This window comes from Pelobates fuscus, chromosome 7 (assembly GCF_036172605.1).
Source record: "Pelobates fuscus isolate aPelFus1 chromosome 7, aPelFus1.pri, whole genome shotgun sequence".
Taxonomy (NCBI): Eukaryota; Metazoa; Chordata; class Amphibia; order Anura; family Pelobatidae; genus Pelobates; species Pelobates fuscus.
This window is the reverse complement of record NC_086323.1, coordinates 110,656,223-111,232,938: the sequence shown is the minus strand read 5'-3', so window position 1 is coordinate 111,232,938 and position 576,716 is coordinate 110,656,223. Positions and strand designations below refer to the sequence as shown.

General features: G+C 41.0%; 2 protein-coding genes across 2 annotated transcripts in view; one reads left to right on the top strand and one right to left on the bottom strand.

Annotated features, from left to right (window-relative positions):
- The window catches only part of ENTHD1 (ENTH domain containing 1), a 22,679-nt gene extending 20,924 nt beyond the window's left edge, over nt 1–1,755 (top strand). Inside the window, exons 3-4 of the mRNA XM_063428098.1 lie at nt 1,319–1,422; nt 1,741–1,755. Coding sequence (XP_063284168.1) covers nt 1,319–1,422; nt 1,741–1,755 — 119 coding nt within the window. The remainder of the gene's footprint in view (nt 1–1,318; nt 1,423–1,740) is intronic.
- A 173,927-nt stretch (nt 1,756–175,682) lies between these two features.
- Nucleotides 175,683–462,007, bottom strand: CACNA1I (calcium voltage-gated channel subunit alpha1 I). Its single transcript, XM_063426399.1, has 35 exons — nt 461,903–462,007; nt 461,424–461,557; nt 371,369–371,466; nt 337,467–337,626; nt 335,753–336,068; nt 334,369–334,461; nt 330,092–330,398; nt 320,177–320,574; nt 258,776–258,927; nt 246,909–247,094; nt 245,754–245,871; nt 237,332–237,487; nt 233,670–233,760; nt 232,049–232,245; nt 231,449–231,847; nt 230,439–230,539; nt 228,737–228,860; nt 223,306–223,374; nt 223,031–223,215; nt 222,125–222,251; nt 220,142–220,267; nt 219,962–220,051; nt 218,613–218,805; nt 215,691–215,842; nt 213,700–213,809; nt 206,890–207,023; nt 204,509–204,579; nt 198,660–198,738; nt 198,223–198,344; nt 195,500–195,820; nt 192,884–193,030; nt 189,864–189,980; nt 179,915–180,089; nt 176,708–176,904; nt 175,683–176,602 (listed from the first exon to the last, which is right to left on the bottom strand). The coding sequence occupies exons 1-35, from the start codon at nt 461,993–461,995 to the stop codon at nt 175,919–175,921; spliced, it is 6,222 nt and encodes a 2,073-aa protein (XP_063282469.1). The 5' UTR covers nt 461,996–462,007; the 3' UTR covers nt 175,683–175,918.
- Between the last annotated feature and the right edge of the window lie 114,709 nt (nt 462,008–576,716).

Genomic DNA, 576,716 nt, shown 5'->3' with positions numbered 1-576,716 from the left:
ATTCCCCCACACAAATGTATACTCTACCTACTATGCATCTCAGACACACCAAGATTCACACTTTCAGACACTCACAATTATACGCACTGCCAGACACACACACTCCCAGGCACAGACACCCAATACACTCAAAGGCACACATTTATTGTAAGGCATAGACACCCTTTTGATTGCAATAGAGTAGATTCCTTAAGGTCCAGTGGTGAGCAGGCAGGTTCTCAGATGACCCCTCTTGCATGTCTATGCTGCTTTCTGTGTGCTGGGTATTATGACACTGCAAAGAAATTCTATTCCTCCCAGCTTTGAGTACAGTGTGTACAGAGTTTACAGAAAGCGTGCAATGTACACATGTAAGGAGCCTGATCGGATGGAGGTCTTTAATACAGTTTGATCTGGAAAAATATTTGATATCTCCCCAACTGGACCACATTACTAAAGCATCCTTGGGGCTTTTTGTGTGAGCAGTCCAATTACTGCAGCAATACCCTCCCGATGGTGGCCCTGTCTGTTTGTATGTTACTATTTTAGACCAGTAATGCAAGAGCAAAAAGAGAAGACATGACACATAAGAAAACAATTTCCTGGTGCTGGAACAGCCAAGTTCCTCATGAATGGTATACTAACAGGACTGGGAGGCTTCTGTGGCTTGATAAAGGCTCTGATGTGAGCTGAAACAATACATTATCCGTTAAAGGGACACTATAGTCACCAGAACAACTATAGCCTTATTGTATTTGTTGTGGTGAGTAGAATCATTCCCATCAGGCTTTTTGCAGTAGTCTACATTACAGCCTAGTGATAACTCCTCTGGCCACTCCTCAGATGGCTACTAGAGGTGCTTCCTGGGGCAGTGTTGCACAGTGGGCAGCACTGCCATTCAGTGTCTCCACCCTCTGCATGCAGACACTGAACTTAGCCCTGCATTACGATGTGCCCAGGCACTTCTGGTACACCCCCCGTGCTCACATATCATGACACCTATTAGATGTTATATTCCTGACTATCCAATTTTGCCACAAAATTCACTCAGGATGCCAGAAAAAGGTACTACTCATTTTCCTCCTGTACAAAAATTCATGTTCATTTGGACGGTAAGTTATTATTTCTATTGTCATATATATTACATACATGTGAACTTTGAAGATTAGAAGCCTAACTGCATTTGGGTTCACATAACCAACCACAGTAGCTGGTAATTTAGTTTGACAGTTTGCATTTAGCCAGCAACTAGTGGACATTTACAGGTCTACCATTTCTGTTATAACAAAAACAATGAACACTCACATACGTTAGATGTTTTTCTACTTTTTCTCTACAGCCTCCAGTAATTATCTGGGAACACTACCAGTAACTAAGATTCCAGAGCATGTTCTTCAGGAAGAGAGCATTTCAAGCCATAGTTCTAATGTGGAAAATGTTCAGGTGAAATAAACAATATTCCTTATGCTTGCTAGCCGATTTCTTGTAACTTACTCTAGGTTTTGTAGGAAATGTGTCATACATTCTCACATGTTGATAACATTGTGTATAGAGATCAGGACATATATAATGGAACTTCTGAGTAGTATTTCCAATCAACTGTGGAGAGGAAGAACCATTGGAAAGGGGCAATTATAGTAAAAGTGACACAGCACACCCGAGCACTAACATTTGCATTTGATAGGCATTGGCCTTAAATAAATGTATTTTACTCCACATACAAATCTGTTTAGTTTTGCTTAATTTTTTTTTTTTTTGCAGCTTTCTGCAGCATAACACCTACCACACCTACCACACCTCCCTAAACCAGACATCTTCCTGACTGCAAGTACTTATCTCAGTTGTTAAACGATTAGTGTGAGCTGAGCTTCTGACTTGACTCTGCCCCAAAGCCAATCAATGTATTATGTGCCCTCTTTCTCCTTAGCATTACTTTTAAATACTATACAGAAATAAGAAGACGGTGATGGGCTGTAGGGTGGAGTCAAGTCAGAAGCTTAGTTCACACGGATCTCTTATTGACCAACTGATTAGTACCAACTGGATGTCAAAAACAATGCTAGTAGTATTTGAGTGAGGAAAGGAAGGGTTCAAGTCTGGATTTACTGGAAGAGAGATACAGTGTTCGACAAGTTCCTTCCATTTTTAAAATGTAAAAGATGGTAGTTTATTAGCACACAGTCAAGCACCAGACATTTGGGACAAAAAAAGCTACAGACTGGCAGAGGGCAAAAATTAGTCTCCACTGACAGGCATCACGGTCAACTCAGTTGAATGTCACTTAATAACAATAGGATGACATGAAGTGGCCTACTAAACAGAACAGCAAAGGCAAATGGAAGCTGCAGTGAAGTAACTCACGAGGATAGTTCAAAACAGGTTCCTAAGGGCAGGGCTAAATTTGTGCAAAGCTAGGATGAGTAGCAAAGATGAGCCAGTATGAGATTTGCAAAAGACCATAAAAAACATAATGTTTTCAGCTTTGCCCAACACCTGGTTGTCTAATGGTTAGACAGAGATCTGAATAGGTCTACAAGCCACAGTGTCTTTCACCCATTGTGAATTTGGTGGAGGATTGATGATGATCTGGGGGTGCTTCAGCAAGGCTGGAAATGTTCACATCAATCAAGTCACATACAATGTTTTCTTGGAAAAAAAAAACTTGCTTCCTTCTGCTCTATCAATGTTTCCACACAGCCAGGTAAATCAAGGATGGAAGACATCCAGATCAATCTCCAAACCTGAAACCCATTGAGAACCTCTGGAATTTGCTATCAAACAAAGCCAGGCTGCTTGAATTGTGTGCGCCAAGAGCGACATCAAATCACCCAACAGCAATGTGAAACACTGGTGGCAAGCATGCAAAGATGCATAAACATCTGACTGAAAATCAGGGTTATTCCGTCAAATATTGATTTTAGAAAAAATGTTGTCAGTAGTTTATAAAATAAATCAAAAATGTCAATTTTACTCAAACATATACCTAAAAATAGTAATACCAGATAAACTGATCATTTCGCAGTGGTCTCCTATTTTTTTTTTCCCCCAGAGCTTTACATCTATATATAATTTCATTTATTTATATGTGCAATATGTTCATACTCACTGCACATATCCAGCAACTGGAACTAATTCATATCTTGGAGTATCTTGACTTTAAAGTAAGAATATACTCTTATGATTTATATTAATAGTCTCATTTGATATTACTTCCTCTGCCTGCAGAATTTAGGTAGCATCTATACTTAGCTCATGGGTTGGGGTTGGGAGTAGTTGAGCAGAGGTTCTGTCTACCATTCCCATTTTGAACACCTCACTGAAATTTGTGGATGAGGTACATGACATTATTATTTAGATTCCCTTTTTTGTACCATATTATTTCCAACTGACCTGGATAAGATGGTTAATTATTTTCTCTCACCCTACAACTCATGGGATGGAAGGAAAATAACTGCTCCTATTTTTATCACTCACCCATCACACTGTAAGTAAGCTGTTAAGAGTGGACCCTTTAGACATTTTCACTATTTATATATTTGTAAAGAAGATGGGTGTGCTATGTTGCTCACTCGGTTAACCAAGACAATTAACTTATCATCTGTTTTTCTTTCCTGTGTGAAGGGTTTATCTTTCATTAATTTGTAATGAAATGATGAATAAATGAGTTGAAGGTAGAATTTTGCTCCCCACTCGTGATTTTTTTTAAAATTAAAAATGACCATTCAAACATGTAATATTCTTTGTCTGCCTTTGATCATTTTAAGTTACATGGGAATAGAAGAAGTTTCTATTTTGCAAATAGTTTCAATCAAACCAAAATATAAGAGATGGAGAGAGTGTGAGAGAGATCATTGCTGTTATATAGTAGCTTATTGGGTGTACCTGTGGCATACTGCATTTATTGGTCTATTGCACAATGGTAATGATAGTTATCTAACATGTTCATTACTAGTTTCTGAGTTTTGACTCACACTCCATATGTTCCAGCGCTGTGAGCAGAGCAAATTTAAAGGGCCACTCCACACCCCAAAAGCACTTCAGCTTGCTACCCATGAGAACCCTATGAGAAATCAGCACTATTATAAATTAACTAGGGATCTCCCCCTGGCTGTCAATCAAACAGCCAGATAGGATAAATTCCTACTTTCGTTAGCTCCCCTGAGCTAACGGAAGTTGCAGGCATGCTCTACTTGAGCATGAGCGTGCCTGCCTCCCCCTCCCTCACAGACCTCAGACGGAAAGTCTCTTCCAGGAAAAAGGGGAGAGGCTTACAAATGTTGCAGTATTAAGAACTTCCGTTTTTTTCTATTTTAGACTATACCTCCAATGAATACATGAATGCAAATATGTTTTTGGTTTTTTTAAAGTGTGGTCCGTTAATACAATATTTAAGATTTCAATTGAAAACATTCAATTTAACATTGGGTTATGGCTAGGACCGGATTAACATAGGGGCTGATGGAGCTGTAGCTCCAGGCCCAAGCCCATGGAATAGGCCCAATGATTTAAAAAAACAAAAAACATTTTTTTTTACACACTTCTTAGGGTTGCCAGGTATTTCTCAGGTATTTCTTAGGGTTGCCAGATATTTCTCAGAAGTATTTCTCAGGTATTTGAGGCTGCCTAGCCAGTGCCGGTATTGCAGTCTCAGTATAAACAGAGATTATTGTGCAATACCAGCATCAGCCAGTAGGGGTCGCTGTGTGCGTGGAGAGAGAGGCAAAGATAAGAAGTTACAGCATCTCCCTCCCTGCTCTACTCACTGATCCGCGGGGAGCAGCTCTGCACAGAGAGTCCAGACAGCAGCTATGAACCTGCAGAGACAGTCAACAACTCAGGTAAGTGTGGGATGGGGGGAAGGTTGCAGGGAGACATGGGGACACAGGCACTATGGGACACTTGGAGACACTAGGGGACACTGAGACATATGGACACAGTGAGACATGGGGACGCTGAGATACTAGGGGAGACTGGGAGACATAGGGACACTATGGGGCACTGGGAGACCTGGGACACAGACACTAGGGGAAACTGAGAGACATAGGGGCACTTGGTGATACTGAGACACTAGGAGGCACTTGGAGACCTGAGGACACTAAGATACTAGGGGAAACATTGAGACATGGGGACGTGAGAGACTTGGGGACCCTAAGACATTTGGACACTAAGAGACATGGGGACACTGAGACACAAGGGACACAGTGGCCCCTAGTCTCTCAGTGTCCCCATGTCTCCCAGCCAGTGTCCCCATGTCTCCCATTGTCCCTGGTGTCTCTCAGTGTCCCTAGTGTCTATGCCCCTAGTCTCTCAGTGTACCCTAGTCTCTCAGTGTTCCCATGTCTCACAGTGTTCCCATGTCTCACAGTGTCCCAATGTCTCTAAGTGTCCCCTAGTGTCATGGGGACACTGGGAGACATGGAGACACAGACTCTAAGGGACACTGGGAGACATGGGGATACAAACACTAGGAGACACTGGGTGACATGGGGATACTGAGACATGGGGACCTAGGAGACATGGAGCACTCCCAGTGTCCCCATGTCTCCCAGCCAGTGTCCCTAGTATCTCAGTGTCCGTAGTGTGCCAGTGTCCCTAGTGTCTGTGTTTCCTAGTCTCCCAAAGCCCCTTAGTCTCCCAGTGTCCCCTATGTATCACAATGTCCCCTATGTATCACAGTGTCTCAGTGCCCCATGTCTCCCAGTGTCCCTGGTGTCTCTCAGTGTCCTTAGTGTCTCAGTGTCCCCTAGTCTCCCAGTGCCCCCAAGTGTCTCAGTGTCCCCTAGTTTAAATGAAAAAAATTTCAGGCACTCACTCAGTGCCCCATTTCTCCCAGTGTCCCCTCATGTTTCAAAGTCACCCAGTGTCCCCATGTCTCCCAGTGTCCTCAAGTGTCTGTGTCCCCAGGTCTCCCAGTTTTCCCTAGTATCTCAGTGTCCCCATGTATCCCAGTGTCCCAATGTCTCTCAATGTCCCCTAGTGTCCTAGTGGCATGGGGACACTGAGAGACCTGGGGACGCAGACACTAGGGGACTGGGAAACATGGGGACACAGACATGCCCCCTTTTTGGGTATGCTCGCCTCTTTCGGCAGTTCTTGTTATGTGATTTGCATCAGTGGCCCACCCTTTTACCCCGTCCATAGACTTCCTGCTTTATTAGACACTGCTTTTAGGAGGTATTGATTTACTTGAAAGATGAAAGCATGAGATTAGCATAGGGTATGTGTTTTCGAATAGCTGCATCCAGCACCATCTCCATTAGATACATAACGCTTGAGAGGTAGGAATGTTTTAGTGTTTTTGGTCGATAAGATTTTGTAATTAGGCCCATCATAATTACCAGCAACAGGCCCACTGGGCTCTTAATCTGGCCCTGACTATAGATGATTATCTTTGGTTTATGTTTGGATAGTTAAAGCTATTTGTCTTTGAATACGTAAAGCAGTGTTCCACTCCCAAACCATTTCAAACAATTAGAGTAATTTTGATTAAATTGTCACTGAAAAATACAAATAAAATCATAAAATAAAAAACCAATATTGTACAGACTTATTTTTATATACAATTTTTACGATATACAATATTTGTGGTAATAGACAACTATTAAGGATAAATAAACCCAAGACATTTGATGTGCCTATTTACTTTATAAGGATACCACTAAGCAGTGATGTCATCATGCATCATAATAATCTGAGAGTATCTAACAAGAGTTTGACCAATCTGAAGCCAGTCAGTGTGGAGCTGGGACTACAGGCTAAACAGAAACTCATCAGAACAATCCAAAACCTTCTGGATAATCTGCTGCATGGACCTAGACAGGATCTGAAGAGGATGGTAATGTATGGGGTAAATGATTCATATGAAATACATTGAATACAGATCCAGGGACAGACTTGTAACCGATCACCTTAATATCAGGTCAGGATGGAATATTTTACTTGGATATTTTACCCATTGTATGTCCAGGTTTTTTCGCCTTCCTCTGGATCACTAATTCACTAAATATTGAATTGTAGCAAATTTATCTGACCAGTTTATTCACTAAACACCAAATCTTATCCACACGTGTCTTTGTATTTTTGTAACTCCTAAAATAATATAATATATATAAAAGCTTGGTACAAATGTATTAAAGGCAAACACTCTAAATAAAATTAGAAGACTGGATTCATTATATAGTTAAGTTTAAAAAAAAAATAATATATATTCTTTATTTTTCTTGTGCATATGATTACAGACACGCTTGCAGCGCCACGACAGCGAATGCAAGCAATTCCATAACATTTCATTGGCTTAACTAAGAGGTTGCACATTTTATGTTTTTTAGATATAACAGGCTAGCAATAGTTAAGTTAACTAAAGGAAATAGGTACAAATGGTAAAGCAGATTAGTGATAATAGCAGTAGAGTGACTGATGTGTACTTAAATATGCATATGACAATGGCTTTAAAGTAACCTTTTGATACCTGGTGTGTGTCAAGCTAATTGGTTTAGTATGCTCAGTGAGTTTGTGTGCCATAAAGTGAACCCGACTATGCTTTTAGTAAGCTGTTCCAGGAGGTGGTGGGCTTGGGAAGTATCTGGTTGCTGGGTGTGAGATAGACCTGTCTGTCTACCGTTTAGAAGTATGTGTTGTCCTGTAGTCGCTTAGGGCAGACAGGGGGGAGGATGGGGGGAAGGGAGAAAATTAACATGATGGGTGAGATTTGCATATGTGTAATACATGCAGATAGCTGGCATCATCTACTTGTGTGTTAATAATGAGAAACTCAAAAATAAGCAAAACAGCCCAAACAACTGAGGGGTCGTAAAGAGTTCATTCTGTTGTGGTGTGGTCAAACAGTCCCGGCCATAACTTGTCGCGATTTACATATCCCTGGGAGCTTTCACGTTGGGTTTTCAGCCGGGGAGCCGTGTCCGGGCCGTTGCGAAGGTTTTCACCTTTTCTGGATCCCACCTGTGTCATAGTTTGGTGGTCTCGGAGTGTGCCGTGGGACGTATAGCATCCTGGGGTAGTCCCAGTATGGGTAGTAAGTCCTGAGCTCCCTGCAGGGAGCGGTTGAGGCGCCATCTATTTGTTGTGCCTTGTTGCTGAAGAAGCGTAGTAAATGGCTTAAACGACCTCCAGGCCAGGGTACTGCCGAACAGGTCTGTGAAAGAGGAGAGGGACATAGTTTCAAAGGAGTACTGGGCATAATTTTTGACCGCCGCCATAGTTGCAGCTCTGTCCTCCCTTCGCTGGAAGCAGATTATGATATCCTGTGAGGCTGCTGTTGGGGCTTTGGCCGGTTTAGGGGCTCTGTGGACGCCATCTAGGCCTATGGCCAGGAGCCTTCGTACAAAATGCGGCAGTTCTTCTGCCGGCATGTCGTCAGCTACTCCCCGTACCTTTAAGTTGGCTTCTCTGCGTCCGTCCTCCAGTGCGGCGAACCTCCGTTTTGTTCTGCAGACCCTGTATCTCCTGTTGCATGGAGGTAATGTGGGCAGCTGTGGTAGCGGAAGTATCTTCCAGGGTGCCTAGTATCCCGGTTATTCCCTGGAGGTCCATTCGGAGGCTCGCCACATCTGACTGCATTGTGATCTATAGGCCTGCCAGCAGCACCTTGAGCACCGCTGTAGGGACTGGTGCATTCATGGGGTCCGTTGGCTTGACTGTTGTTACCAGTAGGCCAGGAGAGTTGTGTGTGTCCTCCCCCTGGGAGAAGTCGTCCGACAGATCGGAGTAATTCTCTGGGTAATCGGACATTTTGGGCCCAGTCGCTCCATGGGCCTGTCTCCACATGGCTCCGATATTGAGGCCAAGTCATGGCTGGTCGGGCTTTTGTTTTTTATTTTTACCTCCCATGTCGGTTCCACCGCTGTTGCCTGGGATTTGTAGCTGTTTTGGTCAGCTTCCTTTTGTTTGATTTGGGTATTTTAGTGCCATGTGACTTCTCTGCTCTGCCATATAGTTACTTTTTTTTTTATTCTTTATTTTTGTTTGTGCGTAGTTATACAGTAAGATTCACTTGGCAATAACAACCTTTCCAAGCCGAAAATATCACATATAAAAAAAGTGTCATAGCTTGATAAACTTGCACTTTTTTTTTACAGTGTAATAAGAGTAATGCTATATATGTATGTCCCCCCAGCTAATCTAGAAGCTGGTCATCGCAGCGATAGGGAGGACTGTCATAGGGTGCTCAGGTATAGTATAGATTTAAGGCTTGCTGCGTGTTATTGTGAGTATGAGAGCTCAACACTTTGGGGACCTTCACCCAACAAGAGGACATAAACTAAAAGCCAGTGAAAACAAAGAAGAGTCAAAACAGAGTAATGGAACACAGCAGTTGCATTGGGTGCCTAGTAGTTAGGGAGTCAAGCTAACTAACCGATATCAGCTGCAACATGAATTTGCCTTCTTTGTGAATGGGACAGTCCAGAACACAGGACACTAGGCTATATCATCAAAAAATATAACAGGCTTAATGTCTCACTAGGTAACGTTAGAGCAGGGTAAGGATCATCTCCGGAGTTTCTTTGGGGAAGTCACCTTGTCCCACGGGTCTGGCTTCAGCGGGCTGTTAGTTGCGGCGTGCTGCTCGGCCTGCAGGGTCTCTGATCTTACTTGCTTGTGCCTCTGACCTGGTTGTGGTAAGCTCGATGTAAGAGGGATTCTGGATCATGTTACACCGCCAGCCCCGGGCTCTGCATGAGTTGACCACTTGTGCCCTCGGTTCCAGTACCTTCTAAGGCCGGCAACGGGATTCCTGGTAAGCATGTTCACACCAGGTGTTGGGCTGCGGTCCACCTGCACTCATTGTTAATGTATAGTCATATTGCATTATATGTGCAACAATTTATTTAAAATTGTAAAGTGTCCTGTTATATTTGTACCTTTAAGGGGTGTGGAATGCCTATTGCACCTGTTAACCAGAACATGTTTTTTGCCCCAGACAGATCGTAGCTCCCTCCCTGCAAAGAGACAAGCAGGAGGGGAGGGGACAGAGCACACACACACACTACACACATATCACATCCTTACACTTTACAGACAGACAGCTCCCACACATTGCACAGTAAAAACACATAGCCAACACACATTACACACAACCAGTTACACACAGCTAACACAGACACAATGTGGGAGGGGGAGGGGGAGTGTGACAGTGGAATAAACTATGGAGAGGCAGAGGGCGGAACACTTATGGTTATTCAGTAAACTCCATACTTTGAAAATTACTTCTGAAGGATACATCAAGGCAAAAAGTTTTGGAGATTTGTTCCAGATCACATTTCCTTTTTTTTTCATCTCAGCTTTACCATTTGGGTTTAATTTGCAAATAAGCCCATAAATGTTCAGGGCTATGAGCAGGCTTATTTTGTGTGTTAAGACAAGCAGATTGGGCTACCTCATAAGTCCCTTAGACAAGTTTTTAATTTTTTTAAATTTTTTTATTTCAGCACTGTGGACTACTGTATTTTAATGTGATATACAAAATAAATCTCAGGGTATCCTTCCTGGTAGATTTTTTCATACATAAATAATAAATAATGATGTTGCTTCTTGTGGCAACTATTCTTGCTTTGTGGCTACTATTCTTGAAAATTAACTATTACACGATAGTAAGAATGTTTTTGAGACTGTTTTATTGTAATGTAATTTGGGTTAGAAAAAAATATATTAGTTTATGACAGAACATATATGGCATCAGAAAAAAAAAAAATATATATATATATAAAAATATCGTATAATGCTATCAAAATAAAATAAGCTATAATTCTTTAGTTAAATATCCTAACTGAACTTAGACTGAGAAGTAACTATTTTGTTCACTTTTGAAGAATATGTACCACATGAGTCATTTAGCCAAAGGAAGCCACCGTTGTTTTATTAGTTATAAAAAAATTAAACCGAAATCTAACTGCTATTCTAAATTACATTTGAGTGTTTAAGGTATTAGAAAAGGTAGCAATTAGGATGTAAGTAAAAAAAAAATACTGGAAACTTTGCCTTATTTGCTGTGCTAAATATTAAGTAGGAAGTAATGTAGGCTATAACTTTAAACTCAATGAAACAATACAGAGAATTCGACCTTCACAATTATGTGCAGAGATTAAAAATTTAGGAATCACATTTTTAGTAAGTATAGAAATTGGAAAATAAAGGGCAAATACTGTCTCTTTGGATTGATGGAATGGAGGGTGAATATTACACTATGTATCGGAGCAGGGGGGATGTAGAGAGACCTGACCTCACCCCATTATTTAATTTTAAGCTCCCACCCAATGCCCAAAGGTGAAGGCATGAGGGGACCGGTGTTTTATTAGCTACCGGGGTAGCAATAGCTGTCCAGTTGTTCGTTTTTAGTTATAGTGAGCAGCCACCTGCAGCATGGTGGTTAGGGGCATAAGGGAGGTATTATACCTCCATTAGAGTAATATGGGGGTAATATTGACCATCATAAGCTTTTTAAAAATATCTTCTTAGATTTCCTGTTTGTCTGAAGAATTTTGTATGAATGATACGAATTGGACGAACTGCAATCAATTTTTTTTTTTGCCAGAATTAATTATTTTTTCAGCGAACCAAATTTTATTGTGGTGCAGTCTAATATGCAATATGAGGTTTCCCTATTTTGCTGCTTCCCAAGCCTTCATATATAAAATAATAGAAGGCCTTAAGTAGTTATTTAAAGAAATACTACACATTAACCCCTTATGGACCAAACTTCTGGAATAAAAGAGAATCATGACATGTCACACATGTCATGTGTCCTTAAGGGGTTAAAAGGGTACTACAGTGCCAGGAATACAAAGCTGTATTCCTGGCACTATCGCACCCCCCTCTCTGGTAAATAAAGGGTTTAAAACCCTATATTTACTTACCATATCCCAGCGCAGATGGCAACTTTCTGCCCCTCCGACGTCCCGCGATGAGCGGGCGCTAATGCACATGCGCGACAAGTGCCACGTGCATTAGACCTCCCCATAGACATTTCCCTATGAGGAAAAATCTGACGCTGGATGTCCTCATGCAGAGTCACTGAAGGCAGACTGTAAACACTGTAAACATTGCAGCACTACGTGTAAAAGGAACACAGCACCCAGACCACTTCAATGAGCTGCTGAAATGCAATGTGGGTGGAAAGTGTAGGACACTTTTGTCTTGTTATAAAAGTGCTTATATAAGCCCATAAATATAACCTTGTTATATATTCCTTTTCCATTCCCCATCTGGGACATATTACTTACTGACAGTTAGCTTCAGAACTGCCCAAAGCACCTTCCGTGCATAGACTGCTCACTGAGCTAGATTACAGCCACAGAAAATCTGTGCTGCAGAAGAAGGTGGGATGAGGGGCTTGCAGTAGCTTCAGCTACTAGTTCTGAAGCTACTGCAAGCCAAGATTTAAAGGAACAGTTGCAGGGTTAAACAAACAAATTAAGTTTTATGGGTGCCTATAGAATTTCTTTAATATATTTTCGTTTGTTAATATAAAATGATTAATTGTTGTTACAACACACTTCAGTAATTAGGCTAAACAGGGTCACCATCTGAGGTGGGGAGTGGGGCAGGAACTAACCCATTAAAGGCTTTTCCACATGAACACAAATAGAAAGGGCCAAAAACAGGAGATCAGAAACAAAATGTGAATAAGTGGTGCATCCATCTTAAATATGATTAAATATTTATTTGCTGAGTTTTTTGAAGAAATGTGCAGATCAATATTTCTATCAGTTTTCTGAGGTAATATTTGAAAGAATTCAATGATTCAAAGTAATATCAAAGTGGAATTACAAATGGGATAACATGTTGGAGTTTGGATGTGTTGCAATTTACAAATCACAACTCTTGATTACAAGAAAAGGAAATGAGTGATTTGAGAAAAAAAATAAAAGCAAATGTTCCATCCTAGTTTGTATCTAACTTTCACGCTTTATGTTTTTAATAGGCATTGCTATCTCATAACACTGGTAATTTGTATTTTGTTTTGCCTCACAGGTAAAGATTCCAAAGTTTCCACGCAAATAAATGAAGCAAACACTGGCCAGACTAATGATCACTTTACCAATCTGTATGTGATAAACTCTCCAGAAAAACCACACCCTGTGAACAAAACTTGCATAGCTGAATCTCTGCCTGTGGCAGCTCCTGAAATTGCTCCAGGTAAACAAGACACAAATACAAAAACATACTTGGACTGAAGATCCAGAGTATCCCATAATTCACATTAAATCTCCAAAATCTGAGATTGCTGCACACTGTGCAAACATGATGGAAAGGCCGCAATCTAATAATCGAGTGCCTTGGGAAAGCTTTTCCGAAATATTGCAACCTAGTTCATCCACCGATTTAGAGCACAGCATTAATAAAATACACTATGATATTCCTGTAGTAAATAATCTCAATTGAAACACTGCTGAAAAGACATCGGAATCAGTGAATTACCGTATTATTGAAAAATCTAATATTTCCCCATCCCTCCATATTTCCCCTCCTATATTCAAAAATGTCACAACTTCATTTACACCTATCAGTTTCATCAACCTAAGCAATCTAAAGTCAACGTTTCAGAAGCTCAAACAAGGCAGTATTTAAGAACCAACCCATTCCTGAACCCAGGCACGTTATGCTTATAATCACTAATAAATAGTGATGTTGCGAACATAAAATTTTCGGTTCGCGAATGGCGAACGCGAACTTCCGCAAATGTTCGCGAACGGGCGAACCTCCATAGACTTCAATGGGCAGGCGAATTTTAAAACCCACAGGGACTCTTTCTGGACACAATAGTGATGGAAAAGTTGTTTCAAGGGGACTAACCCCATGGATTGTGGCATGCCGGAGGGGGATCCATGGAAAATTACATAGTTGATGCAGAGTCTGGTTTTAATCCATAAAGGGCATAAATCACCTAACATTCCTAAATTATTTGGAATAACGTGCTTTAAAACATCAGGTATGATGTTGTATCAATCAGGTAGTATAAGGGTTACGCCCGCTTCACAGTGACACAGTCTCAGCTTGAAAAAGACCTTTGTTGGTCGAAACGTTGCTTGGCGTTGAATTTTTTTCCTAATAAATCTGCAAACGGTTTCAATTTGGAGTGCCTGTGGTCCTCTCTTTTTCGTGTATTATTCTGGGATTGCTGGTCCTGATCCGGAGCACCCTTGGCCGTTGGGATTGAGTGCGGTTCCCACTATCTACTTTGCGCTTCACAGTGACAGACCAAACTCCCCGTTTAACGCACCGCAAACAACCGCAAACAGTCCATTTGCACAACCGCAAACTCCCAATTTGCACAAGGTTGGATACCAAGCTAGCCATGTCCCGTTCCTTGTCCTCACTGATGTCATTGAAGGTCTCTCTTCCTCCACCCAGGAAGCGGGAGAGGAAAAAAGATGCTTGGTCGGTCCTCCCACTTCAATTTTGGGGTACTGCGCGTGCAATCTAATGTGCCACCAGATAGGAGTGGTCTGTTAAGTAGTACTATTCCTATCAGTTTAATCCCTGTTACGTCCCCTATCAGGGGACGTGTATATAAGGCATCGATTTTAGGAAGCGGGAGATGGAAAAAGATGCTTGGTCGGTCCTCCTACTTCAAATTTGGGGCACTGCGCGTGCAATCTAATGTGCCACCAGATAGGAGTGGTGTGTTAAGTAGTACTATTCCTATCAGTTTAATCCCTGTTACGTCCCCTATCAGGGGACGTGTATACAAGGCATCGATTTTAGGAAGCGGGAGATGGAAAAAGATGCTTGGTCGGTCCTCCTACTTTAAATTTGGGGCACTGCGCGTGCAATCTAATGTGCCACCAGATAGGAGTGGTGTGTTAAGTAGTCCCCCTCATCAGGCCTTTTTTAGTCGAATGTATCGCCCAGTGTCAGTCCCTTCGGGATCCATCCCTCATTCATTTTAAAAAAGGTGAGGTAATCTAGACTTTTTTGACCTAGGCGACTTCTCTTCTCAGTGACAATACCTCCTGCTGCACTGAAGGTCCTTTCTGACAGGACACTTGAAGCGGGGCAGGCCAGAAGTTCTATCACAAATTGGGATAGCTCAGGCCACAGGTCAAGCCTGCACACCCAGTAGTCAAGGGGTTCATCACTCCTCAGAGTGTCGATATCTGCAGTTAAGGCGAGGTAGTCTGCTACCTGTCGGTCGAGTCGTTCTCTGAGGGTGGACCCCGAAGGGCTGTGGCGATGCGTAGGACTTAAAAAGCTCTGCATGTCCTCCATCAACAACACGTCTGTAAAGCGTCCTGTCCTTGCCAGCGTGGTCGTGGGAGGAGGAGGATTACTTTCACCTCTTCCCCTGTTAGATTCCCATTGTGTTGTGACATCACCCTTATACGCTGTGTAAAGCATACTTTTTAATTGATTTTGGAACTGCTGCATCCTTTCCGACTTGCCGTAATTCGGTAACATTTCAGGCACTTTCTGCTTATACCAGGGGTGTAGTAGTGTGGACACCCAGTACAGGTCGTTCTCCTTCAGCCTTTTTATACGAGGGTCCCTCAACAGGCACGACAGCATGAAAGACCCCATTTGCACAAGGTTGGATGCCGAGCTACTCATGTTCTGTTCCTCGTTCTCAGTGAACTCTCTGAAGGTATGTTCTTCCCCCCAGCCACGTACAACAGCACGGGTACCAGATAGGTGACAACGAGCACCCTGGGATGCCTGTTGTGGTTGGTCTTCCTCCTCCTCCTCAAAGCCACATTCCTCCTCTGACTCCTCTTCCTCACAATCCTCTTACAGCGTTGCCGCAGGTCCAGCAAGCGATGCTGATAAGGCTGTTTCTGGTGGTGATGGGGACCACAACTCTTCCTCTTCACGCTCATCTACGGCCTGATCCAGCACTCTTTGCAGGGCACGCTCCAGGAAGAAAACGAATGGTATGATGTCGCTAATGGTGCCTTCGGTGCGACTGACTAGGTTTGTCACCTCCTCAAAAGGACGCATGAGCCTACAGGCATTGCGCATGAGCGTCCAGTTACGTGGTAAAAAAATTCCCAGCTCCGCAGAGGCTGTCCTAGCACCCCGGTCATACAAATACTCGTTAATGACCTTTTTTTGTTGGAGCAGGCGGTCGAACATTAGGAGTGTTGAATTCCAACGTGTCGGGCTGTTGCAAATCAAGCGCCTCACTGGCATGTTGTTTTGCCGCTGGATATCGGAAAAGTGCGCCATGGCCGTGTAGGAATGCCTGAAATGGCCACACACCTTCCTGGCCTGCTTAAGGATGTCCTGTAGGCCTGGGTACTTATGCACAAAGCGTTGTACGATCAGATTACACACATGTGCCATGCACGGCACATGTGTCAACTTGCCCAAATGCAATGCCGCCAACAAATTTTTTCCGTTGTCACAAACCACTTTGCCGATCTCCAGTTGGTGCGGAGTCAGCCACTGATCCACCTGTGCGTTCAGGGCGGACAGGAGTGCTAGTCCGGTGGGACTCTCTGCTTTCAGGCAAGTCAACCCCAAGACGGCGTGACACTGCCGTATCCGGGATGTGGAACAGTACCTGGGGAACTGGGGGGTGCCGTTGATGTGGAGCAAGACGCAGCAGCAGAAGAGGACTGTGTGCCAGACATGCCATTACTTCCTTTTGCACAATCGAGTACAGGTTGGGGATTGCCTTTTGTGAAAAGAAATTTCGACCGGGTACCTTCCACTGCGGTGTCCCAATAGCTACAAATTTTTGGAACGCCTCAGACTCCACGCTTGTATGGTAAAAGCTGGCGGGCTAAGAGTTCAGTCAAGCCAGCTGTCAGACGCCGGGCAAGGGGGTGACTTTGTGACATTGGCTTCTTACGCTCAAACATGTCCTTGACAGACACCTGACTGTGGGCAGATGAGCAGGAACTGCTCAAGGCGAGAGACGGAGGGGCGGATGGTTGAGAGGGGGCAAGGAGGACAGCAGTGGTTAACGTGGCTGAAGATGCTGGACCAGGAGGAGGATGGCGGCTTTGAGTTTGTGTGCTGCTTGTACTCATGTGTTGATCACATAGGCGTTTGTGATGTGCGATCATGTGCCTTCGCAAAGCAGTTGTACCTAGGTGGGTGTTTCTTTTGGCACAGGTTGCAAATGGCATCGCTGTTGTCAGAGGTAGACACACAAAAAAATGCCACACTGCTGAGCTCTGCAATGACGGCATTCTGGTGGTGGCAACAGCGTGCGTTGATTGGCGTGCTGTCTGGCTGACCCCGGGTGCCGATGCATGCTGTCTGACCGTGCCACTAGCTCCTTGTGACGACCTCCCCCTGCTTCCAACTTGTCTCCTCCTCCTCCTCTCTGTCTCCCCATCTGAACTGTCCCCCTGTTCTTCTTCTCTTCTAGCGGGCACCCACGTGACATCCACGGACGCATCGTCATCATCAACCGCTTCACTTGTATCTGACAACTCAGCAAAGGAAGCAGCAGTGGATACAACATCATCATCATCATACCGTATGTGTGTAATGCTGCCTGACTGAGCCATATCCCTGTTATCTACATCCTCTGGCAATAATGGTTGCGCATCACTCATTTCTTCCAACTGATGTGTAAATAACTCCTCTGACATACCAAGTGAAGCGGCTGTGGTGCTAGTGTTGGTGGTGGCGGCAGGCGGGCAAGTGGTAACTTGAGAGGTGCCCGAAGCTAAGCTGGAGGAGGATGGTGCGTCGCGGTTCCGAGCGGAAGCTGTAGAAGATTGGGTGTCCTGTGTTAGCCAGTCAACTATGTCCTCAGAACTTTTCAAGTTCAGGGTACGTGGCCTCTGAACACTGGGTATTATTCTAGGACCAAAGGGAATCACAGCACCACGACCACGACGGCCCCTGCGGGGTGGCCTGCCTCTGCCTGTCATTTTTTTCTCGATAAGTGGTACTATGCGTGCAAGCTACTGTGACAACAGATATGAGTGGCACTGGTGTGACACTGTGCCCTGGCAGGCCCTGAAACGCACAGTAGTGAAGGAAACTGACTGCTATTATATTACAGTCCCAAAAAAATTGTTTTTGTTAAATGCAAGCTATTGTGACACCAGATATGAGTGGTGGCACTGGGCAAGTGGACACAGTATACACTGTGAGCCCGACACACACGCTGGCAGACAACTAACTGCTATTCAAACTATTACAGTCAACATTTTTTTTTTTTTAAATGTACACTACTGTTACACCAGATATGAGTTGCACTGGTGTGACACTGTGCCCTGGCAGGCCCTGAAACACACACTTGTGAAGGAATCTGACTGCTATTATATTACAGTCCAAAAAGTTTAGTTTTTGTTAAATGCAAGCTATTGTGACACCAGTGAGTGAGTGGTGGCAATGGGCAGGCCCTGAAACGCACACTAGTGAAGGAAACTGACTGCTATTATATTACAGTCAAAAAAGTTTAGTTTTTTTTAAATGCAAGCTATTGGGACACCAGTGAGTGAGTGGTGGCACTGGGCAAGTGGGCACAGTATACGCTGTGAGCCTGACACACACGCAGGCAGGCAACTAACTGCTATTCAATCTATTACAGTCAAAATGTTATTTTTTTTTAAAAAATGTACACTACTGTTACACCAGATATGAGTTGCACTGGTGTGACACTGTGCCCTGGCAGGCCCTGAAACGCACAGTAGTGAAGGAAACTGACTGCTATTATATTACATTTCAAAAAGTTTTTTTTTGTTAAATGCAAGCTATTGTGACACCAGATATGAGTGGTGGCACTGGGCAAGTGGGCACAGTATACGCTGTGAGCCTGACACACACGCTGGCAGACAACTAACTGCTATTCAATCTATTACAGTCAAAATTGTATTTTTTTTTTTTAAAAATGTACACTACTGTTACACCAGATATGAGCTGCACTGGTGTGACACTGTGCCCTGGCAGGCCCTGAAACGCACACTCGTGAAGGAAACTGACTGCTATTATATTACAGCCCAAAAAGGTTTTTTTTTGTTAAATGCAAGCTATTGTGACACCAGTGAGTGAGTGGTGGCACTGGGCAGGCCCTGAAACGCACACTAGTGAAGGAAACTGACTGCTATTATATTACAGTCAAAAAAGTTTTTTTTAAATGCAAGCTATTGGGACACCAGTGAGTGAGTGGTGGCACTGGGCAGGCCCTGAAACGCACACTAGTAAAGGAAACTGACTGCTATTATATTACTGTCAAAAAAGTTTAGTTCTTTTTAAATGCAAGCTATTGGGACACCAGTGAGTGAGTGGTGGCACTGGGCAAAGTATACGCTGTGAGCCTGACACACACGCTGGCAGACAACTAACTGCTATTCAATCTATTACAGTCAAAATTGTATTTTTTTTAAAAAAATGTACACTACTGTTACACCAGATATGAGTTGCACTGGTGTGACACTGTGCCCTGGCAGGCCCTGAAACGCACAGTAGTGAAGGAAACTGACTGCTATTATATTACAGTCCCCAAAAATTTGTTTTTGTTAAATGCAAGCTATTGTGACACCAGATATGAGTGGTGGCACTGGGCAAGTGGACACAGTATACACTGTGAGCCTGACACACACGCTGGCAGACAACTAACTGCTATTCAATCTATTACAGTCAACATTTTTTTTTTTTTTTAAATGTACACTACTGTTACACCAGATATGAGTTGCACTGGTGTGACACTGTGCCCTGGCAGGCCCTGAAACGCACAGTAGTGAAGGAAACTGACTGCTATTATATTACAGTCCAAAACTTTTTTTTTAAATGCAAGCTATTGGGACACCAGTGAGTGAGTGGTGGCACTGGGCAAGTGGGCACAGTATACGCTGTGAGCCTGACACACACGCAGGCAGGCAACTAACTGCTATTCAATCTATTACAGTCAAAATGTTATTTTTTTAAAAAAATGTACACTACTGTTACACCAGATATGAGTTGCACTGGTGTGACACTGTGCCCTGGCAGGCCCTTAAACGGACACGTGTGAAGGAAACTGACTGCTATTATATTACAGTCCAAAAAGTTTTGGTTTTTTTAAATGCAAGCTATTGTGACACCAGTGAGTGAGTGGTGGCACTGGGTAAGTGGGCACAGTATACGCTGTGAGCCTGACACACACGCTGGCAGATATGAGTTGCACTGGTGTTACACTGTGCCCTGGCAGGCCCTGAAACGCACACTCGTGAAGGAAACTGACTGCTATTATATTACATTCCAAAAAGTTTTTTTTTGTTAAATGCAAGCTATTGTGACACCAGTGAGTGAGTGGTGGCACTGGACAGGCCCTGAAACGCACACTATTGAAGGAAATTGACTGCTATTATATTACAGTCAAAAAAGTTTTTTTTTTTAAATGCAAGCTATTGTGACACCAGTGAATGAGTAATGGCACTAGGCAAGTGGGCACAGTATATGCTGTGAGCCTGACACACAGGCTGGCAGGCAGGCAACTGCAATTACATTACACAGAAAAAAAAAGCAGACTGATGTTCTAACCCTAAAAAGGGCTTTTTGGGGTGCTGTCCTTACAGCAGAGATCAGACGAGTCCTTCAGGACTGTAGTGGACACTGAATACACTAGCCTAGCTATCAATTTCCCTATCAAATCAGCAGCAGCTACACTGTCCCTACTCTCACTAAGAATGCAGCTTCACAATGAATGTAAAATGGATGCTGTCTGGGAGGGAAGGTCTGCTGCTGATTGGCTGGAATGTGTCTGCATACTGTGAGGTACAGGGTCAAAGTTTACTCAATGATGACCGAACAGCGCATGTGTTCGCCGTCTTCGGTGAACGCGAACAAGCAATGTTCGCCAGGAACTATTCGCCAGCAAACAGTTCGGGACATCACTACTAATAAATATAGTGGACCTCCAGTTATAATTAGGGAGTTTGAAATCCAATCACATGCATTAGCAAGTAATAGTGGCACAGTGACTGGGGGCTTATAAGTAATCAGAACATAAAACATGTCCTATTTAAAAGCAAAGAGGATGGCTGTAAAGAATACCAGAAAATGAAAAAGTGCAATGGAATTTTAATTGTATCCATTTTAAAAATGAATATTTGTATTATTGAGAGTTGGTCCACATTGCAATCAGTCTATTATGGAATAAATTTTTTCTCAACCAGGTAAGGAGCAGCAAACAGAGATGAAGGTAAGACGTGGATCATTCAATAAAAAGTATATGTATAAAACAATTATGGTTGTGAGTGAGAAAACTGTTACACTAGTCTAAATGAATTGTTAAAGCAAAAAAAGATCTTTAAAACTTTTTTACAAAAAATTTTGAGTGAGTTTTTCCAGAAGAAATAGTTGTCTATTTTTTTTCCAAAAATTGGTAGTTTTCAGGAAATGGATCAGGAATTATACCTGAGCGTTCTATTTTTCATGTTAACCACACTGCTTGGGGTGTACACAGGCAAGGCTATTTAGTAAAGTGAGAATTCAAAGTGAATACAAATTTAAAGGGACACTCCAGGCACCCAGACCACTTCTGCCCATTGGAGTGGTCTGGGTGCCAACTCCTACCACCCTTAACCCTGCAAGTGTAATTATTGCATTGTTACCAACTGCAATAATTACCTTGCAGGGTTAAGTCCTCCTTTAGTGGCTATCAGACAGCCACTAGAGGGACTTCCATGTTCTTAGAACACGAAAAGTGTGTTATACAACGCTGGACGTCATCACGCTATGTGAGGACCTCCACCATTGCATTGAATTGACTAATGCTTTCCTATGGGGAGGTCTAATGCGTGTGCACGACCATTGCCGCGCATACGCATTAGGTCTTCGCCACCGTCTGACGTCGGTCGGGGAGGAGAGTAGACGGAGCCTGACCCAGTACCGAGGGACATTGGTGCTGGACTCCGGTAAGTCACTGAAGGGGTTTTATCCCCTTCAGCAAGTTGGAATGGTGGGTGGGAGGGAGAGGGGCACTGTAGGGTCCTGCAGTGCCAGGAAAACGAATATGTTTTCCTGGCACTGGAGAGTCCCTTCAAGGACAAAACAGCTGAATTGGAAAAATTCTCTCAGCTAGATATCCTTTAAGTTAAGCGTTTTGGCCTTAAATTTGAAATAAACTTTGAATTCACTCTGATTCTCGCTTAAGTGTATATAACCTTGATAGGTTTGACTTCGCAGTGCACCTTTATAGATTTCTCTTGTGTGGATCTCAACTTTTTAAGTTTTCTGTTTGCCAGGGCACATGATTTTTTTTTTCTTGTTTGCAACACATCATTTTAACCCCTTAAGGACCAAACTTCTGGAATAAAAGGGAATCATGACGTGTCAGACATGTCATGTGTCCTTAAGGGGTTAAAGGGTTACTCCAACCATCATGATCACATCAGTGATTTGCATTGGTCATGGTGGTAGCAGTCAGTAAGTGCACAGTTTCAACTTGAAACACTGCATATTTAGAGATATTTTAATTGTGTTCTGGGGGCTAGCTGCATTCTCTCTGAGCCAGAGAAATGGGCCTATCACAGGCCCCTGTGAAGGGACACGTGAAGCTCCCTGTGCGGGATTCCAGGTGAGTAAAACTCTATGTTTTTACAGGTTTGGAGGAGGGGACCTTCTCCAGAATGCCCAATAGAGCATTTTATGCCGGCAAGGTCCCCTGCTTCAAATGGTTTAGAGTAACCATTTAATTTTAAAATTTTAATGCTAAGGAGAGTTATATGTTCTGCTATGTTTGTAGAATTAGTGAGTTGCAAAAAGACAACCTGAACGTAAAACTATTTTGGCTTACTCAAGGATTAGGTAGCTCACATGTAATGATTAAATTATGTAACTTTTGTTCTCTCCAGAATAAGGAGTAGAGCATTTAAGTGGATACTTTATAAATATTCAATATGTAGAGAGGCCTGGTGAAATTTTGGGTCAGTAGATTTAGAAGAATGCTCCAGAGGGCACAAATTGAAATTAATTAACGATATATATTTACATAAATCAAGAAAATTGTCTTGAAATGTTAATTTATAAAAATTGCTGCTTGGGGACAACTTTGAGGTTATGCCAGTTTAGTTCTACTCACAGCATATTTTAATAACTAAAATTTGTTTGTTATATTTATATATAAACCAGTATCAGACTTATTGTTAAAGTAACACTGTTACTTGTGGGTTACTTGATGTCTTGTTATATTTAGATGTATGTACACGGTTAGGGCAATAAAGTTTTTTCATTTTATCCTATTTTTTTTTTTTATCTTAGAGTATTTTTGTGCTTGATATGAGTAAGGCACTCTATGCCAATTATTTCAATTCAGTCATCGCTACCCGGGTAATAGGACTGATATCAGGTGTGATCTTCTGCAGATCCTGTCTCAGCTCTTCCTATCACGTCTTACCCCTATAGCATATTTATTTGTTTTTATTTTAATCTTTGTGATTTTTTTTTATTTTAAATCTGGGCCTGGAGTTGAGATTTTATTCAATCTGAATGTAATTTTAGCTATTCAGCTGAGATTAGCCCAGCTGAAATCCAGACTAAAGTCAGGCCTGTTTGGGCCATGATTTACATATTTCAGCCATTGATGAATTCCATCAATATGTCCAGTTTTTTATGTGAATAACCATGATAATGTCAAATTACATGCTCTAATTTTGTAAATTCTCTTTTCCTATATCCCAGAGAAGTTCTGTGTTGAAGTGGTGATATCTGTGTCACGTTACTGAGCAGCATCAAACGCTGATGCTATTTCTAACCCTAACTAAAACTTGTGAACCCTAAACTAACCCTTTCTAACCTTAATTCCAACTAACCCTAACTTTAGGTAAAGCTAACAATGAACTATTTTAGTATATTGGCCTCTATGTCGATCCGTTGCTGTAAGATACATTCATAATGACCACATTGTTTTAACTGACAGCTAAGGCATATAATCATAGTGACTGGTTTTCATGACAACCAGACAGCCAATCAAGAATACATTTTGGTTACCTTACTGGCAGGCAGTCCAGAACTACATTAGGGTTAAGGGTTAGGGTAATATAAGGGTTAATGCTGGATTAGGGTTATTGCTGTTTTAGATTTAGGTATAGTGGAGGTATAGGTATAGTCAGGGACGCAATCTGCGGGTGACTGGCAACTAGGGAGTGCTCCCCCTCCTGCTGGTCACTTCATGCAGCGTGGCAAAGCAGACAGACGTATTTTCTGTATCCTGTCTGATAGGAAACTGCTTGCTCAGAAAAATTAACAGCTTCCTGTAAGACCAGATAGAGGATACAGAAGATCCTCTACCGCGGTCTGCTCAGCCACGCTACATGAAGACCACAAAGGGAGGATGGGGAAAGAGGAATAAAAGAGACACACAAAGGGTTGGGGGATAAAGAGACCCAAAAATGCTTGGGGGGGAGTGACACATAGACGAGAAGGGGGAAAAAAGACACACATGGTCTTTTCACGTTGTAAAATTCCTTTATTTCATATCCATATTAAAACTGATCAACGTTTTAGCCCCCATCCATGGCTTTCCTCAGGATCAATACATCACGGTCTATGGGGCACCACTCCCAAAAAGCTCCTGATGCAGCTGAAGGCAGGGACATAGGGTCGATGCTGCAATGCCTCTGCAGCTTAGATCAGCTCCTGTAGAAGATACATCAGAGACCCGGTGATGTATTGATCCTGAGGAAAGCCACGGATGGGGGCTGAAATGTCGATCAGTTTTAATATGGATATGAAATAAAGGAATTTTACAACGTGCAAGCCTCTTAATAAATATATATATATATATAGTATGTAAATGCGTGATTTATCTTGTGTTCTAAACCAACAACAAACATATTTCTCTTCTTCTTTTATAAGTGTCTTCAAGTGGACAGCTATCTTTGACAAATATGGCAAACTCCATGCTACAGTTGCAGTATATGCCCATCTACATCTTCCGTTAATATAACTAGAACTCTTACCCCAAGTTACATTCATGCAGACAGTGGCACTGGGCAAACAATACCTTTAGCCACTTTACAAACCTTTAATCATAAAGCTTCTGATACAGAGTTGTCTCCCCCAAACAAAACATCATAGTACTCACCCATTTTGCTAGAAACTACTTTATTATTCTGTTATATTGTCAAGGTTTAATGAAAAATAAAATCAATAAGTAAGAGGTGTGCTTTATTGTAACTGATTGACAGGATGGAAACACTTGAAGTTCGTCATCAATTAAAGCTTTTAGTTAAAGGGACATAGTGGCGTGTTGAGACACGTTACTCTCTAGAGGAGTACTGAACTTTTCTTTATATTTGATATTGATGCTGGTTCGGTGATACTGGATAATAATAGTACACTATTGTGGAGTGAGTATTCATCTTTTTCTTTATACAGAATGTACAGTCCTGCATGGCAATATGTGTAATTGCTTTGCTCTATAAAGCAAGCCAGATTCTCTGGCAAAAATGGACTGTATGCAGCTGTGGGCACGTGGCAGGACCCAGGAGCTACTTTCTGTGGGATTGTGCGAGGGCACTTCTGGCACCATAATCACTAAAGTTAGCTGTAGCACTTATATTGCTTAGAGTGTTACTTTAAACACTCAGCTATGCATATGCAAGTAAAAGGCAGCTTTCTAGCAATTAAACCTCTCCCAGGCACTATAGGTCTGTTAGGTAAATTAAAGATATTTTATGTATCTTTAGTAGGTAGTAGAACACCAGATCCGAGGATATAAAGTATTTTAATATCTTTTTATTTAAAATCATCCGTGGTCTACCCCTATCATACAGTGCAGAAACATTTTTTTTTTTTTATTATTTCCAAAATGGGATTGCCTCTCAGTTAAATTGATTTACTTTCATCATTCACTAAAGAGATTCCGCATGATACTTGATTGATACACATTTCATGAAAAAGGCCAGCTTTGTAGGTGAAATATATTATAGGACGGTATTTCTGGTCTACATATCTATTTTAATCTTATCTACACTTTTGTCTTTAAAAAAATAAAAATAGATTATTGTTGATTTCACCTGGACCTAGTCAGAGTTTAGCCATTACCCTCTTCCATATAATTTGCCATGGTGTAAAAGGTGTCCGTGTTACCCTATAAACAATGCTGCTGATTACCTTTTAGTGCCAAGTAATTTTTCTCAAATTGTGAATTAGACATTCTGCACCATGGCCGCCATCAGGGGGTGACAACCCACGCACTTAGGGCCACCCAATGGGCCCTATATCTTCAGGGACCCGGTCAGCGCTGTGGCCGTGTAATAGCGCGACTGGGTCCCTTTAAAAAAAACAAAAAAAAAACGCAGCCGCAAGGCAAGTGCTGCTGGGAGGAAGTGGTCACTGCCTCCCAGCTCACTCTGCACTAGAGGAGAGCCAGCCAGGCAGTGAAGAGGGAGAGCCAGCCGACTCCCATCAGCCCCAGCCACCCTCCTGCAAAGAAAAGGTAAGAGACAGGATGGCTGTAAAATGAGTTCTGTGTGTGTGTGTGTGTGTGTGTGTGTGTATGTATTTATGCATGTCTGTATGTATGTATATATGTCAGTATGTCTGTATGTATATATGTATGTATGCCAGTATGAATGTATGTATGTATGCCAGTATGAATGTATGTATGTATGTATGCCAGTATGACTGTCATTATGAATGTATGTCCTCATGCATGTGTGTCTGTATGTATGTTAGCATGTGTCTGTCTGTCACTATGTATGCCTGTGTGTCTGTATATGTGTGTATGTCTCAGTATGTGTGTGTCAGTATGTATGTCAGTATGTATGCCTATATGAGTGAATGTCTGTTTCAGTATGTGTGTCTGTTAGTATGTATCTATGTGTGTGTGTGTGTGTATCTGTGTCCTTTTGTATCAGTGTGTGTATTTGTGTCTGTGTGTGTGTATTCCTGCAGGTTGGGTTTGGAGGCGGACCCTGTGGGTGGGATTGGAGGCAGGCTCCAGGGGGCACAGACCCTGAGCTGAGTTAGGGGCCCCAACATTTTTGGTGGCGGCCCTGTTCTGCACCATGTGGTTTTCCTGTCCTTGTGTTGATCCATGTGTTGATCATGGCCCAAAACATCTATGCCTACAGTGCTGCCTGCCACTTGAATCGATATACTCTGCTGGACCATGGAACAATGTAAGAGAGTTGCCTGGTTTGATGAATCACGTTTTATTGTCTGATTTCAGCAGGATAATGCACTACAAAACCCTGCAAAAAAAAAATCAGGAATGGTACGAGGGACATGACAAAAAGTTGTTGACTTGCTCTCCAAAGTCCCCAGATCTTAATGAGATTTAGCATATGTGGAATGTGCTGGAACATCAAATCTGATCCATTGAGGCCCCACCTTGCAATTTGCAGGTCTTGTAGATCTGCAGCTAATCTTGGTGCCATATACCACAGGATATGTTTAGAAGTCCATGCCATAAAGGGATTCTATAGTGTTAGGAATACAAACAAGTCTTCCTAACACTAAAGAGCCCCCCCTTCCAGCAGCTAAAGGTTCAAATAACCCTTTAGTCACTTACCCGATTCTAGCACCGATTGTAGTGTGGCGAGCACATTAGACCCTCTCCGTAGGAAAGCATTGGTTGAATGCATTCCTATGGGCTTTTACTGGCGCTGGATGTCCCTATGCTCAGTGAGGATGTCCACTGTCTGGCGACCAAAAGTCCGTTAACAACCAGGAAACATCTATAGCGGCTGTCTGACAGTCACTAGAGGCAGTCTTACCACTTGTCTGTACCAGATAGGTGAGAATTCATAGTGAATTTCAATTTAAGAGTAGATGAACTGAAAGCATAACTGACTTTATTTCCAGTTTGGCTATTTTCACCTTAATTTTGCACGCCGGCCATGGGGCACCACTCCCAAAAAGCTCCTGCTGTGACTGAAGGCAGGGACATAGGGTCAATGCCGCAAGGCCTGTGCAGCTTAGATCCGCTCCTGCGGAAATACATCAGTGGTAGACCAGAGACCCATTCTCCACAGAGGCTGGAGTCGGTTGAGAACCCTCCCCACCGGAATCTCTTGGTGACTCTGCCCCAACCATTAAACATGATTTTAAGATCCTCCTGACAAACATCCACAAGCTTCTGGTGGCCAACTCAGCCCTTATCAAGACAGAGGTACAAGCGGTTACTGAACAGGTGAGAGCCACTGAGGATAATGTGGTGGATATATGCTCTCACCTAACCACACTGGAAGACTCAATTACACAGATCCAGCAAAAACTAAATTTCTTGTACCTTAAAATGACAGCTATGAAAGATTAACCGAGACGCGCACACATTAAAATCTGAGGTATCCATACAGTGGTATCGCAGAAGAGCTACCGCATTAAATCAGGCACTTTCTGGTCACTCTGCTTTCTCATGCCATGGAAAAGAAAACCACTATTTAAGTGGTCTATCGCCTCCTAAGCTACATTCACCCTAAGTCACCCATGGTCCAAGATTTTATCCTCCACTTTGTCATGGTTCAAGACAAACTTCACCTTATGTTGGTGCTGAAAGGCAAAACACCTTTGAATTTTGAGAACTCTTCTCTGACATTTTTCCAAGATTTATAGAGAGCCACTCTCCTCTGACGAATATCATATGGCCCTGTTACCACACAGCTGTGCATAGCAGTAATGGCCTACAGTTGGAAAGCTAATGGAACCCTGGAGGTGAGCCATGCTGGGACTTCTCATGTGCTAATCTCTATGGGGGAAGCAACTACCTTCCTTGAAGCCTCTAGACTGCTGTATTCAACAGCAATGCCATTCTAACATCACTCTCTTTTGTTCTGAGACCCAGCGGTTCACAACCTCCAGTGCCATGATCGTAGGTTAAGTCATTCTCCACTGCATCTCACTGGATAACATCGGACAGCTTTACCAAATGTGTTGTCAGTACACCAGTTTTAAACTTTTTATTTGGAATTTATTATCTATTTTTCACTTTATATGTTACAATCAAAACCTTGCCTACTACAGGCCACTGCTCTAATTACCTTATTTACTATAGAGTCGTAAGTTGCACAAGTTTTGTTTTTTCAGTTCTTTAATTTTGACTGACCGTGTGGTACAAAAAGTTATAGTTTAGAGTGGCGGAGCCTAACCCTTAATGGAGACGGACGCGTGAGCCCTTAGCTCTCCGACCCCGGGATTACAATCCGCGACCATCAGCGACAAAAACGAGCATCCGACTACCATACCCCTACCCACGGACACCCTACACCCCCCTCCACTACCTACCCCATGGGAGGCAACAGAAAGAGACGGGACACCACTCCGTCCGTGGCGACGATGTTCCGCAGCAAAAACGACGGGCGGCCATCTTTATCACAAGGCCCCACGGACTCAGGCTCCGAATCCGACGGGTACGACCCGACAGAGGGGCAAACAACACCCCTCACAAAGGCAGACCTGAGGAGTATGCTCAGGGAGACCTCGGACGACATAAAGGCCTACACCACAGCCGCACTGGAGAAACAAATTGCAGGCCTCAAAGAGGATATGGAGGCCTTGGCTTCACGCACCAGCCGCACAGAGAAACAACTAACTGAAACACAGGCCACAACTAAAACACACTCCAGAGTGATTGAAACACTACAAGACAGGGTGACATACCTGGAAGATGGACTCGAAGACCTCAATAACAGATCACGGAGACAAAACATCAGAATCAGGGGCCTACTGTCAGGATCGGGACAGGGATCCAACACGCAGAGTACAAAGAGTGGAAAGGTACGTATACCGGGCCTTAGAATGGCCGGACTAACGTACCGAGAGTAATAAAGAATAGTCAGAGACAAGCCGAGGTCGAGGGAACGAGAAGACAGATAAGCGAGAGACAAGCCGGGTCAAGGGATAACAGAGAAGCAGGGTAGTACAACGAGCCGAGTCAAAACCAATAGAGCAAACTAGAATACCAGAGCACTGAGTGACTAGACAGGCTAGAACCACGACAGGGCAATGAGCTGAAGTAAGGAGTAAGCTTAAATACCCTGGCTCTGGATGGAAATCACGCCTCTGACAAGTACCGATTGGATATCGGACACTTGAGTGACAGATAGCTCGTGATAGCGTCATGACGTCACGTATTGAGCGTCCTGCTAGAAAAGGACGTGGATTCCTCGCGGCCGGTGTTTAAGTGACTGGATGAACCGCGAGGAACGGAGGAAACAGCTCGCCTGGGCGGATAAACCACCAAGTCTCTACCTCCCTTAGAGGTAGAGGCCTCAGGTACCCTGACAGTACCCCCCCTCTCAGATACGCCCACCGGGCGGAATGAACCGGGGCGAGATGGGAAGCGGAGGTGAAATGCTCTGCGAAGGCGAGAAGCATGAACGTCCTCCTGAGGTACCCAACTCCTCTCCTCAGGACCATATCCCCTCCAGTTGACCAGATATTGCAATTTTCCCCTTGAAATTCTGGAGTCAATGATGGAGCTGACCTCGTACTCCTCCCGACCCTCCACCTGAACAGGACGAGGCGAGGAGACCTTAGAGGAGAATTTGTTGCAAATGAGAGGTTTCAACAAGGAGACATGAAAAGAGTTAGGAATGCGTAAGGCAGGTGGCAGAGCAAGGCGATACGCAACCGGATTGATACGAGTGAGAACCCTGTAAGGACCTATGTAGCGAGGAGCAAATTTCATAGATGGAACTTTTAGGCGAATATTCTTAGTACTCAACCATACCCTATCCCCAGGAACAAAAACAGGAGCCGCTCTTCTATGTTTGTCAGCGTGTTTCTTGAACAGCGAGGAACTATGTAATAGAATTTGCCGAGTCTGATCCCATAATTTCTTCAGGTTGGCGACATGATCATCAACCGACGGTATCCCCTGAGAAGAGGAAACCGAAGGAAAAATCGAAGGATGAAAGCCATAGTTCATGAAGAAAGGGCTAGAGCGAGTTGAATCGCAAACAAGGTTATTGTGTGCGAACTCCGCCCAAGGAATCAGACCGACCCAATCGTCCTGGTGTTCGGAAACAAAGCAACGCAGATACTGTTCGATCTTTTGATTAGTACGTTCAGCAGCTCCGTTAGACTGAGGGTGATAGGCAGAGGAGAAGTTCAATTTGATGCCCATTTGAGAACAAAAGGATCTCCAGAAACGTGAGACAAATTGAGAACCTCTATCAGAAACAATCTCTGAAGGAATCCCATGTAGGCGAAAAACCTCTCTCGCAAAAATCTCCGCCAATTCAGGAGAAGTCGGAAGTTTAGGTAATGGCACGAAATGGGCCATCTTAGTAAATCTATCCACCACCGTGAGAATAACAGTCTGTCTCTTGGAAGCAGGCAAATCAACGATAAAGTCTATGGACAAACAGGACCAAGGTTTCTCAGGAATGTCCAAGGGGTGTAACAGGCCACATGGAGATGCATGAGGTAGTTTAGTCTTGGCACAAGTCTCACAAGCTGCGACGAACTCCTCAATATCTTTTCGAAGTGAAGGCCACCAGAAATCCTTGGATATCAGAGAGTATGTCTTGCGAATACCAGGATGACCAGCTATTTTACTTTCATGAAAACATTGTAAGAGCTCCAGTTGTAGTTCAGGAGGAACAAAGTTTCTTCCCTCAGGAGTGTTTCCGGGAGCTAGATGTTGTGACTTCAAGATCTGGTCAAGTAGCGGAGAATGAATTTTGAGACTGGTATTAGCAATAATATTGCATTTGGGTACAATGGAGGACAAAAGTGGTTCAACTGAAGCAGAAGGTTCATATTGGCGAGATAGCGCATCGGCTTTAGAATTCTTTGACCCAGGTCTGTAAGTCAGAACGTAATTGAAATGGGTAAGAAACAACGACCAACGAGCCTGCCTGGAGGACAGACGCTTGGCCTCTCCGATATAAGACAAGTTTTTGTGGTCTGTCAGAATGGTAACAGGATGTAATGTACCTTCCAATAAATGTCTCCATTCTTTCAAAGCCTTGATAACCGCTAGTAATTCTCTGTCACCAATGTCATACCTGCTTTCAGTACCGGTCAATTTTTTAGAGAAAAATCCACATGGATGTAATGGTTTATCAACACCCAACCTTTGAGATAGGACAGCACCTAAACCAGTCTCTGATGCGTCTACCTCAAGTAAAAAAGGCAGAGAAGTGTCGGGGTGAACTAAAATTGGAGCGGAAGCGAAAAGCTCCTTGAGAGTCTTGAACGCAAGGAGAGCTTCAGTAGTCCAATTCTTAGTATCAGCCCCCTGTTTGGTCATGTTAGTGATAGGTGCAATAATGGAAGAATAGCCCTTAATAAAGCGCCTATAATAATTAGAAAAACCAATAAATCTCTGTACGGCTTTAAGACCTTTGGGTAAAGGCCACTCTAGAATGGATTGGAGCTTATCCGGATCCATCTTGAATCCCTCCCCAGAGATCACATAGCCGAGAAAGGTTACCTGGGTTTGATCAAAGCTACATTTCTCCAACTTGCAGTACAAGCCATGCTGGAGAAGCTTGTGCAAAACCCTCCTGACTTGTTTGTGATGAATCTCAATCTCACTAGAATGAATGAGTATATCATCTAGGTATACAATGACGCAATCTTGCTGAAATTCCCTAAGAACCTCATTTATCAGATCTTGGAATACAGCTGGTGCATTGCATAACCCAAAAGGCATAACAGTATATTCATAGTGACCATATCGAGTATTGAATGCCGTCATCCACTCATGTCCCTGCTGGATTCTCACCAAGTTATATGCCCCTCTGAGGTCTAACTTGGTGAAAATCGTAGAGCCCTTCAAACGATCGAAGAGTTCGGTAATCAAGGGAATCGGGTAGGCATTTTTAATGGTTATCTTATTTAGGCCTCGATAATCAATACAAGGTCTCAAAGAACCATCCTTCTTTTTAACAAAAAAAAATCCAGCCCCGGCAGGGGAGGAGGACCTTCTAATGAATCCCTTGTCTAAATTTTCGTGAATATACTCCTCTAGAACTGAGTTCTCTTTCGTAGATAACGGGTATACATGACCTCTGGGCGGCATGGTACCAGGGAGTAGGTTAATTTTGCAATCAAAGGACCTGTGTGGAGGTAAGGTATCGGCTTTCTTTTTGTCAAATACAGCCTTTAAATCTAGATACTGAGACGGAATTTGTGTCTCTGTAGGGTTGTCAGAGTTAGCCGATGTGTTGGTTAAGCCGAGAGGTGAGACCTTCCGCAAGCATTTCTCTTGACAATTCTGTCCCCACGAAACTATCTCCCCTGACTCCCAATTAATAATAGGGTTATGTCTCCTCAACCAGGAGTACCCCAGAACTATGGGAATAGACGGAGAAGAAATGAGCAGTAAGGATATGTCTTCTCTATGTAGGATGCCAACAGTTAAGTTAATCGGTATGGTCTCATGGAAAATAACAGGCTCAAGTAACGGTCTACCATCGATGGCCTCAACAGCCAGTGGTATCTCTTTTAACTGGGATGGAATAGCATGCTTGGCAGCAAAACCCTGATCTATAAAGCTCTCAGCAGCTCCAGAATCGATTAGTGCCATAGTCTTAACTACTCCCTTCTCCCACTTTAAAGAAACGGGTAACAAAAGCCTGAGCTCCTTGTAGTTGTGAATAGAGGACAAAGTAGAAACACCCAAGGCCTGTCCTCTAGAGGAACTTAGGTGCGAGCGTTTCCCGAACGATTGGGACAATTTAGGCGTAAATGACCCCTGACTCCACAATACATACATAAGCCCTCCCTTCTCCTGTACTGTCTCTCCCTTTCAGTGAGATGAGTACTGCCTATCTGCATAGGTTCAGGAATACGTAAGTCTTCGAACTCAGAGATTTGAAAGGTAGGCGCTAGTTTAAAGGAGGGTCTACGGGTCCTATCTCGAGTGTTCTGCCTCTCTCTTAAGCGTTCATCAATACGAGATATAAAAGAAATTAAATCCTCCAAATTTTCAGGGAGTTCTCTAGTAGCGACCTCGTCAAGAATTACATCTGATAACCCATTCAGAAACACATCTATATAAGCCTGTTCGTTCCACTTAACTTCTGCCGCCAAGGACCTGAACTCTAGTGCATAATCCACAAGTGTTCGATTGTCCTGTCTAAGGCGCAACATTAATCTAGCTGCATTGACCTTTCTGCCAGGGGGATCAAAAGTTCTTCTAAACGCAGCTACAAAGGCATTATAATTATAGACTAGTGGATTATCATTCTCCCATAAAGGATTGGCCCTTCTCAAAGCTTTTTCAATGAGTAGAGTAATAATAAATCCAACCTTTGCTCTATCTGTAGGATAAGAGCGGGGTTGTAATTCGAAATGGATGCTAATCTGGTTTAGAAAGCCACGACACTTCTCCGGTGACCCGCCATAACGTACTGGTGGGGTAATACGGGAAGAAGCACCTACCGTGGCTACCTCTAGACCTGAGACTGCAGGAGAGATAGAAGGAGTACGTGTCTCCTCAGGTGGATTACTAGCACGAGACAAAAGTGCCTGTAGTGCCAAAGCCATCTGATCCATCCTATGTTCCATGGCGTCAAACCTGGGATCCGAAGAACCAAGCTGACTGTTTGTACCTGCAGGATCCATTGGCCCTGTCGTAATGTCAGGATCGGGACAGGGATCCAACACGCAGAGTACAAAGAGTGGAAAGGTACGTATACCGGGCCTTAGAATGGCCGGACTAACGTACCGAGAGTAATAAAGAATAGTCAGAGACAAGCCGAGGTCGAGGGAACGAGAAGACAGATAAGCGAGAGACAAGCCGGGTCAAGGGATAACAGAGAAGCAGGGTAGTACAACGAGCCGAGTCAAAACCAATAGAGCAAACTAGAATACCAGAGCACTGAGTGACTAGACAGGCTAGAACCACGACAGGGCAATGAGCTGAAGTAAGGAGTAAGCTTAAATACCCTGGCTCTGGATGGAAATCACGCCTCTGACAAGTACCGATTGGATATCGGACACTTGAGTGACAGATAGCTCGTGATAGCGTCATGACGTCACGTATTGAGCGTCCTGCTAGAAAAGGACGTGGATTCCTCGCGGCCGGTGTTTAAGTGACTGGATGAACCGCGAGGAACGGAGGAAACAGCTCGCCTGGGCGGATAAACCACCAAGTCTCTACCTCCCTTAGAGGTAGAGGCCTCAGGTACCCTGACACCTACCTGAATCAGTCCAGCCTGAGGCAATATTAACCACAGTCCACACAATCTTCCAATCCATCCTCCCGGAAGCAACAGAACAGGAGCTCTACATAGAACGCGCACACAGGGCCCTGCGCCCCCCAGCCTTCAACCTAAATGCGCCCAGGGACATCATCATCAAGCTCCTGCACTTCCCAGTGAAAGAACTACTCATGAAAACAGCGAGAGACAATCCCCCAACCTACCAGGGGCACACACTACACTTTTACCAAGACCTGGCACCGACTACCTTGAAGAAACGCAGAGAACTCAAACCCCTTACGACCGCACTCACGGAGAAGGGCTGGCGATACATGTGGGGTCATCCCTTTAAGCTTCTCGTCAAAAAGGGCGACCAAACATATACCCTTCATCAAGTCTCGGACATGCAAGACTTTGCCGCCCATATCGGCATCTCACTTCGCCACCCAACACCGACCACCGACCTACCTGCGGAGAACGGCAAACACAGCGACCCGAGACCCCGCCTGCCCAGATACCAGACCAAGCCGAGAACCTACAGTGCACCCAAAGGCCTACCCCAAACGGACACATGAACTGATCGGCACTGAAAGGTTCAACCTCGTCCAAAGGGCTTTTCCTAAATTGCCACAACTCTAAAACCTTAAGTACCAAGTTTATTATTGTTATTAATATCTGTTGCTCAGTTATCAAACTTATCACTAACTGTTGTTTATAAAAATGTTTAATGAGTAGGATTTAGCCTAAGAGAACTGCATAACAAACATGTAACAATAGACATAGGCACAGACACCACTGGGACCCCCTTCCTACCCCTGAGCCCAGCTGCAGCCCACACACTTGTAGCTGAGCTCACCAAGCGAGAGCCAGACCCCCGAGAACTAGGCCTATAAGCCTTCCCATATCTAACCTGTAACAGAAAGCAACCCGGCAGCCTCTACACGGGCACGCTACTCCCGCCAAACAAAGCTCCATACACAATGGCACACCTCTAGGCCGGTCATGTAGACACACAATATAAAGGGGCGAACATAATCGCAAACCAAAAACCCCCTTCAGCTACATAACCCGGGGGAAAACAGCCCCTAACCATAGAAAAAAGAAGGGACCATTATGGCCACCTAACGAAGGCCCGGATACACTCATACAAAAACCGCGCTACCAAAGAACCTAACATACTTAAGCAACACATAACTAGAGAGCATAGGACCACGGACACTCTAATTCCCAGAGACAATGTGGCATACAAACACAGAGGCGGAAGGCCACGGGACCGGCTGGCAGCTACACTAGAGTATCCCTTATATGCTATAACCCATGTCTGATCCAGGAGGATCCCACCGTTATACACCACGCTCCCATAAGCCTACACCTGGTCACACAAAATTGTTATCACTAACATACACACCGAAGGGGCATACTGAGGAGAGGAGGGCGGGACGTAACACGAGAATTTAGGCAGTGAGCGGTCGATCTCACCCCTGCCCCTTACTTGGTAAGTGAGGCACGACAAAGACCCCGCCGGCTGAGCTGTAAACCCCAAAAACTGGAAGACTTTAGAACCCCAAGCCCGAACAATACAACGACCCCCCCACTACTATTGCAGGCGACCGGAGAAGCATAAAGAATTCACCCCCCACCACACCAACACCTCAGAGAACCAGCACAACAGGGGGACTGAATGCTGGCTAAAGTCTACGACACCAGGTTTATAATATAAGATGTAATGCACACCCAACTTAATGCACTACTGTTATGGAAATTACCGCAATTCACTGCTTTTTGTTACATATCGACCTCCAAATGTATCTGCTGCACTATACTAAATGTTTTATTGTTATGTACTTGATTACAGTTTAATGCACATTGTTACAGGTTAACTACCTGCTGTGTCCCCTACAACCTACTACGGGCCCATTGACACAGTTAACCCGATCACTGACGCCACCCACGCTCAACGACCCCCAAGACCACGACCTGACACCTGACCAACCCTTCAACGGGACCCATAACAGAGACACACCCGAATCCCCCGCCCGGACAACCCACGGATGGAACCACTACATTCCCGCTCATTACGACCCCAGACGAATAACCTAGAAAAACGACCTCCGACCCACTCCAGTAAGCAGACAGACAACCCCACAGCCCCCTACCTGACCACCACCGAAACACGCCATACAGCAAACCCACCTCAGGTGGACCAACAAGACGGTATAGAGAACCACCCCCACCACGACACAGAAAATAGCAAATCAAAATAGCTGAAGAATCCCGGGGAGGACAGCGCCTGGTACTCCAGCCGCCTTCCCCCCACGTCCCCACACAGACGAAATACCACCGGACCTCGCTTCAACCTAAACGAAGACAGAGGCCGCGGCACACACACTCAACAAACCAGCAAACACAAGCCCACAGACGTAACTCCCTCCGCCCACAAGACACCTGGCAGCTGTCAAGTAAGACCAGGTACGCTCACCCCAGTACCCCCATTTAACCCCTAACCTCTCTCCCCCCCTCTTCTCTTCCTCCCCATATCTCTTGATAGTCACTACCCCCCCCTCCCCACACACACACACACACACACCCACACACCCACACACTCGACAAACAGAAGATGCCGGCCACTCTGACCTGCCTATCGATCAACTGCAAAGGCCTCAACAAACCCTCCAAAAGGCACCAACTCATGAGGTGGGCCAATAACACTAAGGCAGACATACTCCTACTCCAGGAAACGCATTTCACCCGAGCCAAACAGTTCCCTCTCCTGAGCCGACACTATCGGGTGAACCACTTCGCCAGCTCCCCAGCAGGCAAACAAAACGGAGTCGCCATCATAGTACGGAAGTCATGCCCTCTCTCAGTCACTACCACCATAGCCGACCCACAGGGCAGATACCTTACAATAGCGGGCAAAATCGGCCCACAACAATATGCGTTTACCTCAGTATATGCACCCAACTCGCCTACCAGCTCATTATGGAACATTCTCAGAGCACACCTGGCATTATTCCCCTCCCACCATAAGATAATCGGAGGCGACTTTAATGCCACCCCATCACCCGCGGTAGACAGAAGACGAGCCAGAACCCACTCACAACGTCGAATTCCAACGGCAAAAGCCGACAAACTCTTTGCGACCTTCCTAGACCAGACCCACCTAATAGACGCCTGGAGATCTCAACACCCCACGACACTAGATTACACCTTCTTTTCCCACCCACATCTATCACATTCCCGCATAGACCTTATTTTAATTTCCCCGGCAATGGCACCCTCACTCAAGAAAACCTCCATCGGACAGATTACCTGGTCTGACCACGCGGAGACCACATTAACATTCACCATCCCAGGCACGAGTCGACCATGGACATGGAGACTTAACCCCACTCTCCTCCATAACCCACAGATACGGTCCACAATCTCCAAGGCCCTAACAGAATATTTTGACATAAACAAAGACTCGGTGGACTCCAAATGCACTCTATGGGCAGCCCACAAAGCGGTCCTAAGAGGGACAATAATAAACCAAGCAACTATACACAAAAGAAAACAGCTCTCACACCTAGAACAAACCTTGGCGACACTTAGAACCCTGGAGACCAAACTAAAAATCGAACCCACACCAGAATTGACGGCTAAAATCACAAAATGCCAAACCGACATAAAGGAGTACATGAAAAAAGACTCGACAAAAGCCTTACTGTGGTCCAAACAACTATTTTATGACAAGGCGAACAAAGCAGACACCCTACTAGCGAGAAAACTCAGACAACGCACAACCCAGAAACAGATAAATAAAATAGCCATGCCAAATGGGACCATAACGGAGGACCCCAATAAGATTGCAGAAGTCTTCCAAAGCTACTTCACGTCCCTATACGATCATAGCCCTGCAATACGGCAAAACCCACATGCCACCAAAACACTTATTGACCACTACTTAACTGAAACCCCGCTACCGTCCCTGTCAACCGACGCGGCGCAAAAACTAGTAGAACCGATAACCCCGGAGGAACTCGCGGGCACCATGAAAACGCTCAAACCAAACAAAAGCCCAGGCCCGGACGGGTTCTCAGGTCTATATTATAAAACTTTCGCCCCCATACTTTCCCCCCACATATGCAACTTATTCAACGCCATCCTACAAGGCAACCCATTACCACAAGAAATGCTCCAGGCCACAGTCTGCCTCCTCCCCAAACCCAACAAAACGCACCTGGACCCAGGTCACTACAGGCCCATCTCCTTACTTAACGTGGATATAAAATTATTCACTAAACTCATGGCAGATCGGATATGCCCCTACTTACCTCAACTCATCCATCCCGACCAAGTGGGCTTTATACCCACAAGACAGGCCAGCGATAACACCAGAAGAACATACGACCTCATCTGGGCCGCAACCTCAAAACAGATTCCCACACTAATACTATCACTAGACGCGGAAAAAGCCTTTGATAGGCTACTATGGCCTTACCTATTCGCGACCCTCCAAAAATTTGGATTCCCCACGAGCTTCCTAGAAGCCCTACAAACACTCTATGCCTCACCAAGGGCCAACCTTCTTTTACCCCTCACACAATCACCCATGTTCACTATACACAACGGAACACGCCAGGGATGCCCCTTATCCCCAATTCTATTCGCCCTATCCTTGGAGCCGCTCCTGCAGAACCTCAGACAGAACGCAGCCATAAAAGGCCTCAAAATCCGTGAAGACGAATACAAGACCGCAGCCTATGCGGACGACCTGCTCATCACTATCACAGAACCAACAGTCTCCCTGCCGCTACTGATCCAAGCCCTAGAGCAGTACGCCACAATATCCGGTTACAAACTCAACATAGACAAAACCGAAGCCTTACCCATACACATTGACTCCCCCACATTGGAGCACCTACAGAAGGCTTATCCCTTCAAAATAAACTCCACCCAAATACAATACCTGGGCGTCACCTTAACAACAGACCTTACCCAAATCTACTCCAAGAACTACACCCCAATCATACAAAAAATCACACACGACCTCGCCAGATGGCAGAACATGTCAATATCTTGGCTCGGCAGACTGGCTTCAGTAAAGATGAACCTTATGCCCAGATTACTTTATTTGTTTCAAACCCTCCCAATCCCTCTACACACCCCAGACTTTAAACAGCTACAATCACGAATAGACAAGTTCATATGGTCCAATCGACGTATACGTATAAAGAGGCAGACCCTATACGTCTCGAATAGGGCGGGAGGCCTCGGCCTCCCCCACCTTATTCATTACTACCAAGCAGCACAGATAGCACAAGCTCAAAACCTGCACGCCCCCTACGGAGTCAAACGATGGGTGGATCTTGAGCACGACATGTTCGGCAGGGACCACCCATCCCTGTATATATGGCTCCCAAAACAAGCCAGACCTCCCACACCAAGAACTACCCCAGCACTGATCAATACAATCAAAATTTGGGACAAAGTCACACATAAAAGTGGCTTAACCACCTCCCTATCCCCTCTCACACCAATACTCCGCAACACAAAATTTCCCCCAGGCATGTCACCTAAAGACTTCACGCGCTACGAGGACAACAACCTCACACGCCTGTACCACTTCTTTCAGGGCCAACATATCACCCCATTCCCCGATCTGCAGCAAACGACACCGTTCCGGACATTTGACCTGTTTAGATATATACAGATCAAAAGCTTCCTCGCACAACCAGAATACACAAAGGCGGGCACAACGGCACTAACTCCCTTTGAGAAACAATGCATGCAAGCCCCAACTCAGAAGGGGCAAATCTCAGCACTTTACACCCGTATTATTCAAAATGTCCGGGGCGGAGCTCTCACATACGTGTCGGCTTGGGAGAGGGACTTAGGCCCAGCAGAAGACCCCACCGACTGGGTGGAAATTTGGGAGGCCATAGCAACGGTCTCCATCTGCGTAAATCACAAAGAACAGGCCTATAAAACCCTCATGAGATGGTACACCACCCCCCTTAAGCTAAAACAGATGGGCAGGTCAGACACCGACTTGTGCTGGAAGGGATGCGGCCACAAGGGAACCTACCTCCACCAGTGGTGGGAATGCCCCCCGATCAAACAAGTCTGGCAACAGGTTGCAACCATGGTCTCTAGAATCCTGCACATAGACATCCCACTAAACCCGTGGATCTGGCTGCTATCAAAACCACACACCGATATGCCTAGAGCCCAAAACAAAATGATAGCAAAGATCGCATTAGCGGCCAGACGGGCGATAGCCGAAAAATGGGGCAGCAACGAAATACCGACCATGGAAGCAATTAAACGAAAGATTACAGACACAGTTAAAATGGATGAATTATCCGCATTACTTCACGATAACACCAAACACTACCACAAAATCTGGGACCCATGGTTATACGAATACCCGAACATCACCGGCACACACTGAATAAAAACCACACACCCGACACACCCCGAACCAAGACACACTAAATCGCCCAACTGGACACCCTACCACCCCAACAATTCCCCCCCTCCTCCGTCTACACGCTCCCTATTCTCCCCCTCTTACCCCAATCATCCCCCCCTAAACTTACAAGGCCATCCGACGCCAAAACCACGCAAAACCTACCAAACCCCACACACCCAAGACCAACGACAACAAGAAAACCTGATACCACAAACAACTCACCTACGCCAACGACAAAAGGGAAAATCCCAATAACAAACCAAAGAAACCACATGTAGACCCCTACGCCCCACCAAAACCCCCCACACTAAACCCCCAAAGCCAAGACCTGACAAACTCGACCCAAACCTCACCAACCGACACCCGCAACACAGAGGTACCGAACAAACGGAATACATGACGAGTTCAATGTACAGACATACCTCTAGACACAAGCGATACACCGTCAAGACAGGGCATCCTTCCCCCAACCCCTTTTTACTTCTGTACCCCATACCAACCCTTAGCAGACACAGGATTGCAAGCTAATAGGAAAACGACAGACTAAAACAGTCACGCACAATTACTAAAGATGTTTTGGCAGAATCCCCACTTGCATGTGGACAGCCAACGCACAGCTTATGTAACTTGATGATGCCGCAAATCTGTACTGTTAACTAATCCCCTCTACTTTCTTTCTGTACCCCTACCCTGAAAAAATATATATCAAAAACTCAAAAATAAAGAATTTAAAAAAAAAAAAAAAAGTTATAGTTTACAGAAGTCTAGCAATACAATGATAGTACAGTGATAGTACAGTATAGTAGAAATTTTACAGAATATTGAGTAGTAAGGATGTCAGAGTTCTAAAGGTCAATAGGAACTCTGTAGGTGTTTTGCTCAATCACTTGGCGTCTTATTTTACATCCCTCCTCCGCTGTCCCTTTTGGTTAAGTTAACACTCTTGGGGGGCTGGGCCTGACCTGCATGGAGGATAGACGTGCCACTGCAGAGCTCCTCAGAAAATAGAGCTAAAAACGACTATTTAACCCACAAAGCTTCACATATGGCAACCCAAATAGTCTCATCTGACTTATGAAAGGAGATTAAACCGACCATGCAGTTTGTGTGCACTCTGAGGCCGGCTGGCAGACTGACCTGCGCCATGAGGCTTGGCGGCCGATCCCCCGGTCCGGTGTCATGAGAAGCTGACACAACGCAAGCAGGAACCCCGCTATCCCCCGCCCTGGACCGTCGGGGGTGATCGCGGTCTACATCTGAGTAACAAAGCGAGACCAGAACGGGAGCAGAGGGGGAATGCACTGAGACATATGCAACACAAAGCTACACCTAACATGGCGGACGCCACGTGTTCCCCCGAGCCTACAGACCCACAACATGGGACCCGGCAAACTATAGAAGCAATCTTTGAAAATTTCTGGCGCAAGCTGGAGGCTAAGCTGATCCAGACAGCCTCACCACAGAAGAGCGAGAGCCATACAAGCAATAAACATGGTGCTGCTGAGAGGGCCGTCGAGCCTCGACCAAAACAGAGTGCCAAACCAACATCTCCTGTTAAAAGGGCGTACAACGCTGCCGTCCTGACTTCCCGACAACCTTCTGGGCTGGGAGCCCATCTGGGGATTACCCCATGCCGTCTATACCCCCGTGGGAACACCCGGGATAGGGGGAACCCGCGGGCCCCCGAGCCAACCACCGTGTCTGGGAGGCTCCATGGACACAAGGCGAGGGCTCTCGCCAGAGAGCCGGGAAATCGAGCCACAGCGGGACCACCCGAATGGAACGGCGAGACCACCATCACACGACAAGTCCCCCTTTTGCCAGAGGAAATCGTATACAGACCCCAGCCGAGAGAAGCAATACCGACATGTGGACATTACCTCTAAGCACCGCCGATGCCTCAATGGCAGTCAGCTTTGGCGTGCCGACTATGGGAGTCGGATGACTTTTGGTGATACACTGGGGGCTAACCTGCTGCCTTATCAACGCGTCCATGTAACCCCTACAGGCACTATCTTGCTTATTAAGTACCAACCTTGTTGATTTAAATGCAAGCATGTTTAATTCCCTTTGGTAGGCTGTTCCTAAGGATCAATGCCAGATACGTAAGCCATGCAATGCCCATTTTACACAGTTGAGCCTCATGCCTCCAATATCCACGCTGTTAATGTTATTAATAGGTTTTAAGCTTCAGTCTCTACCAAGCGTACATTTAGCGTATTTTATATTTTTTTTTTAATAAGCTCAACATGAGACTTGTATATCTCACAATAAGCAAAAGTGAGCTTATATATGATAAATAGTAATATGCATACTTCTACAGCTAATACGTTCACACTGCTATGGTCTCAAACTTCAGTTTATAACGAACGTAAATAGCTTGATTATTTTATTATTTTATTATTTTTGCATTAGAAAAAAGCCTACAGGCTATTCACGATCCACATCGACCTTCCTAACTTAGCTAGAATAACTTAGCGACACGCATAGGCAATGTTCCAGCCTTTACATAACGTAATCCTGCCCATTGACCCTCTGTCAGGGCTAACGGCTCTTAAGCAGGGTCTCTAGTGTATATAGTTTATCGTTCCTTGTTTTTTGCCTGCAAACCCTCTGATATGAACCAATTCTTGCCATGATTCACAATATGCTTAATATTAAACTAGTAACGAATGACACTCAGGTTAACCGTGACGTGTAACCTGCAACTTATAACTTGTACTTCGTGGTATCATTATCTGAATCTTGAGACCCAAACACACACCGCTAGGCAACCCACCTTTGGTTACTCAAGAAGTAAAAGCTAAGCAAATTCTTACCACACACTACGAACTAGAGTTCTCCAAGTGTGTTGTACGCATACCTACTTATGATTGCATGTCTCTTTAAACACGATATCCAACTACTTTAACTCTGACACACGTTAGAAAAATGTAACCTGTTTATTATTTACAAATGTGCATACCTTTCCCTGCCAATGTACTGATTGTTTATAAATGTGTACGCTGTTGTGGCGTTGTTGTGAAGCTGATGTGTACTCACCTGCACAACAAAAATAAAGAATAAAAAAAAAAAAAAAGTTAACACTCTTGATGCATAGCCCCCGCAAGAGCACCCTGCTCTGTCCAGATTAGTTAGGTGCTCTAAACCCACCACACCTAAAGTACCAGCTGCTCACTCATGACGTAAAGTCATGATTTTATTAACGACACAGAGGCGAGTATTATGCTGCACTCTTTCTTTATTTCCCTCAGCAGCAAAGAAAAAACTTTTTAACAATAATATGAACACAAGAACAGTACTTAACATATATCTTCCCTGGCAACCAATCAGCCAATCAGGTTCCACACTCCAGCATAATAGGCGGTGTTCTTATGACAATTTCCTCTTTCTTGCAATCCCGAATGTGTACCGCCATCCAAACGAGAGAAGTATTTCAAACAATGGTAGAAGTCATCGATGGATGAACTTTCAATTTAGGCTGTAAGAGAGAGTAGAATATGGTAATATCCAAGTATAAAACTGGTTGTATGCATAAATATCATGTTATACTTTATGAGGCAATATCCACTGCAGCTAATCTTAAGTCAATCTGAGGTGAGAACCCAACATGTATAGTCAAAACCCATCACGATACCAGTGAAAAATCTAAGTCAAGTTAACTTACTGTACTAACTTGCCCAGGTAAAACACCATCCAGGGTTGTTAATAAAATCATGACTTTACATCATGTAAATAGTAAAATCTGGTAATTTTATTAAGTCATGGAGGCTCCTATTATGCTGGTTTAAAGTTGTGATATAATTGTTCCTGCAAAGTGTTAAATCGGTTTGAAGTAGAAGTCATGGAAAGTGGATTCTGAAGACCAATCGGCCGCTCTTAAAATATCCTCCAAGCGACATCCTACCGCGGAGGCTTTTGAGGCCATAGCTCCACGAACAGAATGTGGAGAGAACATGGAAGTATCAATGCCTGCCAATGTCATAATCAATTTGACCCATCTGGCTAAAGAGTGAGATGATATTGGAAGATGTGGTTTGCGGACAGAGATAAATAGTTGCGGTTTCGTGGGATTGCTAAGCGGAGCTGTACGGATTTCGTACTCCCGTAAACATGCAACTGGACACAATAGAGGCTTCTGAGGGAAGGCCGGGTAAAGTACTGACTTAGAAGACATTTTGGTCCTTCTAGAGATATCAAAGATGACGCCTTCTGGTGTAAAGGATCGAGCGTCTGTATCCAAAGCTCGAACATCTGAGACTCTTTTGCATGATATAAGGCAGAAGAGCATGACTAATTTTGCTGACAATTGTTTGAGTGATAATGAAGAATTGTCCGGCTATGACATTAGAAAACGGAGGACAATGGTAACATCCCAGAGTGTAGAATAACGATGGAGCGGTGGACGGGAAAATCGTATTCCACGTAGTAAGTGGCAGACAAAGGGATGACATCCGATGGGGGTCCCATCGATGCCTTGATGTCCAGCGGAGAGCGCCGAACGGTACGGGTTAACCGTGCGATAGGCTTTTCCTGCTTCAAAAGGGGAGGTTAGAAACTGTAGGATGGCTGTCAAAGGAGCCGATAAGGGATCCAGATTTCTTCCCACGCACCAACCATTCCATGCATTCCAAGCAGATTTATGAGCGTGTCTTGTTCTGGGTGCCCATGCAGTCTCCAGAAGTCTGAAAGTTGCTTGCGGAACGCCTTTGTTTGACTAAGGTCCCCTGAAATCAGCTACGCCATAAGCCTGAGACGGCCTTAGAGAATTAAGGGATGAGGTTGTCCATCCGGGTCCTGGAGAAGGGAGTCATACGATGGGAGGAGGCATGGGAAGTCTATCGACATCTCCAGAAGGTGAGGGATCCATGATTGGGACGGCCATAGGGGAGTCACAATGACCAACGTGCCCATTTGGCATCATAGAGGTAGAAGACATCGGGGAATAATTGCAAATGGGGGGAATGCGTAATTTGTCTCCGTTGTCCAATCCTGGAGGAAGGCATTCGTTGCGAGAGCCAAAGGATCTGGTCTCCAACTGTAGAACCGAGAGAGTTTAGCATTCAATCGGGAGGCAAATAGGTCTACTCCCAGGTATCTGTGATGTTCTTGAATGTCATTGGGTGCAGACGCCAGTCGCTGAAGTCCCTGAGGTGTCTGGAGTACCAATCCGCAGCGGTATTTGAAAGTCCGGGGATATATTCCGCTGTCACCGAGATATTGAGCAAAAGGCAGAATCGCCAGAAGTCTCGTGCAATGTTTGCTAGCATTTTGGATTTCGTGCCTCCCAGATGGTTGAAATATCAGACTGCGGACACGTTGTCCATCTTCAATAAAATCGTGCATTGCGACTGAGTCGGGGATAAGCTGCGTACTGCAAAGGACCCGGCTAAAAGTTCTAAGCAGTTGATGTGTAGTGTCGTTTTGAGGTCCAACCATCTGCCTCCCGTGGAGGTATCTCCACAGTGCGCACCCCAGCCATATAAGCTTGCATCTGATTCTATGATCAGATCTGGGGTTGTTCCGAAAATAGCGTTCCCATTCCAAGCCTCCATATGGAGGAGCCACCAGCGAAGTTCATCTTTGGCTTCTTCGTCTAGCGTTACCATATCCCCGTATGATGCACCGCCTCTGAGGTGAGAGGCCTGAAGTCGCTGTAGAGCCCGATAATAGAGTGGGCCTGGGAATATGGCCTGGATGGAAGCCGCCAGGAGTCCGATGACTCGTGACAGGTGTTTGAGAGAGACGTTTGATTTCTTTTTTGATGTTCAGTAATTTTGACTTTGGAGGTGTAAAGTCTGTGAAGTGGAATCGATCACCAGTCCTAGGAATTCGATGTTCCGAGCCAGCGATAGATTTTTCCCAGTTTATCAGGAAACCTAAGTTTTGCAACAGCGTCAGAGTCCATGCGAGATGTGTGTGTAAAAGGCTGGTGGACTGGGCTAGCAGGAGGATATCGTCCAGGTAGATGATAAGCCGCACTCTTCGACTCCGAAGTAAGGTAATCACGGGTTTCATAACCTTTGTGAAACACCATGGGGCGGATGAACGTCCGAATGAGAGGCATGTGAACCTCCATTTCTTTCCTTCCCACGTGAATTGGAGAAAATCTTGGCATCTGTCTGATATGTGTACCATGAGGTATGCATCCTGTAAGTCTAACTTGACCATCCAATCTTTGGGTTGTAGGAGGTTGCGCAGGCAATGTATGCCTTCCATTTTGAAGTGGTGATAGGCCACGTAGGTGTTCAACTGTTTCAAATTTTTGACTGGCCTCTTTTCTCCGCCTTTCTTGGGTACCAGGAAGAGGTTGCTGACGTACCCCGGAGTATTGAACGGGAGCTTTGTGATGGCTTGTTTGCGCATCAGATCGTGAATTTCCTTGGATACAAGGATAGCATCTTGTTGGGGAAAAAACAATCTCTCTGGGTAGGGCGAGTTAAATCGGGTGTGATACGAAATCTATGCAGTACTCTGTTACAGCCTGCAGAACCAAAGCATCTGATGTCAGATGCGACCACACATGGGAAAAATGTCTGAGTCTGCCCCCCACACCCTGAAGGGAAGAAGGGGAATAGTAGACCCTTACCATAAGGTCGTCTTCCAGAAGGAGCTCCTCGGATGCCCCTAGCGACCCAGGGTCTGCCCCTTTGGGGGAAGAAAGTTGGTGTGGCCCTCTGCTCTTGGAATCCAGCTTTTCGGGTATAGGAACCTCGGTTCTGTCTGTATGAATCTCTCTGAATACGGCCGGACAGACGGCTCCTACCTCTTTCGGCCCCGGCAAAAACCTTCTGGTGGAATATCTTGTGCATGTTATTCTGCGCCTTATCTAGGGCCGTAAAGGTATGTACAAAAGACCCTAGTTTCTTTACAAAGGAATCACCAAATAAAAGCCCTTTAGCCTGGGCAACCGGCTCATTAATTGCTAGATTAACTAGCTTAGGCTCGATTTTGAGCAGGATAGCTTTGCGGCGTTCTGTAGCCAAAGCCGAATTTACATTTCCTACTAGGCAAATGATCCTTTGGATCCATCCACGGATGACATCCCTGTCTAAGTCCCGGTCATCTTCGACCGCCTCAAATATTTTTGCCGCGGGGCCCAATATCTCCAAAGCCTTGTCTTGGCAATTAGTCAGGGCAAAGTTAAGGCCTTTCCTCGGTTTCCACCCGGTTTTCCCAAGGAATTGGGCAATTTTGGGGTCCACAATGGGCGTTTTACATGGGTCATCTGGGACCGTGGGACGGGGGCATTCTGCCCTCAACTTATTTCTGGTAGCCTTGTCTAGGGGCTTACGTACTCTGGAGGTGATGTATTTCGCCACATGTTCCGAGGGACACCATTCCGTGAACGTGGATGTCTGAGTTCCTCAGGGTCGAATAGAGGTACCCCCTTAGGATCTAATATCCTGGAGTCGTCACCAGACCCCTACAGACTTACCTGGGCCCCTGACAGCGTCACGGGGAAGGTGGCAAATGAGGAGGTAGAACCCTCGCCCAATGCACCGTCTGAGTCTGATTTGGACTGGCCCTCTAAGTCGTTCTTATCAGACACATTCATTTCCTCCTCAATGTCACTGAGTTCTGACTGAGACGAATCTAGTTGGGCTCTTGCCCTCTTTCATAGTCTAGCCGATTTTGCCCGGCTAGTGGCTCTTTTGCGCGGTGGTAGTTGCGCGCCATCTGAGACAGACGTTAGGCTGTCACTCAAAGCAATTTTGGAGGAATGTTTGTGTGACAAAATGGCTTTTGTCACTGGGTCTGCATGTGACAAACTGCCCTGCCCCCCTATCTCTTGGAGGAGCCGGATTGCTAGCCTCTTATCCTGGGATGCTGGCCTGTTAAGTTATGGGGTCTTAAGGCACTTGGGACAGAGCCCTCTGTCTCTGGATCACATCGTTCGCCTTATTTGCTTGGATTTTACATTTCCCCTGGTGCATTCGTATGTTGGTTTGTGCAGTTTAACTTCCAGTACAGCCAGGATAATGCTGTTCGTACAGACTTTCTGGTAGCCTTGTCTAGGGGCTTACGTACTCTGGAGGTGATGTATTTCACCACATGTTCCGAGGGACACCATTCCGTGAATGTGGATGTCTGAGTTCCTCAGGGTCGAATAGAGGTACCCCATTAGGATCTAATATCCTGGAGTCGTCACCAGACCCCAACAGATTTACCTGGGCCCCTGACAGCGTCACGGGGAAGGTGGCAAATGAGGAGGTAGAACCCTCGCCCAATGCACTGTCTGAGTCTGATTCGGACTGGCCCTCTAAGTCGTTCTTATCGGACACATTCATTTCCTCCTCAATGTCACTGAGTTCTGACTGAGACGAATCTAGTTGGGCTCTTGCCCTCTTTCATAGTCTAGCCGATTTTGCCCGGCTAGTGGCTCTTTTGCGCGGTGGTAGTTGCGTGCCATCTGAGACAGACGTTAGGCAATTTTTGGAGGAATTTTGGAGGAATGTTTGTGTGACAAAATGGCTTTTGTCACTGGGTCTGGGTCTGCATGTGACAAACTGCCCTGCCCCCCTATCTCTTGGAGGAGCCGGATTGCTAGCCTCTTATCCTGGGATGCTGGCCCCAGTTATGGGCTCTTGGGACAGAGCCCTCTGTCTCTGGATCACATCGTTCGCCTTATTTGCTTGGATTTTACATTTCCCCTGGTGCATTCGTATGTTGGTTCGTGCAGTTTAACTTCCAGTACAGCCAGGATAATGCTGTTCGTACAGACGAACAAACTGCCGAATGGCCGACGACCCTGTCTGTGGAGTGTGCTGCTTATTTACCACCCAGACCTTGCGGTTAACCGCAAGGTAATTGATGAAAGGCATGGTGATCCGTGTTCGGCTACCGAACACGTGGCAATCGCCATTTTGGAGTGTCGACCGCGCAGCGGTAAACGGCGACGATACCCTGGAACTAATTTCAGCTACCGCTGCTACCTCTTCAGGTCCTCGTTCATATGGTGGAAAACACACGAATTCCGGAGATACTACCTCATTCGTGCGTGGATGTATGCGAAAGTGACCGACCCCAGATAGCTACAGTATGGAACTTGTAGTCGGCTACAAACACGCGAACAGCCGGTGAAAGCCAAACTTCAGTCGACGTTTTTGAGAACTGTGTTCGTGGGATCGGAGCGCTATTCGCCTAGAATATGCACTCAGATCCAAGCTATCTGGGGATATGTGGGACTTAAAGGTTATGTTCGGTTAAATCTAAGTTATAGATTTTAATATAGTTTTGTAAGATATAAAAAGCACATGTTTCTCTCTGCCTGGAGATAATTAGGTTCTCTTCAACCACTTAAGTTAATTATCTCCAGGATAGAGAGGAGGGGTTACACTCTTCCTGTGGGTGTGTATAATAATTGTACTGTATACTGATTGGTTCTGTATATTTTGTTACAGTCTTCCACAAGGTCCCATGTGGGAGTTCCCTTGCTGGGAGACCATCATAAAAGGGCTGAGTTTGGCCATCAATAAACAGATCGTTTTACCCCTTCATGAAGTCTCGACTCATGTTTGGGGGATTGGGAGCTATAATCACTACTTCACTCTTTTCAGCTTGGATTTCGGGAGACGCTACAAGGATCAGCGCTGCACGGATAGCAGGATCCTTTACAGTTTGGTCTTAGCTGTAGCTTTGTGACCTGGGGGGACCTCTGGTACATTAGATGCAGTTGACGTGTCAGTCTGCTGTGCAGATTGGTGGACCTGCAGGATGGCCTGTGTAATACTGTGTGACAGAGACGTTGACACAGCGCCCATAGTGGAAGCCATAGCCTGGGAAATGGCTTGAGAAACCGAGGCGTTGAATAGCGCCTGTATGTCCGCAGTAGCGGATAATTCATGGCACATAGTCCCTTCTCCCGGGTTACCCTGGGAAATCTGAGGGGTCACTTGTGACCCAGAAGCCACAGTTTGGTCCTTGTCAGACTGCATTACTAGTGTGGACTATAGTAACCTGTAATATAATATAATATAATATAATATAGGATAGCTATAGGGTTTATTAACCCAGAATAGGGAAAACATATCCTGCAAAGGAAACAAATAACTTACAAAAGCACAGAGAGAGATAGAAATCCATCCATTCACCAAAACACTAAACCCCAACAAGGGAAAACAGGAAAGGGCAGGCTGATAGGAGAGAAGCGCGCAAAATTCTGTTGATTGACAAAATTCCGCGAACAGCTTGTTCCTATGAAGAGCAGTATAAATACTGGTAAAACTCCCGAACTGTGAAACTCCCGGACGATAAAACGCACAAATTAATGCACAGTTTGTCTAAAAATCATACGAACGTAAAATCATAGGAACGGAAAAAAGCACAAAAATAAACTGGTGAATAAAGGAAACTGCTGAATGGCAGATTAGACGTCAGTTGAAAAAGGTGCGAAAGTGCCGCAAGTGTAAGTAAAATTAGAGGGATAAATATAATGGGGGAATCCCGGTGTCCCGTAAAGAGATATAGGGAACTGGGGGGGAGCCCAATCAAGCAAAAAACAGAAATAAAATGCACAACAATTTAATGAAAGTAATCAGAATAATATTGTAGTTAAATAATAATTGTAAATTAAAAAGAGCAAATACTAGCAAATAATACTAAACTTAGTACTAATAATAATATTAATATTAGTATTAACAGTATTAATATTAGCAATAATAACAATAATAGTAATAATAATAATCCCACAGTTAAGAACTATGGGATCAGTGTACTTAACTGAGCGAGCAGCAAAGAAAGAGGAAATTGTCATAAGAACACCGCCTCTTATGCTGGAGAGTGGAACCTGATTGGCTGTTGGTTGCCAGGGAAGATATATGTTAAGGACTGTTCCTGTGTTCATATTATTGTTAAAGTTTTTTCTTTGCTGCTGAGGGAAATAAAGAAAGAGTGCAGCATAAAAGGAGCCTCCGTGTCTTAATAAAATCCTGTTTATTTACACTTCTAAAAGCTTACACGCTGCACTATGACCACCATTACTTATATCTATCTGTGCCTCCTTTGTATATCATGTTTTTCTTTAGTTGACTTGGAATAATGAACATATTAACTCCTCTGATTTAGATATACTATTTTTTAAATGTGTCATTGTTATTCCTGAATTTGTTATTGCTTGATTTGTAAAAATGGTGCAATTATCTAGTGACATATGACCTGCATATTAATGTTGAAGCATTTTACGCATTTGGCATATCTCTGCTACCTGAATGTGATGCATTGAAAAATGACAGAGAACAAAAAAATGTTTAAAACAAAATGCATTTGTAAGTATATATCGAGCTGGGTTTGGAATAGCATTAATACACATTATACCATATTTCATGCCCTATTATTAACACCTTTTTTATTTTTATCATCAAAAGTGACAATGAGAACAACAATAGACAGTTCAATGGTAACCTAGCAACCAACTTGATAAAAATATATACCACATAGTGCAAGACTCTGTGTCTAAAGTGAAAATAAACTAATAATGTGCGTTAAAGAAACACCCAGGCAGGAACTGCATGATGGCCCCTTGCCGCATGTTCTTCACCACCTGGTGGGGGATGATCAGTAAGGATGATGTCTTGACCAACAGAATGTTTTTTCATTGATTAAGAGTTAGACTGTGTGCCTGAAATCTTTTCATACTGAAGTATTGCAACTGGTGAGTTATGAAGTGCATGCCCATGGATATTTGATTGACAGCTAGGAGAGTGCATCCTTGTCACTTTATAAAGGTGCCAATTTCTCTTGAAAGTGTCGCTTAATGCAACTCAGAAAGTTGAAGTGCTTTATGGATGTGGAGTGTAAAATTTGTACAATGAATGCATCTGGGTGACTGCTACAGATTCGCTTGGGCGTACCAAACTCCGACCGTATTTAGCGTTAGTAAATAGACAATTGCTATGGCGGTGGGAATTCAGTAATTTTCACCAGATTTTGTTCATTGGGACAAAATTCGGTGTTTAGTGAATCAACCAGTGAATTTCAAATTTAAGGTTTAAATAGCCAACCTGGAAAAATTCAACTATGCTTTCAGTTTAGCTACACTGGCCTTAAATTTGACATTCACTTTGGATTCTTGCTTTAAGGAATAACCCTGCCAGTTACCATGGGAGCAAGTAGCATTTTTAGCTTTTAGCACCTAACATAGTACCTATTTTGCTGTCCTAAATCTCCCCCTGTATGTTTAAGAAGAGCAGTAAAGCTAAGCTGCTGTGGAGTGAAAGAAAATTTGTGTTTAAAGGTCACAGAACACGCAGTCTGCAAAATGTCATAATAAGCCAAAGTGAGACACAACAGGGATTTAAATGGAGATCAGAAAGACCAAGCAAGTACATATACAGAGACCTAGCTGTGGGTGTTAGTATAAATGTAAAGTAGATTTTTTTTGGCGTGACATTCCAAATTTCAGGATCCATTTCACTCCATCCTCATTCAGTTCCCTGGTGTCCTGCAAATTTCGAATTTAATGCCAGAGTAGTCAAAGTGGAATAATTCTCTCAATCAGCTTTGTTTCTGGTGTGGCTACTTTGACCTTAAATTTGAAATTCACTCTGAATTCCCAGCAGTTCTCACTTTAGTAAATAATCTTGATTATATCGCTACAGTGGCACCTGTGAAGGGGTGGGATACATTAGGCAGCAAGAGAACAGTCGGTTCTTGAATTTCATGTCTTGGAAGCAGAAAAAATGGGCAAACAAAAACATCTCAGTGACTTTGCCAAATAGTGATAACTAGACTACTTGGAGAGAGCATCTCCAATACAGCAAGTATTGTGGGGTGTTCCTGATATGCAGTGGTTTGTACTTACCAAAAGTTGACCAATGAACACGCGTTGGGGTCATTGAGACACGTGGGGGAACGAAAGCTAGCCCATCTGGTCTGATCATACAAAAAAACTGCTGTAGCTTAATTTTGTGAAAAATGTAATGGTGACCATGATAGGGGTCAGGACACACAGTGCCTCAATTTGCTGCGTATGGGGCTGCATAGCTGCAGAACAGAGTGCCCATGATGACCCCTGTGCACCCCTTGAAGCATCTTCAATGGGAACATAAGTGTCAGAACTTGCCCATGGAGTAATGGAAGAAAGTTATCTGGTCTGATGAATCACGTTTTCTTTGAGAGTAGGTGGATGGCCGGGTGTGTGTGTGTCGTTTACCTGTGAAAGAGATGGCAGCAGGATGCACTGAGAAGAAGGCAGGGTGGCAGAGCAGTGTTATGGTCTGGGCAATGTTCTGCTGGGAAACTTTAGGTTTTGGCATTCATGTGGATGCTACTTTGACATGTATCACCTACCTAGAGATTGTTGCAGACCACGTACACCCCTTCATGACAATGGTGTAACCTGATGACTGCAAAAAATGGTCAGGAATCGTTTGAGGGAAATAACAACGATTTCAAGGTGTTACCTTGGCCTCCAAACTTCCCAGATCTTAATCTGGTTGAGCATCTGTGGAATGTGCTGGAACAACACCTTGCAACTTGCAGGACTTAACCCCTTAAGGACACATGACATGTGTGACATGTCATGATTCCCTTTTATTCCAGAAGTTTGGTCCTTAAGGGGTTAAAGGATCTGCAGCTAATGTCTTGGTGCCAGATACAATAGGTCAACTTTCTGGTGGAATCCATGCCTCAACACATCAGACCTGTTTTAGCAGCACAAGTGAAATCTACACAATATTGGACAGGTGGTTTTAATGGTTTGGCTGATCAGTGTAATTGTCAAATGCGCAAGAACTGACTTTAAGACACAAAGCAGTTATGTTGGTGTTAATATAATTAACAATTAATAATTAATATTTAATTATGCAACTAGTTAAATTATACTTTTGCATAAATAAATAATTTTAATATCATATTACACGTTTTTTCCAAAAAATAGAGCACTTATCTCAATATTCTGACAAAGAAAGCAATATAATTTATCAAAACAATAGTGACATATATCACAAAATGTAGTTAAAACTTAATTTTTCTATATAATAACGCTTTCAAAGCAGACAGGTGTCAGGTGCCCTGTTGCTAAACAGGAAATTGAATGGTTCTTCTTCTGCAGCACAGGATATCCGTACTAAATAATTTTGTAAGATTCAGTCTACAGACCACATGTAATTTTAATACGCAGAGCTGCACAGACTTCTATGGGAGTACATTTTGACATTTCTGTGAGAGTCATACTTATAATAACAGAATGACAATAACATAAATAATAAAGAAAAAAAAACATTTTATAAAAGGTAAATATAGAAGGCATAAATATTTATTTGGAAATGCAAAATAAGGGATGAAACACAGATTGTATAATAAAAATATTAAAAGTAAATATAATACACTCACAAAAGGTCTAGCGTTTCTATAAAAGCTGGTATGTGCTTTAGAAAGGGTTTTCGGTAACCAAGGATGAAATAGTTCTAGTGCAATGGTGCAGAGATATTCCAATGTAAACTGTCAACAGTCCAACCAGTTATGCAGTTCTAGCCAAATGATTCTGTACATGCCTTATTGCTGTTATATAAAGGAACAACAATAACAAATTTCGTAGATATACCCTAATTAAAATATGCTGGTCATTTGTTGTGCATGTTTTCTTTTGGTGTATATGAAATCTTGGCAGTAGCTACAGATCAAGTATATACAGCTACTGCATGTCCTCTGTTAGTCCCCAGCACAAACCATCTGTGGCTGTCCAATCACAGACTTCCCAGTGCACATCAATGAGAATGACTACTGTAGCTGTCTGATCGATGGTTCGGGACATGTAATACAATTCATTTACAAAAGTGCTAATTTATTTTGCCACTGCCGTAGCTTACGAGAGCCAGTGGAAGTTTTTAAGTAGGAGCTAAGTAGGAGCTTCCAGTTCTCACTGAGCTGTAGAGGAGGCGGGGAGAGGCGCACAGTGTACCACATGAAAGAAGTCAAATTCTTTACAATGGGGGAGGCACCCTGGCACTCCTGACATCTTAACCATTACAGTGCACGGTAGTGGTTATGGTGTGTGGACTTTACCTTTAATTTGCAAATATTCAGAGTTTAGTGAAAAAACATGTTTGACTAATAATTAGTGCTACAAAAGCCTTAGTTCACATACAAAAAGTTAAGTGACCCTCCACACAAACCATTAAAACTATTCTACAACATGTTGGTTAATTCCAACAAAAAAGAGAATGCACCCTTAGAAGTCAAAATGGAATAGACTACATTAACCCCTTAAGGACAGCGGGCGCACTATGCCGTCCTTAAAGGGACACAATAGAAACTGCAATACAGGGTTAACTCAATTTCGAGTGGCTTCTACGTATATATCTATTTAAAGTGATTTAGCAATTTTAATAATTATAATTTGAGGGACCTGTCTGACAACCCATGCAGAAAGTCCAGACAATTTAATTTGTAAGCCCTCTATATTGGGGGTGGGGAGAAGGGAGGAACGGACGTTTGTACTTGGGCGACTTCGCTGAATACAAATATGAGTGTTTTAAAACCGTAAAATGTATGATGGGTGATATAATTTGGTTGCTAAACCTTTCAATTGTATACAACACATGGCTGCTCTACCCCCTCCCCATTTCCCTATCTCCCTCTCTCCCATGCTCCTCTTGGCTGTTAACACCTTTATATAACTGTTCTATCTCCATCTCTGTTCCTCAGGCCTCACCTCACACTTATACTCGGTGAAGCTCTGCATTTAACATCCTGCAGCAAATCCTACATCTCTCAGGCCTCACCTCACACTCATACTCAGTAAAGCTCTGCATTTAACATCATGCAGCAAATCCAACAACCCTCAGGCCTTATCTCACACTCCTACTCAGTGAAGCTCCGTGTGAAGAAACCACACTTTTTTCGTAAAATTTGATTTTCCTTGTTCGGTACATAAAACTACCGAACACCGACCACCCCCCTGGCTCATTAACTACAAAGAAAACTGCAGATTAAGTGCTCTTTCTCTGTGGTCGCCGTTCATATGTCAAGTGCTGGAAAAACGGCGGCTATTTTGTCGCATGAACAGAGGCAGCAGAACTTGGTCGTAGAGTGTCTGGAACTAAAACCGGACACTCGACTTACCGAACGCCTGCTTCTTTTCACCAACTAGCCAGGAGAGCGCTATTTGGTAGGTTTGTTCCCACAAACTAGGGGAACAAAGGCTACCCATGAGCCAGGGGAACAGTTTGTGGATTTTTTCGGTTTTAGAACTCCCTGAAATGGACCAACTGCTACGTCTGAAACTGTGGAACTGTTTTGGGCATAAAACCTTGTGTGCGGTCGGTCAAATAAGAACCGATCTGGGTGATTTTTGGATATGTTGGTCCCCCAGATCGTGGCTATCAGGGGATGTGACTGTTGTGGGGTTTCCATGTGTGTCGCGGTTGCCTGCCCGCCGCGTGGCACGGCCGTGCCCGACCGACACAGCCTCGTCGACAGCGAGCCGACAACCGCTTCCCCACATCTTCCGGCCGTCGCGCCCGAATCCAAAATGACAGCGTGGTTGCGTCTAAATCTAGCTCCACCCCCGAAGTTTATACTGACGTGCGCGTGACGTCACGACGTCAACGCGCACGCATGTTTTGGGGTCAGAGGTACTCTCCCCAGTACCTTGCTCTGTCGTGGTTTCCTGTTCCTGGTTTCCTGAAAGTGCTTTATCTTTGTGAATCTGATTTCCTGGTATCCTGATCTTGGCTTTTCCCTGGTTATTCTGAATTCTGGTTTCCCTGACTTGGCTTGTGTAAATGGTATTGTGTATTTTCTGGCTTCCTTGACCTCGGCATTCCCTTTGACCATTCTCTGTCTCTAGCGTATTAGTCCGACCATTCTAAGGTCTGGTTTACGCTCTGTCCTTTTATTTTCATTTTCTTGCTTATGTATATGTTTTACATAGTTTCTGCGTGCTGGACCACACTAGTAGTCGTGACAATGTGTTTTGGGGGTACTCTCAGGGTGTTGTTAAAATGTATGTTTTCTGTGCCTGGAGATAATTAAGTGTAGTACAGTTCCTGACTCCATTATCTCTCAGGCACAGGGGAGGGTTTACCAGTGATCAATAAATATAAACGTGTACAAGCATAGGTGAAAACCAGGTCCATCACTTTATTACTACCTATCGAATCTAAAGTATCTGTTGTGTATGCTTGAACACTCATTCAGGGCCGGACTTTTCCCGGTGGGCCGCGGCACCTGGGGGGCTGGAGAGTGAGAGGAAGTCCTGCTCCCTATATTTTAATAAAATCGCGGCCGCCGGCCGCATGTCAGTGCCACCGGGTGGCCGGTCCGGCGACACACTCTGAGGTGATTACTCACCTTGCGGCCGGCGGCCCCATCTCCTGTGCTGACAGCTATGCTGCTGTCAGTATCAGTGAGTGAGCCGGGCGGCCACCTAAGCGATCCAGCAGCACACTCACTGATAATGACAGCAGCATAGCTGTCAGCACAGGAGGACTGAGGAAGGGGGCGGAGCTAACTACCAAGCTCCCTCGCGGTTCCCATGATTCCCAGCATCTACACATCATAGAGTAGGAATTACTCTATGATGTGTAGATGCTGGGAATTATGGGAACTGGGAGGGAGCATGGTAGTTAGCTCCGCCCCCTCCCTCAGTCCTCCTGTAGCAGCAGGTACAGGGAAAAATAGGGGAAGGGGACAAAGAGGGGAAGGGGGACAAATAGAGGGGAAGGGGAGACAAAAAGAGGGGAAGGGGAGACAAATAGAGGGGAAGGGGGACAAATAGAGGGGTAGGGGAGACAAAAAGAGGGGAAGGGGAGACAAAAAGAGGGGAAGGGGAGACAAAAAGAGGGGAAGGGGAGACAAAAAGAGGGGAAGGGGGGACAAATAGAGGGGTAATAGAAACACAGGGGAAGGGGGGACACAGAGACTGAGGTGTTATAGAGAGACATAGGGCAAGGAGGGACACATAGACAGATGGGGTAATAGAGTGACAGGGAATGGGGGGGCAAAGAGAGGGGTAATAGAGAGACACCAGGGAAGGGGGGGACAAAGAGACAGAAGGGTAATAGAGAGACAGGGGATGGGGGAGGCAAAGCGATGGGGTAATAAAGAGACACCAGGGAAGGGGGGGCAAAGAGACAGAGGGGTAATAGAGAGACAGGGGATGGGGGGACAAAGATAGGGGTTATAGAGAGGCACCAGGGAAGGGGGGGGACAAAGAGACAGAGGGGTAATAGAGAGACATAGGGGTTGGGGGGACAAAGAGATGGGTAATAGAGAGACACAGGAGAAGGGGGGACACAGAGAGACACCAGGGAAGGGGGACAAAGAGACCGAGGGGTAATAGAGAGACACAGGGGATGGGGGTACAAAGAGACAGAGGGGTAAGAGAGAGACACAGGGAGGAGATGGGGAAGAGAGACACAGGGAGGAGAGGGGAGAAAGAGACACAGAAGGTTTGCTGGCTGGGGCTAAGAACAACACAAAATGGGCTGGGGAAAGAGAAATACAGAGGCTGGAGAAGTGTAAAAAGAAACACACAGGGACTGGGATGAAGTAAAAGATGCACAAGGGTGTAAGAGAAAAAAAGGAGACAATTGGAGACAAGATACACTAAACGAGGTAAAGGTAATAGACGTAAATTGATGTGATCCTGACAGTAATACACACATATATATGCATGTATGTGTGTATTAGTAACATATAATTATGCCTATAATATTTACACATATAGTAATATACATTTATATATGCATAATACACACATAAATGTCATATATATATATATATATATATATATATATATATATATATATATATATATATATGTAATGAGCACGTATTGGCCCTGTCTTGTTGCTAGTTGCATACTCATGCACCATAACATATTTAAAGTTTAGAGCGCTCCCATAGAACTTCAAAATAAACAAGCTAACTTCATTTTTGTTTAGTTGTGCAATTGCAGACATTCAGCATTTCAGTATCATTACTAAAATGTCCTTAATAGGCCAAAGTAGTTGTACTGAAACATTGATTACATGCAAATGTACGTCTACTTAAAATAAAGGCACTCTTTTGTTTATTTTGAAGTCCTATATGCGTTCCTTCGTTGGAGTAAGAGTTTTCAATTTCAAGTTATTTTTTCACCCTCTCTATCAGCACACTATGCTGGCGCAACGCATTATTGGGCTGCTATAGATTTTTTTTCCAGGGCTGCTTTTAGTTTCCAGTCCGGCCCTGCAATCATTCCACAAAGGGACCAAATGTGTTAAGACTGGTTTGTTATGTACGTATGTGTCAGTGAATGACTAATTGTATTTGTCAGTGTCTAGTTGTGTGTGCACGTGTATATCTGTATTGTTTACCAGTGCTGCTGATTCCTTATGGCAAAGTATCCCAAAATAGACTATTTCGATTCTCCTAGCTTGGTCATCATGCTGTAAGCTGGATCTATTGTCCTATATGGTATCAACTAGCTAAAATCCAAAAAGATAATCTTAGCGAATTATTGACAATTGATTTAAAAAAAAAAGAAATGTTTACATTTCTTAAAATTCTTTATTTTTCGTGCATCGTTAGAGTCAATACGCAAAGCAAGCATACAAGATATCAAGAGAATAAATTCAGTTTGTACAAAGAAAGCTTAAACTTGGCAGGCATGTATGACAACTATCGATGAGTTGAGGAACATGTTTTGGTAACTAAGGACAGGTGAGGTTGCAAACTCGGGATTAGGTCTATGTGGGTCGTGGGAGAGGGTTTTAACCACCTCCTTGGGATACACCATGCTGAGGTTTGACAGGATTCATGGGTGTTCCAGTGAGGGTGAGTTCGAATGCATAGGGTGAGTTATGTGGCTTACTGAAGCATGTGTGAGTTCAGGATGCCAATATTGTTTGTGCCTTATGGCTAAGGAGCCTTCTAATCCTGTGTCAATATGGTGGGTAGATAGCTATAAGCCCCACATCGAGAGGGAGAAAATAGGCATCCGTGTTGGTTAAACCTAACCTAGGGGATGGGGCAGTGGAGGTGGGTAGGTAAGTGCCAAAGCACCATCTGGCCCAATGAGGCTGGTGATTTGTGGTCATGGTGGTTTAGATTGTCGCTGCTTAATGCTGCAGTGTTTCCCGCTTATTGCTCTAGGCCAAAGGTTATTTCCATGCATGTAAACTTGGTAAGAAGGTTGTAAATCATAGTGAGTGGTTTTCAACAGCATTAAACGATAAACATAAAGAACAGAGAAAATAAATTCAAATCATAACATTAGCACAGCGTTTGTCTAATCTGGCCGTCTTGAGCGGTCTTGAGTGGATAGTGCAGTCCCCAGATTATTCAGGTGACCGGTTTGGATCGTTGGCGTCTCCGCCAGTCCATAGAGGTGGCGCCGCCTGATTCTCTTGGCTCTTCATTGCCCGCTTGTGACGTGGTTGTGTTAAAGGCAGTCCCAGTGCCTCTAAGAAGGCAGAAGCCCCTGGTATGGCTGTAAGAGAGAGGGCAGTCCCTTCACGGTGCACTAAGAGAGCCGGTGTGCCCCCATCTGTAGGGTATTCCTGCTTGTCTCAATGCGATTGTCACCGATCCGAAGCTCTTGCGCCATAGTAGAGTGGCTCTGGTGAGGTCTTGGAAGAATAGCAATTGAGAGTTCTCAAAGGCCTTTCAGGGCCATCATGATTTGGATCTTATCGTGCACAGTGACACAGCGCAGTATGACCTCTCTCGCCATTGCGGCCTGAGTGCGTGCAGTGCCAGTTACGCGGTATATTCTGTCTAGGACAATTTTCTTGGCTGTGGCTTGAGTGTAGAGAACAGGCGCCTGATATAGTGTGGCAGCTCTTCGGACGAGTCCGTGGCGGGTATCCCCCATATTTTGATGTGTGTTCTGCTTTGTCTGTCCTCCATTGACATTATTTGAGCAGCCAGCACGTGTTGTTAAGCTTGGAGGTGCATCACAGAGTCCTGAAGGTTTTGTACATCTGTCTTAGTGTCCTCTGTCTTTTTGACACGGTCAGTGACTTATTGTATGTCCACCTTAACCAGGGCGACGTATGCTGCCAGCAGCTTTTGTATATCAGCAAGTAAGATTTTTAGGTCGTGTTTGGTTGTTGGGGCTGTGTCATCTGGGGACTGTTCAGGTAAGGCTGAGTCTGCCTGAGGGGTCTCAGAGGCACCAGGCTCCCAGCTCTCCGGGCCCGAGGCTGTAATGAGGTCTGGTGGGCATTCTGTCTCTGCAAGCACCGCTTTGCGCCGGTCGTTTCAGCATTTTGCCGATATCCCTACCGGGTTTGATGACTGTGGCTTTATGCGTGTGGCAGGTCATGTTCGGCGTGTCAGCTGGGGTGCCAGGCAGATGTTGCTTCGCAGCTGTTCGCGTGTGTCCTGGTCTGCCGAGTAGGGCCTCGAGGCACCGGATACCGCCGCTATAGTAAACTGCATTACCCATGCGGCTAAGCTCCTGAAATGCGGAAGTACCGCGTGTCACGTGACAAAACACTTTCATTTATTAAAACGTTTCCCCACTCTCGTTTTAAATAAATAATTATTAGAAATGTTATATTATATCCTCTATATACCTCAGCTAAGATGTTTATGTATATTTATATATGCCAATTTTTACCCTATTCTGATTGGTTGAACTATTTTGGCGCCAATGTTTTAATTAATTGTGTTCCTATATAACACCAACTGCCAGGTATTGTATTCTATTCTATTTGATAAAGTCTGTTGACGAAACGCGTTATGGACATTTTATACTGTGTATTTATTAATTAAAGGTTTTTTGGTCATTTGCTTGTGCCAATTATCTTTTTTATATACACATTATTTTTATTAAATCCTGGCCTTATTATCCTGCTTTTGTATCCTGCTTTTTACTACCCTGGTTTTAAAATTCCTGGAAGTTTCCTGTACCCCAAGAAATCCTAGGGCGGGATCATTTCACCAACTCTGACATCAAAGAGCAGTAGATCTGCTCTCCACTTGTACCATTTTAATTAATTACCACTGAGATTGTTATACAGAGAGCACTATTGGCTGTCTCTTTTATCTCCTCTCTTTTGAGTATTGGACACCAGTGACGGAGAGGTACTCACCATATATCCCACAAGCGGGGATTATACTGCTGTATGCGCTTTAACCTAGAGCTGGATATAGCTCTTATAAATGTGAGTTCTCTACCATAATCTTTATCCAGTGTTTTCATTTGAGCTATACATATTGCACTATTGGTTGTCCCTCTTCTTTTATTTTACATATAAGTGGAACTACAAAAACGTCCGAGGACCTTGCCCCTGTACACAGCACTTTAAAGACGACGGTGAGGATAGCTAGGTTGAACCTTCTTTTATATTTGCTTCCATCATTGGAATTGGACAGTGTTTATTTACTATCTACTGTAGCGCAGCCCTTGTTTTTATTTTTGTCTTTCACTCTTCTTGTCCTAAAAGGGTTTGGAGGAATTTCCGTTAAAGGGTTGCTGCCTGTTGGTTAACCAGCGGTGTCTCTTCTTCTTATCTTTTGTACTAGTAATGGTGATGCCTGGTAGGCCGCTGTCATGCACCTCTGTCCAGGCTGCTTGGGTGCCTGAAAGGAAGGCATCAATCTGTTCCTCTAGGACTCAGGGTGAAGTTGGAGCCGGTCGTGTAGCTGGATGGATGCGGGTTAGTTAGATTTCACGCTGGATTGTACAAGCTGTGAGGGAGCTAGCAGAGATGGTGTCTGCTCAGGATGGTTGACCAACTGTGGATTCTTATATGTTGCTTTCTCAGGAGGCAGAAGGAAAGAAAGAGGAGTGGCTTAAAGTCACATGGAAGGTTATGTGCTGTGGGATGCTCTCATTAGCTATTATAATATTATTGGGGTTTTTCCTACTGATTATATGCAATTCTTTCTTTGCTGCTCTGTTCATTATGAAGGAGTGGAGGCAGTGCAACTCCTGGAGACTGGTTGTTGGGGAAGCAGGGACTCCTTCCTGCTTCCCCTGCAGCAGTTACCCGGTCAACAATTAATTTTTAATTGTGGTTTTCATGGATCTGTTGAGTGAGTGCATTCTATTTCCTCTAGGAAATTGTCCAGGGAGACATATAGTAAGAATATCACTACCTGTATGTAGATTCTCTAAATATCTGCAGCCAGGCTGTGAATTAAAAGCAGCTCACTCAGTGTTATTAGGGTCTGAGATGTATGAGTACATGTGATTAAGAACTCTTTCTGGCATGAAGGGTGGTGGCTAAGGAGGCAGGCTTATGGTGCAGAATTCTGCAAAACATCATTTTTTTGTGTGCAAAAGCTATAAAGATTTGAGCATGCAAAAATATACAACATATTAAGACTAAAACATACAAAATGCACTAAAGCTGTCTTGATGCCTGGAGTTTCCCTTTAATTTCAGAATTCAGATCTCCTAAGCTTAATGTGCCAGAAAAGAAAACATTTTTGTTGAGTCCCTGATTGTATTTAACTATTTAAATACACTTCAAATAGGGCTATATTACCAAATGTGAAAATGGACAGAAAGAAAAAAAAAAAGAGTTGAATGCAAAAACCATTTAGAGGGAAAGCGGAAACAATATGCTTAAATTAATATAATAAAAAGGTAAAATGTTCAATGTATTTATGAAGAGGATAAATTATATCTTGCTTGCATAATAAAAAGAACTATAGACGTTAAAGCATTCAGGGATTTCTGGGAAAACTCTACGAGGGCACTAGATAGAATATAGATATTTGACGGTTTTAGCACACAATGCCCTCTACCTGTTGTATCGGTCTGTTCTTATTGTGTTGTCTTTCTCAATTGGACAGCGTGGCGAAAAATGTTGACACTTTATGAATGCCAGTAACAAATAAATAACAATATATTTAAACATATCTAAATGCAGAATCTTAATGCTCAACTCCAGAGAATATCATGTTCAAATCATTCCCCAAACATGTAACCTGAATAGTTTAGGAGTGCCTTCTACATCACAGGGATTCTTAATCCCTGAGTTGAGTTCCAAAACTATGTCCCCATGTCCTGAGTGAGTCTCCAGTGGTTGGAATGGACGCTTCCTACTTATCCAAGCCTTAGGCAATAACACAGAATAAGTTGCTTATTGTATTTGCTATGCTTTTCTTGGATAATTCCCTAGTGATGGATAAAGTCTAATGGATAACCCCTAGATAGTAAATAGACACTAACATTACATGAAAGACTGTTATGTTTTATTTACTTTCTTTTGTAAACTTAGCATTTATTACATTAAAAAACTAAAATAACTCAAATAAGTAAACCATTCACAGATACAATTCATGTATAGAATATAATAAATCCATCCTATAACACCATATAAAGAGATATAATAGATGGCTGATAGGGAGTACTCATACACAGAGATCAGGGTTCAGGTGAAACAATCTATAAATAAATGTGCAAACCAAAATCAAGATCATATAGGTCATTTGTAGCCCACAGAGAGGTAAAGGTTGGATCTTGGCCAAAAAACAGTAACAGAAGGAATTGGTGTGTATTACCTAAACGGTAGGTAGCATAGCCTAAAACTAGGAATGAGATGGAATAGCAATCCGAACCAAAATTAAAATTGAACTTAAACTAATTAAATGGATTAATATATATATATATATATATATTAAGTAGGTGTGGGTGTGCTTACTTCCCCCTCTTTCCTATAGAGTAGTCACGAAGGAAAAGAATAATACTACCAATGCTAGAACAGTGTGGCTGGCAAGTAAGCTGCCGAAAAAAACAAATGGGATATAAGAGGAATTGGTCAAAGTTGTACACTGACAGTGGTGGTAGCCATAACCCTATGTACACCTAAATAAAATACAAATGGGTATTCGATCTCTCAGTAAACAAAAAGTGGAACAGTCTACTAAACAAGTAGGAAAAGTTGAAGTCTGTGTCACACTGATAATGCCTAAGTCTGACAATAATCACCTGCGCAAATTAGTAAGTATAGAACAATTAAATGTCTCATGTAAACCCCAATCAGTTAATCAGTACATATGAACAATCCATTCAACTCTATCCTGAACACTGTGCCTTTAAGGACAGCTATTGACTAAGCTGTGCATGCGGCTGATATGCTCAAAGCTGTGTCTTCAAGGGCACCTATCAAATGGATAGCACTCTATATATAAACCTGAAAACGAAATCACCTATATACCTGCTGGGGGCAATTGATTAGGAACCGAGTTTGACTCTGTTCTCACACAGAAACACCACGAGTGACAGTCAAGAATACAGCCATTAGAAGTGTGCTTAGCCCTACAATGGAAAAAAAGTTGTTGTTACAAAACAGCAATGTTTTAAATTGCAGGTCTAAAACTAAAGGGTCAATTCATTTAGACAACTTTAATTGTGTTTCATTTGTATGCAAGCAAAGGTCTTTGCATTATTATCCTTTTTCTATTGAATATCTGATAAAATAGGGGAAGATGATCCAGGTGCTCCCTAACCCCCCACTTTTTAATGGACTCTGGGGACCATCCATTACCATGCCTGCTGACTGCAAGACGAAGTTTACATTTGCATTTTCAATCCTATACTATTGGAAGTAGTGAACTGAAATGACCAAATCTACCCCTAAACCCATATCGCGAGGTGAATTTCAGGGCCAATTTGTTTTCAATTTGCCTAGTTGCTACATATATCATAACAACCTTAGAGGGTTGATTTAGTGTATAGATCATGTTCCTGCAGTCTCTCTGCTCAATTCTCTGCCATTTAGGTGTTAAATCACTTTGTTTATGCAGCCTATTCACACCTTCCCGCATATGACTTACATAGCCTTCCTAAACACTTCCTGTAAAGAGTTATCTAATGTTTATACTTCCTTTATTGCAAATTCTGTTTAATGTAGAATTTCTCAACTCCTGCTCTGTTAATAGCTTGCCAGACCTTGCAAAAGCCTCCTGTATGTAATTAAAGTTTAATTTAGAGAGCAGATACTACAAAATGTAATGCAAGTTACTATCTGATTGAACATGAAACAGCGTTTATTTTCATACAGACTGTGTGAGTCACAGCCACGGGAGGTATGGCTAAGGCTGCATAAACAGAAACAAAAGTGATATAAATCTTAGATACCAGTGAATTGAGCAGTGACACATGATCTATATAGACCAAAACTACTTCATTAAGTTGAAGTTGTTTTGGTGAGTATAGTGTCCCTTTAATGTAACAAAACGTAAAATGGAATTTTGTGTACCAAAGTCAAATAATTAAAGGGACACTATAATGACAGGAACACAAACATGTATTCCTGATCCTATAGTGTTAAAAACACCATCCAGCACCACTGGCCGGCCCAGGGTCGAACCACAAGGGACGGAAGACAGAGTTCCCTCATGACACAAACACTACCTTACTACACTATGAGCAATTTAAGATAGAATGATGTATGTTTCGCACCGTTAGACTCAGATATAGTGTACGTTGCCGACTGTACGCAATTTGTTCTGTTGAGACAACCTGGGACATAGGGGAACGAGATTGCATAACAAATTAAAGACCCCTAATGTTTTTGCTCCCCTATAGTGCCTCGCACTATTACAACTGTTAGGACAAAATTAACTGACAATACCGTTGTAGTTATTCTTAACCAAAAAAAATAAAAAACCTTGACAAATGGCGGTACGAGCTAACCCAGAGGATAAGAGATGTAATGTTTAAACATATTATATGTGTAACAATGTATATCAGTTTTGCGATCTCATGGGCTTTTGCACAAGCCATATTACCACTGTCACATTGCCATTTTTGTCAAGATGAAAAATAAAGAAATTAAAAAAAAAAACCACCATCCAGCCCTCCTGGACCCTTTTGTCCCCCTAAATATAGTACAATCTAACCTTTATTCCAGTATGCTGCTGGCTTTGCCCCTGATCTGCCTACTTTGTTGACATCTTGAGACAGATCAGGGACAGAGCCAGCATGATTCAAACACAGCCCTGGCCAGTCAGCATCTCTTCATAGTGATGTATTGAATCAATGAATCTCTATGAGGAAAGTTCAGTGTCTGGAGGTATCCCTAGACTGTAAAGTAAACACTGCATTTTCTCAGAAAAAAACGGTGTTTACTGCAAAATGCCTGAAGGTAATGATTCTACTCACCAGAACAAATACAATAAGTTGTAGTTGTTCTGGTGAAATATAGTGTCCCTTTAATTGATTTGCATTTAGTAAATTATCAAATTGGAGTTTTTTGTTTTTTTAATTCTATTTTGAGTACTGCACTAAAATTTTTCAATTTGTCACAAAATAAAAACTTATTTAACAGTCTGATCCAACAATGAATTGCTAATGTTATTATTGTTACTATAGCACACAAACATAAAAAAACAGAAGAAAATGAAAAATGCTTATTTACATTTTGTGTGGCTTCTACTGCCCTTAGAGGTATGATTTCATTTAAGGGATCACTGAGTCACGCAACACTGAGATCTTTACGCTACCTATTCAAGCAGTAAATTTAAAAGCAGTGTATGATATAATTTATTTTTTGCTTTGTTTATTGCTGCATACAAACAAAAAAGCATTGACGTCTGGCGTCCCCTGTTTGTTTTTATTAATCAAGCAAGTGCAGCTTAATAGGTGCACACAAAAAAACGTATACTAAACAGTGTGTTTGTGTGTATAAATATATATATATATATATATATATTTACACACTGCTCAAAAAAATAAAGGGAACACTTAAACAACACAATGTAACTCCAAGTCAATCACACTTCTGTGAAATCAAACTGTCCACTTAAGAAGCAACACTGAGTGACAATCAATTTCATATGCTGTTGTGCAAATAAGATAGACAACAGGTGGAAATTATAGGCAATTAGCAAGACACCCCCAATAAAGGAGTGGTTCTGCAGGTGGTGACCACAGACCACTTCTCAGTTCCTATGATTCCTGGCTGATGTTTTGGTCACTTTTGAATGCTGGCGGTGCTTTCACTCTAGTGGTAGCATGAGACTAAGTCTACAACCCGCCCAGGGCCGGACTGGGAAGAAAATTCGGCCCGGGCATTTTTTAATTACAGCGGCCCACTAAAAAGGGGGCGGGGTCATATAGTGTGTTTTGTCATCACCAATGACAAGCACGCCCCATCACAAAGTGGGCATGTTGGTAGACCATGTGCAGAGCTCTGCTGAAGAGCTCTGGCATGAGAAAAAGACCCTGTATTTGTACTGCACAGCGCAAGCAAATTTAATAACCTGCTTGCACTGTGTTTGCTTGAAATTTGTCTCTGGTGTCTCCATAGTTGGGATACCAGGAGACAAAAATGCTAGGAAAGCATATTGTGTAGTGTTTGTGTGTGTAAGGGGTGTAGTGTGTGTGTGTGAGTGATGGGTGCTGTTTGCAAGAGGGTGCTATGTGGGTAAGGGTGCTGTGTGTGTGTGATGGGTGCAGTATCTGTGTGCTGTGTGTGAGTGGGTGCTGTGTTTGTGTGAGGGTGCTATGTGTGTGAGTGGGTGCTGTGTTTGCGTGAGGGTGCTATGTGTGTGAGTGGGTGCTGTGTTTGCGTGAGGGTGCTATGTGCGTGTGAGGAAGCTGTGTATGAGGGTGCAGTGGGTGCATGTGAGGAAGCTGTGAGAGTCAGGGGTGCAGTGTGTGTGTGTGTGAGGGTGCTGTGAGTGTCAGGGGTGCAGTGTGTGTGTGTGTGTGAGGGTGCTGTGTGTCAGGGGTGCAGTGTGTGTGAGTGAGGGTGCTGTGTGTGTGTGCTGTGAGTGTCAGGGGTGCAGTGTGTCTGTGTGTCTGTGTGCTGTGAGTGTCAGGGGTGCAGTGTGTGTGTGTGCTGCAAGTGTCAGGGTTGTAGTGTGTGTGAGTGAGTGAGGGTGCTGTCAGTGTCAGCGGTGCAGTGTGTGTATGTGGGAGGGTGCTGTGTGTCAGGGGTGCAGTGTGTGTGAGTGAGGGTGCTGTGTGTGTGTGCTGTGAGTGTCAGGGGTGCAGTGTGTGTGTGTGTCTGTGTGCTGTGAGTGTCAGGGGTGCAGTGTGTGTGTGCTACAAGTGTCAGGGTTGTAGTGTGTGTGAGTGAGTGAGGGTGCTGTCAGTGTCAGGGGTGCAGTGTGTGTATGTGGGTGCTGTCAGTGTCAGGTGTGAAGTGTGTGTGTGTGGGTGCTGTCAGTGTCAGGGTTGCAGTGTATGTGTGAGTGAGGGTGCTGTAAGTGTCAGGGGTGCAGTGTGTGTGTATGTGTGAGTGAGGGTGCTGTGAGTGTCAGTGGTGCAGTGTGTGTGTGTGAGTGAGGGTGCTGTGAGTGTCAGGGGTGCAGTGTGTGTGTGTGTGAGTGAGGGTGCTGTGAGTGTCAGGGGTGCAGTGTGTGTGTGTGTGTGTGTGTGTGTGTGTATGAGTGAGGGTGCTGTGAGTGCCAAGTGTGCAGGGTGTGTGTGAGCAAGTGAGGCTGATGTGACTTGGGTCATTATTTCCCCCCCTCCCTGCTTACCTTTAGCCTGGGAGGGGGGAATCCTGCTGCTGCCATCCCTGGTGGTCCTCGTGGTGAGTGAACTCTAGCCTTTGGGACTAGAGTTCACTCTCGCGAGACCCGGAGCCTTGCCATGGCAATGCTCCGAATCTCGCAAGAGGAACCCAGCGGAGCTGTAAGCAGGAGCTCCGCCGGGTCCTCTCCTGGCTCCCTCAATCTCTCCCCCGGCGGCCAGTGTATATTGTATGTGGGCCAGTGAGGGAGATCTTTGATCTCCCCACCGGCCCGCCGTGGACTACTGCAGGGCCGGCGCTTGGGTAGCTCTGGCCCTGCAGGGGCTGGCAGGGGAGATCCTGTGATCTCCCTGCCGGCCTCGGCCCATGGCCACCGCGGCCCACTGGGCATTTGCCCGGGGTGCCCGATGGCCAGTCCAGGCCTGAACCCACCCAAGTGGCTCAGGTAGTGCAGCTCATCCAGGATGGCACATCAATGTGAGCTTTGGCAAGAAGGTTTGCTGTGTCTGTCAGTGTAGTGTCCAGAGCATGGAGGCACTACCAGGAGACAGGCCAGTACATCAGGTGACATGGAGGAGGCCGTAGAAGGGCAACAACCCAATAGCAGGACCGCTACCTCCGCCTTTGTGCAAGGAGGAACAGGAGGAGCACTGCCAGAGCCCTGCAAAATTACCTCCAGCAGGCCACAAATGTGCATGTGTCTGCTCAAACGGTCAGAAAAAGACTCCATGAGGGTGCTATAAAAGGGCCCGACGTCCACAGATGGGGGTTGTGCTTACAGCCCAACAACGTGCAGGATGTTTGGCATTTGCCAGAGAACACCAAGATTGGCAAATTCGCCACTGGCGCCCTGTGCTCTTCACAGATGAAAGCAGGTTCACACTGAGCACATGTGAGAGACGTGACAGAGTCTGGAGACACCGTGGAGAACGTTCTGCTGCCTGCAACATCCTCCAGCATGACCGGTTTGGCAGTGGGTCAGTAATGGTGTGGCATTTCTTTGGGGTGCTGCACAGCCCTCCATGTGCTCGCCAGAGGTAGCCTGACTGCCATTAGGTACCGAAATGAGATCCTCAGACCCCTTGTGAGATCATATGCTGGTGCGGTTGGCCCTGGGTTCCTCCTAATGCAAGACAATGCTAGACCTCATGTGGCTGGAGTGTGTCAGCAGTTCCTGCAAGACGAAGGCATTGATGCTGTGGCCTGGCCCGCCCGTTCCCCAGACCTGAATCCAATTGAGCACATCTGGGACATCATGTCTCGCTCCATCCACCAACGTCACGTTGCACCACAGACTGTCCAGGAGTTGGCAGATGCTTTAGTCCAGGTCTTGGAGGGGATCCCTCAGGAGACCATCCGCCACCTCATAAGGAGCATGCACAGGCGTTGTAGGGAGGTCATACAGGCACGTAGAGGCCACACACACTACTGAGCCTCATTTTGACTTGTTTTAAGGACATTACATCAAAGTTGGATCAGCCTGTAATGTGTTTTTCCACTTTAATTTTGAGTGTGACTCCAAATCCAGACCTCCATGGGTTGAAAATTTTGATTTCCATTTTTTAATTTTTGTGTGATTTTGGTGTCAGCACATTCAACTATGTAAAGAACAAAGTATTTCAGAAGAATATTTAATTCATTCAGATTTAGGATGTGTTATTTTTGTGTTCCCTTAATGTTTTTGAGCAGTGTATATATATGTATATATACATCAAATCCATAAAAGCTGAAAGCTGTATGGTCTAACTTCATATGCAAGCTATAAACCCTTTTGGTCCTAAAATGATACCATTAGAAGTAAAAGGTTTTTGGAAATGTAATGACATTTTTGTAGTCCGGTGATTTCACCTTCCCCTCATTAAATTATTTTAGTAAGAAATATATAAAGGTATGAGGTATGAAAACATTTTGATGTTTCAAATTGGAAACAGATGAGTAAGCTATCAGTTTTTCAGAAATAGTCTGTAAACCTCTCTTGAATTGCTGTACAATACTTTGAAAGTAACCAATATGACAAATCAATTAAGCAGTCACTATAGAAACCGCAGCACACTGAAAACCGTAAATAAACAGTGACCTTTAACTCTTATTGAGAGTAGCATCTGTGTTTCTTTCCAATTAGTTTACTAGAAACAAATCTTTTGTGTAATTACAATTTTTGTTGTCCATTCACTTAATATGATCTACTCTGGGATTCTCTGGATGTAATGCAGTTATAATGGCTGCTAAGGGAACAGTTCAGGCATAATATTGTAGTGGTTATGGTACCATGAATGCCATTGCTCCGCATTGTAAGTAGTCAAGCTGTTTTAGAATAGTCTGAAGTCTTACTTGGGGTCCGCTGACCACCGCAACCTGCTTTCGTAGTTCCATCTCTCCATTGGCAGTAATGAAGGCAAGGAGTGGCTTGACTACTTACAATGGGCAGGTGCCAGGGTATTCATTTATAATAATATGCACACATCTTCATTTCAACCTCGTAACACATTTTAGAAAGAGAAACTAAAACCTACATGTGCTCAAACGCATCACAGCTAGCCTGTAGTGCACTTAGTGGAACTAAGTTTAGTGTGTGCGTAGGTGATCAAGGAGTAGGGGACATGTTGACTTATTATTATTCGCATTTATATAGTGCCAGCATATTCTGCAACACTTTACAATTATAGAAAAGAGATACTTTATTTTCTGATAAGGTGGTCTGACTGGGATTGAAACCTGATTTTCACAGTTCTAAGGCACAGTTCCTACATTACCATTGCTCTAATCAGCCAACATATATGGAAGGGTTCACTTGTGCCATATATATATGGAAGCAGTGACAAAAATAGTGAACTTACTTTTTCCTTATATACAAAAATAATAGTAGTATAGTGGTTGCTACTAGCTTTAAACATATAACAAGGATAGTGTAGTGATTATGTTGTTTTTATGAAATTATTTTGATCCTTGTGCCACAGCCTAAATATTGATCTATATTTTCCAGGTTATCTCTCATCACCAGTCCAGTGTCTAAACTAAGAGGATAAATCAGAGTTTTCAACGAAGAACAAACTACCTGGCTTCTTCTGTTGTCCAGAATATATTTTTCCTATGCCAAGTCATACTATAGGTCTCTCCAGAGGCTAGAACAATCCATTCCATGATTTCAGTTATAACAGACTAGTACATTTTGGTGTGCGGTTCTTCTGGTTGTTCATCATTTCCAAGACCTATAACGGCATTAGAATTGTCTAAATCTATATTTTGAGAAGGTCCAAGCCATCTGAATAGTGCTTCAGGTGTCTAACCATGACCCGCTCCTCCCATTAGTCCTCTCAGGATTTAGTATAGCTATCTGCTAAGATACTAAGTAACATAATGGTTTAGACAAATATATTTTGATATTTAGGTTACTTAAAAATACTAGAAAAAGTAAATGTAGTTTCAGTTAAGTTAGAGATGGTAAACAATAGCAGGAACAGGTAATGATGTTGCTTAGAATGCCTCTTTAACATTGGCAAAATTGTAATTTTTAATAAACAAAGCCTATAAAATCTTTGAGATAATATAAAGCTATTCAAATAAGAATATATACCATAATATATTCAAACAGCACCACAATATCCTAGAAATTACTTAAAAATATAAGTATGAGGTGATGAATGAAATCAAAATCCTCATTAAGACTTACTGGATTGAATGCGTCTCCATAGGCATTCAAGAAAAATTGGTGTGCAAGAATAAATTGGAGAAATGACCTCAAGGCCCTTTATGGTTAATCATTCATTACTAGAATTGAAGAATTCTTTGAAATGTCGTATAACCTTTGCTTGGGAGTACCCTTGATTATATTTAATCTATGTTCCATCAAATGGGTTTCTAGTGGTCTGTCCTATATTGTATATTGCAGGCCTTCAAGAACAATGAAACAGACTAATGATAAAAGTAGATCAGCAATCCATTCCTTGTGTGATAGAATGTTTTTTGCTTTACAATTTTTGACACCACTGACTTCCTTCATCAATAAAGTCACCTTTGACATATGTGATGATGGCCTTTGAAATTGTCTATCCTAGCATCTGGTGATTGTTGGTACCAAAGGCCTAGGATTTTTTTCTAGCGTTTTTAAAACTGAATCAGATTTTGAGTTTTTGCATACTATTGTCTGTTTGTTCATTATGTGTTTATCTATCAAAAATTAACCTCTTAGGTATATAATCCTAGGAAGCTCAGCTGTTGTTAAATTTAAAAGCAGTTCCGAAATATTTATAAGATAATATTATAATGACTCCTGTGCTATTGTTATTATTAGTATTATTGGCATTTATACATTGCCAACCTATTCCGCAGCACTTTACAATATTATAAAGAGGGAAATTTAACAACAAATGAGACAACTCCAAATGTCACAGGAAAAATAGGTTGATGAAGGTTGGAGGTTTGGCAACAGACTGGATGTGAGGTATAAAGGTGAGGCCAAATTCAAAGATAATGGGCTGATGCGCGTTCCATCGACTGCAGGGATAGTGAAAGAGGAGGATTGGTATGAGGAGGAAAGATAAGAAGCTCAGTTTTAGATAGATTAATAGAAAGCGGAAGGACATCCAATGGAAGAGAAGCAACCAGTGATGTGCTCTAGAACAACGGGGGCTAGATCTGGGTGTCATTTGCATACAGGTGATAGTGGTATCCAAAGGAATTGCCAAGTTTGCTAAGAGAAGCAGTATAAAGTGAAAACAAAAGGGGACCAAGAAGAGAGCCTTGGGGGACTCCAACTGAGACAGGATGAGGGAAGGAGGTATTATCAGAAAAGGAGAATATAAATGAACATTGGGTAGGATGAGAAACACAAAATAAATAAGTCAGATGGATTTTTCAAGATGGGGAACATGATCAACAGTGTCAAAAGCAGCAGAGATGTCTAAAAGAATTAGTGTTTAGTAGTGTCCTTTAGATTTAGCCATGATTAGATCATTAGTTACTTTATTCAGGGCAGTCTCACAAAAATGGAGGGATTGAAGAGGGTTCAGGAGAGTGTTGGAATTGAGAAAGCATGTCAGACAAGCAAAGACCAAACACAAACAATATAGTGCCTCTAATCTAAAGGGACTCTGTATGGTCTAGCATGGAAACCAGGTTGTCCGCTTCCATGGCCAGTGGGATGCTAGCATTGCCCTGGGTGCCACTCACTGAACAGAGCAAACTCTCAGCACAGCAATGCAAACCAGATATTTTGTGGTTAAAGTTAATACTATCGTACAATTCACAGTTTAGCAATTGTGACTCTATCTTGCTTGCTGGTAGAATGTAAAAGACAGACCCATGTATTTTTCTTAACTGTATTCATTCAATGAAAAGAGACAAGACCTATGTACAAGACCAGGTTGTAAAATGTGGAATGTTCCTAGGTAAAAATCTCTTAAATCGACTTACATTACATGGTATATAATGGATAAACTCCTATGTCCCTTCATTTTAGGCAAATAACTAACCTTTTAAACACCCTCCCCAACCCAACATTCCCCTTGAAATAAATAACACAGACACCATGTTGGGCGGTAAAGCCATCACTGGCCGGATTTATTGAATACATCACTGGCATCATAGCAGTAAAACCATTCAAACAAAATGGCAGTAAAATATAAATAGTAACCAAATTTAGCTAGGGTGGCGGCGCTGAGAGCTAGACTCCTCAGCCAACAAGAGGATGCGGCTCAACCTAATCCTGCAGTGGAGCACCCGTTGCATCCGCCCAAGCAGAGGCATAAGGACAGCAATGGAGAATCTTTGGCACGGCCACCTTGAATGCATACTGCAGGTGGGCACCCCAGCCGGGCCACTGTCCAAGAGGGGTAAAGCCCGGCCTCCTTGCTGCCGTCAATCTCTTGCCGCTAACCAACAGCCCTTATAATGTTTTTTTTTTGGGTTTTGGAAGCCTGGGTTAGACCCGGGTCACCAGAGCCTCATGAATGTCAGCCAGAAAAAGATCCAGACCAGCAGGCCTAAAAAGCTCAACCTTGTCGGCAGAAATGCCTGGATGTCTAATGATGAACCCGTGCAGCTCAGCAACAGCCTGACCTACCAGCCTATTAAGTTTCTTCTGAGCCCTGTAAGGGGCTGCCGGAGACGAAAACCTGTTCCACTGAATCCTGGGCAACACATTGGTCCACACGATGCTCACGCCAGATAACCAGGCAGAAAGCCAGCGGATATCCAAGCAGACTAACTGAGCCAGGTCTAGCACCGGAACAGACCCCAAATCGGTTCCCCCAAGAAGCAGTCCCCTTGTATGGCTGCCCTGTGAAGCAACAAATCTTGGTGAAGGGAGGAGGAGGGGAAAGTCAGTGGTGCTGGGGTCTGAACAGATCCGCCCACCGCGCCCAGGTGACTCCCCCACCCTGAGCTAGCACCAATTTCCTGAGCATGCAAAACATCAATTTCTGCCCTTTAGAGGACAAGCCTAATGCGCCTTCATCCTCCGATCCAGAGCAGTCAGATGAAACCGCTAAATCGAAACTGGCAAGTGTATTAGAAAAAGACTCACCGAGTGGCACAACCACCTGCAAACCCGTGTCATGAGGAACAGCAAAACCTGCCTGATCCAGCCACTGGAGGAACGGGGCAATTGTGTCAGCCCTCTGTGGTAATGATGCTTGACCTGCAGACCCTCTGGAAACCGTACGAGTGGTGGGATGTTCCATGTTTCGCAGCACCTCCTGTAAAACAGAAGATAAAATGGGAGCACAGACGACCTTGGACATGGCAGCCGCTGGATCAGCAGAAGTACAGGGCTAAATGGGGTGATTAAGGCTAGAGTCAGGGGATCGGCTGCCTCTCCCTGCTACCAGGCCGACAGGTTCAGGAGGCTACAGGATCGGATTTGGTGAGTATCCAACCTGCACGGGCACCACAATGCTGGCAGAGTAGATGGCCACTGAGCTCAGTAGCAGCTTTGGCGTTTCTTGTCAAGATTGAAGCAGATTATGCTTAATTTTTAGAAATCACTAGAAAGGTAGAAATCACGTCCGGACATCTTGTGTGCCTTTCCTTATTTTAAAGGTTTATAATGTGTAAATATGGATATTTCTACAACATCCTATTCACACTTTGAGGTGAAGTTAAGGACAAATGTGGCTGAATGCCAAGTTACGGCAAAGTTTGGAGACATCGAGTCTACCAAAAAGCTTTAGATCTTTGACAGGTCTCAATGATTAAATGGCCATAAACTGACCAGTCTGTGTTGCAAAAAGTATTATCCAACTAACTCCTCATGGAAATGATCTTATTAAGACTTTCTTGCTTAGTAGTGACATCACAAAGTCATTATCATAAAATACAGGTGATACTCGAAAAATTTGAATATTGTGCAGGCACACGCTGCAAGATGCTTGAAGTCCAGTGTGAAGTTTCCACAGTCTGAGCACAGTCATAATCATCGCACTTATGACAAATCACGATTTGAACTATCTTGCTTTGCATGTAATGCGTCTATCTCCTATATTAGTTTCCCCTTTTACGTTGCATTACTGAAATAAATGAACTTTTGCACGATATTCTAATTTTTTGAGTATCACCTTTACACCCCATCATTTAATTGGTAGATACAAAATGTAGGCAGAAATTAAGGAGGTAACTAATCCCTTTTAAAATTAGCAATACAGGGAGCATAAGGACACTTCTTTCCTCTGGCAATCCTTGACATACCCTGCCCTATACAACAGACACACCTCCTGAAGTTTTTTTTGTCCATCCGTTCTAAATCTGGACTTTTCTGAAGTCTTTCACTCAACACTATCTCCATATATCCACTGGATTATTACATCTCCCAAGCAAAAGCTAATTTTACTACTGAAGACTGGAAGCAAGCTGAATGCATTATCTGTGTACCATTACCTGAACCATTACTTGCTATGTATGCTGCCCCCTACTGGTATATCATTTCTTAAGTTGACTACAAACTTCATCACTCTAAAACATAGTGATTTAGAAATATAAATAAATTATATATTTGTACAAAAATTTTGTGATTTAATTGTGTAAAATATAAAAATTCACTAATAAACACAATCTAGGGTCTAAAAGAATTAAAATTAGTGCGTTAATATTTAGCTTCAATTAATTAATAAGGGGATACAGTGCCATAATATCAGTTTTTTTGATATTAATAAAAATAATAAATTTTTATAAAATATTATTTTGTAAATTTTTATTAGACCAAATATATTCTCACACAGTGGAGGGTCATGTGAAATGGCACCGTTTTATTGCCTCGTACTGTATTAATATATCTCTAAAGAAAAAAAAAAACACATACGCATTTCCCCTGAAATATCTATTTTAATATTTACTAAAGCTAATCCAGGGTTTAATTTAAGTAATAATACTAAATAACTCAGAATTATTCTGAGAATTAGCTGAATTGTTTGCAGACCGGAATTGGAAATTTGGTGTTGGCAACAAACTGGAAGGTCACAGAAATGTAGAAATCTGAGGTATTTGTTTGCTGACAGCACAAACAACCAGAGGACAAATAGTAAAAACAAACAAAGCAAGACTTACAGGTGATACTCGAAAAATTTTAATATTTTGCAAAAGTTCATTTATTTCAGTAAGGCAACGTAAAAGGGAAAACGAATATATGAGATAGACGCATTACATGCAAAGCAAGATAGTTCAAGCCGTGATTTGTCATAAGTGCGATGATTATGGCTTACAGCTCATGAAAACCCCAAATCCACAATCTCAGTAAATTAGAATATTGTGAAAAGGTGCAATATTCAATGCTCACAGTGTCCCACTTGAAGTGGAAATCAATCAATAAATTGATTACTTTGTGTATCTGCCCCTGGCCAAATTAAGAAACAGTGCGTGCACGCTCCCTGAAGTAATTCACACCAGACACATGTTTCAGGTTAATGAAAAACTTGAGGAATGTTTATTCAGAGGGGCAGGCGACCCCTTATAAAGCATAATTACATCATAAGCATTGTCAGAGATAACATTGATTTATACATCAATAATTGGTTAGGGGTTAAGTGGTTGATTTATTGCTCGTCCTACCGGGGGTGTTATGTCACTGGCATCTTGCGGGTCTCCCCCAGATTCCAGCGCCATCTTGTTAGTGAGGGTGTTATTCGATGACTAAGGGAAACTCCCTGGCCCTAGCGGCCATTTTAAGTAAATCATATAAAACGATAAATGCTGATTGAGAACTACATAAAGTAAATAGACATTTTACTAGTTTAAAGAAATCAGGATAATATTTCATTTCCACAACACACTCTAATCAGCTAAGTAAGCCATAACACCTGCAAAGGGTTTCTGAGCCTTTAAATGGTCTCTCAGTCTGGTTCAGTAGGAATCACAATCATGGGGAAGACTGCTGAACTGACAGTTGTGCAGCAAACCATAATTGACACCCTCCATAAGGAGGGAAAGCCTCAAAAGGTAATTGCAAAGGAAGTTGGATGTTCCCAAAGTGCTGTATCAAAGCACATTAATAGAAAGTTATGTGGAAGGAAAAAGTGGGGAAGAAAAAGGTGCACACGCAGCAGGGATGACCGCAGCCTGGAGAGGATTGTCAGGAAAAGGCCATTCAAAAGTGTTGGGGACTTTCACAAGGAGTGGACTGAGGCTGGAGTCAGTGCATCAAGAGCCACCACACACAGCCGGATCCTGGACACGGGCTTCAGATGTCGTATTCCTCTTGTCGAGCCGCTCCTGAACAACAAACAACGTCAGAAGCGTCTTACCTGGGCTAAAGAAAAACAGACCTGGTCTGTTGCTCAGTGGTCCAAAGTCTCTTTCCTGATGCATCTCATTTGGAAACCAAGGACCCAGAGTCTAGAGGAAGAATGGAGAGGCACACACTGCAAGATGCTTGAAGTCCAGTGCTAAGTTTCCACAGTTTGTGTTGATTTGGAGAGCCATGTCATCTGCTGGTGTTGGTCCACTGTGCTTCATTAAGTCCAGGGTCAACGCAGTCATCTACCAGGAGATTTTGTAGCACTTCATGCTTCCTTCCACAGACAAGCTTTATGGGGATGCTGAATTCATTTTCCAGCAGGACTTGGCACCTGCCGACACTGCCAAAAGCACCAACGCCTGGTTCAATGACCATGGGATTACTGTGCTTAATTGGCCAGCAAACTCGCCTGGCCTGAACCCCATAGAGAATCTATGGGGCATTGCCAAGAGAAAGAGGAGAGACATGAGACCGAACAATACAGAAGAGCTGAAGGACGCTATTGAAGCATCCTGGTCTACTATAACACCTCAGCAGTGCCACAGGCTGCTAGCTTCCATGCCACGCCGCATTAAAGGCAGAAATTGCTGCAAAAGGGTCCCAAACCAAGTACTGAGTCAAAATACATGCTTAAACTTTTCAGAGGTCCAACATTGTTCTATGTACACCACTTGTTTTATTGATTGCAATATTCTAATTTACTGAGATTGTGGATTTGGGGTTTTCATGAGCTATAAACCGTAATCATTGCACTTATGACAAATCATGGCTTGAACTATCTTGCTTTGCATGTAATGCCTCTATCCAGTGGCGTACATACTGGGGCCGCAGGGGTCGCAGCTGCGACCGGGCCCGTCCCACCAGGGGGCCCGGCCACCCAGCGACCCGGTATGCACGCCAGTGTGGCCAGCCTCTTCTCCTGGGGGGCCCAGGAGTTGGCCACCTCAGGGCTCCCCTGAGGCTGGCCCTGGTGACACCAAGTGGGCAGGCTGGCGGGCGCGCGAGGGAGCACTCTCCCCTGAGCGCACTCTGCCCAGCTACCTCGCGTGCCGCGTACTGAAGCCGGAGCCGGAATATGACGTCATCTTTCGGCTCCGGCATCAGTAAGCGACACGCGAGGGAGCTGAACAGGGAGCGCTCAGGGGAGAGTGCTCCCTCGCGCGCACGTCCGCCAGCAAGTCCGCCCGCCCGGTGACCGGTCGCCAAGCAACACCACTGGACCCCAGGGAATCCCTTCAGCACTCCCAAAGGTAGGGAGGCAGGGGGATTACATTTTTAAAAAAACATGTGTGTTAGTGTTATAGTGTGTGTTAGTGTTAGTGTGTGTGTGTGTTAGAGTATGTGTGTGTTAGAGTGTGTGTATGTGTTAGTGTTAGATTGTGTGTGTTAGTATGTGTGTGTTAGTGTGTGTGTTAATGTTAGAGTGTGTGTTAGTGAGTCTGTTTGGTGTCTGTTAGTGAGTGTGTGTTTTGTAAGTGAGTGTGTATGTGTCTGTCTGTCAGTGAGTGTGTATGTATGTCTGTCACTGAGTGTGTGTCTGTCAGTAAATGTGTGTGTCTGTTAGCTAGTTTGTATGCGTCTGTTCGTGAGAGTTTGTGTGTCTTCAGCACTTACCTTTCTCCAGCGCTGGACTCCCTGGGATCCCCCCGCCCCGTTCCGCCCCTCAGCTCCGAATGCGCACATTCAATCCGCCCATAGGAAAGCATTACTCAATGCATGTTCAACGTCTTCTCACTAATTTTCACAGTGAGAATCGCAGAAGCTCATCTAGCGGCTGTCAATGAGACAGCCACAAGAGGCTGGATTAACCCTCAGTGAAACATAGCAGTTTCTCTGAAACTGCTAAGTTTTCAGCTGCAGGGTTAAAACTAGAGGGACCTGGCACCCAGACTACTTCATTGAGCTGATGTGATCTGGGTGCCTATAGTGGTCCTTTAAGTGTATGTGTATCTGCATGCACTGGCGTACATACCGCGGTCGCAGGGGCCGCAGCCCTGCGACCAAGTGCCCGCCGCCATGTGTTGTGTATACCCCACTGCCTCTATCTCATATATTAGTTTCCCCTTTTACGTTGCAATAAGCCATTTTTCTTAACTGTGTGTAGCGGAAAGACAATTACTGACACTATTGTTTTCCATTTAAAAAAGGGAAAATAGTCTGGCTGTAAGTCCGAAAGAGAGGAACAGAATTTCATGTGATTTTGCTTATGTCTAGATAAATAATGCAAATACAAACATGACACATGAAAACATGACCTCAGTGAACTTTTGTGAGTGTCTAGACCCTTCGCCTTCTTATTTATTTATCCTATATAGCGCTATTGAAATTTGTTTCATGGACATAAGAAAGAAGTTCTACATCAGGGCTGAGGTTTTATGAATTGTATGCATGAAGACTACAGCTTTATGATTGAATAATGGCACCCTGATGAGAAACATATTGAAAGAGTTAGTGAAAAAGCTGAGATTATCTTATTTGTTTACAGTAACAGCATAAAACAGAGGCACAGAAATAGTATATAGTTTCAAGACATAAGAAAAATACAATATCATATGGTGATGTGGCAGACAAAAAGTACAATAAATAATACAATGAAATTGGCTCATTTTATTGGTATAATTAATAATTAGTACATAATAAGAGATCTGGTGGATAATAAAAATGTCTAAGTGGTTTAAATGTCTGTTTTTGTCTTGCTCTGTACAGTGTTCCTCTGTCTCAGTCAAATTGCTAGTGGTTCACAAAGGTATCCACAATAAAGATAAGTGTTTGAGATTAGAAAGGAGATCAGTTCAGTGTTGAAACACACCAGAAGCCTTTATCCTGCCACTGATTTATACTTGTACAACAAGGAGGTTTTAAGACAAACTGTGGATCAATTGACCCGCTGGCTAGCATTTAATCTCTGACAGATAAAACGTACAGTAGCAGCTTTGGACTGGCAAAAAATAAACTGTTCAGCTTTGATATCAGAAAAGACATTTCCGTTCCATCCAAAGTAATTTAATCAGACACAGCTGATTTACAGGCGGACAAAATAATCAACAAGTAAAATCTATAATATATATTTATATCTCTGTATAATGTAATCAGGGAATTGGCTCTGATATATCTACTATCGTATACACCACAAATATCTATCTTACCATTAAACCAGCTGTACTGCAGTGTTCTTTACATGGTTTATAGCTTGTGGATACATGCCATGTTGAAGCTGTAACAATAGCGCTATAAATCTAGATGTTATGTGATAAATCCTTTACCTGGAGACTTCTTTTACAAAAAAATACAAATATTGGGAAATCTTTTAAACTGAAGATGACTTGGGAAAGGAGCATTTTTTCCTGTTTCCTGTCTTATTATTATTATTATTATTATTATTATTATTATTAATAATAATAATCATCTATTAAATGATAAGTTAAAATATTTTTGCAGTAATAATTGTATTTTTTTTGATTGTATACATTTTTATTGAAGGCGTCACACTATATATACAGTATCTCACAAAAGTGAGTACACCCCTCACATTTTTGTAAATATTTTATTATATCTTTTCATGTGACAACATTGAAGAAATGACACTCTGCTACAATGTAAAGTAATACGTGTACAGCCTGTATAGCAGTGTACATTTGCTGTTCCATCAAAATAACTCAAAACACAGCCATTAATGTCTAAACCGTTGGCAACAAAAGTGAGTACACCCCTAAATGGAAATGTCCTAATTGGGCCCAATTAGCTATTTTCCCTCCCCGGTTTCATGTGACTCGTTAGTGTTACAAGGTCTCAGGTGTGGATGGGGAGCAGGTGTGTTAAATTTGGTGTTATCGCTCTCACATTCTCATACTGGTCACTGGAAGTTCAACATGGCACCTCATGGCCCAGAACTCTCTAAGGATTTGAAAAAAATAATTGTTGCTCTACATAAAGAGGGCCTAGGCCAGCGTTTCCCAATTGGTGTTGTTCCGCGAGAACAAAATTGGTGTTCTACGGCATTTTGCCACATCCAAGATGGATACCGCTACCTGCTGTTCCCGGAAGGTCGGAAAAAGCAGAGATCGCAAGAGCGCAATCTTAAGCCCGTCCTGCCGTCAGCCCATCTTGCCGTCAGCATGCCTTGCTGTCAGCTCTTGTCGTCAGCACGCCTTGCCGTCGGCACGCCTTGCCTGCCACCCGCCCTGCCATCACCCAGCCACTTAGCTCGGCTATGAGAAAGCCCACCTAGCCATCAGCCAGCCCGCCTAGCCATCAGCCAGCCCGCCTAGCAGTCAGCCATCAGCCAGCCCGCCCAGCAGTCAGTCAGCCAGCCCTGCCGTCAGCCATTTTCTATCACTCATGGTAGAGAAGTGATAGAGAGTTGAGCTGATAGTTAAAGCTCTGTTATTGTTATAGAAAGCTCTGTTAGGTAGGGACATAGACAGCTCTGTTAGGTAGGGACATTGAAAGCTCTGTTAGGTAGGGGCATTGAAAGACTCTTTGAGGGGCATTGAAATTCTCTGTCAGGGGCATTGAAAGACTTTGTCAAGGGCATTGAAAGACTTTGTCAGGGGCATTGAAAGACTCTGTCAGGGGCGTTGAAAGACTATCAGGGGCGTTGAAAGACTGTCAGGGGCGTTGAAAGACTGTCAGGGGCGTTGAAATTCTCTGCTAGAGACATTAAAACGCTCTGTAAGGGACAATAAAAGCCTCTGTCAGGGGCATTGGAAGACTGTCAAGGGCATTGAAAGACTGTCAAGGGACATTGGAAGACTCTATCAGGGACATTGGAAGACTCTGTCAGGGGCATTGAAATTATGTGCCAGGGAGATTGAAAGGCTCTGTAAGGGAGATTGAAAGACTCTGTCAGGGGCGTTGAAAGACTCTGTCAGGGGCGCTGAAATTCTCTGTCAGGGGCCTTGAAATTCTCTGCTAGGGACATTAAAAGGCTCTGTAAGGGACATTAAAAGCCTCTGTCAGGGGCATTGGAAGACTGTCAAGGGCATTGAAAGTCTCTATCAGGGACATTGAAAGACAGTCAGAGACATTGAAATTCTCTGCTAGGGACATTAAACGGGTCTGTCAGGGGCATTGAAAGACTTCTTACAGAGTGAGTTACCGCATAGCACTTGCAGGTGAAGCACACACAATTGGGGAATCACTAATAAAACCATGTGCAAAAGAAATAGGGTCATGTATTTTAAGTGAGAAGTTGTGTAAAAAAATGTAAGCTGTCCACTTTCCAACAACACAGTTATGCACCGTATTCATGATCTTGCTGATGACATCCATACTAATCCATACTAAAACTAATTTCTCGACTGCATCAATGTGATGGGTACTCACTGAAATTAGACGAGTCCACAGATGTTGCAGGAGTTTCAATTTTGTTGGTTTTTGTTAGATATAATTTTCTGTGTGAAGCTTTGAAAACTCATACCACTGATGAGAACATATTTAACTGTATCCAGAAGTTCATGAACACACACAGTATAAATTGGGACAAATGTGTAGATGTGTGCAGTGATGGTGCCAAAGCAATGGTTGGGAAAGTGGCAGGTGCTGTGACACACTTAAGAAATGTAGCAAAAAAACAGCACCAGTTCTCACTGTGTTCTTCACAGATATGCACTGGTAGCTAAAAATATTTCAATCTCACTTAAAACTGTGCTAGACGAATCGGTCCAGATTATTAATTTTATAAAAAGTCGACCATTACAGTCACAACTATTTAAAATTATATGTGAAGATATGAGTAGTCACCACTCTGCTCTGCTTTTGCATTCAGAAATCTGTTGGCTGTTTGAATTGCGTCAAGAGTTGTTTTCATATTTCCGGGATTATAAATTTAGATTATCTGATCGATTAACAAACACTCTGTGGTTATCCAAAGTAGCATATCTTGCAGATATATTCACAAAATTTAATTACGTATGTTTATCACTCAAAGGAAAAAACACTAATATTTGTAATGCAAGAGATAAAATATTTTCACTGTCTCGTAAGCTGCAGTTTTGGACGTCATCTGTTGAGCAAAATAATTTGAACTCGTTGCCAACACTTAATGATTTTCTTGAAGAATCAGAAATTTAACTTGAAGATGAAATTCGCAATGAAATTGTACATCGTCTTCGCCATTTAATCACATCTATTAATCAGTATTTTCCATTCGTGAATGAAAACAATAATGAGTGGGTTTGAAATCCATTCATAAAAGACATCCAGCCAATTCTTCTGATGTAGATTGGGAGAATCTGATCGATATGACTTCTGACAGTCAACTAAGCCAAAAATGTAAAGAAGTTTCTCTTATTGCTATTTGGGGTGATTTACTCAAAGAATACTCAGAATTGTCCAAGCGGGCAATCAAAGTTATGTTGCCATTCGCCAGCACATACTTATGTGAAACTGGATTCTCACTTTACTCTGCAACAAAAACAAAGTATCAAAATCGAATACAATTGTCAACAATTAAACCAGATATAAAAAGAATTTGCCAGCAAAAGAGAACATTACACTCTGCTCATTGAAGGTTTGCACTGCGCTACTCTACGGCACTCTACTCTACTCTAAAGTTTTGCTATTCCATGTAAAAGGGTTTCAAGGGAAAAATTAATTGGAAAACCCTGGCTTAGGCTATGAGAATATTGCCAAGACCCTGAAACTGAGCTGCAGCACGGTGGACAAGACCGTACAGCGGTTTCACAGGACAGGTTCCACTCAGAACAAGCCTCGCGAGGGTCGACCAAAGAAGTTGAGTGCACGTGCTCAGTGTCATACCCAGAGGTTGTCTTTGGGAAATATACGTATGAGTGCTGCTGGCATTGCTGCAGAGGTTGAAGGGGTGGGGGGTTAGCCTGTCAGTGCTTAGACCATAGGCCGACCACTGCATCAAATAAGTCTGCACGGCTGTTGTCCCAGAAGGAAGCCTCTTCTAAAGATGATGCACAAGAAAGCCCACAAACTGTTTGCTAAAAAATTATTTAAATTATTTTTTCACGTTATTAAACATCACTTTAGTTTAGAGAATTTATACATATCATGTAGTTCGTTGTGAAACTTCTGCTCTAACACACGTGATGGGTCTATTTCTCATGTTGTCTGTCTTGGGTATTCCACCTATATTTAAGCTTAGCGTGACATAGAAATGGCTGCAATACTTAGGATCGAGTGATGGAATAGTATTGGTAATCTAATTTTTTAGACAAGGAATATACAATGAACTGAAGACTCCACTTGAGTATGAGTACATTAGCAACAATCATAGGTTAGTGATCTAATGCAAACAAAGGTGCCTTTATTAATGGTAGAGTACTTAATTATCTAGTTTATCTTAACTTAAATAATGTATTTTACACATTTAATATATAGTCTCACTTGAAAGTGCATCAACTTGAATTCACCAAATTAAAATTTAATGGACTAATTCTATATTTATTCCTTTACAAAATTACTGAATTTAGTGCGAAAATTAGCAATAAAAACTAGTAATAGTTGTTTAATACTAAATTTATTATTATTTTTGTCTTGAGTGGTAGTATAACGTGGCACTCTAGGCAAATTAAGTGATAATACAAAGTCCAACCTGGTACACCTGGCAGAGAATCACTACCTCCAATATAGCTGCAATAGAAGAAAATCCACGGATTAAACAGATTGAGCATGAGTGAAGATTTATTGGAAACGGGAACACACACAAAAAAATAATAATAAAAAAATAGGTGTTGACCAAAGGCTTTATAGATGATTAGGGCCTATAACTAATTTTTAATTTTGTGTTCCTGTTTCCAATAAAGCTTCACTCATGTGCCAAACCTGTTAAACCTGAGGATTTTCTACTATTGCTGCTATTTTTGTCTTTGCATTTATATTAATTCAACCTCAGTTGTATAAGCAATATATTAGGGCTGTATATTATACATATGCAGAGTATTAATAGCAATTAGTGAAAACGGCAAGTGGGGGGAAAAGGGAACAAGAATGCATTAAAGGACCACTATAGGCACCCAGACCACTTCAGCTTAATGAAGTGGTCTGGGTGCCAGATCCATCTAGGTTTAACCTTTTTTGATGTAAACATAGCAGTTTCAGAGAAGCTGCTATGTTTACCTATGGGTTAATCCAGCCTCTAGTGGCTGTCTCATTGACAGCCGCTAGAGGCGCTTCCGCGCTTCTTACTGTGATTTTCACAGTGAGAAGACACCAGCGTCCATAGGAAAGCATTGAAAATGCTTTCCTATGCACTGTCTGAATGCGCCAGGGAGGAGGCGCATCCCAGCGCCGAGGGAGCCTGGTGCTGCAAAAAAGGTAAGGGATAAACCCCTTCCTCCCCCTTTAGCGCCACGGGAGTGGGACCCTGAGGGTGGGGGCACCCTCAGGGCACTATAGTGGTCCTTTAACAAGGGGAAACAGTAGGACCACAAGTAAAAGCCTGAAAATAGGGGGAACAAAAACAGTTTTAAAGTAAACATGATGGGGGCTTAAAATTGTAGTTACTGTCACTAAAACGAAAATGCAAGCAAAAATAAAAGAGAACACAGAGGGTACTGCAGACAACCAAAAAAGTTCAGTCTATATAGGACAACAAACCACAATGTGAAGCACCAATAACCATGAAGGAAAGAAAGAGATACATTGTTATTGGCTTGAATTGAATTTTCCTAAAAGTACAGTAAAAGGCCCATTTATATAACAAAGAGGACCTTACACCACTCATATTAGAACTAATGTCCAGTGATATCACAACTCCTCTGTTCCTGTGTGTCCAACTTGTCTGGTTACAACTACATGTTTGTTCGCCATCCCACTGTAAAGCGCTGCGGAATTTGACGGCGCTATATAAATAATATAATAATAATAATATCAGAACCAAGGAGGCACAGACCTAGTGTTCCTTCTCCAGCCTGCTGTCAGGAACACCTGCTGCAATGTATTCTCCATACAGGTCTACATGTAATGTGTTTTGCATGACTAAGGCATTAATGAGAACACATCTTTTTTTTCTACCTGTAGGTTATTTTCCTTATTTTACACACAGGAAAAGACAGAAGCTTGGGCAGCAGCAAAAGAAACAGAGCTGGCTTCCCCCACACAGACGTGATATCAAAACACATTGTAACTCCACTTTAGGAATGCTAAAAATAGCAAAGAGCAATCCATAATCTATATTATCACCACATCATTGGCATTGACTCTCCACTGGGGTGTGAGGATTTGATAACAATAGGACAGATAGTGTCAGTTCTTATTCCATTTGAGGACCTAATAGAAATTTTGAGCCACAGTAATGCAGTTTGGGACAGGTTATTACATAGTGGTTTTAACACTTTAAGGTCAGGAATGCATGTTTGTGTTCATGACCACGTAGTGTTCTTTTAATGTAGATATATAATGATCTAATTTAGCTAACTCAAAATTGGTATTGCAAAAAATGCTTGATATCGTCTAACCATTAGGCTTGCCATTTAGGCAATATTGAATATTATAGTTTATATTGTAGTAGCACTAATTAAACACAGTTTGCATAATCAACTCCTTAACTGTAGATCATCTATACAAGTCTTCGATAAATATCATTGATAACTGCTAATGAGTTGCGATATATATGCACACTGTAGATAATAAAACATTGCCCTTTTTTCGGCAGATCTTTATTTGTTGGTTTTATTGTTTGTGTACAAAAAAGAGCTGCAAAAGGTTACAATTAAATGTTCTAAACTTGTTAAGAATGTGAACAAGTTCTATTTTCATTGCTTACCTTTAGTCGGACGTCTCAGTCTTTTATCCCCCTGGCAGTCTAATTGCTATAGAAACCATAATCCTGGCCTATGCAGCCCATCGGAAATGTGCTGCTTGCTATTTCTGAAGGTCCCTTCAAGCTGAATACAGTGTTCATTAAATGTGATCTGTCAACCTGATTTTGCATCTTAGCCAACATACTTTTTGTTTTACAATAGCTGTAGTTTGCATGTAATGGTTTAACACTTTAGCTGCACCATGCGTCTACATATATATCCTCAAATTCCTTGTTGTTACTGTAAACACAGTTTCAGAATATGCTTTCTTGAAAGAAATGCAGCTTTGCAGCATAATTGTACTTGTTCTCTATACTGGGTTAACACCTACAATTCCTCTTTACAATATCTGTTCAACTGAAAGTTTATCTTCCAGCTGAGACGGAACAGATATGTTAATGTCAATGCTGTGTGCTAGTGTTCATGCGCAAGCAATTGTGTTTTGTGTTTTCTTATGGAGTCCATGCCTCGAAGAATCAGAGCTGTTTTGACAGTATGAGGGGGACCTACATCATATTAGGCAGGTAGTTTTATGTTGTGTCGGATCAGTGTATCAGTGTATATTTTGGTGAATATAGCAGTCTAGGATGATAGTTTAACCCGTTCAATGTTACTAATACTAGATCGTCTCTTGAATGGGTTAATAGTGAAGTATGCTGTCTTCTCTGTAAATAACCTTAGAGGGACACTATAGTCACCAAAACAACTTTAGCTTAATGAAGCAGTTTTGGCGTATATATCATGTCCCTGCAGTCTCACTAGTCAATTCACTAGTCAATTTTGTTTATAAACCCTATTCACATCTCCCTGCATGTGACTTGCACAGCCTTCCTAAACACTTCCTGTAAAGAGTCATCTACAGTTTATCCTTCCTTTATTGCAAGTTCTGTTTAATTTAGATTTTCTTATCCCCTGCTATGTTAATAGCTTGCTAGACCCTGCAAGAGCCTCCTGTATGTGATTAAAGTTACATTTACAGAGAAAGAGATACAATTGTTTAAGCTAAATTACATCTGATTGAAAGTGAAACCATTTTTTTGTTTCATAGAGGCTGTGTCAATCAGAGTCAGGGGAGGTGTGACAAGGGCTGCATAAACAGAAACAAAGTGATTTAACTCCTAAATGGCAGTGAATTGAGCAGTAAAACATGAGAGTCATGACCTATACACTAAAACTGCATCATTAAGCTAAAATTGTTTAGGTGACTATAGTGTTCCTTTAACTCCTAAATGGCAGTGAATTAAGCAGTGAAATTGCAGGGGAATGATCTATATACTAAAACTGCTTTATTTAGCTAAAGTAATTTAGGTGACTAGCAACAAGGTGATAGCATGTAACAAATGATTGCTCTAAAACTTTTATTGGGGGCATTACTAGGTGGGGGTCTTCTTAGAATAGGAGTGGGAAGGGATAACGTCTTCTTAGAATAGGGGGGTTGGTGGAGAAAACATGGTCATGTTGCAAAGAAGAGACTATGTACAAGACATCCTTGCCATGTACAAGGTTGCTTGTCTTATGATTTAGCTAAACAGAAATGAACACTTTCAAAAGTGTATATTATCTGGAATTTCTTGTATGAGGAACCAAGGTGACTTGTGGGGTCCACAGCAGATAATTTCACACATAACATACACAATATTAATGAATAGAGATAATGAATGTTATATTGGCATCCAAATTGTCTTTAAAAACTCACATGACAAGGGACCAAGATAAGTGGTTTCTCAGCTTATTTAAACTAGACAAAAAAAAATTAACAATATGTGACAGCTGCAGTTACAACACAAAGTGTTATAATAGACTTACTCTCGCTTATCACTGATTTTGTCCATATTTAATTTTGTAGCACATTGCTCCTTAAAGGGATACAAAAGTGTATTCCTAACACTATAGTTCCCTTTGCCTCCCCCTCCTTTGTGACTCACCTCCGGCATATAGAGAGTTAAAAATACCTTTATTTACTTAAACTGTTTCCAGCGTGATGTCCATCGGCAATGGGTCGGTGCTCCCTCTCCTCCAACGTTATTAGATGGGGGGGGGCGGCGGGGGGCTAATGCACATGCACGGCGAGTGCATTAGGTCCTCTCAATAGGAAAGTATTGCTCCATTGCTTTCCTACTGAGATTTAGCTGATGCTGGATGTCCTTATGCAGAGCGTGAGGACATCCAGCATCAGTTAAGCGATCTATTGTCCGGTAAGATTCTGGAAGTGCCTCTAGTGGCTGTCTGGTAACTAATGTCTGGTAAGATTCTAGAAGTACCTCTAGTGGCTGTCTAGAAGACAGCCACTAGAGGTTGTCTTAGTCCTGCAATGTAAACATTGCACTTTTAGAGAAAGTGGAACAGGGACACTGCACACGGACTACTTCATTGAGGTGAAGTGGTCTGGGTGCCTATAGTGTTCCTTTAAGTAAACTATGTTGTTTATTGTTTATGTATTTTAAATATACTTCCCATCAGGGCCGCCATCAGGGGATGACAACCATGATGGTTGTCACGGGCCCGGCGGCCCTGGGGGCCACGTGTAGCGGTGGAACTTCCGTCGGTGCAGCTGCACCCATGCCTGCATGCTTATAGGGCCCATTGAGTGGCCATAAATGCTTGGGCTCTATATCTTCAGTGGCCCGGTCAGCGCTGCGCCTGTGTAATAGAGCGACTGGGCCCCTTAAAAAAAACCCAAAAAAAACAGCCTGTCTGCTGCAATAAAAGGTAAGAAACAATAGGGATGTGCATGGGCAAAAAAATTTGTTTGGTTTGGCACATCTGAAATTCGGGACTTCAGCACTTTGGGGTTAGAGGTTAGGGGTAGGGGTAAGGGTAGGGTTAGGTTCCTGTCATTATTCCTGTAATTTTCCCTCCTTCTTCTGTTTTGCCACTTTTCAGAAATCCAAAGCACTTCGGCACTTTGGTTCGGTTCAGCACTTTGGAAATTTGGCAATTCGGACATTCAAAAGCATCCGAATGTCCGAATTGCCGAAATTCATCCGAATTTACATTTGTAACGAAACAAATTGCACATGTCTAAGAAACAGGAGGGTAGCTGAAAAAAAGAGATGTGTGTGTATGTCTGTCAGTATGTATGTATGTCTGTCAGTATGTGTATGTCTGTCAGTATGTGTATGTATGTATTTATGTGTATGTATGTGTCTGTATGTATGTTTGTATGTCCTTCTGCATGTGTGTGTGTGTGTGTGTGTGTGTCTGTTAGTATGTGTCTGTGTGTCACTATGTACAGGTAATACTCGAAAAATTAGAATATCGTGCAAAAGGTTATTTATTTCAGTAATGCAACATAAAAGGGGAAACTAATATGTGAGATAGACGCATTACATGCAAAGCAAGATAGTTCAAGCCGTGATTTGTCATAAATGCGATGATTATGGCTTACATCTCATGAAAACCCCAAATCCACAATCTCAGTAAATTAGAATACTGTGAAAAGGTGCAATATTCTAGGCTCACAGTGTCCCACTCTAATCAGCTAAGTGAGCCATAACACCTGCAAAGGTTTTCTGAGCCTTTAAATGGTCTCTCAGTCTGGTTCAGTAGGAATCTCTATTATGGGGAAGACTGACCTGACAGTTGTGCAGAAAACCATCATTGACACCCTCCATAAGGAGGGAAAGCCTCAAAATGTAATTGCGAAGGAAGTTGGATGTTCCCAAAGTGCTGTATCAAAGCACATTAATAGAAAGTTATGTGGAAGGGAAAAGTGTGGAAGAAAAAGGTGCACAAGCAGCAGGGATGACCACAGCCTGGAGAGGATTGTCAGGAAAAGGCCATTCAAAAGTGTTGGGGACTTTCACAAGGAGTGGACTGAGGCTGGAGTCAGTGCATCAAGAGCCACCACACACAGACAGATTCTGGACATGGGCTTCAGATGTCATATTCCTCTTGTCAAGCCGCTCCTGAACAACAAACAACGTCAGAAGCGTCTTACCTGGGCTAAAGAAAAACAGACCTGGTCTGTTGCTCAGTGGTCCAAAGTCTCTTTTCTGATGAGAGCAACTTTTGCATCTCATTTGGAAACCAAGGACCCAGAGTCTGGAGGAAGAATGGAGAGGCACACACTGCAAGATGCTTGAAGTCCAGTATGAAGTTTCCACAGTCTGTGTTGATTTGGGGAGCCATGTCATGTGCTGGTGTTGGTCCACTGTGCTTCATTAAATCCAGGGTCAACACAGGAGATTTTGGAGCACTTTATGCTTCCTTCCGCAGACGAGCTTTATGGGGATGCTGTCTTCATTTTCCACCTGTCCACACTGCCAAAAGCACCAAAGCCTGGTTCAATGACCGTTGGATTACTGTGCTTGTAGATAGGAATATCCATTTCACTATCTATCCTAGATGTTCATATAGGTGTTCATATAAGAGTTAATTTGAACCAAGAATAAATTTGGAATTGTATCTCCGATTCGTGGAAATAAATTTACCTAAAATCCTAGTTTCAGAAAAGTACTGATTTCGAAATGTTCTTGTTAATTGTCCAAGATTTTGGTATTTGTAAATATCTGTTCAAATATCTGTTCAAATCATATATCTGTATCAAATATACGTGCGTTATATAATGTAGGATATAACTAGAAACAGCTGTTCATAACTTGTGAAAAACAATCTATTTCATTGTCATAATTGTCACGCCCATATGCTCATTTTTCCCCCTGCCATCCTGCTATGAAAATGGGGTATAAATATAACTTGCATAATAAAGGAATTTGAATTGGTTATTGAACACGTCTCTGCTATTCATTTCCAATTTCCAGAGCTCTGAATGAGTTGGCAAATATCCATCATCCACAAAGGGCCCGGGTTGATTTTATCTTTTTTATCTTGATTGGCCAGCGAACTCGCCTGACCCGAACCCCATAGAGAATCTATGGGGTATTGCCAAGAGAAAGATGAGAGACATGAGACCGAACAATTCAGAAGAACAATTGAACAATTGAGGCATCCTGGTCTTCCATAACACATCAGCAATGCCACAGGCTGATAGTGTCCATGCCACGCCGCATTGAGGCAGTAATTGCTGCAAAAGGGGCCCAAACAAAGTACTGAGTCCATATGCATGCTCAAAATTTTTTTGAGGTCCGATATTGTTCTATGTACACTCCTTGTTTTATTGATTGCTTGTAATATTCTAATTTACTGAGATTGTGGATTTGGGGTTTTCATGAGCTATAACCCATCATCATCGCACTTATGACAAATCGTGGCTTGAACTATCTTGCTTTGCATGTAATGCATCTATCTCATATATTCGGTTCCCCTTTTACATTGCATTACTGAAATAATTGAACTTTTGCACAATATTCTAATTTTTCGAGTATCACCTGTATGTTTCAGTATGTGTGTATCTTTGTGTGTATGTATATGTGCCCTTTAGTATCAGTGCATGTGTTTGTGTCTGTGTGTCTATTCCTGTGAGCGGGATTTGGAGGTGGGCTCTTGAGGCAGGCTTGGAAGCGAGCCCCTAGGGGCCAGACCTTGAGCTGTGTTAGGGGGCCCAAAAGTTCTGATGGGGTCCCTGCTTCCCATGAAAAGCATACACAAATAAGATATCTTTAGTCAGTGTATTGTCCCCATCTATGAGCATTTTAATAAGATCGGCTAATAAATGTCACATGCTTTGTTAGCAAATAAATAATACATTTCTAATTAAGAATAGTTTATTCACTTCTGGATTCTTTACTACTTCAATGGAAGAATGTTTGCAGAAGACTTACATTTAGCCTTTAATCATTCATAAAGACTCCACTGCTTGTCTGACACTTTTATGATGAAAAAGAAATTATTTAGAGGTGTAAGAATGGGAGAGATGGTTTTAAAGGGTGAGTGATGGCAACGTGTGTGAATGAGATACAGGATTGCTCTTGTGTTAAAAACCTGTCCTAATGAGCCAGGAGTGCTCTTGCGAGGAGAATGATGAGTCCATTCACTGCAGAATATTATATATTGGTCCCCTTCTGCCTTGCTGGAAATTAATAAATAGACTTGATAGGGAGTGAAAGTCTTCAGAGCGAGAAATCTAAAATGGATAGATGTTTCTAATGACCTTTCATTTTTTTTCTCCAAAGTCTTTGCTTACACGGATGATGAGCTATCATTATTCCTCATTCTTCTTCTTTTAGTAGCATTAAGGAAAGAGACACGGCTAGCCTTATAACTATTTTAAATACATCTGCTGTCACGGGAAATATACAATCAGCAAACCATTGTAAATCGGAATAAATCAATATGTGTAGTTTTAAAATCATAATGGAAAATTGGAAATGTTTACCTAGCTAGAAGCAAATGTATAGTTTGTGATAAAGCAGTCTAATGATCTATGACACTTGTAATAGCTCTTAACATGACATATCTTGGGGACTTCTGTCAAACTGTATGGTTAAACATATTACTATGGGGTAGGAGTTTGGAATCCATGTATGCCTTGGCAAAGGTATACATTTAAAAATCCACTAAAGGGTTACTCCAACCACCATGACCATTCTTGCTTTTAGAAGTGGTCATGATGGTAGGAGTCGGTATGTGCAGCATTTCTTCTTGAAACTCTGCACATATTGAGATATTTGCACTTTTGTGCTGGGGTTAGTTGCACATCTGCCACATTTGAATGACTTAGGTCAATTCTGTGTAAAAAACAAAAAAACAAAAAACATCTGTTGTCAAGGCACACAGCACATTGGTCACAGGCGCAATGAGCTTCTCCCCTAGCAGTGCTGCGTGGTCTTTTCCCCTCCCTTCCTCTGTGTGCTCCCTCTACCCCCTTGCAATATGCAAACACAAAAATCCTATGCTCCAGGATTAAAGCAATATATATAGTGTTAAAACCACCATCTTGCACCCTCCCCCCCCCCCCCGTGCCCCTCAATATAGTAAAATCTTACTTGGATTCAAGTCTGCAGCTGCTGGCTCTGCCCCTGACCTGCCTGCATGTCTGACATCCTCAGAAGTAATTCTGTGAGCCAATCACAATGTTTTCCCATAGGATTGGCTGAGGCTGTCATGGAGGCAAATCAGGGGCAGAGCCAGCATGATTCAAACACAGCCCTGGCCAATCAGAATCTCCTCATAGAGATTCATTGAATCAATACATCTCTATGAGTTAAGTTCAGTGTCTGCATGCAGAGGGCACTGAATGGCACAGTTTGAAGCACTGCCCCAGGAAGCACATCTAGTAGCCATCTGAGGAGTGGCCAGTGGAGTTATCCCTAGGCTGTTATGTAAACACTTCCTTTTTTTCCCTGAAAAGACAGTGTTTACTGCAAAAAGACTGAATGGATTGATTCTACTCACCAGAACAAATGTAATAAGCTGTAGTTGTTCTGGTGACAGTTGTTCTGTTTCTTTAATCTTGACATCATGCCTATGATTAAATGGACACTGTAGGCACCCAAACCACTTCAGCTAATTAAAGTGGTCTGGATGCAGTGTCCCTTTTGCACCTAGTACTGCAATGTCTACCAGACAGCTACTAGAGGGCTTCCTGAATTGAAACGGAGCTTTGGTCCGGTATCTGGCACTGGACACCCTTGGGCTCTGCAAGAGGAAATTCAACGTCAGATTTTTCCCCATAGGAAAGCATTGATACAATCTTTGTTTATTCCAGAATGCTAGTAAATATGGAGTGTGTGTTTGTGTGTGTCTTTAACAACTGAAAAAAATTATAAGAGGGAGTCTTCTTTAATGATCACAGAAATCCTGGAGTTTCCATTGAGTAGAAAACAAGTTCTTTGTCTGTATGTTTCCACACCTCGTAAATTGTAAAGTTTCTGCAATAAATTCCATTCTCTATGGCTATCCCAGCATGGCCTAATGTTTGAAACTATATTTTGAAACAGGGGATTTATTTAGACACATGATTATTTATAATTAGTTATGTCATATGTTCACAGTCTATCCACAACTGTCCTAACAAAACAAACATCAACGTTTTAGTCCATGATGCAGGGACTTTTATCAGCATATATAATATGAACAATGCAGGGTCCATGCAGTTGATGATTACTCTTATTTCTACATGGGTGCTGAACAAGACTGTAAAGTAGGAAACCAAGAAAATTAACACAAAAATAAAATCAATGTTTCAATTCACTACCAGGACTTTTATCAAGATCATATTATGCTTGGTTTCACTAGCGTTTACACCAAAAAAACAGGCATTACATGTCCTTATTTCAGCCTGAGAACCCAAGATGACATGTAAGTAGCAAAAGATGTTGCAGTTTCTGGGTTGTGTTTTATGGTTGTGTATTGGCAAAATAACCACCAAACCTTAAAGGAACACTATAGTGGCAGGAATACAAACATGAATTCCTGACACTGTTGTGCTGGTGTGGCTGTTTAGATCGCTTAAAAAAGGTGATTTTACTTACCTTTTTTTCAAGGCCGCGCGATCTCACTGCAGCTGATCCTGCCTGGCCATGGTTGAGATCATCTTGAAAAAGGTAGTGTTTACATTAAAAGGCCTGCAGGGACAGGATAAAGACACTAGAACCACAACATTAAGCTGTAGTTGTTCTGGTGTCTATAGTGTCCTTTTAAGTTGCTTCTAATGGTGGGAGAACTGCAGTAATACCCACTCACCTTGGTCCCATCCTCTGGGCAGCTGATGGGGAATATACAGTAAATCATTAAGAGTAGTGAGTAGCTTCCCTCTGCATCACCTGTGCTGTGTAATAGAGGCAGAATTACTGTTGGGGGACCAGCACAGTTGCCCTCCATAATTACATAGTTACATAGCTGAAAAGAGACTTGCGTCCATCAAGTTCAGCCTTCCTCACATCCTTCCTTTGCTTTGGACCAAAAGAAGGCTAATAACCCAGTCTGAAGCACTTCCCACGGGCCGCGAGTTTGACATGCTTGCCTTAGATTAAATCTCCTTTCTTCCAGCTTAAATGCGTGACCTTGTGTCCTATGTATAGCCCTGTTTATGAATAGATTTCCAGATAATGGTTTGTACTGGCCCCGAATATATTTGTATAATGTTATCCAAACTATCAAACGTTTTTCCAAACTTATGAGATTTAATTTTTTTAACCTTTCTTCGGAACTAAAATGCTCCATTCCTTATATCAATTTTCTAGCTAGTCTCTGCACTTTTTCTAGTGCCACGATATCCTTCTTTAGAACAGGTGCCCAAACTTGCACAGCATATTCAAGGTGTGGTCTTACCAGCGATTTATAAAGAGGCAAAATTATATTTTCATCCTGAGAATTTGTGGCCCTATTTATACATGATAAAACCTTACTGGCCTTAGCAACTGTACATTGACATTGCATATTGCTGCCTAATTTGTTGTCTATAACAATTCCCAAATCCTTCTCATGTGTAGTTTCCCTAATTAACTACCATTTAGGCTGTAGGTTGCTTGTGCATTCTTGACCCCAAAGTGCATAACTTTGCATTTCTCTACATTAACTTTCATCTGACATTTTAGTGCCCAATCCCCCAATCTATCCAAATCCCTCTGCAGCAAAGGAATAACCTGTTCACATTTTATTACTTTACAAAGTTTTGTGTCATCTGCAAACACTGAAACATGGCTTTCAATGCCTATTTCAAGATAATTTATAAATGTGTTAAAAAGCGGTCCCAAAACAGAACCACCGAGGGACACCACTTACCACTTTTGTCCAGCCTGAAAATTTACTCTTAATGACAACTCTTTGTACTCTATCCTTAAGCCAATGCTCTACCCCAAAACAAGAATATTAATCTAGAGTTCTAGACCCATTTTTTTAGTTTGAAGACTAACCTATTGTGAGGAACCGTATCAAATGACTTGGTAAAATCCAGCTAGATCACATCCACTGCAATACCCTGATCTATACTTCAAACCATGTTAATTATTGCTAATAACATAGTTCTTCCCAATGAATTCCTGAATATTATGCCTTAATAGCCCTTCGAATATTTTCCCAGTCACAGAAGTTAAGCTTACAGGTCTATAATTTCCAGGCAAGGATTTTGAACCCTTTTTAAATATAGGAACAACATCTGCCTTCCTCCAATCCTGCGGTACAATACCTGAAATAAAAGAATCTTGAAAGATTAAATACAGAGGTTCACTTATTTCCCCACTTAGTTCCTTAAGTACTCGAGGGTGAATACCGTCAGGCCCCAAAGCTTTATTTACATTAATTTCCTTTAACTGCTGTAGCACCTTGTCTCGAGTCATCCAATCACAAGTTATCAGCAAGTTTTTTGCAGCAATCATTTGCATATCTCTTGCCATATGATCCTCATTAATATATACTGAAGAAAAATATTTATTTAAAATTTCTGCCTTTTCCTGGTGTACCTACACTTTCATTTTTTATTTTATTAGAATTGATGTATTTGAAAAAAAATTATGTGTCCACTGCCAGAGGTGCCACCCATCTGCAGTATAAGTATGGGGGTCCCCCCTTACATTATACAGGGCTCCCATTTTCATTGAATAGCCCCTATATCTCAAAGCAGCTGTTCTTTCAGTGATATAGGCCCACTAGCTACTCATTACAAGTAGAAAACCATATAATTCTACTTTTAATTAAATTGATTCTATAAAGCCAGGAAAATAAATCCTATAGGTTCCTGCAGTGCCCTTCTCCCTTGCACCACCATCTCACGGCACTGAAAAGATTAAAAAAATCTTCAGTGGCTTACCTGAATCCAGCGCCAATGTCCCTCTGCACTGGGTTAGGCTCCACCCACGCTCCTCCCCCTCCGAAGTCAGGCGGGGGAGACCTAATGCACATGCGTGCCAATGGCCGCACTCCAATTAGGATTTCCCATAGGAAATCATTATTCAATGCTTTCCTATGAAGAAAAATCTGATGCTGGAGGTCTTCATGCAGAGCGTGAGGACGTCCAGCGTCAGATAATGGACCAAAGGTCCGTTTCTATTCCGGAAGTCCCTCTAGTGGCTGTCTGGTAGACATTTCAGCCATCAAACAACTACATTTTCATTCATTTTTTTTAAAGGTGATTTATTCTTTTGTGTTTAGGAAGGAACAAATGAACCAAAATTTGGAAGAATTTGAATTAATCTAAATAAATGTATCCACATTTTAATTAAAACAGTATGTAATTAAAGCTGCAACACTCCTTTGTAGCACTTAAGACAGCATGCTATTTAATAGCTATGCCAGAATAAAAAAAGAAAAAAAGAAAAAAAAAAGTTTATTGCACCTTTTATTAAATATGCTACAACAAAAACATGACTACTTTGGGGTATTGAACTGCGCTTATCTAGTTCAATATCTAACAATATTAATTTGTGTGGATGTGTTGTGTGTATTTAGACTTTGAAGAAAAAAAACAACCAATCAACTCAACCAGCTGTGCTCTAAATATAATTTTTTGTTTCTCTCAAGATTATAGTAAACAGAGCAGACTGTACCCCGTCACTTACTACACTTATCTCTTTAAGGGTGTAACAAACCCCTACCATGTTGCCTGGGAACCTCTACCTTTTATTTGCTTTCATCATTATCCACATTGCCTGTACCTAAAGAAAGACTATGTCTGGCCCTTTAACTATTTTTGGACAAAGGATTGGTACATTTGATATGGCACTTCGGATACAGCCGAAGTGCCGAAGTAGTCGAAGTGGCCGCCATTAAACAGTCGAACACGTGGCAGCGGCCATTTTAATCCAGTCGAACGCGGTCAGCGGTGTGTGCCGTCAAATCCCTGGAACGGAAATCGGCCACGCAATTGCACGAACACCGCTGACCTGTACCTTCCCCTACCCTTCGACACTGCGGCTGGAGACTAAGTCCCGTTCGAAGATTCGAACACCCGTTCGAATGGGACTTTGTCATTTTGGCGTAAAATAGACCTACATTAGACTATTGAACACTGCTAAAATGCGCCCCCGGTTCCACTTCGACACTTCGACAGAAGTCGAAGTGAGTTAGACGATTCGAACGACGCCTTCGGATGGGACTTTGTTATTTTCAAGGCAGAAATAGACCGACCGCACAGCCTGAATCTGTGGAACTGTTTTGGGCATGCAAACAGGCGTGCGGTCTGTCCAAAGAGACTTTTTAATATTTCTGGAACCACTGGATGGATTTTCACAAATTTTGAATATGTTGTTCCACAAGTTATGTTGTTCATAAAAATGTAAGTTTTATTCATGTACTACGTACAATGGGAAAGTTATGAAAATGCATAAAAAGTATAAGTTTTAGCTTGGAGATAATTGAGTAGATACAGTAAGAAACTCAATTATCTCCCAAGCAGAGGGGAGGAAATCTGTGGGTTGTAACCATTGTTTGATTGGTTAACGTCTAATTGGTTGTGGGCATCTCCCTTGCATGGGAGCACTGCATAAAAGTAGAATCCCTGTCATTAAACCTCAGTTCTACTTTACCCTTCAAAACTTAGCTTTGTCTCGTTATTGAAAGGGAACCTGCTCAGCTAATCACTAGCTCTTTTAAGAGCTCTACCTCTCTCTCTTTACTTGGATCCAGCTGATAGAAAGAAGGCTACTCCATTACTGCACAGCATCTTGCCGGGAAAAAGGACGTCTCCAACGGCTGATACCCCCTCTCCACTGGGGTAGCCGTTACATTGGTGGCAGCGGCGGGATGGTCCTTTCATCCACAGAGCAAGCGCTGAATGGAGAACCAATATGCCAAACTGAAGAGACCTATGCTGAAGGATCTACTAGAGAGCAGAGGACGGAGAACCCGGAACAGATAGAGCTGATTGCTGATCTGCTAGAGCCGGACGTGATAGATCAGTCCATGGAAGCCCCCGAACGGAGTTTCCAGAACAATGAGGAGGACGAGATCCGTCTCATCATCAAGGGGAGGCTAGCTATGTATCCAGCCCCATCTGAGGAAAGGATTGACCGGACCTTCCTAGAGGTCAAAGCAGAGATTGAAAAGAAGAGGAAGTACAATCTACAAATGGTAAGGGTTGCCACGCCAACAACGGGGAGGAAGTGTTACAGCTATTCCTGATAGAGCATTTTTTCCAGGACTTATCTGCCAAAGTACAGGACTGGGTACGAGACCGACGTCCCCTCACCTTAATCGATGCGGCTCGCTTGGCGAATGAGTACGCCGAAACCAGAAAGGTGAGCCAAAGCACTCTCCGGCCACCTAACCGCGTGGAACACCGTACCCCAGTCCCAGTTTCAAGTCAGTCTCCCGTCAGCCCCTGACGAAGGTGCATCACAGTAAGCACCGAAACGCGTGTCGGGTTCCTTTTCTCTCTATTTCTTTTCACTAGGGCTATCTTTCACTATGTGCAGGTAACCAACATCTTAAGTATGGTTCTGCACATAGTTTCACTTTAATTTCACATCCTCTTTTCACCTCTTATCTGGTCACTACATACCTCTTTACAAGGGTTTGGTTTAACAGTGCATAGACTGGGATTCAACAATATTGCTGTCTGCTCCTTTATTTAGACCCGGTTTTACAGTCAGCTGCACAGCTAACAAGGGGGATATCACCAATCCCCTACTAGTGCGAGTAGCTGTGACGGTACAATCCGTTATTCCGTCAAGTATTCCCTTCTTCCCATAAAAGAAAATCACCCAATACTCCACGAGTAGAAATATCCCTGGAATCACCGAATAATCCACACATGAGCCAAAGCTTAATGCTGGAACAAGACTGTTTTACTTTCACACAGAACTCACAATTTATGCAACATAAAACTCCTCTGGGCCAGGCTAGATAATTGAGTTTTAACAATATACGCAGCTCAATTATCTGCTGGCCAGAACATTTACAGTTTTTAAGAATTTCAGAAAAGTACTTTTTATACAATATACAAACATAATTTCAACATCCCTGATATACATGGGGAAGGAACATAGGGATATTTATGGTTCCTATGGGTAAGGAGCCGATTATTTTAATGCTAAATGTAGGGGTGCAATGTTCTGTATGTTATGTTATGTTTTTGTTATCTAGGCTGGAGGAAAAGGTGTCAGATAGAATTAAGATATGCTTAGAATAGCATCTTTGAATGTAAGGGGGTTAAATTCACCGCAGAAAATAGTTATTCTCACAGACTTTATTAGGAAGGAGTCAATACATATCTGTGGTATACAAGAGTCTCATTGGTTGAAAAACGAAAAAGATAGATTCGGCTCAAAAGAATTTGCATTTATCTTCAGGTCTTCTATGCTTAAGAATAAGAAAAGAGGGGTAGCAATTATAATATCCGCAAAAATAGATTTTAAATTAATCCATCAAGTTTCAGATGACGAAGGAAGGATTATTATAATAATTGGAGAGATAAATAATCAGATATATACTATTGTAAATTTATATGCGCCTAATAAAGCTCCCATAAGGTTCTTAAATAAACTTGTGAGTAAAGTCGAAAAAATTAAACAAAGGAAAATAATATATATGGGAGATTTCAATTGTCTATTGGACCCTAACATGGATAGAAATAAACTAAATAATAATGAGAACAAGGGATATCTAAAACAATCCTCCCTAAAATTTAATGAGACAATTAAAAAGGCAGGCCTTATGGACATTTGGCGCATATGGCATCCTATGGAAAGGGATACTTGTTTTTCCTTCCCGCATCAGGTATACTCAAGAATAGATTACATATTGACAGAAATTAATATCGCTAGAAGGGTCAAGAAAATTTTGATTACCAACATCCCATGGTCAGATCATAATGCTTTAATTTTAGAAATCAAAGACGAATTTGCTAAAACCATATCTAACTGGAGATTGAATGAATATTTGCTAAAAACAAAAACAAAATGTGGATATAATACAAAAAGCTATAGAAGATTATTTTAGAGAAAATAATAACTCTGAGATTTCTCTATCTACGCTTTGGTGTGCGTTTAAATGTACAATCAGGGGAAGCTTTATAAAAGTGGGCACAGAGGAAAAAAAAAGAAACTTACAAAACTTGGCACAACTTTATATAGATTACGATAGGCTGGAAAAACAGAATAAAAAAAATATTTCGATTGAAAGTAGTAAAGAATTAAAAGAAATAAAAGAGACCATTAATAATATTTTGATAAATAATTCCAACCTAGCGCTGGAACGCTTAAAAATAAACTGGTACTATAAAGGGAATAAAGCGGATAAACTACCAACAAATAGATTAAAAAAGGAAAAAATTAAAAAAATTATCTCTAAATTAAAAATAAAGGGAGAAGAAGTAGTTTTGTCACCAGATAAGATCGGTAATGCATTCCAGAAGTACTACGCAGGCCTATATAATTTACCTGGGAGAAATAGTATTGATGATATCTCTGAATTTTTTACCCAACTTAAACTTCCATGTATAACAGAAGCTCAATTGAAAGCATTAAATGAACCTATCCTACAAAACGAAGTAGAATTTGCAATTCAAAAATTAAAAACAAAAAAAGCACCAGGACCAGACGGGTTCAGTAACTGTTTTTATAGAACCTTTAAGGGAAATATTATAGATCCACTTACTAAATTATTTAATGACTTCATGATACATGGAAATATTCCCAGTGAACTGTTAAAGGCCCATATAGTCCCAATTCTAAAGCCTGGGAAAAATCCGGAACTGGTAATAAATTATAGACCTATTTCACTACTTAACAGTGACATCAAAATATATTCCTCTGTACTAGCAAATAGGATCTCTACTATAATACCAAATATTATCCATCAGGACCAAGTGGGGTTTATATCCAGTAGATCCCCAATTTCTAATATTAGAAGATTGATAGATGTGGCAGATCTGGCAACTAGAAGGAATATACCCCTCCTTGCCCTGTCATTAGATGCCGAAAAGGCCTTTGACAGGGTAAGGTGGGATTTTCTGGAGAAAGCCCTACTTGGTTTTGGAATTCAAGGTAATATCACTAGGGCTATTATGGCCTTATATACAGTTCCAACTGCTAGGGTAGTGAGAAGTGGTTTCTTTTCAGAATGGTTCCAGTTGACAAATGGAACAAGACAGGGCTGTCCCCTGTCCCCACTTTTGTATTTGATTAGCCTTGAACCTTTAGCACACAAAATTAGAGATAATGACTCCATAAAAGGAATAGAACTAGAGAAAGAATCATTAAAGCTTACAATGTAGGCAGATGACGTGGTACTCACATTGACGGACCCCTTGAAATCCATGGAAAAGGTCATGGAATCTATAGGGGAATACTCACTCTATTCAGGATATAAATTAAATCTAAGTAAGTCTGCTGCACTCTCATTCAATCTCACGTTAAGTATTAAGTAAAAGCTATATGACAAATTCGGATTTGACTGCGAAAAAAACACCATGGAAGTTTTGGGCATAGAAATCACTAATGAACCGAATAGCATGATGGAACAAAATTTTCTAAGGCTAATGAAAGACACAGCAAAAACCTTGAATAATTGGAAGGGAATTGAAGTATCATGGTGGGGAAGAATAAATATGATAACATTTTATATATATCCAAAGTGGGTTTATCTCTTCCGCATGCTACCCCTGTATTGTTCAGAAAGCTGGTTATCCTTAGCACAATCAATCATTAATAAATTTATCTGGGGCCAAAAACGTCCAAGATTAAGTCGTAATCATTCAATGTTAAAGATAAAATCGGGTGGGCTGGGAATTCCACAATTAAATCAAACGTGGAGAGTATGTAATATAGCACAAGCAATAATAACCCAATCCGATTTAGCTAAAGAACAAATCTGGTTTAAAATGGAACAGAGCTTATTTAATGATGAAATAAAGGAGGATATATACTCCCTTTTCTGGAAGACAGACCTTAGAAATAATCCCCGACAGGGACATTCTTCTAAGGGTCTGATTCTAAATAATATAATACCTATATGGAATAAACTAAGAAAAGATCTAGATTTACAAGATAAATTGATTACTAGTATTGATTTTGGACAGCTGCAAAAAAATATTATTGATCTTAATATTCAGAGTTGGATTAAGGCAGGGATTAATAAAATTAATAACATAATAGAATATGGTATGATAAAAGATTTTAATGCTCTAACAGATTAATATAAGTTGCAGTCTAAAGAGATATTTACCTACATGAGAATAAAGGGGTATCTTAAAGAGCATTTACCCAAAAACTATTCAGATAAACAATTAATACTGGAACAACTACTAAAAAAATCATACCACTATTAAGAAATTAGTCTCAAAGTGTTTTAAGTTAATTGAAAATGACCCGGAAGAAATTATTTGTTTGGTAATAACAAAATGGGAAAAGGAGTTAGATAACAACATAAGTTATGAAGACTGGAGGAAAGCATTAAACTTGATCACAAAAAATGTACATTGCTTGAACCTAGTGGAACTTCAATATAAAATCATGAATAGGTGGTATTTAACGCCAGATAGACTAGCTAAAATGTATTCTGATGCCTCTGACAAATGTTGGTGCTGCGGGGCACACAAGGCAGGAATGTTACATATATGGTGGGAATGTGGACTAATAAAAAGGTATTGGTCTATGATAGTTATGAATATGGACTCATTGATAGGAATTAATATTGATATGAAGCCAGAGGTTCTCCTGCTACAACTACATATGTCTCAGAATTTTGACCAATTCGCTGCTTTGATAATTCATATATTGCTAGCAGCTAAAATATTAATTGCTAGGAAATGGAAAACTAGGGAAATTCCAGTCTGGGAGGAAGTAAAATCGCAAGTAATTTACCAGTTAAAAATGGAGATAGGGATAGTTAAAGAACCAAACACAATGAAAAACTGGCTTGGTATTATACAGCAAAATTAATCTATACATCAAAAAAAAAAAAAGGGGGGGAAGGAAAAAGAAAAGAAGGAAGCCGAGAATATATATAAACCTGCTTACATTTGATATAAGGATATCTTACTGTCTAAATAGGAATTTAAAAATATTAATAGAAATCTATTCTGACTCCTGTGAGCTCTTAGCCGGAAATATTGTTAAATGTATTGTCTGTTGGTTATTTTTATACTTGAATTATGTAATACGTACTGTATTATTGTAAAGTGGTATGTATATGGTGTTGTCTTTGTCTTTTTATAATAAGAAAAGAATAAAATATTAAATATGAAAAAAAAAAAAGTTGTGGTTTCTCTGTGTTCTAATGCTGATTGCTACCCAGGGTGTGTGGTCTCCGTTCAGTAAACGGATACATTTCTTTCATACATATTGAACCGAACGGATACAGGGTTTAACTGAGGGCCCACAGGCAAATACATGGAAAATCCTTCACAATGGCCCCCCTTTTTCTCCCCGCTCTGGCAACTCGGTTGGACCTTTCCTGGTCCAATAGGGTTGACGGGACTTTCCAAAGTTTTTAATCTGATGCCAAGTCCGTTTGGCGCAACAGTCCATCAGCATTCCCGTTTTGCTTGCCTGGGCGATAATGAATAGTAAAGTCATAGGGCTGTAACACCAGGCTCCAGCGCAGTAAACGGGCGTTATCCCCTGAGACCCGGTTGAGCCAAAGTAGGGGATTGTGATCCGTGATGAGGGTGAAGGCCCGGCCATAGAGATAGGGTGTGAGCTTTTTGAGTGCCCATACCAAGGCCAAACACTCCTTCTCAATGGTGGCATAACTGACCTCCCTTGGCAACAGCTTCCAACTCAGGTATGCCACCGTATGCTCCCCCCATCCTCTCCGATCTGGCTTAGTACTGCCCCCAGTCCAAACATTGAAGCGTCTGTGTGGACAATAAACCTTTTGCTAGGATCTGGGGTAACCAACACTGGAGCATTAACGAGAGCATTCTTTAGTGCTTGGAAAGCCACCTCGCATTCCGGGGACCACAGGACTTGTCGGGGTAACTTCTTTTTGGTCAGGTCGGTCAGGGGTTTGGCTAGGACGCTATAGTCGGGTACAAAGCGTCTGTAATAGCCGGCTGTGCCCAAGAAAGCCATGACTTGTGTCTTGGTTTGGGGAGTGGGCCAATTGGCAACGGCCTCGATCTTAGCCGGCTCCGGCCGTTGCTTACCACATCCTACTCGGTGGCCCAAATATTGTACCTCCGCCATACCCAAATGACATTTGTCTGGTTTCAGGGTCTGCCCGGCCCCCTTTATCCTATCTAATACTACCCCTATGTGTTATAGGTGCGCTTCCCAGGTATCGCTATGGATGGCGATGTCATCCAGGTAGGCGCATGCGTAGTCCTGGAGACCTCCCAGTAATTGGTCCACCATCCGTTGGAAGGTGGCCGGGGAGTTCTTCATCCCGAATGGCATAACCCGGAATTGGTATAGGCCGAACGGGGTGATGAAGGCAGACTGATAAGATCTAAAGGCCCCCTCACCCGCCTCCCATATAGGAGTTCGAAGGGTGAGAATCCGGTCGATTCCTGCGGCACCTCTCGGTAGGCAAAGAGAAGGTGTGGCAGGAATCGCTCCCAATCCTTGTACGCCCCCGTGAACGACTTCAACATTTGCTTTAGCGTCCCGTTGAAGCGCTCACACAGGCCATTAGTCTGGGGGTGGTATGGGGAACTAGTCAGGGATTTAACTCCACAGACTTTCCATATCTGCTGGGTTACCTCGGCCGTGAACTGTGTACCTTGGTCGGACAGTACCTCCTTGGGAAAGCCCACTCGGGAGAATATCCTGACTAGCACATCTGCCACCGTCTCAGCCTGTATGTTAGAAAGGGCCACTGCTTCGGGGTAACGGGTGGCGTAATCTACCACTGTGAGGATATAACGTTTGCCGGAACGGCTAGGTTGGGCCAACGGTCCTATGATGTCCACGGCTACCCTCGTGAACGGTTCTTCAATTATGGGCATGGAGACCAGTTTAGCCTTTGGGTGGTCTCCCTTCTTACCTATGCGTTGACATATCTCGCACGTCTGGCAATACGCCTGGACGTCATCGGATACCCCAGGCCAGAAAAAGTTCTGGGTTACCCGATATCCCGTCCTGCGTATTCCTAAGTGTCCTGCCAGAGGAACGTCGTGCCCAATTCTCAATAACCCCCGACGGTATTTCCGTGGAACTACCAGCTGGCGTTTTTGCCTAGGCCCAGGTGCGTTAACCCGTGTCTCGGTGAGCCTGTATAAGCGGCCTTTTTCCCAGATAAACTGTTCCTTCTCTAACCCCCCCGTTCCCCTCCTGGCCTTTTCTCAATACTTTCTGAGGGAAGGGTCTCCGGTCACCTCCCGCCCAAAGTCTTCTGGGGTGTCCCAGGGAAGGGGTTCTATAGTCAGGGGTAGGTCGGGTTGGCTTACCTGGGTCTCAGTAGGAAGCAGATGGCTCTCAGCAGCGCGACTTTGTGCTCTGGTGTTTACTGCGTGGGCCTCCTGAGCCGTGGTTGAGGCGAACGCCGAAGTCAGGGGCCCAATGTCATTGCCCAACACGACTTCCAAGGGTAAGTCTTTCATTACGCCCACTTGAACATTGCCAGATCCCACACCCCAGTCCAGGTGTACTTGTGCGGTAGGAATGCGATACACTGCCCCCCCTGCCACTCTCACAGCAATTGATTTCCCCGGCTTCTCCAATGCGTTAATGAGATGTCGTTGTACTAGCGTGATGGTCGCACCACTGTCTCTTAATCCCCTTGCTGTCTTGCCGTTAACCATGACCAGTTGGCAATGGTGTTTCCGATTGTCTGTGACGGTGGATTGCACCATGAGGGCTTTATAAAGGGTGCCCAATGGTTCTTCCTGACCCAGCTCCTTGGGATCCCAAGTTGAATCTACACAATGGGCTGCTGCTGGTGGCTGCTGGTACCCAGGTCGAGACCAATTTGACCTGGTGTGGTTGTCCATGGGGCAATTCTGTCGGATGTGACCCAGTTGTTGGCACCGGAAGCAACGGAGCTCACTGACATCCTGTCGTGGGTAGCGAGAGTTAGAAGTCCCCGGTCGGTTAGGGGGTGGGTATCGGGCTGCTGGTGGGTGTGATGGCACTGAAGGTTTTGGAGGCTGTACCCGTGGTGCGACTGGGTTATTTTTGCGAGTATCCCATACTCATCTGCCAACTTGGCGGCCTCTGGTAGAGACAGGGGCCTGCGGTCTCTCACCCAATCTTTGACATCTGCCTGGATATGGTTGTAAAACTGTTCCAGGAGCATCAGTTGCAAAATCTCCTCCGCGGTGGTGGCCTGGCTACTGTTAATCCAGTTCGAGGCCGACAGGGATAACTGGCATGCCCATTCCATGTAGGAATCTTTAGCGGTTTTGCGTGAGTCCCTGAACTTCTGTCGGTAGGACTCTGGGGTTACTGCATAACGGGCCAGGAGCGCTTCCTTAACCGTGGCGTAGCTATGGATCTCCTGTTCTGGTACGGCCCGGAAAGCATCAGAGGCTTTGCCTGACAGCTTCCCTGACAATATTGAAACCCATTCTTCCTTAGCTATCCGATGTAGGTTACATTGTCGCTCAAAATCTGCTAAATAGTTATCAATCTCAGAGTCTTTTTCGTCAAAAGCTTTAAAGGCGCCGAACGGAATTTTCTTTGTATCCGCTGTGTTGTACTCACTGTGGGGGGAATGTGCTGCTGCCTGCGTCTCTTTTTTGTTTAGCCTCCTCTGCTAAAAGGCTCATTACTTTCAGAATAACGTCAGCCGTTGGGTTCGGACCGAACCATGCTAGTTTCTCCCTCATTTCTTTGTTGGCTGGTGATTCCTCCTCCTGAATCACTGGTGTCTCCATCTCTTGTACAGCTGGCATTGCTGCAACCAAGTTCTCTCGGGCTAGCTCCATTAACTCTGCTATAATGACCCGCTTGGTTTTGTTGATAGCAATCCTTCCACAAGCTTCCAGTAACTCTTTCAGTGTATTTCTTTTAAGCAGGGTGTACCAGCCTTCCATTCACTGTTCCCAGTGTCTGCTTGGAATCCTGGTGTACGGGAGTAGAAGGGAAAATCCCACCGCTGCCAACCAGTTGTGACGGTACAATCCGTTATTCCGTCAAGTATTCCCTTCTTCCCATAAAAGAAAATCACCCAATACTCCACGAGTAGAAATATCCCTGGAATCGCCGAATAATCCACACATGAGCCAAAGCTTAATGCTGGAACAAGACTGTTTTACTTTCACACTGAACTCACAATTTATGCAACATAAAACTCCTTCTCTGGGCCAGGCTAGATAATTGAGTTTTAACAATATACACAGCTCAATTATCTGCTGGTCAGAACATTTACAGTTTTTAACAATTTCAGAAAAGTACTTTATGTACAACATACAAACATAATCCCTGGGGAGCTGAGGATACTGGTAGTCATATATCCAAATTTCACGAATTTCCGTTCGGTAGTTTCCGTGTCGCATTGTGTGGTAGTTTCCGTGTCGCATCGTGTGGAAGTTTGACCGGCTTGCCATGTGGAGGTATCCGATCTAGAGTTCCATAGAATCAGTAGCAAGAGCCGGTCTCCGTTTGCATCTAACTACACGAAAACCACCGTTCGTATGGTACAGCTGGTTAGATGTGAACGTTCCCCTCATTTGGTAGATTCTATCTACCGAACGCCAGTTAGATTCGTGGAGGGGAACGTATTCATCCAGGACTTCCATGGGGACCAGGCGTTCGCATGGTTGCCGTGCCGAAATTAGTTCCAGGCAATCCCTGCATAAGCCCCGCTGACCGCGTTCGTGAGTTCTAAGATGGCCGCCATCCTTTGTTCTCGCCACATGTTCGTGTGTCGAATGGTGGCCACCTAGTAGCAGTTAAGTTGTGGTTTCTCTGTGTTCTAATGCTATAACAACTATTTAAGCTTTGTTTAGTGACCAGTCTCCTAGCTACTCATTCGGCTATATTAACCTGCTGTTTACTCTCGGAGCTTCTAGACTTGACCCTACGTACCGTTTATTAAAGTCTCTAGTCGGTAGCTGTTTATTGCTAGGATTCTCTAGAGGTGAGCCATTTAGGCTTGATTGCACTATATAGACTATTCTATTTTGTACCCATGCTATCTAACTATTTACTGAACTAATTCAAGAACGTTTGTTTATATAATTACCTTATACTCCAGTTTATACTCTTCAAGTTCTGATTTTTTCCCAACTATTTGAGTATGTTGCTTTTCTCCTATTGGATAGGGGTTATGCCCCAGGACACCTCTGGAGTGTCCAACTCGGTGTACTTCTACCATTGTGACGGATCCTAATTTATGGACCCATTTACACAGGTGGATCTTCTTGTATCAGATGGAGGAGAACACCGTCGCATACCTAAGTAGAAAATTGTTACCCAGGGAGGTGAGCTATGCGGCAGTGGAGTGCCTAGCCCTGGTCTGGGCTCTAAAGAAACTCACCCCGTATTTGTATGGTCAGGAATTTACCCTCATCCCTCTTGTCTGGTTGAATAGAGTGGCAGGAGATAATGGCCGACTACTGAGATGGAGCTTGGCTCTTCAACCATATAATTTTTCCATCCAGTATCGACCTGGCAAACTCAACGGCAATGCGGATGGGCTGTCCAGACAAACCGAACTTATGCCCTAGCAGCAGCCCGGACACCACCAAGTTGACCCGAAAAGGATCAAGCCGGGTCTGCCGGGGTGTTCCACAAAGGGGAGCCGTGTAACAAACCCCTACCATGTTGCCTGGGAGCCTCTACCTTTTATTTGCTTTCATCATTATCCACATTGCCTGTACCTAAAGACAGACTATGTCTGGCCCTTTAACTATTTTTGGACAAAGGATTGGTACATTTGATATGGCACTTCGGATACAGCCGAAGTGCCGAAGTAGTCGAAGTGGCCCGCCATTAAACAGTCGAACACGTGGCAGCGCCCATTTTAATCCAGTCGAGCGCGGTCAGCGGTGTGTGCCGTCAAATCCCTGGAACGGAAGTCGGCCACGCAATTGCACGAACACCGCTGACCTGTACCTTCCCCTACCCTTCGACACTGCGGCTGGAGACTAAGTCCCGTTCGAAGATTCGAACACCCGTTCGAATGGGACTTTGTCATTTTGGCGTAAAATAGACCTACATTAGACTATTGAACACTGCTAAAACGCGCCCCCGGTTCCACTTCGACACTTCGACAGAAGTCGAAGTGAGTTAGACGATTCGAACGACGCCTTCGGATGGGACTTTGTTATTTTCAAGGCAGAAATAGACCGACCGCACAGCCTGAATCTGTGGAACTGTTTTGGGCATGCAAACAGGCGTGCGGTCTGTCCAAAGGATTTTCACAAATTTTGAATATGTTGTTCCACAAGTTATGTTGTTCATAAAAATGTAAGTTTTATTCATGTACTATGTAAAATGGGAAAGTTATGAAAATGCATAAAAAGTATACGTTTTAGCTTGGAGATAATTGAGTAGATACAGTAAGAAACTCAATTATCTCCCAAGCAGAGGGGAGGGAATCTGTGGGTTGTAACCATTGTTTGATTGGTTAACGTCTAATTGGTTGTGGGCGTCTCCCTTGCATGGGAGCACTGCATAAAAGGAGAATCCCTGTCATTAAACCTCAGTTCTACTTTACCCTTCAAAACGTAGCTTTGTCTCGTTATTGAAAGGGAACCTGCTCAGCTAATCACTAGCTCTTTTAAGAGCTCTACCTCTCTCTCTCTACTTGGATCCAGCTGATAGAAAGAAGGCTACTCCATTACTGCACAGCATCTTGCCGGGAAAAAGGACGTCTCCAACGGCTGATACCACCTCTCCACTGGGGTAGCCGTTACAAAGGGGTTTCTCCTAGTAACATGGCCACGTCACTGAGTTGAAGTGGCAATGGTGCCTGGAGTCTGATTGTGCAGTATTTTGCAATGAATTGGCACAGATACAGAGTTTAACCCCTTTATTACCAAAGATGTACCTCCGCCTCAGGCCTTGTTATTGTGGTGTTATTAGTTAGTCCAAGACAAGAGATCAGGGTTGCTATTGTGAATTCTGTGCAAATATGTCATCTTGCAGTAGACCACACAGCATGATGGCAACATACAGCCAATGGCAGTAGGCATACCGCCTTTGTTGTGCCCATGTCTTCCCCTTAGCACGCCCTCCCTGACAGCCACCCACTCCATTAATGGGGAGTGACGTCACCTGTGGAGCATCTGGTGGAGGAAAAACTTGGCCTTGGTGCCGAAACCCCGGTAAGTTTAAGCTATATTTTTTTTGGGGGGGGAGGGATAGTGTGGGGGGTTAGGGAATGGTATTGAAAGGGATACTCTGACCAAAAACAGTCTTTTCTTAAAACACAGGTTTTTGGTTGAAGTAAACTTTTAAAGCAACAAATTAAGGCATATATTGTGCTCTCTAAATTAATACACATGTCTATAACAAACATACACACACCATGTATTTTTTTTTTGAATTCTTTATTTTTGCGTGCATGAAAGATAACAGACAGCTTTCCTCGCCACAACAGCGTTTGGAAACCGGAGCATAGCACAGTTACTATACAGTCATGGCATTAAAACAGTGCACATTTTTTTTTAGTGAAAACAAGCTTATACGTTGTGAGGCAATATATGAACAGTATGTTGGTAAAGACATGCAGATTGCCGATTGTTTAAGCTAGAGGTATGCATAAGTTAACAGATTAATAGACATCAACTAAATAACATACGAGTAGGCCTAAAGGTTAAAGCGTTAGTTTCAGGCTTAGAGTGCTAACATTGCTTGGGTGGGTAGTCCCTATGGTACGGTATCATATTACATAGGTATTCCAGAATGCAGAGCTGCATCGATATTACAGGCACCTTTCCCTGCTCTGTTAGCAGGACAGGTGGGGTACACGACTAGATAGAGCAATGTGTCACAAAACTACAGTTGGTTTGCGCTATTAGCCACGGTCATGGTGCGGTAGCACGATTATAAGGAGGCACATATATAGATTTGTTTGCTAAATAAATGAACAAACCAGAATGCGTAGCTCAGCGCGTATTACACCACATATTATTCAACAAGGTTAGGTAATAAGCTTATAAAATTAAAGTAGGAAAACATGGTGATAGAGCACGTAAATTATATTACTGGTAGCTACTGGTGGACATTTGCTACATATCACCAGTTGTCTACCTAGCACATCGAAAGGGTGTCCCCAGAGAGGTTATTATAAACATAAAAGGTACTTGGTTGCCAACTTGAAACATATGGGGAACTGTCCTGAGAAAAAGGGGCACCAAAGCAAATAGGAAGAAATGTAAGTAGTGGGTTCTACATTGGTGTGAGTAGGGTGACCTCGACCAGAGAGTCCGGTCCCCTTACATGGGGCTGCGTGTTGATCTGGGTGAGTCTGCCTATCCGATGCCCTTACGTGAGGCTGAGTCCAGCGGGTCTATCGGTGGCGCCGTTGGGCATTGCTTCCAGGCTGTCTGAGGTTGCCGGGAGGTCCTTGCAGGCGATTGTGTGCAGGTATGGAGCTTCTGTGAGACTGTCCCTGTGGTGGAGAAGTGGCTCAACTGCGGCATAGTAGTGGCTTCCGTGGGTTCAGACTGAACAGTCCGCCATCTTCTCCTTCTGTCAGGCTGGGCTTTACCGTGTTTGGGCCTGCGTTGGGTGAATGCGCTCCGGCGGGGCTGCCTGCAGCACTGCACCGCAGGAATCCTCTTGGGTGTTCGAGCTTTGTGTAGCCTGTGTCCAGAGGCAGTATTGCGCCATTTAGGCGTTGTCAAGATGGACCCTTTCTTGTGAGTGTTCGTGTTATGAGGGGGGGTCATCCCGCTTGTCTCCTTGCTCTTGCACTTCCGACCCTGCAACACACCGCTAGGTGAAGGTCCAGCTTGTGGGGGCATCAGAAAAGCCTCTAGCTTCTCCCAGAGTGTCTGGAATATGTGGTCGTACCTGAGTTTCGTTTCCCTCTGGATCATGAGCTCGGCATTGGAGCACTGGCTGACCGCCATTTTGTGAGCTTCGCCCGCTGTCTCCGGACTTTGTGGGGTTATCGCTTGGGGCTTGCGTGGCCGATTAGTCTCGTATAGTAGGACCGGGATATCCCCCGCCGGTCCAGAGGGGGGGGAACGGGGGTGCCATGCCTGTGTTCCCTTCGTTTTCGGCGGCGGGAAGGCGGCAGGCTCTCCCGCGCCTGCCACGCAAGTAGGCCTCACCGGCTCGTGGGGTGTATATCGGGTCGATCGTCGCTTGGAAGGTAACATATTGTGTGTCCCGGTTTCCCCGCACGCTTGGTGGCCTTAATCTGGTTCTCAGGTGCCGTTTTGTTTGGGTTTTCTCGCTTTTTTAGGCGTTGAGTGCAGGAGCTGACATGAATTGCTGCCGTCCAGCTCTGCGGTTCGGCCCCGCCCCCCACACCATGTATTTTAAGTTGACTTTTTCTATATTTTTATACTTTCTAAAATCTTTTATGCAGTTAGTGCCAATTAACAAGTTTTTGTTTTGTTCACACTAAATACATTCTTCCATGTAATAATCATTTTAGTATAGAATATCAATGATCCAATATTACCACCATTTGTCTTTTGCTCACTGCATGATCATAAATCAAGTTTAGTCATTTTTTAGTGTTTTTTTAACCTTGCTTCTGTTTCTTATTCTGAAATAATAGTCACATATGTCATAAACACCACTACTCCGAGGTAGGAATGTGAGTTTCTTCAATGGGTGAAAGGATTAAAAATCGCTATTTGTCTGCACTGGACCCAAAATAATGACAAAAAATCATTTGAACACCACCCACACCTATTCTAGTATAAATATTGTCACCACGAAGAAAATGTATAAATTGGGCATCTTTGGTTACCCTAACAAAATTAGATTAAAACATTCACAAAACAATTTAGCAAAAGATCTATAAAACCACAGTATTATGATATACAAACAATTCTACACAAAAAAAAAACAGACAGAATAAAAAGAGAGAAATTCTTTAGAAAATATTAGAAACCCTAATATTCACTGTACCATAAAAATGCCAATAGTTTGGAATTTTTTTTTTGTTAAAGAAAATACAATCCATTTTGAGAGCAAAATCAAATCTGTAGTGGGTTTCTAAAGTTCTTAGGTTTTAGCAGATACAATGTGCACTTTTCTGCTCATCTCAGGTTCTCAGCAGACCCTTCCAAGTAGGTGCCGGGGGCCTGTAGGAATTCCAGTTTTATAAGGGGTGATTAATGTATTCCAAAACATGGCTGAAAATGCACTATGTAATATATTTATGTACAGGTGTTTCTGATCTCTTTGTGACATGGTCCGCTCATCTTGGTGAATCCAGGCAATTCATTTGAGACCAAACATACATTGTGTGTGCCTGTGCCTGTATGTGTGACTATCTGCCTTTAACTGAGTGTGTGTGCCTATCAGTGTGCGTGAGTCTCTGCATGCCAGTAATCGAGTGTGTAGGACTGCCTGCTTGCAATGAAGTATGTGTGACTGTCTGCTTTTGACTGTGTGCCTGTAACTGTGTGTGTGACTGTGTGCCTGTAACTGTGTGTGTGACTGTGTGCCTGTAACTGTTCATGATTGTGTGCCTGTAACTGTGTGTGACTGTCTGACTTTAACTGTGTGTTTGGCTCTGTGACTGTCTGCCTGAAACTGAGCATGTGTGACTGTCTGCCTGTAACAGTGTGTGTGTGTGACTGTTTGCCTGTAATTGAGCCTGTCTGACTGTCTGCTTGTAACTGACTGTATACAGGCAACTTGGTGGGGGGCGCCGTGAAGACTTTTTGCACGGGGCGACTAATGGCCTAAGGCCGGCCCTGTATGTGAACACCTTGAATCGACGTAGCTAACCTGTGGATGCGGTCCAGGAGGAGCATTGCGACAGGTATGTCTGGACAAAGGGCGATGTTGCAAATGCCCTTAGGTCTCCCACCACCACGGTTTCCGGTATCCCCCTTAGCCTGAGGTTATTCCGGAGGAAACTATCCTCAAGATCCTCAAGCTTGGCATCGTGGAAAAACACGTTTTTATCCATCTGTTGGACCTTGGCAATTAAAGAGTTGTGGGTGGTCACTTGTTGGTCCATTTTTGTTTCTAGATGGGCTGTCCAATCTCTGATGTCGTTGATTTCTTGTTTCATTTCTTGTTTCATCTCTGCCAGTGAGTTTTGAAATTGGGTAATTGCTTGGATTGGGCACCCAGCATTTTTTGCCGGTGGTCGGTGTAATGTATCCTTCACCATCTTGAGAGGGAGGCAGTAGGGAACATGAGTCTAGGCTATCTCCGGGCTCGTAATCGCCATCTTGGAGGCCTGTTTGTGGCGCAGGCGCTTTTGTTGGTTTTTGGACGTGAAGAATGAGGCCCGGTCCTCTCTTCCTTTTCCTTTGTGGTGGGACATCGTTCCCCGTGGGAACAGTCGAGTTGTGCGGGTGAGTAACGAGTTAAGCACTGCTTTTCCGTCCAGAGCTACGGTTTCACGCGGCCATCATGGTCGGCGTTTGGCTGCACCCCTCATAATTGCTTTTTTTAACACACAAATATAAATGCTAACTTTGGCCAGTGTTTGTGACTAAGTGGCTACTACAAAAAAAGACTGGACATACCCCATATTAAATACCCTGGGTTGTTATTTATGACAGATAACAGTGTTACAATGTCACTATTGATACATTTTAAAAATATATATTTTGAAACAGCAATGTCTTACTTGTACTTATAGCCCTATAACTTGCAAAAAAAAAAAACAACTAAGAACATGTTAACATTGGGTATTTCTAAAAGACAAAATTTAGAAACTATTTAACATGGGTGGTTTTTGGTGGTTGTAGATGCGTAAACAGATTTTGGGGGTCAAAGTTAGAAAAGGTGTGTTTTTTAAGTTTTTTCATCATATTTCATAAATTTTTTTATAGTAAATTATATGATATGATGAAAATAATGGTATCTTTAGAAAGCTCTTTTAATGGCTAGAAAAATGTTATATAATATCTGTTGGTACAGTAAATGAGTAAGAGGAAAATTACAGCTAAACAAAAACACAGCAGAAATGTAAAAACAGCCCTGATCCTTAACGGTAAGAAAATTGAAAAAAGGTCTGGTCACTAAGGGGTTAAACTTACAATATACATGCAAGTGTTGTGTTGTTGCTCAAGCCTTCTCTGACAACTTATCTTATTAGGAAAAAACAGGGTTTATAGGCGCTCACTATACCATAAGATAACAATGGGGGCTGCTGTATACAATACAAGGATTCCCAAACCTTGTGTATTGGTGAAACAGAAAATATAAAATGTGGCGTATACTGCGCCCAAATATTATACGTACATACACCTCTGCGAGGAAAAGTTGGTAAAATACCTCGGAATAATAAAACAGAAAAAAATAATAGTGCAATACAGTATATAACAGTGCAAATATTTGTGCTAGGTAACTGTAGGAAAAACACTCACATACGGTAGAGCTATATAAGAGCTCTACTTTTTTCAGCGTGGACGGTATAATCCCCGTCTAAGGATGTAAGATGGTAAAGATGGTACTGGTCCTCCAAATGCACAATGGGGATAAAAGAGAAAGAGACGCTCTGATAGTGTAGTAAGTACTATAAAATCAGGGTAGTAAGATAAAGTAATGTACTTACAATTTGTAGAGCAAGACCTGCTCTAGTTATCACAGCATGGGTGGTACTATCCCCACCTAAGGATATGATGGCACCAGGTAGTTAACAGGACATAAAGGAATAATCAATATAAAATAATAAAAAATAGATGTCTAAATGTATAAAATAGACTATTTATTATAAAATATAACATATAAAAGTATAGGTACAAATGTCCAAAAATAACAAGTGGGACCCCCTTATTTTTGGACATTTGTACCTATACTTTTATATGTTATATTTTATAATAAATAGTCTATTTTATACATTTAGACATCTATTTTTTATTATTTTATATTGATTATTCCTTTATGTCCTGTTAACTACCTGGTGCCATCATATCCTTAGGTGGGGATAGTACCACCCATGCTGTGATAACTAGAGCAGGTCTTGCTCTACAAATTGTAAGTACATTACTTTATCTTACTACCCTGATTTTATAGTACTTACTACACTATCAGAGCGTCTCTTTCTCTTTTATCCCCATTGTGCATTTGGAGGACCAGTACCATCTTTACCATCTTACATCCTTAGACGGGGATTATACCGTCCACGCTGAAAAAAGTAGAGCTCTTATATAGCTCTACCGTATGTGAGTGTTTTTCCTACAGTTACCTAGCACAAATATTTGCACTGTTATATACTGTATTGCACTATTATTTTTTTCTGTTTTATTATTCCGAGGTATTTTACCAACTTTTCCTCGCAGAGGTGTATGTACGTATAATATTTGGGCGCAGTATACGCCACATTTTATAACTTATCTTATTAGTCACCCTTCTACTGTAATAAACTTAGAAACAGAGACCAGTCAGAAATTCCTTTACACTATTTGTTTGCAAACAGGGGAAAAAAAACATGCCTTAATTACCATACCATTTCAAGATATTTTTCACACAGTAGAAAAGTTCAAGATATTTTTCACACAGTAGAAAAGTTTAACCTGTTGGTTACCAGACACAGTTAGCCTGATAAGTCTATCATGGCACATTTACTGGATAGCCAATACATCCATCAACTACATATATCACATTGATTGACAATATTTTTGACATGAACAATGAATCATGCTTACTGGTCATCAGGGGCGGACTGACCACTCGGGCATATCGGTCATGGACCGAGGGCCCGAGGCAGCCAGGGGCCCGGCAGCAAAGCCATGCTCCAGCTGGAGAGATCAGAGATCTCTCCAACTGGAACGGCAAAAAAATAAAAAAAGTATTTTCATTTATTAGGTTGCTGGGGCCCCTGATGCAGCGCAGGGCCCCAGCAACCTACCGCTCTTTAAATCACCCCCCTCTCACCCTCACCCGAGACCTGGCAGCTTCACCTCCTCTCTGCCAGGTCTCCTCCTTCCTGTCCCATGCGGCTCTGTGTGATGGGAGAGGCGGAGCCAGGAAGTGACATCACTTCCTGTATTCTCCTCTCACACAGAGCCCGATCACAGCCACCGGGGGAGGGAGCAGCAGCCTGGGAGAGAAGAGGGAGCAGAGAGACAGGTAGGCACTAATCACCCCCCCCCCTGTCACTAGTCACCCCCACTCTGTCACTAGTCACCCCCCTGTCACTGTCACCCTCCCTCTGTCACTAGTCACCCCCCTGTCACTGTCACCCTCCCTCTGTCACTAGTCACCCCCCTGTCACTGTCACCCTCCCTCTGTCACTAGTCACCCTCCCTCTGTCACTGGTCACCCCCCCTCTTTCACTGGTCACCCCCCCTCTGTCATTGGTCACCCCCCCTGTCACTAGTCACCCCCCCTGTCACGGTCACCCCTCCCTCTGTCACTAGTCACCCCCCCTTTCACTGTCACCCCCCTCTGTCACTGTCACCCCCCCTCTGTCACTGTCACCCCCCTCTGTCACTGTCACCCCCGCTCTGTCACTGTCACCCCTCCCTCTGTCACTGTCACCCCCGCTCTGTCACTGTCACCCCTCCCTCTGTCACTAGTCACCCCCCTGTCACTGTCACCCTCCCTCTGTCACTAGTCACCCCCCCTCTGTCACTAGTCACCCTCCCTCTGTCACTAGTCACCCCCCCTCTTTCACTGGTCACCCCCCCTCTGTCATTGGTCACCCCCCCTGTCACTAGTCACCCCCCCTGTCACGGTCACCCCTCCCTCTGTCACTAGTCACCCCCCCTTTCACTGTCACCCCCCCTCTGTCACTGTCACCCCCCCTCTGTCACTGTCACCCCCCTCTGTCACTGTCACCCCCGCTCTGTCACTGTCACCCCCGCTCTGTCACTGTCACCCCCCTGTCACTGTCACCCCCGCTCTGTCACTGTCACCCCCCCTGTCACTGTCACCCCCCCTGTCACTGTCACCCTCCCTCTGTCACTAGTCACCCCCCCTCTTTCACTGGTCACCCCCCCTGTCACGGTCACCCCTCCCTCTGTCACTAGTCACCCCCCCTTTCACTGTCACCCCCCTCTGTCACTGTCACCCCCCCTCTGTCACTGTCACCCCCCCTCTGTCACTGTCACCCCCCTCTGTCTCTGTCACTGTCACCCCCGCTCTGTCACTGTCACCCCTCCCTCTGTCACTAGTCACCCCCCGCTGTCACTAGTCACCCCCCCTGTCACTGTCACCCCCCTCTGTCACTAGTCACCCCTCCCTCTGTCACTGGTCACACCTCTGTCACTGTCACCCCTCCCTCTGTCACTGTCACCCCTCCCTCTGTCACTGTCACCCCCCTCTGTCACTGTCACCCCCCTCTGTCACTGTCACCCCCCCTCTGTCACTGTCACCCCCCCTCTGTCACTGTCACCCCCCCTCTGTCACTGTCACCCCTGCTCTGTCACTGTCACCCCTGCTCTGTCACTGTCACCCCTCCCCCTGTCACTGTCACCCCTCCCCTGTCACTGTCACCCCTCCCCTGTCACTGTCACCCCTCCCTCTGTCACTAGTCACCCCCCTCTGTCACTAGTCACCCCCCTCTGTCACTAGTCACCCCCTCTCTCTGTCACTGTGTCACCCCCTCCCTCACTGCCACAAGTCACCACTCCCTCCGTCACTGTGTCACTAATCACTCACTCCCTCCGTCACTGTGTCACTAATCACTCCCTCCCTGTGTCACTGTGTCACCCCCACCCTCCCTCTGTCACTAGTCACCCCACCCTCTGTCACCCCTTCCCTCCCTCTGTCATTGTGTCACCCCCTCCCTCTGTCATTAGTCACCCCTCCCTCTGTCACTAGTCACCCCCTCTCTCTGTCATTAGTCACCCCTTCCCTCCCTCACTCTGTCCTTAGTCACCCCCTCCCTCCGTCACTAGTCACGCCATCCCTCCCTCTGTCACTAGTCACCCCTCCCTCTGTCACTGTGTCACCCCCACCCTCCCTCTGTCACTAGTCACCTCTCCCTCTGTCACTGTGTCACCCCCTCCCTCCCTTACTCTGTCACTAGTCACCCCCTCCCTTACTCTGTCACTAGTCACCCCCTCCCTCACTCTGTCACTAGTCACCCCCTCCCTCACTCTGTCACTAGTCACCCCCTCACTCTAGTGACAGTGAGGGAGGGGGAGGGTGTGACTAGTGATAGAGGGAGGAGATGACTAGTGACAGAGTGAGGGAGGGGGTGACTAGTGACAGAGGGAGGGAGGGGGTGACTAGTGACAGAGGGAGGGAGGGGGTGACTAGTGACAGAGTGAGGGAGGGGTGACTAGTGACAGAGTGAGGGAGGGAGGGGGTGACTAGGGACAGAGGGAGGGTGTGACTAGTGACAGTCACCCTCTCCCTCCCTCTGTCACTAGTCAACCCTTCCCTCCATTACTCTGTCACTAGTCACCCCCTCACTCACTCTGTCACTAGTCACCCCCTCTAGTCACCCCCTCACTCTGTCACTAGTCACCCCCTCACTCACTCTGTCACTGTCACTAGTCACCCCTTCCCTTCCTTACTCTGTCACTAGTCACCCCCTCCCTCACTCTGTCAGTAGTCACCCCCTCACTCTAGTGACAGAGTGAGTGAGGGGATGACTGGTGACAGAGTGAGGGAGGGAGGTGGTGACTAGTGACAGAGTAAGGGGGACAGTCACCCCCTCCCTCACTCTGTCACTAGTCACCCCCTCCCTCCCTGACTCTGCCTCCAGGTACCCCCTCACTCTGCCACCTGTCACCCTCTCCCTCACACACTGTCACCTGTCACATATGCATTCACACTGACACTACATCCAGACATGCACAAGTGCATTCGCACAGACTCAAATACAAACATGAATTAATACACAGGTCTTCACAATATACACATCCAAAGGAATGCTGTATTATATGAGAGTTGTATTTAAAGGGACACTATAGTCACCCAGACCACTTCAGCTCAATGAAGTGGTCTGGGTGCCAGGTCCCTCAGGTTTTAATCCTTCAGATGTAAACATAGCAGTTTCAGAGAAACTGCTATGTTTACTTAGCAGGGTTAATCAAACCTCTAGTGGGTGTCATCCTGACGTGCAGAACGTCTATAGGAAAGCATTGAGAAATGCTTTCCTATGGACTGTTTGAAAGCGCGCATGCGCATTTCGCTCCACTCATGAGCTGACGTCGGCGGGGGAGGAGAGGTCACCAGCGCCGAGGGGGCCCGGTGCTGGATAAAGGTAAGCTGCTGAAGGGGTTTTAACCCCTTCAGCGCAACGGGAGGGGGACCCTGAGGGTGGGAGCACCCTTAGGGCACTATAGTGTCAGGAAAACAAAGCGGTTTTCCTGACACTATAGTGATCCTTTAACATTTATTTAATGCACATATATTTGTGCATTCAAAGGGCCTGGGATCTAATTTTGCCCGGGGGCCCCAAAGGCTCTCAGTCCGCCCCTGCTGGTCATGACAACATACACTAATCATTTCTTCTTTCAAAACGTTTTTGAGGAAGCATGATTAAGAATGCATCTTTGAGGTTGATCTATCCAAGATGATAACACTGTCCTGCCATATTGTCTTTTTGAGACATTTGTTTGAAATCTCCGAGCCAGTTAGGACCCAAAAAGACAATGTGTAATTCTATCCACCTACCTTGGGTTTGCAGGTGAGGATCATGTCCTTAAAGATGCAGTGGAATTTTCTCCAGATTCACAAATTATCTTTCATATGTTTCATAGATTTCTAACTTCTCCATTCTGTTTCACATTTTTTTCTCCACTACAACTTATACTCCTGGAAACTCTCACTACCCAATATTATTTTTACCTATCAGTAGGATTAAAAAAAATAACTGGCAAAAAATTAAATTAAATGTAGAAATGTATCCTGCAAGTGGCCACCACTCACCTCTAGCCTAGCTCCATGTCAATCATTGTTATAAGCTCTGTGCACATAGAAAATCATACAGAGAAGAGGAGAAATGAATGGTAAACCATTCTTCAGGAAATTATTAGTCCTACAGTCAAAAAAAAAACTTTTCAATCCGTTATTCTCTGTAATACAGACATACAGGCAACTGACAAAATTGGTTCTAGATTTATAAATTCAGAGAACGTGGTCTTTATATGCAACTATAATTAAATTATAATACAACTAGCCAGTTGAATGGAGCTTATATAGGGAAATATATGTAAGACTCAGGTTAAGTTAATTTTACTGAAATACTTTGCAGGGAGACTGTAAACAATTATTATGGATCAATTAAGCCTATTTACGTCTGTGATTAATAATTATTTCAATATCCTTTTTTTATCCTGTGTTGGTGCTTTAATTTCACATGGTGATTATCATGATTTCCAATCAAGTCATTTGCTGCAATTTAGCTGCAGACCAAGAAGTCAATTGTAGCACAGCTTTTATATTAAATGTTCCATCAATGCTGTTATTCTGCCTCACTCTAATGCTAGCACTGTCTGCTTAAAACTGAACAAATGGCATATCTGTGAACAACATGGTATGTAAATGCATCTATCAGTGTACTACATCTATCAGTGTACTGCAAAATAAATACATAATTAGGTGCATTTTTGCTCCATTTTGGCTTATCCAAATCATTTTTCTCGAAAAGATCCCATGTGCTAAATTCACACGAACCCAAATCACCTGAAACAATTTTTTTCAGAATGAATCAATTCAGACAAACCAGATATTTTTGCTGTTCACAAGTCTAGCAAAACGTCTTCTTACTGCAGCTCTGTCCAAGATGGCTTGTACTCCTATTGTCACTCAATTGTCTGCAAATGAATGGATTACTCTGCATTATAGAGCATTTCTTCATGACCTGGATGCTTGCCTTGCATAACATGGAGCAACAAGTAGAACTATGGATTTGAATTTAGAGGGATACTATAGTGCTAGGAATACAATGTTGTATTTCTAGCATTATGGCTTCCTCTTGCCCCCCCCTCCTTGCAGGGTAACTGTTAAAGGACCACTATAGGCACCCAGACCACTTCAGCTTAATGAAGTGGTCTGGGTGCCAGGTCCATCTAGGATTAACCATGCCTGCTGTAAACATGGCAGTTTCAGAGAGTGCTATGTTTACCTATGGGTTAATCCAGCCTCTAGTGGCTGTCTCATTGAGAATGCTTTCCTATGAGACTGGCTGAATGTGTGCGCGGCTCTTGCCTCGCATGCGCATTCAGCTGATGACAGAAGAAGAGGGAGGAGAGTCCCAGCACCGAGGGAGCCTGGCGCTGGAAAAAAGGTAACAGGTTTAACCCCTTCCTCCCCCCTCAGCGCCACGGGAGTGGAACCCTGAGGTTGGGGGCAGCCTCAGGGCACTATAGTGCCAGGAAAACGAGTATGTTTTCCTTGCACTGTAGTGGTCCTTTAATTATGCATCGGTTGCAAAACACAAAAACACAAACATAAAAAGTCCTGCCTTGATTCTCAAAATGGCTTCATGGTAATTAACCCAACAAATATACCAGTATGGACTAATGGAAAAAAGCCTCAAAGCAGAGGCCTATATACCAAAGAAAATCACCCAAATAGTATTATCATTTAAAAGTGTATTATTATTATTTTTAATCCTTTTTTTTTTTTTTAAAGTCCTTATTTCCAAAAAATGACAAACAAACAACCAAGTGATAGTAGACAGAGTAAACTGTGTAAGTGACTGTTAAAATAGACAGCTAATGGACTACAGGAATCATCAAATATAGTTGGATAATCTCCAAGTGTGGTAATTATATTTCACAATGGGAATTGTAACAATCGATACATTTCAGTCAAGGCTTTACAACTGTAGTCACATTTATTATTACGAAGTAAATATTTATTTGAACTGCATTTTATGTTGAATGTAAAAGTAAAATTACCTTAAAAATACTTATTTTTGCTCTATGTGGGTTTCAAAGTGGGACATTGGGAATCTAGGGGATAGTGTGACTACTAGGTTGGGAATTTTTCTCTATCCTCTGTTCCTTTTCAAATATTTTATTAAAGAGATATTTTAATAATAATAAAAATAACTGTTACAACAAAAAAAGAAAATACCACATATGTTATACATAAAAAAAGTAAATACCAATGTATCCAGTCCATTTGTAAATCAATGATAAAAGTAGTGAACAGGCCCTCTCCTCTGTTTCTGCCTGTACATACAAGATTATTTTCTCTTAATAACTGCTGCTATTGGGATTTCAGGGAACTGATTAGACCCCAAAGCAAAAAGCATGGTTGATGCAGGCTGAGTATTCCGTTTAGGCTTGAAAACGGGGTTTAGATTTATTGGATATTCTGCACCTTGCAATAAACTATAAAATTCCTTGTGTGAAAAAGATCAACTACTCGTGAAGAACATGGAAGCCCACCACGCACTTTTCTCTATAGCAAAAAACTTTGCAAACGTAGTGGGAATCCCACCCACATTAAGAAATATATTAAAGTTGGAGGTGTGTATGTTTTCACATCTATACCATTGTGGGCAGTGTAACACTCATCCGACTGCAGTAGATTTTAATTATCACTGGATTTAAATTGCACTATGCAACTTTGTTGTTGACTACTTCAATTGATATAGGACAGGGGCAGGCAACCATCGGCACTCCAGATGCTGGGGACTACATCTCCCACAATTCTCATACAGCCATAATGCTGGCAAAGCATCATGGGAGGTGTAGTCCAAAACATCTACCGTACCGTAGGTTGCCTATCCCTACTATAGGATCTAAGTCCTATTCTGTTGCAGACATGGCAACACTGATGTTCCTACATTTCTGTAGTAAGCAAATTATATGAGTTTTTCATGCAAACGTCATGTTAGAAGTGGTTAAAGGGGACAAAAGGTTAGTGTGACAAACTGCCATTTCCACTGGAGAGGACTGATTGCCAGCCTCCTGCCACATGACTATGGCCCTGGGGTGTATGGCCTTTTATGAACAGTGTATGGACATATTGAATCTTTTGGGACACTTTTTCTGCCCTTTGAATCCATGGGAAGGTGTGCCTCTTCCCCTCCCCCGGTCCCATTGTTCTCCAGCAGGGCGTTGTCCCAGGGACACTGCCAAACCAGTTGGAACTGGCTGTTTTGTCCCTCCTCGGTCAAAATATGACTTCCATCTATCTCCTGAACCACTTAACCGATTCAAGTGAATTTTGGACATGTTTGTCCCCCAATTATGCTGGTTATAAAAATATAAGTATTTTTTGATATTGCATGTAAACTCACAAAGTTATGAAAATATATATAAAAGGGGTTAATATCCAAGTTAGATTACACAGGGTGTTAAATGTTAAGAAAATTAAAGCTTGAGAGAATTTACTGTTGTGATATAAGGGGTGTTTAGAATTATTTGGTTTATGGTTCAAATTAGGTTACATTTAAAGTTGGGGGTACATTGAATGCATGTCTATGAGGAAAATTCACACTGTGCAGCACTGCTCCAGGAAGCACCTCCAGTGGCCATCTGAGGAGTTGCCAGTGGAAGTATCCCCAGGGGGCAATGTGAACACTGCCTTTCTCTGAAACTACAGTGTTTACATGAAAATGCCTGCAGGGAATGAGTATACTCACCATAACAAATACATTAAGCTGTAGTTGCTCTGGTGACAATAGTGTCCGTTTAATACTGGAGTTAGAGGAGGGGCAAAATAGACAATAGGATAATTGCATTGAAAAGTTTGTGCATGGACTGGTTTCCTATGCTCTCCAAGCTGGACCACGGGGATAGTTCTTGGTGGATTGACCGGGCTGCCAGACTACAATGTGTATGTATGTGATCCCACGTGGCATTTGCCAGTGGCCGTGAAATGGACCAGTGATTATGACATACATAACACTTGCTGGTTGTCATTGGTAGTGTAGCTTTATATCCAACATGTAGAATGTAAATCCTCCAGAGAAATAGAGAAAGGTCCTTATGCCGGTCCTTAGAGTGAAAAAATAAATAAAGGGAAAAATGGGAATGTCAGCACAAGCCAAGGTCAAGGGGAGTCATAAATCACAAGAACGAGAGCCAAGGAAACAGAATAGTCAGAACAAGGCCAGGTCAATACCAAAATACCACAAACTAACAAGGGTACGCACCATAGGGACACTGGGAACCTATGAGCTACAACAGGGCACTGTGTCATGGGCTAAGTGAGCTTTTATATGTTTGGGGTCGTGTTTGATGTAACCACGGCCCCAAAATGTGAGAGTGTGTTGATCTCTAGTGTTAAGAGTCCCTCCAATGTCATGATTCCGGCTTGTGTGCGCGGCATCATTAAAAGGGGCGTGTGCACAGCGGGTGGCGTCCAGGAGGCTACCTGGACCGCCAGGATGCACTGCAGCGGCGGTCTGTCGGATCAGAGCCACTGAGGTAAGTTTTTGAGACCTGACAGGTAGCAATGAAGTAAGTGGTAAGCATAGTCTATGTCTCTTAGTCATGCGCAGATCTGTGTGAATGTTCTGTCAGGTTATACTGATACACCTTGCAAAACCCTCCATTTATCAAATCTTTGTATACTTCATAAAATTCAGCAGGAACATCCAGGTTGCCAGCTCTCCTCTGAATACTGGGTAAAAATATCTGGACTGCATGTAATAAGCACCTTCATTCTACAATGACTGCCTATTTGGACAGTATAGTTTTTGCTTGTATTGATTTTACTGAACTGACACCTGACACAATGTATAGCGTATTAGTCTGTGTCTGTGCACACAACACCTCCTTTACCATCCAACTCACTCTCAAGCGTATGACATCAATGCACTGCTGTCTCTTCATTTCCTCCTGTATTTGGATTTGCCTGCTGCTTTTAGGAGAGTGCATCTTAATTTTAATTCAAGGCAATTGATTCTTTCTTAATAGAACAGAATTCATTAAAAGCAGAAAGCCGTTTGGGCGCAGTGTGATGCAACATTGGTTTGTTGCATGGGCAAAATAATACTGGACAAATGTATAAACTTTATTTTGAAGGTATTTATGACTAATGTACTACAAACCAGCAGAATGATATATGTACAGTTGTAATCAAAATGATTGAACCCCCATTGAATATCAGGTTTGTCAGAATTTGCACCCTTTCAGCTGTTTGCAATGAACTCATCAAACAAAAGCAAAAGAAATAGCTCAACACAATGAATGCTTCAAGTGGTTTCCCCAAATTCAATTTAAAATGCAACTTATAATGAAGTCCCCATTCGCTGTGCAACCAGCTGAAGGGTTATTCTAGGAACCTCCACACATATTTCTCCATACACTGTCAGGGGAGCAAATAGTCCGGTATGCAAGGTCAATACCTCAAGCAATGCCTGGTTAGCGACAAAATAGATTTTTAAGTCTTATGCATGCAGGAGTCTATGGCTTCCAGAAGCACATCAATGGTATATAACAGTGCTCCTCAACCCTCTCCTCAACAGTCCAGGCAGGATTTAGGTATTACCCAGGTATGTTTAAAAAAAATAAAAATAAATAAAATTAAAAACACCTTCGACTCTAAGGTATTTTTTTCTTTTTCTTTTTCTAAACACCTTAGACACACCCAGGTAATCCCTAAATCCTGGACTGTTAGGTGTGCTTTGAGGACAGGGTTTTAGGAGCAGTGGTATATAATATGATAAAAATGGGTCACTTCCATCTCTGCCGAGGGGCGGAGCTTGGAGCCGGAACGAAGCAGACGCCATCTTTCAGAGCTCCGGAGAGAAACCATCAAAATCTCTTAAAAATCAACAGCATCCTGCATCGCACACAACCTCCGACTAGTGGGTCGGCTTCAGTGTCTCCTACGGAATCCACAGATGCCCTTCTTTTCTACCCCGGGCAGAAAAACCCGAAAACGAGGCCCCAAAGCCTACCTCACGGGCAGACGGCCGACAGAGCTCGCCTGGGGACTCGACCCGCGATACACGCCGGAATACTACACCCAGACAGAGGCAAGTACAATGGGGCGAAGGTCACAAAAGCAACCTGCACCCAACCCTAGAACGCAGCGAGACATCAGCCAAATGCTGCAATCCCCTGCCACATCACTTAATCAAACGCCCCGTGAGCCCTCGCCAATCTCCTCAATGGAGGGAGAGCACACTGACATTTCCCCCTCCATCACTCACCCACCAGAGGCAAGATTGAGGGCGGAAGACCCCCCGGACACACTCCTTTCCAAAATTGACCCCCTGCGGGCTCTGCCGAGGGTAGGGGACCACACACCGGCCTCCAAGAGTGACATCCAGGAAATGCTAGCCGGCCTGCAGAGCACCCTAAAACAAATGTGGAAAGATGACCTCGCAGTACTCACCACAGAGGTGCAGTCAGTAACAGCACGCACACAAGCCACTGAATCAGGCCTGGCAGACCTGAAACAGGACCTCCAAACACTGGGGGACACAGTGCTGAGCCTAAAAGCAACACAAACCTCGATGGCCAGACAACTCAATATTTTGGGCGACAGAGGCAGGAGGAAAAACGTAAAAATACGGGGGGTCCCAGAGAATATCCCACTAGAAGAGCTGCCCCATTTCATCAGGCGCCTAGTGGCAACGGTCCTACCGTCCAAAGGGGCCAGACAATTTATGTTTGATGGCATATACAGGATAGCAAAGTCACCCCTGGCTCCAGAGTCAGCGTCACGAGACCTCATTCTGCGCTGCTGCACCATGACTGAATACCCCCTACACATTCGAGACTTGTCAACTTTCCTTATTTCAGGACCTAAGCAGGGAACCACTCCTTTGGCGTAAAACGCTGAAACCAATCACAGCCACCCTTCAAGAAGCAGGCATCGCCTACAGATGGGCGACACCGAAGACCCTGTGGGTAACTAAGGAGGGAAAACACTACAAAGTCTCGGATCCAGCAGAGGGACCGGCGCTACTAGCAACATTGGGGCTAAAGAAACAAGACATGAACGCAACCTCAAGCCTCGAGCGGAGACCAACAGGATACCGAGCAGTAACAGAACCCAGAGGACCACACAAAGCCATGACCTGACTCAAGAACATCTCCCATCAACCCCGGTTGAGGGACACTGAGACTTTGCAAGATCTACAGTTTACTCCATTACATTAGATAAACTGTCCTACCCACAACCGTTACAAGAGCACACGCACTTTGGAGCTCCATTACCACCCTCCTTCCCCCCCCCCCCCCCCATCCCCAGGGTCACAGGGGAACTACATACAAAGGGGCCTACACACGACCTTAACGACACCACTCAGTCAGCGACCCACCTTACCTAAGACATAGCTATTTAGGACTACCGGACCACCATTATACACCCCGTAATTGACGCCCATAGACGCACCATAGCAGTCACTTTCTGAGATGGGACCTGAGCCATGCAACTAGACCACACGCAAATAGTCATGACCTAGCGAGCCACCACGCAACGTATACCTATTAGGGAATACCATAGACACACACAAATAGTCTAGCGACTCACAGGGAGCTTATCCTAGAACTTCCTCCAAACAGAGGACATTGACGAAATCCGAATCTAAAGCCCCTAGACATGACATCCACTACCAGGTACCACAGACCAGGCAACGTTGGTGGTGACGGCAACTACACAGTGATGAACCCACACCCACTTACACATGACCGCTACAACCCAACAGCCCTCTTAACGCAAAAAATGTGCATAATGTTTCTTGCTGTTGTCTTGTTGTACCAAGTTTACAATGTCGATACTTTACTTTACTATATCCGTTACAGCACCTGTTTGTGTAATTTTCACATTATGCGCTGAAAATAAAGAATTTAAAAAAAAATTAAAAAATGGGTCACTTCCTCCTGGTACCCCCATGTATCAGAAGATGGTAGGAAGACCTTCGACAAACATTCACCACACCTGAATGGGATAAGATGCCTGTTCACATACAAAAAAAAACAGTATTGGCACAATTGCAAATAAAATGTATACAACGTTTTTGCCAGGTGGTACATGATCCCTGCAGTTCTGCACAGCTGTGACCCCTTGGTGCCGGATCTCTGTTGCAAGTGTGGGGAAACAGAGGGGACGTTTACACATATGTGGTGGAACTGCAGATTAATTAACCCGTTTTGAGAAGCAATTAGTAAGGCGATCCGAGACATATTGAAGGATCCCTCACCGAAGGTAACCACAACTTTTCTTCTGCACCATACCTTGCTGCTAACATCGACGTATGGGCAATCAGTAATACCCAGACTTGTCAGCGCCACAAAAATGGTGATTCCAATTTTCCATTGAAATCTGCTCTTTTTGTAAAATACAAAAAATGGACTCGCTCTTCACACTCATAGCACTTAAGCAAGTGCTTTAGGGTTCTGGAGTGTGTTTGGAGTGTGTTTTTAACATGTGGCAGAACAACATTACTGCTGGGGCTTTGGGACCCTCTGGAGCTGTACTCTATAGTGGAGTTTGGTGAGAATAACTGTTTAACCTGGCCAATACTAGAATCACTCCTAGCATGCTGGATAATGGGAGCAACTGCTGCTCCACATTTCATACATTAATATGCCCCCATGAGCGGATAGAGGAGGCTATTAGCCAGAAACCCTCTAGTTATTTTGAGGCACAGTTTTTTTCTTTGATTAGTTTTTTTCTGCCCCGGCACATTTACACCACAATGCATGATGTGAAAACACCCACACTGGTATCCATAATAGTTTCATTGAAGACTGTATTTTTATTTTTACTGTTTGTCTACTAGCAGATGTGGTCCTTTGACAGCACTTCTGAACTAATTGGCTACATTGTGCATCGAGGAGTCAGCTGTCAAGGAACCTTACTTCAGTCAGGAAAGGGAGGACTTTCAAGGTTGTACTAGTGGTCTTAAGCTATTTTTTTTTTTCACGTTGATTTGAATTGATTTTTTTTCTCATGCCTGCCTATATGTAATTAGTGCAAGTATGAACTAACTTCAAACAGCCATCTTGAATTGACTTATTATAACATTTTCAACCAACTATGCTTCACGATGCTCTTGAAAAGAATTTAATGGAGTGGCCCCATTGGATGAAACTCTTCATTGTCTGGAATAGAGCCCCGCGCTGCCACCTGCAGACCATCACCCACCATTACACCTCATCACATGCCTTAAAAACGCCTAAACATGTGCCTTCTTAAAACTGGTACTTGTTAATCCAGAATAAAAATAATATAAATAAAAAGGCAGTGAATTAAACATTTATTTTAGGGTTACTTTTGTTATTTGAAATAGTCTGCCATGATGATGAAATATCTGCCTACTATTCTAATATTTATAAATACAACAAACTGTTCTCTGTTACCACCAGACAAAAATAGTTTTGGTTTCATACCACCTTCCTCTATAGGGTAAATAAGCAGTGTGACCCTTATTAATCTGTATAGAACTGCAGCATTCAATGTTAAAAGTTAATTGCTTTAGGATGACAACTTGTCTGTAATTACTTGGTGGCATATAACCACTAATACAAAGCTCCAGCTAAATTGAAGTCTCAGTCCACCCAGGTAAATGTTAGGGTCCAGGCATACTCCAGGCAAAAGCTAAATTGTGATTTATCCTCTATATTAATCATACTAACCAGTTTTGGCACAACTCTCCCTTTATCAAGATAATAGTCATATCTTTAGAGATGAACAATTACTTATGCACATCTGTTTAGTCTTAAACAAGACACCTAAGCAGGTTTATATAGTAATATATACATATATATATATATACAATTTAACCATGGGAGGAAGGCACTATTAATTGTGGTGTAGTGTAAAGAGAACATCTGTATTTTGTCAGAATAAATCAATTAGCGTGCATTATATATGGATTATAGAAATAAAGTTCAGAGAACTTTCTTTTTGTCCTAAAAAAACATTTTTTTTTCCTATCTGCGGAAGGAAAAAAAAACTACATCTCCAAGAAGGACTAGACTTCTACAGTTTTATTTTTAATGTCAGGCAAGTAAATTAAAGTGCAAGAGCTCCGTAGTCTGATTGTAATCATTGGGTTTCACTGAACCGCACACACTGATTATACAGAACAACTTTAGACCTTGTCAATCAATGAAATTGCTTATCTCAAAGAGTCTCCCCTGAGAGAATAGCAAAGCTGTTAATACATGTAAATGCATGTTATTTACATTACTATTTCAATTTCATCTTCACGCTGTTTGTCCTTCAACTATTTATCTATGTCGGCAGTCATTTATTGCCACTTCTTTTATCCCATTGACTTTCACTAAATATTGTTTTCTCTGTAAATGATGCAAAAAAAGCTAATAATTACATTTGAAGTGAAATAATTTCCTGCTTGGTGCCATAAAAAAACAAATATATTGCATAGTAAAAGTGCTGAAGATTTCCAGATATACACAGGATAGCCATAATAATAAATGGAGCACAGGCTTAAAGGGTTACTCCAAGCACCATGAACACTTCAGTGAGTGGACATTGTCATGGCTTCTAGAGTCTCTAGACTCTGCTCCCAAAGGTATAACTTCATCTCTGGCAGTGTAACAAAGGCATAATTAGCCAACCCAGAATAAGAGTTCCAGGAGGCTAACATGAATTCTGACAAAAACAAAGTATATGAGAACTCTGAGAACAGACAAAAGGTTAGAAAGACTCAATAGTTTGCCCTTCGGTAAATCCCCGCTCAGGACTCGAGATAGTTTTTGCTCTTGTGCCACTCCAGAGAGAACATATCCGAAGCATATCAGACTGATCCCACCTGTACGGACAGTCCAGAACCAAAATGACTGCAAATTCTCTCTGCACCAAAGATAAAGCAACCCCAGATGATTGTTTCGGCCTTCTTTGGGCATCGTCAGTGAGGTGTAGCTGAGAATGGATAAAAGCTTAGAGAAACTCAGTAGTTTGCACTTCGGTAAATCCCTGCTCAGGATTCAAAATAGTTTTTGCTCACTTGTGCCATTACAGAGAGAACATAACATATGCACAGAATTGCATTCATTGGCTTAGAACGGTTCGCTGACATCCCTTTTGTTTGTTCAACTGAGCTAGCCAAAACCTGTATGGCGTATAATGATAAGCGAGATGTGATAAAGGCTTGTCTGGGATTGATGTATCTCTCATGCAGAGAGAGTCAGCCTGCATTTTGGATCTGTTCTGCCTTTTTGGGTGGAGTTAGGCTAACATGTAAATGGCATGATTCTTTTTGTAATGGCACAAGATGAGCTAAAACCAACTTGAGATCTGGGCAGGGACCCACCAAAGGGCCACCAAACCGTTCTCAGTACTCTCTTGTGCCTTGTTTTTGCTCTCTCTTTCCAGGTTGGCTAATGACACTGCTGGACATGGATTTACACTTCTGGCAGCAACTTCACATACTAAGCCTTAAACGATGCACATACAAACTTCCAGCACCATGACCACATCAAGTTAATGAAATGGTCATGGTACTTGGAGTAACCTTTTAGGGTTATGTCTATAAGAGGGTGGTATTTGGACTCTAGTGGCATGATTCTGTTCTCTAGCCAATTAGCTTGGAACAAAGAGGGATTGATAATTGCCCTTTATGGTCAATAAATGAGCCTGTTGGTTGTGATCGTGTCAGTCAAGAATACTGCGGAGATGGTAGAGTGATAGTATCTGGTAATGGAGAATAGGCTGATAGCCCCCCTTAACCTAGGTAAACAGAGATGTACCAATTGTCTTATATCGAGTGGAATATTGAACACCTTGCCCAAATGCAAAACAGAGCACCATAATAAATTGGAAGAGAGAGGGTAAACATAATGCCAAGTCGAGTCAGGAAACCTGATAACAGGACAATGTAATACCAAATCAAGTCAGAGAAACCAGAGACCAGGATAAACTATATACAAGCCAAAAAGTCAATAACAATTTCTGCAAACTCAGTAGAATGTGCTATAGTTTTAAGAAGCTACAATAGGGCACTGGCATAATTTTAGATAGGGGTTTAAAGAGCACTCATGGGTGCACATGTTCATTTGCAATTCAGCATGGCCAAATTATTGTATACGCTTACAATTATACTCTTAGTTGTGCAGAGTGCAGTCTCAGAGTTGCAGGAGTCCAGGGATTAGACATGTGCAATTCGTTTCGGTCCGAATATGTATTCGGACGAATTTCGGACAATTCAGACATTCGGGTACTTCCGAATGGCCGAAGTGCCGAATTGCCGAATTGCCGAGGTCCCGAAGTTCCGAAATTACCGAATTTCCGAAGTGTCGAAGTGCCGAAGTGCCGAAGTTCCGAAGCACAGTATTGCCTAAGTACTAATATACTTACCCAGTGAAAGAAAAAGAATGTTACATTGTAACTAATTTTAAATAAAAAGTATACAAACATCGCCAGGATTCAGCTGTAAGCATTTGCAACACTTACAACAATCAAGTAACATACATTCATATAAAATGTAAGTTACTTGGCCAGTCAGTGTAATGACAAAAATGAATAAGTAGATAACTCCCTAATTCCCACGGTATTAGGGAGCTATCTACTAAAAGGCTGAAAGACCTAAATTGGACCTAAAAAAATAAGTTCCCCCCTCCCGAGCCCCTGGCCCCCACCCCTGAGCGGTGGGTGGGGGCCCTAATGTAAAATAATGGGGGGGGACCTATTGTCCTCCCCCGGGCCCCCACCCCTGAGCGGCGGGTGGGGGCCCTAAATACTAATAAGGGGGGGGAACCTAAGGTCCTCCCCCCTGGCCCCCACCTCTGAGCGGCAGGTGGGGGCCCTAAAAAAATCCCCCCCAGGTGACTAGGGGTCCCCAAACCCCTAGTCACCCCCTCCCCCCCAATAAAAACTATCCCCCTACCTACCCCACACACCCTAAAAACTAATGGGGGGACCTTTAACTAAGTACCTGCAAAAAAACATCAACTTACCATTCGATGTTTTCTTCTAAGATCTTCTTTTTTCAGCCCCAAAAAAGGCCAAAACAAAAAACATAATAACCGATGCAATTATATAAAAAAATAAACGAGCGCAAAAAAAATAATACTGTGGGAATTAGGGAGTTATCTACCAAGTGGCTGCAAGAGAAGTCCTGAGGTGCCAAGATCCCGAAATTCAGAAATGCCGAAATTCCGAAGTGTCGAAGTGCCGAAGTGCCGAAGTTGCCGAATTTCCAAAGTGTTGAAGTGCCGAAGTTCCGAAGTGCTGAAGTGCTGAAGTGCTGAAGTTCTGAAGTTGCCGAATTTCCGAAGTGTCGAAGTGCTGCCGAAGTTCCGAAGTTGCCGAAGTGCCGAATTGCCGAAGTCCCGAATTGTGAAAATCCCGAATTTCAGAATGCCGAACCGAACCGAAAATTTTCCCCATGCCCATGCCTACCAGGGATGTGTGTACCGCGAGGCAAACAAGGCATTTGCCTTGGGTGGCAATTTCCAGGGGGCAGCAGAAAACGCCACCCCCAAATGCCCAGGCAAATACCCTGTTTGCATAATTTTATGGGAGCCCAAGAGGTGGCCGGCTGGCCACCTTTGGGATCCCCCAGGTGAGGAAGGCTGGCGTGCGACGAGGGAGCACTTTCCCCTGAGCTCTCTGCTCAGCTCCCTTGCACACCGCAGAGTGATGCCGGGAGCCGGAATATGACATCATAATCCGACTCCCGGCATCAATCTGCAGCGCGCAAAGGAGCTTGGCAGAGAGCTCAGGGGAAAGTGCTCCCTCGCCGCTGGCACGCCTGCACGTCAGGCCGCCTTCCTGCCCAACAGCTCCACTGGAACCCAGGTGAGAAATCCACCCAGCTATCCCAAATGTAGGGAGGCTGGGTGGATTTAAATTAAAAACAAATATATAATAATAATTGTGTGGGGAATGTGAATGCGTGTGTCAGTAAATGTGTGTGTCAGTGAATGTGAGTATGTCTGTCAGTGAATGTGTGTGTCAGTGAATTTGAGTGAGTGTGTGTGTCTGTCAGTGAATGTGTGTGTGTCGGTTAGTCAGTGTGTGCGTCTGTCAGTGAGTGTGTGTCCGAGTAAGTGTATGTCTGTCTATCAGTGTGTCAAATCAGTGAGTGTGTGTATGTCATTGCTTGTCAGTGTATATGAGAGTGTTTGTCTGTCAATGAGTGTGCGTCTGTCAGTCAAAGTGCGGCCTTGACAGGAAGGGGTGGGGAAAATTTAACTTAAGGTTAGTGTTCTTGGCAGTCATGCCAGTGAGCAAGTTGTTAAATTCTTTGTGCTCTATTGACTACTTGAGGAATATGTCCTCTGCCAGATCACACGTATTAAACACCTATTTGAAAAAGTAGTTGGTACTTGAAATATTGCCTAAAAGCAAGACTGCCTCCCATTTTCCTACCTTTAGTGCAAGAATACAGGGCATATATTTCTTCTGTAATGTACTAGAGGACTAATGGAACCCCTAAGTCTACAATTGACCACATTACCTGCCCATTCCATTGCATGAGATGAGAAGAAGGGGCAGTAGTATTTGCCAGTCTATGTCCAGTTACAAATACCTTCCATTTCATTGTACATGTAATATTCTGCAGATCCTCAACAGTTTTCTATGTTAGTTTTACTGTTGGAGGAAGGATTTTGTCACAGATATCCTGTTATTTGGGAAGCATGTAACTGAACAACCAACAACCAAATATAATTACCCAATGCAAGATTTAATGTGCATCTGTGATCGAGTCAACTTGTCATGCATTTGTTTGTAAGACGATGAAAAAATTAACCGATTGAGATGGATAAAGGATCACCTTGAATCCTGCCTTAACAAGCAGTCTATGTTATGCTTATTCACTATAACACCTTTATAGATTAGCATTAAGGTCTGTTTGTGAAGTCATTTTCATGTTGTGTTAGCAGATTTTGGATTTGGCCAAATACAATTTATATGTACGCTGTGCAAGTTTTTTTTGACTCTCCTTTCCTAAATGTCACATTAATGCAACTGCATAGTAACCGGTAAGTAACATACATTTGAAGTTTAAGACTATTTTTCACCTGAAATGTAATGTACCCTAAATCGAGGAACAAATATCCAATCACAAATCCTGAGGTTGACAGATATTTTTTTCGAAATGTTGGAATATTAGAGTCCTGCATATTTATTTGTCCACTTACTTATGAAGCCCATAAAATGTAATGTTTTCAAAAATGTCCAGAGTCTGCATTAACAGATGTATCAGACGTGTCGACCTGGCTCCTGAGGTTTGTGAAACCTTGCTTGGCAGGTTATTAATGATTTCATAAATACGCTAGAGCAGCAATGTATCATACAATGCACAAATATACAATTGAGAATTCTTATTTTATGTATATTTGACTTCTGTCTCTCTGCTAGACATACCAGTTATGCAATGCACCCCATGATGGAGCTACATAAATAAAACTATTGTGCATTTATTCACATATGATTGATGGATACTGTACTTGGGAAATTGAAATGTGGCCTGCTGTGATGTATAGATGTAGCTAATGTATATGGAAATGGTTTTATATGAAGGCTGACAGGTATACTGTAATAAGAACATAGAAAGATTTAGAATGTGTACTATAAAGCAAAATTTAAGTGGGGTATGATTTAAATAGCAATTAGGGACATATCAAATGTTATGCAACTTTCCTGGGAAATTAATATAAGGGGAAGCCTTTTCTAAACAGTCATTTGTGTGAGAAATTGCTTCAACTGCTTTTTAACAAAACAGAATTTGACACACAACGACATTTGCACATACAGACCGACAGAAGCCCACGCATAGACACAGACAGAAAACACTGAAAATGCAGTCAGTAAAAGATCTACTCTGTTGAGTCAAAATATTGCATTTCAATGAAATAAATATCACATACAATATATTCAGGTCCTATAATTTTTATTTTATCAAGTTACTAAACTAAATAATTGTTTTGTAGGCAGAACATTGACAAGGAGAAACGTACAGATGACATACCACATTGTTATGCATGTATGATTGTTTAATCAAAGCCCTTCCAAATGGTTAAATTTCCTCCCACGCTCACAATTCCTCCACCTAGTACAGAATCTATACATAGAAATTATTCATAGATCCGTGCTTTGCTCCCTGAGAATTTCTCAAACAAAAATACTAACAGACAAAATCCAAACGTGTTAAGAAGGTCATTTGTGAAAATATTGTTCTTGTTTTGTTATGTGAAAATAAACATATTTGCTTGGCAGAATGTTTCTGTCTGAGAGGGGGTGATAGATCACAGATATCTCAATTAAAGGTTGACTTGCAACAACTTGAATGATTACAGGCAAAATTGCTGCTAAACTGGAAATCAGAAATATTGTTTCCTCCCTCATCTGACGTCATGGTCAATAGGTAGGCCATACATCTTTGACAGGTGTGAAACTAGCAAGGAGGCCAATCAGTTATGTGATTTACATCACTGACAGGCCTTCAGGTTGGTAATGTAAACTATTGTCAGATTTCACAATTTGGCAGAGTTCTGGGAACTTGGACACTTGTTCTTCCAGGGCAAGAGCTGTAAAATGGGACTGTCCTAGGCAAAATCAGGACATTTTTAAGGAATTGAGGAGTGGAGCTGAACGGAATAGTGTGTGCTGCTTGCTCACGTTATCAGTTGTGGGTGAATGGTAATTTGCTGGACAAGATTCCACCCTGCTCTAGAACCCTAGCCTGTGTGATAGAAGGATATCGAGTCTTCTGCTTCTTAGTGTGAAGCTGCTGATCATTAATGAAGTGCTTAACTTTTGTGAGGCCAGACACTTTGTGGACCTTCTCATTATTATAGAGTTGGTAAGGCAGTTGTTTTTTACTGGCCATATTTATAAATTTAACATGTTGCTTACCAGTGCGTATAAAAGGCTGCCGTGCAATATAGAGTCTACATACTCACATAAGGAAATCAATAAATCATCATGGAAATCTATTTACTTTATATGACCATGCAGATTTTATAGAAATAAGCTGGGCAGCACTTTACATGTAGCTGCCTGCAGCAATGTTGCTATCCCTGTTGCCTAACCACACTGTTACAACCATGCTTGGGTGAACAAGCCTAGAGAATTCCTCCATAACTTTCTTATCTGTGTCTCATGTATAAACCCCGTCTATAACCCACTAATAGTGACCTGAGCCAGTGTGTACTCTGTAGGTAGTGAGCTCCTCTCCAAGTTGTTAATAAGCTCAGCATTGCCAGCAGTCACTCTAGTTCCCATTATGGGGTAAGAAAAAACTATCCTTCCCTTATAGGGTTGGCATGAAGTTGATCAATTTAGCAAGGCCTAAGAAACCGTTTAAAGGGAGAGAGGAACATATTTAAAGAGCATGTCTGTTTATGGTGCATGGAGTGTTTCTTTTCCTCCAATATACTTTTTATTTGGATTTTAAGCAAAAGTACATAAACAAGTTATGATACATTTCAAGAACAATACATGGATGGTAACATAACATCCTCTAGGTAATCATGTGAAACATTAGGGTCAGGGTACAGGGGGGGTTCGGTTTACCAAGGTAGTATAAAGCAGTGAACATTCTCACAAAGAAGGTTTACATAAATAGAGCTATCTTAACATTAGTCTTAGGTCTATATACAGGTCTGGAAGATAAATTTTTTGAGTATTGACTATGTTCTTTCCCAGCCAGCTGCTGGTTGTACATTTTTACCCACGGGGACCAAGTGGTGTTTAACATTTGAGCAGAATTGGTATTAGGTGTAGACATTTTTTCGTGAATGTAGAATTGCTGTATTTTGTCCCACAACTGGGTTTTGGTAGGGCACTTTGCTGACTTCCAGTGTAAGGCTATTAGGTTGCGGGCAGCCAGGATTATGATGGCACTTTGTTGTCTGTGCGAATATGTGTATATTTGGGGGAATCTCAGCAACAGGTACGTTTCAGGGGTGTTTTGTGCGTCAGGGAGCTTGAGGGCGTGTAGTGTATTGCGCACTTCATTCCATAGGGGTTTGATTTTGGGGCACGTGCACCAGATGTGTAGTAATGTACCGACTGCTTCCCAACATCTCCAGCAAAGCGGGGGGGTGGTCAGGTAAATTTTGTGGAGCTTGTGGGGGGTTAGATACCACCTATATAGTAGTTTTTTATGTGCTTCTATATGCGAGTAGCATTTTGTCCATTTAGATAAATCATTCAGTGCTTGTATCCATTCCTCATCTGTGAGAGCAATGGCACAGTCTTTTTCCCATAGTGTTTTACAGTGTGGTGTGTTGTTCGGTGTCGTGTCCCCCCACGCTGTGTAGCACAAGGAGATAGTTTTTGGTTTTGTTGGGTGCTTCCAACATCGGTCTAGTATTGCCATTGCTGGTGGTGTGATGCTGTCAGGGTTTGTGTGTCTGTTATGTACATGCGCTGAGATGAGCCCTTTAATTTGTAAGTACGTGAAAATAGCGTTGTTGGGTAGATCCCATTTCTGTTGCATTTCTGGAAATGGAATCACCCCTCGGGGATGGAGTAATTGGTATATGTGCGTTATTCCTACCCGCTCCCAGCTCTTGAGGCATATGTCTCTTGAAATGGATCTGAAGGCCATCAGAGGGGCCCTATCCTGAAATTAGTGTTTTCTCCCTATAGTCTCCAAGTATGCTGTCCAGAACTGGATAGTGAGTTTCGTGGTGGGTAGGAGGTGTGGCTGCGCTGTCCTAAAGGTGTTTGGTGTCCAGAGGTATGCCAGTGCCTGGTTGTCCTTGAATTGGGCTTTTTCCATGTCCACCCACTGTGTGGTGCCCTCCTCGGTGTGCAATAGTATCCCTGTGGCCAATGCAGAGGCTTTGTAGTAGAGGCCTATGTTGGGCAACCCTACACCACCTTGTTTCGTGTGTCTATATAGAATCGATCTGGCTATACGTGTTTTTTTGTTACCCCAAATGAAAGCATTACAGATAGCCTGGAGTGTTTTTAGAAGTGTTTGTGGGATGCAAATGGGGAGCATTCTGAAAATGTAAAGCAGTTTAGGTAGAATCATCATTTTGAATGCATTTACTCTGCCCAGCCAAGAAATATGTGTCTGCGACCATTTGTGTGTGTCTTTTTTGCACTGTTGTGGCAGAGTGAGGTAATTTAGTTTCTGCACTTCGGCTATGGAAGGTGCAATCTTAACACCTAGGTAAGTGAGTGCAGATGACCTCCAATCGAACACATATTGCTCCTTCAGGGAGGATGTAATGTGAGGGGGGAGTTTTATGGGTAGTGCTTGGGTTTTGTCCTGGTTTAGGCGATAGTGTGAGACATCTCCAAACTCCCGTAGGGCCTCCATCAGGTGTGGTAGTGAAGAATGCGGGTCCCCTAGTGTTAATAGAATATCATCTGCGAACAATGCTAGTTTGTATTCGCGTCCTAAGATAGTCATGCCTTGTATGTTGGGATCGTTCCTTATTTTTTGTGCAAGGGGTTCGAGAGATAGAATGTAGAGTAAGGGCGACAAGGGACACCCCTGTCTCGTTCCGTTGGATATTTGGAAGGGGTCGGAGATGTAACCTCCATGGGCTACTTTAGCTGCCGGGGTCGTGTATAATGCCATAATGCCTTTGGTGAGGTTGTCAGGGAAGCCAAATTTTTTCAACACCCGTAGCATGTATGCCCAATTGAGTCGGTCGAAGGCCTTCTCTGCATCCAGTGCCATGAGGAGGCCCAGGCCCGACCCCCTCTCTAGTGTTGCTAAAATGTTGAGGACTTTACGGGTATTGTCCAAGTCCTGACGACCCTTAACAAACCCCATTCGGTCATTGTGGATTAATTTACCTATCACGGGTGTGAGTCTGTTGCTTAGAATTTTTGCGTAGAGCTTGGCATCCCCGTTTAAGAGGGAAATAGGTCTAAAGTTTTTGCAAGCGGTGGGGGGCTTGCCCAGCTTGGGCAGTGTGGAAATGTGAGTTAGCAGTAGTTCCGAGGGGAGCGTACCAGTCTGGACACTATGTTGGTACAAAGTTAATATATGAGGGGTCAATATCCGTGAGAAGACTTTGTAGTATCTGTTGGGGAGACCATCTGGCCCTGGAGACTTGTGCAGTCAGCTATGGCTTTGGATATTTTCTCTATGGATAGTGGTTGGGTTAGTTGGTGTATGTTATCGGGCGAAAGAGTTGGAAGGTGTATACGATCTAAAAAATTGTCAATGTCTGAGAGCGTAGGAACCTTTGTCTTGTTGTCGTCTTTGAGATTATACAGGTTATGATAGTAGTCCGAGAATGCATTTGCAATTTGCTTCGGATCAATGATTTTCTGACCATTAGGTTTGTTTAGGAAGGCAATCCTGGAGGCGGGTGATCTTTGTTTGAGCTGGGAAGCCAATTTAGCTCCCGCTCTGTTTCCAGAGGCGAAGTAATTGTGTTTGTGTTTTTGTAGTAAATATGTGGTTTTAGCTCATTCTAAATTTCGTAGTTTGGAGTGGGCTTGTAGTAGAGTGGTCTGCGTGGTCGGTGATGGTGATCTTTTGTTCCTATGGGTTAAGGAAGTAATTTCTGAAATGATTTCAGTGTACGTGGCCTGGCGTGCTTTCTTGGCTTGACTGGCATGCTTTATGAAGCTGCCCCTTATTACTGCTTTATGTGCAAGCCAGAGGTAGTCTGGTGACGTGTCTGGGCGTACATTGTCAGTAAAGTAATTTTGGAGGTCCGTTGTAATGTGGGAAACTATGACATGGTCGTTTAGTAGAGATTAATTTAATCGCCAAGGGATTTTATCCCCCTTGGGGAATCAGTGGTAGTGTACTGGTGAAGCGCTATAAGATATTAAATTATAACAATCGTGTTTTTTCCTATTTACAATTGGTGAATAAACTTTGACATGTGAATATATGCATAAACAGTACCTTTTAGGTATATACAAAGGTGTCCTAAGTTGGTAATCAGTACCTTAAAAAGAAACAGAATATACCAAACATAGTGTAAACTGTGACAAAAATGAAAATAAATTTGAATTAAGAGGGAAAATTCCCACTCACACTTTGGAGAGCTAATAGTGTATAGCTCAATTTGATCGCCTGTGGGGTCCGTGGAGGCGACCCTATCCCTTCTTTTTGCTGGATATTGTTGTCTTTAAAACTCTGAAACGTTAAAACATATATATGGTGCAGTACCGTATGGTTCCAAATATGTGTGAAAAAGAACAGATTTGTACTCACAGACACAGAGCCATCCACATCGGCTCTGATCACGGGTATATGTGGTTAAGGACCACACACCTTCTTTAAGAGCAGGAACAATGCCACCAGTGTTTATAGAAATATAAGTATATTTATTACATAAAACTATTTATAACAATAAAAAACTATATATAGCAATATAAAAACACTGTGTAGGCATAAAAAAGTCCAAATAAATAAAGACCGGTATTCTCCAAGTTCCAGGACGCGTTTCGCTTCAACAGCTTCTTCAACTGGATAAAAAAGAGACTTTTTTATCCAGTTGAAGAAGCTGTTGAAGCGAAACGCGTCCTGGAACTTGGAGAATACCGGTCTTTATTTATTTGGACTTTTTTATGCCTACACAGTGTTTTTATATTGCTATATATAGTTTTTTATTGTTATAAATAGTTTTATGTAATAAATATACTTATATTTCTATAAACACTGGTGGCATTGTTCCTGCTCTTAAAGAAGGTGTGTGGTCCTTAACCACATATACCCGTGATCAGAGCCGATGTGGATGGCTCTGTGTCTGTGAGTACAAATCTGTTCTTTTTCACACATATTTGGAACCATACGGTACTGCACCATATATATGTTTTAACGTTTCAGAGTTTTAAAGACAACAATATCCAGCAAAAAGAAGGGATAGGGTCGCCTCCACGGACCCCACAGGCGATCAAATTGAGCTATACACTATTAGCTCTCCAAAGTGTGAGTGGGAATTTTCCCTCTTAATTCAAATTTATTTTCATTTTTGTCACAGTTTACACTATGTTTGGTATATTCTGTTTCTTTTTAAGGTACTGATTACCAACTTAGGACACCTTTGTATATACCTAAAAGGTACTGTTTATGCATATATTCACATGTCAAAGTTTATTCACCAATTGTAAATAGGAAAAAACACGATTGTTATAATTTAATATCTTATAGCGCTTCACCAGTACACTACCACTGAACTCACTCTTAAAGATAAGAATTTGGTGTTAAAGCTGCTCATCCGCTATTCACTTTTTGCAAATTAGCGCTAGTACTACCCTGTTTTGTTTCCCCTTGGGGAATCGCTCAGATATAGACATCGTGATAAGGGCGTGGTCTGACCAGGAAATCACGCCTATTTCCGTACCAACCACTTTCTCTAGGGACGTACTTTTAAGTAGGAATCTGTCAATTCTAGAATAGCTGTTATGTGCAGCGGTATAGCACGTGTAATCTATTTCCGCTGGGTGGTGTATTCTCCAGGGGTCTACAAAGTTATGTGCCTGCAGTGTACGACAAATGTTGGATGTTTGAGTATGTCTTTGTTTCATTGTTGTCGTGGTTACCGTTTTTGTGGCGGAGGCGTCCATGTTGATATCGAGAAGGAAGTTTGTGTCGCCTCCAAGAATTACCTCCCCAAAGCTATGCAACGATAGAAGAGAAAACACATTAGCTATAAACACTGGTTGATTTACATTAGGACCATAAACATTCATTAGGGTAAACGGTTGATTGTTGATGCGACATTGTAATAAAATATATCTCCTTTTTTTGTCACCTATCTTACGTATTAATTCAAAGACAACATTCTTACTGATCAGTATTGAGACACCTCTCTTTTTTTGTGGAAACACGTATGATAGGATAGTGGGAACCAGGGAGAGTCGAATCTGGGTTTTGCACCCCATTTGAAGTGGGTTTCTTGCAAGAAAGCTACGTGAGCTCCATGTCTCTTGGCCTCCTGAAGTGCCAGCCTGCGTTTATTGGGTGAGTTTAAACCTTTCGTATTGAGTGATAGGAACTTGAGGGTCATGTTGGTTGAAAAAACTGCGTATATGGCATATAGTATATGGCAGCCACTCAAGTTCAGTCTCAGGTGGGGGTGTTCTAGTAGTCATGGGTGTTTTCGGTGTTATGGTAGGTCGTTCCCGTTTGGTCAGGTCGGTGGGGGTGGGGGAGGGGAAGAACTATGTACAAAAATCCGTTGTTTAGGGCCTATTGCAAGGGTATGCAGACGGAAATATGTTGGCCTACTCTGTAAGCCTAGCGCGGGGGTAGGTGGTAGAGAAATGTTGGATATAATAACCAATGTGTATCTTATTCGTCTGTTATAACACAAGTAAAGGCAATTATAGGTAAGCTGTATAGGTACGCTTTTAAATATGAGTCGCAGCACAGCAGTGAGCGGTGACTCAGCGCCGGCTATGGGCCTTTTACTCTTGGCCGCCATTATATATTGTAAGCACGTTAAAACATGATATATAGGAATATAACATTCAACCATAAACAACTGCAGTCTTTGCAATATAATATTAAACACGTTATATATGTTACGTGTCTGGGCGCACAGTCTGTGAGGATTTAAATAGCGGGATCTCTGCGGTCTGGTGGCGGTGCTCTGTTCCATGGGACCTGCTGCCAATCTCTTGCCATTTTGCGTGGCGGTGGTAGGTCTTGCCTGCGATTATCTATCACCGGAGTTGAGATATTCCAGTCTTCCAGGAGCTTCAGGCCTTCTTCCAGCGACATGATAGCCCGGTCCACTCCGTTTCTTCTAACAATTAGCTTGGTAGGAAATCCCCATTTATACAGAATACTGGCGTTGCGTAGTGCTGCTGTTATGGGAGCAAATGACCGTTGTTTGGACATGGTGGTCGCTGAGAGGTTGATGCCTGCATAGTCGCCTGGCAATTCTGCGTTGAGTCTAGATGTTTGCATTATCTGGTCTTTTACTGTGAAGTAATGTACTCTGGTGATGACATCTCATGACGTAGTTGCAGGTAAGTACCTTGGTTTGGGGAGCCTGTGCGTCCTGTCAAGGCGAAGGTCCTCCTTCGTTAGTGTGGAGAGTATAACTTGAAATAGCGTCTGCACGTATTGCGCAAGTTCTTGCGGTTTAACGTTTTCAGATATGTCACGGATTCTGATATTATTTCTCCTATCCCGGTCTTCATTGTCAGCTATTTTTCCTTCTAAGTAGGATACCTTATTCTCTAGTGCAGTATGGGCTTCTGCAAGGACATTGTGGGCTTCTTGCAATCCCTCTGTCCGCTCCTCCAAGTGTGCTGTCCTGTCCCCCAGTGCTTGTATGTCAGCTCTTATGTCTGCTGCTAATTTGTAAAAGTCTGAGCGGAGGTCTGCCCAGAGAGTGTCCAGCATGGAACTAATGGAGGCATCTGTGGCTGGGGCAGTGACATCTGTGGCTGGGGCAGTGACAGTGGAGGGAAAGCTGCTTTGACTCTCACCAGCATCGGAGTCCCATGCAGGCGATCGAGTTCCGCCGCCGCCATCTTGGATCCGTGCGGGAGTAGCAGGCTGCACTTGCAAGTGAGATTCTAACGTTCTTTGCTTCAGTTTTTTGGCAGATTTTGAAGCCATGGTGATCAGGGTGTAATAGTCGTTGTGGGTGGCTGTAAGGAGCGGCCCGATCGCTGTATTTCCACGCTGTGGGACCCACGGCTCGGCAGAGCTCACAGCTTATGCGACCGTTTCCATGCGGTCCGTGGCCACGCCCCCATGGAGTGTTTCTTTAAGACAGATGGGCCTTCCCCCTTAGACAGGCAGACCCATCCTCTGCATGCCTGCTCTCTTTCCTGCCCACCTTATCCTGGAAGGTGTGCAGGGAATGTTGCCAGGTATGTAGTCATTATGGTTAGTGTTTGTTTTTTTATTTTGTTATGATGATTTTTAAGAACATGCAGTTTCATTTAAAAAATAGCTTGCTACTTACTGAGGAGTTTTAAAAAAGAGTAGTAAATATAATTTTCCATAATATTTATATAAGTTGACAGGTGATCCACTTAATCCTTTTGGTGCCATTGTAAAATTTATCAAATCCTACTTGTGGAAAAATTAGATAGACCATAAAAAAATGCTTTTACTAACTGTGTCCGAGATCAGTCTAGCAATATCTCTTTATAGTGATCTCAATAGAGGCATCTATAAACTGACTTGAAATTCTATAAATGATACACTCAAAATAAAAGCAATATGGTGTCTTGTGCTGGAATGTTGCTTGTAACTATACAGTGTATCAGTAAAGACAAGTGTTCCTGCTAATTGTTTTAGTTTTATAACCCATTACCTGTCATTAGCAATCTAATCCGTTCATTTCCCACAGCAACACTCAATTTTCAATAAATAACTTTTTTAATCTTTCTCTCAAATTTCCTTTATTTATAACACTTGCTTTGCTTTTATATTTATCCCTCTTTATTCTCCATCAATATTTCCCTTTCTTATACTGTCTGTTCACTCTTATCCTCATACCTTTAAGCAAAATCTTGTAAATAATTAAAAAAGAGAATAAAAAAAAAAAAAATGAAGAAGAAGAAAATCCCAGAGAGATGACAGAAGGTTTTAGTTTCCATGGCTACGTCTTTCCTGGGGCATTCAGGCTTTATTTTAGCTCTAAGCAGCGGGGGACTGGAACACAGGGGCAGAGAAACACAGAAACCCTCTCTGTCTATTACCGGCTCCTTAAAATATTTGCACCCCACCCACAAAGCAGCATTAGAATAATATTTAGTTGTGCAATCTCTTGCACTTCTAAAAGTGCACATGACTGATGGTTTTAATAATGTGTCAAATAATTTTGGGAACATTTTAAAACCGTTTCATGAATCAAATAATTTCTATATATATATATATATATATATATATATTTTTTTTTTTTATTCAAATGTGTTTATTTATTTACATTAAAATTTACAGAGTATTATGAAATGCATGTTTATCTGCCAGTAAAATAGCTCTGTGATTTTAGCTTCAACTACGCTCTCAAAGTCAAAGGTTCCATTTCTGCCAAGGTCAGTTCAGCCCTTTATCCTTCCAAGATGGATAAAACAAGTGACATTTAGCTGGGTAATAATAGCAATTAAATCCCAAAGCGTTCTTGGAAGCTAGCAAGAGCTAAGTGCACTGTTTGTGATTAAATGTTTTGGTGTTAATATTTATCATTTGGCAATATAGTATTGCATATGCGACAGACTACAATAATATCATTTATTACAATCAGGCCCGGACTGGCCATCGGGCACACCGGGCAAATGCCCGGTGGGCCGCGGGGCCGAGGCCGGCAGGGGAGATCACAGGATCTCCCCTGCCAGCCCCAGCAGGGCCAGCGCGCTACCCGAGCGCCGGCCCTGCTCTGAGCCTCCATGGGCCGGTGGGGAGATCAAAGATCTTCCTCACTGGCCCAGAGACACTGACAGGCGGCCGCCTGCTGTGGGGTGTGAGGGAGGCAGCAGAGAGGACCGGCGGAGCTCAATCCAGCAGCTCCGCCGGGTCCTCTCGTGAGGTCTGAGCGTTGCCGCGGTTACCGCGGCAACGCTCAGATCTCGCGAGAGTGAACTCTAGCCGGCAGGTTAGAGTTCACTCTCATCACTGGACCACCAGGGAAGGAAGCTGCAGAAAGGATCCCCCCAGGCAGAACGGCTCCTCGCAGGCAGAACGGCTCCCCCCCTCCCATGCTAAAGGTAAGAAGGGAGGGGGGGATATAACTTTTTTTTTTTTTTTTTTTTAATTATTAATAATATATTTAAATTTAAAAAAAATAATTAATTATTAATATATTTAAATTTAAATATTTAAATAAAAAAAAATCACACCAACAGCCCCCTCACACACACACATCACCCCCAGACACACACAGCCCCCCCAGACACACACAGCCCCCCCAGACACACACAGCACCCAAACACATACAGCCCCCCCAGACACACACAGCCCCCCCAGACACACACAGCCCCCCCAGACACACACAGCACCCAAACACATACAGCACCCCCAGACACACACAGCCCCCCCAGACACACACAGCCCCCCCAGACATACACAGCACCCAAACACATACAGCACCCCCAGACACACACAGCACCCCCAGACACACACAGCACCCAGACACACACAGCACCCAGACACACACAGCCCCCCCCAGACACACACAGCCCCCCCAGACACACACAGCCCCCCCCCCCCTGACACACACAGCCCCCCCAGACACACACAGCCCCCCCCCAGACACACACAGCCCCCCCAGACACACACAGCACCCAAACACACACAGCACCCAAACACACACAGCACCCAAACACACACAGCACCCCCAAACACACACAGCACCCAAACACACACAGCACCCCCAAACACACACAGCACCCAAACGCACACAGCACCCAGACACACACAGCCCCCCAAGACACACACAGCACCCAAACACATACAGCACCCCCAGACACACACAGCACCCCCAGACACGCACAGCCCCCCAGACACACACAGCACCCAAACACATACAGCACCCCCAGACACACACAGCACCCCCAGACACACACAGCCCCCCGAGACACACAAAGCCCCCCCAGACACACACAGCACCCCAAGACACACACAGCACCCCCAGACACACACAGCACCCAAACACTCACAGCACCCAAACACTCACAGCGCACGCAGACACACAGCGCACCCAGACACACAGCGCACCCAGACACACAGCGCACCCAGACACACAGCGCACCCAGACACACAGCGCACCCAGACACACAGCGCACCCAGACACACAGCACCCTCAGACACTCAGCACACATCACCTTCAGACACACACAGCACCCTCACTCACAGACAGCACCCTCACTCACAGACAGCACCCTCACTCACAGACAGCACCCTCAGACAGACAGCACCCTCAGACAGACAGCACCCTCAGACAGACAGCACCCTCGCTCACACACATACACATATATAAAGTAACCCTCAGTGAGTTAACAGACAAAGAAAATTAGAAACCTAGAATGTGACGGCAGATAAAAACACCCTCACACACAGCACCCCTCTTAAATACACACACACTGCGCCCCTCACACATACAATACGTCCAAATATATATATATATATATACACACACACAAACACACACACACACACACACACACTACAGCACCCCTCACACTGCACCACCACACACATTACGCTCCAGATACACGCTAGATCCCTTACCTTATATGCACTCTTAATCCTCTATATATATATATATACACACACACACACACACAATCTCCTATACACACTCTGGGTCCTTTACACACTAGATCTCCTACACACCCTCTCTACAACCCCTACACACACTGCGTCACCTATACACACACACACACACACACTACAGCCTGTATGCACACACTCGCTACATCCCCTATAACACTATGCCCCCTATACACACACTATCTACAGCCCCTAGCCACACATATTACACCACAAACACAAATGAAATTGACCTATTTACACAATACCACACCACACTCTACACACACGCAATTTCACAAGCAGGCTCCAAACACATGCACCATACACTTTCCTGGCCCAATTGTCCTCTGGTATCCCACTTGTGGAGACACCAGAGACAATTTAAAAGCAAACACAGCGCAAGCCTTTTTCTAATGCCAGAGCTCTTCAGCGCGGCTCTGTGCATTGAACCAACTTGCTCACTTTGAGAGGGGGTGTGCTTGTCATTAGTGATGACAAAACACACCCTCTCTGGCCCCGCCCCCTTCTTAGGGGGCCGCTCTGATTGAAAAATGCCCGGGCCTAATTTTTTTCCCAGTCCGGCCCTGATTACAATTACTAAGAATACGTTGGGGACTGCTTGTCAGTTGGTTTTCGAAGGAAAGTCAGTTACTAAGACTCGGTGGCTTTATCAAGTTTTACAATTCTTGAACTATTAACTAGCACTAGTGTAATACACAAGAAATACAAAAAAAAAAAAAAGGATAAAACCAAACACAAGGAGCAACCTTAAACGAAAAGCTGCCTCCCTAAAGGCACACTCCAAAAGCCTATGAAGACAAGATATACACAAAAAAAGGTGGAATGAATCACACCTAATGGGGGCGCTAATCGTAAGGAATGAATATTGTCCTGTAAGGGATAGTAAAGTAATAAAACTCTATATACAATAGAGTAATCTCTTAGAAAAGGTAATTTTTATTCTGCATCACAGTGCAGTAAATCCATGTAAAAAAAGCATAAAAACAAGATATAAAAATCTCCAATATACAAATAATACACAGTAGACAGTCCTATTACGAGACCTGGGAACAAAATGCCCTGCATAAACCACTATATAGCCAGAGTGAAGTATAAGATAGACTGAACAGCTCCTGGTCGCGACCTCCAGGGCTGAAAATACTTGCAACTCGGTCAGTGGTAATGATGTTAAGGTCTCTGGACGTCAGCTGGATGGTGAATGTGGCTCGACGCGTTTCGTCCCGCTGTATTCGGGACTTCCTCAGGAGCTGTGGATGTGAAACTGGGAGACATGGGGACACAGACTCTAAGGGACACTAAGAAACATGGGGATACAAACACTAGGGGACACTGGGCAACATGGGGACACTGAGAGACATGGGGACACTTGGTTACCCAGGGAGACATGGGGCACTCCCAGTATCCCCATGTCTCCCAGCCCGTGTTCCTAGTATCTCAGTGTCCCTAGTCTCCCAGAGTCCCCTAGTCTCTCAGTGTCCCCATGTATCTGTGACCCCATGTCTCTCCCAGTGACACTGGAAGACATTGGGACACAGACTCTAAGGGACACTGGGAGACATGTGGACACTGGGGTACACAGGGAGACATCGGGCATCCCAGTGTCCCCATGTCTCCCAGCCAGTGTGCCTAGTATCTCAGTGTCCCCATGTATTCCAGTGTCCCTGGTGTCTCTTAGTGTTCGTAGTGTACCAGTGTCCCTAGTGTCTCAGGGTTTCCTAGTCTCCCAGTGTCTCAGTGTACCAATGTCTCCCAGTGTTCCTATGTCTCCCAGTGTCCCTGGTGTCTCTCAGTGTTCATAGTGTGCCAGTGTCCCTAGTGTATCAGTGTTTCCTAGTCCCCCAGTGGCTCAGTGTTCCAATGTCTCCCAGTGTTCCTATGTCTCCCAGTGTCTCAGTGTCCCGTAGTATAAAAATATCTCTGGCACTCACTGTGATAGATTTAAGAAGGTTTATTGGACACCGCAACATTTTGACCTGTACCTAGGTCTTTATCAAGTCTCCAGTGTCCCCTATGTATCACAGTGTCCCCTATCTATCACAATGCCTCAGTGCTCCATGTCTACCAGTGTCCCTGGTGTTTCTCAGTATCCGTAGTGTCTAAGAGTCTCCTAGTTTCCCAGTGTCCCCATGTCTCACAGTGCCCCCAAGTGTCCCCTAGTATAAAATAAAAAAATCTCAGGCACTCACTGTGATAGATCTAAGCAGGTTTATTGGACACCACAATGTAAGGTCTTTATCAAGTCTCCAGTGCCCCCTATGTATCACAGTGTCTCAGTGCCCCATACCTTCCAGTGTCCCCTCGTGTCTCAAAGTCACCCAGTGTTCCCTAGTATCTCAGTGTCCCAATGTCTCTCGATGTCCCCTAGTGTCCTAGTTACATGGGAACACTGGGAGACATGGGGACACAGACACTAAGGGACTGGGAGACATGGGGACACAGACATGCCCCCTTTTTGGGTCTGTTCTCCCCTTTCGGCAGTTCTGGTTATGTGATTTTCGTCAGTGGCCCACCCTTTTACCCTTTCCATAGACTTCCTACTTTACTGGACACAGCTGTTAGTGGGTATGGATTTACTTGAAAGATGAAAGCGTGGGTATGTGGTTTCTCATAGCTGCTTCCCATGAGTTTCCCTCCAGCACCATTTCCATCAGACACATGAAGCTTGGGAGGGACTGTGTTTTTGGTCGATATGTTTTTGTAATTAGGCCCATCATAATTGTCAGCACCAGGCCCACTGGGCTCTTAATCTGGCCCTGGTGGTACCTCACTTTTTTCTAAAGGATAAATCATTTAATTATTGACTTTTTGTATTGTCTAGTTGTGTAGAGCTCTATTAAAAATATATTTTTTTTCTTTCTCACTTATTTTAATATTTTATTCATATGTAATATTGTGCTATTCACATGTATCAGAACACATCAGAAGAAAGCTGCATCTGAGTTTAAAAAAAGCAAACCAACAATATAAGAAGATTTCGTCTAAGGCAAAGGAAAGGGTTTTTTTTTACTGTAAGAGCAATAAGGATGTGGAATTCTCTGCCTGAAGAAGTGGTTTTATCAGAGTCCATACAGATGTTCAAACAGCTACTAGATGCATACCGTATATACTCGAGTATAAGCCGACCCGAATATAAGCCGAGGCCCCTAATTTTACCCCAAAAAACTGGGCAAACTTATTGACTCGAGTATAAGACTAGGGTGAGAAATGCAGCAGCTACTGGTAAATTTCTAAATAAAATTAGATCCTAAAAAAATTATATTAATTGAATATTTATTTCCAGTGTGTGTATATAATGAATGCAGTGTGTGTGTATGAATGCAGTGTGTGTGTATGAATGCAGTGTGTGTGTATGAATGCAGTGTGTGTGTATGAATGCAGTGTGTGTGTGTATGAGTGCAGTGTGTGTGTGTATGAATGCAGCGTGTGTATGAGTGCAGCGTGTGTGTATATGAGTGCAGCGTGTGTATGAGTGCAGCGTGTGTATGAGTGCAGCGTGTGTATGAATGCAGTGTGTGTATGAATGCAGTGTGTGTGTATATGAGTGCAGTGTGTGTATGAATGCAGTGTGTGTGTATGAGTGCAGTGTGTATGAGTGCAGTGTGTATGAGTGCAGTGTGTATGAATGCAGTGTGTGTGTGTGTATGAATGCAGTGTGTGTATGAATGCAGTGTGTGTATGAATGCAGTGTGTGTGTATGAGTGCAGTGTGTGTGTGTGTGTATGAGTGCAGTGTGTATGAATGCAGTGTGTGTGTATATGAGTGCAGTGTGTGCATGAATGCAGTGTGTGTGTGTGTGTGTGTGTGTGTATGAGTGCAGTGTGTGTGTGTGTGTGTGTGTGTATGTGTGTGTATGTGTGTGTATGTGTGTGTATGTGTGTGTTGCAGAACCTTGGGGGGGGCAATTTTATTATTTTTTTTACATTATTTTAATATTATTTTCATTATTTTTTTTATTTACTTATTATTTTTTTTAATTATTTTCATATTTTTTTATTATTATTTATTATTTGTAATGTTATTTTTTTTTTTAATTATTATTTTATTATTAATTTATTTTTGTTTCGTCCTCCCTCCCTGCTTGCTAGCTGGCCAGGGAGGGGGGCTCCTTCCCTGGTGGTCCAGTGGGGTTGGTAGTTCAGTGGGGGGGCTGTGGGGGCTGCAGAGATGTAACTTACCTGTCCTGCAGCTCCTGTCAGCTCTCTCCTCCTCCGCGCCGTCCGGTCAGCTCCCTCTGTCAGCTCACACTGTAACTCGCGAGATTTACACTGGGAGCTGACCGAGGTGCTGAACGGACGGCGCGGAGGAGGAGAGAGCTGACAGGAGCTGCAGGAGAGGTAAGTTACATCTCTGCAGCCCCCAGTCTGTATTATGGCAATGAAAATTGCCATAATACAGACTATTGGCTCGAGTATAAGCCGAGTTGGGGTTTTTCAGCACAAAAAATGTGCTGAAAAACTCGGCTTATACTCGAGTATATACGGTACTTGCAAAAACAGAATATTCAAGGATATAATCTTTCAATGTAGGGTAATAACTGCTTGATCCAAGGATATAATCGGACTGCCATTCTGGGGTCAAGAAGGAATATTTTTTCTAGCTTATTGCAAAATTGGAAGTTCTTCAAACTGGTTTGTTTTGCCTTCTTTTGGATCAGTACAGTTCAAAAGACATAACAAAGTCCAAAGAATGTCTCGGTCATGGACGCATGGAATTTTAGAAAAGCCTCAGTCACAAGTTATGTTTAGTCCCTATATTTGACCCTGATTTTCAACCTTAACCTTAAATGTCTAACCATCAGTTCACCTTGCTGAGCAGCCCTGCTCATCCAGTGTATATGGGTTCATGACTTTCTCAGCATCTTCTGTTTATTTTTTTGTCCCTTTCTCCATAGAGTGTTATTAAAGGAGTTTAGCCATGCCTTGTCTTCTTTATTCCATTTCTTTATTTAATTTATGATGATCATGGAAGTGTTTTTCCTTCACCTTGACTCTTCTTGTTTGTTGTTTCCTGCTGGGCAAATGATAACTTTTTGTTTGCACCCGTATTGTGCAGTGTTTTGCATCCAGGGTTTTCATAAACAGAGAAATAACTTTTTGCACAATTCTGGTTTAAAACTTAAATACATGTTTGGTACTCTCACTTGTAGATAGTAAAATGACAGCAACATGGCTAGCACTCGGTAGTTAAAGCAAATAGGTGCTATTAAGGTTCTATTAAATCTGCTAAAAACTGCTAGCACTATGTATAAATTAAATTGTATGTTCTCTAGAATGAAATAAGCGTATGCTGTTGGTGTGTCTGTGTGTGTAGGGGGGGTGGTTACAGGTACCCTTTAAATTCGGCATACTGGGTCTGGACACAAGTTTGCTGTTATTGTGTTTATTTTTAATTTACAGCACTGAATGAGATGTGTCATTTTGGCCAGTACAGAGACCAACCAATTCAAATTACCTTGACCATACTAAAGATTTTTACTTCTTAACCCACACAATCATGACTGCTATTTATAAAGAACACTCTAACAGGTTATTTACTAAAGTGAGAATCCAACATGCATTTAAAGTGAATTTCAAATTTAAGGTCAAAAGAGCCAAATGGGAAAAATTATCTAAGTCATCTATGCTTTCAGTTTGTTTATTGTGGCCTTAAATATTTGAAATTCACTCTGAATTCACCTTGAATTCTCACTTCAGTAAATAACCCTGTAAATTTATTTAAGTTGTGTTCATTCTTCACCACCGCTACTGCTTCTGGCGCTCTTTGAGTTTGTCAGAGTGCAGCTGTCAGGTTACCCAGTCTGAACCACCAGAAATCCCACCAGCCCACCAGGGACCAAACTGGACCACCAGGAATCCCACCAGGCCACTAAGGAACCCACTGGACTATCAGTGAGTTGTTGCCCCCTTCCTTCACGGAAGGTAAACTATCAAATCCCATTTGTCAAACTCACCTCTCTACCACAGTCACTTACCACCTCTCAACCTGACGTACACCAAGTCACACTCACACCCTCCACCCTGTTACACCCACCCACCCCAACTCTCACCCTCTTAACCTTGTCACACTCACCCCCTAGCTTTGTCACACTCACCCTGTCACACCTACGCCCCAAACTCTCTCACACACACATCCCTCCCCTCACCTTGCCACAGTCATTACCCTAATCACCCTATTCCAGTCACGCCCTGAAGATAGTAATCGTCATACACTGTCACCTCCCACATATAAAATAGCCTCTTCATAAACACAACATGGAAAGCACTCAAACAGCCTCTCTTACACAACAGGAAAACTGGTGGGTTGGTGCAACTGGGGACTTAGTAATCTCAGCGTGCACCGGTAGCCGGCACTTAAAAGGAAAAATAGACATTTTCTTTATACCTGGAGCACAGACTCCTGTCAATTGAGACTCTGCCCCGGGTGAATAAATGTCTTACCTCACCACTGGGTAGAGGAACAACACAAAGGAGAAAAGGGAGACACTAAATTGCTTTGCAACTAGTCCTGTTGGGGGATGGCTTTTGGACTGTAAGCGAAACCATGGGTCCTAAAAATGTTTGATGCACATTTTAAATAGAGATGCTGTGACAACTTTGGCATAATTCTTAATTGCATTGAGAGCCCATCCTCAAAACGTGATCTATTCTTCTTCTCTTTATAGCTGATGATAGATCAGTTAGGGGATGGACCACTTTCACTTTTTATGTCAGGAAGGCATGCGGATAATTATTCTTGTTATACAAATAACAGTCCTGCCTTGCTATGAAGTGTGATAGAGCTGGAGAGGGGATGGAAAGAAAAAGCACAGGAAGAGGGGACAAACTAAGGGAAGCCCACTTGTTGCGATTACAGTTGAAGGGCAGAATAGAGAATGCCAGAAGGACCACACTTTGCTAAAACAAGAACTGTTGCCTTGAAGTTTATTTGCCATTTCTTCAAAGTATCAAAAAAGCTAAAGGGTATTCAGCGCTAAGCAATAACTGGAACTGTCCAAACGGCAGCTAAATCACAAGAACCCGTGGTCTCCTCTCCCGTCCACAAACAGATGATAGTTCAAGGAGTGGTGCAGCACCTAAAGTGTTCTTAAAAAATATATATAAAAGCAGAGAGAAAAAAAAGGAAAATACATAGTGTAGTATGCCACTGTCCAAATAAATAGAATAAAACAAAAGAAACACGCTCACAATTTCCTGGAGCTAAAATTGTAGCTCAAACTTCCCCCACCTATGGATATAGTGTGGTTCTTGGTGGTTGCGGTCACTCAAATGGCGGAAACATAAGCAGCTCTGCAGATATGGGCTTAGGATATTATAGTGTAGTGCCCAGGCATTCAAGTTGGAGCTATAATTTTAGCTCCAGGAAATTGTGAGTGTGTTTCTTTTGTTTTATTCTATTTATTTGGACAGTGCCACCATACACTATATATTTTCCTTTTTTTTTCTTCTTTTTTTTTTGCTTTTATATATATTTTTTAAGGACACTTTAGGCGCTGCACCATTCCTTGCTCTTTCATTTCTTCAAAGTGGCGCATGGAAGTGAGAGATTCATTTAGAATGTCTGATGTTGGAATAGTTGTAGATTTTCAATGTTTAGCAATCAGGTTTTATGCTGCTGTGAGAAAATGCAAAGTGGGTTGTTTCTCATGGTCTCTTACATAGTCTGAGAGCATATCTAGGAGAAAACGTTGTGGGATGTGAGGTAGGTTGAACTGTGTTAACCTACCTTAAGTCCAGTGCACAGTCCAAAAGCTATGCAGTGGTATAAAACTCCTATAAATATGCAAACGAGGGCCTTCATGAGGGAAAATATGGTCTAGGAGATCTGGGGACTAGATCCCAGCAAAATAAAACTTTACAGCTTTCAGTGTGAGGGCAATTTGGATACTCCTGCCATATTAGTAACTGCTTTGTGCCAGTCAGTAGCTGACAAGGTGGACTGCAATTCCTTTTCGGGAGAATGTAACTGGGTGAGCTGAAGGCATTGCCATTAGAGACTTTCATGTAGTACAGAGAGAATGTTTTAGTTGCTGATTGCAATCCCGTGCAAATTTTATGGAGAGGAACAATATTTAAAGTATTTACTTTTGGAGAATATGTTTCAAATTAAGAGAGGTAAATAAAGCTCTGGAATGTGGTATTTGGTGGTGAGGTCCAAAAAAGCTGTTATTGCGTTACTATGAAATAACTGGGCAACTATAGGTGATGCCGGCCTCTGTCCACGAATAAGTTGTAAATCTGGTGAGAGTAGGCATAAGAAAGTCAGAGGTGCATAGTAGAGCAAGGAGGAGTTTAATACTAATAGAGGGGCCAAGCAGGACCACACTTTCAATGAGTAAAGGGCCAGAGGTAGAGCTTTGTCTAGTCATGTTTGGGGTAGAGAACCACGTACAGTTGAGGAAGGTGTGGGGTTGTAAATATGCATTCCCTAGAGTAGACCGTGTTGTATTGTGTGAACCTGGAAGGTGCTGAATGATCGGAGATATGGTGGTTGCATAATAATAGAAATCAATATCTGGCAGCCCAAAGCTTACCTCTTTTGTGTGTAGTCGAATAATGTGATATACCACTCTAAAACTGTGTTTTTGCCAAATAAAGGAGTTAATCTGTTTTTAGAATCTTTTCAACAAGCATAGTAAAATGGGGGCAGGGAGGATTTCTTTTGTTTTGTCTTTTTTTCTGTCTTTTGACCACAAATGACAACATGATTAACATGGAAGATATCCACCATCTGACTGCAACAACAATTTTTCAGATGGATGTTCCTTTTGGGCCACAGTATCTTAAACCTGTACAATGCAGATTGTGTGACAACACGTTTGTTTGATTCTGATTTTGTTTAGTTTTATAAAACTCTTTGTAAGAATTTAATAAAGATTGTAAAAAAAAACAAAAAACTCTCTGCTTGGGAGCTACTAAGAACACACAGGGACAGGAAATGTTGTCATAAGTAAGAAATGTTTCCTGAAATTACAGACGAATAAATACATTGGCAAAAGGAAATATATTAATCAATACAAGGGAAGGATTTACTAATATAGCTACTTTGGTTACCAAATGCTGGACAACTTCTGAAAGAATCCTGGAAACAGATTTAACATTTTTATTTCTAGAATGTAGTTTTTGTATTATTAGAAACTATAATTGTTTTAACCTTTAAATGTCACCTTAAAAAGTATAGTGTTTAAAAATGTCTAAAAAATGTTTTGTGATTTTATATTGTGGTAGTAGGTCTTTATATGGCAGAATGTTATTATCTCCCCGTTTAGCCTTTGTAAATGTTCCCGTAGCCTTACATTTTCCAGTGTAACACAATCATCTGATATAAATATGGATATAGGGCCCATTGAGCAAGGCGTAGGATTAAACTTTACCTGAATTTACATTTTCACTTGGGATTTTCATTTTAGAACAATCTATTTTTTTTTTTTTAAATACCACCACCTAAATGCACTTTAATTATTAACTATATCATTATACTTACTGTCAGTGATGGTAGTGGCAAGTTTTCTGACAACTCAACCACCATTTTAAAGTGTGAAAATCCATCTGCCTCAAAATAACATGTGATGGGGTAAAAAAACGTGTCAATGATTGACACCTGCTCTTTTGCCAAAATCAGAAGTAAAAGAGGGAGATCATTGTTTATTCAAGAGTGTTGGGTAGAAAGAAAGAATAGAAGAAAAAAAGGTTAATACTCATTATATTTAATCTGACCCATATTACTAGTTGTACATATTCTACTGTGTAGTAAATATTATACTGGTTATTGTAAATTTTGTGTTCTTTCCCTGCTTTCTGTAATGTCCTCACCAAGACACAGACACGAGGCAGCTGCCGACCTTCTCTTTCCATGCAAGCCCACAAACTGGAACTCTCTCTGAGCTCTGCCAACAAGCTGACATGTGAACTAGCCAGATGGTAAGTATTGGAGCTAAGGGACACTATGTGAGGATTCAGTCACTTGTTGCTTTACCCCTTTTAGGGAGTAATAATAAATGAACATGTTTGTTAAAGGACCACTATAGTGCCAGGAAAACATGCTTGTTTTCCTGGCACTATAGTGCCCTGAGGGTGCCCCCACCCTCAGGGTCCCCCTCCCGCCGGGCTGGATGGAGAGGAAGGGGTTAAATTTACCTCTTTCTCCAGCGCCAGGCGGGGAGCTCTCCTCCTCCTCGGCTGAATGCGCATGCGTGGCAAGAGCCACGCGCGCATTCAGCCAGTCTCGTAGGAAAGCATTTACAATGCTTTCCTATGGACGTTGGCGTCTTCTCACTGTGATTTTCACAGTGAGAAGCACGTAAGTGCCTCTAGCGGCTGTCAATGAGACCGCCACTAGAGGCTGAATTAACCCTAATTTCTCTGAAACTGCTATGTTTATAGAAAAAAGGGTTCATCCTAGCTGGACCAGGCAGCCAGACCACTTCATTGAGCTGAAGTGGTCTGGGTGCCTATAGTGGTCCTTTAACCCCTTAAGGACACATGACATGTGTGACATGTCATGATTCCCTTTTATTCCAGAAGCTTGGTCCTTAAGGGGTTAAGCTACCCAATCATTTACATGTTTAGCCTCGCACTCCCTCCTTCATCCTAGATCCCAGACATCCTAGCAGTGGGGTATTTGTTTCTGATCCTTTCAATGGGTTTCACTCTGTGTAAAACTCATTGTGTTCCTTAAAAAAGTTAGTTCTATCCACTGCATCTATCATCTTCCTAATGTTTGTGGGACTAGGAAAAAGTTAGATACCTGCTAGTAGGAATAAGTGAAGGAATCCAGAAACAAATCTGTTAGTTCTTCAGAAGGGGCACGGGTAAGAGCCTAATGGCCTAATGCTGGGGACTAGATTTTCTAGTTACAATAAAACATTAGCTGATACATCTGGTTTATGAGGGTTGAAAGGGAAGTAAAGGCTTCTTAATGGAGAAAAGCTTAACGGGATAGTGTAAGCACCGAAACAACTTTAGCTTAATGAAGCAGTTTTGGTGTATAGATCATCGTCCTGCAGTCTCACTGCTCATTTATCTGCCAGTTTTGTCTCTGTTTATGCAGCCCAAGCCACAAACTCCCTGGCTGTGACTCATATTGTCTACATTAAATTAAAAAAAAAAAAATCAATCAAATGTGACAGCACAGTGTGTTTACTTTAGATGTTTATGTCCTGCTCTGTTAATTGAACTGTAATCACACTCATGCAGCTCCTACAGCCTCTAGCATGCTATTAAAAGAGCAGTAGATAAGAAATCCTAAATTAAACAGACTGTGTAATAAAGGAAGTTTAAACGTTGGCTCTCTATTTACAGGAAATACAGAGGGAGACTGTACCATGTAGGAGAGGTATGACTACGGCTGCATAAACTAAGTGATTTAACTCCTAAATGACAAAGCATTAAGTATGGGGCATGATCTATACACCAAAGCTACTCCATTAAGCTTTATTAAGTTGTTTTGGTGCTTATAGTGTGGCCACTATGATCCCTACTAAGGTACTCAACACTCCCTGCCAAGCTTTAATATGAGGGGGAGTTGGGACAACATGGCTTATGAAAGAGAAAATTAAGTGCATATAGCCTGTAGCATGTAGAAAAACATCAGCACATAAAAAACACAAACTTATTTTTAAACATTTTGCTAAAATGTGTGTGTCTTATTTTAAGGAATTTGATCCTTGGAATATACACTTAATAGAACTTGATACTTTGCCAATCATAGGTAATGTTGTACAACGCTACAGAATTTTCTGGCGCTATATAAATAATAAAATAATAATAATAAGTGTTTATTATACTGATATATTAAACATTGTTTTAAGGACAATTACACATTGTATTGTGTAATTATGTCTTTTTAACAGTCTGATGCAATGGTAAAGTAAATAAAGATATTTAGATATAATTAGATGATAATAACCTTGTTACAGTTAGTGTAATTCTTTTTTTCAGGTGTGTCTTCAGATGTATACACCATTCATTAGGACTGGTAGACAGGCTTAAGGCTTAATACTGCAAAGTATGAAAGGTAGGTCTGATTTGTAAGGCTTCAAAATGAGACAGTTGTTTTTTCACCTTTACTGACAGTTCTGTTGCTAAAGAATTAAAAGCATGACTTGGAAAGGAAAGAGATGAATGCCGGTCTGCCATTGCAAAAGCTAGAAAGGTGCTTTCGTGTATAAAAAGGGATATTGATTCACATGATCAAAACATAATTTTGCCTCTTTCTAAGTCAATGGTAAGACCCCACCTTGAATATGTTGTTCAATTTGGGCACTAAAAGTTATATATTGCAGAAGGATATTGCAGAAGTAGAAAAAGTGCAGAGGCGAGCTACAAAATGAGTAAGGAGGAGTCAACATATTATCGATAGAGCACTTCCTGTCAGACCAAGTATTGCGGTCCCCTCAGCCATGGAGGCGAACAGGTTCAGGAGGAAAGAGGTGTGGGGGAGAGAGACACATGGAGGGGCTGGGGATGGATAGACACATGGAGGGGCTGGGGATGGAGAGACACATGGAGGGGCTGGGGATGGAGAGACACATGGAGGGGTTAGGGGTGGAGAGACACATAGAGAGGCTGGGGGTAGAGATATACCTGGAGGGGCTGGCATGATATACTTATTGAGGGACTGGCGGGAGAGATACATATAGGGGATGGCAGGAGATACACATGGAGGGGCTGGCGGGAGAGACACATGGAGGGCCTGGCGGGAGAGATACATGGAGGGGCTGGCAGGAGATACATATGGAGGTGCTGGAGGGAGAGACACATGGAGGGGCTGGCGGGAGAGACACATGGAGGGGCTGACGGGAGAGACACATGGAGGGGCTGGGGGTGAGACACATGGAAGGGCAGGGAAGAGACACATGGGGATGGGGGTGGGAGACACATGGAGGGGGTGGGGTAGGGGTGGGAGAGACACATGGAGGGGATAGGGGTGGGAGAGACACATGGAGGGGGTGGGAGAGACACATGGAGGGGTTAGGGGGTGGGAGAGACACATGGAGGGGCTGGGGGGGAGAATGAGACACATGGAGGGGCTGGTATGGGATGAGACACATGGAGATGCTGGGGTGAAATGGGGCACTTGGAGAGGGAGAATGAAACATGTGGAGCATCTGGGGGGAATGAGAAACATGGAGGGGCTGGGGAGGAATGAAACACATAGGGGAGGGGATCAGGGCAATTTCCGCACCAGGCCTGGTGGTTTCTAGTTATGCTTGCTCTATACAAATATATACAGGGTCAGTACAAACTGCTAGGTGCTAACCTGTTCATTAGAAGGAATACACAGCAGACAAGAGGTCACCCATTGAGACTGGAAGAAAGATGTGGAATTCTCTGCCTAAAGAGATTGTCTTATCAGATTCTATTGTTTTTCATTTTTGTTGTTTTAAAAAATGCTTGAATACTTTATTGCATAAACAGAATATTCCAATGTATGTAAGCAGGCTGTTAATCCAGAAATCTGGTTGCTATAATGGAGTCAAGAAGATTTTTATTTATTTTTTACCCTTTTTTGTGGCATAAATGGAAATGGCTGATTTTGGATCAACAGCATAAAATAATGTGTTTCAAAGTTGAAGTTGATGGGCTTCAGTCTTTTTTCAACCTAGGCAACTATGTAATATTAAGGAATGGGGAATGAGATATATGAGATGATGGTGGGAAGAGAGAAGATGGATAGTAAGTGATAGAGAGGTAGAGGGTCAATCATTGATGAATTATAAGAAATAGGAGAGCAATATCATGACAAGAAATGCATAGCTTCTGTATGAGAGAGATAGTGAACAGCTGCAAGAGCTCAGCCTTTTAGCTACACCTTTATAAAATCTCTGGTTCACTAATAATCCTGAAATTCAGATCTGAGGAAATAAAACATCATTAAAATGTTGACACTCCAGTACTTGCATAATTCCTGTTAAATATTTGTGGATGCACAATAACACATTATTTCCCCACACAAATATCAAATAATCTTCTTGTCTATAAATTAATCTTCAGTCTCTCCAAACTCTCAGAAGAAACTTGTGTTATGTTTAAATTTTTTATGTAGACAATCTGCACTATTATTGTCTTCTTTCTTCCCTTTTATATACCAATACTACTGGAAGATATATTACACACCGACAACAGTGAGTGGAGCAATTTCACCATATAAGAGACAAAAATAGAGAGAGATATATATACAAACTATCACACATAATTTTCTCTTTTTGGTGGAGTTTTGGGGTTACACCAGAGTGTGAAGCAATTTTTGGCAAAAAAAATTAGCACCCAGATTGCATTTATTGATAATACATATGATATGGTAAAATAATTTAAATATTGCTTACCTTGCAACAGTGTTGCAAACTTTGAATTATAGACACATTATGTTATTATAAGTTCCTGTATGTTGTCTAATGTGATTTGACTGTTTGTATTTTTATTGAGTTGTCAAAGTAATCCATATCTAATGAACATATGGGCTTGTCCCACGAAAAAATAAAGTTTTGTATGTTAGTTACATTTGAAACTGGGTGTCCTGTGTGGATTTTTATGGATCCCAGTGACAGAGTCAGACAGAGCCGGGTCAGTTGGAAGAGTTCCAGAGAGACTCCAGTCAAGCTTCAGGGACTAAGGCTGAAGCATTTCAGGGTCCCTACATGCAGCTAGGAAGCGGACTGGGCGGAGGTACTCGTTCGGAGTACAGGAGCTCCATCACTTCTGGTGGCAGCGATGGGATGGCTTCCTAGCTATTAGGGAAACATACCTCAGACTCTTGCACATCTTCTAGAGCCCAGAGAGAGGGATAGAGGTAGCATCTGTGCAGCGTCCTTGTCTAGTGTCTAGTTTTCAGAAGCAATGTGTTGTAGTGATTTGCTTACTTCTGAGCCAATCCATCCTCAGAGGTGGGGACTATAGAGTTGGACTAGGCAAGCATGCATCCTCTGACTCTTACTCAGAGCTCCTGTTTGAGGTGCGGCAGCGACTGGCCTGGTACGTCCCTAATGTTTAAGTGGATACCCTGCAGCCAACCATGGATCAGGTGATTGTCGATTCACAAGCCAAGAGAGACCTCAAATTCCAGATGACCAAGATGAGGGGAGGAGGTCTCCAGCAAAAAAAGGTTTACAGCTGCCCTTCAGCAGAGGTGGTGCAACTTATCTGGGAGGATGTGCCCACAAATTTAATAGACTTCACATCTGAGGCTGTTAGCAAGGTAGATGTGGAGAGAACCGTGTTCTCCACACCCGAATCACAGGGATGCTGGGCAGCCGGCCCAAATCCTCAGCCCTGGGGCATGGGGACCAAGTGGCAACTGGAGTTACCGGGAGTGGACATGGTCATTCCCCCTCCCCAGTAGAAGCTGAAGCAACCAGGAGTGGAGACAGTCAGTCCCAGTTCCCAATAGCAGCTGGAGTTACCGGGAGTAGACAGTCGGTCTCTCTCTGCAGCGGCAGCTGAAGCCATATGAAGTGGAGACAGTCGGTTCCTCTCCCCAGCAGCAGTTCATTATGCAGGGAGAGGAGAGTCTCATACTCCCTCCGCAACAGCAGTAAGAGCAACTGGGAGTGGAGACAGTCGGTCCCCCTCCCAGTGGAAGCCAGAGCAAAAAGCAGCTAAAATGGGAGACAAAATGGTCCCCCCCACCCCCCTTGACTCGTGTGTGGGAGCTATTAATATGAACATGGGTCCTAGTGTCCCGACAGGCCCCCACCCATTGCTGTCAGGTGGGGACCTTAATTAAATAAATAATGGGGCCGACCTAATGTCCCCCCCAGGTACCCACCTATGAGTGATGGGTAGGGACCCTAATTAAAAAAATGGAGGGGACCTAATGTCTCCCCCAGATCCGGCGGCTGGGGACCTGAATAAATAATGGGGGGACGTATTGTCCCCCCCGGACCCCACCCATGAGCGGCGGATGGGGCCCTAAGTAACAAAAAGGCGGGGGCCTATTGTCTCCCCCCCCCACAGCCCAAACCGATGAGCGGCAGGTGGGGGCTAAATATAAAAAAGACCCCCCCACAAGTGACTTAAACCTCTAGTCACCCCCTCCGCAATAAAATTAAACCCTACCTACCCCCGCACGCTAACAATAGTGAGAGGGGAACAAAAAACTAAATACCTGCTAATAAAAAAAATGTATACTTACCATTAGATGTCTTCTTTTTTCTTAAACCTTCTTTTTTTTTAGCCACAAAAAAGGTCAAATAAAAAGCCATAATTTCTGTGAAACTTAAAAAAAAGAAACAGTGCAAAAAAAAAAAAACATGCAGCAAAAAGAAAAACTCGACGCCCAAAAAAATAATCTATCTTCACCCAGCAAGGGCACTGCGCAGACAAAGCTTTGCAGGGCGGGGAAAGGCTTATAAAGCCTTCCCACACCCTGCAATTTGACTCAGATAACTCTGATTGGTTGAACCCAAGCCAACCAATCAGAGTGCTCTGACAGGTAAATGAAGAGACTGACAGGTAAGTGTCTACATTTACCTTTCACAGCACTCTTATTAGTTGGCTTGGAATCCAACCAATCAGAGTGGTCTGTGTCATTTTACACAGTTTGGGAAAGTTCTCTGGAATTTCACTGATTGGTTGGCTTGGAATCCAACCAATCAGAGTGCTCTGAGTCATTTAAATTCCAGAGAACTTTCCCAAACTGTGTAAAATGACTCAGAGCACTCTGATTGGTTGGATTCCAAGCCAACCAATCAGTGATGTGACAGGTAAATGTAGATACTTACCTGTCAGTCTCTTCATTTACCTGCCAGAGCACTCTGATTGGTTGGATTCTAAACCAGCCAATCAGAGTGCTCTGAGTTAAATTTCAGTGCATGGGTAGCCCTTTAGAAGGCTTCACCACCCTGCAAAGCTCATTCTGCATGGTGCCTACCCTGGTTGAACATGGATTATTTTTTTCCAGCGTTTTTTTTTTGGGCTCCGGTTCTTTTTTATTTTAACAGTTGCGACGGGACAATTATGGATTTTTATTTGCTGTTTATTAGGGCTGAAGAAAGAAAAGAAGAAAGAAGACATCTAATGGCAAGTATGAAATGTTATTTTACAGGGTGTTAGTTTATTGCCCCCCCTCACTATTATTAGGGTGATAGGGGTAGGTAGGGTATATTTATTGGGGGGAGTGGCTAAGGGACCCCTAGTCACTTTATTATTTGTGGTCCCCACCCGCAGCTTATGGGTGGGGACCTGGGGGGGACATTAGGTCCACCCCATTATATATTTAATTAGGTCCCCACCCGCTGCTTATGGGTGGGGACTAGGGGGGACATTAGTTCCCCCTCTTTAATTAATTAGGGTCCTCACCTGCCGCTCATGGGCGGGGACCAGAGGGGGCATTAGGTCCCTCCCAATATTTATTTAATTAGGGTCCCCACCCGCCGCTTATGGGTGGGGACCGGGAGGGAGACAATAGTTCCCCCCCTTTGTTACTGAGGGGCCCCACCCGCCGCTCAAGGGTGGGGACCGAAGGGGGGGAAGACAATAGGTTCCCCCCTTTTGTTACTTAGGGCCCCCATCCGCTGCTCATGGGTGGGGCCCGGGGGGGGGAACATAGGTCCCCCCAAGATTTAATTAGAATCCCCACCCACTGGTCATTGGTGGGGAGTAGGTGGGACATTAGGTCCCCCCATTATTTATTTAATTAGGGGACCCACCCGTGCTAATGGGTGGGGACCATGGGGGATATAAGGTCCCCCACTTTAATTAATTAGGGTTCCCACCCGCCACTCATGGGTGGGAGCTGGGGGTAGGAAGTAAGGGTGCATTTCTTTTTAACAGTGAGCAGCCACTGGCTGCTTACTGTTTCGTAGACATGCCCCATACTCACGGCATAGTGAGAGGCATTCGGGAGATTTTAAAGTTTCAGATACCTGCCTAGAAGAGCTGCAGCGGAATAGGCAGCAGTGACAATACGTGGCTGGAAGGAGAGAGCTGCAGTGGCATAGGCAGAGGGGGTGATACCTGCCTGGAAGAAGAGAGCTGCGTAGGCAGAGAGGACAATACCTGCCTGGAAGGAGTGATCCGCAGCAGACTAGGCAAAGGGGACGATACCTAAATGGGAAGAGAGAGCTGCAGCCGGGTAGGTTGTTCCAGAGAGACCCCAGTCAAGCTTTGGCGACAGGGGCTGACGTGTTCCAAGATAACTACAAGCGACTAGGAAGCGGACTGGGCTGAGGTACTTGGTCAGAGTACACGAACACTGTCATATTTCAGCAACATCTTATGGGCCGCAGGGTTTGATAGATACGAAAGGAAGGCTTATGGTCACATTTTGGAGTTAGCAGTAGAAAAAGTTATGGCCAGCCAGTTATGGGAGCAAAGACAAGTGTACTTTATTGAGTTATTACTTATCTGTGGACCTTTGGTAAGAACAAACTGCTCCCTAATGCAATCCTTCTGGCTGGAGTGCAGAATCAGTAAACTAGCACAGTTAACTATGTCTACTTTCCTGTCCCATGATGTGGTTTTGAATGTGATCCACAGGTTGATGATCGAATAACAAACTGCAGCTTTGAAGCTAATTAAGCAAACTTGCATTCACCATCCACACACAGCTTCTATAGTCACCTGGAACCAACTTTAAGGTTGCTATACATAATCTACAATTAAGAATTGATTTGAGCATGTTAGGCACTTTTAATTTGAGTTAATTTGCTTATATACTATTTTGTGCATAAGGAAAAAAAAAAATAATTATACGTTTTCAGGCACTGCATCTCCATCAAGAAGTTCTTTAGAAAACTGACAATATATGGTATATAGCAAATGTGGACTTTCTCATATTTTCGTATTGAGGCAGATTTATTAATACAACACAGATGCTATTCTGGGTGCTAGTGATACTTCAACTGATAAAAAGATAGGTCATATGAAATGTACAGTATGTACTATACATATAATTTTCAGATAACTCAAGAGAGCGTTTGGGTGAGTTTACAGCTGTAGTGTATTTCACTGTATTCACATACCTGCATCTTACCCTCTCCTGAATTTACTTAGAGCTGGCTTCTTTATTTTGCAAAACAGTAATACAAAACTAACATAACAAAGCATAAAAACGTATTTAAAAAAAAAAAAACACCCACAGTTGAAGTTGTTGTAAACTCAAGTCATTTTAGCTTCTGTAATGAGATCATCCAATAATGACACTCACTTACTCACTATGACAGTTCTGGCTTTTTGAGCCCCCTTGATGGGCAGCTCTGACCATTTTGTCAGACAGACCCGCCTGCACACCTGCTGTCTTCCCCGCCAACCTCTGTATTGGCATCTATGTAGCCATTGTGATTTTTTGGGGCTTATTTTATTTTTGTTTTAGAATTTCCATTTCAAAATAGCTTACAAATTGCTGAGCAGTTTAAAAAAAGAAATGCAAATATAATTTCCTAATATTAATAATAAACATACATTTGTATGTTTCTTTTTTCAGTTGACAGGCAATCCACTTAATTATTTTGGTGGCATTCTAAAATGAATAAAATCATACTTCTGGAAAGGCAGACAGATAGATGGATAGACAGACTTTTTTTTTCCTCAATGACATTAACAATTTACAAGCCCCCCCCCCCCCCCTACTTATTGTGATATATTTAACCTAATTGAGAAATCACAGTGGTCCCTCACAGCTTGAACAGAGAATGGTAATGGAAGCTACAATTGTGAAGTAACAAGGGTTATATTTAGGTGAAATTGCTCCTTTATTTCATATGCTGCAAACTTGTCATTTGAAGTTGCCTTTTAAACAAAGGTTTTGAAAGGGCTGTTTACATTTCCCGGTGGCTTTGGCTTTTATCAGGCTTTTGCAGGGGACACGCATTCCACGGCACCAGGGGAGGGAGAGGAAGGGAAGGTTAGCTGAAAGTTATTTACCATCTGAAAACCGAATTGTTCAAAGCCCTTTATTTAAGAACCGCTGAGTAATGGATCAGAGAGTTTACAAACTAGGCATACGGAAATTTTCTTTCAAAATATTCGGTAGCGAATGTCATCTTCCAATTAAACATAGCTGCATGAACATCAATTTTTTAAAATATTTTTTTTTTTTTACATGACTGTACTCGAATGAAATTGGAGTTCATCTAGTTTAGCTAGACATATCGCAAGCCAAAGGAGCTCACAAAGAACCTGACTTTATCTCCTAAATAATGGATTATTTGCATTGCACAGCCACTCAATCCCCAGATTCGGCACTAAAGTAATAGTGTGATGAAGGCTTTGACAAGTAATGCTACCAAATGAATCTGATTCAAATCACATTTTTCATAGATGTGCGTTTGTGTTCTATTGTGTCATGTGTCATACAGATACGTCTGTAATGCAAAGCAGCTGAAAATGTTAAAGGGTGACTATAGTAAAAAAAATATATATTTTTGTATGTAGAATACAAGAAAGAAATAGCATAAACATCATATATTATTGCCTACATTATTTTGGAACACTTGCTTTTAAGACAGCATATTCTGCTATTTTTTGAGGCATGTTGTTGAAGCATCAGTTTACTAGGTAATGATTAAACCTCTTGAGAAATGCAGTCTCCATTTTTTAAATTATCATTATCTCATAACACAGGTTTGTGGCTTCAGATCTGATTTTCGAGCGGTGCATTGACATTGTGTGACTCCTTTCCAGTGCCAACATATGAGATTGCACAATAAAAATTACTAAGACTTAAATCCAAGATCACTGGTAGGCAATAGGGACTTTTAAAAACGATGCAAAAGAAGATTATTAGCATAACCTTCTATAGTTATTTTTAAACTCATATTTAAAGAATATAATGGACGTTTGAATTTATTCATGTGAAAGCAAGAAAGTGTCACTTATTCGTATTTTTTCAAGACAGGGATTAAAATTTACTAATGGTCAAACATGAATGAGGCACGTGATGTAAATTTTATACAGCTTGGTGACAATTAAATGTGGTCAATTAAAGGGCAGAAAGAGGTAGGAATAAATTGCCACAAACTTTCCTGACATTAAGAGGTTTAAATAATGTATTGCAGTGAATTGACAACTAAATTGCAAAGTCTAGCCCTAAAAGCAGGGAGAAATATTAGCATTGTTTAAAAAATATTAAATAATATTGTTTTATTTTATTATTATTTTTAACATTCAATAAATAATATATTGCAGTGTAGTTACCAATTCATCACGATTTGCTGAATAAACCTCAGAAAAAAAAATCTGTTTAGTATGTAGTGGACGGTATATGTTGAATATGGCGCAGGTGCCTTTTAACTTCATGGGCTATATGTCTATATATTATTCTATAGAATATGTGAATACATACTCAAAGAAGTCAAAAAGAATAGAGCTGCCCTTGAAGTGTGACCTTCTTAAACATGGATAAAAGATTTTAGCATTGAAAATGTGGGTCATAGAGGGAGAACATCAAAATTACCAAAAAGCAGGGTCATTAACTCTCGTCCATCAAATATTTGTATTGCCACATAAAGATACCTTTTTATGATACAAACTTTTCAGGAAGTCCCAAGCAAGAGTAAAAATAAAATATATATAAATAAAATAATATATATAATTATATATATATGTATATATATATATATATTTATATAGTCATACTATAATAGCCGTGCTGGCTGGTTACAGTACAGTGGTTTCTTCAATTATTCAGAGCGCAAGTACTCATCAGCCTTTACCTCTGAGACCTCCAGTTGCATTGCTTGGCTGGCTCACACAGTGAGGTAATGTAGCATTTCCTGCCGGTCTGTTTGAGAGCCATAAGGCTTTGTTTCCCCCCACTTATGTAGAGTTAGGAAATCATACCCCATAAACTGACCCTGATACCCACCCAAAAAAAATAAAATAATTTCATCTGTTTCTCCGGCTATTATTGCCAAAATCCACATTTCCTGAGACACTACTGGCAGGTATCCCCCTTTCCACAGTTGGTAATTTTCCGGTACTGCTACGGCTCTCTTGGTTTTCTGGGGGAGTAGAAGTTTGGTAAAAATCCATCACCCATGATGGCATTGAAAGGAAGCCCTGTGGATCAACTGCGTAAAATTGCTTTGCTCCTCTTACTCTAGAAGAGGCAACAGAAAGGCTGTTGACACTGCTGCATTTTTTCATCACACCACCAGGTGGTGTCAAAGAAGGAGGTGGGGAAAAAAGGGAGGTAAGGGACAAACTGCTAAAGGTCTCTGAGGGCTCACTTGTTCCTCTAAGGCTACCACCTGCCCCTTCTTCATCAGAAGGGTCCATGGAGTCATGTATAGTACATCCAGGGCTTGTGCTACCACCACTGCTATGGCTCCTTTGATGCCGCCGAACCTTCTGAAGGGCAAAGTTTGGACGGCTGGTCCGCCGGGGTATCATAGAAAGTGAGGAGATAGGCAAAGGAGTACGATGAGAGACAGGAGCTACACGGAGATCCGGAAGGTCTAATGTGCACTGTGGAGAGTCACTTAAATTTAAACTGTCCTCTAGTGTGGTCTGTAAACTGTCTTCTGAGCTTGCACTACCACTTTCCATGGATGAATTGCTTTGTGTAGCCTGCAAAAAAAGTAGAAACATGCGTAAAGATTTAATTCTTTATTTTACTTACTTTAAAACAGTTATTACTGATTTATTTTGTAGAATAATCTTAATTGGCTCTACCTGTCTCAAGAGCGAGCAGTTGACATCTGGGGAACGTAGAGTAGCCCACGATTCTTGGGAGGAGAGCTTGGGAAGGCTTTTCTGAAGTGTAAGGTCTTCAGGATCCTTTTCAGTTGGGGAAACTGCTGGATGAAAGAACTCTGCAGGGACAGGCAAGAGGGGGCTAACTGTACCTGTAGAAAGAGGTGGAGGAGAAACTGGCAGGGTTGGATGGAAGAGAAGAGGTTTAAAAGTTATTATTACTACAATAAGATGTGACAAATGCAACAAAGATTCAGATTTTGTGACATTTGTTCTGTATTCATATAGATATATTTTTTAAAATACATTTTCTTTGTTGATGCTGGTGTCAGTATGCATTGCTTTTGTTTTATTTTTTTATTTTACTTCATGTACCCCCCTGAAGTACAGCAGCATTTACATTAAACATTGTCTGCAGTGACATTTACAGATTTTTAGCTACTAAAGACATATTTGTTTATATGCCCCCTATAATTCAGTAAAAGCATTATAAAAAGGTAAAAATGTTCTGTAACCTTTTATTTCATGAGATTATTTTTTTTTATTTACAATTTCTATCAAGAGTACAGGTCACTTTAGTAAGAAATATCACTTTAAAGCATTGACTAGTAATAATACATTTTAGAGGACTGAGCAGAGCAATTATTCGTTTGCACTTTCCTTTTATTTTGTGGATAGAATGCTGAAAGGATAATCAAAACGAATAGACAATTACTGTAAATAAGCAGCTGGTGCTATAAAAACATCAGAAGCAAAAAGAGCTTGGTGTTCTCTTCCCTCCCCAATGTAGACATATGATGGGAGAGTCTCTTCCCCCCCCCCAAATGTAGACATATAATGGGAGAGTCATTCTTTTTCCCCCCAATGTAGACATATGATGGGAGAGTCATTCTTTTCCCCCCAATGTAGACATATGATGGGAGAGTCATTCTTTTCCCCCCAATGTAGACATATAATGGGAGAGTCATTCTTTTTCCCTCAATGTAGACATATGATGGGAGAGTCATTCTTCCCCCCCCCCAAATGTAGACATATGATGGGAGAGTCATTCTCCCCCCCTGCCCCAATGTTGACATATAATGGGAGAGTCATTATTTTCCCCCAATGTAGACATATGATGGGAGAGTCATTCTTTTTCCCCCAATGTAGACATATGATGGGAGAGTCAGTCTTTCCCCCCCAATGTAGACATATGTTGGGAGAGTCATTCTTTTTCTCCCAATGTAGACATATGATGGGAGAGTCATTCTTTTCCCCCCAATGTAGACATATGATGGGAGAGTCATTCTCCCCCCCCCCCCCCCCAATGTAGACATATGATGGGAGAGTTATTCTTTTCCCCCCAAATGTAGACATATGATGGGAGAGGCTTCTTTTCCCCCCAATGTAGACATATGATGGGAGAGTTATTCTTCCCCCCCAATGTAGACATATGATGGGAGAAGCATTCTTTTCCCCCTAATCTAGACATATGATGGGAGAGTCATTCTTTTCCCCCCAATGTAGACATATGATGGGAGAGTCATTCTTTTCCCCCCAATGTAGACATATGATGGGAGAGTCATTCTTTCCCCCCCAATGTAGACATATGATGGGAGAGTCATTCTTTTCCCCCCAATGTAGACATATGATGGAAGAGGCATTCTTTTCCCCCCAATGTAGACATATGATGGGAGAGTCATTCTTTTCCCCCAATGTAGACATATGATGGGAGAGTCATTATTTTTCCCCCAATGTAGACATATGATGGGAGAGTCATTATTTTCCCCCCAATGTAGACATATGCTGGGAGAAGCATTATTCCCCCCCCCCCCAATGTAGACATATGCTGGGAGAAGCATTCTTTTCCCCCAAATCTAGACATATGATGGGAGAGTCAGTATTTCCCCCCCCCCCATGTAGACATATGATGGGAGAGTCATTCTTCCCCCCCCCCCCAATGTAGACATATGATGGGAAAGTCATTCTTTTCCCCCCAATGTAGACATATGATGGAAGAGGCATTCTTTTCCCCCCAATGTAGACATATGATGGGAGAGTCATTCTTTTTCCCCCAATGTAGACATATGACGGGAGAGTCATTCTTTTTCCCTATCAGGAAGAAAACCACTCCAGGTGTGTTTAACCCTGCAATGGAATCATTGCCCTTACATTGCAAGGTTAAAACGACAGGGAGCTCTACACCCAAGCCACATCATTATAAGATAAGGTGGCCTCAGGGACTATAGTATCTCTTTAAATCTTGCTTTTTGGTAATAGTAGAGGTGAAAGCTAGTAGCAGATGTAAACTAAAGTTTGTAGAATGTTTTACACTTGAAGTTCAAGGGTTATCATCTCTGTATTATATCACGGCTGCATAGCATTGGGTAATGCATGTGAGTCACTGCAGAGTTATATACTAACTGTGGTTATTAAAATTTAAATTGCCCACTTAGAGACTTCATGGCCAGATCTAACCTTTAGGCTTAGGCACAATGTTGATCCATGCTTGCCCAGATAGTAGACTTACTTGCATTAAATCATGTATATTAAAAGTGCGCGGTCAGATTTGGAATGGTGTGTGCAGATCAACATTACAATCTGGACCACCTTACAGCTGGATCATTGGATTTATTGGTAAATTTGCCTTTAGAGACTATCAGATTAAATCCACCGGCCAAAACCAGGCATTCAGTTTTCCTATAAATAAATAATTTTTGCCAGATGAAGTAAGACACTGAACTGCTGAAATGTTTCTTCCATTGTCATTTGCATTGGAAATCAATAAAGTGGTGACTGGCTCACCCCATGTACTGGGTATTTTTGTGTAGTAACTGGTCATTTCATTGTAAATACAAAGTCCATCAGCACAGCCTTTCTGTAGCCCAACCACTAAAATGTCACTACCTACAAGAAATCCAATTTATTCTGAGAATAAATCATCTTGTTATATTGCTAAAGTAACTGTGCGGCTTATTAAACCGAAGGGAAAAAAAAATACATGAAAAAAAAGGAAGTTGGTTATCATCTGTTTAGCGAACAAAATGCTGGAACCATTAGTTTTATAGAAAAACATTGTTACTTAAAGGTCATTTGATACAAAGAATGCGTTTGTTATATGTCTCCGCTAAAAATGCACGGTCCTCTTAGATTGATTCTTCAGAACAATTCTCATGTAGAAATATAAAATAAAGTCCTATTTCTTACCTGGGCTGCTGTCGTCTTTCAACCAGCTGTCCCACGACTCAGCTGGCGTTAAAGACAGCTTCTCTAACTCACTGATATAGCGTTCCGTTGTAGGGGAGCCAGGTATACTTGCAAGTGGGAAAAGGTTTTCACCAAATACTCCAATTCTCAAAGAGTCTGGACTATCTTGCTCATCCTGTTAGTGGAAACATAATAGTTATTTGTGCATCTGTTTCAGAAAAAAAAAAGACAGCCCCCTGATATAGCTCTGATTCATAGTGGTAAATTGTTATTGAAAGAACTAGAAGCTAGTAATGAAATTGTTCGCTCCCACAAAGTTGAATGGCCGTGAGTCAGCTTAGAAAAACATAAGAGGGTTTAGTCAATAAATTTGGAATGGTTGGGAATCCACCAGGGAATTTCAAAGGTTAGACAAAAATACCCAAAACTGGGTAACACTATTTTCCAGCTAAGCTATTTTAGTCTGGAATGTGCAACTTGTAGTGAACTCCCTTTAATTCTCAGGGAATCTGTATATATTTGGAGGAACACTATACAAAAAAAGCCAGTATTCAACAAACAAAAATGAACCTGTAGTTGTACTTTGTTTTCCGGGCTTGGAGCTGGCTGAAATTTTGAAGTAAATGATACTATTTTAGTCTGACAGATCTGAAACATTGACAGTGCAGTGATATTTTTATATATTTTTTTGTAATTCTGGCAAAGTTCGGGAAGCATAAAGTTTCAGAACTGATGTGTTTGAAAATATATGTACTAAATAATAGGCACTAATATATGTTTTCATAACAATAATTTAAAGGAACACTATAGGGTCAGGAACACAAACTGTATTCCTGACCCTATAGTATTGAAACCACCATTTAGGTGGCTTGTGCCCCCTTAGCCCCCTTAGAAGGGGTTAAAACATACCGTAATCAAGAGTTGTGCAAGTCTGCCGGCACTGGCCCCGCCGCCCAATCCACCTTCTTGGTGACTATCATAATTTATAATTTTGCTTTCCCATAGGGAAATCATTGGATTGGCTGAAATCGTCAAGGAAGAGGGATGGGGAATGGGCCACACACCATTGTTTTGGGCCCATCAGCACCTTTTCATAGAGATGCATTGAACAAGTGCATGTCTATAAGGAAAATTCTGCGTCTTCACGCTCTGCTCTACTGTGCAGCACTGCCCCAGGAAGCAAAAAAGTATTATATTATTTGTGTCATAATATGTTGGTATATGGTGAATTTAATTAATATTTAGATTTTCCTCTCACTGCACTTCTACTTATAAAGTGATCAGAATTGTCTGAAACATACATTATTTTAAGTGAACCAAGTTTAACAAAAATTGATCAGCACACAGATATCTAGGCAATAAAAATTAGCGAGTAATTATAATGTAATTACAGATTAAATCAGATATATTTCACCGAAAAAATATAATTTGGTTTAATGAGTTTAAAACATGGATTGGAATCTTAATGCTGTATTAAAACAATGGTTAGCGATTAAATAATTCTCTAACAAAGAGAGTTATACAGGCCAAGATGAGAAAAACAACCATCAGAGAAGCAAAGTGTGCTCCGTTTCCTGCGGTTAGAGAAATTTTCCCACAATTCTCACCTTTCTTCCGTGATCTTGCAATGCTTCCTGTAGGTATTCCCAAATGTCCTGTCATTTTAGACAGAATGCTGGCGAAACTACCAAATTTCGTCCTAACATAATGAGAACAGTTTCTCCATTCGTGTTAGAACGCAATTCGGACTTTCGAATGAATGAAATTCCGATCCAAATCGTGCCGCGGCTTTATCTTGCATCCCACGTATTAGGAGCTATCTACCAAAAGGCTGAACGACCTAAATTGGTCTTTCAGACAAATTTACGAATACTAAGTAAAGATTACTCGCTATATCATAACTAAGGGCATGTCTACTAAACAGTGAGCAGCCTGTGTCTGCTCACTGTTGTAAAAAAACACACGCCCCCTAGTGTCCCCTCCTCCCGAGCCCCAACCCGTTGTGCGGGAGTGGGGGCTATTAAACTGAAGGATGGGATCTAATGTACCCCCTGGCCCCCATCCATGAGCAGCAGGTGGGGGCCCTAAATGAAAATGGGGGGACCTATTGTCTCCCCCGGCCCCACCCATGAGCGGCAGGTGGGGGCTCTAAATGAAAATGGGGGGGACCTATTGTCCTCCCCCCGGCCCCCACCCAAGAGCGGCAGGTTGGTGCCCTAAATTGGGGGTGACCATATTGTCCTCCCCCGGGCCCCCACTCACCATGGGTGACAGGTGGGGGCTAAATGTGAAACTTCCCCTAGATGACTAGGAGTCCCCAATTTTTTTTTAATAAAGACCTACCTAAAAATAGTGAGGGGGAACAAGAAAACTAAATACCTGTAAATAAAAAATAACTTACAATTTGATGTCTTCTTTTTTCTAAAATCTTATTTTTTCAGCCCCAAAAAGGCCAAATAAAAAACGTAATACCTGTTGTAAATGTTAAAAAAAGTTAAAAAAAAAAAAAAAAACAACGCTAAAAAAGTAATCTATTTTCACCCAGCGAGGGCACCACGCAGACTGAGCTTTGCAAGGCTGGGAAAGCCTTCCCACGCCCTGCAATTTGACTTAGAGCACTCTAATTGGTTGGCTTGAAATACAACCAATCAGAGTGTTCTGTGTCATTTTACACAACGTGGGAAAGTTTCCCATGCTGTATAATTTGACTCATAACCTCCTTTTTGAAAACAAGCAATCAGAGGGTTATGAGTCAGATTACACAGCATGTGAAAATTCCAAAGAACTTTCCCACTGTGTGTAAAATGACACAGACCACTCTGATTAGTTAACAAACATCAGGATATACCTAAAGACATAAAATGGAGAAAGAACTGATAGGATAATAACGTAATAAAAAAAAAACTGAATTCAAGGTTGCACTCACAGAGTAGCAGAAAATTCGGGCTCGTCAATAGTATGCAGATTCCACCAGGTTCAGTGGTATTCAAATATCCAAAAGTTCATATGAAAAGAATTAAAAGAAACATAGTGCAACACTGATATAATGTAAAAAACACATGCTTTAATGGTTACACTTACAAAGTAAAAGTAAGTTAAAAGCCCATCAGTATAATCCTGTGGTCCCCAGTCCAGATCTTAGTGATACAGGTAACAGGAGTCTTCACAGGCACCGTAGGTAAAACAAAACCGCAGCATGTAAAACAATCCAAAAAGAATATAAAAGCTCACTCTACGCGTCTAATAGCTCTAGACTTCATCAGGATAGTTGAAAAGTGCTAAATAGTGCAAGTCCTGTAGTATGTGGAAACCGGAACTTCCTTTTAAATGTCCCTCTTTCAGCTGTCAGACAAATAATTTTCACATTAATTTTGGATATTAGAATACTACTGAACCTGGTGGAACCTGCATACTATTGGCGAGCCTGAATTTTCTGGTACTCTGAATGCAACCTTGAATTCTGGGGCTTTTAAAATTACGTTATTATCCTATTCTTTCTCCATTTTATGTCTTTAGGTATTTCCTGATGTTTGTTATTTGTATTTGAGGATTGAGAGGAATCCTTCTGCTATATCTTGTATCCAAGTTCGTTATCACTCTGATTTCAAGCCAACCAATCAGAGTGCTATGACAGGTAAATGTATGTTGGCCTGACAGGTAAATGTAGAAACTTACTTATGTAGAGTACATGTAGAGTCTCTTCATTTACCTGTCAGAGCACTCTGATTGCTCTAAGTCAAATTGCAGGGCGTGGGAAGGCTTTATAAGCCGTGCCCTCGCTGGGTGAAGATGGAAAAAAAATTGACGTCTTTTTTTTCGTCTGTTTTTTTTTTTTGCTCTCAGGTTTTTGTTTTATTTTAACAGTTGCAACAGGTATTATGGATTTTTATTTGTCCTTTTTGGGGGCTGAAAAAAGAAGACATCAAATGGTAAGTTATTTTTTATTTACAAGTATTTTGTTTTCTTGTACCCCCCTCATAATTTTTACGATGAGGGGGGTAGGTATGTCTTTATTAAATTATTTTGGGTTGCCCATGGGTGGGGGCTGGGGGTGGAGGACAATAGATCCCCTATAGTCATTTATGGCCCCCACCCACCGCTCATGGGTGGGGGGAAAGGGGAGGACAATAGGTTCCCCACCCCTTTTTTCATTTAGGGCCCCCACCCACCGCTCATGTGGCGGGGAGCCCTGCTTCCTGACGCTTCTATTTTTACATATTACAAGGAGGGAGCTGCGCGCCTGTAGCTCCCTCCTTGTAATAAACCAAATGAACGAACAAGAGGTCTTCGTTCATTCGTTTGAAATCTCTATTCATTTATTCGTCTTTCTGTTGAAGAAATAGATGAAATTCCCGTTCGCATGCCAAGTGTTCGACTGGGCATGCCCCTGACTGCTCACTGTTTAGTAGATATGCTCCTACTCGTGGCATAGCGAATAGGGGCATTCGGGAGATTTTAATCTCCCTTGTGCTATTATGGGGGTCATATTGAGTAGAATGTAAAAAAAAAAAAAAAAAATTAAATGAGCCTGTTCCTGGAGCTACAGCTCCATCAGCCCCTATGTTAATCCGGCCCTGAGGTGTGCTGATCTGATGGCACTGTCTTGGTAGTTTGATCGCATGGTGAATTATCTCTGAATTCTAGAGTTATCCGTGCCAATTGGTTGTCTGTCCTTTTCCACAATTTTCATCCATTTGTCATTGAGATCTGCTGCATGCCTCATTCCAGGAACTTTGTTCAGACAGGATATGTTACTGCAGGTTCTTGCTTGGTATGCCTGCTGCAATTTTGTTACATAAGAGTTCATCCCTCAGAATGTGGTCTATATAATTTAATTGTACTTTCTATCAATCCTTTACCAGTTTTATCAAGTGATTCGACATCTTGTTTGCACCAGACACATTTTTCATGTATCATATTTTTGCAGGTTTAAAGTATACTGCAAATGCATCTCAACTGGATATGGTTTTTTTAACATTCCTGCTGAGGTTAAGATTGTATTTCTATATGTACTTAAATTCACTGCTTATGGCTCGCCTCGTAGCTAATGCCAGTATCACTGCAGAGTTCTCCATCAAAAAAGTTTTATCTTCAAATTCTGCTCTTAAATTCTCCCAGTTGTTGCTTCATTCTCAATGTATCTGCATCTCCTCATTGACATGAATGATATTGACAGAAGCATAAACAAAATCAAGTAAGCTCTCAGCGACCTCAACGTTTTTTGAGCCACCGAGCAGCTGTATTGCAGAGCTCAGGTAGAAGGGTTTAATTATCTTTTGACAGATGCATGCAGCTACTGCATCCTGAAGCTTTTGTGCCCCAAACTGGTATATCATGGTGAGCAGTGAGCCAACAATGTGCAGGAACACATTCTAGAGTCAACAAAACAACTTTAGCTTAATGATGCAGATTGGGCGTATAGATCATGTGTCACGGGAGTCGTACCCCAACACACAGGAAAGAGGAAACCCACAAAAGTTGGATCTGAAAGGCGTGTTACCGAGCCTTAGAATGGCCGGACTTGACATATGAATACAAGAAGAAACAGGGTCAAGATAAATCAAGGAAAGGAATAACAGAAATACTCAGTCAAGACAAAGCCGGGGTCAGGATACCAGAAATCACAAGTCAAATACGAAGCCGGGGTCAGGATACCAGAAAACACGAGTCAAATACGAAGCTAGGTTCAAACACAGGAAATCACAAAGGAATCACTAGGAGCACTAAACGAGGATCCAAACAGAAACCTCGATAGGGCAAAGAATGGAGGCTAAAACAAGCCTTAAATAGGCTCAAAAGAGTTTCCACTGGTCCACGTCATCTCTGCAAATTCAAACAGCATTGAGTCACTTAGATGACGTGGTCCCTTTAAGGTGATGACGTCATGGTTATTTATTTAATTTTTAGAGGTTGCAGTTCGTCCCACGAATCAGCAGAGGAAGCACCGAAGGTAAGTATTATATTCATGTTGCGCAGCCACGTGGAGCATTCGGGCCACGCGGCTCAAGGACCTGTGACATCATGCTCCTGCAGTCTCATTGCTCAATTCTCTGCTATTTAGAAGTTAAATCACTTTTGTTTCTGTTTATGCAGCCTTAGCCACATCTCCCCTGGCTGTACTGACATAGCCTGCATGAAAACAAAATGTATATGTATGTCTGTGTATTTGTATATGTGTCAATTTATGTATCTATATGTCTGTATATCGGTGTGTGTATCTGTATGTCTGTGTATCTGTGTATGCCAGTGTGGGTATATACATGTAGTTTCTGTGTCAGAGAAAGAGCAGGGAGAGCCTGGGGCAGAGAAAGAGCAGGGACAGCCTGTTGCAGGAAGGGGAAAAGCAGGGAGAGCCTGGGACAGGGGGAGAGGAGGGAGAGCCTGGGGCGGAGAACAAAACATATATTTGACATAACATCAACTATGTTACTTACAAACATTTCATACAATTTATCAAAATGACCTGCCAAGGGGTACTCAAGTGAAAAAGGGTTGGGACCCACTGCCGTAGAGAAAGCAGACAAAGAAAAGGAGAACATTTCTATTTCTTTGCCTCGTTTGCAATGATTGTTCCTCTGTTCCTGTACGTCCAGTGGTCTGATCTCAATTATGTGTCTGTTAGTCCACCCATTGTACAGCGCTACGGAATTTGTTGGCGCTATATAAATAATAAAATAATAATAATAATAATAATAATTGTTCTGGCTTTATGTCTGAACTACATTATGATATGTTGAAAGGGTAATATAATATATATATGAGAACTTCAATATTTTTTTCAATGGTGTAAATTCCGGAGACCTGAGAGTTCTTCCTTAATTTCATTAATAATTAAATAATGATAGCATTTGAATTGAATGTGGTCTTGCCTAATGGAGTCTATACAACAAAACTCTGACTTGGTAAAGAGTACCTTAGTCATAGATGCAACCAAGAGTCCATTGGCAACTCAGGAGTAGCTACAAAGATCATTTTGCGCTGGAATTTTAGATATTTGCTTATTCTTTACACCTCAAAGGTGCATAAGTTATTTCCAAGAGGATAGAATTCAAAACATAGGGATTTCTAAATAAATTAATGAAAAAAACTGTTCAACTAAATAGGATCAGCAACATGAATCTATTCTTCTCTCTATTAGAGACTATTATAAGTTACACATATTATAAGCAACAGCTATCGCTCCCAACAATGGTGAAAGGGCTGTTGAAATAGGGAGGCCAAAACTTTTCACCCAAAAGAGGGGGTATCCCTAAACATAAACACTGTGAAGAAATTCTTATTCAAGATATCTTAAAAAAACTTTTAAAGGCTACCCATAAGACAACACTTTAAATAATTTCTTTGTATTGCCTAGTCCTGACCTATGTAGTCATCATCATTTCCAAATTCTCATTATTAGTGTAGTCTGATCTTTCTATTCTTGTTGAAGACTGTTTATTCATAAATCAGTGTAAAGTGCCCAAGGTAACGATACTGAATAAGAAATATAGCATAAATACATAATTGTTAGAAAGAATCATGCAGAGTAAGAAATATAAATCTCACACAAAGGAAAATTCAAACCTTTATAAAAATGTCATAATTTCTTTTAAAAAGCTCATAATATAATGTGCTCTAATCTGTAAACGTGGAAATTGCCTTCCTAAACCATTTATTAAATCTGGTCTTATTTGCTGTGAGCCAAGTCCAGGAGCCCTGCCTTCTGTAGCATGACTTTTCCTAAGAAAATAAATGATGTTTTTAACTTATTTAACCCTTTATGTCTTACCTAGCACTGTGTATGGATATCGCCTTGAGCTAGATACAAAAATGTTGTCAGTTAGAAAATAATTTTAAGAGTTAGTCTAAAAATATATTTTACACAGAAATTTGACAGCAAATCTAGACACATATTTTCTCCATCTAGTTAAAAAGGACTTTAATCCTAACCTTCTGATCATATCATATAACTCTATTTACTGCACTGTATGTTCTATAGCAACTGTTTACTAGAAGCTAAGAAGTACATGAGGTTTTTTTTGTGCTAGTGGTAGTAGGCATTTTTTGTTGATCAAATCATGGCCAATATGATCTATCATGTTACATAATTTATTTAATGCTACTACCTCAATAAAAACAATAATAATAATAATAAAAAAACAGGGTGCCCAAAAGGTAGATCCCCAGATGTTGTAAAAATACAGTTCCCATGATGCTTTGCATGTCTTTAGAATGACAGGGCATCATAGACGTTATAGTTTTAAAAGATCTAGGGATCTACGTTTTGGGCACACCTATAATAAACAATTCCAACCTAGGTTTCACAATGAAATGTAAAACCTACGACATATAGATAGAAACATGATACAGCAGGCAGACATGACCATGCAGGGTAACCAGATAAAAGCAGGTACATGAAAGAGAAGAAGGGAATCATAACTTTCTGCACTTTCTGAGTGACTGTATTACATAAGAAGTGGTTATTTGAGTTCAATTTATATTTACAAGGTATGTACAGTGATGGTGGGGTTGGGTAGAAGGACCTGTCCAGCCTCATAGTGATAAAAAGTCATACAAAAAAAGTTTAGAATGGTAGATTTATTGTTTATATTGAGGACCAGCACTTACCCGTTAGTTCAGTGTATAATAATGTTGCATATACTATGTCACCCTGCACATGCTATAATGCTGTCATAAAGAATCCATTAGTGATTGATCACTCCTTTTGAGGGATTGGATGCTATTAACAAACAATGCTAACATTTACAGAGTCAAAAAACATACAGGGAATATGCGGTTAAGGTGTATGGTTGCAACATTATAATTTAGTTGGGAGTTGAGACATGGTTTTCAGAGGGGTTGCTAAAATGTTCCTTATTATAATAAGCTTGAGTGAGAAAAAATGTAACACCTTATTTTAAATAATGTCTTTCGCAGCTGATAACTCACTTACCATTCAACTTTAAGTGAGCAAAACAAGTATTTAAGCTCAGTTATCTTTTGGGGTGAGAATACTGCCCCTCCATTCTAGGTGCCTTTTTGGAGTTGACCACAGGAAAACAAGAATTTGAGAAGACTCTCTGGAAGTAGTTTATGCAGTAAGTATTGATCTATCAGTTATCATGGTTATTAGCGTAGAATCCACCGATATTGGGGTACTGTGACGTAGTGGTGAGCTTAACATGATATGGCCATATGGTGTAACTAAATCCCTATATTTGTTTGCTAGGATTTTAAATAACCTTGTAAGATTTGCAATTGTATTTTATGTGGGTGCTCTGTTGCTTTATCTGTATTTATTTATGCCATGTGTGATAAATTCCCTGAATTTTATATTCAAACTTCTAAACTATGATTATAAGTACACTTTGTATCCAAAAATTAGGATACCAAATTCAGAAAGCGTTTTTATATTAAGTAAGCTTTTATCTCTCAGGAAGGACTATAGTAGACAAGAGGTATAACTATAAAAAACAAGGGGCCATTACAAACAAAACCGCAGTTTTACATCCCACACATATAGCTAAATGCCCTGCACTTGGATGTGTCGGAATGGCGAGACACAGGCTAAATGCACTCAGACTCTTATGGAAATGAGCCACTCACAGGAAACCACTCGAACACAGCACAATGAAAACTAAAAGGATGCTACAAGAATGAATAGGGAAGATGACAAAAGGTTGCTGGGCATTCGTTCCTCTTTTTTTGTGTCCTTCATTCAGTAGCTCAGGTGTTTTTGTAACAAAATGCAGGACACAATATATTTTTTGCATATTTGATTTTTCTTCTACTAAGATCCATTTTAACATCCAATTTGGCATTTCCCTGAAGCAGTAAAATGAACGGATACAATGAGCTGTTCTCTAATAGATTTTGCTACGTCTACCCAAAGATGATCTATAGGGATAAGGACAATAATTAAAAATCCCCTCTGCTTTGAATTTCATTTACATATAAAACACACTTTTACCTTCATTTCCTTTAACTGACTTGTGACACCTTGATCTTCTGAACTGAGATCATCAGTCAATACTGAAGAGGACTTGTCAGAGGTTAAAGAAAAGGCCTCCATTTCTGCCAGCTGGACCTAAGCAAAACCATTATTAGTGTTGCGGATTTGTGAGTTAACCCGTTCAGACATTTTTTTTTATCTTTGTGCCCTGCTTAGCATACAATCTCTGATTAAAGAGTTAAGCTTCTACAAGCCTTAGTTAAACCACCACCCTGACTGTAATGTCCCCACTAAAGCAGGTATTTTATCAATATGCTAACCCTGCAGCAAATAAAGTCAATACAACTCATAAGCAATGCATGGATGCTGGCAGTGTGTATCTTACTAAAGTCATCCAGGTACCTGCAAAACTGTTCATCTCCTAGAGAGAACAGTGGCTTAGAATGTTTAGCAACTAAGAGCTGTGATAATCAATACACATTGCAGCAACGTTAATTGGCAATTACACCAACAGCGTCCACATTGCTATGGTGTTCTTCCAATAGACATCATTTATCAAGCAGTAGAATTACATTACAAGGAGACAGGGCTAAATTTGGCTAATTAGAATTTCAACACCGGCTTGCAGAATTCCTTCTAACGGGGTGAAGCTGTCCATTATAGGGATCGACTTGGCTTTCATACGTTCAGTTCGTCTTGTTAAATGCTCGTATGGGTGACACGTAACAATGGTAAATTCTTAGCAAATGCTTTATTGTGCTCTTTTACTACATTTTTTTTCCGCTAGTTTTTCTAAAATGTGAATTAAATGCATTATAATGCAGCATTTCAAAGAGTCCGATTTTTTTTTTCCCCCAAGAAATATTGGGGCTTGTATAGAACAAATCTACTGGCCTAGAATCTCAATTATTATTTTTTCTTTCATGCTTTCTGTTATATAATCCCATTTCTATCATTATAGGGTAATTGGTCACAGAAATACAATTACTTCATAACAAGCGTGATTGGGCAGATCATATATATTTATTGTTGACTTGAACTAAATTGCTGATTTTGCATAGGATGTTGAAGAAACAGATTGGAATAATTTTATTTATTTGATCCAAGATTGATAGTTTGAGGTCCATTGTAATTAAGTTAAACTAGTGTGCCTATTTCAACTATCCAAACAAACAGAACTGAATTCTCTATTTAGTGACATCCCTATGAATTGGTCTGAAAACGAGTAAGCACCACACTCTGTTCATCAATAATAATTAGATTGTAAGCTCTGCAGGGGACTCGTGTCTGAATAAGTAAAGCTGTATAGTGAATTCCATTATATGAAGAAAAAAATATGCTTAGGAAGGGCCTGCAGGAATAAGGAGGCATACTCCTGTCAAATGACTAATAAATCTATTTTTGTCAGAGGTGTTTATTAACTATTCAGCAAGTGGTGATCGAAGAAAAATGAAGGCTAAAATGGACTAATTACAGAAAATATCCAAATGAGCTCAGGTGTAATCCATTCTTAACCTACCTATTTTAGTCTTAAAGGGACACTCCAGGCACCCAGACCACTTCTGCTCATTGGAGTGGTCTGGGTGCCAACTCCCACTACCCTTAACGCTGCAACTGTAATTATTGCAGTTTTTCATAAACTGCAATATTTACATTGCAGGGTTAACTCCACCTCTAGTGGCTGTCTATTAGACAGCCACTAGAGGTCACTTCCTGGGTTCTAGCACAGGTTTCCTGTGCTAGAGCGTCGCTGGACGTCCTCACGCTGTGTGAGGACCTCCAGCGTCGCTCAAAACCCCATAGGAAAGCATTGAAATGATTTTTCAATGCTTTCCTATGGGGAGACGTAATGCGCATGCGCGGCATTTCCGCGCATGCGCATTAGGCCTCCTCGGCCGGTGAGCGAGATTAGTCTCGCCCACCGGCCGACGTAATCACTAGGAGGAGCGTCGCGGAGGCGGAGACAGCGGCGAGGGACATCGCCGCTGTCCCAGGTAAGTGACTGAAGGGGTTTTCACCCCTTCAGTAACCGGGTATTGGGGGGTGGGAGGGAGAGGGACCCTCCAGTGCCAGAAAAACGGATCGTTTTTCTGGCACTGGAGTTTCCCTTTAATTCTTTGGCCATGTTCTTCATTTAGTCTCTGCCTGTTACTGGCTAGTGAATAGGTCACTATAATTTTAGGGGACCAAATCCACCTTAATCTATAATGATCTGCTATCTTATTGAAGTCAAAAACTATTTATACTTTTACAAATGTGCTGTGATGAGCATGGGACGGTTGAAATGATTTCTAGCTCGCGATTGCATCATTATGCTCTTTACATCACCATATAGGAACATGACTTAATGGCAATGAGCAAAACAATGATATCCAAATCATATATAGTGTATGTTTCATCATGATTTAAGGAATCCTCAAACCACTACATTTTAAGATGTACCTTTAAAGAGGATGTAATAATTGTAGCACCATACTACTTTATGTACACTTAATTTACCAGTTAATATTAGGGCTATAGCTCACCAGATAATATTACTTTTCACTATTGCTGCTCCCTGTATCATAGAGAGCTAATCTCCTAATCCAAATAAATAAAATGCAATGGCATCATAGAGTTGCAACATTTAGAGTGCAACTCTATAAAGTCTTTGTCAAGGAACAGGAAAACCTTTAGCTCTCTATGATACAGGTTGCAGAAGCAACAAAAATGTACTAAATTTCGGAAGGAACAAATATAGGAAATAAAGTAAACATTATCCTTAAAAAGGAAAAAAAAAACAGATATTATTCCTCTTGTTATGTAATGATATACTAATGGCAACTAGTTTATCTTGCTGCAATTACCTGTGCTTATTTAAAGCAAATTAGCATACACATGAGGAACACAATTAAGCCACCTCAACCCTCAATTACAGCAGAACGGTCTCATCCACTGCATAATGCAAACCGATCCACGCATACCTACGAATAAGCCTCGATAATATGATATCCATACCTAGGGACATCGAAATCGACAGAGAAGAAGCAATGTGTTACCTCCTGTTTGTCGTGGTTACACTTTTCACAGACTGCGGGAGAAGAGTAATGGTGGAAGACTGAACCAGACAAATTATCAATTATCATCAGTTCTCCTTCAAATGAATCCTTAATGATCAAGGAAACACTATCCAGCCACAAATTCTCCTGAAATAATATTTTTGTTGAGGGAAACAAAAAAAGAATAAAAATAAAATAAATTGCCATCACTATAAGTACATTTAGAAAAATTTACCAGTACATTAACCTTTTCATTCAGTGTCACATTAAGCATAGTAAGTTTTTTAGATTGGTAACTCTGTCTTGCAGAATATGGCTCTCTGCAGCTCTTAAGAATTTGTGACCCATTGAGCACTTTATGAAAAGTAATATATTTTGAGTCTTCTTAGCACATTGTATTTGACAATATCACTTGAAGCAATCAATTTTAATTTCCTTATTTACAGTATGCTTTAATATAATGTTTACCCGTTTACTAACGAGATAAATATAAACTATTTACTATAAAATATGCATGCATACATTTTAGATATCAATCAGAACAAATCATAAAATTAAGATTTCACTCAAAGAAAATGTAGGAAGACAGTAAAATTGAACCCCCAAAAATAAAAGAACAACTTCTACAACAACATTTGACTCATAAAAGGAGGAAAAGAAACCAATTATACTTTAATTCATATTTTAAGGGACTCTTCGGTCACTAATACAACACAAGTATGATCAATTTCAACCTCTATTTATTGCATGCTTAATTTTTTTGTAGTTTTTGCAAAAAAAATGTAAAACAGAATTATTCTTACTTCTGCACCATAAGCCTGGGTCCTTAAGCACACAACCAATTTTAGAAGATTACTGCTGCTACTGAGAGCATTGAACAAGCTGAGCTGCTGGAAGCCAATCAGCTTGCATTAGAGGCAGATGACTTCCATGAAATATTACGTATCCTAGACATCCATTAAGTGGTCATCTGGGAGAGTATACTAAGTGGCGGATTAAGGTTATTTCTGGGAGTGTTTGTGTGTGAGAGTGTTGTATGTGTAGATGAGGCTGAGAGCTGTATGTGGGGGAGGGGACTGAGTATGACAATGAGTGCTTGTTGATGCTAAGTGTGTGGTGGCTAAATTGTGTGTGTATAGTGCAGTCTGGGTGTGTGGTGTCTGAGTGTGAGCATACACATTTTATATTTGCCTTCCTCCTGCTTACCTTTCGGTAGGAGGGGAGTTCTATCCCTGGTGGTCCAATGAAGGGTTAACTGGATCCCTGGTGGGAGGGTGAGATGGATTTCTCGTTGCCCATGGAGGATCATTGTGGTCTTCAGGTGCAGACCACTTTAAGAGCTTCCTCTTGGTTCCAGCACTGAGAAAATAACTTTGATTGCTGGCTGTGGAACTCTGAGTCATCATGAAGTGCCTGGGACCACAAGGGAGCTCTTCAGTATCAAGCACTTGATACTGGTGCAGACTGGTGCAGACCACATGTTTCCTCAATGAAGTCAGTGGGCTTAGGGCCAAAGAGAACATTCTTTTGATCTCCCTGTCAGCTCAAGCAGGGCTCCCTCACAGCCACAGCTGTCTAAGCCCAGACTTTAGGTGGTCATCTTGGCTGCCTAATGTGTAATCTGGCTTTGAGTATAGAACAGATGGTGTCAATAAGTCACATGGCTCTCTTGTTTATTTTTTATGTTCTAGATATACAACATTTGTTCTGATATACTCTACATGGCTCTCTTTGTCTGAGAAGTCTGGAATGTGGTTCTAAACCAGTAGAATTTGTATATATGTTTAATTTTGATTGGTCGAACTACACAAAGACAGGCCTTGTCACACATCCTTTATATTAACTTGAGTTTGGGGGATAGTTGTTCTCTTTGCCACACATACTCTCTCAGTCACTTTTTCTCAGGACAAAGAAAATCTGTCCTGAACCTCTGCCTTTATATTGTCATGCTGAGTGTATACTGTATATATATATGTAGTAATAAATATACTTTACATTTTCTATAAAGAAATAAGAAGATGTCAGATGTGTTGCTTAGATTCTTGGGTAACACTCGGGAGTTATGAACTCAGGGGTTATGAATATATGTATATATATATACGTTCCAGGTCCCAGCACTCAATCCTCCCGGTCTTTTAATGCTCCGGTGCTGTCTCCAACCAAATTGTATACGATACCAGTAGAGAGCACTCATGAGTCTTTCAAGGTAAATTTCATCTGTTGCTTTATTGAGCAATTACAAATTCACACAACGTTCCAGTCGACGTTTCAGTCTGTAAAATACTTTTTTCAAGACCTTGAAAAAAGTATTTTACAGACTGAAACGTCGACTGGAACGTTGTGTGAATTTGTAATTGCTCAATAAAGCAACAGATTAAATTTACCTTGAAAGACTCCTGAGTGCTCTCTACTTGTATCGTGTATATATATATATATATATACTGAGAAGATATAGAGAAGTCCTTATTGTATTTATTTATTTTTTATTTTTCCAAGAAGACACATAGGCCTTAATTTTTTTTTTTTTTTTTAATAAGCATTTAAAATTATCAGAATGTAGATTTTTTTATGGTGTTTGGAACCAAAATTCTCTTTTCTGCTAATATATTTTCTTACCTGTGCAGGAGAAAAACATCTCAAGCTACGGTGTCCTTCAGTGGCTGGTCTTCCTCCACGTCCCCCACTTTCTAGACCAGAGATTGGTGATGCTTGAGCACAAAGTCCATGAGCCAACTCCATTTCAATCTCTGCATCAAGTTCAGCATCTTCCTGAGCTTCTTTATTGCTGTCATCCAGGTGTTTCATTAATACAGCAACAACTACATTAATTAGCACAAACTGAGCTGTGAGGACAAAACTCACAAAGTATAGCGGGGAGATAAACTGGAGGTTGCTTAAGCAACTACGATCATCATTAGTGCAATCACGTAAAGTATCCTGCAAGAAGAATGGAAAAAGATAGGGAAAATATTAACTACTTTATCCTACATAGTGACAGAGTTTAGAGAACACATTACTTAATTGAAAGAATTTTGGATTTGGCACAAAACAGTTAAAGGGACACTATAGTCACCTGAACAACTTAAGCTTAATGAAGCAGTTTTGGTGTATAGGACATGCCCCTGCAGCCTCACTGCTCAATCATCTGCCATTTAGGAGTTAAATCTCTTTGTTTATGAACCCTAGTCACACCTCCCTGCATGTGACTTGCACAGCCTTCCATAAACACTTCCTGTAAAGAGAGGCCTATTTAAGCTTTCTTTATTGCAAGTTCTGTTTAATTAAGATTTTGTTATCCCCTGCTATGTTACTAGCTTGTTAGACCCTGCAATAGGCTCCTGTATGTGATTAAAGTTCAATTTAGAGATTGAGATACAATTATTTAAGGTAAATTACATCTGTTTGAAAGTGAAACCAGTTTGTTTTTTTTCATGCAGGCTCTGTCAATCATAGCCAGGGGAGGTGTGGCTAGGGCTGCATAAACAGAAACAAAGTGATTTAACTCCTAAATGACAGAGAATTGAGCAGTGAAATTGCAGGGGAATGATCTATACACTAAAACTGCTTTATTTAGCTAAAGTAATTTAGGTGACTATAGTGTCCCTTTAACAAAATATTTAAGTAAGCAACCCATTATTATTATTTTTTATCTTATAATCTTTCCATATTTAATGTATTAGAATCTAGACTGAAAATTTTATATTTTTATTGCTGATCTACACGATAGTAAAAAAAAAAAGCCTGGGGCAGGAGGAGCCACCAGGGTCATTCTTTGATTACTGCTACTCCTATCACACCTAAAGTGCGTAGCATCTGCATTCCTAACCGGGGCATCGGCTAATCTGACACTTGCTGACAAGGGCTGACCTCCAGATGCTTCTCTTAGGTTTTCCCCTCGCATCTTGCTGATACCACTGAGATTTTTACAATTTGCGTACCTGTATTTTTTTCTTTTTTTTTTTCTTTCAATGTATAAATTGCCTTACTGAATATTACGTTCATTGCCTAAACGCAGTTTGTGCCAAAGCGGAAAAATGTGACCCAGTGGTTCCCTGTATACGTTATACTTATGCTAAAATGCTACCATAAATGATCCATCCATACCTTAGCATGCATATACATCCTGTTCTAGATTTTAATATAAAAAATGTGCTGAAATATCTGTATACCTATTCTGATAAGACATGTTAATTCCTTTGCAATTTATCTAATGTATACTGAGATACCTGTGTTAACTTCAAGCACAAGAAAAAAATAAAGTATTTAAAAAAAGAGAAAAGGAAATCTAAACATTTTGCAACATACAACTTGATGTCAGATTGAATTCACCTGCTGAATACAATGAAGAGCACCAGCTTTTATAAGTAAACATATCTAAATAATCCGTGAACAAACGATTGTGGAGTGCCATGCTGGGACTGTCCCTAGAGGATGAGTCATTTTTCCAGTAAGGCAAATAGATGACTCTACTTTCACATAACATTTCTTTAGCTGCACTAGTTGTCTTCAAATTATAATTGGCAAAATTGTGAAAAATGTATTATTTTCAAAATGTTTATTTTTCCAAGCTACCGGTAAGTCAAGAGTTATATATTTACACAAGGTATAAAACAGAAGCTCTTCATGATCTTAAAAAACAGTGTAGAATATGTGTCAGAACACTAAACGAGTAAGAGGCAAATTAGTAATGAAAAGGGCATTGTTCAAACAGAACAAACCTGCTATACCCCTTAAATTGTCATGCTAGGCATAGTTGGACGATTTGCGAATATGACCATGTATGTAACTATGTTTAACCTATGTATGAGGAAAAAAAGTAATTAGCACAATCAAAATGTTATATATGTCATAAATAACATTAGAAAATGCCCATTAATAGATGTTATGAAGTATGGGTAGACAAGTGAAAGAATGATGAGTAGTCATCCAAGTCAATAGGCTGGACTCTCGAAGCTGAGCAAGGGTTTACTCTTACCTAGAAATGTGTCCATTGAAATCTATGGAAAATGCTGTTCTAGCTCAATATAAAGACGTTTGTTCATAATATATTGTTTCTTTGATAAAAAGGAAAATAATAAGCTGGAAAAAGTCCAAACAGGACTAAGGTTGCTAGGACATTATTTCAAGGCTTGGCACAATTCTTATAAATAGCAGCATATTGGGATACTCTCTTGTTGGTGATACCTCGCAATATAAAATTGGGCTCAACCACTCCTTATCCATAGCAATTACCCCTGAATGAAGTGAAACATGATTCACCAGTTCCATATAAATGATGCAAATGAGAGTTAAGAGGGCAACATTATAAGTGCACTTCATTATAAATGCCCACTATTTACCTTCATTATTCCATTCCAGTTGTCTCCAGTAGAGACTTGAAAGAGAGTCAAGAAAGCCATTCCAAAGTTCTCAAATGTAGCGTGGCGGCTCATACCTTCACAAGGATGATCATCATTGCAAACTGGGACAAGAATATGTACAATGATTATACATGAAAAGGGAGATCAGATTTTACCTTCATATACTATTGCAGAAATCTTTATTTGCTAGCCTTTGTTGTTACTTTGAAGAATACATATTAATTGCAGCTAATAAGATATAGACATCACTTAGTGAAAGATTTAAAAAAGCAGAGAATTCCAATGTTTAATCACCATGCTACCATTATAGCTCACTAACACTTTCTCGTGTTGATTTATTAGTCAACAAACATGCACACACAAAACAAATAAAAAAACAAGCAAAAACATGTAGGTTTCACACGCTGGCAACTCACCAAGTTTCCCAAAAAGCTCCACTCCCAAAGCAGCATAAATAAAGAATAGAAGCATGAAGAGCAATCCCAGGTTTCCTACCTAAAACAAAGCACACAACATGGATAAAAGCACTAATTCATGGACAAAAATATCTGCTGAAAATTACAATAAATGCATTCAACTGAGTAATTTATAAACACATATGTGTATTATCAAACCTGCAAAACCATATCTATATTATTATATTTGATGTGTCTCACAATAGGTTAGTTCAAAAGTGGCCGAATCTTGGGCTAACAATTTAAGTGAATAGTTGCCAAATGCCTTAACGTATAAAAGTCACATTTAAGAAAACAGTATTTTTGAATCCGGCAAATAAATATAGCTATTGGCCAACTTTTAATTTAAATAATGCTTACTATTTATTAAGGGCTTAATGTGTCAAGAAGATATTCCACAGACCACTGCACCAGTATCCTGCTCCGTTAAGACAAAGCTGGATGGATTCATGGTTTAGGTTTAGGACAAATTATATCTGCATGTTGTAGGCTCATATCAGTTTATATTCTTTTTCCAATTGTCCAGTGGTGGTGTGCATGTGCCGATTGTAGCCTCCGTTTCCTGATTTTAGCCGAAAGTTTAACTCTGAATGGCCTTCTGTTGCTGTAGTCCATCTACTTCAAGGTTAAACTTGTTGTACTTTCACAGATGATCTCCTGCATAGCACCATTGTAATGCATGGTCATTTCACTTACAGTCATGTTTGGTTTTCATATTTTTCTCTGTAAACTACACAGACAGCTGTGCCTAAAAATTCCAGGAGATCAGAGTTTCAAACCACGATATCTGGCACCAAAATTCATTCTACGGTGAAAGTCACTCAGATCACATTTGTCCCCGCTAATATTCGGTTTAAACAACAGCTGAACCTCTTGACAATGTCTTCATTTGTTATATGCATTGACTTGTTGCCACACGAAGGGTTGATTAGATTTTACCATTAATGAGCAGGAGTACAAGGGTACCTCGTAAAGTGACCAGTTAGGGTTCTAACTACGTTTATGTGCAGGATTAATAAATACTCTTTAAAGAAAGTATATAACACTTACCTACACTTACATAGATAAATAAATCTATTATATCTTAGCGAAGATCATTCTTGTAATTTGAATGTGTCATTATACTAATAAACAAGGCTATTCACTAAAATGAAAATTCAAGAAGAACTCACAGTGAATTTCAAATTTTAGGTCAAATTGTCAAAAGATAAAAAGTCTGCTATGCTTTCAGTATGACTACTTTGGCTTTAAATTTTAAATTCACTTTGAATTCACTTGAATTCTCACTTTAGTAAATAAAACTGCATATATTTGTTATCAAATCTTTTAGAGGTTAATAGACACAAAATACAACAATCACCAGACTTGAACCCTGCAAAAACGTTTAGTCCTCAAGGAAATCCAGTGTACATAAGGTGTAACAATATCCCTATCAGAGCAGAACTGAAAAATTTTGAAATTCTAGACAGCTTGTATACCACATGGACTGGGTTGAAAATCACTATAATACAGTTCTGTAAAAAAGCACTTTTCACTCAAATATTATATTTTACTTAGCCAAGCCCAGGATCATGCCCTAGGGTCCTATAACATGGAAAATATAGTAACCGTTCCATGGAACAGCAATAAGATCATTTATTATGACCATTTACAGTTAACACCATAATATGCTCAGTGGGCTAATGCATCCTCAGTAGAATCTGTTCAATTCTTGAGTCGCAGGTTTGAATCCTGGCAGGATTGACTCAGCCCTTCATCCTTCCGTGGTAGATAAAATGAGTAGCAATAGTAACAACCCCTGGATGTTGGGCTAAGGTAACATCACCAGGACGTACTTGAAAACCAGAGTAATCTGAATGTACCTTTCCTGGTTTTTATTATCTTGCTATCATTACAGTTACCAATTGCAATGTTACTTTAATTGCTCCATTTCAGTGAAGGGTGTGTGAGAGGCGGCAGTGACAATGCAAGTTTCCCTGTGTCATATAAGTGGCTTGGGGTAAGGAACTTTTACTTTGATCATAATTCAAAGGATTCTAAGGAGAATACAGTGCTAACGTACATCTTTACAATGATTTTCGGTGCACAAAGGATAGGATTGTGTTTGATGTCATAAAAACTTTGATTACAATTATGTTTTCTATATTGTTTATTTATTTGGTTTACACATTAAGTTCTGCACTTTCTTTTTAATTAATGTAATACAAAAGATATGAATAGCAACGTCATCCAATGTCCAAATATGCCAAAACCTCAAGAAATCACAGGCACGCAGACATACTGTCAGCTGTTGCAGTCCTGATACTACTGGGAATATAAACAACAGCTGAGCAGCTATTCCGTCGATTAGCGACTTTAAAAGAACAACTGGTAAATGGGACAGGAGGCAAAGAAATGAGCTAGGTCTGTAAATTGGTGGAATTCCACTGTGTATTCATGGCCCCCAAGAGAACCATCTAAAGCATGAGCAACAATATGAAGTGAAATTCAGCTAGTCTGATGTAAGAGCAGTGATCTGATTTGAAATCAATAGGGCTGTTGCCTTTTTCAGTTCCATGCTTAATGATCACCTGCCCAAGATTCAAAGGAACGAGGCTAGCTTAGGGCCAGCTCATCCATCAGAAGACAGACACAAATCTCATTACACTTCCCATCATCTCCACCCCTTCAAAATGAAATGCATTTGGAGTTTCATTCTAAATTATGCTATTTTTGGGAACTCTGCTCTCTTATGGGAGAAAGAGATTGAGTGGTGGAAGCAATCAATAGTAGATGAAGAGGGATATTGATCAAAGAAGTGTTGATACAGACAAGGGGAAGCCTGGAGTACCAATGCAGAGGACATACAAGAGAATTATATGAAGCAGATTAAACATAACAAGATGACTACAGATCAGTTTATAAGGTTTAGGAAATTAAACCTGACATGACAAAATTTCGATAAACTGAATGTGATTTGGGTAGATATGTAATAAAGAAGACACTCGCCTTGTGAAAAAAAAATATTAGCTTTGATTTGATTAAATATGATAACTTTATTCCTATTTTTTAGCTCCTGAATTATTAATATTCTCAGGGGGAATGTTAAGTGAAATCCATGTTAAACCTTTTAAAGGTAAGTAATAAAATATTACTCAGAGGCAAAAGGAGAAATGAAAAGGGACATGTCACACAAGTATGAATATGCAGCTGAGTTATAAATCTTTAAAAACATCTTATTCAAAATAGGTTTTTATTTTACACAATATTCTCCTGCTTATGATATCAAGTACCAGATATTTTTATAATAGGGCTGGCCTGGGTATATCCAGCGTCCATCCAGCTGTAAACTAAAAATCTTTGGTGATACCATTTGTCCAACAGTTCACCAATGAAGACTACTTTTCATGTAATGCTGATGGGTTCTCCATTGTGTCGTTCTCGATCTTCCTATTCAAGTCCTGCATTATACAGGAACTACAGCCTTCAACCACAAAGAATCTCTTGTGTGAGGGAACATTGGGCAGTTAGCTGTCAATGATTTGCTCACAAAGTTTTCTGAAAGAACGTAGATATGTAACTTGGAAAACATCTTCAATGACTACCACCATACAATCATACAAACCATACCACACTAACTTAATCTAAGCATGAAACATAACCAGTGCATTACACTACACACCACATGTATCCATTGCATTACAAAATACAACAAATATATATATATATATATATACTAGTTTATGCAATGCCTCACACTAATGCATTAATGTATTTGCCACACTTATTACATTACGCTACATACTGCATACATTAGTGTTGTGCACTCAACATCCTACCAATCTTCCAACAACCTTATTTTATATATACAGTTTCTCACAAAGGTGAGTACACCCCTCACATTTTTGTAAATATTTTATTATACCTTTTCATGTGACACTCTGCTACAATGTAAAGTAGTAAGTGTACAGCCTGTGTAACAGTGTAAATTTGCTGTCCCCCAGAGGGGAATGCCCCTGGAATATGTATCCGGAAACCCCTTGCATGGGGAGTTGCATTTAATGCTGCATGTGGCTCCTGTAAAACCAGTTCATCTTCAGCCTCAACATAGAGCCTTGTCTCGTGTGTGGAGGGAACAGCTATATTCACTCTGGGAATTGCTGTACTCATTATACTCCCCTGGATTCTAACCACTTGCTCTTTTAAGGGCGTACTGCTACACTCTCTTGGAGGAGAGGTCGCCTCACTGGAAGCTTGATCCCTGACTTGGGTCCAGGGTGGGCGGAGGACAGTGAGACCCCAGCCAAGCTGTAACGCTGGCCATGGGGACTGCAGTGATTATGGTATCGGGTGGAGTGCTTCGAAGTACTCAGAGTTATTAAAAAGCGTTATTCAACGGAGGCACCCAGTAGGGGTGCCAGGCAGTCCGCCACAAGTCCTATACACATTAAACCTGTGGTGTGCATCTGAGGGCTCCTTGACATTATATTTAAAGTTTAGCCATGGGTAATTATTAAATTATTATTTTTTTCAATATATTTTATTTTAATCACAGGACAAAAAAACTGAAATTACAAAGATAGTGTAAAATGTGGAGCATATTAATGGGTGGAAAGGATGGTATAGGGACTGAGATAGGCATGTGTATTTAGTGAGATAAAGTGCACTAATGGAGACCCAAGTTCTATACTTGGTATCCAAGTAGCATTATCTTAGACATTCCTCAAGACATCACTGACACAACTGTGATAAGACATGTGTCACCGGCATACTACCTAGAGCCACTTTGAATCCAGATGTCATGGGGAAAAACATAGGGAGTCATAGAGATATAGGAAAATTTGAGAGAGACTGCGTTTTATAACAGACCCAGCCACAGATAGGGAGCTTACACTAAACCAGCTCTCTATTATATATTATCACTAAGGGATCACTAGTATATGATTACTTATATGCTAAAAAATACCAATAGAGCTGTACAAAAGATATAGAATAAACAATCAAAGTGGCTCTGTCAGCCCCATCCCCTCCAAAATGAGTATTTCAGAAAGATAGCATCTCACATTGCTTGTATTGGAATTTTACTGAAATTTCAGCCCAGTCAAAAGACATATTGAGACAAAGTAGGGACTCAGTATTGTTCCCACACTTGACAAAAGTGGGAGATATATTTTGTCAAGACTGTTATTTCCTCCAGCCATCACTAGTGACAGCTGTAGGAATAGAATGCTCTTTCTATGGACGAGTCTCACGGGATGCTCCATAAACCTCAATGCGACACTCTTTTGCACGCATGAGAGTACAAGGCTAACGTTGGCTGGAAAAGGATGGTGGCACCCAGGAGTCACAGGTCCAGGTAAGTAAAACCTACCTTCCCCTGCCCTCCGATGGCCACCGCACCTTCAACGGTGATTTCACTGTCAAGGGTCTTTGAAAGTTATGCAAAGACCCCAGATGATGACATAGTCACTTTAACTCAGAAGTAAATAAAGAGGTTGTTTTTATGTAGATAAAACAATTGAATTAAGTTGAACTATATATTTATTCATCTGAGTTTGTTAACTGCAAGTTTATTTTTTTGCAATTCTGGCCAATTTAATTAGTTAATTCTCTTCGCTACCAAGATATGATTCTTTATTAAGGCAAAACGGAGAATAAACAATGTATACCTGGTGATGATGTACTAAACCTGTAAGTATTCTGCACAATTCTATTGTAGAGTAGCAGAGCACAGCTCATGAATGACTGATTCTTGTTTTGTGTCAGTTCACTGGCCATAAAGGATGTTAATTATATTGTGACCCATGCAGAGAGGTCATTCTTTTCATTACCTGTGGCAATGCTTGCACTACGGTATCTAGTAACGCCCTCATGCCCGTTGCCATTTTTAGCAGCTTCAGCACTGTAAAACAGAGACAAATAATGACAATCAAAAGACATGAAGAACTGTTAGAAGTATTTAGTTTTTTAAATATTTGCATCTTCACTAATTGCATTGCAACACTAACATGGTGAATTCAATGAAGTTAGAATGGCAGTGAATTTAAAGTGTATTTCAAATTAAAGTCCAAAGCATAGCTGACTGGGAGAATTTGACCTTAAATTTGAAATTCACTTTGAATTTCTTGCAATCCTCACTTTAGTAAACAACCCTCTTAGTTTGGTGACAGTAATCTTCTTTTCAGTCATCGTATCCTAATGCATGAAGATTGAAGATTGATACATGTGTTTTAACGAAGAAAATAAATATCTGTCACCTTCCCGACCATTTTGTCCAGTCATCTCTATCTGAAATGTTAAATCGTAAAATAAAATATAGATATTTTATTTGGTTCCCCTAATCAAAGATATGCTTGTTACACCACAACCACTGCAGATAATAGAAGCGGTGATGGTGCTTGGAAGTAGTCCCTGTGAATGTTCCTCATAATGTATTTATTTTTTAAGTTCTTGGCTTTGTAGTGTTTAGTATATACAGACAATCCTGCATTGCCATGACAGCAGATGCAAGCATATCAATACACATAGTAGAACAATTGCATGGCAAACAATTTTCCGGCACATTTTTGTATTTTTAATAGTAGATGAGAATAATTAAGCTGCACTTTGTTTAAGAGAACATGAAAACAATATCTCAGGCAGATCTAAAATTAGCTCACAGACCAGATCATATAAACTGTAGGGTGTATACCATCAGGGATTTAAAACTGGTTTAGACTTATGTGACAGGAAACTTAACCCTGTGGTGAGAGATGTGAGCTAGAGTATAGATTTTAACAGCCCTAGTGGGTTAACATATTCAAAGCTAGTGTGCAAGATTTGTATAAAAACCACAGCATTTTTAATGATTTACTTCACAGCAAGTAACCCTTAGTGGTGAGAACGAAGGGGATCAGTGGCAAAGAGACTGCAACATAATATTAAGTAAATAAAACTCTTCAGGATAACTTTAGGCCCAGGAGCTGTTCATGCTTTTCATCCCACGCCATCTCTTGTGGCTTGATGACTCAGTCCCGGGTTAAGGCCGAAATAGGGCCTGAGCAGAGTGTCGCCAAGCTGTGTGGCTCCTTGGACTTGAGTGAGTGAGTTATGCCTATCACCACAGGTCATGTAGTGCCCTCCTCTCCGCTGTCGCTGTTGGGGGGTATGTCGCTGTGGTGTTATTGCCACTCTGACGCATTCCACTGATCTCACCGGCACCTGCCACTCAAATGCTGCACAGAGCTGTTCCAGACGTGTTAGCAGCCTGCCACCGTGGTGTATGGGATCAGCGTTGTTTGCAGGAGCCATGGTAGTGCAGGCGGCCGCCATCAGTGCTGGCACAACCGTAAGGTGAACTAGGCATTCGCCTAGGGAGCAGATCTGCTGGGGGCACCCCCCGGGATATTTAGTTAGTGTATGTCTGTCAGTGAGTGTGTGGCTGCCAGTGTGTGTCTGTCAGTGAGTGACATGAGAGGGCGGGAAAATTGATCTTTGCCTAGGGCAGCAGAAATCCTTGCACCGGCCCTGACCACCATCTTAGGTAAGCAGAGTTTCACTGCTTTCTCCCGCTTGTGCCCATCCAGCAGGGTGTGTGTGTGTGGGTCCAGGCTTGTGGAGGTGCCGTGGTGGACCGGGATGACCCCTATCAGTCCAAAGGGGGAGGAGGATCTGCGACGCCCTACAGGACTTCAAAGTTGTCTCTGCATCAACTGGTAGGCCACAAGACGGACCTGAGTCAGCGAGTGAGTCTATGATGCCTCAACCCTATTTGGGTAAGTGAGGTACTTCAGCCTCAGGATACTACAGCTACATGTGATTATATAACATACAGCTGTACTCATGGAGTTTCAAAGGAAATACTACTACAATAAACTACGGAGATTGAATGAAACATTTGAAAGAATGTTTACAGGGCAATGTGAATGCAAAGTGTGTGCCCAATCCAAACAGAGTTATTCACTAAGGTGAGAATTCACAATGAATGGACAGAGTATTTGAACTAAATATATGAGAAACTTTTTGAATTTTTCCAGTTCGACTATTTTCATCTCAAACTTGAAATTCACTCTGAAATTTCACCTGAGTGAATACACCTGATAATATTAATGGCTGATCATAACAATTATAAACAGACAAACTTTGCTTAAACTTCACAATATGTAAAACTTATATGGCATGTGCATCTTCAGTGCATAATTGTTGTATTATAGTATTGTCATTGTTTTATTACCCCTGGTGATGCGCAGCACCCTCATGATGCGAATAATGGTGGGATTTATTGGCAAAGCAGCATTAATTTCAATTTCTTCCAAAGTGATGCCCATCACGGACAGGAGCACAATGGCCAGATCCAGCTGGTTCCACCTTCATCATAAAAAGAGAACATCCCATGTGGTTAACTACAGTCAACAAAGGTAGTCAAGATAAACCGCAATACTATTCAGAGTCAAAGTACAGTATGGCCATTTGTGTAAATACATTATCTCACAAGCGAAAATGGAATGTATTCATTTTACCTGGATGAAGAGACAAACGGGTGAAATATTGTAGGTTTAGATATAGTATTTATTATCTGATCCACTGTGTAATTGTATGGACCCAGTCATGTAGTTTTATATAACTTTATGTTATGCTTTTTGAAATTTCCATACTATAGATGTCCTCGCCAACTGCTAGCAATATTAAGATAATGTGACGACTGGCTGCATGTTGTTCTCATTACGTATACCTTTATAATCCCACGAGAAGCATGCATTTTCAGGTTAGTTGTGTTAAGAGCAAACCAAATTACATCCCTATGTGAAAATCACCAATAAAAAAAGGACGTATTAAAACAAATTGGTTTAAGTGGAAATTACCTGCAAACAATGTTATTATCACTTTTATAATGTACACAGATAATAGGTTTTGTAAACATTGAGGTAGCACCTGCAAAATACTGAGACGTGCAATCGTCACGTCATCCCATTATCACTGGAGACAGACAGCTGCTTCATACCATATGTGTGCCCCCAACATGACATGTTCAGAGACAATGGAGTAATTTGTTTTTGGCTTGAGAACAGCTGCAGAGGACTTGGAGACCAAAGATACGTTTGCACCTTACAAGCAAAATGAGTGGGGGATCAATAGTTTTGATTCAAACCAACTAAAACAAATCTGAAAGAACGTCTCTGTTAAGAAGTACTGCAGAACAGAAGCAAACGCAGGGGCAGAGTACATTAGAGACACCATTGATTAATTGGAAAATCTTTATCAAAGCATGCTAATATGCATTACCTAGCTCCCGTTTACAAGAAGGGAATATTTTAGTCACACATTCACATTGACAGCAGGCTTTTAAAGTGATAAAATATCGAGGGGTCTATCCATCAAAGGTTTTTTTTTATTCTTACTCCCTATATTCCGTGAGACTAATTCATCGAAGCATGTAATATTTTTCCGTTCTGATTTCTTTCATGTGAAATAAATGAGAGATTCTGATGAATGCATTTCTAAAGCAACAGAATGAGATAGACGTGAGATAGATATTTATATTACTTTGCAACACTTGATAAATATAGATCGGAGACTTAGACCAACAGCAGACATATTTTTGTAGCATTTTGATTCTTGGATGAGAAGTCAGTGAGATATATTTATCAAAGTGTTGCATGATAAAAACCATATGTCAATTAAATTACATACATGTAATGTATCAGCCTTTTATGCTGGGCGATGCTGAGGTGCAATATAAATATATTAACCAAACCCCCCCTCCCCCCTTGTTTCTTTAAATTATAGGTATGAAAATGCATATGTAATTTCCCGCTATATAGCTGATGCCCATTTTTAAAATTTAACTTTAACTTTCATTTACACCCTCTCAATCTCTTCTCTCTACCTCCCTTCCTCCTTCTTTCCCTACCGAACATAATTCCCCAATTTTATTAGATTATTTAGAATATTATTTACTCACATCTAAAACCTCCTCCTTTTTTATTATTAAATATTGTCCAGAGCCCAGCGTTAGACTTATAAAAAATGCTTCCCATATCAAACCCCGATCTTGTTAATTTACCCCCTGTATTTTCCTCATGCTTTATCTGTACAGCCTCCCTCTGCTAGTGTAGTCGTTTAAGATCAAAGTGGCACAGCCCTGCTCTTCAAGCATGAGGGATGTGTGTAGGTCACACACAATCCATAAGGCACATAAACCAAGGCTTATTATTCAAGAGCTTCATCTGCCTCCCAGCACCATATGGAAGCAGAGGACAAAAGAGACTCATCTCAATATTGATACCAATTACCACCCCATGATTGTATATTGCAGGGGAAGCTTGACATCTTGGGGTTGTCACTCATCCACCACTGGGTAATACCATCTGATATCATTAATATATAATCAGAAGAATAAAAACTCATAACAGTCAGTCAGGCCATGGCGTTGGCAGCATACCAGGGAGTCTCCGCTAAATGCTGCTGGCCATAATGAAAAATATAAATAGAAATCTATGGAACTGTTTGGCTCTATTGCAGGCCACAACCTAGAACACAAGCTCCTTCATCCTTAACACTTTGCAGTGCTATGTCGGAATATATCCCACAAATATTTTCCCTCTTGCGGTCCAATGCCGGATTTTACCTGGAGAGAACTGCCAGTCCTCCGTGCCACGTGCCACAAATGTGCACAATGTGCATAGGCTGGAAGGTCCAAGCAGAGAGGATCAGCGGTACTCTCCAGGAAAGACTCGACATTGGACCGCAAGAGGGAAAATATTTTGTCAGATATATAACGACATAGGACAGCAAGGTTAATTCTATTTTGTCCACTTGTTTCATCTAAAACAATCATCTAATCCTAATCCAGGATATTGGCATGTTATCCTGTTTCCTTTACAGCATTGTGTCTAACTTGTCTCCCGTGCATGGTAAGCTCACCAGGAGGCCCCTTTCTAATTTTTGAAACAATGAGTTTCAGCTCAGTGGTTAGTGCTCTACTTGCAGTTCCTTAGGATTTTAAATGTAATTCCTAGCAGGGCCTATATAGTCTTTCATGCATCCAAGGTTGATAAAATTCATACCATTCAGTGCTGAAATAAAACAATTTTCACACCAGGAAACACTTGAAAAAGCAACAACTATGTTTATCCTTTCTGGTAAAATTCTTTGATTTTATTAACCATAATCATGTGATTTAATTAAAATACAGAGATACATTTGCAGCACAATTGTCTTTAAAGGTATTTAGTAGCCAAAGGCCAGCTTTCTCGGTGACCAATTTGGCTTATAAAGTATTTTAATTAGCTGAATAATCATCTTAAAGGTAAGGTTCGAATGTGCAATTTCTTGCCGCAAAGAAATTCTCTATGCTGTAAGAGGCTCAGCATGAGAGTCTGCTATTCATGAACTCTTACACATTGGAAACTGAAATCATTAAATAAGCCTGGGGCACTTCATGCAGCTGTATTCTGCGCACAAACACCTAAGCTAATTACACTGTTCACCGGAATTGGGGCATCATTATAGAAGACTGCAAAGTAATCTCTTCTGCTACCCTATGTACACCTTGCTGATCAGGGGCACAGATGATTCCTAGTTAATTACTGCACTATCTATACAGTCCAGGAATGCACTTAACAATCCTAAGACACAGTTATCGACCCAAAGCCTTCACACAACATAATGACAGTAAATTCCAAATCAAGAGATTATTAATTAAACAAAAATAAATGTTCATCTGATGGATGCAAAAATTAAATCGGAGAAAATTCTTGTCAAGGATCTTCCAGCATTAGCAAGTGCTATGACATTATTACAGAAAAACTGATGATAACCTGAGAATATGCAGTGTGGTTTATTGGAATTTTAAAGAAATTTTTCCTATTCTAATTCTTTTATCCCTCGAGCATTTGGAAATGATTTACATCTCTAAACAGTTTGTGTTAAAAGTAGATCTGAAAGAACAAACAGTTTTATTTGATGTCAAACATTGGTGTCACCTGGACTCTTTATGGTTAAATCAAACTCATACCCAGGGCCAGTGCAGAGATCTTGCAATCCCCAGCATAGTCTTACCAGAGTAACCAAACATTTTGAAAATATATGGTATTGTCCTTAACTCTAGCCCTGAGAAGGTCCATCGAACAAAGATCCATTCCTCAGCTGGTGCCTTCCATGCAGACAAGTTCACTGCTTTATGCAGGATATCATTTAAAACATCCAAGCACTATAACTTTGATACCCTGCTGTATAAGTTATGGTGCCAAGAGTCCTTACTCACTGACTCATTTTTCAAACTTTTTTAGAAACTGTTTGAAAACTTACCTGGATTCCACGAAGTGCCTGCACCTCCGGCCCCTGCTTTCAGATTCTATTTGCAGGAGAATCTGGTTAGCTCCACTGAGATGAGCTGGGCAGCTGTCATAGGCTGAGAACATCAGCTGAGGACTACCAGTCAATAAGCATAGTCCTGTATTGGACCTGCTTAGCTCTCATTTAAGAGAAGACCGGATGTGATGTGAGTGTCAAGAGGATCCAGGAAAGCTGTTAAGCTACAAAATAGATTGACAAATTATTCTGGGAGTGAGCGTGGCCACTCCTGGCTGTATTGATTAGGATGCTTAGAGCATGGCTTGCAGGTGTTTTTTATACTTTCCAAAACTGTGTAGCCTTATACATTAGACATCCTCCTTCTACAATATGTAGCCATCTTCATGGACTTCTTACAACATTCAAATTGCTCCTTATCTGGGTGATTTTATACACGACAGTGTTTTATAGCAATTACCATATCAACTATACTTACCCTTAGTTAACTCGTTTCCTACGCTATTACTGGTTGTGTGTTGTTATTTGTGTATTATACAGGCTTTTACAGAGGAAGCCTGAAATGAAAGTGTAGGTGATCAATTGAAAACAATTTTCATGACTCAGTACTAGCTTTTCTTAAAAAGAGAGAATACCTGATTGGTGTGAACACCTTGTCAAAGATCTGTTGAAAGCTAAATCTTCATGTGGATAAACAAATTGTAAGCACCACGACCATTACAGCTTATTGTTGATTGTTTTGGGTGCTGTTGACTCTGTGACTCTGCCAGCATCCAAACCCACCACTAGCCTGCTGCTCAAGTAATGTATGATATTCAATTCTGCATTAGCCATAAGAATCCATCCATTTTTTTTACAGAAATTATAGGGGGACAGCTGTTGTGGTGACTTAGTTTTGCTTTCAGATTTAAGCGTTTCACAAAATGTATATTTAGTTTTTAATTATCTACAAATATTACAAAGAATTAAAAGACAAATATGGATCTGCTTTAAATGGCTTTGTAATTAGCTTATTCAATTACACTCAAATATTTGTCACAATGCCTTCTCTTGCACTGCCTACCCCGAATATGCTCCGATCCAGTTACTTCAAACCTTACATCCACACGCATTCAGTTTCAAATCATGCCCAAGTGACTGATCACAGGTTTTCATGACATAGAATGCACACACCTCAAAAACAGAAGCTGAATAGCAATAAATAGACGAAATAGAAAACAAAATGTTGTAAACCTTGAAGCACATTTCATGTTGTAAATTGCAGCAAGAAAAACTGCAGTAAGAAAAAGTCATAAATATCGAAACGGAAACATAAATGCAATGACAAGGCTTGGTAAACGTACATGGAAACAAATGAAATAACAGAGCTTGGGTGTAGATTTTCACAGCGCTTAGAATGTAGTATTGTCATGGCGGTTTATTTCTTATGAAGAGCATTTTTAATGGAACAAAGATTTGTTAATTTAAAGTGTATTATAGTAACACAAGAAAAATAATAATAACCACTAAATTAGAGGGACTAAGCTTCCTTTATTTATCAACCTGAAAAACTCATAATTGATTTATAAAATATATTCGCATCTTCGTGGATCTCATTGACAGGCTGACTGTTTGTTCAGTAAAGTGAAAATTTCCAGGAATTCAAAGTGAATTTCAATATTTATAGTGAAATTAGAAAAATTCTCCAAATCAATACTGTTTCCAGTTTTACTATTTTGAAATGTTGACTAAATTTGAAATTTGCTTTAAATTCCCAGCAATTATCCTTTTACTGAATAACCTGTTAGCCTGGAGCTCTAGCCCTGTCAAATGGGTTCCTAGTAGCAATTAGGGGTAGATCTTGAAAGCCTACGCAATGTGATTCCTAATAAACTCCCTCTAAAGCCATTTAAGTACAACCCTTAGTAGCCATTGGGTAGGTTCAAGGATATGTGATTACCTTCCGGTCTAATACTTTGTGAGGAAATCAGAGCACAGGCCAGGAATCCTAATGCATGTGTCCTGACTCTCTCATTATAATCAAAGTTTTGGTAAGGAACAACACTCACCAATCAAGACAGGAAATCAACACTAAGGTGCCACACAGACCAGGACGACTACCACTCCCTCATTAATTATAGACAAAAAATATATATATATATCCGGGCACACATAGGCTCTATTCCAAATTGCAGACTTTACTGAAGATGAAAAGGCAAGTCGAGCTTGAGAAAGGCTCATATACCTGTTAAATTGTTGCCTGTTCAACTAAAGTCTGGGATTTGGGATAGAGCTTATGTGTGCCCAGATATTTTTCCTTTGGTCTCTCCTTATAATCGCAAGAGAGTGATTATAATGTTCTGCACCAGTCGGAGCCAAAGATCATTCGACCACCATTCGACAATATAATAAATACAATTTAAAGAGCACTTTTCATGAAAGAGCCTGGTCAGTATCCTTGGACACTCGTCCACATGCCGGTTTGCCCAAATGCACCAGCTCTGGGTAGCTGTACATGGATTTATTCCTGGTTCTCCTTGACCAACTGCCAACATATCACTAGATGCCACTCAAAGTACTTTAGCTAAAACAGATGGATGCTATTCTGAATTAAACATATTCAGGTACAAAACTAGGTTTTAATCCAGTGTTACCATATTTTCTGTTTTCTGTATCTTTTCTGTAATAGTCTCCTTTGTAGGAACACATCGTTTTATACAACATTATCCAGAACATGTATTACAATTCTTACCTGTCCTTAAAGAATCGTCTAAATCCAAAGGCCACTAGCTTCAGTATAGCTTCTAGTACAAAGACTGTCGTAAACATGTAGTTACAGTACTTCAGGGCCACTTCAAGAGACTACAAAAAAGGATACATTAGGAACTAATACACAAACACCCACTTACAAACACTAAAAGCATTTTATCTGATGCCCTACATAGTGATTTGCTGTCATTTGGTTTTGGGTGAAATGTGCTAGCTTAAGAAATATTACATTCTCTGCTTATATTGAAGCTATATTTAATACAGATATGTGTCCCTCTACAAGATACAATATGTATCCTGTCTTCTTAGCAAATGGGAGCAAACCAGAGTAACTTTTCAGATATATTGATAATTTTTGGTTTACTGAGATTTTTTTCTTTTTTTGCTTGCTTCATATGCATTAGGGCCTCTTGTATTAATCATAAACTGCTTTCTCTGTTTTACTTAAACAACAAACAAAGTCAAAGAAATGTAAAAATGACTATACGTGCATTTAAAAAATCCTTACTGTCATAAAAGAAGGAAACTGAATATTAGTTGGGCAACAATATTTAGCCATTAGTAGCCAAGCATATGCATACATTCGTTTGAACTCTTAAATTACCAGTATTTTACGGGCTACTTTTAACCAGCAGTCATACACGTGGCTATATGGTCTTGATTTTATTATTAATATGCTAACTGGAGCCCTACTTTATGACATGGAAAGCATTAAAACATGAACTATATTATGATGATATACACATAAATTAGTTGAAAAATAACTATTCTTGTAATAAGACTGTGGAATAGTCTGTAAGCTCATTTGAATATGGCTCTCACATATGCACCTAAACCATTCTTCTCAATATGTGGCCAGTGATAGGACGAAAGCATCAGTTGAAGCTATCGGCCTACCATTGGTGTCCATGGGAACTTCCTCATTAGTAGAGGAGAAGGAAGTAAAGCAGCCGAGCAGACTGGGTTACAATTTAGGGGCTAACTATTTGCAGACGCTTTAACCTTATAAGGTTCGATGGCGCCTAGGACCCCCAGACTCCATAATGACTTATTTGAGTCACCAGGCTGGAGATAACCAGCAACTTATTTTAGCTTTCTTCTTCATGCTGTATGGGCTGATCATATCTGAGACATGTGTAACAGCTTTCAGCAGTAGTTCCAAATGAATGAAATAACACAAATTTAAAAATGTGCAAGTTAATAAAAGCCACAGCTTGGATTGAATGACCTTATCAAACAGATTATTTTCATAGATAAAAATAGATGCAATTGCACATGTACATATTATGAGATAACTCATAGAAAGCTTTCAAAGAGACTGTAAAAGAGAGTGGTTACTTGAATGGAAGCACATCCCCTACGATTCCATCAATCTGAGAATGGGCTTGTGCAAAGATTGTTCCTTTATGTTCAGTAGCACCTTAACGAATATGATCATATGACATCTGAAAGCATATCTATCCCATCTTAAAGTATTTTGGCTTTTTTGTTATCCATTGTAAAATAACTAACAATGGTGATTAACTTTTGGCACTCCATCTGAAGATGGCTCAAGTGGCTGATAAATGGAATTCATCAGGTGTTTTGAAGATAAAACCAGTGCTGACTATTTTAAACCCAGTGGTCCCCAAAAAAAATGACAAGGGGAGCAAAGCCATAATGTGTGTAGGCAGTGTCACTATTAGGCCTTGTTTAAAACAAACAAGAGGCAAATTCTCGGGTGGTCACGGCACGTGCATCCTTTTGACTCATGCTGAGAATGCCCATGAAAAGAATTAAAGCAGGGGTGCTCAAAAAGGTAGATCCCCAGACGTTAGAGAACTACAAATGCCTTTTTGGAATGCCTTTAGAATGGCAAAGCATTGTGGAAGATGTAGTTTTAAAACATCTGGGGATCTACCTTTTGGGCTCCCCTGTATTAAAGAGATAAACATTATTGGCATATGGGTTAAGGAACACTATCATTTCACTTACCCTTGGTTGGCTGTAATGCTCCAAGGACATTGTGACAACATTAAGGCAAATGATGATGGTAATGAATATATCTAAGTAGTGGCTAGTACAGACAGAATGAATCAGAAGACGTGCAGGGCAGTAAGTGGCATAATACGGTAAACGCTGAGCTTCTGTAGAAAGAAGAAGAGAGAGACATTATAGAGAAATAATATATGGAAAAGAAAGGGGCATGTGACAGGGAAAAAAGATAGATGAGGCTAAATTGAAATATAAAACAGAAAGAAAATACAATTATATTTATATATTCACAACGTAAGAGTGTGGCTGGCAGAGAGAGACAGAGAATAATATTAATCACAGGCAGGGAGAAAGAATACAATCAACACAACGAAGAGACAAAGACATGCAAACTAGAATATACAGAGTCACACTATTCCATATACTGTTACCCCCTTTACTATTGGTGACATCAGACACCCAGAAGACCATTCAATACCTTCTAGTCTATGGAATAGAATATACCAAAGGATGGAGGAGCTAAAATGGTGATAACTAAGAAACAATGATAAACACTAGAGTAGGATAGCCATATAGAATATATATAGAAAACCAAATAAAGACAAGGATTAGTTAACTCTTAACTGCCAGTGAGACCTGCATCACATTGCAGAATAATGCTTGGCAGATCCCTCTGGAAGGGAAATGGTTACAGGTAGAGAGGGCTGGAATAATACAACAGTATCTTATGCAAATGAATGCATCATTTTGCATACAATTACATATAAATCCACATTCTTCTTCCCCTGTATTTCTCAATGCTTCTCAAACTGAGGTCTGTGGACCTATATGGGGACGTAGGTCCTGATAGCTGTAAGTATGTGTGAGAGGGAGGGCTGCAAGAACTTCTTGCTTAGCAGTAATTTATATGTGAATAAGCTGGGAACCACACTCAGACATTCCTTTAGAATGTAAGCTTGTTTGAGCAGGGCCCTCAACACCCTCTGTTCTTGTATGTCCAGCAAATACTTGTCTGTTAGTCCACCTACTGTACAGCACTGCTGATTTTGTTAGAGCTTTATTAATAATAATAATAATAATGTAGAATGATAAGGTATAAAGGTATAAAGATAACGTTTCAGCCATGCAATGTCTTTGTCAAAAGCGACATCACAGGGTCGAAAGATTATCTTTCCACCTCACTTCTATTAAAGTCTGTGACATCACACATCTGGCATGCCCAGATCGCTTTCTTTTCTTTGCAGAAACAATTTATAGAGGTATTTTTTTGTAGTAGGATATTGCTTTACATTGTATTTTCAAGTCTGCTATAAGCACAAAGCAGTTAGATTGTCCTTGAGTACTGACACGGTGTGGAAGTGGTCCACAGACCTCAATGGTTTGAGAATCATTGTTCTATCTTTCTTCTCTCCCCCTTTTTTTGTCTGTTTTTCATGATGCTGTTTGTGACAGGTTAGTCTCAGTTGATGACCACTTCATCTCAATGCATTTGATTTACGGGGTTATCATGCTTTTCAATACACAATACAGTGTATATAGAGGATGACGATAAATGAAGTAAGACAATGACACTCAGTGGGTCTATGAATCAAACCAGCCTAGATTGAGGCACGCACTGACAATTTGTTGGCCTCCAACAGCTTACTGCATTCTCAGAAGCAAAGTACTGTCTGGCAGATTGGTTGTTAGGTGTAAAAATTGTTGTGTTTTTTTTCTAATACTTTTCTTATTTATGCCTACTAAATCCCTTATTTGTGATAACATTTTCCTTATCGCTCTTTTTTCATCATTTTATATTCCTGTTATGTTTTCATCCTTTTTTAAATATACAAATTTGTTATTTCCAATGTATTAAAAAAAAAACAGGTGCAAAAGTGCTTTTCAATCATTTTTTTTTCTCCACTGTCAGGGTAGCGAGTTTTCCAAGACAAGTAAAGAGCTTTCACATTCTTTCTTTTTTGTTTACTGTATAAAAAAAAATTTAAATTATTTTTTCCCCCTATTTTTGTGAATGATTTAATGGTAAAATCATCAGTAAAATATCGGCAAGCTATGCAAAAGAGAAATAAAAAGTGACAGAAAACAAGAAAATAGGTTATTTTGGTGCCCTATAGAAAAGGTGGGACAAAGGGTACTGATGTATAAAGTTTGCGTAATGGTTTTTACATAAGAAAATAGTGCATGCGCACAAAACCATCATGAACATGATTGTAAACACAACACGTTTTCTACATATCCCCTCTATTTCTTCCTCTGTGCACTTGGCTATTTGAGCCTGTGTTCTTTATGTGTGTGTACTACTGCAATTTGATTAGATGCCATTTTCATTTTTGTGGCTCTGCAGTTAAGCCTTCCATATCTAATCAAAACTGCAATAAAATCAAGCACCAATTGCTTAATCAAGGACAAAGGAATCAAGCACAAGACCATTTTATCACAAATGATTCTCATTGCAAATATTACTGGCCTAAGCATCTCAGGAAGTTACTCTTAATCAGGTACCAATGATTCAAAAATAGGGATAATTTTAAAAGGACATGATCTGTGCAACAATTTTAGAACTATCTAATCAAATCCGCAGAGAATAATAATAATAAAAAAGCCACATGGCTGTTTATAGAATAACAATGAATTAGAGACCGTACAAATAACTATGTGTTAGAGCAAAAGTGGCATTGGCCCTTATTTTAAACCTCTGACTTCTCTTTGATACACAGACCCATCTGGGATGTATTTGTTTAAAGAAAAGGAAAAATAAAAACCCTCATTTTTACCGGCTATAAGTGAACCAGATTTGTAAACTGAAATTTGAATGTGCATGATAGAGTATGGATACTAATAGTGGCGCTGAAGGTAGGAGGAAGAAGATAGGAAGAAGTTATAGTGCCTACGAACCAACCAAACACTTAGGCTTTTTCTTACTCCTTCGTTTTTTCTCCAACCGCCTGAGACGTTTCTCCTCTCGTCTCCGGGCTTCCTCGGCCTCCTGGTGCTGTCGGCACTTGTGGAAATTTTCTACTACTACACCCACAAACATGTTTAGTACAAAGAAACTGACAATGAGAAGGAAAGAGATGAAGTAGAGCAGCATCCAAGGGTTGTGATTGGTAACAGGCTGGAAAACAAAGAAACAAAATGGGGTAGCCCGGTCAACACATGCAAAAAAAATATCATACATCTGGTAACCAACATCATCTGGGTTGTTTATTATCAAATTATACATCTTCATCGTTTGTCCATCTATGCACTTTATAGCAAGTTGTCCACCAAATTGGTGGATTGACCCAGAAACTCTCAACACCATATCCACTACAGCTCCGGCACTACAGCCGCGTCCAGTTGTCAAACCATTTTGGGAGCATGCCCCCTCTCCAGCTGCACTAAAAAGTGATTAACAATTCTGTGCAAATTTTCATGTGGTCAGCTAACGCTCTTAATTAATGAATGACAAATGGAATGGCTCCCATCTTTGGCAACTCCGCAGAAACTGGAAGGGCCTTACCAAAGGGTGTAAGAGCCTAGAGGTCTGACGGGGCCCACCAGAGGGCAACGGTTTGCCCAGATACTGAACAATCAAATCAGGGTACGCCTGACATCATAACCACTGCAGCAGGCCGAGTTTCTATGCTTGGAATAAGCCTTTAAGTATGATTTGTTGTTTGCAAACTAAAAGCTGTTAAAGATTGCTAACTAAATACCCAGCAATCAGTGGTGCTGCTTCGTAAGTTGAAAAAACAAACAATCATAGATGTTTTGTATGTTCCCTTAACAATTTAGGGAATCATTGAGCAAATACATAGGAAATATCATGAGGGATAGTTACAAAAGTGTGAATTGTCAAGAGTTCAAAATGGATTTCAAATTGTAGGCCACAATAAGCAAACCGAAAAAAAGCAAATTTTTTTTTACTTTGTCTATTTTGGCATAAAACGTAAAATTTATGTTGTGTTCACTTTAAATTCCAAACAATAACTATTTTTTCAATTTATCAGAACCTTTCAAATGTATGTCCCTTTTCACATCATTGCACTGAGATTTAACAGAGTAGGATGTATTTACTAAACATTGCATTGTGTAAAACTGGTATTATAACATTTTAGGCAGAAATTAAGTTTAGTTTCTTTCCAAATGTTATTTTCACCTAAGATTCTCAGGAATGTTGCCAATTTTGTTTAATTCCCAGGTTAAACCTGCCAATATAATGGTTTCATTTAAAAAAAAAAATGGAATTTGATGATGGGAAACATGACAAGAGAAGTAAAAATATCTACCTGTTGGTCAACAGCCACAGCATCCAGTCCATTATACATTATATTAACCCAACCGTCTTTGGACGCCAAAACAAAAAGTGACATCAGTGCCTAAAAAAGAAAATGCCACAGTAACCAACAGGCTCTGCTGATGGCCCAGTTCTCTTCAGATAAAATGTGTGATAGCTAGTTGGCAATTACCTGTCCCAAGTTGTCAAAGTTGTACTTATGGTGCACCCATTTATAATTGGCTGCTTCACAGTCTGACCTATTGGTGACATTTCGAACATCTACTCCAAGGCAGTAGAAAAACTTCCCCTTAAAGAGCTGCAGTAAAGAAAACACAATAACATGGAACAGTAACAACAAACCATACATTTATGCAAGCAATACATACAGTATATTATATCACCCAACTCCAGCGCCCCCTGAACCAAGATAACTGTGGGTGGGAGGCAAAAGGGCGGACCAGTGATGCAATTGCATCACTAGCTCTGTCCCCAAATCGGTGGATTGACCCAGAAATCGGACGAATCCATCTCAGTAATGGCAGATCAGACTGGTGTGAACGCATGCCAAGCTGCCTGTCTATCAATCAGGCCGGCCCACTAAGGGCATCATTTCAGTAAACACTGCCTATCCTAGTGCCCTAAATATTCCGTCCTGTCCTGCCAAAATAGGGATGATAGGGAGGCATGGGATATCATGTGTTTCCACCTTTTTTCCACGGACACCGATACTTTTTTTACTGGCCAGCAGCTGTTCTCTAAATACCTTTCTCTACTATTAAGTAACAACTGCAAAATTTCCCAAGTAGCGACATGGAGTTATTGGATGCTTCTACAAAAGAGCGAGTCACTAAGTAGCAGCTAACAGCTCCAAGAGTGAAACCCCTACTTAGTGACTGGTTTCCAAACCTATCGCTATTTAACACCAACCTCTGGCCTGTTGGAAAGACGTTACGTGCCTATAAGCCTATACGGCATTACAGTGAAACCCTAAAAAAAACATATCAGAGCATATTAAACCATACCAAAGAACAACGAGATAAAGGAAAAAGTCAGACACATAATGTAAATAATGAATTATTCTTTAAATTATTCTAAATAAATATAGGATCAATTCCCAAAGGAAAAAAATGGACTCAAAAAGTTGCCTAGATATGTATGTAGCATAATATCACAGTGTAATACTTTCTAAATTTGAATGTGTGGTCTTGTGCTTTACCAGTAAAGAAGAAGAACACACGACTGTGACTGGTCAAAGAATAGGTTGGAAACGTGACAGTAATTAGCAGCCTCTACAAAGTACTGGCCTTATTAACAGTGACAGCTTACAGCAGCTTTTTACTGACAGGATTGGAAATGAGCCCTTAGTATTGGAACGGTGGTAAAACATGAATTTTGTGCATTTTAATACATGACACAAAGGTAATTTACGAATCATGGCAAATCTACATATGTGTGCTTTGCCATTATCTTTTTCATATCTCTCTGCTTACACAGAGTAACCTTCACATCCGTTGTGAAATATGCATTTTTACACCTCATCCCCCATGTTTCTTATTTATTCCTACGGAAGAAATGTTCTTGGGCCAAAACAAAAAAAATTGACCAATTAGTTAAGTTGTTGTAGAATAAAACAGAATACAAAGCAAGTGAGTTTTGAGATCCAGCTTCACTGTGTAGATTCTCACAAACATTCCTACATTGACCAGTGTGCCCATAACCCTAGACTCACATCTATTAGTCATTGGCGCCAACTGAGAAGAAAAAATATGTTCAAGGACCCCTGCTAATGTGTAAAGCTGGGATACAGTAGGCAGGTATACATACAGCACATCAATAAGTCAAAAAGAATGTGAAAGGAAACTGCGGAAGGTGATTCTAAAAAGCACAAATAATTAATGACAAAATGCAGAGAATAAATAATGTATTGGACAAAGGGATTAAAGAAGACAGTTGTTCTTTGTAAGAAAATGAAGTTACCGTTTTCATTTAAAAAGTGTTGACATGCTCTTCAGAAGTGAATAATATGCAAGATGCCTCTGAACATTAACAGTAAATGATGACAAATAAAATGTATGTGAACAGGAACAAGAGGAGATGAAGGTGCGTACGAAAACAGTTTGTGATCTAGATACAAGACAAGATAAAATGAGATCCAACACACGAAAATTGATACCTGCACACCAAGGATCCCAAAGATAATGAAGAAGGCACAACAAATAAGAACAATATTTCCAATGGGTTTTAGAGAAGAAATTAGAGTCTCCACCACCAGTTTGAGTCCAGGGGCCCTGCTGATAACCCTAGACGGAGAAACAAAATTGGTCAAGAATGACAACAACTTAGCAACGGACTTGTTTTACTTGAGGCTGGGAAATTGTTTTGTACTTGTAACTAATTAATTGGTTTGTGACTGCATATAATTTTTCAGCAGTTTCTTATATAAATTATAAACTGACCATGCATGATAAATTGAATTGTTCAGTGTGCTTGTACTTTCCTAACACATCAAATAGAGCTAGGCGGTTGAATAAAGTGACAGGATGCTTTCACACAGGGGTGCATGCTGTACATATGTTCATCTTATTATTATTTGTATTTATATAGTGCCAGCATATTCTGTAGCGCTTTACAATATTGGAATATATTATACTGTTATACTTCACACAAAACAAGAAAGTCATCATATTACAGGGGTAGGCAACGTTCAACACTCCAGATGTTGTGAACTACATCTCCCTTGATACGATGCCAGCATTACTATTCTGTAAAAAACATTAAGGAGATGTAGTTCACAACATTTGGAGTGATGCAGGTTGCCTACCCCTGTCCTAAAATATTATTTCATCATTATGGTACAATATTAGTACTAAAAATTCTATCAAGGGATAAATCTGACTGCTATTCTGGGGTCAAAAATTATATTTTTTCCTAGTTTGTTGCAAAAATGGAAGTGATTCAAACTATGGTTTTTTTTGTTTGCCTTTCTTTGGATCAACAGGAAAAAACAAATGGACACATGTCTCTCTCAGCCTTTGTAACTATGTAACTATATGTTCGATCAGAGTGGAGCCTATTTTACCTGAGAGGTCTCAAAGTTCGAAGAAGCCGCAAAACCCGTAGCACTCCCAATATTTTTGCACCTCCAGCTGAAGCCACGGATACCACAATATCAATGAGTGACACAAGCACAAGAAAACCATCTAGAATATTCCAACTGCTGCGGAGATAAGCTTGGTCCCCAAAGTAAAGTCCAAGAGAAACCACCTAATAGCATATAAAAGATAGAAAAAAAAACTATTAATAAAACAGTTGTTCCCTATGCTGTGCTTACCTGATGAACACAGATTGGCCTACCTTCAGTGTCATTTCAGCTACAAAAATAGCAGTAAATATGTAGTTTGATATACTCAGGAAAAGCCTCTCCTGCAAGAAAATGAAAAAGAAAAAAACAAAAAACAAAATAAATAAATAAATACATTTAGAATGATGTACCATAGTGTGGAGCTTTTACAGAAAGTGCTGTGGTTTTAATATGACAGCTTTTAAGCACAAACTGCAGAGGATTTCACTGTAATGAATCGGAAGATCAAAGGTCAAAAATGAGACGTGTGGAGATGTTTGGCATTGGAAATAATCCTGGAAGGTTATTGATGAAACTGTTGCAAAATTAGATGATTTGCAATCAATCAACACTTACACAACATGCACTAATAAATTATAAACGTTATTTTAGTGGAGGTCTACATATAGGCCAGCACTGTTTGTTCACCTCCAGAAGAATGGGGAAAACCCTGCAGATGGTCAAGCTGCCAGGAATTAAAACAGTTAGACTTTTGGTTTCCAGCTGGTGACCTTGTTGTTGGGCTACATTTGTTGTTATTTTCACCAAGGGCAATCGCTAGGTTTCAAAGACAATATATGTTTCTAGGTATTACTTTGCATGTGATGAAGGCACCTGTGTCAATAAAATATTGACAATGCTTTTAGATGGCTCTACGTGTGTTTATACAAAAGGTTTACCACTGTTTTGAAAATGTCACTGAGCACTGCTTTATACGTATCGTTTTGTGTTGCATACTAATTCCATCCTTGAATAGAAAGTGGTTAATGACAACTGTGATAAAGATGTAACTCCCCATTTAAATTCCCAAGGTAACGTAAAGAAAGATGAGAAGAAAAACAGCATCACCACAACGACCTCCTAACAATCCCCATTCCCAGCCCCAACACCACCTAGAAGTGGGAAACCATGACAGACAACCACCGAGACTCCACAATTCCCACAAACACACAGCATGCAACGACCCAATCAACTATGCATCTAATACACGTACACACTGCAAACTACACTCAGACCAAGCCTCTTAGGACAACGATTGCACAAGCACTGTTTAAAATGTATTATTATGCTTCTTAAGTCGGCCTTTGCACAGGCCCTGTTTGTCGTTTATGGATTGTGACATCCAAGAAGGCTTCTGCGCAAGCCAGGTTTCTCATCCACAGATTTAATTACTAAGGTGGCTTTTGCACAAGCCTGGCACCCAAAGGACACGTTATGCCTTCCAAGACGGCTTCTGCGTAAGCCTTGTTGTTTTCATTGTTTATGATACTACCTACTGTCATACCAAAAATAAAGAATTAAAAAAAAAAAAGAAAGATGAGAAGAATCAAAGAAAGAGTTAAGTTACAAAGGCAATGGACTTCTTTTGTCTAAATTGGTTCCAAGGCATATTACAGCTTGAACTTTAAAGGCACTCTCTGTGGACTACAGCAGGGGAGGCCTGAGAGGATATGTTTGCAAAATGACTACAACCAGCATAGTAACTAAGACAACTGATACTATCTGAGATACTATCTTCCCTGAAGAATTATGGAACTGGGTCATACAGTTACTACTGTCCAGGACAGCATACTTCAAGCAATACGTCCATCTCACTTTTGTGACCTCTCCTGGGCAGAAGGAGAGGTCCTGAAAAGGTCACAAAAGTGAGATATTTTATTCTGTGGACAATAGTGACACAGGTAGGTAGCTGACATGTGCTGGATTTTGCCTTCGTAAGAGTGGCTTTACTCACAGTAAGTTTTTGATTGGCTGGGATTACCTTTATGATGATCTTAATGTATATATATATATATATATATATATCCGTAAGAAAAAATCAGCACTCCCAGGATTTACACGAAAAAAAGAAATTTAGTCTTTATTCCAGAGGTCGACGTTTCAGTTCCACTAGGGAACTTTCATCAGGACAGAATACAGATACACATACAAACAGTCTGGTTTAAATAAGAATAGCAATCATGTAAACTCACGGTTCAGATGTGTTAACGATCAATCAACCTATCCGTCGAGCGTCTGGGCGGGTGCAGGATGCTTCCGTGTTTCTAATCGCGCGCTCAGCTTACTTCCTGGTTCCCCGCGTCCTCCATCGCTATGGAGACGTCGGGCGCATGCGCGTTTACTTCCGGATTCATTTCTGCATCAGCCCTTCGCTCGGCGGTAGGATTTAAACAGAATCAGATAAAAAACATCACGGGAAGCTGCTACCTCCATCTAAAGAAAAGCAATATCAATAGAACTAATAATTAATAGTTACAAAATGAAAAATATGTGATAGACTGTTCAGGGTCATACAGTGTGATGAATTCTTACAATGTGAAAGAATCACTTTATCCTTGTTGAAACTCAAGTATTGTGAAATATAATCAGATATTCTCAACAATTAACCTAATCAAAGGAAGGTGATCTACCCCCACTAATAAGGGAGTCACTTTAGAATGTGGTGTGGTGTGTGACACTAGGTTCTTATTATATCCATCTACATGTGTTATACTTTATAATCCAATATAATGCAGTCAATATATTAAACTGTGAAGGGTGTTAATGCATCCTCAAGTGAAGTGCTACTGTGTGCTCTTAAAAAGTGTAAAACAATGTGCAAAACTGACTATTCATTATGTCCTAATATAGCATTGCTGATTACTCCTATGTGTAAGCTAAATCTATACATCATGTGATCTATAAACTATCATGTCCCTGTGGTTTAAATTATGTCGGGAAGACGGAAACCGCTTTGTGTGAAAGAATAAGGGGGCACAGATCTAGTATCAGATTGGCCTATAGGGACAACAAATCTGATAAACCGGTTGCCAGACATTTTTTGGAAAAAAATCATCCATTGTCCTCTTTAAAGTGCATCGCGATCGACCATCTTCCAATCTCAAGACGAGGAGGCAACAGACAGGAACAACTATTACAGAAAGAGACATGGTGGATTCAGAAATTGGGGACTATGGCTCCAAATGGCCTTAACGAGAAACTTTCCTACATCCCCTTCTTGTGATAGATCACTTGCCAGTGAGGCCATTAAAGTGGCACGATATGGAAAGTAACGGGGCACATAAAGAGATAGTGGGGGTCACTAAAACACTGGGGTCATTATATGACATATATGACATAATAAACGTTAAATAACTAGGCTACCGATAAAAGGATAATATTTGTTTTAAACTTAATTTTTTTGGATCATTTCCCAAGAAAATATCTTAATTTTAAATTTCTTTATATGGTTTATATCAAACTCATCTCTTTAGCAATCTGTGGGCTCTGGTTTATATAGGGGAAAGATTGGGATTCTCACCTACTCGTGCTCCCCAAAGAATGGGCAAAGGGCATATAGAGAAGGCAGTTGAGGAGAATCTTTCTATAACAAAGTCTCCCCTTTATATATAAGATTGACATCCCGGATGTATAGATTTAGCTTACACATAGGAGTAATCAGCAATGCTATATTAGGACATAATGAATAGTCAGTTTTGCACATTGTTTTACACTTTTTAAGAGCACACAGTAGCACTTCACTTGAGGATGCATTAACACCCTTCACAGTTTAATATATTGACTGCATTATATTGGATTATAAAGTATAACACATGTAGATGGATATAATAAGAACCTAGTGTCACACACCACACCACATTCTAAAGTGACTCCCTTATTAGTGGGGGTAGATCACCTTCCTTTGATTAGGTTAATTGTTGAGAATATCTGATTATATTTCACAATACTTGAGTTTCAACAAGGATAAAGTGATTCTTTCACATTGTAAGAATTCATCACACTGTATGACCCTGAACAGTCTATCACATATTTTTCGTTTTGTAACTATTAATTATTAGTTCTATTGATATTGCTTTTCTTTAGATGGAGGTAGCAGCTTCCCGTGATGTTTTTTATCTGATTCTGTTTAAATCCTACCGCCGAGCGAAGGGCTGATGCAGAAATGAATCCGGAAGTAAACGCGCATGCGCCCGACGTCTCCATAGCGATGGAGGACGCGGGGAACCAGGAAGTAAGCTGAGCACGCGATTAGAAACACGGAAGCATCCTGCACCCGCCCAGACGCTCGACGGATAGGTTGATTGATCGTTAACACATCTGAACCGTGAGTTTACATGATTGCTATTCTTATTTAAACCAGACTGTTTGTATGTGTATCTGTATTCTGTCCTGATGAAAGTTCCCTAGTGGAACTGAAACGTCGACCTCTGGAATAAAGACTAAATTTCTTTTTTTCGTGTAAATCCTGGGAGTGCTGATTTTTTCTTACGGATATCAATTAGTGCAATCGAGCACCGGGTCTTCAAACAAATGTGAGTTGGAGTGCAAGGTTTTTTCCTTTTTTTTTATATATATATATATATATATATATATACATATATATATATATGTGTGTGTATGTGTGTGTGTGTGTGTTCTTTAAAAACAGTTGTTTTATGACAGAACAACATCAAAGTAACAAGGACACCAGTAATCCTTCCAGGCAAACTCGGGATTACCAAGATAGTGCAAATACATTGAAATGGTCTTGTATATGAGGCACTTCTCATACTCATGTAGATGCATTTTGTTCTTCAAGACAATATTTTATATACTAGCCATTGATGTAAGTGGACTTTAATGAGTTTGCTTGATTGTAGTGCAGCTGAGATCATACACTATTACATTGCATAGACAGAAATCAGAACACAAAGTACAATTAAAAAAAAAATAAGGGGAATATTGCACAGAATATTTATAGCTAGAGAACCCCTAGTTCGATTGTGTTCACATTGTCCAAATGAACCAGGTCCTTGGTTGCAGGGGCAGAAACATTGTGCCATACCAACATGGCATATTTGATATATTCTTATATATGTTTGTCTTAAATGTTTTAATGGAATAAGCATACATTAGATGGTGGTAGGTATTACTGAAATTCAAAACATATTTTTCTGAATTTTTTAATTGTTTGTTTTCTCTTGGCAACAGCTGTACATCTCATTACAGTATTTATTAAAACTGTCTTTGGAGGGATTGATTGGATTAAAAAGCAAAACTGAAAGTAATTAGTTTAGCAATAATGGACACAAACTAGTGCAGTAAAATATTCACAAAATTTACTGTTTTTAGCAGACTGACTTTTTTTCTGCAAATACAACCTGTGGCCTAAACATCCGTTACTTGACTGAAGTATTTACATATGTAGGACAAAAAAATAATAATATGCTACATCGTAGCTACTGTTCAGATTAGTCCCTCGATTGTCACTGGGTCCCTGATAGTACATCATAATGTAATCGTTTTCAGCATCTTTGCCACTGAATGGGTTAAGTACAGTACTCCTTGGCCTCTAGATCTCTGTAGCCTACAGGCTTAATCACATTATATTGGAACAGACAACCACAAGAAGACGAAGAACATAGTATCCAAGCAAGATATTAAAGAGGGAAAGATCTCTCTCACCGTACTCTTGTGCTCGATCTGCGGCCTTTCCAGGGCAATGGTGATGCAGTTGAGGAAGATGAATGCAAGGACCACATAATCAAAGAGCTTATGCGCAATTATTGTCTGGCACATGACGCGGAACCTACATAGAACCAATCGGTCAGCATTTGGAGACAAAAGCGTGATGGACACAATCACATGCAATAAAGACAAGTTGTTATCGACCACTACTCTGTTTCGGTTCTCTCTGTTATCAACTTAGTGACTATTTAAAAATAAATAATAGATAGGGTCTGCATAACACTGATTTGCACCAGTACGTTCTCTTCAAGTAAACACAGTTTGAAGATTTGGAAGTGCTAAGATTCTTTCAAATGTCTGTTTTGTAATGCTCTATTAATTAAACAATGGTGCCAGAATGCTGAAGAACAATATTTTAAAATCCAAATATTCTATACTGCGTAAACTAAGTGATCATGCTCTATCTTTAAGGGATTTCAGTGTCTGCATACACTCGCAATTAAAACAAGCGCTGTCCAGAGTGCACACCACCCACTTCAGTTCCCTAAGCATTAATGTTTCTGCAAAGCATGAATCACAGCTTCCAGTTTCTTGTTGATAAGTAAGTTGCAAAGACCAACACATGAACAAATATTGTATAGACCATAAGAGTCTTAGCACAAAGAAGAACTTTTTTTTTCCTTTGGACAGATTCTTTGGAAGTCTCAAGCATAAAAACAAGCATAACTGTAATCAATGCAGATTGAAAATCCACTTCAAAGACAAATCTCTAAACCGAGAAAGAAAAATAATAAAATAATACAAACAAAATTGATGCATCAACACAATTATGCTCTAAACTGATTTAACTGGTTATGGTCAAGGTTAGAACAAAGTATTAAATGTTTGGGTGCCTTTCAAGGTTCTTTGGAGGAAATAGCTATATACTATTAGAGCTAGAAACTCTATGTTGCTGTCCCTGGTGCTGAAATAAAGGAAGAAGCAGATCACAAGGACTTATGTAACCACTGTCCACTCATCGAGCTGTAGGTAATGTCATGATTTCATAGAAGGTACAAGTCCTGAGAAGGTCCATAATATGAAGGATAGCTATTGCATTCCTGATTTGTTTAGAAAAATGTTACTGAAACAAAGAATATTTTAAAAAGGGCGTACCATGAAAACGACCACAGACTGTAATATATCCAGTACCTTTCATACAATTTAGACTTCTTAATCATAGGCATCATATTGCACAATATACATTAGGCAGAGCACTTTTCTGGGATTTAATGCCGTTTCTCTTTTTAAGTTTTCTTTAAATTATATGAAGTGATATTGGGCCTGCAAGCACTATACTTTGTAATGCAGGCCTACGAGGAGTCAGTATATTCCATGGAAACTCTATCTGCTGGATGTAATAGCAGATAAGATTATAGTGTTTCATACAGGGTAATATTTATAGGGAATGAGATCCATGTATTTCACTTTGGTACATGAACTGCATTAGGGCACATTATTATATTAAAAGGAACAAACAAGCCAAATAAATGATATTAATAAAGACAACATCTCAATGGTCTGTAGAACTGATACGCAATAACATGTAACACTGTAAGTGGATGTATAATAAAATAATCAGTATAGTTAATAACTAGTTATCTCTGAATCACGTCCCTGTGTAATGCACAAAAGGTATTTGACAACACAAGGGTTTTACCTATTGTGAGGAGAGAAAATATATATTGACCAATCTTCACGCAACTCACACCAATCAGGTCTATACGCCTCGATCATTTTTCTGACTCGGAAACACAGGCTCTGCGGGGAACAGGATAATACGTTATGACCCAACACATCTCCCACCTTTGTTGCACTGTCATAATCTATTTACAAGTAACTTGTTTACATTTAATATGAGCTGTCATCTGCTGTCACAGTTCAGCAATGTGTGATTGTCTTGTGGTAATCTTCTTCTACATGTCCCTCTGTTTACCCTGCTGTTTAAATTGGTACACTATCAGAAAATGATTACTTTACTTTCTGCTGTCATCAGGTATTTTTCCACTGAAATACTTGCTGTGATCCAAAACGTAATAATATAATGCTGATAAGGGCCACTTCATTGGCTATACTTAACTCAATAGATATCAGTTTTACTAAATAAATTAATGCAAATTGTATTACATGTATATCATTTTTTTTTTAATCAAACGTCTATACTCACATTACAAATGGCTGCATTAAAAAAAAAAATATATATATTTTCTGGACCTAATCCATGTTCAGCCTATTTTATAAAGTAAAGTGGATTATTTTCAAGAAGGAAGGTAAATGACTTGCTATTGTTTTTCACTAATCTAAATAATGCATCTGTAGTATTGTCTAGATAAGTGGTTCTTGGCACAAGATCTGAAAGCCATAAACATTCTAGATTGTAGTGCTTTCACTGAAAGCACAAATGGGATAATCAAATTAATACACTGTGACTTTATCCTTAGAGGTTGACTTTACTGGGAAGCTAAGGACCACATATCTAGAGATGTAGATCATAGGTTATATTTGTTCATTTTATAAATTGAGCAAATCATGGACAAAACGGCATAATGGTTGCAAAGCAATCCTTCTTTCACCTAATGGTTTGTTTATGTGAAATTCTTCAACTATGCTACTTATTAAAATGACAAATAGCCCAGCATATTCTTCAAACATCCAAAAATGTTTACTTACGTAGTCAATTTCTTCTTCTTCTTCTTCCTTATCTTTGCGGTTATTCATCTTGGGAAAGACATCTTTCATGAGAGGTGGAGTTTTTCCAGAGGAATCACGATGTTCACCTATTATTGAGGTTTCCTTGTAAGGTATCCTGTGATTAGCCTGAGCTGATATTTGATCCGGCATATCTGGAGGTCCTTTGTTATCAAGAGACATTGCCCTCCTGTGTTTTAGGCTGGATGTTCTCCTGGAATGAATTCTCTCTCTGTGGTCCTCCCCTCGGGACAGCAATGACTCATGCTCTGCAGTACAAGGCCTTGGCTTTATACTGGGGCGCCGTCCTAAACTGTTCCAACTAGACCTCCGGCTACCCCATGCTCCACTTCGTCCCCAGTGGGATGATCGAGACATAGTCTGATCAGCAAAAACAAAAGAGAGTATTAATGATAAACCTTCAAAGCCCAGGATTGATAAATTTCACAGTTCTGTTCCCATGGGAATACTGACAAAACTTGGACCCCTGGTGTGCCTTGAAGACAGTTTTGGAAATCACTATTCTAGAGTAGAGTTTTCTTCACAACATGCAACATCGGACTGGTAATACTGAATACTGACCTGTGATTTCTGGTCATAAGTTGTCCTGCCCAAGGACATCACACTACTCTTCCTGCAATTAACAGCCACAAGCATTTGATCCCTTTGCAGGGAATTTCTTGAAGTATCCATCATTCCAGAACATATTTGCTGACTTATAATGGGGTTGTTCTCTAAATGTCCATTTGGCGTCATTGGTACTGCACAAAGTTTAGGATCTGAATATAACGGAGCGGCATATCGATTACATATTTGACACATTCACAAACTACAATTTCATCATATATTTCTACATTTTTTAGTATGTCCTGCAGATACAGCCTGGTCATAGCACAGAGATGTATCAAAAAAACAATGTACAATTCTGTCACAGTTTTCTCCACAGTGAAAAAAATGTCAGTGTTATAATTGAGCACTGTTATTTCTTTTTATTAATTGCACATTGGTTGTAGGAAATCACCAAATTTCATGTATGTGGTGACATTTAAAATTTAATTGAATTTTGATTATTCCAAAAAGGCTGTTTTTCCACTTGCTTGTCTATCTATCTTTTTTTGTGTGTGTATTATTCAGTCGAAGGTATAGTATTTTTCATAAGTAATCATCATTGTTTCTATAATTTGGGATTTATATTTTTATTTTTATTTTGGGACAATATTTAAGTGGACACTCTAAGCACCATAAACACTACAGTCCCTGGTACCATATCCCAGTTCTGTGTCAAACTGATTTTGTCAGTTGACACTTTTAGCCAATTTATGTTGCCCACAGTTGGACAAAATTGATACTGATAATGTGAAAGTGCAATAGCAATGAGATGATCATAAGACCAAAGAAAGTAGATTTTTTTTTTTTGTGTTCAAATATTGTTTGTGTAACTTTAAGTATATTTTGCACATTGACAGTTTGGTGTAAATCACCTCTGCTCAAATCATATTTTCCGTTCTTAGTGAATCTCCCACCCCACTGTAAGCTGAAATCATTATCTTTCTCCAACTGTAAACCCACCCTAATGTAAAAAAGGTAAAATGTGTGTCATCAGGACACACTTTTTCCCCCCCAATTACTTGATTCATTTTGGCATTCTTTTTTGAAGCCACATTTTTTGTGACATTTGTCTGTCGGTGATCACTCGTGTGAAACCGCTGTATTTTTTTTCACCAGGTGAGTGTATCTGTCTGTGACTTGTGCTGTCATTTTATTTGAGTCTATACTCCTTGACATATGAAATAAATTTGCAATTTCTGTGAACTGATACACCTCCAGTTCAGACACTATCTAGCCTCTCTGGAACCGTTAGTTGCCTTATACTGCTTTAAAAACTCATATAATAATGTACCAGTAACCAGACATCTTTTGTAACGGAATTTTATTGTTAAATTGCAATTAATCTAACTCACCAGTGCAGCTGCGTTTGTATTTCAGATTTAGTCATGTCAATGAGAAAATCTTTTTTTTCTTGCAGTGTCTCTATTATTTTGTTCCCTCCTATATATACTACACTATTATAATTATATTTTTTATATTTTCAAATTCTTCTATCATTGACATTTTTAAATGAAACTGAAACAGTCATTTCTGTGTATGAATACACACATGTGTCACTCTACTTATGTTCCAGAGCAGAACTTGTTTTTCTTACCAGAACCTAGCTGAGCTTCACGATATTTTTCATATTCTTCAATATTTGATGAACTCCTTTCCTCGTCAGAATAAGACCTGTTGGCATCTCCCTAATTTTAAAAAAAATATATTTGAGAGAGGTCTGTTTTGTTATATGTACAACACAGACATATTTATTTGTTAAAGATAACTTACACCCAAAACATGATACATATTTTCTTATATTCACTCAACATTGCATTTGTTAGTGAGCAAAAATGAGCGTACTGCAAAATATACACATAATATATATATTATGTACATATTTTGTAGTACACTGATTTGTGCATTTTCACACCATTTGGTTTACAGATCAAGTGAGAGGAAGTAAAAAGAGGGAAATAGGGAAGCATTAAGAAAAAAATCGATATTGATATAATATAAATGTATTAAATATATAATATATAAATATAGATTTGTTTTACTTCTTCTTTTCCTCTATTGGTTACTTTTCACTTGCTCTGTACTAATCACTACTTAGTGGCTGTTCATTAGCCATCAACCATCAATTTCCCATCAATTATTGCTTTTTTTTCAGCGCCATGCATGGAACGCAACCACGAAACAAATGAAACAGCTCATCCATTGCCCGTTTTGTTTCTTTTCTGACTTGTCCATACAGGTTTGTAGTTGCGGAATTTGGACAAATTCCCCATTTGCCCAACATTTGGATGAATTGCAGCTTGCCTAAAATTCAAACTAGCCGAGATTATTTTTAAACCTAATGCAAAATGTTAGTAGAAATGTTTAAGATAAGATACTACCGGAGAGAAGGTTAAAGAGATAATGGTCGAAGGGACGTTGTAAGGTAAAATGTTTGGCAGAGAGTGAAAGAGTAAAAGGGAGAAAAGGGAAGAGAGAGAGAAAAAGACTAAAAGACTGAAAAATGTAATAGTGGAATGAGTAGTAGTAGTAATGAATTTAGATGTAGAAAACAGTTTAGTATACAACAAGTGTACAATAAGAAACTGACGGGAGGCTGACATAAAAAAAGAACAAAAACTGGATAATATGGCGAGATGTGAGAAAAAAAGAGACTGATTAAATAGATAAGAGAAAAAACTGCTTGAGGTAAGTAGTTGATAAACAAAGGAAGCAGGAGAGAGAATTTATGGTTGTTGATATATAATCAGTGAATATACAGAGCAAGAGATGGGACTGGTGGGGTGGATGTTGAAAGCTGATGGAGAGAGGGGGCAAAAGAAACTGGTGAAAAAAAGCATGAAAAACAGCCTGCAATTAAGGCAATACAACCTTTTTCAACTTTCAGAGAGTGACAATAACAAATGGGAGTAGACATGGCAAAGTGTGTATTTCTTGCATTGTAATGGATAATTACCTATAGTGACAAACTGTCTTACACCAGCCATGATGTTATCAAATACACAAAGGCTACCATTGTGCTTTTATACCTGACCAGCTATTAGGTTAGGAAATATACAAAGGCTACCATTGTGCTACCATTGTGCTTTTATAACTGACCCAATGATAACAATCTATGGATAACATGGGATGCAGAATGATGCATAAACTTGGGGGATAACAAATATATACTCAATCCACAACAGACAGGGTACCTGAAAAAATATGGTTAATTCCAAAATGCATTTTTATGATTATATTATTATTTTTATGTATAGCACGAAACATATTGCATACAAAAATAAAAATGGACCCAACTAACATTTTGTAATGGTTTTTATCAATATATAAATATATATATATTATATATATGTATGTATATATATATATATATATATATATATATATTTCACCTCTTAATACTAAAATATGTGTAGACGGGGCCTAGTGTCTCCTGTCTCATGCTTTTTTCTCCTCTGTATTTATTGTCTTACTGCTCATGATAATAATGTGACTGCCATTAGAATAGTCTATCTCCCTTTATCTCAAACACCTCTGGAGGGTTTATGCGTATTTTCAACATAGGTGAAATCGTATAGACTAAATAAATATACCGAAGGAAGAAAGGACATAAATATTCCTTACTCCCCCTTCCCAGTGCCCAACAGATGGTGGAAACTAATTATAATTACAGGCTTGTAATTGCTGGCTATTTAAACATGAAATCATTCTAATACTCATTAATATATGCATAAGAAATTTATACAGCTGTGCCATTTACTTTATCTTAAATTGCTGATACAACCTGTAGACAAGTTAAAAGTTGCTAAATAAACATCAAGCAGATTGACTTAACCCCTTAAGGACCCATGACATGTGTGACATGTCATGATTCCATTTTATTCCAGAAGTTGGTCCTTAAGGGGTTAAACAAACGGTACTGGTGACAGTATGTAACCACCAAAAAATGACTGCATTCTATGGAATGCTGGTACATAGTTAATTAGAGCCTTCTTGGAGGACGTTACTACTGATTAGCACCTCAGCAAAGCATGGATGTTATTCTTTGTCAAGCACCCCGTGATGTAATACTGTTAGTTCTGTAAAATCTGTATAGTTATATGCAATCCAAACCAAAAAACTCCTGATTTCTCGAACCTAGATCAATGTGGGGTTTATTCAATGAAATATGAATTATTGTGAATTGAAAGCAGTGTTTGCTGTGTGTAGGCATCCATAGCCAATGAGTGAATACAACAACTACTTTGACTATAAGACAACCCATGCTCATCTGATTGATTGATTTTGATTTGATTTAGTCCTTAGTGATTTTTCTCCCTATTTAAATCTATAGTTTTACTAACCATACTTCAATTTTCACACAATGTGAATGCCTTTCACTACACATCCACCACTGAAAATAGTGTGAGCTATGCTGCTGGGAGACAAGGAGCCTGCAAACTGGCCTAAAATGACACCTAGGGAGACACATGGTGAGTATTACTACTACTATGTATGTTTGTCTATCTGTCTGTATGTCTTTTTTGCCTGTCTGCTATTTTATTTTATTTTGCTTTGTTTTGCGCCTCCTGTGAGTCAGCTCCGGGGAACACAGAAATAATTAGGTTCTAGCTGTTATCAGAGAAAAGGAAGCAGAGACTGCCTTGTTGCAAGGACTCAATACTCTGTGAGTGCCTACCAATCCTTGCATGGTGAATCCATTGACTACTTCACTGGCACATTTAAGGCCAGAGTCATTTCTTCCAATGTTTCCAGGTATCCTGTGAAGCTTTAACCTTGGTGCATTTCAATGGGTGCACTGTGCCCGCATCTTTTGTTGCTCCAGATCTGTAATATACTAACTTATCCAACAAGGGATATCCTATCAAGGCTGCATATAAAACTATCGACTATGAGAAAGAATATAGAGGATTTCAGTGACGTTGCACCATCTTACCAGCTAATTTTATAGTAACCACACTGATTTGCCATTCATAGAGTGACAGCAGGCTCATTTTTTATAATCACATTCTATGGGAATATTCTGTATTCTCTGGTACTAAACATTTTTGTTACATTTTTGTGTTCCATATATATTAGTAATGACATATATTGTGGTGCTTGATTATTATACCTATCTAATCATCCTGATTATCTCCTTTCTAGCCAATACTATTTGTATATAATGTTTGTTATGTAAGCTGCATTTAAGGGTTCCCCCTTTATCCTGTAACTTGAATGATAAGCTCTATCATAGTGTGTTTGAAAGCAGACTCTTACCTCTGCTTGGAAACCTTCAACCAAGATGGCCACTAGTAAGTTGAAAAGAACGTAATTTCCAAACGTCATCAATGCCACAAAATAAAGAGCAGCCCAGGGAGACGTACTTGCCATACCATTGTACAGTACCACGTTCCAGTCTTCCTGTGTCAGGATCTAGGGAAAGGCAAGGTAAACAAATATCTGAGACTAACAGCTCGTCGGGAAATACACATTGCAGAACTGATTAGATGATGAACCTTAACTAATAATGTTAAATAGAGAGAAACAGAAGACACAAGAACCAGTCCAGATTTCTACCATCCACAGTACAGAGCAGATACCAATGCATCCAAAAATTGTCAATTCTAGAACGTACGTAATCCTAACAGGTCACTAATGGATATAATGCATGAAAATGTCTGATCGCTTATTCTGCATCAACAGATGTAGCTGTAAATATATAAAGATTCCAAAAAAGAGCCAGCACTCAAGGACTTATATGAAAAGTATGAAGGCTTTTAATCCAAACAGTCAACGTTTCAGTTCACCATAGTCCTGAGGAAAGTTCACTATGGTGAACTGAAACGTTGACTGTTTGGATTAAAAGCCTTCATACTTTTCATATAAGTCCTTGAGTGCTGGCTCTCTTTTGGAATCTATATCTTCGTGCAGTTGAGCACCGGGCCATTAAAAGGAGGAAAGCTAGAGTGCAAAACTTCTACTAAATTGTATATATATACACATACACATGCACACACATAAATGCACAAACACACATAAATGCACAAACACACATATAGTCTGCCCATTGTCACTGTCCAAGTTTGAATTCAGTCTTAGCAGATATGTGAATGTACTATACATTTGCACTTTATCTCTGTGTATGTATTTGATTTGACCTTTTTCCTAAAACATATGATTTTTTTTAAAAAGAACTAGCACCAACACTATTTGTAAGGTTTTACAAACTGAATATGAAAATGATCAGTTCAACACAATCAACATGACGTTTGATATTTTCAAACAACAGAACATTTTTAAAAATTGTTTTTTTCTTTGGTATTTATTTTTCTTACACTCACCATGAGAATGATAAGAGAAATGCAGAAAGCACTTACGGTAAGTTATTTTTTATTACATATATACCACACATCGGAAGGTAAAGTAGTCTGAGTGCATTTTCTACTCAAAAGAATTTGAGAAATTGATTGTAAGATATAAAGCATCGACAGCTATGTCCAATCTATCTTGTCGGGGGCTCAGTTGAAGAGTTCAACTCAAATAATGATTTAATGCACTGATCTCGGCAAAATCCTAGAAGTCCAAGTCTAGTCCTTGGGTTTTACAATATTGGAACAATAGAAAACACAAGATAAATTACATACTGTTTCCTCTCAAACCAACTTTGTTGTTAAGCAATCTACTGCAAAACTGCCCTTTCCATGCCCAGAACTCTCTAATGAAACGTGGTCAGGTTGGACAAATTATTAGAGAGTACTATTATTTTTTCAGAGAGAGAAAAAAATTGTCTTGTATGAATTTGGACTTTCAGACATTGAAACCTTTTTAATAATCGTAAAAAAAAAGAAAAATCACCAAAAAATTAACTATAAAAAAAATGTAAATTCTTCTCCCGTCTAGACATTTGGATATGTTAGAGATGCAAAGTTAGGATGTAGCGTAGAGTAGTTGTGTGACATTTCTAAATGTTGTTTGGCTTTAGCACTTGCTCTTTGCATGCATTGCTCCTTTCTCTACTGAGAATTACTGTAATTATTTTTCTCACTCTCATTTCTGTCTACATTTTATCCACTGCTGGACTTGTTCCTCTTTCACTTCACCACAATAACCTCTAATGTCCTATGGCTATTATTTATTCTCTCCATATTCCTTACTACTGTCTTCACAAACTTCCACGAAAGCAATTGTAGGAGTCAGATGTGCTATTCTCTCTCCTATATTACCCTGGCACTATAGTTCTGCTTTTATCAGCTCATGAGTGGAAGGAGGCACACAAAAGTTTCCCACTGATTTCTATCTTTTATGATTGATTCTTAAGGGATGCAGCAAAAGAATAGACCCTTCATACCACATCCAGTGATTTTCTCTACCCCGAAAAGCTCATTGTGGGAGATACACATTAAGAGTGTTAGCAGGCAGTTTTCATTATTTTCAAGGCACCTTACTCAGCCATGTATTAAGCCCCTTAAGTCAAAATATGGAGCATACAAATTCCAGAAGGCAAAAACTGGGAAACACTGGAGGAATCACTAAGACATTAATTAGTAGTAACTTTTCAGTCCTAACCATAAATTAAAACTGAGCTAAACAGTTTTTTCGATATATATAACCTCCATAACACTTTTTATATAAACTTAAAAAATGAAATACATTTTTTGTGTAAATTTCTTATAATTCTAGTTTTTTTTGGTATTTTTCAATAACAGAAAATTGATACTTACAGGTAATGAAAAACATTTTATCTAGCGGTTAACATCATTTACAAAGAAACATTATATTTTCAACTTTTACATGACTAACAAGTAATTTCAAAAAAGTTCAACTATGGACTTAAATGAGGCCATTGTAGTTGACAAAGCCTTGAATTAGGTTGTACCTGTGAAAAGCTGCCACACACCTTGTGCACACCTACAATTCCAGAAATGACCTCTCTCTCTTCCTTGGTAAATTGAAGCAACAAAATTTCATATGAACTCCAAGCATAAACCAACATGAACCATTGTGGTAGTCTATTTATATGATTAATTACTCTTATGCAATGTCAGTTAAAAAGAAATTAAATCTCCTGCCACACTAAAATTCATTGTTGAGTATAGCAGCACGATCCAAAGATTATCTATCACCCATATGAGTTGTGAGTAAAATAATGGAACCTCTTTTGTGTTCTCCTGGTCAGCAATGGATGGGTCTGTTGTAAAATAACCCTTGGACTTGGGAAGTTGAGCTATTGTTAAATATTTAGAAAACACTGCACCCACCTGTAATTAAACGTCACCGACCCATGCGGTTTTGCCATAAAACCTCCAACCATCTCTCGCTGACTAATTGCTGCATGCCAATTTATGCCACTGAAAACATTTAATTATTGAACTTAAAGAAATAAATACTAGATGTGGCATTGCCAACAGCGTAAAGTTTTGAAAATTTGAAGGATGTGGAAAAAATATTTAATCAGTGTCCACAAGTAAGTCTTATCTATCCTACAACTCTGGGTCCCATTGCATACAAATGCAACACAAATACACAACTACATGATTGATGATGTGGAGCTCTGTTGTGCGTCGCAAACATTCTGAGCTCCCACGACCTTGAGGGGGCACAAGACATTGATGAGACAGTACTGATGAACTTCAGATTTAAAGTTTAATACACTTGAATTTCATATTGAAAATAAACTAATTATGTTCTGCTACATATATAAGACACACAAGATAATTGTCCGGTAGTAGTTTACTATGTAGTGAAAATGAAAAAAAATAACATAAATTTCACTAGCAGTAATAAGACTTAGTGCAGAAGTTTTAATTTCCACCTACATGTTTAATTTTTTTCAACTTAACTAATTTTTATTTGTTTTTTTGTTCTACTTATTTTACATTATTTAATGAACTAAAAGTAATTACCACATTTTTTGTTAGAACAGATTAATTATTAGTATGACTTGTTTTGTTCAAGTATAACACTCTGTGCTTAAAAATAATTAAATGTTAATTAAACAATTTTATAAATAAATTAAGGCTATTATTCACTAAACATTGTTGGGAACTGAGATCTAAATGGCAACATTTAGGCATAACTAGCTAACCTGGAAACATTCTTTATGTGAGTCATAGTTGAGATATTCTAGCCTAATTTTTACACACCTCTCACACACAGCACCCCTCACACACACACACACACAGCACCCCTCACACACAGCACTCCACACACACACTCCGCACCCGTACACACGTGTGTGTATTCAGCGGACTGTGCGTACGTATTCAGCAGTCTGTGTGTATGTTTGTGTGTGTGTATTCAGCGGACTGTGTGCATGTATTCAGCGGACTGTGTGCATGTATTCAGCTGTCTGTGTGTACTCAGCAGTCTGTCTATGTGTATTCCGGTTTAATTGCCGTGTTGGCACTTTAAGGAAAAAAAAAGAGATGCGGTTTGGGCACTTGAGCTCAAAAAGGTTCGCCATCACTACCCTAGCCCTTCAGTCTGTCTCTTTCTTCCCAGCCCCTCCATCTGTCTCTTTCTTCCCCAGCCCCTCAATTCATTTGTGTCTCTTCCTCCTAGTCCCTCTGTGTGTTTCTCCCCCCCAAACCCTTCTGTGTGTCTCTTTCTCCCCCACAGTCGCTCGGTGTGTCTTTTCATACTCTTTTGTGCTTCTTTTCCACTTCCTTTTATTTTTGGGGTCTCTTCCACCCCCCTTAGTGTTCTCTCCCCTCCTGTGCCTTCTCATTTCCATCCTTGTAGCCTGGCCACGTGGGCCGTGGTAGAGGATCTTCTGTATCTTCTACCGGGTCTGACAGAAAGCTGCTCATTGTTCTCAGTGAGCATTTCCTCTCAGACTGGGTAGAGGATACAGACGCACCCTATATAAGAAGAAAGATGTGGGACTTCTTTGTATGCACCTTCTTTGCCTGAAGTTGAAGGAAGCAAGGTGCATTGTTAGTGTAGGACCCCCCTAAGAGGTTTGCCTTAATATGATGGTGCTGGTGTGTACTATGGTCGTTGCTGCCACACGGGAGTAGTGGAAGTTTGAGCCCAGGACTTATTTTTGTGTATTTGTATTCACTTTTGTATCACACAACAATGTTACAATGCTGCCAACCATCCCATGTGCTCCCTATTAAGGGTTAATAAGTATATAGGGGTTTAGAAAAATACCCCTCTCGGTCTCATTAGAGATTTATTTTCCTGAAGCTGAAGGAAGCAAGGTGCATTGTTAGTGTAGGACCCACCAGGTTTGCCTTGCATATAGTGGGCTTGCATCTAATGGCCATTGGAGTTACTAAATAACCTACATTTATTTAAATATGCATAGGGACACTTTTTTCTTTGGTTTTTAGAGAGCATTACCTGTCAGACTGGATAGAGGATACAGAAGCACCCTAAATAAGAAGAAATATGTGTGACTTCTTTGTATGCACCTTGAGTAAGACCAATCAGGTCAAAACTTGTGCTTGCACTTCATTCGTTGATATTTTATTGTTTTATTGTGTCCAGATAAATTGTCAATTAAAAAAAATGAAAAAAAAAAATCTTGCTTTCTGATCTATGTGAAAGAGGGAGGTGATTGTTGGAGCTGGTGAAGGTTATCAGGTGAATTACTACAAGAAGACATAATTTATTGGCACTCATAAAGTCTTAGTCTGCTACATGTGATTCAGCAGCATGTAAGTGGGACCAGTAAATCACTTTTATATTTTAATTACCTATTTTGATATACTAGAACATGATATATTTTTATGCTTAATTCTAGGTTGTTCCATGGTCCATTTGCATGTTACTATTTTATCTAATCATTTATTGTGCTCTTTAACTAATTCCTTGGTTTATTAGAGAATACATAAGATCTTCCACTGCCGTCTACTCGGCTACATGATGTGATGGGCTGGAGGAGAGCAGCGTGGGCTCTCCTCCTGCCATTTACACAGACATTGCAACCGCCGGGCCAGTGTGCCCTAAGGCTCTAATTCTCTGGACAGGAAATAAGGTATAGGAAAAGTCTGGAAATTTTTGTATGGAAGTGTGATCCCGGTATTGCCTTTAAAAACTCTGGGCCATACCTTTTACATTCCCCTGTGTGTAAAAGGCATATCTCTCAAGAGAGTGATTTATATACAATTGCTCAGGAGGTAACCAAATCCCTGGACAAAATATTATACAACCAGGGCATGCCAAGTCCTCTGGTCCTATGATGTTATTGCCAAATGATCAGCAAGCTACTTGGTTTAATATTTTCAGTTTTTAGGGTTTAGAAGATTTTAGCTGGGCTTTTTGACTTTCTTTTTGAATGCCCAGTATATTACAAATGGTTTATTCTGTTCAGTTTGTTTGGAGACTGCATTAAATTATACAAATGGCAGTTATTTTAGTGGTAAAATAGTTCTCTACACAAGCAACCACATTGAATCTCCCACTTGTGCATTTGGCAAAATTAAAGGAGACATTTTTCTGACTGACTGATTTTGTTGTACCACGGCATGGAGCAATAATGCTTGACTATTGACTCTTAACCATAAGATCGTGTGCTGGCCTACAGATAATACTCACAGTCAATGTACTATGACCTTTATTTGTATCAAAGAGCAAAAACATGCTGTATGGATAACAATGTGCATTATAGTATTTGTGCTTGAGTGCCAGATAATGAGCAGGATCCCACTGGCAATTTGATGTATACTATAGGGTACTGGCAAAGGATTTATAAACTAAGGCCAAAAGTAGGCCAAAAGAACTAAACTAAAAGTATTATCCAAGTAAGGTATTTTCTCAGCTCAGCTACTGTGACCTTAAATTTGAAAATCCAATGGTTAATTCCCAGAAATCATGACTTACAAAGAGAATAATCTTGTGTATTTCAAAAACCAAGTGTGCCTAAAAATAATTCATTTCATTTTGCTGTTATTTAGACAAATGGTATTTTTTGTTTGTTTGTTTTTTAATTATTGCTTAAATCTCTTAAAATCAACAGAAATACAATTTGATACAGGTTCAAATTAAAACTTATTTGTTTTTTTGTTATAGGTATTTTATATTAAAAATGTTGTAGGCATTTGATAGAATACTGGTGAATATTGAGAATTTTTAATTTGTTATATGGGGCAAACCCGCTGCAGATTTATATGGAGCAAACTTAAAAAAAACATGGTTTTATTTCTTTTGCATCACTTACATACATGTGTATTTGGCTATACTTTGTATACAAGTATGAAATATGATGCTGATTGAAAAAAAAATGTGATGGAAATAGAAGAAACCAATGTTATTTCCCATAACAGATATTATATACACTTCACCATTTATAAATATTGATTCACTCTGAAGTATTGAGAGATACCTATTTTGTTGTCAGACAGATGACAAAATTATTGAGAATGTCATCATGGGCAGTTTTCTACTGTGATGACCCTGTCGTGATGACCATTGGAACTGTCAGAGCTAAAATAATTCACTCATTTTGAAAGATTAGAGCCCCTGATAAAGTTTGTATATCCATTACAGTGAATTCAGCACTCACGGTCAATTATATCACTTACAGTGAGGAGGCCAATTGTGTTTGACCTATATTGTTTACATTGAGGGGACTGACTTTGGGTGGAGGGAAATATCATAGCAGCCAATCAAAATGTAAATGGTTTCTTGGGTAATCCAACTATTGAACTTACAGAGAGTGTTGTTTCCCCGATTGGTTGTTCCTTCAAAGTTGCTTCATGAATATAGTCTGGTTAGGTTCTTTCATAAATACAGTTCGTTAGGCATTGCTGATAAAAGTATAGGAGATTGATTTGCATGAGTGCATAGAGCCCAGAGGGTACTGTAGCCATGTGCTTTTTCAATCTCTGCTCCCTATGTGTTATTCTGAATAGTTAACCATTTAGCAACTGGTAGTCAGTAATCTACATAACCCCCAGGATACGCTGCTACTCAGCGACTGTTACAGCTACATATGATCCTAATCCTTGGCAGGTTTGCAGAGTTTTAACCTTTATTATCCAAGAAATACTTCCATTGCCAACAGACAGAAGTCTATAATGTCTTCCTTTGGTTTCTCTCAAAACACTAACTCCTCCTCACACACAAGTTCTCATCAATATTTGTATTGATCCATATTTTAGTGTCCAGTAATAAATATATATATATATATATATATATATATATATGATGACAATTATGGGCTATCCCAACCTGCTGATCATCTGCTCAGTTAGTACTGATGCGTGCAAGCACTGGTGACAGATCACTATCTTTGTTCCAGCTGTCTTCCTTATATTGATAGTTTATCACACATTATTAACAGGTATAAATCAGTAGTGCAAGGTAGCGATAGCACAAAGATAACCCACTCAAATTGGGGCTTTCAACTTTTTTGAATCAACAGCAGAAACAGGCTGAACTTGATGTTGCCGAGTATTGTAGAGTCTGTATAACTACGCAACTATGAATATGAAATTGGGTTAGAAATGTAATTCTTTAAAAAATAGGTGGCTGCAATGTTCTCCTGAATTTAGATACCTGGGGAGCTCTCGGGGTCATTTTGGTCCTTTTTAAAATAATTCCATTCCATAGGTATAAGACTTTAAGTGTAATAATTATTAATTAAAGAGTTTGTCAATTAGATCAATTTATACATTTAAGTCAATACTCACTGGTGAAAAATTGCATGTTACATTTTAGAATTATCTACAAAATTATATAGAGAACAGACCTGGAAAACAGTTACAATTGCCCACAGCAGGGAGTCGAAATTTTTGCGATCGGGAACAGTGTCTCCAGAGTCTGTCCTTAGACTGAACTTACATCCAAAAATATGCATTCCTAGGATACTGCAACGTTAAAAAACAAACAAACAAAAACTGTTACTCATGGTAAATGGAAATCTGAGGTTCCGAACCTGTAAATTTATCATAAACTCATAAATCATTTTACATGTATTGTTGACCATTTTTGGATTCTCAGGTTACTTACGGTATTTGTTTTAACATAAGAGCTTAATTATTAAACAATGCTACAATTTTTTTTGACTAATTACCAAAGATACTAGATAGATCCATCTGTAAAATAGAATGTCATGTCTAAATTTTTTGCAGACTGTATATATAGTTGCAAAAAGAAATAAAATAGAAATCCACTAGCAAAAACAAAAATATTTGAGAAAATACAAATCACAGATTTTTTTCACAACATAATAGGTTCTTTGATGTGTTCCCTTATAAAGTAGCATGTCTCATAAATATTAATATATGAAATTAATTAATATTAATTATTATTAAAACAATTAATATTTTTGTTGAGTTAAAAGAACACTCCAAGTACCATGGCAAGTACCATTACTGTTCACTGTAGTAATTATGGTGCCAGGAATGTCATGGCAACCCACTATTCTATGTAGTCAAACCATTTTGCATGGTTCAACTTCTTACCAGAGGTCCACAGGGGACAGTAACCTGCCTCCACTAGTAATGCCAGAGATCTTGAAATGCCAGAGCAAGTACTTCCATCAGCTGAGAGCGATCTGCCAATGCTCTTATCCAATAAGCAAAGCCCTGGACGTAGCTCAGGAGTGTTATTGGAAGTTTCTACTTTGGAACTTTCAGCTGTCTGGTGTTGACGGTGGAGTTGGGAAGACCCCAGGTAAAAGTCAGTCCATTAAAAAATTATTTAAATACTTACAATGGGGCGTGCCAGGGCACTCATGGCAACATAACCACTACAGAGAGTTTTAGTGGTTATGGTGCTTACTGTGTTCCTTTCACTAAACATCTTGGTTATTTAACAATGTAATACTAGAGCATGGGATGGGCATAAAAAGTGATATGGTAAATCTGGCAAGTTCTGTATAGTCTGCATTACGAAGGCTCACCTGAAGATGAAGATAAAGAGCATAAGAAGCATGCAGAAAGTGGCCACATTGTCCATCGTCTTCATTAGCACAACGAGCTGGCGTCTCAAGGCAGGCATAAATCTCACCAACTTTAATACCCTTAATAGGCGAAAAGTTCTCAAAACAGACAAGCCTCCATCATTCTGCCCAATAATCTCCCAGACACTGTGAAATATAGGAATATCGGTATTTTTTCTGAAGCAGTATCATATTATAATATGCCGATTAGTCTTCAAAAATTGTTTGTCCATCGAACTTCATCTATTATCATTTTTTTGTCTTGGACGACACAATAATTGCAGTTAAATTAGTGGCCACTAAATGAATGAAAAATGTTAATTATATCTGTTTGAAAGGGTTGATTAGCCATGTATATGAAATTGGATTAGGAAATATTAAAGTTAAATGGTAATTGCAGAGAAAAGTTATCTAATGATATTATGCGAATATATGATTCATACTTTTTTCTATACACTTAGTGGTTAGTGTGATCAGTTTCTCTGTCTTGAACATCTGACATCCAATTACAAAGGTGATAGAAAAAAAGGATAAAACCTGATACAATAAAGATAACAAAAGGAACATTACGATATAAAAGAACATCTTTAACAATGCGATAGGATAGGATTAGAGGAATAAAACTTTTCAGCTAAACAGCTATTTTTAAAGTGATTACAGCTTGCAGGGAAAAATTTTACTAGCAGAAAGAAAGAGTCTAGAAACATAAGCAGGAATTGGAAATGTTAGCTTATAAGATGTCCACATATACTGTGTCTATAAATCTCAGATGAACCAAAAGCGCAAAAAATTGGCCAATTTTCGGTTCGCGAACGGCGGACGCGAACTTCCGCAAACGTTCGCGAACCGGCGAACCGGGCGAACCGCCATAGACTTCAATGGGCAGGCGAATTTTAAAAACCACAGGGACTCTTTCTGGCCGCAATAGTGATGGGAAAGTTGTTTCAAGGGGACTAACACCTGGACTGTGGCCGGAGGGAGATCCATGGCAAAACTCCCATGGAAAATTACACAGTTGAGTCTGGTTTTAATCCATAAAGGGCATAAATAACCAAACATTCCTAAATCACGATGGATATGGATTGACACCTGACATATGACATATTGACACCTTGACATATGGATTGACACCTGTCCTCAGAGACCCTGATACACACTGACACAGAGCAGACTAGGGACTGTTCCCCCTACATAGGGTCACTTGGCAGATATGGATTGACACCTGTCCTCAGAGACCCTGATACACACTGACACAGAGCAGACTAGGGACTGTTCCCCCTACATAGGGTCACTTGGCAGATATGGATTGACACCTGTCCTCAGGGACCCTGATACACACTGACACAGAGCAGAATAGGGACTGTTCCCGTTACATAGGGTCACTTGGCAGATATGGATTGACACCTATCCTAATGATCCCTGATACACACTGACACAGAGCAGAATAGGGACTGTTCCCCCTACATAGGGTCACTTGGCAGATATGGATTGACACCTATCCTAATGATCCCTGATACACACTGACACAGAGCAGAATAGGGACTGTTCCCCTTACATAGAGTCACTTGGCAGATATGGATTGACACCTGTCCTCAGGGACCCTGATAAACACTGACAGAGAGCAGAATAAGGACTGTTCCCCCTACATAAGGTCACTTGGCAGATATGGATTGACACCTGTCCTCAGAGACCCTGATACACACTGACACAGAGCAGAATAGGGACTGTTCCCCCTACATAGGGTCACTTGGCAGATATGGATTGACACCTGTCCTCAGAGACCCTGATACACACTGACACAGAGCAGAATAGGGACTGTTCCCGTTACATAGGGTCACTTGGCAGATATGGATTGACACCTATCCTAATGATCCCTGATACACACTGACACAGAGCAGAATAGGGACTGTTCCCCCTACATAGGGTCACTTGGCAGATATGGGTTGACACCTGTCCTAATGATCCCTGATACACACTGACACAGAGCAGAATAGGGACTGTTCCCCTTACATAGAGTCACTTGGCAGATATGGATTGACACCTGTCCTCAGGGACCCTGATACACACTGACAGAGAGCAGAATAAGGACTGTTCCCCCTACATAAGGTCACTTGGCAGATATGGATTGACACCTGTCCTCAGAGACCCTGATACACACTGACACAGAGCAGAATAGGGACTGTTCCCCCTACATAGGGTCACTTGGCAGATATGGATTGACACCTGTCCTCAGAGACCCTGATACACACTGACACAGAGCAGAATAGGGACTGTTCCCCCTACATAGGGTCACTTGACAGATATGGATTGACACCTATCCTAATGATCCCTGATACACACTGACACAGAGCAGAATAGGGACTGTTCCCCCCACATAGGGTCACTTGGCAGATATGAATTGACACCTATCCTAATGATCCCTGATACACACTGACACAGAGCAGAATAGGGACTGTTCCCCTTACATAGAGTCACTTGGCAGATATGGATTGACACCTGTCCTCAGGGACCCTGATACACACTGACAGAGAGCAGAATAAGGACTGTTCCCCCTACATAAGGTCACTTGGCAGATATGGATTGACACCTGTCCTCAGAGACCCTGATACACACTGACACAGAGCAGAATAGGGACTGTTCCCCCTACATAGGGTCACTTGGCAGATATGGATTGACACCTGTCCTCAGAGACCCTGATACACACTGACACAGAGCAGAATAGGGACTGTTCCCTTTACATAGGGTCACTTGGCAGATATGGATTGACACCTATCCTAATGATCCCTGATACACACTGACATAGAGCAGAATAGGGACTGTTCCCCCTACATAGGGTCACTTGGCAGATATGGGTTGACACCTGTCCTAATGATCCCTGATACACACTGACACAGAGCAGAATAGGGACTGTTCCCCTTACATAGAGTCACTTGGGAGATATGGATTGACACCTGTCCTCAGGGACCCTGATACACACTGACAGAGAGCAGAATAAGGACTGTTCCCCCTACATAAGGTCACTTGGCAGATATGGATTGACACCTGTCCTCAGAGACCCTGATACACACTGACACAGAGCAGAATAGGGACTGTTCCCCCTACATAGGGTCACTTGGCAGATATGGATTGACACCTGTCCTCAGAGACCCTGATACACACTGACACAGAGCAGAATAGGGACTGTTCCCCCTACATAGGGTCACTTGGCAGATATGGATTGACACCTGTCCTCAGGGACCCTGATACACACTGACAGAGAGCAGAATAAGGACTGTTCCCCCTACATAAGGTCACTTGGCAGATATGGATTGACACCTGTCCTCAGAGACCCTGATACACACTGACACAGAGCAGAATAGGGACTGTTCCCCCTACATAGGGTCACTTGGCAGATATGGATTGACACCTGTCCTCAGAGACCCTGATACACACTGACACAGAGCAGAATAGGGACTGTTCCCCCTACATAGGGTCACTTGACAGATATGGATTGACACCTATCCTAATGATCCCTGATACACACTGACACAGAGCAGAATAGGGACTGTTCCCCCCACATAGGGTCACTTGGCAGATATGAATTGACACCTATCCTAATGATCCCTGATACACACTGACACAGAGCAGAATAGGGACTGTTCCCCTTACATAGAGTCACTTGGCAGATATGGATTGACACCTGTCCTCAGGGACCCTGATACACACTGACAGAGAGCAGAATAAGGACTGTTCCCCCTACATAAGGTCACTTGGCAGATATGGATTGACACCTGTCCTCAGAGACCCTGATACACACTGACACAGAGCAGAATAGGGACTGTTCCCCCTACATAGGGTCACTTGGCAGATATGGATTGACACCTGTCCTCAGAGACCCTGATACACACTGACACAGAGCAGAATAGGGACTGTTCCCTTTACATAGGGTCACTTGGCAGATATGGATTGACACCTATCCTAATGATCCCTGATACACACTGACATAGAGCAGAATAGGGACTGTTCCCCCTACATAGGGTCACTTGGCAGATATGGGTTGACACCTGTCCTAATGATCCCTGATACACACTGACACAGAGCAGAATAGGGACTGTTCCCCTTACATAGAGTCACTTGGGAGATATGGATTGACACCTGTCCTCAGGGACCCTGATACACACTGACAGAGAGCAGAATAAGGACTGTTCCCCCTACATAAGGTCACTTGGCAGATATGGATTGACACCTGTCCTCAGAGACCCTGATACACACTGACACAGAGCAGAATAGGGACTGTTCCCCCTACATAGGGTCACTTGGCAGATATGGATTGACACCTGTCCTCAGAGACCCTGATACACACTGACACAGAGCAGAATAGGGACTGTTCCCCCTACATAGGGTCACTTGACAGATATGGATTGACACCTATCCTAATGATCCCTGATACACACTGACACAGAGCAGAATAGGGACTGTTCCCCCCACATAGGGTCACTTGGCAGATATGAATTGACACCTATCCTAATGATCCCTGATACACACTGACACAGAGCAGAATAGGGACTGTTCCCCCTACATAGGGTCACTTGGCAGATATGGATTGACACCTATCCTAATGATCCCTGATACACACTGACACAGAGCAGAATAGGGACTGTTCCCCCTACATAGGGTCACTTGGCAGATATGGATTGACACCTATCCTAATGATCCCTGATACACACTAACACAGAGCAGAATAGGGACTGTTCCCCCTACATAGGGTCACTTGGCAGATATGGATTGACACCTGTCCTCAGGGACCCTGATACACACTGACACAGAGCAGAATAGGGACTGTTCCCCCTACATAGGGTCACTTGACAGATATGGATTCACACCTATCCTAATGATCCCTGATACACACTGACACAGAGCAGAATAGGGACTGTTCCTCCCACATAGGGTCACTTGGCAGATATGAATTGACACCTATCCTAATGATCCCTGATACACACTGACACAGAGCAGAATAGGGACTGTTCCCCCTACATAGGGTCACTTGGCAGATATGGATTGACACCTATCCTAATGATCCCTGATACACACTGACACAGAGCAGAATAGGGACTGTTCCCCCTACATAGGGTCACTTGGCAGATATGGATTGACACCTATCCTAATGATCCCTGATACACACTGACACAGAGCAGAATAGGGACTGTTCCCCCTACATATGGTCACTTGGCAGATATGGATTGACACCTATCCTAATGATCCCTGATACACACTGACACAGAGCAGAATAGGGACTGTTCCCCCTACATAGGGTCACTTGGCAGATATGGATTGACACCTATCCTAATGATCTCTGATACACACTGACACAGAGCAGAATAGGGACTGTTCCCCCTACATAGGGTCACTTGGCAGATATGGATTGACACCTGTCCTCAGGGACCCTGATACACACAGACACAGAGCAGAATATGGACTGTTCCTCCTACATAGGGTCACCATTTTTAGCCCAAGCCAGCTCATCTCATCAGGCCTTTTTTAGTCGAATGTATCGCCCACTGTCAGTCCCTTCGGGATCCATCCCTCATTCATCTTAATAATGGTGAGGTAATCTAGACTTTTTGACCTAGGCAACTTCTCTTCTCAGTGACAATACCTCCTGCTGCCCTGAAGGTCCTTTCTGACAGGACACTTGAAGCGGGGCAGGCCAGAAGTTCTATCGCAAATTGGGATAGCTCAGGCCACAGGTCAAGCCTGCACACCCAGTAGTCAAGGGGTTCATCGCTCCAGGCGAGGTAGTCTGCTACCTGTCGGTCGAGTCGTTCTCTGAGGGTGGATCCCGAAGGGCTGTGGCGATGCGTAGGACTTGAAAAGCTCCGCATGTCCTCCATCAACAACACGTCTTTAAAGCATCCTGTCCTTGCCGGCGTGGTCGTGGGAGGAGGATGATGACTTTCACCTCTTCCCCTGTTAGCTTCCCGTTGTGCTGTGACATCACCCTTATACGCTGTGTAAAGCATACTTTTTAATTTATTTAGCAAATGCTGCATCCTTTCCGACTTGTTGTAATTTGGTAACATTTCAGCCACTTTCTGCTTATACCGGGGGGTCTAGTAGCATGGACACATGGTCGTTCTCCTCCAGCCTTTTTATACGAGGGTCCCTCAACAGGCACGACAGCATGAAAGACCCCATTTGCACAAGGTTGGATGCCGAGCTACTCATTTCCCGTTCCTCCTCCTCAGTCATCTCAATGAAGGTATGTTCTTCCCCCCCAGCCACGTACAACACCACGGGTACCAGATAGGTGACAACGAGCACCCTGGGATGCCTGTTGTGGTTGGTCTTCCTCCTCCTCCTCAAAGCCACATTCCTCCTCTGACTCCTCTTCCTCACAATCCTCTTCCAGCGTTGCCGCAGGTCCAGCAAGCGATGCTGATAAGGCTGTTTCTGGTGGTGATGGTGACCACAACTCTTCCTCTTCCTCTTCACGCTCATCTACAGCCTGATCCAGCACTCTTCACAGGGCACGCTCCAGGAAGAAAACAAATGGTATGATGTCACTGATGGTGCCTTCGGTGCCACTGACTAGGTTTGTCACCTCCTCAAAAGGACGCATGAGCCTACAGGCATTGCACATGAGCGTCCAGTAATGTGGCAAAAAAATTCCCAGCTCCCCAGAGGCTGTCCTAGCACCCCGGTCATACAAATATTCATTAACGGGTTTTCTTGTTGGAGCAGGCGGTTGAACATTGAATTCCAACGTGTCGGGCTGTCGCAAATCAAGCGCCTCACTGGCATGTTGTTTTGCCGCTGGATATCTGCAAAGTGCGCCATGGCCGTGTAGGAATGCCTGAAATGGCCACACACCTTCCTGGCTTGCTTCAGGACGATCAGATTACACACATGTGCCATACACGGCACATGTGTCAACTTGCCCAACTTCAATGCCACCAACAAATTTGTTCTGTTGTCACAAACCACTTTGCCGATATCCAGTTGCTGCGGAGTCAGACACTTTTCCACCTGTGCGTTCAGGGCGGACAGGAGAGCTTGTCCGGTGTGACTCTCTGCTTTCAAGCAAGTCAAACCCAAGATGGCGTGACACTGCCGTATCCGGGATGTGGAATAGTACCTGGGGAGCTGGGGGGTTGCCGTTGATGTGGAGCAAGACGCAGCAGCAGAAGATGACTGAGCCAAGGAGGTTATGGAAGAGGATGGAGTAGGAGGAGTAGAGGAGGTGGCAGCAGGCCTGCCTGCAAGTCGTGGCGGTGTCACCAACTCCTCTGCAGAGCCACGCATTCCATGCTTGGCAGCCGTCAGCAGGTTTACCCAATGCGCAGTGTAGGTGATATACCTGCCCTGACCATGCTTTGCAGACCAGGTATCAGTGGTCAGATGGACCCTTGCCCCAACACTGTGTGCCAGACATGCCATTACTTCCTTTTGCACAATCGAGTACAGGTTGGGGATTGCCTTTTGTGCAAAGAAATTTCGTCCGGGTACCTTCCACTGCGGTATCCCAATAGCCACAAATGTTTTGAACGCCTCAGACTCCACCAGCTTGTATGGTAAAAGCTGCCGGGCTAATAGTTCAGACAAGCCAGCTGTCAGACGCTGGGCAAGGGAGTTACTTTCTGACATTGGCTTCTTATGCTCAAACATGTCCTTGACAGACACCTGACTGTGGGCAGATGAGCGGGAACTGCTCAAGGCGAGAGACGGAGTGGCGGATGGTTGAGAGGGGCAAGGAGGACAGCAGTGGTTGACGTGGCTGAAGATGCTGGACCAGGAGGAGGATGGCAGCTTTGAGTTTGTGTGCTGCTTGTACTCATGTGTTGATCCCATAGGCGTTTGTGATGTGCGATCATGTGCCTATGCAAAGCAGTTGTACCTAGGTGGGTGTTGGACTTCCCACGACTCAGTTTCTTTTGGCACAGGTTGCAAATGGCATCACTGTTGTCAGAGGCAGACACACAAAAAAAATGCCACACTGCTGAGCTCTGCAATGACGGCATTCTGGTGGTGGACACAGCATGCGTTGATTGGCATGCTGTCTGGCTGACCCTGGGTGCCGATGCATGCTGTCTGACTGTGCCACTAGCTCCTTGCGACGACCTTCCCCTGCTTCCAACTCGTCTTCTCCTCCTCCTCTCTGTCTCCCCATATGAACTTTCGCCCTGTTCTTCTTCTTGCCGAGCGGGCACCCACGTGACATCCATGGACGCATCATCATCATCAACCGCTTCACTTGTATCTGACAACTCAGCAAAGGAAGCAGCAGCGGGTACAACATCATCATCATCATCACACCGTACGTCCATGTGTGTAATGCTGCCTGCCTGAGACATATCCCTGTTATCTACATCCTCTGGCATTAATGGTTGCGCATCACTCATTTCTTCAAAAGGATGTGTAAATAACTCCTCTGACATACCAAGTGAAGCGGCTGTGGTGCTAGTGTTGGTGGTGGCGGCAGGCGGGTGACTGGTATCTTGAGAGGTGCCGAAACTAAGCTGGAGGAGGATGGTGCGTCAAGGTTCCGAGCGGAAGCTGTAGAAGATTGGGTGTCCTGTGTTAGCCAGTCAACTATGTCCTCAGAACTTTTCAAGTTCAGGGTACATGGCCTCTGAAAACTGGTCATTATTCTAGGGCAAAAGGGAATCACAGCACCACGACCACGATGGCCCCTGCAGGGTAGCCTGCCTCTGCCTGTCATTTTTTTTTGGATTAGTGGTACTATGCGTGCAAGCTACTGTGAGACCAGATATGAGTGGCAATGTGCACTGGCAGAGGTTGGCAGAGTACACGCTGTAGGCCTGACACCCGCTTGAAGACAACTAACTGCTATTCAATCTATAACAGTGGAAAAAGTTTTTTGGTTTTAAATGCACGCTATAGTGACACCAGATATGAGTGGCAATGTGCACTTGCAGAGGTTGGCAGAGTACACGCTGAAGGCCTGACACCCGATTTAAGGACACTGACTGCTATTAGCTTACAGTGAAAAACTTTTTTTCTTTTTAAAGGCACACTATTGTGACACCAGATATGAGTGGCAAAGTGCACTTGCAGAGGTTGGCAGAGTACACGCTGAAGGCCTGACACCCGCTTTAAGGACACTGACTGCTATTAGCTTACAGTGAAAAACGTTTTTCTTTTTAAAGGCACGCTATAGTGACACCAGATATGAGTGGCAAAGTGCACTTGCAGAGGTTGGCAGAGTACACACTGAAGGCCTGACACCCAGAAGCTTGCAGACAACTAACTGCTATTAGCTTACAGTGAAAAACGTTTTTCTTTTTAAAGGCACGCTATAGTGACACCAGATATGAGTGGCAAAGTGCACTTGCAGAGGTTGGCAGAGTACACGCTGAAGGCCTGACACCCAGACGCTTGCAGACAACTAACTGCTATTCAATCTATTACAGTGAAATGCAAGCTTAAGCTATTGTGACACCAGATATGAGTGGTGGCACTGGGCAAGTGGGCATAGTATCCACTGTGAGCCTGACACAGAAGCTGGCAGGCAGGCAACTGCAATTACATTACACAAAAAAAAAAAAAAAAACAGACTGATGTTCTAGCCCTAAAAAGGGCTTTTTGGGGAGCTGTCCTTACAGCAGAGATCAGATCAGTCCTTCAGGACTGTAGTGGACACTGAATACCCTAGCCTAGCTATCAATTTCCCTATCAAATGAGCAGCAGCTACACTTTCCCTCCTCTATCTAAGAATGCAGCTTCAGAATGAATCTAAAATGGATGCTGTACAGGAGGTGGGAGGGTCTGGAAGGGAGGGTCTGCTGCTAATTTGCTGGAATGTGTCTGCTGACCGTGAGGCACAGGGTCAAAGTTTACTCAATGATGATGAATAGGGGGCGGATCGAACCGCGCATGTGTTCGCCCGCCGTGGCGAACACGAACACGCTATGTTCGCCAGGAAGTATTCGCCAGCGAACAGTTCGGTGCATCACTATTGGCCAATCACTGTACAGCAAAATGTAAATATTATGCATATATTTTGCACCACTGATTTGGTTAACAGATCTAGTGAGAAGAAATAACAAATAGAGGTAAAAAGAGGAAGATCAGTAAAAATGTATATATATTTTATATATATTTTATATTATAGATTTATTAAACCTTCTCACCCTTTGCACACGGTTCCTCCATAGATACGGAGTGAGACTGGTATTGGTTCCTTAGCAACCGGTCTCTGATGCCAGTTACAACGTCAGCACGTATCATGTGCACGATGGGGGCCGGAGCATGTAAGCGGATGCACGCGCACACACCCGGAAGTTCACTCGGCGGTAGTGGAGATAGGTGCACTACACCTGGGTGAGTTATTCTAATTATATCTGTAGCTATGTATTGATGTTGCACGCATGAATGTTTTGTTGTTCTGTTATTTGACCCTGAGGAAAGTCCCGAGCGGGGACTGAAATGTTGGTCGTTATTTTAAACGTTATCTAATAAAGAATTTACATTTTAAAAGACCGGTGAGCAGCCATTCAAATTGAATATATATATATATATATATTTTTTTTTTAATTGCTCCTCTTTTTCCCCTCTATCAATCACTTCTCACTTGATCTGTGAATAAAATCAACAATTAGTGGCTGTTCTCTAACCATCAATCTTTTTTTTTTTGCAGAGTCACAAACGGAACTCCGAATCTCAAGTAAAACAAAACTGTTCATCTATTGTCTGTTTTATTTGTTTTGTGATTTGGTTATACAGCAATTCAGAGTCATGGAATTCAGATGACCAGCCGTCTCCAACAAGTCAGAGGTCTGAGTCAAGAAGTGACAAGTTCCCCTTCGTCTTTAAACTTCCCCAATTGCCACTGGGATACAAGCAGAAAAAGACATGTGGCACACAAGTGGGACCCGTATTAGGTTTTTGAAAGAAGTGAAAATAAAGTAAATTGGAACAAAAACATCATCCTGTCAATGGGGGAAAATGGGAGACGCAATTGTGTGAATAAACACAACATAGAGACAAAATTGCACATAATATAGGGAGGATTACAAGTGTGGGAACCAAACAGAAATAGAATGGATCAACAAAGGCATACAAGAGAAAGGTGGGATAATATTACAAGGGGAGAGAGAGGAATGAAACAAACAAAAAAAAAAAAACACACACACACAAAAGGAAAGAAAGGAGATTGAAGAATAATAAAATTTTGGAATGAAAAACAAAATGGAAGACAAAAAAGGACAAGTGAAGGATCTGGAAAATGGGTACATCTGAGTAATACAGGATGATTAAACCTGCATCTGAAAAAAAGCTTTACATTTCAGGGTTAAACCTAGTGATATGGTGACCATATGATTGGTGCAGTGCGGTGTTTTGCAGTGCATTCGCACCAGCCTCTCATTTCTTCCCTATGAGAAATCATAGTATTGGCCAAGATTATCAGCATTGATGATATCACCCAAAGAGGTGAAGCTTCACGGAGGAGACCAGTGCGGCAAAGGAACACAAAAGTGAGATAACTATCTTTTTTAACGCTGGCAGCACTGGGCTGGTCACCTAGGGCACTATAGTGTTAGGAATACATATTTGTATTCCGAACACTATGGTGTTCCTTTAAGGAATAGCTCTTATAGTACACTTGTGCCAGTTTTCATATCTTGATGGTTAGGCAGACAGGTAAGCATATAGACAGAGAGATAGATGGATATACACATACGTAGCAATATATATCAATGTATATTACTGGTTAAAAAGTCATTCAGCCAGAGGAAGAATGTTTACTATTGCAAGGTAAATGTCAAGCCAGACCTGCCATAAAGACATAACTTTAATGCAAAGAAATCGTGTAAATTATTGAGACATACCTGATGATGACGATGATGCCATCAAATATGTTATATGGGTTTCTGAGATAGTCAAAAAGGCCAAACGCTGAAAGTTTTAACATCATTTCTAATGCAAACATGCTGGTGAACACAATGTTACTGATTTCCAGAATATTGGTGAGTTCTTCTGGCTGTTAAAAGAGCACAGTATGTTATTTCAATCAAGGCCGAAGTACATCAGAGTGTTCTGTGGTCATTACATACAGCATATATTTTTCTGAATATTAACATGATTGTTGAAATAACCTTAACAAGAATCTACAAATAAGCTGCAAAATGTCAAAAGCGGCAATAACCAATGGATCCAACCCTTTCCAAATGTGCATTATAGTGGTTTTATTTAAAGGTGCCATGCCCTAATCATAGCCAATACATACCATTGGAGCAATTAACTTCTATTGCAATCTGTGCAATAGTCTAACATCCTCATGAGACAGGGTACAGAGAACATTTAAATGATTAAACTAGCCACATGTTCAAATATAACATGATTTATGCACAGCAGACTTCTAAAGAAACCTCCAAATACAACGTTTAATGTCAAAAGACTTGCAGTCAAATGCACATATGTCAGAAGGTGGAACGTGCAACTGTCATAACTAAATGACTCAGAATGGAAGTAAATGGGATAACAAATAAGTACTTTACATTTAATTTCTATTTTGTTTTCTGACTTACACAAGATTTACAGATATCCTGTCAGTCTAGGAGTACACGAATACATGTATAATGTGTGTGGCATGGTGAGATTTATTATAGGACATCTGTGGGATAAACATAAGTCTTGTCGTGATCTCCCTATTGTTGCTACCTAGCACACTATGTAAGCTCTGTTTTTTTCCATATTGCTTTCTTATGATTCCCTTTGATTCTCTTACAGTTTTCATAGTTTCATTGGTGATGCACACATCCCATCCTCCTGGCCTTTCCTGTCCTCTTTTACCAACCATCACAATCATGTGGTCTCTTTATATCTCATGGTTCCCTTTGCTTTTCTTGTTTCTCTCCTGTGTTCCCTGTTGGCTTTATTTAGTCGTCTAGGGCTCCAATTTCAAACTCAACTATTCTTTTTATGTTCTTCACTTTGTGAGACTCATAGTTGATGACTGTATTTGTCTATAAGTGGTCACAACTACCATTTATTTTAATTACATACTGGTCCATTCTTTTTTATTTGCCTTGTATAATTTGTACTTCATTTCACTGCCCTTCTTCCATTTCTTTTGTCTTTTCTAATTCTCAATGTTCAAGTTTCAATCTCACCACCTATCTTTTTATACTGGCAAGGTAGAAAAAATATTTTTGCACTTTAAAAGTATTCAATTCCCTTCATTTTTTTTCAAATGTGTTCTGTTGTAGCCGTACGCTACACAAGGGCTCAACACACACATACGCACGCACACCTCAGCCCTGCTCACACCACCACAAAAGCAGAGCCCAAGGTTCTAGGAGGGGATCCCAGTATGGAACCTTGGCAACCTTAATATTGCTCTGTTAGACAGACTGATAATCATGTGCATTAGTCTAAAACAGATAGGTAGACTGAAAGTTGCTTCATGCAGGTACTAAGTGCCATGGGAGCCATGGCAATACTATAAGGTAACATTGCATGCAGCTGAATAGGAACATTTTAAAAATGATGTCTAAAACAAGTTAGGTACTTCTGTTTCCAACAAGTTATGTGACTGTTTTTTCTCTGACAAAAAATGTAATTCATTTGAAACCTAGGTATGATTTACCTTTTAAAGGGAAAAAAAAGAATGACCATTTGATGTGTGACAAGACGACCTTGATTGACATATACATCCTTGATCTTCAGTTGCCTTGCTTTCACACCATGATATGACACACCATGATGAACCTGAAACTGACTGAGTAGCTGAAAACCAGAACATTCAGTGTGCTATTCGCATTTCCAGAAAATATATTGATTACATTTTATATAATGTATACATATATATATATATATATATATATTTTTTTTTTTTAATGAATTGTTTTAGGGGAGAAAACTAGTACCAGTACATGTACGTAATTTTTTTGTATTCCCACTGTCATTTGAAAATGTCTGTACTATGTACACATATATATAGTTTATGTGTCACTTTGAACATCTTGGCTGACATTAAATACAATACCCGGTATCTTGTATTGCATACCTTAAAAAAGAGGGACAAATTTATATTTTCCAACACATATAGAGGGTATATTTGTACATGGTTATTTTGATATTACCTGCCTGAAATTTTGATATCCAGACCCAATTTAAGTCATAGTAAAACAACTGTAAGGGCAATATGGCCAAAAATCAACCCTGAAATCAGTTATAGAACATATAGTAAATGCTTATCAGTCTGTGTGCATTCTTCTAACATCCAAAGTTAATCCTCTCTCATTTGTATGCAGTTAAGTTAAAAAAAAAGTCCCCGATATAATCAGATACATAAATTAGAGCTGCATTTTGAATTTTCACTTTATAACCCTATACATTTCTATGGATCTGTTGCCCTCAAATTTGATATATTTTGCCTCCCCCTTGTTTTGATGGATACTACACCGAGCCATCCGTACTTTGCAGTTTTAGCTATGTCTCCCTAAGGGTAGTAGGCATGGTGATTACTTAGCAACCATAGTACACTCCACTCATTTTTAGTACTTGTGCTCCTACTTTTATTTCAGCCTTCCATGCATTCTGCAGAGTTATCCTTAGTGTATAACCATGTATTCAGGTAGTGTTTACTGTATTTTTGCTTCTAGAGGCCATTTTGCACCTGATTGCCCTGACAACCATCCAAAGTGCACCGCGCATGTCCTGTACATGGTGACACACATAGCAATGTCAGTGATAGAAGGAGGAGCTATTCCCATCAGTGGAAGACTCTGGGGGGTGTTTCTAAGTGGGTGTTTGGTGGATTGTAAAATTTATATAGGAGTATTGTATGTTCATTTACTAACGGGCCTTCATACATAGAGAAAGGGCTTGCTGCCTGCAATGTCTGTATTGTATATGTTATGTTAACCCCAATACATGGTGTGGAGAAGATCCTTATTGCATCAACCCTTGCTCCTTAGCATTGTTTCAAATTTTGCTCTTGCAGTGAGAAGCAACTCTGTTGTGACTAGTCTCTAGGTACTGCAGTAACCGATCCACTATTTTTTTCTTTTTTTGTATCTATGCGCAGCTGTGCGTATGATGCACTCAGCGCAAACGTTTCTCTGACAACATGGAAATAAAACTGGGACAGCTCATGCAGAAAGCAGGCAATGTATGTTTGGGAAACCTTGCTTGATGACAGACAGCTGCTGACTAATGACTCAATTTTATTTCAATTGTAACACCTTGCTTTCTCAATTGTAAATGAGAAAAAGAACAAACAACAAAGCACAATGTGAACAGAAGCTGGATGCCCACCGGGCAGTTAGTGAGTTAGAAAATAATAAACCACTCCTAATATATGTGTTCTTAAATGAACCATAACCATTACGGCTTATTGTGTTGGCTATGGTATTAATAGGCTGTAGATGAAATAGCTCAGTTTTATTAAACTGTTTTCAAGATGTCTGGTAAAACTGGTACATTTTCCTGCACTGTCTACCGGGGATTTCATAATGAGGAAGTCCAATTCCTCAATATCCATCCAAAATATTTGTAATGAATGCTCACGCAGGATGATGTGAAGCGTTGAACGTTGGATATGATAGAATTCAGCAATGCCAGGTTATCCGGCACGTTTTGCAAAACCTCTTAAAATTATGTGCCAAAACCCAACAGCACCATAACCATTATTTTGTAAGTTTCCGTTAGAGGAATATTCCAAGCACCATAACCACTTATGCTATTCCAATATGTGGCTTTTTTTTTTTTTTCAATTAATATTTTATTGTTTTGGTAAAACATGGGTTGGGGTGGGTACAGAAATGAAAAATGGAGGTAAGGGTATAAAGTATACAGCCATACATCTGTAGCATTTCACAGTATTAGTCTATCACAGGGTTAGGCAACCTTCGGCACTCCAGATGTTGCCAAATACATCCCCCATAATTCTCTTACAGCCATAATGCTGGCTAAGCATCATGGAAGATGTAGTCCAAAACATCTGGAGTGCCGAAGGTTGCCTATGCCTGGTCTATTAGGTCTATACATTAGGATCTAGGTGATCGATAAATAATGCACGGGAAATCAGCTGAAAATCAGTGTGTAGCGAGTATTGTTGATGTAGCATTGAGCCAGTAAATAGCCGCCCTGTTTATCTCCTACTTTTTTAACTAATACAAAAGAGACATCTCTACTGATTAATATGGACACTCCGCGTTTTGTCATCTTAAAGCAGGAGTAAAAGTCATGGGGAAAGAGGGCTGAGCAGAATTTGGGTCTGTGACCCAACTTAAAGTGGGTTTCTTGGTAGAAAGCCACTTGGGATTTATGTTTCTTTGCTACTGCTAGAGCCATCCGTCTTTTATTTGGTGATTTCCTCGTGTGCAGTGTGCAGTGCGCTCGCCGATGGCCTGTAAGTCAGCTTTAATATCTCTGGCCAGTTTTGTAAATTCTTTTTGCAAGGAGGATTTCAGGTCATTCAGCATTTTATAAATCAAGGAATCCATTGCTGGACCGGACGTGGGCACTGAGATGGATGTGCTGTCACTCTAATGAGAGTATGCTGCTGGCGATCTTGGGCCATTTTTGATTTGTACGCGCAGTGAGGACAGCACTGAAATCTGTAAAGTTGTCTGTTTTTGGTTTGGTTTTCTTTGTGGATTGGTGTGCCATAGTGTTTGACACCTTGATCCCAGGTGAGTATACGTTTGTAGGCTATGAAAAATGCTTGTTGAGTCGCCGAGTTTGGTCTCAATTAGGAGGAGCTGACGGCTTACATGGCCATCTTGGTCGGATGCGAGGCCAAGCCCCCCCCAAATGTTGCTTTTTTTTTTTTTTTAATTCTTTATTTTTATTGTGCACAAGAATTGACAAACAGCCTTGGTTCGCCACAACAGCGTGACAAGGCATGAGTAATTGCAGTTTGCTGTACAAGTTGTGACTTATATTATCCAGGCACATTTTTAAAGTTTTAAGTTGCTAACAATCAGCAAATAAATCATGACATCAGTGAACTATATGAGAAAACTGTTTCGCTGAGCTGAACTGTAGAGTGAGTATTAGATTTTCTAAGATCTGGCTAACGTTTAGTTCTATTGCAAGAGTGCAGGTAAAAGATTGAGAGACAGAGTAAACAACACACATTAACTGGTTAACATTTGTAATTCTTAGTAAATATACTTAGTAAGTTAATGTTGGTATAAGCCTCTAAAAGCTGTCAAGGTGTACACGTTTACTGGTATGTGAAGGGTGTATGATTAGAGTGCAGACCTTGGGTGTTTTGATGGTTGAGTGGTTGCTTAGACTATATACCCTAGTCTGCATAGATTGCCTATGTGTGTAGCTAGAGAGACATTTTTAAAATATAGCATACAGGAAAAGTGTAAAACAAATTTCTGCGTGCTAGGTCAGGGTTGTTAAGAGTATGGCTATGGTAACTTTGCTGTGAGTCTCTGGTACCAGGTATCCCAGCGTCCCTTGACGGCCGTTAACCCACGCCGCTTGCAGGCTTTGGAGGTGAGTCTTTTACTGTGTTAGTCCAGCTTGATAGTCCTTGTGGTGTGGCTCTGAGGGACCAAATGCCATGCAGGTGGGGTCGTAGTAGTGCCCAGGGGTTCAGGTCGTTGCGGCCGCAGGGCCCGGCGTCTCCTCTTTGGGGGTCATCTCCGGTAAGTGTCCTCGTGGTGTATGGCCGCGCAGCTCTCTGTGGTGCAGCGTTGGTTTGGAAGCTGTGCTTAGAGCTGTATTGGTAGCCAGGAGTTTGTTCGGATAGGATGTTTGAGAGGATCGGCGCCTTTTCCCGCCTTGAGGCGCTTCGGTGTCTGCGCTACCGGACGGCCATTTTAGAGGCTTGGGGTATTTGCCTGTAGGAGCTGCGTCTCGCTGCTGGACGTATCCAGGAGGCTACCGTTCGGACAGCTTGGCGGTGGGTTGCCCCTCTGCTGCGTAGAGCTGCTGTGAGGCCCGCACAGAGCCGATCAAAGATTTCCATGGGGGACATACATGGTTTAGGGTGAGTAATCCGCCTTCTGGGTACATGCTGGGCGGCCATTTTGGCTGGTCTTTGGCGAGTTTTTGCTCCCCCATGTTGCATCGCTGGTTTGCTCGCTTTTCCAACTGGTTTATATGTCCAGTGGGGACCGGGATGTCCCCCACCGGTCCAGAGGGGGGGGGGGGAAGGCTGACGTGAGGTCGCTTGCGGGCTTTTGCGCCCTGGAGAGCTGCCGTTTCCCTCTGGCTTCAGCCTCAGTAGGCCGCATTTGAGTTTCAGCTTTGCTGACTTCGGCAGGCCCCGGGGTGGTATCGTTGGGTTCAGCGGGGTACCCCCGACGTGGGTGATACCCCCATGGGTAGTTTTGGCTGGGTAGCCATCGCTTATTGCCCGGTGTTTCTCCTGCCTGGCCGGAGCTCATGTCGGACGCGTCCATGCTGCTCGGCGGTCAGACTCCGCCCCCCCAAATGTTGCTTTTAACGGCAATGATTTGAAATATACCATGACCACTGCACGATAGTATCACATGAGAAACATAGCTCCCCCTTGCTGTGCTGTCCTGCAAGCCGATATACACATGTGCGTGGTATCTATTAAAGAGTATAGTAGCTTTACTAATGCCTTTTTAACAATTAAATCTGCCAATTACATGTTACATGCAAATGTAATATCCTCAGAAGGCCTCCCAACAGGTCCTATTTCAGTGTGACAGTCCCTATCTTATGGTTCCGTCTAGCCCTCCCAACTTTGTTCCCTGTAGTCCGCTTTTGGAGATGCTCATGCTACACTACGACCATGCAGAAAGAGCTGAAACAGTGACTTGGCCTGGATGATTTGCAGGCAGCCAGGAGTGCATTCATGTCTGGCTGAACTGCCTATTCTTTGGGTTGGACTCACCCCATTCATTGGCAGATCTGCCTGTTTGGGTGGCTCCAGTGACGCTAATTGTGACACTAGCCTCCCTCTTTTTGCCTTGCCTACCAGCATCCTGCTCTATGGGACAACAAGGTTGAGGGCTAAGATTGAGTGGAACATACAGATACTTTGAAGTCTGGATGCAACACAAATGACATCACTGCAAATTTTGAGAATACATACAATTCACTTTTTTTTTTACTTAAAATTTTCATTGTATTACTTGTATAATGCAATAACGTGTTCAAATCCAGCCTCATGTGTCCATTTAACCATACAAAATGATCTGCGTTTAGCACTTTGAGAAATCTGTGGTACAAGCAAACTCATCACTTCAGACCTAATCTAAAACTCAAAGATTGCTATTTTCACTTCTTTCCTAATTAAGAGAAGTATCAAAGTTGTGCTAAGCAGTAAATTAGTTCAACTTAAGCATTCACAGAAACACTTCAACACTGCAAAGACGGCAAGCTGAGAACTGCACTAAAACACATCAACTTCCAATTTAGCTCAAGTGTCGAGCTTAGGAGAAAATGTGCTTCTTAGACTTCAAGGACCAGATATAATGCTGTCATCTGGTTAGAAAAAGTCTCAAAACAATGAAATCACCAAGTATTTTGGTAAATAGCACTACCTGCTAAAACACCTTACCGCTCATTAACCCACTGGGTCCAAAAAAAGAGACAAAAAAAAACTAAACAAAAAAGATGTTCAAACAAACAAGCTAGGAAAACCCTACAACATGCGTGGAACAATTATTGCATACATTATGCTATAACAGATTTTTCTACACGTCTTGGGTGCTTCGAGAACCCCATTTATTTTTGTTATTATTATTGACATTTATATAGAGCTAATATATATTTATATAGAACTAATTCCGCAGCACTTTAAAATATTATGAAAGGGGGAAATTTAACAGTAAATGATCAATACAAAAGATACAGGAACAATAGGTTGAGGAGGATCCTGCTCAAAAGAGCTTACAATCTAGAGGAGAATGACCTAAATAAATTTTGCAACTTGCCTCACACTGAGTAAACTCTCCACAGCAGCATTAAAAAAAATGCAAATGAACAAACTGTATACTACTATTAATAATAATAGTACTACTAATATAAACACTGCTTGTAAGTACCAAAAACTTCCATACAACAGAGATCAACTGAGATCCGTCCTCTTAAAGAGACACTCTAGACCCCTGAAGCACTACAGCTTGCTGAAATGCTTTAGGGGTTAACTGCATGCCCCCCTTTTCCCAATCCATAAAAGTGCCAATTGCAAGAGACATTATCACTTTTATGAATGTATTTCTGGACATCCTCTGGCAGTTAATATTACAGCCGGGAGGGGGCGGAGCCTGAGCTTCATGGCGGCTGGAGGCGCGTCATGAGAGCTCCATACCTATCATGTCCCAGCATGCCAAAATGACAGACCATGCAGCTTACCTCAACCAGGTGCCTGCCGGGGTATCCTGACCCAATCGCTTCTATGTCAAAACTTCCCTCTAGCGGAGGTTCCGGTGGGGCCACTCTCCCACTCAGCATTCAGTGGTATTCTGGCAAGGGGTCCGATATACACATTTTGTCTCAGTCCGAAATAAGCATGCTGTCTCGGTTTATTCTAATTCAATTGCTAAGGTATTTCCTTAACACTGTGCAGTACCCTGCCCAGTGCCTTCAACTGTGTCCCAGTGGTTAACTAGCAAGCGCTATACTCATGTCTCTGCTTTTCACTACTTATTCTGCATCATATTACTCTAACACTAAGACATATCTGTCATGTTATATCTTTTACATGTCAAGTATCGTATTTCGCACATACACTTTAATTCATCTTAGATAATCATAAGTTATGTTAAGCTTGTATACATAATCATAAAAAAATGTGCAACTTCTCATGCCACTGTCGATCCGGTTCACCTATACAGGGAGTGCAGAATTATTAGGCAAATGAGTATTTTGACCACATCATCCTCTTTATGCATGTTGTCTTACTCCAAGCTGTATAGGCTCGAAAGCCTACTACCAATTAAGCATATTAGGTGATGTGCATCTCTGTAATGAGAAGGGGTGTGGTCTAATGACATCAACACCTTATATCAGGTGTGCATAATTATTAGGCAACTTCCTTTCCTTTGGCAAAATGGGTCAAAAGAAGGACTTGACAGGCTCAGAAAAGTCAAAAATAGTGAGATATCTTGCAGAGGGATGCAGCACTCTTAAAATTGCAAAGCTTCTGAAGCGTGATCATCGAACAATCAAGCGTTTCATTCAAAATAGTCAACAGGGTCGCAAGAAGCGTTTGGAAAAACCAAGGCGCAAAATATCTGCCCATGAACTGAGAAAAGTCAAGCGTGCAGCTGCCAAGATGCCACTTGCCACCAGTTTGGCCATATTTCAGAGCTGCAACATCACTGGAGTTCCCAAAAGCACAAGGTGTACAATACTCAGAGACATGGCCAAGGTAAGAAAGGCTGAAAGACGACCACCACTGAACAAGACACACAAGCTGAAACGTCAAGACTGGGCCAAGAAATATCTCAAGACTGATTTTTCTAAGGTTTTATGGACTGATGAAATGAGAGTGAGTCTTGATGGGCCAGATGGATGGGCCCGTGGCTGGATTGGTAAAGGGCAGAGAGCTCCAGTCCGACTCAGACGCCAGCAAGGTGGAGGTGGAGTACTGGTTTGGGCTGGTATCATCAAAGATGAGCTTGTGGGGCCTTTTCAGGTTGAGGATGGAGTTAAGCTTAACTCCCAGTCCTACTGCCAGTTTCTGGAAGACACCTTCTTCAAGCAGTGGTACAGGAAGAAGTCTGCATCCTTCAAGAAAAACATGATTTTCATGCAGGACAATGCTCCATCACACGCGTCCAAGTACTCCACAGCGTGGCTGGCAAGAAAGGGTATAAAAGAAGAAAATCTAATGACATGGCCTCCTTGTTCACCTGATCTGAACCCCATTGAGAACCTGTGGTCCATCATCAAATGTGAGATTTACAAGGAGGGAAAACAGTACACCTCTCTGAACAGTGTCTGGGAGGCTGTGGTTGCTGCTGCACGCAATGTTGATGGTGAACAGATCAAAACACTGACAGAATACATGGATGGCAGGCTTTTGAGTGTCCTTGCAAAGAAAGGTGGCTATATTGGTCACTGATTTGTTTTTGTTATGTTTTTGAATGTCAGAAATGTATATTTGTGAATGTTGAGATGATATATTGTATTCACTGGTAAAAATAAATAATTGAAATGGGTATATATTTGTTTTTTGTTAAGTTGCCTAATAATTATGCACAGTAATAGTCACCTGCACACAAAGATATCCCCCTAAAATAGCTAAAACTAAAAACAAACTAAAAACTACTTCCAAAATTATTCAGCTTTGATATTAATGAGTTTTTTGGGTTCATTGAGAACATGGTTGTTGTTCAATAATAAAAATACAACTTGCCTAATAATGCTGCACTCCCTGTATGCATGCTGTTGTGGCGATTGATGCTAAAATGTACCTACCTGCACAACAACAACAAAATGTATATATAAAAAAAAATATTACAGCCAGGAGGGATTCCTGATTCACTCCAGCTGAATGAATGTTCAAGTAGATGTGAGAGCTTCCATAGGGAAGCATTAGTCTAATGCTTTCCCATGAAAAGTATTCCATTGGGCAATAACCATGATAGGGTTCCATTTTCTATACCTGCCTTAACCTAGTTAGCAGGGGATATATTTACTGTGGGTCATCTACTTGTAATCTGTAACTTTGTAGTCCTGGTGTTTATTCACATATTTAACATTCTTAATCTGCTCCTGACTGTTCTGTTATTGTGTCCTAATTGGTCTCTTCTAAACTAGCTACATCTAAGCACCTAGTGGTAGTTAGCCTCATATCTAACACCATGTCTAGACAACAATTGATTTAGTCAATCATTTGTCACTCTCTCTGTTTATAATCTAGACATACATGCCTAATCTGTTTTGTTATTGCTATCTTCATGTCAGGAAATATTATTCATTTGCAAGCCTATACTATAATCTAGTAATTTATACCAAAGTGTCTAGACCAATGTCTAGGTACGATCATCTGTCATAACTCCTATATCTTTTCTGTGTTCTGTGTCACTCACATGCCTCAATAAAAGAAAGACTGACCAAAAAAAATAAATTAGATAGGCACATTTGGTTGGCGTCTTTGCCACTTTCACCTGAACATGAAGGGGAGACTGCCATCCCTGATTTCTACCCTGAGCGAAGTGGAGCAGCCTTCAGGGAGGACTCTGGAGAAAAGTTAAGTAATATTTATTATTTTCATTTTTGGTGGGGTAGAAGCACCTGGCATTTGCATCTTTAAAGGAACACTCCAAATGTTAAAATGAATATTGCTTTTTAATACTGGAGTGTTTCTTTAATAAATATAATTACAATTTCTACAGCAGTTTTTATTTGCATCCCCTTTCAATACAGGTGCTTACATTGTATAATGAGTCTATTGAAGAGGCTTTTTTTCACAACTCAAACGTTTGGTGCCTGTGCTGTAGGGCAAAGCCCTTGCTCCAAGTGGTCCCCAAGAAAAAGAAAAAAAAAAAAAAGGACTTTAGCACTTATTTGTCTCAGGTGCAATATAGGTTTATTCAGCATCGGAATAATAAACCTATATTGCACCTGAGACTACTGAGTGCTGAATTCTTATTTTTTATTTTTGTATAACCATTCTCTTCTTGAAAACGCAGCAGGAGATGATGAAAGCCTAGTACATTTTTTTTCAGAACAGTCAAAATTCTCTCTTTATACAAAGTTTTAATCACATAGGTTTTAAAGAGGTGAAAATGCCTTTTTTGGCTAAACACCATGGATATCAAGGAGTATTATATATGTCACAATGATTTATTTACTCTTGTAGCAAACTGTATTTTAAACTCAGCGCAAAGTCTGAGAAACATGAACAACAAAATAACAAAAATAAAACTATCATTTAAAAAGTGTACAGTTAAAGTGGCATCAGCTGTCTAGCGTCATTTGAATAACATGGCAATAGAGCTGCACTAGAGTCGAGCTCAGAGATGTCAGCTCATAAAAATGCTGCAATGTAAAACCCCAGAACAAAATGTCCATTCTCATCAGAGCAATGTTGCAGTTAAGCTGCACCCAGAAGAGCACAATATTGTAAGAGTTCAGTTCATGATAAATCCATTTCTAATGTTATAGATAGAGTAAAGGGTACGGGCAGTGGTGTGTTTTGGATTTGTGCTGCCCTAGGCACGACTAAATTCGGGCACCCCCAAAATCTAAATTTGCCGCCCCAATTCGTGTCAAGGCCACTTTTGTGACTAACAGACACATGCCCTCATTGATACATGCACTTATATACACTCACTGACATATACACAGTCATTGGCACACACATACAGTCATTGGCACACGCTGTTTAACCAACACACACTTTCACTGACAATCCCATTCACTGACAGGCACACACTCTCAGATACACATAAAATGACATACACACACTGACACACACTCACAAGCACACCCATTCTCACTGAAAGACACATTTCACTCACTCACAGACACACACTGACAGCTACACTCACTCACTTACTCACAGTAAGGTGGACTGCCCAAAAAGGCAAACAAGACATTTGTCTGGGAGCTTGAGGTGGCATTTTTTGGCTCCCCCCTCTGAAAGTGCCGCCCTAGGCAAATGCCTTGTGGTAAATACATCCCTGGGTATGGGATACATAATTTAGGGGGTACTTTAGCTGGTACTTGGGAATATTATTTGGGGTACATTTTGCTATTGAGTACTCAGAATTAGGCTTGGAGAAATGTGTGTTATGAACACTCTCTGACTGAGAGTGATGGGATTTATAGAGTAACCAAAAAGGATGACGTGAAAATATTCAGGCACAATAGGACTAAATAGAACTAGTAAAATGAGGAAGCAGAACATATAGGACAAAGAATACTTATGAAAAAGACAATACAGACAGGACTGTATTTTACAAATTTTAACCATATATCCCAAAATTGTGTGGGTTTTTTTTCAACTTGGCTGTTACTGAAACAGAGATTTGGTGACCTTGGGGAATCATAGTTACATAGTCCATCAAGTTCAGCCTTCTTCACATTTCCTCGTTCGAGTTAAATTGTCTCACAATGAATGCATTTTTCAACCTGCAAACTAGTTAATGAACAGAAAATGGAGCATATTTACACACTGCACACACACAAAAAACAACAAACGTTGCTTCAAACTAAAGGTATTAACTGCTTCTTAGCAATAGTGACTCTGCAGGTCTCTTTGTGTCTGACAGGCAAATGGGAAGTAGAGTCAGCGGGTTAATATATTCGCTGCCTCTTTCTCTTACAGCCGAGAGAGATTAATTGCGTTTCATTTATAGCTGACAGGAAAGGAGTCAGTCTTTGCAATGCACATTTCTCTCACTCAGAGAGGGTCAGTGCCTCCTCTGGAGGTAAAACACATCATTTCTGGGTGGGAAGAGTTTTATTTGTACTTTGGGTGTCCTTGTACATTCACCATGGGGTACGTCTGTACACTTGGTCAGAGTTTTTATGAATTCAAAGTGAAGTGAAACTGACTGCATTTTTAGGCTCAGACAGCTAAACTAAAAACATAGCTGACTTGAAGAATTTCTCAATTGATTCTTGATTTAATACATTTTCCAAATTATTTCATACTGTTAGAAAAACGTTCCAAATTATTTATCTTCAGAAGGCACTGTGACGGACCGTCTGGCACCCCGACTGGGTACCTCCGTCAAGCTCGCTTCCTAGCTCTTCTCTGGGACACGAGTGCTACAGCCCCTAGCTGCCGCAGTTTGGCTGGGATCTCAACGTCGCTTCCCGTCCTGCAACAGTGTCATGGGTACAGCAGAGAGTATAGCTGATCCACCCAAACACTAGCCCAGACTGAGCGAAGGGTGAAAAGGAACTGCTTTATTATGGCCAAGTTGCCTGCTTATATACACAACCCCCAGCAGGGGGTCTCCACACAATATAATGCAAGCCCCTCCCAAAGATCGCTGGGCCTGGGAGATAATTGCATTAGAGAACGGTAAGCTAATTATCTCCCGGGAACAGAGAGGCAAATAAAAAAAATATAAAACATAGAAAGCATAAAAATACAATAACCCCACAAATAATACATCCCCAAATAGCCCTGATCTTAGCAACCAAGTTCTCCAAATAGTGCCCAGATCCATGCAGTGTAGGGGAAACGCTACCATGTTAAAGTTCTGACCAGCCGCACACATGGTCCTATGCCCAAAATAGTTCCAGGGTGTTTGGTGCTTTGGTCGGTCAACTTTCGGGAGCTCTTGCGTCCGAAATATGGGGTGTTCCACCTGGCTCTTAGGTAGCATTTGTGTCCTTTAGTCTCAGGCACCTTTCCTCCTAAAAGCACCCTCCAAGAGCCCATGCCATTAAAATCTATGGGATTTTTTTGTAGATAAAAAAACTGCACAAATTATTTAACAGTATTGAATCATTTGGGAAGTTTATTAAGTCTAGGCCTTGGATATTTTGTCTTAAAACCCACTTTAAATTTACAATCAATGTCCGCGATTGATTAGCCAGTTATATTTTGCAAATTTGTTTGAAATGCATCACCCATCCCCTGCTCTTTATATCTCTACATGATGTAGAGGTTTGATACAGTAAGGTACAATGTATGGGGAAGAATGAAAAAAAAGAGAAGAAACTAATGTGATGCAAGATAACAAGATATATCTGATATACACAAGGTATAGGATATAGTCAGCAAGGCAAAATGAGCAGTATTTGTCTTACATAATAAAAGATGCAATATACACATTGAAGCTGTTTGAAGAAAATGAACCAGGGTGAGAGTGTCACTGCATAGACAGAAGAGGAAGCCATGAATTTGAGAGGATATAGTTCCGATGTGTTATATATATATGACTGTGATATTCTGGACATTTGACAGAATAAAGTGTCCTAGATTGATAGAAGAGTGTATGAAATAGTTTTTGGGTAGATTAAATAGGACATTCTAAATGGATATATGCTCAGTACACAGTGGTCAGAGGACATGCTATTTCCACGGTTTTGATGTAAGATGAAAGTTAAGCATAGATTACTGGTAGAAAGAATCTTTTGATTTATGTTGAACCTATATAGAGGAGAAAGAACAATGTTGGATTTGCTGGATAGTGGGAAAAAAAAGTGTATATTTGGAAATGTTCTTGGAAAGATTAGAGAGCACACTTGATAAATTTATAAAGATATTAAAGGGGAAACGTCACTGTGGCAAACGTGCCTATGCCACAATCTCCTGGAGGAGCCTGCTAGCTAGTCTCCTGCCCAAGGACTATGGGCCATAACCTGCCCAGACTCCCCCAAGAGACTTCTCCTCGGTTTCCTTGGCTCAGCACCTTCCCTCTCCCGAATTAGCACCTTCCCTCTCCCGAATTAAGCCGAATGCTTGCTACCTGGCAGTTGTTCCCACGAACAAACCCCATACAGACTTCAGTGATACTTAGCCGCGACCGCTCTGGAACAGTTTTCGACTATGTGACCTTGCGGTTTCCGGTCATATTTGTCCAGTGTTTTGACCCCAAGCTTTTTTGAGAGGTGCCTGAGACCGTGAGAAACACTCGCTCCCTGAGAACCAGGAGGAGCACCTTGTATTTTGTCCACAGGAGCTCCAGAAAGTTGACCGGCAAAAGCACCAAACGCTCTGAAACTATTTTGGGCAGGGACCATGTATGCGGCCAATCAGAACTTAAGTCCTGCGCTCAAACTTCCACTACTCTTGGGCTTGTTGCTGCCGCCCAAGAGTGATATGTTTATACAAATATCAGGTCAAGTTTAATTAATTATCCTACCTAAATCTCAAAAACTGTACAGAGGAATCTACTAACTCTGTAGCAGAAAAATAATTGCAGTTATTATTAGATTTCTTAAGTGGGTTTCAAACAAATTGTGATTCTGACAAATGCCATAACTCTGAATATGCAAATCACAGAAAAAAACTAAATGAGGAATGAATGAGCCATTTAATTTGTTTAATGATTGAGAGTTCCTTCCGTGGTGCTAAAAAAAAAAAAAAGAAAAAAAATGACCAATACTAAGAAAAAAAGAGTAGCAGTAAAAATATAGATAATTTTTACTTCTCCTCCATTTTCCTATTGCTTTTTTTAACTTGATCTGTGAACCAAACGGTGCAAAATTGTGCCTATCAGTGAAATATATATACATGTCATAAACACTGCTACTCCAAGTGGGCATGTGACTTTGTTCAATGGATGATAGGGTTAAAAATCACTATTAGCCTGCCCAAAATAATGATATAAATATCCCTCTTTACACTACCCACACTTATTTCTAGTATCAAAGGCTGCCACCACCAAGTCAATTTATAAATCAGGCACCTTAAATAATATTTGAAAAAACCCACAGAGCACAATTTAGCGAAATATCTATGAAACAAAAAAATACTATTAAATAGACCTCTTTGGGTCTCATAATTCTTATATTTGGCAAAGGCAGAACTTTATAAAGAAACATTTATAATGAAGAAATATAATTACATAAAAAACTAAATGATAAACAAATGAATTAAACCAACAATAAAAAGGAGAAAATTAATAGAAAATCCTAGCTACTCCCTTTGCTAGTACAGTCATTATTTTCGCTGAAGGCTTCGGTAAGGATAATGGGAACTCGCGCAGGTGCAATACTTATTTGCATTTCATAGATTTTAGACCCTTTGCACCAATTTCTGGACAGAGTGCAGGAGTAGCTGTAATGGTTATAGGTTGATGACACCATACACATCATTTTTGGCCGATTTAAACACAAATTTATATAAAAGAGTACAGGAAAAGATCCCTATCTCTTCTTTGTACGGTATCATTTTTAAATCTGAGAAATAGTCACAATGTATCCGTTTCATTTTTGTGCTTACTGTCCCTACCCATATTCTTGTTAACAAAACTGCAATCTTCTTTTTTTTTTTTGCTAATTAGTCTAGCAATTTTACAACCCTGAACAAATTAAATTGGTCTCATTGGTTTCCAAATTAATTTTCTTTCTCATTTTGCCTCAGTAAACTTGATGATATTTAAGCTGTATACAAGCTTCTTTCTCTAACGAATTTACTATAATAACCTGTAAACGGCACAATTTAAGATATTCCAATATGGAAACTCTTTAAAATACTTCACATTCCTAGCCAAATGCACAGCCATACATATTTTTTTTACAATCGATTATAACTTAAAATTAGTCACAGAGATTTCTCTGTAACTAAACACTCCAATGGCACGAGTACTTAGCCATTGAATATATATATATATATATATATATATATATATATATATATATATATATTTACAATATAGTGATTTTAATACAATGCTTTCAAAATATAATACATTAGTACAGTTAATATAAAACTATAATAAAACCATATATTAGCTAGTTGGAAAGAGTTCTATGTTCTTTTGTTACTCACGTAAAACCTAAATATCTAAATGTCCCCATCTTAATCTCAGCTTGCACTTATATAATGAGCATAATGGTAAACCTGCTGGAATTACTCATAATTAGGATTTCGTGTAATTCAGTGATGGATAATGTGTAGTTACTACATTTCCAGTGATGCTTTACCATTCTGTGCTTGGACTGTTAGCCTTTAACCCCTTAAGGACACATGACATGTGTGACATGTCATGATTCCCTTTTATTCCAGAAGTTTGGTCCTTAAGGGGTTAAATTAATCTGTACCAGTTATTGAAAGTGTGCTGTTCTAAAAGTGGTGTAAAGTACTAAAAGTGGAGAAATCGCAATAGAAACCAGTGGAACCAATTAAACATTTTATTGGTGTCTCTTCCACTTTTTTAATTTTTGCATCATTTACTTAAATGGGAGACTTTAATAAATATCCTCCCAGAGACTCCTGTTCCTGGGTGGCATCTGAAATATGCATCTAAGGAATGAGAGGAGGATGAATAGTACATAGGAAGGAGGTAAGAAGAAGAGAGGATAAATATACAAACCATACAGCAACATACCTCTCGACATTGGCAGGTATGGAATAGGGACGTGAGGGGGGGAAGTCACCAGTAACAAGTGTAATGGTAATATACCCCAACTCGCAGGATTCAGCTCAACAATGACAACACAGAGCAGAGATACGTCTACCGGACCTTAGAATGGCCGGACTCGACGTAAAGGAGAGAAATACAGAGTCAGGAACTATCCGAGGTCAAGGGCACAAAGAGACAGCGTAAACAGGACTAGCCAAGGACTGGTACACAGTAGTCAGTAAGCCGGTAAACAGAACAGATAGGGATCAAGAGATAAACAGAGTCTGAAACAAAGCCACGGTCAAGTACGAAGGAACACAACTGAACAGAACAAGCGCTAAAGGGAACTGAAATAGAAACCACGATAGGGCAAGGTACTAAGGGAAAAAGGTGAGTATAAATACCTTAACATTTAATTTGATTGGCCCCTGTCATATCCATGCCCCCTAAACGTGAGTGTATGGAGAATGTGGCATGACAGGGGCCAATGGGAGACCGTTTCAGATTTCGGCTCCCACTGTCCCTTTAAGAGCGCGCCCGAGACACGCGGCACGCTCTTAGAGTCAGGCGGGACACGTGGCCCGCCTTTCTAGTATTGCCATCGGAGGAGCCGCACGCGGCTCGTGCAACAGCAGGACTGCGCGCAGCGCGAACAGAGGACCCCGGCCGGCCCCTGGAGAGGGTAAGTACCGCTACAAAAAGTCCTTGAAGATGCCCATAATGGGTGGGCTTATCCAAAAACCCCACTGAAGGTGCTTCTCAGCGTGTTATCAAGTTTTATGAAGTGTTATCAAGCAGTCTGAAAAACCCTGAGGCTCCCCTGCTGCTATTTTCTTTTTCCATTCCAATTTTGTGATATATCAAGACTGAAGCAGCACCTTAGCGTCAACAGACTCCAAATTGAAATCAGTTAGATTAGAATCACATGTGTATGTACGTGAAAGACAAAATCAGCAGTAAGAATTTAACCATCAGAAAGTTACTATATGGAGGCTTTCTAATGAAACAGAAAAGTAATGAGTGGGAAATGTGGTCATGCCTCTGAACAGTGTTGGGCAATAAATTAAATAGAGATTTTGCTTCTTGACCTATATACTGTTATACACCCTCTGACGATGTCCAACAAAATAAATAGTATATTTGTTTTTAAAAAGCACACATTTAGGACACCAGGGTCTAGGGCTATTATTGTATTGCCTGTGAGTTACTATTTGCTTGATGACATTTGTGTGTCATTCTGATCTGTCAGAGGAACACACAAGTGAGGTATGAGCCTTAGCCACACCTCCATTAGGGGCCAGACTGTGGCCATGGACCCTCATTCACCAATAAACTGCTTGAAAATGGTTTAACACTGAATAGGGAGATCGTGTCTGAGTATTCCAGGCACTATAACCAATTTAATGAGAGCTATATGTAGTCTTTTATTACGGAATAGCGGTGCATGATCTGATTAGAAACATGGGCGTCCACAGGAATTTTTCCAGGGGGGCGGGCATAATTGTAATGACATCCATGCTTGGCCCCTTATTTACAGTGTCATGAAGGGTAGGGGCATAGTCATTATCACATAGAGCCATGGTGACCAGATTTTGGAAATAATAAACCAGGACACACATTAGGCAAGGAGACGGAGAGATCGGTGTGACGTTGGAAATAAGGTATATAGCGTTAAGGGGGGGAGGCAGGATACGTAAATAGTGTTTTCACAACATGTTTGTATTCCTGACACTATAGTGTTCCTTTAAGCAAATTAAAGGAACATTCTTGTCACCATAACAACTTCATCTAAATGAAAATGCTATGATGCCAGGAAGCCCCGGGTTCTCTATTTCCTTTAAGGGGTTAAACCGCTCTCAAATGGTTTACCCCTCTAGCTCCAGATCTCCAGGTTGCTCAGTGGTATTTGGCTTCTGAAACGGAGTGTCAGGCATGGGTGCCGCTGATTGGCTAGAGTGGTTAGCTGACACTCTAAGCCAATTGCTAGTTCCCAGTTCATAAAAATGTTTTACTCTTTTATGAATGGGGAGCTACTGATTGGCTTAGAGTGCCAGCTGACCGCTCTAGCCAATCAGCGACACCCCTACCCAGCGGCACTCTGTGCTTCCTGACACTCAGTAAATAAAAGTGAACACATTAACACTGATATTTTTTTACCTGGGGAGATTAGAAAGTCCAAAGTTTTCCTGCAATTTCCATGTACCAAAGCCTTATGATGTGGTGTCCAGAATGAAGTGGAGGGATCACTTCACTTGTCCTTCCTACTCCAATCTCCTTTTCTTCTCCTTCATTTGACAGTCTTCTTTTTCTTCTTCTCTCCTCCTTGGCTCCTACTGCTCCTTTACTTTTCTGCGACTTTCTGCTTCTTTTGCACCCTTCTGCTCATTTCTCTTTCTGATCACTTTCTGCTACTTTCACTCCCTTCTGCTCCTTCTGACCCTTTCTGCTCCTTGCAGACCCTTTCTGATCCTTGCTTACCCTTCTTGTTCCTTTCTGTTCCTTTCTGCTCCTTTTCCTACTTTACCTTTGTGCTCCTTCTGCCCCTTCCAGCTCATTGCTGACACTTTCTGCTCCTTGATGTCCCTTCCTGCTCATTTCTGTTTCTTCTCCGTTATGCTCCTTCTCCTACTTTACCTTTGTGCTCCTTCTGATTCTTTCTGCTCCTTTACCTTTGTGTTCCTTCTGTCCCTTCTTGCTCCTTGCTGATCCTTCCTGCTCCTTCTCCTACTTTACCTTTATGCTCCTTCTGATTCTTTCTGCTTCTTGCTGCCCCTTCCTGTAGGCTATCCCCCCACCCCCCATCCCTCACTTACCGGATCTGTAGGCTGTCTCTGCATTCTGGGAGTTGCTGGCTGCACTTTGTGCTGCTCCCACGCAGATTCAGTCAGGAGAGAGAAGCAAGGATAAGCTGTAGCTTCCTATCCCTGCTTCTGCCACCTAAGTTGAAAAATTCTACCCTTGACCATTGACATGTGAAACAGCTAAGCCTCTTAGTCCTTTAAAAGGTTTACTATTACTATATTACTATTTAAATGTATTAATAAAGCCAAAAATGTTTGCAATGCTATACAAAGTACTAATAAACCATAGCGTTACAGACAGAATTGTACAGATACATTCTGTACACAAGGTTACCTTGATATCTCTATGGTATGTTTGCATGTTTTAATGCATGGTTTCCATAGTGCATTTAAACAGGGGGAGGGGGTAAATGTCAACCTGAAGTACACCTATAATTTCCTTGCCTATATCCCCTAGGTTCTTGAAGGTATGTTGTATGTTTGTGTAAGGACATGTTTTCCCACAGTGATGTACTCTACACCTTTAAGATTTGCTTATGTAATTGTGGAACATGAACAATAGGGGACAGGAGTGATGGCTGCAGGGAACTGCTTCTATCTCAAGAACGGGATCCTCCATAGACCACTGGTAAATGCTGCATGCGCGATTTTGACTCCTGAGCAGAAGTGAATGGCCTGGAAGAAGATGGTGGTGCCTGTGAGGGACAGGTTCAGGTAAGTTATCCTCATCCCCAGCATCTGGACCCCCAGTGGCGTTGTCACCAATAGGGGTCTTTGCAAATCCTGCAAAGTTCCCAGAAAGTGACAGTTCCACTTTAAGCAGAGATTATATTGCTTCCTCAGCATGTGGACTGATAACAGCACTGGGGTATGATGTCATAACATGCCTCTTTCTCTGTAAGGATGCAGAGGGACGAGAGACAGAGCCAAGCTCGGGAGATACATCTCAGGGGAAACACAAATCTCTGTTCTGTTAAATCTCTTGTATGTAATAAATAGTGTAGAATAAAATAGAAATTACACATTTCAGTGATTGTTCTTCATCCGTCAAGTTTTACCTATGGATATCCAAATTATCGTGTAGCGTGAACATCACTGAAACAGTCCTGGAATATTTTGTTTCCCCAAATGATAGTAATACATTCAATTTGCATCTGTTTTGCACCTGGGCATTTTGGAACATGATTTGGTCTCTTTCCTCTCTGCAGTATTCTGGCAAACAGAATACATTTATACATGTGACATTCAGAATACCGTTTTTTCTCAGTGGTTTTGCTACCTCAGAGACCTATTCAGATGTTAATTCGGAAAATGTGCTATATTAATAAAAAATATCCTTGCTATGTAATTACTGCAGTATTAACAACCAGAAAGGTATATGAGCATAAATTGAAAATTACCATATTTTGCATTGTCTTTTGCTTTTTGTTTAGTATTCACAGTGTTTGGATTTTTTTTCTGTTTAAAGAGGCGTATTCTTTCAAACCTCCTATGGATCAAGGCATATTTTTTGCTATGTAATAACAAGTGAAGATTGATAATATAATTATAAGAAGTACGAGCTTTCAGAAGGAATAATAAAGTATGATGATAATTAAAACCAGAGCATGCAAAGTTACGTTGTCTGATTTCAGTTCGCAGATAATAAAATTAAATACAACTTTTTCTTTAAAGCAGAAAAGTCCTTAATGGGTATATAAACCATTTCATAGATTATCTTGATTGTCCCAATACTTTGGACAGATGAACTGAGACTATGATTACATCACATATTGTTCAAAAGATTAGGATTAAGATCCCACAGGGCCCTTAGGGATGGTAAAAAGGACTAAGCCAATTCATGGTTCTGGGGCCACTGCTAGGACCTAAGCAGCTGTTTAAAGTCACATAATCCTGCTCTGTTGTTTTGAATGTTAGCAGTAGGCATAAGCAAATGACATTTAAAAAAAACCTGTCTCGATATCGTTACAAAGCATTGCAATCAGCATCACAAAATAATGACATAATTTATTAGTTTTGAATAAAACCTAAAATGGAAAAAATAATCACCCGTAAATTAAAAAGGAAAAAAAGTTTTTGTTTTAGAGAAAAATATTAAACATTAAATGGATTTAACAACTCCGTATATTGTTTTGGAGCAGTAACTAAAAAAAAAAAATGCAGATTTCAGTTTTCTGACCTCTTTTTAGGATGAGTGATATTTTCTCTGACAGGTTTACATATTCTGAAATGTCTTTTCTTAAATCTTACATGCCGTATGTATTTCCTAAAAAAAACTAGCTTACCATCAGCATCTTCATCAGTAGCAATGATCATACATATGGACATTCTTTATAAACAGTTGTTCAAGATTATTGGTAATTGCACCAAATCCCGTTTTAAGATTGCTCATGCCTCGATGCAGCAAATTTAAATACTTGAAATATCTCTAGTCTGTTTAAATGCTCTGGTCTACAGTGTCTGATGTGTGAGAAGAATGACTAAGTAATTGTAAGTCTCTCCCCCACCCTCCTTTTTTTTAAAGCCTTATATAAAACCAGCCAAACATAAAACCAGTAAATGAAACGAACACATTAAATGGAAACAGAAAATCTATGTCGATAAAGAGAATACACAATTATACCTAAATAATCTTACTATACGCAATCATAAAGGCCAATTACACATATGAGAATGCTGTAAGTAAAGTATGGTATGCAGACTGCTGTACATTAAAGAAGTTGCCTATCACCAAAACAGCCTTTGCACATGTTGATGGAATCATGGTGAAAATGTGGATGGAGCCTGAACGTTACATGCAATAAAAAGCAAATATTAATAGTTCATGACACCACTAATTTATTCACACTTTACTTTATGTTATAATCAAGCAGTAACATTAAAGGGTTACTCCAACCATCATGACCACTTCAGTGATTTGAAGTGGTCATGGTGGAAGGAGTCAGCAGGTGCAGTGTTTCAGCTTGAATATTGTGTGCTGGGGACAATGATACACATCTGGTGGGAATGTCGTGACATCGTCCCATATTGGGAGATGGTTAGGGCTAAAGTGACAGAGATCTTGGGGGACTCGACAGACTGGTCAGCTGGACTGGCCCTTCTGCATACTTCATCGCAAACCTGTATCACTATACAAGAAATCGATTCTACGACACTTACTAAATGCGGCCAAGGCACTTATCCCAGTTTACTGTAGGCGGACGGAGATACCCGGCGAGGAGTGGATCCGCAGAGTTGAGGACATTCAGGGGGCTGAGGTATTGCATGCCTCCCTGACAGGGAGGGGCAGTAAACACGCGGAGACATGGCGGCTGTGGTTCGCATTTGTGTCCCACGGCCTGTGACATGTGGGGGGCACATGCTGGGAGACCTGACCTCCCTTGGCAATTACCACACCATCTTCTCTATGCTTGCTACCTCTATACCTATACTCTGTATTCTTTATCATGACACAGACTCATTCCCTGTACACTGAGGCCAGATAGGGGGTAAAGCTGAAGGGGGTATGAAGCTTTTGACAGAACGTATACTATTTTGTGAAGATTTCCCCCTTTTTTTTATATATATTTGATTGAATCAGGAGGTTCTGCAATTTAACCTGCAATGTTCTCATTCTTTGACTATGTCTGTTGTAACAGATAATATACTAACTGAGCTACGTAACTACCAGTGGAATGTTTACCAAAGAATATTTATGCACATAGTGACAAACATGTGTGACGAGAAGCCTGCAAGCTTACTCTCCTGCATAGGTAATCATTAATGCCTTATTCCTATGAAAAGAAAAAAGTAAGTTGAATACCCAAACTGGGAAGCAACTTATGGTGTGTCCTGGGGCGACCAGATTAGGGGATAACCCTTACAAAATTGTATACATAGGAAGCAGACCTTGTAGGTCAGAGAGAGAGTAGGGCGCCCCCTAGTGATTATCCATACATATGTACAAGAAAGTAAAATATAACTTTTAATAGTTAATGCATAAAATGCTTGAGGTAAGGACCCAGATACAAAACAAAAAAGGGGGGGAGAAATGAAAATACAATACACAAAATAAAGAAAACCAAAATAAAGAAAAATAGATCGGGAGGATATCAATAAATGTGAGAGCGTGCTGGATGGGGATAGTATAACCTAAGGTGATAACCTACAAGTTACTATACGAATGAACGCCCCCCAAACTGCTGTATATCTCACAGGTACACTATAAACTCTTGATTGACTCGTGCTATGTACCCTCCGTTTACTCCCCGCTGACAGTATCCAACACGGAATCTGGTAGGGTAGAGAGAATGGCAAACTATAATGTGCCCATGAAGGAGGGAAAAAAGGCAACGAGAAAATAACATGAGAGGTAAGTGTATCATATAAATGAGAACTGTTCTGGATGATACTAGTGTATCTAGAAACGATACAGTTATGAGAGCAATGCCTCTGGGGTTGAGGGAGCGAACTCAGTGAGGAGAGAGCAGCCACTGATAACCAGACAGTGCTACAAAATGCTAGCTAACAGCTGTACAGTGGTGTCTTTGAGAAAAATCCTTACTCTACACCCACCAAACGTGCCCCCATCATCACCCCTCTTAAATAAAAATGATACAATTGTAGGAACCGGCTGTGAGGACCAAACTCGGTGTTCAAAGAGCGCTCAGTAACTGGGATGCAGAGCTACAGTGAACCAGGTCTGTACTAGCCAACCTGCTGGACCTTAGGTTTCAACGCTCGCTCAATACAACAATTCTGTCCCCTTATGCAACTCTTGCTTAATACACCAAGTCTGTCCCCTTGAAGCCACCCCTTTGAGTTTAAAAAAAAAAGAAAAGAAAACTCTGTATCTCTATAGAGGAACTGTAACGGATTGCTCAACTTGCTGACTAATTCTCCATGCGAACAGACTCAAATCATATCCTCCCTAACTGCCTGCCTGACACGTGTTTCGGCGCCAACACAAGCGCCTTCTTCTGAGGCTAAACAAGAAATGAGTAACGGGAGCTCCTTATATACCCATGAAAGCTAAATCCAAGCTATGGGCGTGATTCACACTGTTGCGACCCGATTCGCCGGGAACGGACCAATGACGCCCCTTTGTGTGTCAGGAGCTGATTGGGTAATGTTGCTGGCAAACAACGGAACCATTAACCCCTTCAGTGCCCGTGACCAGTATGACATCCATGGATGTGACGAACCCTTTTATGTATACATATGGGGCTGCTCATGTTGAACAGTGCCTGTATAACAAGTGACCAAATATTGAATTTAATCAATGTAAGAGTGCTGTCCCGAAAAAATACGGGTTTCGGGGGCCTAGGTCCTCTAGTGAGGAGAGACTACTTCAGATACATGGAATGAAAAACCGTGGGATTATATCACGGGAGGGTAAGTCCAAAACCACTAAGGGGGTCTGGTGCACAGTGGGTTATTTACATGGGTTATTTACATGGATATGGGGTTCCCGTTAGTAAAACCTAAATAATATAAATAAACATAAAAGAGAACGTGAAAAAAGGAACATAAAACAAAAACGAAAAGTGACAGTGAAAAAATAAAATTGAGTAAAGTGTAAAGATAAATGAAATAAATATGAAGTAAATAGAAATAGAAATAATAATAAATAGAATGAAATAAATGAAAAGAGAAGAATAAACGTGTTGCTATAAAAAATATAATAAATAATAATAAATAATAAATGATAAATATAAATAATAATAATAAACTAATGAACGAATAAATAAATAAAACGAAAGTATGTACAGTCCCTAAGGAAATTATGTACATGTGTATGATCATTTATGTTAATAGAATCCTGATGTGTTTATTTCTCAATAAAGGGAGTGAATGTGAATCCCTCGTTTAAACCATTGGGGGCCAAAGTTTTAAACCTGTAGATCCAATAGCACTCTCTTTTTAGTAGAGTGTTATCCAAGTCACCACCTCTATGGCCTAAAGTCACTCGCTCAATTCCAGCAAACCTAACACCCTTGGGATCTCCGGAGTGTTGGTTCCTGATGTGTCTCGCCACAGGTGTATCCCTCAGATTTCTCACGGAGTGTACATGCTCCATGATTCGCCTTTTAAATGGGCGGATGGTTTTGCCCACATATTTTAGGCCACATTCACAAATCAGGAGGTAGACTAAGCCTTTGGTACTGCAATTGAAGAATTGTTTAACATTGTAGACCACCTGATTGCTTGAGTCCATAAGTTGTTTAGAGTCTTTGCAAATGTGGCTGCATGCGACGCATTTGCCACACTTGTAAGTGCCCTGTAGAGAAAGCCAGTTGTGACCAGATTTCTTAGAGGATAAATGGCTGGGCACAAGTGTCTCTTTTAGATTTCTACCTCTACGTGCTGTTAGAGATACGTAGGGGGTGACAATCCCTTTAAAGTGGGGGTCCTGTGATATGAGTGGCCAGAACCTGCCTAGTATCTTCTTGGCCTGGTTCCAACCTGAATCGAAACTTGCGATGCAGCGAATAGGCGTTTGTGTGGCAAGTGTCAGTTTGTCGCTGAGGAGTTCCGATCTATCACTCTGTAGAGCCCTCTGATACGCTTGCTTTAAACAACGGTTGGGATAGCCCCTCTCTTTGAATCTGTGTTGAAGGAGTTTGGCTTGGATGGTAAATTCCTCCACGTTGGAACAGTTTCTCCTGAGTCGGAGGTACTGTCCCACGGGGATGCCTCTCTTCAGTGTGGTGGGGTGATAGCTCTCCCACCTCAACATGGTGTTAGTTGAGGTGGGTTTCCTGAATAAAGTCGTCTCAATGGTTTGTTTTGAAGTGGTCGTGAACGTACAGTCAAGAAAGTTCAAAGACGACCCCCCTATCTCCATTGTAAACTTCAAGTTAAGGTCATTGGAGTTCAAGGTCTCAACGAAGGTCAGAAAAAGATCCCTCGTGCCAGTCCATACCACTAGTACGTCATCTATATAGCGTTTCCACATAAAGATGAATTTAGTGTATTCAATGTTTGAGTTGCTGAAGACCACATACTCCTCCCACCAGCCCAGGTGCAGGTTGGCATACGATGGGGCACAAGATGTCCCCATAGCTGTGCCCTGCACCTGGTGGTAGTACTGTCCATTAAACAAGAAAAAGTTGTGGGTCAAGACAAACTGTAGTAAATCTATTACAAAGGAGGTGTGGCCCTGATGTCTGGGACCGCGGGTTTCCAAGTAATGCTTGGTGTGTTTTAACCCTAAGGAGTGGGGAATAGACGAATAGAGTGCCTCTACGTCCAAACTGCATAAGATAGCATTCTCAGGGAGGTTGATGGAAGCTAGACACTTTAAAGTATCCTTGGTGTCCCTGAGATAGGAGGGTAGTTTTTCAACAAAGGGACGAAGAATCTTGTCTATATAGACACTGGCTTTGCATGTGAGGTTGTTAGACCCCGACACTATAGGTCTAGCAGATAGAACGTCATACTGTTTATGTACTTTTGGTAGACAGTAAAAGGTGGACACAGTGGGGCACTTTACGTATATATACGTATATTCATCTTTTCCCAGGATCCCATCATCAAAGGCCTTGTCCAGGAGCTTTTTAAGTGTTAGTAGAAATTTGGTCGAGGGATCTGAGGGTAGGTGTTTATAGGTGGTGCTGTCTTTCAGTATATTTAGGGCCATTTGCACATATTGTGTTTTATTCTGTACCACGATATTGCCCCCCTTGTCTGCCGGCTTGATGACTATGTCATCATTTGCCTGTAGTTCACAGAGGGCTTGCCATTCCCTCCTTGAAAGGTTGCTGTGTGGTCGAATTTGAAGATTATCCAACCTTAGGTCTTGTATCATTTGGCAAGCTTATTCCTATGCAAAAGGGACAGGAAAATGCCTCAATTGAACATAAAAGAAAAGGAAAAATATACTTTACAACAAGTAGATCACAATGGAATGCTTCACCCTTTCCTGGCTGTGTCCTCTCTCGTCAGTCGTATGGTCAGGACTGGTTGCGCCAACCGTGACAAACTATTCACTTCACTACTCTTCTTTTTTCCCCACCCTTCTTTTTCTTCTTTGTATCTTTTCCTTTACTGTTATTCCCTGTTGTTCTCTATCCCTCGATGTATCCATGGGATTAAAAGCGTATAACCACAGATTTTTCTTGTCTCCCACGGATAATGTGCGCACCTAACCTTTGAGGACACAGTCTAAGGTTGTTTTTTCATGGTAATATCTTTGGATGACATTAAGGGGTCTTATTTTATGCATCCTTTTGCCTTTTAACAATTTTGTAAAAAACTAGTAGTGTAGATACAAAGGCTTACTCTGAGGCTTGGCTTGTTTTTAAGCCAGATATTGCTAAATATGATGTATAACTTTGCTTCAAACGACATACTGGAGTTCTGTACATTATACCTTTTTGTACTACCTGTCAATCAAAAATAAAGATTTGGAAAAAAAGAATAAAAAAAAAAAAAGAATATTGTGTGCTGGGTGTTAGTTGTCCCTCCAGCACATGTGAATTGGAAGTCCAGAACTCTGTTCTGGGCTGCTTAAGTCAATTCTGTGCATATTTTATGTCCGTTGTCAGCGCACACTGCCAATTGACAACAAATGTGAAAGTCTTCCCCTTGATGGCAGAGTGCTTGCATAGGCAAACTAGGTCTCCTCTCCCACCCTCCCTAATACATGGTGTTCCATCCATGCAGCATTGAAACTCTGCCTCCCTCCCCTCACCAGCCCGAAACATGCGCATTTCTATGAGAAACCTGTGACTGGACCATGAGCAACCTCAGTGAAGTCAGAAGGGGGCACGGAAAACCAGCACTGAGACCTTCACCCAGGGCTGGATTCAATGTGTAGTAAAACCTTTTGATTCCAGGTTTTACGTTGAGAGGGGGGACCTTCCCCACAGTTAAGGCATATTATGCCGGAAAAGTTTTCCCCTCTAGATTGGTTTACAGTAACTCTTTAGCTACAGTTTACAGAACCTCGCCCTATGCTTTTTGATTTTAAAAGTGACTTTCTACAGCTGCAAAGTAGGTAAAAACTGAGTAACTAAAAACAACCATAACAATCCTTTCAAATTGCTGTGTCTAATGTCCCATTATCCAGGATTTCCTCTCTGTGTCCGTATGCAATAAATCCCTGATCCGTTCCCTTTGCACCCATGTGGGTCTTCACAGTGGTTGATTGGTGTTCTCATTTACTTTCTTATAAGAAGTAGCTGTTCCACTTTGTATTTGAGCAATGCAACTGTTTCTATTACGTCTATGTATTACATACTCTATAGTAAACCACTGCATTCATAACACCCCCAGTGTTATATGGAAAGATCTGAGATTTCTAGTGCAAAAACAATAGTATGTTTCGAAACTCATTAATAGCCCTAACAATCATCATAGGCATACATATTTATACTTAAACCCATTTTGGTCAACCATACCTTACAGCTGTTTCACTAAACTAAAGTAAGAGTTGTTGGGAATTCAAAGCCAATTTGAAGTGGATTTCAAATTAAATTCACTTTGAATCCCCAGCTCCTCTCAAGTTAGTGAATAACCTTGTTTGCTTTGGGTGTAATGTTTCATTATTTTAGCCTTTGTCATTTACTATTATTTCGTTGGGATGACCCCCTTTCACTAATGTTTACTAATTTTATTGGATCTACTTTATATGTTTATAGTTGTTGTAGGTCCTACTAAGGATACAACAGAAGGGAATTTTCCAATAAGATATGTAGCCACCCAGTTGATTGAATATGCTCTAACTAAACAAATATTAACATCTACAGAGGACTTCTTTTAGACAAGATGTCTTGTTTTGCTATCATCCTATCTTACAACCAGAATTCAGCTTCTAAATAAATAATTAACATATCACCCCAGGTGGGAATTCAATGGCACCCACACAATTATCTGAAGAACCCCACCGTGTACTGTACAAATAAGTAATTATCTCGTGCAAAGAAAGGATATGTGTTATGCCTAATTTTTAAGGTATAAAAAAAGAAGGTAGAATGGATTCCAAACATGATCAGTTGAAACAGAAAGGCAGTAAAAAGTGCCGTATTTTCCGTCGTATAAGACGACTTTTTAACCCAGGAAAATCTTTTCAAAAGTCTGCGGGTCGTCCTATACGCTGGGTGTCATCTTATAGGGCGGGCCTATGCAAACAAAAGCTCCTGTACCGCGGACCGGAGAGGAGCTAGGCCACGCTACAGGGGAGGTGAGGAGAACAAACGGGGGGAATAAGGAGAATACAGGGGGGGGGGGGGAATAAGGAGAATACAGAGAGGGGGGAATAAGGAGAATACAGGGGGAGGGGGGGAATAAGGAGAATACAGAGGGGGGATAAGGAGAATACAGAGGGGGGATAAGGAGAATACAGAGGGGGGATAAGGAGAATACAGAGGGGGGATAAGGAGAATACAGAGGGGGGATAAGGAGAATACAGAGGGGGGATAAGGAGAATACAGAGGGGGGATAAGGAGAATACAGAGGGGGGGGGGGGGAATAAGGAGAATACAGAGGGGGGATAAGGAGAATACAGAGGGGGGATAAGGAGAATACAGAGGGGGGATAAGGAGAATACAGAGGGGGGATAAGGAGAATACAGAGGGGGGGGGGGAATAAGGAGAATACAGAGGGGGGATAAGGAGAATACAGAGGGGGGGGGGGAATAAGGAGAATACAGAGGGGGGGAATAAGGAGAATACAGGGGGGGGGGGAATAAGGAGAATACAGAGGGGGGATAAGGAGAATACAGAGGGGGGATAAGGAGAATACAGAGGGGGGATAAGGAGAATACAGAGGGGGGATAAGGAGAATACAGAGGGGGGATAAGGAGAATACAGAGGGGGGATAAGGAGAATACAGAGGGGGGATAAGGAGAATACAGAGGGGGGATAAGGAGAATACAGAGGGGGGATAAGGAGAATACAGAGGGGGGATAAGGAGAATACAGAGGGGGGATAAGGAGAATACAGGGGGGGAGTAAAGATAACACAGGGAGTGGGGAGTAAGGAGAACACAGGGAGAGGGGGTGAGTAGGGAGGACACAGGTGTTTTTTAATTTTTAATTTGGTATATATCCCAAACTCTATATTTTAACTGGAAAAGTTGGGGGTGGTCTTATACGCCCAGTCGTCTTATACGCCAGAAAATATGGTAGCTTTCCTTATTTAAGTTAAAGAGACAGATCAGCACAGATAGCACTGTTTGTAATGCATCATATTGATAATGCAATAAAAATGCATTACTGTAAAAATGTTTGGTTGTCTGGGATTTGTAATTTGCAATTGTTTGTAAATCATGTTACATTACCACACATCACACATCATTTTCAATAGAAAACCCGAAGCACTTGTGAAATCTGTTTTTGTGATCTCCTTCACTTTCAACAAATGAGTAGAAATACACCTCTCACATATAAATGGATGTGAGCTGCATATCCCTAATGTACTGTAAATGAGAACATAACTTGTTAGAATGGCACGTATTAGACTACAATAAGGGAACCTTATGCAAAGTTCAAGAAATATAAAGGCTACATTAAGGGGACACCACACTGCCCAAACACAAAACCAAACTTTAAAAAAAAATACAGTTTATTAGTTATACCCTATTCAATTATGCATTTGTTTCATTGTAAAACCTGCAGTTCTCTTGTCTGCTGCCTTTGCAAGCCCTCCCCTTCTGACCTAACCCAGACTTTCTGTGGCTGTCCAATCACAGACATTCCAGTGCAGCTCAATGAGAAGTTTTTTCAAGGCAGGTGCTCTCCAGTGGGAGAACTGCAGCCGATGCGGTGGATCTGGGGCCTGCACATTTGGAGGGATTATTGAGTGGCCCATGCACTTTTGGCTACCCGGTGAGTATTGCTGAACATGATCCCGGTTGGGCACTGCAACCTTTCAATAGCGCAACCCCTGTGGTATCAGCATCCTGGGAGAAAGATGAAGTAAGAGCCTGTCAGTTTCTCCCAACTACAGGGAGAGTAGACATGGGAGAGGAGGCAGAGGTGGTACAAGCAGCAGGGGAAGAGAAGCAAGGAGAGACCTGCTTGTGAACCCATACACACATAGGCCACAGCCAGCAGCAGCAAGACCCCAAACAACCCACCCTCCTGCACACAAAAGGTATGCTAACAGGAGGCTGGCTGCACATTTAAAAATATGACATGCATGCGTTTTAGTATCAGTGTGTGTTATGTAACTTTGTGTTTCTGTGTGTAAGTGTGTATATGTATCTCTGTATCAAGGTGTGTGCATGTGTCACTGTGTGTATGTATATGTATATATGTGTGTGTAAGTGTGTGTATATGCGTGTCAGGGCTTGTATGTGTCAGGATATGTATCTGTGTCAGGGTGCATATCTGTTTGTCAACGTGTGTATGTGTCAGTGTGTGTAAATGTGTATTTATATGTGTGTATGTATGCATGTGGCAGTGTGTGTGTGTATGTGCATACATCCCACAATCAAACACCAAGACAACATAAAAACTCGTCCCTACAATCAAACACAAGCATTACATATAAAAACAATGCTGCATTAAACCGCAAACACTACACACAAGTACACCACTACATTCCAATGTCGGAAAAATACACAGTACATAAAAAAACACCCCATCGTGCCCACACATACTCTATGCAAAAACATGCTTACATTCAAACCTAGAAACACTGCTCACAAATACAACCCTGCAAATGGTGGACCCAATCTATTGCCAAATCCTGTCATTTCCATCTCAAAAACATTGCGCGCATCCACCACTACTTAACGCCTGATGTGACTAAGGTGTTGGTCCATTCCACTGTCTTTTCTCGCCTTGACTACTGTAATCCGCTTCTCAGTGGTCTTACGTGCTCCCAACTTGCGTTGTTACAGTCCATAATTAATGCGGCGGCGAGGCTCATCTTCCTGTCCGCCCGCACCCATGCCTCACCCTTCTGTCAGTCCCTACATTGGCTTCCTATAAAATATAGAGCTCAATTTAAAATTCTGGTTCTTGCTTTCAAATCTCTACATAATGCTGATCCCACCTATCTATCCTCCCTTATACACAAGTATGTCCCGTCTAGGCCCTTACGATCTGCTGAAGACTTACGTCTATCTTCTGTCCGTACCCCCACCTCTGATGCTTGCCTTCAAGATTTCTCGAGGGCTGCACCGTTCCTGTGGAACTCGCTTCCCTCCTCCGTTAGATGCTCACCCACTCCTTCAAAAAATCGTTAAAAACCCACTTCTTCATAAAAGCGTATCAATTAAACTGATAATAGCTCCCAACTGATTCCTCTTCTGCAACTGTCACTAGTCTAATACTATCCTTACCTTTTGTGTCATTTTACCCCACTCCCTCTAGCATGTAAGCTCATGGAGCAGGGCCCTCATCCCCTCTGTTCCTGTGTGTCCAACTTGTCTGGTTACAACTACATGTCTGTTCGTCCACCCATTGTAAAGCGCTGCGGAATTTGACGGCGCTCTATAAATATCATAATAATAATAATAATAATAATAATAATAATAATAATAATAATAATAGCATTGTGGGAGTTGTAAGACAGATAGGCATCTCCCTTTTGACCACCCAACACTGCTCTGGACAATTACTACCTCTTGAGTTTAGCTTCACTGAACTAAACAGCCAGGAAGTAACAGCACCTGGTAGCCAAGGGGTGTGTAGTAAGGTTAATTTATAAAAGTGCCAATATCTATTGAAATCTGTACTTTTTGTAAAAGAGGACACAATCTGCACACATCAAGCATTTAAACAAAAAATACAAAACAAGGGTTAGAGTTGTTGACCCTTCCACAAGGCTATGTCCCTTTGTAGTACTTTGTAGTACTGAAACAGATAATTAGTTTGTTTAAAAGCCACAAATGCCTCAATATGTGATGCTGTGCTGAACGTATACAAAAACCTGTCTGTCTGCTAGAAACAGGATCTCAAGCATTTTAACAGGATAAATAGTTATATTCTCTGCAGTTAAAGGTAAATCAAATGTTTTTGAGTATATATCATTACAGATAAAGGGGAACATTAAACCTTATACCCGAAATAATGTATCTGCCCTGTCTGGCTTAAAACTCCCTTCATTAAACCTATGACTATTTGCAAAGTAAATCCGAATGGAAAAACTGAGGCAAAAAACAAAACAAATTTTGTTTTTTTTATGGCTGAGTTGGAGAATTTTTCGACATCAGCTCGGTTTTCCATTGGAATTTAATTTGTGAAGATTCCTTTAGTGAATAAGCCTGCATCTGTGAGCTCACTAAGCTACTGGCTCTGTTACTCAGTAATAATTTTTATAGTCTTCTTGTTTCTGTGCAGTCTGGCCTGATTATTTAAAATACTTGACCATTTGTGGTACCTATCTCCATGGTGCCTTAATATAAACCCATCTTAGACTTTTGGCAACTGTCAGATCATTAGGAAACTTTGCTAGTTTTTGACCTGTTGGCTTTCCATGCTCATGCCTACCTTGTTACGGGAACCATGTATGTATACAAAGGTTTTTCCTGTTACAGAAATTCTATGTTCCAGAGATAATTCTGAATACAGATTTGGAGCTACCTACCCACCAAAGGACTTTCCTGCCTTGCTCCGGAAATTCCATGTTCCAGGGATAATTCTAAATACAGATTTGGAGCTTCCTACTCACCAAAGGGCATTCCTGTCTTGCTCCAGAAATTATATGTTCCAGGGATTATTCTGATTACATATATGTAGCTGCCTACCCACCAAAGGTCTTTCCTGCCTTGCTCCAGAAATTCTATGCTCCAGGGATTATTCTGAATTCAGATTTGGAGCTACCTACCCACCAAAGGTCATTCCTGATTCCTCTAGAAATTCCATGTTCCAGAGATGATTCTAAATACAGATTTGGAGCTCCCTACTCACCAAAGATCATTCCTGTCTTGCTCCAGAAATTCTATGTTCCAGAGATTATTCTGAATACAGATATGGAGCTGCCTACTCACCAAAGGTCATTCCTGTGTTGCTCCAGAAATTCTATTTTCCATAGATTATTCTGAATACAGATTGGAGCTGTCTACTCACCAAAGGTCTTTCCTGCCTAGCTCCAGAAATTCTATGTTACAGATATAATTCTGCATACAGTTTCAAGCTGCCTACTCACCAAAGGTAATTCCCGTCTTGCTCTAGAAATTCTATGTTCCAGGAATTATTCTAAATACATACATGGAGCTGCCACTCACCAAAGGTCTTTCCTACCTTCATCCAGAAATTCTATGTCCCAGGGATTATTCTGAATACAGATTTGGAGCTGCCTACTCACCAAAGGTTACTCATTAAGTACTCCATTGTCCGTATCTTTTCCATATTACACGAAAGCAACCTATGCATAGATTGTGTTTTTGTCCAACCCCAGTTTATGCATACTGCAATTTATAATACTTTCACAAATTATTGTCAAGCACATCAAAGGATGTGGGTTCTGAAGATCTTTTTTTATTTAAATGCTTGGCACGGAGAGGGTTAACATGCCAGTTGCTAGGAACATTACGTTTTGAGGTATAATTGTGAATTTAAGCAAGCCCTTTGCTAACTATGTGTCAGGGTACCTGAGGCCTCTACCTCTAAGGGAGGTAGAGACTTGATGGTTTATCCGTCCAGGCGAGCTGTTTCCTCCGTTCCTCGCGGTTCATCCAGCCACTTAAACACCGGCCGCGAGGAATCCACGTCCTTTTCTAGCAGGACGCTCAATACGTGACGTCATGACGCTATCACGAGCGACCTGTCACTCAAGTGTCCGATATCCAATCGGCACTTGTCAGAGGCGTGCTTACCATCCGGAGCCAGGGTATTTAAGCTTACTTCTCTCTTCAGCTCATTGCCCTGTCGTGGTTCTAGCTTGTCTAGTCACTCAGTGCTCTGGTATTCTAGTTTACTCTATTTGGTTTTGACTCGGCTTGTTGTACTTCCCTGCTTCTCTGTTCTCCCTTGACCCGGCTTGTCTCTCGCTTATCTGTCTTCCCGTTCCCTCGACCTCGGCTTGTCTCTGACTATTCTCTATTACTCTCGGTACGTTAGTCCGGCCATTCTAAGGCCCGGTATACGTACCTTTCCACTCTTTGTACTCTGCGTGTTGGATCCCTGTCCCGATCCTGACATTACGACAGGGCCAATGGATCCTGCAGGTACAAACAGTCAGCTTGGTTCTTCTGATCCCAGGTTTGACGCCATGGAGCATAGGATGGATCAGATGGCCCTAGCACTACAGGCACTTTTGTCTCGTGCTAGTAACCCACCTGAGGAGACACGTACTCCTTCTATTTCTCCTGCAGTCTCAGGTCTAGAGGTAGCCACTGTAGGTGCTTCTTCCCGTATTACCCCACCAGTACGTTATGGCGGGTCACCGGAGAAGTGCCGTGGTTTTCTGAACCAGATTAGCATCCATTTCGAATTACAACCTCGATCTTATCCTACAGATAGAGCGAAGGTTGGATTTGTTATTACTTTACTCATTGAGAAAGCTCTGAGATGGGCCAATCCTTTATGGGAGAATGATAATCCACTAGTCTATAATTATAATGCCTTTGTAGCTGCGTTTAGAAGAACTTTTGACCCTCCTGGTAGAAAGGTCAATGCAGCTAGATTACTGTTGCGCCTTAGACAGGACAATCGAACACTTGTGGACTATGCACTAGAGTTCAGGTCCTTGGCGGCAGAAGTTAAGTGGAACGAACAGGCTTATATAGATGTGTTTCTGAATGGGTTATCAGATGTAATTCTTGACGAGGTCGCTACTAGAGAACTCCCTGAGAATTTGGAGGATTTAATTTCTTTTATATCTCGTATTGATGAACGCATAAGAGAGAGGCAGAACACTCGAGATAGGACCCGTAGACCCTCCTTTAAACTAGCACCTACCTTTCAAAATTCTGAGTTCGAGGACTTACGTATTTCTGAACCTATGCAGATAGGCAGTACTCATCTCACAGAGAGAGAGAGACAGTACAGAAGAAGGGAGGGTTTATGTATGTATTGTGGAGTCAGAGGACATTTACGCCTAAATTGTCCTAATCGTTCGGGAAACGCTCGCACCTAAGTTTCTCTAGAGGACAGGCCTTGGGTGTTTCTACTTTGTCCTCTATTCACAACTACAAAGAGTTCAGGCTTCTGTTACCCGTTTCTTTGAGGTGGGAGAAGGGAGTAGTAAAGACTATGGCACTAATCGATTCTGGAGCTGCTGAGAGCTTTATAGATCAGGGTTTTGTTGCCAAGCATGCTATCCCATCCCAGTTAAAAGAGACACCACTGGCTGTTGAGGCCATCGATGGTAGACCGTTACTTGAGCCTGTTATTTTCCATGAGACCATACCGATTAACTTAACTGTTGGCATCCTACATAAAGAGGATATATCCTTAATGCTCATTTCTTCTCCGTCTATTCCCATAGTCCTGGGGTACTCCTGGTTGAGGAGACACAACCCTATTATTAATTGGGAGTCAGGGGAGATAGTTTCGTGGGGAGAGAATTGTCAAGAAAAATGCTTGCGGAAGGTCTTACCTCTCGGATTAACTAACACATCGACTACCTCTGACAATCCTACAGAGACACAAATTCCGCCTCAGTATCTAGATTTAAAGGCAGTATTTGACAAAAAGAAAGCCGATACCTTACCTCCTCACAGGTCCTTTGATTGCAAAATTAACCTACTCCCTGGTACCATGCCTCCCAGAGGTCATGTATATCCATTATCTACAAAAGAGAACTCAGTTCTAGAGGAGTATATTCACGAGAATTTAGACAAGGGATTCATCAGGAGGTCCTCCTCCCCTGCCGGGGCTGGATTTTTTTTTGTTAAAAAGAAAGATGGTTCTTTGAGACCTTGTATTGATTATCGAGGCTTGAATAAGATAACCATTAAAAATGCCTACCCGATTCCCTTGATCACCGAACTCTTCGATCGTTTGAAGGGCTCTACAATTTTCACCAAGTTAGACCTCAGAGGGGCATATAACTTGGTGAGAATCCAGCAGGGACATGAGTGGATGACGGCATTCAATACTCGATATGGTCACTATGAATATACTGTTATGCCTTTTGGGTTATGCAATGCGCCAGCTGTATTCCAGGATCTGATAAATGAGGTTCTTAGGGAATTTCAGCAAGAGTGCGTCATTGTATACCTAGATGATATACTCATTCATTCTAGTGAGATTGAGACTCATCACAAGCAAGTCAGGAGGGTTTTGCACAAGCTTCTCCAGCATGGCTTGTACTGTAAGTTGGAGAAATGTAGCTTTGATCAAACCCAGGTAACCTTTCTCGGCTATGTGATCTCTGGGGAGGGATTTAAGATGGATCCGGATAAGCTCCAATCCATTCTAGAGTGGCCTTTACCCAAAGGTCTTAAAGCCGTACAGAGATTTATTGGTTTTTCTAATTATTATAGGCGCTTTATTAAGGGCTATTCTTCCATTATCGCACCTATCACTAATATGACCAAACAGGGGGCTGATACTAAGAATTGGACTACTGAAGCTCTCCTTGCGTTCAAAACTCTCAAGGAGCTTTTCGCTTCCGCTCCAATTTTAGTTCACCCCGACACTTCTCTGCCTTTTCTACTTGAGGTAGACGCATCAGAGACTGGTTTAGGTGCTGTCCTATCTCAAAGGTTGGGGGTTGATAAACCATTACATCCATGTGGATTTTTCTCTAAAAAATTGACCGGTACTGAAAGCAGATATGACATTGGTGACAGAGAATTACTAGCGGTTATCAAGGCTTTGAAAGAGTGGAGACATTTATTGGAAGGTACATTACATCCTGTTACCATTCTAACTGACCACAAAAATTTGTCTTATATCGGAGAGGCTAAGCGGTTGTCCTCCAGGCAGGCTCGTTGGTCGTTGTTTCTTACCCATTTCAATTACGTTCTGACTTACAGACCTGGGTCAAAGAATTCTAAAGCCGATGCGCTATCTCGCCAATATGAGCCCTCTGCTTCAGTTGAACCACTTATGTCCTCCATTGTACCCAAATGCAATATTATTGCTAATACCAGTCTCAAAATTCATTCTCCGCTACTTGACCAGATCCTGAAGTCACAACATCTAGCTCCCGGAAACACTCCTGAGGGAAGAAACTTTGTTCCTCCTGAACTTCAACTGGAGCTCTTACAATGTTTTCACGAAAGTAAAATAGCTGGTCATCCTGGTATTCGCAAGACATACTCTTTGATATCCAAGGATTTCTGGTGGCCTTCACTTCGAAAAGATATTGAGGAGTTCGTCGCAGCTTGTGAAACTTGTGCCAAGACTAAACTACCTCATGCATCTCCATGTGGTCTCTTACACCCCTTGGACATTCCTGAGAAACCTTGGTCCTGTTTGTCCATAGACTTTATCGTTGATTTGCCTGCTTCCAAGAGACAGACTGTTATTCTCACGGTGGTGGATAGATTTACTAAGATGGCCCATTTCGTGCCATTACCTAAACTTCCGACTTCTCCTGAATTGGCGGAGATTTTTGCAAGAGAGGTTTTTCGCCTACATGGGATTCCTTCGGAGATTGTTTCTGATAGAGGCTCTCAATTTGTCTCACGTTTCTGGAGATCCTTTTGTTCTCAAATGGGCATCAAATTGAACTTCTCCTCGGCCTATCACCCTCAGTCTAACGGAGCTGCTGAACGTACCAATCAAAAGATCGAACAGTATCTGCGTTGCTTTGTTTCCGAACACCAGGACGATTGGGTCGGTCTGATTCCTTGGGCGGAGTTCGCACACAATAACCTTGTTTGCGATTCAACTCGCTCTAGCCCTTTCTTCATGAACTATGGCTTTCATCCTTCGATTTTTCCTTCGGTTTCCTCTTCTCAGGGGATACCGTCGGTTGATGATCATGTCGCCAACCTGAAGAAATTATGGGATCAGACTCGGCAAATTCTGTTACATAGTTCCTCGTTGTTCAAGAAACACGCTGACAAGCATAGAAGAGCGGCTCCTGTTTTTGTTCCTGGGGATAGGGTATGGTTAAGTACTAAGAATATTCGACTAAAAGTTCCATCTATGAAATTTGCTCCTCGCTACATAGGCCCTTACAGGGTTCTCACTCGTATCAATCCGGTTGCGTATCGCCTTGCTCTGCCACCTGCCTTACGCATTCCTAACTCTTTTCATGTTTCCTTGTTGAAACCCCTTATTTGCAACAAATTCTCCTCTAAGGTCTCCTCGCCTCGTCCTGTTCAGGTGGAGGGTCGGGAGGAGTACGAGGTCAGCTCCATCGTTGATTCCAGAATTTCAAGGGGAAAATTGCAATATCTGGTCAACTGGAGGGGATATGGTCCTGAGGAGAGGAGTTGGGTACCTCAGGAGGACGTTCATGCTTCTCGCCTTCGCAGAGCATTTCACCTCCGCTTCCCATCTCGCCCCGGTTCCTTCCGCCCGGTGGGCGTATCTGAGAGGGGGGGTACTGTCAGGGTACCTGAGGCCTCTACCTCTAAGGGAGGTAGAGACTTGATGGTTTATCCGTCCAGGCGAGCTGTTTCCTCCGTTCCTCGCGGTTCATCCAGCCACTTAAACACCGGCCGCGAGGAATCCACGTCCTTTTCTAGCAGGACGCTCAATACGTGACGTCATGACGCTATCACGAGCGACCTGTCACTCAAGTGTCCGATATCCAATCGGCACTTGTCAGAGGCGTGCTTACCATCCGGAGCCAGGGTATTTAAGCTTACTTCTCTCTTCAGCTCATTGCCCTGTCGTGGTTCTAGCTTGTCTAGTCACTCAGTGCTCTGGTATTCTAGTTTACTCTATTTGGTTTTGACTCGGCTTGTTGTACTTCCCTGCTTCTCTGTTCTCCCTTGACCCGGCTTGTCTCTCGCTTATCTGTCTTCCCGTTCCCTCGACCTCGGCTTGTCTCTGACTATTCTCTATTACTCTCGGTACGTTAGTCCAGCCATTCTAAGGCCCGGTATACGTACCTTTCCACTCTTTGTACTCTGCGTGTTGGATCCCTGTCCCGATCCTGACACTATGTGTATGAAAGGATAATGTTCCCAGAGCTAATAAAATAAACAGTTTAACAAAACATGTTCAAATGCTCCAAAATATATCCTGGGAAATATAGCTTAGATAACATTTTAAACTACAGGCACTGCAAAATACTGTCATGTGTATTTGTATTATGATTTATGGATTAAATCCTATGAAACCAACTGAAAAAAATCTCATTATATTACATTTGTTTTGTGACAAATATTATGCTTAGTTGTTTGTGAATACGATTTATCTCATGATCAACCACTTTGTAAATTGTGAAAGTTGTCCTAATTTCATCAGTGACTGAGTAGAATAGGATGCATTTGTTTTTTTGTGTGTGTTGATTTTTGTTTTTTTTTCAAATGCATAGGTGTTGAGTTTACCATGGCTCCTGTCACTTTTTCTGTCACTTTTTTTCAGTCTAACATTCATCTGGTAATTTGGGCCTAATAGGCTATTAATCACTTGTCAAAGCAATCCCACAGAGATGAAATGTGCTTTGGCAGAAACAAGAGGATAGGCGGAGATAAGAGGGACAGACTGGCAGAGAGTGACAGGGGAACGACGGGAAGAAGGAGAAAGCAGCTCAAACAGCCAACAAAGGGCATTCCGATCTGACAGACAAATTGGAAACGAAAGGCCACTAAGGAAAAAGTGCAGGTTGAGGTGTTAGGGATTATATGCGTCTTTGTGAATGTTGAATAATCAGAGATAAACATGTGCATGGAATCACGAAGTCTATCAACATGACTCTCCATCATCAAGTCATCCCGTGACCACCACTCGATCAGTCACTCGGTAATTTCGACAGATCCATCTGTGCAAAAGCGAGAACCACCTGTCATGCTGCAAACGATGGGAAGCTTGTATTATCAAGAGGTCCAAAAGATTGACAAAGAACTTATAGATGTGTATTTTTTTTTAAAGTGTTAGAAAAATTGCATGTCTACACAAAAATAAATCCTCTTCCTTCCAGAAATTGTACCGTTCAGACATCAAAAGCTTTATTCACTAGTATGAAGACAGTTGAGTAACTAAGGACATTTTGTGGGCAGCAATTTTTTTGAAACAACAATTCTTATACAAACCACATTTACATTTGTCCCATCCTGATGCGGTTTGTAGGATATGTATTGCTTTGTGGAATCTGACTATATATGCTGTGAGCACCTTAGTCTGGCTATGAGTGTTGTGAATACAATATTTCTGGCAATGGCAGCTGTGGATATCTTAGTCTGGCTATGTGAGCTCTAAGTAACTATGTCTTGCTACTAAGTAGGAAGCTGAAAGACCAAAACTATGAAAAGTCCTCCCTTTTCATAATTTTGGTGTTTCAGACAACTTTAAGTAAAAAAAATATACTTAGTACAGAAAAATCCTCCTTTCTGACCCTACTCATCGTGCTACAAGTAGAACCATGTCTACTAAACAGCAGCAGGATCATAGATAGTAAACATATTTTTATATTTTAATCATAATTTATAACATTTGTATATTTAAAAAGGATAGGCTGCTACACCACAGCTAATAATACAAAGAGAGCTAAATGTCACAGCTGCTTGCTGATTAGAAGACATGCCCGTACAGATAGGGGCAAAATAAAAAAAGATTTAACTTCACTTATACTCACTTGGGGGTTATATTGACCCACATAGAAAAGGGTGAGGGAGGCATAGGGGGATTTATTCTAGGGCGTGCCGCTTCTATTTTAAAATATTACAAGGAGGGATCTATGAGCCGGTAGTTCCCTCCTTGTAATAAAACTAAAACGAAAGAACAAATTACACAGACAAAATGTTGTCCAACAAGCAAACTATTCTTTGTTTCATTCATTGTAATTTGTATTAGTTAATTTTCTTTAGGACGAATAGCCGAAATTTGGAGCCAACTCACTTGAGGAGCCAACTCGTAAGGAGGCCATACTAGATTTAGTGTTAACAAACGGAGATTTAGTATCAGATATTACTGTAGGTGAAAGGTTAGGATCTAGTGATCACTAGTTAGTGTGGTTTAATATAGAGTCACATCACACAAAAACAAAAGTTTTAGATTTTAGAAAAACAGACTTTTCTAAAATTAGAATATGTGTAAAGGAGTCCTTATCAGACTGGAGCAGTTTAAATGGAGTCCAGAAGAAATGGGTTTATTTAAAAGTTGCACTATTGAAAGCAACAGAAAATTCAATTAGACTTGTCAGGAAGAGCAGAAAAATCAAGAAACCACTGTGGTACTCTGCAGAAATGGCCAAACTAGTAAAAAACTAAAAGTTGGCATTTAGTAATGATAAAAAGCCCAGAGTGAGAAAGATAGATAGATCTATAAGATTAGGCAGAAAGAGGCATAGCAAGTTATAAGAGCCTCCAAAGCACAAACACAGAAGAGAGAATAGCACAGTCAGTAAAAGAGGGGGATAAAACATTTTTATATACATAAATTAGAAAAGGAAAGTGTAACGGATCGATGGGCACCCCGATTGGGTACCTCCGTTGAAGGATGCTCCTAGCGCTTCCTGAGGACTCCAAGCACTGCAGCAGACACCACAACCACCGAACCGGAGAAGCATACAAATGCTCTGAAGCATATGAATGCTGTAAACAGCAGAACAGGAAAAGCATACAATCAGCTTACACTCCTGGCAATCAGCATGCAATCCAATTCCCCCAATAACGAGACGACACTTCGTTTTGAGGTCAAGCAGAACTGACTGTACTGGCACATACAGCCTCTTTTATTCACAATCCACAAACTTAGTACTGCCCACAGGGTTTTACAGAACAACCAATCAATCCATACAATACACACAGACACTCCCACACAAAATACTCCCCTCTGCCTGTGATATGATTACTGAACACAATGGTTAATATAATTATCACAGGCAGAGAAATACAGTATTATAAAACATATAATAGGGACCCCAAAACATGCAATAACCCCATAAAAAGTATATCCTTGGAACCGGGGTATCTGGGTGAACCCAGTGGCGGATCCAGGTGGGTGCCTTCACAGACCGGAGGGGAGATCATAGATCTCCCTCTCCGGTCAGCTGGCACATTGCTGGGCGGCCGGCATTGGAAGGAGAGGAGACCCGGGAGCTCTAGCTTGCAGCTCCGCCGGGTCTCCTCTCGCGAGAACGGAGCATTGCCGCGGTTACCATGGCAACGCTCTGTTCTCGCGAGAGTGAACTCTAGCCCACGAGGTGCAGGCTAGAGTTCACTCCCACACTAGAACCGCCAGGGATTATCCACGAGGACTACCAGGGCTTCACAGAATGGATATCCCCCCTCCCTGGGCAAAGGTAAGAAGGGAGGGGGGATAATATTTATAATAGTAATTGCAAATATTTGTTTTGTTTTTAAATAAAAAAAAATTTGCTTTATATCCTCCCCGGGCAAAGGTAAGAAGGGCGGGGAGATATAAAGCATATTTTTTAATTAAAAAAAACAACAACACTTATCTGTTTTAATTAGCCCCCCGCCCCAACTACACACAAACTGCCCCACCACACACTTACCCCCACTGCACCCCCATACACACACTGCCCCCACTGCACCCCCATATACACACTACCCCCACTGCACCCCCATATACACACTACCCCCACTGCACCCCCATATACACACTACCCCCACTGCACCCCATACACACACTGCCCCCACTGCACCCCCATATACACACTACCCCCACTGCACCCCCATATACACACTACCCCCACTGCACCCCCATACACACACTGCCCCCACACACACACTTACCCCCACTGCACCACCATACACACACTACCCCCACTGCACCCCCATATACACACTACCCCCACTGCACCCCCATATACACACTACCCCCACTGCACCCCCATATACACACTACCCCCACTGCACCCCCATACACACACTGCCCCCACTGCACCCCATACACACACTTACCCCCACTGCACCACCATACACACACTGCCCCCACTGCACCACCATACACACACTGCACCCCCATACACACACTTACCCCCACTGCAGTCCATACACACACTTACCCCCACTGCAGCCCATACACACACTTACCCCCACTGCACCCCCATACACACACTACCCCCACTGCACCCCCATACACACACTGCCCCCACACACACACTTACCCCCACTGCACCCCCACATACACACTACCCCCACTGCACCCCCATATACACACTACCCCCACTGCACCCCCATATACACACTACCCCCACTGCACCCCCATATACACACTACCCCCCACTGCAACCCCATACACACACTGCCCCCACTGCCCCCCATACACACACTTACCCCCACTGCACTACTATACACACACTGCCCCCACTGCACCCCCATACACACACTTACCCCCACTGCAGTCCATACACACACTTACCCCCACTGCAGCCCATACACACACTTACCCCCACTGCACCCCCATACACACACTTACCCCCACTGCAGTCCATACACACACTTACCCCCACTGCAGCCCATACACACACTTACCCCCACTGCACCCCCATACACACTTACCCCCACTGCACCCCCATGCACACACTTACCCCCACTGCACCCCCATACACACTACCTCCACTGCACCCCCCCATACACACACTGCCCCCACTAAACTCCAATACACACACTGCCCCCACTACAACCCATACACAGTGTTCCCACTGCACCCCATATATACACTGCGCTCCCATGCACACACTACACCACTCACACAAACACACAATGCCCCTCCTACACACAGTGCTCCCACTGCACACGCACACACACAGTCACACACACACCTACCTACCTACCTAGAGGCCCTATCCCCATACTACAGCCCCTATCCTGGCAGACCCCAGGTAAATTGTCAAACTGTTCTTAAACGGTTTGATTATTTACTCTGTGAGGGCACCACGGCATCCTGGCACCATAACCACTACAGAGAGCTGTAGTGGTTATTGTGCCTGGATTGTTTCTTTAAATTATATATGAGTGCCCCTCCCGAGATAAGGCTCTGGATCCACCAGTGGGTGAACCACATTTCCAAAATTCACCCAGATCCGTTCAGTAGTTTGGAAGATACAGTTTAATGCAGATTCCGCAGAACATACACAGGCTATATGAAAAATAATTACTGTATAATGTGTCCCCTGTTGTATAGTTTAAAACTACTGAACAATGTCTTTGTGCACCAAGTACCGGCGAGATGACACTGTGTAGAAAGTTCCAAACAGTGTCTGTGAGTTAAAATGACCGCCATCCATTGTTCTCACCATGTGCTTCATCCATTGTTCTCACCATGTGCCTCTGATACATGAAATGGTGGCCACCAAGTAACTCCACAGTATGTCCCCCAAATGATTCTTAAAGGGCGAGCAGCAGCATAATAAAATACAATATGCCCAAATACTGTATTTAAAGGGCCAAATCTCCCAGGGGCCATAGTCAGCAGGCAGGAGGCGGGCAAACAGACTTCTCCAATGCCCAGTGGCGAGGTTGATTTCGCCACAGAAAGTAAAACAAAGATGAGTTAGATTAAAAACAAAAGAAGGGGGGGCGGGGCCGACCGCCGAGCTGGACGGTCGTAAGACAGACCAGCTCCAGCAAAACTAAGCTATTTCACCCACAAAACTACGACTTTTTTACAGAAATACCGGCCAGCAGCGGCGACCCTCGACGGGCAGAACACACTGAACCCAGGGTGAGGCTTGCTCGATGAGTATTAGTCCCCTGGGAGAGAAATCTTCAACGCTGAAGCTGAGGCCTACTCCGGCGGTGAGTGGGGCGGACGGCCGCCGCCCCACTATCCTGCTAAGCAGTGTACAACCTGGGGCTTACACCCTCGAGGAACCGGCTCCGTTCCCCCCCCCCCTCTGGACCGGCGGGGGTGATCCCGGTCCCCCCCCTGGGGCCCCGACCGCTATGGCTGAGACCAAGGCCTAGCAGCACTGCCAGATGCAGGACCTAAGATGGCAGAGACTGCGCGCCTACACCAAGAGCTGACCCACTAACGCCGCAACCAAGTGGTTCAGCAGCACCAAAGAAACGGACACCCACAAAGCCCAGCCGCACACACGCATCCTGGCACCCTAATGGGACACTTACCTCAGGTGACTCTCTGCAAAGGGGCACAGCACGCCAAGCCAGCACTTGCCTGAACAGCGGGGAACATCAGCCCCCACTCCACAACACGCCACCCTCTAGACACACCGGGGTCCAGGTACAGCGAGCCGGATGCCGCACATCACTCAGTGCATCGATCAATCAGCCCCGCAACAGCCGCAACATAGGCAGACCACCGGGCAACAGTGTGAACAAGCGGAATCCATGAGACACATGGGGACTTGCTAAAGATGTCATATCTAGTATTTACCTGCCTCAGTATAACTATGGCAATGTTGAAACATTACCTGTCTCACTGTTCTAGTCTTACCAATTGCATTCATGTGTGGCTGTGGGGGTCTTGGGGGGATGCTATATCTCTCATGTTTAAACGTATTCCTAGCTAAACTAATTATACCATCTGCGTGTAACTTTATCTTGTACCTAAATCACTAAAAATGTGCAACGTCTAGCAACTACCCTATTTGTTATACATGCCAAGCAGCTCAAGGATTGCTGTTGGGGTACCTGGAGCCAGTTTGTAATTTTTCTTATCTGCACAGCAAAAAAAAAGATTTAAAAAAAAAAAAAAAAGAAGGAAGGTATGTAGAAGAGGATAAAGGTGACTGCTTCAATGAATATGTATGTTCAGTATTTACAGCTGAAAATAAAGGAGAGGGACTTTAGTTAAGAAAAAGGACAAATTAGTGATTTGTTACATGCGAGTTTACAGAGGAAGAGGTTCAATTTCAACTGTCAAAAGTAAAGACAAATAAATCAATGGGGCCTGATGGGATACATCCAAAGTTATTAAAAGAACTTAGTGGTGTACTAGCAAAACCATTTACGGATGTATTTAACCAATCATTGTTAACTGGAGTAGTCCCAAAAGACTGGAAATCAGCAAATGTTGTACCCATTCACAAGAAAGGTAGTAGGGAGGAGTCGGGCAACTATAGGCCAGTAAGCCTTACTTCAGTAGTGAGGAAAGTGATGGAAACCATGTTAAAGGATAGGATTGTTGAACATCTAAAATCACATGGATTTAAAGAAAAGAGAATACATGGGCTTACTTCAGGGAGATCATGCCAAACTAATCTTATTAATTTTTTTGATTGGGTAACTAAAATAATAGAATGTAGGCAGACAATGTAAAAGAGCAGCAGGAAATGCTGGCTGAATGCTTGGTTGTATAGGGAGAGATACAAGCAGTAGAAAGAGGGAAGTGCTCATGCCATTGTACAGAACACTGGTGAGACCTCACTTGGAGTATTGTACGCAGTATCTTCTGAAGGATATTGATACTTTGGAAAGAGTTCAGAAAAGGGCTACTAAACTGGTTAATGGATTGCAGGATAAAACTTACCAGGAAAGGTTAAAGGAACTTAACATGTATAGCTAGGAGGAAAGACAAGACGGGGGATTTGATAGAAACATTTAAATACATAAAGGGAATCAACACAGTAAAGGAGGAGACTATATTTAAAAGAAGAAAAACTACCACAACAAGAGGACATAGTCTTAAATTAGAGGGGCAAAGGTTTAAAAATAATTTCAGGAAGTAATTCTTTACAGAGAAGGTAGTTGATGCATGTAATAGCCTTCCAGCTGAAGTGGTAGAGGTCAACCCAGCGAGGGAGTTTAAGCATGCGTGGGATAGGCATAAGGCTATCCTAAATACAAAAGGAAATCAGCGCTAATTAACAAACAATATGTAGATAGGCAGCAACCCAAAAAGAAGGAGACCCCTCGAATTCTTCAATAGATGAGACAATATGCAGAGATGGCGTAGGGCTGCGCCAGCAGAAAATTAAAATAACGTAAAATAGTCCAAAAGAGTCTCACTAGAGTAACAATGCTTGATGGGGTGTAGATGAGTAGAAATCCTAGGTGGGGATCATACCACCTACGCCTTATTAATAGAGCTGTATTTCCTGCTCTACACCTGTAAGTATTATTTTAATTACTTTTACTTACTCTTACCCAATTGAGAGCACTATTGTCGTCTCTTTTTAAATGTGAGTTTTCTACCTTCTACTATTATTTTACCCTTTGGATTTTAGACGTATTGCACTACTGGCTGCCCCTGTCTCTTTGTTTTTCATATATGGGAATACCCTAAGACATAAGGACGTACCCACCCCTACTGAAAAGTCTAGTCATCTATACCCCATCAAGCATTGTTACTCTAGTGAGACTCTTTTGGACTATTTTACGTTATTTTAATTTTCTGCTGGTGTAGTCCTATGCCATCTCTGTATAAGGCTATCCTAGACTTAAGATAATGCCAGGAACTAATTAAAGTATTTCGAAAATTGGGCAGACTAGATGGGTCGAATGGTTGTTATTCTTAAGCATGCACCATCTTCCTAAACTTAACTAAAATAATCCCTTCAGTACTGCAGGGAGAGCAGCTCTGCATTCAGCTCTTATAGGTTTTAAGAGATATGCTATATTTAAATAAAATCCTTTTCGTTATCAAGTGTGGAGGTCCCAAGAATATTTTCTGATACCACAGGGAAGCTGGTATTCCTGTCCCCTCCAAACACTTTAGAAAGAGTGGATAGATCCAGCTGTATTGCTTCCTTTTTCTACTGTGTTTATAGTGAGGACAAACCCACAATTTTTTTTACAATCCACCGAGGTTTTGTCAGTTGAGTTGGAGTAATTTAAAAGAACATTCCAGACACAACAACAACTTGAATGCAGTAGTTATGGTGCCAGGATGTCACTACAATAGTTACCTTTAAAGGTTAAATCATTAATGGACAGTTAAGCCAATCAGTAGAATTGGGAGTTGCTGATTGGCTTGGTGTGTCAGCAGCTTACCATTCATAAAAATGCCTTGACAAAAATAAACAGTTTAATCTCTAACGGTTATCCGGCTCCAGGGACTTCCAGGCACCATAATAACTTCATTCTGTATGAGTTCAGTAATGATGACGTGCATGTGTACCTAGAACCCTGGTCCAGTTTCCAACTGTAGGCGATGTTCAATCTTCAGTCAACAACTAATTGGTAAAATAAGCTAATTAAACTAATACTTTTAAAAACTCTTTGTCTGCCCCGGGTCACATTGGTGATGCTAATGGACACTCCCTAGTCCTATGAATATATAAAAAAAAAAAAAAAAAAACATAGTTCAAACATATGGGCTATCAGATGGAGAAAGAGCACTTTTACTGATAACATCTAATTTATCACGTATTTTATTGCTTTGGCCACCTCCATTAACCCGATTTGTGGGTTTGTGGATGATACAGTAATGTGACACCCACTACTTGTTCCTGTCTACACACCAGCCCTTCAAATAATATCTTCTCTGCTTGGCACACTTCCCCAAGTGTGGCTCACCTGTGCTATGACTGCAATATACTGGCTTCAATGTATTAGTACCAAGATAAAATACCATCTAAGTCTCCATTCCTCTATGTCTCTGGAAAAGCTGTGATAATAAATAATCACAGCAACTACAGCACCTGCACTGTGGTTGTTAAGACAGATAGATTGAGATAACCTGATGAGGGTTTGTTCTGCTGTCCCTTGTCACTCACTTGTTAGCAAAGAATTATAGCAATAATAAAATTAATAAATTTTTTCTCAATGTACCAAATAATCTGGGGGAAATATAGATCCCTGTGGCATATATACATGTTACAAATTCAGTGATGAACATGTTAATTGCATTTTATAATTTTGTACTTTTTTCTTGTTTATAATGTTGCAGTTACCAGTCATTTAGTTTAAGTTGCTGAATTTATGCAACAGCACTTTGCACATATATAATTATGTATGTTAATGCATTTCTCTAACTGCAGAGAGGAATATGTTTATACTCTAAAAATAAATACAAGTGTTGCTAGGGTTCATATTCTGGAAAGTCACATTACGTGTTCCTGTGCTAATTCAATACTGTCGCTGGTCAAGACACTGAACATGATAGAAATGTATCAAACATGAAAAAACTGCAGCAACATTTGGGCAGCTGTATTATATTATAAATGAAAAAAACCAAGAAAAAAAAACACAGCTTAATTAAGATGTATGTGCTAAAATTGTAAAGTCCTTATAAGGTATAAGAATTTCCTGTCTGTAGGCATATGGATCACATGGACTCGAAATCATACTTTGGATGAATTTGTATTCTACCCAGCCATTTCATCCTCCTTCCTCCGATCTCATGCCCCTTCTTCTCAAGTATTTTATGTACACTGCCAACCTTTTCACCATGTCACAGTCAGTTCTCAAATTTCATGTAAAGGAAGCAGGAAAAATGGGCAAGCAAAATGATCTGAGTGGTTTTGAAAAGGGACAAATAGTGATGGCTAGACAAGTGGGTCAGAGTATCTTCAAAACGGCAAGTTTTGTGGGTTGTTACCAGTCTGCAGTGGCTAGTATCCACCAAAAGTGCTACGAGGAAGGAAAACCAGTGAACAGGCTCATTGATGAATGTGGAGAGCAAAGGCTAGCCCATCTGGTCCAATCACACAGAAGAGCTACTGTAGCTCAAATTGCTGAAATTTTTTTAATGCTGGCCATGATAGATAGATCTCAAAACACAGTGCATCGCAGTTTGCTGCCTATGTGGCAGTGTAGTCACAGACCGTTCAGAGTGCCCATGATGACCTCCACCCACCACCACAAGTGCCTTCAATGGGGACGTGAGCATTTGGGTCCTGGCATTCAGTTACTTTGGAACTTACCACCTACCTAAACATTGTTGCCGAACACATACAATGGTGTTCCCTGATGGCTGTGGCCAGGAGGGGGACTTGCATGATATTAGGTAGGTAGTTTTAATGTTGTGGTTGATCAGTGTATAATGTGGCCATGGAAAATGTTCACAAAAGCTGCAGTGTTAAAAGCATATAAAGAGTGCTAAAAAATTAAATTTGTTGCGAAATAAAAAGGAATAAAACATTTTCTGCAGACATAGCTCATCCTAGAGCTAGACATTTGCTAAAACGTAATGAAGCCCATGGAATAAGCAAAGCTAGGTGGAATGGGCCTTGACAGAGCTAGGAGGCAGGCCTATGGAGGAGTGTTACTTGATTGGTCAATTGAAATAATGGGAGTGGCTTAGTCATATAAATATTCGCCATTTTAAAATTGGGTTCCATTTTAATTCGAAATCTTTACCTGTTGTTAGCTGTTGCTGGCTTCTGGTGGGGATTTCTTCTTTTTTGTCTTTCAGATGGATTCCGTGGCTGAGAGTGATATGGCAGCGATCCTCGAGGGCGTGAAGGCGGCGATCCGGCAGCATGGCACAGCTTGGATGGAGCAGCAGCTGGGGGCAGCACTGAGCATGGCGGGTCCGTCGGCGGCGCCGGCGCGGAGGACTTCGCGCCGGACCAGGCCTCCACAGCGATTGAGCCCTGAGGCCGGTGCTGGCGTGGTTAGGAGTCGCAGCCCGTCAGCAGGCGGGACAAGGACCGGCAATAGGAGATGTGGCGGCCGGGCTAGGATCCGCGGAGGTAGCGGCCCGGAGGCGACCGCGCAGCAAGGTCGGCAAGCAGCATCTGAGGTGTGCGGTCAGGACAAGATGGCGCCGAGGAACTCGGAGGCAGCGGGCTCGTTATCGGCAGCGGGTCCCGTTGGGAGCAGGGAGCAGCCTGCAGGACAGAGTAGACGCAGTGAGTCGCCCCCTGGGTCAGTTAGGGCAAAAAGGGGTAAAAAGCAGGGGTTGTCGAATGAGGCCCTCTTAACCCGTTCAGGTTCAGCGAATGATGGGGCAGCCAGTAAGGGCTTGGACAGCAGGGGACAGTCCGCACCTGCCACACATTCCAGGGCGGGTAGGGCGGCACCCAGAGCACGCAGCGGGTTGCAGCAAGCGAGGGCTAGGCCGCAAGCACCCCTTCCATCAGCGCAGCGGCCGCAGGTGACAGGCGATAGGACTGCTCATAGGGCGCTAGTGACGGGTGGCGGGGTCGCAGCAGGCAGTGGCATGGCCCCCTCCAGAACTGGCACTGAGATGGGGCGCTGTAGGCCGGCAGATCAGCGGGCGGGCAGGGAAGGCCGCGCTCAGGATAGGTCGGACAGCCCCGTTAGTTGGCGCAGGGACAGGGGGGGTGATAGGGGATCCCGTCATCGCTCCAGGAGTAACCGCCGGAGCAGACAGCGCAGCAGCAGCGGGGAGTCGTCGGTTGGGCGGTACCGCGGCTCTCCCGTTCGGGGTCCAGTCTCGCGGGGGAGTGCATCTAGGTCGGCGAGCAGGGGCTCTCCTGACAGGCGAGACAGAAGTTCGTCCGGGGACAGGTGTGGCAGAAAGGGCCGGCAGGCCAGGAGTAGCAGTACGCATAGGAGCACAAGGGTTGAGGTTAGGGAGGATTTGGGTTCTGAAGACGGCCTCCCCAGTTGTGCTTCTTTCGTCCACAGGTCTTTGGATGTCGGGTCAGCGGGCCGTAGGAGGCCTAGGGACGGCGGAGAATTCGCAGCAGCATCGCCAGGCCCATCGCATGGCGGAGTTCGGGATGCAGCCCCAGGATCAGCAACACCTTGGGGTTTGGTCGGTGAGTTGCACAGTACACCACACTCTGGAGATTTATTAGAGGGCTTAAAATCGTTCCTTACATCTTGGAGTTCAGGGCTGGATAAGGGGGCTTCTTTTAGCAGGGCTTGGTTGCCAGGATCGTCGGGTTTGGGGTCGGGGGTGCTTCCGGTCCCCGAGCGGGCAGGGAGCGGGGCAGGTGAGTTGGCAGCAGCGGTAGGGGGGTCAGTAGCCTCAGAAGTGGCTGTGGAGAGGGACACGATAGTGGGGGAGATTCCGGATGCAGCACGACAGAATGTACACGTGTCGTTTGCGGGTCCGCTAGGGTGTCACCTTAAGATGGAAGTTAAAGAAAGGTTGTGGAAGGGTGAATTTGTGGAGATCTTCTCCCTTCTCCCTTTAGATGAGTACCTGGATTTGAAGGAGGAGGATAAAAAGGACGCTAAGAAAGAGGAGGAGGAAAAGCGGCGTCGGTATAGGAAAATCCCGAAAACTTTCGGGAATTGGTTGCGAGCATTTTGCATACTGGCGAGTGTGCTGGGGGAAAAGGCCCCTGATAAATGTTCCCAGTTGTTTTGTTACTTAGACGGGGTGTGGGAATCTTACCGCACGTATGGGGGGCTGGCCTGGTGGCGGTACGATGAACAATTTCGCCAGAGGCTATCAGCTAATCCAGGGATGAGATGGGACCAGATGGACCTACCGTTATGGATGAAGCTGATGATGTCCCAAAAGGCGGCCCCCTTTCAAGGGGGGGCTGGCGCCGGTGCCTCTTCCACCGCGCCGGCTGCGCAAAGGAAGGGTTTTTGCTGGCTCTATAACGAGGGCCAATGTAAGTGGGGTGCCTCATGCCGCTTTAAGCTCCGGTTGTGGAGGGGGGCACAGTTACAACAAGTGTTTCAAGCGGGGTAAGTCTGCAGCACCTAGCTCGGCCGGAGGGGCTTCGGCACCATCCGCTGCCGCTGGGTCGGTCTCCAGTGAAGGTAGACGCGATGCTCCCGTGGCTAAACAGCTACGGTAAACGAGATGATGCCTGCTTGTTGTTTGAGGGATTTACGAAGGGCTTTATCATTCCCTTCCGGGAGCGGGTTGTGGCACCTCGTTTCCGTAATCTGCGCTCCGTTGGCGAACATCATGATGTAGTGTGTGAGAAATTGCTTCATGAGGTTCGCCTGGGCCGGATGGCGGGACCGTATAAAGTGCCTCCGCTGCCCGTTCTCAGGGTTTCCCCTCTAGGCTTAGTGCCAAAGAAGGAGGCGGGAAAATTTCGCCTCATCCACCACTTGTCATACCCGAAAGGGTCATCGGTCAATGATGACATTGACGGGGCACTCTGTTCTGTTTCCTACGCATCATTCGACCAGGCGGACGAGCTGGTAAGGGAGGCAGGACGCGGAGCGTTGTTGGCTAAGGCGGACATAGAAGCGGCTTTTCGCCTTTTGCCCATTGACCCAATGTGTCACCACTTATTGGGTTGTTTTATCGATGACAGCTATTTTGTGGATCTGTGTCTACCCATGGGTTGCTCCATTTCATGTGCGTACTTTGAGAAATTTAGTACGTTCGTGGAATGGGTAGTGAGGAAGGAGGCGGGCACCAAGTTTGTGGTCCATTATTTGGATGACTTCTTGTGTGTGGGGCCGGCCGGCTCCGACGCTTGCCGTTTCAGGTTGCGGTGTCTTGAATGGGTTAGCCAGGTTTTTGGGATACCTCTGGCTCGCGACAAGACTGTGGGGCCTGTTACTTGCCTTAGTTTCCTAGGGCTTGAGATTGACACGGTCGCCGGGGAATGTAGGTTGCCAGCGGATAAGTTGGAGTCCCTGCGCGACGCTATTTCGGAGTTGCGGGGGGCAAGGAAGGCGACCCTGCGGGATATACAATCGCTGTTGGGACGGTTGAATTTCGCTTGTCGCATTATTCCGGTGGGTAGGGTGTTTAACCGGTTCCTAGCCAAAGCCACGGCGGGAGTGCGGTCACCTCATCATTTTATTAGAGTCACCGCTCCGATCAAGGAGGACTTGGGGGTTTGGGAGACCTTCCTGAAGGATTTTAATGGGAAGGTATTTTTCAGGGAAAAGTGTATTGAATCGCCCGAGTTGGAATTCTTTACCGATGCATCTGGGAGTGTAGGTTTCGGGGCCTACTTCGCGGGTCAGTGGTGTGCGGAGAGATGGCCTGAAAAGTGGGCAGTCAGCCCGCTGATTCGGAACTTGGCTTTCCTCGAGTTGTTCCCATTGGTGGTGGCACTCTCGTTGTGGGGCCAGGTTTTACGCAATAGGAGAGTGGTTTTCTTTACTGACAACATGGCTGTTGTGGAGGCGGTGAACAATCTGTCAGCGTCCTCGGTCCCAGTGGTCCGCTTGCTTCGCCGGTTTGTTTTGTACTGCATGCAGTTAAACATTGTTTTTCGTGCACGTCATGTCCCAGGTTTCTTAAACGTAATTGCGGATGCTCTTTCTCGCTTTCAGTGGGAAAAGTTTCGGGCGGAGGCTCCGACCGCGCAAAAGGAGGGTCTGCCATGTCCGGATCAGATGTGGCGGCTCGGGACATCTTGCTTGGAAGACTGATCAGGGATTCGTTGGCTCCGGGCACGTGGGCAGCATATAGTAAAGTATGGGAAAGGTGGGACGAAGCAGTAGGCTGTACAGGGGACATGGTATCGGCAAAGGTACGTTTAGAGACTTTATTATGGTTGCTTTGCCGGCTGTTCGCAGGGGGTGCTTCCCCGGCAGTGGTTGGTCGCAACTTGGCAGCACTAGCGTTTCTCTTCAAGCTCCGTGGGTGGGAGGATTTGACGAAGTCGTTTATTGTGCGGCAGGCAGTTAAAGGTTATCGCAAGGGGAGGTCTGTCCCTGACAGTAGGAGGCCGGTGTCTTTCACGGTGCTTCTGCAGCTTCTGGGGGTCTTGCCAAGTTTGTGTTTTTCGCTGTTTGAGGTCTTGCTGTTTAAGGTGGTTTTTGTATGGGCCTTTTTCGGGGCATTTCGGGTGAGCGAGATTGTGAGTGGGAGTAAGCTTAGGCAAGGGGGTCTTCAGTTCGAGGACGTGGACTTGAGGGTAGCAGAAGTGGCTATTCGGCTGCGGCGCTCGAAGACTGATGTCTTTGGGAAAGGTCGGACGATTAAGCTGTCTGCTATACCTCAAGTGGAGGCTTGCCCAGTGGGCTGTGCTCAGCGATATGTGGAAGTCCGCCCCGAAGGGAGGGGTTCCTTTTTTCGCCATGCTGACGGCTCAGCGTTGTCAAGGTTCCAATTCACCAGGGTGTTTAAGTTGGGTTTGGAGCGCTTGGGCATGGATCCCTCGCAATTTGGCACCCACTCGTTCAGGATCGGGGCTGCCACTGAGGCGGCGAGATTAGGCTTGGGGGATGAGCTGGTTAAGAAAATTGGGAGATGGGAATCGCTTAGATTCCGTTCATATGTACGTCCTGACCTGTTGTTATAAATCATGTTGATGTTTGGGCGGTACAATTCAGGTTGGCCGTGGTTATAAGTTATTTCCTTTCTTTTCAGGTGGAGTCGCTTGGATAGTAGGCCATTCATATGTCTACTGGGCTGAACGGAGGGCTGCAGTTCGGAGACAAGGCACGCAGCTCGGCTTTCCGTTGGAGGTGTTACGTGTGTTGTGGTTTGGCTTTCGGGGTTATGGTTGGAGAGATACGTGTTTGGATTTGTTTCGGAGGATAGGGCAGGGGGAGGTCCCCGATTTAATATTGTTCCACACGGGGGGGAATGATTTTGGGTTGGTCCCGCAAAGGGAATTAGTTCGTGGAATTAAAAGGGACTTGGATAAGTTGAGGTCTTTGATCCCCGGGGTAGTTATTGTTTGGTCGGAAACGGTACCGCGTTTCCATTGGCGTCATGCGAGGGATTTCGCAGCGATGGCAAGATATAGACGTAAGTTCAATAAGTTGTTGGCGATTTTTATTAAGAGATCTGGGGGGGTAGTTGTGCGGCACAGGGAGCTGGAGGATATGTTACCGGGATACTTCCGGCGTGATGGGTGCATTTGTCTGATGTGGGTTTGGATTTCCTTAATTTGGGCTTTCAGGATGGTTTGCGGCAGGCTTTGTTTATTCGGGGTGGGGGCGCCCAGGAGGCTTGAGGGGTCAAGCTGTGGCGGGGGATGGTTTAGTTTAATTGGGGGTAGGTCGGTTTTTGGTAAGTGGGATAGGTCAAGAGGAATACTTACCTTTAGATTTGGTGGTAGGTTCGAGCTCGGCGGTAGCTACGAACCTGGGGGTGTAGGGGTGTCTCGGTATGCCCCTACACTGGAAATGGATGCCCTTGGTGGCTGGGTCAATGGTGTAGGGGTGTCTTGGTATGCCCCTACAGTGGAAAGGGATGCCCTTGGTGGCTATGTGATGGTGTAGGGGTGTCTTGGTATGCCCCTACTGTGAAATGTGAAATGGGATGCCCTTGGTGGCTATGATAATAGTGTAGGGGTGTCTCGGTATGCCCCTACAATTGGAAATGGTTGCCCTGGGTGGCTGTGTTAATTGTTTATGTTATTTATGTTACATTGTTATATGGTATTATGTAAATATGTTTGAGGTCATTGTCTGGGTATTTAGTTATGTTAATTGGGGGAATGTCTGTTCAAATGTTGGTGACAATGACCTCTTAAATTTTATATTTTAATTTATATATTTATGTAATTAATAAAGCCGTGGAATATTTTTGCCAAACAATCTTTGTGTCTGTGTTTATTGGAGGTATTGGTTATAACTGGAATAGGCCAAAGAGACGACAATGCGCATGTCATGAAGCCCATGGAATAAGCAAAGCTAGGTGGAATGGGCCTTGACAGAGCTAGGAGGCAGGCCTATGGAGGAGTGTTACTTGATTGGTCAATTGAAATAATGGGAGTGGCTTAGTCATATAAATATTCGCCATTTTAAAATTGGGTTCCATTTTAATTCGAAATCTTTACCTGTTGTTAGCTGTCCCGCCCACCCTCCCTAACTTAGTGGGTTAATGGTTAAGATTTATGACTCTCCCGTTTTGTCACGGCGGCGGGGGATGGTTTAGTTTAATTGGGGGTAGGTCGGTTTTTGGTAAGTGGGATAGGTCAAGAGGAATACTTACCTTTAGATTTGGTGGTAGGTTCGAGCTCGGCGGTAGCTACGAACCTGGGGGTGTAGGGGTGTCTCGGTATGCCCCTACACTGGAAATGGATGCCCTTGGTGGCTGGGTCAATGGTGTAGGGGTGTCTTGGTATGCCCCTACAGTGGAAAGGGATGCCCTTGGTGGCTATGTGATGGTGTAGGGGTGTCTTGGTATGCCCCTACTGTGAAATGTGAAATGGGATGCCCTTGGTGGCTATGATAATAGTGTAGGGGTGTCTCGGTATGCCCCTACAATTGGAAATGGTTGCCCTGGGTGGCTGTGTTAATTGTTTATGTTATTTATGTTACATTGTTATATGGTATTATGTAAATATGTTTGAGGTCATTGTCTGGGTATTTAGTTATGTTAATTGGGGGAATGTCTGTTCAAATGTTGGTGACAATGACCTCTTAAATTTTATATTTTAATTTATATATTTATGTAATTAATAAAGCCGTGGAATATTTTTGCCAAACAATCTTTGTGTCTGTGTTTATTGGAGGTATTGGTTATAACTGGAATAGGCCAAAGAGATGACAATGCGCATGTCATGGCTTTGCAGCAGCGTGTTAAATCATATTTTAAAAAAATATTACCTTGCTATCTTTGTAGAGGTAATCTTCCTATAAACAAATAATGACTCATACAATTAGCAATAATCTTTCAATTAGTTTCGACAAAGGTATATCACGAATGCACAATTCTGTCTTGTATTACACTAATCTCATTTTAGCATCCAATAGGGAGAACTCAGTTAGTAATTAGCAAAAATAACCTCAACATGTGAATTTCTTATTGACTCTAAGTTTTTGACACTCATCTAAACTATGCAGAGATGTGGTACATGCCTTTCTGCTCTACTTATTCTCTATGTTTACCAGCTTATGACTCCTCTCATATAGCAAAGAAGTTTGCACTGTGTTAGTCCTATGTAACGCTTTCATACTTGGTGACAACCACAATCTGTCACCATGACTATGTGTCATAGTGACTTTGGCCTATAACTCAGCAGGTAGAGATCCCAGAGGTCATCAGTCAAAAGTGAGGGGGTCCAACAAAAGCCAATAATTGTCCTTAATTGACTACAATGCAGTAGTTCTTGCCAGGATTGTCCAAGTTGTACTGATACTGAAATCTCTTGTAAGGCAGAACAGAAATAGCCACTGATAAGCTTTCCCAAGCATTCGGTCAGTGTGACAGCAAGTCACAGAAGTGACATGGCATACATGAAAAGTCAGTCTATTCTTCCGCTTCCCTCCCCCCCCCCCTGTCATAACTCAGACTGTCTTACAGAGAGAGACGTGCACTGTTCTAAAATTGTCCCAAAATGGCCCAAATTGTCCCCTTGAATTAATTCAAATAGTTTTTTTTTTATGTGTTAAACACATCAATAGTTATCTACTGCAGTTGATCTGTTGACCTAAAATGATCTTATAATGTCCCAAAAACTGAGTAAAAATGTATATGGGGTGATTGCTTATTGATGGTGTAGCACAATACAAAATTTTGTTACTGTATTGTGCACTCGAGGTTTATACTTGCAAGGTTTATACTATACAAGTAAAAATGTAGATGTAGAAACAATTACAGTTGTTGCATAAAAGGCTGCATAAAAATTGTGTAAAAATGTCCCAATAGCTTGGAATATCTGTTTTTCGGAAATTTATATATATAAAAATTATTTTTATTTTTTTAAAAAGAGAGAGAACAAGGATACTGTTTAGCACTAATTAGTGGTTAAATAGAGAATCAAGCCTATAAATAATTTCTGCACCATGTCATTGTGTTGATGTTATAAACATATATCAAAAGATAAAAAGTGTCTCAACTCCGAAATAATTAAAATAAATGTATATAAAAGTGAGTTACCTGTTCATGGTGCTCGATGCCCATACTTATTGTATTCACAAGGATGGCTATCATAATCCCCCGGTTGAAATACTTGCTATCAACTATTCCTCTGAGTTTTGCCCTTATTTCCACACATAGTCCTTCACAAAAGCCTTCTTCCCCATCTTCTTCTTCCTCTTTGTCAAGCTCGGAGGTGCTATCACCACTCCTGCTTCCTAATCCTTTCTCACTGGTCTGCTCTTGTGTCCCATCTTGACTTGACCTTGTGCTGTTGGGTGCAGAGAGTTTTCGACCATCCTCCCATTTTGTTTTGGAACATTGAGGGCAGTTAGAAAGGTCCGATGTCAATGTCATAGCGATGGGTTGCACAATAGCATGAGGCGTGTAATCCAACTGACCGTGCTTCTGACATATCCCTAAAGAAAGACATTAAAAGAAGCTTTTGACATTTGCTTGACAATTTGATCAATGCTTTTTTCCCCCAGATCCATCAAGAATCTTACACAAGGTATCAACTGACTCAGAAAAAGAACAGTCTAACAGATCTTTGACACTTGCCCGTTTCCACAAATATGAAGTGATTACAAACCCATCATAATACGCAGAAGCTGCAAAATTAATAAGAAATTAACTTACAAATACTGCTACATACATTTCATATACAAATGCAGAAATATACCCAAGTACATTTTTTATTATGTGTGTGCTACTAATGTTTGTTATAGGTTAGGGCATGATATTTGTTTAATACATTTAAAATTATATTATACAAAATTGTAACCATCACAAAACTAGAGAGTAATTCATAATTATTGTAAGTACAACATAAACACATTTCATAAGGTTTTATGTTTATGTATGTATATGACATAAATATAGGCAGAATTACTATGCCGCTCACACAGTTTTACGGATGGGTGAAAATGATTGACATTTTATTCTTTTTCTGATTGACATCTCAAGAAGATCTAGATGACAGATAAATCTTTTGCCTATTTAATATATAATAACAGAGCACAAAATATCCACTCGCCACTATCCATCGATAGATGAAAATTTTGCCCTGACAAGTAGAAATTCTCCCAGCTATGGAGTCACTAGCCTTGTAATGGTGAGTAGCAGTAGTAATTGGCTAGTAGTATAAGGCTTAACACTTTAAGCCGTAACAATGATTTAGGTAATAAGCTAAGCTGTGAGATTGTTTATGCATTCTGTGAGTGTGTGTTGCATCAATATTTCATATGATAAATAACCATATCTTAAACATCAGTGCCTGTCCCAAAGATTATATAATGTGTTTTATGCCACTGTAAAAAAAATACAAAGCAAAAATATATATATAAAAAAAAAATAGGGGCATTAGATGGGAGGAGAGGGGGGAGAATCTAAATACTTCTGTTGGTTTCGTTCTTAAAATAAATGGAACTGAGCAAACATAATGGAGAGTTTAAAAGGACACTATAGTCACCAGAACAACTGCAGCTTTATGTAGTTGTTCTGGTGAGTATAGCATGTCCCTGCAGGCCTGTTAATGTAAACACTGCCTTTTCAGAGAAATATATGACCTATACTAAAGCATTGAGAGGCTATTGCGTGAAAACGCAGCGCTGACCAATCAGCATCTCCTAATAGAGATGCATAGAATCAATGCATCTCTATGGGGAATGTTCAGTGCCTCCATGCAGAGCGTGAAGATGCTGAACGTCAGTGCTACACATTGTGCAGTACTGCCCCAGGAAGCACCTCTAGTGAATATCTGAGTGACTGCCACGGGAGGTGTCCCTTGGCAGTAATGTAAACAGTATACAAATACAGAAAACAAAAACTCTCTCTTCAGAGGTAGTAGGTGATACAATATAGTGCCTAAACAGAAAGCAGCTCAACACATAAAGTGGAATACCCTTATTTCCACAATCAATCTTAAGTACCCAGAAAATATATGGTATAAAACATATATCAATGAGTGGAGCGCTATACAAATAAAGAATTATGTAGAGGTCTACTTAACCCATCAATTGGGTGTAACAACACATTTGAAGATACAAATTTGAAGGTATATATGAAAAAGAAAAAAACACAGAGATATATAGTGTAGATGGTCTTGGATAGTAATTCGTGGTAAATAAATAACTAGAACCACTCACATGGTCTGGAGCCTATATGGTATTGGCTCCGTAAAGTAAACCTTTTTGCTCTTTGGGCAGCAACACACTACTCTCTCAATGATGTTCCTCCAAGAAAGTACAGAAATGAGAAAAGGCGACCAAATGGATGGTACTTTGCAAAATGCAGGTGATACACTTATGGTAAGTATTATGCTCACATATCTCTGTGTGTTTTTTTTTCTTTTTCATATATACTTTTAAATTTGAATCTTCAAGTGTGTTGTTACACCCAATTGATGGGGTAAGTGAACCCCTACATACTTCTTCATTTGTATAGCGCTCCACTTGTTGGTATATGTTTTATACCATATATTTTCTGGGTGCTCTACAGATACAGATTTTAAGGTAAATCAGCGCTAAAAACAAAGTGCAGCTCTAAAGCACCCAAATGTGTAGTCATCCTCACACTTGATACATACGTAAATAAAACCCAAATAAAGGTAGTTTGCGCATCAATTGGTAAGACATATCTCACAGTGTATATTTACAAGTAAATACTGGAAAATAAAAAAACATATTAGGCAATGGGTGTTAGTTTGCAGTAATTAACACACCAGAGCCGAGGTTTTTATTTGTTTTTTTAAGTGGTTTAGACCTTTATATTATGGTTTAGACATTATTGCCAGATATGCACCTGAGGAAGACCTGTAAACAGGTTGAAATGCGTTGTGCTGTTTTAATGTTGCTAAATAAATATACTTCTTACTGATACCTGGTTCCTGAGTTCCTGTATCTACTGTTTGGTTCCTGAGTTTCTATTTGGTTCCCATACATCTGTAGAAGGAGGATCCATAGCTCCAGGTGGGACCTGATTACCATTACATCTACTCAATATTGAGAGAAAAGCGATTACAGTCAGAGACAGCTTCTAATAGGCTCTATACTTGTGAGTTCTCCAAATTATTTTCTCACCATCCATATATCTTGGAAACCTGCACTATAAAGTGTGTGTATTTTTTTTATCTTCCAGGATTTCCCTGTGAATATACATTGTAAGACATATCTTACCAATTGGTGTGCAAACTACCTTTATTTGAGTAATGCAAACACTGCATTTTCTCTAAAAAAGCTGTGTTTACATTACAATGCCTGCAGGGACATGCTATAGACAACATAACAACTGCATTAAGCTGTAGTTGTTCTGGTGACTATAATGTCCCTTTAACCCCTTAAGGACACATGACATGAAGTTAAAGGACCAAACTTCTGGAATAAAAGAGAATCATGACATGTTACACATGTCATGTGTCCTTAAGGGGTTAAAGAGAGTCTATAGTCTCAAAAAGAGCACTAGTTTTTTTTTTTCTGGACTATATATTATCTTCTATCAATGTAATCAATCTGTCCACGCCCTTTGCTCTGTAAAAGCTACGTTTAATAAAGATTACCAGTTTCCAGCACTGAGACTCCTTTGCTGCAGCCTTCAGCTCCGCTTCTGTCGATGTAAGTACTTCTGCTGCCATTACCTGTGATCTCGTCCAATCCAGTGCTTCTCATGAAGAAGCATTGGGGACACGAATGCATGCCTGGCATATCAACGCACTCCTCCAACCAAACTCTTCTATCAGCATTTGATTTTAAAAGCTAATTTTACTCAGTTATGCAAGCAAAAGAATCTCAGGAAGACAGCCACTAGAAGTGTGCTTAACCTACAACATAGACATTGCCATTTTTACCAATCGTCAAGGTTTTACATTAGTAGGATAAAACTAAAGGACCAATGAGATGAAGTGGTCTGGGTGACTTTAGTGTCCCTTTAACCATTAACACTCCAAGGTTATTTTGCAGACAGGTATTTTCCAATAACTGTAACACTCTTGGAATAACCTAGCAATTTTAATTTCCTAGAACCAGTCCAAGCAATTTAAACACATTGTGCCACCTGTTCTATTCCAAATTTATATTGCAACACTTGAGAGATCCCTTAACTCTCTCTGTTAATGAAGATTAAATGTGCAAAGGAAAGAACACATGCACATAATATCGACCTGTTTAACTATTCAACAATAATACCAACATTAGTGCGTGAATGCTGGAACAAAGGCTTAATAAAGTCATATATTTTGTTATTCACTCATATCCATTTAATAAAACAGCAATCAAAGGTCACTGGTGGAAAAATTCACAGGATATTTACTAATTCTAAGATTTTATCATGGAAATATTAATTGTTCTTGCATTGTAAGTTTGTAATTGTAAGTTTTAACTAGGTTACATGTCAAACCACATCTTTGTGTGGGATGGCATAAGTTAAACTTCCTATGTGAATGCGTCGTTATTAAGTCACATTGCAAAAAATTCAATGATTATTATCCTGTAGTTTAAATCTTCCTGTTAATGACCTAGAGGAAATTAAATCTTTTTGTGGGAGGTTACATAAAAGTGATGTACAGCTTGTACATATTTGCGCCAAACTTGGAAACTTGATATCCGTATTTCAATATCAAAGGAATATTTTTTATTTCTATTTTTCATCGTAAAAAGGCCACGCCGGGAGGACGTGGCCAGCTGAGCAACTGACTAGACGTGTCTGCTCCGGCTCCACAGACTACTACATAGCCATAAAGTCATGAAAACAGCGCAAAAAACAAGACATTCTGCAGTCTACACCTAACTTGATCGCCCATTATTATTGGTCCGTCATATATGCCGAATTTCTAATATTATGTTGTGTTGGACTTTTATGATTTTTTGATACGCAGAAAAAGTGTGATGCAAGAGGCTTTTCGCATTGTATTGCTATGATACCACCTTCAAAATAAATAATATTTTTTTATTTATTTTTTTTAAAAAGGACACACCGAGAACCATTGCAACTTCAATGCATTTGATAGGTTCAGGTGTCTTTAATATGGTGCGTTTTTTTGCATGCACAAATCTTTGTAGTTTTTGTACAAAACAAATGTTTTGCAGAATACTGCACCATATGCCTGCCTTTTAAGCCACACCCCCTCAGTCCAGAAAAAGACTTCCTTATTAAATGTATGAGTACAGATCAGCCACTGAGCTGGCAATTGCCACTGAGCTGGCTGCAGCCCTCAAACTGTTCCTCTGTGGATTAGCAAGAGATACAATGGGGTGCAGCAGAAGTAAAGCAAGCCCTCCCCTATAGACAGAGCTGGCATCAATTTGACAAGTGGGTGCTCTTAATCTCTCTAAAACTCTTTAACCCCTTAAGGACCAAACTTCTGGAATAAAAGGGAATCATGACATGTCACACATGTCATGTGTCCTTAAGGGGTTAAGATTGCTTATCTTAATATGATAACTACTATGTTTCTACTTTGAGAATAGTCAAATAGAGCATCAGAGAATGTATATAGAGTGTAAGAGAAAGAGAAGATTACTGTCTACTATAGTAATATGTTGCTAAGAAGAGAGATTACCCATGTGTTGGTTTATCAGAGATATACCAGAGTAAGTGGCTAAAAAGAACATATTTAATCAGAATTGTGACATCTATCCTACTGTGAAAAGGTTATGGAGTTGGGAGGCTAGGCAAAGTTTATGCGACTGTAAATCCAATTAAGTACAGATATGGTCATTTATAAGACTGTAGAGTGAGACTCCAATGTTTCACCCAAGACCACATTATCAAAGAATTAGCTGATATGTAATTAGGAGATTTATCTTTTACAAATAGTGTGTAATGACAAGCAAAAGAACTGAAGTGAGAAAGGATTTTTTTTTTTACCTCTCACAAAACTCAGGGAAAATTTATAATAGGTTTACTGTGCAGAATTATAGGATTTAACTGAAGAGGTAGATAAAGAGAGTGCATATTTTGTCAAATTAATCATTTTCAGTGTTTCCTCCAGGTCATGTCTCTTCACAGTAATGAAATATAAAAACTGACATAAATATAACTAGTTCTCTCTGTAGGTCCTAATAGGGAAAGACTTTGAAAAGTGCAATGTTGCTTTTTCAATATTAACAATGTCACTGAATAAACAAACTAAATATAACATGCTGTACTACATTTTTGCAAGATTAAGCAGAGAGCAAAGACAATATAAAACGTATCCTTATGATCAGAGAAGCAAATCTATATTTAATCATTGAAGCAGTCTAGGCACCATAACTCGGTCTCTGTGACACTGTCCTCTAGAGGTTCTCCTCCTATCTCTCCCAATGTTCGTTCAGTGTCTCCTTTTGCAATAACACCTCCTCCTCTCTTGCCCTATCTTGGTTGGAGTCCCCCAAGGTTCGGTTCTTGGTCCCCTTCTGTTCTCTCTTAATGCTGCCTCTCTTGGCAAACTTATTAACTCCATTGGATTCCGCTACCATCTGTATGCCAACGACACCCAGATATATCTCTCCTCCCCTGATCTCTCCCCACGGTCCTGCAACGTGTCACTGCTTGCCTTTCTTCAATTTCTGATTGGATGTCCTCCTGTTTTCTGAAACTCAATCTCTCTAAAACTGAGATTCTTATTTTCCCCCCTCATAATGCTGATCCTCCTCCTTCACTTTCCCTGCAAGTTGATGGTGCTTGCATCAGTCCATCCTTGCAAGCTCATTGTCTTGGTGTTATCTTTGATCCTGGCCTCACTTATGCACCTCATATCCAGTATGTTGCAAAAAACTGTCAATTCCACCTTAAAAATATCCGCCTTTTTTACGCAAGATGCTGCTAAGGAGCTTGTTCATGCTCTGGTAATCTCTCGCATGGATTACTGTAGTTCTCTCCTAGTTGGTCTCCCCAAAAGCCGAACTGCCCGATCGGTAATGAATGTTGCAGCCAGGCTGATCTTTCTAACCCATCACTCCTCCCATACCTAGCCCCCCTGTCGATCCTTACACTGGCTTCCTGTATCATATAGGTGTCAATTCAAAATACTAACCCTTACCTATAAAGCTCTAACCAACTCTAGCCCCTCGTACATTTCTTACCTAATTCATAGATATGCCCCTTTATAGACTCTCCGCTCTGCCAGTGACCTTCTCCTGTCCGCTGCTCACACCCTTACTGCTAACTTGCAAGACTTCTCGCGGGCAGCTCCCATCTTTTGGAACAGACTGCCTACCCCCATTAGGCTCTCCCTCAGTCTTCAATTGTTTAAGAAGTCCCTCAAAACACATCTGTTGAGAAATGCTTAGGGACTCCCAGAGTAACTTATCTATACTTATCCAAATCTGTCTCTTGCTCTGTCACCCTTGCTGTCTTGTTGTGTATTTGTACCCCACCTCATCATCTAGGCTGTAAGCTCATTTTAGCAGGGTCCTGTATTGTAAATCCCCCCCTCCCCCCCTTTCATAATATTGTAAAGCGCTGCGGAATTAGTTGGAGCTATATACCAATAATAATAATAATAATAATGATAATAACTACTACCATGCCTATGTAATAGTTATGATTCGGTTAGGCTGAAAAAATACCATCCCTCATTTCTTGGCCACCACATATTAGCTCCCACTTTTCTGTTGCTAATGCAGAAATTCCAGTTCCGTTAATTTCCTCTATATTCTAATGCTGTTCATTGGCTGAGTATGTTAGCTAGAACCTTGTGGATTCTGGTTTGGAGGGGTCTGCTTTTCTAACTATGGCTATAGTGTTTCTCGTTGAGCTTGCGGTACTCACAATGTGATCCCTGTAAAATACAGATCCATGTAGCTTATTAGACAAGTCCATCTTACTATTTCATAAGAATAGGGCAGATGTTGAGGCTATGCTGGAGGTTTTCATCAAACACTAATGTACTGAAAACCATGAGAACCTAAATCGCCATAGCAGTTTAAATCAGTTCCACTCAGAAGTCAAAATTCTATTATCACACCTGACAAAACTGACTTCTGAGCACAATTCACCTAAGTCAATGGAAATCATTTACTGGTGTGAGTACAGAGCTAATAGTTAAAAAGTTAAATAATAGCGTTTAAAACAGTTAAATAACGGATGTAAGTAAGAAATTATAACTGCAAACAACAGCATTTTGTCATTATAATTATGCTAAAACAATATTAAAAAACAGCAATCAAGTCAAAAGAGAGACATGGCCTTTAGTGCACCTTGCAGTGATTTTATCAAGCCTATCACAGTGCATTGAAAGAGGAACGTGAGACGAGAGGGTATATGTTTACCTGGTTATCATTGTACCAAAACCAAATTATGAGCTTCCATTGTCCTGTATGAGAATTTGTATTGTTGGAATATCACTGGCAAATCATTTTAGGTGCCCCACTGCTCTTAATAGGAAAATTAAAAAACTGATGGTATTGACTTTTGTTGCTTACACACTCCACCTATATATGACCAAAAGTACATCTGCTCATTGATCATCTCATCCCAGCTCATGGAGTATGATGTTGGAATATTGATGGGGGGTAGTTACTGCTCTGGATCCACAATAGCCAAGTTGGACATTGGCATGGGGTTATCAGGTCTAGTTCCAAGTAAATCTTCCAATTTAACAACAGATTCAATGCCGCAATGGCAAAGACTGCATTATTTTGGTAAATTAGTTAATTTCATCCCTCTCCTCTAGTTTTACACTTTGTTGCATGTACCGTCTGTGTCTCTATTCTACAGAAAACAATAAAATAAAGCCTATGACCTTGTTTACAGTCAATGGTGAAAAACAAAGGTCATTCTGTGTGATGTATACAGACCGGATACTCTACAAAACTATGAAAAGGTTAAACACTCTCCTTCCTTCTGGTAAATAAATACATGTGAGACGTGCAGAGATTGCCGTGATTGCTGGGGCTACAGGTGTTTACTATATCCGCTCAATAATGGGATTTATAAACCTGCGGCTTGCTCTGCGTTTCACAAGGTACAAACTGACTTGCTTTTCTGACATGAAACTGGGAAGTGTGAAAAATCTTCAAACCGTGGCTGCAATTTTCATCACTCAAATCTCTGAAATAAATGAAATGCTGTCCCTTTAAAGTGCACAAATAAATGGATTTAAAATTTACATTATCCTGCCCCCAAAAATGCTGCTGCACACACCACTGCAATGCGTTTAAAAAAATGAAGAGAAATAAAACGTAAGCAGAAAATATAGGATTCTGAAAATTAGATTAAATGTAGTTAATTTTCATTTATGTGAAAATCTGTGAACATTGGAAGGATTTTTGTATCACGATTTGAAAGAGCTTCATAAGGGCTGTGTTTTATTATTTATGGATCATTGAACAAAGGTAATTGATTGAACTTGGTGAACATGGAAATCTATTTGCTAAACAGAGTTTTGTTTGGATTTGCACTAAAAACTGCCAAGTTGGGAAAAAAAAAATCTTTAAATTAACTGCTGCTATTTTGGCGTGTATTGTGCCACTTATTGTCATAGGGCCAAAATTCACTGTTAACTGAATAAACCCTATTTGTGTCTTTCACTAAGCTAAACTACATGCATTCACCTGAACATTGCTTTTAAACCATCTCATAATTATAGAGTAATAATATATATTTTTTTGATTTTGTATATGTATTAAATAATATTACTTTTACATTTTTAGAGAGATATTTTACTTGGAATTGCAATACAATTTGTACATCATTTCTGAATTCTGAAAACGCTGCATCTAGTTATACTTATCACTCAGGCCTGTTAATATGAAAGACGTATCGAAGACTGATAAGAGTGCCTTCTTTGACAACTCTGAAACCCTGTGTTACTTCCACTTCACACCATCATATATTAGCAAGACTTGTTTCACAGAGACAACCGTAACTTTTTGCTGCATTGCAGATTGTTTTTTCGAAAAGGCAAACTAGGACAGAGCAGCACATGGCAAATTGGATCTCTTTTTGGAATCTTACACAGATGGTGAGGTTCTTTCCCGTTGATCCCAAGCTTTGCGTTATTTAGCTCGTGGCGACTTTGTCTACGGCTCTGAAGACTGTTGTAAAACCCCACTGTACGCCGCTTGGCTTTCCTCAGGATGTGACACACATACTGGAATATCTCCTCGTAACAATCCCCGGGTTCGGCATAGCTAGCTACGGTACTGGAGGATAAATACAGAGCCCTCTGCTCTTGCATCAGCTGGTGTTCCCTCTGCTTCGTCTCAGAGAATTGTGTAGCAATAACAACTAGGCACAAATTGATCATGAAGAATGATCCCACCTACACCAAAGGAAAGCACAAAGATATTACAATAGTCATCTGGAGCTTCAAAATCCAATAAGCATATTCACAGCTCAGCTTGAAATTCAAAACTATTGCAACTCAAGGGAAGAGACAGATTAATTGCTTTTCTTGCAGTTACAATGGAAGCGGTTATCACACATTACGTGAAACAGCTGCTTTTTTAATTGTTAAACCATGCAGAAAGTCTTTGTCATAATCTGCATAAAGTGATCAATGACGAGGCATCATAATTAGTACTTAGTGCTTTAACTGTTATGCTATTCGAAAGCTCTGCTAGACCATATAAGGATCATAACCAAAGAGTTACAAATCTAAAGTCAAACACGAGCCCAGACAGAAAGAGTTGAGGAGATTTTAGAGCAATCTACTCCAGGCCCTTCCTACCTTCTAGACCCCTGCACCCACAACCCCAGCCCTAACCTAGGGGTAGAGAAATATAGATACTGCTCTCTTTCACTATCAGTTTGGAGACAAGATGGTAAAGCTGTTTTATAACACAATCAGGGATATTCACCAAATATTGGATTTGTGGAAAATTGCAGGGAAATTGCATATATTAAATCAAAATAGTTAAGCAGTAGATACTGAGAAGGGGATTTTTAAAAAAAATTGGATATTTTAGCCTATGGCTTGGAATTCCTTTGCAGTACAACACACATGGCTAGTTTAGTAACTAAACCTCTTAGTCCTACCACTACAGCAACCCCCAGTAATTGGGTCATCTTGGCAAACAGATAATAGTTAAATGACGTACCCTAGGGAAATAGGTAAATTATTTATTTATAAAATATTTTACCAGGAAAGATACATTGAGATTTCTCTCGTTTTCAAGTATGTCCTGGGTCCACAAATCATTGCATTGTTAAAGTTAGTGTACAATAAAATACAAATACAATATTAATATACAATATATACAAAATTTAACATAGAACAGGTAGGAAATATATAATCAACAATGACAGGTACATTCTGTTTTCAAGTATGTAGAGAGGGATCTCTTAAAGGACTTTAAGCTTAGGGAAGATTTTAATTTGTGCGGGAGGTCGTTCCACAAATGCGGTGCTCTGTAGGAGAAGGAGGATCGGGCTGCTTTCTTTTTATATTGAGGTAGACTAAGTAAAGTGTTGGTACTCGATCGGAGGTTATAGGAAGTGGGAACAGCCGGGGAAAGCATTGCGTTCAGGTAGGATGGGAGTTTCCCCGAAAAGCTCTTAAACACAAGGCTGGAAAGATGAAGGGTGCGTCTGGATTCCAGCGACAGCCAGTTTAGTTCTTTTAGCATGTCACAATGGTGGGTCCTGTAATTACATTGTAGCACAAATCGGCAGAACGAGTTATACAATGTGTTGAGTTTATTAATGTGGGATTGCGATGCAGATGCATATACTACATCCCCATAATCAACGATTGGCATCAGCATTTGCTGTACAATCTTTTCCTTTACTGAAGGGCTTAGGCAGGATTTGTTATTGTACAGGGCACCTAGTTTTGGATAAAGTTTAGATGCAAGCTTTTCTATGTGCAGGCCAAAAGATAGATTGGGATCTAACATCATACCCAAGTATTTGAAAGAGTGGACTGCGGTCAGTGTGCCATTTGAAATTGTTTTGATGGATAGGTGGGAATTGTGTAATTTGTGTAATTTAGGTACTGTTCCAAAGATCATTGTGACAGTTTTGTCAGTGTTCAGGAAGAGTTTGTTTTTTGCGATCCACTTTTCTACCTCTGTAAACTGGTCTTGGAGCACAGCACATTTTTCTAAGATTTTTGACAATACTGGGAGCAATGATATAGGGCGATAGTTAGAAACCAAAGTAGTGCCATGTTTAGAAACATACTGCATATCTACATATATTGTATTAAATTAAATCGAGTATATTAGGAGGGACTTCCTGTTTTTCTTCCTGCTATAGTTTTCAAAATTGCTTTTATTTCTATAGCCATTGTTCAAAGTCTGATAAAATTAAATAAGCAATATGTACATTTGAAGTGTTAAACGATTATTCTAAGCTCTTCACTAATTTAAAGTGGTCATGGTGCTTGGATTCTGTATGTGCAGCATTTCAGTCTAAAATAATACAATACAGAAATATCTGAGGTTGCTGCTAGAGGAATAATGAGAGTTCCAGCCTGGCAAGTTTAATATAAAATATGTGCATATTGGGCATCAGTTACCTGTCCCCTGGGATCCCTCCTTCAATGAAGGACAATGATGAGACAATGATGTCTACTGATAAGGTTGTGTCTCTGACAAGAACCTGACTTTGTTGTGGGATTGCAGGATAGGTTTTTCCTTTCATTCTCTATTATTTTTTTCTTTTGGGGGACGGGGACCAGCTCAGTAATGGTTACTAACCAAAAATAGTGTTATGTTTGGAGTAAACCTTTCAGAAGGATTTTAACACAACAAATAGATATATTCACACTATACTGAGCAAGATTTAAGGGACGTTATGTTTACATGATAGCTTTGTGGGTACAAATGTTCTATAATACTAATATTTATTATAAAAATAATAAATAGTTATAAGAAGATCAAGCTTAAACAATAATGAGATTTAAGCATGCTTCTGAACTTTAGATATAGAATCAGGATGCGTGTGTAAGCCTTCCAGGGGGAATTGAAACTTGCATCACTAGTGACACACATAATGGGCTGACTAATTAGGGAAGTGTGCATGCCCACCCATTGCAGTGGCATGCCAGCCTGTCCTTAAGCATACTTGGCTGTCAGACAGGCTCCCTTCTGGCTCCCAACATGCATGACCATGCAGAGAGTGTTGCTGAAGCACTCTATGCATGGTCCTAGTGCCAACTGCACAGCATGAGTGCGTCTACTGATGTGCTTGCACTGTGCTGCCTGAGGACATCAGGAAACTTAATCAAGATGGTGAAACAGGACCATAAATCGGGACTGTCCTGCAACAGCAGAACAGTTGGAAGCCCTGTTTGAGGAAATACAAATATGATCTACTGTTAAAAAGGAAAACAGCCCTATGATTTAAGCAGCAAAATTGGTTAAAAAGATCCTTCTAGAGCAGTGACCTCTCTTGATTATATGTTGGGGATGCAGGAAGGATATATCTGCAAGAGAATCAGGCACTGCATTTTTTAAATAAAAGGTGACTAACATTCTCTAAAAGTAACACTGTCAGGTACTCAGCCCTTCCCCCACTTGCATGCTACCATTTAACTAACCCTTGGTCATGTTCTTACCGAGCCAAAGACCACACTATTTCCTTGGAACACCAGCTCATATCATCAAAATATGAATGTGTGGCCTTTGCTAAGCTCATGCTCCTAGATGAGGGTTACGTAAATGGCAGCACATGGGTAGAGAAGTGCTGAGGAATACATTCGCCACAGAAGCAATTGTCACATGGATTAACCCCTGAAGGACACAACTTTAGAAATAAAATGGAATCGTGACAGAATATTCCCGTCATGTGTCCTTAAGGGGTGATCATAAGGACACCATAAATATGACCCAAGAAGGCAAAGCCCACCATGTTTACAGGATTTGTCAGGATTGTCTTCTAGTAATGAAAATGCATGCCTTCTAGTAATGAAAATGTATGTCCAAATTCCTATTCTTGAAGTCTCAACCTGTTGAATAAATGACATCCACCCCAGATGTTAGCCTTGTCCAAGCCAAAAAGCCAAAAATGAAATTATTCAAGTCTGATTTCTGCAGGTGTGGGCGAGTTGCTGGTTATGTGAAATTGGTCAAATACACATATCTAGTAATCAAACTAATGTGCAGAACACACAATGAGAACTGCCCAGAAATAGAAAACTAACTTGAAATATGATGGCTGTAAATCAATTTATAACTGACATATACTGAAAAGAATATTTTGTTTTGCATCAATCAGTGCCATTCCTCATTCAACCTGTGACCATTATCACAAGAGTAATCTTTGCAGAGTGTTTAGATGTTACTTACTATAATAAGAAGAATAAAGTAGATGAAGTTGTAGAAGGAGTGAGCATCCATAACATAGTACATAATCTCCACCCAGCCTTCAAGAGTGATCACCTGTGAAAAAAGTAATCTCATTTATTCTTGCTGACCCATTACTGCAGCAGTTGACCTTACATATATACATTAATCTTCACAGAACATGTATGGGTACTGGAAACCAAACATTGATACAAAGTCACAGCAGTCAATAAAGGACACGTTTGATATTTAGAAAGTTAATTGTGAGAATATAAGGAGAAACATTCCATGTGGTCAGAGCTAATGAGCTAAATGTATGTAGTGGAGGAAAGGGGATGCAAAATTTGTGGACGGCATGGTAAATATAGGTCTGGAAGAGTTTTTTCTTTGGCGAAGATAGGTTAAGAGATAAAAAGAAGAAAGGGTGAGATGATGGACAAAGGTTCCTAGGGTTAGGTGAAAAGATCGAGTATTTAAACCTCTCCAAAAATTACAGGCTAATAAGTCCTATCATTTGCCATTTATTGGTTTAAGTCAGATAACATACATGGTGTAAAGCACTGGGCCAGACTAACAGTCCAGAAATCACTACCAGAACTTTAAACTAGCTTTAAGGCTAGCAATGCATCACGGGAGTATTTGTTCCTCAAAAATGTCTGGTTAACGTTTGACCTCATCGGTTATGAAAGAAAAACAAAAATGTCTTTCCCCAAAATATTTAAACATAGGATTAATGAAGAAAATGCTAATGTGTCTATTGCAGACTTTTTCTTTATAAAATTTCTTAAATAAAACGTCCTGTTTACATAGTGGTATCAATAGGCATGTCTATCCCCAGCAAATGTGACTTAGTCCAGGAGATCAGGCTGTATCATAATGCTATGGCAATACACATGGAGTTGTTTGTGTACTTTAGCTCACCTTCTCTCTGCTAAAAAATTTAATCTTCAGACATTTCTGACACCCACACTGTGAACTTTTTGTGCACCTGTTTTTATTTATTTCACGCCATCTTTGGATAGGAACATTGAGATTAGCCAGCACGCAGGTCACAGTGGGAAAGTGTTATATACATCTGCTCTAAAAGTGAGTACCGCTGCCCGTTCATTTGTATCCGTGCTCTTTAATTGGAATTACATATGCAAGCAAAACTTAATGCATAATAATGAGCTAATTCTGCCAGCATTTCATAGATCTGATCATTATAGGAAAGCACTGTCTAACACTTTTTCAGGAAGACAAGAACAGTATGAAGGCAATACACCTCTAAATCATATAGTGTGGATATTTAGTATGATATGATACACACTATGCTATAAAACATCCCACCATACAGAAGCATTTACCAATAATTATTATTGGTGGGGAATCCTTCACATTTATCTACCTGGAAGATGACAATCCAGGCATAGCCGATATTATCGAAGTTGATGGCACCCTTGTGAGGGTTGGTGTTGCTGGTACGGCAGACATTATAGTACTGGTTCCAGTTGACACACATTCCACTGACGTTAAACTCTTGTCGGATTGAATTGTAATAGTAATAGTCTTCTTTATCCAAGCAACACTCGTGTCCTCGATCTCTAAGTGGAGGAATCTCATGGCAACCCATGATCCCATTGTCACCAGACAAAGAACAGATAAAGGGCATCTCATCATCTTCCTCTGGTTGGTAATACGGAGGTAATGTTATGTCTCCTTTTCTGGAAAAGAAACAACATGTAATCAATATCTGTAAATTGTCTAAATGAAAATCGCTATAGACACATAAATTATGCTCTCGCTATACTCCTAATTTAAGGCAAATCAATCTGTAGGTTTCGCTCTATTCATTACTTGTAAAAATCTATCAATTACTTCTGTCCAGATATTGACAGTGTAGGATCTATTCTAAGTGAGCATGTAAACTCATTGAGCAGGGCCCTCAATCCTGTTCGTCCAACTTGTCTGGTTACAGATATTTGTCTGTTAGTCTATCCATTGTACAACGCTACGGAACATGTTGGCGCTTTATAAATACTAATACTACTAATAATAATAATAACCTACTCTGCTTACTAAGCTCTAAAAAATGCAAAAAAAAAAATCTGATTTTAAAAGATCTAGTTTCTACAAACACTGTATAACTGTTTGAAACTAGGGATTCTATCTAAGATTTCAGATGACTGGATTCTGTTTCACAAGGTAAACTTAACTCTGGTAACTGAATAGCAGTTCTAATAATGACATCTGTGAGAGAACTCCTGTTTTATAACTAGATATTCACTTATTGCTTTGAACATTCTAAGGGACTAAAAATCACTTAAAAACTGTTTTAGATTGGTACATGGCTTAGTTGTTCATGCTAGTAATCTTTTCTAGGGTTATACATTAATCTAGTTAGTAATCTCATTGGCATACAGCTGGCCATTTAAAGGGGCAGTCTAAACACTAAAATCACTTCATTTTAATAAGGTAATGTTGGGGCATAAATGCTGCCCCTGACGCCTTGCAAATGAAAACAGTTTCACTTCTGAAAAACAGCACTGTTGACATTATGCAATTTCCATGCCTACTAGTGCCTGTCAAATTGACAGCCACTAGGGTTTCAAACAAAATAGATTCAATTATTGAATCTATTTGATGACTGGTGTAAGCATGCAAACGTTGATGGCTGAATGCATGTGTGCAATGCATTTAATTCAGTGCTTCTAATAGAGGAACACCATATTGGTGAATTGTGATGATTGTCTTACATGTGCCATGTGTCTGCAATGCTTCTCTATGAGAAGCATCTGATTGGACAATAGTCATCAGCCTATTTATTTATTTCACGAACAAGGGGTTGAGCACTTTTTCTTAACGAGTGTTCCTTTTAACAATCAGGATACACTGGAAAAAAGTTGGCACAGCTTAATGTGGAGTGGATAGAGCCAACACTATGCTCAATATTCTGTTAATGTTATTACATTTTGGAAAATCTTGCTCTACTTATATGCTAAAGGATGGCTGTTTAGTAATATAATCACAACAGTGGATGGACGTCACTCTGCCTTCGGCACATCTGTCCAGTTAACGATGAGTTTATTCAGTACACTCTATATAATTTATTTCTCACTTACATGGTGAAGTTATCTTCCAAAAAACATCGATTACGCAGTAGTCCCGCCCACAGCTGCACCCCAATGATCCCAAAAATGAAGAAAACAAAAAAGCAAAGGAGAAGAACGTTCCCCAACATGGGCAAAGTGTCCAGCAGTAGATTCACCAGGATTCGCATACCTGCGGTGGAGGAGAAACAAGGAGAGAAAAAAAGCAGAGAGGAGAAAAAAAAAAGAAGTAGGTATACGAAATGAGATGGAACAAAACATAAAATGTTTAAAAGATAAAATGTGAAAAAGACTGGAACATGAACACAGAGCACACGACGTGCAAGGGAAAAATACCCATATAACAAGGAAAACTGTAATAAGGTTAATCCCGCAGCAATCCATCACTCATAGGGTAATCTCAGTACCCATATGCCCCATATAGGGCTGCCAAATCAAGATTCAATTAGTAGGAATATATATATATATATATATATATATATATATATATATATATATATATACATACATATATATATATACATACATATATATATATACAAACTAATATATATAAGTATATATAAAAATTTATGTAAGTGTATCTACATTTTTTTATTTTGCTTACTTTAGTTCACGTGGATCTGATCTGGCAGCCCTGGTCCTTAAGTAAGGATTATCAGACTGTATGTAAGCAATGAAACAGTCACAGCACACAGATGGATTAATGTGAATATTACCTATGCTGGGACCTGTCCCTCTCCATGCCATAATGTATTGTTCCAATTAACAAACAAGTCACATATTCCCTTTAAAGGGAACTTATAATTAGTGAATTTTACAGCCTTGAGTCAAACAACCCCCCTACATATGTCGAAATGAAACTGTACAAAATCTATCTATCTATCTATCTATCTATCTATCGTATCTATCTAATGTATCTATCTATCTATCGTAAAATAAAAGTCGCAGCTGATATACTGATGAAAACTATACAGATGAAAGCTCCAGGTGGGAGCTGAAATGTCGATTTATTATTTTATATTATGAATTAAAAGTTATATTTTAAATTTTTAATCATAGTCTTGGAGTGTGGTGATACCTTGATTTTGCACTTTGTTGTCTGACCAGCAACGGGCATTAGTTGTATTTAGCCAGGAGTGCAAATCTAACATATATATTGTATATATACATATTTTGTACATAACAGAAACAGGAGTACGCAGCACAGCAGGTATAGTAAACTATATAAAATGAGGGTAATAAATAGTTACAAATACAACCATCTGTATTTGTGCATTAGTGTAGAGTTTCCCTTTAATGCAAGATGCTTCTAAAACAAATTCTACAAAGCTGCGGTGGAATTCCCCCTGCAATGACTGTACATTTTTCATTGGCAGCATGAAAAGAAAAAAATCTGCTCTCATTGTCTTTCGCTGATACAATGTGTAGTGTGCAAGATCTAACCTAGGAGGCTTCTTCAAGCACTAGAAAGGAAATGCACTGGATCAAAAGATTAACACTGAGGATTTTATAGAAACTGGAAATGCACAAGGATCTAATTTGCTCCCTGTATAAATAATAATACATTAAAGGGACACTTTTTTTTGTATATATATATATATATATATATATATATATATATATATATATATATATATATATATATATATATAATGAGTTTGCAAATCTCTTGTCTGCTGCCTTTGCAAACCCTCCCCTTCTACCCCTGCTCAGACTTTCTGTAGTTGTCCAATCACAGACTTCCCAATGCAGCTCGATGAGAAGTCTTTGCAAGGCAGGTGCTCTGGGCAACTGCTGCCTCTTGAGTTCAGTGCAAATAAGCTAACCAACCCATGAAGTAACAGGACATGTTATCTGCTTGACAGTGGGATGTAACTGGTATCATTTATAAAACTGTCAATTTCTAATAAAATCTGTACTGTTTACAAAATAAAAAAATAGGACACATTCTTCACGCATTAAGCTTTTCAGCAAGTGTCCCTTTAAAGAATGGGTACCAACTCTTACTTCTTCCTCAATATGTACTTGGAGTACAACTACCATCATGACCTGCAAGCTTATGACTAGCATAGCATCATAGAAGCGGTAGTTCTCAGATACCTAGGGGGTGTTACAGTGAGAGTCCCATGTATAAGAATGCTATATGAAAACAGCATATGCATGTACGAAAGCTTTAAAGAGAAACTGTTTTTTTGCAAACTATACCAGAAAATAAAACATTGAAAATTGTCTATAACTTGAGTTAATGTTTTTGCATGTGATATTCTGTTTGCTTTTAAATGTATACCAAAGGGCAGAGCTTCTAACAATGATTGACAGGGGCAGGTGTTTCTAAATGTTAGTTTCAGACATTATAAACACAGAAGTGTTAAATAAGTAATAAGCAACATAATTAGAAATCTTGGGAGAGACAGTTCCTCTTTAAACACTTGCTGTAGGAATGTGAAATGTTGAAAGAAAACTCACTTTGTAAGCTCAGCTAGCTCAGCTAGCTCATCAAATGGCAGAACAAATAATATTTAATGAACACGTTCATAGTTTGATTGTTTTCTAATTATACAATGTAGTATAACAAAATCATTTTTGTATTTAATCTGGAAAGTTTGCTAAATGCTGGCAAAACATTAAGGAAAATATTATGCACCAAATATCCTACTATGATTTTGGAAGGATTCCAGCGCAGTATTCCACCCTGCTCTCAGTTTGTGGGCAAACAGATGGTGATATTTCATTCTCCCATTAAACTGCCTCCATTCTGTGCGTAGAAATGGGCTCCATAATTTCTATTTTTTGCTAAGAAGCTCAAACTTTCTTCAATGCTTAGGATCCACCAGAAGGATAATGTTTAGTGTAACTATAAGATGAAAAGCCCTTGTCTGTTGAATGTCGGGCACTTTCTAATTTACTAATTAGGAATTTAGAAGCTGGTAATTAGCTCGGATACAGAGAAGGGGTGGAACCAAGTGCTGATTAGGATTCCGAGAGTCCCTTTGAGCCATTGGATAATCTATAATCCTGAATTATATTCCTCTGTTATTGACTTAATACTTACAACTCCATTAAGCATCAGGAATTAACCCTAATAAAAATGTAGATGACCATGTCAATTATGATTTATATAGCATTCTACAATTTAATGACTAGACTAAGCACACTCAACAAAATCATGGCGAAACAAATCACAATGGGAACTAACATAAAAGCAATTGAATGTGAAGCACATATTTCTAAAACATATTTCGTAATAGTTGTATTCATGTTTCACTGCGATGAAAGTGCCTATAGTGCCCCTTTAATTATCCACGCTGGAGTCTGAGATGCTATATTTCCTGAGCACTCTGTTTGGAACACTGGAAGCAGTCAAGTATTCCCTGCTTAGAGAAGGGACACTCTCCTGGTTGTTGAACCCATTTTTTTTTTTTTTTTTTTAAATAATGTCATCAAGTGAGGTTTAGGGTGAAATAATAATGCAATAATAATAATAATAATAATGTCAACATGTTTAACCCCTTAAGGACCGGACTTTTTTTGCGATGTTGTACATTTGCGACAGGCATCTTTTTGACACTTTTGTGGTGGTTGTGTTTAGCTGTAATTTTCCGCTCTCTCATTTACTGTTCCCATACAAATTATATATTGTTTTTTTCAGGACAAAAGGGGCTTTCTTTACATACCATTATTTATATAATCTCATGTAATTTAATTTTTAAAAAATGAAAAAATATGATGAAAAATTGAAAAAAATACATGTTTTTTGACTTTTATGTAAAAAATCTTTTACTCATCTACAAAAGCGAATGAAAAAAACTGCTAAATAGATTCCAAATTTTGTCCTGAGTTTAAAAATACCCAGTGTTTACATGCTTTTTGCTATTTTTTTGCATGTTATAGGGCTATAGGTACAAGTAGGATATTGCGGTTTCAAAACCTATATTTTTAAAATGTATCAATAGTGACATTGTAACACTATTATCTGTCATAAATCGCTAAATAACACCCCACATGTACATATTTTTTTTAAAGTAGACAACCCAGGGTATTCAATATGGGGTATGTCCAGACTTTTTTAGTAGCCACTTAGTCGCAAACACTGGCCAAAGTTAGCGTTCATATTTGTTTGTGTGTGAAAAAAGTAAAAAACTAAATTGAACGCTAATTTTGGCCAGTGTTTGTGACTAAGTGGTTACTAAAAAAGACTGGACATACCCCATTTGCAATACCTTGGGTTGTCTACTTTTGCAAATGGTATGCCATCATGGGGGTAATTCTCATTCCTGGGCTACCATACGCTCTCAAAGGCAACGTAACCAACCTGGCCATTTTCAATGTAAAAATATGACCCATATATTTGACCCTGTAACTTTCAAAAACGCTATAAAACCTGTACATGGGGGGTACTGTTATACTCAGGAGACTTTGCTGAACACAAATATTAGTGTTTCAAAACTGGAAAATGTATCACAACAATTATATCATCAGTAAAAGTGCTGTTTGTGTGTGAAAAATGCAAAAAAAAGTCACTTTCACTGACAATATCATCGCTGTGATATGTTTTACTGTTTTGAATCACTAATATTTGTGTTCAGCGAAGTATCCCGAGTAAAACAGTACCCCCCATGTACAGGTTTTAGGGTGTCGTAGAACGTTACAGGGTAAAATACAGTGATAGCAAATTAAATTCTCTGGACTTTCGGCCTGGGTTGGCAGGCAGGTCCCTTAAATTGCAATCAATAAAATAACTTAATTATGTAAAAATATTACATAAATACGCACGTAGAATTTAAATATATATGCATATTTATATATTTTAAGTTTACGTGTATATTTATATAATTATTTATGTAATTTTGTATATGGACATATGAATAGTTCGTATTCTTTTTATTTATTTATATATACATAGATATATATATATATACAATTTCATTCTAAGTGTATTTTGATATAAATATATATATATTAATATCAAAATACAGTTAGAATAAAATTTCGTATAGATATATAATTTTTTTTTAAATTTTTATTATTATTTTTTATTTTTTTAGTTTAATTTAAATTACTTATTATTTGTAGTTTATAATAATATATATACAATATATATATAGTTATTATATATATTATATATATACACGTGTGTAATTTAATTATAAGTGTATTTTTATATTAATATATGTACATATTAATATAAAAATACACTTAGTATGACATTATATATATGATATTTAGACGTATATTATATATATATAATATACGTCTATATATCATATATATATATATACACATATATAATTATTATTTTTATTTATTAACTTTAAACTTTATTTTTTTTATGATTTTACACTAAGCAGGGAGACTGCCTGTCAGCACAGACAGTCCCCCTGCAGGCAGAGACTAGGACACCTATTGTGACCATGTGGTCGCCCTGTTGGGCGATCACATGGCCACAGGGGTCCTAATCCGCCATGGGGAGACTGTCTGGGCTGCAGGCAGTCTCCCCACACCGGGAGCACCGCCGATCGCCGCCGGGGGAACGACGGCGATCGGGTAAGTACATTGGACCGTTAGGACGGTTCAGGACCGTCCTCGGTCGGCAATGCAAAAATGCCGATGACGGTCCTGAACCGTCCTCGGTCCTTAAGGGGTTAAACTAAAAAGCTATGATCACTAAAACATTACAAATTATATATAATTCCATACGCTATAAAATGTGCAAGTAAAATCTTTCTTTATAGTTCCCCTTTAGGTCTACTTTAAGTGTTTGGACTGTAAGTTGCACCTAAAAAGACTTCTGTCCATCATGTTTAATCTTTTAGGTTAGGAGCTGCCCTGGCTTGCCTTGCATAACTGTGCTACCATGCAGCCTTCGTTTGTGTGGTTCTAGAGTAACCTGTTACCATCTTTAACAATGGCTACAGACCCCAGATTGTGTTACTGACTACTCCCTCAGATTTCAACATCTTTTCAATTTTATTCAATACAACATATTAAAAGTAGATTTTTCCTGCTAATTCCCGGTTATGTCTATTATCTTTTTAGAGACACTTTGGACCTTTGTAGATAGTAAAAGTAGTTTGCAACTTAAAATACATCGAGTTTAACCATTAAGTTTAAGATCATTAGAAGATTTTGGCAGCACTGTTAGCTATTTGATATACTCAAAGTATAATAAAAAATGCAAAAGACTAATAAGCCAAATGAAGAAGTAAGAAGATTGACAAGCTGTTGCGTTCTTGAGCAAGAACTGAGAAAGACTGGCACACCGCCATCATATGACCCTAATCATCGGTATTAGCACAAAAATATTTTTTAATGAACTATCTACATCTAGAAAGCCTCAATCATTCAAAGTAGGCCTGGCAGGCAGGCTTAGTCATTCCAGGAATTAACAGCTTCATAGGCTTCACAGGAATAAATTCTCTTTCATCAAAGTTAGAATTACATTATGCAAGATTTATTTTATTGGTCCAAAAAAAGCTCACTTTATTAGATTCAGAAAACTGACAACCGTAAGCAAGCTATGTGCTCAAAATATTTATATGGTTTTATTAAACCATATAAATATTCTAAGCACCAAAAACACATTATCTCAATGAACTGATTTTGTTACTTGACCCTGCGGCCTTTTAAAAACAGTGCTGGTTCAGTGTCATGGTTCCGGGGCTCCTGCCTAACCCCGGGCCCTAAGCAGCTCCACAAGGTCGGCTTATGGTTAATTCTGCTCTGCCACTAGTATGCTAATGGTTGACGCTGGCTGTGGCTTCAATGCTTCTCTTTAAGAAGCATTGGTTTGAATGATTTTGTTACAAGCTGCCCATTAGCAGTAGTCATCAATGTTGAAGCTTTACTTCCTTGATAGCGAAGGAGCTTACTGCCTCAATAGGGGACACAGGCGAGTCTTTTTCCCAGGTGTTTGGCAGGCGGTGGGGGCTTATAAGTGGGTTAGCATTTGTTAACGATTAACTGCATTTTTGTACATTTGTTAACGATTAACTGCATGTATTGTGCTTTTTCTGCATACATTAAACAGTCCGGGGACATTTGCAGAAACCATTTTGCACCTTTGTCTGTCCTTCCTACAGTTGTTTCTACTTCCTAAGGTTCTTTTTTTGGGTAGTACAGATACCTTGTTCAGAATACCTAGAATTATTATGCTGTTGGGTTCTAGTCGACTGTGAATTACTGTCTTTGTTGAAATTTAAAGCAAGGAAAGACTGGGCTGCAGGGAGTACTCTGACTCAGCTCTGGAATATAGCAATGTGTAAGGGTGATCTTTAAACATTTTTTTTGCAATAAAGGGACACTATAGTGTTAGGAATAGAAACATGCATCCCTAATGCTATGGTGGTACGATACTTATTTAGGTTCCAACCCCTATGTGTTAATGTTTTAAAAGGTAGTTTTTACTTGCCTTCACTCCTTTACAGGGTTGGTGTTGCCACAAATGCTGGGAGTTTTTTGTTTTTGTTTTGTTTTGTTTTTTAATAAATGCTGGGATATGTTTATCATATTTTTGGATATAAAAATCTTTAAGGTGCTTTAGATTTCGAATTTCTCATTTGTTATTCCTTGCAGACCATTTTGTTGAGTTCATTTTATTTTTGTAACATCAGTTTTAACACGTTGAAGCTATTCTCTGTTTCCCTCCAGCCAATTATCTGTAAAGAGTCACTTTCCTGCATAAAGTTTATATCCTCAAATTTAGCATATTGGAGGTCAATATTTTTTTTGTAGCTTTTACTTTAGTTTTATCTCAAATACCATTATTTCATTGCCACTGTATTCCAATGGCTTCATTTCGTTTAGGAAAAAAAAATCTTTAGATTTTTAGTTGTTAATGACTAAATTCAGATATTCATTATAGTTAAAGACTATACTTAATGTAAAAAAAAGTCCTTTAGCGGGTTCAAAAATATGTCTGCTCTTCCGCAACTTGTCCCAATATCTCACATAAATTGCATTGGTGCCATTCAGTAGCCACAAACATTTGCCTTGTGGCTGATGAAGATGCAGGTTGACTTGCATTGATGGCAGTATAAGTTGACATAACACAATCCTCTACACTAGCACTTGGTTGACTAATGCTAATGGAAGGTTTGCTGATGGAAACATTGACAGTGAGTGAGCTATTTGTTGTACTGGTAGCAAATGATGTAACAGTTGACTACATTGGATGAGGTAATTCAAAAACAGATAGAGATGGACATAGACAAGGTGGAGATGATGCAGGACAAAAGTGCACACTAGCTGGAAAAAATAGGGAACTTCTGCCTGCCTTCTCTTCTTGTAGTTACTATGTCTCATAGTCAAGTTACACCCTGGTAAATAAATGATGTCTGCAGTGGTGGGAGAAGGAGAAATATCATCAAATTCATCACTAGCACCACCAAAGCAAGAAACTCACCAGCACATGGGACTGAACATTCAGAAAAAAGGGATTTTTATTTAAAAAGACCTGCCACGCCAAGTGCAGCATTGAGTTGTGTTGTAAACTGCCACACACTGTATTGCAATTTGCAATGCTCAAGCAGTGACACTGAAGCACAGCACAACTGCAAATCAATCAACTGTCTTTTTGGCTGTCTCTCCAAAAAAAGAAACAAACAAAAAAAAAACCTTTCATCTGTAATGATGCTGTACTCTCACTGCAACACTACAATTGGTGCTGCAGCACACTAGAGTAAACACTCAAAAAAAAGTTATTTTTCTTTCTACAAAGAATTAAAACAAAGACATGTCACAGTCAGGGAATACGTGTGCAGTAAAGAGCCACATAATCTCTACTGCAAAAGTGACCACTGACATATTGTACTGCAATTTGCAAAGCAAGGAAACAGTGGCATTGAAGCACAATGAAAACCAAATAATCTGTCTCTAACATAATTATATGCAAAAAATTGAAAATAAGTACAAAATGTGTAAGTCAGTGAAACAGAGTTGGTGTAAGTGTCACTGGCAGTGGTTAGGTACATCAGTAACCTTACCACCTTACTAGTCTCACACTAGGATCTACAGCACAGGTTATATCCCACTACCACACAGGCACAGCAATGGTAAAGCATGCTGTCTCCCTCAATAACTCAAATCAAAGAATCCTGCTTGTTAATAGATAGATTTTATTTTATTGCTCCTCCCTTATCCCCCTATTTTTCACTTCTCACATTATCTGTGAATGATATCAACATTTTGTGGCTGTCCCATAACCACCAATCATCTTTTTTCCATCGACAATCTACTCTGTGCCAAAGGGCTGGCCTATTACTTAATACATTTTTACATTACTTGTTAGGTGTTTACATTATTTTCCATCACATATATATATATATATATATATATATATATACACATATATATATATATATATGTATATATATATATATATATATATATATATATATATATATATATATGATATGTTGCTATTGTATTAAATAATAAGTGTCGTGAATATGTTTATACTGTGTGTGTATATATATATATATATATATATATATATATATATATTACACACATATACACACACAACACACAGTAGAAACATATTCATGACACTTGTTCATACAATAGCAACATATCAAGTCACAGAGGGTATTGCTAGTTTAGACAAACATATCCTGAAATATGGATTAATGCTAATCAGCTTTTATGAAATCATGTGACATCCATTCTATAAATTATATCAATATATTCTCGGAAATATAAAAGCAATGAGTCCTAATGTATAATGAGTTAATAACTTGAGGAGTCAGGAAGCGAGAACTCAGTCAATAGTTATCTTTACATCTAGAAGTAGGGTTCTCCGGGCTGTGTCAAACAAGAACGAAGTGTTAACAAATCTAAGAGTTTCTTTCACAGCATATGTTCAATTATGCTGTGCATATTACATAAACATAATTATATAATGTCTAGTTTAGAATCAAAGTACCCCCACTCCTTTTTTTTTAAATATCAATTTTTTCTGTGCATGAAAGCTTTTAATAAGGCTTTCCATTCTCTAAATATTGCTTACTTTCCGTTAATGCGTTTAATGCAGCCTAGAAATATCTACATGTGTTTGATAGGCTTCCCGTCACAATTAAAACTAGTTCACGTTCGCTCTATGAAAAGTAACAGGTTTGCAGTCTGCATGATGAATTGCTTATTATACATTTTCTAAAGCAATCTAAAAAAAATTAAAAAAGTAATCCTAAATATTTTAGATCCTTTGTCTATGATACTTTAAATAAACGTTCAATTATTCATAGGCCAACAAAAATCTCCAAAATAATGTATCTGTTGGGGGAAAAAACACAACAACGAATCAAACTACACCGACCGAAAAATTTAAGTTAAAATGAAAGTTGTAAAATGGCATATTTTGTATGTCACTAAAATATATATGAATTGCACTAGAGAGAGATAGGAAATGGGAAATTTATTATAGAGAAAAAGAGACAGAGAACACGTAACAGAGAACAGTAATTTAGGGGAAAGAAACATTATAATAATAATAACAAACCACATCTCCAAGCGAGTGGTTTATTATTATCTCCAGAACAGAAAATTGCACTATTTATCCAAAACAGAATTCACCATTGTTTATCTTGTATATTACATGACAGGGTTAACAATAAGTGTTAGGGTAGGGGTTAGGCTTGTACATAGCACAAAATTGTTTCAGCCGAACTACTTCATCTGAACTTGAAAAAGATTTTGGCGTGGCCGAATTCCATATATGTGGTAATTTGGCTAGTCAGAATTTCATACAACAAAAACGTTTTAGGAAAACTAATCAGACAAAACAAAGGAGCACAAAAATTAGCTAATCAGTGTCCTGCAAAATATATACATAGTTCCTCAGGTGCTTTATTCAAGGGCCCTATTTAACCTTGCTCTGAGAAGAGCCTTGAGGAGGATTTCTCAAGTAAGTGGATTAATCTCATAAGAGCAGGCATTAGGGTGCTTGAGTAGGGCATGCCAAAAACAGCATACATTGGCATTGCGGCAAGCTTATGCTGGTGATTAGTCTATATAGCGGTTCGGAAATCGGGAATTTGGCAATCACTCAATCAGCCCATTTCAGACAAATCGCAGATGGTAATGAAACAAATTTCTAAGTGTAAAGGTTAATGTTAGAGTTAGTGTTTGGTCCAAAGTTAAAATTAATTCTAAGGGTTATGGTAATGTTTTGACTTATTGGATGTTAGGAAATCACTGGGACATACATGTTCTACTGCTGCCCAAAATGAGTTGGTGTCCGTCAAGTTTGATTAAAATCACACACATACATATATATACAATATATATTCATAAAACTATATAAGTTTGCCTATAGGCTAAACCTATATCTAAAATGCTTTAAAACATGGTTTGAAATTAATATCTTTTAACATTAATATATTTTTATTTTATCAGGCGCCCCTGCTGGCTGCCACACTTTTCTCAGGCTCCTGACCTCTCCAGGAATAATCTTAATGTTAACCTCCTTACACTCATAATTCATCACAAATATTTCAAGGATCAATATCGACTCCACATGTCACACAACTGGATTTACCATACCAAAATTTAACGGATGGCATTTCTAAACTGAGATACACAACTGATTGAAATATAATTCCACTGGACCATCTTACTACCAGGAAGAGATACCTTCAGCTGAAAATCACAAACAAGGTACATTTAAACTAAAAAAAAACGACTCACCTCCATGTGTAAATTGGGTTTTTGATTTGATCATCCATTCAGCAATGCTGAATTTATTTTTCTAAACACCAAGAAAATTAATTGATGAAAACTATTTCACTAAAACACATTGGTTTTAAACTCCTGTAATCTGACCTGCATGCATGCTCTCTTATCTGTTATCTGCAATGCAGCCTGAAGTGCAAAACCTCACACCTCACTCCTGGCCTGATTCCTATAGAGCATGGCAATGTAACCAGCCCCCACTGCTAACATGCCTACAAAAACTAGAAGCAATTTTTACTCCTTCACTGCTGAGGTAATGATCACCTATACTCCCTCATATCTGTATTCCCTAAGACCCTAAAAAGCAGTCGCTGCACTCAATTCCTTGCTAGTGGTTACCTTAAAATAACTTGGCATCTTCAAAGCGACTGACAGGGGCTGTTGTGGAGGAAAATAAAAACTTAAAGTTCAATCTCCTGACACTATCACAGCTGCTCCACCACCCGGTCTACCTGCAGACCTATTGAAGTGATTCAACCTAGAAGCTACAAAAACTGCACTATCAAATCAAGGAAACCCCTTTGTGTGATCCCCATTAGAAGACACACTGTTTCCAAAGCACAGAGCAAAAACTCAGCACCCAAGACTGTCCTATCAATCCTGCGCAATGCCTGATGAATAACAGCTATTATTGCCGACCTTATAGAAACATGCGAATTAGCGTGCATTACAGAACTATGGCTAGATGAAAATACGGGGTCTATTCTAGAGGCAGCTATGCCAGGCAATTACACGGTGTCACACCGCCCGAGACAAAATCAAAAGGGAGGTGGAGTTATGATCTGAGGAACTCTCAGACCTTTTGGCTTGCTTAATCCTTAAACACCCAAGATGGCTAATCTCTTGGGAGATTTCAACACTTGGATTGAGGACACCCTATCCCTGTTTGGGCAGGATCTCCTCAGCTTGATGAGTGCACTTGGCTTCACACAAATTGTCGCCACTTCCACCCACAGAAGAGGTCATACATTTTATCTAGTGTTCCAGTCTGGACTAGAATTGTCACCAGTAACTGTGAATCCAGTTGTTTGATCAGACCACCACTACATTCACTTCTCCATTGTATCACAATTAGCCAGACCCCAGCCTCAGAACCTGGTTCAAACACCGCTCATTAAAAGGGATGATGCCATTGGATGTAACATCACATATGGATCTAAGTGAACTAATGGGCACCTGTGAAGATCCCAGCTCCTTAGTCCGACTCTAAAACAAAACCATGAGAGCATTACACCAACAATGCACCGTGGTTTGATAGCACCATCAGAGAAATGAAGAGAACAGGCTGTAAACTAGAGAGAAAGTGTCGCAGGACACATGATCCAGAGGATAAAGCTGCTCTTACCAAACATCAAAATGAATATCAATTCAAGATAACTCAGAAAAAAATCTTCATTCTTATCACGCAAAATTGTACTCTCCCACAATAGACCCAGGCAACTGTTTTGCACAGTAGCAAGGCTCTGCAAACCAGCATGCACCAGCATGCATGCATATCCTCACCAACTTTTCTCAGGATAAGTGTGAAGCATTTGCGGTCTTTTTCAGAGACAAGATTTCCTCAATCCGAGCCTCTATCACAGCAGGCCAAACAGTTACACACCAGAACCACTACAATGGAATGCCAGATTGCCCAAGTTTATGGTCCACTTTCACAAATGTGGATATAAAGGGAGTTAAAAGAACCATGAAAAAGTTACGCCCAACTACATGTGACTTAGACCCTGCTCCAACTCAGCTTATATCTGCATGCATTGAAACACTCGCCGCAGCCCTCACAAAAATAGTGCATGGCTAGTTACAGACCAGTATTCAACCTTCCAATTCTAGGGAAATTAATTGAAAAAGTAGCGTCAATTCAACTGAAGGCCCATCTATCAAGCTTGACCATCTTTGATCCTTTCCAGTCAGGTTTCTGATGCTGCCACAGCACTGAAACAGCGCTAGTCAGAGTGTTAAATGATCTCCTTATGGCGAGGGACAAAGGTGATTACTCCATCCTAATCCTCTTGGATCTCTAAGCTGCATTTGACACCATTGACCATAGGATTTTAATAGAGTACTTGCAGCACATCTGTGGTCTAGGGGGGCACAGCTCTTAACTGGCTTAAATCTTTCCTCACTGGTAGATCACAGAGCGTAACATTAGGATCAAGCTCATCGGCACAATCAGAACTGGCCTGCGGAGTTCCACAAGGATCCATCTTGTCTCCCATGCTATTAGCAATTTACTTGCTACCACTGGGGGATATCATTACGCGACATGGCCTAAGGTATCATTGTTACGCTGATGACACACAACTCTACTTCTCCTTTGCTCCAGATACCACAGACCCAACATGCCGCATCAACAGTTGTTTAGCAGAATGGATGAATACTAGCTGGTTTAAAGTGAACCCAGACAAGACAGAGTTACTCTTGGTGAGGGGACCCCGGGCAACAAAAATATCCCATGATCACCCTGGAGCTTGGAGGCTCTGAACTCATCAGTTCATCAAAGGTAAGAAACCTTGGAGTGCTGATTGACTCTGGACGATGATTTAAACAGCAGATTTCCTCCATAATAAAATCTGACTACTTTCATCTGAAAAACATAGCCAGGATACCACACTTAATTCCACCGGATGATATGCCAACATTAATCCACGCATTTGTATCCTCTCGGCTAGATTATTGCAATGTACTTTACTTGGGCCTCCCTGAAAAAGAACTCCATCATCTTCAGACTGTACAAAATGCAGAAGCCAGACTACTGACCAATCAAGCTCACTCCTGCCACATAACACCTGTTCTCCACTCCCTGAATTTGTTTCCAATTAAATGATGTACATATTTTAAAATTGGCCTGCTAACCTTCAAAGTCTTAAACAATCATAGGCCCACAGTACCTGAAAGATCTCCTGACACCCTACATTCCATCCCGTTCACTTCGGTCAGCCAGCAAATGTTTCCTGTCAGTGCCAAGAAAAAAAAAAACTTAGGTTCCAGGGCATTCAGCCATGCCGCCCCTAACTTCTGGAACTCTTTACCGTGCGCAATCAGAGAGGCACCGTCCTTATAGACTTTTTAAAAAAAAAACTAAAGACCCACCTCTTCCATCCGGCATTCAGTCCGCTCAGATGACCTTCAGATGGCGTATGCATATCAAGCCAAAAAGCTGTATTAAAGGAACACTCTATTTTAAATAATTACTAGACTTCTGCAAGGCAGATTTTTTTTTTTTTTTTAAATTGTTGATGCAACGGTTTGACTTATCCGAATATCGTTCATGCAAATAATTCAGGAATGCCAATCCAGATGAACCAAGAAGGCGTAAAAAATGAGTCTATCACTGTACCACAAAGTATGTAGATAATATTTCCGGGTTTTGTAGAGCAACATCAGAAACATTCCATACTGTAACTTTAAAACACCATTTATATCTGTTTGATCAAAACTCACATAAATGATGAATATGTAGCTCTTCACAGTCATGTCAGTTAAAAGTCCCCACCTTATCTTGCCCAATCATGACTTCTGGCTACTTCATATTTCTAAGTTGAGATACCACTCTGACACATTGAACGGTCGAATTAATGTGTTATGCAGAAATAATTTTGTTATTAAGAATGGATGACTGTGATACTTCTAAAATTACACAATGGGTCCCTGTCAAAAAACAGTTATGGTTTAGAAGCTTTGAAGAGGGTCAATACTTGGTAGACAGCTTTAAAAAAGTTACACGAGATCTATTGAAGCAATTTACCCAAATCAAGTTTCTTTGCAGGCCTTACAACCATCCTGATTTTGGAGGGACAGTCATGATTTTTGGGTCCTGTCCCACTGTCCTGACTTTTGGGGACACCAGTGAACTGTCCCTAACCATAGTTCAAGCGCATCATTCGAAGTTTATGTTAAATGTTCAAGACATTCCCGCTTAAAATTTCTATCTAAAACGGAAATGTTGATGAAATAAATACTTGGGCAAGAATGAACAAGATCACAGAGTGTCAATCGTTGTGTTAGAAAATAAAGTGCAATAAACAGTAATGCTGCATTTTTTGAGGGTTAGTTACTTGAATTTTTAAGCAGTGAACTCTTTCAAGAACAGATTGGTAGAATATTGCATCTAATATCATAATAATGTGCAAAATGTTTGATAAGTGAAAATTATATATCAAAATATTAATCTTTACAAACCCACTAAATATGGATAAAGTTCCATAATGCCTTAATATAAATTGTCTTGGTTGAAATATCACACTGAGATATAGTCAGGTATGTATTTAAAATGTATGTGATGTTCCTATTAAATATTTTATTGATGATGAGGTTTTTAAGGGGAGAGGAGAAAAATGAATGACCCGTTTTGAAATTGCTATACAAGTAGAAATCGAATCATGGTCATGACCACAAAAACCACAGATTGGTGTAAATTAATGGCAGCACGTAAAAATATGTTATAAAATAATTAGTATGTAGGTTAATCTCCAGTAAGAAAAAAAACATGGAAAAATAAAAGATTCAGCAGAGTCTAAAGCATACGCATTTAATCCCAATGAATGCTGAATTAGGTTTGAAACTGCCAGAATTATTTGGCAGACTATGCATTTTTATGGTCATAATATTTGACTAAAATATATTTTTCATCTTAGATAAACGTTTTATATAATCTCAGTAGATCACTATCTTGTTACATGTGGCCTTTGCTAATTTATAAATGCTCGACTATAATCAACTTAACTCAAACCATGCAGTTTCATTAGCTTCTATGTTCAAAGCCTTGTTTAAAATATAACATGGCAATTATTGGGATAATGGATTATACTATGTAGGTATGGGCCAGGGATAGGCAACCTTCGCCCTCCAGATGTTGTGGACTACATCCCCCATAATGCTCTAACACCATAAGACTGGCAAAGCATCATGGGAGGTGTAGTCCAAAACATCTGGAGTGCCGAAAATTACCTATGACTGGTATAGGCTATAGTGGAGTCTCTGAGAAAGTGACCCGGAGAATTGCGAAACGCGTTAGGCAATAGAGTGCATCATTGATACAATCCACATTGTTGGTGAGGAATTTGCTCACTCATTTTTGGTAGCTGTACAACGGACCTTTTCCTAGGTATACATCTATCTCACTATCATTTATTTTAGTTCATAGTGATATATAATACATACTCTTTGTAACTTTATTGACTTTCCTCTGTTGAGTACTTTAGTATTTTAGAAACTGGTGCTTTGCTTTAACTGGAAGTTACTTAATCATGCAATATCTGACATCTCTTGCTATAGTGTTTTCAAGGGACTCCCTATTGGAACTTGAATCACATATTTGTTTGACACGGTTTCATTACTATTGTTTACACAGTGTATTTATATTGGACTCTTTTCCATTTTATTTACTCCTGCATCTTTTGCTGACTTTTCTCAGTTTTTCTGGGTCCTTGCGACGCACATTGATTTTATATTAGATTTTGTATCTTTCCCTTATAAAGTTTTATGTTATTAACGTTTGATGTGTTGTATTTTTATTCTTTATTCATTGTTTTTAAATTATTTTTTGCACCCACTGACTTTATAAAAAAACATACATTGTTTGTGCATATATTGCTGCTATATACCTTATAGTTTTTAATCATCATATTCTCTCTAAATATTAGCTGATGGATATTTTTGATCAGTTATCTAATGTTCAATCTAAGTGTTGTCTAGGTTTTGTATGGTTACCTAGTCTTTTCCAGTTTTGAGAGCGATATTTAGTTGGTAATCTCTCCCAAGGTAGTTATTTTTTTTTCTTCTCTACCATGTATTACTTTGATTCTTTATAGTGGAACCATAGATAGATATAGATATAAGATACGATTGTAGGTTAGACAGGCAACGTCTTCCGCTAACCTTTTCTTTGTTTCTTAGCAAACAATCTTACATTTTAGCATCAGCTTGCATTGTGCCTGTAATTCGACATCAATTGTTATTTCGAATAGTTTGGCTAATGTGTTTTGCGTACGACGGATTTTGCCAAGTATTTCTAAATTTTCTCATACTTATAGGTACATAACGTCTCTGAAATAGGGCTCCACTGATTTGCTTATTAACTGAAAGGTAGGCTTTTTGAAATGATAATTTTTGAGATTATCAGGAATCTTTGAAATCCATTTTAAAAAGGCCAGTAAGTTTTCTGGAACATCAGCTGTTCAATAATGTGTGTCTGACTGTCATATAACCCAGAATCATGAGTCTGTCTGCTGGCTTTGCTTCCCTGTTATACAGTCAGTATTCCTGCTAAGCTCTTGGCTGCCAGAGCAAATCTTTTTCTTCAGAGATAACAAGCAAATCAGTGGAGACTGAAGGATTAAATTGAAACTGATAGAGATGGACAGAAAAAAAGAAAGACAGTATGAGGCAAACAGTTGAAAAGATACAAGAAGCTAAAGGAAGAGAGAAAGGGTAGGAGCCACGGAGGCTTGCAAGCAAACAAAAAATACCATAGGTTGGTCATGACTTCAGCACTGATAGATAGATAGATAGATAGATAGATAGATAGATAGATAGATAGATAACAAGAGAGATAGAAGATAGATAGATAGATAGAGAATGAGAGAGAGAGATAGATAGAAGATAGATAGATAGATAGATAATGAGAGAGAGAGAGAGATAGATAGAGAACAAGATAGATAGATAGATAGATAGATAGAGAACGAGATAGATATATAGATAGATAGATAGATAGATAGATAGATAGATAGATAGATAGAGAACTAGATAGATAGATAGATAGATAGATAGATAGAGAACGAGATAGATAGATAGATAGATAGAGAACTAGATAGATAGATAGATAGATAGATAGAGAACTAGATAGATAGATAGATAGATAGAGAATGAGAGAGATAGATAGATAGATAGATAGAGAACTAGATAGATAGATAGATAGATAGAGAACTAGATAGATAGATAGATAGATAGATAGATAGAGAACTAGATAGATAGATAGATAGATAGATAGATAGAGAACTAGATAGATAGATTGATAGATAGATAGATAGATAATGAGAAAGATAGATATAGATAGATAGATATTTAGATATATAGATAGATAGATAGAGAACGAGATATATAGATAGATAGATAGATAGATAGATAGATAGATAGATAGATATATAGAGAATGAGAGAGATAGATATAGATAGATAGATAGATATTTAGATAGATAGATAGATAGAGAATGAGAGAGATAGATAGATATTTAGATAGATAGATAGATAGAGAATGAGAGAGATAGATAGATAGATAGATAGATAGATTGATTATTAGAGAATGAGAGAGATATATAGATAGATAGATAGATATTTAGATAGATAGAGAGAGAGAGAGAGAGAGAGAGAGAGATACTATTATTTACTGTTGTACAAATGTGGTATTTGTGGTTTTTGGTATTTTTGATATCTCTGAGATATATTTCAAAACAAACGTTACTGTACAAACTCTAATCATGTATATCCCAATATACTGCAACGAGTAATGTGTTAAATAAATGATATGTATATACCTGAACAGCAAAACTCCTACAATTCCTAATATTTTCCTTATATTCTATTCTGGCTCTATTTAACTTGTGTTTAAAATAACTATTATTCTTTAAAAGTAGGGCTCGCCAATGAAGGTGTTAACAACTGCATAGTGATACATAATCATTAAAGTCAGGCAGAAGGGAATCTAATACAGTAGCCCTAGTTGGCTAAGAGACACAATACTACATACACTACTACAATGAACTATTACCAATGCAGGGAACTCATGCTGTGTCTGCAGAGTTTATGAATCATGATAAGTAGTCCCAAAAAAGCTTTGTGGCAATGACAGAATGTGTGGCTAGAACTCACAGCAGGAGCTGCAAATCCACAGGGCACACAAACCTTAAGAGTCATCTTTATTATTATTGTTTTTAATGAATTTCATGTATTGTATTTATTATCTATATAATGCGTTTGAAAAGTCAAGTCTTTCTAATGTCCCTTTAGTGTGGATTTTGCAAAACACATCATTTGCTGTGCCTTAACCATCATATTTTGTATTTGAGATAAATGTATTTATGTCGCCTTGACAGTTGACAGTCTTATAGCCAGTGTAGTGTGATGTGCGCTGACCCAATTTTGTATTGTTTATTAAATATACTGTATTGTAAAATATAAGATCTTGTGAAGTGGCAGGTCCATGATGTAACACAGAAGTGTCCCTTCTTTAGGTGAGTGGTTGGGTTAATCTGAAAAGCACTACATGTGTATGCCAGGATTATTTAGTCAATCATATCAGTATAAAAGGAAGCTCAAAAGAAGAAAGACATTTTATTTTTTATTTTTTTTTAATTCTTTATTTTTTGTTGTGCATGAGTTAACAGATTTTCCTGCATCATCACAATAAACAAATGCAGAAAATAGGCATCATTCACAATGAAACATATGACATGAGGTGTTAAACATTTAAAACTATTGCTCTGTTCCATTACGCTGAGTCGGCACATTTTTATGTTGCGGTTAAAGTACGTTTAAGACAGCTACACACATGTTTACTAATACAGTTTGGGTTCAAGTTGGTTATGCGTGTCCTAAGAATGCTAGTATTTAATTTGTGTGGTCAGCATGCGTTATTCAGGTGTGTGCAGCTATGTGAGAGCGTTGGTATGGTATATGCTTGCGAGTCACAAGTGTATGAAAAAAGAAATACACATAGTATTTGCCAGGCAGGCAGGTTTAGCCTCATTAAATGAGAAGTTGACAGGCTATCTGAGAGTGTGATAGATGAGTACAGTAAGGCATTACACAAGTATGAACAGAATATTATGGGAATGCTAAATCAAAACAGTCGAACAGTGAATATTTCTTTAAAGTCCTACATTGTTAGGGAGTCTCTGTTTAGGAGGCTGCAGTGTGGCATAGACAGCGTCCTCAGCAGCAGAGGCTTTAAGTATGTCCCTCAGTGATTTACTGTCAGCCTATGCCCAGCACCGGGAGAGATGTTGGGGATACTTTGGAGTCCTCCTGGGGCATATTATGGTGCAGCGTCGCTGGTTCCAGGGGCTGGCTCGTCCGCCCGTCGCTGTGAGGGCCTGCTTCAAAGCTACAGGCAAGTGGAGTCCCTTTCCGATAGTCTGGGGCTCTCCGTGATATCGGGTGGGTCCGGAGCTGTGAGGGAAGCTTGCCAGTAGTTGGTGGCGTTGTGGGTCTCGGCTTCATGCTGTGTCTGTGTGGAGCGTGTAGCTCACTTCGGGTTGGCAGCATTGCGCAGCACGATCTCGCTTGTTTATGTGCAGGCAGGAGGGGTTTCCATCTCCGGCGCCATGTTCTTGGTCTCGTCGGACGGGAGCCCGTGCGGCTGCGGCGGGTATGTGCGGGTTCGCCTTTGGGTGAGTGCACTGACTCTGCGTTCTGTCTCTCTCTGCTTGCCAGTTTTGCCCAGAAGGCTTCGAATAAGGCATCAAGCTTGTACTGGAAGTGGTCCCTTTCAGTGAGGTTGTGGTCACACGTGTCGCCCGCCATTGTATAGGCCTGTGTAGCGAAGGGCTGCCTGTGAGGCTCTGCTTTCAGCACTCGTTGTAGCCCTGCTGCCTGGAGAGGTTGGACCGGGATCACCCCCACCGGTCCCAAGGGGGGGGAGCGGGTAGGCAATGGCTCAGTACCCCCAGCCTTTGGGTAAGGAGAGCGGCCGTCTCTCCCCAGCTCCATCGGCCTTAGGCCGCAGCCTGCCTCCTGAGGTCCAGGATTGCGGGAGAAACTCGGGTCTGGTATCGGTAAGATTACCAGGGTGCCCCCAGCTTGGGTAGCGTGCCCCGGTCTCATTTCAGGCTTGGTATCAGTGAGTTTTCCCCCGAAAAGTAGCATGTGTTGCGGGAGCTCCTCCGCCATGCGACTATACAGCTTGCAGGTCAGGCCCCGCCCCCCAAGAAAGACATTTTAAATGGTAGGGATATTTAATGGATTTGTAGTTTGCATGATAACATGACCTGGAACTTCGTCACCAGTCAAATAGGGGCAAATCCAAAGACAAATCACATTACAAAAAAAAAAAAGTCTAATTCAGAAAAGTGAAGTCTAAACACCATATAGTACTATTTTTTGTCTCGCAGAGAATGATGCCAAAATGTTACCCAATGACTCGTGCCATGTATAACAGATCGTTAATTTGAAGCATGTGCAAGCACACTCCTGTTTAAAGTCTGTATTGGTAATCATTTATCAGTTAAATAGAGGCTTCACAGCTCATTGGTGGTGAGCAATTGATCCAGAGGTGATCTATATTAAATTAGCTTCCTGATTTGTATATTTCAATCTGACGCAGACATTCAGAATTCAGGGATATGCAAATTTAATAAAGCAGATTTTATGTTTTGTTCAAACTATTTGTTATTCATTTATTTTTTTACATGTTATCTTCAATTAAAGGCTTTCTAGATGCTGAATACATTGCTCATTATTATTCTCAGTCTCATTCTAGTATAATGTAAAGTAGTGGTTGTAGCCTTACATAGTTACATAGTAATATAGGGTGAGGGGAAAGACTCGAGACTGTCAAGTTCAGCCTTTCATGTATTCTTGCTTTTACTGTTGATTCAGAAGAATGGACAACTGAAGCAATTTCCAAATATACCAAGGAAAAGGGAGAAAACTCGCTCTTGCACTCAATACGCTGTTTGGCAAATTAAAAAAAAAAAAATCTAAATTTATTACCTTTAAGATATTTTATAAACTGACTTTTGTGTAAGGAGGAAAGTGTGTGTGTGTGTGTGTGTGTGTGTGTTTGTGTAGCTGAGTCTGAGTGAGTCTAAGTATTCACACGCAGATACACTCATTGAATGCTTAGACTCACTCAGACTCAGCTACACAAACACACACACACACACTTTCCTCCTTACACAAAAGTCAGCCACCACACACAAAACACTCAACCAGCACACACAGGCACAATCAGCCTTCCCCCCACAAGCAGCTCTCAGCCTTCTCCATACACAAAACACTCATCCAATATGCAAATGTCTCATATACAGGGTACGCGCATGTATATGGAGAAATTGCTAAGCAGGCATTTGTTCGTATGGAATTTCTCCATAGATACCTGAGCACACATGAGTGCACCTGAGGCACCATGGGATGGCGAATGGGAAGGTAAGTATGATTTCCTACTTATCTCCACTGCTGTAATAACAACAGCAAATGCCGCAATAGTGTTTACTGGAATGAAGGATCAAGTTATTGTCACTGAAAGCAATAAAAATACAACAAATGTCACACTGTAAATTCAATAAAGCATTATACATACAGTCTATGTATTTTTTATATAAAATAAGGGCAAGTTTAAGTTATGAAACTGGACTGAAAGTATAATCTTAAAGGGACCACCAGCGCCGGCGCCACCTCAGAGGCTGACATCATCAGAATTGATGATGTCAGCCAAGGAGGCAGGGTGTTGGTGGAGCCAAAGGCCGCCCTGGCCAATCAGCATCTCCTTATAATGATGCATTGAATCAATCCATTTCTATGAGGGAAGTTCAGTGTCTCCATGCAGAGGCTGGAGACAGTGAATGTCAGTGCTGCAACACTGTGCAGCACTGCCCCAGTAAGCACCTCTATTGGCCATCTGACGAGTGGCTACTGGAGGAATCCTTAGGGAACTATGTAAACACTGCATTTTTTTCTGAAAAGAGAGTGTCTTCAGCAAAAACCCTGCAGGGACTGAACTACACTATATTGTAGTTGTTCTGGTGACTGTAGTGTCCCTTTAGTTTTGACAACTGGCATGTACTGTGCCATGTTCAGGTGGTAGGTATCATGACAAATCTATCCCAAAATAAGGCAGATAAAGTTAGTATAATGAATTTATTAACTAGACATTGCAGGCCTTAAAAAATATAAAAACATTTTTAAAGGGCTATTTGCAAAGTACAGACTCCCCCCTACGTCTTCTGTAGACCAGTTTCCAATGATTAATGTTAGTGTTTACAGTGTGCATTCCCTGAAAGCTTTCCATGCACCTCCTGCAAGGCATTTCCTGTGTGAGAGGTTACTAGTGGGCAGATGGGAACTGATTCATTCCTCTTCCTGTCCAGTTTCAAACAGACACCGGAGGACCTGGGACAGCACTGATGTTTTCACCGTCTATAACTGTTCCTACAGGCCTGCTATGTTTAACTCTGACTGGACTACAGAGGACACTGGCCAAGGTACCTGGTACTTATCTCTCCCCACTAGCCTACTGAGGCTCAAAAGCCACATTATAAGAGATACAAACAGGCGCCTACTCTGCCTAATTGACAATCTGTCCCTGTGTACTCTGACATTAAATATTTTACTATCAATCTTCTTATATTTGTGTAATCCAACGTGATAAATGGACCTTGGTAAGTACAAACAGGAGCTCTGCTGTCGGACTTTCATGTGAATAATGGAGCTATTCCACCAGTCAGTTCCTTGTGATACAGTTGCCACAAGCTCTTTTCATTAGTGTCTGACAGCCAGAATATTCAGTCATGTTGACAAACCTCCTGCAGCGTTTCAGGCCATGTCAGGTTTATCTGTGGGTTTTTGTTTTTTCCTCCTATTTATTTTCAGAAGAGTAAACTTGGCCTCTTTTTCTAATGGTAACAACTTTAGAGGAAGTACAAACTCTTTGAAATATTCTCTCTGATCTTCCCCTGAGGGAATTCCAGAAAACACTTAGATCAAAAACTAGGAGGGAATAATGCTTTGAAGAGCACCCACACGTGTTTACAGAATATCCGAGTCTGCTTGTTTTTTGTAGGACTCAGTGAAGGATTTAAATGGATCTTTGAATTGTCAATAGAATTACACTGTGTAGTGAGAGTTACTGTGAGTTGTCAATACTTTTTATTTTAATCAATAATATCTAGCACCTTGGGGTTAACATAATAAAGAACTCATGGTGACCACAAGAATGACATATATGTATTGTTAAAGGGAATCGATAGCGTTAGGAATACAAAGCTGTATTCCTAACATTATATTGCCCACTGTTTCCCGCCTCCCTCGCCCTCCCCTCCATAGCACATAAAGGATTGAAAAGCCCTTTTTTCACTTACCCAATTCCAGCATCGATGTCCGCATCCTCCAGCGTCATTGAGCATTTTATTGACCCCACAATATGGACATTCTATGTTCTATGCAATTGATATTGTAAAAAAAATATATAGATTTTTCTTTTAGTAATTGATTACATTTTGCTATTTTATCTGCCATATTTATGGAAGGCATAATTTGTATAACCCCTTAAGGACACATGACATGTGTGACATGTCATGATTCCCTTTTATTCCAGAAGTTTGGTCCTTAAGGGGTTGAAGATCACACTAAGCCCCATAACAAACTGGAATCATTGCAGTGGCAGAACTACTGCCGGTAGAGCCAGTGTGGTCCTGCATGCAGAGGCTACACAATGATAATGTGCTCACAGGCCCTTTAGTAGCATGACAGGGCCCCAGTAATGATGTCAACACTGGGAGAAAGTTAACGCCGGTTACTTCCTCCCAGCGATCACATAGCGCTGACAGAAAGGAAGGCAGAGAGGAGAGGGTGGAGTGGGAGAGCCTGTGACTCCAAACAGCTTTAACAAGCTGACTGGACCCCAGGGAAGCCACCCTCCTGCAACCAAAAGGTTAGAAACAGGAGGGTGACCAAAGAAAATTAAATGTTGTATGTGTGTGTGTATGTGAATGTGAATCATTCTGTTTGCCTGTGTATCTGTGTGTCTGTATCGGTATGTGTATTAGTGTGGGTGTTTGTGTATTTGCATGGGTGTCACTGCTTATATCTGTATGAGTGTTATGTGTATCTGTGTGTCTGTGTAGCTGCATGTGTGTGTAAATCTATATGTGCGCTATTGAGTGTATCTGTGTGCCTGTATATTTGCTTTTTTGTCAGTTTGTGTGTGTGCTTACATGTACATGTCTGTATCTGTGTGTCTTTGTATCTACATGCGTGTCAGAGCGTTCACCTGTGTATCTGTACCTGTGTATGTGTGTCAGTGTTTGTATCTGTATACATGTCAGTGTGTGTATATGTTTATCTGCATGTGTGTCTCTAGGTGTATGTGTGTCTATGTATGTATCGGTGTCTGTGTACAGGGAGTGCAGAATTATTAGGCAAATGAGTATTTTGACCACATCATCCTCTTTATGCATGTTGTCTTACTCCAAGCTGTATAGGCTCGAAAGCCTACTACCAATTAAGCATATTAGGTGATGTGCATCTCTGTAATGAGAATGGGTGTGGTCTAATGACATCAACACCCTATATCAGGTGTGCAGGGTGGCGAGGGAGCTCTTCCTCTGAGCTGTCTGCTCAGCTCCCTCGCGCGCCGCAGAGTGAGGCTGGGAGCCGGAATATGACGTCATCTTCCGGCTCCCAGCCTCACTCTGTGGCGCGCGAGGGAGCTGAGCAGAGAGCTCAGAGGAAGAGCTCCCTCGCCAGCCGCCCGCCCAGCAACCAGCCCAGCAGCCCGACCGGCAGCCCAGTTAGCCGCAAGGCTAACAAGGCATTTGCCCTGGGCATTTGGGGGCGGCGTTTTTTGCCGCCCCCTGGAAAATGCCGCCCAAGGCAAATGCCTTGTTTGCCTCGCGGCTAATACGCCCCTGGTTAAATCTTCATAACCAGAATATTCTGAATATCACTAGCCAATTAACCCCTCTTAATGTAAAGATGTAAATGGAGCCGGAATAATTCTGTAACAAACTTGCAACAACCAGAGCTAAATGTACATGTTAGATGTCTGTAGGTACAAAATCTGAAGGTGCCTCCTGCTCCCCAAACCTAATATAAGGCATTTGAAGTATAATTAATGTATTAAGTGAACATATTTCTGCTCTGCTTGTAATGTATTATGTGAATCTGTGAGTATAGTGAGTATACACAGCTGTGTATATGCAATGCAGGATTAAAGTAACACTATATTTACTATATTTATATATACAAACATTCTCTACATTATGCTGCTCCCAGCTATCTATCCTCCCTTATACACAAATATGTCCCGTCTAGGCCCTTACGATCTGCTGAAGACTTACGTCTATCGTCTGTCCGTACTCCCACCTCTGATGCTCGCCTTCAAGATTTCTCCAGGGCTGCACCGTTCCTGTGGAACTTGCTTCCCTCCTCCATTAGATGCTCACCCAGTCTCCACTCCTTAAAAAAATCATTAAAAACCCACTTCTTCATAAAAGCATATCAATTAAACTGTTAATAGCTCCCAACTGATTCCTCTCCTGCAACTGTCACTAGTCTAATACTATCCTTATCTTTTTGTGTCATTTTACCCCACTCCCTCTAGCATGTAAGCTCATTGAGCAGGGCCCTCAACCCCTCGGTTCCTGTGTGTCCAACTTGTCTGGTTACAACTACATGTCCGTTCGTCCACCCATTGTAAAGCTCTGCGGAATTTGTTGGTGCTATATAAATAATAACATAATAATAATGTATTCCTGACACTATAGTTTTGAAACCTCAGTTTAGGTTTCCAGCTCTCTCGTCCATTGTAAAGAGGTGTTAAACGTACCTTTTTTTCAGCGCCATAGGGGTCTGTCATTTCTGGCCCTGTCCTGCTTTGTATTCCTAAAACGATAGTGTTCCTTTAAGCACAGTATAAGTGCTGAGAAGAGGCGCCACTCAATGGTCAGGTGCCTGTAGTAGACAGGGGCCCACTCTGCCTAATGTGGAATTTGTCCCTGGTAACAGCATATTAATACCCATCAGTAAAAATATATGGAGTAGAGAATATTTTGGACAGTACGCTCTCCTGTGAATTATTTGATATTTCAATGGTACCAAGCAATAGGAAAGCTCCCAAGCATATGCAGAATCTAAACTAAACCACTGCTTCTCTGAAGTGTCAGAAAGCTTTAAATGATTCATGGCTAGTAAAGGTCAGGTTTGTATAAAGGTAATATCCTTCCAGGATTTTGTAACTCAAAGCATGAAGCAAAGGGATATTCAAAGCTCATTTTGCTTCCGGGTCACAGAGCAAATCAAACCGGATCTATCAGTCTCTCTCCTACTCATACATTACTAAATATGTTACTGCATTTATAGTCAATAAGAGTTTAAATCCTGAACATGGAGCAATACAAAGTAGCGGAAAAAACAATCAGAAAATATATACAAGTTGCTTATTCCCCCATCCCTGTATCTAGTATTAATAGAGAAACTAGTAAATATATTATTATGCATTATTTTAATTTTACTAAATTTATATACCGTAAGTCAGATGCTTTTAATAAGTTAAAATATCTGAATAGCCCTTTGATTTAAAAGGACACTGTAGTTACCAAAACAACTTTAGCTTAATGAAGCAGTTTTTGTTTATAGATCATGCTGAATTATCTGCCATTTAAGTGTTAAATCAGTTTTGTTTCTGTTTTGGCAGCCTTAGCCACACCTCCCCTGGATGTGACTGACAAAGCCTGCATGAAAATAATGGTTTCATTTTCATTCAAGTTAAAGGACCACTCTAGTGCCAGGAAAACATACTCGTTTTCCTGGCACTAGAGTGCCCTGAGGGTGCCCCCACCCTCAGGGACCCACTCCCGCCGGGCTCTGGGGGGAGGAAGGGGTTAAACGTACCTCTTTCTCCAGCGCCGGGCGGGGAGCTTTCCTCCTCCTCTCCTTCTTCCTTGCGACGTCATCGGCTGAATGCGCATGCGCGGCAGGAGCCGCGCTCGCATTCAGCCGGTCGCATAGGAAAGCCTTTACAATGCTTTCCTATGGACGCTTGCGTGCTCTCACTGTGATTTTCACAGTGAGAAGCACGCAAGCGCCTCTAGCGGCTGTCAATGAGACAGCCACTAGAGGTTTTGGAGGCTGGATTAACCCTCAGTATAAACATACCAGTTTCTCTGAAACTGCTATGTTTATAAAAAAAAAAAGGGTTAATCCTAGAGGGACCTGGCACCCAGACCACCTCATTAAGCTGAAGTGGTCTGGGTGCCTAGAGTGGTCCTTTAACTTATATTTTTATAGTATTTACCTCCTACTCCTACTCTGTAAATTGAACTTCAATTACATGCAGAAGGCTCCTGTAGGTTCTAGTAAGCTATTAACAGTGCAGGAGATGAATTGTAAATGAAATAGAATTTTCAATAAAGGAACTCAAACATTAGATGATTCTTCACAGGAAGTGTTAAGGTAGGCTGTACAAGTCAAATGCAGGGAGGTGTGATCAGTGGCGTACGTACCGTGGTCGCAGGGGTCGCAGCTGCGACCGGACCCGGTACTCCAGGGGGCCCGGCCGCCCTGCGGCCCCCCCGCGACCGGGTAGCAGCTGCCACGCTTTGCGGCCCCGGCCCGTGCGGCAAACCGCCGGGGCCGCATGTCAAGGGGTCCATCGGGTGGCCCATGCTGTCAGGGCCACCCGATGGACATGGATTGTAAGGGGGCCCGGTCTGCGCTGAGCGCTTTAAGTGCTCAACCGGGCCCCCTGTGATGAGATCATCACACGCTGGGAGGAAGTGACCGCACGTCACTCCTCCCAGCATACTGAAAGCCCGCGCGGGAGGAAACAGAAAGGAGGAGGGAGTCAGAGTGGGAACTCTGACTCCCATCAGGCTGAGCCACCACTGGACCTACACATGGTAGGACACATTTTGTGTATTCGTGTCTCTGTATGTATGTGTGTATGTATGCCTGTGTCCCTGCATGTGTGTATGTCTGTGTGTATGTATGTCTGTGTCTGTGTCTCTGTATGTGTGTATGTATGTCTGTGTCTGTATCTCTGTATGTGTGTATGTATGTCTGTGTCTGTGTTTCTGTATGTGTGTATGTCTGTATCTGTGTGTATGTCTGTGTATGTGTATGTGTGTGTGTATCTGTATGTATGCCTGTGTCTGTGTGTGTGTGTGTGTGTGTGTGTGTATGCATATGTATGTTTGTGTCTCTGTGTGTGTATGCATGTGTGTGTCTGTGTCTCTGTGTGTGTGTATGTCTGTGTCTTTGTCTCTGTATGTATGTGTGTGTGTGTGTATCTGTATGTATGTTTGTGTCTGTGTCTCTGTATGTGTGTATGATTGTGTGTCTGTGTCTCTGTGTGTGTGTCTGTTTCTGTATGTGTGTATCTGTATGTCTGTGTATGTATGTGTGTCTGTGTCTCTGTATGTGTGTATGTATGTGTGTCTCTGTATGTGTCTGCGTGTGTGTCTCTGTATGTATGTGTCTGCATGTGTGTGTGTATGTATGTATGTATGTATGTGTCTGTCGGGGGTGTGTGTATGTGTTTGTGTCTGTATGTATGTGTCGGGGGGAGGGGCCCACAGTCAGGGGGGAAAGGTTCACGGTAGGGGGGGGGGCACGGATCAGTTTCGCACCAGGGCCCCATGGAGTGTGTGTACGCCACTGGGTGTGATGACAGCCGTATAAACAAATTGATTTAACTCAGAAAACATATAAATATAGAATGTGACAGCAGATAAGAACCATTCGGCCCATCAAGTCTGCCCAATTTTCTAAATACTTTCATTAGTCCCTGGACTTATCTTATATCTAGGATAGCCTTATGCCTATCCCACACATGCTTAAACTACTTCACTGTGTTAACCTCTACCACTTCAGCTGGAAGGCTATTCCATGCATCCATTACCCTCTCAGTAAAGTAATACTTCCTGATATTATTTTTAAACCTTTGCCCCACTAATTTAAAAGGCAGAGAATTCAGCAGTGAGACTGCAGAGGCATGACCTACACATTAAAACTGTTTCATTAAGTTAAAGTTGTTTTGGTGATTATAGTATATCTTTAAGGTTGATTCTAGGTTCGATTTAAATTGGACTTTTCAAGAAGGTTTGTATTGATAATTAATTGTATTAACTGCAACATTATTCTAATTATCCACTGATTCTGAAAAGGTTGATTCAGTTAATAGGGGTGTATGTCATGACTATTCATTATTGTGTGAGGGAAGGACGTATCAATCTTTTTGTGCTGAGCATTGCTGCTGTGCCATATTCTCCAACATTGGGGAGTATGAAATGGGCATAAGGGGAGGGCTTGCCAGTGATGTGACTTGCGTCACTAGTGACATTCAAAAGGAATGGATCCTCCCAAATAATTAACTTGTCAGCCTGAAGTGAATGCACATGAGGCCCTAGTAGGGGCTGTCGAGAGTACTTTTTAAATGCTCTGTCCAGGGGTTGAATGCCCTGAGAACAATTTACAGTGTAAGTGTTAAATAGGTTGGTGACATAAGACCAGGTAACAACTCGAAATGATGAGACAGGATCCACAATTTAGGATGGTCTCATAGAACCTGGGACAGTTGAGAGGTATAACTTGCAAAAAGCTGCTGGCATCTAGATTGCCACGTTCCCTGCACTGTTAAACCGCTGAAGCCTGGACAACAAGGTGTTAACAGAAGTGAGGGAAGCTGGGTGAACTGTCCAAGTGAGAAGACATGAGAACTATTTGGATGGCATTATTAAGTAGCATTCATCCAAGAAAATACAATATTATTTCAGCTTTGGATTTGCTAAGCAAGAGTGGAAAACATAATTAGAAAAGTTAAACTTACTTTACTCCCAAACTGGAACGCCATTACGCTGTTACCTTTACTATAACATAAATATTATGTATGCAGCTGTTGAGGTTATATTTCTTGTGCATGTATTTCTTATCAGTTAATGCGGACACGCATACCACCCTTTCCCATTCTACTTAAAATATCTAATTATTTCGAAGATATGCTGAAAGAACCTCACTTTACATACTCAGCAATGTCCGACTAGGTGTAAACAGTAATCTTTGAAAAAAAGAGAAATAAATGTAAGGGACTTCAGACATTACATTGCATGACATGAATAGCTCACATTAAATACGCACACTTTAAAAAAATAAAAAAAAATGTTTAAGGCAGGTTTGTTGAGCTATTTTTTCATACAAATAATTTTTGTTGCCCTTTTTTGCACAAGAAATGATCTGAAAATGTACCTGTTTTATTGTGGGGTCTCTTGTAGGGGTTCTGCATGTTCCACAGACAGCTTTATTTACTAAAGTGAGACCTGTCAGGGATTGAAAGGGAATTTCAAATGCAAGGCCAAAGTAGCCAAACTGAAGGAAATAGCGGACTCTCCAAATTTTTGCATGCAGAATTGTGGCCTTAAATTTCAAATTCACTTTAACTTCCTGACAATTCTGACTTCAGTTAGTAACCCTGAAAGTGTTAAAAGTCTACTGAAAAATGGCTCCTGGCTTGCTTTTACGATGAAGAATATTTGTACGTGTTGCGTTGAAATTATAATGATACTGTTACTTTCATTTTGGACAATAAGTAATTATTACAAGTGACATTGGTTACCTTAGTTTGAAATAAAGACTGTCAAAAAAAATATATATTTGATGAGTTCTCTCTAGATATTAATCTGTAGACCTGTATAGCATAAGCAGAGTACTCATTGTATCAATGTGCTGTTCATTGCGATACAATTTTTACGAATAAGACCCAGTTTTGCATGTTATTGAAAAGTACTGTTTTAACCTGAAAATAATTTAATCCATACATTGTACACGTTGACTGTGTAGCAAATTCATATTCTTGAAGATAAAATTAAAAATTCAGTATTCACTGAACGGGTTCTAGAGCACATAGGACAGCATTGCTGCTAATGTGTTCTAAGTACTGGCCAGGGAGCATGTGAATTCCTTATCGCATGCTCTTGCAGTGTTGCTACAAGTGCATATATTTCATGGGTGTTTTCAGAGCTCGATGCACTGGTTTAATTATTTGAATGGGAGTGCGTCATGTTATGCAATATAAATAATCATATCACTTTATAACAATTTCATTGTACAAAGCTGTAGAATATAATGAATATGTTCGAACTTTATGAATAAATGAGAATGAGATGCAAGCCATTCATTGTAAGTGTTGCAGATGTAATTTCTTAAAGATTCAAAATAGCAATCAGTGTGTCACTTTTCAATGCACAACACACACCCTCGTCATTTTATTTCATCAACACCCGAAAATCGTTCTCTTTGTAACTGCTAGAGACTCTGACTCCTATCATTTAAATCTGGCCTAGATGTTGGCTAAACATCATAGGAGTCTGAGTCCACAGCAGCTAGGGGATTGATGGTGGATTCAATCTATTCCAAAGACTCAAGCACTATCCCAGCACGCGGACAATTTGACAATAAGCCTTAATGGAGAAGGAAACCGTATCAGAATCAAATTAGTCCAGAGCATCTTTTAATTGTACTGTTTGCCTTTTTTATGTTAATGTTTAATACTATTCATACTGCTCAGCTTTTTTTTTCTCTGAAGTTCCTTGTTCTCTTGGATGGAAGACGAGCGTGCATTTTCACACAGCTCGTTAGCTCTCTAGGGGTTAATAACATCCCTTGCAGCTTGATATGGAATACAATCAACTTACTGATGAAAACGTGAAGTTTCATTAGTTTACCATTGTGTGCTGATCATTTTCTAGTGGTTGGAGTATTATCCTCACCTGCATTGAGTAGCCTTAATGCCTGTCTCTAATAGGCTGCAATAATTCTGCAATCATTCTGTCTTGGATATAATGGAGTCTACAGCATTGCTCACAAAACCACAAGCTCTTGGGCAAGTGCTACATAGCCTATTATAATTATACTGGTCCCTCTTAGAAACTGTGACCTGAAGATGGAAGCACAATGTCTTAGAAGCAATGAGAACATCCAGCCGAGAAAAACAGTAAAGGTACATAAAAGAATCAAGCACTTACGTGACACAATTGGACGAGGACGCATGGAATGGACGGGGCTTAGTAACAAAGGCAAGCCGCTGATTGGCCGGAGAAAGACAGGCGATGAGATGGAGAGCTAAAGGCAGAGGTTTCCCTTAAGAGAAGAATTACAGTATGGACAGACAGACAGTACAGTAAAACAGAAAAAAAGTGGTGGAACATGTAGTGGTTACCCTCAGCTCCAGGTCGGAATAATCCAAGTTACTAAACAAAACTGACATGAGGTATAAGGAAGGGTTTGAAAATTTTTTAGAATGACCCATATTAGGAATGGGGCTAATATCTATTACTAGGGGATGTAAATGCATACGTATCATAAAGGTGGAGACCGAGAGCTGAAGGGGAACCCAGACACAGATAACACATCTCTACATTGCACCCTCTTCCACCCATAATAAGAACTAGTGCGAATGACAATAGAGAGGACACTTACTAGGTACTCTATTAATGGCCTTTAGAGGTCGGAGGACACGAACTGTGCGGATAGCAGACAGGTTAATATTCTGGAGATCCAGGGAATATTCCACCATCCTATAGTCAAACAAAGAAGTGGAAAATCGTCAGTGGTATTAGAAGCCATACCAGCATGTAATCGAGAGGCACAGAACAATATGGTAGATGTAATTGCTAGATTGCAAGTCTCATCAATGAAGAGAACTAAGAACAAAAACAGATGACAACAAATGAATAAAACATGAGTAAATAGAGACAAACGTACAGGTTTATATAACAAATATTCTAAAGGTGAGAAACAACTCACGTTGATGTTCAAGTAGTTGTGGTGTCTAAACAAAATTGCATAGCAATAGGGAGAGCTAAGGCTACAAATAAGCAAGACCATGAAAGCCATAAAAGTACTTAGTTTATAATACAAAAGAAAGTCTGTTCCTACAAGGTTTTATATGGAATTAAAGATACCAAATATAGGCCTTGGTGTAATATTGTTGGGTAATCCTTTCAAATGATTCAATATTTTTGGATATATTTTTTTTCAAAATATAAAAAAAAGTATATCATATATTAAAAAATATCAATAAATCACCAAATATCAAAATATTAAAACATTTAAGTAATTTTAATAATACTATTTAATTTAAAACGTTTATCCAAAAATATTAAATCATTTGAAAAGCATATCCAATATTATTAAATTGAGGCAATAATGTCATATTGTGTAACTCACGGTTGCTGTATCAAATCTAGATTTCTAGGTGAAAATATGGAAACATGGGTTGGTTAAATGGCTGCTCTCTATATGGATACATTTGTTCACTGCTCAATTATCACAGATTTCTGTTTTTGTTTTAATCAAATTATTCTTTGTTTGTTTGTTTGTTTTTTCAATGTAATCTCCATATCTTCCACCTGCTTCCTGTTTCTGTGTATTGATTTTTGGATGTCTGACTCCTGTCTTTGTGTCCTGACCTGTATACTCCACTACCCAACCAGATACCTTTATCATTAACTAGTCATCTGACCATTCTACTTGCTGTCTGCCTGGAATTCACATGTTGCCAAACTTTGTCTGCCACCTTACCCACCAGTTACATATAAGTCCTGGTGCTACTTTTCATTACTACGTGAAGGGGTATCCAAACTAAGCATTAATAAAATTATGGTGAAATAAAATAATGTCAAAACCTGGTGTTAAATACAAATATATGGCAATGTTTAAAGAAAAAAGTTATATTTTAATGATATTTTAAATTCTAACCTATTTACTACCTGATCACTAGCTCAATACCTAATTATAAAAAAATAAGCTATTGCTAATGGAACCAAGACATATGGGAGGTTATTTACATTTCTTGCACTGCACTCTGGGGATTTTGTTGTACAGCTACGGTATGGAGCAGGGTTTACAATTGTAAGATTGTGTCATCTAAGAGGTGCAGTGAATATAAGTGCTGTTCATATTACAGACTGATGATATTTTTTTAGAGCCGTTTATGCTCTATGCCACACTGATTATTACTGCATAATGCCATTAATCCTAATTATATTATATCATATTTTATATTTTTGGATGAACTTTTAAAATTATGTAATATTTTGAAAAATATTTATACTTTGTTATTTTTTTAATATCTTGAGGTTTTTTTTTTAATATGAGGTTTCTGATGATATATGATATATATTTTGATATTATGAAGAGTTTTTTTTTTAACAATTTAACCAAAAATATAAAATAATTTGAAAAGATTAACCAAAAATATTAAATTGAGGCCTATATTGTTGAATGTAATGCAAATATACTGATGCATACTCACTCAGTAATAAAAGTTCCTCTAGCCGAACTAGTAACTCACTGACACTCACACAAACTTTGAGTGGTAGAGATAGACTGCTTTATTCATCTTAGTTTGAAACTGTTGTTTATGGTTAGTGCAGTGTCACACTCTCAGCTACTGCTAATTAGCACAAACTTGTAATCATCATTTTATAGTTGTTACGTTTTTTTGTTGTTGTTGTTGTTGTTGTTTTTCGTTAACTGTAGAAAGAAAATCCTTTTTTGGGGGGAGGAGTGTGTTGTTCAGTAAAAAAAAGAAGAAAAAAGATCCTCTTACCTAGCTAGTGCCACATTGACATTCATTCATCCTTGTGTGACACTATAGTTTATGGTTAATTCAGTATTGCACTCCCGCCCACTGCCTGTTAGCACAAACTTGCAATCACCAATTTACAGTTGTTAAAAGTTTTATTTTTTGTTAATTGTTTTAAAAAAATAATAATCTATTTTTAAACTTAAGTGTGTACTGTGAAAGTGTACTAACACTGTCCTGTGCACTGTTTGCTATGTAGTGTTTTTTAAAGTCAATAACGTTACCGTAATAAATCCACAAAGTACCAACCTGTTTTTGAAATGCAAACACCTATTATTGCTGAATAAAGTTGTGTTAGTTAACCTCAGGATTTTAGAATTACTAGCTTGTTAATTATGTCTGATTCATCATCCAGGGAAGTGTCCATCAAACCACTCTTAAATATTTTTTGGGATTTTATTCTAGCGCCATGTCAAAACAGCAGCCTAACAAAATCACTCACTTCATTGCTCAGATTTATGAAGTGCTCATACTGACCGGCATGTCTTTCTTTCCATTTCCATTTCCACACTGGGGGCAGCCCATAGCATTTTAGCATGGTGGTGGTGGTGGTGGTGGAGGAGGTTCAACTTTACTACAAACACACTTAAGCATTGCAGGAAGAATGCCATGCATTTCTACTGTCCTCCGAGGGCTATCCAACTCTAGGAAAGAGGACTTCCCTCACACCATCTACGACAGGATGTCAGCACACGATGGAACTCCACTTTAGACATTGTGGAAAGAATTTTGGAACAGCAGAAGACAAACCTTTCCACTACTCCATTGGCTTTGACTCCACATTAGGGTATGAGGATTGGCCAATAATAGAGCAGCTAGTGGCAGTTCTTATTCTATATATAGACAAATATTAAGCAAATTACTCTTGCTGCTCCATCTCTTTTTAAATACCTTTCATTGTAGTGGTTTTGACCTGCCTATCTGGTTCTTGTGGTGCATAATATCTTTTGCAGACACAATTGAGACAATCTGATTTTTTTTTCCACACTGACGGACAATTACTGACGCTATAAACTGGATTTGTGGGAAAGCTTAGTTCTGGTCAGTGTGGAAGGGGTGAGTGGACGACCAATTGCCAACTGATTTCTTTCAATTTTTTTCATAAATTCCCCATTTTGAACTTGAAATAACTCCTGCCTCCCAAAGGATAGAGATGACAGTATTTTGAAAAAAAAAAAATTAAATCCATATATATGATAATCTAATTTTGGCAAATCAGAAGTGTCATTGCAAAAATGCCTGATATTGGTTAGCCATTAGGCCAAGCAATTTTGTAGCTGTTGCATGCGGGCACAGTCAGATGAACATTTTTTTCTGGCTTTTTGGTTCTGAAATCTCTTGTCTCAAAATTATTATTTTTTTTTTGTCAAAATTGACAGTTGATAACTGCAATATAGACTAATTCACTAATCCGAGAGTTTTGGAGAATAAACAAGGGAACTAGAAATTTCAGTTATAAATAGCCCATTTGGTAAAATTTACTGCTTCTGCAGTTTTTTCAGTATTCAGCTTTTTCTGTCTTATATTTGTATTTCCCTAACAATTTCCAGTTTATTAAATAAAGTTCACAGTAAGAAGATCAACCTGTCATTTTCTTTAAATCAGTAAAATCATCATTAAACATCAAATACTTTACGGGAGACGTTCAATTGATATTTGTCTGTGATAAATGCCACTGAATATATTTTTCAGTTCTTAAGCGAGACTTCAAAATTAAAAAAAGTCTGCCTGTGTTTTTTTTTTTTTAAGGCTCAATACAGGATTTAAAAACTCTCAACAAAGGGACACTTTAAGAACCAGAACAACAACGGCTTAATTCAGGGGTTATGGTGCAAAGATCCAGTCCCTGCAATCTGACATTTGTAAACACTGCCTTTTCTGTAGTGTTTACATTTGTCTCTAAAGCCAACTCTAAAGGCTGTCACTCAGACAGCCAATAGAGGTCCTAACTGGTGCTGTCCTGTAATCTTTGCAGGACTGATGTTTGGCAATTTTGCATTCTGCATGAAGATGCAAAACACTCCACATACAATTTTACTAATCCAATGCATCTCTTTGCACACTACCCCACACCATTTCTATGGGGAAGCTTCGGTTTGGGGAAGCTTCGGTCTGTAATGATGAGCTCAGCCAGTGAAGGAGGGGCAGCTGCTGTGAGATTGGCACGCATGGGAACCAAAGATAAGGAAATCTATTAAATTGTTTAATGGGAAAATAATATAAATAGTCCCCCTATATATATATAACATGTTTGTATTCCTGACAATAAAGTGTTCCTTTAAATTAAAAAAGTTTTATATTTCTATTAAAGAATGTGTTTGCTACTATTTAATTGCTAGGTCCAATGCAGAAGCCCCCCTCTGTCTACAAGTACTATTAATCCTCCATTATATTTTGTTTAGTACGAGGTAGTAATCTGTAAGAAGGGGAAATAGAATGAATGAATGTGTGTATATTTTTCATTATCAGAGTAGAGTTTAATTAACCCAATTAAGAAGAGGATCTCAAAATGCTATAGCAATTTTCCTGGATTTATGATGTGTTTGCGTCTTAAGCAGGGGAGTACTGGCTACTTGTGGCCTGGGGGTCAACATCAATTTAGTGACCCATAGTGCAATTTTACCAACCCACCCTTTAACATCAGCAATAAATACAAGCATACAAACAAAATAGATGTGTTGATAAACATACAAGATAATTGAATAGAAAGAACTAAAGTGCTATGCACTTGGGCATTTAGATGTGAAAAGTGGTTAAAGAGCAGCCCGGGGAACAATTGCCCTGCTCACTTGACACTTGGACATCACTAAATCAATCATTGAGATTCCCCCAACCAGGCAAGCATTTAGTAAAAGGAGTTCTGAAGGATTTTCAAGCAAAGGGATTCTATTCTAAATCATGCCAACGAATATTACATGCATAAACGTGGTATATCATGCCAATGAATATTACATGCATAAACGTGGTATATCATGCCAATGAATATTACATGCATAAACGTGGTATATCATGCCAATGAATATTACATGCATAAACGTGGTATATCATGCCAATGAATATTACATGCATAAACATGGGATATCATGCCAATGAATATTACATGCATAAACGTGGTATATCATGCCAATGAATATTACATGCATAAACGTGGTATATCATGCCAATGAATATTACATGCATAAACGTGGTATATCATGCCAATGAATATTACATGCATAAACGTGGTATATCATGGCAATGAATATTACATGCATAAACATGGGATATCATGCCAATGAATATTACATGCATAAACGTGGGATATCATGCCAATGAATATTACATGCATAAACGTGGGATAGCATGCCAATGAATATTACATGCATAAACGTGGTATATCATGCCAATGATCAGTAAAAAACAAAAACTTTATATATCATGCCATTGAGCAGTAAATACATACTTTTGGTATATGATGCAAATAAGCAGTTACTGTATAAATTGTGTGTATCATGCCAAAAAGCAGTAAATGCATAAACCCTGTATAACATACCAAAGCTGTAAATGAGCTGTAAATTCATAATTTGTTTATCATGCCACCATGAAGCCTTATCTATGCCCCCAAACAATCTGTCAGTGCCATCGCTCTGCCCTCAGCATCTGTGTGCCAATTCTCTGGACCCAGTAGCTCTGTGCCATCTCTCTGTCCCCAGCAACTTGCTTAGGCATCTAGATGGCAGCATCTGCAATTACCCCAGGACCCAGATGGAACCCCCAGCACTTAAAAGACTCTGATGACATCCCTTACACTAACCCCAGGACCCAGATGACATCCTCGGGTGTCTAGTGGAAGGCAACCCAGTGCCTGTGCACTGTATATGTGCACAGACATCCTATCTGTCTACCTATCATGCTCTCCACACGTTTCGTTAAGTCAGAGGTCGCAGGTCACGTGACTTGCCACCTCTGACTTCCAGGGTCACACGGGGAGCACGAGAACAGACAGAGAGGATATATGTGCACATACATAGATAGAGGACACAGACATCGTGCTGCCTGCCGCCACCTCCCTGCAGAGGCACATGGCTGGTTACCAGCCGCAAAATATACCGGCAATGCTGCCGGTGTATTCCTAATGCCGGTACCAGCTGGATTACCAGCCATGTGACAATCTAGATGGTATGACTTAAATTTTGTGCAGCCTGGGGTGCAATTGCCCCAGGCCCAGCCAACCTCTGGTCTTAAGTAAACTTTCTGAGCTGTTATAGAATACCAAATTATTTTCATAAGAGATAAATATATACCGTATAGACTCGAGTATAAGCCGACCAGAATATAAGCTGAGGCCCCTAATTTTACCCCAAAAAACTGGGAAAATTTATTGACTCGAGTATAAGACTAGGGTGGGAAATGCAGCAGCTACTGGTAAATTTCTAAATAAAATTAGATCCTAAAAAAATTACATTAATTGAATATTTATTTACAGTGTGTGTATATAATGAATGCAGTGTGTGTATGAGTGCAGTGTGTGTATACGAGTGCAGTGTGTGTGTATGAATGCAGTGTGTGTATATGAATGCAGTGTGTGTGTATGAGTGCAGTGTGTGTGTGTATGAATGCAGTGTGTGTATATGAATGCAGTGTGTGTGTATGAGTGCAGTGTGTGTATGAGTGCAGTGTGTGTGTATGAATGCAGTGTGTGTGTATGAGTGCAGTGTGTGTATGAGTGCAGTGTGTGTGTATGAATGCAGTGTGTGTATGAGTGCAGTGTGTGTGTATGAATGCAGTGTGTGTGTGTATGAGTGCAGTGTCTGTATGAGTGCAGTGTGTGTGTATGAGTGCAGTGGGTGTATAAGTGCAGTGTGTGTGTGTGTGATGCAGAGTGTGATGCAGAGCCTTGGTGGGGGTTGGGCATTTTTATTATTTTTTAATTATTATTTTAATATTAATTGTTTTTTTGTTTTATTAATATTTTTTTATTATTATTATTTTTTATTTTATTATTATTTTTTTAAATATAATTTTTTTATTATTTATATTTTTATTTATTTTTTTCGTCCCCCCTCCCTGCTTGATAGATGGCAGGGAGGGGGGCTCTCACTCCCTGGTGGTCCAGTGGCATTGGCAGTTCAGTGGAGGGGGCTGGCAGAGAGCTGTTACTTACCTCTCTTGCAGCTCCTGTCAGCTCCCTCCTCCTCCGCGCCGGTCTGGTCATCTCCCTCTGCAAGTCCCAGTGTAAGTCTCGCGGCCGCGCTCTGACCCCGCGGCTCTCTCGAGACTTACACTGGGAGCTGACAGGGGAGCTGACCGGACCGGCGCGGAGGAGAAGGGAGCTGACAGGAGCTGCAGGAAAGGTAAGTAACAGCTCTCTGCCAGCCCCCAGTCTGTATTATGGCAATGTAAATTGCCAAAATACAGACATTGACTCGAGTATAAGTCGAGTTGGGGGTTTTCAGCACAAACAAATGTGCCAAAAAACTCGACTTATACGCGAGTATATACGGTAGTATACACATAATCCATATGGACAGATAGCAAATCCAGAGAAAATAGCAAAATACACACTAATCAGCAAAAATATTCAAGGGATTTGCATACTGATTACATACACACAGTTGTAAATCTTTAAAACAGAACTATCACTTCTCTGGCAATCACACTCACTTCATCTTTATAGCATTTACTGGGGAGAATAATGTATTTGAGGTAAGTAGAAACATACTTACCTCTGTGGCTCTTGCACAGTCAGACATCTGTATAGGAAAGCTGTGCATGTGCATGCACACTACAGCTTTCCATTAAGAATGTGCTATGTGTGATTGTACCCTCACATATGGCATTGCGAGGATTAGTGTAATATACACGCCATGTATAGAATGCCACATAAGTAAAACATGTAAAAAGTTGAAACTACTGAGGATATTGGTAAATCTTTCTAGTGACCATTGGCGGATCCAGGGGGGGGGCAACGGGGCAATTGCCCCCCCCGAGATTCTCCCCTGCCGGCTAGTGCAGGGCTGACATTGCCCAAGTGCCAGCCCTGCATTGTGCCTGCAGACCGGGAGGGAGATCAGTGATCTCCCTCCCCGGTCCGCAGGCACATTACTGACAGCCGACCGGCAGGGGAGGGAGAGAGGACCCGGGAGCTGTTACCTGCAGCTCTTCCGGGTCCTCCTCTCGCGAGATTTGGAGCGTTGCCGCGGTTACCACGGCAACGCTCCAAATCTCGCGAGAGTGAACTCTAGCCCTGGAGCGCGGGCTAGAGTTCACTGGAACCACTGGACCACCAGGGATCCAGAAATGTCCCCCCTCCTCCTCAATAAAGGTAAGAAGGGAGGGGGGACATAATATATTTTATTAAATACTTTTTTTTTTTATTTTTTTATTAAAAAGCCTCCCTTCCCTCCTCCCCTCCCCCATACACACTGCCCCCATACACACTGCCCAACATACACTGCCCCCATACACACACTGACCCCATACACACTGCCCCCATACACACACTACACACACTGACCCCATACACACACTGACCCCATACACACACTGACACCATACACACACTGACCCCATGCACACACTGACCCCATGCACACACTGACCCCATACACACACTGACCCCATACACACACTACACACACTGTCCCCATACACACACTGTCCCCATACACACACTGTCCCCATACACACACTGTCCCCATATACACACTGTCCCCATACACACACTGTCCCCATATAAACACTGACCCCATACACACACTACACACACTGACCCCATACACACACTACACACACTGACCCCATACACACACTGACCCCATACACACACCATACACACACACTACACACACTGACCCCATACACACACTGACCCCATACACACACTGACCCCATACACACACACACTGCCCCCATACACACAAACACTGCCCCCATACACACAAACACTGCCCCATACACACAAACACTGCCCCCATACACACACTGTCCCCATACACACAGTCCCCATACACACACTGTCCCTATATACACACTGTCCCCATATACACACTGTCCCCATACACACTACACACACTGACCCCATACACACACTGACCCCATACACACACACACTGCCCCCATACACACAAACACTGCCCCCATACACACAAACACTGCCCCCATAGACACAAACACTGCCCCATACACACAAACACTGCCCCCATACACACACTGTCCCCATACACACAGTCCCCATACACACACTGTCCCTATATACACACTGTCCCCATATACACACTGTCCCCATACACACTACACACACTGACCCCATACACACACTGACCCCATACACACACTACACACATTGACCCCATACACACACTGACCCCATACACACACTGACCCCATACACACACTGACGCCATACACACACTGACCCCATACACACACTGACGCCATACACACACTGACCCCATACACACACTGACCCCATACACACACTACACACACTGACCCCACACACACTGCCCCCATACACACACACACACTGCCCCCATACACACAAACACTGCCCCCATACACACAAACACTGCCCCCATACACACAAACACTGCCCCACAAACACTGCCCCATACACACACTTCCCCCTTACACACACTGACCCCATACACACACTGACCCACAAACACTGCCCCACATACAAACACTACACACACTGACCCCATACACACACTGCCCCCACAAACACTGCCTCCATACACACACTGCCCCACAAACACTGCCTCCATACACACACTGCCCCACAAACACTGTCCCCATACAACACTGTCCCACAAACACTGTCCCCATACACACTGCCCCGCACACACTGCACACCTATACACACACAGTGCCCTACACACCCTGCTGCCCCCTCATACACACATTGCCCCAAACACGCACACACGACCCCCCCATACACACAGTGCCCCCCATACACACACTGCCCCACACAGACATACAGTGCCCCCCCATACACACACTGCCCCACACAGACATACAGTGCCCCCATACACACACTGCCCCCTAACACACACACTGCCACCCTTACGCACTCACACTCACTTCACCGCTCACACACACACTGCACCTTTCACACACACTTCACCCCTAACACACACCACTTCTCCTATGCCCTATATCCCAGCAGACCCCAGGTAAGTTGTCAAACTGTTCTTAAACGGTATGACTACTTACTCCGGGGTGGGATCCTGGCACTACTGGCACCATAACTACTACACTGAGCTGTAGTGGTTATTGTGCTAGGATTATTTTTTTTAAATAATCTACAAGTGCCCCTACCGAGATCAGGCTCTGGATCCGCCACTGCTAGTGACAGTTCCGCTTGAAACGACTACACCTGATCCCCATGTTGAAAATGTATTTTAAGATGTCCAGTCCTCAGCTCTTGATACTGCAAAAAATAATCTTATCCCCTCTCCTGACAAAATACTACCTTCCTTATATTTAACTTTTAGAAAATTCACTGCCCACCATTAAAATACAACAATGGAGCAGCAGGTCTTTTGCAACATTTTGGATGAAGAAAGTGTATTTTAAAATGCAATACATAATTTTGTTAATGAGATACGGGCTGTGTCAATGATGTATGTTTGGAGACTTCAAATAGACTTCAATTTCTACTTGACTACATTTGACTTAAGATGTTACAGTTTGCACTCGAGTTCATTTTCATCATGTGCAGGTACAGTAAAGAAACTTGCATTTTTTACTTTTACTATGTAATTTGTTGATATATCGTTAGGTGTGGTTAGAGGTTCGTTTCTAGCATTTTTGGTCTCTTATGATATGGACTTGTTGACTTCAGCAGATGCCATTAAAGATTCCTCCGTAGGAACTTGATGAGCATACCTACACATTAGAATTTCTAATACCTAATCTCAAAATGACATGCTACCATTGCAATTTTACAAGATATGATAAATTAGGTGTGAAAATGTTTGGCCACAAACTCATGCATATTGTATTTATTTAAATATTTGTGTATTTGGCCTGCTGTTACCTTTCTTTGTGCTTCGAGCCCGCATTGGCACGTCTCCATATCAGATTTAAAGTCACACCAGACAAATGCAGATTTTAACATTCAGTGTTTCATGAAAACAGTTAAGGTTTTTTATTCATTTATTTTTCTTAAGATAAAATTAATACGGTGGGTTGTTTTAGTAGTACTACATCAGAAAGTCACAAACCATGGAAAAACTGCTGATGTAAGTTGATCAGATTTCCAAGTTAGGCTCGAGCTAGGTACCACATCCATCTCAATGTATTGTAAGTGTCTGATTAGCTGTGAAATGCACAAACGCATTTTCTTGCACGACAGGAATCCTGCATGTTGGAGCTTCGAGTGTAACTGCAGTGCCTCCTTTCAACTCACAGAACAGATTTACAAGATTGACTAGAAAAATTACCCAAACAAGAACACAGATCTGATTGTATCAGGTTGTGCTGAAGGCATTTGTTTCCCATTATAAAAACCTTGTTAAATTTAAATTCTTGATAAGATAGATGTGATTGTTCTCAATTATTCCCAAGACGACGCATATACAAGTTATGTGAACATGCAAACCTTATAGACTATGATGCGTACCGTGTGCATTTATAAGCAAATTGCAAGGACTGAATACATAATTCCGTTTCTTAGATTGAAGCCAGCATACTTTAGAAGGTGTACGTTAATAGCAAGATGAAAATATGCAAGTCTAATTGGTGGCATAGTAAAACCAATCTATAGCACAGGAAAAATTCATAAAAAATATATGACCTAAAAAGAAAAAGATCAACAGAAAGCACAGTTTACTGAAATATGCAATACTTTAGGACTTCTAGTTGTGTTGGAAACAACATATAAAGAAAATTTGTCCAAAACGATTGATGTTTTTTTTTTTTTTTTAAAAACCTTTTGGTAAAAGATTAAGATCTTTTGTCTGGGACTCTAAAGTTTATCAACTTGGAGATGTATTATGTGAACCTGGTTATATTTGGAATACCATTGACATAGTTTTGCTATACACTTAATTTCCCCATACAATGGGTTTGTAAGCTTTTCAATATTGCTTGAGCCAATATGGCGATGATGAGAGGTTATAAGAATATCTGTTGAATATCTGCCTCCAAAACAGTACTATTCCTTTGACGCAGACTTCTACCTGTAAATGTGTGGGATTTCTATGGGGGCACAATTTTCTATAAAATGTTGGGGTCTTGAATTGAATTATGTGGGCTCTATCTCTAGGTTGCATAGGAAATTGTTCAGTGGCAATACCATTCTTCTCATCAAATCTTGTCCTCCACATCTTACATTTAGGGCCATTCCTGTTGGCCAATTTTTCAGGATGAGAAGTTCCACTCTGTTTGAAGGAGTTCCTTACTTCCTCATGTGAGAGACAGATTGCTTGCCCGGGGATATGATATGTGGGATTTGAATAGGGTATTTAATAAGACTTTCAGACGCATCCATAACATTGATAGAAGTATGGAGGTACAGGATAAACGACCTTAGAAGCATGAGTTTTTGATACGTTCCTGTCATTTTTAGCCCACATTTCAATTTGATTAAAAGTATTCTATATAAATACCTATATTGACAGGTGATGTTAGGTTATGACTTGTGATTAAAGGTTACTCCAAGCAACCATGACCACTTCTGAGATTTAAGGTGGCCATGGTACCTGGAGTCTATGTGTGTAGCATTTCTCTATGAAACGCTGCACATATGGAATTTAACCCCTCTGCTGCCAGAGCTGTAATTCCACCTCCAGCAGTGTCATTGGGGTGTCATCAGCCAGACCGTAACTACATTCCTGCCCTGGCTAATGTCAATTCTGTGAAAATTTCAGAGCCGGTACTCTCAGCCAATAAATGACAATATAAATGTGACAATTACACCTGACACCAGTGAAATAAAAATAATAAAAAAATAAATAAATACAACTTAGCTTGTAGGTACACAGCCTCCCAAGGTTACCTCCCAGATGGTAACCAACTACAACAGAAATACATTTATACACAGTATTTTGGGATCTTGCTGATGAACCTATAAACACAAATATAAAATAGTATGATATTGTTGGATAAGTGACAAATGCAAATTATCGGTTGCTCTCACAGAATAAATATGGTAAAAGCGCCTTATGGGTGCCGCCCACAATATCAATTGGGGGCTGAAGTTCCTCCTTTGGATTTCTTTCTCTGGACTGGTCCTTTGAATCACCAAAATTATTTACCAGAGGTTTTCCAAAAAAAGGATACTTATTGTATAACGTAAAAAAATATGATTACACAAGTAGTGTTAAAATGCTATGGTCCTACGCGTTTCGTTCTCACGTGAGCACTTCCTCAGGGACCCCATTAGGTAAAACCAATTTAGGTAAAAAACAATAAGAATGCAATACAAAAAAATACAGCCTCAATACCCCTCCTCATAGTTCTCTTTATATAGGGCTAACCCCTAGAAACCAAAGAATCCAGAGGTCAGATGAAAGAGCATCCACTACTCCAATTACTTTCCAGGGGCTAGTTCAATCACCATTTTGGTGATTCAAAGGACCGGTCCCGAGAAAAAATCCAAAGAAGGAACTTCAGCCCCCTATTGATATCATGGGCGGCACCCATAAGATGCTTTTACCATCTTTATTCTACTAGTGCAACCGATAATTTGCGTTTGTCACTATGTTATATTTGTGTTTATAGGTTCATCAGCAAGATCCCAAAATACTGTGTATACAAATAAATGGCAATGGCAGCAACTTCTAGCTTCAGCAGCTCTACAGACGCCAGAAGCTCCCTGGTGGCACCAGACCACCAGGGAGCTTCGGAGCATGGCTGTGAGTTAGGTAATATGGCAAATCATTGCTAAACAGTTTGCCCTATTACCAGGGGGAACAGGGCCATGGTCCTCCTTATATAACTACTACAGCAAGTTGTAGTAGTTATGATGATTGGAGTAACCCATTAACAGTTGCTGTAGAGCTGTAACGAGAAGGTCTCCTACATTGGAGTCCTTGCTATCTCCATCTCTCTCTCTCGTTCTAGTAAGATTTCTATGAATTCCAACTGATTGTATAAACCTGGTACTTACAGATGTGGCACGCACCCATGTGTTACATGCATAAATCTTTTAGTAAATGCAGAGATTGAATCTAATGTCACTGGTAGTTTTTTTTAAGAATCAAGAACATACGTATTGTAATACCGTGTTTCTCCGAAAATAAGACCGGGTCTTATATTAATTTTAGTCACAATAAACACACTAGGGCTTATTTTCAGGGTAGGGCTTATTTATGCATAAAACAAAAAACAAACAGCTTTATTCTTTTTTGATGATTACCGTACCGGTAGAAGAAGAAATTCGGCTGTGATGACGTCAGCCCGATCCGTGCACTAAAGAGGGAGGGGGGCGCAGATGTCCGCGGGAGGAGAGGAGGAAAAAGAAGAGCCAGTGTGCTGAAGACATCTGGTGGGAGGAGGGGAGCAAACAGAATAGCCAAGATCCCTGACTGACGCGCGCACAGTCGGAAGCCGCCTCCCCCTCCCTCCGTAGCTCCCGCCTTCGCCCAGTGCGATGTCACAGAACATGGCAGCCGTTGTGTGGTGCTGGTCGCAGTGATTGGCCCGGGGGCCGGTTCGCTATGAGCGCGCTGGGGGTTATGGTGACGGACAGGCCCGAGAGGATGTTGTGGCGGTGTCTGGGTGACAGCGGCGGGCGGTGTTGAATCCCCGGACTGTGTTGGTGTTGCAGCCCCTTGTTATAGAGCCAGTCTGTCAGCCGGTGTCCGCGCTGTGTAACCCCCCCAGAGACCCTCACCTCCCCCTCCCTGTAATATTCTCCCCTCCCACCCTCCCGGTAATACTCTCCCCCCTCCCTCCCTGTAATATTATCCCCCCCTCCCTCCCTGTAATACTCCCCCTCTCCCTCCCTGTAATATTCTCCCCCCTCCATCCCTGTAATACTCTCCCCCCTCCATCCCTGTAATACTCTCCCCCCTCCATCCCTGTAATATTATCCCCCCTCCCTCCCTGTAATACTCTCCCCCCTCCCTCCCTGTAATACTCTCCCCCCTCCCTCTCTGTAATATTACCCCCCCTCCCTCCCTCCCTGTAATATTATCCCCCCTCCCTCCCTCCCTGTAATATTATCCCCCCTCCCTCCCTGTAATACTCTCCCCCCTCCCTCCCTCCCTCCCTGTAATACTCTCCCCCCTCCCTACCTCCCTCCCTGTAATATTCTCCCCCCTCCCTCACTGTAATATTATCCCCCCCTCCCTCCCTGTAATACTCCCCCCCTCCCTCCCTGTAATACTCCCCCCCTCCTCCCTGTAATACTCCCCCCCTCCCTGTAATACTCCCCCCCTCCAATCTTCTCCTCACCTCCCCTGTAGCGTGGCCGAGCTCCTCTCCGGTCTGCGACCCGGCCGGACTGACAGGAAGTGCACTTCCTGTCAGTCCGGGCAGATCGCGGACCGGAGAGGAGCTCGGCCACGCTACAGGGAAGGGGAGGTGAGGCAGTGCGGCAGCCGTCTGAGCGCTCTCTATAGAGTGCTCAGGCGGCTGAGGCATTTAAAGGTCTAGGTCTTATTTTCGGGGTAGGGCTTATATTGCAGCCCACCCCGATAATCCAGCTAGGGCTTATTTTCAGGGTAGGGTGTATTTTCGGGGAAACACGGTATCAAATTCCCTTAGCAAGACATTTCAGGATATGTAACTTCTCTAATTCTGTCTGCTTTAGAATGCAGTCTATATAGTAGGCAGTGACTAGAAGGAGAAGATTATATAAATACTAATAGTATATCCTAATATATTGGATCAATATTTAAGTAATATGTCAATTGGATATGAAGGCTTAGGCTTACTTATTTTTTTATTTATTCATCAACTTATCTCAGGATTTGGTTTGCTTAATGCATTCGTTCATTTATATATATATATATATTTATTTATTTATTTATTTTTTCCCCGTGACTATGCATATTTTTTTTCCTGATGTCTTTTGTTTTGCAGGTAAATTGCCACCCTATTACATGTATCATGTTTAAATTAGTGAGTTGGACAGGTATGCTACCTATTTACGATGTTTCAGTGTGTGCCTAGGAATAAACATTCACAAAACATATAAGGACGGGAGAGTAAGCATCAGGGTGTTTTTATATATCTTTTTCTCTTTTGGTTATGTATTTTTCCTGTGCTATGGATTGATTATACTACCGAATTATGCTAATAATTAAAGAAAGGTTTTATCTCTGAAGCGTGATATTATTGTATTACTGGAATGTTTTGCTAAGCACCTGTCGTGGTACTATTTAGCAGACATCGGACTGCCCTCACAACACATGTTCCTGGAAAAGACTTGGCAGGTGAGCACACCTAACTTTTTACTGTTCTGATTTCATACAAAGAGAAGAAAATAACCAAATAATGTAAACAATTAGACATGCATCTATATTTATTCCCTGAAATAACAATGCACAGGCACCCAAAGGGGTTAACAGGTAAATGCATATTGAAGAAAAATAGGAATAGACATCTCTATCTGGCAGAACAGCCACCAGAGGGCCCTCCTAGCTGTCAAAATGTGCTCTCCTATGATCAGAAATCCCATAAACACATATATAGTGTTTTCAGATCTCCGAGTAGCTGAACGTCTATCTTGCGTTATCCTTAATATAATGAAAGTGTACTTGTCCCATGTGAGGCATCGCTTATTCCAAAATTATCAACACACAAAACTGTTCACCTTGCCACCATGTGTCACCTTGCAAGTTTCCATGGACGGATAAACATTATAGCTCATTTTGCCTTTCGACATTGTTAAGTTACTGACATTTTGGAGACTAGATGCGGATAACAAAGGTTTTTTTTATCGGGCCTGCACTCTGTCTCAAAAGCATCATGGGATATTTCATTCCATCACAGGCATAACACTTTGGAACCTAAGTTTCTGTTTTTTTTATTGCCATCAACATCATAAACCTCTACAACAAAGCTTCATAACATAAGTTACAACATGAAAATAAACCATTTATGAAACACAGGTTATTATATAGTTGCTTAACCCCATTGGTGGCGGGTGAAGTAAAAAGATGATGGGGTGCTGCCCCCTTGACATGTTGTGCTCTGCCCATTTAAGCCGATGAGATACCATGCTGTGTTTAAAACCAGCAACATCTCCAGTCATCATTAATATATATAGATATAGATATAATCATGACAGGCACATGCTTTTTTTCTAAAATTCACTTATCAGTCGCACTTATAATGCCAATAGATTAGGTTATTATTATATTTTGCAACAAAAACTGACGGATGGGGGAAAGTCATATGGACCATATGTCATATGGACCAGCCTCTAACAATTAACCCTCTAATACCAAATGTATACAATAAACCATCAAATAAAACTTAAGAAAAAGAACAAAACTCGAAGGCTGTTCCATGGCATCCGGCAGGTATGTAGAATTATGCTTTTATTATCTTTATAATAAAATCTTATTTACAAGCCAAGGGCATGCTAAGCTGATATGGAAACTGCATTGTCACGAATATAATATGTTTTCCAGTATATTCAATCTATGTTATTAGGAGCATAATACAAACAGTTAGCTTTATTGTGAGTTTGTTAACATACAAATATATGTTAAATGCATTTGTAAATTCACTTTCTTAAATTATTTACTTACAACAACCTTTGAATTGCTAAAGCCAAATATGTATGTATTAGAATACAATGTATCCATAGATCACAAAATAGAATAAACATATTACAATAAAATATATTGCTAACTATGGAACAGTTAATAGCCCATCGAGTACTAGGACACAGGACTATAAGCCAATGTAATGTTCATTCTAAAAAATAAAAACCTCAGTTCTTTTCTGGTTCGAAGCATATAAAGGCATATACAGACCCCTCACCTCCAACCTGAATACTTTGCCCATGGCTAGTTAGCCTAATAATACATATGTACTCTCTTGCAAACAAACACTCCAGTCTTACAGTGAATAAAGTAAAAAAAAAATCCACTAGAGTTGCTAATGGACAGAGCCATGTCCACCATTATTTACTTATTCATGCCCCTTAATTTCCCTTCCACAGAACCTTGATAGATGACTGGGCAGGAAGAATTATATCATGGTTAAATTGGTAATACAACTAAATGCTCAATGTTTGTTATTGTGTTCTTAAATTGAAAGTCTAAGTGCCAGAACTACTGCAGCTTAATGTAGGAATTTTGATGTAGATCTTGTCCCAGCGGTTTCTCATTTGTAGACACAGAATTTTCTGAGTAAAGGCATTGTTTACATTTGTCCCTAAAGCTACTTGGAAAGCCACGAGAGGTGCTTCCTACTACGGTTCTGCAATCTTTGCATGACTAATAAACACAAGGTAATTCACTAAAGTGACCTTAAAATTTAAGGTCAAAATAGCCAAACTGTAATGTGACCTTTAAATTTAAGGTCAAAATAGCCGAACTGTAAAAAATCTGTAAATCAGTAAAAAGTCTGTAAATCAGGTCCGCTGCACTGGCCTTAAATTTTAAATTTACTTTAAATTCAGTTTTAATTCTCACTTTAATAAATAACCCTGTCAACACTTGCAACATGGGTATAATGCTTGTCTACGAGGAGATGCTGATCCAGTGGTAGAGCAGCAGCACAATCAGCACTGTGAGGGATAAAAGGGTTAAGTTAGACTTTTTTATATTCTTAAATGGGGTCCTGAATCTAAATAGGCAGCAGGACACTCTTAACGTTAGAAATACATGTATGTGATTATACAAGAATGTTAACTTTATTTATATCAGTTTCTGTCTGCACAAAGCTCTGGCTGAGTAAGCGGTTATGTATTATGTAACTAACATTCTGCAGAAAGACAAGGAAAGGTCCAAACAACAGAACCAGATCCCCAAACGATATTGATCAGAAAGATAACTATTATAGTTAGGGTATTGGGATGTTTGATCACATGGAATGAGGCAAACCCAAAATTCAAGATGGGTGTGATGACAAATATTCACTGGGGAGCACTAAAGCATAACTGTATTCCCAGGGTTGCCATCAGGGGGGCCCGGCTGCCTTGGCCCCATGTGTAGTGGCGGAACTGCACGCTGACCTGACATGGCCTATCGGGTAGCCCAAGCATTTAGGGCCACCCAATGGGCTCTATATCTTCAGGGGCCCAGTCAGCACTGCGGCTGTATAATAGCACGACTGGGTCCCTTTAAAAAAAAAATGCAGCTACAATTAGTGCTGAGAGGAAGTGACGGCTGACCACTTCCTCCCAGCTTATTCCACACGGGAGTGAGGAGAGACAGGACGCGAGGCAGGGAGAAGTAAGAAACAGGAGGATGGCTGGAAAAATGAGCTGTGTGTATGTATGTCAGTATGTATGTATATGTCAGTATTTATGTGTGTATGTATGTGTATGCATGTCAGTATGTATGTATGTATGTATGTATGTATGCCAGTATGTATGTATGTGCATGTGAGTAGGTGTATGTATATTTATGTATGTGTGTATGTCAGTATGTATGTATGTATATGTATGTATCTGTTTGTATGTTTAGGTATGTGTGTATGTATGTGTATGTATGTATGTATGTGAGTATGTGTATGTATATGTCTCTGTCATTGTATGTATGTGTTTGTCAGTATGTATGTGTGTGTATGTCAGTATCTGTGTGTATGTCAGTATGTATGTGTGTGTATGTCAGTATGTATGTGTGTGTCTGTATGTTAGTATGTGTCTGTATATGTCTGTATCTGTTTAAGTATGTGTGTGTCAGTATGTATGCCTGTATGTGTGTATGTCTCTGTATGTGTCTGTTAGTATGTATGTGTGTCACTATGTGTGTATCTTTGTGAGTGTGTGTATTTGTGTATGTATGTGTGTCACTATGTGTCTATCTTTGTGAGTATGTGTATGTGTATCTGTGTCCTTTTTGTATCAGTGCATGTGTTTGTGTCTGTATGTGTGTATTCCTGTGGGCAGGATTTTGAGGCGGACCCTGAGGCGAGATTTGGAAGCGGGCTTGGATGCAGCACCTCGGGGCCCAGACTTTGAACAGTGTTAGGGGCTCCAAAATTTCTTATGGCGACTCTGTGTGTCCCTCTCACACAACTAATTCTGCAATATTTAATTTGTTAAGAAGATCTTTTAATTTTCATATTTTTTTTTTGCCAGACTTGGAATTGTTTACGGATGCATCTGGGAGTGTGGGGTTTGGAGCTTGCTTTGGTGGGCATTGGTGTGCAGAACCTTGGCCAGAGGCGTGGAAGGCCAGCCTGCTTATTCGCAACTTGGCATTTCTGGAATTTTTTCCGTTGGTGGTGGCTTTAGCTTTGTCAGGGCGGCAGTTGCAGAACAGAAAGGTGATATTTTTCTCTGATTACATGTCAGTAGTGGACACTGTTAACGGTTTATCTGCTTCCTCCATCCCAGTTGTTTGGCTACTTCGCCATTTTGTCTTGTATTGCATGAAATTTTATGTGGTTTTTCGGGCAACATGTGCGGCGGCGGCCTGGTTAGTTTGAGGTCCTCCAAGGTTTGATTGGCGTGCTCCCAGAGGTTTGTTTTTCGGCGTATGAAGTTCTTCTGTTTTCCTTGGCTTTTAGTCAGGCATTTCGGGTGAGCGAACTAGTCAGTAGCAATTGTTTGAGGGGATTTGCAGCATTCAGAGGTTGAATTATGGGAAGATCGGGTGGTATTGCATTTGAGTTGGTCTAAGACTGACGTCTTTGGTACGGGTTGCTTGGTGTTACTGTTTTCCTTACCAGGTGTTAAAGTTTGTCCAGTCTCTTCCGCTTTTGCTTCTAGGGCAATACGTAAGGGGGTTCAGGATTCGTTTTTGGTTCACGCTGATGGGTCATCCTTATTGAGGTTTCAATTCCTCAGGGTTTTTCGGTTGGCTTTGGCACATATGGGTCTGGCTGGGCTTGACGGAGGACTTGGTTAAGAAGATTGGTAGGTGGGAATCATGTGTTAATCTGTTTTCTTCACATGGTTGGAATGCTGGGGTGGGAGGGGATGTGGAACATGTTTGTGTACTTGTGTTAACATGTTTATCTCCTGTAGGCTGGAATGCTTGGGTGATTGAACACTCGTTCGTCTACTGCGCAAAAAGAGGGCCGCAGTTCATCGTCACGGCATGCAGCTGGGCTTTCCTTGTTCAGTAGTCCGAGTTCTGTGGTTTGGTTTTCGGGGTTCCAGCTGGCAGGGGATGTGTTGTGAGTTATGGAAGCGGATTGGTGAGGGTCAGGTGCCGAATGTGGTATTGGTACACGCTGGGGGGAATGATTTGGGGCAGGTCCCGCAGCGATAATTACTTGAGCAGATGAAGACGGACGTTGACACTTTGAGTCAGATGGTCCCAGGGGTGGTGGTGGTATTGTCCGAGATGATTCCCCGTTTGCATTGGCATCATGCTAGGGACATGAGGGCGTTAGAAAAAAGCAGGGGTAAGGTTAATAAAATTATGGCAAATTATATTTGTCGAGTGGGGGGGGGGGGTTGTTAGGCATCGGGATTTGGAAGCTAATCTTCCTGGATATTACTGGCCTGATGGTGTTCATCTTTCCAATGTGGGTCTGGACTTTATATTGCTAGGTTTTCAGAATGGTTTACAAAAGGCTGTGTTTTTGTTGCGGGGCGCTCAGGTAGCTTAAGGTGTCAAGCTCTGAGCTGTGGCAGCGGATGGATAGAAAAGTTGGGGGGTGGGTAATTTGTTCATAGGTATGTTAGTTTTTGTTCGCTAAGAACAGTTAGGTTTGGAATGGTATTTGTAGGTTCGAGCTCGTTGGTAGTGTGGGGTGTATCTTGGTATGCCCCTACATTGTGAAAGCTGGAAATTCATGCCCTCGGTGGCCATGGTTTATGTTTTATGTTCATTTATTTATATGTTATAGGTGGTATCAATAATTGTGTATGTGGGTCATTGTCGGGGTAGCTATGTTAAAGGAATGGGGTTAATATTGTATTATGTATTGTGTTGACAATGACCTTATAATTTTAGATGTTTACCTTTATATCATTAAAGCTGTGATAATAATTTTCCCAACACAAGGTGTCTGAGTATTTTTGGGGGTATGGGGTAGATTAAGCATATGCATATGTCAAGTACTCCCTTGCTTCTACACAAGGATATTGGAAATACATACATCCTTTCACAGATTCACGTTGCAACTCATGACATTACACCAGCTCACTAATATGTATCCTTAAATATAGGAAGGAAATATAGTGCAGAACTGAGGAGATATATGAATGTGAAGAAAGGATAGATATCTAATTGCTGTTTCACTTGAATGAACTAAAGGAAGTCTCCATATACTAAACAATATATTTCAAAAGACAGAGTTTGATAATTTAGTGTGCATTGAAATGAGATTGGAAAGAACACATGTATGCAATTTAAAGCTTAACAATTGGCCTAAGAGGCTGAAACAGGCAAAGAGTACAGAGAAGATGTTGAAAATGGTAAGAAAGTAAGTGATGCTGACGTTGTTGTTGCAGAATAGAGCACGGGTAAATCGTGTTTGCAAACATTTAAAGATTATTCTGAGGAACAGTTTGAAAGTAAGCACATCACGGAGGGTTGCTATGTGCACACAGAGCATGGAATCTTACACAGAGCACGAAATCAACAGAACACCACAGTGTCAGATGTGAGGCTGCAGAACAGATATTATCAGACCAAACACCTACGTAAGCTATAGGAAGTGCATGACAACTAACAAGCTGTGTACACATTAGGGAGAAAAAAAATATTTAAAATAGAAATGGAGAGAGAAGGGAATGGTAAGTGACAGAAACAGGAAGAGTTTGGAAGAGGAAAGGAAAGTGAATGAAAGGAGAAGGGGAAGGGAAGAGTAGGAAATGTGAAGTCTTGGTATATTTTATTCTGTGTGTGCCATATGTGTGCTAATATTTCTTTAAATGAGTATGCCCCACATTGAATTAAGCCTCGCAAAATGTTATCGCTTTATCAAGGGAGAGTAATTTTGTTTTCAATTCCAATTTTTTGTTTTGCATCATTTTTAAGAGTAATGGGTTCAAAGTTTGTCCAGCTCTCTCTGTAATGAACACACCTAGTAAAAACAAAGAAAACGTTACCTGCGCTCTGGCCTAAATCCCCATGTGCATTTAAACAAAATGGAGGCTCTTTAGTTTTATTCCAATGGCCATTTGAATATATAAGCTCACCTGCCACGTCAAGGCAAGCCTCAATAGGTGAGTTCCTACACTAGCCATTAGATATGCTGATATCAGCCAAGAATCTCCAGTGAGACAGGAAGGGGTGTTTTATAAACCCTTTAACATTTAACCCTTTATAGGGCTTCTACACATACAATAAACTTTGCTGATATCAGACAAAGTGAGACAGAAAGGGGTGTTTTATAAACCCTTTAACATTTAACCCTTTATAGGGCTTCTACACATACAATAAACTTTGCTGGTATCAGACAAAGTGAGAAAGAAAGGGGTGTTTTATAAACCCTTTAACATTTAACCCTTTATAGGGCTTCTAAACATTCAATAAACTTTGCTGATATCAGACAAAGTGAGACAGAAAGGGGTGTTTTATAAACCCTTTAACATTTAACCCTTTATAGGGCTTCTAAACATTCAATAAACTTTGCTGGTATCAGACAAAGTGAGACAGGAAGGGGTGTTTTATAAACCCTTTAACATTTAACCCTTTATAGGGCTTCTAAACATTCAATAGACTTTGCTGGTATCAGACAAAGTGAGAAAGAAGGGTGTTTTATAAACCCTTTAACATTTAACCCTTTATAGGGCTTCTAAACATTCAATAAACTTTGCTGGTATCAGACAAAGTTTAAACGTCTCTAATGAGACATGAAGGGGTGTTTTATAAACCCCTACATGCTTTACTCTGAATAGGGCTATAACACATACAAATCACCTTGCTGGTTTATAAAACACCCCTTCCTGTCTCACTGGAGATTCTTGGCTGATATCAGCATATCTAATGGCTAGTGTAGGAACTCACCTATTGAGGCTTGCCTTGACGTGGCTGGTGAGCTTATATATTCAAATGGCCATTGGAATAAAACTAAAGAGCCTCCATTTTGTTTAAATGCACATGGGGATTTAGGCCAGAGCACAGGTAACGTTGTCTTGGTTTTACTATGTATTTTAAGCTGTTGGATACTAAGCTACTGCTGCTGTAAGCGCGGTGCTTTATCTTTGTGTTTGTAAATGAACACACCTGCTCGGATTATGTGGTTTAACCCCTTAAGGACCAAACGTCTGAAATAAAAGGAAATCATGACATGTCACACATGTCATGTGTCCTTAAGGGGTTAATAGAAGTAAAAGAATGATTTAAAATAATGCAGCCAGCACCTTATTGGATACTGTATTTCCTGTCATATGATTTCTCATGGCATGATCTGTGTACTCAAACTTATTTCATGGATTTGTAGACTGCCAGATGACCTACAGTGAAGATCCCAGAACAGTTTCATGATGTGGTCCACTAGCTTAATTATTTCATTTATCTGAGAGCCATGAATGCACAGAAATATTTTTTTTTGCAATATTTTTGTGGGTGATTTGAAATTTCACCAATCATCAGCAATATAATATGTACTGCGATTAATGTACTGCGATGAATGTAAGCTCTGTGGAGATAGAGATGTGTTGTAATTATCTATAGTACCAAGTGACCAGTATGTGTATATAAGAAAAGATCATAACTGGCCCTCCATCCAAAAAATAGGCTTGTGTGGGTTTCCAAGGACCATAACTTACTGGGGACTCAGTTTATAGCCCCTCTTCTGCTCTTCATTTTTGGAATAGCTATGCTAATAAAAACAGAATAAGATCCCTTCCTACACTTCCCACAAGGCCACTCTAGTGAAGGGTACTAACTAAAGGTGACAAGCGGTCAACAAGCCTCTAGCCCAAGAGAGGATCAGGTGATGGCATGTTCCCAATCCTAATACTGAGCAAGACAGCGAGCTTGCAAGAAAAGCAATGTCTACATATACTGCAATTAAAATAAACTGTCAAAAAGACAGATCATGACACCTGTGACTCCCATGCTAATGATTATTGTAACTGTGGTATCCAAAAAAAAAGATCCAGTAGCAAAATCAAAGGGATGTTCTGGGCAGACCTCAATGATATCAAACTTAAAATAGGCAGGTGACTGACCTTAACACACAAAGAATGCACACCTCTTAGTTTTAATATTTTAGGTGATGCTTGACTTGCTTTGCTCAAACAGGCATCAACGAGGGACCGGAAAATTCTTTGATCCTGTATTTAATAGGGTTGCCGAGGTTTTATCTTTGTTTCAACAGAATGTAGACAGGATTGTTTTAAGCTCTGAAGCACATTACACTTTTGCAAAAAAAAGGTGAGAAGCAAAGAGTCTACGCTTTCTCTCTGTCAGGGTACCTGAAGTCTCTACCTCTGAGAGAGGTAGAGACTTAGAAGTTTATCCGTCCGGACGGCATGTCTCCTCGGCCTCCCGCGGTTCACTCGGTCCTGCTAACGCCGGCCGCGAGGGAGTCACTTCCTTTTATAACAGGAGGACCGGAGGTAGACGTCATGACGCCAACCCGGAACGTCCTGTCACTCAAATCTCGGGAGACGAATCAGGACTCGCCGGAGGCGTGTCTTCTCTCCCTAGCCAGGATACTTAACAGTGGCTCTCTCATTCACTCATTGCCCTGTCGTGGTTCTAGTCCGCCTAGTCACACAGTGCTTTGTTATTCACTTGTCTTTTGGTTCTGACCCGGCTTTGTTGTTTACTCTCCTGTCTTTCTGTTATCCTTGACCCGGCTTGTCTCTCGCTTACCTGTCCTCTCGTTCCCTCGACCTCGGCTTGTCTCTGACCATTCTATTGTAGTTATACGTTAAGTCCGGCCATTCTAAGGACCGGTATACGTATCTGCTACTCTTTGTACTCTGCGTGTTGGATCCCTGACCCGATCCTGACACTCTCCTTGTTATAAATTAGATAATGGATGTTAGTGGGGTGCTCGGGAGTGGAGAGTGAATGTAAAAAGGCACAGTGCTGTTCATTCATGATCACTTTTTAATGACTCCTTATCAGAAGGAAATACAAGTTAACACATTATGTATACATTACCAATAAACACATATGATAAGTGCAAATATTGTCAATTATGTTTACTACCCTATTCATAGTTAATAAAAGGAATTGTCTTAGCTACAAGTGTTACACTTGAATATTCATTAGTATTAGTTCTGAATTACAGATGTTTATTAACAAATAAAAACGAATCAACCAATCTATGTAATGTGCAGAATCTGGCTCGTTCTCTCTCAATAAGAATAATGCTAATTAAGTACATGATGGCAGATCCAAAAGGTAATTTTAAGTATGGTATACAGTATGTTATTTCTTAAAGTGGGATTTATACGGTTGTGTTAATTTTAATTGATAAATGCACATTTAAATGACAGAGTAAACAACAGGGAATATGGAAATGATACACTTGCTCAACCCATGTATGAAATGCATTTGTACACAGTCCCATTTTGGTATGAGAAGGATCTGTATATTATTGGTTACATTGTAATGGATCTTCTCCCATCTCTGTCAGCACCCTGAAAAGGGGTCATATAACTCAGTGACTAGTGCTTACCGCTAACCAGAGGCACGTATAATGCTTTGTGCTGGAAAATGTCAGCTCAGAAAGGATAGACAATGGTAGAAAGGTCAGGCAAAGCTTTTTTTCTGATTAATTTATGTCAGGCTACTTTTAAACTCAATTCAGGAAAGGACACTGTCATACATTGTAAGAACAAGAGATTTATAAGTGAATAAATGTCAAAAACCTGTGATTTGCATAGTGGATTAAATAGCTATGCTGTTCACACGTGTTTTATCTGTGCCTGTATGATACCAATCAGCTGTTCCAGATTTCAATAGACGGTCCTATCTTTTATTGAAACGAATAGAAGAGACGGCACTCACCAAACAGCCCAAGGTGTTTACGGTGCTGTAGATAATCCTTAGAGGTGAACCCCAGTTAAATTAAGGGCTGGTGTGTTGCCAATAAATCTGTTTCCCCTGGACTTTGCAAGTGCTGGATCTCTTTTGTTGCTATTAGTCCTATTGTTTAAGTCAAGGGTGCTAAAAAGGTAGATCCCCAGATGTTTTGAAACTACAGCTTCCATGATGCTTTGATATTCTAGAGCAGGCATAGGCAACGTTCGGCACTCCAGATGTTTTGGACTACACCTCCCATGATGCTTTGCCAGAATTATGGATGTAAGAGCATTATGGGGGATGTAGTCCACAACATCTGGAGTGCTGAAGGTTGCCTATCCCTGTTCTAGAGGCATTCTAAATGCACTCAAAGCATCATGGGAGTTGTAGTTCTACAACATCTGAGGATCTACTTTTTGGGCACCCCTGGTTTAAGTCACGGCACCATTGTACTCTCTGGTTCTAACATTTGCTTATTTTACTATATATCCCATTAAAAGAGGCCAGTATGGTGGACACTAAAATGATGGACCTCACAGCACGAATTGGTATTCAAGCCTGGTTAGAGGTAGATGCCCTGACATCAGTTGATATGCTTATCCAATCACTGCTGTCTAAATATGAATGACATTTTTATTGCTAATGCCGAAAGGTAACTTCAACATTAGCAGTATGGATGACAGGGGTACTTGCGGGACCCTCTATGTGAAACCACTCACTAATAGTTTGATCCCAGCGACCTCTTGCAACCATAATTACTCCAGCAGTCTCTAGTGGTTATATATTGATAGATAACCCTAATTTCCCGTCTATTGTCTTATTAGAGGTGCGCCTATGATGTCAGGAAGAAGACTTTATTTGTGTATAGCCTGTTTCGTGCAAGTTTATACTGTTCTGCACTGCCAACTTTGAAAATATACTGCACGAGAATTGCTTTTTTTTCTGTCTGCTCTCACAAAGGACTGTAATGTATTTTTGTCAAATGCTTGTGACACCACACAGAGCCTTTATGATAAAAACTCTAGGTTCTTTATCAGTCACGAGGTGTCCTCTAGGGCCGGAGAGAAACATAGTCTGCAATTACAGCCCATGATGTTCCAGGTGTCTTGTTTCATTCCTCAAGCTGCCTGTATATTCCCTCTTAGTAGTGGAGCATACCTGGGAAGTCAAGCAGAAGCAGGTAGCACTGATAAGTGACCCAAACAGACAGCTCATTATGTCTGGATGAGAGCATTTGCAGCAGGCATAGGCCCTCTGACACTGCTAGCAGCATCTTTGAAGCATCTCTAGAGGGTTAACAGGCCTCTCAGTTGCCTCAATAGTAAATTACTAGAGTTTCTGTCTTTATCTTTCTTTTTTCTTTTTTTCCCCTCTCTCTTCCAGTTTTATCTTACATTCTTTCTGTTATGCTTCCATTCTAGGTGTGCAATTGGAACACAGAATCAGATTGGCACAGATTGGCTAAAATACTATTTAGACTTGGCAAAGTGCAATCGCTACGCACAAACATACATACAGAGACAGCTGGTGCAAAGTGTGTAAGATAGCAGGAGATGGACATTACAAGAACCAACATTGCCTGAATATAATGTCTTGTGACAGGATCAGACATGGGGTCACTCTACGTAAACCAGCAACGACTGAGCCTGTCTCCTTTACTTACAGCACAAGTGTCGAAAAAACCTGTCTCCTGCAGGCCTAAAGTGACAGAAGGAAGCTGGATAAACATTTAAAAAGTACAAATGCAGTTAGTAGGTGCAAAGGAACCCAGACATGATCACTCACAGAGAACCTCCTGTATTTAGCTCAGAGCTTGTTCTCCAAACATAACGTCGCTGTGGCATTCTACCCGACTTCCACATTGAAGGCAAAAATAACGAAGGTGGTAAAATATCTCCAACTCAAGAGATTTTAAAATTGTTTCCAACCAGTGTATTTTTGTCTGTGTTTTACAAGTGGTTCGGCAGCTCCAAGCAGCTGTTTAGTAATTAAATCCCTAGTAGTTTTCATAATTTATCAGAACGGCTTCTTGAAAATCTATTTACATGAGCTACATCTGACAGTTTCACGATACCGTTCAACAAGCCATATGAAAACGTACCAAAGGCAGCATCTCTAGTTATAACCTCATTCTGAGCATCGCAAAATGGAAATTTTAATTCATCACTTCTGAGGATCGAAACGGATTTTAAACGGACCACTGAAAATAGATTGTGATTTACCTTGGACAGTTTCTACTGAAACAACTTTTTTTTTTTTTTTTTTTTTATGGGATCCTTCTTAAGTCTTTGGAATTATTTTTGCTTCCTACCACACAATATCAGATCTGTATTTGTGCTTTCTGGACAGTTTCATAATGGCTATAACGCATGGGTATCATAGTACAAATGAAATAGGCAATATTTATAAACATCTTTCTGCCCAAAGGCAGCTCCTAGCAGTCTCTGCTGAAGTAGTAGACGATGGCAGAGCTAATCATGCTAAAGCGTGCGTATTATGTGTTTTATGTAGCTCTCCCAGAATGATTTAAACTGGTTTGGATTAATTTACTTTCTAAATGATTTTATACCTGAATTTCCCATACAAGCGGCATTCTCTATAAACTTCTATGCCACTTGGTTTACTTTCTGATAGTCCCATGAAGATTTTTTTTTTTTAAAGAGACCCTCTGACTAAGATTCTAATTTGTGTTTTCATGTTACCAGTTTTCCTTTGATTGCATCCCTGTCTAGTTAGACAGCTAGAGATAGACAGCTGGGATAATGGATGTAAGACATCTACAGTTTCATGATGAAGCATGTCACCATACCCGGATTAAGCAAACCTTCAGTATTCCATGAAACTTAAGACAACGATTTACTTGAGTAGTTAGAGAAGACAGGGCTAAATGAGCAAGTTGCACTAAGTGAATGATATATCTTCTGTTGCATATTCGGTTACATAATGAAACACGCTTCCAATTGGTATAATGAGTGAAACTGCCTCCTTATTTATCAGAGCTCTTGGCAACTTACACTAGTACCTAATCCACTTATCATCCATAGCCAAGGTGCAGAACCCCTTGTAAGAATTCACACACCGGAGACAAGCAGTCCCGCAGGATAGTGCTATGCCAACAAGGACCATTTTGTCAGCTCAGATTCTAAAACTCAAGAGACACGTATCCTGGATTGCTCATTATATTGTATCCAAAACCATTTCCGGAGAGCAACTGAACTAGAAAGGAATGTATAAATTGGGGAAAAAAAACACAGACCCAAGAAAAAAAAAAGAGTTTTTGCAATGAAATCAGACATTGAAAATCTGGATGAGAGGACACAAGATAATGTTTCAAGTCCTAATAGATAAATGGAATAAATAGCCTTTTAAGTGCATGTGACTAGCATACAGAATTATTGAAATCCATAAAAACTAAAGAAGTTGTGATATTATTATTATTATTATTATTATATTTATAGAGCGCCGTCAAATTCCGCAGCGCTTTACAATGGGTGGGCGAACAGACATGTAGTTATAACCAGACAAGTTGGACACACAGGAACAGAGTGGTTGAGGGCCCTGCTCAATGCGCTTACATGCTAGAGGGAGTGGGGTAACATGACACTAAAAGGTAAGGATAGTTTTAGACTAGTGACAGTTGCAGAAGAGGAATCAGTCAGGAGCTATTAACAGTTTGATATCATATTGCATTCAATAAAGTATTATTGAGCAATATAAAGAATATTACAAAGATAGACTAACAGACATGTCATAAAATTAGTGATTTAACGCAGAGCTATCCCCATGAAGAAGCCCTCATTATTATATGCTGCTTAAAATTTGTTGAAATATTTAGTTTGTAATAGATTCTTTGTTATTGTACCATGTGTCAACTCATGAAAGCCTTAAGAAGCTTGTAGATAAGCATCAGTTGGTGAAATTGGTGAAATAACAAAAAACTGGATACTTTCCAATAGCTTGGCCTGATATAAATTTAACTTGTTTAAAGGGATCATCAAATAATCCGTAACAAAACCTGGGATCGCACTTAAACAGGTGACTTTACTCTGAGATAACTGGATACTTTTGTTACACACACAGGGACTCTGTCGTGCTAATTATGTCATTTTGGTAGGCTATTAGTTGCAACACAAGTGTCACAACAAAGGGGGCAGATATCTATGCAATCAATGAGTTTTTTTTATTTATAAATCATTGTTTGAAAATTGAGATTTTATTGCACTAAAGATAAGTGACAGAATATTAAGTATCAAATCCATTTTAAATGGCAGTTGCAAAGCATTAAATTGTGTAAACTGATTAAGAAAAGACACTACCTACAGTATTTCTGCTCATACAAAACTGCTTCAAAAACTGACATGTAGAAAGTTAGAAAGTGAGCATATGTAGCAATTACATATCTAGATTCAAATGTTTTATCAGAACAATTGTAGGTTAGCAGTAAAGTTGGGGAAAAGATGTACTCAACAGCATCACTAGGGGGGTGTGGACTGCACAGAATGACACCTTTAAAGGTTCAACGAATGGGCGGCTTCCATCTCCAGGCTAGACTATTCCCCCACCAACACACCACACCCCTATACAGACACCATATCTCTATGTACACACTACACTGTATGCACACACACTATACCCCCTGTACACACACTATACCCCATACACCCTAAAACCTATACAGACATACACAAACTCACGCTAAATACACCCACTATACAAACACATTATAACTCCTACACACACATACTATTCAATGCATACACACTACAGCCCCTACACAGACACTACATATGCTATATGCACTCCCATTATATATATACAGTATCTCACAAAAGTGAGTACACCCCTCAGATTTTTGTAAATATTTTATTATACATTTTCATGTGATAACACTGAAGAAATTACACTCTGCTACAATGTAAAGTAGTAAGTGTACAGCCTGTATAATGTGTACATTTGCTGTCCCCTCAAAATAACTCAACACACAGCCATTAATGTCTAAACCGTTGGCAACAAAAGTGAGTACACCCCTAAGTGGAAATGTCCAAATTGGGCCCAAAGTGTTGAGTTATATTGAGGGGACAGCAAATGTACACATTATACAGGCTGTACACTTACTACTTTACATTGTAGCAGAGTGTAATTTCTTCAGTGTTATCACATGAAAAGATATAATAAAATATTTACAAAAATGTGAGGGGTGTACTCACTTTTGTGAGATACTGTGCATGAGCACACTATACACTGGTTCCATTCTCCTCCAGTCAGAGCTAGCAAAGGTATGGTGGAGGTAAGGGGGCTGTTATTCTTTTTGTATATGCAAGCGACATATTGTGCATATGTGTCAGAGTGCGTTTGTGTAGGTCATTGAAAGTGTGCATTTGTTTATTAGTAAGAAAGAATGTGTAGATGACAATGTATGTGTGTGCCAGTAAAAGAGAGAGAGAGAGAGAGAGAGTGTGTGTGTGTGTGTTAACGATCCACTCATCCAATCCACGTTTTCTATCCCTTGCTTTCCATTCAGATTGTATGTTTTTCTTTCTACTCTCATGCTAATTGAAATGCGTTCTAAGAATTGGTGAGTTATGCTAGTAAATAAGGTTCCATTATTTCTAGTGAAAACTAAAGTATAATTGCATAGTTATTAAGATTGAAAACCTTCACAGATTCATCAGATTCTAGTTTAGGTTTATGCAAATGTAGATTGTGTCACTATTGTATTGACACAAAAGGAACGCAGCAGTCTCACTTCCCAAAATTACTAAAAACATTTCAATTTATTTTTCTCCTTATGAAAGGGAAATTACTTTCTTCACTCCAAGAAATCAATCATATTTCTTCTTGAAAAACGTTCTGCTTTGTACATCCTGCTGTACTAAAAAATGTATCCAACATAGACTACGCTGACCATGAATGGTATTCTCATTAGTTCGAGAAACCATTGTGTCTTCAAACATAAAGGCTCAGTTCTAGGAGTCCCAGGAGATGATCCATTGCTCTCAGTCCAATCCAATCGATGAAGAAGCCTCTGATAGTTATTTGTATTGACATGAAATTGGTTGGTAAATAAAGTTATACTCTTCTAGTACACATCTTGTTTCCAATATAAACCTCTGTGGCTGCTTAATGCAATGTAATGGACAATCCATTTGGTCGCACAATAGTCTAACAGATATAATAAAGTTTAGTACTTTATTTATAAAAAATAACAGAAACCAAATGTAACTTAATAATGATAATAAATCAGAACATTGACTGTAGCGGAATGGGCCTTGGGACGGTACCCTAATGCCTGCTCTGGGCTGTCTGTGCCGGTGTTCCCCCTCACCGTTTCCCCTATGTTTGGAGCTGGCAGTCCCTGTGTTGGGACAGATCTCCCTGATATTAAACCACCATGCTTTTCCCCTGTTTCACCTGGCCGTTCGTTAAATTCAGTTCTCCCATGGTTCTGGCCGACTACCGAATGGCAGGCAACCCAGTTGTGGAGTGTGCCACTAATTAACACCAATAACCCCGTTCACACCTCCACAAGCCGCAACTACATGAACGTCCCAAGCGGTCGGCTGTGTATCTGCGAACACGTGGTGGGGGCCATTTTGGAAAACGAACAGAGACAGCGGTGTTTGGTCGTCGAGTGTATGGAACTAAAATCGGCCATTCGACAGTGTGAACACCACTGGGACTTACACCTTCTGTTCCATTCGTAGAAATTCATGTGAACAGAGCAGCGTTCAGATACTCATACGAATAGTTTGTTGTACTGTTTTTATGTATTTTACACTCCCGAAAGAGACCGACTGCACAGCATATTTTCATGGAACCTTTTTGGGCAGGCGCCTCGTGTGCTGTCGGTCTAAACTATACCCCGGTGGCATTTTAGCTGCATTTGTGGGATCAGAGCTCTTTACAGCTATATTAGGCATTCAGACCCAGGCTATCCAGGATATAGTACTTGAGGGGGTATCTTATGGGGAACTGTATATTTTGGGGTAATAAAGATTATACATGTCCTGGACCTGAGAGGTAATGTAATTATATTGTGTACTTTGCTTCCGTCTACTCTCGGGTCCAGTGGGGAATGCCCCTGGAATATGTATCTGGAAACTCCTTGCATGGGGATTCTCATTAAAGGACAGCTGTGGCTCCATTAAAATCAGAGCTGAGTGTCGTTGAGTTGCTGGGGAGGTGTTTGGAGATTCTTGGATTACTTTGCTGTATTTGGTTGTTTCCTTGGAGTATTCTTGTTCCTGAGCACATCTTGGAGTAACCAGCGGAGGAGAGTCCCTGCAAGGACTAGCCCTCCGCTACATTGACAAATGTGCTAAATGATGCCTTCTGGATAGATTATTAACTAAATTGTGCAAATGCAACATTTTAAGCCCAAAATAACAGAACCAACAAACAGATAGAATTAAAGTTCTATCAAAGAGCTTTCTTGGGTGGGTAGTGCCCAGGAGGTAAGTAAGTAAAGTCACTCATCTCTGTAGTATTATATGTGTCTAAATCGCTTTTCTTTACGCATGCTTGTGCCCTCTTGGAGCCTGTACTCACAACACTGGAGGGCTTAAATATATTTTTATATATTTGTATAGAGTCCGAGACAGTAAGACATGCAGTGTAAATTATAAAATTAGATCCAGTCTGATTTTTTTTAGTAGCACAAGCCATCACTAACATTTACTTAGCTATTTGTTTCAAACTCCCATGTGTGAACGTTTCCTTTCTACATTTCTGTGACTCATAAAGAACGTGGCTTCCTAAAATTATATTCAAATCAAACATTTCTGGTATATGAAACTCAAAAATTAGCTTGCCCAACAAAGATTGTGGTTGCCCCAAAATCAAAAGGGAAAATATAATTTTATTAAAGGACACGTAGGCTCGTATTAGGCTTTTCTCTTTCTTTTATTCCTCAGCATCAAAGAAAGGATATTGGTATTTTAATATAGCAATAACAAAACAAAAATACCCTTTAGGGTTAACCATATAACATTCCAGATATCTCAACCAATGGGATCATTCCTTGTACTATGTCCCCTCATGTGACCTAAGCCACTCCCTCTTTCTTTGATGCTGCCTCAGCTAAGTACCACCATATTTTCTACTCTGACAAAATTTGATATATATTGCAGTATTTTTGCATTTATTTTGTATTTATTTCTGATGTTCGTTATGTTATGATTTTAACTGTGTGTTTTTATCCGTTCATCCAGTGCTGAGTACTTGCCCCTCCCCTGGGGCAAGCCCCCACTCGGCACTGCCGCACGGGTTGTTTATAACCCGGTTTCTCTGTCAGCTCCCCCTCACCTCCCCACCTTCCTCCGTTCTCCCCTCCACTTCGTTGCTCTTAACGAGCAAACCAGCCACCCGACGGATCGCGGCCAATAATTCCGGTGATTCGGCCGCCCGCGCATGCGCAGTGCGTTCCCGCGCATCGCAGCGGCCATCTTGTGATTGGCGGATTTGCCGCCTTTTTTCACCCGGCGCTCGCGTCACTCGTTAAGGGAGGGGCACGAGCTCATTGGTTGAGGGAGTTGCTGGGCAGCTTACCGGTGCCCCCCAGGTGTCATTCCTGAGGGAACACTCGGTAAGCTGCCATATTATTTGTGCATATCTGCTGTTCAGTGCCTAAATAGAGTACCTTATAGTCTGCATGTTACCAAAGTTCTTTTGTTGATGTGCAGACAGCGTTTTGAGTGTTCAGTAGTGCCATAATCAGTACTCACTTTACAAAGTGTCAGTTACACTGTGCCTTTTCCCACCACACTGTGGAGTACCTGGGTATTGTTCCCAAAGTAAGCTCTGTAGTTCAAATCAGTATGCAGTCTCAAACTGACAAACTGACTCCTGCCCCCAAGACCTCTGCCACCCCTAGCAAGCAGATTTTAACAGCTATGCCTACAGGCATTGCGGCCATTACAGGTGGTGAGGAAGCACCCCAGGACCACGTGAACTCGGAAGAGTTCCAGGCGCTTCTGGACGCTACAATGAATAAGTCAGTGACGCAGGCTATATTTAGTGCCATGGGAGTGATGTCTGATACCCTGTCACATACAATCTCCACCGCCATTATGGCATCCGGCAGAAACCCCGGTTCAGCACCCCCTATACCCACTGACAATAAGCCAAAGGTCCCTAGCGGCCGCAAGGCTACGTGCAAATCACACCACCTAACAGGGGTCGCCTCCAAAACCGATATGACGGACAGGTTGCGCCCTGTTGAAACTGAGGACGTGGTGCCCCCACGTAAGAGAGCCCCCCGCCGGGCAAAAACGGTGCGGAGTTGGAAGAGGGCAAAAGCCCTACCTGATTCGTCCGACTCGGATTCGGACTCAGAGGAGGCTTCAAATGGGTCCGAAGCAATCGACCCGATGTATTCAGATAATTCATCCCCTGAACGCAGCGAGACTGCACACCCAGCGATAGACGCTGAGCAAGAAGCGGATGTATCCGCTGTTCTAGACCCCCAAGGGGAACCCCTCTTCGACCCTGACACGTTGCATAATCCGCGCTCAGCGGAATGGTATCCCACATCCCATGTGGCTATCTATATCGCAACCAGGGTGCGAAAACCTCTTGATAAGGCCACCAGGAGTAAACTGAGGGCGGAATGCCCACGCCCCACGGTCCCAGACATGGCCTGCTTAACCCCCGAGGTAGATCCCAAGATCGCCCAGTTCTTGGGCAAGTCGGGATGGAAGGCCAAGAAGGGATTGGACTATTCCCTCAAACACTGCCAGGACAAGGTCCTTGACATTCTCGGACCTATGGCAAAAATTTTCGACATGGTCGAAACGGCCCTTACTGAAGGGACCCCAATTGATTTACTGGCCATCAGGGGGTGGATCCAGAGAGGCATTTGCCTAGTTGGAAACGCCAATACGGCATTGGCTACAGAACGGCGTAAAGCCATTTTAATGAAAATTGAGCCAAAATTGATCCATTTAGCAATCTCAGAGCCTGGCACACAGGCAAAAGGTCTCCTATTCGGAGACGACTTTGTTAAGACCCTGGGTACTTATGTAAGCACCTTCACGGCACTGGACAAGGCACAGCATAATATGAAGCGAGTGTTCTCGCAAAAGGTTTTTGGTGGGGCCGGCAGACAGCGGGGCCGTCTGTCCGGCCGCCATTCCCGGCCATCATACCGGGGATACAGAGGCTCCGCCACGACACGGTTCCATCCTCCCGAACCCAGGACACAGTCGCCATTCTTCCCAACCAGGGGCAGGTCATGGCACCCACGTGGACCCAGGGGATCCTCCTATGGCCGCCGGCCTTATGGTGAGTTACTTCCCAGTATGTACCCATTCCTTATCACTGGTGGGGGGCAGACTGTTGCATTTTCACGATGTCTGGCACAAAATAACCTCAGATGCCTGGGTACTAGAGACCGTTCTAGGTTACCGCATAGAACTCACACAACACCCAATCCAACACTCCGCGCCACATCGGATTATATTTTCACAACAAGACAGAACCCTAGTATCAGAAGAAGTTCGCACATTGAAGGAGAAAGGTGCGATCTACAAAGTGCCCACTACCACCCCCGGGTTCCTAAGCAATATCTTCTTAGTACCCAAGAAGGGTGGAGGCATGAGGCCAGTAATAAACCTGCGGCCTCTCAACGCCTTTGTCACATAACATCATTTCAAGATGGAAGGGATACACTGCCTCCGAGACCTCCTAAGACTAGGAGACTGGATGGTGAAACTGGATCTCCAAGATGCATATCTGACGATACCGATCGCAGAAGAATGTCACCATTTACTCCAATTCCACTGGGAAAACACTATGTGGCGGTTCAGATGCCTTCCCTTTGGCCTGTCCTCAGCCCCGTGGTGCTTCACCAAATTGCTGAAACCAGTAGTAGCTCTTCTCCGCAGCAGAGGTGTACGTATGATCATATACCTCGACGACATGCTGATCATGGCCCACAACATCTCGCTATTGCACCAACATCTACGTTGGACGTCGACCCTTCTGCAAAACCTGGGTTTCATAATCAACTGGGACAAGTCAGTCATACAACCTTCACAATCAATAGAATTCCTAGGTTTCGACATAGACGCGATTCACGGAACGCTCAGCCTACCTACCACGAAAGTAAAACTCATAAAGAAGGAAATTCGGCGGACCTTATCACGACCAGTCTTGACTTTACGACAACTGGCCAGGATAATTGGTCTGCTGTCCGCTTCAATACAAGCGATTTTCCCAGGACCCCTCCATTACAGATCCCTGCAACGACTAAAAACGACCCATCTTCGCTTGGGTCAATCTTATTCAGATTCTGTGCCTCTAGACTGCGCAGCAAAAGAGGAATTAGCATGGTGGCTTCAACATCTGGAAGCGTGGAACGGCAAAGCGATATTCGGAACCACCCCGGATCTCATCATAGAATCCGACGCGAGCAGACTCGGATGGGGCGCTCGTTGTGGTCCCACTTCTACAGGTGGAAAATGGTCCTCAAAGGAAAAGGAACTCCACATCAATGGTCTGGAACTCCTAGCAGGGTCATTCGCTCTCCGGAGCCTCCTCGGATACACGACCAATTGTTCCATACTGTTGCGCATGGACAACATCTCGGCCGTTCGGTACATCAACCACTTGGGTGGCACGAGATCGACAACACTCACGAACCTGGCGAAGGAATTTTGGCATTTCTGTCTAAGCCGCAACATATCAGTACAAGCGGAATACCTTCCGGGGCTCTCCAACACGGTAGCGGACTGGCACTCCAGGCATTTACGAGACAACAGTGCGTGGCAATTGAATCCCTTGATATTCCGACACCTCCAACAACTCTGGGGCCCGATGCACATCGACCTCTTTGCCTCCAGGCTGAATGCTCAGCTCCCTTCATTCTTCAGCTGGAGACCGGACCCAGACGCCTTGGCAGTGGACGCCTTCCTACAGGATTGGCCAAACGACCGGCTCTATGCCTTTCCTCCCTTTGCACTCATAGCACGGACTCTCCTACACCTACAACGCTCTCGTACATCGCTAGTTCTAATAACACCGTTTTGGACAGCACAGCCTTGGTTCCCTTCACTCATGGAAATGTCTATCGACCTTCCCAGACTGATTCCGGGAACCACGGACATATTATCAGACCCGGATGGGAACTCTCACCCACTTTTGATACAAGGCCACCTCAGGCTTCTAGCGTGGCTCCTCTCTGGGGAACCTGGACCCTGCCGGACGTTCCACGAACAACTTTGGAATTACTGGCAGGAGCTTGGGCTCCAGGAACAAGACGATCTTATACTCATGCCTGGAACACATGGCGTAGTTGGTGCGTGGAACAACACGTGGATCCCATACGTGCTCCTGTAAATAACGTTTTGACTTTCCTTACTACCCTGTACGATCAAGGTTTGGCCTACCGCACCATAAATGTGTACAGATCGGCGATCTCAGCCGGCCACAGCGGATGGGAAGGCTTCCCAGCTGGAAAACACATGTTGGTTTGTCGCCTCCTACGAGGTATAAAATTTGCACGACCACCACAACCCCGATATACAACCCTATGGGATGTTAATAAAGTCCTTCGCTTATTGGATGAATGGCCTCCAAACTCGGAGCTCACACTCAAGCAAGTGTCCGCTAAATTGGCTATGCTCCTGTGCTTAATTTCATGCAAAAGGGTGTCTGACGTTCGAGCCCTGGACTTTGATGCGCGGTCCTTCACCCCACAGGGTGTCCTGTTTAATATCACCAGACGTACGGAGTCAAAAACCACGTCAGTCTTCTACCCATCATTTCCTCACAACGCTAACCTCTGCCCGGTGGCATGCCTGCAAGAATACGAAAAAAGGACCCAGTCAGTTCGGAACCCTACAATACACGATCTATTCTTGGCATTGAGGAGACCACACCACCCGGTATCCACGGTAACTCTGGCACGCTGGGTGAAATGGATAATGTCGACTGCTGGCATCGATATATCAGTATATGGAGCACATTCTACAAGAGGCGCTATGGCCTCTAAAGCATTCTCAGCGGGTTGTAAACTGGAGGACCTACTTCGCACAGCTGATTGGTCCCGAGAATCGACATTTAAAGATTACTATTTTCGACCAACTGAACATATCTCCTCTATAATCATCTCACAGCTTTAAACTAGCCTAATACGAGCCTACGTGTCCTTTAATAAAATTACCAGATTTTACTAATTACATGACGTAAAGTCATGATTTTATAAAGGACACGGAGGCGAGTATTAGCCCACCCGACGACAGGTAAGCAAACATACATGCATCTTCCCACCCAACTTACTATAAACAGGTAAGAGTGATTTACATGTTCAAATGCAATGTGATATACCACTAATGTTAAATTTTAATCAGAATTTTTCCTAGATTGAAAGAAAAGTCTTCAGATATTAACGTTTGAACATCTGGTACGGCGTATATGCACGAAAAACGATCTTGGAATATATTTTACCACATATTTTCTCTGTCTCCTACAGCTTAACCCTGTGATGGACCGACCGGGATCATCCTCTGCCCCTAATTACACCGGAAGACTCACCGGAACCCTCTACCGGAGAATATCCAAGTTCATGAAGTTTTGTCCTGTTGATGTGTTCAGCTTCGGCATCAGCTAGAAAGAGGGAGTGGCTTAGGTCACATGAGGGGACATAGTACAAGGAATGATCCCATTGGTTGAGATATCTGGAATGTTATATGGTTAACCCTAAAGGGTATTTTTGTTTTGTTATTGCTATATTAAAATACCAATATCCTTTCTTTGATGCTGAGGAATAAAAGAAAGAGAAAAGCCTAATACTCGCCTCCGTGTCCTTTATAAAATCATGACTTTACGTCATGTAATTAGTAAAATCTGGTAATTGCTGAACACAGATCATTCTAGTTATCTTCAGGCTATCAGTTTACAGCATAAACCCAAAAAGTATTTAGTTGCCAAACCAAAGCCTTCATCTTGTTCATAAACAAGTGGTGGTGCCAAATCTTGCCACCAATGCAATGAAGGAACCAAGTATTTCCCAAAGAACAATGATCTCTATGAACAATTGAGTTCTACATATGCAAAGAGATTCTCTTTTTAATAACCAAATACAAAAATGAGCCAAGGTGTTCTAACTAAAATATAAAAACGCCAATAAATCAGAACATTACATAGAACATTGTTACGTCTGTCTTTTAAACAAATCATGATAGACTGATCCTATGCAAAATGTCTCAATGTCTGTTAATGCAAGAAGAACCCCCCTGGTGCTGTTTGTTGAACAAAATGCAAAGACATGTCAGATGATATATAAGAAACCGAACATAATTATTTGCCAATGACTTAATTTACCAAAGCGCCTCTAGTGTAGGACAAATCATATGTCAGAGAACATTTTCTGAGTTTTTTGCCAGAAGTTGTCTGCCAGAAGAAATATATGGACTAAAATATATTGCCCATTAGTTGATAAACCATGTAGAGAATTAGACAATTACAGGACTCGTCAGCAGTCTAAAAATTGCTCATTTATTCCATGCTTATAAACCTAGTCAGGGGCCTCAGGGCAAAATTCAACACACATATGAAAAGCAGCATTACTAAACGTATGTGTTCTTGGCTAAAAAGTCTAATTAGTCTTCATAGTCTCATAAGTTTCCAATTTTCTTCACAATTTATTGATTTACAAGCTAGTAGCGTAACATATATTTCTTCTGTTTGTTGGTTCTGTATTAAATGCTTAAAACACTTCAGTCCTTTAGAAGTTGCCTGCACATTAACCTCTTATAAATAGAATCTGACCAACAATAAAATGACCTTGAGATTTACTTTTTGATTAAAGGACCACTCTAGGCACCCAGACCACTTCAGCTTAATGAAGTGGTCTGGGTGCCAGGTCCAGCTAGGGTTAACCCATTTTTTTTTTATAAACATAGCAGTTTCAGAGAAACTGCTATGTTTATAAATGGGTTAATCCAGCCTCCAAATCCTCTAGTGGCTGTCTCACTGACAGCCGCTAGAGGCGCTTGCGTGATTCTCACTGTGAAAATCACAGTGAGAGCACGCAAGCGTCCATAGGAAAGCATTGATAATGCTTTCCTATGAGACCGGCTGAATGTGCCCGCAGCTCTTGCCGCGCGTGGGCATTCAGCCGAATGGGAGGAGAGGAGGAGGATCGGAGGAAAAGAGCTCCCCGCCCAGCGCTGGAGAAAGGTAAGTTTTAACCCCTTTCCTCTCCCCAGAGCCCGGCGGGAGGGGGTCCCTGAGGGTGGGGGCACCCTCAGGGAACTATAGTGCCAGGAAAACGAGTATGTTTTCCTGGCACTATAGTGGTCCTTTAAACTACACACTTTTTAACCAGAACCAGATAAAAAATATAAAGGGATTAAACCCACAAGTGGATTCGGAAAACGCCTTCACATAATCAACCGCTGCTCCATCAGCTGATGCCCCTCACACATGTCTACTTTGCCCACTTTGCCAGAGTCAATTTCTCATTTTTCATGTGTTTAAAAAGTGTTCTCTCTCAAATCTAGAATTTTTTTTTTAGACAATTGTCTAATTAAACCCTGGTTTATAAAATGCCAGTTTGAAAGACTAAGGACACTCAGGTAATGCCTGAACCAGTCTATGAGCCTACCAAAGAATTCGGAAAGTAAGACATCATCTTCTGCCAAAGCCATAAGCTATTACTTGATACACCAAAAATCCTCATCAGATTTTAAATCGATTTTGTATTAGATGGATTGTGAACTCTACAGGGTTCCTAAACTACTCTATATCAAGATAATAATAAAAAGAGATCTGCTTTTGTATTTCATTTCTTGTGTATGGAAATCAATATTAAGACCTGCCAGTTTTATATACTTTGCTCCTTATTCCATTCTGTAATTGTCCACCAGTTAAAATATTCTGCTCATCAAGATATCTGTAAGTCTTTTGGTCTTGATTACACAGAAACAATAATAAATAAATAAATAAATAAAGAGACCATAACTTCACTTCACTCTACGCGCAACTGCATATATCTCATCCATCATGGAAGGGGGCATTTAGACCCATTCATCTCTGCCCCAGTTCATCTTTAGTCCATACATATTAGGGGCTGTTGAAGCAAACTGTTCCCTGCTCAATACCACCTGCTTGTCACCCCCCTTTGTATAGAGGTAAGGGAGGAAAGCTACTGGCTAGCAGATATACTAGTTTTGTACGTATAAATATCTGTTGCTTATATACATATATATTACATTAAGCTAATATAATTATCGTTTCCAGCATCACAAATTGTTTTAGTGACTTTAAATGTAAGATTCACTGCTGAGATCACTAGACGAGACGGACTTCGTGCGGTTAGATTTGCACCCTGTGGAGCACAAATTTCGAGTGCATCTTCATAGGAACTTGTCGTTGATCCAATAGAAGGTTCATTTTCTATAAACTAATCTCGGACTACCATCAGTTGTATAGTTTGCTTATTTCTCTTCCTTAAAGCTTTCCTGCTCTCTGCAAATTCTTCCGTAACTTCCAATTATGGCAGGACTGAGTGAAGCAGACAGGGGTAATGTGAATGCATTATCTCTCGACATCTCTCTGATTCTGCAAGGTGGAGAAGCACACTATACCACTAAGACATGCACAGTGCTGAAAAATTTTTTTTTCTCTAGAGATTCAGCTATCAAAAAATAATATGTTTTCACTGATAAACTCAGCAGGGCACTTACCCTAGCTAAAACACAAAGTATGATTTTGATAAAGTAGTCTCAGTTCATTACTGATAGAAAAATTGTCTGTTGCTGTTACTTTAGTCTATGAAATAGGTTAATAGAGTTCATGTGATCGGCTTCGCATCCTGTGGTCAGAGTTGTTTAATTATTTTGCTGCCAGAATGGTGTAAAGTGCATTGCCCTGACAGAGTTAACAAAATAGCATTATGTTATAATCACAAATCTAAACAAAAGCGCTGATTTCATATTCCAAATCACATGCAGCTGGATTTTCAGTGTACACAGCTTGGGAAATGTATGAGCACTGCAAACTGGAAGCCTGCTCTTATAGCATCAGGAGCCTCTCAATTTATGGAATAGGTCATTCATCCTCCAGCTACAATTCTACTCATTGGTGGAGATCTGAAATAAATTTGGGGGAAGGATTTTTTTTTTTTAATTCAGGACATGCTCGAAACCACATGATTGTGTAGCAATTATTATAACTTGTTTTCTTTTTATTAGCAGGAAGGTTGTAAGTAGCATTCTAGATGGCACACTATTACTGGGAGGTTGTAGGTAGCTTTCTAAATTACACACTATTACTGGGAGGTTGTAGGTAGCTTTCTAAATTACACACTATTACTGGGAGGTTGTAGGTAGCTTTCTAAATTACACACTATTACTGGGAGGTTGTAGGTAGCTTTCTAAATTACACACTATTACTGGGAGGTTGTAGGTAGCTTTCTAAATGGCACACTAGTACTGGGAGGCTGTAGGTAGCTTTCTAAATGACACACTATTACTGGGAGGTTGTAGGTAGCATTCTAAATGGTACACTATTACTGCAAGGTTGTAGGTAGCATGCTAAATGGCACACTATTACTGGGAGGCTGTAGGTAGCTTTCTAAATGATACACTATTACTGGGAGGTTGTAGGTAGCATTATCAATGGCACACTATTACTGGGAGGTTGTAGGTAGCATTCTAAATGGCACATTATTACTGGGAGATTGTAGATAGCATTCTAAATGGCACACTATTACTGGGAGGTTGTAGGTAGCATTCTAAATGGCACATTATTACTGGGAGATTGTAGATAGCATTCTAAATGGCACACTATTACTGGGAGGTTGTAGGTAGCATTCTAAATGGCACATTATTACTGGGAGATTGTAGATAGCATTCTAAATGGCACACTGTTACTGGGAGGTTGTAGGTAGCATTCTAAATAACACACTATTACTGCAAGGTTGTAAGTAGCATGCTAAATGGCACACTATTACTGGGAGGCTGTAGGTAGCTTTCTAAATGGCACACTATTACTGGGAGGTTGTAGGTACCATTCTAAATGGCACACTATTACTGGGAGGTTGTAGGTAGCATTATCAATGGCACATTATTACTGGGAGTTTGTAGGTAGCATTCTAAATGACACACTATTGCTGGGAGGCTGTAGGTAGCACTCTAATTTACCCACTATTACTAGAAGGTTGTAGGTAGCATTCTAAATAACACACTATTACTCGGAGGTTGTAGGTAGCATTCTAAATGGCTCACTATTACTGGGAGGTTGTAGGTAGCATTCTAAATGGCACATTATTACTGGGAGGTTGTAGATAGCATTCTAAATGGCACACTGTTACTGGGAGGTTGTAGGTAGCATTCTAAATAACACACTATTACTGCAAGGTTGTAAGTAGCATGCTAAATGGCACACTATTACTGGGAGGCTGTAGGTAGCTTTCTAAATGGCACACTATTACTGGGAGGTTGTAGGTACCATTCTAAATGGCACACTATTACTGGGAGGTTGTAGGTAGCATTATCAATGGCACACTATTACTGGGAGGTTGTAGGTAGCATTCTAAATGGCACACTATTACTGGGAGGTTGTAGGTACCATTCTAAATGGCACACTATTACTGGGAGGTTGTAGGTAGCATTATCAATGGCACACTATTACTGGGAGGTTGTAGGCAGAGGCGGCTCTCTAATTAGGCGGTTTAGGCGGCCGCCTAAGGCCTCGCGCTGGCGGGGGCCTCGCGGCCGCCTAAACCGCCTGTTGGCAGAGTGTGTCAGGTCCTCGGTCAGTGACCGAGGACCTGACACCAGGAGGGGGCCCGGCGGCTTGCCCGGTATGCCGCCGGGTGCGAGGCCCCTCCTGGCTGCCCGGCCAGCCACCGCAGACACTGGTCTGCAGCTCCGCAGTGTGCAGAGCTGCAGACCATGTGACTCGCGAGAATTAGCCAATCAGAGCGTTGCCGCGGGTTACCACGGCAACGCTCTGAAATCTCGCGAGATTACACAGTCTGCAGCTCCTCAGAGCTGCAGACCGTGAGCAGTGGCCACCGGACCACCAGGGAGCCCACTGGACCACCAGGGAAAGGTAGGCTCTCCCTTCCCATCACCCCCCACCCCCCTCAGCCTCACCCCCACTACCACCATCACCCCCCACCACCATCACCCCCACCACCCCTCCCCACCATCACCCCCACCACCCTCAGGCTCACCCCCCACCACCACCATCCCCACCAACCTCAGCCTCACCCCCACCACCCTTCCCCACCCTCACCATCACCCCCACCACCCTCAGCCTCACCCCCCACCACCACCATCACCCCCACCACCCTCAGCCTCACCCCCCACCACCATCACCCCCACCACCACCATCACCCCCACCACCACCATCACCCCCACCACCCTCAGCCTCACACCCACCACCATCACCCCCAACCACCCTCAGCCTCACCACCCACCACCACCATCACCACCCTCAGCCTCACTCCCCACCACCATCACCCCCACCACCCTCAGCCTCACCCCCCACCACCCTCAGCCTCACCCCCACCACCACCATCACCCCCACCACCCTCAGCTTCACCCCCCACCACCATCACCCCCCACCATCCTCAGCCTCACCACCATCACCCCCCACCACCCTCAGCCTCACTCCCCACCACCATCACCCTCAGATTCACCCATCACCCCCACCACCCTCAGCCTCACCCCACCACCATCACCCCTCCTCAGCCTCACCCCCACCACCATCACCCCTCCCCACCCTCACCATCACCCCCCACTACCCTCACCATCACCCCTCACCACCATCACCCACCATCACCACCCTCAGCCTCACCACCATCACCCCCCACCACCCTCACCATCACCCCTCCCCACCCTCACTCCCACCACCCTCAGCTTCACCCCCTCCCCACCCTCACCCCCCACCAGCCTAACCCCCCACCACCATCACCCACCATCACCACCCTCAGCCTCACCACCATCACCCCCCACCACCCTCAGCTTCACCCCCACCACCATCACCCACCATCACCACCCTCAGCCTCACCACCATCACCCCCCACCACCCTCACCATTACCCCTTCACCCTCAGCCTCACCCCCACCACCCTCACCATCCCCCATAAACCCCCGCCACCCTCAGCCTCACCTCCCACCACCCTCAGCATCACCCTTCACCACCCTCAGCTTCACCACCCACCACCACCCTCAACATCACCCCCCTCACCCCCCTCAGCCTCACCCCCCACCACCCTCAGCATCACCACCCTCAGCATCGCCCCTCACCACCCTCAGCATCGCCCCTCACCACCCTCAGCATCGCCCCTCACCACCCTCAGCATCGCCCCTCACCACCCTCAGCATTACCCCCCACCACCCTCATCATCACCACCCTCAGCATAACCCTCCGTCACCACCCTCAGCCTCCCCCACTCACATTACCCCCCACTCTCACATTACCCCCCACTCTCACATTAGCCCCCCCACTCTCACATTAGCCCCCCACTCTCACATTAGCCCCCCCCACTCTCACATTAGCCCCCCCCCCACTCTCACATTAGCCCCCCCACTCTCACATTAGCCCCCCACTCTCGCATTACCCCCTCTCACTCTCGCATTACCTCCTCTCACTCTCGCATTACCCCCTCTCACTCTCGCATTACCCCCTCTCACTCTCGCATTACCCCCTCTCACTCTCGCATTACCCCCTCTCACTCTCGCATTACCCCCTCTCACTCTCGCATTACCCCCTCTCACTCTCGCATTACCCCCTCTCACTCTCACATTACTCCCTCTCACATTACCATCACCCCCCGCTCCCTCTCACATTACCATCACCCCCCTGCTCCCTTTCACCATCACCCCCCGCTCCCTCTCACCATCACACCCCCCGCTCCCTCTCACCATCAGCTACCCCATACACATAGGGTCTCAGACAAAAACGCAAACATGCTCACAGAGACATAAATTCGCACACACAAGGATACTCTCTGTCAGACACACTCTCAGGCACATACACAGGTAGACAGTGCATCAATGTGTATATGTGACACTTTTTTGTTAGTGGGGCCTCATGTTTGTGTTTCGCCTAAGGCCTCATAAAGTCTAGAGCCGCCTCTGGTTGTAGGTAGCATTCTAAATGGCACACTATTACTGGGAGGTTGTAGGTAGCATTCTAAATGGTACACTATTACTGCAAGGTTGTAGGTAGCATGCTAAATGGCACACTATTACTGGGAGGCTGTAGGTAGCTTTCTAAATGACACACTATTACAGGGAGGTTGTAGGTAGCATTCTAAATGGCACATTATTACTGGGAGGTTGTAGATAGCATTCTAAATGGCACACTGTTACTGGGAGGTTGTAGGTAGCATTCTAAATAACACACTATCACTGCAAGGTTGTAAGTAGCATGCTAAATGGCACACTATTACTGGGAGGCTGTAGGTAGCTTTCTAAATGGCACACTATTACTGGGAGGTTGTAGGTACCATTCTAAATGGCACACTATTACTGGGAGGTTGTAGGTAGCATTCTAAATGGCACACTATTACTGGGAGGTTGTAGGTAGCATTCTAAATGGTACACTATTACTGCAAGGTTGTAGGTAGCATGCTAAATGGCACACTATTACTGGGAGGCTGTAGGTAGCTTTCTAAATGACACACTATTACTGGGAGGTTGTAGGTAGCATTCTAAATGGTACACTATTACTGCAAGGTTGTAGGTAGCATGCTAAATGGCACACTATTACTGGAAGGCTGTAGGTAGCTTTCTAAATGATACACTATTACTGGGAGGTTGTAGGTAGCATTATCAATGGCACATTATTACTGGGAGGTTGTAGATAGCATTCTAAATGGCACATTATTACTGGGAGATTGTAGATAGCATTCTAAATGGCACACTGTTACTGGGAGGTTGTAGGTAGCATTCTAAATAACACACTATTACTGCAAGGTTGTAAGTAGCATGCTAAATGGCACACTATTACTGGGAGGCTGTAGGTAGCTTTCTAAATGGCACACTATTACTGGGAGGTTGTAGGTACCATTCTAAATGGCACACTATTACTGGGAGGTTGTAGGTAGCATTATCAATGGCACATTATTACTGGGAGTTTGTAGGTAGCATTCTAAATGACACACTATTGCTGGGAGGCTGTAGGTAGCACTCTAATTTACCCACTATTACTAGAAGGTTGTAGGTAGCATTCTAAATAACACACTATTACTCGGAGGTTGTAGGTAGCATTCTAAATGGCTCACTATTACTGGGAGGTTGTAGGTAGCATTCTAAATGGCACATTATTACTGGGAGGTTGTAGATAGCATTCTAAATGGCACACTGTTACTGGGAGGTTGTAGGTAGCATTCTAAATAACACACTATTACTGCAAGGTTGTAAGTAGCATGCTAAATGGCACACTATTACTGGGAGGCTGTAGGTAGCTTTCTAAATGGCACACTATTACTGGGAGGTTGTAGGTACCATTCTAAATGGCACACTATTACTGGGAGGTTGTAGGTAGCATTATCAATGGCACACTATTACTGGGAGGTTGTAGGTAGCATTCTAAATGGCACACTATTACTGGGAGGTTGTAGGTAGCATTATCAATGGCACATTATTACTGGGAGTTTGTAGGTAGCATTCTAAATGACACACTATTGCTGGGAGGCTGTAGGTAGCACTCTAATTTACCCACTATTACTAGAAGGTTGTAGGTAGCATTCTAAATAACACACTATTACTCGGAGGTTGTAGGTAGCATTCTAAATGGCTCACTATTACTGGGAGGTTGTAGGTAGCATTCTAAATGGCACACTATTACTGGGAGGTCGTAGGTAGCATTATAAATGGCACACTATTCCTGTAGATAGAGCAATGATAACAGAGCAAGGAACAAGTTTTCAATTTAGCTATTTTGGCCTGAAGTTTGCAATTATCGGGTGACACATTAATGTAAAGAGATATATATATACACAGGCTCTTTTCAGTTTTCAGTCCCTTCAACAACTTAGAATATGAGAACTCTGAGAACGGACAAAGGCTTAGAGAAACTCAATAGTTTTCCCTTCACTAAATACCTCTCAGGTCTCAAAATAGTTTTTGCTCACTTGTGCCATTGCAGAGAAAACCTATACTATTTGCATGTCAGACTGATCCAACCCATCAGGGCAGTCCTGATACGAAAAACTGGCAAGTACCCACAGAACGAGAGATACAGCATCCACAAACAATCGTTCCAGCTTCCTTCGGACCTCGTCAGTGAGGTGTAGCTGATATATCTGTATACAAAGTAAGCACAGGGCCCACATCTTGATTACCCATTTAACTTTCTAACTCATTCTACCCTTAACATGGCCTAGGAGATTGTATCTCGCTTAGTTAAACATGACAGATTGTTGCTTCATGCAGTTGGATATTGGTATGAACTATTGTAACATTCCCATAAGTTGTATAAATGCATCACCCATCTGATGATGGAATGGATGGATAATACACCTTTTCAGCACAATGGAACTCAAATCATATAGAGTTCACTATTCAAAGTGATCTTAAATATGACTGCAATATTGCAGCATTGATCTGCAGATCTCAGCAGGATGTAATTCTTAGAAATCAAACACAACGACTTGTCCTAATCGGGCAGGAAGCTTGCAATAATTAGCATTGTTCTAACAACGGCGCGTGAGGAATCCATTCTGACATCTGGAGGGCTAGCTCAGCAGCTCACGTCAAAGCCACTTACTTCAGATCTCTCCACTGCCTTGTCACTTTTAGAAATAGGCTGCTAATAAAAAGATGTACACCGATGGAAAAATAAACAAAAACAACATGGGGTTACGCATGCAGTGTACGAGGAAGATGTTCAGTATTGCATGTTTAATATATAATGGAAGTGCAGATGAGAACAGCTTTGGCTATTTCATTGTCCTTGCTTCAAAACTTCAGTATCTTCCTTTTATAGAATCACAAAATATTAGAGCAGATTGTTTCATATTTCTCATGTAAGCACAGGTGGCTCTTTCATTAGTACATCTGGATCTGTCAGATTGACAGATATATGTATATAAAAATGAATTTATGCAAATAAATTTAATTTAGTGAGCTGAAAACTAATGTTTTGTGGGCCCTTGTGGGACTATTAAAGGGATTCTATAGTGCCAGGAAAACAAAGCTGTTTTCCTGGCACTATAGGTTCCTACAATGCCCCCCTCCCTCGTGCCCCCCTGCAGGGCTGAAAGTGTTAAAACTCCTTTAGTCACTTACCAAAATCCAGCTCCGATGTCCCTTGGTGCTAGGTCAGGCTCCCCCCACGCTCCTCCTTCGCCGACGTCAGACGGCAGGGGAGACCTAATACGCATCCGTGGAAATGGCCGCGCACACATTAGAATTTCCCTAAAGGAAAGCATTAATCAATGCTTTTATAGGGGGATTCCAGTGACGTTGGAAGTCCTCATGCATAGCATGAGGACGTCGAGTGTCATTTAGACAACAAAAAATCATCTAAGCACCCAAAATTCCCTCTAGTGGCTGCCTGGTAGATGGCCCTAATTACCACTGTGGGGTTAAGGGACATGAGACATTGCACCCAGACCACTTCAATGAGCTGAAGTGGTCTGGGTGCCAACAGTGTCCCTTTAATCCCCAACTCAAAATAATGCAGGGAGTAATAAAATCAGGCTTAGGTTTATCCTCTTGTTGCCCAAAAGCCAATTTCCTTTTTGGGTTGTTGTTCATCCTCAGTGTCCTCTTGCACCCCATGTTGGATTCTGCTCTCCTTATGTTAAAATGGTAATCTAGCTGTGGACCTCTTGCTCACTGTGCATAGAGGTGCATTGGCTATAACTCACTGATGAGGCCAAACAAGGCTGAAACAGTCAACTGGTGTTGCACTCTCTCTTGTCTGTAGATAACCAGCCTGCATTTTGGATCTTGATCACCCTTTTGAATGGGATCAATCTGATATGCAAATAGATAAGGTTAGCTCTATAATGGTACAAGATGAACTAAAACCATCTTGAGATCTGAGTGGGGATCCACCGAAGGGCAAGCTATTAGAGCTGTTGCCGTGCTCAGTATCCTCTTGCAACCTATGTTTTTTTGTTCTCCATAAGTTATAGGGTAAACCAGATTTGGACACCTTGCTCATTGTGCCTAGAAGGGTATAGGCTATACCTCACTGATGAGACCTAACAAGGCTGAAACAATTGTCAGGGGTTGCTGTAGCTCTCATGCAGAGAGAGGTGACCTGCATTTTGGATCTGGGTCGCCCTTTAGGGTGGGATCAGTCTGATATGCAAATGTTGCTGTATGGGCTGTCATGTATGTGTTTACAGGTATAAGGGTTGTAGTGTGTGTTTAAGTGGACAGGGGAAGTAGTGTGTTGTGTTTCGGGTGATGGGGTTTTAATGGGTGTTTGGGGAATAGGTGCTGTGTTTGTTTGGGGGATAGAGGTTATAAAGTGTGTTTGAATGAGAAACTGAAACTGCAGAGTCTGTAGGGAGACATTGTGGCTGTTGTTTGTGGGGGTCAATTTGGGCTGTTGTTTGTGGTGGATTTTTGTGGTTATAGTGTGTGTATGTGTATAAATTAGATTGTAGTGTGTGTGTGTGTGTGTGTGTGTGTGTGTAAATTGGGGCTGCAGTGTATATGTGCGACGGGAGATAAGGGCTGTAGTGTGTCTCGGAATGATAGAGACTGCTGTGTGTATTGAGAAGACAGATGCTATGTATGTATTGAGAAGAGAAAGCGGCTTTAGTGTTTATTGGAAGAGTGATAGGGAATGTTGTATGTCTGAAGATAGGGGCTGTTCTGCATATTGTGAGGACTGTAGTGTGGAAGGTAGGTATAAAATAAATATATATATATATATATATATCCACAAAAAATCGTTCCAGCTTCCTTCGGACCTCGTCAGTGAGGTGTAGCTGATATATCTGTATACAAAGTAAGCACAGGGACCACATCTTGATTACCCATTTAACTTTTTAACTTATATATTTGTGGTTTGGGGCAATATTGCCATGATGGTAAGATAACATATAATTCCTATACAATAAACACAGATGATAACACCAGTCGGTTGTGGTGTGCCGGAACCGACAATGCAGTAGGTCTGTAATTGTCAGGTTTACAGTATGAAACAGCACATAGAACTGTGTAACACAGGAGAAAATAGGTAACGTATACCGGGCCTTAGAATGGCCGGACTCACATACCAAAGAATAGTCATGAATAGCCAAAGTCAGGGGACACAGAAAGGGACACAACGATAAAGGTAAGCCAGAGGTCAGAGATACCAGAAAACAGGAAAGTCAAAATAAATGGCAAAGTCAAATATCCAGAATAACCACTATAAAGAAGGCGCTCTCAGAAAACCACTAGGGAAACCACGACAGGGCAATGAGGGAAGGTATTTTTAGGTTTAAATACCTGCTTTACTATTTTGATTGACTGAAATCGCCCTTTGACCCCATCACGTGTGCACCGACGTCGTCGATCACGTGAGCGGACGTGGGGGTAGATTTTGCCGTTGATCCGCATCGCCCATCGACCATTAACATGCCGCAAGTGTCAGTCATGCAGACGCACAGCCGCTGGGTGCAGAGACCGCAAGGTGAGGAAGAATATGGTTATCAAGAAAAAAAGAGCAGAACTCTGTTCCAACTATTGCTGTCATAACATACTGTTGAAATAAATAATAAATATTTAAAAATCGAGAAGATACTTTATTAATTAAACCAAAAACACAAAAATAGACACAAATAAACCCTGGCTATGACTGCCTGACTCAGTGAAAGAGTCAATTTCGGCAGTACAAGCAAAAGAGTGCAAAATAAAAATTAAAATGGAGAGATTAAACATACACAATAACTAGAGGGAATACTGCTCAAAAAGACAGTCCGAAGCCACTTAGTCTATAATGAGAGCATATGGATATCCTTACGGGTATATCCCTCTAGTTATTGTGTACGGCTACTTTATATCGCAGTGGATACAGTGTTAATATATGGATACAACACTGTATCGGATTTCTCCTTGATATATGGTTACTTATTGGATGATCTATGCTGCACATTTAGAGGGTATATGTTTGACATCGCTATGGCAATCTTTTCTACTTAGTCTTGTCCTATTGATATATGTGATTGAGATACGTTTAATCTCTCCATTTTAATTTTAATTTTAATTTTGCACTCTTTTGCTTGTACTGCCGAAATTGACTCTTTCACTGAGTCAAGCAGTCATTATTAATTTGTGTCTATTTTTGTGTTTTTGGTTTAATTAAAAATGTATCTTCTAGATTTTTATATATTTAATATTTATTTCAACAGTATGTTATGACAGCAACAGGGCCGGCGCCACCTGTAAGGCGACCTAGGCAGCCGCCTACGGCGCAACTTACCAGGGGGCGCCGGATCCCTGTCCCCGCTGTGCCTCCTCATGCTGCGCCGCCTGAACGCTTTAGCAAGCCCCAGGCAGCGCAGCACTGCTGCATGGAGGGCGGCCGGGTTTATGACCTGCAGGAGGGAAGCGCAGAGCGCTCCCTCCTGCCGGTCTCTCCATGTAGCGTGGCCGGGCGGCGCGGAACACGGGACAGGAACCTTTGTTTCCTGTACCCGGCCGCCGGCGGAATGACAGGAAGTGCTCACTCAGTGAGCATTTCCTGTCATTCCGCCGGCGGCCGGGTACAGGAAACAAAGGTTCCTGTCCCGCGTTCCGCGCCGCCCGTCCACGCTACATGGGCAGGAGGGGAGGGTAAGGACCACGGGGGGGTTTAAGGACCACTAAGGGGGGAAGGGGGGGGGGTTTAAGGACCACTAAGGGGGGGAAGGGGGTTAAGGACCACTAAGGGGGCGAGGGGGGGTTAAGGACCACTAAGGGGGGGAAGGGGGTTAAGGACCACTAAGGGAGGGGGGGGGGTGTTACGGTTGCCTCCAGGCTGGCTGGAAGTTGGACCGTAGAAAAGGATGCTCCTAGCGCTCACCAAAGGACCATCAGCACCGCAGCCACCATAAGCACTGCAGACCCCACGAACCACCGCTGCTGGGCTGGTATCTCGCCGTCTGCTCTGCGCCCTGGACCTACGACCAGGCTCCAGGTTCCAATAGGCGAACCTCTTCCTTCTGTAGAGCGAAGCAGGATCAGGAACAAGAGCTCTTACAAGAGCTCAGTAGCTAAGGGAGTATGAAGAGCATAGCAATCCCTGTAGTGATTATAGCTGTCCCCTACAAACATGAGTCGAGGCTGCAAGTTAGAGGGTCAGAAGAGGTCTGAGGTGCTGGAACACCCAGCCTGGTTTTTATTACCATTTTGAAAATACAGGACCACCCACAGGGCGGGACAAAACAACCAATCATACACGTACATCATTAAAACCACTCCCAGTAATTACACACAAAATCCTCCCCTATGTCTGTGATATAATTATGCTACACAAGGGATTAACATAATTATCACAGACAGTAAAAATACAGTTTTTACACAACATTCATAACTCCCAAAATATACATCACATTCGCATAAAAATACATATTCACAATCAATCCATTCAGGGGAACAACATACTCAAAAATCATACGAATTGGACCAGGGGTTCAGAAGTTAGTACAAATGTGCATTTGACCTTCTGGAAGCATGGTTTTACAGGGCCCTCTATCCTGGAGACAATGGGGGGAAGTCATTCAATTATCCAGGACTAGAGGCAGACTCCATTAACCACATGGTTGCAAAACAACATAAAACACTTTAAAATACATAAAGTCACATTTTACACATAACACACAGACATTTCACATATCCCCAGATAGCTGGGATCTGAGCGCACAAAACTACCAAATAGCGCGCAGATCCTATTCACACAGTTCAATTGCCACGGAGCTAAAGTCTTTCCCATAGTCTTTCATTATATGAATAGGCTCCATGGCATAGCCATCTGGGGTATCACCGCTCACACAGGGCCATAGTCATAAGGAAGGAGGCTGGCAAATAGGCTTCTCCACAATCCAGGGAAGCAGGGCAATTTTTCATTTAAAGGGCCAGTTACAAATAGCCATTTGTAACATATCTCCCCTTTTGGAGGGAGACTAACCAGGCACCTGACCTTCTGTCGGTCAGTGCCTAAGTTAGTCTCGCAGCCCACCCACAAATAAACATTAACAGCAAAGTAGCCCCCCCACAATAAATAGTACTGGCCTGTAGGTCCCAGGTTGTAGGGTAACAATGCAGTACCCGCTGCCTTCCTGGCGCAGCTGAGCAAATAGCTGGTGGTACTTGGGGGGCAGGGGCCAGCGGCACTCTGCCCTGGTGCCAGCGTTTCTGCTGGAGTGGGGGTTTTGCAGGCCAGTCCTGTAGCAAGGGGGTCTGTAGGGCAGAGGCCAGCGGCGCTCTGTCCTGATGCCAGCTCTTCCGCTGGGATAGCTGGCAGAATGTCAATCTCTGCGCAAGGGTCAAAGGGAGGGCAGAGGCCAACTGCACTCTGCCCAGCTGCCAGCTCTTCTGCTGGGGAAATTAGGGCATAGTCCTGCCCGGGGGCAAAGGGAACGTGGGGGTCAGTGGGGGTTAACATCTCCACTGTTAACCCTGGGCCCCAGTTAGGAGTTAGCTGAGGAGGGGGGAATTGGCTTACCTCCTCCTCCTGATACTCCTGCGGCCGTTGGGAAGGGAGGTCGATGCTCTCCGCTTCTTGTGGAACATGCTGCGGCTGGGGAGAGAGACCGGTTGTCTCCTCTCCCTGGAAGGCACACTCCGGCTGGGGAGGGAGGTCGATGCTCTCCCCTCCCTGTAGCTGGGTCTGTGGCTGGGGATCTGGGCCGCCTGCCCAGCATCCCTGTAGGGCCGGTAGAGAGACTGCGGTCCCATCTCCACCTGCCTGCTGGGGGTCCTCCCAGGACCAGTCTATGAGGCCTGCTGCCTCGGGTATCTCTGGTTGGGGTTGGGGAAGGAGACCGGTTGTCTCTTCCCTCTGCACGGTATACTGCCGCTGGGGAGGGAGGTCGCTGCTCTCCTCTCCCTGTAACTCAGGCTGCCGCTGGGGAGGGAGGTCGTTGCTCTCCGCTCCCTGTAACTCACCCTGGGGTTGGGGATCTGGGCCGCCTGCCCAGCATCCCTGTAGGGCCGGTAGAGAGACTGCGGTCCCATCTCCACCTGCCTGTTGGGGGTCCTCCCAGGACCAGTCTGTGAGGCCTGCTGCCTCGGGTATCTCTGGTTGGGGTTGGGGAAGGAGACCGGTTGGCTCTTCCCTCTGCACGGTGCACTGCCGCTGGGGAGGGAGGTCGCTGCTCTCCTCTCCCTGTAACTCAGGCTGCCGCTGGGGAGGGAGGTCGTTGCTCTCCGCTCCCTGTAACTCACCCTGGGGTTGGGGATCTGGGCCGCCTGCCCAGCATCCCTGTAGGGCCGGTAGAGAGACCTCGGTCCCATCTCCACCTGCCTGCTGGGGGTCTTTCCAGTACCACTCCATGTAGTCCTCTACTTTGGGTTTCTCTGGTTTGTGTTGGAGGAGGATATCGGCTACCTCATCTCCTTGACCACGACTCACCATTAACAGGATGAAATCGTACTCAAGATCACGTGACCTCTGGTTCTCTTGAAGCAGTTGCTGCACAGCTGCATCAACAATCTCCTTCTGGGGATTCGGGCCATATTTGGCTATTCTTCTCAGTACCTCAGTAACAAAATCTACGCCTTCATATCGATAGAACATGACTGCTGGTGGGGACGCTGTACGGGTACTGGCGTTGCCCTCACTAACTCTCATACGATACCAGTGCTGTTGGGGTGCTGCTCCTTACGCTAGGACGCCATCCCACCGCTGCCACCAAATGTTACGGTTGCCTCCAGGCTGGCTGGAAGTTGGACCGTAGAAAAGGATGCTCCTAGCGCTCACCAAAGGACCATCAGCACCGCAGCCACCATAAGCACTGCAGACCCCACGAACCACCGCTGCTGGGCTGGTATCTCGCCGTCTGCTCTGCGCCCTGGACCTACGACCAGGCTCCAGGTTCCAATAGGCGAACCTCTTCCTTCTGTAGAGCGAAGCAGGATCAGGAACAAGAGCTCTTACAAGAGCTCAGTAGCTAAGGGAGTATGAAGAGCATAGCAATCCCTGTAGTGATTATAGCTGTCCCCTACAAACATGAGTCGAGGCTGCAAGTTAGAGGGTCAGAAGAGGTCTGAGGTGCTGGAACACCCAGCCTGGTTTTTATTACCATTTTGAAAATACAGGACCACCCACAGGGCGGGACAAAACAACCAATCATACACGTACATCATTAAAACCACTCCCAGTAATTACACACAAAATCCTCCCCTATGTCTGTGATATAATTATGCTACACAAGGGATTAACATAATTATCACAGACAGTAAAAATACAGTTTTTACACAACATTCATAACTCCCAAAATATACATCACATTCGCATAAAAATACATATTCACAATCAATCCATTCAGGGGAACAACATACTCAAAAATCATACGAATTGGACCAGGGGTTCAGAAGTTAGTACAAATGTGCATTTGACCTTCTGGAAGCATGGTTTTACAGGGCCCTCTATCCTGGAGACAATGGGGGGAAGTCATTCAATTATCCAGGACTAGAGGCAGACTCCATTAACCACATGGTTGCAAAACAACATAAAACACTTTAAAATACATAAAGTCACATTTTACACATAACACACAGACATTTCACATATCCCCAGATAGCTGGGATCTGAGCGCACAAAACTACCAAATAGCGCGCAGATCCTATTCACACAGTTCAATTGCCACGGAGCTAAAGTCTTTCCCATAGTCTTTCATTATATGAATAGGCTCCATGGCATAGCCATCTGGGGTATCACCGCTCACACAGGGCCATAGTCATAAGGAAGGAGGCTGGCAAATAGGCTTCTCCACAATCCAGGGAAGCAGGGCAATTTTTCATTTAAAGGGCCAGTTACAAATAGCCATTTGTAACAGGGGGGTTAAGGACCACTAAGGGAGGGGGGGGGGTTAAGGACCACTAAGGGAGGGGGTTAAGGACCACTAAGGGAGAGGGGGTGGGGTATAAGGACCACTAAGGGAGGGGGGGTGGTATAAGGACCACTAAGGGAGGGGGGGTATAAGGACCACTAAGGGGGGGTATAAGGACCACTAAGGGAGGGGTTGGTATAAGGACCACTAAGAGAGGGGGGGGGGGTATAAGGACCACTAAGGGAGGGGGGGTATAAGGACCACTAAGGGGGGGTATAAGGACCACTAAGGGAGGGGTTGGTATAAGGACCACTAAGAGAGGGGGGGGGGTATAAGGACCACTAAGGGAGGGGGGGTATAAGGACCACTAAGGGAGGGAGGGGGTATAAGGACCACTAAGGGAGGGGGGGGGTGGGGTAAAAGGACCACTAAGGGAGGGGGGGGTGGTATAAGGACCACTAAGGGAGGGGGGGTATAAGGACCACTAAGGGAGGGGGGGTGGTATAAGGACCACTAAGGGAGGGAGGGGGTATAAGGACCACTAAGGGAGGGGGGGTGGGGTATAAGGACCACTAAGGGAGGGGGGGGTGGTATAAGGACCACTAAGGGAGGGGGGTATAAGGACCACTAAGGGGGGGATAAGGAGCACTATGGGAGGGGGGGGATAAGGCGCACTATGGGAGGGGGGGATAAGGAGCACTATGGGAGGGGGGATAAGGAGCACTATGGGAGGGGGGGGATAAGGAGCACTATGGGAGGGGGGGATAAGGACCACTATGGGAGGGAGGGGGGGATAAGGACCACTATGGGAGGGAGGGGGGATAAGGACCACTACGGGAGGGAGGGAGGGGGGGTAAGGACCACTATGGGAGGGGAGGGGGGATAAGGACCACTAGGGGAGGGGGGATAAGGACCACTAGGGGAGGGGGGGATAAGGACCACTGGGGGAGGGGGGATAAGGACCACTAGGGGAGGGGGGATAAGGACCACTAGGGGAGGGGGATAAGGACCACTAGGGGAGGGAGGGAGGGGGGATAAGGACCACTATGGGAGGTTGGGGGGGATAAGGACCACTAGGGGAGGGGGGGATAAGGACCACTAGGGGAGGGGGGATAAGGACCACTAAGGGGGGAAGGACCACCAAAGGGGGGTAAGGAGGGAGGACTACTAAGGAGAGGGGAGGAGGGTGATTACCACTAAGGGGGTGGGGGGAGTAGGGGAAGGTCTACTAAGGGGTTTGGGAGAGGGAGGACCACTAAGGGGTTTGGGAGAGGGAGGACCACTAAGGTGGGAGGGGGGAGTGAGAAGACCACCAAGGGAGACTGCAGAGGGACAGGGGGCCAAGGGAGAGCACTAAGTGACAGAAGGGGAGAACACGGAGGGACAGAAGGGAAGGGGAAATCAATAATTGAGGGGAGAGCACTATGCATTATTTTTAAAAAAGAAAGCTGTTCCCATCTCAGTCCCTATCCTACCCCACAAAACCTCTCTTTTACACTACACACATACACAATGCATCCCCCCCCACACACACACAGAAACATACAATGCATTCCTACTCACACACAGACACACCCGAAACACACAATTCATCCCTTACGTTCTCTTACATAATTAATGCCCCCTCTTATAGACACACACTGCATTCAATTACATACACAGAAACATACAATGCATTCCTTACACGCAAACACACACTACATCCCCTATAAACACACTACATCCCTTACACAAATTGCACACATAAAACATCCCCAACTCATGGATGGGCCATGTAGGTGGATTTATGGGTGGGCATTGTAGGCGTATGCCCCCTGGGGGCCCAGACCTTGAGCTGTGTAAGGGGCCCTAAAAAATGGAGCTGCTTCCTGTTCGTTAATTGTTGTGAACACTGTTAAAAACAGTCTCCAGAGAGCCTCTTCTACACCAGACCTGTTTAGCCAGACTGAGACCATCATCAGCCTCTTGTCCTCATCTGGTGGTAAGTAGGCAATCCAATATATTATTAGTGGCACTAATCTCTAATTTTCCTCACATTAAATGGATACTATAGTCACCAGAAGCACTACAGCATAATGTAGTGGTTCTGGTGTCTATAGCCTGTGCCTGTAGGCTTTTTAATGTAAACACACTGTCTTTTCAGATAAGACACTTTGTGAAGACTGGCGTTGGCCCATATGGCAGAGCATATGGGCGGGGCATTGTGATGTCACATGGTGGGCTGGACATATGGGGGGGCGGCAAAAAATGTTTTGCCTAGGGCGGCAAAAATCCTTGCACCGGCCCTGGACAGCAATAGTTGGAACAGAGTTCTGTTCTTCTTTTTTTTATAAGCAATTTTTCTAGGGTTACCCCCTTATCTGTTCCTATAGACTCTTGGCCACCTCTCATCAAGTGAGGAAGAATATGTTACAGTAATAAAGAGGGCAAAAAGAAGTGTACCATACAAAATTGTATTCATACTACAAACATCAATTATTTGGACAAATCACGAAATGCTTGCCGTCAATCTTTAACTGGGTTTGGTATGTATAGAGTGTAAGCAGATTTCCAGCGTTCCATAGCCTTTATTATATGAGCTGGAATGTGGTTGGAGGAAGCAGATGATGCCGCCCCAATGCTGAAAGAGTGTACTGAGTAATGATTTGCATTTAGGCCAAGTCTAGTCAACAGCAAATGGACATAGAGCATACATTTAGCAGTAGTAAGAATGGAACCGAGTAGTTCTAATAGTGGTTGGTGTGGTTGTTTATGGAATGTGTTGAAATACGTGTCCAAAACCTTAAAGGGGCACCATTTATTATAGGTAGGGGAAAAAAGGTATGTCAACCGTGCGTCCCATCTGGCTAGTTTTAGAGTAATGAAGTGAAAGAATGTAATGGTCTATGGATTTATTGATATCGGTTATTTTAATGTAGTCCGTGGCTGTCACATTACGTGGTGAATTCCCTTGGATGTAAAAATCCATAAAGTGCTAAATAGATGGCTGTTTTAATTCCCATATTGGTTATATGTTCGAATGGAGCTGTATCTAACAAGTCGGATAATGACTGGAATATTTTATTGTGGATGGGTAGTCTTTGAGGGGATAGATGTGTATCTGTTTTTTGGATTCCCATCAGTAAAGTCTTTATCTGGTATGATGAAAGGAATCACGTTTTATTAGGATGTTGTAATAGCATGTGGTGTTGGATGCCTGTTAGATAAAGTTTGATTGTGTTAAAAGATAATTTTAAGTTAAGGTGGCAAAAAGAAGTAAACCCCAATATAGTTTCCAAAGCAAACATGTCCTAAGCTTGAAATTCCGCTATGAACTTGGTGAAAATGTGAAAGGCCCAATCATAGGTTCTCCTAGAGTTAACCGAAAGTGCAAGGTGGGAAATATTACGTGGATTAAGACATCTAATCCAGGAGCAAAACAAATTGGTATACCCTTTAAATGGAAAACTCTATACACCACTTGGTGGATCAAATATATAGGACGGTATTACCTATACGCAACTGTAGAGGATAAAGGACTCCTCCTAGTCCTCACAGAAAATACAAGCAAAAAAGATATCTACAAAGGGGAGAATAGAGACAACTATCCTACTCTAATGAATATCTATAGTTCAAGGTTACACTCACACAAGTTAGTTGATTGTAGGCATGTCAGAAAATGTATAATAATGGTATCGGAATAATATGAACTCCTAAGACTCCAAATCAAGGGCATGTGGGAACAAAAGATAAATACAACAGTTAAGTGCAGATTTAAAAGACCAATTCTTGCGCTAGATGAAATAACACTTACACACTGGAGGTGTAGTTCAGGCACATAATGGTCTCAGAAGATAATTTCTCCAAAAATGAAGGTAACTTCTTGATGGTAGTATAAACAAATGTATTCAATATAACGAAAAGATCAAATCAAAATTAAAATAAAAATAAAAATGAAATAAATAAATAAAACATAAAGAAATCAGAATTAGATGAATAAAAAGTCCCACAGGGGCCCAACCCTACGCGTTTCGTCCGGTAATCCGGACTTCCTCAGGGGTATCGTCAATTGAATTCTCGAAGACATACCGACTCCACTTCGAGAAGGAGGAAAGTCGATGATCAGTCTGTGTTTATGTGAAGTTTTATATGTACACACATATATATATTTTTTTATTTTTTTAAAGAAAGTGACATATATTCCTTCTTCCTCTTGCTTACTTTGGGTCAGGGAATAGAAATCTAATCCCTGGTGGACCTATGGGACCAATGCATGTGGTCTGCACCTTTCAGAGCGCTGTAATGGAAAACATGTTAAAGGATAGGATTGTTGAACATATAAAATCACATGGATTTTAAGATCCATGTTCCAGGAGGGATAAGCCAAATGGCAAATGATTTAGGTAAACTAGAAAAATGATCAGAGTTGTGGCAGCTGACATTTAATGTGGATAAGTGCATAAGAAAATGCATTGTGGATGTAAAAACACAAGGGCAGAGTACAGAATATTTGATAGAGTCCTGACCTCAATATCCGAGGAAAGGGATTTAGGGGTGATTATTTCTGATGACTTAAAGTTAGGCAGACAATGCAATAGAGCAGCAGGAAATGCTAGCAGAATGCTTGATTGTATAGGGAGAGGTATTAGCAGTAGAAAGAGGGAAGTGCTCATGCCATTGTACAGAACACTGGTGAGACCTCACTTGAAGTATTGTACGCAGTGCTGGAGACCGTATCTTCAGAAGGATATTGATACTTTGGAGAGAGTTCAGAGAAGGGCTACTAAACTGGTTCATGGATTGCTGGATAAAACTTACCAGGAAAGGTTCACGGATCTGAACAGGTATAGCTTGAAGGAAAGACGAAACAGGGGGGATATAATAGAAACATTTTTAAATACATAAAGGGAATCAACACAGTAAAGGAGGAGACTATATTTAAAAGAAGAAAAACTACCACAACAAGAGGACATAGTCTTAAATTAGAGGGGCAAAGGTTTAAAAATAATTTCAGGAAGTATTACTTTACTGAGAGAGTAGTAGATGCATGGAATAGCCTTCCAGCTGAAGTGGTAGATGTTAACACAGTAAATGAGTTTAAGCATGCGTGGGATAGGCATAAGGCTATCCTAACTATAAGATAAGGCCAAGGACTAATGAAAGTATTTAGAAAATTGGGCAGACTAGATGGGCAGAATGGTTCTTATCTGCCGTCACATTCTATGTTTCTATGGGTCTTTCTACCAGTTCATAGAAAATACATGTGATGTCTGTCCTCTCTGAATATGGAAACCTTAAATAGATTTTCATTCCATTTCTACTCTGTGTCCACCACAGCCATTTTTAACATGCCTCATACAACGTACACACAGGGGCGGACTGACCGGTCGGGCACTTCGGACATGGTCAGAGGGCCCAGCCGGGAGGGGGGCCCGCCATCAGGGGGCCCGGCGGCACACTCTGCGGGGGCCGGCCGCCCCTTTAAATGCTGCAGCCGCCTGAGCGCTCTCTTAAGAGCCTAAGGCGGCTGCAGCTTCTCCCCTCCCCTCCCCTGTAGCGTGGCCGAGCTGCTCTCCGGTCCGCGGTGCCCGGCCAGAGTGATAAGAAGGTGCACACTGTGCACCTTCCTGTCAGTCCGACCGGGTACAGGAAACAAAAACTCCTGTACCGCGCGGAACAGGAGTTTCTGTTTCCTGTACCCGGCCGGACTGACAGGAAGGTGCACACTCAGTGTGCACCTTCCTATCACTCCGGCCGGGCACCGCGGACCGGAGAGCAGCTTGGCCACGCTACAGGGGATGGGGTGGGTAAGAACAGAGAGGGGGGGGAATGAACAGAGAGGGGGGGGGGAATGAACAGAGAGGGGGGAGGGGGAATGAACAGAGAGGGGGGGATGAACAGAGGGGGGGATGAACAGAGGGGGGGATGAACAGAGAGGGGGGAATGAACAGAGAGGGGGGAATGAACAGAGAGGGGGTAATGAACAGAGAGGGGGAATGAACAGAGAGGGTGGGAATGAACAGAGAGGGGGGGAATGAACAGAGAGGGAGGGGAGGTAAGAAGAAAGAGGGAGGGGGTAAGAAGAAAGAGGGAGGGGGTAAGAAGAAAGAGGGAGGGGCAAGAAGAAAGAGGGAGGGGGGGTAAGAAGAGAAAGGGAGGGGGGGAAGAAGAGAAAAGGAGGGGGGTAAGAAGAGAAAGGGAGGGGGGTAAGAAGAGAAAGGGAGGGGGAGAAGAGAAAGGGAGGGGGTAAGAAGAGAAAGGGAGGGGGGTAAGAAGAGAAAGGGAGGGGGGTAAGAAGAGAAAGGGAGGGGGGGTAAGAAGAGGGGGAAGCGGTAAGAAGAGGAGGAGGGGGGTAAGAAGAGGGGGAGGGGAGTAAGAAGAGGGAGGAGTAAGAAGAGGTGGGAGTAAGAAGAGGGGGGAGGGGGTAAGAAGAGGGGGGGAGTAAGAAGGGGGGTAAGAAGAGAGTGAGGGGGGAGTAAGAAGAGGGGGGGTAAGAAGGGGGTGGTAAGAAGGGGAGTAAGAAGAGGGGGAAGGGGGGGAAGAAGAGGGGGAGGCGGGGAGTAAGAGGAGGGCAATTGCCCCCTCCCCTGTCCGCAGGCACCGTGCGGGCATCCGGCAGGGGAGGGAGGAAGAGAGGACCCGGAAGCTCAGCCTGCAGCTCCTCTGGGTCCTTCTTGCGCGAGCACAGATCGTTGCCGCGGTTACCACGGCAACGTTATGGCTCTTGCGAGAGTAAACTAGCCCTGGAGCTACAGGCTAGAGTTCACTCTCAACACTGTGACCACCAGGGATTCCTAGTGGTCGCAGTGGTGAGAGTGAACTCTAGCCCCATAAATACACTGCCCCCACACACCATACACATTCACACACTGCCCCCATACATCCACACACACCATACACATTTACACACATTGCCTCGACACACACACATACACTGCCCACCCATACACACACAGCCCCCCATACTAACATTGCCACACCCATACACAGCCCCCTCATACACATATTGCCCCACACACCCTACACATTCACACACTACACCCCCTCACACACAATGAACCTTTCACACACACTGCACCCCTTACACATTGCACCACTGCTCCTATACCCTACTACAGCCTCATATCCCAGCAGACCCCAGGTAAGTTGTCAAACTGTTCTTAAACGGTTTGACTACTTACTCTGAAAGGGGGGTCCGGCCCTCCTGGCACCATAATGACTACACAGAGCAGTAGTGGTTATTGTGCATGGATTATTTCTTTAAATAATCTACAAGTGCCCCAGTAGCCAGCAAGCCAGCCAGCCCACAGGCCGGCCAGCCAGCCAGCCCACAGACCGGCCAGCCAGCCCACAGACCGGCCAGCCAGCCCACAGGCCACCAGTTAGGCTTACAGCCAGCAAGCCCACAGCCTGCCACCCGCAGCCAGCAAGCCACAGCCAGCAAGCCAACAGCCTGCCAGCCGCAGCCAGCAAGCCCACAGCCTGCCAGCCGCAGCCAGCAAGCCCACAGCCTGCCGGCAGTAGCCAGCAAGCCCACAGCCAGCCAGCAAGCCCACAGCCTGCCAGCAAGCCCACAGCCTGCCAGCCGCAGCCAGTAAGCGCACAGCCTTCCAGCAAGCCCACAGACTGCCAGCCAGCAACAGTAATTAAGGTAAGAGGAGCTAACTTGGCCTAGGTATCAGCGAGCTATGTTGTGTTGCTATATTGTGAATAGGAACCAGAGTGTTGGAGAGACCCCCCTCCAGGCCCCATTAGACTCCATTGTAGTCTCTAATGGGACCTGGAGGAAATTCTTTCTAACACACTCTCTAAAGGACACTGAGATAGCCTCTGCTAGAATGCTCCCCCCCTCCATGGCCCATTAGCCCTCAATTGTAGTCTCTACTGGGGCCTGGAGGCGACTGTTTCCAGCAGGGACACTGAGATGGCCTCTGTTAGAAAGACCCCCTTCCAAGCCTATTTGACTCCATTGTAGTGTCTAATAGGGCCTGGAGGGGATTCTTTCTAACACACTCTCTAATGGACACTGAGATAGCCTCTGCTAGAAAGACCCCCCTCCATGGCCCATTAGCCCTCACTTGTAGTCTCTACTGGGGCCTCGAAGGGATTATTGCACTTTTGTTCCTTGTGTCTAAAGATTGTGTAGGGTGTGGCTGGAGGCGGTGCATGGAGGCGGGACATTGGTGGCGCTTGCTGCGGAGTATGGGTGGGGCCTGTAAGGGGGCCCTTGATTTATTTTGCCCGGGGGCCCTGAGGGTTCTCAGTCCGCCCCTGCGTACACATGAAAATGCAGACAGATGCTATGTAGCAAATAAGTCAAATAACATATGTCAAATAAGGTAGCTATCATGGCATTATTCAGGTGCCCACTGAAGACTCCCCCACCACCATGTCTCTACAGACTCTACAATCATGTTCAAGTAGTTGGCAGAAAAAACTCTGCCCTCCCTGTATTGTGAGTCTGGCAGATAGAGTATGGACTTTAATATCTTATTCCTCTTCACCAACAGGTGGAATGGTTCAGACCTTGTACGGTAAAACAATATAGAAAGCAGATGGAAACACCAGAAACAGTAATAATAGTAAAATAACAAGCACTCCTTCATGCAGTGTTCGATATTGGTGCCCCCAAACATGTAATATTTAGATTTACATGACAAGCATCAATTCTAAAATGTCCTAGAATAAATAGATAAATTAGCAAGCACAAGACAGAGATAGAAACATAGAAACATAGAAACATAGAATGTGACGGCAGATAAGAACCATTCGGCCCATCTAGTCTGCCCAGTTTTCTAAATACTTTCATTAGTCCCTGGCCTTATCTTATAGTTAGGATAGCCTTATGCCTATCCCACGCATGCTTAAACTCCTTTACTGTGTTAACCTCTACCACTTCAGCTGGAAGGCTATTCCATGCATCCACTACCCTCTCAGTAAAGTAATACTTCCTGATATTATTTTTAAACCTTTGTCCCTCTAATTTAAGACTATGTCCTCTTGTTGTGGTAGTTTTTCTTCTTTTAAATATAGTCTCCTCCTTTACTGTGTTGATTCCCTTTATGTATTTAAATGTTTATATCATATCCCCCCATGTCTCGTCTTTCCTCCAAGCTATACATGTTAAGATCCTTTAACCTTTCCTGGTAAGTTTTATCCTGCAATCCATGAACCAGTTTAGTAGCCCTTCTTTGAACTCTCTCTAAGGTATCAATATCCTTCTGAAGATAGGGTCTCCAGTACTGTGTACAGTACTCCAAGTGAGGTCTCACCAGTGTTCTGTACAATGGCATGAGCACTTCCCTCTTTCTACCTCTCCCTATACAACCAAGCATTCTGCTAGCATTTCCTGCTGCTCTATTACATTGTCTGCCTACCTTTAAGTCCTCAGAAATAATCACCCCTAAATCCCTTTCCTCAGATGTTGAGATAGTACTGATGTTTAACTGTTCATTACGAGGCTGGATCTCAAGGCCAACCATGTCTACTGGTAAAGCTGTTCTTAATATTCTAAAATTAGACGCTCAACCTTCTGGGGCTGGAAATTTAGAGCAAACATGTCTTTACTCCCATCACCTGCAGCCATGACTGATTTGTTAGCATTTAGGTGAAAAGTGCTGTAATCAGCTAAGCTTAAGTATTTTTTTTTTCTTATTATTTTATAAATCAACACATTTTTAAGTAAAATCTGAACTGTGTTATGACATGATGTTTCAGGCTAACTACATATCTGCATTTAGCCAATGATGTAAAAAACACATGTGATGAAATTGATACACGTGTATGTTACTTTCCAAGCAGCAATATGTAGCTTGCAGAAAAAAAAACCCAGTGATTACACACATTATTTCATTTATGCAATATGTGACTGAATCCTACCAGTGTACCAATTAGTTTGACATGTTCTTTAAAACAAACACACGCAGAAAATCAATAGTGCAAATCAATAGATCAATATGACCAGGTACTTTGCACTGAACATATAAAATGACATTGTTGCACATCACCGTGACCTTAAACTGTTATAGCCTATGAATTATGTTTATATTTGACACACCTAAACCAGAAGAGGTCACAGGCTTTTAGATGATGACTGAATTATAAAATGAGCAAAAGTTTTAGGAATCAGCAATTTCAGAGCCAGTTACCCTATTCGTAAAGACTCTAATTAGCACTAACGAGCGGCAGGGGACACATACAGTATGACTGTGAGAGCAGACTCAGATGCTGCAATGAAGCAAACTCCCCTAGAGATGGCATTCATGTAGATTTACTGGGGTGGGTGTCTCGTCTGGGAGGTTAAAACCTGCACTCACTCCCTACCAAGTGCTGTGTCACACAAATGAAAAATTAAAGTCATTAATTAATTCAGAATTGGGGTTGCTTTCCGCCCGCAGTACTAGGTGGTGATGCTGGCAGAGATGTTACCATAGCAACGGAAATATTTTTAGTGACAAAAATGTGAACAGTTGAAATGTGTGTGTTGGTGGTGGTGGGGGGTGGGGGGGGGGGGAGGGGAGAGGAGGATGATGGGAGCTCTTCCTCCTATCATATAGTGAGATATATTAGTTTGCTTGTGTGGTCTGTTTTCTCTGCTTGCATCTGTTAAAATGTCCGCATGCTTGCTTTACTTACTACATGCATTACATAAATGTGTCTGTCGGCAATGTTCTGCTGCCTTTGTGCTTCAGATTTCGTTATATCCAGACTGGGATACCTTTTAACCTTTAGGGATGTCGGTGGCCTTCCAGTTTCCAATGACTAATGAACCAATGTGATGGTGAATCACAGTGTAACCTATGTCCTGACAGTCTCAGATATATCAGCTTTGTATAATGCTACGGTGGATTAACTGTCACAAATGGCATGGAATACCATCTCCACTTTTGTTAACGATGAGCCGATTCATATTATAGATCGTGTAAGGAGCTGTACTTGATTAAACCTCATGCTTCCTCTTCTACACTTGACTACCTCGTGTACACGGATCTCACTGCCATTCTCACGTCAACCATCCAGCGTTATATCTTTATATATCCCCTGTCACCGTTTCAGATTTATATCACATTTTACCAATTCTGCTTTATCTCTTTACATCTTGTGTCACCAATTCATTGTTATATCGTTATATTTTATGTCACCAGCTCAGCGCTATGTTTTAAAATTTCATGTCACCAATTCAGAAATAAATCTTTATAGCTAATGTCACCAATTCTATGTTTTATCTTTAGATTTCACATCACCAATTCTGCATTTAATCCGGATATCTCTGGTGCTAAAATATAGCTATCTCTGAGCAAACACAGATTAGTAACAGAATTGAGCCAGTGATTAAAGAAATACGATTTATTTATTTTATAATTTTATCATACAACATCATGTGAACATGGAGTTAATATTGTAACAACATTTATTCCAGTTCAAAAGCATGAAGCAGTGGGTTGAAAAAAAGGCCTTCTTTTTTTATCACAGCAAAATTGCCAATTGCAAGCCCATTATTCTATTTTCCTACCATAAATCAGCAAAGATGCAATGGTATACTTTTAATTTGAGTATATCCACAGTGTATACATTCTTCTCAGCAGCATCCGTTTTCAACCTTTTTGGTTAAAAACAATCACATTTTGCCCAATTCCAGCTGATCACACGTGAAAATGTTTCAAAATAGCTGACCTTAATTCTCCAGTGTACCCTAACCCATACATCACCTTCCTTATAAAGTAGTGTCTTCATCATTAACATAAAAAACATATGCAAAATGAGAGTTGTCCAGTTTTTAGACGCTTTGGAGACCACAGAAGTCCTTCTTAGGCCTTACAGCCTGAAAATCATCCATAAAACACTGAAATTGGATTAAAAGCCTGTGACACACAAGATGTAAATTAGAGAGCTACGTGGGAGCCCACCATCTTCCCTGTGAACAAATGTGAAATGAGTACATAACAAAACTATGCTCCACTTAAATAATACCTCAAAAATGGCCGTATTGTTGGGCTAATAGAGTAAATGGTACAAGAAATAGTGATGACTTCCTGAAAGATTTAGAAGCCTACAAAAGCAGTGTCAGTATGGTGACATTTTAAATGTATGACTCCTCCCCACGTCAGGTTTTGCTATTGCCCCAAGGTTTAGAGTATTGGGACACTGTGCACTAAATTTCATATGACTAATTGCCTTCCCTTTACTAAAAAATAGTGCATTTACTGTCAGTTTTGCATACTAATATGTGTTTGAATGCTGATGTAAGCATAGTAAGCAAGTGTCATGTTCAGGAAAGTGGTGCAGGGAGGTAAAAGGGGAGGAGTCATCAGTAGAATGTGCCCGATGGGTCCACTTGTTTCCATAGTGACTGCTCTACTTTTAGTACACTGCACCATTTTTGCAAGCACAACACATTGATAAATCTCCCCCAACTTGTTTAGTATGCTGTTTTATATATATTGGGCCCTTGACTGTCCAGTTTTGTCTGTTTGTTATCAAAAGCAGCCTTGCTCAGTTCCACCACATCACCCCATCAACAGTTTTTGAAACAACTATCTTTATTTGCAATGAATGATGCACCGTTAGAAGAAAAATTCTTTCAACAGCACTGCACTGATACACTCTTTGAATATTATTCCATTACAGTGACTATAGCTGGAGACGTTCCTCCTACTGGTTATTAAACCTCTCAACTAAAAATAATCTAACCAAACATTTTTAAAAATGTGGAGTCATTGACAGATAAGTTTTTATTTTGCATGCATAGGTGCCAATCAATCGTTGGCTTCCTGCAATCAAGCTCTATGATTGGTGTATTACATTTAAGTCATTGAGGTTGAACCTTTGATTGTTAGGTCAACTCCACGAGAGCTTTAGCAGAACTGACCAGCATTCCAGGTGTCTTCATCAACAGCCACAATACATTCTTGAAATATTGAATCCAATAAGAGTGTGACTGTGAATTTGTACATGCATTTCACGTCTCACTGCTGTGCATTGGCACATTTTAACCTTTTTCTGGCAATGATGGGTGGTGTTAATGGGACCTACATATAAGTGCAAATGGATGCCTTTGTGGCTACGTGCCTCTGTGCATGTTGCTCTGTGGCTGGCTTGTCACTGTACATGGCATTTATCTAAATGAATATTGTCAGGGTTGAAAACAAAAAAACAGATGGAATTATCACAAAATAAAGGTTGCAGGTAATAAAACCCGAGCAATCCCACAGCTGGCACACTCTGCGGTGAAGAACTATGACTTGGCTTATCAGCTTTTTGATTCGATCTTTGTGTGTTGACTGGGCTGGAAGGTTTAACTGTTTTGCTGCTTGAAGATATTACCTTGAAATGTCTTGTGTGCTATCCATTATGTCAGCAGGTACTTACCTTAATTGTAAACAACAGGTCACATGACAAAATTAGAACCTTAAATTCCTGCAGTTGAGGAGCAAATATTTTCGTCGACAAGCCAGTGCTGTATTTGAAGAGGTGGCAGATATTGGTTTGGACCAAATGCATTTTGACGAGGAGGGAATTAGGAGGATCAGAGCAGGATTAACCATAAAATGACCCTAGGCAACTGCCTAGAGTCCAGGGATAAGACAGGAGCCAGCAAAAATGCATTTGCTTTGCTCCATTCACCATCCCTAGGTGAAGAATGAAAACTAATAACCTGCCTAGGGCTTTGTGGGATCTTAATTCTTCTCTGAGGGGAATGAGTAGGTGGACGAGATATATACTGTTTATAGCTAGGAGGAAGGTGGTTAAACCCCTCTTGTTACTGGTTGTTACATGACAAGCATCGTTAGTTATGGAAGATGGTGAGATACTATTAGCCATGTATAGGACACTATGTATTCTATTAGTGTATTGGTATGCTTTGTTTCATTTGCATGTACCTGCAGTGTAGGGCTCAGCATCAAGCAGAGTATAAATTCTGAAGTCTACAGAATTTTTTATTTTTTTTAAAGACTGAATGGTTTCCTAATCTAACACTATCAGAATGCACAATGTTCTGATATCTTCTACTGGCAAGCCACCCTTGCTCCATCATCAACATAATCTGTTTCATGACTTCTTCCCAGGATTTACTATCTGTATGTCTTCATCCCACTGATATGTTTAGGAAGCTGCCACTTGGTGAAGTACACATTCTGACCCTTAAATCCATCTTATGCATCTCTTGTCAAGATCTTTTGACACACTTCTATTATTTATGTCACATTTTGTTCCCTGTTGTTTTTGCTTTTTTTTTTAACGTATAGTGTGTAGATCGTAGTGCAGCAATGCTAATAATTTATATGGTGAGTGCAAGCAAGGTAAGCTAAAGCATAGAACCCTCTGATATTTGAAATCCTTTAATTGGGGTAAAGAAAGAAAGTAAGTACATGTGATCAATCTGATAAACAGTATCTAACCTGCCAACCAAACAAGGACTGACACTTTATTACACCACTGAATAAAACATCAAATATTCCCTACAACTTGTGTTACGTTTAATATTCCCACGATACTCTCTATTATTTTATGTCAATATGAAAGGTTTTGCATATGACATCACAATCCAGTTCAGTCCTGGCAGAGCCTTGGCACGTATTGTAGTGGATGAGGAAAAATAGAAACACTGTGTTTGTTGACAGGTCCAAAGGGCATGGTTTATAATAATGTTCAACAGGAACCAAGATGGAGAAGAACAGTTCCAGGGCAGGGGTGAATAGAGCAGTGTGGATTTTTACTTTTCTTATGATTCAGACTTGGCAAATACATAATTGTTAAAGAGAATATATTGTCCCGAAAATAGAACCCCCTTTTTTTTTTTTTTTTTTAAACTTTAAGTTCCCTTTATGTTGCTTTGATCTTTGTTCCTATGAACTCTCTCCCTCTGGTGTTTAAAATGCTAAGACATCTCCACTGCAGCCACCCACTCCATTGCCTGCTGACTCTTCCTTGATCTCTTCCTATCCAATGCTTCTCATAGAGAAGCAATAGGGACGAGATATGCATAAGTGGCAAAAAAAAACATGCTCCTCTAATCAAATGCTGCTATTCAGTTCTGAGAGCCTAAAGACCTGTCAGGAAGCTGTGTATTTAACCTTTCTGTGTAAACATTGCTGTTTCTACAAAATGTTTGACATTGCAGGGTTAAAATAACAGGAACACTGCACCCAGACCACTTAATTTAGATTAAGTGGTCTAAGTGCCTTAAAGAAACACTATAGGGTCAGAAACACAAAAATTTATTCCTTACCCTATAGTGTTAAAATCACCCCCTAGCCCTCCTGACCCTGCCCCTGCCCGTGCCCCCTTGCTCCCCTAAATATAGTAAAATTTTACTTTTATTCCAGTCTGCTGCTGCTGGCTCTGCCCCTGATCTGCCTGCTTGGTTACGTAATCAGAAGTGATTCTCTCTGCCAATATCAATGCTTCACCATAGGATTGACTGAGACTGTCAAGGAGGCAGATCAGGGGCAGAGCCAGTATAACTCAAATAAGCCCTGGCCAGTACGCATCTCCTCATAGAGATGTATTGAATCAAGAGGGAGGAGACACTGAATGGCAGTCACTGCCCCAGGAAGCACCTCTAGTAGCCATCTGTAGAGTTACCAGTGGAGGTAGACCCTGTTTCCCTTTAAAGGCAGCTTATTGTATTGTATTATTAAAATGATAAAAAAGTGGATTGTTGCACAGTAAAATTGTACTCAGTTAACAGATAGACAATAGTTTATACAAATTATATAATTTGGTAAATGCTCAGCAGTTTCCCAGATGCTTATACAATAATGAACAATAAATAAATCAGCAAATGAACAAACAAATACACCACAGAAAAAAGGAAACATTGTTCTCCTTACAACACTAAATTATAGAAAGAAACTCATGCAGGCTGGAGCTACTACAGAATTGTAGTCAAGGAATTAACTGGTATTATTAAATGATCCCAAACTCTGCTGAAGTAGAATTTGTTTCTGACTCTTTTTAAGAACAATATTGTACAATAGGAGACATCCTAGGTACATATAATACCTGCTTTCTCATATATGTAAGCAGTATTACTTTAGTTCAGGTGTAGGCAAGCTTCGGCACTCCTGATGTTTGTGGATTACATTTCCCTTGACAATTTGCCATCATTATGGCTGTAAGAGAATTATGGGAGATGTAGCTCACAACATCAGGAGTGCTTAATTGTGTAGCAGGTGCAATAGAGCCTGCTTCCTTGTGGTAATCCTCCTTATGACACAGACATCCTGGCTTAATTGACAGCATATTTCCATCAAACCAGAGTGACATCTTGAAATCATGGCAACTACAGTGCATGTACTGTAGTCGCTGTGATAAAAAGCAAACACAGTGTTCTCCTATTATCTCCTGTTAGTAAACTGTCAACATTGAGGTCTAAATTGATTTATAGGTGGTGTAGGAAAAATTGTAAATAGAACAATGTACAGTTGTAATCAAAATGATCATCCCGCATTGAAAATCAGGTTTATTGTCAAGATTTCAGTTGTCTTTAATGAACAAATCAACCAAAAGCAATTGAAAAAGCCCAATGCTTCAAGTTGTTTCCCAAAGTCAACAAAAAATGCAATGTATAATGATTTCTCCAGTCTCTCAATTTGTCAACCCCCTTATGGCAAGCATCTTTACTATTTAGTAAAGCACCCTTTTGCTATTATGATGTGCTGCAAATGAGATGTAAAGCCAGACACCAGCTTCTGTCAGCGTTCCTGAGGAACCTTAGCCCATTGCTCAAGAGCAATGGCATCCATTCCAGTAATATCCTTGAGCTTGCGTGCTGCAATCGCCTTCTTCAAATCCCACCACAGATTTTCTATGGTGTTCAAGTCAGGTGACTGTGATGGCCACTGTAGAATTTTTCAGGACTTCTTCTGCAACCAAGCCTTGGTGGAATTTGATTTATGCTTGGTATCATTGTCAATGATGTCCAAGCTTCAGTTTCCTCACAGATGGCATGATGTTTTCTCCTAGGATATCCGAATACTTAAGTGAATCCATCTTGCCTTCAACATCCTGCAGGTTTCCAGTGCCAGAGGATGCGAAGCAGCCCCAGAGCATCATTGAGCCACCACCACGCTTAACTGTAGGCAGAATCCCAAAACTTCTGTGGCTCATTTATATGATTTTAAACGTATTAGAGCTGACTTTTCTTGTGCTTTTGGGTCAGTAGTTCTGTATGTCTTGGAACTATGACATGGAAACCTTCTTCTGCACAGTATGTGCCTTAATTTGCTCACTGAAACAACAGTGCCTGTTTCCAAAAAGTATTTTCTGTCACTTGAGGGGTTTTTTTTGGCTACCTTCTCATACATCTAAATTGCAACCATTAATAGATTTATTTTTCTGCCCTGTCCAAGTAGTGTAACCACTGTTCCTTTAACTTTGAACTTGCGAACCATGCTTCCAACGGTGTCTCTAGGAACGTTTGCTAACGTTTTGCATGCTGTTCCTTGTTTGTGAAGGTCAATTATTTTTTCTCTTAACTTTGTGTACCATTCTTTACACTTGGCCATATTTTTAACATGCAGTCAACTGTGACACTCAACAAAGTTCAGGCTATTTCAATTGTTCTAGCTCAAGCTCATCTGGTGCAACTAATAAAGCCTTGATTAGTTTTATCAGGTAGGCTTGAGACAACACCTGTTTTGCATAAGTGTGCTGTTGTGAGGGATTCTATTCAGGAGGGTTGAATAATTTTGAGACTGGAGAAGTCATTATAAGTTGCATTTTCAGGTGAATTTGGGGACACCACTTGAAGCATTTGTTGTGTTGAGTTATTTTAATTGCTTTTGTTTGATTTGCTCATTGCAAATAGCTGAGAGTCTGTATAATTTGACAATAAACTTGATTTTCAGTGGGGGTGGAATAATTTTGATTGTATCTGTATATTTGGATTTTTATGATCAATACATTTAAGTTATATGTACCATGACAGGGACACTTATAAAAACATATATAATTTAGGAATTATTGTTCAGTAGAAACAGACACCTGTAGACATACAGTGTAACTGGCCATAAATATCAATAATTTAAGATTTTCATATTAAAGACATACTTTGAGCACCAAAACAGCTTTAGCTTAATGAAGCTGTTTTGGTCTATAGATTATGTCCCTGCAGTCTCATTGCTCAATTTTGTGCCATTAAGAAGTTAAATAATGTTGTTTATCGAGCCTTAGCCACATCTCCAGGACACTTGTAAGTATGTGTTTTCAATCAATATGGTTTTGTAATTAGGTCCATAAGGTTCTCAATCTAGAACCGGCTCTATTCTAGGAAACACGTAGGAGTAGAAGGCCCACATATCTGCAATTGCAAAAGATAACCTGAAATGTCCCATATAGTATAATTTCCAGATGGCATTTTCCAAAAAGTCATCCATTCATTGCAAACAGGTACCCATAAGCAGTGTATTGTTATTATTAGTTTTGTCACGCCTATTCAGCAAGTAGAGTAGATAAGCTTGAAAAAGACCTTTGTTGGTCGAAACGTTGCGTTGCATTTTGTTACATTAAAGCTGCATACGGCTTAAAATTTGGAGTTCCTGTGATCTTTTCTTCTCTTTTCATCTTTGCCTATTCAGCAAGTGGCAAAAATTGCATTTGCCCTTAAATGGTAATATTTCTAATTCAATCACAAATATTGCAAGATGACGGGTATTGCATAATCTCTAGAATATTTTATCACCCTAATATATCTGTTAACGACAAAGTAATAAATGAAAAAATAATATTCCGTCCATTGAACACTTTTAATTTGAAGGTATTCACAAAATATCTATTTTGCCCTACGCTTAATTTCTAGCTATTCTTTACATGGTTTGAAAAATGTATTATTATTTTTTTATTTTTTTTTAAATGTTATTTTCTTAACCTAAAACACCCAGTAGTTAAGAGTTTAATAAGTACTGCGGGATAGTTGCATGATAGCAAATCTATAAAATATTCATGCTATCTTGGAGGGTGCATGAAATAATTGCCATTTAGGCACAATCAGTATGCAACTAAGGAAGCTAGGTTCCCATTGCATCTGTCTGGCTGAATGTCATGAGATTTGCTTAGATGTAGTAAAAAAAAAAAATTAATTAGGTATATGAGAATCAAACAGACATTTAAATAATTGCACCAATCAGGTAAAGTCAACAAATCAAGCAGAAGTTGCAACAGGTAAATCTAAAGTCTGGATAGAAAAATTTCAGTAGGCACACCAAAGACCCTTAGCAATAGGAAGTTCTAATATATAAAGTCTACACTGAGAATGTTGATTGGGATTAATTCCAGCTGATCTCACCACAGTCTCTCAATAGCCCATGGAAAAAACATTGTTAGAAAAGGTAATCATGTTTAAATCCCCAAATGCCTTAGAGGGATAATGCAGGTAAGTCGATAGAATTGCTTGTTACAAGTTTAATTCCCATTGTGATCACTTCTGCCCAGTCATGAGGTTCTCTTTTCAGGTTTTATATTACTGACATGAAGATGGTGTCGGAGAAACATCAGTCCTTAGAAGAATGAGGAATGAAGGAAAGTAGAAGAAAAGGCTGTAGCTTGCTCTTACGTGCCGTAAAAAATGCACAGATCTTGAAATGAGATAGAGGTGTTCAAGCCTTCCCATCACTTGCTTGAACAGGGCTTAATGTTATGTTAGAATCAAGTAAACTTAATTTTGGTTGATGAAGAGAAGAACTTTTTGTAATGGTAAAAACACCCTAGGTAGGGAGAAGCAGGAGTAACTGAAGGGTCAAGGACATGTGTGAGATCTATTATGCACTGTCCAAGCATTAATCATTGTCTGGATTGGAGCACATGATGTTTTTTGGTTTAGAGCAAGTAAGGTTACCTATTCTGATTTTTGACCCCTTATCTGAAGTGCAAACGGGTAAAAAGTTGTTAGCACATATGGCAATAATGATGTATAGGAAGGCTGAGCCTGTAGACAGAGCCTGAATTTGTGGAAGAGGTTACCTGGGCAATAAATACAAAGGTCGCCCCTTCCTCTGTGCCGATAATGGCTGGTTTAGCCCACCTACCACTCCCTTTATCAAGCCATTTCATTTTGGTGGGCCCTCTTTTTACAAGCATACCTAAACATTGGTTTTGACACACCACAACTGACTTACACCATTACTACTATAACTCAGCTTAATGTCCTTGACCACAAACGTATATATAAATATATATATGAGGTTACTATCTCAGTGAAGGTAAAGCAAGGCGGTGTATAAACTTCTGTTCCAGTTATGTTCAATAAGCAAATAAAAATAAGTGTCTGAGCCGCACTAAGCTTTAAATCACAAATCTAGGAGGAAGATGAGTGAAAACTGATATTCATAAAAAAAAAGTGGATTGAACACAGAAAATAGGCCACATACATGTGGACTACAAATACAAAATGAAAAATAATCAACACACCATAAAGTTTGGTTATCTTGGTGCTCAGTTCTATAAACTCCGATACAGCATATGTCAAACTTTTGGTTCAATTTTTTTTTACAAATCTCTGAACATATTGACCATTCTGAGATAGGGATGTCTCTGCATTCTGATGTTTCCATAAAGACGTATTTCAACAAGGGAAGAAGGCAGTGATATATTTCAGGTAATTGATAATAAACAAGTCATGGAAGCCTCAGAAGATCTTTTTTGGAAAATTTGTTGGAATATGGCCAAGACACTGAATTGGCAAAACGACATCATAGGTATGACCTAGTGCCCAAGGTATGCATGCATATTGCCTTCAACTCCTATCACTCTGACTTGGACAAATAAGTGTTTTATGAGGTTTGGAGTAAGGACAACACAATATTTTCTATTGTTTTGTTCATGTAACCAGTGCAGGGTCAGAGGGCCTATTTTTTTCAGGTGGAGATTGTAAGAGGAGGTAGATTTTGCCAAAAAATGAATGGAATATTTAGAATGTCATTCATTCAGTATGTCAATCACACAATTTTCAATATGCTTTGGAGAAATCATATCGTACTCTTTCATGTGATCACATCTGAGAACTCAGTGAGTTAAGCTTTAGCAAAATTAATAAAGTAAGTATATGTAAAAATGTTGCAAACAGAAAAGTAAACAATGACTTAAAGTGGAGGTCGGTGTTCTTCATCACTTGTAGAATAATGGAGCTCTAGCTAGGGCAGACCGAGAATGAATAAGAATAAGGGAAATTGAACACAGTCAAAGAACCGGTTGTCAGTATACCCAAATTAGCAATCAGAAAGCAGTCTCAATAGTCACCAGACCAGAAGAAAGCAGATTTCCATTTGCTGCTTAACTCAAATATAATGCCCAGGTGAAGTCCAAAAAACATTTGATAAGATGGAAATTAATTAAGGTGAAGACAGGAGCAGGCTCTAGTTCATTTTAGATACATTTTTCATTTCAGAAAATGCTAAATAAGAAGAATGTGTACTATGTTCTAAGTCTATCTTGAGCAGGTTTAAATTTGATGAGTGAGCCTACCAAAGCAGAGGGAAGGTATTTCCTAGAGAAAGCTCAACATCGGTCAAAATGCTACCCATGAGTACAATGTACCTGAATTGAAGAGCAGACGAGTAGAGCTGAGCTGTGGCAGGATCTGGGTGTTAGAGGATTAGATCATGTCTGTCTTTTACAAAGTCTCTAATCAATCAAATCAACTAATGGATCTCACTCACAAATCCTTGAACTGTAAAAGAACAGATAGGTTCTCATCTTAGAAACACACTATGCTTTGTATAGGCTAAATAGGACAGATGTCTCAAAGGGGAAGCAATAGCATTGGACTTGTTTAATAAGACAAATACAAAATAGACATTAAAGGGACAATCTAGCAATGTAAGGGTCAACCAACATTATACAAATGTGATTAGTCTGAGGATTGGGACCCCTGGGACAGGGCCAACACAAGAAAGGCAGTGAATCTTGTTAATGCTTGTTTGCTAACATGGACAAACCCTGACGTGTTAGTGCTGGTTGAAGGCTTCCCATTTTAGCACACTATGGAGTTAATGGGATAGCAGCCTAAAAAACAAACATCTCCTTCAGACTTTATCCAATCTCTTATAAATCTGGGCTCTGACTATTACATGTATATACAGAGAAAGAGAAAACCATACAATATTTAAAGAAAGATTAAATTAGTATTGAAAAGTACGGCATCCGCAGATATTAAATGGAGTCCCTAAAATTGTTTAACAACGTACCTGTTTGTTACAGCAATGCAACATGCCACCAACACATAAGAGGAATTAGAGGACATTGTGCAATTCATCAGAGCATGGTGCATGAGCTTCTATAAAATGTGACAATTTTGATTTGTTTGTTCTTCAAAAGATTACTATGTGAGAAAACCGTGACAGGCTGACAGCACAGAGGAATGATCATGAGAATCCTTCTAGTATAGTGACATACAATGTACATGCAACACAAAGAGGTCTACTGAAATACTAAGATATAAAAAGATATAACACAACAATATTTTAAAAACACACACATTAAACTTTTGGTTCGTCTGATTTGTTTCCGAATCTTTTTTTTTGGTACCAAAATTCCACAAAGCCGAACCAACATATGGCCGAAATTTGTGGGGTCCCCAAAAATGTTCTATTTTCAGGAAAAAATATTCGGCCGCACCTAGTTTTCTTGTTGTGCACAGGTCTAATGTATTTGTACACTATGCGTACACACTTAAATTTAAAGCATAGCATGGCCAGTTTGCAAACCTCGGAAATACTGGATGTACACTGGAATTACTTGCCTGGGATTTTTAAAAGAGAAAATGACTAGAATGACATTTAATATACTGCAAACCTTTTATTTATGGATTGATTGTTTTTTAGTCAAAATATTACATTAAATGTAGTGTTGTGTGAATAAGTCAAATGTGTGTAATTCATTCATGACAGTAGTTTTACTCAGGATTTAAATCTAGTTTGGCACGGCAGTAATTTCTGAGTGACACTGCATATGTTACAATGCAGTTTTAAGGATTAAGACTCAATTGAATATTGTGTTGGTGCATTTTCCTTTATTGATTAAACAGATAAATGTGCAGCTGTCTTGAATTGCTCCACACTTCAAATGCCTGCTGGTAGCAATTAAATAACAGAATGATGGTTAAAAATCGAACACATACTCCACTGATTTAAAACTCAGATTATACCCAGTGCAAGTCAATCTCATTTAGTTTCATAACAAAATAAATGTGAACATTTTTTTTTTGCCGGGAGCCTGTCATCTTTCCAAAGACGGTACTGTAGTTCACACTTGTACTGAAGTGGTTATATAATATTGATTTCTAAATTTAATTACTTCTTACTACAAAGATGATCGTAATATAATTTGGAAGTTGCCGGGAGGTCTTGGTACTAATGTTACTGGATAATCGCTATAATAATAGGTTAAATTTCTGGAATTTACATGACCTTAACATATCTTTCATGTCAGACTGATATATCTCTGTTGCGCTCTGGGATACATATTGCAAGATCAAGCAAATGTGTTTTTATCATGTTTAGAAGTAGTGGCATCCAGTATACACTTTAGAGATTTAAAATATGTAGGCTGATGTTATCTTTTAGTGTTTAATTCATGGCTAGAATATCAGAGTAGGCAATGGTCTCCAAGGTATATATACAAACAGTTACATGAACTGGATTACCTCTGTGCAACGAGATACAATGTTACTCTGTAATGTGTCCTCTTGGGAGAAGTGTTCCATACAACAGAAAGGGCCTTTCTGATCTTCAGAGGGAATCAGTGACATCAAAGTTTTTCCCCCCGTAGGATATGAGTAGATAAAGCAATGTAGCCATAATGATTTGTCTAGTCCATTGATGTCCACTTTGTACATAGGGTGGATTTATTTGGAATGACTATGCCCCCATTGTGCTCCCTAGTAATTATAAAGGATGATATGAATGCAACCTTCATATATCATGCTATTTAGATGAGTCTCTTACCTACACTATGCAAACTTTCTGAAGAAATATTGCTTAGTTTAATAATTCAACTCTGGAGCCTGTACAAACCTGAGGGTCTCAGGTTCATTGATGTGTTCTATGAAAAAGATTTGTACCTCTCACTGTACAATTTTGCTTCCGCTCATTATTCTCTCTTGTGAATCTTGGACAAATTTTATACAGGAAGTCTCTGCTCTTCAAAGGGAACTATCAACAGTCTTTAACTGTGATGTTTACTTGTCCCATATTTTTAACAGATGCGAGTATATTTTGAATGCATTTAGGAGATCGGAATAATAAAATGTAATTTACACATCCACTATGCTGTATGTATCTCTATCCTGGAAATTAGTACCTCCGTCCTGACTCCTTGACAATCATTGATACAAGGTCTGCCTTTTATTGACACTAAAAAAAATAATTAGCATCTGTCAATCAACACAATTGGGATCAAGTAATAAGACAGAGATAACTAATGGCCAGAAGGGAACATAGTAAGCATAGGAGAAGAAACAGAAATTAGTATTTCTCTTGCTCCCATGCAATGTGTGCCTTGTCTGTGTCAAAGACTGAACTAAAATGTGACGTCAACTGCAACTTTAATATATCATTTTTAAAAATGGAGAATCACATGAAAAAAAATGAAAAAAAATATTGCTAAATTTTAAGGTTTTATTCAATGAAGTAATTTCCAAATAAGTAATGCTTTATATTTTGTAACATACAACAAGGCATGGAAAAAACAAGTTACCTGTGCTCTCTCCTTAATCCCTATGTATTTTTAAACAAATTGATGTTTTTTAGTTACCTCCAATGGCCATGAGAGGATGAGCCCACCTCCTAACTCTAACCATTCACCTTGCTTCCTTGAGCGTCTGGCAAAAATCTCTACTGAGACAGAAAGGGGTATTTTTTTATATACACCCCTATATATTATTAACCCTTAATAGGGAACTAATAGGTCTGCCTTGACATTGACAGGTGGGCTCATCCTCTCAAGGCCATTGGAGGTAACTAAAAAACCTCCATTTGTTTAAAAATACATAGGGATTAAGGAGAGAGCGCAGGTAACTTGTTTTTCTTTGGTTTTTACTATATATTGGGGCTGATGTGTACTGTAGTCATTGCAGCCGCCCAGTGATGGGAGTGAGCGCAGGACTTATCTTTCTGCATTTGTATACAACAAGGCATGGCCATCGAGGGCTCCGAGATCTCAGGTGGCCTCACACTGTTGGTGATGGTCCCACAGGAAGTGTGTGGTTCAGTTCTAGCAGCAACCTTTACAGGTATGTTACTGCGAACACTGAGAACAGGCAGGAACTCCTTGACAGTGGTGGAAAATAGTTCCAGAGAGTTGGTGGCGAACGATAGAAGTCCTGCAGTCTAGCATGGAAAGAGGTGATAATAGAAGAGGTAATCTCAAAAGGAAGATGGACACAACTTTATAAAAATGTGTTAAATGCCCTGCCGGTAGTTTGTTTTGTTAACCATGGATAAATTTTTAACATGGTGGAATGTTTACTATGTATTTTATATTTTTTAAAAGTTGAAAGCTATAGATTTAAGAATGTAGCTAAATGTCACGGTTCTCACCGTGGCAGACAGACGGCCAGACGTAGTCGCTCCTGGAGTTCCCAACTACATTGGGGGCTGCACCTTGACTTGGCTGTGCTTCACCTGACCCTGATTAGACATCAGCAGGGTATTTAAACTCAGCCTCGCCCTGTGCTCAGTGTCAAGTCTTTGATCCTGTTGTGTGTTTTGTACCAGTGTTCCTGTCGTTTCATCTGCTGCTTATTATTGACCCCGGCTTCTGACCTCTGGCATCACTTGACTTTGGCTACTCCTCGTTGTTCCTGTCCTCTGGCATCCTTTGACCTTGGCTATCCCTCGACAATCCTGCTGCTTCAGTCCTTGCCTGTCCTGCGTATTGGTACTTCATCCTGCACAGCCCCTCGTGCACAGACCCACAGGCCAGGTGAATTCTTACCTGACCACCTTGGCCTATGGCTATCTGCAAGGGTGAGCAACATATCTGCGCTACAGACTCCCAACTCAGGTAAGACACCTGACACTAAAGAAGCATGTTGAGGAAGAAGGCAGAAACACTATATTGTGTATCGATAAGTAAAACCCCTCATTTAAATACATCATAACAGACCTTTAATATGTCTAAGTAAAGAAGACGTCATACTTTTGAAAATCTGAATATTTATAAAAATAATTATATAATTAGAATGCTTGATGATCCTTTTACAATATGTTTGATGGCAATCTGGCACAAAAAGTGTTAATAATAGTTTCCAGCTATGTGACTTTGAGTACACGGAAGCGCAATGCATATTTATACCGAGGATAATATGTGCTAGCTAATATTTTATTTCACCTAGGATAAAAAATGTCTGTGTTCTTTTGACTCCCATCCCGAAAATTCTGTTTATCACTCTCCCTGGCCCTTTTGTGTAACTCCTTCCCGTGCATGAAATTCAGCCTTTACAGAAAGAAATGATACAGGTGAAGGGAGAGATAGGAAGAATTGGAGCAGAGAGAGAAAGGCTTTATATCTTACTGAATTCAGAACAGCTTATGCCGGCTGGATAAAAAAAAAAACTCATTAGAGCAGTAGGGTAGTACATGCTCTACGAACAAACTCTATTTGCCTACCTTACCTTTGAACCTCCTATGATACTAAAATAGTTCATTTTTGCTCGACTCAATCTATATTGTCTGAGTGAATTTCGAAATTGCTTGGATTTGAAGAAAATAAACACATTAACAGTTCATTATATGTTGTGTTCCAAAGACATGCATTGTGAGTTATGTGCTGACAGATTTTGATTCAACCCTTTTGATACCAAATGGTGAAAAAAGAATATCCCTTCAGTCTTATTGAAAAGCAATTATAAAAAAAAAAAAAAAAAAAAAAAAAAAAAGATGATTTGTTCAAAATTTGAGATGATGTGAAAACCATAATGCGTTTGTCTTTCTGGCAGAAATCACTTCAAAAAGTAGCTTTTTTGTTTGTTTGGCAAACAAGGTAAAAACAATTAGTGACTAATTTCACAGATCTAGAAAAGCAATTCAATAGATTTTATATTACACCATATTTAAGATTACGATGACGCACATGAGCATTTTATGTGATCCTTTATAGTTCAGGGTCAGGCATCCTTCACCACTCCAGACTTCATCTCCCCTGATGCTTTGCCAGTAGTGATGTCCCGAACAGTTCGCCGGGAACCGTTCGCCGGCGAACATAGCGTGTTCGCGGTCGCGATATTCGGTGCGCCCCCTATTCGTCATGGAGGTGGGAGGGTCTGGGAGGGAGGGTGTGCTGCTGATTGGCTGGAATGTGTCTGCTGACTGTGAGGTACAGGGTCAAAGTTTACTCAATGATGACGAATAGGGGGCGGACCAAACATTGCTCGTGTTCGCGACTACGAACACGCTATGTTTGCCGGCGAACGGTTCCCGGCAAACTGTTCAGGACATCACTATTTGCCAGCATTATGACTGTAAAAGCATCATGGGAGATGTAGTCCACGTCTAGAGTGCCAAAGGTTCTTTACCTGTGCCAGAGGTTCTTTACCTGTGCCATAGTTATTCTTCTTAAGGATTTTTTTTGTGTTTTAATGGCCAGAAGCATAATGGATTTTAAGATGACTTCTACTATGTACCTCTCTTCTTGGGATTATTAAAAGTGTTTTACATTAAGACATTTTATTTGCCAAACCACTGAGTTAAATGAGATACGAGAATTTTCTCACTTTTGTTTTTAGATATTCACTACAATTTCCATTTGTTTATTTAGCCCAACACATTATTTGCCTTTGTTGGAATATAGAGGTCAATGCAAAATGCATTATTTTATGTTCATTTTTAAGATCTTCCTAAGAGTAGATCCAGTGCCAAGTAACTTGTTTTCAAAGTGTTTATTTTTCATTATAACAAAATATAAAGAATATCAGCAATCAGGTTTCTATTTTTAATAATACTCTTCAGAGTTAACAAGGGAGTGTATGAGTAATGGGTTATGTGTCAATAGAAAGGAGTACACAGAGGAAGGAACAGCAATCCTTCATATGTGAAAAAGGAAGTCAATGAATGTAGAAATATACCGGGTTATTCACTAAAGTAAGAATTTAAAGATAATTTTAAGTTCAGGGCCAAAGTTGCAGAACTGAAAATATAGTGACTTAGAGAATTTTTCCAATTCAGATATTTGGGCTTTAAATTTAAATTCACTGTGAATTTTCACTTTCATGAATAATCCTGAGTTAGAACGTACACTACAGCTGAGTTAAAGCAAAGTATACTTAAAACATTACTAGCTTCTATGATGTATTTATGTCTTGCGCTTCCATAAGCACCACCACACAGTACTACCAGACCTTAATTTATTAAACTCACCTCTTCTATCCCTTCTACTCTCAATAGTCAGTGTTGAGTCTTTTCTAGGTATCAACCCCAATATTGTTCATTCCCTAGCCATATCTATTTTCCCCCTTCCTCTTCAAGTGTCTCCACTGCAGATTATCTCTTCAGCCTTGTGCCTCTGTATCCATGTTTCCTCCCGTATTCACATATGCACTCTTGCATCATGCTTCCCCTCACCATCCTCCTTTCCCCACTAACAGCTTACATCAAGGTTGTCCCTTATCTCCCTTTCTTATTTACCTCAATTACGTGCTAGAAATATACAGAGTCCCAACATGCAGGATTGTGGCAGATCGCCTAGCACCCCGACCGGGTGCCTCCGCCAATTGCTGCTTCCTAGTGCTCACCTAGTACTCCAAGCACTCCACCAGACACCATCAGCACCGTAGTCCCCACTTCCAGCATTACAGCTTGGTTGGGGTCTCGCCGTCCTCCACCCACCCTGGTCCCAAGGATCAAGCTTCCAGTGGGCAGACCTCTCCTACCCTAGAGAGTGTAGCAGGCTGCTCTTACAAGAGCAAGTGGTTATAACCCAGAGGAGTATAGTGATACAGCAATCCCCAGAGCAGATACAACTGATCCCCCCACACATGAGATGAGACTCTATGTTGAGGGTAGGCAGGAACTCATTTATTGGCAGCCACAACTGGCCTTATATGCAGGTCCCCATGCAAGGGACACTCTCCCCTGGACCTGAGAGTAGACTACAGTAAAAACATACACACTATTACATTGGCTCTCAGGTCTCAGGACACTGCAATACAAAGTAGGTCAATCCCTCCCCTGTGACTGGGAGATAATTACTTAAGTACACAAACATTATCTCTCAGTACAAGCAATACAACAACACCTCAAAAGTATCCCTAAAATACACGGAAACCCCACAAAAGTCATATCCCCTGATAGCCCCGATCTGGGGGTCCAACATATCCATAAATCACCAAAATTGGTTCTGGGGTTCGGGATTTCCATGGAAGTCATAATTTTGACCGACCGTGCACATGGTCCTAGGCCCAAAACAGTTCCTGGGAATTAGGGCCAACGGTCAGTCTCTCTTTATGGAGTACAAAAGCACATAAATCACATAAGTTTTTAAAGGGCCCATAGTCTTTTGGCAGGAGGCTGGCAAGCAGGCCCCTCCAAGAACACGTCGCAGAGGCATTTCTACCACAAGGATAAACAGGATAAAGACACGTATGGCCTGTCCATAGAGGTGGCCAGACTTACCATATTGGACAGATGCAGAGTAGTCAAATTACATGCCAAGGTCAAAGGAGTACAGAATAGCAACAGGATGTGACAACAGGACAAGGTCAGACCAGGAGAGATCAGCTAAATCAATGTATAAGCCAAGGTCAAAAACAGACAAATCAGTTACATGCAGGAAAAAACTCTCTGGTAACTAAAGACCATGATAGGGCACTGAGCTCTACAAGGAGCAGGTTTAAATAGGGTTAGCATCTGACATCATCACGGTGCTTGCAGAACTTTTGCTAGAAATTAGAGTTGTACCATTTTGCATAATGTTTTACATAAGTGCAACACATTGTGTTAATATGGAGATGTGGATTCAGTGATGAACATCTTGTGTAAATATTGACGCATCAGGAGTGTATTTCGTTACTATCATGTCACTGTTCAGAGAATTCTGTGCCAATACTGATGCATGAATGGCAAGGGACATTATAACATCACTAGCTAAGGACTGGCGGCGTCAATATTGGCACAGGAAAGATGCACTACGTCATTAGAATGTCGATGGGCACCTGCTTCAACATTCACAAAGGAAGGGTGCATAGTATTGCTCGGCATGGCAGAATGAGGCCAGTTTACAGGTTGGTTCCCTAACACTTCAAAAGCCTGTGTTTAATATCAAAGAGGTTGTCTATGGTGGGCATTTAGTTCATATTTTGCAGCTCTTCTAATAGCCACATCTCCCCTCCTTTCATTACCACACATTGTATTTTATTGCCATTTAGTATGTACCTGTACAAAGCATCACAGACTCTAACATTACATTTTAAACAGGAAGCACCTAATATTATGACTATGCCAGCTTTTAAAGAAGAGGCATTTTAGTTTTTTTTTGTTTTTTTTTTTGTTTTTTTTGTTTAATGTTTTTACATAAATAGAAAAGTTAAGCTATCCTTTACTAAGATTAATTTAAGTGTTGCCTAATTATCACCCATCTGTTGATAAAATGGTATTAATGAATGTTTCACCCTCAATTTAAGATACTGGATTGACTTATCAAATATCACCATCATTTGACCTGAGCCTTAGTCTCCTATTTTCTCCTGTGTTATTTACTAATTTAACTATCAAATGCAAAATTATGTCTAGTGAGTGAAAAAGATGCTTTGAATATTTTCTCTATTCTCTGACACTATAGGTGGATAAGCCTTATAATGCAGGCTTGGTAGATTAATTTTTTTATCCTAGTAATTTAACTTTTTATCCTTTTTAGAATATTTGCAGAATATTTCCCAAAAATACATTTTAAAAAAAATTATCACATGTTTTCTTTACCATCATCTTTATCGTTCTGTACTAACTTGCAATTTTACAATAAATCTACTTACCCAGCCATGACTATAAAGAAGTCCAATCTATTCCATGTATCTCCAAGGTAACATTTCTTTCCAAAAATTCCCAAGGCCACCATTTTCACCACCATTTCCATTGCGAAGAAGATAAAGATGAAGTCATCAAATACCTGATATTGTCAACAGGACAATAATATAATTAGCTTTGCATTCATAACATGAACAGTTCAATAACGTTGTAATTGCATTGAACGTTTGTAAAGAAATAAAAAAAATCCGTTACAGCAAAAGCTCTACCTCATAACTCTATTTAGTTTTGTGTTTATTATACTAAGCTATACCTATACAAAGACATAAAGCAGCATTTCTTGCAGACAAGAATAAATATATTTACAGATAATTTAGATTCCCAAATAGTCATTTATTTATTATAAAAATGGAAGTTAAAAAGGTTTATTGATTTTTTTTTTTAAATGTATAACGATTCAATGTTCTTTTTTAGAATGCAAGCTTACTTGAAGAATTTGGCACCGATCTGATGAACAGTCAACATCTTCACAGGGCTGAAACATTCCAAGGGTTACACAATTCAAGAGGATCACCATCATGCTTAGACACTCGAACCAGGTGAGAGAAATCAGGTTAAGGAAAAATTGTAACAATTCTCTGTCTTCTTACAAGCATTTTCCTACTTCTGCCACCAATTATAATTATATAATTCAATAGACAAATCAAGGTATGAACAGAACTGTTTGATTACATACATAAAGAAGCTCTTTACTGAGCCTTGAAATAATATTCTGAATATATATATATAATTTTAATTAAAATATGTAATGAATTAGCAATTTCATACTTTAGTGGTTTTATAGCTTTAGATAGTTATCAATCAGAATTAGCACCGACCTGATTGTCACTATCTTTAGTCTCTTTAGCATCTTTAGTTATTAGAAAAGGTGTTAGGATGATTCAAGCACATCCACAAGACAATAATGAATATATATTGTGAACATGTGGAGAAAAAGGTTAAAACATATTAAAGAATTCTTACCGATTTCATACAAGAATATTGTCATGTCAAATTGTATAATAGTTCAGTAACATAAAGTCCAGTAACGTCATATGTGTTCTCAAAATAGTTAATCTGTTCTGACTCTGTAGGTTTTTTTCCTGCAATTTCAAATTTGCTTCCAATTATTGCTGCATCTCTGTATACTATGAAAATTAAAAGCCTCTTTGGATTGCTTTTCTGTGAAGTGCATAATGAATTTCTATGTAATATCCATGACCTTCTGCTGGATACTCTTTGAAGAATTCATCTTGCTAATCTAGTCTTACACAATGCATACATCACAAATTGACATCCATCTGGGACGAGTATGTAAAGCAGATACAAATATATGGGTGCAAGTTTATTTGTAGCGTGCATTCGTTTGTGCCTTCTTCACAAATGTAACATGCATTTTCCATTATAGTTGTCAGGATTCCATACACATTCACCCACTTTAAGTAGTGTGCATGTGGAGTAAAAATTGTCTTAGATAATTATTCTGGTCTTTGACACAGCATCATAAACGACAATCACTTCAACCTTTATCATTATTATGTTTCTTCCATTTTAAACGTGGGGCTGATGAAGGCACAGTTACAATAGTATTTAAAGCACGCTTCCTTCTCTAATATATATATATATATTTTACAGTAAATTAATTAAAAAATATATACGTGGAGTCACCCAGAAATGGATTAATCTAATAATGTTGTCAAACCTCTCCTTGAGCACCTACCTCATTTGTCGTCTCATGTTCATTGGGATAAAGAGAAATTAACTTTGGGCACCTAAGATGCCCATTCTCCTGAGTGCAAACGTGTTCTTCAACCCAAATCCTTCACTCTGTTCCACATATAGTGAAGGAGGGGGGTAGGGACCATTTGTATGGCACCTACCCAGCAATATCAAGGTCCTGAGGGGCCATAAGATTTTACATTTTTTTTTTTTTTTTTTATAATAACAATTTATAGAGAGAAACATTTGGCTCTTTCTACAGGATGTATAGTGAGTGCATAGTTATTAACTTCATGGTTATGTATTTCTGCTAGGCAGAGACAGGCTTAAAGATTTGAGAGGTAGTGGCACCCCGTATAATTTAGCGCCAACTTTAGAATTGTACACTGTGACAGTCGTTAACAGTAATCTAAGCCGATTATTACTAGTTGCTAATAGTGAGATTTTGTACTTTGGAAACAGTCTTTGCACACTAACATTAGTGACACTCATTTTGGTGAGCATTGGCCGATTGGTAAAACTACCGACAACATTGGAAACAAGCCCTGAATGTATTTCATGAAGGATAACCGCTCGCACTCTATAAACACCATACTGAAAATGAAAGGGCATATTGTGGTTTTTATACACACTATAGGTAGACAGTTGTCTGATGCATGCCATCTGAAAAATGCAGTGTAACAATTTAAAAAAATCAGAGTGAAAAATGGAGAAACAACTACAAATTTGCAGGGAAAGGAATATAAATTGTACCAATCCCACAAGAGCCCCTTAAAAAAATCTTCCCAGATCAATATTTCAATCTGCTGACACTTATCACAGGCAATTCTACTTATCAATATTGCTTATTATGTTAAGAACACAAGGTATCATTTCAAGAGCTCTAATGTACAGTTTTATCACTATTAGTTTTGTTTCAGTGCATTATATGCCTGCCATCGATGTCACCATTCACTGTAGAGAGTACAGAAAATCAATAGCATGAAATATAGGTGCAATGAGTAAATTGCTCAGTTTAATAGCAAACTGCACTGCCCAGACTATGAAATATTTGAAGGTGTCTATATCTGGTAAGAAAAGATTTAACATCCTTAAAAATTGATGAATACATACAGTACATACTGGTGTTTGCCTACATATAGACAGTATATATATATATATATATATATATATATATATATTAATTCTGTTAAAAAGAGAAAGTAATTTTGTTATAATCTCTATTGTTCTCTAAAATCTCTCATTGGATAAAAGTTCCCTAAATACGTTACACGAGAGAGTTTATAGAGCTAAATAAATCTGACAAATATTTGACATTTGCCAAGATGTGTTCTCCTTGGTGTTTAATATTGAACAAGTTGCTTCTAATGGCATGAGTGTGTTCTCTTGTTTCCACTTAGCCAAACATATTCAAGAACATTGCATTATGGGAACGGAGCCAATTCACCCATTGCTTTCCAATGCTGAACCGCAAAAACAAAATACAAAGAAAATATGATTTTGAGAAACAGCCACAGGAAAACAAAATAGTGCCTGTTATTCATTTTATTACACTGTGCAAACAATTTGCATAAAACTCGAATATACAAATTTAACCATGAATTTATCCCTAATGAAAGATTGTCTGCAGTTGAAATATTTGACTAACAGATAATGCACATTTTCCAGTAGAATGCCTTGAATATTTTTACTGCGGTAAGCGCTAACAAGACAATGGTCCGCAAGCCTGCTTGAAATGCTGATACTATTCTCACTTTCGTAATTCCCCCTCCGTTAATTATCCTTCTTCTCAGGGCCGGTGCAAGGATTTTGGGCTGCACAGGCAAATGTGCATTTTGCTGCCCCCCCTTAAAAAAAAAAAAAAATGTGTCTTCACCTGTGTGTCTTGTAACCCCCTTTTGATTTTCTTACCCTCTTTAGTGTATCTTATCCCCCCTTTACTATGTCTTACACCCTCTTGTGTGTCTCTTATAACTCCCCCATGTGTATCTTTCTTTCCCTAGACCCTTTGTGTATCCCCCCATTCTTTTTGAGTGTCTCTTTCTTCCCCCCAGCCCCATTATGTGGGTCTCTCCCCTCACCATGTTTTGTGTCTTTTTCCATGCAATATAGACTTAGACATACAGCAACACACAGCCATACAAGCACTCAGTCATAGAGATATGCAGGCACACAAACAAACAAATACAGACACACACACTGCCATGTACAATGTCATAAGAAACACAGACACTCACAGAGACATTCAGACACTGTCATACAGACACAGGCATACAAAGACATACATACACAGGCTTATAGTCATACAGATTCAGGAATACAGAGCAGGGGGGATCCAGAGCGTAATCTCAGGAATTGCACTGGTAGTGGGTTTTAGTAAATGTCATTGAAAAGTTAGGGGTTGTAGTGGGGGGTAGGGGCTGTAATTGGTGGGTTAGAAAATGTAGTGGGGGATAGGAGCGGAAGTAGGTTGATGGCTACAATTTGGGAAAGGAGCTGTGGTGTGGGTGATATGGGTTGCAATTGGGGGAGAGGGGTGGAGTGGGGATGTTATGGGGCTCTAGTGAGGGTATGGGGGCTTCGGTGGGGGGACATGGGCTGAGGAAGGGAGATGGGGCTGAGGAAGGGGGAGGGGCTGAGGGAGTGGACAGGGACTGAGGAAGGGGACAGGGCTGATGAACAGGGACAGGGCTTAGGAAGGGGGACAGGGCTTAGGAAGGGGGACAGGGCTGAGGAAGGGGGACAGGGGCTGAATAGGGGTACAGGGCTGAGGAAGGGGACAGGGGCTGAGTAGGGAACAGGGGCTAATGAAGGGGGACAGGGGCTGATTAGGGGGACAGGGAATGAGTAGGAGGACAGGGCTGAGGAGGGGAGTAGGGCTGAGGAAGGGGACAGGGGCTGATTAGGGGCACAGGGGATGAGTAGCAGGGCATGGCTGAGGAGCGGATAGGGCTAAGGAATGGGGACAGGGCTGAGGAAGGGGACAGGTGCTGAGTAGGGGGACAGGGGCTGAGTAGGGGGACAGGGCCTGAGTAGGGGGACTGGGCTGAGTAGAGGGACTGGGCTGAGGAAGAGGACAGGGCTGAGTGTGGGGACAGGGGCTGAGTAGGGGGACAGGGGATGAGTAGGGGGACAAAGCTGAGGAAGGGGGACAGAGGCTGAGGAAGGGGGGAAGGGGATGAGTAGGGGGACAGGGGCTGATGAAGGGGGAGAGGACCGAGGAAGGGGGCCAGGGGCTGAGTATGGGACATGGCTGAGTAGGGGGCGCAGGGTTGAGGAAGGGGGAAAGGGGCAGGGGTGGAGGAAAGGGGCAGGGGCTGAGGAAGGGGGACAGGGCTATGTAGGGGGACAGTTCTGAGTAGGGGCAGAGGCTTAGTAGGAGGACAAGGCTGAGGAAGGGGACAAGGCTGAGGAAGGGGACAGGGCAGAGGAAGGGGGCAGGGCAGAGGAAGGTGGACAGGGCAGAGGAAGGGGGACAGGACTGAGAAAGGGGGGCAGGGTTAAGTAGGGGGACAGGGGCTGAGGAAGGGGGACAGGGGCTGAGGAAGAGGGACAGTGGCTGAGTAAGGGGAATGGGCTGTGATGGGGCTGCTTAAAAAAGTACATTAACCCCTTAAGGACTGAGCCAAATGTACCAGTTGTGATCAAAACAAAACGTAAACAAAACCTGGCATTTGCGCTATGTCTGTCCAACCGTAATTCACCTCTTTCATATTAAATGCACCCACACTTATTATATATCATTTTATTCAGGGGAAACAGGGCTTTCATTTAACATATAATATTTAGGTATGAAACATAATTTAATATAAACATTTTCTTAGTTCTACGTGACATTTTAAAGGACCACTATAGTGCTAGGAAAACATAGTCGTTTTCCTGGCACTATAGTGCAAGGAGGGTGCCCCCACCCTCAGGGACCACCTCCCGCCGGGCTCTGGAGAGAGGAAGGGGTTAAAGACTTACCTTTCTCCAGCGCCGGGCGGGGAGCGTTCCTCCTCCTCTCCTCCTTCCTGGCGACGTCATCGGCTGAATGCGCATGCGCGGCAGGAGCCGCGCGCGCACTTAGCCAGTCGCATAGGAAAGCATTTACAATGCTTTCCTATGGATGCTGGCGTCTTCTCACTGTGATTTTCACAGTGAGAAGCACGCAAGCGCCTCTAGCGGCTGTCAATGAGACAGCCACTAGAGGCTCTGGAGGCTGAATTAACCCTCAGTATAAACATAGAAGTTTCTCTGAAACTGCTATGTTTATAAAAAAAAAGTGTTAATCCTACAGGGACCAGGCACCCAGACCACTTCATTAAGCTGAAGTGGTCTGGGTGCCTAGAGTGGTCCTTTAACTGTGAATGTCAAAATACTGTTTGCTTTTACTACAATAACATACACATATTTGTATTCAGCAATGTCTCGCATGTAAAACAGTACCCCCTATGTACAGGTTTTATGGTGTTTTGGGAAGTTACAGGGTCACATATAGCACGTTAAATTTTTCAGTTTTTTTACATTGAAATTCACCAGGTTGGTTACGTTGCCTTTGAGACAGTATGGTAGCCCAGGAATGAGAGTTACCCCCATGATGGCATACCATTTGCAATAATAGACAACCCAAGGTATTGCAAATGGGGTATGTCCAGTCTTTTTTAGTAGCCACTTGGTCACAAACACTAGCCAAAGTTAACGTTAATATTTGTTTGTGTGTGAAAAATGCAAAAAACTAATTTGAATGCCAATTTTGGCCAGTGTTTGTGACTAAGTGGCTACTAAAAAGACTGAACATACCCCATTTACAATACCTTGGGTTGTCTACTTTTGCAAATGGTATGCCATCATGGGGGTAATTCTCATTCCTGGGCTACCATACGGTCTCAAAGGCAACGTAAGGCAGGGGATTCTAATTTTTGCGCCCCCCCCCCCTGTTCTGGCGCCTTAATGCGGTAGCCTGAGCCGCCTTATTGACACGCCGGCCCTGCTTCTTCTACTCTATTAATATTATTATTAATTTAGTAAGAATAAGCACTTTTTGCAGTGTTTCATACAATCTGTAGAGGGTATGATGAAAAACTAATTTCCAGAAAGACTCGAACAATACAGTAGATTTTGAGATACCGTATTTTTCGCTCCATAAGACGCACTTTTTTTCCCCTCAAAAGTGAGGGGAAATGTCTGTGCGTCTTATGGAGCGAATATGAAGCTTTACTTACCTGTCTTGCAGCGTTGGCCGGCAGCACAGGGCGCACCGCGGTAGTGGAACTTGAATTTCATGTTCCGGGTTCCGGCGGGACTGAAAGGAAGTGTGCACAAGCTGAGTGCGCACTTCCTTTCAGTCCCGCCGGAAACCGGAACATGAAATTCAAGTTCCACTACCGCGGTGCGCCCTGTGCTGCCGGCCAACGCTGCAAGACAGGTAAGTAATTATGGGACAAGGGGAGGGGGACAGTATGGGAGGGGGATGAAGTCTATGGGGAGGGAGGGGGATTAAGTCTATGGGGAGAGAGGGGGATTAAGTCTATGGGGAGGGGGGGGGAGATGAAGTCTATGGGGAGGGGGGGAGATGAAGTCTATGGGGAGGGGGGGAGATGAAGTCTATGGGGAGGGGGGGAGATGAAGTCTATGGGGAGGGGGGGAGATGAAGTCTATGGGGAGGGGGGGAGATGAAGTCTATGGGGAGGGGGGGGAGATGAAGTCTATGGGGAGGGGGGATGAAGTCTATGGGGAGGGGGGGATGAAGTCTATGGGGAGGGGGGGAGATGAAGTCTATGGGGAGGGGGGGAGATGAAGTCTATGGGGAGGGGGGGAGATGAAGTCTATGGGGGGGAGATGAAGTCTATGGGGAGGGGGGGAGATGAAGTCTATGGGGAGGGGGGGGAGATGAAGTCTATGGGGAGGGGGGGAGATGAAGTCTATGGGGAGGGGGGGAGATGAAGTCTATGGGGGGGGAGATGAAGTCTATGGGGAGGGAGGGAGATGAAGTCTATGGGGAGGGGGGGAGATGAAGTCTATGGGGAGGGGGGGGGAGATGAAGTCTATGGGGAGGGGGGGAGATGAAGTCTATGGGGAGGGGGGGAGATTAAGTCTATGGGGAGGGGGGGAGATGAAGTCTATGGGGAGGGGAGATGAAGTCTATGGGGAGGGGGGGGAGATGAAGTCTATGGGGAGGGGGGGGGAGATGAAGTCTATGGGGGGGAGATGAAGTCTATGGGGAGGGAGGGAGATGAAGTCTATGGGGAGGGGGGGGAGATGAAGTCTATGGGGAGGGGGGGGAGATGAAGTCTATGGGGAGGGGGGGAGATGAAGTCTATGGGGAGGGGGGGGAGATGAAGTCTATGGGGAGGGGGGGACACTATGGGACAGGGGAGAAAAAAATATTCTGTACAAACTGTCCCATAGTAAGAAACACTATGGGACAGTTTGTTCAGAATATTTTGTTTCTGGGTTTCTTCCTCTAAAAACTAGGTGCGTCTTATGGTGAGGTGCGTCTTATGGAGCGAAAAATACGGTAAATAGCCACAAAACTTGCAATCTAAAATAGAAGGGACAACTGATGGACGATAAAGGAACATGTAGTGCGTTGAAGGTTTAAAAGGGATATTATGGTGATGGTGGATGATAAGAGAGATAGAAGGAATAGTAGTGATCTCTAAAATATTGAGTTTTCATGGGGCATTTAAAGATGGTGAGGTGAAGTGTCGGGGATCATTTAGTAGTGAGTTTCAATGATCCCATGGATTTACCTCATTTAAAGAAGGTTCAAATGAAAATGTCATAATAAATTTAAAAATAAAACGCTGATATCCTCAATAAATGTTTCTGTGTTGGTACTGAAACAGGCATTTTTAAACCAGTTATAAAATATATTTACCTAATTAAAGGAGCACTGCAAGCACCATGTCCACTTCAGTGAATTGAAGTGGTCAGGTGCGTGGAGTCTGTAAATGCAACATTTTGCTCATGCCCTCCCTTCAGTCTGTCCTTTTCTATATCCCTCTAGTGAGGGGAATTACCATCCTTGTGAGAGGATCGTGCTGAGGGGAGAACGTGGCCATGGCATAGAAACAGAGTTTTAGCTTTAAAATTTGCTTTAGTATATTTTTTTTACTTAAAATGGGGAAGGGGTGAAGGGGGTTAAAATAGGAAATGTTACTCTAACCATAAACAGTGTTATATTTCAACACCATTTTTTGGTTGTAGTAACCCTTTCTGCCACACAGACCCAGCACATACCAAGTTACAGGTGGTAATTTCTCAGTGGAATTAACTAAATTTTAAAAGTCAATAAAGCATCTTGCTAAAATGTTGCATGAAAATTATATTAAGTACTGTCCAAAATATAAACTTTTTGGCTCAATAAATGATTTAAGTGATAGAAAAAGTGTACGAAAATGGCCCCATTTTTTAATGCACAGTGTTACATAAACTGCATCCCCCCTTCAAGGAATGCTCGTATAACCTTCTGTTGAAGCATCCAAGAGACAGTCACCCAACTCCCTCATTGCCTCTCACCAGGGATAGGCTGTGTTGTATGTGTATCGGCTAGCTTCTATTTGGTCTAACTCAAACTGACCTATACAGCCCTTACTCCAGATCATGTGACTATCCATCAGAAAGGGTTTCAAGTTGGAATATTCTGCTCTTTGACTGAATTTTAATTAAAAGCTTATTGCGTAGACCTTTCTCTCTCGTTTCTTTTTTTATGGTGCTGTCAGCAGGCCATGTCTCTAATTTCCTAGCATAGTGCTATTAGAATAATCCCTGTCTGTTTAGTTAGTCACCCATCTGGTCCACAAGCCTTTGCCTGCTTTATGTAAGCAATGTGTTGTGTATATAAACCATGTGGCCAGTCCAGTGAGCTAATAATTGTTCCAGCCACACTCAGATCTGTTCGCTGTTTGACCACAGTGATCTAGTTTAGGGCCTGGAATAGGAGAAGATACTCCTTGGAGGACAAACATTACACTGGTGGCTTTTAGTGTTGATAAGGGGAAACATTACATTGGATCATGTTCTGAAGTTCAAACTGGAGACCAGCACCACATTTCCTGTTTTATCGATGTACAATATAACAAAAAGAAGAAAAACTATCTGTACTGTTAAATTTCAGCTTTATGTTAGCTTTGTCCATGAAGATTGTCTTTTGCACTGTTTCCATTGTTTATCTTCACACTCAGGTTCTGCGTTCTGGCACACATTCATTTTCCCATGTTCTGTTCTCTCAATATTTAGACATGGAATGTACATATTAATTGCACCGCTATAATATGTAGGCAATATGGATTTTTATAATCGATATCTAAATGTTTTGGTAGGTAATTTAAGAACATTTTAGCTTTGCTGCATTCTACTCCTATCCCAACTATGAGTGTCTAAGTAGATCCTCAAGGGCCATTTAACTGCCAGAGTTTTAGAATTACGATAATTAACATCTAATTAACCAATTAACTTTGTATATCTCTAGCAATATATTATGCATTAGCTCTAAAATCTAGTAATCTTGCAGACTGGCTGGACTGGTACTGGTATTTAACAGTATTTTAATGTGTAATTTTTTTAAGTCTTAGTATTTCTGAAATGACCCGTTAAACCTTGTCAAACATAGCATATTTTTTCCAACTTTTTTCTTTAACTCCAGCTTGGCTAAATTCTCATGCTATAATCAAAACATAACATAACATACAGAGACATTTAGTTATTTTGTTGTTATTACCATTGGAAAAAGCACCAACACGTTCTGTAGTGCTGTACAATGGCTAAATCAGATATGCAAATAACTGAACACAATGTTTGATATACAGGTAGTAGATGTAAAAAGGGTCAGCTCAAATCAGCATTACTAAAGCCTTGTATGTTAAAACGTCACGTTTTCTGTTGTACCCTGTGTGCACTAACAAACTTGACTATAGGACACCTATACTATGAAGCCCATGGATTGTATTTTGATTCTACTGTGGGGAACCGCAGGTCCCTCTTTCACAGTGTACCTGCTCTGATGCTGGGAATCCAGAACCAGCAATTACCTAATGTGCCACACCACCCTCTCTATTGGAATTATCTCATATCAGCTCACAGTCGAAAGGAAGTAGAGGATAATCACACAAAACATAAAGATAAAAATGTAGTGCATCTAGATGGTGGCTTGATTGCTAGGTGTATTTACATTATAATGCAAATACATTATATGGCATGTAGACATGAACAAAGTTAGTGGCAACAATGAGAGATTTGAAAGCAGTGGAAAGCTTGAAGAAGTATTTTCTTATGGCTTTTCCATTCAAAATAGAAGGCTACGGTAATCTCTAATAAACTGGGGACTGCAACTGACTAGAAATAGGCAAAACAAGAGAAGTGCTGCAGAAAAGATTTAGGGGGTCCCTGAGAGTATTGAGGTGCTGTTATAGAATGTAATTGCAGTTTTGCAATAGATAGTTAAGTTCTTCTGGGTTTTTTTTTAGCACCTTTTACACCTGTGTTATATAGTTTTGGTATAATGTCAAGATAAAAATAATGTATTGTGTCATTATATTGTGATGTCTTGTACCTATGTGTTATTATTCAAACAAACAAACAAAAAATCTTCTGTTTGTTATTTGTGAATATTTTTCAGAATATATTTTTCTTGTTGTGGACAGACTATAAATTGCAGTACAAATAAAGAACATATATAATAATTCTATTAGCAATGATTGGAGGTGCATTTCAATTTAAGGTTCAATAAAATGATTTAAAGGACCATTATAGTGCCAGGAAAACATACTCGTTTTCCTGGCTCTATAGGGTCCTTGGGTCCCCCTCACAATCTGGGCCTCCCTCCCGCCGTGCTCTAGGGTGAGGAAGTGGTCCTTTACCGTTTTTCCAGTGCCGGGCTCCCTCGGCGCTGGGGACTCTCCTCCTCCTTTCCCGTCATCGGCTGAATGCGCATGCGCGGCAAGAGCCGTGCGCGCATTCAGCCAGTCTCATAGGCAAGCATTCTCAATGAAAAATCACAGTGAGAAGCGCCTCCAGCGGCTGTCAATGAGACAGCCACTAGAGGCTGGATTAACCCTAAAGTAAACATAGCTGTTTCTCTGAAACTGCTATGTTTACAGCAGAAAGGGTTAATCCTAGATGGACCTGGTACCCAGACCACTTCATTAAGCTGAAGTGGTCTGGGTGCCTATAGTGGTCCTTTAAATAACTGTTATAGATGGTGGGGTTCATTTGGGAGCTTCTGAAATACACACACTTTTAGTCCCCACTAGGAAGCCTTCAGGCAATGCTACAATGGAGGTAGAGAGTCACTAATTTCTTTAAAAAATAATGATCTATGTTTTTATATTTAATCATCATTTTTTTTTTATATAACACTTAGAAGTTCTCCTATACAAATATTATAAAAATAGGGGTCTTTCACTGAGATAGCATTTGGGTAAACAAACTTGGCAACACTCTCCTTGCTGTCCACCTGGCAAATGCTTCCACCTTGATTAGTAGTGAGATGTTTACAAATGTAAAATGTTACATATATAGAATATGCATGTCTTCTCTACACCATAGAGGTGCCATAACCACCACACTCCGCTACTCCGCACCACCGGACTTAGCTCAGTGCTGCAGCTTCCGATGCACAGGAGAAGGCGTCTGGCACCCGGTTAACCCGAGGTAAGTTGTCAAACCATTCACAAACAGTTTAAGTACTTACCCCAGGGGAACACCAGGACACACCTGGCACCGTATTCCCTACAAGGGGCTGTAGTGATTATATTACTTGGAGTGTTTCTTTAACATTTTGTTTTACTTAATAAAATAAAAACCTGTTTTTTAAGGTATTTAAAGCTGAAGGAAGGTTTCATGATTTCAAAAGGATTGCAGCATATTTATGGAACATTTGGCGTTTTATCTAAAGTAGAATATTGAATAAAATGTTGGAAATAGTCCAGAGGGCAAAGGAAGCATGAAGATGAAGTGAGAATACTTCTCAGTAGTGATAGAGCTGTCCAGAAAAGTGGTTATGAACTAGGCAAGATTAATGTAATAGGAAAGGAAATATTAATGTAATAAATTAATATTAAAGGTCGATTTTTTCAAAGATATGATTTCTGCAGGGTATGGCGGACACGGGTAAGAAGTATTGAACAAAATATGTTATTTGACTACTGGGTAGTTGGAAGAATTTTTTTTTTTTTATATATAAACCCAAAGACCCAGGAAAGTATAGCTCTTAGAATTGTATTTCTGGCATTTACTCATAGTTCTAAATCCCCCTTTGTTAATATATACAAGCATATTCACTCTGAAATATGGTGCTATGGATCCCAAATTCTACAAAAATGTATTACCCCGAGTTAGCCTGTGGAAAGGGAATTTGGATTTGAATATCTGACAACACTACTAGATTGCTGGATAAAAGTTGATACATTGTGCAATAACAGAAAGATGCACTATGTACATATTGAACAAGTCCTGCAAACCAGAGGGTTTAAGGGCCTTAACCCCTTAAGGACCAAACTTCTGGAATAAAAGGGAATCATGACATGTCACACATGTCATGTGTCCTTAAGGGGTTAAAGAAACACTAAAGTCACCAAAACAACTTTAGCTTAATTAGGCAGTTTTGGTGTATAAATTATGCCTCTGCAATCTCAATGCTCAATTCTCAGCCATTTATAAGTTAAATCACTTTTTTATACAGCTCTAGTCACACTTCCCTGCATGTGACATACACAGCCTTCCTAAACACTTTATGTAAAGAGTCATCTAATGTTTACACTTCCTTCATTGCAAATTCTGTCTCATTTAGAATTTTCAATTGCTCTGTTAAAAGCTTGCAAGACCCATGCAGGAGCCTTGTGGATGTAATTAAAGTTGAATTTACAGAGCAGGCGATAAAAACATTTAAAGTAAGTTACATCTGATTGAAAGTGAACCCATTTTGTTTTCATGAAAGCTGTGTCAGTCACAGCCAGGGAAGATGTGGCTAGGGCTGCATAAACAGAAACAAAAGTAATTTAAATCCTAAATGGTAGAGAGTTAATCAGCAAAACATCAGAGGCATAATCTATATACAAAAACTGCTTCATTAAGCTAAAGTTGTTTTGGTGACTATAGTGTCCCTTTAACCGTAAGGTAAAGACCATTTTAAGGGAATTATCTGAAATATTGATCCACTTCCAACCATTGCAATGACAAAAAAATCTGACATTGAGACTTCTTTGCAGTCTGACGCTCTAAACAGTTTTCCATGAATGAAGATAGTGCAGTTATGAAGTTAAAGGGACACTCCAGGCAGCTAAACAAGTCAAGTTTAAATTAAAGCTAATAAGTTTAAAATACCTGTGGTTACTTTTTTTTCTTTCCATTCTTTTTAGTTTTCCTGCAGTGCTGTAAAATGTTTTGCGGTTTTCAGCAGTGTAACCCAGCCTCCTTAGCCACCCCCTCCAACATTACAACATGTTCCTGATTCCCAGTCTCTAAAGGAAAGTACATTGTGCAGCCCTTGAAAATAGAAGCATGTCTTCGTAGGGGGATGAATGCTCACAGTACATACTGCACTGAAGCTAAAGCCCATATGTGCTACTCTTCCTCCCTCCCTGTAATGCAAGTAATACATTCTGCTCCAGTCCCTGTCAGCCAGCCTCCCTACCCACAGTTAACCCCTTCCATGCCAGTCCCTGTCAGCCAACCTCACTACCCACTGTTAACCCTCCCCTGCCAACCAACCTTACCACCCACTGCTAGGCCCTCTTTTGTCAGTCAACCTCCTTAACCACTGTTAAACCCTCCCCTGCCAGTCCCAGTGAGCCAGCCTCACTTCCCACTGTAAATCCCTAGATAGATAGATAGATGGATAGATAGATAGATAGATCCAGTTAGAGATATAGAGAGAAAGACAGAGAGAGAGAGAGCGATAACACAAACTCTATAGGTATTTATGAGTTTTTCTGTCTTTTTATATTTATTTATTTATAATAAACATAGGACGCTTTATGATATCTAAAGTGGTGAGGAAATGTTTGTGTGTGATCTGGTTTGTAAGTTCTTGTGTCTGAACTCTGAGGACTCCGAGGAGGCTATGGCAGACATTGTGGGCATGTGTTGAGCAAAGTAAAGCTCAGGCTCGACCAGTAAGGCATGTCATTACTGATCCTCATAGAGAATCACTGGAGCATGGCCATTGGTGGACATACATTGTGGGCGTGTTATTACTGATTCTCATAGAGAATCTCTGGAGCATGGCTACTGGTGGACATACATTGTGGGCGGGGGGGAGGGGGGGAGGAGTATGCATTTTTTTCTTAACCCATACAATTCCTTTAATATCCTCATACTTTCCTGAGACATGCATTATGTGGACAGAAGTAATGAAATGGTTCTTTACAGTAAGAACAATAAAGATGTGGAATTCTCTGCCCGAAGAGTCACATTCTCAAATACTGTAGATGTTTTTTTAAATAGTCCTGGATATTTTATTGGAAAAACAGAATGCTTAAGAATATAATTAGCATGTACATGAACAGGTTGTTGATCCAAAGAGAAGTCTGATTGCCATTATGAAGTCACAAAGAATGTTTTTCTCCATTTTTTGACATAATTGGTCATCTCTTCGAACTGTTTTTAGTTGGCCTTCGTTTAGATCAAAAGCATAAAAAGATGTGTTTAAAGGTTGAACTTGATGAACTTAAGTCTTTTTTCAGCCTAGATTGCTATGTTACCATGTGTCTAAGTGCCAAGATGTGAGAATTTGTGCCAGAATGGTGCCACCTTCCACTGGAAAATATGTTAAACAAGAAGGACCCGGTTTTATGTTACATTTGTATATATTTTAATATACAAGATAGCCTTTTTTGTTGAGTTTACAGAGAACTTCAGGAATATATTACGCTCCTGATTCCATCACTGCATTAACATTATAATGGTGTAGTTTAATGGCATTGCACACAGAAAATGTAAATTTTCCAAAACCAAGACATAATTGCACTAGTATTATTGATAATGAGCTGCATAAAAAGTCAAAGGTCATTGAATTTCTTCTGTCCTCCTCCTTTTTTTCCAGCAGTGAAACGGTCTTTGAATTGAGTTGCAAATCTTAAAATATGTGTGTTACTTTGAAGATTCCTAACCAAAAGAAGATAAGCACTGGTTTCAACAGTCTGTCTTTGCAGTTCAGACACACTTTAGAGACACTGAAATAGTGTCACATAGCTGGCTTTATTGTTCCAGTGAGAATGCTCAGAAATACCAACAGTAAAGTATTTTATCTGTAGAAATTACCAGGAAGTGTACAGAAGGAATGCAAAGTAGCCTATAGACACCATAATTCTTATTTCTCCCCAAAAAAGCAGACAATAAAAAAAAAATGAATCTTCTTTTCAATGTATCTCTCAAAGACGTAATTGTCTACAGCAGGCATAGGCAACCTTCGGCACTCCAGATGTTTTGGACTACACCTCCCATGATGCTTTGCCAGCATTATGGGTGTCCGAGCATTATGGGAGATGTAGTCCACAACATCTGGAGTACCGAAGGCTGCCTACCCCTGGTCTACAGTGATACAATATCATCTATCTATCTGTCTGTCCATCCGTCTTTAGATATGTCACATTCACCTATCTTTTCTGCTTGAAGCAGGTTAATTTGAGTGATTTGTTCCCTCTGAAATAGATGTGCACGTCTCGATTTTTCATTATTTTAGTCTGGAGCTCAGTCTGATCTTGTCTGCCTTCAAACCTAACCTGGAAATAAAGCAATAATCAAGCTGCATTGAACACATCTGCCTGCATTTGCAAGGTGATGCTTATACTAATATATTGTAATGATGTATTGGTGTTTCTGAAAGTTCAGAAGATAATGCTGGTGGAGGTTTGAGTTTTGATTTTTATACGGCTTCTTATAAGAGAATGAGAAGGTAGATTTATAGTTATTACATATTAAATCTTGCAGAGCCATGAAAGACCCACAGAAACGAATCGTTATCGGATTACTTTTGTCCTTAAAGGGGCACTCATAGCCGGATCAGTGCAATGATTTATGGACACTATCCCCCAATTTGTTGAGCTGTTTAACATAAAAATGGGACTTTATCTAGCATCATAATTTAAGGCATTTGCACACAAATATTGGTGATTTTTTGGATCATCCACATCATTAATGTCATAATGAGCATGTTCTTTGGACTAGCATCTTCCATGATGTTGGGTGGCAATGTTTTACTTTCCATTATATTTTGTAGAATGAAAAGGTATTGCCACCTAGTATCATATCTGGAGTTAGAAAATATAAGACACTTACAGGGGCTTAAGTAGTTGCTGTTGACATTCATTTGAAGACTGATATGTGCGGTCAATATCCTTTATTATTTTCTTTGGGGGTGGGGGGGGTTGGTATTTTTTTACTGTGGTAACACTATCCCTTATTAGAGAACAACAAGTTACATGCTAATCCAGTGTACTACAAACATGTTCAATTTTGTATTTATTTTTGTAATTTATTACATTTATTTGTTATAGGCTTTGTATACAATAGTCTATTTTTATTTTTATATGAAGGTGGTAAGCATGTAGTCTGGGGTTTTTTTTTATCCTCACTCCATTAGAGGGTAAAGATGACTTCCTAGAATCCAAAGAACAAGTATTTTCTACTAACTATTGTCTGTCACTAATTCTTAGCTGTCTCTATCATAATTACTAATAAATATGAGGGACTGTGTGGACAAGTAAGACTTACACGTGCAAGTAAGATGCAAAAGATTAGTGATGGTGAAATACATTAATGGCAGGAAAAAAGTGAATTATTTCTTTATATTAGTATTTTTTGCTATAAAACCTACAACAGACTAGTGCAATTTCACAACTTAGAAAGAATAATGATGCATAAACCAACATATCTCTAAAAAACAGTATCTGTGACTTTACAACCACTTACCCGCAAGGATCTATGCATTTCGTGTAATAGACGCTACGGTTATAGAATAGTGGTTACGATTGAGAATATATATCTTCATTTTATGTATGCGATCCAGACAATTACACTTAAAGTGTTGCATTATAATCATAAGATGTTTCCTCTGATCTTTACATATCAGCATATTCCCCTAAAGGAAAGCTGCTACAGCTATGAAGGAACGTCATCTAAAGATGTACCGACATGGGAAGATCATGGGACTAGTCTTATGATGTCCTATAGTGCTAATGTAGCATTTTATGTTAGAATTTTTTTCCAGCCATGATAGCAAAAAAGTATAGTCTCATGGACAATAATTGCTATTTTGATGACAAATATCATTAAAATATATTTAAGTCCCAGCTATTTTTGCTTTTTGACTCTGTGTACATCTCTAGCTATGAACTTGCCTTTTTACGCTGCTATTTTGTATTACAGTTGAGTGGAACCAAAGTTATAAAAAAAAATTCTGAAAATAACGCATTTTTCTGCAGCACTTTCATGGCATCAATTTGATTTATTTGAGGTTATTTCAAAGTCTGTGTATGTTTTTTTCTTAGCAATGTAACAATATTTTGACTTTGAATTGAAAAAAGTATTTGATATGAGTAACAGGGACAACAGATTTGATTTATAGGCAGACCTCAAAAATGGTTTTCAATTCTATATAAACGCCATGAAGATGTGTGTGACCGTTATCTTGTTTTCTTCTTTTCTTTGGAGCTCATGGGCGAGAACTCAACTCTTGATATTAAAGAGTTTGTTTGCCATTGAATAAAGTTGTACATTGCATTAGTTAGATTTTAAACCCCATAAGGATCACATGACTGTCTATGCCATCATGCAGTGCAGGATTTTAATGTCTGAGATTACATAGATCGTCATGTGTTTAAGGTACCAGCAGGGCTGGTACTAGGGAGCCCCAGGTATAATTTTATACCTGAGGTTCCTCTTTGTCCCTTCTCTGACAGATGAGCTGTGTGCAGCGCTCAAAGCAAACATGGCACTCTTTTTAAGGTAACATTTTAAAACAAGCATATTTTAAAAGAAATATGAAAATATATATATATATATATATATATATATATATTATATATTTTTTTCATATTTCTTTTAAAAGATGATTGTTTTATAATTTATATACCTCATACACCCGGACACATGTGCCTACAGCAAATGTCATAACTATTTATACAAGGATTGTTGATTCACATTCATAGAATGACTTCAGTTTATTAAAGTGTGGAAAGAGTTAGCAAGTCTTGCATCTCATTTGCACAATTTACAGTGAGATACAATCCCCTGTCTACGTGTAGACTAGCATTGGAATGTATCAATGTCTCATAATGTATAGGAATTTTGCTTCGGCTCAAAATATCTTTTAGTGCTCATTAGTAATGACAGAAGAATCACGATCATTGGATTATTACCTCCTTTCCAGACAATAATAGGAGCCAAAGCTCAGTCATGGATTATCCTTTTGTATTAACCAGCCTGGGGCTTGTGGCAGAGAGCAGATGGTATCTAGGACAGAACAGGGTAACAAGGGAGTAGAAGAAGACTTGGGGGCACTTTCGAGCAAGCGCTCATCGTGTTCACAATTGTTTTGGGAAATATATTGGCAAGTATATATTTATTTATTTATTTTAGACAAGTCTCGGAATGGGTCAAAATGATTAGATGAACAGATTCTGGCTAATTTTGGAGGGCTAGCTTTCTTCTGTGATCCATGATACATTTACTGATTGGGCAAATAGCCCCTGATTAGTTTCTTTGTGTTTCCTGTCAGCTCTGATTTACGAGGTCTCTTCTCACTCCTGGGAAGAATTTGCATTTCAATTTACATTAGTTCTACCCTTTTCCTGTTGCTTTGAAGAATCTTTACAGAATGTTACTGTGCCTTTGGATTGGTTATCATCTTGGTTGGCATGCACTGGGCACTGCAGGGATGCTGGCACTGCTTGGTGGAAAAGTAAGCTGCTTAAATCTTAGAGTTACATTGCTGATGGCCATTTTTCTAGCTAAAGGAAGCAGCTACGCTATTCCTAATACCAACATTGATGATGTAACTTGCTGATGTCAACTCAAACCAGGTATACAGACAGTTATTCACTAAATTTGAGATTTTTACAAATCAAATCCAGATGAACAAGCTGAAGCAGAAATAGTCCATTTGAGACTATGAATGGGCTGGATAATTTTCATGATCAGCTATTTTAGTCTTTCTTTGAAGCGATCTAGCTTCATAAGCATAGTCCACCTTACGTTTCTGCAACCTGCTTCTCTCAGTGTAACACACAGTCTTCATCCAAGTCACATAGCTATCCTCCGTCATGGTAGCTCAGTTACCAAACATTAATTAGAAGTCACCAGATATTAACAGCACAGATGAGCTAGGAGTGTGATCAGTCATTCTTTCCCCCCAAAAAAATATAGAGAGACCATTTATGGGTCCCAGTAAATATACATATTTGGCAGCTGCACAGTATATAATTTTTTTTTAATTAAAAGAGACTGAATGGAGTTTATCAGCACTGGAGACAGAGGAAAGAGCTGCACTGCCATGACTCACGTTAATTGACGTTGTGACCTGTCATGATGAAACTTTAGGTAATGAAACCTGGAGAAGTCAGAAGACAAGAAGTAGAAAGAGAAAGCATGAGAGGACTGAAGGTAAACAGCCCGAGCCTCTGCACCCTGTACACATCAGCAGGTTTGCTTTGAGTACAGATAAATATATATAGGCACCACAGCCACATGAAATAATGCATGGTTTGATGTATATTAGAATAGATGACTAGGGAAGTTCACTAGATGACTAGGGAAGTTACTGTTTTGCCATACTAATGGGAGAATTAAGGTATAGAAAAAACAAGCAAATGCATCCATCATATCACATATTAAGATATGCAAGCTGGAGTTGATTGTGCAATAGTGTGAGCAGTGTTGCCATGGAAAACACTGGTTCATTTTAATCAATATTTAAATGACTCATGATGCCTTATTAGCGCCAATCAGATGCATTCATGGCAACAAAGTATATATGTTCTAATACTCGTTTTCTAAAGGGCGCTGTTCTAAGGTAAGAAGACCCAGGCCCATTCATTAGCTCTCAATTCGCTTCCAATACAGTTTGCTATTCAGAGTAAAGGTCCCCGACCAGACAATTTGGCACAATTGTGGTAATCATTGGCATCAGCATGGGCCAGCATTCCCATAGAATGCACGGACACAGATACTTTAGATATACCGATAAGATGAAGCATGCTTAACGGTTTGCACATTCTAAGTAAGAACACTTTAGAAAGAAACCGAAGGCATGACTCTTTCACAACATATACCATAGACCAACAACAACCTTTTTCTCCTCATATTGCCTTGTGTCTACCCTCGGGCTCAGCAGCATATAAAGCAGTTATTTCCTTGTTCGTGCATCAGATAGGTATATTAACAAACAGGGATAGACAGGAATGCAGGACATAGATAAATAATTTAATGACGAAAAGATTCACACCCGAATTACAAAATACAATACCCACCAGAGCCACAAACAGGTTCATCAGACTTCTTAATAAAAAAAAGATGAAATGTTATGAAGTGGGAATAGTTGGCCACGGTGACTTACATAGGTCATATTGACCTGGAAGATGAGCTAGTCAAACACGTATATAGAATGTAAGAGTTGTGTGACCTGTCACCTCCTGCAATATTGATATCACTGAAGCCTCCTGTTTTGAAGGATTAACTCTTTACATTAACAGACCCCACAAACGTATAGCAAGTTGGTATGTTTGGCAGCTTGAGAAAGATGAGGAATCTTATGTCTTGACAGGTAAGTGAATAGCTCTGTACAATTTGTAGTACAAGAAGGGTTAAAACGAGTACATTATATATATTTAGAAGTGTTTTTAGTTTTCAAAATTAATATTTTTTTAAAATGTTATAATGTAAAAAATGTAAAAAAATAATAATTTTGAAAACTAAAGACACGATGTAGTAAATTTTTAAATTTAATGAGACAAATATCAAAATCAGTCTTCAATACCCTATTCAGGAAATAAATCAGCTTTTTTGTCTAGCATTAGAAACATTTTGGTAAATAAATCCAATCATTTTCATGCTGTATAGAGTGACAACAATGGCAGCTGACTATCTTGGTAATTAATGTGTTAAAATACAACCTCTATGATACATCTATGGTCACATAAAGGTATTTTAATATTTACATTTCCAGTTTAAGCATGTAGACACGTTAGTTGCTAAATGCTCGAACTACAGTAATCTTTCAAACATCGGGTTCGTAGGTTTAATTCCTACGAGGGCCAGCTCATTTGCCTGAGGTTGTTAAAAGGATTATCAATAATTTGCGTAATACAAACATCTGTCAATCAACTGATAATTTGGTTTAAACCTTGAGAAAAGCTCCATATAGATTGTTATTATATGTATCTTCAAAGTGCTCTGATTTGTTCATGTGACACCATCATCCAAGACAAGTCATTAAATCCAAACACATTTTCATTTAGGTGCAGTTACCGAGGAGCCATCGAAAGGCCATATCATTCACTTTTCTTAATCATTCAGTGTTGCATTTAGGCTTGTCAATAAATACTAGAAATACTGTACTGGTAATTAATTAAATAAAAAATATTTTAAGACTTAACACTTTAGGCACCACAAGCACATATTGAAGTGGTAACAGCAGAACTTTGATTAATTTGTCAAATGGACAAAATAACAAGGTTTCAAAGCTCAGAGCCCTGCCTTAAAGCTCTGTTACACTTACTGACTCTGAGCATGCATAGTGTCCTGACGGTGAGGGGCCTCCAGGCACTGCTCATTGGGAGAACATCCTTACATATCCAAAGACTGACCCTTTCTGCATGCTGATTCTGGTTCTGGGTGTGGGAGGTATGGGATCGAGACAGGGTGGTCAAGCTCTGGGATAAGGGAACACCCCCCTATCTGAACTTTAGAATTCAGTCATCAGTACTATATAAAGCATTGATCCCTCCCCCCCCCCCCCCATCCACAAATATACACAAAGTTTTGGTATACCGAAATACTGATTTCTTGTAAAAACAATTCCGTGTCGTTTATTTGCCAACTCACAAACAGCTAACGTAAAATTGAAAATTTAGGCCAAGGTAAACTGCAAACATAGTCAATTCTGGATTTATTTATTTTTTTAGTTCAGTTAGTTCAATTTAAAATGACTGTTAATTCTCTTTGAATTCCCGCCAATTCACACTTTACCGAATAACCCTGTTTGTTTCTATAAAAAGTTCAAGGATCCTTTAATTACATCTCTAGAACTGTCAAAAAAAAATTGTCAACTGACACAGTGGTTCTAAGACGGCCATTATGAAAGTAACTTGTTTTTATCATATCTAATTTTTGGGAAGCAATCTTGATCACATTGAACAATATTGCATTGACACATAGAGGACCTGTAACAGGGTAAATATAGGATTATTTAGGGACTGATACTACAGTTTACAGTAGCATGCATAAAAGCTGAACTAATTGAACTGATTTGTATTAACATAAAATAAAGCCAGCTATTTCTGTAATGCATGATTTGGGAAAGATGTGGTTTGCTCATAAGTTCATATTATTATTATTATGTTATTTATATAGCGCCATGCGATAATACCTCATATTATTGTACTGGTTTATTTGACATTGGTCAATTTAGATTCCCCAGTTGGTCCGTAAATATGTACCTATTAGAGTTTGCTGCAAATTTAGGAGTCTTTGTTGTATGTTAGTAAAGTACGAATTATTCTGGTCACTGGTCCAACATTTAGTCCATGTCATCCTTTTGTGCCAAATCAATCTCAACAGAGACTGTAATTTTCACTGGGTTATTTACAAAAGTGAGAATTTAAAGTGAATTCAATGTGAATTTCAGATTTAAGGCTAAAGTAGTCAAATCAGACACATTCTCCCAGACGGCTATGCTTCAATTTGGCTGTTTTGACCTTAAATGTGAAATTCACTGTGAATTCACTATGAGTTCCCAATTGTTTCATAATTTGTTCTTCATCACAGTAATGGGTTTTACCTTGGCAGAAAGGGGACCCTTTGGGTTAAGCATACCACTACACAATACGCCCCATGACGTATACATTGTATGAGTATTATGTAAGGTTAAGTGAATTACATTAGTATATTTATCTTCAATGTAAAAAAACATGTTAGGGCCCACTGGATTTGAAGTATGTGGACTTTGTTAAATACAAACAAAAATCCAACTCCTGAGTAAACAGAACATCAATTTAGCAAATTTGGCAAAAAGTTGAAATGACAAGAAAAATGTAGGGTGTAACTTGCACATATCCATTCAAAGAAACTCTGTGGGCACCCAGATCACTTAATCTCGTGCCCGTCTTTTTATTCTTACAACCAAAATACGTGCTGTTTAGTTGATACTGCAATGTTTACATTGCAGGGGTAATTCTTCCAGACAGCCAATAGAGGCGCTTCTACCCCAACAACCAGGTTAGACTTGGCTATTCAATTAGATGTTCTCTCAGAGACCATTTGATTGGTGCAGCACTGCGTTTTGCCATGTAGAAACATAGAAACATAGAATGTGACGGCAGATAAGAACCATTCGGCCCATCTAGTCTGCCCAATTTTCTAAATACTTTCATTAGTCCCTGGCCTTATCTTATAGTTAGGATAGCCTTATGCCTATCCCACGCATGCTTAAACTCCTTTACTGTGTTAACCTCTACCACTTCAGCTGGAAGGCTATTCCATGCATCCACTACCCTCTCAGTAAAGTAATACTTCCTGATATTATTTTTAAACCTTTGTCCCTCTAATTTAAGACTATGTCCTCTTGTTGTGGTAGTTTTTCTTCTTTTAACCCCTTCAGGACCGGCCTGTTTTTGCGATGTTTGTACGTTAAGGACCAGAGCAGTTTTAACACTTTTGTGGTGTTTGTGTTTAGCTGTAATTTTCCGCTCTCTCATTTACGGTTCCCATACAAGTTATATACTGTTTTTTTCACGACAAGAAGGGCTTTCTTTACATACCAGTATATATATTATGTAATATATTGTATTTAAAAAAAATAATAAAATATGGTGAAAAATAAAAAAAAAACATGTTTTTGGACTTTTACTTGAAAAATCTTTTACTTATCTACAAAAGCTAATGAAAAAAACTGCTAAATAGATTCAAAATTTTGTCCCGAGTTTAAAAACACCCAGTGTTTACATGCTTTATTGCTTTTTTTTGCAAGTTATAGGCCTATAAATACAAGTAGGAAATTGCTGTTTCAATATATATATATTTTAAATGTATCAATAGTGACATTGTTACACCGTTATCTGTCATAAATCCCGAAACACACCTAACATGTACATATTTTTTAAAGTAGACAACCCAGGGTATTCAAAATGGGGTATGTCCAGTCTTTTTTAGTAGCCACCTAGTCACAAACACTGGCCAAAGTTAGCATTTATATTTGTTTGTGTGTTAAAAATGCAAAAAACGCTAACTTTGGCCGGTGTTTGTGACTAAGTGGCTACTAAAAAAAGCTGAACATACCCCATTTGCAATACCTTGGGTTGTCTTCTTTTGCAAATGGTATGCCATCATGGGGCTAATTCTCATTCCTTGGCTACCATACGCTCTCAAAGGCAACCTAACCAATCTGACAAATTTCAATAAAAAAAAAAAAAGTAAAATCAAGCCTTATATTTGACCCTGTAACTTTCACAAACACTATAAAACCTCTACATGTGGGGTACTGTTATACTCAGGAGACTTCGCTGAACACAAATATTAGTGTATCAGAACAGTAAAATATATCACAGCAATAATATCCTCAGTGAAAGAGCTGTTTGTGTGTGAAAAATGCAAAAAACTTCACTTTCACTGACAATATCATCGCTGTGATATGTTTTACTGTTTTGAAACACTAATATTTGTGTTCAGCGAAGTCTCCCGAGTAAAACAGTACCCCCATGTACAGGATTTAGGGTGTCATAGAAAGTTACAGGGTTAAACACAGTGCTAGCAAATTAAATTATCTGGACTTTTGGCCTGGGTTGGCAGGCAGGTCCCTCAAATTGCAATCATTAAAATTACTTAATTAGGTAAAAATATTACATAAATATGCACGTAGAATTTTAATATATATACATATTTATATATTTGACGTCTACGTGTATATTTATGAAATTATTTATGTAATTATGTATGTGGACATATGTATATTTCGTATTATTTTTATTTATTTATTTATACATAGATATATATATATCATTACATTCTAAGTGTATTTTGATATAAATATATATATATATCAATATCAAAATACTGTTAGAATAAAACTGAATATATATATATATATATATAATTTTTTTTAATTATTAAAAATTATTTTTATTTTTTGTTATTTATTTTTATTAACATATTATTTGTATTTTATAATAATATATATATACCATATATATAGTTATTATATATATATTGTATATATTCGTGTGTAATTTAAATATAAGTGTATTTTTATAATTATATACGTATATATAAATATAAAAATACACTTAGTGTGACATTATATATATGATATATATACATATATTATATATAGGTATATATAGATATAATACATGTATATATAGCATATATATATACACATATTATTATTTTTTTTACACTGATTGTTTTTTTTTTACACTTTATTTTTGATTTTACAGATGCAGGGAGACTGCCTGTCAGCACAGACAGTCCCCCTGCAGGCAGATACACAGACCCCTATTGCGGTCATGTGATCGAGTGATCACATGGCCATGGGGTCCTGATCTGCCGAGGGGGGACTGCCCGGGCAGACAGGCAACCCCCCTGGACCGGGAGGAGAGCTGATCGCCGCCGTGGGACCGACGGCGATCAGGTAAGTAGCCCAAAACCGTTATGACGGTTCAGGACCGTCAGCGGTCCAAACGCACGTTTTACCGCTGACGGTCCTGAACCGTCAGCGGTCCTTAAGGGGTTAAATATAGTCTCCTCCTTTACTGTGTTGATTCCCTTTAGGTATGTAAATGTTTCTATCATATCCCCCCTGTCTCGTCTTTCCTCCAAGCTATACATGTTAAGATCCTTTAACCTTTCCTGGTAAGTTTTATCCTGCAATCCATGAACCAGTTTAGTAGCCCTTCTCTGAACTCTCTCTAAGGTATCAATATCCTTCTGAAGATACGGTCTCCAGTACTGCGTACAATACTCCAAGTGAGGTCTCACCAGTGTTCTGTACAATGGCATGAGCACTTCCCTCTTTCTACTGCTAATGCCTCTCCCTATACAACCAAGCATTCTGCTAGCATTTCCTGCTGCTCTATTACATTGTCTGCCTACCTTTAAGTCATCAGAAATAATAACCCCTAAATCCCTTTCCTCAGATGTTGAGGTTAGGACTCTATCAAATATTCTGTACTCTGCCCTTGGGTTTTTACATCCAAGATGCATTATTTTGCACTTATCCACATTAAATGTCAGTTGCCACAACTCTGACCATTTTTCTAGTTTACCTAAATCATTAGCTATTTGGTTTATCCCTCCTGGAATATCAACCCTGTTACATATCTTAGTATCATCAGCAAAAAGACATACCTTACCATCAAGACCTTCTGCAATATCACTAATAAAAATATTAAAGAGAATGGGTCCAAGTACAGATCCCTGAGGTACCCCACTGGTGACAAGCCCAAGCTTCGAATATACTCCATTGACTACAACCCTCTGTTGCCTGTCACTCAGCCACTGCCTTACCCATTCAACAATATTGGAATCCAAACTTAAATATTGCAGTTTATTGATAAGCCTTCTATGTGCAACAGTGTCAAAAGCCTTACTGAAATCTAGGTAAGCAATGTCTACTGCACCACCCAATCAAAAAAATCAATAAGATTAGTTTGGCATGATCTCTCTGAAGAAAATCCATGTTGTCTCTGATCTTGAAATCCATGTGTTTTTAGATGTTCAACAATCCTATCCTTTAACATGGTTTCCATCACTTTACCCACTACTGAAGTAAGGCTTACTGGCCTATAGTTGCCCGACTCCTCCCTATTACCTTTCTTGTGAATGGGCACAACATTCGCCAACTTCCAATCTTCTGGGACTACTCCTGTTATCAATGATTGGTTAAATAAATCTGTTAATGGTTTTGCTAGTACACCACTAAGCTCTTTTAATAGCTTTGGGTGTATTCCATCAGGTCCCATTGACTTATATGTCTTTACTTTTGAGAGTTGAAATAGAACCTCTTCCTCTGTAAACACACGTGTAATAAATGACTCATTTATCCTTTTTCTTAACTGAGGTCCCTTTCCTTCATTTTCATCTGTAAATACCGAACAAAAATAGTAATTGAGGCAGTCAGCTAGACCTTTATCCTCTTCTGTGTGTGTGTATGTGCACTAGCCTCCCAATGTTTGCCTATGGGGAAACATTGAATGAATCAAGTGACTGCAGAAACCAGTAAGGCCTGAAAGATAACACTCGCCTTTCAAAACCTCACACATATTGGGGTACACCAAAAATGGCATAAAAATGTAGCATTAGGAATGCATGTTTGTATGCCTAACGCTATAGTGTTCCTTTAAACATTCGCATAATAAATTATTTCTGTTTGTTTGTTGTTGCTATTTATTTTTTGCTCAATTTGGCCGAAGAGAGAGTTTTCTTTCTCTAAGGTTAGTCAACAATAATAGTTAATTTATGCTTTCTTTGCATCAGTTACAATCAGGGATGCTTACACTAAATGTGGTCTGCTTTTTAATTAGACTCCTTAAGGACCTAAAGTCTGGCTAAGCATCACTAAAAATACAATTCAAGAGTGCCATGCATGTCCATCACTCATCTACACTGTCACGGTAATATATATATATATATATATATTTTTATATATATATATATATATATAAAGATCCTGTTTCAAAATGGCATGTCATGTTAATGTCAGGATCGGGGCAGGGATCCAGCACGCAAAGTACAAACAGGTACAGGGTACGTATACCGGACCTTAGAATGGCCGGACTAACGTACAGAGAGTATAGAGAATGGTCAGAGACAAGCCGAGGTCGAGGGAACGAGAGGACAGGTAAGCGAGTAACAAGCCGGGTCAAGGATAACAGATGTAAACAGAGTAAGTCAAACAAGCCGAGTCGGAATCAAAAGGATAACTGAAAAACACCAGAGCACTGTGACTAGACAGGCTAGAACCACGACAGGGCAATGAGCAACAGGGCGAAGTATGTTTAAATACCCTGGCTAGAGAGGATAGACACGCCTCCGACGAGTCCTGATTGGTCTCCAATGGATTGAGTGACAGGTCGTTCCAGATTGGCGTCATGACGTCGGTCTCCGGGCACCATGCTACATAAGGAAGTAACTCCCTCGCGGCCGGCGTTTATGTGACCGGGTCGACCGCGAGGAACAGAGGAAACATGGCGTCCGGACGGATAAACGTCTAAGTCTCTACCTCTCTCGGAGGTAGAGACCTCAGGTACCCTGACAGTTAACGGACCACTCTAGGCACCCATACCACTTCAGCTTAATGAAGTGGTATGGGCGCCAGGTCCAGCTAGGGTTAACTAATTTTTTTATAAACATAGCAGTTTCAGAGAAACTGCTATGTTTATCAATTAGTTAAGCCTTCCCCTTTTTCCTCTAGTGGCTGTCTCACTGACAGCCGCTAGAGGCGCTTGCGTGATTCTCACTGTGATTCTCACACGCAAGCGTCCATAGGAAAGCATTATGAATGCTTTCCTATGCGACCGGCTGAATGCGCGCGCAGCTCTTGCCGCGCGTGCGCATTCAGCCGACGGGGAGGAACGCAGGCGGAGAGGAGGAGGAGAGCTCCCCGCCCAGTGCTGGAAAAAGGTACGTTTTAACCCTTTTCCCCTTTCCAGAGCCGGGCGGGAGGGGGTCCCTGAGGGTGGGGGCACCCTCAGGGCACTCTAGTGCCAGGAAAACGAGTATGCTTTCCTGGCACTAGAGTGGTCCTTTAACTTACCAACAATACTTCAGTATGGGTCTGCTACTGTTAAACAATGAGAACTTTTAATGCAGGAATATTGATAAATGCCGGGTGCCAAAGCCTGCTGGCTGATTCACATAGTCAACTCTGCAACATACAATGTTTCCAGATAGAAGAAGAAACCATTTATAAACAAGCAAGCAAAGGGAGAACAGAAAATAATAGAGGAGAGACAAGGTACAATGAGGTTACACAAAGTTGGGGGGGAAAAAAATGTAAGTCAGACATATAATGTATTGCTGAAAAAAGAAAGAAAATGTGTCCTGCAATGTCTGCCTCTTGGGTAAAATATTCCAATTTCAAATGCAAGAATGTGTGTGTGTGTGTGTATATGTGTGCGTGTGTGTGTGTGTATGTATATGTATATATAAATATAAATATAGAAAATCCACAATGAAGGCTGCACTCCACGGTCTTCCTTAAAATCCAAAACTCTTTATTAGGTATACATTAAAAAATTATCAACGTTTCAGCCCTACACTGGGCTTTCCTCAGGATTAAAAAAACAAGGAAAGCCCAGTGTGGGGCTGAAATGTCAATCATTTTTTAATGTATACCTAATAAAGAGTTTTGGATTTTAAGGAAGACTGTGGAGTGCAGCGTTCATTGTGGATTTTCTATGTGAATCAGCCAGCAGGCTTTGGCACCCGGCATTTATCAAGACAGCGTGAGTGCAATGATTTTTCCTGTTTTTTAAAATATAAATATATATATACGTTACAAGCTAAAATCAACCTTCCACTTGATGGGACATTATCCCTTTACTAACGGTCCTACCTTAACTTCAGACTCTCCAACCGGACGTCTGTACCACCTTTGTGACATTCTTGATTACAGGAATCTTTCCTTTTACTGAGTTTAGTCTCTTTCGAGTTTGATGTTCTAGTTTACTAGTATGCACAACTGTGAAGTCAATTTGCATTCATAAGCATTCCCCCATTTCCTGAGATGGTATTTCAGATACCAAGCTCTTTTATTTCTTTCTTGTCTGTTCTAATTTCTTGTAACTAAAGGTCTGTGCAAATGATTATTTTTAAATCTACTTAAATCAACTGCAGTCATTTAAAGTGAGTAATAATTTCTAAATGTGCATATTGTCCAACTAAAATATCTGTGACATTGCTTAAAAATAATGCAAAAAAAAAAAACCTAAACAAAATTACAAAAGAAAAATGTAAAAATCAGTTGGATAAGGAACATTAATAAATTATGGTAATGTATGAGATAAAAAAGTAACAATAAAAGAAAATAAAGGAATATGAAAGCATGCTAATCTTGCAAAATAGTCACAAACAGTTGAGCGAAGACAATGACAGGCAATAATAAAGGAACACACCACATACCTAAAGCACTTCAGCTTTCCGTTAATTGCATGTCTCTGCAGGCTTTTTTTTTTATATATATAAAACTGCTGATTTCAAGATAAATCTGCACTTTTATAAATCTCAGTGGTCACATCTCCTGGCTGTCAGTGGGAAAGACAGAAGAGTTTACTGCCTCCTTAGCTTTGATCTGTGGTTAAAAGAGGAATTGAGCCCTTCTCATAGAGAGGTTTGGATTTAATAAGTCTATGTGAGTTTACCTTTAAATAGCATGGACCAGATACACGTCAGTTCACAGGAAGCTAGTGATATTCATACATTAAAGGAGACAGCAAGGGTTGGTCGTCAAATTTACCTTTCACACCTGAAGCTACAGAACCCTGGCCAAGATTATAATGATTTTGCTGCATTTACACAGTTATTATCAAACAAATGTTCAGTTTTGATGGCTGCTGTGGATCCTACCATAAAGCTGGGGAAGGAAAAAAATCCATCATAATGCACAGTAAAAGCATAGCACCACTTGTAGTTAAGCTGAAAATATAGTGCCGAAAATTGTTATAGATATTGATGAATTACCTCTACAATAGTCAATAGGAGAAGAGTGTAAATCTGGCACTATATTTTTGGCCTTGATATATATTTAGTTATATATTGATTTATAGAAATACATGGTATGCCCTTAAGCCACGCATTCAATAAATAGTCCATCCATCCAATAGCTGATGTTACATCCATGTAGCTGGCAATGCAAGGATTTGGTATGGTTGCAGTTACTGAAGAAATGTTGCAAGTAAGTAAGGCATGGTCTGTATTACTGTCGTTTCAGAACACCATGTTGCAGTCATCATTTGGCTGCCATCTGCAATGTGTTGCTAGGCACTAACTTAAAGTCATAGACAGACTGTGCCCCTGGAGTCAAAATATTGACATCCACTGAAAGCTGACAGTGTTGTCCTCTGAAAGGCTGGCAGTATGCTCGAGCCTGAAAGCAATCAGGGCACAGATGTTGAAAAAGCCCTCAGGAACATGACATGTAGGCGGCCATCTTGTGCCATTCTCTGAATTATTCCATTGTTATTTTTTTGAAAACACATTTATATAGCAGTGACTATTGAAACATTTAGTTGGTGGGTCTAATATGTGGAATCAGATGTTGTAGTCAGTAAAAAATAATGATTTCTTTTGTGTTAAATTGTGTGTTCAAATATATAGTTCTGTATAAACAGAGCCAGAAAAACTAGTGAAAATCAAACCGTAGATACTATAAATAGAAACAAAGTATTTACATAGAAACCCCTTGTAACAAGTTGCTCCCAAGAGAGTCTAATCATATAGTAGACTCTTGTAATAAAAGTAAATTTAAAAAGTGTCTGACTTTTTTTACTTTATTAATATATCAAGCCTTTGACACATCACTTGTAACAATCGAGAAACATCGTATTTGTACCACATATGTACCATACTTTAATAATATTAGTCAAGTTCCTAAATTAGTTTTCCAAGTCTCCTCCCCTGCCACCAAATAGACTCTAATTAGCCCTCCTAAATTCCTACCATTGGTTAGAAAATACTTACAGCTTGTATGATACTCAAAATCTAAAGACTTGTTTTCTAAACTGTAAATAATATCAACAGTACTCAACTACAGGTGGCCCTATAGTAGGTATACAGTTGACTTAATTAAATTCATCATCACAGCAGATTATATGGGTACACATACACAGTGAGACACAATAAAGTGGCAGTTACATATCAGGCATTTAAACATCAGTGTGGCAGTTGGAAAGAATAGTGGGGGCAGATAAAAGAATTTAGAACTTATATATTAACTAAGATTGATCTACGAGATGCTTGCAATCTTGTCTGCATCGGTGAGGGGGTCGAATGAAAGATGGCATTCAAAACATTTCCAATAATATAGTCATTCCTTCCTACCATTCATAGTTATAAATTAAAAATCAAAGGCGAGCACGTTAAAATTAGGAATTAATGTTGATTTCTAAAGTAAGGCCACAATATATTATGCATTAATATTATTTGTTATTGTCTATTTTTATGCAAGTATAGTAAATATCTCCCTTTGCATCTTGCATTTTCCATAGTTCAAGAAAACTCTGGAAACGGAACCAGAATTGCCTGGGTATCTGCCCATGATTAATTCAACCAGAAAGAAAGGCACTGATTGGCTCTCACTATAATGGATTGTGACTGGCGAATCAGCAGGAGGAAATTCGGTTCACATCTTGCATCCTTGTCACATTGCAGAATGTTACCATTTCCACTAGATGGCAGACACAGTTATTGGACAGAATATCTAATGGTGGGCTATGACTACTATAGCCCAGGCATGCTCTGTGAATTTTCATGTCGCTATCTAAATCTATTTTAATAGTTGTTTTCAGTAAAATATATTATTACATAGAAAGTAAGGCACTAAAGACTCTTATTGTTATTTCCTTAATAAAATGAAAATTACCTTTAATGTTTCATGGTGTTATTTAAACATGTAATAATATCTTGTTATTATACCATTTATATATATATATCTTTACATTCATAAAAATGATCTCTTAAAATTGGAATGTGCACATAGAGGGCTGTAACATTGTAAAATATGCAGAGTATATTTGTTCAAACCTCCAAGAATATATTTAATACATTTACAAATATAACTTTCTTCCAAGCCTTTTCTCCTTTCTCTTTATCTAGTTAGGCCCTAATAAAATGTGTTTGCTCCTTGTTAATATATCGCTTGTACTCCTCAATTAAACTTGGGATGGCTGCATGGTTAATGAATGATATATAATGTGAATTAACTGTTGAATGAATGAGTCAGTGTGTTTTGTTTGCATTCATGAGCCAAACATGTACACATAGTCTTACCTTAAGAATCTCCACATAGTCAATATAACCTGGAACCAGATACTATCCCAGGTACTGAAACATGTCAAATTCATTCCGCGTGAGGGTAGCTTTATCATACCTCACACAGAGACGTCTCTATGGGTGGCAATTATCCTGTTCAACAGGCCAGATCTTAATGCAACCTCTGTTCCCTTCCTTAGCTTCCTCTACACATCTAATGGTGGGTGATGAGCTAATCAATTCCTGATATACTGAAGCAGGGAAGTTGCACCCACATGATCAAGACCTCGATCTATATCTTAAAGGAAGCTTAAATAAGTTGCATATTTCTCTAGATGACTTGGCCAGACAGGACACACAAAAATGATTATAGCTGTGTATGACTATCGTGATAAGTTTAACTGTGAATGGATAGGAGTTTGTACACAGTATCTGTTTTTGAACCAGATTGTTTCTTTTGGAATGTTCTTTCATATGCATTTGGTAGTTAGTGTCAGCAAATGACTTTGTGCATTTATTGTGGCATTGTATATAGGTGACCTTGAGGGTAGGTTCTATTATACCAGTTTATGTGTTACTGCATGTTGCAATGCATGTTTATTTCTGCACTCATTGCAGAGGCAAGATTCTGCCTTTTATGTTAAATAGTCACATTAATGTTTCCTTATTTAAGAAAACTGCATCTACTTTTAACATAAGAAAAAAATACAATTGATTTCTACATAAAATACATTAGCACTCAAGCACACGGTATCCCTGCATCATGAACACTTATAATGTGACAACTTCAAGCAGTATATTCATCATGAAAATCTCATATCTTTTATACTTTTGCCCTTTGTACACGGCTCTCTCACAACAAGGACATTTAAGGGTAAAGTACTGATTGTGAATTCTACAACAATACTCTGTTGCACTAAATCCCCCTTTCAAGACACAAACTATATCTGCTGAGTACAAACAAAAATGAAGGTTATTGCAATAAGCAATAAAGCACTGTAACCCGCTTTGTATGTATTAAACTGATGGGTTGTAAACAGTAAGAGACATGTTAAACTGTATCTGCTGCTAAACATTTTAAATGACATTATAAAGAGTATACCAATAAACATATAAAACTATTATGGCACCATTGACTGACTGAAAGTGCTATCAATCTAAATATAGCAACGGGTGGATCTCTCTTTCACTGCTATTTGATTTAAACTGTGCCTTTCTCCTCTCTTGTGTACAGCACAGAATTATTTTTCATCCTTTATATATAAAATATTAATGCAATAATAAAAAAGTAATAAAAGTGAAAGCATGCACATGATATTAATTATTGCCACAGTGCAGTTAGGTAACCCCCTTGAGTAACCTCCCACAATGTCATGAATTTTGAGGCTTGTAAACCACTCAGGCAATTTAGGAACAGGTTTTGCCATTCTCAAATAATATCACAGTCTCACAATAAGATGGAACAGGCATTCACTGAGAACAGACACACGCTCTTGCTGTACACCTCTCTAGTAAGATCGTAAGTAAATGTTTATATGTAAGTTGCTGATGAAGGTAAAAAGGCCTTGGTCCAAAAAAGGATGGCAAACAATTGGTGTAGGCATGTGGTTATGATTTGTAAGCCATGTCAGACTTACTAGGCACAATTCGATAAGACATACATACTCTGGAAGAAGATCTTCATGTTTTGTTCTGAGTTCTGGGAGATTGTATTGGGCTTTACTCAATGTTTGCTTTTTGCTTTTTGCAATGCATCCATGTTTTTCTGTACTATTTGCATGAGAAATCAATGAAAAGTGTGCAAAATGAATTGCAGTCATAGTTTTGAATCATATTTTTTGACTATAAAAATGTCCGATTTACTCTAAACATTAAATTTTGTGCAAAACCATGCACTCAACTTGTGCACAATCTGTGTTGTTGTTTTTTTTTTTTTTTTAGCAACCGACTTAGTTGGGCTGTTAATTCATGGTTTATCTAAATATTGTAAGTGTTTGCTTGATCTTTAAACAAATTAGCTACCAATTATAGAGCATATAAACTGTTACTACTAACATAGAAAAAAAACAAAAACATATGGATAATTTTGTAACAACACATGTTTAAACAGTTGCAAAGCAAGGTATCAGCTACATGAAACTACATTTTTTTTATATACAACGCCTACTCTTGCTTGCTGAAAATACCTAGGAAGTCTAGAGATTCTATTACATCTTAACAACATTTCTACAGTCTTAAAAAAACAAAATGTCTTAACCTTTTATATTTATGCACATTCTATTGAAAAATCAGTGATTTAAAAAAAAAAAAAATATTGCAAGACCCTCATAAGAATAAGTTGTGTGACATTGGGAACATATTTTGCAGTGAATCTAAATTGCAGTGCAGAGTCTACCTCTACTTGCTCACTCCAGAAACATATGTGAGTTCTACTGTCAGAATTGAACTTTTGATGCTAACTCCTTCTGGTCTGATGAAATGCCAGGGCTGCCATCAAAACAAGTGATTTGTCTAATCTGGCTCCTGTCGGGGTTAAATAAAGCAGAGGAAAGACTTTATTTCATGAACTTGTGGGAATTGTATCGTAGAAACAGGAAGCCAGATGAGCGCTATTTATATGTTGATGAGAACTCCTCTTTAACTGCCTAAGGAAATTGAAAATTCGATTATATTGTTATGCTGCACACACCATTATGTTCCGCAGTACAATAAAGTCAGTTTATATCATGCGCTGACATTTATGGCTCAGCTACAAAGTACCATGTTGTGTTTCAGGTCTTTTCATAACTTGAGAACATTAGCTGCAACATTGTTACAGTTTTACCTAGATGGAGGATTACACGACTTGCATTCCGTGTCCAATCCGCCAAAACAAAAACGACAGAATGAGCGAGAATTTCTGTAACAGTCAAGTTGACATTATCAATCCCTGCTTTGGAAACAGGTCTCCAGAGATGAATTGTTGTTACTATAACATGTTACCAATTGTTTCTTTAAACCTGAAACATGTTGAACATTATTACCCAGCATTTTAACTATTTAGGACAAGTGATGATAGTGAACCCAAAAAGCAAACTCATAGCCAGCATGAAGCAAGCATGAGTATACAGGGCCGGCCTTAGGCCTTTCGGTGCTCTGTGTGAAAAATCTTCACAGCGCCCCCCTCCCCGTCATCCATGTATACAGTGGCATACACACACTCCATGGGGCCCTGGTGCGAAACTGATCTGTGGGCCCCCCCTACCCTGACCCTCTCCCCCTGACTGTGGGCCCCCCCCACGACACATACATACAGACACAAACACATACACATACCCCCGACAGACACATACATACATACACACATGCAGACACATACATACAGAGACACACACGCAGACACATACATACAGAGACAAAGACACACACATACAGAGACACAGACACACACATACATACACACATACAGAGACACACACATACATACAGATACACACATACAGAGACACAGACACACACACACATACAGAGGCACAGACACACAATCATACACACATACAGAGACACAGACACACAATCATACACACATACAGAGACACAGACACAAACATACATACACAGACATACATACAGATACACACACACACAAACAGAGACAGACACAGACATACATACACACAGAGACACAGACACACACATATACATACACACACACACATACAGAGACACATACATGCATACGGATACACATACATACACACATACAGAGACACATACACACATACAGATACACACACACAGAGACACAGACACAGACATACGCACATAGAGAGACACAGACACAGACATACATACACACATACAGAGACACAGACATACACACATACATAGACACAGACACAGACATACATACACAGACATACATACACACAGACACAAATACATACAGAGACACAAATACACACAGAGACACAAATACACAAAATGTTTCCTACCATGTGTGACTTTCCCTGGGGTCCAGTGGTGGCTCAGCCTGATGGGAGTCAGAGTTCCCACTCTGACTCCCTCCTCCTTTTTGTTTCCTCCCGTGCGGGCTCTTAGAATGCTGGGAGGAGTGACGTGCGGTCACTTCCTCCCAGCAGTGATGATGTAATCACAGGGGGCCCGGTCGCGCTCTTAAAGCGCCCAGCGCAGACCGGGCCCCCTTACAATCCATGTCCATCGGGTGGCCCTGACAGCATGGGCCACCCGATGGACCCGTTAACATGCGGCCCCGGCGGTTTGCCGCACGGGCCAGGGCCGCAAAGCATGGCAGCTGCTACCCGGTCGCGGGGGGCCGCAGGGCGGCCGGGCCCCCTTGGTTGCCGGGTTTGGTTGCAGCTGCGACCGCGGTACGTACGCCACTGCATGTATAGTGTGTGCGTGTGCATAGGAGTGAAGTGATTGTATAGGGGATTTATTAAATTAATAATGATTTAAAAATAAATACTTATTCCTCCTTTCCTGTTACCTAGTTGGGAGAGGGGCATGCTGATCTGAACCTGGTCTGCCCCTCCACTGGGTACAGGCCATGTGTAACTGTCTCGCAAGCTCAGGGACTGTGGTAATCTGCGGCAGCGCTCTGATTATCCCAAGCTAGGAAGACAGATACTTATGGTCTGCAGCCAACAGAAGTGCAAGCCAGAAGTGCCAGACTGCCTCAGACTAAGTATGTCACATAATACTGTGAGTGGTTTTGCTTTGGAGCTCTGGATTATACTTATTTACCTTGACCTCTTTGGAAATAAAATGTTGTAGTAATGCGCTACTTCTCCATTTATCACAGAGCTTTACAACAATAAAACTCCCAGTAATGTGGAGCTCTGTGACAAGATCATACACTACACAACAATACAACTCTAAGTAATGTGTCTATTAGTGTATCACCGAGCTCCCTAACTATTGTTACGCTACTAGGGGTGATTTGGATTGGAACTCAACTGCAGCTTGTAATCTCTGAATTACAATAGTGAAGAAATGGAGAATCCTTAAGTATCAATACTGTAGCTTTAAGAAAAGAGAGAATCACTGGTAACTTGATTCAACCGCAGTTTTAATAAGTGTTAAACTTAAATGAATTGCATTTAGGCAATAATCCAATAAGAAGAAGTGCAAGTAATCAACAACACAATGTTCATTATTAAGTATTTCTTCAGAGATGCATTAAGTAACATTCGTTCATGAGAATAATCTTCAATAGGAACAATAATCAAGTAGCTAAGAATATTTGCAAAGCAAGAACAGTTCATAGTGAATAAGCATGATGGGAGTTGCCCTTCATGAGATTAGTAACTTGAAGCACTGAATGTAATTGCAAAGCAAGAAACAGTTCATAGTGAATAAGCATGATGGGAGTTGTCCTTCATGAGATTAGGAACTTGTAGCAAGGAAGATTTGAGTAAGCAAACATTAGTTCATTAATAAATTATATTGTAGACAAATAGCTGAAAGATATACTTAAGGTTAATATGGGTAGTCCTCCAATAGTTCAGAGATATGGTCCACTTGTAAAGTAGCAAAGTATCCGTTCTCCAGTAATCCTTTATAGCATGCAGTAATCCTTGCATTTGCTCAAAGGCTGGAACGGCTTGTCTGACCTTGTGGAGTGGTAAGTCTGGTGGAAGTAGCTCCCAGTAGCTGAGCCTGTGGAGCCCGCGGTCTCGTGGAGGCAGCTCACACGTTAGCTCACACAATCAATCACCAAGCCCCCTCTCTCTGGCCCAGTCTCCCTAAATACCGTCAGAGCTGTGTCAGAGGGGGGCGGGGTCCGGCTCCTCACCGCTGAGTGCCGAACCCGGAAGTGTTACTCCATGACAACTATAAAACAGGGTAATGTGCATTTTATATGCCAGAGCTCCACTGTAATACATTTCACTATAATATGATTTAATGTTTGGGTTGTCTGTGTATGTGATAGGTGTGATGACGGTGTTTGATATGTATGCTATGTGTTGGCTGTGTGTGATATTTGTAATGGGTGTATTAACTGTGTGTGGTATACATGTATTGGTTGTATGTGATATTTGTGCTAGGTTTATTGGCTGTGTGTGATGGGTATTTAATTCAGATAAAAATATGCATTTAACCCTATGTGTGAATGCAGGTGTATATTTTTGCAGAGTTATGTGCACACGGTCCCACAGTCAGATGCACAGTTATACATATACACTGTCAAATATACCACATGCACACAGTTGCAGAAACACACAGGTACAGACAGTAACACACATACACAGTTACAGGCAGATAAACACACACACACACACAATTACAGGAAGACAGCCACACACAGCCACACATACAGTCTGACTTACACACACATACTTACATGCAGACAGTCACACACACACACAGGCAGGCAGTCACACACAGAGAGCCACACACAAACACACAGGCAGACAGAGAAACATAGAATGTGACAGCAGATATGAACCATTCGGCTCATCTAGTCTGCCCAGACAGTCACACATAGGCAGTCAAACACAGGCAGGCAGTCTCACACACACACACACACGCACACAGGCAGACAGTCATACACACAGACGCAGGCAGACAGTCACATACACACAGGCAGACAGCCATACACAGACACAGCCAGACAGTCACACACACATACAGTCACACACACAGGCAGACAGTCATATACACAGTCACACACATAGGCGGACAGTCATATACACACACAGTCATATACACACACAGACACACACACACAGGCAGACAGTCACACATAGTTACCTCTGTTCATTGTGGAGGTAGTGCAGCTCCTAGAGACTGGTTGTTGGGGGAAGCAGGGACTCCTTCCTGCTTCCCCTGCAGCAGTCACCCAGCACTTTTAGCTCCGCCCCCGCCACACGGTAAGCCCTGCCGCAATACTTTTTTTATTTTTATTTTTTATGCCGGCCATGTGTGAGCTGTGTCGGCCGCAGGGCGCCCCCTGCACAGCTCGCACACCCCTAAGCCCTGTGAGTATATTTGACATGAATCTTTTAAAAGATAAAAAAGCTGATGTAAATGACAACTCCAAGCACTATAATCACTACAGTTTGCTGTAGTGTTTATGGTGTCGGAAGTATCCAGTTATACCCACCATTGTATGTGGATAAAAGGCATATTGCACAGTCTGTTGCTCTACATAATTCATTTTCTGCACTTTCAGAGTGTAGTGGTGTCGTGGAGAGAGGCACTGAGGCTAGTGGTGTTGTGCAGAGAGCCACTGAGGCTAGTGGTGTTGTGCAGAGAGGCACTGAGGCTAGTGGTGTTGTGAAGAGAGGCACTGAGGCTAGTGGTGTTGTGCAGAGAGGCACTGAGGCTAGTGGTGTTGTGCAGAGAGGCACTGAGGCTAGTGGTGTTGTGCAGAGAGGCACCAAGGCTAGTGGTGTTGTGCAGAGAGGCACTGAGGCTAGTGGTGTTGTGCAGAGAGGCACTGATGCTAGTGGTGTTGTGCAGAGAGCCACTGAGGCTAGTGGTGTTGTGCAGAGAGGCACTGAGGCTAGTGGTGTTGTGAAGAGAGGCACTGAGGCTAGTGGTGTTGTGAAGAGAGGCATTGAGGCTAGTGGTGTTGTGCAGAGAGGCACTGAGGCTAGTGGTGTTGTGCAGAGAGGCACTGAGGCTAGTGGTGTTGTGCAGAGAGGCACTGAGGCTAGTGGTGTTGTGCAGAGAGGCACTGAGGCTAGTGGTGTTGTGCAGAGAGGCACTGAGGCTAGTGGTGTTGTGCAGAGAGGCTTGAAAACTATGGTGAGGCATAATAGAAAGCAGTTGTTGGTGGGGGATTCCATCATAAGAGGTGTGGAGATGGACAATGGTGGTCTTGTGAGGTGTCTTCCCGGAGCTACTGCTCACAGAGACAGGAGACGTATCTGTAATATTGTTAAGCAAGCAAAGCAGGAAGGGAAATTGGATGTACTTGTCCATTTAGGGACAAATGACTTGGCTTGCAATGAGGTTTCAGAGGTTAAGGAAGTTTTTAGTGTTTTTGCCAATGATATACGGCAGGTTGCTTCCACATTGTCATTCTCTGAAGTTCTGCCTGTGCATAACACTCAGAATGACAGGCGGATGCGTATTAGGGACTTTAACTTGTGGCTTGGTGAATGGTGTCGGGAGCAAGGATTTGGCTTTATTGCTCATGGTAGCTCTGTTTGGAATGGAAATAAACTGTACAAAAAAGATGGTTTGCATCTTTCTCAAAAGGGAACAAATGTTCTCAGTGAGCAGTTCAGAGGTTTTGCTAGGATGTATTTAAACTAGGAGGGGGGGGCAAAAGGGTGATAAAACATCAATCCAATTGTCCCCCAAAACAAGGACAGAAGGTGCCTGTAGCAAGTGTGTTAAAAAATGATAAGCTTAGAGTCATGTCTACAAATGCTCGCAGTTTAGGGAATAAGATCCATGAACTTGTGGCAATAATGGCAACTGATAGTGTAGATTTAGTCGCTGTTACTGAGACATGGTATAATGAGAAAAATGACTGGGACATAGCAATACCAGGGTACTCTTTATATAGAAAAGACAGGGAAGGCAAGAAAGGGGGAGGGGTGGCCCTGTATGTAAAGAATAGCATAAAATCTAGCCTAATAAAGGTTAGTGAGGCGAACATAGAGTCAGTTTGGGTTACGTTAGAATTTGGTAATCACACAGTAACTCGTGTAGGTGTGATTTATAGGCCCCCAGGACAAATTGAAGAGTTAGATAATCTACTAGTTGAAGAAATAGCTAAAATGACAATGAAGGGGGAAGTTATCATCATGGGTGACTTTAATCTTCCTGATGTAAATTGGAAAACAAAAATAGCTACTTGTGCCAGGAGCACACATATTCTAAACTCCCTACTGGGATTGTCTCTAAAACAAGTCGTTGAGGAGCCAACTCGTAAAGAGGCCATACTAGATTTAGTGTTAACAAATGGAGATTTGGTATCAGATATTACTGTAGGTGAAAGTTTAGGATCCAGTGATCATCAGTCAGTGTGGTTTAATATAAGAACAGTGACTGAGTCACATCACACAAAAACAAAAGTTTTAGACTTTAGAAAAACAGACTTTTCCAAAATTAGAATATGTGTAAAGGAGTCATTATCAGACTGGAGCAATTTAAATGGAGTCCAAAAGAAATGGGATTATTTAAAAGTTGCACTACTGAAGGCAACAGAAAATTGCATTAGGCTTGTCAGTAAAAGCAAAAAATTCAAGAAACCACTGTGGTACTCCACAGATGTAGCCAAAATAGTAAAAAACAAAAAGTTAGCATTTAGTAATTATAAAAAAAAACAGAGTGAGGAAGACAGAATGACCTATAAGATTAGGCAGAAAGAGGCTAAGCAAGTTATAAGAGCTTCCAAATCACACACAGAAGAGAAAATAGCACAGTCAGTAAAAAAAGGGGGACAAAACCTTTTTTAGATACATAAATGAGAAAAGAAAAGTAAAACAAGGATTAGTTAGATTAAAAACAAAAGAAGGAAGGTATGTAGATGAGGATAAAGGTCTAGCTGACTGCCTCAATGAATATTTTTGTTCGGTATTTACAGATGAAAATGAAGGAAAGGGACCTCAGTTAAGAAAAAGGATAAATGAGTCATTTATTACACGTGAGTTTACAGAGGAAGAGGTTCTATTTCAACTGTCAAAAGTAAAGACAAATAAGTCAATGGGACCTGATGGAATACACCCAAAGCTATTAAAAGAGCTTAGTGGTGTACTAGCAAAACCATTAACAGATTTATTTAACCAATCATTGATAACAGGAGTAGTCCCAGAAGATTGGAAGTTAGCGAATGTTGTGCCCATTCACAAGAAAGGTAATAGGGAGGAGTCGGGCAACTATAGGCCAGTAAGCCTAACTTCAGTAGTGGGGAAAGTTATGGAAACCATGTTAAAGGATAGGATTGTTGAACATCTAAAAACACATGGATTTCAAGATCAGAGACAACATGGGTTTACTTCAAGGAGATCATGCCAAACTAATCTTATTGATTTTTTTGATTGGGTAACTAAAATTATAGATCAGGGTGGTGCAGTAGACATTGCTTACCTCGATTTCAGTAAGGCTTTTGACACTGTTGCACATAGAAGGCTTATCAACAAACTACAATCTTTGAGTTTGGATTCCAATATTGTTGTATGGGTAAGGCAGTGGCTGAGTGACAGGCAACAGAGGGTTGTAGTCAATGGAGTATATTCGAAGCTTGGGCTTGTCACCAGTGGGGTACCTCAGGGATCTGTACTTGGACCCATTCTCTTTAATATTTTTATTAGTGATATTACAGAAGGTCTTGATGGTAAGGTGTGTCTTTTTGCGGATGATACTAAGATATGTAACAGGGTTGATGTTCCAGGAGGGATAAGCCAAATGGAAAATGATTTAGGTAAACTAGAAAAATGGTCAGAGTTGTGGCAACTGACATTTAATGTGGATAAGTGCAAGATAATGCATCTTGGACGTAAAAACCCAAGGGCAGAGTACAGAATATTTGATAGAGTCCTAACCTCAACATCTGAGGAAAGGGATTTAGGGGTGATTATTTCTGATGACTTAAAGGTAGGCAGACAATGTAATAGAGCAGCAGGAAATGCTAGCAGAATGCTTGGTTGTATAGGGAGAGGTATTAGCAGTAGAAAGAGGGAAGTGCTCATGCCATTGTACAGAACACTGGTGAGACCTCACTTGGAGTACTGTACACAGTACTGGAGACCCTATCTTCAGAAGGATATTGATACCTTAGAGAGAGTTCAAAGAAGGGCTACTAAACTGGTTCATGGATTGCAGGATAAAACTTACCAGGAAAGGTTAAAGGATCTTAACATGTATAGCATGGAGGAAAGACGAGACAGGGGGGATATGATAGAAACATTTAAATACATAAAGGGAATCAACACAGTAAAGGAGGAGACTATATTTAAAAGAAGAAAAACTACCACAACAAGAGGACATAGTCTTAAATTAGAGGGACAAAGGTTTAAAAATAATATCAGGAAGTATTACTTTACTGAGAGGGTAGTGGATGCATGGAATAGCCTTCCAGCTGAAGTGGTAGAGGTTAACACAGTAAAGGAGTTTAAGCATGCGTGGGATAGGCATAAGGCTATCCTAACTATAAGATAAGGCCAGGGACTAATGAAAGTATTTAGAAAACTGGGCAGACTAGATGGGCCGAATGGTTCTTATCTGCCGTCACATTCTATGTTTCTATGTTTCTATGTTTCTATGTTTCTATGTTGTATAAAGTTAAACCATTTTTTAATCCATTGACCTCTTACTTGGGTTGCTCCCCACCTCCTCTACAGCTCAGTAAGAGCATAAACTCCTATTAGTTCCCCTGAGCTTAAATCTACAGTGCAGGACTAGTGCATTGGTTTAGAACGTGAGCTGATCTCTCTCAGCCAATGAGCTAAGCCCTGCAGTGCCAGGCTAAGCTCAAACAGAGTGCTTCTGGTTCTTAATGAGCTGTAGTGGAGACAGAGAGCGGGGGCCACAGACTCCAGGCAATAAGTGACAACATTCTAAAATCTTTTTAAAATGGGGGAATACTACAGCATGCCATTTACCGGACCCATTGCTACGGCACCGTTTTTACCCCATGATAAAAATAACTCCTTAACTAATTCTCCCAGTATTTCTGCTTCTATGCTACTATTCCAGATCCTGTCTAAAATATTAAGATGCAAATTATAATTCTGAAAACTTTTCATCTCCCCAATATATTTAAAGGATGAACAAATCACGGCAAAATGACAATTGCGTGTGTTTACCTAATGTGACATTAAATGAGTTTGCATTGTGTTTCAAATAAGTATTACACTAATAAATTAAATTACAATGACTTGGAAATAAAGGAGATAGCAGTATATTTAAATGTTTGTACTTATTTATTTTGATGTATGAAGGTGATTCAAGTTTCAAATTATATGGTTGCATGGTATTAAATCATTTAAACAAAATAAAATAAATATGTTTACATAAAAAAGAAACGGCACTGTAATTATTCATCTTTAAAGTACATTCAGAGTACCATAATTACACAGGGACGGACTGACAGTGGTCTGAGCCCCTGGGCAAAATTAGGACCTGGGCCCCCTGTAGACCAATATATATGTTGGTGTAGATGCAGTGTGTATTTGATTGTATGTGCATGTAAAGTGAATGTATGTTTCTGTGTGCATATTCACTGTGAGCCCTGGTGTAAGTCCTCAGAGTACAGTTAAATTTTTTTTTTTTTTGTTTGTTTGTTTTAAATAGGGTAGTATTTTTTATGTGTGTTTATGTAGCATGGCAATATGTATAAAAGGGTATGCAGGCCTCCAAATTTTGCGTCTTGAATTACAAACCAGGTGTTAACCGTTACGAGGAACACTAAAGTGTAAACAACGTGTAAATACACGTGTAGAAACGTGTATTCCTGACACTATAGGTTAAAAAAATAGACTTTACGTGCGTTCCACGAAACGAATTTCCGGTTTCACAGATGTCGGCAATTTGATCATCAAGACCACATAAAAGAGGAAAACGACGCAGCATGAGAAACATACCAACTGAGGAAGCCAATCAATGGCGAAACGTGTTTTGGACTTATTTAAAGACTTTTTATTCTTATCAATTGATTTTTAAAAAGTATATTTATATTCTTGTTTATTTTATTTAATACATTTCGTCTCACTCATCTCTGGAGTTATCCTGTTCATCTCTATATGCAAATTGGATGTGGAGGAGACCAGAAGGAGACAAAAAGAGGGCAGGCGGATCTCCCTTAAAAGATCCCAAGGCGGTTTTCACTAGAGCCAGGTGGTCTTTTGGCTCTATATTTGTGAGTTGCCAATTTAGATCACTTCCTTCACCTTTGGTTGTAATAACTATCCTCACTATGATTTGATTGTTTATTATTTGCAGATTATTGTAATAGCACTTTAATCAACAATACTCATCTGTTCAGGTATTTCAGAGCTCCACTTATATTCTGTTCTTATCAAGTCTATATAATTGACTACTTTCTACTTTTATTGATCTTTTGATCTACTTTTCTATATTCCTTGGGCATTTACTTAAAACATTTTACATTATGGAATTGTCCGCAGGTCGTTCTTTGAATGATGAACCCTGTGTCACTGGAACCTGTTGGTAAATTCAGTTAGACATATATTGATTTCTGCATTGGTCTATTACTGTGTTGTTTTACCCTTTGCAGATTTCATTGTAAAACTACTAACCTGTTCTATTATATTTGCAGTTCACTAGTTAGAAAACTGGACATTGGTCAGAATGAAAGCATACTGCAGTGACAGGATTCCATGTAAGGTGAGCGATGTGTGACAATTGTGACATTATTCTATGACAGTAAATTCTTGAAACAAACCTGCTAATTTAATTTATCCATAGGCACCATCACCACTTTGCATAATCACAAAGATAATGGTGGATAATGCACTGTACACCATTTCTCAGCTTAAAAAGTGGCTTTTTAATTTGTGAACCCTGATATGTCAAACCGGCAGCTAGAATGCTCAGTTCCACTGCACAGTATCAGTTTTGTTCAACTTGTGTATTTGTGGTGTGTCACAGAGAGAGCTAAGGCCTTGACCACACATACATATACCTCATCGATCTGTGTCCACAAGCTGGTTCGCCAAAACAGTGAACAGTGTGCCTGCTATCACTTTACAGAACCAATCCACTCATGTTAGTTCATGAGTGAAAATGCTCTTGGGAGATCAGCTACTTCTTGTTTATGGAGGTGTTAGCCTGTAGCAGCAGGCAGACCCACTAAATTGCATTTTAATGCATTATCCCTATAATGCAGATCATTTCATAGTTTCCTTTTAATTTTATTTGAGCGCTACATCAATGGGGCATGGGCTGTCATTGCGAAAATGAAAGACCTTGGATCAGCAGAAAATAACAGATGGGAAAAAAACACTACTGATTTGTGAGTTATGTTAAAACCTTCTTGTGCTCATTTTTTGCGTTGTTTTGTTTTTACATGATGCAATGATGTGGTGTCAGTGACAGTATTCTTTCTCTAAAGATCTCTGGGGGGCGAAAGCAAAAATACTACGTCGCAGGTATATGGATTTTTTTATGTGTGACCCTATTTAACATCACTAGTAGAAGAGAATGACTAACGCCAATGCTGCATTTTTTTTTTATTCCACTCCAGTAAAAGGTTTTCATTTTATGAAAGCTGCTGTTAACCGACTCTTAATCCTCGGCAGGTTTAGAGGAAATGGGGATTATCTCTCTCTATTTACATCCCACTTTCTCTCTCTAACCATACCACAACAGCAGGCCAAGATGTGCTTCACGCATGTCTTTAACCAGTGCTTTGCTACTGCTCTGTGAAATTTATTATGATATAATTATTGCAAAGCACATTCTTACTGATGAAAATGGAAGACAGACAGTCAGACAGACTGACAGATAGATACAGACAGATAGGCAGACAGACATTTGCATTAACAATATTTTAATAGACACTGTAGGCACTATAACCATTTAATTGAATTGGTTAGAGTGCCTGGAGTCCCTTTGCACTGCCCCCACCCTCAGTGTTAAAAACATGTTCAAGCAGTTTAACCCACAGCCACCCATCCACAGTCTGGCCTCCAGTGGAGATATGGCTAAGGCAGGGGTTACATTTTTCCTTGTAGCAATACTAGCAATTGGCACTGTGATAGACTGGAAGAGGTCAGCTGACAGACACTCTCAGCCAGTCACAGCCGCCCCTCTGCAGTTCAGACTAATGCTTCATGTGGGTGGGTTTCTAGGGATGCTCGTTTATCATGAAAACATTAAAAATTGTTTAATGCTGAATAGAAGGACAGCATTAATGGATTTCGGTCACTATGACCACTTCAACTGAAATTAAGCAGATACAGTAACTACAGTGTCCGTTTAAGGACACAAAAAATCTGAAAATGATAAGCAGGTGTCAGGATATCGGTCAAGCAGCTTTCTCCTGCAGAGCTACACAAATGCGGAATAACCTGCCAGAAAATATCAAGTCCTTAAAATTGGCTGAATCTACCAACATTCAATCAAAAAACAACTGCAATCTTTAATCATTGATAATGGTTTTGCATATGACTCTCCAGAAAATACTTGTAAGTGAGAAATCTCAATGTATCCTTGTTGGTAAAACAGATCATAAATAAGTAAATACAAAAAAATAATAATAATAATAATTTGCTGTGAACCTGACACACACGCTGGCAGGCAGGCAACTGCAATTAGATTACACAGGGAAAAAAAAAAGCAGACTGATGTTCTAGCCCTAAAAAGGGCTTTTTGGGGTGCTGTCCTTACAGCAGAGATCAGATGGACACTGAATACACTAGCCTAGCTATCGATTTCCCTATTAAATCAGCAGCAGCTACACTGTCCCTCCTCTCACTAAGAATGCAGCTTCTGAATGAATCTAAAATGGATGCTGTCCAGGAGGTGGGAGGGTCTGGGAGGGAGGGTCTGCTGCTGATTGGCTGGAATGTGTCTGCTGACTGTGAGGTACAGGGTCAAAGTTTACTCAATGATGACGAATAGGGGGCGGACCGAACATCGCATATGTTCGCCCGCTGTGGCGAACGCGAACAAGCTATGTTCGCCCGGAACTATTCGCCAGCGAACTATTCGGGACATCTTTACTGTCATTAGGTAGAAAACCGTAGCTTACATTCGTAAGGTAATTCTATTCTTGGGAAAGACAGGTTGGCAAAACAGTGAGCAAAGAGAGTCCAGGAGCCAGACTTTCATTTTGTTTTTGCGTTGTTAGTTGGGATACCTATGTTATTTATATTTGTGACATTAAAGTCTTCTATTGAAAGAAGCAAGCTGTTTATTCTCTCTCTATGTGTCATTCTGCTAACCACAAAGACATATACATTATTGAAAGTGTGTTTTAAAAGGCAATATTTTACTTGATTTCACAAATACTCAGCACCTCGGTTCTGTCCTTGAATAACCCCTGCTAATCCAAGACTGACTCTGACCTGCAGCAGTGGGATATTAATTGACTCAGTAATGAAAGTCTTCCCTACTCTTATCTATCTTCAATCCCTTAATTCACTTACAGTGACCTGTGAACAGCAATATGGATAGTAGAAATCTTTGCCAGTAATGCAATCAGCTGCTTCAATTTAATTTGGGTTCCCTCAATGATATAATTGTTTTACAAATTTAAGATAGGATCTATGCGCGTGATTAGAAAGAGAATTCACATTTCCAATAAATAAAGAAAATATTGTCTATAGGTGTTCTCGTGCCCATATTGATTCTGATAGGTGATAGGTTTATGGAGGTGTCTCACCTATTTCACCAAGATTGAATTGGAAATAGTTAATCAAAAGAATCAACTTTCTAACCAGACTTAGCCATCCGGTTATTTTCTATAAAGGTCTGGCGTGTACCATTGCTAAGTGTGTTATGGTTATTAAGGATGTAAAATTAAGCAAAACCAGATCATCCATTAGGCAATGTAGGTGATTGTCAAGGGCCTGGCAATCTACTGTTAGGAGTTCATTGTGCACATGGATCTCTGCAACTATGTAACACAGAGTATGTAGTAGACATGTGCATTTGTTATTGGACGAATATGATTTGGTCTGAATTTTCATACTTTTTTGTATTCGTTTACTATAACATAAACGAAAGTCCTACCTATGAATTATATACGAAATAAAAGGGCCAATGCCGAATGCATTAACTTTTCGTTTCAGTTCTTTGGTTTAAAGCGGCACTGTCATATGAATGAATAGAAATTTCAAACGAACAAGCAAACACCTAATGTCGGTGTTTGTTTGTTCATTTTGTTTATTACGGAGTGAGCTTACATGATCACCTGAACATTCCATCACAACCTCTGGCACTAATAATGCTACATCCTACCCATTATTGTAAAGTCAGACGCCTTGACACCATTCACACACTGAGAGATGAACATTTTCTTTTTGGACTAAAATATGGGCATTTGGTTGAAGCCTGCATTGCTTCAATTGTTTTTATACACATACCAAGTACATAGATGTGCAATAATTCATTGGGGTATATTTATAAATGCATGCATGATCATTCAGCTGTTGAATAGAAATGTATATTTGCATCTTGAGTTGTTTACTATTTTAATTGTCAATTTACAATTTTCTTGTTCAGTGAAGTCAATTTATTGGTTTTCTAAGCAGCCAGATTAGTAGTCAAGTCACAGTTAAGTAATTTGTGATACAACAGGCATATTCCTATTGAGCAGAACTGATAGAAGTTCTGCAGGTAGACTCAGTAGCACAATTAGCCAAGTAGGTGTATATATGGTTGGCTACGTCATCAGCATATTGCGATAGATGACTCCGATGATAAACATGTAGCCAATGAGGATGCGTTTACTGATAGAAGTTCAACTTCTGAAGATCACAGATCTTCCGATCACAATTCTTATTGAGAAAAGCACCATACACATTGCATCTTACTGTAGATATCATGTTGCTACAAAGTTGTCTGTATTTATAAATCTAAGTTTTCTTGATTATTATTATTATTTTTTAATAAATCTCTCCAAGATCCCTCCTACCTAATTACTGACACTAAGGAAGGTATTGCTCTCTATCAAGCTGTACAAGTGCTTGTATGGTGTATGAACACTGCTATGAGCATTGGCCTTTACAGAATATCTGGAGCTTCTACAGGTTCAGAAGGCTGACTTGTATACCATGATCAGGCAACGCATCATTGGTTATTAAGATTGATTTTGTGAACAAGAGATCATTTAAAAAAAATAAAATAAAAAAACACAAAACTTTAGGAATTACCAGGGACAGCTTCCTATAGCAACATAGCCAGATGTTGTATAGATCATGCCACTGCAGTCTTCCTGCTCAATTCTATGCAATTTAGGAGTTAAATCACATTGTTTATGCAGCCCTAGTCACACCTTTCCACGCGTGACTACACAGCCTTCCTAAACAATTCCTGAAAAGAGAGAACTAATGTTTAAACTTCCCTTATTGGACATTCTTATTAATTTAGAATGTCTTATCTCCTGCTCTGTTAATAGCCGTATAGACCCTACAGGAGCCTTCTTTGTGTGATTAAAGTTCAATTTACCGAGCACCAGATATAAACTTGTACGGTAAGTTAACATCAAAGTGAAAATAAAAACCATATTTTTTATGTAGGCTGTCAAGCACAGCCATGGGTGGTATGGCTAGGGCTGCATAAACAGAAACACAAGTGATTTACCTTCTAAATGGCAGAGAATTGAGCTGTGAGACTGCAGGGGCATGATATATACCGTATATACTTGAGTATAAGCCGAGTTTTTCAGCACATTTTTTGTGTTGAAAAACCCCAACTCGGCTTATACTCGAGTCACTGTCTGTATTATGGCAACTTACATTGCCGTAATACAGACAGGGGGCTGTCAGAGAGCGCTTACCTCTTCTGCAGCTCTTGTCAGCTCCCTCCTCCTCTGCGCCGGTCCGTTCAGCACCTCTGTCAGCTACCAGTGTAAGTCTCGCGAGAGCCGCGGGGTCATGGTGCGGCTCTCGCGAGACTTAGTGTGAGCTGACAGGGGAGCTAACCGGACCGGCGCGGAGGAGGAGGGAGCTGACAGGAGCTGCAGGAGAGTTAAGTGCTTCCTGCCAGCACCCCTCCACTGAACTGCCAATGCCACTGAACCACCAGGGAGTGAGAGCCCCCCTCCCTGCCATGTATCAAGTAGGGAAAGGGGACGAAAAAAAAATATATATATATAAATAATAATAATAATAATAATAAAAATAATAATAATAATAAAAAAATAATAATTTAACAAAAAAAATTAAAATAATAAAAAAAAATAATAATAATAAAAATGCCCACCACCCACCAAGGCTCTGCAACACACACACACACACACACTGCATCACACACATTGCACTCATACACACACTGCATTCATACACACACTGCACTCATACACACACACTGCACTCATACACACACACACTGCACTCCTACACACACACACACACTGTATTTATACACACACACTGCATTCATTATATACACACACTGTAAATAAATATTCAATTAATATAATTTTTTTAGGATCTAATTTTGTTTAGAAATTTACCAGTAGCTGCTGCATTTCCCACCCTATTCTTATACTCGAGTCAATAAGTTTTCCCAGTTTTTTTGGGTAAAATTAGGGGCCTCGGCTTATATTTGGGTTGGCTTATACTCGAGTATATATGGTACACCAAAACTGCTTTATTAAGTTAAAGTTGTTTTGATTCCAACGGTAGTCCTTTAACACTGAGGAACAGAGTAGGTGCCTATTAATGAAGCATTACCCATTTGGAACAGGATTTTAAGTGTGGATACACTCTAAGGTACAGCATTAATTCACATTCTTCTTAATGCATTTATTGATCTGTTAGGTGGAAGCACTGAACACAATATCTAATTTTGCACCAATAACATGAAATTGCATAAAGTAGCACAATAAAAACCATGTTTTGCAAAAGCAAATTATTCCCTGTGATCCCTAATAATCTAGGGATAACTACAACACTATAAATTTTTAGAACGAATGTAAGTCAATAGCATATAGCAACTTCCAATTTGGGAGAAGGTGCTGTGACTTCCTATCAGAGTATAAGCCACTAATTACCTCTTCTTCATTGCTTCAGACCATCACAACTTGAACGTGCAGTGGGAGATTCTCAGAATAGTTTTAATTAACAATCACTGGGTTCTGCTAAACTTATTACTCATACATCCTTTCCTAAAAAATGTAATAATGGGATCAAGAATGTCAAATTTACATTTATCTATGTAGTGCAACTCATTTGCCAGTAGTCTCACCATCAACATGATGCATTTATTCTTGAGCATGTTCAAGAAAACAATGTACTTAAGATAAAAAAAAATTATGTTATATTTGTATTGCAGTTCATTTTCCTGGACATACAAAAAAAATCCTTATTGTAAATTTGTATTTATTTTTTATGTATTGTAGCTGAACAATGCTCTGTAGAAGAGTTTGTAAGATGTATGATGTAACATGGGATTGCTACAGAAGATGCATGACAAAACTGCCATAGGCAACAATTTTTTATGACTTCTATTGTGAATGATTGACAGCCAACACCAATGGGAGGACTCACTCATGACAATGATGGTTGAACCATGCAAAGTCAGACACATCTACTTAACTAAAATTACTTTAGGAATTATTCACTTAATAGTGGTGACCTTAAAAATGCATTTTCAAAGTCAGACTGCAAGCCAGTTACTTTGGTCCAAATTTTGCAATGCAGATTTTATTTCTGTATATCTTTCTCTTTAGTAAATAAGCCAATTCATCTTCAGAATAAATTTTAAGTGCATTTGAATAAATGTAAAAAAAATTCAAGTAATAAATAGAAAAAAAAGGTGAAATAGGTGAAATGCACTCCGAGTAAACCCAGTGGAGAGCTACTGTTTTAAATATACACTTACCCTTTTTGTTAAAGGGGAAAATATGGATGTTGAAGAAATACAGCTGAAGCAAGATAAAGTGACTGTCACGGTAATATACCCCAACACGCAGGAATAGTACAGATAGTCAGGAGACAAGAAACCAGGGGTCGTCTTACCGGACCTTAGAATGGCCGGACTTGACGAGAATAAGCAAGACAGAGTCTAGAACAAGCCGAGGTCAAGGGAACAGAGAGACAGCGTAACGTAGAACAAGCCGAGGACTGGTACACAGAGGACAAAACAGCGGATAAGCAAGCAAGGATAAAGAGAGAGCGGAGTCAGGAACAAAGCCAAGGTCAAGCACCAAAAAACCAACTGAACGATACAAGCACTAAAGGGAAACTGGACAGAAACCACGATAGGGCAAGGAGCAAGGGAAACAGGTGAGTATAAATACCCTAAGGTTCACTTTGATTGGCCCCTGTCATATCCACGCCCCCAAAACGTGAGTGTATGGGGAATGTGGCCTGACAGGGGCCAATGGGAGACTGATTCTAATTTAGTCTCCCACTGTCCCTTTAAGAGCGCGCCCGAGACACGCGGCGCGCTCTTAGTGTCGGGCGGGACACGTGACCGCTTCTCGCGGTCACTGCCCGCCTGACTGATCATATCGTAGGCTGAGCCGCGCGCGGCTCGTGCAGGAGCAGGACCGCGCGCGGCGAGAAGAGAGGACCCCGGCCGGCCCCTGGAGAGGGTAAGTACCGCTACAGTACCCCCCCCTGAAGACACGCCCACCGGGCGGGGAGGAGCAGGCCTGGCAGGAAAACGAGCGTGGAAAGAACGCACAAGGCGAGGAGCGTGAACAGCGTTAGCGGAAATCCAACTGCGTTCCTCAGACCCATAGCCCTTCCAATGTACCAGATATTGGAGGCGACCCCGAAGCAAACGAGAGTCAATTACAGCCGCCACTTCAAACTCCTCATGGCCCTCCACAGAAACCGGAGGAGGAGGAGGGACATGCCGAGTATAACGGTTGCACAGGAGGGGTTTTAACAAGGAGGTATGAAACACGTTAGGAATGCGTAAATTTTTTGGAAGATCCAATGCATACGAGACAGGATTAACCACATGCAAGATACGAAAAGGACCAATAAAACGAGGGGCCAACTTCATAGAAGGCACACGAAGACGAATATTGCGAGTAGAAAGCCAAACCCGGTCTCCCACAGCATAGGATGGAGCCGCCCTGCGATGCTTGTCTGCCTGAACCTTCTGGCGAGCAGCAGAGGCCACCAAAGAACACTGAACCTGCTCCCAAGTATTACGTAGATTAGCCAAATGTTCGTCCAGAGCTGGCATGCCGTGTAAGGAGAATGCAGCTGGAAGAACCACGGGATGCCGGCCATAAACAACGTAAAAAGGGCTGTTAGCGGAGGATTCATGAGCAGCATTATTACGAGCAAACTCAGCCCAAGGAAGAAGGTCAGCCCAATTGTTCTGTTGGTGGGACACGAAACAACGAAGATACTGCTCTAGAGATTGGTTGGCACGTTCAGCAGCTCCATTAGACTGGGGGTGGTAGGCTGAGGAAAACGAGAGGGAGATACCCATCTCCGTACAAAACGTTCTCCAGAATCTGGAGATAAACTGGCTACCCCTATCGGACACGATCGAAGTGGGAATACCATGCAACCGAAACACCTCCCTGGCAAAGATAGAGGCAAGTTCCCTGGATGATGGCAATTTGACAAGAGACACAAAATGAGCCATCTTAGAAAAACGATCCACAATCATTAGGATGACAGTTTTACCATTAGAGGGAGGTAATTCAACAATGAAATCCATGGATATATTGGACCACGGTCTCTCGGGTATGGGCAACGGATGTAACAACCCACAAGGAACTCTGTGGGAGGACTTCATACTGGCACAAGTGCTACAGGCATTAACGTAATCGGTGACGTCCTTGCGCAAGGAAGCCCACCAGAAATATCTAGAAACTGCTGAAAATGTCTTAGAAATACCAGGGTGTCCAGCAGTTCTAGTGTCATGATATAATGACAAGATGTCTCGTCTCTCCGGTATATCAACGAATAGCTTATCAGCAGGCCTCTCCCCAGGAGCCAAGTACTGTTTAGCCTGAATAGCTTGTAAGAGAGAAGACGAAATGGAAAGAACAGTAGTCGCTATTATTCTGTCAGGCGGAATGACAGGGGTAACATCGACCTCGAGTTTGTCAGTAGTCTCGAATTGTCTGGACAGAGCGTCAGCTTTAGTATTACGATCACCCGGTCTGTATGTGATTATGTAATTAAAACGAGACAAAAACAGAGACCACCTGGCCTGCCTAGAAGACAATCTTTTTGCTTCACTAAGGTAAGAGAGGTTTTTGTGATCCGTTAAAATGAGGATGGGATCCCTAGTACCCTCTAGCAGATGTCTCCATTCCTTGAGCGCCAAAATGATAGCAAGGAGTTCACGATTGCCTACATCATAATTCCTCTCTGCTTTGGACATCTGTCTGGAAAAGAAGCCACAAGGGTGTAACGGCTTTTCAGGTGAATCTCTTTGAGACAAGATAGCACCTACCCCTATCTCAGAAGCATCAACTTCAAGAATAAAGGGCAGTGAAGGGACAGGATGCTGTAAAACAGGAGCAGAGGCAAATGTAGCCTTCAAGAATTCAAAGGCCTCGAGTGCTTCTGGTTTCCAGACATGAGTATTACCATCCTTCTTGGTCATTCTGGTTATAGGCGCAACAATGGCAGAAAACCCTTTAATAAAACGCCTATAATAATTAGAGAACCCCAGAAAACGCTGAATGGCTTTCAACCCCTGGGGTAGAGGCCATTCCATAATGGCAGACAGTTTCTTGGGATCCATACGAAAACCCTTGGCCGAGATTATATAACCCAAGAATTGGACTTCAGATTGATCAAATGAACATTTTTCGAGTTTGCAATAGAGACCGTTAACCAGAAGAGTTCTCAACACTAATTTAACATGCATGTGATGAGTCTGTAAATCAGTAGAATAAATCAATATGTCGTCCAAGTATACTATAACGAATGTATGTATAAATTGACGTAGGACATCATTAATAAATTCCTGAAAAACTGCTGGGGCGTTACAAAGACCAAAGGGCATCACAGTGTACTCGTAGTGGCCACTCCTGGTATTGAAAGCGGTCTTCCACTCGTGATCCTTTTTGATACGTATGAGATTGTAAGCACCCCTAAGGTCCAATTTAGTAAAAACTGTGGCCTGTTTAAGCCTATCAAATAGTTCTGTGATCAAAGGTATGGGGTACGCATTTTTGACGGTGATTTTATTTAGGCCCCTATAGTCAATACACGGCCTTAATTCGCCATCTTTCTTAGATACAAAGAAGAAACCCGCCCCTGCCGGGGAAGAGGATCTTCTTATAAATCCCTTCTCTAGAGATTCCTTAATATATTCCTCCATAACCAGATTCTCCTGAGGAGACAAAGGATATATTCTCCCTTTGGGAGGCATCGTACCAGGTAATACATTAATTGCACAATCGTAAGGCCTGTGAGGTGGCAATCTTTCAGCCTCCCTTTTATCAAAAACAGATTTAAGAGACAGGTACTGAGAGGGTATGAGCGTAGGTACGGGAGGAATATTAGTAGAATTCAAAGGGGTGACTTTAACAATACAAGACTCTTGGCAAGAATCACTCCAAGAAACTATTTGTCCTGACTCCCAATCAATGGTGGGATTATGAGTACGTAACCAAGGATACCCTAACACGAGGTGAGAGGAAGGAGAAGTAATGATCTGAAACCGAATGGTCTCAGAGTGTAACACCCCTGTAGACATATGTAGTGGAACAGTTTCATGTGTGATAACTGGAGAGCATAATGGTCTACCATCTATGGCCTCAACGGCCAAGGGTGTCTCCTTCTCTCTGGTGGGTATGTTATTCTCCTTGACAAAACTGGAATCAATAAAGTTTTCGGCCGCTCCGGAATCAACCAGGGCTAGTATATTCCCTGCTATGCAGTTACTATCAAGGTGCAGGGAAACAGGAAGAAGTAATTTATTAAGAGGCAAATGTGAGGACTGTGATGTCACACCCAAGGCCAGTCCTCTATACGGTCTTAGGTGCGATAGTTTCCCGGACGCACGGGGCAGTCTTGTCTCATATGACCCCTCCTACCACAATAAAGACAAAGTCCCTCCTTTCTCCTATAAAGCTTTTCAGCGTCAGTAAGTTTAGCAACCCCTAACTGCATAGGTTCCTCCTCAGAACCCTTAGATCCCTCGGGAGTCTCAGCTCTAGGGGAGTTAAAGGGAACAAAATGTCTATTTCTGGACCTGGTATATAACCTGTCACGGATCCTGTTATCTATATCGATAAGATAGTCAATCAGGTCCTCCAGGGGTACAGGGAGGTCCTTAGCTGCTACCTCATCCAACATAGTTTCAGACAGACCTTCCATAAACGCGGTAGTAAGCCCATTATTAGTCCAATCTACCTGTGAGGCAAGGGTACGGAACTGAATAGCATAATCGGCTACAGATTTAGATCCTTGCTTTATTCTCATTAATGCCCTGGCGGCATTTTTTGACCTTTTAGTCGTGTCAAATGTTCTACGGAACGCTGTGAGGAAGCTATTGAAGTCGTGTACCATAGGCCCATTAGCCTCCCAAATAGGATTTGCCCATTCTAGTGCCTTATCCGTAAGCTGGTGCATAAGAAAACCCACCTTAGATCTATCAGTGGGAAATGAACGTGGGTACATTTCAAAGTGGAATTCCACTTGATTAAGGAATCCCCTACATGTCTTAGCGTCCCCTCCATACCTAGGTGGCGGGGTTAGATGTGCAGAAGCATTAGGCATATTAGCTGTGTCCGGTATAGGGTTTACAGGAGGCGTAGGTACAGGTACCGGAGCTGATCTGGATAACAGTGTCTGGATGGCTTGAGCCATTTGATCCATACGGTGATCCTGTTCTGCGAATCTAGCCTCATGAGTGGCCATCTGTTGACCTAAACCTGCGGGGTCCATGGCCCTATCGTAATGTCACGGTAATATACCCCAACACGCAGGAATAGTACAGATAGTCAGGAGACAAGAAACCAGGGGTCGTCTTACCGGACCTTAGAATGTCCGGACTTGACGAGAATAAGCAAGACAGAGTCTAGAACAAGCCGAGGTCAAGGGAACAGAGAGACAGCGTAACGTAGAACAAGCCGAGGACTGGTACACAGAGGACAAAACAGCGGATAAGCAAGCAAGGATAAAGAGAGAGCGGAGTCAGGAACAAAGCCAAGGTCAAGCACCAAAAAACCAACTGAACGATACAAGCACTAAAGGGAAACTGGACAGAAACCACGATAGGGCAAGGAGCAAGGGAAACAGGTGAGTATAAATACCCTAAGGTTCACTTTGATTGGCCCCTGTCATATCCACGCCCCCAAAACGTGAGTGTATGGGGAATGTGGCCTGACAGGGGCCAATGGGAGACTGATTCTAATTTAGTCTCCCACTGTCCCTTTAAGAGCGCGCCCGAGACGCGCGGCGCGCTCTTAGTGTCGGGCGGGACACGTGACCGCTTCTCGCGGTCACTGCCCGCCTGACTGATCATATCGTAGGCTGAGCCGTGCGCGGCTCGTGCAGGAGCAGGACCGCGCGCGGCGAGAAGAGAGGACCCCGGCCGGCCCCTGGAGAGGGTAAGTACCGCTACAGTGACAAAATATAGTGCAATATGTTTGTAATAATGGGAATGGTTTAAGGTGTGTATAAAACACACTCACATGGAGCAGAGCCCTACAAGGATAGGCTCAAATCTCAACAGCACAACAGCAGGGGTATATTCAGGCAATGCCAGACCTCTTCTGCGTATAAATCCACTCCCATTATTTTAAACATATTGCACTATATTTTGGCACTTTATCTTGTTTCAGCAGTATTTCTTTAACATCCATCTTTTCCCCTTTAACAAAAGGAGTAAGTTTATACTTAAAACATTGGCACGCCACTGAGTTTACTCTTTTTTTTCTGCATGATTGTGCGTTACGTTGGAGGTCTTTACACGTGTGTTGTAGCTGCTATTGTTTTTTTATATACTTAAGAGCCTTTAATTGCACAGTGCACTTTTATTTCTACCAGTAATAGTTTTAATAACAAATTGAGCTTTTTTTTTTTTTTTTTAACTGTACTGCTGCAAGTTCTTTTTAAATGTAATATGGATATAGATCTAAAGAGGGAGACAAGCCATGCTATACTCCCCCCCCCCCCCCCCCCAATATCCCAGTGTTGTATGCAGAATTTCCAGGAACATTTAAGTTAAAGCAAGTATCCATAGCTGCCTCCTGACTTCATGAGTGAATGACTGCAATAGGGAGACTTGATGTTATGTTCCTAAGTACATGTCAGTCCATGAATTGTCATGACAGTGTATTTCCTCCTGGCTTAGGAAGATTTAGGGGGAAGATTTATCAAGGCAGAACACGTGCTAGTTTTGGTGTAAAGTGCTAAATGTTGAGAGACTTTCTATTGGTTTCCATGGCAATTGCTCCTTATTTGGAATTTTACCACAGAATAGCACATGTTTTTCCTTTGATATAACTCCCCCACAGTCTATCTTTACTGTTTGTTGACTACAGGTTAGTCAGTTGCTCATGATAGTATTTTATTATTGCAAGAAGTAATTACATGTTGGATCAGTTTAAGAACTACCACTGCCCGCCTTAATGTCACTTACCAGGATTTTTACTAGTATATTTACGTACCTCTATATTTAACAAATATGTATATGAGGTGTGAAAAATAAAACTAAATCTAGCAATTCACACCTCTTTAACCTGCAACTGGGCACATCCATCTGAGCTCCCCTTCAGTCTTTATTTTGAAGTTCTGTCTTTTACACCAAACAGTCAGACGCTAAACTTTTTTTCTATTTCTCCTATTTATTAGCACTGTTTGTCTCGGCTTCACCTTGTCAAACTGGTTTGTAATGTAATTTGCTAAATGTCTAATATAAATTTAAAAGAAAACAGAGCAACTCATAAAAAGGTTAAAGGAACACTATAGGGTCAGGAACACAAACATGTATTCCTGACCCTATATTGTTAAAACTACTATTTAGGTGGCTTGACCCCCTCCCCCCCACCACTCCCCTAGAAGGGGTTGAAATATAGCTTATTTTCAGCGCTGCATGGGTCCGCCAGCGCTGACCCAGCCCATGATCCGCCTCCTTGGTGACATTATCAGAATTTATAATTTTAGTCAATCCAATGCTTTCCCATAGGAAAAGCATTAGCCTGGCTGAAATCGGTAAGGTGGCGTGATGAGGGCGGGAACAAACACAGTTTGCACAGTTTTGAATCAATGCATCTCTTTGAGGAAAATTCAGCATCTCCATGCAGAGCGTGGAGACCTTGAACGGCAGTGCTGCCTACTGTGCAGCATTGCCCCAGGAAGCATCTCCAGTGGCCATCTGAGGAGTGCCCACTGGAGGTGTCCATTGGTGACAATGTAAACTCAGCTTTTTCTCGCAAAAGACTGTTTGAATGAAAATGCCTGCATATAATGATTATACTCACCAGAACAACTACATTAAGCTGTAGTTGCTCTGGTGACTATAGTGTCCCTTTAATGCTAATTAGGAGTGATTTTCAATGTTTTACTCAAATTCCAGAAAAGTTGCTTTTTCCCTTTACATAGTTCTACATCCTTTTGATTACACTTGTATTAAATTGTTCTATAAAGTCTAATAATGAATTACCCTTCAGAATCATTTATAACCTATTTAATAAGTATTGTATTTTTTTTCTTTTTTAATTTTTGTAATTAAAGGAAAGCTCCAGTGCCAAGAAAACAATCCGTTTTCCTTGCACTGCAGTTTCCCTCTCCCTCCCACCCCCCAATCCCCAGTTGCTGAAGGGGTGAAAACCCCTTCAGTGACTTACCTAAGCCAGCGACGATGTCCCTTGCCGCTGCCTCCTCCTCTGCGCCGCTCCTCCTACTTACTCCGTCGGCCGGTGGGCGAGACTGATCCCACCCACCGGCCGAGGAGACCTAATGCGCATGCCGCACATGCGCATTAGGTCTCCCCATAGGAAAGCATTGAAAAAGATTTTAAATGCTTTCCTATGAGGAAATGAGCGACGCTCGAGGTCCTCACACAGCGTGAGGACGTCCAGCGACGCTCTAGCACAGATTATCTGTGCTATGAGTCAGGAAGTGACCTCTAGTGACTGTCTAGTAGACAGCCACTAGAGGTGGAGTTAACCCTGCAAGGTAATTTTTGCAGTTTATAAAAAAACTGCAATAATTACAGTTGCAGGGTTAAGAGTAGTGGGAGTTGGCACCCAGACCACTCCAATGGGCAGAAGTGGTCTGGGTGCCTGGAGTGTCCCTTTAACAAATATAATACTGTGTAATTGGTTTTCAAGAAAAAAATATATAAACAGAAATAGTTTTTATAAATTAGTATTTCACTATAACCTTGGATCCTGCAGTGCTGTATGGCCCGTTTTCCCATTTCAAACAGAGATGCAGCAATGTCCTGCATCATAATTTGATATATTTGAAGCGACCATGAAATAAGTTCTCACTGTAAACGTGAGTGATCAAGCCCTTGTAACAATTCGATGAAAAATTCTGCCCTTTCCAACTCACAGTGAAAGCTCTCTATTTGATCCCTGGCATTAGTTAATATTCAGAAAGCATTATGTATTTGCCAAGTGTTATTGAATGTTCTTCCAGTCTCAGTTTGCCTCAACCCTGCCAGAGGGCTAATCATTCACAGGGATATAAGAAATGCTTCCTTACATATCTCCTGAGCATGTCTTCCTATAGCGTTTGAGTTTATCATTCTGGACAAGGATTTCTCTCACCCTATAAATATGTACCACTCAAATATATTCAGGAATCAGATACTTTATCACTCACAAAACTAAGAAACATATGTAAAAAAATGTGCCTGGTCAAACACCACAATGAGTTGAGACAAGAAGACTTTGAGGGAGATTTATCAAAGCAATATCTGGCGCTATTCTGGAACAAAGTGCTAAAGAAGCAATCACCAAAGAAATGAATACAGTAGAATGTTTCTCACCATTTAGCACTTTGCACCTAGAAGAATTGCACAGGTTTTGCCCTAATAAACTTCGAATTTATAAGAACACGGAGGCAGAGTTTAGACTCTATTATATTAATACAGATGTGACATCTGTATATCAGACTGATCTCACAAATATGAGATGTATAGAACAATATGGTGTCAGGTCCCCTTTGCACAGGAGATACACTAACCTCTGAGGTTTGCTTTAACCTCTTTTGGTCCTCTCAAGTGTAGTGTAGCTGATACTGCTCTAAGCAAAGTGAGCCACATGTGGATTACCAATTTTGACTTAGGGCAACCCAAGTTATAAGCAAATAAGCAGGGCTATTTGCTAAACTTGTGAGTTGAATCAAAATGGAAAAACAGACAAAATTTCTCCAAATTGGCCATAGTCACAATTTGACTATTTTTGTCTTACTGTGTGATACACTACAATGGACAAGGGAACGGGGCAAAATCATCTTGCTATGTATAATATACGGACTGCAAAATAGGGACTGCAAAATACAAACATTGTTCATAGAATTTTCAATTCATGCCCCAAATGGTCCTGAATTAGGTCCAGATTTTAGCTTGACCAAATGTTGCCAGACTCCTGAAATCCAAACCAAATGCTTCATATCTGCGGCTGAAGGATCCAAATTCGGGGCCAGATAAAAAAAACAAAACAACAATTTGACCACAGGAAGAGCAAGCAGCAAGCTGGCAAATAGTTAAAAAAACAAAACAAAAACATTGACAGTGTAAGGTTTAATTATGTTGGGTCTGGCCAGCGCTTGATAGCCAGCCGCCACTTGTAAAAAGTTAAATAATTAAATAAAAAAAGGTGTTAAATCTTCCTATGCCTTAACATGCCATGCCAAGCTAATACCATGCACGTGATTTGGATTCTAGTCACAAAAAGATTACAACACATTAAAAGCATCAGTCTACTAGACATGTGAATAATATAAACAAGAATGTTGCTGGATATGGATGGATACTATCAGGTACTGGGTGTGAAAACACTTTCGGAATAGAGATATCTAGAATATCCAAATCTGAGAGAAAGTTCAATTTCTCCATAAATCAAACAATCATATGTTTTGCTGAGATAAAACCAGAATACTCTATTACCTTTAAATGACTTAGCTCTGATTTCTGTCTCCACATGCTACATTTTAATAGGAATTTGTCACTAATATCAGTTGTACATTTATCACAAGAAATTGTATTTTCTCGTATGTAAGCACATTAGTTCCACCCTATCAAACAAGATAATTTAACAAAGTTGAGGTCGATGGAAGTTTTTTTCTTCTTAACCCCTTAAGGACACATGACATGTGTGACATGTCATGATTCCCTTTTATTCCAGAAGTTTGGTCCTTAAGGGGTTAAACATAAAGAGGGTTAACAATATAATAGAATAATAATCTTTATAGCAATTAAGACAATTACAAATGTATTTAAATGTACAGAATCGCTAAGAGGACATCCAAATATATACAAATAGAAGAACAGGCATCAATCAAGCATACTATTAATATTATACAAACATGGTACAGTAGCTTCTTACCCCCATCCTGGGTGAACATTAGTCTTAATTTGTCAGCAACATTGTACAACATTAACAAATTTGAAGAGCTGCAGACTCTTCAAATGAAAATGAGTGTTGCTGCAAAAGAAGGGTAAAAAAACTTTACTTTAATCCAGGTCTAATTGTGGCCTAGTTTGCTAGTTACCTACTACAAATATATATGGAATACAAAAGTGCACATGTATTCCTAACACTTTAGTGCCTGTGTGGCTGTTTAGGTCCTTGCCCCCTCCTTAGATCACTCTGGATGTGCCTGGTGCTGCCTCTGTGGCTGAGATGATCAATCTTGATCATCTCAGCCAATACAACGATTCCCCATAGGAGACTATTGCACATGTGCAGCAAAATGCTGTGCCAATCAGCATCTCCTCATAGAGATGCATTGAAATAATCCATCTCTATGGGGAATGTGCACCACATTCAATTCAGAGCGTGGAGACACTGCACTCCAGTGCTGCACATTGTGCAGCATTAAACCGTCTTAGTGACTGCCACTAGAAGTGTTACTAAGCAGTAATGCAAGCACTGCCTTTTCTCTGTTTACATTGGAAAGCCTGACCCTTTAATACATTTGATAGGTTTTAGCCTTATTAATATTCTGCATTGCTCAAATCTTTATTGTTTTTGCATTTATAAAAAATATGTATTGCACATTGCTGCACCATAAGCCTGCCTCCTTAGTCATGCCTCTTCACTTCCGAAAAATACTTCCTTATCAAATTAATGTACACAGCTCAGCCACTGACAGTACTGAATGGTCTAAAATACCTAGCAACCTGGAATAGAAGACGAGGACACCGAGGAAGACATATATTAACAATACCTGGTTTTAGTTTCTCTGACTGTCTGCAGCCACACACAAATAAAAAACAGCTGTTGGGGCTGAGACTGTGTGCATACCTTTGATAGGGAAGTATCTCAGGCATGAGGGGGCATGGCTAAGGAGACAGGTTTCTAGTGCATCATTCTGCAAAAAAAAATATTTTACTATAACAATTCGACCAGCATATTAATAAGGCCAAAACGTATCAAATATATTCAAAATCTTTAATGTTCCGAAATGTCTCTTTAAGATAATTCTCATAATAAAGAATATAGTGTGGATTGATGCTCAGTACTGGGCTTCCTCACATTGATATATCTAGATTGCTGTATTTTCATATCATAGCATTTTTAGCGTCTTTACTAAGTTGTAGCAAGTATTAAAATGTATTCACTCACTTTACTTTCTGTGGCACTGCTGAACATATCGCATATAAGCACAGAAAGAGTTCCTGGGAATTGTAACTCAGCTAGCTAATAGATGAACTACATCTACCACATACTTAAATTGGGTTGAGAAGGGAGGAAATAGTTGTGGAGCAAAACTAATTATGATTACGAATAAGAAAAACGAATCTATTTTATATTGATAAAAATCTTCATCAGATTAAATAATAGTAACCTAATCTAATCAATGCACCATAGATGTGGGTGTCTTGATCGTCCCTTAAATAAGCTTGTAAAAGAATAAGTAACCTGTAATGACCCTGAAACCAAAGCCTCATTAATTATTATTATGGGTTATATGGGTTAAGTAGCTATGGGAGGAGTGGAGAAACTTGGGTTTAACTAAATGAAATATTACAACATCCCCTTCCTATATTTACATTATGAGGTGACCATGCAGAACATTAATTTAAGTCCATATTGTAGAATGCCTCACTATTCAGATTTTCATGTTGGGAGGGGGCAGAATGCTGCTAAAGTAATTATATTACATAGTGCAACCTATTGGCTAATCTGGCCACATGGGGTGCATGTAATTTGAACATCTTTATCTGACCCACAGGTTCTCTATCTCTAGGTGGATATCAGTGTTTTAAGGTTAAGTAACTGAGAGGTGGCAAGACATCTGCACAGCGAGGCACTGGGGAAATTACACAGCAAAACTGTCTTTGGAATTTTAACCAATTACTTTTAAAGTTGAGTAGGTTTTGTGCTGATCCCAGGAGAAGCCTACTGTCATGAAAATATAATTTACTGGGTTCCGTTGTATCTACAACACAGATCATGTTTGCTTAGATACAATTCTCCAGGTTCGAAACGTTTCCTCTGCACACTGCAATCATTTTAGTGGCAAGGAACAAGAGTGACAGGGATAATACATGATATGCTGGGATGTCACAAACATTGTCACCCTTGCAAAAACAAATGAAAAGTATCCTTCTTCATGTTTGTCTAAAATACTGTACAGAACACCATAAAGGGGCACATTGCCACAAAAACTGCATTTATGTCTTCAGTGGTGCTATCCCTAAACCGTACTCTGCCAAGTACGGGTTTGTATGGTGTGCTATAGAGAATTTGTAAGCCTGACCATCTTTCCTATGTATAAACTTAATAGGATGTAAAGTTTTGTGATTTTATTGTATGCTAGAGTTAGTGTGTGTCATTATTTAGAGTTGTGTAATATAATATTGTAACAGTTATTTAAAACACATCCACACCAATGGTATCCACAAAAAAATCTTTTTAAATCTACATCAGATTCCAACTGTTTCGAAGTAACTGAGTGTTAAGTTATATAACAGTTTGAAAGAGCTAAAAGAAATCTTATTACAGTCTGTTTAGCTGTTTGACGTGCATTGCACAATGGAACTTTCACTTTTGCGTGACAGAGTCACTTTTAATCTTTTCCGATGCAAGAAAAGCAGATGAGAAAAAAAAAATAAATAAAAAAATAAAATTAAAAAGAAATAATAAAACCTTTTCCCCATGGAGGCACGCAGCAGGGCCGCTGTCCGTGGTCCTCAAACTTTCTACTGCTCCTTAAACATCCTGTGTTTGTGTTTTGCTGGATTGCTGTGATCTAAATTATTAACTTCCAGCATTATGAGCAAAAAATATATAACGCCACTGTAGCACTTTTAGGAACACACTTACTTATAAAATATGGAAAGATACAATGGGGCGGGAGGTCTGAAAAGGGAACATGTAGCACCAGAAATAAACTCCATGGGACATGCTAAGTGAGAAGGCTTCTCTTATAGCTGAATGCTCTTTGAACACATTATTAGTGGAATACATATTGGATTATGCACATTTTATTTAAATCACCATCCTCACACATAAACACACAGAGAGTTTAACAAATTTTGCCCTCAATGCATTCAATTAACCTGATTTTTGCACATTCTCTTCATACTTCTCCTTCGTCTTATTTCCTCCCACTCCTCTCTCTCGTTTTCTTTTCGCTCTTCTCCCTCCTCAATTAATTTCCTCTAATTAAAAAGTAATATTTAAAATGTTTTTTTGTGTGTGTGTGATATCTACATTTTCATTTCAGTGTAAGATAACTGTAAATGAGCCAGATTTATTTTTCTCCCATCATGCCTAAATCTTTAAACCTTCTCTATCCCAGAATTTGGCTTACTAAATTTGTCAATATCAGCTTCGTGGGGAGCCAGTTCCGCGAACACACCATTTCAGTGAATTAAAATTACATTTACCCTGATCCTGACATTCTTCATATTCACAGTATGACCTCTTGTTATGTTACTTTGATCTGTCTTTGAAATGCGCCTCATACCTGTGCGGTGTTCAATCCCTTCATGAATGTATACATTTCTGTCAGAGTATTTCTCAGTATCTACTCTATAATGCAGTTATCAAATTCTTTAATCCATTCCCCCTCCCCCCACTCGCCTGCTTTCATTAATTGCTCTTTATCTCTCTCTCCAATCCTGGCTCGCATCTACCTCCTTCCAGAAGCACTTGTGCTCATTTTATTAGCCAACATTTTTTCTCTCTGGCCCTTTTCCTGCTGTTAGATATGGAGACAATACGGCTATATTATGAATAGAGTTCTTCACAATATACTTCAACGCAGTGCAACAAAAGGAAACGGAAAAGAAAAGTGAAGATGTAATAGGAGAACAACAAGTAATGCAGTGAGAAAATCGAGAATGAAATGCATTAACACTCACTCATAAGAGGCACTTAAAAGCTCAGTCAGTGTTTTTTGCACTGTTTCTATGTATGCCATTTTGCTGCCATTGTAGTTGACTCCTTGCATTATCTATGATGCATCATATCCCAGTCCTGCCAGTGAATGATACATATCTGGTATAGTGTTTCCTCATAGGCAGTCCATTGGTGACTATATATATATTTTTTATACATTGCTTCCCACTATTTTGGTGACTATTATATTTATATATTGCTTCCCACCATCTTGGCTGCATTAGAGAAGAGTAAAATAGTGATACTTCCCACCCAAGTTACATGTGATGTCTAGAAGATATATTGGAGGGATACATTTGTCATCCCGTGGTACAGTTCACTCTCCCTTGCTTTCTCTTGTAGTTCTGTTTTGGCATTGAGGGATCAGGATATAGCACTGAGATTTCATACTGTGAACCCTTTGGAATGATATGGATTTCTGCACAAATTGGTCATAAAATGTGATCTGATCATCATCTAAGTCACAGCAATAAACAATCACAGTCTGCTTAAACTAATAACACACAAAGAATGAAATGTTGCCATATTTTTATTGAACACACCATGTAAACATTCACAGTGCAGGTAGAAAAAGTATGTGAACCCCTAGACTAATGACATCTCCAAGAGCTAATTGGAGTGAGATGTCAACCAACTGGAGTCCAATCAATGAGATGAGATTGGAGGTGTTGGTTACAGCTGCCCTGCCCTATAAAAAACACACACCAGTTCTGGGTTTGCTTTTCACAAGAAGCATTGCCTGATGTGAATGATGCCTCGCACAAAAGAGCTCTCAGAAGACCTACGATTAAGAATTGTTGACTTGCATTAAGCTGGAAAGGGCTATAAAGGTATCTACAAAAGCCTTGATGTTCATCAGTCCATGGTAAGACAAATTGTCTATAAATGGAGAAAGTTCAGCACTGCTGCTACTCTCCCTAGGAGTTGCCGTCCTGTAAAGATAACTGCAAGAGCCCAGCGCAGACTGCTCAATGAGGTGAAGAAGAATCCTAGAGTGTCAGCTAAAGACTTACAAAAGTCACTGGCAAATGCTAACATCCCTGTTAGCGAATCTACAATACGTAAAACACTAAACAAGAATGGATTTCATGGGAGGATACCACAGAGGAAGTCACTGCTGTCCAAACAAAACATTGCTGCACGTTTACAGGTTGTACAAGAGCACCTGGATGTTCTTTTAACTTTTTGCTGCAGGAAGGTGGCTTTCCTGGTGTCTATGGGATCAGGGCTGCAGCAGGACTACAGCTCAGGTGCACTCTTCATGACATTGGGAGAAAAACATATAATGTTCCATTTCCAGCACTAATGCATGTAGGTAGAAAGGAGGAAGCCATTGTATTTAGGCAAGGGGCCTGCTCAGTGGGAGATCTTCAATAAATTCCAGCTGGAAGATAGATCTCCAGAATTGGACGACATAGCTTTAAAGTGCCCGTGCTGCCCTCAGCTGGAGTGGGACTTTTACCTCTGTAGGTCATGTGCCACTTTGAAAGCAACTCAGATCTAGTGTCCCTAACCCTTGGCTCACCCAAGGGTGAGGTTAAAATCTATTCCCCATTTATATGTCTGACAGTAATTCCACTAGACATATGCTCTAGATGGCTTTTGTGATGCTGTATATACCATTCCCAAAATCTATCAAGTTTATTCAATGAAGTTTGACTTGTCAAGAACTGAAAGTAGATTCCAAAAGGTGTAATGCCCTAAACTCCAAATTGTAGCGCAGTGAAACCCAGATGGCAAAAATAGGACAACATTTTTGATTTTGAAAAATATTCTACAACTCCGCCTTAGGTACGGTTTTGTCAGTCTCAATTTTGTAATTTGAATTATAGCGGATAACCCTGCAAGTTAATTTTAAAAAGTGATCTAACATAGCTGAACTGAAAACAAAGATTACTCTTTTCCGGGTTTTCACAATTTGCTCATTGTGGCCTGAAATTTAAAATACATTTTTAATTCATGCTGAATTTCAGGCAATTCACACTTTACTGAATAAACCTGTATAGATGTTGATGTAAGGGTTTACAGCATTACTGCGAAGTCTGAATTGAGATGTCCTTATTACTAAATCCCAAGCCTGGGGATTTAATAGAATGCTACATATTTATGTGACAATCTTCAATCTCATCTTTGGGATCATTTAGGGCGCACTAAGACTTCACACATCTCTTTAAAGATAGATTAGTCTGTGCATAACATATTTCAAATGTTCACACTAGCCCTAAAAAACATTGTCCTGGTTAAAATTAATTAGATTTTTAATAAATTATTACATCTCACACAAAACAGCCATCAATTATTTCTGTTGAATGCAGAGCCTTAAATATCTACGTTAATACCAGGGAGACAAAAGAAATGAACACAAGGCATTAGCAGCAAAAATAAAGCATTTCCATACATCCCTCCTATCAAATCAGATTAAAAAAATATAATAAACACAGAAGGCACTGCCTGGGGGAGGAAGGCAAGATCAGCTGAAAAAGAGGAAAAAAAAGAAAACACGAAACAACAACGAAAGCAATGCAGCGGTATCACACTTCTCATAAGGAGAACATAGGACATTGCAGTATAGATATTGTAATCTTAAATGCTTATCTAATTGTATACATTTAGATGTTTCTACGGGGGTCTATGCGTTGGATTTTTCATAAAATACTATGGGGGCATATGGTTCATTGGTATACAAAGTCCAATGTTATAAACATGCAGAAAAAATACTAAAAAAAATAAGTAGACTTGGCAACATCTGCACAATTTAATTGATTTATGCATATTTATCTATATGCAATGCAACAATATATCAGACATCAGGAAATATAGAATATGGTTTGCCATTGCCAGAATGGCTGTCTGCACTGTCGCACATATTGTCACATCTTCATTTTAAGCAATTGTCCTCTAGCATCCATGGTTTGGCTTTTTAGAAAACAAGAATAATAAATTAATAATAATATTAGAAAAAATAAAAAATAATATATTTATATGCGCCTCACCAATATGTGTCTCTACCTCAATAATACGAGAGTATGAAGCAAGAGAGTCATGCCAGATGTCGCGCGGATTAACAAGGTCCGCATCAGATGCTAGGAAAACAGGGCTAGTAAAATGGGATACTGGAACAATTCCTGGACAAAAAGGGAGAACCTTGACCTGCCTGACTGTCACTACAACAGCAGATCCAATGAAAGGGCTACATGAAACTTATGGGGGAACTATAGATGAAAAAGAGACCATCATCGACATTAACACCATAACAGTTAGTGACATAACATTTCAACATAGTCAGGAGGAAACTAGTATCACAATTGGAATTAGATGGACTACATATAGAGCATGGCGAGTAGTAGTCCCAGTTTAGATAAGAGCACTCGAGATTGCAACCCCCTAGTTAGAAGAGTGGCTTCAGCAAGTTTTAGGTGGGACATCTGAGATCTCTGTCCAGAAGAGTGCAGTTCTATAAACAGCTGAGATACCCTCAGACTAACAGGCCTGTGGTAGAGAATCCAAAAATGAGGAATGTGAGGAAAACATATGAGGAAAACATAAAAAATACCATGTAGTTCTGGTGGCAGTACTATTTTCTCTCTTTTATCTGCTAGGGGATAGTGCCTACACACCATGGTAGCATTCCATTGCAGTCCACGGAATTTCGCTGTACGTAGTAACTTCCATTTAATTGTTTATCGGGGTTAACAAAATGATTGATTTTTTCATTAATATTATGTATGAATATTATGTATATAGTATATTTATACAGTACATTACTATCCGGCCTGTTGCATTTATCTATATTTAGTCTATGTATAGATTACATTTTAAAACCATGAATATTTCTGCTCTTGCAGATGATTTGTTAGTTTATTTACATTGCCCCAATGTCGGTCACTCTCACTTGCTCACTATCTTTCCAATAACACACTAAGTTTAAAGTCAAGAATACAACTTGTTTAATTAAAATCCTACTTAAGTTCAGTTTGTTGAGTGCCTGGACCTTCTTTGATTTGCTGAAAGCCAAGAGCACCACGACTGTAGTTTGGATTATTTGATTTGAGGAGTTTTATTCCTTTGGGAGTTCCGTCCCCTTTTACTGGAAGATTACAACTCTACACCTTGTGGTGGAAATGTCAGTAGCATGCTCTTTTGCTTGATGAAGACCTCTTGGCAGGTCGAAAGGTTGCTGTTCTTTTTTTCTGTTCCATTAATCCTGCCTCTTGAGTGCCTTGAGATTTTCTTTTGGTTTGCCTGATCGTTGTGGGATTGCTGGTCCTGCTCCAGTGCACCTGGTGTCTGCTGGGATTAATTGCGGCTCCTACCTTTGTTTTTGTAACATAGCATGCATAGCATAGCAACATAGCTTTTGGGTACCCAAGTCACTTCTAATATAGTGACACAATATTTTTTTTTTTTCTACAAATTTGAATATGAAATCTACTTCTGGTTGAGTGAGACAATGTTTTCAGTCAGATTGCATCTAATATTGGTGGTTACTTTATCTGGCCTCTCTAAACATTGCATAAGCTTTGTGGCACACATCAATATAAGGTTTTTGTCACTTAAAGAGACGCCCTAAGCATAATAACCACTATAACTTATTATGATAAGCATTAGTCTGTCAAACCTTTTTATATCTATTAATCAAAAAAATAGGGATGACCAGGTACCCAACGTCTGACCCATATCTTGCTGCACAGATAAGGAAGACCTTTCAGCTGATAAAGGCAGTAAAAGACTGTGACCACTGGGCTAAACTCAATGTAGCATTGTTCATTCTCAGTGATCTTCCTCTCTTTCCTCTCCGGATGATAGAATACAGCATTGAAGTTTGATCCACAACAGTTGCTTGAAAGTGAGGAGGAAGATGGAAGGCCCCCATTTACAGTAGCTCTAAATGGTATGAGAGGGACAGAATAGAGCATTGGTAGATACATCCAATTCTGTGTTGGGTGAAAACCAGCATTGGAGTAAATGGAAGGAAATGGTTGCTTAAATTCAAAATACAAAAAACTATTTTGTATTGCTTACATATTGTTTGGAAGGAAAGAAATTCTCGTTTGTACCAGCTGCTCTTTGACATTTTCTAACATTTCAAGGGTGATGGAGATTGTGTTTCAAAACAGCTGAGCACCGTGAATTGCCTGAATTTTCCTCAATAAATGCTGATTGCGGCACTAATTAAACACTGTTTATTCCTTTAGCTGCTATATAACAGAGCAAATCCAAAGGCCTTCCTCCCCCAAGATATGTTACTCTGCAAATCCAATTACTCTCAGCCAGTCTGAATGCAGTCTGGATCCAGCTGGAGAGATACACTTACCTAGATTTGACATAAGGCCTTGCATGTGAGGAGCAGGCAGAAGGTTAAATTGTAATAAACACATACACGGAACAGATAGCAAAGGAGGCAGTATACAGGAGTAAAAGAGATTGTCTTGAGAATCAGAGGAGAGAATGTCTACGCGTTTCACAAGAAGCAGAGTTGTACATTTCTTTTTTAGTTTATCTATTCTGGGTTTAATTATAGAGAGAGCTGGCAGCTTCAGTTTTGCACTATCTCCTCCACCGGAGGATTAAAAGCGATTCTGTGAGCTGTCTGTTTAATACATCCATGTTTAGGTAACAGCAAAAATAAGCCAAGCGTTCAATTACTCAGAGGGAACAATAAAAAAAGCATTTCAAATATTGCTTTTCTTTCATTCTGTTCACTACATGATCTTTGCCTTGTTTTAATATATTTATTTAATTTTATTTTGGAGGAAGCTCAGGAACTGAAAATGGTCAGCAACACAGATCGAAGAGCTTAAAGAAAGTAGAACATGGAAAAAGACAGCTTTGCAGAACATAACATAGAAAACATAGAACATAGAAAACATAGAAAACATAGAACATAACATAGAAACATAACATAGAAAAAAAGAAGAACAGAAAAAAAAGAGAATAAAATGGATGTGAAACCCTTTTTGAGATGTATTATTTAGTAACAATCTATATATTATGTTATATGATACATAAAGTATTTACAATTAAATTACTAGGATATTAAGTATGTAAAATCATTTTCCTCCTACAAACATTTATCTTTTCAATATAGATTTAAGATGTTGGGGAACATTTGGTGTTTAACCCCTTAACCCCTTAAGGACACATGACGTGTCTGACACGTCATGATTCCCTTTTATTCCAGAAGTTTGGTCCTTAAGGGGTTAAATCAAATGACGTTAAGTACAATCGTGAAATACATTTATAATTGAATTCCTGGATCACAACAGTAATTGAGAAATTAGATGTAATGTGGAGGTTCTTGAGCCATTCCTTTTCAGAAGGAGACATAGTAGATCTCTACACCAGGGTTGGCAAATGTAGATCTCCAGCTACTATAGAAATGCATATCCCATAATGCATTCCAACTCTTAAGCCTGTGGATATGCCATTGGCCACCTTGAGTCTGTACCCGCTCAAATTTGCTAAACATGTACTGATTCTGTTTTGTAAACATTGTACTGATTCTACTCAGCAGTGACTTTCATTTATGTGTATGTTATCACTATACAAATTTCAAGCTCAATTAAAAATCGATTTTTGTTATCGATACAAATAGTATTGTGAGTTTTTATATATTATTATTATTATTATTATTATTAAATGCATCCACAAAATACAGTAGACCATGGTAAGACTATAGACATTGAAAGAAAATTGCTTCATCAATAACATAATTTTAAACGATAAAGATTTTGATAAATGCAATTTCTGTTCAGAGAGAAATTGTTGTTCAAATAAATGTTGTATTATTAAACACAACCATTAAATAACATTGTGTTGCAAATAGTCTCCAGCGTGTTACATTTGAAAATTAAAAAAGTTTTAAAGTATTATTTTACTATTCCTTCCCTACACGTATTATTATAGAAATCAGTGAGTGGGGGTTAAAGTGCAGGTATGTGCAGACAGCCACTGTATCTAGGTTATAAGAAAAAACAAAAACAAAAACATCAGGGCGCCACAATCACTACTGTGTTCATATAGTTACCAACAGTATGATAAATCCTCATGAAAGAGAAAAAAAGAAAGCAAAGCTCATAGTGTAACCTTTAATTAAGATTAATACAAAAACAAATAGATACACTCACATAATGAAGAAGCACATAATAATTAAATTAATATGCAAAAAGGCAAAGTGCCAAAGGCACAGTCCCACCAAATCAGTCCACTACAGCTCAGTCCACACTTGAAGATGTTCCTGGGTCCAAGCTTGGAACTCTGCTGTTGTGGAAGGACCTCAGGATTCGTTTTTTCCCTTAACTCAGATCAGTGCGTTTCGTCTTAAAAAACTTCCTCAGGAGATTGTTATCCCTTGCATTCTTCAGCGGTTAAATACGCTCTCTAATGGTCACCGCGCATGCGCTGAAACCCCGGACATGACGCCATACGTCATGACGCCTGAACGGTATACGGGCGCATGCGTCCACCACGCTGGAACGCAAATAACTTTATTGATACTTTATGCTAGGAAGAAGTCCCGAACTAAAATAGCCTAAATCGTTCGGGAGTCTTGAAAGCGTACATATAAATGTTTTTTCTCTTTCGTGAGGATTTATCATACTGGTGGTAACTATATGAACACATTAGTGATTGTGGAACCCTGATCTTTTTTTTTTTGTCTTTACTTATTATTATATACCTCAAACCATCCTGGGTATAGCGAGACAGTCCCAAATTTGTGCTGCCTTCACAGGTTAGCGCGATAGTGTCATCAAAACATAGAACATGACTGCAGATAAGAATCATTCGGCCCATGTAGTCTGCCCTATTTTCTAAATACTTTTATGAGTCCATGGCCTTATCATAATTCTAGGATAATCTTATGCCTATCCCACGCATGCTTAAACCCCCTCACTGTGTTAACCTCTACTACTTCAGATGAAAGGCTATTCCATGCATGCACTACCCTCTCAGTAAAGTAATATTTTCTGATATTTTTAATCCTCTGCCCCTCTAATTTAAGTTCTCTTATTGTGGTAGTTTTTCTTATTTTGAATACAATTTCCTCCTTAACTGTGTTATTATTATTATTGCCATTTATACAGCGCCAACAGATTCCGCAGCGCTTTACAATATTGTAAGAGGGGGATTTAATAATAAATAGGACAATTACAAGAAAACTTACAGGAATGATAGGTTGAAGAGGACCCTGCTCAAACGAGATTACTGTCAATAGAAGGTGGGGTGTAAAACACAACAGGACAGGAAATAGCAATCAAATAAGGTGGGAGTGAAGCAGAGCTGGAGAAGAGAGCAGGGTGCTTCCCTTTAAGAGGGAGCAAGAGAGAAGTATGGGAGGTAGAGGTTACTCTGGGAGGCCATAAGCTTTCCTAAAGAGATGGGTTGTAAGGCACTTCTTAAACGATTGAAGACTAAGGGAGAGTCTGATGGTGGTAGGCAGGTTATTTCATAAGAAGGGAGCCACCCGTGAGAAGTCCTGCAAGCGTGAGTTGGCCGTATGGATGCGAGAAGCGGACAGTAGAAGGTCGGGCAGAGCGGAGAGACCTAGAAGGGGCATACCTCTGGATCTCTGCTTAGGTGTTTCTGCAGTGCCTGGTTGCTTTTGAGTTCTTTGATTTACTAATCAATGCTGTTATTTGGGGCCCAGTCTCGGCTTAGTTGATTCCCTTTATGTATTTAAATGTTTCTAGGGTTATGCATTATCACTATACACCCATCACAGATAAATCACAGTGTGAACATTGGCAAAATGCACTTGTGGCATTCAAGCTGTGTGACTGGCATACCTCCAATAGGTCAGGCATCTGGTGTCCCGGTTTAATACCAGCCAATGTTAAGAGGCACGTTATTTTTTATCATGTTACTATTTTAAATTATTTTGAAATTTAGCTGATAAATAAAAATGTGTTATATTAGAGTATATCTCACAACATTATACTTGGAAATCAGATAACTTTCAATGTATTTCTCCTGGTAAAAAAAAAAAAAAAACTAAATGTAAGCCTTTGGTTATTAAATTACAAAATAATAATATTGTAGGAGACAGAAATACGCAAGAATAAAGAGATAATTATAACCCAAAAATATCTGCGTGCTTAATTACTTTAGAAAATGTAATCTTTCTTGATATGTTTCTTGACGTGCACAGGTGCATTCTAATGAAATACAAGGAGTATCTGTCTTGCTGTAGGAAGTGCAGGTTATGTTCCTTCAACATAAACAAAATAGAACATATGAACTACATTTACTCTGGATATTTTACTCTTGCCTATTGGTTCTCCTTACCCAGAAGTAGCATGGTACAATGGCAATTTAGGCTAGCAAATTGTTTGCATTAGGGAAAGCAAGCAAGCAGGCAACTATTTACACCTACATGTACCGAAAGGATATACACTATTTTAAGTAATATATGAAAATAATAATAGAAATCAGCCGTACATCCAGATGGTCACCAATCACTGTTATTTATGATTTATCTAAAGACAGTAACAGGTTGTGTCAATGAAAGACACAGAAATGGCATACTTGCAAACAGTGCCAAATTTAGGGAAAGAGACGTGATTTGGGGACTTTGGCCCCCCCTATTGCATTCAAGCACATGTTTAAAAATGTTCAAAGCTGCATTGGTCAAGCCTGATTGGCTGCTTTCCCAGACATTATGTTATCCTGGCCTTCTGCAGGTATAGACATGGCTTCCAGCCTTCAAATTTGTCATTGGGGGCAAAAGTCATAACTAAATAAATATTCTTTGAATTATGTTATTTTCTCTTCATATCCTACAGTCCTGTCTTAAAGGAACACTATGGTGTCAGGAATGCAAAAGTGTATTCTTGACACTATAGCGTTAAAACACATTCTAGGTGGCTGGCAACCCTTTGCCCCTTTAAAAAGAGTTAAAACTTACCTTTTTCCAGAGCAGCTGGGGTCTCTTCACTGGTGGCCCTGCCCCCGCTCTACCTCTATGACTGAGATAATCAAAACTGCTGATCTCAGCCAATACAATGCTTTTCCCAAAAAAAAAAAACACTTGGAGGATAATGCACATGTGCTGCAAAACACCATGAATTGAATCAATGCCTCCATACAGAGGTTGGAGACACTAAACGTAGGTGCTCGATACTGCAGCACTGCCAGAGAAAGCACCTCTAGCAGCCATCTGAGTGACTGCCATTAAAAGGTATAACTAGCCAGCAATGTAAACACTGCCTAAACTACATTAAAATGGCTGCAGGGACAGGATATAGACACCAAAACAACTACAAGAAGCTGTAGTTGTTCTGGTGACTATATTGTCCCTTTAAAGGACCACTATAGGCACACAGACCACTTCAGCTTAATGAAGTGGTCTGGCTGCCAGGTCCAGCTAAGATTAACCCTTTCTTCTATAAACATAGCAGTTTCAGAGAAACTGCTATGTTTATAATAGGGTTAATCCAGCCTCTAGTGGCTGTCTCATTGACAGCCGCTAGAGGCGCTTCCGCGCTTCTCACTGTGATTTTCACAGTGAGAAGACGCCAGCGTCCATAGGAAAGCACTGAGAATGCTTTCCTATGTACTGGCTGAATGCATGCGCGGCTCGTGCCGCGCATGTGCATTCAGCCGATGACGACGAGGAGGAGGAGAGGAGGAGGAGAGTTCCCCGCCCGGCGCTGGAAAAAGAGGTAAATTTAACCCCTTCCACCCCCTAGAGCCCGGCGGGAGGGGGGCCCTGAGGGTGGGGGGGGACCTAGAGACCCTATAGAGCCAGGAAAACGAGTATGTTTTCCTGGCACTATAGTGGTCCTTTAAGTCCTTCAGAAACAAAACACATCCTCCACGCATTTGACTAGGATATGAGGAGGCATTTAACTTTTAACCGCAAGTCCTGTTTCTACTTTAGATCTTTCAAATGCAATGCACAGTCTCTACTCTGTTTTGTGTACTTTTGTCAGAAGTTTAAATATTAAAAGATTCCAATTTCAGTCAATTTAATAGAAAGAAAAATGTCAACTATACCATCTCTTTCACCTCCCTTTCCAATATGCACTAATGTTATCTTCCTCCCCCAACCCCTGAAACTACACACTCTATTCCCTGTCTCATCTGTGGCTCAATATTATGGCTCCAGTTTTCATTCGACAATGTTTGTGAATGCAGACTAGTCACCTGCTATCATCACTTCTCCCTCTGGGTAGATTTTGCTTGTCCTTCAGCAAAGATATCAATTCCCCTCCTCCTCTGCACTATAAGCTCACTTGAATGGGGGTTTTAATTAATCTCGTGATTTTTTTCTTTTTAACACATGAACTTGTTTGTTTTTCATGATCTATTAATTGATTTGTTTACAAACTCTTTCTAATGCTCGGCTGAATATGTTGACACTATTATGAGGTGCATTTAAATTATTCTAACTAATGTGATTTCTTCCCTACTGCTTCTTGTCACACTGCAGGGTTCTCTGCTGCTTTTAGATCAGTATATCTCACTATCTATTCCTGTCTGTAAACCTACCTAAAGTATTCACTAAATGTAACAGCATTAAACAATAAAACTACATCAAAATGCTCAAATAAGTCAAACAAATGAATGGTGATAGTTGTCAATTACATGCATCCTTATTTCATAATGCATCCTAAGATGACTATTACTCATTTAGATTTGAAGTTCGATAGTCCTCATGCTCTTATTGTATCTTCCCTATACTGTAATGCCAAGTGTTAATTGCAGATTATATGACATGGATACCCACACTTTAGCTTGGTAGAAATGCAGGAAAACTCGAAAGAGCACAGAATAGAAAAATGGAACTCTGCAGCAAATGTCACTTAAAGGAACATGTAAATGCTACACGTACTACTAATTATGTAGGTGACCACCTTCTGTTTGCAATAAAACATAAAAAAAACAACAACAAAAAACACAACCCTTTTTTACTTTTCTTTCACTGCACCGGTTTCCACACTGCCACTCTGCCTCCCTGGTTGAGATCATCACTATTGAGCTTGTCTAGCCTCCCAATGTTTGCCAATGAGGAAGCATTAAATTGGGTGAGATCATCAAGATCGATCTATCCTAGCCTCCCAAAGAGGAAGCATTGAAATGGGTGAGATCATCAAGATCGATCTATCCTAGCCTCCCAACAAGGAAGCATTGAATTGGGTGAGATCATCTCTATTGATCTTGTCTAGCCTCCCAATGTTTGCCAATGAGGAAGCATTAAATTGGGTGAGATCATCAAGATCGATCTATCCTAGCCTCCCAAAGAGGAAGCATTGAAATGGGTGAGATCATCAAGATCGATCTATCCTAGCCTCCCAACAAGGAAGCATTGAATTTGGTGAGATCATCACTATTGATCTTGTCTAGCCTCCCAATGTTTGCCAATGAGGAAGCATTAAATTGGGTGAGATCATCAAGATCAATCTATCCTAGCCTCCCAACGAGAAAGCATTGAATTGGGTGAGATCATCAAGATCGATCTATCCTAGCCTCTCAATGCTTCCCAATGAGGAAGCATTGAATTGGGTGAGATAATGAAGATTGATGATCTCAGCCAACTCAATGTTTCCTCATTGGGAAACATTGGGAGGTTAGTGCGCATGTGTGTCAAGTCGCCGGGTTGCGCCAATCAAATGCTGCACCATAAGCAGCATGTGCTTGAGAACAGAGTCTGACTCATACTCATAGGGGAAGTGGCTGTCAGGAAGACAGTCACTAGAAGTGTGTTTAATCCTGCAATGAAAGCATTGACATTATTTCAAAGGATTAAAAGGACAGGGGCACTGCATCCAGACAGCTTCATTGATATGAAGTGGTTTGGGTGCCTTTAAGATCCCTTTAAATCCCCATCTATTTGAACTGCATCTGTACTAGGCATTTCTAGATTACCCCCCACTGCACAGAATGAAAATGCCCTTATTTATGCAGTAGCTGAATAATGCCACAGACAGGGCTTCAAAGGCATACACATGTAGTAGCATTTCACTTGTGCATCCAGACTAAAGATCTCATTAGGAATTACCCTAATAAATTCAGATTAAAGCTGTTTTGAAGTCTCATTACCACTTTTAAATATCTTGCAGTCCATGGGAGAGAAACAGCTTCTACAGTTGGCTTGCTGTGTATACGAGTCGAGAATTGGATTGCATATTCCATGTGCGTGTAATCGGACTAGATAAGCAGTGATTAGTAAATTGCCAGATTTAAGACTATTTTTTTTTTAAAGAAAAACTAAAGCCTGAAGTTTTGTAACTCATTGTTTTCGAAAATCTTTTCCATTTCTTTCAAATACCATATCCAGTGATTTTGTCTCGTTAGGAATCAATATTGCAGAGCACAGAAAGTAAAAGTATGTCTGCAGTAACTAATTAAAGGGATATGGAAAAACTAAAAATATAAGTGGTTCTTATGCATTTTTAATGCACACTCAGACATGTTCTGACCCTCTCTAGGCAACCACTGTAAGATCCCACTCCGACATAAGGTAATAATGAAGTTCAAAAGAAGACAAACATCTCAATCAAAATAAATAGAAAATGTTATAAATCCTTAGTCCACGTTATCTCTTATTTAGCACTCCTCTGTCATAGCAGTAAGACATGGCTGTATATATATGCCAAAGGAAATAGGAACACTAGACTGGAGATGACCCAGTGTTTTTAATGAAATATATACCAGTAGGTCAGGGCTTCCAATTTCAAGTCATATGCTACCAGCCTGGCCTTAAAATTTACCTGCCACTGTAAGTCATGGCACATCAAATACACATCAAATCCCTGATACAGATCATACAAAAACAATAAATGAAACGGATGGTAATACAAAACGCAGTCCTTGAAAATTCCCATACTTTGTGGATGCCCAGTAACCAATTTAGTAGGTGATTAGCACTACTAAGCGTGTCCCGAAAAGTACTTCAATGTACACTCCAGGCCCCTAAAGCCCCTTTAGTTTGCTGAAAAAGCTTTATGTGTAAAGAGTGTGTCCTCTTATTTTCATTTTTGACATAGTGCAGATTTCAATAGAAATTAACACTTTCATAAATTATACTGGTTACACCTCCCTGGCTTTTCAAGCAGACAACTAATCATGGTACTTCCTGGTTTGTTTGGCTTATTTGACCTGAACTCAAGAGTCAGCAATTGCCTAGAGCACCTGCCTTGCAAAAACGTCTCGCTAAGCTACATTGGAAAGTCTATGATTGGAAAGCAACATAAAGTCTGGGCATGGTTAGAAGAGGAGGGCTTGTAAAGTCAACAAACAAGAGATCTGCAATTTTTAAAAGCTGTTTTTAGATATAACTCCAATGAAGAAATCTATAATTAAATTCATGAAAGTTTTCAATTGGGGTACATCTACTAAACAGTTTTTTTTTTTAAAAAAAAAAATTGCATTTGGGCAGTAGCGTGTCCCTTTAAACAGGAACTCTAGGCACCAATACAACCTTATTGAAGTTGATAGATTTTGGCCTATCAATATGCTGTATTTCTTGCATGCTCAAAACTTTTTAGTTTTTAGACAAAAATAAATAAATACATGTTTTGTGGATTGCTGCACCATAAGCATGGCTCCTTAGCCTCTAATGCCATAAAGACTACCTTATCAAAGGTATGTACACAGTCTCAGCCCCAATAGCACCAAGTGAGTTACTTTTAATTCACAAGTTAGCTACAGACGGTCAGAAAAAATAAAAAATGGTAATGATATCCCTACTATATGTCTCCCTGGGTGTCCTTGCCTTCTAATGGAGGTTGTTTTGTTGTTCAGATCATTTAGTACTGTCAGTGATTGAGCTGTGAGCATACATTCAATAAAAAAAAGTATTTTTCTGGAATGAGGGGGCATGGCTAAGGAGGCAGGCTTATGGTGCAGCTTTCTGGAAACAAAATATTTTATGCAAAAACTAAATATATTTGAGCGTGCAATAATACAGTATATTAATGAGGCCAAAGTACTGTGAATGGTGGGAGGGTAGCTCAGTTGCAAACTTTTAGACGTACAAAAGGGAAACTAAATCTGAACCCAAGTCATAACATCATGAAAAAGGAAATCCACTAGTTATGATGGAGGGGCAGAAGATGTGACCTTGTTAGCAAAATATTATTAGCAAAACTAAAAGAACTATCTGTTAAAAGAAATGTAATAAATTAACCCCTATTATTTTAAGCTAACCCCTATTATTTTAAGCCAACATAAATTATAGGTGCAAAGAGTCCCCAATTTGCTGGGACAGTTCCCAGTTTTGGGTCCCCTTGGAACTGATCCACATACAGGACGGAAATGGCCACTAGAGTCATGAACATAGTGCTACAGCAGTACTCGATGCATGGTCTGACTTGAGAGGGCAGGTTTTCTGTGCTGCCATTGATTGTCTGCCACTAGTATGCTATGCTTGCTGATGACAGACGGCAAATATGTATTGAATGGAATTAGCAAGTCCAGATACCTCACTGCATGCTGGCTAGTGACACTTCTGGAAGAGGAGTTACACCTCCTTCAACAAGGGACTTTTACTCTTAATGTGTAATGATTTCCAATGACGCTGCACGTGCAAACTAAAAGAACATAACTACTTCAAATGAGGGTGTTTAAATTAACCCTTTCATGTATTTACATTTGTAATGATACCATGTACACTTTATTACATGAGTCTGCGTTTACAATATTTTCATATCAATGAGCATTATATGACATATCTGGAGGGTAGACAGAAGGTTAGTGTAGAGAGATGGGTGAGAATTATACAGGTTATTTGATATGCTTTTTCAAAGAAGTAAGAAGTACGTTTTTCAGGATTTCTTAAAGTAATGTGTTCCATGAGCATGGCACAGCAAATCTTTTTTGAGAGGGATGGAAGTGCTGGTATCATTAAATAAAATACACATGCTTGCTACTGTACATAAAATACATTGTTAGAATTATCTATCCCTTAAGGCTACTGATACTAGGTAGCATTAAGCTATATAGCTGCACGATTTCATGTGTTACAGCCCTGAACATTACATCTGGGACTCATAGGTAATGTGCAGTCTATGACCCTTCACATATTGTAAAAAATGATGGTTGACATGTGACCCATATTCTGCAAGACTGTCCCACATTGTAGTGCATAAACTGATGTCCTATGGTGCATGCATAATGTATGGCACTATGAAAAGCTTGGAATTCTATGTATGCATGGTAGAGGAAAAGCATGAACAGATCACTTTCCTGCAGCCATCAGGATTCTCTTTGGGAGCATTGACATCAGTATGGGTCTGTGACAGATCAGGTGTCTTATAATCTTCTCATTTTCAATACAACCACTACCGTAGCCAGAGCTGTCATTAGCCACATAGCCCAGAGAAGGAGGCAGCTACAGTCAAGTATGGAGATATTTATATCAAGCGTGGGCACATGTTTTTATGTTTAACTGCAATTGGATGCATGCATTTATAGTCAGTGTATACATTCTTACATAGATTATAGTTAGTTAGTGCATGTTACAAAATATCTGTAGATGTGGATGTATGTTACAAAGTATTTGGATATGTGGATGTATATGAGGATGTTGGTTATAAAGTATCTGGATATGTGGATGTGGATGTTGGTTACAAAGTATCTGGATATGTGGATGTATGTTACGAAATATTTGGATATGTGGATGTATCCAAATATTTCCTCCCTCAAGTGTCTGTCTCCCTCCAAGTCAACAGCGCTACCATCACCTCTACCTCGCAGGCTCGCTGCCTGGGTGTTCTTTTTGACTCCAACCTCTCCTTCACCCCTCATATCCAATCAATCACCAAATCCTGTCTCTTCCATCTCAAAAACATAGCGCACATTCGCCCCTATTTAACCCCAGATGCGGCTAAGGTGCTGGTCCATGCTCTTGTTCTCTCTCGCCTTGACTTCTGCAATACCCTTCTCAGTGGTCTTACATGTTCCCAGATTGCACCGCTGCAATCTATAATGAATGCGGCGGCGAGGCTCATTTTCCTGTCCGCTCGCATCTCCCACGCCTCCCCGCTCTGTCAGTCCCTGCACTGGCTTCCAGTTAAATATAGGGCTCAATTTAAAATTCTGGTGCTTGCTTACAAGTCCCTACATAATGCTACTCCAACCTACCTATCCTCCCTAATACACAAGTATGTCCCATCGAGGCCCCTACGCTCTGCCAAAGACCTATGTTTATCCTATGTCCGTACTCCCACCTCTGATGCTAGCCTCCAAGATTTCTCCAGGGCTGCACCTCTTCTGTGGAACGCCCTTCCCTTCTCTGTAAGACTTTCACCCAGTCTCCACTCATTCAAAAAATCATTGAAAACTGTAAGCAGGTTTTTATCCCCCACCCCCATGACTCCTCTCCTGCAACTGTCAAAAATTACCTACTAAGCCCTCAATGAATACTTTTCTAACAACCTACTTCGTAACCCGTACTTTTACCCTTTGTGTCACTATACCCCACTCCCTCTACAATGTCAGCTCATTGAGCAGGGCCCTCCACCTCTCGGTTCCTGTACGTCCAATTGTCTGGTTAAAATTACATGTCTGTTAGTCCACCCAATGTACAACGCTATGGAATGTGATGGCGCTATATAAATAATAAAATAATAAATAATAATAATGTATGTTACAAAATATATAAATATGTGGATGTACACTGAACAAAAGTATAAACGCAACACTTTAGTTTTTTCCCCCTTTTTCATGAGCTGAACTCAAAGATCTAGGACTTTTTCTATGTACACAAAAGGCCTATTTCTCTCAAATATCGTTCACAAATCTGTCTAAATCTGTGTTAGTAAGCACTTCTCCTTTTGTCGAGATAATCCATCCACCTCACAATATTGTGCCCAGCCTAAGACACACCTTTGCAATAATCATGCTGTCTAATCAGCATCTTGATATGTCACACCTGTGAGGTGGATGGATTATCTTAAATCTTTGAGTTCAGGTCATGAAACATGGGTGCAAAAACAAAAGTGTTGCGTTTATAATTTTGTTTAGTGTATGTTAAAAAGTATCTGGATATGTGGGTGTATGTTACAAAATATCTGGATTTGTTAGTGCATGTTTGCGGGTGTATATATCATGCTATGTTGGTGTGTAGCATGCTTGCATGTATCAGAGTAAATGGATTCATATCATTAGAATTGATCTTGGATAGAATGTGCAGGCACGATGCTCAGCTGGTTAAAAGAACAGGCATTCATACAGTCATATCTCTACTCATCCCAACAATGAATAAAAACATATTTTTGCTTAATTGATCCAATCAGTCACTCCATCCCACATATATGGTCTACTCTGTAATCAACCAGTAATTGTAAATTCAACAGTTTTACAAGCTAAAATATTTAATATATTATTTTTATGTCAGCATGTGTCTGTGTAAGTGGGGCCTGATATTGCATAAATCTATATCTATCTATTTGTGCATGTTATACTTAGTTTGTATCTGTCTGACTCAGTGTGTGAAACAGGCATGGAACACATATTCTGGTTTTCTATTTATTTGTGAATCAATAGTATGCATTTTCATGTATGTCTGAAGCTATGTGAGTCAGTCATAGCATACATGGGTCTGTCTCAGTCCATGTGAGACAGTCACAGTAAACGCGTCTGTCTCGGTTTGTGAGAATCAGTCCTTGTGACTCAGTCCATGTGAGTGAGTTACAGTATGCATCTACCTGGTAATCTCTGTTTTAGTGAGTATGTCATAGTAGGCATCTTTTTGTTTGAATCTGTGTGTGTCTGTCTTAGTATGAGACAGTCATTCATAGTGTATATCCGTATGTTTGTCTCGTTTTTAGAGTGAGTCAGTCTTAGTACCAACACTACTCACTTACCGACCGGGTTCCATTCTTACAACTCGCTTCGTAAAACAAAATGATGGAAGCCTCAAATGACAGTCTAGTACTGGGTAAACATTTAAGACCAATACATTATGGCATTATTTATGATTGTACCACAAGCATTTAAAAGGATGACAATAAAATGCCGCCATATTGAAAGATGAGGATAAGAAAATGACAATAAACATGGAAATAATTATCCTTATTATTAACCAAATCATGTAATGGGTCATATTAAGCCCAGCTAATACATTCAAAAAACATTATTGAGTTGAACAAATACATATGCATTAAAAAAAAAAAAAAAAAGTTGGATAATCAATTGGACGCCTACACTATATCTGCCCAGAAAAAAAGAGTCCAGCAACCGCATTGTATTTAATCACAAGGAACATTCTAGATAAACACGGTCCGAGGGAGGAAATTAAACCAGGAATTATGACCAGATATATAATGGAATAAGTCTTCATATTGCATGTCCTAGACAAATACCAGTCATGCTCCCAGAACATGAAAAGACAACCATGATTGCCAAAATTAGCCCAAACCCTACCATAAAATTTGGATGTAAGAATAGAATGGTGTCTGAAGATAACATTTCTATAAAGGACCACAAGAAGGACTGTCTGCTGTAGAAAATATCTAACAGAATGTGAGCAGAAATTCCTGAATTTGATATATTATCTACAAATATTAACAAGAGATATCTGTAAAATAGAAGTCACATACTTACCTCTACTGAAACTTAGGTTTATTGTCAAAATTTACAGACTTTCGGCTGTTTGCAATGAACAAATCAAGCAAAAGCTGTTGAAATAGCTGAGCACAACCAATTCATCAAGTTGTTTCCCGAAATTCAACTGAAAATGTAACTGCAATAATGACTTCCCCAGTCTCAAAATTACTCAACCCCTTCAGGGCCAGCAGCTTCAGTACTTAGTAGAGCACCCTTTTGCTGTTATGACCTACTGCAAATGAGATGCACAGCCAAACACCAGCTTCTGGCAACATTCCTGAGGAATCTTAGTCTATTGCTCATAAGAAATGGCCTCCATTTCAGTAATATTCTTGGGTTTGCATGCTGCAACCGCCCTCTTCAAATCCCACCAGAGATTTTCTATGGGGTTCAAGTTAGTGACCTAAACTACTTATGCACTTACCTGCGATGGGAAAAAACTAAGTGACTGTAGGATATAATGTAATATGATTGACTGATGGACTAACATGCTTGACCTGCCTAATTAGAGGCTTCCTTAGCCACCCCATATTCCATTTGTCATCACCACAAGGAGGAAGTTTATATCAGACAACAATCACTAATGAGGCACACACAGCTAGTCATCATTACATAAGCACTGTTAAGTGGGTCTTCAGGGATAATGGCTGAAGCCTTGATTGGTGTTATGCATTCAATGAGAACTGTCATCTCCTCAAAGAAAGAGTTTAGATTAGGTTTCCCCAGTCACTAAAGGAGAACACGTGCAGAAACCTTTGTATGTATGCAATCTGCTAAAGAGGCGAAGAGGCTAAACCTTGACCGGACTCCAAAAATAGGGGCCAAGTGATCATAAAATAAAATCTCAGCCAGAAGGCTCCTTCCTAAATGCTGTGAATGACAGGAATAAGGCTAACCGGTGGGAATTGGTCTATTCTAATTACTGTTTACTAATTCAGAGCTATTTTATGTCCATTCTGCAGTGAAGCAAATAACTTCCAACTGGTTAATACTGCCATTGATTGATCATGAAAAATTATTTTCTAGCGTACCTAATCATAATGTATAGTTGATACTAGATTAACCTATAAGGTCAGATGATTAGACAATAGGAAGTTTATAGCAATAGCTTTTTTTCACTTCAGTTAGAGCAGTGAGGACAAGTGTATTCAAATCGTCACTTATTTTTAAAAAATATATATTGTCTTTGATCATTTTATTGGATTGTATTTGCAGTTGAAGATATATGCAAACACAGATACACATACACATTTACACAGCAAAACGATCAAACTATATCTTTCAACATAGTGATAGTAATGTTATGAGCTTACACACCATGCATTACCATGCCTTCCAAACAAGCACACAGACAGAGGATAGGTGTCTGTCTTGTCTAGTATTAGTTTAGCCCTAATACAGTCAACTAAACTATATAGCAAGGTAACACAACACAAAGTCCCCTACATGCCCAGCAAACGCTTCATTAATTAAAAGGCAGGTAGTACATCTGTGTTTAGACAAAGCATTCAAGACAAACGGAAATTGTATCTCTCAAAATATTGTTTGTCATTTTTTTTATTTTTTTTTTTTATTAAGTTACGATGATGGGAAAGTGTAATACTTGTAATGAAATCGAACTATATATATTTTTTAAAATTATGCATATTGATTATTTTTAGAAAATTTAACTTTTTTTTTTTTTTTTTATCGGAGTAGCCATGCTGGTTCAGACTCTACTGTTATCTGACAAACTGTTACTTAACCTAACTTGACTGCTGCTGCAGGTTCACACAGAGCAATCACAGCAGAAGGCAAGTTAGGATGAGCATAATGACCACTACTGGTCACATAGTAATCATACCCAACATGGCCGCTCAGCCAGATGGAAAAAAACCCACAAACTTTTCTAAAAAAAAATCAATATACATAATTTAAAATATATACATCAAGTTTATTTAAATATAACAAACTTTTAAAATAGGGTAAGGGAAATTTTGATGATAGTTGTCCTTTAAGGAACTCCTCATGCTTAAAGTAGACAAATTATACCCCCAATGGTTTCTAAAGGTATCTTTTGTTACAGAAAATGTCTCCATCTAAATCCGAAATGTTTAGCACAGATGTCTGGAATGGTATAAACATTTTCGTTCGGGGGGTATTTTTTTTCAGTGGATGAGAACTAACGATAACCTGCATCGATTTTAAGTAAAACCAATTGTCTTTCTCTGCAGGAGCATCAGTGAGTGTCTCCAGAGTCGATCAGCGGTATTTTGTGCTTAGAAGAAAATCCCAGCATGTAACAAAAAATAAAAATGCATTCCATTTTGTTTTGTTTTCATTTAAAGTTCCTTTTTTTAATATAAAAAGTGAAGTTATTTGTAAAGTTTATGTGATCTTTAATGTAAATTCATTTTGTAAATGATTGTTTTTTTTAAGATGCAGAGTTCACTTTATCTCTGCTCCATGCATTAAGAAGCTAAGAAAATGAAAAAGGTTAAATAGGAATACAGTATAATAAAAACGAAGGGCTGGTAGAATAAGTACATTCAGAAAAATCAGGCCTGAGGTCATGAACAGATCATCTTGAGTGTTAGCTATTTAAACAATTATAGTATGCCAACGTTAGAAATGAAAGTCATTCTGGTTCCTTCTATAATACTCTATAATATAATATGAAACCATGTTTTGCAAATTAAAAACAGAAACGAGCAGGGTGCAGGGGAACTATGCAAATCACCAAGTGGGATCTAACAATGCAATGCCCATGGACCAGCTATCATGGAATCCAAAGTGCAATTTTAAATTTTGTTAATATTATGAACACCACATTTTGGGACAGACACACATCCTCATATAGGAGATAATTGGAACTTGTCCTTGTCTTGATTAAGTACCGTTCACCTGAAAAGAAATGGGAAAGCTGGATTGGCTACCTGTACCTTATTTGCTATTATTAGGGTTGCTGTATATTGGGCAATGTGACCATTTGTCCAAAGTCCACAACGTATGAGGGTTCTCTCAACGGTCAGATCAATTTCTGGTAATGATAAAAAGTGCATGTGTTCTGGGGTTGAATTATGATATGTAGGTACTGGTTTATTATGTCTGCTATACTTGTTAAACATCTAGTATTAGATTTGAAAAGGTTACAGGTGATATAGCCATGAAAGGTGTGTGTTTATGGAGGGATGGAGGGATGGAGGGGGGGGGGGGGAGGGCGGGTATTATTAGATGCACTAAACTGGGTGGTTTTCATTTTTAGATTAGATTATTATTAATTTGTGTCAAATATTTGTCTTTTACAATTGGAGTAAGATTGGGAAGGAATGATTCCTTTGCCAAGGATCCATAATTACATCAAAGTGGCCTTAGCCATTATCTATGTTTTTATTTAAACAAACAATCCTAGCATCATAAAGACGACAGCTCCTTGTAGTGGTTATGGTACCAGGATTGGCATTGCACCCCCATTGTAAGCACTGCAGCTTGCTTTGAGTAGTTATGGTGCCACGAGAAACCCCATTCTAGAAGTGTTTGACTTCTTACCTCAATTAGCAGAATTAGTTTTGTTATTTATTACATGACAGTTTAAGAAAAGGTTACTGTGACAATTTTGAATTTGAACATCGATTCACCAAGTTAATGCCAAATACAAAATATGGCCAAATATCAAGAAGGGCTGCATACTGATAAAGTGACAGTTATACGTGGGTGCTCCAGATTCTCCATAAATACTGCACTAAAGTAAAAAGAGCATGGGCACAGAGATTTCTTTGGATTGCAAAGTTTAATGGGAATTGACATTTCATGACAGCGTTTTGACCAGCCGAAACTTTGTCATGATGTGCGGATTCCTATAAAAGTTTGCACACTTTGAAGAACTCCATGTGCTTAGACTATTATTAGTTTATTGAAAAATGTGTGTTCTGGACAAGTGAGGTTAAGAACCAATGATCTCTGGTGTGGCCTGTGATTTGGATAAGAACCTTATATAGTGCATGGTCTTTAACGTTCACACACGGCATTTCTGCTATATCATCCACTGCATGAAAAAATACGTTTTTTTAACTTGCTGTAACTACAATATAATGAGCGAGTAAAAAAACATGAATCCAATCTGATGTGAGCCTGATATTCTGTCTATTTCTAGTCTGAAAGCACCACCTGCCATGTCAACCTTCTGTAATTATATTGCCATTTACCTGAAGTTAAAAATACCCCTCTCCCTATAATCAATCACAGAAAATTCCACTCTGTGGAGTAATCAATTAGCGTCCAAACACACCTATTGCTATAATGGCTTTAAAAACAAAAGGGACCTGGAAATGTAATCAATCAACACAAACAGAGCTATTGATTCCTTGGGCCTTTGACAATTGCCTACATGTTGAAGAGAAGTAATTAAATAGATTATCAGTTATTAACTTAACCTGTTCAATGCTCAAGTGTTCTAACCGAGTAACAAATATTGCTCAAGATATTTTTCTGTGGCCAGACAACTGCTAATTAAGAGTCAGGAGCATGTGTTATATTTAACACATTCACAGAAGCACAGGTTGACTGGCATTTAAAAGTGTGTTAAAATGAACTTTTTTATTTAAAGACTTTTTTTTTTTTAAAGGTAAAAGAGAAGTTACTTTAAATGGGAGATTTAAAATCCGAGACTACTTTCACTTTATTTGAAGGTATTATGGAGATTCTTTATCTGTTTGATGTAATGATATGAAACTGGCACCCATGAATAAGGGATTTCTCACTAAATCAAAAGATTGTGCCAAACTGTAGGGCTTCGATTTGAAGCTTGTGTAATAGCAAACACTATCCTTCTTATTCTATTCTTAGACATTTAACTAAATCCATGGTGGTATCTTCACTATTGGGGTAAGCCTCAGCTACTGATTAAATTGGGATTGATTACATGTCAGACTAAAACGAAACCATGCATTTAAATATAGGAAAGACCTTTAACATCATCAATTCATTGATGGAACTGACTGTCGCAAGGAGACCAGTGACGGGAAAAGGGCGTCAGCTGATAACGACCACCATATAGCATTTGCTGTTTCACAAATTGGACCACATGAAGAAAAGGGCTGATTTTTCCATAGCAACCTCACCAGAACACTATAAAGGAAATGTACTAGCATCTGAATTGCTCTTAGTGTTTCCATACTATGAACATAGGTTGGCTTTTGTACTTAAAGAAACTTAAATGTACAATAAATATATTTTTTTATACATTTTAGTAAGATAGCCACAGGTGGTAATTTTGTTTCTTGACATGGAAACTGGATGCTGCTTAGTGTTTTAGTGACCAAAAGAGACATTCAAACCTTAGGCAGCCACTAATTACCAATCCTTCAACATTTACATTTTGCAGAATGGAAACTAATGTTAATCACTAACAATAATTTTATATCCAAAATTTTTGGATGAATTGATAACGGTCATGGGGCTGCCTATGATGTGGATTTGATAACAATCATACCAATCTGATACTTTCCTGTCCCACTTTTATCATAATTGGATCAGTGAAAATGTACCCTATACCTTATGTCAAACACTCAAGTTTCCGCAATCAAAATCTTGCCAAAGAAAATGTAGAGAACGTAACAAATGTAACAATTCAGAAGATTTGAAAACCTATTTTTTACATAACCAATACTCCAAATAAATGTTAACATATGAGCAGAACATACACCTCCCTTGACTTGATGGTGTGTACTACATAAACTAACATTTTTTTGTTTATCTATTACAACAATTAAACACAAAAAGCAGTGTAACAAAACTATAATGAACAGTTGTAATCAGCGTTATTTACTAAAGTGAGACTTCTCTGCAAATCTCATAGTGAATTTCACATTTAAGGATAGCCGCCTGGGAGATTTTTATTTTCTAATTTGGCTATTCTGGCTTTAACATTTAAATTCACTTTGAATTCCTAGCAATATTCTCTTTAGTAAACAACCCTGTATACATTCATATGTGCCCATTACCTGGAACATATTTTTTTAGAGAAACATACACACCCTGTAATGTCTGTATGGAACATTATGGGTTAATGACACGCCTGTCACCTATTAGCATCATCAAAGTACTTGTCTGGCTGTAATATTCAAGCTCTGATGTAATCAAAAATTCTGCAAAGGCTGCAATTTGTTTTCTTGTTAACCAAGCGATAACAGCCTTTCCTGCTCATGTCACTCGATTAACAATTAAATCATGGTTTGGACTGCGTTTTAATATGATAACCTTTTATGACTTACCAGCAGAAATATGGCTTGTGAAACTTGGAGTAAACAGTCATGCGATACTGACACAAAGTAAAAAAATGTAATTGCTCAGTTACCAATACATGATTTTTATGTAGGCCTTAAAGGGATCCTATAGTGCCAGGAAAACAGGTTTGTATGTTTTTATAGGGTTAATAGATTCCCCCCTCCATTGCGCCGCCCCCTTCAGCCCCTTACCTGAATCCAGCGCCGATGTCCCTCGGCGCTGGGTCAGGCTCCACCCATGCTCCTCTTCCGCCAACATCAGCCAGCGGGGGGACCTAATGCGCATGCGTATGTGAGCATTAGACCTCCCATAGGAAAGCATTATTTAGCATTATGGGAAAAATCTGACGCTGGAGGTCCTCATGCAGACCATTCGTTTGGATTCTGGAAGCACCTCTAGTGGCAGTCTGTTAAAGAGCCACTGAGGGCAGACTTAGAGCTGCAATGTAAACATTGCAGTTCTCTGGAACTGCAATGTTTAACATTGCAGCACTAGTTGCAAAAGGGATACAGCACCCAGACCACTTCAATGAGCTGAAGTGGTCTGGGTGCCTACAGTGTCCTTTTAATAAGGAACACAAATATGAATTTTTTAGTGCTATAACATAGCAAATGTAGACTTTAATCTGCTATTATCATTTCACCCAAGTATTATTTGTTATATGTTCTTAATTATATTGGAACTATGCTCACTCTAGGCAGTCATGCTAATTTTTTTTTTTTTATTAAATACTTCTACAAAAGACTAGGATCACCTTTGCAGGGGCAGTGTACTTGTTTGTGGATTCTTGGCAAACCAAGTTTATTAGTCTCACTGGAATTATAGAAAGAGATGGAACTGCATCAGTGATTGGGGTTACTTGTAGTTTGATATCTGGGTCAATATGATGCATTTGCCAATTAATCGACTGACTTCTATCGCTCTCCTCTACCCATTGTAAAACTGAAAGCAAATCATGACAGTCGATTTCAAAGGATATTAGGGCCACACATATATAAACTAAAAGCAATAGGGTTTATTCACTAAACACCGACTTAGTAAATTGAAAGCCAAGATACAAAATTTAGACACAAATAGATGATCTGAAAAAATTATCCAACTGAGCTATAGGCACAGTTTGACTATTTTAGCCTGAACTTTGCTACTTGTTTTTAATTCACTGCAATTTGGTGTTTAGTGATTCTAAGAATTTCTCAGCACGTGCCATGTAGAACATTTTGCATTCCCAATTCCTGGAATCAATTTATAGACGGCTGAAAATAGCTGCCTATAAGGAGTCAAAGCAGCAGTCTGTTATAATGAGTAAGAAAAAAGTTAATCTAAGGAGAATTAATGATAAACAGCTTTGATAAATAGGTCTTACGATATAGTACTTGACTTTAAAATATACCTGCAGTTAATTTAGCCAGACATCGCAATTTCATTTCCAGCCTTCACTATTTCAATAGGAATAACATTTTTTGATGTCTTTATCTTTGTCAAAACTTTGATGACCTGATAAATCCAAAATCTGTTTTTAAATTTCTTCTTTCCTTGAATTCTCTGTTCTAAAATACACAGAACACTAGTCCTTGTGCAATGTTTCAGCATTTCTCCTTCAAACAAATTGCAGCAATTACAAGGCTTGGACACAAAGGAAATAAATGTATGTTTTTTTTTGTTTTTTTTTAGAGGGATTTAATAAAGCGCAAATAATATTTTTCTGAGAAACAGGGCCGGATTTACATCACAAGTGCCTGTAGGCATACAATTATAAAGATCCCCCGATTGATTCACATTCCAAACAAATAATAAAATGTAGTATATACACAAACACATAGAGTATGTGTGTAAATGAGAGAGAGAGTGTGTGTGTATAGTACTGTGTGTGGAGCAGTGTGTGTGTGTGTTTGAGGTAACAGTGTGGGAAGAAGTAGTAGCCGTGTATGTAGTGGTGTGTGATTGGGTAGTAATGTCACAGTGTGGGGTGGGGGGGGGGTTGTGTGTGTGTGTCCAGTATAGATAGCTCACTGTGTAACTCTAATTTGTGAGTTGGCCATTCTGGCCTAGTCCTCTCCTCCCTGTGATCCCTGTGTACAGTCTGCGTGGGCGGTGCCTTGCACAGATCAGGTTCCTCAGACTGAATACAGGGATCCCAGAGTCCTGAATCCTATGTCCTGATCAGCAAACAGGAGACACTGGGGATGAGGTAGGCAGGGGGCTTTTGACAGGCACACTAAGAGCCACCATCAGGCAGGTGCCTGTAAGCAGGTACTTTCTCTGCCCAACAAGAAGTGTGGTTACTGAGAAGACAAATATTATTTACAATTTGAAAAACATGAGTAAAAATACAAAAATAAACTGCATTATGGGAAGTGTAGTGGATAATCTGGCAGTGCCTTGCAGTGACTGTGTTTTGGAAAATGTTCAGCTTGACATCAGAGACTGTGTTTTTTCACGTAGACTTCTGTTACTGCACCTGCAGTGAGAGATGATTGTTTTTTAATTTAGATGAGTTCTACAGTAAAGGTCTCTATTGATTTTCTCTAAGAGTGAGTGTCTCACACTGCAGGAACAGGAGTGACTGTAGGCAACCAAATAACCAGTGATGGCTGGTGAAGTTTGAAGATGGTGAGGCGCCCCCTCCCCCCCCCCCCTTTCATCATCAGGGAACACCACTGCTATGAAGGGGTTTACGCAGTCTGCTACAATTTCTAAGTACTGCATTTGTTACATGTCAAAGTAACATCCACAGGAATACCAGGACCCAAGGTTTCCCAGCAGTACATTGAACAGAGTATTACATTGCCCCCGCTAGCCTGCATTCTTCCTATAATGCATCCTGCTGCCATCTCTTCCCCATACGCACGCACACACACCCATCCGTCCACATGATCTAAAACAAGTGATGTATCAGACCAGGCAAACTTCTTCCATTTCTCCATGGTCCATTGCTAAATCTCTTGCCCCCATTGAAGGTGCTTTTGACGTTTTACATGGGTCATCACTGGCACTCTGACTAGTCTGCGGCTATGCAGCTCCGTAAACGGCAAACTTTGATGCACTGTGTGTTTTGATATATTTCTTTCATGGCCAGCAATTTGAAAAGTTTTTCAGCAAATTGAGCTACAGTAGCTTTTCTGTGTGATTGGATCAGACTGTCTAGCTTACGCTCCCCACATGCATCAATGAGCAATTGCCTCCCATGACCCTGATGCTGGTTTGTCAGTCGTTCTTCCTTACACCACTTTTGGTAAGTACTACCCACTGGGTACCAGTAACATCCCACATGACTTGCTGTTTTGGAAGTGCTCTGGCCCAGTCATCTAGCTATTACTATTTGAATCATGAATCCAAGAATGGACTATTCACTTGCTGCCTAATATTTCCCATCCCTTGACAGATGCCAATGTAACAATATAATCAATGTTATTCACTTCACCTGTCAGTGGTTTTAATGTTGTGGCTGTTCAGTGTAATTACCTCATAGATCGCTTAAAGGCACACTATAGTCACCCAGACCACTTCAGCTCAGTGAAGTGGTCTGGGTGCCAGGTCCCCCAGGTTTTAACCCTTCACATGTAAACATAGCAGTTTCAGACTGCACATGCGCATTCAGCCGACGGGGCGGAACGGAGGAGGATCGGAGGCAGAGAGCTCCCCGCCCAGCGCTGGAAAAAGGTAAGTTTTACCCCTTTTCCCCTTTCCAGAGCCGGGCGGGAGGGGGACCCTGAGGGTGGGGGCACCATCAGGGCACTCTAGTGCCAGGAAAACGAGTATGTTTTCCTGACACTAGAGTGGTCCTTTAAGAAATGCTTTCCTATAAACAGTTTGAATGCGCGTGCGGCACTTGCCCCGCATGCGCATTCCGCTCCACTCGGGAGCTGATGTCGGCTGGGGAGGAGAGGTCACAAGCGCCGAGGGAGCCCGGCGCTGGATAAAGGTAAGCTGCTGAAGGGTTTTTAACCCCTTCAGCGCCACGGGAGGGGGACCATCAGGATGGGGGCACCCCTTAGGGCACTATAGTGTTAGGAAAACCGCTTTGTTTTCCTGACACTATAGGGATTCTTTAAGTATATTGTATAGAAAGATATGTATCCAAATGTATATATGATATCAATGTGAGTTAATTTTATTCAGTGGATAAAAGACTTAAAAGCTTCTCTGAAAATCACAGAAACTGGAGCAATTGGGAGGAACAATACATTAGTTTCCATGGTGACTGCTCCACTTTTAGAACTTTGCTCAATATTGCTTTTTTTTTTAACATATGTCACCCCCTGTTTCAAATCCTCAGATGCTGTATAAGTGGCATATCTCTTATCACCTCAATTAAATTTTTATATTTCGGTTACCCTTCCAAATACCATTTTGTATTCGTAGGTTGCAGACTCATCTCTGTGACAGACCTCCCGAGCTCTTCAATATTTCATGCTTGATATTGATTTAGAGCCACTGTCAGCATAACAACACAAACATCGAGACAGTTCAGTTCTCAATAGACTGGCATATAGAAACTATCGTAGCGTGTTCAGTGTTTAACCCTTCCTTTGTAGTACATTGATGGTGAATTTAGATGATATTTACTAGAGGTCAATATAAATCTGTTAAGTCATTCACAACAATTTTCTATGGATTTCATAAAGTGTGATCCTTTTATTAACTTCCGGATTTCTGAGAATTTTTGTAATGCCTAACTAGGATTACGTGAACAAAATATGCATATGAGCATTAAGCACATCATTAATTGTGCATTTTCATTAGTGGAGCTATTACAAAAATCTTAAATATGAGAATTAAGAGTGTTTTATATTGACGTCTGTTGGTCACAGTTTTACATTGATGTCTGTTGCGAGTACTTTGGTAAAAACATTACACCTATAAATATTTAGATGTGTTAATTTTATTGTTGAACGTTAACTTACAAATGTGCTTTGGTGGAGTTGCTATGTCTGCTAAACACACAGACAGTGCTCTTCAAACATATCACAGGCCCTACCAAAAAGGATATAACTCTATTATATTCCAGTCTTTTAAATTACATGGTTTATCCAAAAAGTATGATTTGTTAGGAATATAAGGTTAATTCAAATAGAATTTTGAATTTAAGGTCATAAAGTTACCTGTGTTTCCAGTCTGGCCCTTTTGTCCTAAAACTTGTTATTCACTCAGAATTCACTTTGCATTTTTCTCACCTGTATTTTGGTCCCTGTTTTCTATCCTAATGTCCCAGTTTAGTAGGAATTTTGTATTCTTGATGTGTCTGAAATTATACCAGATCTTTACTGCATTAATACTCGTAGTAATGTGTCTTTAAAAGAACTCTACGGACACCTTCTTGCCATTAGATATTAAAGCATTCACGAATGGTTTAATAGTGCTTTGTCACCATCTAGGGTCTTTGCATTATTTTATTTATAAAGACCTTTAAATAGGGACATCGCCACTGAGGATCTACTGGCCATAGGAGGCAGTGAAACGCAAGATTTACGGTACTCACCTAAACATGTCTCTCATGGGGGCCGCCATCCTTTTCCTGCCATTCTTCTTCAGCTCCAGATGCTTCAGCTGCCAGGAGCTAATGTCAGCACTGTATTCTTGCGCATAATTGAGAGTACAGCGTTGAAGTCTTTGGAGGATCCCACAAGATCCTCCAATGTCAACCTTTACAGTGGTAGCTTCACCTTGTTATCAAGCTTGTCAAGTGTAGGAAATATATTGAGACAATGTAGTCCTGATTCGATCTTTAATAAATACTCATTTTTGATATGAGGGTAACTGAGCTGCTTTAACCCTAAAAGTTTTGTATTTAGTGCCATTTAGCTCTACTCCTGTCCTTTACCTCAGTGGAGGAACGAATGCCGGTGCACCAGTTCAGCTGCACCAGGTCCCGCATGCTTTAGAGGTACATCGAGTGGTCCATGCAGTTAGGGCCACCCGATGGATATTATTTGTAAACAGGGGCCTGGTCAGGTGCCATGGCCTTTTAAGAGTAGTGTCTCCCAGCTTCATACAGAGAGAGCCTCATGGGAGGGCAAAGGTAGCTGCAGCACAGGCGGACAAGGAGCAAGAAAAGAGAGCTGCTTGGGGAGAAGAGGCTGTGCTTTAGATGGAATACGAGACTATAAGTTTATATCCAGCAATATAATCCCTTGCTATGAAGAGCAAAGCTGAGGGTATGAAATGGAAGATTTATTCGCTTCTTCACATCCTGCCTCCTTCACAAAAAAATCCAACTTGCTTCCGATCTATCTCTCTCTTCCTTTTTCAGTCTCTTTTTCCGCAATCTTTTCTCGTATTTAGTTTCTTGTTGACAGTCTTTCCATTTTCTCTTTCTTAAAGACAATTTTCCATCATCTTGATTCACTTTAAAAATGTCAACATTTGAATGTCAACTTTGAAAGAGCAAGCTTCATTATAGTGATGCTGTAATGATTCTGCATTCAAGATAGTGCATTATAGCAACATTTAAAAAGGCTTGCATCATTACATCTCTGGGCACCCTGCTGCCCCCAGTGATCTATTGACTCAGACTACAGCAGTGCACTGGACATGGTAATGCTGTGTGCTCCAGGTTTGGAGGTATGAGTGGACATACAGTTCACAATATCTTGAATACAGGTATCCTCTAACTATTACTATTCCTGCATCATAGAAGTGATATTCAGAGGTGATGTTTAAAAATATATATCTGTCATCTGTTATCCCTCTTTCTTACCTGTCCACTATTTAATTCCATCAGTTCTCTGCTGTCTACATTTTTCCGTTCCTGTGTTACCATCCTCAATAATTGTTATGACTTATTTTTATAGACCAAGTGGGTATAACATGAGATTATCCATAGGGCCGTCTAGAAAGCAGTTTAGGGGCAAGTTGTCTTTCTACAACAGCAGACAACCTGCTAAAATATCTGACTGTGTCCAGTGGGAGATGAGATGACTGTGGCTGTGTCCAGTGAGAGCTGACTGTGGCTGCGTCCAGTGAGAGCTGACTGTTGCTCTATCCAGTGAGAGCTGACTGTGACTGTGTCCAGTGGGAGCTGACTGTGGCTGTATCCAGTGAGAGCTGACTGTGACTCTATCCAGTGAGAGCTGACTGTGGCTCTATCCAGTGAGAGCTGACTGTGGCTCTATCCAGTGAGAGCTGACTGTGGCTCTATCCAGTGAGAGCTGATTGTGGCTCTATCCAGTGAGAGCTGACTGTGACTGTGTCCAGTGAGAGCTGACTGTGGCTGTATCCAGTGAGAGCTGACTGTGGCTCTATCCAGTGAGAGCTGACTGTGGCTGTGTCCAGTGAGAGCTAACTGTGGCTGTGTCCAGTGAGAGCTAACTGTGGCTGTGTCCAGTAAGAGCTGACTGTGGCTGTGTCCAGTGAGAGCTGACTGTGGCTGTGTCCAGTGAGAGCTGACTGTGGTTGTGTCCAATGAGAGCTGACTGTGGCTGTGTCCAATGAGAGCTGACTGTGGCTGTGTCCAGTGAGAGCTAACTGTGGCTCTGTCCAGTGGGAGCTGACCGTTGCTGTGTCCAGTGAGAGCTGACCGTGGCTGTGTCCAGTGAGAGCTGACTGTGGCTGTGTCCAGTGAGAGCTGACTGTGGCTGTGTCCAGTGAGAGCTGACTGTGGCTGTGTCCAGTGAGAGCTGACTGTGGCTGTGTCCAGTGAGAGCTGACTGTGGCTGTGTCCAGTGAGAGCTGACTGTGGCTGTGTCCAGTGAGAGCTGACTGTGGCTGTGTCCAGTGAGAGCTGACTGTGGCTGTGTCCAGTGAGAGCTGACTGTGGCTCTGTCCAGTGAGAGCTGACTGTGGCTCTGTCCAGTGAGAGCTGACTGTGGCTCTGTCCAGTGAGAGCTGACTGTGGCTGTGTCCAATGAGAGCTGACTGTGGCTCTGTCCAGTGAGAGCTGCCCGTGGCTGTGTCCAGTGAGAGCTGACTGTGGCTCTGTCCAGTGAGAGCTGCCCGTGGTTGTGTCCAGTGAGAGCTGACTGTGGCTCTGTCCAGTGAGAGCTGACTGTGGCTGTGTCCAGTGGGAGCTGACTGTGGCTGTGTCCAGTGGGAGCTGACTGTGGCTGTGTCCAGTGGGAGCTGACTGTGGCTGTGTCCAGTGGGAGCTGACTGTGGCTGTGTCCAGTGGGAGCTGACCGTGGCTGTGTCCAGTGAGAGCTGACTGTGGCAGTAAACAGTAAAGGTTTTCCTCAGTGACAGTCAGGAAGAAATTTATCCAGTTTCAAACAATCCCTTCTATTCTTCTCCACTGCCTCATTAGAGTGGTTTGGGAGGAACACAGCGTGGTACTGTGTCCACATTCAGGATTACTGTATCCAGTCAATTTGTTATTTAATGTATCACCCTTTTTTATATTGTTTAATAACTACATATTTGATGTGAAATGAAAGCCCTATGACTCCTGAACAAAATTAAATATAGGTGTGACTGAACCTAATATAAAAGAGGTGAATTACGGTTGAAAAGACATAAAACTCAAGTTCAAGATTTTCTTTCACTTTTGCTTTAGTTCAGAACTTGTACAATTGCCTCTGCCTCCACTTAATGTTAATAATAGCTCTAAGCACCATAACCATTAAAGGGCACACACACACAGCACAAGTCTCCTGACACCATTTTCGGTTAGATGTCAATTTTTTTACAAATGGTTTGACACTTACCTGGCTCTGTTAGGTGTAATAAACTGAAAAACAATTCTCGAACGAGAAAATAGCAAAGTTGCTTAAAGAGGTGAACTTGAGATTCAATTTTCTAACTCTAGCATAAATGTTGCAATTCAGTTCCACAATCCACTATTTATAACTCGTACGATTGAACTGTATTTACTTTAAAACCATTCCTGAAATACTTACTGGTCTGTCCACTAAACTGCAAGATGCTGTAGCGTGAGAACGAATAAGAAAGAAATCGGAAAAACAACTGAATTGGAAAAAACATTAATACTGCTGACTTTATTCAAGTAAAACTACACATACTATTTTTTCCAGCTATTTTTCAAGTCACCTCCATTTTTCTCTATAATGAAGAGACACCAACAATGTGATAGAAAGCCGTATTGTTCTAGTAAGACGTTAGCACACTTAACTATGATATTATTATGTTCATTTACAAGTGTGGAAGAATGACATTGAACAATTAAACTGAATTTAGGATTATTATTCTCAATAACATTTTATCAGCATTCTAGCCAACATAACCACAAACATCTTAGTTTATTGGTTCAAAGGACACTATAGTCACCAAAACAACTTTAGCTTAAAGGACCACTATAGTGCCAGGAAAACAAACTTGGAAAACTTTAGATCCCCCCACCCTCAGGGTACCCCTCCCACCAGGCTGAAGGGGAAGGAAGGGGTTAAATGCTTACCTTTCTCCAGCGCCCGGCTCCCCCGGCGCTGGGGACTTTCCTCCCTCTTCCAACATCATCGGAAGAGCCGTGCATTCAGTCAGTCCATAGGAAAGCATTTCTCAATTTCTCTGAAACTGCTATGTTTACAGCTGCAGGGTTAACCCTAGATGGACCTGGCACACAGACCACTTCATTGAGCTGAAGAAGTTAGGGTGCCTATAGAGGTCCTTTAATGAAGCGGTTTTAGTGTATAGATCATGTTCCTGCAGTCTCAATGCTCAATTCTCCATTTAGGAGATAAATTACGTTTGTTTCTGTTTATGCAGCCCTAGTCACACCTCCCTTGGCTGTTTGACACAGCCTGCATACAGGCAAAATGGTTTCATTTTCAATTGGATACTAACTTACTTTAAACGTTTTTATGTAAATTGAACATTAATTACATATAGAAGGCTCATGTAGGGACTAGCAAGCTACTAACAGAGCAGGAGATAACACATTCTAATTTAAACAAATTGTGCAATAAAGGAAGTGTAAATATTAGATGACTCTTCACAGGAAGTGTTTAGAAAGGCTGTGAAGTCACATGCAGGGAGGAGTAACTAGGCTGCATAAAGACAGTGATTTAACTCCTAAATGGCAGATAATTGAGCAGTGAGACTGCTGGGGCATGATCTATACACCAACACTGCTTCATTAAGTTAAACTTGTTCTGGTGATAATCGTGTTTCTTTAAGTTGCTGATAGTATTTGGATACTTTCAACCAATTCTTTGACAAACTGTTTGTGGGCATTTTGACAAAAAATTGGGCTTGACGAGAGCCTGCCTTCTCCTTTGTACCTCTGCATTATTAGTGTTAATTATGTCCAACCTGGATGGTAGAGATTGACTAAGAGTGCAATGTGTCATGAGGAGTCCTGCTTCATTGTAAAACTAATCTAAAAAGAGCTTGGCAAAGAACGAAGAATAGGTAATGCCTTCTACACAACATAGATAAACACTGACAGAGATATTCACTAGAGTTATAACTGTCTGGAATTCAAACAGCATTATTCACAAAAGTGAGAACTATCGGGAGTTCAAAGTGAATTTTAGACGTAAAGTCCAAATAGTTGACCAGGAAAAATTCTCCAAGTTAGCTATGCATCCAGTTCTGCTATTCTGTTCTAATATTAGAAAATCACTTTGAATTGTAGACAGTTTTCAGTTTAGTGAATAGCCATGTGATTTAATGTTATTATGTTGTTTAAGACTGTCCCTTTAATGGCAGCTTAAAATGCTGAAAACGTATACAAAGTAGTGTGTTTTGATCAGACGTAATTATTGCAACTGTGTATTCTAGTATTTAAACGCAGCCTATCTTATCTCTCAAAAATATTTTTTTTTATTTTTTTTTTATTCAAATGATAGATATATTTTCAGAGAAAAAACCTTTTTGAAAGAAGTGATATTTACTTGAATACTTCTGAAGTGCTATCATGCAGGGAGGGCATAATCAGGACTATGCTAAATAGTCACCTGACACGCTCATCTCTCTATAATCTTATTCAAATGCAGTATTTTTCTATATCTCTGCAGACGATGGGTGGTATGAGTTTATAACTATATTTAAACACCACTACTGTCACTCTGATCAGCAGGGAAATAATTAATATTGCTCTGAAAGCTCTGCCTTAACTCAGAAATATGTGAATGGGTGGGTTGCCATTGTCTTACACGAACCTAGAACAAGATGGGGTGAAATGTAATTGCTCCTTGTCCTCTTTGAGATGCTTTATTATACCTAGTAGTGCATTAGATTAAGGTATCTTTCGTTCATAGGGTGAGATAAGTGGGAAATATTTCATATTATAATATATTCACCTAGATGAAATAACATAAGTTTTTAGCAAAACTTTTGTTCAACATGACATTAGAATCACCTAGATTTCCAAAATGAGAGTCAGGTTTCCTACACTTGACACATACGTATTGTTGTATGTGTCCTTTTTGAAGGGAAACTGTCACCACTTAACTGGCCCTTCGCCCACGCTTCACCTCAGTTCTTTGTCGTTTTGCCCTGCCTTGGGACAGTTCCCCAAGCAGGTCCACCTCCTCCATGACGCTGACATGTGACTTTGTGGTCTATAGATAAAATTTGAAGCTCTTTAAAAAGAGCTAAAGTTGTTTAACTCATTAGATGTGCCCTTTACGTGTGCCAGAGAAACAAGGGTGAGTGGGATAATATCCTAATAAGTCTAACTCACGCTACGTTGCTGTGCCTTCAGATGAAGTGATTATAGTTTGCAGAGTGTTCATTTAATGTTGTTTAATATAGGCCTAAGTTGTATGTACAATGAAAGATATACTTATACATTTGACAAGCAATGTTTCTAGTATGTTGTGCTTATATATGCTTTGTATGTAACCATGACTCTGGCCCAAGCCCTTGAGTTATGGACAGGCATCTTTTAAAATGTACATTGACTAAAATATTGGTTAGTCACAAATGTAAACATCACCCAATAAATGATATGCAGTATTGTTAAATATGTTTATGGCTGCATTGCCTAATTTGCCAAATATATTTTGGAACAATAGTGGCTAACTTTGCCAAGCCAGATATTTCTGAACCATATTTCCCATAATGCTCAATCAGCATTAGGGCTAGCTGAGCATCATGGTAATTGTAGTTCACAAATATCACAGGAGCCAACATTCTCGTTACATACATTATGTCACATACTGATTGTTTGTTACAGAAGGCTTTACACAGAAAGCCCCCAAAATGAAATGGCTTACAATGTGTGTATGAGTGGGATGGTTGAAGAGGCTGTTAACATCATATGGTTCACCTCAAATTTAAATTAATGTTTTACATTTGCAGTGTGGTCAATGAGCAGAGGAGGGGATTGATGCGACTGGCGCACTGAGCCATAATTCTATGTGATCCAGAGAGTGAGCACCCTTAATACTGGCATTAGTATTCTTCAGTATATGTTCTGTTCTATTTTCTAATTCCACTTCCATTTCCTGAACTCAATTATATTGTACTCATTCACCCACCAATGCAGTGGTTCATCTCTCATCCTAGCAAAATTTACAATATGTCCACTTATGTAGACCTTTGACATGCTCATTTCAGTATAAAAAGCATACATACGTTTAACGAGGTCATCCAACCATTTCTTCATTGTAAATCCCTATATTTACGACTTAGCATCAGTCTGAAGGCAAAGCGATGTTACAGGGTTTGCACAGTTATGCTTCACCCACTATTACAGAATTATTTATTTTTTTATCATCTTATTTTGTGGTCTTGCTTCTTGTGTTAATTATATGCATACTTTCCAAATTTCTTGCACCCAGGACAATTGTCCCGATTTAGTACCTGTGTCTCACTGTCTTGGGGTGTTTCTCTGGGACACTCGAGAAAAAGAAATGGGACAAGCTTTGCTTGTTTTGAAAAATTACCACCCACAAATGTAGGTATATAACTCCAGTAAAAGTATTCCTGCTCTCAGGAGTCATTATTTGAAGTTAGCATGTTTGTGTTCACATATCCTAACCATAAACAGACAGGCTACATTTAATTAGGGTGTGCACCCAGTGAATCCTTGATTTTTGTTTTTTTTTTATAGAACTCTAATATTTTGGTATAATAATAAATCAAAAAGTGCATCTGTATTCAAATAACAAACAAAATTCACTGCATTTTATAAATTGCCATATAAATGATCTTTTGTACAAATTTTAAAAAAAAAACAGTCTGCAAGAAAGCACTCAATATTCATGCTCTTTATCTTCAATCACAAAAAGACTGATAGCAACTTCTATTGATGCTAAAGTGAAGATAAGGCCTGGTGTGGGCACACCTGGCACACACCTATATTTAAAAGATTATGCCAGTTACCCTTGTACTGCAAGCTTGTGTGCTGAAAAAAACAAGCATCCTGTTCCAAAACTTCTGGTGCGGTGCCCATCCTAGACTTTATACCTGTACACCAGCATCCACATCATCAGAACCTATAACACCCATCAGCAACAGTCGATATATTGTGTTCCAAGGCAAGATACCTCTTCCCTGTAAAAAGCAGACCTACAGGAGGTAGGAGATAGCTGCATTCAGAGCAGGCTTATCCAAAATGCTGGCCTAAGTGGCGCTTAGGTTTCAGGGGTTCGACAGGTACACCAGAACATGAATTTGCTTGGTCCCATTAACCATGCGTATGTGAAGAATGTAGAGGGGCCCAAACTGGTAATCTGCCTTAGACCCTGTGGGATCTTAATCCTTATTTTAATCTTTCTCTTGTAAAATAGAAGCTAAAGGCAGATGTGTGTACCTTTAAAAAGAAAGTGTGTGAATTACCCAATTAGTTTCTCAGAGATCATTCAATCCTCTGCTTAGATGAATGACGCAGGTATCTCATGTGTGTCTGCTTTCTCTGTTCAGGAGCTTTGTATAGGACATGGGTGGATAAATAGGTAGAGCTCATTGTTCTCCTTACGGACCCTCATTAATAATTTGTTTTACTACAATTACTTGCACAAATCAATGGCATTTCACAAATATCAAAGGTAAAAAATATAGATGCCATTGCACTTGTGATCAGCATCAGAAAGAGTAATAAAATGGACTGGCTCCTGCTTTTCTGACATTTTCTGACACCTGAAATGTCAGCTGCATGGCCAACAGTAATACAAGCAATATGCATAATATATATCTGGAACCACTAGTTAATATTTCGAGCCAGTGAAATCCTTTGATGGCAGCAACCAAATGAACCTCATGCCCACATTGCAATGATGAAGGTCCGGTAACTGGTTTTGTGACTCCTCTGTATTGGCAGAAACATATGCATCATAATGGCAATAGTTCTTCAGGACACTAATAGTGTTAATATCTTTTGGTCCGTCAAAGGTTCTATACGAGTGACAGCTAACTGTTGGCATTCTCCTTACTATTATCATGACCAGCAAGACAAATGAAATGCAAGGCAATGCTGTTTACTGAGCAAATGTAAGGCAATGCTGTTTACTAAGCAATGTATGACGATCAAGTGATAGCAAAATGCCAGATTAAAAATATATGAGACCATTGGGGCATTTAACCATTATTAAGATGTAAGCATCATAAAAATAGCCAACAGATGCAAGCTTTTCATTAGTTTACTGATAGAGTTACTGGTAAAACAAAATAAGCAGGATGGTAATTAGATGGGTGAATATAATCATATTATAATATTTGCTAATGAATGAGTACTGTTTTCATTAGCAAATTTAAAAAGGGGTAGATTTATTATCAGAGATAAGCAAATGTGTGGTAGTTGAATTGCAATTTTGCTATAGATACAAATTTGAAAATTGTTCTGTAGTTACCATAGTTCTGTTTACCTCTTGCTCTAGAATCCAATAAACAGAATGGGAGTTGGAGTGGACAAGCAGTACATAAGAAGACAGAAAGGCTGGTGAAATAAAGGAGTGGGAGGTGAGGATATAAGGTAGATTGTTCAGCAGTAATTTGCTTAGAGATAGAAGTACACATTCGAGCAGAAAAATGTAATATATATATATATATATATATATATATATATATATATATATATATATATATATATATGTTTATTTTTTATCTTGAGGAAGATCCAAATGGGTCAAAACGTCAAACACATGTACATATTTTTATTTATATATACACAAACTCACATTTCTCTCAGGCAGTTGTATGAGTGACAGGAGCCCGATCTCACAGTGATAGCATGTTCTCGGTAGTTCTATATGTATTGTCAAGATCATTTCTGACATTGGCTGGTAGCTTGGCCATTGTAGATTATGTCCGTTTTAATCAGCAGTGGTTACATGCATGAGCTCTTGACACATGTGCTATTGGAAAAGTGGGTTTAGTGATGGTTCTGCATGTAATACACAAGGTTTGGGGCTTCGCACAGCTGTACGTAAGAAGGGCTCTGTTCATGCAGTCATAAACAGAATGCAACATTTAGGAATCTGTCTGTTCTCAGTCAGTGTCTCTTACACATATTTGACCTTTGCATATTACCGTAGTGCATCCTAAGTTTAAATGGAAACTTAGACGTGAGCCCCACACTGGCTTTGCCTATAGGGATATCATGCTATCATACTGTCTTTCATGCAGCAATTCGCTTGTCAATTTCTATCTTGGCTGCTTCTGTGGATGAAACCAGCCTGATAATGCTCACGGAAATGTTTCCTCTGTAATGGCCCAAGTGAGCTAAAACTCATTTAAAATGCTTCTGAGAGGGCAACATCTCCCTGGGCAAACTATTACGCTGTATGGGTAATTTCCAGAGACAGAATCTCTTCCTATTAGTTGAGTACTCGGTCAATTGCATGTATAATTCTGTATCTCTACTCTAAAGGACGAAGTGAGTCAGTCCTTCCATAAAAAGGACAGCCAGACAGACCGACAGACAGACCGACCTGGTTCCTTTTCTTCTGTCCTCTGTCTACCCTAAGTCTCCATGCCCCACAACGGTCACTGCCTTTATCAGAAGACAGTTAGTCTAGCTCAGGAAAACATTTCAGACCAGCATCTATTTATTTATATGCACCCACATGCATTTAATTATGTGTACATGCACACTAGGGATTTGCATATAAATATTTATTTTAGTCACTTCAAAATAAATTTAAACACAGATGTAAATGTATTTTACCCAAGTGTGTCATTTACACCCACTTTTTCTTGGTATACTGCTTCTGTTTATGTACTCCATATGAAAATAGTAAATTAGGCAGCATGTGTAGTTATAATGACTTCCTACATGAGTTTAAGTGGTTCCCTGCAAGAGTCTTTTTAAATACACACAGGCACACCTTGCAGCCATTTTCCTCATATTTATGTTAATGCATCAAATTCCACATAGTGTAATCTTCAGCATGTATTTTCCGGGTTTTTACTGGAGACTTAGCAAACCCTTTGTTCTGGTAATCCTTTTTATCAAAGCCACTCTGAGTTCATTCCTTCCCATTCACAGATTCGTAGCCTAAAGCAGCCTGTACTCTGTAATATATATTTCCATGTCCTAATACACAGAAAAAAGATTTGTAAAAATTATTTTATAACTAAAAAAAAAAAACCCTCTGTGATGGAAGATGAGGTCCTTTGCACCCCTGACACCCACTCATCCTCCACTCAATCTAAACAAATTTTTGGGACAGTTGTGAATAACAGAGACGTAGTAATGTGTAGCGATCTAAAGATGAGAATAGTGATTTCAGGCAATAATTGAGCTTATTAAACATAAAGCACCTTTTTTTTTTTTTTAAGGGAGGGGATGGACTATTGAAGAGAAGGCAGGACACCAGTTATATAAGAACACAGATGAAAGGAGATTTCTTCAAAGACAAACACTGCAGGGGATAATCAAGACATCAATGTACAATGCATTGGTTAGGCAGTGTTAAGACACAATGTTAAATAAAGCTACTACTAACATTAACTATTGCATTGCTACCTTGAATAGTCTGGGTTCTGCAGCTTGTTATATACTGATCAGCCACAACATTAAAACAACTGACAGGTGAAGTGAACAACATTAATTATATCTTTACAATGGCACCTGTAAATGGGTTAGATATATTGGGCAGCAAGTGAATAGTCGGTTCTTGAATTTCATGTGTTGGAAGCAGATAAAAATTGATAAGCGAAAAGATCTGAGTGACTTTGACAAGGGGCAAATAGTGATGGCTAGATGACTGGGTCAGAGCATTTCCAAAATGACAAGTCTTGTGGGGTGTTCCTGTTATGAAGTAGTTAATATATAAAAAGTGGTGCAAGGAAGGACAACAAGTGAATCAGCGTCAGGGTCATTGATGCATGTGGCTAGACCACCTGATCTGATCACTCAAAGCTACTGTAGCTCGAATTAATGAATAACGTAATGCTGACCATGATAGTAGGATGTCAGAACACACAGTGCGTCACAGTTTGCTGCGTATGGGGCTACGTAGCTGCAAACCAGTCAGGGTGACCCTTGTCCAAAGCTGAAAATGCTACAATGGGCACGTGCGCATCAGAACTGGACAATGAAGCAATGGAAGAAGGTTGCCTGGTCTGATGAATCACATTTTCTTTTAAATCAGGTGGATGTCCTGCTGCATGTGCATCGTTTACCTGGGGAAGAGATAGCAGCTGGATGAACTATGGGAAGCGGGCAACTCAGCAGAGGCAGTGTTATGCTCTGGACAACGTTCTGCTGGGAAACCTTGGAACATTGCATCTATGTGGATGTTACTTTGACACATACCACGTAACTAGAGATTGTTGCAGATCATGTACACCCCTTTATGGCAATCATGTTCCCTGATGGCAGAGTCCTCTTTCAGCAGGATAATGCACCCTGCCAAACTGCAAAAATTGTTCAGGAATGGTTTGAGGAACATGACAAAGTGTTCAAGGTGTTGCCTTGGCTTCCAAATTCCCCAGATCATAATCTGATTGAGCATCTGTGGGATGTGATGGAACAACAAATCCGATCCATGGAGGTATCAAATACCACAGGGTATGCTCAGAGTTCTTGTGGAGTCCATACCTCGACACATTAGAGCCATTTTAACAGCACGAGGGGGACATACTCGATATTAGGCAGATGATTTTAAAATTGTGGCTGATCAGTGTATATCCCATACTCCACTATGTTCCGGAGCAAAAAAAAAAAAAAACTGGCTCACAAAAGATAATACACGTACAAAAAAAATAAACAGATTAGTGTTCATTACTAAAGAAATGGGAAAATGTACTTAGTCAGCAGAGCAATAACTACTGATAAATATGGCTAGGCTTTAGCACCACATAATTTACGAAAACTTCTCGAATGAAATATTTTTCTAGTTCTTTTTTTCCCCCTGTTTTCCAAGACGACATGAAGAGTACATTGTGGTTTTGTGCCCTCCGATATACCCAGCACTTTAATCTTGTTGGAAGGGAAATGAATGAGCTTTGTCAGTTCTAGTGTAGGACAGAAATAGCAATGTGTCACTAGAACTATTTCAGGTAGAAAATGTTTTATTGAGCATTGTGGCTGGTAATTAAAGTTTATAATTACTTTCATAAATCACCTTCTCAGTTGACAGGATTCACCTTGGTATTAGAGGGCATGGAACTCTGTTGATCAGAACGATACCCTAGATTAATAATAAAATGAATGACTTAGGGTTGTAAACCTCCAGAGTGACATTCTGATAACCACTCACGTGTCCTTAACTATATTTGGCAACTGGTAGAGTCAGTGCAGGCATCTATCACTATGATCTCAAACCCTAGTATGAGTTGGTTCTTGACCCTGCTTATGCAGTCTTCATGGGGCTTTCTGGATTAGAGATACTCAGAAAGACATATGTTCCAGCAGAGGCTCTTAGTTCCAGCAGAGGGAGGGAAGAGACTGGGAGGTTCTGTGTTCCTCCTGCGAGCAAGCTTGTTGGAGCATTGCTGCATGTTACCATGACAACACTCCGATACAGTGCTGTGCTTGCAGGAGGACAGGAGAGTCAGCCTGCAGCCAGAGGAGCTGCAGGCTAAAGTTAACATGTCACTACTGGACAACCAGGGCTTCTAGTATTATGTTACCCCTCCCTGATAAAAAGTAAGAAGAAAGCAGGGGGAGACATTAAGATATTCACATCTCTCCCACCCGCACACAGCATAGACCCTATGCACCCTTTACATACACACACACACACACACTCTACACCCCTCACACACACACACACACACACACTACCCCACACTGATCCCATCACACACACAGCACCCCGATACACTGCAACCCTTACACACACTGCCTCCCCCACACACACACTGCACCTCAGACACACACTGCTCCCCTCACACACACATAGCTCCCCTCACACACACTGCACCCCTCACACACATACAGCACCCCTCACACACACACTGCATCACACACACAGCACCCTTTACACACACACTGCACCACACACACACAGCACCCTTCACACACACTTAGAAAAAAGTAGAATAGAAAATAGGAAAAATAAACAAATACATTTAAGTATTATTTTTTTTTTTTTAAAAAAACATCCTTTCTAAAAATAAAAAAAATTAAAAATCTCACTTGCACTATAAAATTAGTCATTGTGGCACTGGTGGGCGATAAGGAAATTTTACCATCAACAAAGATGCAAAAGTGGGCGGAGGTATAAAAGGTTGACTACCCCTGGTGAACATGTCCATTTTCTCACTTAGGACTTTAGATTCTTCACTTCCACAATCTCTTTTTTACACTATAGTTACTTCAGAGCATCTTCTCTAGAACCCTGTTAAATGTTTTCTTTCACCTAATGCTTCATTAACGTTTTTTCTTTGTGTTCTTTCTACTGTCCCTTTCATAGTCTTTTAATTGACATTGTCCAGCCTTTTTTACAATCTCTTTAATTATTGCACCCATTTTCATCCAAAACTCTCTGGTGTTCACCTTCACACAGTAGGACTTTGTCTGGCTCCATTCTGGCGCCATGGCAACCAAGAATAAATAACAAAAGCTAATCATTGAAGGTGACAGGGCTCCCATATTTTCCTCCAGATGCAGTGTCCCAGGTGATAAGAGGTGATCGCTCCTAAGAGACAGGGGCAATCCACAATTCAAAGCACCAAACAAAGGTTTCTTTTCATAGCTTTTGATTCATATATCATATCCCATTTCTGAGAAGTTATAGGAGACATATAGTATAACGCAATATTTAATTTCCTACCAATAAAAGTCAATAATTTGACATATAATAGGAAAGCTTCTACCTTTACTCAAAAATAAGTTATGAGTTTAACCTAAAAAAATATTCATGACTTTTGTTCTCTTATGCCTTTCCCATTAAGGCATCACTCAAAACACAGAACCACCCACAAGGTACTGACAAAATGGCCACGCAACCTAAGCTGAGAAAGCGGAGTACCTGCCCCAAGGCACACATGTCTCCAATGGAAATATTTGATCGGATCTGCCCTTGCCCTTATGGCGGCTCTACAAAGCCGAGGGGTGACTCACCGCCAAGCAGATCTACTGGTGACCTCGTGGGTACGACCAGCAGCGCGACGCAGGTATTACCAACAGGCCTCCCAAGCACCCAAGATGGCCGTTAGGCAA

What these genes read in the sequence shown, in the direction of transcription:
- CACNA1I (XM_063426399.1), bottom strand. Translation starts at nt 461,995, where the DNA reads ATGATGGTGATCCTCTTGAATTGTGTAACCCTTGGAATGTTTCAGCCC. An exon ending in ACTGGAATGGAATAATGAAG is followed by an intron (nt 195,821 to 198,222) that starts GTAAATAGTGGG and finishes TTCTTCTTGCAG; the next exon opens with GATACTTTACGTGATTGCAC. An exon ending in ACTGCTCGCTCTTGAGACAG is followed by an intron (nt 176,603 to 176,707) that starts GTAGAGCCAATT and finishes CTTTTTTTGCAG; the next exon opens with GCTACACAAAGCAATTCATC.